General features: G+C 42.7%; 44 protein-coding genes, 3 long non-coding RNA genes and 11 other non-coding genes across 126 annotated transcripts in view; 25 read left to right on the top strand and 33 right to left on the bottom strand.

The window, feature by feature from the left end:
- The window catches only part of kita (KIT proto-oncogene, receptor tyrosine kinase a), a 31,116-nt gene extending 678 nt beyond the window's left edge, over positions 1-30,438 (top strand). The window contains exons 2-21 of one of the 2 annotated variants that reach the window (XM_088425008.1): positions 7,964-8,218; positions 9,182-9,466; positions 9,649-9,788; positions 10,664-10,835; positions 11,165-11,354; positions 12,622-12,737; positions 13,027-13,141; positions 14,694-14,878; positions 18,202-18,308; positions 18,386-18,512; positions 20,623-20,727; positions 21,585-21,695; positions 21,782-21,923; positions 23,068-23,183; positions 23,247-23,377; positions 24,312-24,434; positions 25,617-25,728; positions 25,818-25,917; positions 26,944-27,049; positions 27,704-30,438. In XM_088425008.1, coding sequence (XP_088281134.1) covers positions 7,964-8,218; positions 9,182-9,466; positions 9,649-9,788; positions 10,664-10,835; positions 11,165-11,354; positions 12,622-12,737; positions 13,027-13,141; positions 14,694-14,878; positions 18,202-18,308; positions 18,386-18,512; positions 20,623-20,727; positions 21,585-21,695; positions 21,782-21,923; positions 23,068-23,183; positions 23,247-23,377; positions 24,312-24,434; positions 25,617-25,728; positions 25,818-25,917; positions 26,944-27,049; positions 27,704-27,922 — 2,957 coding nt within the window. In that variant the 3' untranslated portion in view covers positions 27,923-30,438. Of the gene's footprint in view, positions 1-7,963; positions 8,219-9,181; positions 9,467-9,648; positions 9,789-10,642; positions 10,836-11,164; positions 11,355-12,621; positions 12,738-13,026; positions 13,142-14,693; positions 14,879-18,201; positions 18,309-18,385; positions 18,513-20,622; positions 20,728-21,584; positions 21,696-21,781; positions 21,924-23,067; positions 23,184-23,246; positions 23,378-24,311; positions 24,435-25,616; positions 25,729-25,817; positions 25,918-26,943; positions 27,050-27,703 lie in introns of both variants that reach the window. The other variant, XM_088425007.1, reaches the window with a different exon arrangement.
- An 18,256-nt stretch (positions 30,439-48,694) lies between these two features.
- Positions 48,695-67,683, bottom strand: kdr (kinase insert domain receptor (a type III receptor tyrosine kinase)). Of its 7 annotated transcripts, none has more exons than XM_088425436.1 (31): positions 66,722-67,683; positions 65,822-66,155; positions 64,765-64,858; positions 64,470-64,672; positions 64,275-64,396; positions 63,465-63,633; positions 63,251-63,390; positions 62,917-63,100; positions 62,731-62,851; positions 62,348-62,514; positions 62,109-62,265; positions 60,959-61,079; positions 60,682-60,793; positions 59,948-60,295; positions 58,605-58,751; positions 58,401-58,532; positions 56,469-56,575; positions 55,171-55,306; positions 54,758-54,862; positions 54,563-54,676; positions 53,014-53,102; positions 52,804-52,948; positions 52,643-52,734; positions 52,441-52,563; positions 51,928-52,039; positions 51,330-51,429; positions 51,139-51,244; positions 50,898-51,022; positions 50,741-50,816; positions 50,269-50,342; positions 48,695-49,888 (listed from the first exon to the last, which is right to left on the bottom strand). In XM_088425436.1, the coding sequence occupies exons 2-31, from the start codon at positions 65,871-65,873 to the stop codon at positions 49,663-49,665; spliced, it is 3,999 nt and encodes a 1,332-aa protein (XP_088281562.1). In that variant the 5' UTR covers positions 65,874-66,155; positions 66,722-67,683; the 3' UTR covers positions 48,695-49,662. The 7 variants fall into 7 exon arrangements, with proteins under 7 accessions (XP_088281562.1, XP_088281560.1, XP_088281561.1 ...); XM_088425434.1 differs by having other exon boundaries at positions 50,892-51,022; positions 66,722-67,682; XM_088425435.1 differs by having other exon boundaries at positions 50,892-51,022; positions 63,465-63,630; positions 66,722-67,682.
- Positions 53,301-53,372, bottom strand: trnap-ugg (transfer RNA proline (anticodon UGG)). The gene has a single exon. It is a non-coding gene; the product is annotated as a tRNA-Pro (tRNA).
- trnap-agg (transfer RNA proline (anticodon AGG)) lies at positions 53,464-53,535 on the bottom strand. The gene has a single exon. It is a non-coding gene; the product is annotated as a tRNA-Pro (tRNA).
- On the bottom strand, positions 53,681-53,752 carry trnap-ugg (transfer RNA proline (anticodon UGG)). The gene has a single exon. It is a non-coding gene; the product is annotated as a tRNA-Pro (tRNA).
- Positions 53,842-53,913, bottom strand: trnap-agg (transfer RNA proline (anticodon AGG)). Its single transcript has one exon. It is a non-coding gene; the product is annotated as a tRNA-Pro (tRNA).
- Positions 54,005-54,076, bottom strand: trnap-agg (transfer RNA proline (anticodon AGG)). Its single transcript has one exon. It is a non-coding gene; the product is annotated as a tRNA-Pro (tRNA).
- Positions 54,222-54,293, bottom strand: trnap-ugg (transfer RNA proline (anticodon UGG)). The gene has a single exon. It is a non-coding gene; the product is annotated as a tRNA-Pro (tRNA).
- On the bottom strand, positions 54,383-54,454 carry trnap-agg (transfer RNA proline (anticodon AGG)). Its single transcript has one exon. It is a non-coding gene; the product is annotated as a tRNA-Pro (tRNA).
- srd5a3 (steroid 5 alpha-reductase 3) lies at positions 66,961-69,354 on the top strand. Its single transcript, XM_088425441.1, has 5 exons — positions 66,961-67,510; positions 67,587-67,738; positions 68,013-68,198; positions 68,284-68,409; positions 68,871-69,354. The coding sequence occupies exons 1-5, from the start codon at positions 67,287-67,289 to the stop codon at positions 69,128-69,130; spliced, it is 948 nt and encodes a 315-aa protein (XP_088281567.1). The 5' UTR covers positions 66,961-67,286; the 3' UTR covers positions 69,131-69,354.
- Positions 69,355-69,672: 318 nt separating this feature from the next.
- tmem165 (transmembrane protein 165) lies at positions 69,673-72,983 on the top strand. Its single transcript, XM_088425836.1, has 6 exons — positions 69,673-70,025; positions 70,625-70,850; positions 71,113-71,288; positions 71,820-72,008; positions 72,105-72,210; positions 72,330-72,983. The coding sequence occupies exons 1-6, from the start codon at positions 69,879-69,881 to the stop codon at positions 72,404-72,406; spliced, it is 921 nt and encodes a 306-aa protein (XP_088281962.1). The 5' UTR covers positions 69,673-69,878; the 3' UTR covers positions 72,407-72,983.
- Positions 72,984-73,810: 827 nt separating this feature from the next.
- Positions 73,811-89,216, top strand: clocka (clock circadian regulator a). Of its 6 annotated transcripts, none has more exons than XM_088425681.1 (22): positions 73,811-74,214; positions 76,893-76,955; positions 80,732-80,891; positions 80,963-81,052; positions 81,256-81,312; positions 81,391-81,539; positions 81,771-81,862; positions 82,166-82,255; positions 82,324-82,444; positions 82,536-82,649; positions 82,880-83,001; positions 83,164-83,246; positions 83,346-83,452; positions 83,526-83,673; positions 84,017-84,083; positions 84,170-84,311; positions 84,382-84,482; positions 84,909-84,986; positions 85,113-85,442; positions 86,049-86,200; positions 86,871-87,045; positions 87,858-89,216. In XM_088425681.1, the coding sequence occupies exons 4-22, from the start codon at positions 81,009-81,011 to the stop codon at positions 87,987-87,989; spliced, it is 2,304 nt and encodes a 767-aa protein (XP_088281807.1). In that variant the 5' UTR covers positions 73,811-74,214; positions 76,893-76,955; positions 80,732-80,891; positions 80,963-81,008; the 3' UTR covers positions 87,990-89,216. The 6 variants fall into 6 exon arrangements, with proteins under 6 accessions (XP_088281807.1, XP_088281806.1, XP_088281804.1 ...); XM_088425680.1 differs by having other exon boundaries at positions 73,814-74,214; positions 84,167-84,311; XM_088425678.1 differs by having other exon boundaries at positions 73,817-74,214; positions 86,871-87,054.
- A 1,350-nt stretch (positions 89,217-90,566) lies between these two features.
- On the bottom strand, positions 90,567-94,770 carry nmu (neuromedin U). The gene is made up of 7 exons (XM_088426075.1): positions 93,169-94,770; positions 92,259-92,314; positions 92,142-92,182; positions 91,745-91,805; positions 91,582-91,656; positions 90,848-90,901; positions 90,567-90,769 (listed from the first exon to the last, which is right to left on the bottom strand). The coding sequence occupies exons 1-7, from the start codon at positions 93,410-93,412 to the stop codon at positions 90,734-90,736; spliced, it is 567 nt and encodes a 188-aa protein (XP_088282201.1). The 5' UTR covers positions 93,413-94,770; the 3' UTR covers positions 90,567-90,733.
- A 5,010-nt stretch (positions 94,771-99,780) lies between these two features.
- Positions 99,781-110,736, top strand: exoc1 (exocyst complex component 1). 5 transcript variants are annotated; one of them, XM_088426409.1, is made up of 21 exons: positions 99,781-99,845; positions 100,441-100,572; positions 100,661-100,791; positions 100,917-101,076; positions 101,218-101,235; positions 102,163-102,350; positions 103,124-103,351; positions 103,484-103,616; positions 103,690-103,799; positions 104,291-104,359; positions 105,166-105,315; positions 105,496-105,604; positions 106,020-106,064; positions 106,514-106,677; positions 106,750-106,863; positions 107,904-107,983; positions 108,077-108,305; positions 109,203-109,386; positions 109,454-109,653; positions 109,727-109,921; positions 110,342-110,736. In XM_088426409.1, exons 2-21 carry the CDS (start codon positions 100,449-100,451, stop codon positions 110,492-110,494), a joined length of 2,784 nt encoding a protein of 927 aa, XP_088282535.1. In that variant the 5' UTR covers positions 99,781-99,845; positions 100,441-100,448; the 3' UTR covers positions 110,495-110,736. The 5 variants fall into 5 exon arrangements, with proteins under 5 accessions (XP_088282535.1, XP_088282536.1, XP_088282538.1 ...); XM_088426410.1 differs by lacking the exon at positions 101,218-101,235; XM_088426412.1 differs by lacking the exon at positions 104,291-104,359.
- A 576-nt stretch (positions 110,737-111,312) lies between these two features.
- On the top strand, positions 111,313-120,633 carry LOC148416460 (centrosomal protein of 135 kDa-like). 3 transcript variants are annotated; one of them, XM_088424823.1, is made up of 25 exons: positions 111,313-111,534; positions 111,788-111,908; positions 112,087-112,274; positions 112,513-112,680; positions 112,756-112,897; positions 113,011-113,095; positions 113,162-113,290; positions 113,352-113,558; positions 114,160-114,225; positions 114,335-114,485; positions 114,858-115,075; positions 115,585-115,740; positions 115,803-115,947; positions 116,066-116,139; positions 116,360-116,511; positions 117,067-117,182; positions 117,255-117,409; positions 117,688-117,743; positions 118,067-118,235; positions 118,324-118,434; positions 118,536-118,721; positions 118,806-119,015; positions 119,104-119,306; positions 119,447-119,551; positions 120,187-120,633. In XM_088424823.1, exons 2-25 carry the CDS (start codon positions 111,790-111,792, stop codon positions 120,317-120,319), a joined length of 3,444 nt encoding a protein of 1,147 aa, XP_088280949.1. In that variant the 5' UTR covers positions 111,313-111,534; positions 111,788-111,789; the 3' UTR covers positions 120,320-120,633. The 3 variants fall into 3 exon arrangements, with proteins under 3 accessions (XP_088280949.1, XP_088280948.1, XP_088280950.1); XM_088424822.1 differs by having other exon boundaries at positions 118,300-118,434; XM_088424824.1 differs by having other exon boundaries at positions 118,300-118,434; positions 119,447-119,585; positions 120,187-120,270.
- A 138-nt stretch (positions 120,634-120,771) lies between these two features.
- On the bottom strand, positions 120,772-132,298 carry LOC148416459 (centrosomal protein of 135 kDa-like). Of its 2 annotated transcripts, none has more exons than XM_088424825.1 (23): positions 131,840-132,298; positions 130,973-131,095; positions 130,176-130,336; positions 129,944-130,111; positions 129,199-129,323; positions 128,918-129,124; positions 128,767-128,832; positions 127,545-127,695; positions 127,248-127,474; positions 126,390-126,509; positions 126,200-126,325; positions 126,071-126,133; positions 125,881-126,009; positions 124,628-124,740; positions 124,441-124,556; positions 124,213-124,367; positions 123,861-124,022; positions 123,687-123,797; positions 122,409-122,594; positions 122,071-122,280; positions 121,782-121,984; positions 121,602-121,694; positions 120,772-121,529 (listed from the first exon to the last, which is right to left on the bottom strand). In XM_088424825.1, exons 2-23 carry the CDS (start codon positions 131,083-131,085, stop codon positions 121,379-121,381), a joined length of 3,156 nt encoding a protein of 1,051 aa, XP_088280951.1. In that variant the 5' UTR covers positions 131,086-131,095; positions 131,840-132,298; the 3' UTR covers positions 120,772-121,378. The 2 variants fall into 2 exon arrangements, with proteins under 2 accessions (XP_088280951.1, XP_088280953.1); XM_088424827.1 differs by having other exon boundaries at positions 127,266-127,474.
- An 81-nt stretch (positions 132,299-132,379) lies between these two features.
- On the top strand, positions 132,380-139,611 carry LOC148416458 (uncharacterized). 5 transcript variants are annotated; one of them, XM_088424828.1, is made up of 12 exons: positions 132,380-132,873; positions 134,097-134,197; positions 134,269-134,353; positions 134,891-135,097; positions 135,347-135,412; positions 135,503-135,577; positions 136,053-136,219; positions 136,944-137,082; positions 137,209-137,319; positions 137,620-137,868; positions 137,975-138,114; positions 139,286-139,611. In XM_088424828.1, exons 1-12 carry the CDS (start codon positions 132,862-132,864, stop codon positions 139,386-139,388), a joined length of 1,455 nt encoding a protein of 484 aa, XP_088280954.1. In that variant the 5' UTR covers positions 132,380-132,861; the 3' UTR covers positions 139,389-139,611. The 5 variants fall into 5 exon arrangements, with proteins under 5 accessions (XP_088280954.1, XP_088280956.1, XP_088280958.1 ...); XM_088424830.1 differs by having other exon boundaries at positions 134,068-134,197; XM_088424829.1 differs by having other exon boundaries at positions 132,381-132,873; positions 134,071-134,197.
- Positions 139,521-143,993, bottom strand: chst14 (carbohydrate (N-acetylgalactosamine 4-0) sulfotransferase 14). Its single transcript, XM_088424833.1, has 2 exons — positions 142,949-143,993; positions 139,521-141,870 (listed from the first exon to the last, which is right to left on the bottom strand). The coding sequence occupies exons 1-2, from the start codon at positions 143,222-143,224 to the stop codon at positions 141,058-141,060; spliced, it is 1,089 nt and encodes a 362-aa protein (XP_088280959.1). The 5' UTR covers positions 143,225-143,993; the 3' UTR covers positions 139,521-141,057.
- Positions 143,994-145,012: 1,019 nt separating this feature from the next.
- On the top strand, positions 145,013-158,556 carry cracd (capping protein inhibiting regulator of actin dynamics). 5 transcript variants are annotated; one of them, XM_088424820.1, is made up of 11 exons: positions 145,089-145,169; positions 147,327-147,554; positions 151,973-152,147; positions 152,426-152,558; positions 152,744-152,899; positions 152,983-153,195; positions 153,290-155,366; positions 155,570-155,760; positions 155,895-156,069; positions 156,563-156,719; positions 157,553-158,556. In XM_088424820.1, the coding sequence occupies exons 4-11, from the start codon at positions 152,517-152,519 to the stop codon at positions 157,569-157,571; spliced, it is 3,030 nt and encodes a 1,009-aa protein (XP_088280946.1). In that variant the 5' UTR covers positions 145,089-145,169; positions 147,327-147,554; positions 151,973-152,147; positions 152,426-152,516; the 3' UTR covers positions 157,572-158,556. The 5 variants fall into 5 exon arrangements, with proteins under 5 accessions (XP_088280943.1, XP_088280946.1, XP_088280944.1 ...); XM_088424817.1 differs by lacking the exon at positions 147,327-147,554 and having other exon boundaries at positions 145,013-145,169; XM_088424818.1 differs by lacking the exons at positions 145,089-145,169; positions 147,327-147,554 and adding an exon at positions 149,178-149,259.
- Positions 158,557-158,942: 386 nt separating this feature from the next.
- On the bottom strand, positions 158,943-166,616 carry aasdh (aminoadipate-semialdehyde dehydrogenase). The gene is given in 13 exon segments (XM_088425165.1): positions 158,943-159,366; positions 161,421-161,558; positions 161,624-161,749; positions 161,971-162,134; positions 162,196-162,703; positions 163,290-163,408; positions 163,411-163,699; positions 164,299-164,471; positions 164,584-164,935; positions 165,423-165,615; positions 165,715-165,956; positions 166,043-166,163; positions 166,245-166,616. Coding segments are annotated over 13 exon segments (3,042 nt in total). The 5' UTR covers positions 166,487-166,616; the 3' UTR covers positions 158,943-158,991.
- On the top strand, positions 165,274-171,457 carry hjurp (Holliday junction recognition protein). 2 transcript variants are annotated; one of them, XM_088425167.1, is made up of 9 exons: positions 165,274-165,561; positions 165,720-165,885; positions 167,218-167,318; positions 167,429-167,483; positions 167,568-167,623; positions 167,921-167,951; positions 168,040-168,065; positions 168,708-168,783; positions 168,982-171,457. In XM_088425167.1, the coding sequence occupies exons 3-9, from the start codon at positions 167,241-167,243 to the stop codon at positions 171,141-171,143; spliced, it is 2,484 nt and encodes an 827-aa protein (XP_088281293.1). In that variant the 5' UTR covers positions 165,274-165,561; positions 165,720-165,885; positions 167,218-167,240; the 3' UTR covers positions 171,144-171,457. The 2 variants fall into 2 exon arrangements, with proteins under 2 accessions (XP_088281293.1, XP_088281294.1); XM_088425168.1 differs by lacking the exons at positions 165,274-165,561; positions 165,720-165,885; positions 167,568-167,623; positions 167,921-167,951; positions 168,040-168,065 and having other exon boundaries at positions 167,217-167,318.
- Positions 171,458-171,483: 26 nt separating this feature from the next.
- ppat (phosphoribosyl pyrophosphate amidotransferase) lies at positions 171,484-183,354 on the bottom strand. Of its 3 annotated transcripts, none has more exons than XM_088425162.1 (12): positions 183,189-183,354; positions 182,720-182,989; positions 175,312-175,378; positions 175,014-175,220; positions 174,466-174,578; positions 174,261-174,406; positions 174,026-174,098; positions 173,790-173,941; positions 173,574-173,701; positions 173,277-173,498; positions 172,012-172,132; positions 171,484-171,949 (listed from the first exon to the last, which is right to left on the bottom strand). In XM_088425162.1, the coding sequence occupies exons 2-12, from the start codon at positions 182,845-182,847 to the stop codon at positions 171,777-171,779; spliced, it is 1,530 nt and encodes a 509-aa protein (XP_088281288.1). In that variant the 5' UTR covers positions 182,848-182,989; positions 183,189-183,354; the 3' UTR covers positions 171,484-171,776. The 3 variants fall into 3 exon arrangements, with proteins under 3 accessions (XP_088281288.1, XP_088281289.1, XP_088281290.1); XM_088425163.1 differs by having other exon boundaries at positions 182,720-182,954; positions 183,189-183,353; XM_088425164.1 differs by having other exon boundaries at positions 182,720-182,924; positions 183,189-183,344.
- On the top strand, positions 175,952-187,642 carry paics (phosphoribosylaminoimidazole carboxylase, phosphoribosylaminoimidazole succinocarboxamide synthetase). Of its 2 annotated transcripts, none has more exons than XM_088425161.1 (15): positions 175,952-176,169; positions 176,979-177,395; positions 178,739-178,798; positions 178,868-179,407; positions 179,967-180,044; positions 180,275-180,405; positions 183,524-183,563; positions 183,652-183,849; positions 184,342-184,520; positions 185,331-185,510; positions 185,918-186,031; positions 186,108-186,191; positions 186,731-186,911; positions 187,116-187,274; positions 187,347-187,642. In XM_088425161.1, the coding sequence occupies exons 1-15, from the start codon at positions 176,115-176,117 to the stop codon at positions 187,511-187,513; spliced, it is 2,583 nt and encodes an 860-aa protein (XP_088281287.1). In that variant the 5' UTR covers positions 175,952-176,114; the 3' UTR covers positions 187,514-187,642. The 2 variants fall into 2 exon arrangements, with proteins under 2 accessions (XP_088281287.1, XP_088281286.1); XM_088425160.1 differs by having other exon boundaries at positions 176,976-177,395.
- Positions 187,643-188,821: 1,179 nt separating this feature from the next.
- LOC148416451 (GTP-binding protein REM 2-like) lies at positions 188,822-195,040 on the bottom strand. 4 transcript variants are annotated; one of them, XR_015867026.1, is made up of 6 exons: positions 194,768-194,922; positions 193,002-193,323; positions 192,850-192,923; positions 191,421-191,598; positions 189,966-190,525; positions 188,822-188,973 (listed from the first exon to the last, which is right to left on the bottom strand). XR_015867026.1 is itself a non-coding variant. In XM_088426154.1 (6 exons), exons 1-5 carry the CDS (start codon positions 194,819-194,821, stop codon positions 190,230-190,232), a joined length of 924 nt encoding a protein of 307 aa, XP_088282280.1. In that variant the 5' UTR covers positions 194,822-194,922; the 3' UTR covers positions 188,874-188,973; positions 190,213-190,229. The 4 variants fall into 4 exon arrangements, 3 of the variants coding, with proteins under 3 accessions (XP_088282280.1, XP_088282277.1, XP_088282279.1); XM_088426154.1 differs by having other exon boundaries at positions 188,874-188,973; positions 190,213-190,525; XM_088426151.1 differs by lacking the exon at positions 188,822-188,973 and adding an exon at positions 194,929-195,040 and having other exon boundaries at positions 188,986-190,525; positions 194,768-194,828.
- Positions 195,041-197,134: 2,094 nt separating this feature from the next.
- On the bottom strand, positions 197,135-204,965 carry nrl (neural retina leucine zipper). Its single transcript, XM_088426148.1, has 5 exons — positions 204,829-204,965; positions 202,157-202,857; positions 201,784-202,053; positions 201,212-201,427; positions 197,135-200,247 (listed from the first exon to the last, which is right to left on the bottom strand). Exons 2-5 carry the CDS (start codon positions 202,736-202,738, stop codon positions 200,098-200,100), a joined length of 1,218 nt encoding a protein of 405 aa, XP_088282274.1. The 5' UTR covers positions 202,739-202,857; positions 204,829-204,965; the 3' UTR covers positions 197,135-200,097.
- Positions 204,966-206,044: 1,079 nt separating this feature from the next.
- On the bottom strand, positions 206,045-245,081 carry LOC148416449 (capping protein, Arp2/3 and myosin-I linker protein 3-like). 5 transcript variants are annotated; one of them, XR_015867023.1, is made up of 45 exons: positions 244,856-245,081; positions 243,203-243,297; positions 238,113-238,163; positions 237,986-238,045; positions 237,324-237,445; positions 237,135-237,229; positions 236,705-236,775; positions 236,157-236,230; positions 235,988-236,063; positions 235,818-235,906; positions 234,858-234,952; positions 233,136-233,222; positions 232,920-233,029; positions 232,760-232,837; positions 232,596-232,672; positions 231,513-231,617; positions 231,297-231,366; positions 230,529-230,610; positions 230,316-230,412; positions 230,033-230,087; positions 228,851-229,023; positions 228,662-228,730; positions 227,567-227,660; positions 227,379-227,477; positions 226,366-226,485; positions 226,157-226,270; positions 225,240-225,415; positions 224,290-224,377; positions 224,095-224,214; positions 223,424-223,490; positions 222,781-222,968; positions 221,484-221,563; positions 220,137-220,304; positions 219,407-219,587; positions 218,248-218,881; positions 217,465-217,565; positions 217,265-217,391; positions 216,283-216,354; positions 216,064-216,171; positions 214,596-214,876; positions 214,327-214,405; positions 212,060-212,161; positions 210,214-210,295; positions 207,444-207,510; positions 206,045-206,239 (listed from the first exon to the last, which is right to left on the bottom strand). XR_015867023.1 is itself a non-coding variant. In XM_088426145.1 (40 exons), exons 1-40 carry the CDS (start codon positions 244,911-244,913, stop codon positions 214,836-214,838), a joined length of 4,467 nt encoding a protein of 1,488 aa, XP_088282271.1. In that variant the 5' UTR covers positions 244,914-245,081; the 3' UTR covers positions 214,493-214,835. The 5 variants fall into 5 exon arrangements, 2 of the variants coding, with proteins under 2 accessions (XP_088282271.1, XP_088282272.1); XR_015867024.1 differs by lacking the exons at positions 206,045-206,239; positions 207,444-207,510; positions 210,214-210,295; positions 212,060-212,161 and having other exon boundaries at positions 213,852-214,405; positions 218,248-218,462; positions 218,520-218,881; XR_015867025.1 differs by lacking the exons at positions 206,045-206,239; positions 207,444-207,510; positions 210,214-210,295; positions 212,060-212,161; positions 216,064-216,171 and having other exon boundaries at positions 213,852-214,405.
- On the top strand, positions 244,754-252,676 carry LOC148416448 (high affinity immunoglobulin gamma Fc receptor I-like). Of its 2 annotated transcripts, XM_088426149.1 has the most exons (9): positions 244,754-244,806; positions 245,878-246,096; positions 246,852-246,890; positions 248,122-248,424; positions 248,734-249,036; positions 249,102-249,362; positions 249,445-249,483; positions 250,138-250,216; positions 250,409-252,676. In XM_088426149.1, exons 2-9 carry the CDS (start codon positions 246,066-246,068, stop codon positions 250,557-250,559), a joined length of 1,206 nt encoding a protein of 401 aa, XP_088282275.1. In that variant the 5' UTR covers positions 244,754-244,806; positions 245,878-246,065; the 3' UTR covers positions 250,560-252,676. The 2 variants fall into 2 exon arrangements, with proteins under 2 accessions (XP_088282275.1, XP_088282276.1); XM_088426150.1 differs by lacking the exons at positions 244,754-244,806; positions 245,878-246,096; positions 246,852-246,890 and adding an exon at positions 247,229-247,281.
- Positions 251,613-258,207, top strand: LOC148416447 (GTPase IMAP family member 8-like). Its single transcript, XM_088426147.1, has 6 exons — positions 251,613-251,939; positions 252,978-253,685; positions 253,889-254,575; positions 255,020-255,787; positions 255,867-256,001; positions 256,427-258,207. Exons 1-6 carry the CDS (start codon positions 251,924-251,926, stop codon positions 256,567-256,569), a joined length of 2,457 nt encoding a protein of 818 aa, XP_088282273.1. The 5' UTR covers positions 251,613-251,923; the 3' UTR covers positions 256,570-258,207.
- A 650-nt stretch (positions 258,208-258,857) lies between these two features.
- rabggta (Rab geranylgeranyltransferase subunit alpha) lies at positions 258,858-277,645 on the top strand. Of its 2 annotated transcripts, none has more exons than XM_088426297.1 (17): positions 258,858-258,955; positions 259,254-259,291; positions 259,371-259,481; positions 260,326-260,450; positions 260,539-260,726; positions 261,560-261,808; positions 262,432-262,515; positions 263,437-263,519; positions 263,611-263,706; positions 265,910-266,015; positions 267,578-267,629; positions 267,716-267,804; positions 271,770-271,858; positions 271,951-272,067; positions 272,137-272,250; positions 272,393-272,480; positions 276,143-277,645. In XM_088426297.1, the coding sequence occupies exons 2-17, from the start codon at positions 259,289-259,291 to the stop codon at positions 276,289-276,291; spliced, it is 1,743 nt and encodes a 580-aa protein (XP_088282423.1). In that variant the 5' UTR covers positions 258,858-258,955; positions 259,254-259,288; the 3' UTR covers positions 276,292-277,645. The 2 variants fall into 2 exon arrangements, with proteins under 2 accessions (XP_088282423.1, XP_088282424.1); XM_088426298.1 differs by having other exon boundaries at positions 258,898-258,955; positions 259,212-259,291.
- Positions 268,963-278,667, bottom strand: LOC148416445 (uncharacterized). 2 transcript variants are annotated; one of them, XR_015867038.1, is made up of 4 exons: positions 278,494-278,667; positions 271,937-272,244; positions 270,022-271,818; positions 268,963-269,894 (listed from the first exon to the last, which is right to left on the bottom strand). It is a non-coding gene; the product is annotated as an uncharacterized LOC148416445 (long non-coding RNA). The 2 variants fall into 2 exon arrangements; XR_015867037.1 differs by lacking the exon at positions 278,494-278,667 and having other exon boundaries at positions 271,937-272,320.
- A 114-nt stretch (positions 278,668-278,781) lies between these two features.
- Positions 278,782-304,346, top strand: LOC148416444 (protein-glutamine gamma-glutamyltransferase K-like). Of its 2 annotated transcripts, XM_088425704.1 has the most exons (15): positions 278,782-278,877; positions 285,366-285,659; positions 286,457-286,470; positions 286,573-286,648; positions 294,312-294,563; positions 297,476-297,594; positions 297,663-297,770; positions 298,249-298,426; positions 298,889-299,027; positions 300,641-300,833; positions 301,284-301,437; positions 301,782-302,066; positions 302,442-302,602; positions 303,344-303,480; positions 303,551-304,346. In XM_088425704.1, exons 2-15 carry the CDS (start codon positions 285,395-285,397, stop codon positions 303,708-303,710), a joined length of 2,241 nt encoding a protein of 746 aa, XP_088281830.1. In that variant the 5' UTR covers positions 278,782-278,877; positions 285,366-285,394; the 3' UTR covers positions 303,711-304,346. The 2 variants fall into 2 exon arrangements, with proteins under 2 accessions (XP_088281830.1, XP_088281829.1); XM_088425703.1 differs by having other exon boundaries at positions 286,457-286,648.
- Positions 300,510-310,946, bottom strand: LOC148416443 (uncharacterized). The gene is made up of 3 exons (XR_015866989.1): positions 310,787-310,946; positions 307,633-307,695; positions 300,510-300,896 (listed from the first exon to the last, which is right to left on the bottom strand). It is a non-coding gene; the product is annotated as an uncharacterized LOC148416443 (long non-coding RNA).
- A 9,157-nt stretch (positions 310,947-320,103) lies between these two features.
- Positions 320,104-331,209, bottom strand: LOC148416442 (histamine H3 receptor). Of its 2 annotated transcripts, XM_088426515.1 has the most exons (6): positions 331,101-331,209; positions 330,911-330,951; positions 330,616-330,774; positions 330,078-330,244; positions 324,709-325,083; positions 320,104-324,056 (listed from the first exon to the last, which is right to left on the bottom strand). In XM_088426515.1, exons 1-6 carry the CDS (start codon positions 331,166-331,168, stop codon positions 323,568-323,570), a joined length of 1,299 nt encoding a protein of 432 aa, XP_088282641.1. In that variant the 5' UTR covers positions 331,169-331,209; the 3' UTR covers positions 320,104-323,567. The 2 variants fall into 2 exon arrangements, with proteins under 2 accessions (XP_088282641.1, XP_088282642.1); XM_088426516.1 differs by lacking the exons at positions 330,911-330,951; positions 331,101-331,209 and having other exon boundaries at positions 330,616-330,853.
- A 5,481-nt stretch (positions 331,210-336,690) lies between these two features.
- Positions 336,691-364,126, bottom strand: impact (impact RWD domain protein). 4 transcript variants are annotated; one of them, XM_088424902.1, is made up of 11 exons: positions 363,928-364,126; positions 362,616-362,744; positions 362,483-362,535; positions 362,305-362,367; positions 362,090-362,175; positions 359,371-359,532; positions 358,422-358,516; positions 347,396-347,469; positions 347,020-347,110; positions 341,097-341,231; positions 336,691-336,867 (listed from the first exon to the last, which is right to left on the bottom strand). In XM_088424902.1, exons 1-11 carry the CDS (start codon positions 363,976-363,978, stop codon positions 336,808-336,810), a joined length of 999 nt encoding a protein of 332 aa, XP_088281028.1. In that variant the 5' UTR covers positions 363,979-364,126; the 3' UTR covers positions 336,691-336,807. The 4 variants fall into 4 exon arrangements, with proteins under 4 accessions (XP_088281028.1, XP_088281029.1, XP_088281030.1 ...); XM_088424903.1 differs by having other exon boundaries at positions 359,410-359,532; positions 363,928-364,124; XM_088424904.1 differs by having other exon boundaries at positions 359,371-359,537; positions 363,928-364,098.
- Positions 364,127-364,347: 221 nt separating this feature from the next.
- Positions 364,348-390,450, top strand: osbpl1a (oxysterol binding protein-like 1A). Its single transcript, XM_088424906.1, has 29 exons — positions 364,348-364,568; positions 367,518-367,647; positions 367,750-367,834; positions 367,929-368,004; positions 368,086-368,197; positions 368,874-368,959; positions 369,192-369,336; positions 370,688-370,755; positions 370,834-370,878; positions 372,053-372,126; positions 372,504-372,567; positions 373,150-373,250; position 373,796; positions 374,066-374,200; positions 374,586-374,667; positions 374,886-374,992; positions 377,589-377,742; positions 378,672-378,861; positions 380,460-380,535; positions 382,502-382,636; positions 382,732-382,829; positions 383,424-383,606; positions 383,684-383,791; positions 384,168-384,257; positions 386,405-386,531; positions 386,853-386,966; positions 387,134-387,257; positions 387,768-387,858; positions 389,395-390,450. Exons 2-29 carry the CDS (start codon positions 367,524-367,526, stop codon positions 389,495-389,497), a joined length of 2,898 nt encoding a protein of 965 aa, XP_088281032.1. The 5' UTR covers positions 364,348-364,568; positions 367,518-367,523; the 3' UTR covers positions 389,498-390,450.
- On the bottom strand, positions 371,676-405,028 carry LOC148416435 (laminin subunit alpha-3-like). Of its 6 annotated transcripts, XR_015866911.1 has the most exons (29): positions 404,207-405,028; positions 403,386-403,499; positions 402,336-402,448; positions 402,176-402,256; positions 401,985-402,091; positions 401,035-401,091; positions 400,811-400,941; positions 400,609-400,719; positions 399,684-399,795; positions 399,404-399,574; positions 397,977-398,167; positions 397,526-397,645; positions 397,295-397,449; positions 396,811-396,925; positions 396,313-396,409; positions 396,132-396,248; positions 395,634-395,804; positions 395,395-395,546; positions 395,222-395,326; positions 394,440-394,558; positions 394,025-394,205; positions 393,161-393,304; positions 392,930-393,089; positions 392,318-392,445; positions 392,141-392,237; positions 391,325-391,438; positions 391,073-391,255; positions 374,042-374,194; positions 371,676-372,223 (listed from the first exon to the last, which is right to left on the bottom strand). XR_015866911.1 is itself a non-coding variant. In XM_088424895.1 (28 exons), the coding sequence occupies exons 1-27, from the start codon at positions 404,351-404,353 to the stop codon at positions 391,107-391,109; spliced, it is 3,459 nt and encodes a 1,152-aa protein (XP_088281021.1). In that variant the 5' UTR covers positions 404,354-405,028; the 3' UTR covers positions 373,904-374,194; positions 391,073-391,106. The 6 variants fall into 6 exon arrangements, 5 of the variants coding, with proteins under 5 accessions (XP_088281021.1, XP_088281023.1, XP_088281026.1 ...); XM_088424895.1 differs by lacking the exon at positions 371,676-372,223 and having other exon boundaries at positions 373,904-374,194; XM_088424897.1 differs by lacking the exons at positions 371,676-372,223; positions 374,042-374,194 and adding an exon at positions 376,684-377,112.
- Positions 380,801-380,872, bottom strand: trnap-cgg (transfer RNA proline (anticodon CGG)). The gene has a single exon. It is a non-coding gene; the product is annotated as a tRNA-Pro (tRNA).
- trnap-cgg (transfer RNA proline (anticodon CGG)) lies at positions 381,540-381,611 on the bottom strand. Its single transcript has one exon. It is a non-coding gene; the product is annotated as a tRNA-Pro (tRNA).
- trnap-ugg (transfer RNA proline (anticodon UGG)) lies at positions 381,989-382,060 on the bottom strand. Its single transcript has one exon. It is a non-coding gene; the product is annotated as a tRNA-Pro (tRNA).
- On the bottom strand, positions 382,264-382,335 carry trnap-cgg (transfer RNA proline (anticodon CGG)). The gene has a single exon. It is a non-coding gene; the product is annotated as a tRNA-Pro (tRNA).
- A 694-nt stretch (positions 405,029-405,722) lies between the features above and the next one.
- ankrd29 (ankyrin repeat domain 29) lies at positions 405,723-410,056 on the top strand. Of its 3 annotated transcripts, none has more exons than XM_088425538.1 (10): positions 405,723-405,885; positions 406,094-406,201; positions 406,806-406,904; positions 407,232-407,330; positions 407,397-407,495; positions 407,663-407,761; positions 407,824-407,922; positions 408,039-408,134; positions 408,553-408,651; positions 408,728-410,056. In XM_088425538.1, exons 1-10 carry the CDS (start codon positions 405,874-405,876, stop codon positions 408,848-408,850), a joined length of 933 nt encoding a protein of 310 aa, XP_088281664.1. In that variant the 5' UTR covers positions 405,723-405,873; the 3' UTR covers positions 408,851-410,056. The 3 variants fall into 3 exon arrangements, with proteins under 3 accessions (XP_088281664.1, XP_088281663.1, XP_088281665.1); XM_088425537.1 differs by having other exon boundaries at positions 406,091-406,201; XM_088425539.1 differs by lacking the exon at positions 408,553-408,651 and having other exon boundaries at positions 406,091-406,201.
- Positions 410,057-416,292, bottom strand: plekhb2 (pleckstrin homology domain containing B2). 2 transcript variants are annotated; one of them, XM_088425540.1, is made up of 8 exons: positions 416,039-416,292; positions 413,858-413,905; positions 413,427-413,579; positions 413,246-413,348; positions 412,762-412,801; positions 412,513-412,599; positions 412,311-412,425; positions 410,057-411,329 (listed from the first exon to the last, which is right to left on the bottom strand). In XM_088425540.1, the coding sequence occupies exons 2-8, from the start codon at positions 413,892-413,894 to the stop codon at positions 411,193-411,195; spliced, it is 672 nt and encodes a 223-aa protein (XP_088281666.1). In that variant the 5' UTR covers positions 413,895-413,905; positions 416,039-416,292; the 3' UTR covers positions 410,057-411,192. The 2 variants fall into 2 exon arrangements, with proteins under 2 accessions (XP_088281666.1, XP_088281667.1); XM_088425541.1 differs by lacking the exon at positions 416,039-416,292 and adding an exon at positions 414,698-415,961 and having other exon boundaries at positions 413,858-413,980.
- A 297-nt stretch (positions 416,293-416,589) lies between these two features.
- On the top strand, positions 416,590-421,928 carry ing5a (inhibitor of growth family, member 5a). The gene is made up of 8 exons (XM_088426197.1): positions 416,590-416,698; positions 417,447-417,518; positions 417,903-418,069; positions 418,212-418,323; positions 418,404-418,503; positions 419,149-419,284; positions 419,809-419,870; positions 419,935-421,928. The coding sequence occupies exons 1-8, from the start codon at positions 416,662-416,664 to the stop codon at positions 419,972-419,974; spliced, it is 726 nt and encodes a 241-aa protein (XP_088282323.1). The 5' UTR covers positions 416,590-416,661; the 3' UTR covers positions 419,975-421,928.
- On the bottom strand, positions 417,372-422,974 carry cep19 (centrosomal protein 19). Its single transcript, XM_088426198.1, has 3 exons — positions 422,690-422,974; positions 421,957-422,316; positions 417,372-418,478 (listed from the first exon to the last, which is right to left on the bottom strand). The coding sequence occupies exons 1-2, from the start codon at positions 422,817-422,819 to the stop codon at positions 421,967-421,969; spliced, it is 480 nt and encodes a 159-aa protein (XP_088282324.1). The 5' UTR covers positions 422,820-422,974; the 3' UTR covers positions 417,372-418,478; positions 421,957-421,966.
- Positions 422,975-423,206: 232 nt separating this feature from the next.
- Positions 423,207-425,239, top strand: pigx (phosphatidylinositol glycan anchor biosynthesis, class X). Its single transcript, XM_088425976.1, has 6 exons — positions 423,207-423,364; positions 423,466-423,547; positions 423,650-423,785; positions 423,947-424,160; positions 424,232-424,332; positions 424,645-425,239. Exons 1-6 carry the CDS (start codon positions 423,295-423,297, stop codon positions 424,780-424,782), a joined length of 741 nt encoding a protein of 246 aa, XP_088282102.1. The 5' UTR covers positions 423,207-423,294; the 3' UTR covers positions 424,783-425,239.
- A 155-nt stretch (positions 425,240-425,394) lies between these two features.
- pak2b (p21 protein (Cdc42/Rac)-activated kinase 2b) lies at positions 425,395-434,979 on the top strand. The gene is made up of 15 exons (XM_088425975.1): positions 425,395-426,013; positions 428,229-428,598; positions 428,679-428,785; positions 428,892-429,042; positions 429,109-429,140; positions 429,715-429,828; positions 429,913-430,045; positions 430,254-430,317; positions 431,246-431,294; positions 431,412-431,524; positions 431,592-431,709; positions 431,779-431,878; positions 432,693-432,889; positions 432,991-433,128; positions 434,242-434,979. The coding sequence occupies exons 2-15, from the start codon at positions 428,409-428,411 to the stop codon at positions 434,326-434,328; spliced, it is 1,593 nt and encodes a 530-aa protein (XP_088282101.1). The 5' UTR covers positions 425,395-426,013; positions 428,229-428,408; the 3' UTR covers positions 434,329-434,979.
- Positions 434,980-435,232: 253 nt separating this feature from the next.
- On the top strand, positions 435,233-438,618 carry rpp21 (ribonuclease P subunit p21). 8 transcript variants are annotated; one of them, XR_015866917.1, is made up of 8 exons: positions 435,233-435,387; positions 435,512-435,612; positions 436,095-436,174; positions 436,267-436,404; positions 436,512-436,624; positions 437,594-437,760; positions 437,853-438,033; positions 438,102-438,614. XR_015866917.1 is itself a non-coding variant. In XM_088424964.1 (6 exons), the coding sequence occupies exons 1-5, from the start codon at positions 435,331-435,333 to the stop codon at positions 436,619-436,621; spliced, it is 486 nt and encodes a 161-aa protein (XP_088281090.1). In that variant the 5' UTR covers positions 435,233-435,330; the 3' UTR covers positions 436,622-436,624; positions 437,594-438,618. The 8 variants fall into 8 exon arrangements, 3 of the variants coding, with proteins under 3 accessions (XP_088281090.1, XP_088281089.1, XP_088281088.1); XR_015866915.1 differs by having other exon boundaries at positions 437,853-438,615; XR_015866916.1 differs by having other exon boundaries at positions 437,665-437,760; positions 437,853-438,614.
- Positions 436,857-439,886, bottom strand: aqp12 (aquaporin 12). 4 transcript variants are annotated; one of them, XM_088424956.1, is made up of 4 exons: positions 439,467-439,681; positions 437,648-438,317; positions 437,230-437,346; positions 436,861-437,115 (listed from the first exon to the last, which is right to left on the bottom strand). In XM_088424956.1, exons 2-4 carry the CDS (start codon positions 438,240-438,242, stop codon positions 436,991-436,993), a joined length of 837 nt encoding a protein of 278 aa, XP_088281082.1. In that variant the 5' UTR covers positions 438,243-438,317; positions 439,467-439,681; the 3' UTR covers positions 436,861-436,990. The 4 variants fall into 4 exon arrangements, with proteins under 4 accessions (XP_088281080.1, XP_088281079.1, XP_088281081.1 ...); XM_088424954.1 differs by lacking the exon at positions 439,467-439,681 and adding an exon at positions 439,807-439,886 and having other exon boundaries at positions 436,857-437,346; XM_088424953.1 differs by having other exon boundaries at positions 436,857-437,346; positions 439,467-439,696.
- On the top strand, positions 439,263-447,002 carry slc35d1a (solute carrier family 35 member D1a). The gene is made up of 12 exons (XM_088424952.1): positions 439,263-439,675; positions 439,823-439,856; positions 439,963-440,049; positions 441,080-441,147; positions 441,223-441,294; positions 441,365-441,433; positions 442,230-442,332; positions 442,669-442,761; positions 442,948-443,015; positions 443,744-443,822; positions 444,149-444,231; positions 445,712-447,002. Exons 1-12 carry the CDS (start codon positions 439,566-439,568, stop codon positions 445,815-445,817), a joined length of 972 nt encoding a protein of 323 aa, XP_088281078.1. The 5' UTR covers positions 439,263-439,565; the 3' UTR covers positions 445,818-447,002.
- Positions 447,003-447,117: 115 nt separating this feature from the next.
- On the bottom strand, positions 447,118-451,495 carry LOC148416425 (transmembrane protein 205). 2 transcript variants are annotated; one of them, XM_088424961.1, is made up of 4 exons: positions 451,205-451,495; positions 450,643-450,869; positions 449,899-450,062; positions 447,118-449,449 (listed from the first exon to the last, which is right to left on the bottom strand). In XM_088424961.1, exons 2-4 carry the CDS (start codon positions 450,740-450,742, stop codon positions 449,147-449,149), a joined length of 567 nt encoding a protein of 188 aa, XP_088281087.1. In that variant the 5' UTR covers positions 450,743-450,869; positions 451,205-451,495; the 3' UTR covers positions 447,118-449,146. The 2 variants fall into 2 exon arrangements, with proteins under 2 accessions (XP_088281087.1, XP_088281086.1); XM_088424960.1 differs by having other exon boundaries at positions 450,643-450,819; positions 451,205-451,492.
- LOC148416424 (uncharacterized) lies at positions 448,089-454,232 on the top strand. Its single transcript, XR_015866919.1, has 3 exons — positions 448,089-448,400; positions 451,157-452,594; positions 452,657-454,232. It is a non-coding gene; the product is annotated as an uncharacterized LOC148416424 (long non-coding RNA).
- On the bottom strand, positions 452,229-456,259 carry LOC148416423 (uncharacterized). 2 transcript variants are annotated; one of them, XM_088424958.1, is made up of 7 exons: positions 455,947-456,259; positions 455,066-455,112; positions 454,881-454,994; positions 454,647-454,803; positions 454,463-454,570; positions 454,299-454,356; positions 452,229-452,829 (listed from the first exon to the last, which is right to left on the bottom strand). In XM_088424958.1, the coding sequence occupies exons 2-7, from the start codon at positions 455,089-455,091 to the stop codon at positions 452,648-452,650; spliced, it is 645 nt and encodes a 214-aa protein (XP_088281084.1). In that variant the 5' UTR covers positions 455,092-455,112; positions 455,947-456,259; the 3' UTR covers positions 452,229-452,647. The 2 variants fall into 2 exon arrangements, with proteins under 2 accessions (XP_088281084.1, XP_088281083.1); XM_088424957.1 differs by lacking the exon at positions 455,947-456,259 and adding an exon at positions 455,625-455,783.
- A 1,529-nt stretch (positions 456,260-457,788) lies between these two features.
- Positions 457,789-489,961, top strand: usp24 (ubiquitin specific peptidase 24). Of its 2 annotated transcripts, XM_088425482.1 has the most exons (67): positions 457,789-458,177; positions 461,957-462,125; positions 462,692-462,759; positions 462,846-462,989; positions 463,060-463,185; positions 464,128-464,163; positions 464,597-464,662; positions 466,643-466,708; positions 467,039-467,113; positions 467,502-467,660; positions 467,729-467,843; positions 468,318-468,421; positions 468,488-468,595; positions 468,661-468,756; positions 469,512-469,673; positions 470,269-470,352; positions 470,889-470,996; positions 471,388-471,537; positions 471,605-471,736; positions 472,721-472,832; positions 472,906-472,982; positions 473,069-473,209; positions 473,282-473,335; positions 473,421-473,536; positions 473,609-473,675; positions 474,480-474,590; positions 474,688-474,786; positions 474,997-475,170; positions 475,252-475,337; positions 475,566-475,674; positions 475,832-475,987; positions 476,102-476,199; positions 476,408-476,503; positions 476,585-476,807; positions 477,096-477,258; positions 477,370-477,531; positions 477,606-477,676; positions 478,236-478,396; positions 478,461-478,522; positions 478,625-478,816; positions 479,049-479,163; positions 479,535-479,679; positions 479,751-479,870; positions 479,982-480,107; positions 480,362-480,460; positions 480,541-480,623; positions 480,846-480,987; positions 481,067-481,186; positions 481,267-481,481; positions 481,572-481,696; positions 481,772-481,913; positions 482,716-482,866; positions 482,949-483,044; positions 483,110-483,213; positions 483,289-483,402; positions 483,640-483,847; positions 483,970-484,059; positions 485,222-485,324; positions 485,408-485,526; positions 485,798-485,911; positions 485,979-486,044; positions 486,154-486,220; positions 486,316-486,394; positions 486,475-486,550; positions 486,729-486,815; positions 487,548-487,658; positions 488,203-489,961. In XM_088425482.1, the coding sequence occupies exons 1-67, from the start codon at positions 457,899-457,901 to the stop codon at positions 488,263-488,265; spliced, it is 7,857 nt and encodes a 2,618-aa protein (XP_088281608.1). In that variant the 5' UTR covers positions 457,789-457,898; the 3' UTR covers positions 488,266-489,961. The 2 variants fall into 2 exon arrangements, with proteins under 2 accessions (XP_088281608.1, XP_088281610.1); XM_088425484.1 differs by lacking the exon at positions 470,269-470,352.
- On the bottom strand, positions 489,598-490,788 carry bsnd (barttin CLCNK type accessory subunit beta). The gene is made up of 3 exons (XM_088425485.1): positions 490,427-490,788; positions 490,299-490,348; positions 489,598-490,180 (listed from the first exon to the last, which is right to left on the bottom strand). The coding sequence occupies exons 1-3, from the start codon at positions 490,601-490,603 to the stop codon at positions 490,111-490,113; spliced, it is 297 nt and encodes a 98-aa protein (XP_088281611.1). The 5' UTR covers positions 490,604-490,788; the 3' UTR covers positions 489,598-490,110.
- Positions 490,789-491,957: 1,169 nt separating this feature from the next.
- LOC148416420 (uncharacterized) lies at positions 491,958-496,128 on the bottom strand. The gene is made up of 2 exons (XM_088424836.1): positions 495,587-496,128; positions 491,958-493,408 (listed from the first exon to the last, which is right to left on the bottom strand). The coding sequence occupies exons 1-2, from the start codon at positions 495,847-495,849 to the stop codon at positions 493,201-493,203; spliced, it is 471 nt and encodes a 156-aa protein (XP_088280962.1). The 5' UTR covers positions 495,850-496,128; the 3' UTR covers positions 491,958-493,200.
- A 1,615-nt stretch (positions 496,129-497,743) lies between these two features.
- On the bottom strand, positions 497,744-502,461 carry LOC148416419 (uncharacterized). Of its 2 annotated transcripts, none has more exons than XM_088426574.1 (3): positions 501,870-502,461; positions 499,896-500,345; positions 497,744-498,679 (listed from the first exon to the last, which is right to left on the bottom strand). In XM_088426574.1, the coding sequence occupies exons 1-3, from the start codon at positions 502,082-502,084 to the stop codon at positions 498,442-498,444; spliced, it is 903 nt and encodes a 300-aa protein (XP_088282700.1). In that variant the 5' UTR covers positions 502,085-502,461; the 3' UTR covers positions 497,744-498,441. The 2 variants fall into 2 exon arrangements, with proteins under 2 accessions (XP_088282700.1, XP_088282701.1); XM_088426575.1 differs by having other exon boundaries at positions 501,704-501,966.
- Positions 501,621-510,581, top strand: dhcr24 (24-dehydrocholesterol reductase). Its single transcript, XM_088426573.1, has 9 exons — positions 501,621-502,472; positions 502,985-503,140; positions 504,033-504,138; positions 504,504-504,622; positions 505,443-505,706; positions 506,377-506,520; positions 508,151-508,348; positions 508,955-509,133; positions 510,349-510,581. Exons 1-9 carry the CDS (start codon positions 502,242-502,244, stop codon positions 510,500-510,502), a joined length of 1,551 nt encoding a protein of 516 aa, XP_088282699.1. The 5' UTR covers positions 501,621-502,241; the 3' UTR covers positions 510,503-510,581.
- Positions 510,582-511,332: 751 nt separating this feature from the next.
- Positions 511,333-515,395, top strand: bloc1s2 (biogenesis of lysosomal organelles complex 1 subunit 2). The gene is made up of 5 exons (XM_088425962.1): positions 511,333-511,557; positions 512,026-512,142; positions 512,226-512,345; positions 512,430-512,534; positions 513,294-515,395. Exons 1-5 carry the CDS (start codon positions 511,353-511,355, stop codon positions 513,323-513,325), a joined length of 579 nt encoding a protein of 192 aa, XP_088282088.1. The 5' UTR covers positions 511,333-511,352; the 3' UTR covers positions 513,326-515,395.
- The last annotated feature ends 8,550 nt before the right edge of the window (positions 515,396-523,945 follow it).

The following is a 523,945-nucleotide window of genomic DNA, read 5'->3' as shown; positions in this document are numbered from 1 at the left end:
GATAACCGACACGCTAGGCAAGTGGACACCGGCGGATACCGAACACGGACGCTTGCATTATTCATACAAGGCGACGAAGAAAATGAAATGCAAATGTAGATAGCGAGAGCAGCGCGGCGGTGGCCAAATCACGCACCCGCAAAAGAAAGCAGAGCCTTTTGATTTCATGCAAACAGCTGTTGCACTGCAGGGTAGTTGTCTTCGCTTTATTATTCATATTAATGTTAATACGGAAGGCCGCTGCAGCTAAACAATTTCGTGTCAAAAGTGAAGTTGAAGTTTCAGAATGAGTTCCTTTGGTTTAAAGTGAAAGTTGTTTTGTTAAATTTTTGAAAACTTTATTTTTCCACGCGGGCAATTCATTGGTATGTAATCAAAGGCTGATGATTTTTTTTTAATTCTATTGTCATTTTAAACCTTGACAATTTGAAAACTATCCAAATTTTGCAGAAATGGCAGAAAGCTGATGGGAGGTTTGGGGAGAAGGTCATTTTGTCAGTTATGAATGTTAAGTTCACCTTAAAATGTATTTCAAAACAGTGTATTGTTGTCTCAATAATTTTCAATTTTATTTTTTAATCAAAGCTGCTTTAAATAAACGTTAATGTTATTAAAATCGATTAAGAATCGTAATTGTCTAGAATGTTTGCGGAGGAAAAAAATCCGGGGGGTTTTGGCGCCATATTGCCCCACCCTAAATATACAGTAAGTATTGAATCTTATTGTAATCAACATGTTGAAAAAAAAAAAAAATGGAGTGCATTCAAGATTTCCAAACAGGAAACGACTAAAATGTTAAGTTGGGAAGATGAACACAAAAAAATGATGTTGAACAAATGTGGCTTAAGGACACAAACCAATCAAATTTGAAGTTGGGATTTTGATATATAAATTTTACGTTTTGCCAACGTGAAAATGAGCTTTAACGCATTTTCAACAAACACAAACAAGTTTACAGAGCTAATTGTCCATTGTATTATTCGTCAACTTTATATTATGGATTTGTGTTCACTGTAATTGCCTTTTTTTTTTTTGTCCACATCTTTTGACTTTACTAAGTTCTAGTGTCCTCAGCAGGGGACATCCTGGCCCTTCCAATGATGCCTCATGTTTGGCAGGGACAAATTGGACAAAAGTGGACACAAAAGAATCGGCTGGGTCTCAGGAAAAGAGGAGGAAAAACAACAACAAATTATTTTTTGGAGCGAACAAAAGTACACTAAAAAAAATGTTGGCTTGTTGCCAAGTACTTCATTTGATTTATTCAAGCGGTTGCAGGAAATTAAAGCGCCTGAATTCTGATGCATTTCTTTAAGTGGACTATACATCTGCTTAAAAATATACATAGATCCAGAATTTCTTGTGTGCAACCCCCGGATGAAATAAAATTACATAAAATCAACACCTTTTTTGTTCAGTGCTGAAATGGTTGCCCTAAATGTCAAAATTAGTCTCATTTTAATCGCGATCACGATATTGGCTGCCACGATTAATTAAGCTGGTCCTCGGCGATATCGACATTTAAAAAGTCGAGCGCTTCTTTTTTTTTTTTTTTTTTTTTTTTTTTACGACAAGTCAAATCAAGCACTTTGCAGTCCTACCACTAGGGGGCATTTCAATATTGAGCAAAATAATCGTGATTATTATTTTGGCCGTAATCGTGCAGCCCTACCCCGCAGTATTGACAGTGTAAATACTTTCACACGAATCATTTTTATTGCGCAAAACAGTACGATCCACAACACAATTAGGTTCGTCCTTTCAAAAACGATTGGATGTGACAGCCCCTCGTGTTATTGATTATCAAGCAAAAGGGATCGGATTCAAGTCACGTCTTTTATCGTCGGTTGGTGTCAACATCATGCAATCCGTGATGCATTTGAGGACGTGCGGGAATACACGACAAAAACGGGGCTCTGAAAAAGTCTGCAAAATGGCTTGGGACTCAAATTGAAAGTCAAGCAAGGCAACTCCTGCAGACTTGTTGCCGGATCCACAATATCCTCCGGCCCGACCCGCATGCGCGGGCTTACCTGTCATGTGACTCAACGCCGTCGAGTTTGCGTTAAGCCCGTCTCCACACGCAAGAAACCAAATTCACCAATGGTTGAATCGGCCTCTCGGGGCGCGGTGAGCGCATTAAGCCAAAAAGCGTGCATCTGCAGCATCTCCGGGCAAATATTGAGAAATATTTAACCACCTCCCAATCGCATCTGCCCCCTTTGCTGCCGATTGCGGAGATGGTGCCAAACCGCGAATGAATTGCGCCTACCAGGAATATGGAAAGCTTCTGCTTTTCATGGCCGGGGACACTTTTACGGCTTGGCTACCTGCTCGTTTGCTTAACAGGAAAATGGGCATGTCAAAACGCTCTCGCAGATTCAAGGAGTAGATTTACACTTTCCGCGGTTAGAGATGCATATAAACAGCGTTCGGCACATCGCATTTCTTATTAAATGGGAGTTTTATGGCACTGACATTTTTAACCAGGAAGTAAAACGTCTTGTTGTCGGGCCGTGCGGCTCACCTCGTAGCTGCCACGATACATCCATCCAGCCGTCATCTTGACCGATTATCCTCGCGAGGGTCGGCGAGTGAATGACTGAAACAAAATCAGGCATTTTACAGACATTTAGCTGAGGTTACAGGAGTTTGTTATTTTTATTTTACATTTTCAGTCATCCGGGCATCATTTACAAGTCCAGTTTTAGTTTAGTTTAGTTTAAGGTCATGCGAAGTACTTCTTGCATGTTTTGCACACTAGCTAATTAGAGTTTCAAGAGGAAGTGATAAGCATTTTTTTACAGCGGCCCAAAGTTGTATGTATGTGGTTTTATGTGACTTTGTGCAATGTTAGCCGTAGCTAATGCCAGTTTTACGTTTGTTAGTTCTACAGTGTGTACTGTTGGTGGGAAGTGTTGATGAAGCATGTAAAGTGCAAGAACTACAGTGAACATCAGTGCAAAGGACTGCACAGAATGGTAGCACTATTATTAGAAAATAACATTCAAATAAAACATTGGGTACCCTGTCCGTCACTTGCTCAGATGCGAGTTGTTCACCAGAATAGTTTGGCAAAGAGCTTTGCTATGGCTTGCAACATTTGTGTTTTTGTTGCTATAGTTACTGTATTTGTGGCTGCAGTCACAGCTGAATGCTTTGCATTTATTTCATAGGCCAAAATTGTGCTGCTTGTCATGCATTTCACTCTACCTTTACCAAAGTTGCCGTCTAAAAGTTAAATTTACCATTTGTCAGACAGACGACTCTCGTATGCTCTTCCATTGCCATGCCTTCCTTGTGCCCTCCCACCCACAACAGAAGCCTATCAGGTTACACCAAACACAGTAACAGCCAATCGTTTTCCACTGCGGCGTGTGAGCGACCTGTTTTCAAATCCCCGACAAGTACAAGCAGCCCGGTGCATGAAAACGGATCGAATCCTCATACAGAAAAGCACAAACATTGAACTGAAAAAAGCCACCCTTACGATGCGGATGACATCGCACGACCTTCGGTTCATGCAGCCATTACGCGTCAGAAATTTTCACCAGCAACTATCAGCTCAGTGTTCATGCATGCATGCCTTGAACGAAATCAAAAGTCAAGTGGACGATTCAGCTAGCGCAGCTTGAGGAGATATCGCACGGCGGAAACATTCAAATGTTTGGAATCACGCAAGAAAAATGGTGCGCCTTGCGGTCGACAGCCTGCAAATCGTTCTCGAAGCTGTTTTGTAGTTTATTCCTCTGCGTCACATCTGCCAGACGGGACGTTGGAAAAGCTTGTTGTGGATAGATGTTGTCTCTGGTTCCCATTTGTGGCAAATTGTATTTATGTGCTGGACAGGTGTGTTAAATACATGCTGGAAGGTCGTCCTGACCCATGAGGTCCATTTGCCGCGGCACGCTGACAAACTGGGTCAGGATGCCCTGAACTGTGCATCTGCACACACATGTGAATGCCATTGGCTAGCGATCCCGCACTCTTGTCCCAAAGTTGGGTGGGATAGATATCAGCTCAACCGCACTTTTTCTATTGAAAATGCTATAAAGTGGTCAATGATTTACCAAGACAAGCGCCTAAGTGGTAATGAAGTCAAAATGGCGTTCCCCTTTGTGGCTTTTTTTTTCCTGGCGTTTACTGCATAAAAGCTATTTATCTTGAATTTATTCACACTGGAGTGTGGACAGAAGATATGGTTTTGTTTAGTTAACCGTCTTCTTGGCAGCTTTAATGATGTAATGCTGCCTTTTTGACCTAAACCCTCAGAGGTTCCACATTTTCAGTTCCACCACTTTCTATTAACCCAGAACGAATGTCAAAATAGCCATGTTGACAAACTGGTGGGCGGAGTTCATGTTTAGTGGGCGGAGTGAAACATTTGGCCCGATTCACACAGTGAGCCACGCCTCAAACTGCGCTGTGTAGCCAGGATTACTCGCTCAAATTAGCTTCATTTTGATCCTGATGTTTTTCTATATCGCATGACTTAATTCCCAGATGATATCAAAATTTCTATTATTTTTAACTGCGGTTATACTCTAAATATGGTAAGCTTTTTTTTAGTTCCCTTGGTTGGGGTCAGTTTGAGTAGTTTTCCACATCTTGTTGGATCAAAATCTTGAGCTGACATGATGCGTGGCGCGGTTGGCCAATGGGAATTCGGCCAGACCATTTCAACACTTCCTAATGAGCCGACCGAAGGTGAAAAAAGTAAGCTGAAGACCACGCCTAAATGAAAAATGACCTAAGTCTTCATTAGCCAGCAGAAAGTAAACAGCGCCTCCGTTGGTTGCGGCTCTTTTGTTTGCTTCCAGACATGATTAATCAATCACACAATTTATTTAATCCATTTTATGCCTCTCTCTAAATTGGGAGTTCGGTCTTGCCGAAGCGTACGGGAAGTCAACTGACTTCCCCGCGGCAAATATTCAGAAAATATCCTCGGAGACTAGAACAGACGAAACTGGGGAAAAATACACATTCTGGCTTTACTTTCGGAATCTTTGTTTTGTTTCTTTTTGCGGTCACATATGCAAAACCATCGAAGCTGAAAAGCACAGACAATATCATACCAGGACACTCAAAATGTTTTTCATCAAGCTGTTCAATAGCGTAACAAATACACACACACACACAAAAAACAAAACAAATCAGAAGGTAATCGCGCGGAACCGGTTGACATAAAAACATTGCGTAAAGTCAACAGTGACGACTAGCTGATGTCCCGGACGATTTTAATCTTGTTTATAAAACATCGTCTCGCTCCGCGCGCTGCAGTTGTGTTGCAGCTCCAGTTATCGGCTCTGATGCGAGGAAAATCTTTGATGTTCGTGTTTTCAAGCCCGTGTATCATGGAAATATGTGTTTTGGCAAGTAAATAAGTATAAATATGTTTGGTTTTGGCAAGTAAATAAGTATAAATACTTTGTTATTAAATTAAAGTCGATTTTCTAGGTCTTTTGCTGTTTTCGCCCCACTTTCAAAAAAGATCTGTGCTTTTTCCTTGCTCTGTCAAAAAAACGTCCCGTTATACTTTTCTGATTTAAAAAGGCAACCGTAAAGGGAAAAATTGTGATCGTTGAGATATTGGGGTCTGATCGGACGGAAAAACAGGGAGAGCAGCAAATCGTAGAACTTGAACCGTCCACGGTCTTATTTATCAGATGTTATCGAAGAATGATTGGTGCTAAATCTGCTGAGTCTTGTGCAAGCCCCCAAACCGCTGGCTTCTACAAAAATAATCAGCTCATTTGAAAAATCGAAAAAAATGGAAGCGTGTACTCGAGGCGTTGTCATTAGCTAATTCAGCCTGTTAGCAAAGTGCAAGCTAGCTCTTCAAGTTCAAAGAGGAAACTATTGCCTATAAAAGATTATCTTTAAGATATATATTTAAGCATGGAAATTGAGTCGGTGCTACAGTTCTCCTAAATTTTACACAGGTATCCACTTCAAGTTCAGCTTGTGAGCAATTTTTGTCTTTTGTGTGTGCAAAAAGGGGAGGGAAATGAAATTGCATGACAGCGCAAGTCAAAGAGGTGTGTTTATGATGTAACAATTATTTCACTAATACAGACCTTTACTCGCTTATTAAAGGCATCCATCACGTGGTAGGGTTGTAACGTGTGGGAGGAGATTGGACTCGTGTTGTTAAAATGACGCACCTTCTGATTGCCTTATGAGAGATTTCTTCAGCTACAGTACAATGCACACTTTTAAGGCCAGTTATCTTTTTTTGTTAGTTTTCATGGGTTTTCTGTTTGTTTTTCTTGCGTCTTCATGTGTATAAAATAGCACTGTTTATAATTAATGTGTGTATTACAGTAGCACAGTAGCACATTAAGTGTAACAACTGAACTACTTTAGCATGCTAGCATTTAGCTAGCAGACTTTTGGTGGTAAAATGTCATTCTGTTCTACTCATGGGTATATTAGCGATTCTGTTTTGTTATGAGGGTCAGTTTTATAGATAATATCTCTTGGGGATGCATACTTTGTTCCCTCAAATGTACAATACTATATACAGCTCCAATTTCTTGATAGCAAAACATGCGCTAAGGAGTACTTCTGAAAATGTGCTCAAATCTGTTGAATGTGTTTCAACTAAAGTAGGGAGGGGTAAAAACTGTTTAAGAAGGTTTTTGTTTTTATGGTCAGCTTTTATTGTTGATTGATTTGATCCAAAGTTTGGGGGTTAATAGTATGGGCTATTTACGCCAGCGGATGCTAGCGCTGAAAATGCTAAGCTGTGCTTTCAATAATACTGTTGGTGTGAAAAAAATCAGGCTTTGGCATGACCGTGTTTTCATGTGGTCTGACCAAGAAAAAAATGCTGATTTTCAACCACCCTAAGTCAGGGGTGAAGGAATTCAACTTGGAGCAGTATTATGTAAATTAGCCAGCTTGTGATGTTGCAATGCAGCATTCTCATACCCTCTGAAACTCATTCAATCGCAAAGACATATTTTTATGTTTTTTTCTTTTTTTTTTTTTTTTTAAGAGTCCAGACATACAATCCCAGATATCTATACTTTTTTAGAATTCTTTTGCGAAAGGAGGAACTAAAAAAAAGCCAGTATTAAATGTATTAAATACTATATTAATCGATTACCTTGTGTAATGAAGTACATGAGTGATCGATGGGATAATCAAGTACTAAAGGGATTACTTTTGGTACTTAAGTACTGAAGCAATGGATTACTTTAAAGTATTCATGTACTAAAGTCATTACTTTAGGTACAAAGGAACTGAAGTAATCAATTGCAAGTCCTATAAGTAATCAATTACTTTAAGGACTAAATTACTATTCAATTACTTTAGCACTTAGGTACATACAAGTAACGGATAACCTTTGTACTAGATTGCCTGACATAAAGCAATTACTTTAGTACTTAATTACCTGAAGTAGAGATGTTCAAACCTTTTCCACAAACAGAAAAAAATAAATAAATCAAAGACTGAAAGTGCCATTTCAATTTTTTTTTTTTCAAGTACACCAAAATCAATCATCGCATATCCTTGACTGATCCAAAAGTGAAGGAAACCATTTTGGTTTTAAAAGTTAATTATATATAATCAGCGCATGTCGTTACTAGTTTAGTTGTAAATAGAATTTTTCCTCGGCATAATTAGAAAAGCTCTACAGTACAATGAAAAGAACTTACTGGCAGCAAATTCAAATTTCAGGATATGTAAGGGGCTGCTTAAAAATGAACTGAAGGTCGCAAATGAAACCATATGGTCACCAATGACCCAGAGTAAGCAACTAAAGTAACCAATTTACTTTACTAAAGTAATTGATTAGCATAGTGCCTAATTAATTTTCTGACTTTCTTCACCTGAAAACTTGAGTGGCGAATACACGGTAGCGGGTGTGTGTTGACTCCTGCCTAACACGAGGTTGAACGTGATTGGTTGATCCTGCAGACGATTGTTTTTCTCTTCCGTTTTTGTCTTCCAGGCCACGCTAAGCCCAGCATCACCCCCGCGGGACCCCATCTGGTGGTCCCGCTCAACGCGCCCTTCGACCTGCGCTGCCAGGGCGAGAAGGAGGTGCAGTGGCACCGGGAGGAGCGGCCGAAGGTGCGGGGGGAGCGGCGGACGGAGGGCGCCTCGGCCTTGCACGTGGCGCGCGCCCTGCCCCTCCACATGGGCCGCTACGTCTGCCTGGAGAAGACCAGCGGAGAGAAGGCGTCCATATACATCTTTGTCAATGGTGAATGCGAAAAAAGAGGCCGCCTTAGCATTTTTCCTTTTTTTTGCCTCAAATAACAATTTTTCTTTCGTAAAGGATTTGATGAAATTCTATGATTTTATTTACGTCATATTTCAGTTTGGTTTATGGGTTGGGTGAACCCTCTCATGGCAGGTTTACAACAATGAAAGTATTTTTTGTAGCCATATTTTTACTCGCAAGTTAAAAAAAATAGTAATAAAGCTTAATATGAGGGTTGATTGGGTTCGATTTAGAATTGAAATCTGTCAGTCACGTTATAATTTCAATCATGTTTTTTGCTACGCATTATAACTTCAGCAAAGCAGTATGACATTTTTGTAAACTGTTTAACAAAAATAAAGATACATTTTATTGTCATAAAATGACCAGGTAGTAACCGGCGCATGCGTACATGCGTGGGCGTCCTCGTACGCGACGGCATTTGCGTGTTGGCCTGGTGCAGGTAGAGCGCAGGCATGACTGTGTTGACCTGCGCGTTGGCTTGGCCCGCAGCCATCGCTGCAGGATGATATCATGTGCTGCTTAGTCCCGTCAGAACACCATAAAAACCAAAAAGCTTTTTCATGAGCGAGGCCAAGACCACTGGCAACGCATGCCCCCCCAACAAAGTGTGTGTGTGTATATATATATATATATATATATATATATATATATATATATATATATACGTATGGCGGGCAATAAAAACATATGGTAATAAGGTAATGCATGCAAAACCCCAGGTAAAAACATTAAAATTGTATATACGTACATATTAAAAATCGGCAACAAAATAGTATAGTAATACTATATACATATACTCCCCCCGAGAAGTGGAGTGCACGGCGATCTAACGAGTCAATGAAACAAAAAAAAAAAGACGAGCGAAAAGAAGCAAAGCGGCATTCCAACACCGCCCTCGTTTGCCCCCTTTCACCCGCCGCTCCCGTTTTGTTTTGGCAGATCCCGACAACCCTTTCAGGAAATCGATGGTGTTCAACATCCTCACCCGCGTGGGCGATGCCGCATCCATCCCCTGCCTGGCAACCGATCCCGGTCTGTCCGACCTGCACCTGGAGACGTGCTCCGGCGCGGCCCCGGCCCCCGGCATGCGCCTCTCCGCCAGCCTGGAACAGGGCGTGCTGGTCCGAGACGCGCAAAAAGTCTACGAGGGCTGCTACGCGTGCGCCGGCACCTTGCGGGGGCGACTCGTACGCTCACACAACTACCACCTGACCGTCAAACCAGGTAGCGTTTTAGATTCGGGCTTTTTTTTTACCATTTCAAAATCACCCCTAGTTTTAGATGCGGGCTTTTTCTTCCAATTTCAAAATCAGCCCATAAAATTGCGGTAAAGGTAGAAGTCCATCATGTTCAAATGCGGGGAGTAAAAGTAAACAGCCGGTCATTTGTCCTCGTCCGCATTTCAGTCCCCGTGGCGCCCCCCGTCATTGACATGCAAGAGCCCGAGCGGGTCATTCTAACCCTGAACGAGGGCCTGGCCCTCACCTGCAACACCACCAACGTCAACGGTGAGATCAAGCTCAAGTGGGTCACCCCGCCCGGCTCGGTGAGACGCTTTTGCATTCTTCTCCCGCTCCGCGTGCGTTTGTACGTGGGCCTTTTCTGTTTACTTCTTGTTCGGAAAATACTGCAACTTGTACCCCATAGAATGATAGAAAACTTTCACTGCTTACGCCTCCCATTACATTCATAACAATAAACCCCCCAAACTTTACAATGGGTCAGTTTGACCCGACATCCAAAACTATCAGAAACTGAAAAAAAAATAATCCCAATAGGGATTACTCACAACTAAATAAAGCCAGATAACTTCCCATTGGGTCACTCTGACTCAATATCCAAAAGTACCAGAAACAAAAAAAGAATAATCCCAGTCGGACTGTTTCGTTTTGTTATTAACTCCATATCAGTCATTCACTACTTAAGAACAGCCCAAAACGGGTTGTTCTCAATGGGTCAATTTGACCCGGCATCCAAAACTATCCGAAAGTGAAAAACTGTCATCCCAATAGCACTGTTTCATTTTGTTATGAACTCCATAACCGTCTGAAACCCCCCAAACATACTGTAGTACCTTTTGAAATACAGTACACCCGCAGTATTTTCCTACTTTGCATAGAAACTAACGTATCGATGCAATTAGTGGTTTGTGAACGAGTGTGGAAAGTAGCGGTGTCCAAGCTCTGACCCGGGGGCCATTCGCGCAATGGTCCTTGGACCTTTTCCATATATGGCCCTCGGGGAACAAGTTTGGACATCCCTTGTTTAAGGGGTCGAAGCTTCAGAAGCTGGACTGTGTATTGCATGTTAATGTGTGTGTGTGTGTGTGTGTGTCAGTGTGGTTGGCGAGGATAGCCGTGCAGACGGGGTTAATCTCTAGAGATCTCTGGGCGTTGACAGGGTGCCGTCTGGTATCCACAGCAACCAGCAAAGGTTGAGACCGCATCGCATATCAGGGCCGAGCACTTCGACCACATGCGCAGCGCCACCTTGCGCGTCGCCGCCGCCGCGCACCGCGACGCCGGCCGCTACCGCTGCGAGGCCGAGAACGAGAAGGGGGTCAGCGTACGCGCCGTGTGGCTCGACGTCTACGGTCAGTGCAAGCGGATGTGCGAGAACGTCAAAAATTCTGCCGGTGCAATGATGAGCAAGCGCAACTTTTTTTTTTTCTTCCATCTTCCCTCCTTCCTTTATTTCTCCCGACCTTTTCTCATCCTTTCTTGCTTCATTTATTCATTTATTCTTGCTTCATTTTTTTCCTTTTTAGACTAACCTGTAAAACTTGAAGTAGCTAATAGTTGAAAGTGGATTTTTTTTTTATACCGCTGGCTCGTCATTGTGGAGGCAGAATTTGTGAAACGTTTCCTTACAGTGCGATACCCCCGTGTAGCTCAATTATAGCACGCATCGTTTCGCCACCAGACAAAGGATTCGTCAACGTAACGTCAACCAGCAACAGAACCATCTACGTGCGCTCGGGTGATAGTTTATCCCTGCTGGTGGAAATGGAGGCTTACCCCAGGCCCCGCACCTTCTCCTGGAGCTTTATGGGCCACAAGCTGAAGAACAACAGCGACCATGTCATCACCACGCAGAGCACCGGTGACTACAGGTGAAGACGCCCCCCCCCACCCCCCCCACCCCCCCCACCCCCACCCCACCCCACCCCAACCTGCATGGGAGGAATTTAGCAAGGAGTCGCCCGCGGGCTTCGCAGCTCCTTGACAAATACAAAGGAGTGAAGAGCGCCTTGAGTTGTTTGAATATAAAAAACAAAAAGATGTCGCCATTCAAATGCATGCAAAGATAACCTCAAGTATTTACGTTGTTACTCAAGAGCACCGCAGGAAATATGACGTAATAGCATAAATCCAGGTGGCACATGCTTCTTAGTGTTTGTTTTGTCAATATGGACAAAACAGGAATCGACCCACATGTGGATATTGTGAGTCAAATTGACCAGAATGAGAAATCAAAAACGGTTCCTTGCGCGCTATTTCCGATCATTTGATCGAAAACATTTCACATCAAAGCATTGAAAGAAGACACTGGGGAGCTGATATTTCACTCAGATGTGACAACATGTCAACGGAACACGAAATTCTGTGTAATCAACATATAAAACAAATTTTTCAAATAACAAAGTAGGTTTGCGTTATGACACTTAGTAGACATGCCAAAGGAAAACTGAAAATGTCATTTTTCAAGATGAAACACAGTATAAACTACATAGAAAATGAATAAAACAAGTTCAAATTGTGTGCCATGTATGTTAGTGTACAACATATAAAACAGAAAAGTTGTGGGTCAGATTTACCAAAGCAAACAAAAGAGTGAAAATAGACAGTAAAAAAAATAGGATTTCAATACGAAATTAAGGAGTTTTTTTTTTATTTTTTATTTTTTAAATTAAATGGAAATGCAGTGGATTAAATTGAGCAAAGAAAAAAAACAGATACCACTACTACTTTTGATAACCGAAAATATCCAATGGAAAAACAATGACAGATCATTTAGCGTAAGACCTACCTATTCCACTGTAGCACTTTGCGTAAAATGCCATGAGATTAATGACAATTTTCCGCCAGAAATCGACCCGATACAAATACTTGGTATCAATACTTCCCTCATCCCAAGATTATTTTTTGCTCCGAAATGTAACAAGCATTATTGACATACGACTACTCACCGAAACAAACATAATGGGAAAAAGACCCCGTCGGATTTTTAATTTCATAAACTGGTGCGATAAACATTTGCAGCTTTTGGTGATGTCATCTTTGCATAATCCCGCTAACTGAAAATCAAACCATACGATAATTGTTCAGTGTCTGCTTTGAGCATTTTGTTGAACGCGTGAGCCTCCCGCGTGTGTCCAGGTACAGCAGCGAGCTGAGGTTAGTGCGACTGAAAACGTCGGAAGGCGGCGTTTACACCTTTAAGACCTCCAACCGCGACGCCTCGCAAAACCAGACCTTTACCATCTTCGTAACCAGTGAGTGCCTACGTTTTATTTTCGACCCTTACGCAGTATTTTGTCCGATCCTTTTGATCTGGAAATCCCAAAAAACTCACAGCAAAAGGAAAGCATTGAAAGTAGATGCTAGGGAGCTGAAATTTCACCCGGATGGCGCAACCACTTAGTTATCACACACTGCCGTCTCTTGGCTAAAATACAGTCAGAACGATATGGAAGAAAATGACCCCAAATTGTCCAAATACTGCGCAAGGACTATTCAAGGACTGACTTTGAAGATATTTAACTATGTCTTATTTGTTATCAGCCAAACCCGAGATCGTGTCGCACGAGGGCCCGGTGGACGGGCAAGTGCGCTGCGTGGCCGAAGGATACCCCGCCCCCAAGATCGCATGGTACTACTGCGAGCAGCCGTACATCAGGTGAGCGTCAAACAAAAACGCCAAAGGCGACAACGGCTACCTTTCAAGTCATTCCAATGTGTCTTATGTAAACCAATTTGGCAAGAATATCATTCATATTAAATTGGGTGTGTCGGTTGGTATTAATTTTGTTGGCTGAGTTGATTTTTTTTTTTTTAATCACATATGTATGTAATCAAACTTTATTTTAATTGTGAATGGTTGTCACCTCGGGAAATAAGTGTCCCGGACAATATTTTGATGATAAAACATCATGAGTTGTCATGCGATACTTGACTTTTTTTTTTAAGCCACAGTAGTATGTTTTTTTTTTTTTTTTTAGAGAAAAAAATGTTGTCATTTAGAATGATTAACATTAGCATTTGTTTAAAATAAAATAGAATTTTATGGATTTTTAAAAAAAACACATTTTATCTTTTTTCGGTTGCTTTTTTTCTCAACGGATAAATTAATTTTGTTGCAAGAAAATTAAGGAAGCTTTTAATTCGTTTTTGCATTAAATTTTGCATTTTGAATGAATCTATCATGAAAGACAGAAGAGAAAATATTTTTGTAGTCTTTTTTCATGTGGAAAATAAAAGAAAAAAACAATTTTATAAATGACATGAAGAAAACAAAATATTAAGTCTGACATGGACGAGAAAGGTGTGTCCAAAACACAAAGATTCATGTTTTTCACACAAAAAATACTTTCTTTCATTTTCGCACAAAAAATCTCAAGGTACAGCAAATGATTTTTGCTTGGCAGTTATGAGTTTTTTTTGGTCCTATTTCTTCCATTAGCTTTCATTGTTGCTTGGCCAAGCTAGGTCAGAGGGTTCGACTCCTTTGCTATTTTGTGAATCGCAACGGAAACCTCGGAGTGAACCGCTGGACACGTAATGTAACACAATGGCGGCGAGGGGGTGGGGCGGCTTGGCTCCCTTTCGTTAAGGCTTTCCTAATCATCTGGCAAGTTAGTGCAGAAAAATGTGACCCAAAATAAACCCTTTTGTGCGCTGGTGTCAAAAATGGAGTCTGGTGTTCATTTTACACACGTCATTATCTGTCAAACCGCTGGAAGATACTTATTATGGAAGGAATGTCTACATGAAAATAATAGCATGAAAACAATCATGTTTAGAGCTGGGAATACTTTTTTTTAAATCAATAACATGTGTTCAGTGTGAGAATTTCGATATAAAAACCATACGGCATAACGCAGGCGGACGCAGTCAGCGTAGCATTAGCTTAATTAGCATCAACATCATATTATTAAAACAACAAACAGTAGCATGACATTAGCATAATGAGCACAAAAACAATCGTAAAACACGTAACACGTCATAAAACACAGCTGTGTTCAGCTAACACAGCTTTGTTGGACAACCACAAAACTAGTCCGGAAAAAACACTCCTGAGTGTCCACAAATGTGCCTGACTAAAAAAGCAGCCCATGTCCTGCGTGCTTGCATTTGGACAACTCAGAACCAGTTTGCTGATGCCGCCATATTCCCGTCAATGTCTGCTCCCCTCCAACCTTCTCTTTTCATCGTTTCCCTCTTTTATCCAGATGCTCTCAGCAGGTGAACGCCACCCAAGAAGAGACGGACATCATCACCATCACGTTGTTCAGCCCCATGTTCGGCAAAACAGAAGTGGAGAGCCGGGTGAACGTCAGCCGGGGGCGCTTCAGTACGCTGGAGTGCGTGGCCACGGTGGAGGGCGAGCAGGCCTACACGCTCTTCTCCATCAGCGGTGAGCCGCCACGTCAACGTAACCGTAACGACGCACGTATGCCCCGCGCTGCGTGTCCAGTGCTGGTGCTTTGTGTCAATTTCAGAATGAAAACCAAATGACAAAGATTTTACAGATGAGCTGACATTTTAAAGTTGTCTAAACTTTAAAACGGTTTCATGGGATGCACAACTTGCCGTTCTCCGACACGGAGATGAACTAAATGAAAGAAAGATAGAGACTGGACACTGTCTACAGAAAGATAAACGTCCTCTAAATTCTATTGGCCTGTTGTGAATTTTGCTACGCTTACTTCCCTTGTTAATCTGTTCCTTTTTTATTGGTTGCTAGCTAGCTGTGAATAGTTAGCTATGCGGATACTAGCCAAAAAGCTAGACACTGTTAGCTAGACACGATCTAGCTAGCCAGCTTGCTAGATAAATGCTAGATAGCTAGTTAGTTAGCTAGCTGGTTACCAGCCAGCTAAATAGTGGCTTGCTACTAGCTACCTGACCAGCCAGATACTAGCTAGCAAGACCGCTAGACACTAGCTAGCTAGATCGATCAGATGGGTGTCAATAGATTAGATCTATTGAGAGATGAATAGATTGATATCTTAGATACACTGAGATTGTTAGATCGATAGCTCCCTAGACACATGAAAATAGCTCAATAGATCGCTCGATCGATACATAGCTGGTGCAGCGTAGGACCTAGCTAGCTGGGCAGTTAGGTATTAGCGATCTAGCCAGCTAGATACTAGCTGGCTAGATCATTAGAGCAATAGATCTATTTAGAGGTCAAATGATTGATAGCCTGATATCTTAGATCTATTGAGCGATCGATAGATTGATCGCTCCATAGAAAGCTCAAAATAGCTCTGTAGATATCTCGATCGATAAATAGCCGGTGCAGCGTAAAAGCAAGCTAGCTTGCCTTGATTTCCCAGATTCCGCGCAAAGAGTTAGCGGATTGTGGCAACATTAACGAGCGTGCATATCAATGACACAGTTAAAGTGTTTTCTCAACATAATTTCATGAGAACAACAAGCAAATGTTGATGGAGAAACACACTAACATCCTTGGCTGCTTTGATGTTTTTTTTTTTGTTTTTTTAAATATATCCTTAGGTTGCCTATATATCTTTTAATTAGGAAAAAGTCTCGTTTTCCCAGCTGTGATGAGTGTTTGCAAGGGATCAGGTTTGTCTTATTTTTACTCCATGTACGAGCGCGCGCCACAGAAATTTCATTCAGATGTCTGACTCATGAAGGATTTATGGAACAATCAGTGGACGAATGGGAAAATTCAAGCTAATTAGGACATAACTTCCTTTGGAGTTGGCACAATTAATTCAAGCAAATTAAAGAGTCCTTTTATGTCCACTATTTACAAGCGAGGTGCGTCATTTTCACTGCTTAAACACCAGGCTTTGTTTGTTTTGCTCTTCGGTTGGAAACCTTCAAAAATGCCATATCACGTACCAAAAGTTACGAAATAAATGTTCTGATCTTTGCCGAACCGTCGGCGAAAGACAAAAGCTAAGCGGAGCCGCGGCGCTGGCAAAGGTTAGCGTTAGCTAAAAGTTTCACAAGGTGGCATACGTTGAAAATGTTTTCGTTTTGTCCAAAAACGAAAAAAAAGCTGCTGTCATTTTTTCCGTAGTTTTTTAACGACGTCAAAGACAGCATTTTTACAGCTGCGGCCAGTCTCCCGTTTGCCTTCGGTCCCCTTTCGTGCCTGGCCCGGTCTTATTGTTCACCGGCGTGTAATAAGCTCTTTATAGACATAAGGAGCTTTCTCCCCACTTCAAATGGGAGAATGCCGAGTCTGCAGGAACAAATCCGCCAGTAAAGCCGTCAGTGGTTTCCAAAGCGTGTTCCGCGACACCTACGAGGCTGGACCCCCTACCCGAAGCCCCCCGCCGGCTGGTGCCAAACTCAGCCATTTGCCATAGCGCTATTTTTTTGGAAGTGGGCGGAGGAGGCGTGGGGGCAACGGCGGCAGATGGGCAAGCTGTTATGACACCGCTTGGATTTGGAGTCAGAAAGTAAACAATGGACTCCAGCTAATTCCTATCGGCACATCTTATCACAGCCAATCGCGTGTCTCTCGGCTGCTGTTTACCAAACGCTTTATGGGACGCGAGCACTGAAGGGTAAATCCACACCTAAATTGTGCTTTTAGTCAATATTTTGAGTTGGAACACATCACGTTTTTTTGTTTTGTTTTGACGTACCTAAAATAGGGAAGATGTCCAAGGTGACAGAAGGACACTGTCATCGCGCTTCAAATCACCTTCAATTTTTAATTACGCAAACTTTATCACCGGGCTCACAAAATCAGATTTTAAATGCCGCACTGTGATGTATTTGGACACTCAACAACAACAACAAAACAATTTGTTTGGATACGAGCTGATTATTTCTAGTAGTTGATATTCGGTAATTTGGGAGTTTTAATTAGGGGTGTCCCGATCCGATATCCTCCGAGACCTAGCCTGTTCATTTGCCGTCCTCTGTTGTGTCCATTTTGTTTCACTGAGGCATCAAAATAAATTGCCTCTCAGCCAAACAAATAAGACATGATTGGAAAGGCCAGGATGTCCTCCACAGAGCACATCAGGACTAGGTTAGCGGCAGTAATTCCAAAGATACAGACCAAAAACAAATGTCCACTACAGCGGACGCAAATGAATAGGCTGAGCCTCAGGAGGATGTTGGTATCTGCTCTTAGGGTTAGGGTTAGGGTTTGAATAAAGGGATCATATTTTCTATGCCTAGTGTTGCTAGATATTGTCATTGGTTTAAATAGTATTACTTCTAACATGTCAGACAGTTATCATTCCTGCTGGTATCGAATGGATATCGGACAGTAGGCTGCAATATCGGTATCGTATCGGAGGTGATAAACTGTATCGAAACGCCCCGAATTTGTATCGAGGTTCAAATGTGTGGACGTCAGCCAGAATTGAAAGTAATTTGAAAATGACGGGCTTCTAATCAAGCAGTACATAAAAGAATGTTGACGTTTGAAAATTTGAGAACTGTAACCATTACAGGTGTGTCGCTCTGAAACAATTTGATATTTACCCCATGACATGGAGTGTGATGCAATTCAACAAGTTTGTTTTAAAGTGGAAGGAGATGAAATGAAACTCTTTCACTTTGGTAATGATTTGATACGGTACGCCTCATTCGGACAGATTAGGATGACTTTCCGGTCCTTGGTAGCATTTTCTTCAAAGTCATTGAGCTCCATTTTCCCGCCCGTCTTAAATGGAACACGGAGAGTACTACTAAACACTAATGGAGTCCCACGCCGCTTTTAATTTCCCCCCGTAGAGAGAACCATTCCCCACGGCCTGTTCACCCCGCTGCTGATCGGCTCAGTCTCGGCAGCCTCCGTCCTCTGCCTGGTCCTCGTCACGCTCTTCTACAAGTACCTGCAGGTATTTCGCGGAGGTATCCGTCAGACAACCCGATATTAGTCCCGCTCCGTAATTGCCCGGTGTTCGTTTGCTTCCAGAAACCCAAATACCAAGTGCAGTGGAAGGTTATCGAAGGAATCCACGGGAACAACTACGTCTACATTGACCCCACCCAGTTGCCCTACGATCACCAGTGGGAGTTTCCCAGAAACAACCTGCGTTTCGGTGAGACTCGCATGATGGTGGGAAAATGTCTGTCGCGCCAGTCCGCAACGCGTGCCTTGGCGTATGGCGCAAACGCGATGAGGCTCGGGCCTCACGGCAAATATTTCAATGGGGAAGAACCAACAAGCTACACCTGCAGAATATTATAAGCTGGACGTACGCAGCGAACGTCAACATTTTCAAGCCTGAGACATTTTGGATGCAGGTTCATTCCAGGTCATGTCTGAAGTTGTTAGCCGCGTAAATTACAACATAGCAGGGAGTGACCGGACTCGTAAGAACGAGACCCAGATCTGAGACTTCCCGAATTCTTCAAGACCATGTCAAGTGACGAGATTTTTTTTTCTATTCAGCATTACGTGTGTGAAAATAATTGCTGACACATGTGCGTTGACTTGGCAACTAGAACTGCGGAAATTGAGCATGAAACGTTTACGTGTTTGATTGTGGGGGCATACAGCATATTTTGGAGTCCGGCATGAGTGGCTCTGCCCTCTCCCTCTGTGGGTCAAATCAGCGGTTCTCTGACAGGTGCTTCACTGGTCTGACCGCTTTGAGTGCCCTATTGTGTCTTGCGAGAGTGCTTGTACATCATGCAGAGAAATGTACTTGCGTGAGAAGGGGTAAATTTATATATGCATGAAATGCGTTTAATAAAGCCTTGCCTGCCTTTCTTTTCCATGCACCAGTGAGCTCCTAACCAGAGGTTGAACATGTGTCTCTTTTTGGGCACAAATGTCGTTTTCTTTTACAACACTCAGTGTGTGGTGAGCAGCCACTAACTCCGCTTGCAGCCCCGAGCACTAAACCCGATTACCGCAATGCATGTTTTCTTAAAGGGCCAGGCTCAGTCCGTGCCATCATTCCCTCTCATTCTTTCTTATTCCCTCATGCATCCGCTCCATCCCTCCTCCTCCCCCGCGTGAACGTCTCCACACAGCTCTCTCACCCACAGCCAAAAGCTGCACCGTCCTAATGTCCACGACTTCTCTGATGTAGAATGGCGAGCAGAACAAGATCGAGTGTTAACAGGCTGTTAGACTGATTAAGACTCAACTTTAGGAGTGAGCACGGAAGCGTTACTGCCATATACTGTGTGGGCACTGCTGTAAAGTGACGGTTTTTGAAAAAAAAAAAAAAAAACGCGAAGCACTGAAGCAGCAAAACGCAAAGCCCGAATATATAAACAGTAAAAACAGCTCACTTCAGTCACGTTCTGATTCCACAGACTGCAGATAGATCTTCCTGGTTTGCTTTGACAATCTATGACAATTTGAAATACACTTTAGCAATGTAGCAGATCCGAATTGCTTGTTTTTTTAGGTCCCGGTCATGTCACGTGCTTCTTGTTTTTGTGGCGGCAAAAACATTAGTGTACATTACTGTGGGGTACGTCACACCCGCTCGACCGTTTGAATTGCCCGTCAAGAACAGGAACAGAAAGCCCATTCATCTGCGACATTATCTTAGCTGACTTGACGAAAGGCAGACTATATATACCCCGGACTAGTCACCACTTTGGAGAATATGAGACAAGCTCTGTGTTCAATACGAAATACACACAAAGAGCATCATTTGCCGGGACAGTAAACCCCATTTATCTTTTCGTAGCGCTTCTGGGTCTGGACTGACAATGCCTACATGAAAAGCCAAGCGCGTGAACCTCCGCCATAGTCGTGGCACCGCAATTCCTGTCGTTGGGCGTTAAAACACAAGATAAAGGCCTGGGTAATGGCAGGCTTAAGATGGTATGACATCACCCCCGTCCGCCGCCGCTGAGGGACATGTGGACGGTGCCGGCCAAAGCAGTCGCAGGGCTCAGTCGTGACGAAACCTTCCCTCCCTCCCTCGCTCCCTCCCTCCCTCCCTCCCTCGCCGCTAGAATGGTATTGTTGACATACCCTGGGTGTTGTTTTTTGGCCAACCTCCTCCAACAGGATCCTGCACGTCCTGGTGCTTGAGCACACAGCCCGGAGGCTCAACCGGTGTTGTCCCAGTAATGCTGGCGGGAGGCCAACGCGAGGGAAGGGAATGGAAGGGAAGGGAAGAAAAAACAGGACGGGCAAGGGGGAATAACAGCTTTCTGGGTTTTCTTTTTGCCTTTCCGCAGGGAAGACGCTGGGCTCCGGCGCTTTCGGAAAAGTGGTGGAAGCCGCGGCGTACGGGATCTCGGAAGCCGACTCGGTCACCACGGTGGCGGTCAAAATGCTCAAATGTACGTTGAGGCGGAGATCCTTTGCTACGTGCGCTCAGAATCGTTCTGCCACGGGGCTTTGAGTCACATGTCAGACATCGCATGTGCCACATTAAAACAGAGTCTGGAATATTTGGAGGGGCTAATAAATCAACTGAAATCAAGTCCTAGTCTGTCATGTATAGCGTAGCGCTTTGCAAATCAATCAGGGTCTGTAATAAACTTCCTAGATTGCATACTTGATTAACTTTGGGATGCAAAAAAAAATGGTTTTTACAGATATCTAATACCATGTTTGGCTTAAAATGGGAGAACATTTTCATTTGTGTTATACATATTATCTTAAATCATATAAAATAGCTTTTTAAATCAGCAAAAAAAAAAGTTTTTATATATTACTATGTTTGGCTTAAAACGTGAGAAAATTGTAATTTGTGTTTTCCCGTATCATTTTAAAGATTGTTAGTATACATATTATCTTACATCATTTAAATAGTTTTTTTTAAACTGTTTTCTGTCACTAGCATGACTTTTTCGAGAAGTTAAAAAGTTTTAGGGAAGAGCAATGTGAGTATTTTTTCTACTTCCCGGGAAATAATCGTCCATGATATGATTCCGTTATGTTAGGAAAGAGCTACATCAATATTTTACATTGATTTTATGATGATGCTATGTCAGTAGTGTCAGTAGTTTGCCTCATTTCTGGGAACAGCTCGTCTTCCTTTTCAAAAAGCGGGACGTCAATAATGAACTTTTTCAGCAAAGACCAAACGCCTTGCAATTTTCTTTCATCGCAAAATGACCGTTAAGCGTCGATTAGCATCCGCCAATAATCGTGTCCTTCGATCTGACTTGACCTTGGGTTTCCTCTTCCGCAGCGAGCGCTCACGCCACCGAAAAGGAGGCCCTGATGTCCGAACTGAAGGTTCTAAGTTACCTGGGCAACCACATGAACATCGTCAACCTACTGGGAGCCTGCACCGTGGGAGGTAGGGGCACATCTCTTCTCATCGCACGGGGAGAATATATGAAACCGCCGTCGGCCCCGATTTAACGTGTTTGTCTGTCCCGGAAGGTCCCACGCTGGTGATTACCGAGTACTGCTGCTTCGGCGACCTGCTCAACTTTTTACGGAGAAAGAGGGAATGTTTCTTCTTCTCCAAGATGGACGAAGACTGCTACTATCGCAACGTGATGTCGCAAGGGGGCGCCGCGGGGTCAGTTGTTTGAAGTTCGGTCAAGGGCGTTTGTTGACACTAAACGCAATGTTTTCCCATACCAGATATAGAAAAGAGAATCCTCAAAATGATCATCGGCCATTGACGACAAGCTCCACCCACATTTAATGGTTGCCTATTCATTTGGTATACCTGATTCCGATTGGCTCATTAGGGTGAATCTTAACCTAAAATACTGAAGAGATAAAATAGTTGAGCTTCAAAATAGTTTGGATTTTTTAATATGTTTTTATTTTCTTTAATCTTTGTTCATTTCAGCATTTTTGTTCGTTTTCAGAGCAAGTTTATCAGTTATTAGCTCGTTAGCCCGTCCCGTTGTGTGTAACGCTTACCATAAACGTATACCCGTTTTTGTATAAAAACAAAATAGGTATTAGGGCCTATATTTTATTTATTTCGTCCCCCAATGGTGAGCACCTGAATGACATTACCGTATTTTCCGCACTATAAGTCGCACCGGATTATAAGGCGCACCCTCAATTAATGATATATTTGAAAACTTTTTCAATCACAATATAGTAATACTCAAAGTAATAACAATAATAACTCAAATAATAACTCTCAATAGCGTAATAACTCAAAGTCAATATGACCAACCATGTTCAACCTTGTTCGACTGTAAACACACAAAAGAAACAGGTAAAGCTTACTTTGTCACTTCATTCCCCATCTACCAATCCCAATCTCAAGATTCATCCATATATAAGGCGCACCTGATTATAAGGCGCACCATCAGCTTTTTAAAAAAAACGAAGGCTTTTAGCTGCGCCTTATAGTGCGGAAAATACGGTAAATGTCTCTTTCAAAACAGAATGACCAATTTCTCGTTGAAGTATAGGTCCTTGAGATTTTTTTTTCCTTGGGATTACCATTCATTGATCTGCACAATTTGATGCCGGTCCAATAAAGAGGTGTCACAGGCAATTCATTTGAACTCACATGCCTTGAAATAAGAATTATGGGCCGAGAACCATTCACAGTCAAAACAAAATAATAAGTGTGAAAATGGGAATTGAGCGTGAAGTCCTGGAGAGCTACAAAGTGCTGTTTACTATCCAGAACGTGCGTAGGAGTCGCGCGTTGAGAGACTCGTACTCAGACTGCTCCTTTCTTCTCGTAACAGCGACAGCTTGAACGGCTACATGACCATGAGGCCGTCTGCCGCTGGCACGCCGCCTTCATCCTCATCCTCATCTTCATCATCGACCACCGCGGAAAAAAGAAGCTCCTTCCGGAAAGGTGAGTCAGATACTCAACAACTTGCGATAAAGGAACTAAAATCATTCGAATGAACATTAACAGGCGGCTACAACGGTGAAGGGGACGCCGAGGGGGAAATGTTTGACGACGACGGACAGTCGTTGGACACGGAGGATCTCCTTAGCTTCTCCTACCAGGTGGCCAAGGGGATGGAATTCTTGGCTTCCAAGAATGTGAGTTATCACATCCGTTCGTTTCTCACATAAAACCATATTGAGATAAGCAAAGTCAGATTCCTTGTGATTAATGAGTTATAGTTAGAGCATCATTTTTCTTCAGTGGCTCAATCTCATTTTTAATCTGTAACTTTAATTACTTACTTTTTTTTTACCTGAAGTGGACACTAACATGCTTCTGTTATGGGGGGAGGGAAGAAGGAAGACGTGAAAATGGAAGAGCATGTGGGAGTTGTTGATGAGATGAATGGTAAATTTAACCCTAATGGCCATTTCAATCAAAGTAGAGTGTTCTTTGGAAGAAGCTTGAAGCTCAAATTTAGCCTACCACATAAATGCAAAGCACCCAGCTGTGATTGCAACCACGGCGTGGTGTGTGCGTATTTTGATAAGAACTTGACATGTTTTCTCCACTTTACTTTTTTTTCCCCTGAGATTTACAAGTTAATTTGAAAAGTGACATAAGAGGAAGTTTATGTATACATGAGGCGGGTGCAGTATAAATGCAGGATTTTCTCGCACTCCATAGAAATCAAGTGTAGTACACATAAAGGCACTGTTGTCGTTTATACGACAAAATATGTTGTGTTAGACCGACCATCTTATCAGCTGGTAAAGATACATTTTCAAACACTGAATTATAGGCTGAACTTCAGGATTTCAGGGCAGTTTGCGTTTTGTGTCTCAACACCTTTGATGATGACACGGTGTTCAGGATTTCTCTGATTTCTGCCTGCACACAAAGCACGGCTCGTGTTTCTACCGCTAGTAAGCGTATCCAGAAAGCAAGCATGTCACGGCTCGCTGTTGAAAATTTAATTACTGAGTCAAGTGTCAGCTGGTAAAAACGGAAAAACTACGCAACACTTGTCTGATGTCACGCGCGGAACATGTCTCATTAGCGCTTTTTTTTTTGTTTTGCCCCTACCAGTGCATCCACAGAGACTTGGCGGCCAGAAACATCCTCCTCACACAAGGGCGAGTGGCGAAGATTTGCGATTTCGGCTTGGCCAGAGACATCACCACAGACTCCAATTATGTGGTCAAAGGCAATGTGAGTCTCCAGTTGATATCCAGTAATACAGTATTACATTGAAGGCTTTGAAAATTAGGTCGGTCATAACGGTGTTTGTATTTCGTCAATGTGGGGCCTGAATGGAGAAATGCACTGTATAATAGTTTTTTTCCGACTCTGCACCGCATCAATATCAAAGTATTTCCTCTAATAATCCTTCATAGGGCGTGTCAAATACCTCAAATCGTCCTCCTAAGTAACCAATAATAATGCAGTCAAAGTGAGCCATTCATTGGTAGTTCTGACCTCCTCTAATGAATTCCCCATCTTGAATAGTTTGAGATTACTCGCTAACTAACCAATTATTGATGAGCAATTTGACTGGCTTCCACTTTTGCGCCAGTTATTTGTGTGAAAGAATGAAAGCCATCCCTAAAAAAAATCTCTCGTTTTATCTCATAAAATTACCAAGACAAGATGCCTTCGTTTGATTTTTTTCTAGTGACAGACAAGAACAAAAAAGTCTCCTAAGGCTAAATATCGGCCAGGGCGCTAATACATTCGTTCTCAACTTTTTTTTCAATGATGTGTTTTCTATGAAATATTTTGACCTCGGAACAAGCGCTTTTTATGTTGCTGTGCTGTGCCATCAGTGTCTGTTTGTAAAACTTTGGAACTACATTTGTGGTGGTATCTCTTGGTGTATTTTTTCAGCATCTCCAGAAGTTAGATAAGGTAACATCTCTGTGTGCATGAGTCTAAAAATTGTATCACTAATGACAATGAACACCCATATAAAAAATAACAATATACTGTGGGTATTCAAAGTTTTGCAAAGGAGGCCATAAGAACACAAGCAATGAGGTGTTTCATGATCCAATTAATTTGCTCTTAATTTGGAAAGGCACTTGTACTGTTCCTGTCATTAAAAAACATTTAAATAGATTTGCATGAAAAATCAACGCGCAACACAAAACCTTCCAACTAACAGGGTAAAGTATTAGTATTATATTATGTATATACTGTATATATTACAAAGTATATTGTACTTCTTCAAATTTGGCCGTTTGTGAATTTCCTTTGATGTAAAGATCAACGTATTGGATGAAATACCGCACAGGGGTTAAATACCATGGCCACAAATAAAAACAGCAGTTTCAGATGAGGCGGCGAGTAGTTTGCTACGCCTCCTTACTTTTTTTTTTATCCCCGTCAACTCAGGCGCGATTGCCGGTCAAGTGGATGTCTCCGGAGAGCATCTTCGAATGCGTGTACACGTTCGAAAGTGACGTGTGGTCGTACGGCATTCTGCTGTGGGAGATTTTCTCACTAGGTATGAGCATCGATCTCGTATTTGTGTGCGCGTGTGGTTTTGTTTTTTTTTCCCCGCATCCTTTCTGACCAGGAAAATCCTTCACGCAGGAAACAGTCCTTATCCCGGAATGCCCGTGGACGCCAAGTTCTACAAGCGGATTAAAGAAGGATACAGGCTGGACTCTCCAGAGTTTGCACCCTGTGAAATGTAAGACTGGAAAGTGTTTGTTCAGCATTTATTTATTTTTTAAATAAAAGGTGTTGATGGTGGTGGATGCATAAAAAATATTTTTTTTATGACGGCCCACTCTCATCCTGTTTCACTGGCAGGCAACTACCAGTACTCAACTATTAACTTGTTCTACATTTTGGAAAAACAACAAGCGCCGGAAAAAATTATTTACCAAATTGATCAGTCCGGGAAACAACCCAGATATATAAAGTCTGACTGACTAATTGCTCTTTGTAAACTGGACAAAAATAATCATCTAAATGGCTGATATTTGCCTTTTTTTTTGCCTTTATGTAGTCCAACCATTTACTGCAGTTGGATACAAGTAACACTGATGTCATTATTTCTAACACATATTTTTAATTAATTTAATTAGTTGAATTAATTAATTTAAATTAATAATTAATAAATTATTTTTAAAAGGAATCAGACGATTAATCGCCAAGGTTTTTTTTTTTTGCCAAAAATTGCCAAAAATGTTTTATACATATATATAATACATATATTGAATACCCTCTCGAATAAATGCCTCATCAAAACAAATGGCATAGCCGAAATGAATGTTTGTTTTTTACTAGCTAAACAACCAATAAATTCATTAATCAAGACAAGCTACCCTTATTCTTCTCTCGCTTTCTCAACCACCATCCTATACAATAAAAAAATTGTACACCATAATTAGTCGTCATTGCGTGGCCCAATTTCTCACATAGGACCTCATTCCCTTAAGAAAAATTAACACCCCATCGCAAACAGTTGTCTCGTTTTTTTTCAAAAGCTAATAAATAAATTGCTAATGATCAAAAAGTAACACTCTCCAAAAATATTTGGCTGCAACGTGGCAAATGGACGCCATTTATCATTGGGTGCCTCATTGGAGAAAACAAACAAAACAAAACAGCCTAGCTCAAAAAGATAAACACCCTACTTAAAGTAGAACCTTATGTTTTCTAGCTACTCAACAAAGAGTCAAGCGTAAAAGTAAGTTTTCCTGTTCCTCAGGTATCAGATCATGCGGTCCTGCTGGGACGCCAACCCCATCCAGAGGCCCTCCTTCAGGAAGGTGGTGGAGAGAATTGAGCAGCAGCTGTCAGATGCGACCAAGCATGTGAGTGTTGACGCCTCCGACGCAAAGCACAAAACCCGGCGAATGTGGCTTTCCTCGTTGTGAAAATAGCTATTTTTTGCACAAGCTATGAATGTTAAGTTAGCAATAAAACAAAGTCTAAATCAGTATACGTTATTGTTGTCCGAACGTTTTGCACAGGCTATTTTTTTTTTTTTTTAATAAATCAAATAAAACATTTGTTGGGTTTATTTGATTAAATTCATGATCACCAAGAATGACTGAGGAAAGAAGTTGGTAGTTAATTAGGGGCCACACCGCCCAACCCAAGCTGAACCTTCGAAGAGAAGAGGACGAGGGGGGGTGGAGAGTGGAGAAGTGGCAGTAAAAAAGGCCAAAAATCCAAATTTGCATTCGTGTTATTTGAATTATGAGGTGTGGTTTGACCAAAGTTGAGAAGCGTAAATATATATTGACGTGCAAAGATTTCTAAGAGGTAGCAACAAATTTCTGTAGGTGGGACAATCCCGAATTTTGGATTCAGCATCAAGAACTCTATAAACTACTGACCCCCCCCCAAAAAAAATGCATGGAACATGGGGTACCACTAATTCAGCAAGCTAACGAAATGCCTCCGTAGCAACATGCTAATTTCCTTGTTGGCGACCCTAATACGGATATGGATTGGTTTTTCAGATCTATCTGAACTTCAGCTCCAGGATCACGGTGCCGCCCAGACCCGCCACTTCCGCCGCCGCCGCCGCCGCCGTGGAGGAAAATAACGAGGGGGAGCCAGGCATTCCCAACACGGGGTTCCAGCGCAGCTCAAACGGCAGTAGCGCCCCGACGCAGCCGTTACTGACCCAGCATGAGGTTTTCCTGGAAGGCGCAGGCCTCGGAATCCAGCGGGTGTGAGCCCCCCCCCCTCGTGAAAGAAGTGCCTCTCATGTTCTGCTACTACAACAAAAACAAAACACTGCCACCCCCTGCCCACATCCTCGACAAAGACTGCCCCCGGTGGCGAGGAAGAAGAAAAAATGGCCGCCCCCTTACAACTACATCACTGCCATCACCCTTTGCGGCGGCACTCCAGAGGAAAAAAAAAACAAAACAAGGAAGTAGGACATTTTGTTCTTAATGACTGTCTGTGACTTTCAAGTGAGGACGGTTAAGACAAAAAAGAAAAAAAAATGCTCAATATAACACACTTATGTCTATCATAATGATGGTTTTATTTCTCGCTGAAGTTTTTTTCTCTTTTTAACATTCTTTTTCTAACACTTCTGATGTCATTGTTCATCCGGAAAGGAAAAAAGAAAAATGCACTCGAGGCACTTCACGTCGTTCCACACATCCCGTAGTGCAGCTTTGTTTTGTTTTTGTTTTGTTTTGTTTTTTTTAAATATTGTCAGTATTACATGTTTCAAATGAAGGCGATGTTTATTCAGGGTCCAATTTTTCAAAACGGAGCTACTGGGACACTGGTTTTTATAAGCTACTATGACAACAGCCTGATCCGCTTTGAGATTTCCCATCGCTATCGTTTATCGGGTGTACGACACGGTACGCTAGCTCGTTTTGTAGATAGTTGCGTTTTTTGGGGCGAGACGCTGGGGACAAAGGCAAAGCTTTAGCGGGCTAGCTTTAGCAGGTGAACATCAAGCGTTTAAAAGAAAAAGTTTGTGTTTCCTTCTTGTTTACACGCTGGTACTGCCATTTCAGAGATTGTTTGTTTTTTGTGATCGCCCGGGAAACAGGATCGCTGACTGTTTGGGACTTGACATTCAGCGGACTGGAAAAGCGACAATAAGGTTCATCGTCCACCAACCACAAGTTGATTTTCCCCCCGTCCTCCCCTTTGAGTCCAGATGTTCCCTCCACGGAAATGCGCTTCCAATGTTCCCAGTGGGAAAATGTCCTTTTAGCGTGCACGAACAGATGTTTGCGATTGTAAGTATACGTGCGCTTCTTTGAATGGTTCATAGGAATCCTTGTAATACAGTAATAATAATGATTATTTTTCGATATGCCATTATTATTCTTCATTGTCCCCGCGCTTGCATGACAACCACGTTTTTGCTTTGCTAACATGGTAAACCAAAACAACCAAATCTTCTAGCGAAAAGTAAATATCTGCCAAAGAAGTATTTTTCCAAAAACTCTTAAATTACATTTCATATTTATTTCACAAGATCATAGTTGAAAATAAAAGACCTGATTGATTGATTCAAACAAGTGCACAGGAAGTGGAGCTCAGTAACTTCCACTTACAACACAGGCTAAACGTAGCTCCTCCCAGATCAGCCAAGATGTACCACTTCATATGTACATACTTGACAGCGATTACTACTTTCCTATTAGCCAGGGTTTTGGCGCCGTCTTATGGCATTACAGGAAAATACTCAGCAATTCTGTGAATAAATATATCATGCAAATAGGTGACTTTAATGGGTCCCGCTCTAAATGGCGGATTAATTTTTTAAATTAATCACTATTTTCACCTCAAACTTTGAAAGTTTTTTTTTTTTTAATTTCTGTAACGTTTTTTACTTTCCAGGGGTCGAGTAATTTTTAAGAGCTTGTGTTCATTAGAAACGTCATTTCCAAGATATGTTAACTTTTTAGGATGAATGCCAATATATCTAAAAAAAAGACGAATCACATATCATCCACTCAAGGCCCGAATGAAAAAGAAAACTTAAGAAAAACGTGAATAAATGGAGAAAATTTCACTAGTGATTGCTATACTGTCGAAATGGTGATTGCTAATGGCAAAGATTGAGATCTAAATATCCCAAATCAACTATTTAATCATAGTTCAGAATGCAACTGGATAAACAGTGCCTCTGCTGGTTGCAGCCAAGTAGTGCAACAATGAAAACCATACATTTTAACAATGGGATAACCTATTCATTAAGTACCGTACTATGGTAGGCTTTATAAAATCTGGAAGTGTTTTAGAAACGTCAGAAAACGGCCCAAACAACATCAGCGTTATGACGTCATCCAATACAGACCCGGCATGCGTATTGCAGCATTTTCTCGTTGTCATTGTCATGTAAATGACCTAAAACATGCTCTCTCTGCTGTAAATATTTCTGTGCATTTTGTAAAGTCATATTGTAAAGTCATATCAGGAGGCGACCATCCTAATGAAGACGCGGTACACATAATATATCGAAAATATTCATATGCTGGTTTTCCGTGCGTGTACTGTATATTTGGTCGCCTCGGTAACGGAGACTCATCAAATCCCTCTGTGCAACACATTTGTCGAAGTAAAAGAAAGAATTGGACTCTCTATCATTGGACTTTTCCCCGTCCGTCATTGGTATTTATTAAACCTGAGGCTTTATTTAGTGTTGCTGTGTATAATGGATGTGTTACATGTGTCAATGTAAATAAAAAAAGGTCTATATTGAAATAGCAAAGTGTGCAAAAATTTTCTGTCTTCCTGGAATGGAATTTTAGCCATTAATCTAGTGTGTGTGTGCGCGTGTGTGTGTGTGGGTGTGTGTGTGTGGTCGGATGCGTTTGGTTGAGTGCGTGCCAATAGGCACTTGAGCCATACAGCCAATGTCACAAGTAATTCGGATAATCTCTTTGTTGTGAAACGGAGCTTAACAGGCTCTTGCTATTGCTAAATGCAAAGACTACTAGCGCTGACCTTCGTCTTTTTTTTTTTTAAACATGAATAATACAAACTAAAAAAAAAACTTCAAAAACAAAGGTATTAAAAATGAATGTAGTCCATTCTCTCAAACAATCATGCCTGTATATTTACTCTGAAGTTCTACTTCCAAACAAGAGTGCCGAATTTTACGAAAAGTGACTTTCAACGTTTTTACAAAAAGTTGTGAAACAGAAGTGCCTGGCCACACACCAAGAGTGAAACTACGCAACCAAGTAAATCATTTGTGAGTTCAGGAATGGCTTTGTTGTCAAATGGAGCTCAACGGGCTTTTTGCCATCTCCAAATGCCAAAACACGTAGCAGACTAGGACAAGTTATCTCAGGTCACGTTTCATTCACGGGCCGGTTCACTCAAGTAAATAAATACATAATTTCATCAAGTATTGTCATAGCATTCACTTAGAGCAGGGCAATAAATGTCATTCATTTAATTAACTAAAATTTGAAGAATTAAAAGTAGGTGAAGAAGATTCTGCCTGGGTTTTCAAGACAAGTTTACAATAAGCACCACGGTATCTACTAGTCCACTTATCAGGCATTTTTTAACAGTAATTGTCTCTATTTAACTCTTTTAGTAAGAAAAACTCGTCTTGAAAATAATTGAAAAATATTGAATGTCTGGAATTGAATGTCTGGACTCTTAAAATTGTAAAATTACGTCTTTGGTACTGAATGAGCTAATTTAATTACTTCATTATTTCTAACATACCATTAATACCTTCAAAAACATATTTTTTTTCATTTGGCGTCGACCGAAAATGACATCGCGTGTGCTGAAGGCTCAAGTAAGAACCAATCAAACATGGTTGAGTTTATGAATGTCACATGACCAACAGGTGAGCCATAATTGGTCATTTCCTGAGCCTACAGCACAGGAACAGCAAGTAGAAAATATTAATTGTACAAGAAGGATATAAATCGACAAAATAAACAATTTACTGCTAAAAATGGTCGGATAATCTTTAAATGAGAGGCACAAGCTATGAATGATAAAGTTACTTAAAACTGGTTTTAAATTCATTTTACGGGTAAATCAAACCTTTGCATTCATGTTTTGGAGGTTCATTTATTCCATGAAAGATGTATGCAACAGTGGCCAGCAACCACTGGTAATGGGTCGCGGCCCATTTCAGATTTAGATTTTCTTTTTATTTTTTTTTATAAATCACGTCCCTACCCAAGAGTCTGCTATGGTTAAGCAGCGACTCTTTCAACATTAGGCAGGACTTTCCAAACACACTTTTTTTTGGACAAAAAGCTGCCCAGAGACATATTACTGAGACATCTGTGGACAGTTTTCAATTGTGGGGGCAAACTCGATTATATGGCTCCTTTAATCTCGTTCCCTAAAGTGCATGCATTAAAGTTAGGGAAACCCCGGTCTAATCATTTTAAGATGCATATGCATGTATTGAAAAAGTGTACACATATTTTCATTCTTAAATTTAATGCGGTGGCCTTGTTTTGAAACGAGTCTCGGTTGTAAACAAGTCATAAAAACGCCTTACGATAAGACGTATGTAGTATATGGCAAAACACTGCGGTGGAGGTTGGCGGGTACGAGACCATTTTTGAGGTTTGAATGCCGGCTACTTCACAACATTATCACAAACGAACATTCCGCTCCACATACACGCTCGAAAAAAAGCTTATCGTTCCAAACAAGTGTCGGATGTTATCTGAATGGCGGCTCCTTCCCGCTCGCCACTCGCTGGCCTGCGTTGGCTCGGGCCCAGGGGGCGGACATCTGGCGGCGAGGAGAACGTCGCGAGCGTGACGGCAGTCAATTTCACGTGGGCGGCCTTCTTTGTTTGCACAAAAAGGCTGATAAGAGACGGCGAAGGAAATCCCGCCATTGAGCGTCTGACTGTTTTGTTGTTTTGTTTTTTTAACGGAAGCGCCAGTCATTAAAGGATTACATTAACAGCGTCATGTCGCTTCATTAAAAAGCCAGTTAAACATGTCCGTTCAATACCTCCCGCCTACACGTGTAATCCTTCCACTCGTAAAAATCGCGTTTGATCTTTCATTAAATCCCATTCATTGCCGTTCATAACATGCCCTCTTTGTAACGGCTGATCACACTGACGGATGTTTTACCGTCCCGAGAGGAAAATCACAGAGAAAAAGTTATAAATATGAAAAATTTCCAGTTCAAGGAAGCGGACCCAATCTTATTAATACTGACATTGTTTTATGAGGGGAGATTCAAATTCATGGTGTTTGCCTCTGGTCTAGTTCCGCGAAAGTTTCAAACTCATTGGATTGTCACATTCCAGTTTTGTATTATAACGCTATTTTCGGTCTGTGGGTTATTTTTCCTTCAAAATAGCAAAAAAAATAGAAATAAATCCCCATGCCAGGATGTAGACCTACTCACATTGAGAACAGCTAAATAAGCTACATTTACATACCTCGGAAATGTCCCACACAATGAACGTGTGCTCCTCACAGGTACGAAAAGCTAGCATTTTCGAGCAATAGATGACCACTTAAAAATGTTTAGAATAGGTCAACCAATTAAAAATAAAGCACCAAGACACCAAAAATATTGCTAATGTTAGCATTTAGCCTTGTTTTGTGAAAGTTGAGAAGCAAAGTATCCTATCTAAACATTTGCTAATGTTGGAAATTAGCCCAGCTCTATCAAAGTGCTAGATTAGCTATTACTATATCTCATTATGATTTAGCATTCACAAAGTTCTATAAAAGTTACCAAGCTGAAAAGTGTTACATTTGATTTCATTTTAGCTCACTAGATGGTATGGCATGTAGATCTGTGAAAATAAGCTCTTTTTTTTTGTCCACAAAGCAGTAAAAGATATTCGGACTCCAAAATGTAAAAGCTAATGTTAGCAAATTGTTTTCTCCATCCCCCTTCTCGTCAACCTCTCTGGCGTTATGTGAAAAGACGTTAAGCAGCGTGTTCTGGCTTTGTGTCTTTGTGCGGTGCGGCCGCTCAACAGTCCCACTCAACTTGCGGTTGTAAATTTGCTCGGCGTGTCACTCTCCTTCCGAGCAGTTAAACGTCTTCTTAGAAAGAAGGAAACGGTTAAAGGGAGAAAGAACGAAGTTTTGTGGGCAAAATAACAAGTCTTAAGTGGGGCAGTCAGCTAGCCTCGTTAGCCAGTGGGCTACTCCTACTTAGGGGGGGCGCACGGTGTTTCAATTGGCTCTCGGATCGATAGGAGATCTTTCGGGGGAAAACGGTCTCCGTTGTTAAGGTTCCTGAAACCAAAACATTTGAGAAACTATGCTTTACCCTGAATGCGTATTGATCTAGGTTAGTTTTGGGGTCATGCGTACCATGTGACGCTCCATCACAAGTGTGGGTCACATTTTGTTGAAAACCACAAGACTTTTAGACTCAATGAATGGTGACTACTGTTTCACATAGACTGCCCTGAATCGTCATAAAGTCAACATAAACGGGAAAGAAAAGCCTTTAGGTAATATTTGAACCTATTCGCGAGGCAATATGGAGGCCTCATATGGCTTTCTTCACGGGTCACGTACCATTATTTCCTGCTCAAGCTGCTCAGGAAACATTGACCCCTCTGTGGTTTGGCAGACCTCTAGAGGTGGTAGTTAAGGGGGTCTACCTGGTGTACACTGCGAGGGGAACCTTCTGTTTAGGGATGAGGTCGGGCCCTGAACAGATGGCTGCGGTGGAAACCACGACGAGCTTGATCGTTGAACGACCCGAGTGATTGGAAGAGGCGTTTACAGCAGTCGGGAAAGTTAGTGCGGTTATGATGAATTGAAGAATGCTGTGAAAAATTACCCCACCAAATATTACCGTATATTTCCGACTATAAGCCGCTACTTTTTTCTAATACTTCTTGTCTGCATTTTCTTTTTTTTAATCTGATTAAACGTCAATCTCCCGGTAAACAAAGGGAGAAAGAATTAAACGCTATCAAAGTATTGATTATGAGTTTGTTCTGCTATTTTACTCGGCACTAACGGGCACTACTAGAAAACACAACAGGCATGTTACTGTTATGTTGGTGCAGTATTGCAACAACCCGAGTGTGTCGGTGTTATGTTAAAAAAAGTTGGTGCTGCTCTTATTTCTAAACATGCAGGCATGTTCAGTCTATTTTGAAGGGACAATGCTGCTATAACTAGGCATTTTGAAAAAAACAAAAAACTAAATAAAGAAAAATCATCCATGCTTTCTGCATATATATTTGATTGTCACAACATGAAACTTATCGTCCAGATCAGCCTACACATGAGAAAATTAACTTTTCTGTTAAAGTTTCGTTATGACTTATAGCACGAAAAATACGCTAAATTCCAGTTTTGCTCAATGCATTATTAGCGCATATTATTAGTGCAGAAACCTACGCAGAACACCTCAAATGAAATTAGTAGCGCCTCCTGCTGGCGACTTAGATTTTGTCAACCCACTTCACAGTTCAAGTCATGGTAATGGTGGTTTTGCATATTTGCCTTTATTTTATCTGTGCTAGTCATGAAATTACAAGTGACACGCCTGCGTATGCGGCGGGACACGTTGCTCGGCAACGCCTCAACAATGGCCGCTTCACTCGCTTAATGGCGCCAAAGATGCATTCGGTCATGAGCATGGTGGCCTGATTAAATTACTTTTATTGTATTTATTAAATACAGAATGCTAATACACATGCTCCATCAAAGTAGCCTGCTAGATGAGCCGCGATGTGGCACTTGGTGTCACAGATGACGATTCCTAACTTGCATGCAACTTGATTTTATGGTCATTTTTTTTTTTAAATGGATCTCTTTGAAATTCAATTGTATTCATGGACGCGAACTATAGTCTAGTATAGTAAAATCTGGTATGTATCGTATAGAGAGTATAGTTTTCTTACAGCTGTTGCTGAGAAAGGGCTATATGTATATTGTAGGTAATAATATATTGTATAACATACAATATACTTATTTATAGGTTTTAGGTTTCTGTTTTCATCCAAAAATGCTTTGGCTAGCGAAGGAGGGTGGGACTGATGAAAATAGTTCGAGGGGTATATCATTGCAAAAAACCTTTGAGAACCATTGTAGAATAAAGTAGTATTACGGTGCAATAATTGCGGCGCATGATGTGGTATACATTGGGTCATGGGCCTTTCCCTTCAATAGTTTGCTAAATGTTTGATATTATGTGATGTTTTGACTTCTTGCATGTTCTGACATTACTGCTTTAGCTCAATGTAAATGGCTGCTATCATTAAAAATGCACATAGAAATATCAACTTTTTTTCTTTGTTTTGAAAATATAACCCATCTGAACATAATACCTAACATTTACAATCACTGTTCTTAGCAGAGGGATTTTTCCGACACGGGCTTGTGTAAAGTAGCTTGGATTGCACGGGCGGAAAAACCAACGACGTGCAAGTGGACCTCACTGAGCTCTATTGTGGCGTGCCGCAGACAAAGAAATCGGAGATTAAAAAAAAAAAAAAAAAATAGAACTGGATACCTTTACGCTCAGCCTCAATATTTGATGAATGGACAAGACAGGTGGGGACAGGACAGGTGATAGCCTCTTGTCCAGTGGAAATTGGCTCAAGGGACACGTTGACCTTGTTACAAAGAAAGACAGAAAAATAGTTAGTTCAGCGCATATATTTGCTCAAAGATGAAAATGTAAAACAAAGTCTAATGGACAGATGACTAACATGCTAGGACATAGGACGACACACCTCAGGCCTGTTGAATAAAGCTGTCAACATCATTTTGTAGGTGGCAAAATTTGCTCGAGTGAACAGTGACGGGAAATACGCACTAGCCCGCAGTGATGGGGTTGGAATTACGACCATGTTAGCTGATTTATTCATCTTTCGGAGTAAAGCGCTCATCAAAAAATCTACAGTACCGGTCAAGGTTCGGAAACACCATCAAATTGCGATGAGTTCAAACGCATTAGGGGAATAAGAAATTCAAACGTAAAGCTTGTTCCCCGGGGGCATATGCTCCCTGCTGCCATTGCAACAGCAAGTTATATACAAGTTATATATAAGTCTGACGTTAACAAAAGAAAAAAGCAATGTAGATCAACTTTTAATCACTGTTGACCACTTTTTACAGTGTTTTTAAATGTTACAGCTTAGTCTAAAACTGAAAAAAATACTAACTGTATCAAAGTGCCTGTTTTTTTTTTATATGAATTTGTTTGAAGTGCAATAAATAGACACGTCTGACCAAATATGATGAACAAATGTGATTAATAATCGTCACTTCCACATTGACCAAAACGATCGCGATTTTTATTTGTCTTAATCGCCGGCCCACACTCAGCATCACTCACCACATAAAAGGCATTGTAACTTTTTTCACTGTTATACACCAAGTAGCCGAAAACATTTACCACACTGACTGTGTTTACGTCCGCTTTTTGTACCTTAGGTTTCCGGGGTGCATGTAGTTCAGGTAACTTTTTTTTTTTTTTTCTTTCGGAAATACCTGTAGTTTTCTAGCCTTGTAAGAAAAATAATGAAGATTCTCTAACGCTGATCTTGATTCTTCAATCCCTAGTTTTACCCTGTTTTACCATTAATGTCAGCTTTGAGTTCAAATAAATATATATATACAACTAGAATATGAATAAAAAAATATGTGGCTATGACAGCAGTCCTACAAAGACATTTTGGCCAAAATGCTGCATACGTAAATATGAGGAATAGTCCTTTCCGGTTACATAATACGATTGAGCCGTCTCATTCCTGATTGGTTCCTTGATTAGACCTCATTTATTTTCCACACAGTGCAGGTTTTGTTTATCACCAAATATAAGATATTTGAGGTTAACCTTTAAAGCGCAAAAAATCTGCTACGCAGTTACGCTAGTGAAGGAATGTCAATGACACGGCGTTCTGGGCAAATTTTCAACTTGAATTAACTCCGCGTCCACACATATTTCCTTCCCTATTTCCTCATCCGCATGACCACCTCTATTCTTCCGACGCACGCGCGGTTCGGAAATCATGCGCATTGACGGACGGCATCGATAAGCGCCGCGGGGCCTCACAAATTGCCACTGGCTCCATAAACCGAAAAAACTCATGAAAAAGTCATCGTATTAAGATGAGGCGCGCCACAGAGGAGACCGGAACGTCTGGCGTAAGACTTACAGGAAGTCCCCTGCGCCTGGAGCCATAGACCGCTGTTTATAAAAATGAGCGCTCATTAGCATACGCCGCACGGAAAAGGCTGCCATGAAATGAACTAAATGACTTACAGGAAGTGTGCAGTGAAGGGAAAATTGTTTGGTCACCGTCTAATGGGCTAATCCAAGCGAGAAAGTAATCAAAACAATATCATGTCACAACAAAACAAGCCAGACGTTACCATGAAAGCGATGCTACACTACATTATTCTTATTTCTCTTCTCTGTCATGTCGACGTTAGTGCGCAACTGGCGCAACAAATGAGTCTTTATTTAACACGCCCGCAACGGCGCAGCCCTCCCAATTTTGCCGGACTGTGCTGATTTACAAAATTACCGGCAACAGGTGTATCGAGACGTCAATACGCACAAGCGGCACATATAAAAGTCATCTGTGGCCATTCCCACAGTAGCGCATCCCTCCCTTTCTCAGGTTACTGGCCTTTGCTCGTTTGCGAAATAATTGGGTCCGACCCGCTTAAATAAGAATTGCTGATACTCAAAGTTACTGTTATAATCTCATGTACCCCCTGAAGCGCCTTTACATACACCCAGGGGTTCTCATAACCCCATTTGGGAACCACTGCCTTGAGAAACTGTATGAATTCTTGGACGTATGACAATTTCAAGATCCAAGGCATCGCCTGGACAATGTTTTTGTTCTGACCTCTGAAGAAAATTTTGAGACACGAGCTCTGCATGCTGGCAGTGAACAAATCTCATCTCACTCCCACAAAAACATTGCAATTTCACAGATATTGAACAATCCTTTTACTAAAAAACTGTTGCATACCACTCGGTAGAAGTCAACTGTTAAACTAAACGTTAAACAGAGAGAAATATGCACATCAGTCCTCCCAAGGTTTCTGAGCTTAATGCGAATTCAGAGTGCCAAACCCCATGGAAAGACTAATGAATCTAGCATCAATAGCAGGGGTGTCCAAACTCGGTACTGAAGGGCCGGCGTCCTGCATGTTGTCCAGATGTCCCGATACACACGATTCGAATAATCAAGATGGTTATCAGGCTTCTGCGAAGCTTGCTGATGATCTGATCATTCAATTCAGATGTGTCAGGGAAAGAAACCTGGAAAACATGCAGGATACCGGCCCTCGAAGACTGAGTTTAGGCACCCCTGCTGCTCTATAGTGTCGTAGATATGAATAATGAAAACTTTTTTTTTTTTTTTTACATAGACGGCGCATATAACAATACTCATAGGCATATATTCTTTCTCCTCTGCAAAAATGAGCAACATTACAACAGTTTTTCTTGTGATGTTTTTGTTCAATGAGTACTATACTGCCCCTAGCGGCCAAGCTGCACAAATCAGAAGAAGCAGTGTACTGTCCACTGAATTAAATGAAAAAAATTCTACAAAACTGTTTAGAACTTTGGCCAAGAAGGAATAAAGATTTTATCAGGGGGAGCTTATTGGTCCTTCCGGTGAACTGAGAGCAGTTGGGCATGCCATTGTCCCGTGAGTCACGCTCCGTTGCTGCCGTCTGCAGTCCCTCGGCCTCTCCTTTGCATATGGCGCAAATGAACAAGTCACCACGGAGCAATGAGTCACCGACGTGTGAGCGAAATCTAGTTTGGTTCAGTGATACACGCCAGAGGGACCGGGGCCCCTAAGATCCACACCGTAATGCAATTATGCCGTTATTATTTTTACTAATCCCATCGCTCTCCTCCCATGCTTGGCTCACGTTGGCCGCGAGGAACTGACTTGGAAAAACAAGTACGGAATGGAAGTGACCTGAAAAGCGATTACATGCATGCATGCTTACTTGAACATGACAGAACCAGTCGAAACTTTGGAAGCACCTTCAAACTCACAAACGCATTAAGAGGTCAACAAATTTAAGTATTGAAAATGCACAGCTGTGAACCGAGAGTCATTCCGGGTCATAAAGCTGCATGCGCTTCATTATGCTGACAGAGTAAATGCCAAGATGTGCAAAGCGGATGTGCCTTTCAAAGTTGGAAATACTGTCAATTTTGGACATATCGAAAACCTGATCATGCATTTCACCCGATTTTTCCATTAATCCTTTCAACGGCAACTAGCGAACGGGAGAAGTTTTTGTGTTGACACCCCAAAACCACCGGGTAGCGCTAGCGCCCAACCTATGACATTTGCAAGCCTTTCAATGACTTCAATGATTGGCTTAGCTTGGACTATCATAATGCAAAAGTCTTCAAAAGTCCTAACACAAAAGTCATTTCGATAAGGTGACAATCATTGCAGAAAAGTTCAGTTCCATTTTTGAGGTGGAAACGAGTCATTTGAAGCATTATTGCTGTCCCTATGCTAGCCGCACGTTTACAAATACACTTATTCGCAGAAAAAATGGATTATTGCGCTCAAAGGTGGACAGAAATGAGCTTATTCTTCAAACTCTAAGAAGATAAGTGGGCTGCCTTTAAAGACATCCTGATGCTACGTTCAGACGGGAGGCCCTAAAACAACAGCGGCTGCCCCACCGTTAAACCTGCAAATATTAAAGTCTTCTTAGAATAACAGGCTCCTTAAGTAGTTTGTGCGTATCTACTCATGATCGAAATTCCTACATAATTTCCCGTTGCTAAGTGAAAGTGGCTTCGGGAGATGAATTTTCAAAACAATTCTGGGTGTGGCCACCGTCAAACCAAATGACCCTAAACCTCTACTTGAACCAGAATGTTAAGAATCATTTGTGTTTTCTGAGTTGTGTCTACAAAATTACATGTAGCTGAGTGTAAAACTGGCCTCAGAGGCTGAATTTTGAAAGCGGTTCACGGGGCCTGCAACTAAACAAAACGATCATAATTTTGCCAATTTAAATCAAAATATCACGCTTCATTTGTGTTCTCTGGCTTGAACTCTTGATCATTTTTTGTAGGTTTCCTCATAATCGGTACGACTATGAAATGTTATGTTGCTAGAGGAAACTGGCACCCTAAAACGATCATTCTAGTTTGGGGGTTTTTTCAGACTTAAGATACGATTACATGTTTTATTTTGTAGTTCAAATTATGATAGATTTGCCTACCAAACAAAGTGTTGCTTAAAATTAATTCTGATGGTTGAACGATCCCCACCCCAAAAAAAATGGAGGCTCACAACTCCTAAAATGTCAAATTTCACCTGGATGAGCTCTACGACGTTTGGCGGAGTATGGGAAAGCCGGCTCTCAGAGAAACGACATAAGACCACTTTAATTATGAAGACAAACATGAAGAAATCGATCATGTTGGTCAGGTATTGGCTGGCGTGCGTCTGAAAGTCCGATGCTGGCTGCGTTACCCCGGTCTTCTTAAGGCTTTAACTTAATCAGGCCACCGACCTCCACTTGAGGCTGCACGCAAATCCCACTTTGATGAAGGTTATTTGGAGGGATTTCTCATTGGGATTGTAATGAGATTTCATTCAATAAGGGAGACGACCAACATCGAGTTAAGTTGCAAAAGGTTAATAATACAACAACAACAAAAATCAAAGGGATTATTGTATGGCTGGTAGAAATTGGAATTGAACAAAGCTAAATCAGGATATGAAGCTGCGTTAACATAAAATGCACTTTTTTTGGGAACCATTTTGGAAATTTGTCATAATTTAATGTAAATTTCTGTCGGCTAGCTGGATCAGTGGGTAACAGTTGAGGATTGGGGGTTTGAATCCCACTCGAGGCAAATTATAAGATCATACTGGGTGCCTCTACAAGAACCAGTTAAAAAAAATGTTTGTCATCTTAATTAATGGAGGGCGTATCAGAATATAAATTAATCAGTGCTACAGGGAAGCTACCTTCCTAAATATCTAAAAAAAAAAAAAACTATCTGAGCAAAATATGTACACATCTGTTTATTTTTGTTCTTTTCAATAAAGAATGTAGAATTTTAATACATCGTTTCCACAGTTCAACTACCACAAATAACCACAAGTTGTGACCTCACCCGCATAAACATTCCCCATTCAAAAATGGAACAAAAATACTGAGCTACAAATCAAAATCCTGAGCTACAAATCAAAAATTCATTGTCAAGCCTGTTTTCGCAAAAGAAAAGCAAATTATAAATCTACTTTTAATATTATACTACCATCATTCAAATCACCCAAAAAATTAGTAGGCTTGTTACTCACCTGTGTGAAAATTAATTGAGACTTGCTGTTCTTCACGCGCATTTGTAACACGATTAAGCGTTACTTATATCCATGTTTTAGGGGAAACAAATGTACTAAGTCCTCATACACTTGAAGAAACTGTCAACAATTTATAATCGATAAATCGATGGTGTTTATGTAATATTTTTGTAACGCTACGTTGGACATGTTCTTCTTCTTGTAGGATCGGAGGCACTGTTGGCAATGTCTGCCACCCTGTGGTTAATATTGGTATTAAATTAGACAACGTCACAATGGGACAATTTCTTCTTGGTCTTTTTTTTTAAAGACTCGTTTGTGGATCGGGACAGATACTCTCAAGCCTGAAAGCTTTGCTTTTGTTTTTTATTTTAGAAAAAAAATACATTATCATGCCAACAACATAAAACAAATAAATGAATGACTTGGAAAATTGCTTCCTCAGCTGAAAATGTTGGTAATAAAATAAAAAAATTCGCCCCAGCTTTATTGCCAACCCGGTAAACCATTCTCATGTTGTCATTTTATGATGTCACATTTTAATATTGTTTTCTGATGTCCTATACTATTGAAAGTGCTCCAGTGGAACATGTTCTGATTTGCCCTAATTTGATTGGGCAAATTAGTTTTCCACTTGTCTTTTGTACTGTCGTCATTTGAGCGGCCACACACACACACACACACACACACACACACACACACACGCACACACACACACACACACACACGCACACAGACAACACACACAGTTGATCCACCTTGATCATCAAAAAGGGCTCTAAACCTATGGGGTCTATCAAAGTGGTCCCCACGAGTGCAAAAGGTCCCCACAAGGACAGTAAAATTGAATTTAGGCCCTACAGTGCAGCAGAAACCAAGAGCACCCCCTCCCACACACACACACACACACACACACACACTTGCACCCATACAGATGCACACCGATTAAACGGCCACAAAGGCTGTGTGACCCAATAACGTCCCGTGGCGAGGAGCGATAACCTGAGAAGTTCTTTGCCTTCCTGTCCAGCTGCACTATAACAACAACACGCACACGGGAATAAATTATTCAACATACACCCAACTGCCACAGCATTAGGTACACTTGCACCAGCGAAGTCAGGGGAAGGCAAACTTTGGGGCAAAAGTCGCATTTGATAGAATTAAATTGATGGAAAAAAATACACTTTTAATGTCGTATTAGCTGTCGCTCTTTTCAGATGATAAAGAATACATGCTTGTGACTATCGCGTGTCTTCATCATTGTTTTAAATACGAATGCTAAAATGTCCTTTCTTAATACATTGTTTTCACAGTAAAACTCAACTAGGAGTGGCAATAAACAACTTGAAGTCTATTTTTGACCTCATAGCCTCCAATTGAGTCTTTAGATTTTCAGATAAATTCTAAATTTCCCTTCTTTATTCATTGTATGGACAGTAAAATCCTCTTTAGTCTCTTAGCTATTAAATTGAATATAGACAAAACAGGTAAAAAAAAAAAAGCAACTTTGGCTATAGCATTTTTTGTGGTATCTTAGCATTTAGCTAATTAGCCTCGTCATTCCCAATTCTCTTTGTTTACTCATTGTTTTGACAGCCTTTAAACATTTTTGTTGTTGTTGTTGAAAATTGCTAAATAACTACCCTTTTAAAAGCATTTTAGTCATTAGCTTTTCTATGGCATTTTTCATTGGTTCTTTGCATTGAGCTAATTACCCTCATCTATGTGGATGTTTCAAATACAAAAGCCAAATTCTCTTTTTTTATTCATTTTTTCACAGAAAAGAGAGGCAATAAACAACTCGGAGCTCTTAGCCTCTTAATTATCTTAGTTATCTTTTTAAAAGGCTTTACGGTCTTTAGTGTAGCATAACATTCGTAGTTTGTTAGCATAGAGCTAATTCGCCTTATTAGAAGCAAAGCTTATGTGGTTGTTTCAAATACAAAAGCCAAATTCTCTGTTTTTCATTCATTATTTTCACAGAAAAGCTCACCTGCCATAGGTAATAAACGACTCGACGCTCTTCGTTATCTTTGTTATCTTTTTAAAAGGCTATACAGTCATCAGCATAGCATAGCATTCATCGTTTGTTAGCATATAGCTAATTCGCCTCATATAAAGCAAAGCTATGCGGTTGTTTTTCAATCCAAACTCCCTTTGTTTATTGATCGATGAATCTCCAAGCTGCTTTGAGCGCCTTTTAAAAGTAGGCGGGACTTGAAGTCAGTGAAGCGAATGGCCGCTCGCCACCATCCATCACGCACGCACACCTGTCTCCATCCCAGCGACAGCCTCACGTCATCGTCTTTGAGTCACGGCATCAAAGCAGCTCCGTCAGTCATTCGTGTTGTCGTTTGTGGCAGGAAGAAGGAGGAACGCCGTCCATCCGTCGTCGGGTCGGCGAGGGGGGGAGAGCGAAGCGGCCCGATGACAGACGAACGGGATGCTTGTCTGCTTTGGCCTGTGCAGACCTGTAAGGCAATACCTCCCGTGTAATCGCCGCTTCTTTCACTCTCTCAAACGTTAGTTAGTTGTGAGAAGACACATGGGGGTGCACAATCCACATTATTAGGTACGCCCGTGCAAACAAGTGCGCCGTTTTCAAAGTTCAGTCCAATTTACTTACGAAATTTACGGAAGAGGATCAGGGCCAGTGAAGGGGGGAAAAAAAGATTTATTTATCTAGAATTTTACATTTAAAGTCGGAATTTTGACTTTCGAATTCTGAAGTAATTCTCTGAATTCTCTGAGAACTCTAATTTGGTTTGCAGAATTCTTTCGTTTACCTTGGAAATCTTACTTCACGGCCGGAATTGTGACTACGAATGAGAATTCCGGTCATGAAGCCGGATTATTGTGAAAACTGGGACACAAAATGAGAATCCTTCCCACTTTGGTGTCAGAATAATTCTTTTATTCTCATAATTCTAAAATTAAAGTAAGAGTTCTTACAGTGTTCTCAGAATTCTCGTTGGAAAGTCCAAATTCTGACTTGATTATGAGAATGTCATTCTCAGAATTCTCTGACTTTAAAATGGGAATTCTAATTTGAGTCTCAGAATGCATTCTTAATCCTCGGAATTCTCACTTTAAACCTGTCTTTAAAGTGATCAATTTCAAGGATAAAACCAAATTAATGAAAATTCTAAGATAAACAGGAAATGAGATTCTTCATCCTCAAAATTCTCAGACCTCTCTGACTATAAAATGAGAAGTGTAATATTCTAAAATGAAGGTGGGAATTCTTACTCTATTCTCAAAATGTGTCACTTCAAAATAAGAAATGGAACTTTTAAGACTTAGAATTCTCATTTTAAAATCAGAAATCTGAGGATAAAGTCATACTTCTTTATATCAAAATTCTGACTTTGAAACAAGAATTCTGGAAAATGAAGACCGATCAGTGAGAATTCCAAGAATTAAAAAAAACAGTTCTGAGACGAAAGCGAGAATCCTTCATTTTCAGAATTCCTCACTTTAAAGTCAGAATTCTGAATTCTCAGAATTCTGAATTCTCAGAACCTAGAATTCTGAATTCTCAGAATTCTACCTTTATTCTCAGAATTCTCTGACTTTAAAGTGAATTTATTCTCAGATTTCTGACTTTATTCTTAGAATTCTCAATTTTGGATTCAGAATCCTGACTTTTCAATTAGAGTTCTCATTTTAATGAATTCTCGCATGAGAATTTTGAAAATAAAAGCTTCAGATCGAGTTTAAATTGAGAATTTCGAGAATAAAGTCAGAATTCTGACAGTAAAGTGAAAATTCCGATTTTATTGTCAGAATTCTCATTTTAGAAAAAAGTGGAAAATTTCTCAAGGAGTTCATTTTTCATTGAACCAGGCAAAAGCCAGAAAGGTTTAACACGGACGGGTAACATGGACGTGTTTGTCGGGGAAACAGCTGAATCGGTCGCAATTGAATTCGGTCAACCTTTCCCATGGTGCTTTTCACCGGCTCACATTTTGTCAGCGGCAGGAGGAAATGAATCAAGTGGGCCAACATTGTTTGAGCGCAGCGTAAACATGTGCAGCTGCACAGACGTGTGTTTATGTTGCACAATTAGCTATTATTACGTTGGGACGAAGCAGGAAGCGCTGGCGCTAACGTCCATTCAGAAATTTCGCGCCGGGTCGCGCAGCTGTCAGGATGTCGTGAGTGCGTTGATTGGTTGCCGTCGTTTAACACTTTTTAAGTCATTTTTTCATAAAGCGTTCATCATTTTTACCCAACTCGGTCCCGGCGTCCTCAGTATGGGACACCCTGGCCTTTCCCATGATGCCTGATGTGTCCTGCAGGGGTGCGATTTACTTTGCTGTCTTGTTGAGACAAAAAATGGACGCAAATGTCTTCAAGCGCGTGAAGCTCGGCCTTTCTGGAGTGCTGAGCGTGTACTAGGGGCCCTTTCACCACCACGTGAGATAAGGCAGCCGGCGGCCTATCTGCCATATGACTGTCAATCAAATCTGTGTGTGCGCGCTCTTGTTTTTGTATCTTCCTGTGCCACAACCTTTTGATAACACACCTTTAATTGCATACATTTTAACTGTGTGTGTGTGTGCGTGTGCGTGTGTGTGTGCACACGTGTAGGTGTGTGTGTGTTTGTACGTGCGCATGTGTGTGTGGCGCAACCTTTACATGTGTTTTTTTTTTTTTTTTGTACTTTAATGCGACACAACTTACATGCAGAAGTGTGTGTTTGTGCTCTCGTCTTTGTGTGGTTACAACCTTTCACAGTGTTGGCCCAACTTTCACTGTTGTTAGCCAAATAGCATCTAATTTAACCAAATGTATACATATGTATATATACATATTCGGTATTATATTTGGTACAGGTGAATGTCGGGCAATCTGCTCGGTTATTGATTGAGCTATGCTATTGATCGTTTTTTTTTTTTTAATTTAGAATCATTGTATTTCTTTTTAACGAAAAAGGGTCTCAATCTTGCACAGTGTCCCTTTAAATGGAGCTCTAGCACTGTTTTTTTTTTTAATTTTCCTGTCTTTTTATGGCCCGATCCTTGCACGCATGTGTGTGAATGTGTTTTGCATTTACGTGCGCTTGCATGTGCAAGTCGCGTCCCTAGTTTACGAACACAAAAAGACGGCTCTCTGCCATCAGCAGGCCTTGACAGACAGCTCGTTTTTTAGGCCAGGATTAGGAGACGTCTCGTTTCCATTCCAGATTTGTTATCTTGAGTGACACCGCTGCCTTTGCCATCTGATGTCTTAACAAGACGTCTGACAGCTGCAGGTGTGTGTACGGCTGTCTGCGTGGATACGCATGCTTGCAGATATCAGAGCTATGATAGGACATGACAGGTAGGTGTTGGAAAGAGCAGAGGAACGGTGCACCGCGTTATCGTGCAGAAAAACGCTAAAATATCGGAAGCAGACAACGGGGCGGCGTCTTTAAACGGATTTGACAACAACATACCTGAGCATTCCTGCAGGACAATGATCCACGTTTCACCGTGACGTCACATTTATGGCGTTTGTACTTTAATGCATGCTGAGCGCTTCTTGAGTGAAACAGATATTTGGACTCCAGCTTTAAATGCCCCCGTTTACATTTCAGACCGTAGTACCGATCAGATTGCTTTATTTTGAGGATACATTATTTTAAAATATCTAAAATGTACACAGACATTGTCCCATCAGGACAAGTCCGTCTCCATATGTTTGAATCGCTTTCGCGTGTCACTCTGTTTTTTGTTTTAACCACGGTACCACCTGCTGGACTGCGAGGCTTCCTGCACGTCACACTCCTATTTATGTCATCTTCAAATTCAAACGGTCTCGTATGAGTTCTACAAATTCAATCTATTTACGTTAGAAAGTGCTTGGCTGTGAACTCAAAGTCGTTTCAGGTCGTAAGGTGTCATCCACATCATTACGTTGACTGAGAAAGTACCGATATGGGCAAGGCTGTCACAAAAAAGTGACTAAGCGATTCAATACATATTTTTTTTTTTGGTTTGAATAACATTTTTAAGTTTAATAACTAGTTCCCTGTGCGTCTCTGTAAAGTCTGGATGACTTCAGTATGACATGTAATGGCATCCCTTATACCACAGAGGGCAGTATTGCTTTCCACGGTAACTTGTATTTACCGCAAGCTGATTTTTTTTTTTTTTTAGTTTAGGGAGGCACTTACGTATTTTTTTTTCTTTTTTAGTTTTTGGAGGCACTTACGTATTTCATTAATTTATTTAAAGGCCCATCTTTTTGGTTCTAAACATGCCCCTAAGTTGCTTTACGTCATAATTGGATCACACTTAAAATACCTCGGACAATAAAGTAATAGTACAACTTTTATCCTTGTAGTGATTAATCATCTTTAAAACTCAGAGAGGTGATCATGTTAACATACTATAACAAAGAGCATTAGTTGCCCGAGATTGGCAGACAAAACACATTAGTTGTACGTTCTCACGCGCCTTCGTCATTCGTCACCCACTCAGATGCTGAGAGCTGACGTCAACGCTCATTCTTACAAAACAAATTTGTTTGAAAGGATGAAGCAAGATTTACACAAGTAGTAATGGCAGTCCCGTTTCGGGGGGGTGGACTAGACGGGCAAATAGAGAGCATGATTGCAATGGAGAATTTTCAAAGGTCAAAACATGTTTTGACGGCAGTGCCTGTATTAGAAACTTTTTTTTGGAAAACAGAGAGAACACAAGTAACCATTTTGGAGGCAGTGAACTGGGAATAAGATTTAATCCTTGGTATTTTTACAAAATCTCACATGAGCGCTATGCTTTGGACAATTGAGGAAGATAATCTGTCAGTAGCTCAATGCTACTTTAGTGTGGTATAAAAAAATAGCCAGTGAGATGCAGTTTGCACGACTAGCGTCACTAACATCGCTAGCTCTGTGGCGCTTAGCATAGTTACAAAAATTAGCCTGTGTCGTGTGATCCATTTCAAACAAATGAGAAACGTTCACTGGTTGCTAGCTCCATAGCGTTCAGCGCGTTCAGAAAAATAATAAGACAGTGCGATCCATTCTCATTAGCGTTTAGCGGGATTAGAAACAAACTTGTCTGTGAGATACATTTCAGAAATATGAGAATCAGTGTAAACGTCATTAGCTCGGTAGCGCTTAGCACGGTTCTAAAATCTTCGCCTGCGAGATACGTATCAGAAAAATGTGAACCATCGCGTAATGGTCACTAGCTCAGGAGCGCTTAGCGCAGTTAGAAAAATTCATTGTTGACAAACCTTTGAGTAGTTTTTGGTCAAACGTCACCGAAGTTGAAAGAATCTGCTTTTTCAAAGTCAAACACTTTATTATTGTGAAAATCCCATTGATTTTATCAAACTAGTTACATCAATTTTCTAGCTAGCATATACACTCGTAATAAGGGTAAAAATAAGAGACTGTACACAAAGAATAAATGAGAACTGCCTCCGATGCTAAACAAAAGCATTCCACGCACTGGAGCCATGATCTAAAAATTTCTTGACGGCGTTTCCTGTCGCGCAGGAAGCGAGTCCTCCCGTTAGCGCGCTGAATAAACACGATAGCCGGGATCGTTTACACCCTGGCGTCATTCAACCTTCATTTTTGTTCCGGTTGATATATGACGCCAACAATAACAGTTCTGCATGTTTCAACCAAAAAAAAAAAAAAAAAAAAAAACTGTACAAGACCAGAGGGTTTCAAGGTCAGACTGGCGGCGTGCTGTAGCGGATCTCCACGCCGAACTTTGGCACGGGAGGTGCGGGAGGAGGCTTCTGCTTTTTCAAGAGCTTGCAGTGCTTGACGATGGCTTCCTCGTTGGCGTAGATGGGCGCGTCGGCGTCGTCCGAGTGGTAGCCCGACTGGTAGCCGCTGGTCTGGTTGGACGACTCGGACGCCAGGGACTCTTTGCTTTTGCAGCGCAGCAGTTGGCTAATGGCGGAACGACGTGACATGATGTCAATTGATCACAAAAGTCTTAGAGAGCTTAGGCTAGGGGTATCCAAACTTTTTCACTTTTAGTATACGGGCCGCTAAAATGTGGATGACGGGCCGCAAGTGGCCCCCGGGCCCCAGTTTGGACACCTCTGTCTACAGCTCTGTGATGTCACTTTCAGTGGCAGTTCAAGACAAAATGGCTGTCCCCAAAGATGGAAAAAACGGAAGGGATTTACATATATGCTTGCTATTAATTAGCTTACATTTATGCTAGCTGACAGACCATATGAAAGTTTTTCGTTTTTCGCGGTTAATGTGGACCGGAAAACCTCAGTGAGATAAGTGAATCCCGCGAATTATGAATAAGCACTCACCTCAAGCTGGGCGTCATTAGAAGCTGCGGACTCAAACATTTTGGTTCCTCGGGTGAGCAGTCCATGTGATCCTCCTGTGAATGATGAAAAAATCTTTTTGAAATTTGATTTCATTTGATTCATTGAACTATTTTAATGTATAAAATTATTTCTCCACAGTAGTCGGAGGTTGCTCAAGACTCTCTCCAGACCAGTATAAAGTCGTATCATCGGTGAATAATATTTAAAAATTTTCAGGACACTGCAAACGCCATGAAATTACTATATAATATAAATAATACAGGACCAAGCACAGAGCCTTGAGGGATCCCATGTGTTACCTTCAACAGGTCTTGTTTTTTAGTACTGAACTTCACATACTGGTTTCAGTCATCTGAGTAACTTTTTCTCCATTTATATGCCAGTCCTACTTTTGAAATATTCAGTCTTTATTGGACTTTCACGAGGACACAAACGAATGGAAGTCACTCGCCATGACGCTGCTGTGCTCCACGGGGACGTCGTCAAACGTCTTCACGCTGAGTCTGCGGTTGCTTGTTTCGCCCTGCCTGAACCCCAAAGATTCATCCAAACGTCAGTGAACTCGCACACGTACCACGGGAAAAATGTTGAGTCCGCGTTACCCAAACCCGAGAGCCAGAGCGTTGTCATAGTGCGGCTGAGCTTCCGGAACGTCTGTGCTTTGAGGCAGGGCGTAACCCGGAGCTCCCGCCACGTCACCTTCGACCGTCAGGGGGATGTAGTCCTTGCCGTCCTAGAGGAGACCGCATCTTATGACGAGCTAAACGTTAAACAGTCTGGGAAATAATTGCCAGTGCACATGCGAGGCCACTATTTTTCTGAGGAGTCATTAAGGGCTAATCGGGATACCTGACGAGCACTAGCTTGCAGGAGGTTACCCAGATGCTCCACCAGTTCTGCAAAGGTGGGCCTGTCTGTGGGGCGGTCCAGCCAGCAGTCTAACATGGTTTGGTATCTGCCAAAGACAAGCGGTTTTTGGAAGGCTCGGAGGGAGAATAGATGAGAGCGGGTGAGGAGAGGAGGGTCTCCTTCTAACTCACATCTCCGAGGTGGCGTACTCTGGTGGTCTCATCCTGGTGCCTTCTTTGAGCCTTCGGCAGAAAGTCTCATCGATACACACGCCAGGATAGGGTGAAGCTCCTGGAGGTATGACAAAGGTTGTACTTTGACTTGTGAGTACATTGATTGGGGCTTTGTCTTTTTTTGATTTTGTTTTTGTTTTTCCAACCCCTGTAAGGTCACGTGTGGAAAGCAGTCTTCAAGTGCCTACGTCCGAGATCTGTGTTAGCTGTGTTTGCGGCCCAAAAAATTGTTTTAAATTGTTGCAATCCAAGGAATACCAAAACTAAGTCTAACCTGCCCCTGCGCAGATTCAAACCGTGACTTGTACCAGATTTGCACCAATCACTATTAAAAACAGTTCCTTGCTTTGACTGTGGTTTTTGAAGCTCTGAAATGGATCCGTTCTTCAATTTTCTTTCTGGAAAATGAAATTTATATTTGAGAGAGTTAAATTACCAAATCGGTCATGCGACATATTAAACTTGTTAGTCATTGTACCACAGTACATCGCAAAACCAAATGGGAAAAGATCCCCTACAGTCACCCTCTCTGTGTCATGTGACCTAGATGCTTTACCCAGTGAGAAGATCTCCCATAGAAGGACACCAAAAGACCAGACATCACTTTGGGTGGTGTACACTCGGTCAAAGATAGTCTCGGGAGCCATCCACTTCAAAGGGAGCCGTGCCTTTGGAAAAATACATACAGATTTGAATTCCGACCTTCATCGGATGTGTAAAGTTAAGTGGTATTAGTGACTAATTCAAGATATATGTCACGACCATGTTTGTCCTTTCTAGTGGCTTCCGTAGGTTAAAACTCGACTTACATTGTATTGACTGACAGAGGGAGGAGCTCCTTTATAAAAGTCAGTCAATTTCGATAAGTTGCTGCATTGGAACGCTAGCTAGCTACTTGTTGCTAGCTAACATTCAAGGGCTGCGATGTTCACAAGCAACCAAATCATTAAAGCAAGCTAGCGGCTATGCTCGCTTGCTAGCTAGCTAGCTAGCTGCTTGTGTCTCAAGTATAACTTATATTGGGTTTGGTAGTCTCAGGGTGATGTGAGTGACAAACGAGTGAGCTCACATCTCCTTTGCGGACGTAGTCAGGGTCCTTGTAGACATCCCTGGCCAGACCAAAGTCGCAGATCTTTACCACATTGTTCTCAGAGAGCAGGATGTTCCTGGCGGCCAGATCTCTGTGGATGCACTGAAGAAGCATGGATAAAGTTAGCGTTCGTGTGGACAGAATCAGTGTGGGTATCCACATTATTCTGTTGTTATTTCACCTTGCGAGAGGACAGGAATTCCATGCCTTTGGCCACCTGGAAACTGTAGCAGATCAGGTCCTCCATGGTCAGGTGGTCATCGTCTGTGCTCTCTGCAAAGCGTGGCGGGTGTTAGCAATGAAAATCCCAGACCCAAACAAGCTTCAATTGGAATTACGAACCATCTTGAGGATTTAAATGGCTGCCTGAAGCTCTGTCAGCCGTTCCTGTGCAGATGTCCAGCTGGGCGATCTTCCCAAGGCCCAGATCACCTTGGGTCACATCTTCTTCTGTGGATGTCCATCTCTGGCTGTCTGCTCTCTTTCTCTGAGGGCCACAGAAGACCAAGAATGAATATCTAGTCCTTTCTTTCCCATTTTTGAGCCTCCTACCTTGTACGGACTGTATTCTCCACGTTTGCTCTTCAGGTAGCTGGAAAGGTTTCCATGTTTGCAATATTCCACGATGACCATGAGAGGGCCTAAAGCAGTGTTGAGGAAAATCATAGTCAAGGGTGAAGATAGTGCCTTTGTGCATTTCTATTTGTACGGGGTGCTTATCGATCTGTTCAACATCTACCTTAATTTCCTCAAGTATTTTTGGCTTTCAAGTCTTGCATTTTATAGTTTCATCAAACGATGTTATAAATTATAAATTTCTAAGGAAGAAGTTAAAAAGTGGGCTTGTCCGGGAGTCGAGCCCGGGACCTCTCACACCCAAAGCGAGAATCATACCACTAGACCAACAAGCCACATGTGGGTAAACTGGCCCTGTTTCTTGTCACATGGGCCAACACGTGGCATTATTAAATCGAATGTTTTCTAAGGAAGAAGTTAAAAAGTGGGCTTGTCCGGGAGTCGAGCCCGGGACCTCTCGCACCCTAAGCGAGAATCATACCACTAGACCAACAAGCCAGGTGTGGGCGAACTGGCCCTGTTTTTTGTCACATGGGCCAGCACGTGGCATTATTAACGTTTTCTAAAGAAGGTGTTAAGAAGATGTTTTTTGTCACATAGGTCAAACTGGATATCATTCAAGGTCAAGGATCCTATTAAGGGAGGGCTTGTCCGGGAATTGAACCCGGGACCTCTCACACCCAAAGCGAGAATCATACCACTAGACCAACAAGCCACATAAGGACACAATGGCCCTGTTTCTTGTCAGGTGGGCCAACACGCGGCATTATTAAACAATGTTTTCTAAGGAAGAAGTTAAAAGGTGGGCTTGTCCGGGAGTCGAGCCCGGGACCTCTCGCACCCTAAGCGAGAATCATACCACTAGACCAACAAGCCAGGTGTGGGCGAACTGGCCCTGTTTTTTGTCACATGGGCCAACACGTGGCATTTTTAAACCGAATGTTTTCTAAGGAAGAAGTTAAAAAGTGGGCTTGTCCGGGAGTCGAGCCCGGGACCTCTCGCACCCTAAGCGAGAATCATACCACTAGACCAACAAGCCAGGTGTGGGCGAACTGGCCCTGTTTTTTGTCACATGGGCCAACACGTGGCATTATTAACGTTTTCTAAAGAAGGTGTTAAGAAGATGTTTTTTGTCACATAGGTCAAAATGGATATCATTCAAGGTCAAGGATCCTATTAAGGGAGGGCTTGTCCGGGAATTGAACCCGGGACCTCTCACACCCAAAGCGAGAATCATACCACTAGACCAACAAGCCACATAAGGACACAATGGCCCTGTTTCTTGTCAGGTGGGCCAACACGCGGCATTATTAAACAATGTTTTCTAAGGAAGAAGTTAAAAGGTGGGCTTGTCCGGGAGTCGAGCCCGGGACCTCTCGCACCCTAAGCGAGAATCATACCACTAGAGCAACAAGCCACGTGTGGGCAAACTGGCCCTGTTTTTTGTCACATAGGCCAAAACAGGGCAGTAGTTTCATATTATTAATACAATTAACTATTGCTCCAACTGTGGCCTATAACTCACCGCCAGGCTTGGTGCAAGCTCCCAAAAGGTTGACCACATTGAGGTGATGTCCAATGTGGATGAGGATCTTTAATTCCGACATCAAAGCTCGGTACTCGCTGGATGTGGCTCCCTCTGCCACAAGGAGATTTGACCCGAGTTTGACTTGTGACTACTTTTAAACATAAAGTACCACCAGAAAGGGTTACAACTCACCTTTGAGCATCTTGACGGCAACAGTAGTGCAGGTAGTGATTTTATCGATGCCGAAGGCGGCGGCTTCCACTACCTGTCCGAACGCGCCACGTCCCAGCGGATCACCTTTGAACACACAACATTTAGCATCTTTTTTTTTCGAAGGGAAGTGTGAAGTGTAATTTGCAATAAAACAAGAATTGACATCATTTTTTATATTACTTCAGGATAGCTAGGAACTGAAAAAACCCCCCAACAAAATATGAAGTCTTGGGAGCACAATTTTTGGGTCAACATCTTAATAATGAAACAATTGATGGAGATCTTCAATTCTCGCTCATTTCTTTGGCCGACCATGATCAAAATGAATATTTACTCAACTTGATTCCGAAGCATCAAATAAATATCATTTCAAATAATACGTCTTGATGTACCAAGTTTCAGCCTGTCCCGAGGGAATTCCCACTTGTTTGCGTCGTAAGTGAGCCGCTCGCACTGCTCGTCCGCGTGCACGTCCTCCGAGTCCAGGATCATGGAGAGGTAGCCTGTTTTCAGATCGCCGCCGTTGGGCTGAAACGGAGCGTCATTTGCATTGCAGTGCGGCAATATGGCGTGGCCCTTCAATAAAAAGGGGCCCAGTGCGTGTACTTTAGCAGAAAGTGAGCCTCTTGTTTTTGGCTACAAAAGACAGCGGTCGCTTCTAATCAGTCATACTTGCCGTGTGTGTTTGTGTTGTATTCAACTATGTCCTCCACGTGTGTGGGCCAAGAATATGAGGGGCCGCCCAGGACACCATTCAGGATTGTCTCTATCGCACACTGCTGTTGTGTTGTGCACTCAACAGAAACTCTCTACTGAATTGTGTTTTATTGGACGCTATGCTATGCATTTATTAAATCATTTATTATATCGTTTGTGTCCACTGTAGTGGACGTTTTGTTTTCGTTTCGATCTTTTGTCTCGTTTGGGTTACCCTACGACGTCTTCGTGTGTTCAGCGGAGGACATTCTGGCCTTGCCAGTTTTGTCTGGTTGTGGGGGTGAGATGCAACAAAACACATGAATAGTCTGGGTCTGAGGAGGATATGAGAGATGATATGAGAGATTTTTTCAGGAGCGTGTGAGAGTGTTTCAGTCGTGTGCACGAGTAAAATATTATTCAGAAGATTGTGAGAGGATTTCAGAGGTGTAAATGTGTGGGTTGGAGAAATATGAATTAGCGTGAAAGCATTTTAGTTGTGTGAGACTTTTTTAGTAATATATAAAAGGAAACAAATTGCTGTGATTTGTAAAAAAAACATTTCAGCAATGTGTTTGACCCTCTTAAAAAACAAATTTGAGTGTGACAGAACTGTAATTTCATGAGCGCTTCTCAGGAAAACAAAGTCTAAATACATTTTAGTAGTGTGTGTGAGAGCATTTTCAATCATTTGTATGAGAGTGTTTCAGTAGTGTATATGTGCAGGGCGAAAATGTGCGTTTCTTGTGAGAGAATTTTCACAGTATGAGAGCGTCTCAGTAATGTAAAAGAGCAAAACTTATTTCACTAGTGTGTGTGAGAACATTTCACTTATGTGAATACTTTTTAGTAGTGTATGAACAAGTTTCTTCAAGATGAGACAATATTTCATTAATACATGAGTGTTTCAATATTGTGTGTGTGAGAGTATTTCAGTTTTGAGAATGAGGGGGAATCCGTAACAATGTAGCTGCTTACAGGAGTGAATTCTTACTCTTTTTCTGCCGCGAATAACAAAGACGATCAATAGCCAGAAAAACATGGCGATGACCACCGAGCCGATAGGAACGATCAGCTCCACGTTTGTCTTTTCCTCTGCGCCTGAAACAAACAATAAAAAGTACACGCAAAAATCTTGAAAATCGTACAGAAAATGTGGTGAATTCTTGTTACTTAAAAGCAAACAATAATTTGGTAAAAATCTGGCAAAACGTTAAAGTGGTAAAAACAGAGACAAAAATCAGCTGAATAATGAAAAATTTGGGGGTAAAAAATTAAGTAAAATCCTGGACCAAAATCAGACAAAAAAGTTGGTAAATACTAAATTAAAATAAAAACAATCTTTCAATCTGACCAAAAACCTACCGTATTTTCCGCACTATAAGTTGTGTAAGGCGCACCAGATTATAAGGCGCTTTAGAGAAAATTGAAGTCTCTTAGGTGCGCCTTATAGTGCGGAAAATACGGTAACTATCCTTCGAAATAGGCGCTGAGAAAAAAGAAGTTGCCGTCGCGTTTGGCTCGTGCGTGCATCAACGTCGGAAATATTCCATGTGGTCATAACACATTTTGGGCAGCCAAAGTCAATTGTACAAAGAGGCGTGCATTGTCGGAAAGCGAAGCGGGCCTCTCTCTCTCTCTCGCTCGCTAATTTGTAGTGTCTAGCTCGTTAGCGGCGGCGCCGCCCCTGTTCTAAGAAGGTCCACATTTTGCTGGCAAGACCCGGGTCACGTAGATGGGTTTATGTGTCTCCCGGTGGTCGGCTCGGACAGGCGAGCTAAACGCACGCACGCACGCACGCACGCACGCACGCACGCACGCCGCACACACCGGCCCTCTTTGTCCTCCATAGTCCTCCCATTGTTTTGGATTTAGAAACTCCCGGGAGGATGAAGCGTACAAACGGAGGCAGCTTCCTGTCATGAGGAAGTTGGTCTCCTTTCAAATCTTTCATTTGAGAAAAAAAAAAAAAAAAAAGGTTAGCCTTGAGGTTAACTATGAATAAGATATTGTAGTTTACTCAGGAGGTTTCAGCCTGGACAATACAGTATTTTCTCATTGATATCAACAAACAGGAAATGGTGCATCCCATTCTGGAATGTTAGTTTTCGCCTTAGAAGAAGCCTTAATAGCGCAGTTGTGGTATAAGTGTATAGTATAAGATGACATTTTTTCAAGTTTTAATTTTAAAGAAAAAAAATGCAATTTTCTCCATGAGTTTTTCTCATGTTTTTCCCCCCAAATTTCTGTCTAATGTTTGTTGGTTCTCAGTTAGTTGTCCAATTTTTTTGCCAAATCCAAGTTTTACAGTTTTCATTTAGTTTAAGTTTGTTTTGTCTCCTTTTTTTATGCCAAATTCACGTTTGTTATTCCAGCTTTTGTCACTTTTTATCATTTTTGAGGGCGGCAGTTTCTTGAAATTGCTTCAACCAAGTTTTCTTGTTTTTTGCGTCAAGTTTTTTTCCATTTGTCATTTTTTTGTGTGTTTTTTTTATTACAAGGTTTCTATCAAATTTGGACCCATTTTGTTATATATTTTTCTTTTGTCTACGTATATTTGCCTTATTTTGTTGTTGATTTGTGCACAATTCTTCACAATTTCCATATAGATAGTTTTTTTTCATTGATATTAATTTGTATGAATATTAACGTATTAATCCATTTTCTAGAGTCGCTTATCCTCACAAGGGTTGCAGGCTCGCTGGTGCCTATCCCAGCTGACTTTGCATAGTAGGCGGGGAAAACTCTGAACAGTGTGCCAACCAATTGCGGGGCTCACAGCGACGAACAACCTTTCAGGCAGCCAATCACACTTTAAGTGTGTCCACTACACTCGCCATGCATGTTTTTAGGGAATGTGGGAGTTATTAGAATTATTAGAGATATTAGTACTGTTTTTCTCTGCTTTTCTCAGCTCCAAACTGACCTTCAGTCGTCAAGTTGGCCTGCGACGTGTCGCACCCGCGACTGTTGCAAGCGGAGCAGCTGTACAAGCCGCCGTCGTCTTTCTTGACACGCTGGATGGTCAGTACGTGACCGCGGCGGCTCAGGATCACGCCTGAACAGGTGACCCCGAGGTAAAATGCAAAAGTCTGAAATAATTCAATGCAAAATGAAACACGCGTCTTACCCGAGCCCTCCACCACCGTCTGGTTGTTTTTGGTCCACGCCACCGTCGGGTCGGGCGTACCAGCGGCGGCGCACACGAGCGTGACGGTGGCGCTGACGTTGACTTTTTGATTGGTGAGGTTATTGAGGATCCTCGGTGCCTCGAGAGCTGAAAAACATTTTCAAAACAGTCAAATGAAAATCAAAAATTGCCACCAAATAAGGTATGTGGTTGCCTATTGAGGCCACAGGATGGTGACAAAGCTCTTTATTTATTTTAGATAAGGATATGGCCTGAATAAATGAAGCCACTACCTACACTTCACTTGCTAACACAGTTGCTTAGAAGGTGCCAAAGCACTATTTTTTTTTTTTTACTAGTAGAAGAAAAGGGCGGATCGAATTTGTCAATTTTTTTCATCTTATACAGATTTGTTCAAATGTATTTTGGTTGTTTTTCCTCCAGATATTTCTTTGTTAGTGAGATTACGAATACTAGTGTCCAAATTTTGTCTGGTGCGGTGGCAGATGACCCCAAGGAAAAGGCTTTGTTTTTGTCATGTGAAGTGTCATCACAATAAGATAAGAATTTTCATCTTTTTTTTTTTTTATTAATTTCAGGCACTTTGATGCCTTACTTTTTTCTCTTTTAGACTAAGTAACCTGTATGAACCCGAAAGAATGCTGTAAAGAATAATTAACAGTTGTTGAAAGTTGATTTACTGTATATTGTTTTTCTCTAATGTTAATGTTAAAAAAGATACGTGTTTAGGAATAACTTTTATCGGTAATAATCGTATGTATAGTCAGTGCATCGAGTGGGGGGGGGGGGCGTGAAAAGTTTTCAAAATATAATTAAGAAGCACTGTAATAAGGGCAGGTAGAGAGCACAAATGGATCAAGTTGTATTAAATCATAAAAAAGTGCCCGTGGAACTAACAGCATCATTAAAAATACTTAAAAAAAACTATAGCTATTAAGGGGGGACGTCAACACAAAAATGTCTTTGCACTATGATGTTCTTAGCATGCAGCGGTAGTCAAAAGATGACTTTCTGATTACCGGGTACTCATGTTTGTGGAATGTGCATTGTTAAGCAGCAAAATCCAGCGTTTTTTTTTTTACCATCTCAGCAGGTGACCATTTTGCCTCTCGCCGTCTACTAAAAATGACATTCCAGTTACTCAGAGCTCAGGTACTAATCATTCACGGCTCAGCGTACAAGCGTCACATGACCAAACTCAGAACAGAGGTGAGCTGTAATTCATTATCTGAGCCCAGAGGGATCGTGAGGTCATTTCCAGGCGACGGCAAGAGGCAGAATGGCCGCCGCCTGCGGCCGCACGAACAGCATTGGTGTTCTACCTCTGAGCGACAGGTAGCGCAGGAGACAAGTCCTCTCTCTGCTCTTGAGGTTCTCCACCTGACAGGCGTACAGGCCCTGGTCCCGGCGGGAAGCGTTGGGCAGCAATAGCTCCAAACTCACGTTGGTGCCGCCTTCGCTGTGCGAGGCGTCGCCATCCAAAAGGGGCTTTGACGGCAACGCCAACGAGCGGCACGGCTGCGCGGCCGCCGCCCGCTCCCACCCGGAGACGTTGGACACGCGGAACCAGGCCAGGTTGCCGTACATTAGCCCGTCGGCCTTGCAGCGAAGAGTCACGTGGTCCTCCTCCAGGGGCTCGTTTGAAGGCCACGCGCTCAGCTCCAAGCCGCCTGTTGACACAACAACTTAGAGTCTGTATGCAGGAGTACGGAAAAAAATCACTGACTCGGTTTCGGGATTAAAGTACTGAACCAACAATCGGTATTTTTGTAAAATCGTATTTTATGAAAGTAAAAAGGGGGAAAAAAAAGTCATACTTTATTTCTGCAATACCATTGGTTAGTGAATCCTTGGTATGTTTTGGTGTAAAATACTCATGAAAAAAAACCTAAATAGGAACAAAATGACTGCAAAAATACAAAAGCAGCAAAAAATCTTAGGTGAATAACAAGCACGTTTTTATACCTTAGTTCATGATTAAAATAAAAAAAAAAAAAAACGAGACCAACTCAAGCATATCTATGGTCAAAAGTGATGTCGTCAAGGCCATACTCACGTGTCACGTGGAAGAAAATCACGCGTGAATCCTTTCCCATTTTGTTGGCGGCTGTGCATCTGTACAGGGCGTGGACCTCTGCTTTCTGGAATTTCAAGGAGCTCACCATTTTCTGTCAGCCACAAAACATTTTGGGGGAGTCTTTCACCATCCTCACCATAACCAATGCGACATTTCACAGCCTGTGTGCCACTTAGCCTGTGTCTCAAAATGTCATGGATTTTGCTAGTCTTCTAACCCTAAGCTTGGGCGGCGTAAAAATGCCGGTTGAGTCTACCTTCTGGCCATGATCGACATCAGTGGTGATCCGCTCCACAGGGTTGTGCGAGGTGCCGTTGTGGATGTCACGCCAAGCTTTACAGTAGACTATTTGAGCCTCAGACTTCGGGAGTCCTGGCCTGTGGAAAAAATAAGAACAAGTGAAAGTAGAGCAAAAGAAAAACGTCAAAACAAACATCAATGACATATAGTTGAGAAAACATTACAAAAACCCGAGGAATATAATGCAAAAATAAAAACATGAGGAAAATTGAAACACAAACGTTAAAAAAAAAAAAAAGCTTCGGCGTAAACCAGGGACGTTCTAAGGATGCAAATCACAGCAAGAACTCCATTCCATTCATCCGATTGTTTAATTTGATAAAGTATTCGTTGATAGTCTATGCTGAGTTTTAACGGTAACAGGTGGCAAGAATTATGGGAAAGTCAAAATTTGGACTAAAAAGTCAAGGCAATAATCAGATAAGAAGCCTGACAAAAAATGGTCACAAAAAACTGACACGAACTAGCAAAAACTAGAAACCTCAAACACACCACGAAAAAATGCTGATAAGATCTGATGAAGCTTGCACAAAAATAAAATTCCTTCACTTGATTTCCTTTTGCGATGCTGCGTTTCGGTTGAATGTTACCAGGTCCTCAAGGACGACCGTAAAAGACGGACGAGAACACAACAGGAAAGCCAGCGCGAGACGGACGCGAGGAAGCGGCGGGATGTGCGGACAACAGATAAGGAGCCCGGCCCGTGCTCTTCTCTGGGCTGTTGCGTAACCACTTCGGATCTATTATCTGCTAGTCAACTCAAAATGGCCGCCACGCGGCCTTCACGTCGCATCTGGTCATTGTCTCGGCTTGTGTTTTGTCAACATTCGATTCCCCGCGGTGGGAGCTTGACGTCTTCTCCTACTAAACCACAAACATCGTGCGGTATTGTGTCCATTTTTTGGACAAATTCTTACATATTCTACTTGCTCTATTTCAGTCGAGGGGTGGCCCTTTCCTGGAAGTGCGATAACTAAGTGGTTCAACTTTGACATGTTGTCGGCATCTGGGTGAAATTTCAGCTCCCTGGTGTCAATCCTTTCCCTTTGATGTAAAATGCCATTGAGGTTAAGATCAAAGGATGGGACAAAATACTGCAAACTTACACAAAGGCTTCCGGACAGTCGTCCGTGGACATCCACTGCCACTGGATGTGCGTGGGCGTCGGAAACCCCCGGGCGGTACATCGCAGCGTCGGGCTGCTGCCGTACAAAAAAACATCCGAGTCCATGGCCACCTCCTTCTCGATGATATGAGGGGGAACTGAAAATGGAAGAAAAGTATCATGTAAACACCGCATGGCTACAAGAGGAACGACTGAATGGAGATCGTATGGATCACGTGCCATTGACCAGGAGCTGGAAAGATCGCCTTTGTTCGTCTTTGGTGATTTTGTTGCTGAGGACGATGGTGTAGTTCGCCGCGTCGGTTTCCGTGACGCCGCGGAAAATGAGGGCGTCGCTTCTCTGTTTGATTCGGTGGTCTTCCTTCAGCGGGAGGCCATTTTTTAACCTAATTAATTTTCGAATCACATTTTCATGGTGTCAAGTTCAGATGGGGTCAAACATCACAAAACTAGCAAGCTATGCTGATAACATTCATAATGATGGTCTAAACAAGTTACGTTTGATTTTGAGGGCTGGTTTTGAACTCCAAATTGGACAACGCGCCATTAGTGTCATTCAAGAACGGCAAAACATTATTTGAATGGTCAGACGCTCGACTTACCATTTGTAGCTTGGATCCGGGTAGGCCGTGTACCTGACAGGTATGGAGGTGGATGACAAACTTCCCACATTCACCTCCCACACTTTGGTCCAGGGCTCTTTGATGTCAATGAACGGCTTCTCTGGAAACGGTTCAAAATTCAGCATGGGGATCTTTTATGTTCAATTTGGTTTTGAACAAACGTACCGTGAACCTTTAGGAAGGCCTTTGCGCTTTTTTCCATGGGTCCACTGGAGGCCGTGCAGACGTATTCGCCGGTGTGTTCCACCGTCACGTTGTCCACGACCAGCGTGTTGGACAGCTCCAAAGAGTCCCACAGTTTCTTTTTGTGGGGCGTCATGTGAGCCGCCTTTGAACCGTTTCCTGCCATCTGTCGGAAAAATACACGTAGGATAGAAATAACGCGGTAATTGGGCTACTGAGAATCCAGTATGGTTTTACATCAACGGTTATCTAGATTTTCTGATAGGAAACATTTTGAGGCCATTGGTAATGTCACGGTTGAGTAGTGGATGCAGACCAAAGGCTGGCCAGCCAGCGTCCAGTTGAACTCAATCCCGACATTGAGTTCGGTGTACGCAGTACACACGAGCAGCAGCCGCTCCCCGACAGACAGCCTGACTTGCGCGGGGGTCAGGGTGAGGTCGTAGATCTTGTATCCTGCGGAGGAGGGCAGGTGGATACTTACTACCCGGTTTACGTTGTCGTCCCGAGACTGGTTTTCTTTTACTAACCGACGACGGCCACCACGTAGAGGGGAGACTTGAACGTCTCGTTGCCGACGCGGGTCTGGCAGGACACGACGCCGGCGTAGCTGATCAGATGACTGGGAATGGTGAAGCCGGTCTTAGCGTCCCACAGGGAATCTTTCCCGTCTGGCTTGAACTCTTTGTTTGGATACTTCTGACAGACAGGGAGGTGTAGAGTTTGAAAAGGGAAAATCCTTATTGGGATATGTTTCATACAGACGGTCTAGATGGATATGATAAAATCATGCTGTCACCAGGCCGGATGCATGATCAGAATTTTCTGGCAGATAAACCAATCCTTGACATGGCAAATATAAACTAGAGCCTTATCATAGAGTCAAATCATAATCCCACTGAATGGCACTCAATCGAATCATTACATTTTAACCCGTTTGCTGCTTTTAACGACTATAAATGCCAATCAAAAGTCAATACATCAATTTGAACCGGGTCGGTAGTGACTTAGCTAAGATCATTACATTCTTAAATTATAAAAATATTAATATAAAAATAAATAAAATAAATATAAAAATATATACATTATACATATGCGTAGAGGGATGTTGAGAATAAAACCCAAATACTAGATGGATGGATGGATGGATGGATGGATGGATGGATGGATGGATGGATGGATGGATGGATGGATGGATGGATGGATGGATGGATGGATAGATAGATAGATAGATAGATAGATAGATAGATAGATAGATAGATAGATAGATAGATAGATAGATAGATAGATAGATAGATAGACAGTGTCAATTTCAGATTTGAAAGAAATAACCTCCTTACAGTATGAAGAGTGACATTGAGGTTCTCCTGAGATCCTCGACAAGGTATGATCACTTGCTCGCCTTCCCGGATAAACACCACCTCATATTCCTTCTCAGACGGAACAAACGGCACTTTGTCATCTGTAAGCAAGCACAGCTTCTCTCAGACATTGCATTCGAGTACCCATATCCTGTCTTGAACCGACGACCGTACCGCGAACAAAAACGTGAACTGCCGAAGACGTCTTGGCGCCTTCGACTTTGGGATCGCGGTAGGCGCACCGGTACTGTCCTGTTTCGTTGACGGTGGCGTTGGTGATCCGTAATTCCATGCAAAAGAGTCCTGAGCCGCTGCAGTCGTTGATGGAAAAGCGAGCGCTGGTAGGAGGGGTGCTCCAACGCACGTATTGGCGGCTTCTGTGAAAGTCCCATTGGGTTTTATGGTGAGGCCTTTCACGGGGTCGCACTGGAGGTGGCGATGGTGGGCATTGGGGAGGGGGTCAACATACCTGCATGTCAGCTCCAGGTCATCGGATTTGTTCATTCTGTGGACGCCATAGATGTTCAGCTCTGGCGGGTCAGACGTGAAGCCCAGCTCGCTAGCTTTATGGGGACAAAGCAGGAGTGGTAAGTTCCGTGAATAGTTGGGGTGTCATAAAAAGTGTTTTGATTGAAAACAACAATTACGTTCATTTAATTAAGCGTAAGAGCACATCTGATAATAATGTTGATTATATCGATAGACATTTCCAATCCAGTCCAACTTTATTTGTTAAGCACTTTAAAACAACCACAGCTGACCAAAGTGCTATACAGAGAAATAAGTACATATGAAAAGACAAACCATTTTTTGGTTTGAAGCTAACACATTGGGTGCATTCATAAACTCAAGCGCCCTATCTGACCTTCCCTATATGGGTACTCTAAATGGAAATAAAAAATAAGAAATCAAATAAACAATGTTGCACATTCAATCATAAAATACAAAAATGCCAAGAGATATTACTACAAATGCAGTGCAAAAGTTTAAACAAATGGCATCGTGTTAACTTTTTTCATCCTTAAAATTCTTTGCGCCAGTTAAACAGTGCTTGGCTAAAAAAAATATTTCACAAGCGATACATTATTGAAAAAGGATTGAGAACAACTGGCCTAATCTATTAGATTGTACCAAAGAGTATTATCCCCATAGTGCTTTAAATATAATCACAACATTCATTTCAGCAATTAGCATTGCCCCCCCCCCAACTTTTAACTCTATGTTTTTGTTCGTTTATGGCAGCTACTTCCCGGCACGACAACAAAATGGCGGCTCCGTGTCAAAACAGGAAGCCGGGAAAGATGGGCCGGGTCAGGCTCAATAGGCTCAGGCCCTAGCGCGGCCTAGGTGGGGTTCCTGTTTCGGAGGATACGGGCTGACCTCCACCCACCCGACGTCAGCAGACATTGTGTGGAAAAAAACAAGTCATGGCGAAACACAATAGAACATTATTGTAACTATTGCACAACTGCAAATAAGAGTCACTAAATACCATTCAAACCAAAATCATAAAGAAATGGCCTTACCAGCAACATAGCAAAGATCCAGACTGAAAAGAACTAAAAATGCCCAAGCCATTATTCCTCAATCGGACTCCAGGAATAATTTGGGTAAAGGTTCGCAGAGGTAACACACCAATCCCTTCAAAACCGATCCATCGAACCGGGGGGGGGTTCTGAAGAACCAGCGACCAGTGCTCAGCGGCAGGTCCCCATGTAGGTGGATGTGCTTTTGGAAAGGGCAGAGGGAAGGCAAACTGGAGCTGGGCAGCCTGCAGGGGAGGAGCATCCCAGGCTGAGTGGACACCTCCACTTGCTGGACCAACAGAGGAAGCTGCTCAGCCATAACAGGTATCCCGCTCTGCCTTTCACCCCCCCCCCCCCCCCCCCCCCAAAAAAAAATATAAAACACTTTTTCAAACATTGGAAAGAATCCATCATATATTCACCTGCTGCTCGCCATGCACACCACCACCCGCACTCTAAGTCCAAGCAGTTTTCTTAAGCGCTTCATTCTCAGAGTACTACTTTTGGTTGTCTTTTTCAATTTCAGTGAATGTGATCACTGCACCTGTTATTCGCCGTAAGCTACGATGTCATGCTTTAGCTACTTTAAATATATCATTTTCAACCTTTTTTCAGTGATTTACCCAATGTGATTTTTTTTCAGCCGAGTACACCCTAACTAGCGGAATGAATTTATTGTTTCACAGAGATCCTGCATCAGATACTGTTTGAGAACGTTTCACCAACCGCGTGCATCAATTCTGGGGGGGGGGTCTGTCACACAAATACACCAGCAAGTGCCAACTACTGTAGCAACATTGGCAAAAATAGGTGATGTGCAGGGGTGCTGCTTGGCAAAGCCGACTAAAAGAGGACACTGGCACAGATTCAGAGGGAGGGGAAGCAGGAAACAGTCCACACTTCCTCAGGCAGGATGTTGTACGACTCCAAGAGGCATCCTGGAATCCAGAATCTCAAAGGCCTCACACCTTACATGTTGACTCACAAAAAAAAGAACAGAGAAAAAGAGAGAGGGATCAGCATAAAGGAAATATGATGACTGACGTATGAAGCCTGGCATGGTTGATACACTTTGCCTTTGATCAAAGCGTGTGTGTGTGTGTGTGTGTGTGTGTGTGTGTGCGCGTGTGCGTGTGTATGCGTGTGCCTTGGGGAGTGGGTGCTCGTGTATTTGAGTGTATGCACGCATGTGTGCATGTATGTCTATTTGATTTGGAGAATATTACACAGCAGTTTCAATGAGGGATTGCTGTCAGTTGTTTTATGAGGCATGAAATATGGCAAACACTTTCAAACCTTTTTTTCATTTTTTTTAATAAATCACGTTTAGAACCTCATGAGACTTTCAATTTGCCTCCAAAAAGTTCCCGATAATGTCGACTTTTACCCCGGAACAAATGATTAGTCTTTGTTTTTAGACGGGCCATATTCGGTTTTACACAAAACAATACCACGGTGGTTCGAAATGTCTTTGGGCGCTTTCGGTTTGCGTCTGATAGATTCCGTGTGGTTAGTTTTGTCTTTTTCATTCCTTGCAGCGCTGTGGGTACATGCGATAGCACAGCGCTTGCCCTCGAAATATCAAACGTGCTTTCTTAACGTGTTGTTCCAGGATTTGGTTCGATACGGAAAAACCAAAAAGAATCTAAAACGTGACGACTGGCTGTGTGCATTTGATGTCCCTAAAAGGTAAACCTTTTGTACGATATGTTATTTAAACCATGTTGATCTTGTTATTTTTAAGTCATTTTACCTCATATTTTAGGTGGTTCTGGCACTTCTATGCCACTTCGCTCGTTTGGAATGGACTTCTGTTGGCGTTTAGCTTGAACGTGACTCTACGGGAATATTTTTATCCAAAATGGCTGACAGGGTTAATAAATGTTCTATCGGGTTCATCTCATACAGAACGTCAAGGTAGGCTGATTAAATACTTCCGGTTTTATGCGCAACTTCCGAGATTATTATTATTGATGACACATATATATATATATATATATATATATATATATATATATATATATATATATATATATATATATATATATATATATATATATGTATGTGTGTGTGTGTGTGTGTGTGTATGGATGGATGTGAGTGAGTGAGTAAATATTTTGGATCACGTGAAGTTCCTGTAGAAGTATAGAGAGCACTTTCCTCATGATCTAATGTGTTGTTGTTTACATAGCTCCACACGCGGGCACAGTGCTGCTGCAACTGCTGCTGTGGTCACATTCCCTCCGGAGGCTCGCAGAGTGCCTCTACGTCAGCATCTTCTCCGATGGCGTCATCCACCTTCTGCAGTACATCTTCGGCCTGGCTTACTACTTCCTGCTAGGGCTGACCGTGTTATGTTCGGACCGCGTAACAAAAGGTCAAATAGACTCCCTAAATGTGTTATGATCGCGGCTCAGCTTGATGTTCATGTTGGTTACGCTCTCTTTTTATGTGATTTTTAGCAAGTGGGCCTCTCTTATCACAACTTGAGTGGTGTCATGTTGCTGGAGTTGCACTTTTCATTCCGGCCTCTTTGCTGCAGCATCAGTCCATGGTGCTTCTGGCTGGACTACGCACTGGAAAGTCAGGTTAGCTTGTGTTAAGTTTTTAAGAAGAGAAATAGCACTGCATTTAATTTTAACTCAGAAAAAAGGCAAATAATAAAATATTATATTATTTTAAGTTGTGCATATTATATTTGGGGAATTGCGGTACAATGCCGCTTATCAGAAGCTAACTTTATTTTTACCATACAGTGGAGAATTGCATATTTGCTGCACAAATCTTGGCTGTCTATGTTGTGCTCAGGTCGAAGCAAAGGAAAATACCACTCTGGCGCCTTCTGGTGGAGTCTTTGTGGTTTTGTTTTCATCGATAGTTCATTTTTTTGTCTACATTTTTAGTTGAAAGCTTTTGTGCCTTCTTGTACTTACATTCTGAACTAATCATCTGTAATGCGTCCTCCCCAAGTTAACTGCTCACTCTTCTCCAACCAACTGCAAAGAGAATATTGAACGTTGGATTTTTTTGTTTTGTTTCGTTGCTCCAGGGAAGGTGGAGACACTGGCTCATCGGATGCCAAAAGGCGCTTGCTTTGAACTGGTCTCGTGCCCGCACTACTTGGCCGAGCTGCTCATCTACGTCTCACTGAGTTTGGTGGCTGGAGGTCTTTCGCTCACGTGGTGGCTGGTGGTCCTGTACGTACTCTTCAACCAGACACTGGCCGCCCTACTATGTCACAACCACTACATCAACAAATACCCCTCCTACCCAGTGCGGAGAAAAGCAATCATTCCTTTTGTGGTGTGATTATGGCAACTGGTGTGTATACTGGATCACATTTTGATCTACTGTCATGTTTATTTATTTTTGGGGCTGTTCCACTAAGTATTGATCATTATAAAGAAAAAATGTATGCTGGCTGTAATTATTTTATGGTTACTGTTACTAATGTGCTGATCATGTGATTTCACTTGTCCCTTTGCAATAAAAGCAATCGTGATTTTTTTATTAAACGCTGTACTGTACCCAGATGTTGGTTATCAGATTACTTGCTTGATCAACACATTGGTAGAATGTGTCTGATAGATACTTGGTTGTGCTTTACTTTGGATATTTACACTCTCCTTTATATAGGTAGGCAGCATTGTATGTATTTGATTTTTTTCTTTTTTTTTCTTTTCAATAGTCCTCTTGTTCTGGGTGTTCCTTGATGTAGTGTCTTCCACTCGTCTGTTTTAGAACTTCCAACCAAATAGTTTCATTTCCGTGTTTTGTGATTGGCGTTTGAGTTCATCCAATTGATGAGCTGCTAAGCAAGCTAGACCCGCCTTTTTAAACTTTGTCACATTGAGACCGACCAATCACAGCGACCACTGGCGCTCCATGCGGCAGAGAACAACTTTAGCCCGTTTGCGGATGACATCAGATAAACGACGGCCATAAGATGAAGTTGCCTTTTTTGGGTGCTATCGGTGGGCTCTGGTGATTCGCTGGTGGGTTGAAGAAACGTGAGCGGGTGGCTAAGAAGCCACAAAATATAAACACACGATTAAAAATGCCTCTCGTGGGCAGCGGCGGACATGGGCGAACAGCTGGGAGCTTCTTTCTCCCAATCATCGCTTTGCTCTTCTTCGTCTTGCTGGTCGAAGTCGGAGCTATTCCCGAGGAACTGAACGCCGTCAAAGATCAGCCTCCCCCCGAGGTAACCTTTTATCATGTTGTTATGTAACTGTCGTGAATGAATCTCTTTATAGCGACGATGTTGGTGTTAGCATTCGAGCATAGCCGCTATACGCTAACTGAGACGTGTCAGATAGGAGGTTCGGCTAGCTAGCCAAAACACGTAAAGTTTGTATTTCCACCCAACATTATCCAAGTACGTTATATTACACAAACACGCTATTGTAAAAGTATGAATTTGATTTTAAAAAGTGAATCTACATTTGAGGCGGTCAAACTAGCTCGTCCCGTGCTAATTTTACACATTCGCACGACATAACAACTGAGTGCACAAGGCTGTACAGAACTCCCCCGCATATTCGCTGTTCGCAAATTCCGCCAAAAATAATCAATTACTCGCGTATTTTCACTTTTACCCTGTCCCTAACGCGGCTATTTTGAAGTGATGCATCAGAACTGCAACACTAGTGCATGTTGCTGGCCAACTAAGTGTAGCCTGGGTTGTTAAGTGAATTTATAGTGTCTTCGCCACAATTTCATGCACATTCCCCGTTGCATTTCTTTGAAATCAGTTCGGACAAATATTTTAGGTTCTGTTTTCACACTAATATTCATTTCCAGAAAAAAGCCAGTGCCAATCCCTTGGCGCCGGTGGTGAAGGAAGATGACCCGAGCAAAGGCAACCTGGGCTTCATCCACGCCTTCGTGGCCTCCATTTCTGTCATCATCGTTTCCGAGCTGGGCGACAAGACCTTCTTCATCGCTGCCATTATGGCCATGCGATACAACCGGCTCACCGTACTGGCCGGCGCCATGTTGGCCCTGGGGCTCATGACATGCTTGTCCGGTGAGTTATGGGATATTATACTTATGTTTGGTGAGAGCCGCATTGCATTTTCCTTCACAGGGCCATGATAATAATCATACAAGGCACCAACGCCACATACTTAGCATATACGCAGACATAAGCCCATCTTACATGAACAGTCATGTTAAAATGTTCACAGTAGTTGCAACAGTCCATCATATTGGAAGTATCCTGGAAAAAAAATAGATATGACAACTATATGGTTATGTGATGGACTCATTTCTTTCTCCACCTGCCACAGTGCTATTTGGCTTCGCCACCACCATCATTCCCAGAATCTACACCTACTATGTGTCGACTGGCCTCTTTGCTATCTTTGGTGTGCGCATGCTGCGCGAGGGCCTGAAGATGAGTCCCGATGAGGGCCAGGAGGAGCTGGAGGAAGTGCAGGCTGAGATCAAGAAGAAGGACGAAGAGGTATGAGTCCAAAGGCTGTGTTTTTAGTTTTGCTTTTGAAACCCGGGGTTTGCACAATTTTATACTGTACATACCAATAGGTTGAAACGATGAACCAAAAAAGATGTCACAGATCTGCATGGCTTTGATGCATAAATAGTATGTACCGCAATCCCCCAAAAATGCAAGCACCTGTGTACAGGTTCATTAATTAATTTTAACTCAGAAAAACGGTAGTTACACGTATAAAAAGGCAAAGAAATAAATATTTTGCAGCATGGTGTGGAACAAAGGGAAGCGGCTGTTAAAAAAATAAAAGAGCCGAGTATGAAAAGTGCAGGCTGAACTCCATACACTAGAATATATGTTTGCGGTACCACCACACCAATATCCAAGTACCGTAATTCCCCAAATATAATATGCACCTGTGTATAATATTCACTCTTAATTTTGGGGTCATTTTTTTTGTTTTTTGATAGTTCAATTTTCGAATAAGAAGGGAACAAAGGAATTAATCCTTTTAACGTTTTTCCCCTTCTTAATCCCGCTCAGCTGCAACGTTCCAAAATGGCTAACGGCACGCCGGATTTGGAAGCGGGGACCGGCTCGACTTTGCCGCCATCCTCGTCCAGGTGGCACAGTATCATCTCGCCCATCTTCATCCAGGCTCTCAGCCTGACCTTCCTCGCCGAGTGGGGCGATCGCTCCCAGCTCACGACCATCATCCTGGCTGCCCGTGAGGTATCCCCCGTGTAACGCTGTCTTGTGTTTAGACACTTGACAATGAGGCGAGGGGGAAAAAAAAATGCTTAATGTCGACTTATAAACCCAAACAAGGATCCATTTGGTGTGGCTGTGGGCGGCACGCTGGGGCACTGCTTGTGCACAGGCCTGGCTGTGATTGGAGGCCGGATGATTGCCCAGAAAATATCCGTCAGAACAGGTGAGACCACTTAACGGGGAACTGAACCCAATTGAGATGCAACGGCGGCGCGGTGTGCACGTCTGCCTCACGAGCGTAAGGTTCGGGGTTCAAATGTCGCTGCCCTTGTCGTTTTTTAGTCACAATCATCGGCGGGATCGTCTTCCTGGCGTTTGCCTTCTCCGCTCTCTTCATCAAGCCCGATGCCGCTCTGTGAGAGTGCCTCTTCTCTCAGGACTCTTTGAGTGTACATACTGTATCCAGTAGTTGCTGTAGAGAGATTGTACTGTGTTGACTGCGCGTCAGAAATCCCGGAGTTCCCTTCGCTACCCCCAGAGAGCACCGGAGGAATTCTGGGAGATGAAGTCCGAGGAAAACGGACGTTACTGAACTTGAAGACAAGCAGTCGTTTCCTCACAGCTTTTTTGTCGTCGTTGATTTTTTTAAAAATGTGTTACTCAACATGCGGCTTGTCAATAGCTTTTTGGGATGATCTTTTAATTCAGGAATACATGTAATCTATTTCCTTTTAATGATTTTTCTTCTGCTGTATTGGGTAGCAAATGCTTTATGTCCTCCATCACTCCAGTATTCCCCCATATTTTATTTATTTAGTCTCCTGTTCGTTTTGAAAGGTGTTGAAGAAGCGGTGGCCAGGAAATATTTTTGTAAATGTTTGACAAGTCAGCTGTGAAATATGTAACACGCCGCAATAAATGATTGAAGCATTCGATTGAATGCCTTTTAAAGTTGAATTGTTCAATAAATTAAAAAAAAAAAAAGTTTTCTTGTAATGAGTTGAGTCAAGTAATTCTTACTCTTTGATCAAGTCTGAGCTTGAATTTTGCATGAGAATTGTGACCCATTATTTGGGCAATATTCTCATGTAAATTACAAGTCTTTGAAAGAAAAGCATTTTTGGCGAACATTTCTGTGTATAATGTTTCACGAATTGTGAACTTGTAAAATTTAACTTTGGAATTTTTATCTAATAAGTGGTAAAGTGAATGGGTGGATTCATCAAAGTAGGACTTGGAGAGGTTATAATGGTTTCAATCAGCATAGACATTGCGATTAGTGAAGTGTTTTAATAGATTGTTTTCAAGAAAAGTGGATTTTTTTCCAATTAGTTTTGGAAATATTGATAGGAAATATTCTCAAGGAACTAAAACAGTAGAAATGATTTTTTTTTAAATGGGTTAAAAAAAAATTGTAATTTTTACGACCTCCATACAGACAACAGATGGCACTACAGCCATCATTAAGCATTTATCCAACAACCACTATTCCTACCGAATGTTTAATACTGTACTGTGTATGGAAATAAATTGCTATATATCCGTAAATTTTATATAGATAATACAAATGTATTTACTTATACTCTACTATATACACTAATATATGTATACACTAATTTTGCTTTAGAATACTTTAGTTAAAGCCGTAATATTTTAGTCATTGATTTGTATTTTTAAAATAGGATTTTATTTCGTGTTTATCATTTTTGCATGTGTTTTGCGTGTTATGTCGGTCGTACACCAATTGGATCCACCTGGTACCTTTTCCAGGTGATCCAACGACCGTGCCCGCGTTCGCGTCCTTCTCCTTGGGCATGTTTGCGTCTTCTCCCCTAAAGCATGCTCCCAGTGCTACGGAGCTTCACCAAGCCGGTTCGGATCGGAGTGGACTGACTCCGAGTGCATGGGGTTAAGTGGGACACCGCTGGCCCGGTATGCTTCGGCGTTTTCATCACAACCCGCAGCCGGAACCGCGTCGCCTTGCCGGCTTTGGGCTCCTGCCAAAGCCCCGCTGACCCACATTCTTATCTAACGCGGCGGCAGCTAAGCTAACAAGTTAGCCGGCTAGCCTGGACTGAAAGTAGGTTGACGCTCGAGTCGCTTCTCTGGAAATTCATGCGTCGCTCTTTTTTAAACTCCTCCATTCCACCGGGACGTGAAAACTACAACTTTGGTATTCTTAACCCCGCATGGGAGGTACCGTGAGAAGTTCTCGTCAAATGTAACGGTAAGCGTTGACGACTTCAAACGGTGTTTTTTCTTCAAACTGCTGTCAAATGAAGCCGTGTTAGTTAGTTAGTTAGTTAGCATGCGGGCTAGTTAGCTTAGCGGTTATTCGCCGGTCAATGTCGCCGCCCGGCGTCATCTCCGAGGCGGCTTTGTGCGGGTCAAGGGGCTTCCCTCTGAGGAGAGCGCCGTTAAATCACCCGCCGCTTCCTTTGATCGATATCTGACATTTTTACTATCGTATTTTGGAAGTTAAGGTTGAATTAAATCTTCTACATTCGGTTAAGGACTCAATAAGCTATAGTTATTTTTATTGAATGAAGCTATTTCATGATAATCTCGATTTCCCATTTTAACTTTAGAATTGTGTTGTGCTGCTTGTGAAATGACAGTTAAGATTCCCAAATGACAATAAGGACTTAGACTTGCTAAGAAATTATTTTTTTAAGGAAGTGAACCGAATATTTATTTCAACGAATTGTTCTATGTGGCTTAATTGGCCAAAACAAGGTATTCTGAAAAATAATGTGCTGATGAATTCTGAATTAAACAGCAAAATCATCGTGGTGCAGATATCATTTTGCCACTTGTTTTTAAAAAATTCCATCATAATTATTCAAGTAAGGACTACTCATCAAATAGAAAAATGGCAATGAATGTGATTTTAAGCCAAAATATCCATAAACGTTTTTGGTATTTGAAAGAAGGCACCTTTTTTCAAGATTCCAAGACAGTTTTGCACTTCTGGGTATTTTCTCATTCAGCTTTTTTTATGTCGATGACCTGGCATGAGTATCAGTTTTCCAAACTTTTGAATGTCATATACAGGGTGTTCCAAAATGGTTGACCCCATTCTAAATACCCATATCTCGGAAACTGCATGATGGGTCTTAATGAAACTAAATCCACTTTATGTTGAAGGTCATAAGATTCATTGGGTAAAGTTACAAAGATAAGTACAAATATTTGTTGGTTCTATGGCAGATTTTCCATAAATGTTGAAAATGTGACTCTGCACACGTTGATGACCGTCCTGGCGATTTAAGTACGTATTAGCAGCCCTTGTCTTGAAATTTATGGTGCCTAGTCCTAATTTGTTTTGTAGTTGCTGCCGCCTTTGCCAAATTTTTGATGAAGGCACCCTGCACATCAGTTCTAGTAGCAGTTCTTAATTAATTTCTGACTTGTTTAGAAAAAGGTGAATTCAGTTTAAAATTCTACGTCGGAAAACCGACTGAAATTGATATTCTTCATTTAAGCACACTCCACGATACAGTAACTGGCTGGATCTGGCCTTGTCGTGCGTAAGAAGCTATATAAGGAGAACGATTATTGAAACGCAGGGGTGCTTAAAGCATCGGATTTAAGCTCCCTATACATTCTCAATATGTGGAAAATGTTCACATACCACAAGCACTAATATAAGATAAACTGCACTCTTCAAGTTTCATCAGGTGACATGTTGTTTTGCCGACGGACCTGACCTCCCAACATCAAACGTTTGAATCTGACTTGGTTAATTGTATTCGCCGGTGTGTCAGATGCAAACTCCGCTTGCGCAGATAAGCCCGGCACATTTCTCCCGCAAGGGGAGAAACTGAAGATCTTTTCACAGATTGCAACACGCGCTCACAGATGTGACAAAAGCAAGCTTGTAAACAGTGGCGTGCGCCAAAGAGATTAGCGTAAACGTTGCCATACCGGCAGTTTTATCATAACCTGGATCAGCTTGATGTCTTTTTGATTGTGAGGATTTGGGTTTCATCAACCTTTTCATTGACCGCGTTTGCCGTGCCAGCGTTTCGTTGTTGTAAGTAGGTCGTTTTGGAAAGAACAATTATATAGAGATTTTCGATACCGCTTTTTCAGACCGATAACGGTACAAGTTCTCTCATCTTGAGTAGTCACCGATACCAAGTCCCGATACCTTGTACGTTTGACACACAAAATTTCCTAAATACTAAAAGACAAATGCCTATCTATTCCAAATATATTGTTTTCTTTAAAAGTTCATGACATAAAACCCTCGCCCGCCCACCCCAAAAAAAAGTATGAATTGGAACAAAACGTTCACCCCTACCTATTAAATGTATTAAGTGGAACAAAACATTTAGTGCCGCTGATAAATGTGTGTAAAATTTGCTTAAAAGTAAATAATGTGTTTGGTTCTAAGTAGGCTACATTTCTTTTTCCATTTGTTTTCGCTCAGCAAGTAAGTTAGCTGTGCCCTCTGTGCCAAGTTTATTTGTGGTTTATTATATCGTTTATTATTATTTGTAAGTATTAAGCCTTGAAGCATTGTTCATATACTGCTTGTTTGGAAAAAGGGCAATAAATTGACCTGTTTGACCGAACGTGATGAATAATCGTGATTTCAATACTGACCGAAAAAATGATTTTGGTCATAGTCGTGCAGCCCTACTATACTGTAGCATTGTAGCGGGATTTCCACGAATGATGCTAATTATCAACCGGGTTCCATTCATGCTTTTCCAAGAACGCGCGCTCACGTTTACCTTTCTCGGAAGCGCTAACTGAAGGGAGGCTTGTATATGGATGAATGTACAATATGCGAGTGTGAGGGTTCTCATGTTGCGACCGTGCTGATGGTGACCCAGATGTTCTAACAGACCTGTGTGAGATCTTTGCTTAAGGCTGCCTTTCTTTTCTTTTGGTCAGAGGAAGACTTGACACAAGCTGCGGATAGCCGCACGAAGCTGTCGCAACGCGAAGAGGTCAAAGGTAAGCCCTATTGAATGAGCGGCACATCAGTGGAAAGACTTGATCTTGAATTCCAACGGGAATTTCAAATGTTGTAACACTGCCATTGTTGGGATGCGGAGCAGCATTCTTGCTCCTTTTTGAAATGGCTCCGGCTTTTTTATTGCTTGTTACCATGGAGATTAAATCAAATCACATGAATGAAAGATAGTTGCGTCATATTCAGCTTGTTTTTGGAAAATAGTCCCCCATGATTTTTTGTATATCTGGAATATCAGGCTTGAACATTTCTATCGGGCAAAGTGTTTTTCTTTGTTAAATTCACCGCGGATGGATAATTTGTATGTGGATGTGGGGTAATAGCCAAAACAAAGATGCAAATGACAACAAGATTTATGGGGGGTATCGGAACTTCAGAGGGAACTCAGATTTGAAATAAAACAAACAAACATGCAAAAATCCTTCAAAAATAATTGCTGAATTATTTGTGTCAGTAAAATATAAGTTCATGAATCAAACTTTTTTTTCAATGGATTATTCAATTTCATTATTGTAAAAAGCCAGATTCTCCCCCATACTAGAATGGTTCGACCCAACTTGTCATGTGACACCTCTCGCTAACTGTCAAGTTAATGATTTATTTTGTGATATATATATATATATATATATATATATATATATATATATATATATATATATATATATATATATATATATATATATGCTTTTTTTTTTTAGGTCTGACACGTTCTATTATTTTTTTGTGGAAAAATAAATATTTATCCACAAAATAATAATTAAGGCCATAGCAAAATCCACATGGCTGATTAATGCGTACAGATTATTTAAAATCACCAACTGGTGCAAGAAGTGTATCCCCCCCGTGTAATAGTTCCAAAAATGCATTCTTCTGAGGTAATATCAGACAATCAATACAAACCAGATTACTTTGGGGCTGATTCTTCCACCACAATTCGGTGTTAGAAGTAGGATATTTGGTGTGGATTGATGTTAGTTCATTTTAGCGTCACTAATATTAACAATGGGTTTGTTGCCTTAACTAATAGCATTTTAAACCCCCTCTCAAACAGTTAGAGCCCTATTTTCCATGATGATGTTTCTTCTTCTGATATTAGCAAAGACTCATGAGATACGGGACACTGTCCATTCTTGTGAAAGGGGATATCAATGTCTGACCAGTTTGTTGAGGGGGTAGTGGTATCCAGCATATGATCACACCACACGTTTCTCCCCTTTGAAGTAGAAGATTCAATATTGGCGATACACCTCCGGTTAAGTATAAGGCAGATCAGAGAATGGTGGATTCTGATTTTTCACAGTGGTTTGGGATCTTCATGTGATTTTTGACAACAAATGTTCTTCTTTTTGAGGTAGTATCAAAGCTGCAATAGAATCGGTGCGGGATGGATGGAGGTTTACAGAGTTACACGTCATATCTTATGTCACGGCTCCGACGCGGCAACATCACACACGGTCCATCGTAAAGGGTCCCAAAATATCCAACCAGGACCACTCCGATTTTTAGTACCCCCCTTTGGCAGTAGACGGCGTTCACTCGTGTTTTATTCGTGCCAGACTAAGCTGCGGTCTGCCTCCTGACAGCGAGGGCCTTATGAGTGATCGCCAATGTTCCAGTCTCGGGTGTCAGCCGATGACGCAGATGATGAAAAAGGCAACAAGGCGTTGCTATGACAGCGGCTTTTACCTAACCACGTTTCGCATCCAGTCCTCTTTGATCAAAGTGCCGCAGTGATTATTTTGTTGCACAATTTGATCATTGCAAAAACCTTAACAGGATATTTTATTATATTATATCTTGTGTGTTTTATTGAACAGCTATCGTTTTTGTTTGTTTTTTTTCAGTGATGTGCTCCCCTCTAAAATCAATATTAAAATAAACAAATTGATAGATACATTGATATTGGTTGATATCTTTTGGCATATTTTCTTTGCAACTCCAGAAAACAGAAAAGCATTGTTTCTTTTTTTTCTCTCACATCCATCCAAAAATTGAGTCGCGAATGACAATGCGCATCTATATAAAACGTACCAAAATAAAGCCACACATGTATGTATGTAGACTAATATAATCTGTTATTATTGTATGACTGTTTTCGGACTGCTAGCCGCTATTGATATCAGATCGGGACATCTCTCGCCAATGTTTGATATTCTTAAGAATAAGTGTTACGTGCTTTCTATTCAAAAAAGGATTTACTTGTTTTAAGACGCTTCATTCGGTGTGTTGGAGGAGCGAGGCGTTAAAATATGTAGGATCGTGACCCTCTAGAACTGGAATTGGACACCTCTGGCCCAGACAAATATATCATATTTGTTTAAGTGTCGAAAAAGTAAGCTTACGAGCTCGTAGCATCTTCCGATTTCAATCGGCAGCAGGCGTTACAAGAGGCGGTAGAGGTGGCGCCTCACCTGGTATGTAAGGAGTCACATCTTGACGTAATATCTGGTGACATCCGCATGATTATATGCTTCTGATATGTGACCGTGCTCTGCCACCTTCTTGTCATTTTTAGGCAATTGCAAATATGTTTTGGATGGGCATCAACTATTCCAGCGCTTTTCACCATTGTGTGGCAGGGATTTAGTCCTAAAGTTATTCGTTTACTTCAAAGGGTTAGGGTTTTTTTTTTCTTCATCAATGTCAGCGACATGTAGTGATAGGCAGGAGAAAGAAATGCTCTTCCGCTCGTAATGAAAAACAATGTAAGACGTGCCTTGGCTCAAAGTTTTGAGAAAACGGCCTAGATTTTGACACACATTCCTAATGATGTTAGTTTGGCTCTGTTTTTAGGAAAGCATTTTTTGCATAGCGTGACTGCGAGCGTCTGGACCCGCCTTTGCCGAGGGGGCCGTCCCCCGTAAGGTGGAATGAATTTGACAGGGCGGTGCCTGGCAAGAGTGGGTCGGAGTTGCCCACGGTGCCGTGATTAAGTTTGGAGGGGCGGAGGAGGATAAAAGTAGGTCATTGGGACGGCAGGTCAGTGAAGCAGCCATGACGTCGCAGTTACACAAGCTCTGCTCTCACGGTTATAAAACGCTCGCTGTGCAGCTTCTGCTTCCCCGGGCCGATGGGATAAAGCCGGGCTGCCTTCTTTTTGTGCATGTGACATACCGCCGCTGCTGCTTTTCTGTCGCTGGCTCCACTCACTGTTGACAAGAAACACAGCCCCGGGGAGAAAAGTGGAACCCGACCTGAAGTCACGCGAGCGAGCAGCCCGATCGTGCTTCGGAACCTGAATTCACTTAGATGTGACGACACCACCTTGAATGTCACTATTTGGAATGATGCAAAACCTGACCCCCCTGAGCCGAATTTTAATCACTGGGGATGGAAGAGAACCTGGTATCAGGCCAATCCCAACCTTATTTTAAGGTATCAGTACTTGCAGGGACTGACTACCTGGCTCACAGGGCAAATGCTCGGACGGCCAGCATCTTTTTGGGCTAAATGCGGTGCTCCAATTGAATTGAATTTATTTTCCTAACCCGCCATTTAGAGTGAGCAGCCCATTTCTTCCAATATAGACAACTGAATCAGAGATAAAAAGGAGTCACATGTGAAAACCAATTTTATAAGACTCTATCTTTAGAGTTGACCCCAGCAACCCTCTTCGGAGACAGCTGTGGGTTTTTTCAAATGTACCTAATCAAGTGGCGAGTCAGTCCTCTAACACGTTTCAGGAAGAAAGACGTCATTGTCTTAGGTTGGGACACGTCTAACACCTCTGTGTCTTTCTTTTCACCTCGTCTCGCAGGTTCCGATGTCGCTGCCATGTGTCAGGTTCACACGGCCAGTCGACGCCAAGACCTTCTGGCAGCTCCCGACGCGCTGATCCAAGGCGCCGTTGATGTCCGCCTCAACGCCACTTCGTCCGCTCTTCGTCCTCCCTCCGGACCGGCTCGGCTGTCCGTAAGGTAAGCGTAGGCTCCGTGCGCTAGTAGTCGCTGTGTAAGGTAGTAAGAATTCTTTTCTCGTTCTCTTTAAGGTTGATTCACAAATGTCTTATTCGCGCTTGAAAGACCCCATCTGACATGGTAACCCTGAAAAGGATCAAAATGACCTCAAGCATTGATCAGTGAGTCACATTGCAAGAAATACTTTTTAAAAAAATTTGTATTCCAACAGCAATATGTGCTGCAGCTATTAAACGGCCTTTGTACATGTGTTTCTTTTATACTATAACAAAATGAATGCCTCAAAATAACCCTTTTTTTTGCATGCATGCATTAAAAAAAGTGCCTAAAATTATTGTTTGGTTTTTTTTCCAATGACTTTCAGAGATGATGGAAGCATCCTCAGCTTAATGGACGATAATGAAAAGGACAAAGCAAAACGGTGAGAAATTGTACTTTTTTTTTTCTTTTTTTTTTTCGGGACTCAATTTTATGTTGACCGGGGCAAATGTATGCGCAGCGTGTCGCGCAACAAGTCGGAGAAGAAGCGGCGAGATCACTTCAACATCCTCATCAAGGAGCTGGGCACCATGTTGCCGGGCAACACCCGCAAGATGGACAAGTCCACCATTTTGCAGAAGAGCATTGACTTCCTGCAGAAACAGCAAGGTATATGCAAAAAAAAAATCCGAACTTGAGTTTCTACCTTTTCTTGTAGAAAAAGAAAATGTGGTGGCATTATTTAGGAAAGTTTTTCAAGTTTTACAAATAAAAAAAAAAATCACATTTTATTATATGTCTATAAACAAATTTAATTGGAAAAAAAAACCCTTTCATTTGATCTGCATATTGTTACTCGCTTCCCTAATTCAATTAAACTTTTTCCATCTCCTTCGTCAGAAATGTCCGCTCAGTCCGAGTCTACGGAAATTCGGCAGGACTGGAAGCCTCCGTTTCTTAGCAACGAGGAGTTCACGCAGCTAATGCTGGAGGTAAGCTGCTGCTACATGATACAATGAAAATGTAGTTAGGATTTAGTTAGTTTTGAACTCGTACGTATGTCAGTTCACAGCTTATAAAAATAACAGTTCTTAACAAATCAGTTTCAAAAGATTTATTTACTCACCAAGGTCAAGTTTTCAAAGTAAACATAAAACTAGAGGAATAAAATCAATATGGGGGACTTTTTCTTTGGTTTTTAATTAGAACCACTGAGCAGAGCAAAAGCATACTCATGCGACATTCTTATAAGTTGTTTAGCCAATAAGCTAACCTGACGGTCTTCTTGCCATCAGGCGTTGGACGGCTTCTTCCTCGCCATCACGACGGACGGGAACATCATCTACGCCTCGGAGAGTGTCACGTCACTGCTGGAGCACCTCCCTGTGAGTTTTTCGCTTCCACCAGTGCATCACGTGCAACAGGAGTGTTAAAGACACGCTTTGTGTTCCAGTGCGATCTTGTGGATCAGAACCTGTTGAATTTCCTGCCAAGGGGGGAGCACTCGGATGTTTACAAGCTGTTGTCTTCACATGTCACAGAGGGAGAGAAAATGACGCCCGAATATCTGAAGAGTAACATGCTTTTTTATTTCTTTATTTTTTCTGATTTTCAAGTGCATTGTGCCAGCATTTAGTTGCATTCTGATTGTACCCAAAACCACAGGCAAAAACCAGCTGGAGTTCTGCTGCCACATGCTCCGGGGGACAATGGACCCCAATGAGCCGCCTGTATACGAATACGTCAAGTTTATTGGAAATTTCAAGTCCTTAAACAATGGTGGGCAAGTTTCATATGATCATATTTGATCATATAAATAAAACTCAAAGTACTCATGAAACTGCATGTGTTGAAGCGGATTTCTTTTGCAGTAAGGATATGTTAATTTCGATGAAATTCTGTATAGCGTTGCGATGACTAACCAGTTAATCGTAATCTTAGCATTTATCAATTTTTCTCTGTTACTAACATGCATGCATGGAGCTCTAACTACAATATGTTTCCCTTAGTGCCTAACTGCACTCAAAATGGATTCGCGGAGGCCGTCATTCAACGATCATGCCGCCCATCCTTTGAGAAGCAGCTGTGTCTTGTGGCCACTGTGAAGCTCGCCAAACCCAAATTCATCAAGGTACACGCTCACACAAACTGCGCACGTGTTACACTTAAAGTTAAGTCTGTCCTTGAGAGCACATGCATATAATGCAGTCCCGCTCCTGACGCCGCATTGTGATGGAAAATCCCATGAATTAGTTAGCAAAAGTATCTGATAATGGTGATTTATGCTCCACAGGAGATGTGCACTGTGGAGGAGCCCAATGAAGAATTCACCTCCAGACACAGTTTAGAGTGGAAGTTTCTTTTCTTGGACCACAGGTACACTTAACCCATTCATTCGAAACGCTTGTATCTGATAACACCATGAGGTGGTAATTTACCACTATATAAAGTCGTTCTTGAATTTGGGGGGCCCAGAGCTCCACCTATTATAGGTTACCTGCCGTTTGAAGTCCTGGGCACATCTGGTTATGACTACTACCATGTGGACGACTTGGATACACTTGCCAAATGTCACGAGCACCGTGAGTATGCCTCAACTTTTTTATTGTGTGTACACTCCACTTTTTACTGTATTTCTCTGTTGCATTTTTGCAGTTATGCAATACGGCAAAGGAAAATCCTGTTACTACCGATTTCTCACCAAAGGGCAGCAGTGGATTTGGCTACAAACTCATTATTATATCACCTACCACCAGTGGAACTCTCGGCCGGAGTTCATTGTCTGCACTCACACCGTTGTCAGGTATTGGAGACCTTTTATTCAATTGTATTTACGGAATGTTCATAAGTCAATTGTAAAGTGCCTGTACTTGCCGAACTTTTAAGGTGTCAAAATAAAGTTCTTGCCAAATGTAACTTCAGTTTGTTAAGCTCAGCTCTCATGAATGATTACTTTTTCGGCCGAAATTTGGTGTCAGAAGTGGGCGCTGTTATCTGGACACACATTTTCCTTATTCTGAAGTTTATAGACAGCCGCCAACCTTAATAATGAATTGGTAGATTAAAGTCTCCTTGGCAATTTGGTTTCAGAATCTTTCAAACTTCTTATTGTTGTGTGATTTTTTTTTTTTTTTTAAATACGTCAGTTACGGTGAAGTGAGATCCGAACAGCGGCGAGAGTTGGGGCCAAAAGGTTCGCCGCTGAAAGACAAGGTGAGCAATGCGATGCGTTCTTGCTGTTGGACGCGTTGGCGCCTCCCACTCTGCTTACTGTCGCCTCCTCCCTCGCACTTCAGCAGTCACGTGACTCCGGCTTGGAGTCGCAGCCCAACGCCTCCAGCCTCCAGGAGGCTCTAGAGCGCTTCGGCAACGACGGGACGCCCTCGGCATCGTCGCGCAGCTCGCGTAAATCCTCGCACACCGCGTTGTCAGAGGCCTCCGGTAAGTGGAATCCCACTTAAGACACAAATTGTTGAATCAAGCGCGTCGATCCGGTTTGTTATGTCCGCAGCATCTCAAGTTACTCTCCAAGGAGGTCAGAAAACGCCGCGTCACCAGCCCGGACCCAACGCAGCCGTCGCAGTAGAAAGACGATCATCAGTTGGAAGCCAGGTTGGTCTCAAGCCAAAGAATCCAAAGTTCTGAGTTTGCTTCTGGGCCAGTATCGTTTTGCTCGTCAAGGTCCCCAATAAGAGATTAAATACAGTACATTTCCCACAAATCGAACTTCCAAACATTTTTAGATTTATGCTCGGAGCTCTTCTACCATTCAGTTTGTGTCTTGAACTATTCGGTTTTTGTATCTTGGGGGGGAAGATCGGCACAACGATTCAGCCTCAGAAGTTGGATCCCATATCTTTTTTCTTATTAGGTTTTACAGCATGCAATTGTGATTTTTTTTTTTGTGTGAGGTTTACCCTTCACAGATAACTAGAATTTTCAATTAATCGGTGTCAGAATCACTTGTGAAATCCTAAGAATTCCGTCTTCTCACAAATTGAAAATACATAAATAAGCGTGTTATGTGGGTGTCAACAGCAATCCATGAGCTCCCAAAGCACAGTACCGACTACACCGATGGTTTCACAACAACAAGACCAACAGACCAATGTCCAAGTACGATTTTTTTTCTATCTGTAAAATCAATTTTGTTTTTATTTACTGTTTTGTTTTCAATTTGAATTCTAGATATTTTGCTACTTTTTGTTGACTAAAACCACATTTGGCATCGCCACTCCGCAGGCGTCGTCGGCGCAGTTCTCGGGGCAGCTGGACAGTATGCAGCACATGAAGAAGCAGCTGGAGCAGCGCACCCACGCCATTGAGAGTAACATCCAGCGACAACTGGATGAGCTGTGGAAGATCCAGCAGGAGCTGCAGAGGGTGCAGGAGCAGAGCCTGCAGTTGCTCATGCACAAGGGAAGCGTGAATATGAACGGCGTGCAGGTGGCCCAGGGGACCCCTGTGCTTGGAATTCCGGGCCAAGTGGTGTCAGCGGGTCCTCTCCAGACCACCGTCCAACAACAACAACAACATGCTGTCCAACCGCAACAGAACACAACACTGGCACAGGTATGGCGTTTTTTGGCTCCATCGGCCATACTTTCGAAAGGTGAAACATTCTTGGGATTCCCGCACATCGAGCGACACCGCTAAATACGACCAAAGTTATTATACGTAACGAAAACTGATTGACTGACTAGTTAATGGAATAAATTGATTCAAAACTAGGTAACTAAAACTTTTAATGTTTATCAAAATGTTTATTAAACTCAAATTAGAGTGAAAATGTAATGTGTTTTCTTTTCGTCCATTTCATATACAGTATGAACTTTTGGGTTTTATTTTACATCTATAACTGTACAGTTTCTGTTATTCCGAAATGGTCATTTACTGGACCGCACGATATTTTGTGTTTTTTATTTTTCTTATGCACTCAACAAATTGCTTGACCAAAGTGAGGCTGCCTTGCCCTCGTCTCTATCAGTAGCAACCAACTTCAAAGACTGCTTGTTTTTTCAATTGTTTAAATGTTTATGCAAACAACCAATCGTAATATGCCCTACTTTAAACTCCGTGTATATCATTACTTGTGAAAGATGGTATTAGCGGTCATTGAAAGCTTGACTTTTTAAAACATCCGTCATAGTCGATTCTCAACGTTTGTTTCCTCCACAGACTCCCCTGGCAGCGTCCCTGTACAACACAGTGATGATCCCGCAACAAAACACCGCCAACGTGCTCCAAATCTCCAGCAGCTTGCCACCCAACACGGGCGCCGGCGCTCCCACTATTGCCACCTTCACACAGGACCGCACCGGCCAAATTAGGTTTGGTTCCTCTTTCTTTTTATTTCAATGATGCGTAACTTCGTGTTTCACTTTTTGCGGCCCAGCGGTTCGTTTCGACACTTTTGCTTAAAATTAGACAAGTCGTGGCATTTTATGGGGGCATTTTTGCAACAACCCTTCATGACTTTTAACAGGCATTGTGCCTGTGGCTGTGAGTGAGAGAGCTGTGCGGGGACGCTCATGAGTGTGGGTGGGGGGGTGCATGAGGTAAAGAATATTTGCATTGCTGAGGAAAAGCGTGTGTGAGGGGGGGTTAGTTTAGCGGCCGCTCACCGTGCTCTGATGCGCTGTGTGTTGCAAAAGAAAATAAAGTTTGTGCCCAAAAAGAGATACATTCCTTTTCACTTTCTGTACTACGGCTAGGAGATCACCAGAAAGGTAGCCAAGGTTTTATTTAATTTTAATATATAATGCATTTATTTCTTAATAATATTTAAATATTACCTTGCAGAATTTATTTATCGCTGGAGTTTTTAGGTCCCTGCTAACGGCGAAAGACAAGGGCTAAACTTTATATAATATTTCTTCACATGAGGAAGCCAAATTTGGCATAGCAGTACAAAATGTTACCAGTACGTTTTGCCTCATTAAAACCATTTGAAAACGAGTTGAAAGTTGAAGTATAAAATGTGTTATCTGTTCCCGACAGGTTTCCTGCCACCCGTCAGCTGCTCACCAAGCTGGTGACGGGCCAAATGGCATGCGGGGCGGTCATGGTGCCGTCCACTATGTTCATGGGCCAAGTGGTGACGGCGTTCGCCCCGCAAACGGGCCCCACGCAGACCATCAGCATCGCCCAACAGCCGATGCAGCAACAGCAGCAGGTGCAGCAGGTAGTCACGGGCATGAGCACTTGACATGTTTTTCCTTGTATTATTTTTAGTAATACCTGCAGAGGAAATCGAATAAATGTACTATACAGAATAAATCATTTAAAAGTAAAATCATAGTTAATTCCATTATTAAAGTTCGCAAGTTTTTTTTAGATACTTATTTACTTATTTTGATACACTTCAGTAATATTGTGAATCAATTTGAATAATCTTTTGTGGCTTAATTGCAGTGTAACATAAGTTCACTGTTGAAAAGCATTTTCAGTTTTCTTCTTTTTTTAAGAAAATGTTTTCAAGTTAATGTTTAAATTCTATGTTTTAAAATCCATATGAATGTGTTTTTTAAATAATCTCTTTCAAGTTTGAAAGAAATGTAAATGGTGATTTTATTTGATGATTTAAAGGATGAAACATTGTTTTAAAGTTTAAAGAAAATGTTTGATTACAAAATATTCTTTCAAAGAAACTCAAGAAATTGTTCAAATTACAGAATGTAACAAATAATGAGATTAAAAATCGTAACAAATGGTAAAAAATGTATATATTACAATCAAGGAAAGTAAATGAAAAAAAAAAATAAAGAAAATCTTCTTAGAGCCATTCTTTAGTGATGGCAAAAAGGACTAAAAAAAAAAAAAAAGCCAAGAAACTTTTCCTCTTCATCATTATGAGCAATTATGGCGTCAGTATTTTCGGGGACTTTAGTAGCTTTTCCTCTGGCCTTAGTCAGCTTGCGCACCCATAAAATTAAATTAATTTCACTTGGAACAAAAGTCACCAAAATGTACGACTTGCCGCTGAAGGTTCCACGGATGCTTCCCGGAAGTCAGCTGATCCTGCCGGCGGGGGCCCTCCCGTTGCAGCAGGCGGGAACCTTGGCCGCCGTCGCCAACCCGCAAAAACAACGGCCGCAAGCCCACAGGACGGACGCTTAGACCGAGCCGCAGCGCAGCGGCTATTTAAAACCACCGGGGGCATAGGGGATGAACTGGACTCCAACCCCCCCACACCCCCCAGGATCCTCTTTTGCACTGAAAGCCACAATGGCGCCCGCGTGTGGCCCGGAAGTGGCATCGCCGCGTCCTTTCATGCCACCCTTCCCCAAATACTATCAACCGTCAAACTCACCATCCGTTACCATAGCAACCACATCTATACCAAAAAAAAGCGTTGGGATTTTGGGATTGGTGGGAAATTTCAGGATGAATGCAAATTGCACTTTGGCCTTTACAGGCAAACTTATTCTTGACCTTTTTTTTTTTTTATGCTAAAGAAGCTGAACGGTAAAAAGGCTCCCAAAACCCAACATTCTCAACTTTTTGTGACTTTAACTTATTAGGACAAACATGCCATGGCCCAATGAAAACTAATCTGCGGCCCTTTTTCGGGGCCTCGAGCTGCAGTTTGAGAAGTCCTGCTTTATGCAAAAGCCCTTGCTCCCCCCCACCCCTTGATGAACTATTTTTATGACAAGAATGTGCTCTAGATTGGACTTTGAACTACTGTTCTGATGGTTATTTGTAATATATAATGTAAATATATATGATGGGGGGTGCTATTTTATAATAATGCGTGACGGTAAGTATGCTCTTTTTCTAGTGTTGTATGAAGACATTTCCTCTGATGACAATCCTTCACGAAATTTGCCAAAAATTATTCAAATGTGGTGCGCAATACTTTGCTTTTTTTTTCTTTTCTTTTTTTATATTCCAACAATAACAAGCCTCATATCCGTTACCTGCTCTGTTTTTCTTGTTTGTTTGTTAAACCGCATACACCATGTGCTACTTCTGGTAATCTCAACACGTTAATGCTTTGTCGTTAAGAGAAGTATTTTGTGTCCACATTTTTTCTCCGTCATCCTTCAAATAAAGTTACACCATGTCAATCAAAAAAAAAGGAAACTTGTTTTGTTTCCTTGGGGTTTTTTTGCACTTTTGTTTTAACCTAACCCTGTCATTGCGACTTTACTGATCGCATTTGTTGGATAATGGCGACATCTACCAGTTGAAAGTGGACTTACAGTTAAATCACGTGTTTAAAATGCAAATTCAGTCTGCGCATTCATGCAAGCAGCAATTTTGGCGAGACTTCGATGTCTTGAAATACCGATGTGTTACTGAGAAAAACAAAATAAAAAAAATGGAACCATTAAAATGTCATCAATGTTTTTTCTTTGTGTGGCAAAATGCGTTTTAGATAGAATAACCGTTGAAATCAATGAAAACTTTCCGGTCTTCACAAGGCCACACCGAATGTCAAATCATTAATTGACACACATATGTTAAATTCTACGTAAAATGATTCGATTTAAAAAACCACACACACGTGAAAACATTCAAAGAAGCAAACTTTGGCAGATGCATGCCTTGGGAATGAATTCTAAACTTAATGCAAAAGTTGTTTTGGGTTTGAGGCCAAAAAACCATTTCTTCCCCCGATTTCATCTGTTGAGATGTTGAACTTCCTAAGGTGGTAAAATCTCAAATGATGTCCTCACCTGCTATAGGGATTTACTCTCCAGTGGTCATCTAACACAACGGCTCTCAAATGGGAGTACAGGTACCCCTGGGGGTACTTGAAGGAACTCCAGGGTGTACTCGACATTTGAAATAAAATATTATTTGAAAAACCCAGTTCTTGCCCATACTGGAATGATTTGACCCAACTTGTCGCGTGCCACCTCTCGTTACCTGTCCTTGTGAATTTGTTGCCACTATGATCCTAAAAAAAGACACTTTTAAGTTGACAGTTTTTCTGTGGACCAATATTTGTTCATGATTATTACTTTTTGAGAACAGGTCTGACACATACAGGAATGTTGATTCTTTTGTGAACAAATATTGATTAATAATTAAGTTAATGATTTATTTTGGTGTGCAGATCTCTATTGTAATCCCAAAGGAGAGCGCTTGATGTTTAATATTTTTCTGTGGACAAATATTGACAATTATTCCTTTTTTGAGAACACGTTCTGACAATTTATATTGATTAGTTGTTTTTTTGTGGACAAATATTTATTCATAATTAAGTTATCTCTTTGATAACAGATCAATAATTCAAAAGAGGACACTTTATGTTGATTATTTTTTTGTGGACCAACACAAATGAAGTTTGAAGAATCTAAAGTTTAATAAATCAGACACTGATGGCATGTTTTCTTTTTTTTTTTTTTTTAATTATGTATTTTATCTTGCAAACATTCAAAGGATGGTAACTTTGTCAGTTGAGGTACTGCAATTTACTATATCAGTTTATATCAATTTACTATATACTATTGCCTTTTATATAATATATATATATATATATATAATATATAGTGTGTGTGTGTGTATGATTTTAATGTGAATTTTGTGTGAAATGAAAATACAGTATATATAAATTTCTCAATATTCTGAGTTAATAGTACATTTGGTGCAATTATTCATTTTTTTTTTAATATTCATGTCCAATTTGTCTTCCCATAATGTTGTAAGAAACAATAAAAATAACATCCACATCTGTTAACACTTTTAATGCAAAGGACATGTGTGTGAATATACACATAGTACACATGCCACAAAATAAAATCTGGACAATAATATTATTTGATGTACATTCAGTAAATTGCGTCGTCCAGAGCAGCGACGATGAGGGAGGGGGCTGCCGATGGCTCAAGTGGTCAAAAGTTATTTTTTGGCTACTGGTATTCTGACGCTCTTCTCCCATTTCGAGGCTACGCAGACAAACAAACGGAAAAATCAACACGTTCACATTTGTTTGTGTTTTTGTTTGCCAGATTTCTTTGTCATACCCGATAGAGGAAGAAGCCTCTGCTTTGGATCCCGCCTGGTCCTTCCAGTTCGGCCTGTAGCAGCACAACAGTAAATGCGTTTTATTCATACTATATAGTACTTGTAAGTAATTGATATCATTTTGAAATATGGCCATCATCATAGCAATCTTGTTAATGCAAAAATGCAATAAGTAAAATATAAGGGGTTAATGTGCATAACGGATCCTGTAAGGATTCTGTTGCCAACCAAAACAGGAGCACTATTTCGAATTTACTAAACAAATACTCTAATACATATATAACAGTGCGGTTATGAGTGATTAGCTTTTTACAGCATTCCCTAGGGAAGTTGTTTGTGCTTTTTTTGAAATGCCTTAAAATAGCACCAAAGCCCTGTCTAACAGAAATGTATCACACCGCCTTCCAAAAAAACAAAATTTGCTTTTTAAGAAAGCAAAACAACACTCCATAAAGGTCTACATCATTAAAAACACGAATTGCAATGTTTTGTGCTACAACGACATCGGTATTGTGCTGCTCCACGTGGCAGTAAAATAGTCTTAAAGACACAAATGAAAAATATCTTTCACCAAAGATAAAGAATATATACTAGTAAGTACTGTTGTATTGTCTGTCTACATGTTAAAACACTAACTGCTACATGGATGCTATTCGTTAGCTTATCTAGCATGTTTCCCGTTATTAGCATTGAGCTCATGTTTTAGTGAGTCCTTTTTTTAACTGTCACTTACTTGCATTGAGATTCCTCTCTGTCGCCTGGTATGCAAATGGGGCACTAAATGCACAAGGGGTTGCGATGCGGGGCTCTGGTACACACACAAAAATACAACAAGAGTTGTCATTTCATGTTCTTTTTATACTCGGTGCAGTGAAGTCGGAGTATTCGTCGTCTACCATGGACTTTTGGACCAGCATTAAGAAGCAAATTTCCCCCAAGATGTCAGATGCCTGAAAAGGAAAAAAAAAACACATTGTTTTCTTTGCCTATAGCTTTTAGGCTCTATTTTTGACGATTTGTTTGTTTTGTTTTTGTTTTTGTATCAGTTCTTTGCGCGTCTTTGTCAGGCTAGGCAGTACCGCACAACACCAGAAGTGTCTTGGAGATAGACAATTTAGTGGCAGAAAGTTGATTGTAGAGAGATAGAGCATAGGGAGAAAGGGAGGATGGATGGATGGAAAATTAGACCTGACGGATGGACGGACGGATGGACAGACGCGTGGAAGGACGGACTGGCCAATAGATAGATTGCCAGATGAAAGTCAATTGTAATGTATGCATCGTAGCAGTACCTGAAAGTCTGGAGAAAAGAAGGAGGAACAGGCTGCATCTATCTGTTGAGGTTCAACATACAATGAAGAATAAGGAGACCAAGAACATGAAGAGAAAAGAAGAAGTGGTGTTACTTGCCTGGCTCAGAAGGTACCTCTGATCATCTGTGGCTTGCCAAGGTTCTACCGGAGCACCTATTAATGTGAGCACAACATAAGCGCCTAACTTAGTGAAAACAAAAACATCTTGACGCCAAACAGCCTGCCATTACCCTTGACTAAAGATTCGCAATGATAGTGTAAAAGCTGAAAGCTTCTCCCAGGTTTTATACGTTTATCATTCACATGATTGCCAGCGTTCCCCATTAACCACCTAAAAGCTTTTCCTGTGAATGCACGCACTTAATGTGCTGACATAGGATTAGTTTACCAGCCCGGGTGGAAAATTCCGTAGGCTAGCATTCCGCTGAATTCAAACATTACATGATGGATGGACGGACGGACGGACGGACGGACCGTTGATGACATGGATGTTTTCGAATGGATCGGTGAATCGCGGGTGGTAAACGAATGGACAAATTGTACCGCGAGAAATGCTGTTGTCCGGTTATTTGATGGATGGGGTTATCTATTAGATGAGCGGATTTAGGAATGCTGTTACCGTATGGATGATTGGCAGTGTTATGTTTTTAATGGATGGATGCTGACACGGCCCATAAATTGAAGAGTAATGAGCAGCTTGGTACTAAATCACAGAGGTTAGAAACCGTATGGCTGTATAATCTAATGAAGACAGAAATTAAATACTGTAAATGCATGTTAATATCATAATGCTACCATAAATAATGAAAAATATTAAAATATATATATTTACCATCATTTCAAATATATTAACATACATTTCCAAATATTTACATATATTTCAAAACATTTCAAAATAAAAACGATCCTTTACTAGGAAATAGCTGTATTATAAAACTAGTTACAAACAAAAGATTGTTTTAACAACAAAAACGTAAAGTTCACTATAGTTTCAAAGTCCACCTTACTGTGTATGAGAGGAACCGCGGCGAGGACCAGGAGGGTGGCGAGGCTGACGCCGGCCACGCTGACTGCACTGTCCGGACTAAGCTTGTGCAAGCTCCCGCCGCTGCCGGTGGATGCCGCGCGCTTCTTCTGTTTCCTGGGCATGTTTTCCTCCTCTGCTGCGTGGATTCCACTAATGTGCGCGTGTGAATTGTGAGTGACTTTTGAGCAGGGAGTGGGGAGTATATGAAGGCGGGTGTCACTCATTTACTCTGCGTCACTGTAGGAGGCCCATACGTGGAATATTGGACACCCCTTTGTCATATCATCACAGGTCCAAACAATAGGTACAGCCATGCAATCGAATACAAGAGTTCTCAAACTTTTTGAAAATAGACATGTGCCACCTTCAATTCCAGCTGTGGAAGTTTTGAAAGATGTATACACCTTCAAAAGCACTGGGCCTTAAATTGAACCCTGAGGCACTCCGCATGATTTTATGGACTTGCCAAAATGTCCTTCGTACTGGGCCTAAATCTGAACTGGATGGACCTTAGAGAGGTAGACGTCCAAATTTACCAAAAGCTCCTGTCTTTGAGGCAGGATGTGAACCTTTTAGTCTACTTTATCAAAAGCGTTTTTGAATGAAAAAAACGACATAAAAACAGAGAGATGTGCCATTATTATCTGATTTATTCAACTTTGGAACTGGATTTGTAGTGGAATCTCTGGACCTATTTTATTCAGCAGCTCAAGAAAACAGATCTGGTACCATCATTTATTTTATTTATTGCTCATCTGCTGGAAAATTGCAAACGAAAAAAGGTGCACATTGTTTTGCAAGGTAGCCACTAAAACGTAAAGTTGTTTTCATCAAAGTTGTTAACTTGCTCTGAATTTTATATATATATATATATATATATATATATATATATATATGGGTGAATTTGCTCTCAGGGTATCAGCCGTCACACGTCAACCAAACTGCAGCTGGTAGCCCAAAAAAATAACGTCAAGATGATATGTTTAGTTTCAGTTTATCAAACGTGCCTTTATTTGTGGGTGAAATTAACAGGCTGTTAAACTGCAGTTATTACAGTACATTGGATAGGTGCTGCTGTAAAGCAGTGACGTAAACTGTTGTAACCACTTAATTTCCGGTATGTATCATTAATATATTACCGTTGACGAATGTTTTTGAAAAAAAACAACAACAACAAAAAACAACGCAAAGCACTGAAACCACCAAAAATGAAGTGGCGAGCTAACACTGGATTAAAACAGGATATAAAGAATATTTTTTACCTTCTACCATTAAGTACCTTGCCAACCTTTGTCCTCACTGTTGAGGAATTGATTTGGGTAGCCATAATCCAAAAATATTGCGCTTTGTTACATCTGCCACAGTCGTCCTAAAGCGTTACAGGGTGCGGTGAAATTTAAAGACGACTTGGACAAAAATAATGTGTCAATTGTCAAGCGACGGAGCAATTCCGAGGAGTAGTCGTCATCCCCACCCATGTCCGTCCTCCTACACTCATCTCCACATCCGTCCTCTTCCTGTTTCCCTGTCAGCAACATCATAACAGCGAGGCTCACCACTAATCTAGCTTTCAAATTAATTCTCGGTGAGATTTAACCATAGCAGCTTTCCTCGTTGCGAGGCAAGCCCCCCCCCCCCCCCCCCCCCCCCGAAACCCCCTTGTGGTTCCGCCATTTCTGTGGCACTTTCGAAATGTCAAGACCTTTGAAACGACTTGATTTTGATTATGTCTGGGACTTGCGCGCTCCTGACTAAGGAGGATTTGTTTGCGTTAAAGCTCCCCGAGGAGCCGGACGGCGATACATTCCGACCGCGGCCGATCAACACGCTCGCGCAACAGATGGCGGCCGTGCTCAGCAGAACTGACAATACTGTAATAAACACGTGCCGGTATATCTGAAATATCAAATCTAATCCGAACTATCTGAAGTATACGTACGATTCAAAATTGGAATATGTTTTCTATCGAATCAATTACCGACACTCAGAAACCCTCTTCTCTGATTGGCTGACGGGTTTCCGTTAAAAACGCCCACCAATTTTTCACGCAAGCAAAAATTCCGATACATGAACAGGTCAAAATTAATCACTTGAAAAGCATTGAAAAGAAACACTAGGGAGCTGAAATTTCATCCAGGTGGCGACTATGAGTCGAACTTCAACATGGCACACCCGCTTTACACTACCAGGAGCGTGCCATTTCTTTGCTAATTAACTTGTACAATAACGAGTATGATGTGGATCAAAATTAGCCAAAATTGGTCAAAATACTGCACAAAGGTACTAAGAAAGTATTGATCTAAATTGCACTGAAAAATGTCTGTGAATCACCGATACTGCTATGCTATGAAAAGAACAATTATTACAATAAGTGGCATCTTAAAGAGTCAGTGTGTAAGATTTCTACTGTTTTTCATTATGGACAGCAGGAGGTGCTGCATTTACCATTGTCCGTAGCTATAACAAACATGGCCGCCTCCGGAGGAGTGCCACCCCCCCATATAATATAATTTAATGATAACTAGACCCGTGATTATATTTAAAACATTTTGCAAGTTGAATTCATTTCTTTTCATGAAAAACAGTCTAAATATTACACACTGTCCCTTTAAACAAACACCCCTTGCATGGTTTCCTCAGCGGACTTTAAGTGGAAGTCGTCACTTCCACCTGCTCCATCTCGCTTTAATAGTATCTAATGTTCGACTGAGATTGGATTCATATTATGCACGCGTATGAAATAATATCGCAATTATGTTTAGATTTGCCCTCGACAACGTAATGGACTCGTGGAATCTCTGTCATGCAATATTATTGAGGTAAACGTGATCCAATTTAATAATTGGCACACATGAATCACTTACTCATTTTACATGCGCCGCATGTGCAATATAATATTACCGTGTTAGAAGTATTTTTTAATCAAGACCGTTGCGGCGCATCCAAATCAACATTACCAATTTCCCGCCTCCTAAACGTTATAATTAGCCATCCCGGTTTTATGGTTTGCCGTGACTACTGTTAAATGATTCATAAAGAATGTCCCACATGCTGTGCTAAAAAATGTACAGTTACCTCGTTACCTGTCAAAGAAATGATTTGTTTTTGTGAACACATCTCTAGTTGAATATTTTTTACCGAACAAATATTTATTCATCATTATTTCTTTTTCCGAGCAGATCCAACACTTTTTGTTGATTTTTTTTTTTTTTATGGACAAATATTGATTAATGATTATGATTTATTTTGTGAAAAAGATCTCTACTGTAATCCAAAAAAGGACGCTTTGTGTTAATATTTTTGTGTGGACAAATTTTTATAATTATTTTTAAGAACAGGCCAAGCACTTTATGATGATTATTTTTTGTGGGTGCATATTTATTAATAATTATGTTTTGTTTCTTATTTTTGATAACAGATCTGTTCTATGATCCAAAAGACGACACTTTGTGTTGATTTTTTTTTTTTTTTGTGGACCTATTCAAATGAAGTTTGAAAGATTCTAAAGATGAATAAATCAGACAATAATTGCATATTTGAAGTCTTTTTATTTTTAATTCAGAAATGCTTTTCACCGATTAAGGGGTACATCACTGAAAACAGGTTGAGAAGCAGTGCTCTATAGTGGACACAAATGAATTCGTAACAATATGTAATCCATATTACAAATCCAAACTATTTGTTCACAAATTAAATGAATAAATGTGGCGAGCGAACTTTTCACAGTCGACGAAGCACTTTACAAGGTCTGTTACGCAAAAGAAAAAAAATTCCCGCGTTCACTGAAATAGCACGCATTAAATCGGGGAATGAAAAAAGGATAAATTGGAAGTAAAAGCTTTAGATGTTTTATTTGGACAATAACAACATACTGTAAAAAAAAAAAAATCTTCCACACTGCGTCACATTTTCACTTCTCCCCAATAACAACCGTATTGTACTTTTTTTCTTTTTTTTTTTTACACAGAGGCGCTCTTTGCGAGGTCACGCACTTGGAAATTACATGATTGCTTTAAAACAAAACGGCACGCACGGTCAAACCCCTAACAAGCCAAGAGCGTAATAGGCTCTCTCATGCGAGGACCCGGGTACGCGCGCTCCTTTGCCGTGCAATTTAGACAGCGGCGGGCGAAGCGGAGGCCTCGCCTCGCCTCGCCGTGAGGTCACCGAAGGAGAGCGTTCGCTCACGCTGCTACTGGAGTAGGAAGCAGTTGAGGGTCCTGACAGTCGCCCGCTCCAAAAATGCTGGATTCATTTCCTAAAATGAATAATTGTGGATTTTCAATAGATTATATAATAATAAGCCTGATAACTGCATGTTTTTCATATACAATTCGATGCCTTTAAAAACAGATTTGTTCACTTGCTGTCAACTGAAAATGATAATGTATGCGCAGCCAATCACGGCTCACTTTGCCAAGGTCGAATGGGGGGCCGCGAAAAGTTTTCTCTTTCCAAGGGGGGGGGGGCTTAGCAAAATATAATTGAGAAGCACTGGTTTAAGGTGATCCGGTTTCCAAATAGGGAGCCCTCCAATCCTAATGACTCATTCAGCACATGCAAATGTATTTACGTGCCATATCCATGTGACTAATAGTGCAATCCGCCGGCCCCTAAAAGGGCTGCGCCAAATGCCACCCAGATAGAAACTCCAAGCCGGACTCGATAAGAAAAGCTATCTGCCGCTCATCGGCGGCGTGAATGTCAAATGTCGGCGGCGGCGGAGGCAGAGGAGCCCCTTTGTTTCGCCCCGGGTGCTCGTCGGGGGCCTCCCGGCCTCAGGCCCGTTCGGAGAAGAACTCTCACGTGGAGCGCGGCTCGCTTCGACCGACGCTCCATCTCGACGAGCTTCCGCAATCATACCAATTTGGAAAGTCGTTGTGTTTTGCGCTCACGTCAGCGCTGGCCTTCTGACATTGAGCAAATGAAAGTGGACATCAGGGAAGATGAATCATGACTGTGTGAAAACTGGTGAATGCGCAAAGCGCCGAGCCAAATTATTTTACTGTCATGTTGACCCGACTATATTCATACAATTTACGTTGGTGTTTTTTTTTTATTTTCCTAAAAGTTGCCGCAATGAACAAATTTATATACAGTACTGTACAAAATATCACGGTTCAGTACAATCGGTTCACTTTAGGTTCCGTAGGAAAAAGAAAACTTCGCGCCCCCCCCTCGACGCGCTGACTTCAAAGAAGATTATTATCTATAAAAACTGTGTAAGTGTACCTAAACCTCTATCCTTTTTAACATTAACGAAAGAAAAAAAGCAACATAATGTAAATCAACTTTCAACAACTGTTATTTTTGACAGCGTTTATATGGGTTACAGCTTAATCTAAAACAGAAAAAATAACCAAGTGCATCAAAAAGTTCCTGGAACTAAAAAAAAAAAAAAAAAAAAGATGAAAATTCTTATTTTACATTCCATTACACTTCACTTGACAAAAACAAAGCTGTTCCCCTGGGTCAAAACAAGCAACGGAGCGGTTTTTGTTTTGTTTTTTCAAAGTATTGTGATACTATCTTCTTCTTAAACTGAAAATGATCTCAAACGTGATATCCCTTGTCAACCTATTTTAAAGTCGACTTACCCGACTTGGTCGACATTTTCCGTCAGCCCTACATCAGAGCTCCCGAGGGCACAGGTAACGACCAGTCACGACTCAGATTTTCAACCTCTCGTGACCAAATTCAGAAAACAAATACCTTCCCTACTTAATACTGTATTGAAGCTACTTTTCTTTGTTTTCTGTGTCACGAGTATGACTGCCGGAGTTTTTATGTGTCCAATGCGCTCACGGACACTTTGTCAACAATATTGAACTAATATGTCAGGATTGATGTCCCTGGATATGCCTGTGCAAACTAGTGAGTGGATTTTATCTCAAAATGTCATCTTATCATAGAAAACGCCACCCAGGAGTACACGTATGGTGACAAAGCCGTGAGGGCGTGCAGGTTATATTCACCGCGTGGGAATGCGGTGCCTTCTCCCCATAATAACAGCAAGGAGGAAAATGGTACCACAAGGCATTCTATGCAGATCACTCAAATATCCTTCAGTCATGTCTGACTCACTTTGTTGGGTTGGATGACATTCTGTGTCAATCTCCTCTGTGCACAATGGAGCTTAGAACGACTATTTTTACCCTCTCGTTTACGCAGCACGTTTGTGCTAAAATAATGTTTGATATAAATATATGCTATTTACATACAACGCATATAATGTATATTTGTACATTTCCCACAATGACTGGCAATTACGGTGGCAATTAAAGTCAGGAAAATGTGCTTCAACGGCATCAGTCGCCTGAATGCATTCATAAATAAATTATATTTTAAAATAATGGATGAATTGTGCATCAAAACAGGTTCTGGTTCTAATCTTGATCTTCTCATTTTACTATAACGTAAACAATCCGTATTTAGAAATCAGATAAATGCATTACTCACAGCAAACTATTAAAAAAAAAACGTTCTATTGTATTTGTATTTCTATTAAAATACCACATTTGATGAACAGCAAAGCAAACCTTTCATCAGCGCTTGTGCAGACGCTGACGGTGGTAATCACGTGACGTTGTTCTACAACCCGGAAGTGACGGGGCGGGGCTTTGTGCGGATGTCGGTGGTGGACTCTATCCCAACAAGGTAATGACTTTCCTCTATATCTCACATTTACCCCAAATCGCATTTAAACTTCCATTTCTATACCTTGGAACTTGTTGTTTTACTATCGTTGTCTTTATTTTTGGTGTCAATTTTAAGCGTAATGGCGGATTTCGTTAACGCGTTCCAGCTAGCATTATCTGCTGGAACGAGTGAGGATGTTGTTGACATGAGTAGCATCGTCCTCGTCACTGTCAAGCACTAAATAGCTTTTTATTTCATTTTCCTGACTTAAACTTTTGTTCGTGACAAAATAAAATCATCCTTGCTTGTGCAATTCTCCGGAGACGTCTGCGTAAACACAAGTTCTGTCAAGTACGCCGCCCTAAATTGTATCGCATTGCCTTGACTTACGAGTCAGATCTGACGTTTGCGACAACTATTTTGCGAGGAAATCACAGAATTTTAGTTGCTTTTTTCTGCACTTCACTCGTTATCTGTTTAGAGGAGCAATTTTTAGTATTTCAGTTATAAGAATCTCGTTGCAAAAGAACCTTGACATACATTATTTTATCAAAATTTTAATCCTATTTTTTTGTTCTAATCTGTGTTTATCCGTGACTAATGTATTTTGCAGCCTCCACCATGACGGCCATCAAGCATGCCCTCCAGAGAGACATTTTCACACCAAACGACGAGCGTCTGCTGGGCATCGTCAACGTCTGCAAAGCGGGGAAGAAGAAGAAGAATTGCTTTTTGTGTGCCACGGGTACATGGCTCGAGACAAAAACTTTTGAAGGTAAATGGCTAAATAGGTGGGCCATCCTTTCACTGGAATTTGTTTTTATTTGTTCTAGTCACCACAGAGCGGCCCGTGCAGGTCAAAGTGGTCAAGGTCAAGAAATCCGACAAAGGAGACTTTTATAAGCGACAGCTGACGTGGGAACTTCGCGATCTGACCGAAGTGGACGCCAAAGATGCGAGCAAGGTCGGAGAAGGAAATTATTGTGACGTTTTCAACATTTGAATATGCGGCAAATTAGCATTTTTTTTTTGTTTACATTAAACGAAGCATACTTGCAAATTTACCATCTTTCATTTTTTTTTCTTCAGGAAAACCCAGAGTTTGACCTTCACTTTGAGAAGGTCTACCGCTGGGTGGCCAGCAGCACGGCCGAGAAGAACTCCTTCATCTCATGCATTTGGAAGCTGAACCAGCGCTACCTGAGGAAGAAGGTGGAGTTTGTCAATGTCAGTTCTCAGCTGCTGGAAGGTGCGCTAACTTGATGTTACCTTTGTGTCTCTGTGTGTTTTTTTAAAGCATGCTCCTAGAGTGACTATTCAAACTTTCTTTGCTGTTTTTTCGATATTCTGTGTGAATTTTCTTCTTTCTCTCTTAAACTTCTCTGGCCAGAACTTCCTAGAGCGGAAGGTTGGTAGGACTTAACTCCGCCCCCCTCCCACCATCTTTCTTTCTCTCTCCTTCCTCTTAATCCCTCTCCATTGTTCTTCACAACATCACCAGCTGCGTCATTATTAAAAGGCACTCATTCCAACAAATGTGACCCCCAAATTAGGATGTTTATGCATTACCTCATCACACCTGTCCAGGCCACTTTTTTTTTTTTTTAATATATTTGTCAGTATGCGTTTGTGATTTCTCTTCTAAACTAATTGAATCAAAGCTCCCATGTCTATTTTGTTTATTTGAATTGTATTGAGTTTTGCAAACCTTTAAAAAGTTTAGCTCATAGGTACTATCAAATGTTGGGAGATCCCATTGAAGAAGGAATTTACACAACTAAATTGCTTAATGCCGAGATGAAAATGAATCATTCTCATACTCATTCAATCCCCACAACACGTTTTTCTTTTTTTTTTTTAATATATGTGTTTTCTATATATTAAATCCCAAATAATGATTGATGAAAAAAATTGTTCAGGTGATTTGCTAGGGGATTGTTTCAAAATGTTTCTCATATTAAATGAACTAGGTGGTGTGAATTAGTCAATTGCTTTAGATAATTAAGTACTAAAGTAGTCCATTGCTTTATACATTAATCAATTAATTTACGTACTTTAATGCCGACTCACTTTCTTACCTAAATTTATAAATTTGTTTTTTCCTAATTACATAATATAAAGTATTACTTTAGTACTTGATTTCCAGACGTAATTGATCACTTTTATACATAATTACCAAAAATAATTGATAATGGTTTTATGAAAATGTCCACTCCCTCACTGAATGTCTTCACCTGTCAGTAAAATTTTCCACCTCAATGTGTTTGGCCCAGACCCCAATATTTGCAAATGTGTTTCTTACTCATGTCTTTTTTAATTTTTGTATTGCCTATAGAGTCAGTGCCCAGCGGCGAGAGCCAAAGTGCGGCCGGTGGCGACGAGGACGCTCTGGATGACTACCAGGAGCTGAGCGCCCGCGAGGAGCAGGACATCGAGGGCATGATGGAGGTGTGCGAGTACGCCATCTCCAACGCCGAGGCCTTTGCCGAGCAGCTCTCAAGGGAGCTGCAGGTGCTCGACGGGGTGAGTGCGGCAGGAAATAAAAGCTAAACCTTAATTTGAGGACGTATACAGGCAACACCAAATTCAAACTGTCTGAAAAAAAAAATATATATATATATATATGTATATGAGGTTGTTCCACATTATTTTAATTAAAAGAAGCAAGCAGACCAAACCAAGGTCTGAATCCATCCATGTTCACAAACAGGGATATTAAGATGAGATTTATTCAGTGTTAAGAATTCGTCGAGCGCTCCAGTTTGTATTGTTTACATACCCGTGTTAACTTATTTTAAAAATTGCTTTTAATCTGTAAGGTCGCGCTGTATTTCCTGTTTATGTTCACTTTTTGTCATTTAGCTTTTGGCGGTGTTTGCGAGCGTTTTTTTTGTTTGTTTTATTTTCCCAAACTATGGAGAGTCGCGACATAAAGATGAAAGAGCCGCATATGGCTCCGGGGCCGCGGGTTTCTGACCTCTGTTCTTGCCTAAATAAAAGCAAATATTAGTAAATATTTTGATTTAACAGTGATAATCATTCAGGTGTTATAAAGGTGAAAAAAAAGAAATAAAATGAAAATCCAAATTGTAAGGATTTGAATCATTTTAAGTCTCTAAATGAATAATTGCCTATTGAAACAATTAATAGATTAATTTGATCATTAATTAATTGTCCATTAATCATCGCACCTCTTTTAAATGTTGTGTAATACTGACTAAAGGCTTGATATTATCTTAAAGCTCTAATCTAAGATTTTGTCATCCTCTCCATCCTCCCACCCCGCGACCTTGAAGGCCAACATCCAGTCCATCATGGCGTCAGAGAAGCAGGTCAACATCCTGATGCAGCTGCTGGACGAGGCGCTGGGCGAGGTGGACACCATCGAGGGCAAGCTGAGCAGCTACGAGGAGATGCTACGGAGCGTTAAGGACCAGATGGACCAGATCTCTCAGAGCAACCGTCTCATCCAAATCAGCAACGCCAACAACGGCAAGCTTCTGGATGAGATCCAGTTCCTCGTGGTGAGGGACGCCGAGGGGCTTGACGCTGGCGATAAACGATCGCGGCTTCTTAGACCGCGGATCCTCCTCGCGGGATTGCTGATGATTTCAGCAACCTGTTGCCTAGTAACCATGTCATTTTCCCCCACCCAGCACAACATGGATCTGTCCAAAGGCCACATCAGAGCCCTGCAAGACGGAGACCTGACCTCTCCAAAAGGCATCGAGGCTTGCATTAATGCCACCGAGGCCCTTTTGCAGTGCATGAACGTGGCCCTCCTGCCAGGTATTTTTCATCCGCCGTAAATCATAAACGCTTGTTCCGCATGTTGGGTAAAATCCATCTTTTCTCCACGCAGGCCACGACAAGCTGATGGCTGTCAAGCAGCAGCAGCACCTGTTTGCCGACCTAAGGGATACGTTCGCTCGCCGCCTCACCAATCATCTCAACAATGTGTTTGTGCACCAGGTAATGCCATTTCGCAGCCGCCTCGAAGTGAATAACAACAGTTGCGGTCGTTTTCTTAAACTCGTTCAAACCCCAAACACATTTGTATTTTGTTTTGCTAAAAGAGGGTCTAAAAATGGCCGGTAGTAAGTAATCCATTACTCTGTGTATTGAATTACTAAGGTACTCAACCGCTTCAAGCATTTAGTTCCTATAGTAACTGTTATTTTAGGTACTAAAGTACTGAAGCAATCAATTACTTGTCAGTCCTGTAGCCAAACACTAAATAATGATATAAGGGATTAAATAAGTTATTAAGGGGAAATCAAATAAAAACCAAAAAAACCTCAATCTTCACTTGCTTTCTGACTGGCTCCGCCCACAGAGGAATCGCCGTTTTGCTCTTCCGACTGCTACTTCCTGGACTTCCCCCTTTCCTCCCTCCACGCGCCACTTCCTTTTTCCTTCTGCTCATATGAATCATCCCACTGTGCTGTTTCTCTCTCTGTCAGTTCAACCACTTCAGTCACTTCCAAATGACCATCCCTCACTTCTATAGGTCTTCCTGTTTGTCACTTCCAGTGAGTAGCCTCACTTCAGCGCTCCAACAAGGAGCTGTGCATGGATTTTGTCTCTAACCACCTAACAGCCCCTTGACTAAAAAGTCAAAAGACCCTCTTGGAGTGTCTTGGTCCTAATGGAGTGTTATTTTTGTCACTGAAGGACTTACATACTTAACAAGCGTGTATGTGTTGCCGTAGGATCAACAAGTGTAACGCCAGAGAAGTGCAAATGACAAGAGTGGCGGTTTGTAATGGAAAAGACGCATGAGTGGTATGACAGTGTAAGAAGAGGCATAGGCGTGTATTAGATTGTGACCTCATAATAACTGATCAAAAATCATTTTCTTGAAAGTAGCCACTCATTGACTCCACTCTGCAAGCAGCCAGTCATATAGTGCCCTATTTAGAAATATTAAAAAATCAAAAGAGCTCAATACCAGTGAAAGATAGTATTGGTGGTTATTGCAACATTGAATTTTTAAAACAATGTTTTATATAGTAACTCCAGAAGTTAGAAAAAAAACTCACGGCAGTACACATAAGTATAAAATTGAACAAATCAAAGGAAAAGACATTTTGCACAGGACTCAATAAGTTACTTCATGTTCCAATTCATTTGCTCTTAATTTGCATTGTAAAATGTACTGCTGATGTCACAGTACTCAAAAAGCAGCACATGAGATTTGCTGATACCCGCGGAAAACCTGTTAAAATCACACGTAACCCCTGAAAAGTTTTCATGTGCCCCCATTCGAGAACTGATGACTCACCAGGCGAATAAATGCGGAGTTTATGTTGCTAATGTTCCTTTTTGTCCGATTTAGGGCCACGACCAGAGTTCCACCCTGTCCCAGCACACCGTGGAGCTAACCCTGCCCAAGCATAGCCCCCTCCACCGAGATCTGCTGCGTTACGCCAAGCTCATGGAATGGCTGAAGATCACCCATCGGGAAAAATATGAAGGCCTGTCGAGGGTGAGCGCTCTAACATGACAGCTCACCTCGCATTATTCCAAGAACTCCTCTTGAGCTTGTTGAATGACTTGGTAATCACAGACCGGGAACAGCCATTACACTTGGACTGTTTGTTTTCAGTGGCGTAATTGCAGTCATTTTCCAAACAGGAGATAGCATACTTACTTTTCTTCCCTTCAGACGTACGTGGACTACATGAGCCGACTGTATGAGCGAGAAATCAAAGACTTCTTTGAGATTGCCAAGATCAAGATGGCGGGAACGAGCAAGGAGGCCAAGGCCAAGTTTGGTAAGGTTTACAGCCTCGCGAGTCAGTCTGTAACATAACCCGAGCCCATTTTAACTTTAGTTGCGCGATGGAATTGTGATAGTGTGGGTCCCGATCCACTACAGTACATTTGCGATTCAGTACAATGAAGAAGTAAAAAGAACAGGACATTAAAAAACGTGGGGAAAAAAACGCTTCTCATCAGCTCCGCCGATATTTCCGCCTCACTACTTTCACCGTTTTCATATCTCAATGGCAGGACCTGCTTACTGCATTTTGTGTTAACTTATCTGTTGAAAGCTGCTCAGGGATTTGTTGTCCACCGCAGTGCGCCTCAGCTTACACCGAGTGGCTTGTCTTAACCCTCGCGCTGCATGAACTAAGCCTAACCTCTTGTGTCGTGTCTTTGATGCCCACCCTTTCTAACTGGTTGCAGCCACGCTTCCGCGGAAAGAGAGCGCTCTCAAACAGGAGACGGAAAGTAAGTGAGACACGGAGAGAGAAGCCTCCTCATCCTGCTTTCTGACCATGCTTTCCACTTAGTGACTGCACTTAAAACAAGATGTCTGCCCGATTCGTTTTAACTCGGCACGGGCCGATAATAAGTTTGACGGTTTACTGTGTTGGGGTCAAAACATAAAATCTCTTTTTATTTTCCCCGGTCGTTCTGGATGATTACACTTTTAATCCCCAGGGGAAATTTTGACCCAACTTGGGCTTTTTGATGTTTTTGATATGTGATATCAAAGCAATAGCATATTAAAAAAAAAAACACTAGGAGGCTAAAATTTTCCTTTTCCTTGTATTTATCATACTGTCAAGAATGTAATATCGGCCCATGCCTAGTTATAACAACGTGTCATGTTTGTGCGTTTCCTTTTGCGACTCCATGCATTTGTCCAATTTGAATTGAACGCTTGTTGGATTCAGGCCTTCACGGCAGCTCCGGAAAGCTGACAGGCTCCACGTCCAGCCTGAACAAATTAAGCGTCCAGGGCTCCAACAGCCGGCGCTCGCAGTCGTCCTCACTCCTGGACATGGGCAACATGTCGGCCTCCGACCTGGACGTGGCCGACCGCACCAAGTTTGACAAGGTAACGCCAACAAAGGAAGATGGGACGAGGCGGATGGAAATGAGGTTAGTGAACTGGAGGGCCTGTTTGCAGATATTCGAGCAGGTCCTCAGTGAGCTGGAGCCTCTGTGCCTCGCCGAACAAGACTTCATCAGCAAGTTCTTCAAACTGCAGCAGCACCCGACGGTCTTCCCTCCGCTGGCTCAGGTGATTTTTTTTGCTGTCTCCTTTAATTAGTATTCGGCACAGACATTCAATCGTAATGGCTTGAAAAGAGGATCGCTCCGTTGGAGCAGTTTTACCAACTAGGAACGACACTTAAGAATAATGAGAAATTACCATCGAGTTCATTAAATGTTAAGAAAATTGGAATACATTAATATTTCTTTTCGTGGTTTAAATTTATTGGCAAAAGTGCTAGTGGTATTGACATTCGGTAATTGTAGACTCTTACCGGTATCGTTCCTGAAAATAGTGGGATCTGTGGAGGTCCGGGCATGGTGAGTGAAGGCGTGGAGCATAGATGTCGGACTCCGGTCCTCGAGGGCCGGTATCCTGAATGCTTTCCAGATTTCTCTCCCCAAAACACTTGATTCTAATGATTGGGTCGTTGACAAGCTCTGCAGGATCTTGAAAATAGTGATAATCTGAATGGGGTACGTTTGAATGAAACAAAACGGGAAAATAGAACAAGAACCCAAAACAGAAATGAACAGAAACCCCATTGCTAACACATCACCACAAAACACCGACAGAACATGACGCTATCAAACATCCCGAGCTTAAACACTACTCGACCAAGTTAAGTGATGGACTTCAAAATAAAACTGACACCAATAGATTCCATTTTACTGAAAATAAACGAGAATTGCTAATACCTGCAGAAACCCTGTTAAAACCCTACCTCGCCCCCGAAGTGGCTACACGTACCCCCGATTGAGAACCTCCGCACTAACTTCCCTGTTCGGAACAGCATACATACTCAAATCGCGTATTTCATATTTTTATGTAACGTTGAAAACATATCACATATCTCATGAAAACGTTTGTTGTTTTCCACACATTAAAACAATAATGTAGTCCTTTTATCAACCGGGTTCCCATTTTCAAAAGGCAACATGCCGTTTGGTTATACAAAAAACATGAACTCGCAAAACAATAACAGCCACCGGCACGCTTTCATTACTCATAAGCGCTCTTAAATGTCTGGCAAGAGTTGCGATGTTTTATTTCCGCTGTTTTGTCAGCCCGAGGCGGAAGATTCGGATGGCGGCGTGCCCTCAAGAATGCCTCCCCAGGCGGAACACAGACACTCCTTGTCATCGGAGTGAGTACTCGCTCCGACTTCAGTTGCGTCAACCGTCTTCACGCGTTCCCTAACGTGCCCCTCCCCCCACACACACACCCACCCCATCCCAAGCAAGGACATGGTGCGCCTGATGATGAACAAAGTCTTCCAGAGCATCGAAACGGAGCTCAACAGCCTCATCGCTCTGGGGGACAAAATGGACAGCTTTCACTCCCTGTACATGCTGGTGAAGATGAGCCACCACGTGTGGACGGCGGAAAACGTGGACCCGGCGTCCTTCCTCAGCACCACCCTGGGAAACGTGCTGGTCACCGTCAAGAGGAACTTTGACAAATGCATTGTGAGTGGGGTGTTCAATTTTATAGTTTTGACGTTGACTTCTGTTTCAAAATGACAGAGTTGAAGTCCTACTGCACACTCATTTTCTTGAAATTTAACTTGTAATTAGATGCCACAAGATGGCGACAACACTTTTTTTTTAAGAAACTGCGTAAGATTGGGCAGGTTCTCATTACAAACAGCAGGAGGTGCTGCATTTACCATTGTCCGTTGCTGTTACAAACATGGCAGCCTCCGGGGGAGTGCCACCCCCTCCATGACATATAAATGAATGAAAACTAGACCTATGATTATATTTAAAATATACTGTTGGTAAGGACGCATTTATTTGCAAGTTTTTGAAATTTGTAATCATTGAATTTATTCCATTTTAATGAAACACAGTCTAAATCTTACACAGGGTCCCGTTCAGGCTACAGCATGAATGAATGAAATTCCTCCCCTAAGTTCAACATAGTTGCTTGGCACCCAGATGGCTTAATATTATATTACATGAAATCATCCATCCATTCATTTTCTCAACCGCTGGTCCTCACAAAAGATAAAGAATTACCGGCAATTCTGCAGATGGTACTTGGGCCTTGCTCCACTTATTGTCAATTGAGCCAAATACCAGTCAAAACTTTCAGCGTAATGAACAAAGTCCCCATATCTAATTGTCAGAGGGTGTGCACACTTTTGCAACTACACTGTTTCTTTCCTTTAAAAAAAAAAAAAGGATTGTCGTTCAATTGCACAAGTTATCCAGTAAATTAAATCCATTTTTGGAAAAATAAAAAAAGACATTTTTTTTTTCTTTTATCAAAAAAAACTAGTATTTGAACAGGGGTGTTTAGACTTTTTTTTATCTATTGCATTCAGTTTATCTAATTATTATCTGCGCCTTTCCTCCTCACAGTCAGTCCAGATCCGACAAATGGAGGAAGTGAAAATTTCCAAAAAGAGCAAAGTGGGCATCCTGCCTTTCGTGACCGGCTTCGAAGAGTTCGCGGAGTTGGCCGAGACCATCTTCCGAAACGCCGAACGTCGCGGGGACCTCGACAAAGCTTACGTCAAGCTCATCAGGGCCGTCTTTACGAACGGTAGGAACGCCGGCCCGTCCGTTTCGACATGGCGGCGAAGATCTGACGAGCGCCTCGTCGTCCTCAGTGGAGAAAGTGGCCGGCGAGAGCCAGAAGACGCCACGGGACGTGGTGATGATGGAGAACTTCCACCACATCTTCTCCACGCTTTCTCGGCTGAAGATCTCCTGCCTGGATGCGGAGAGGCGCGAGGCCAAGCACAAATACACGGACCACCTGCAGTCCTACGTCATCAACTCCCTGGGGCAGCCTCTGGAGAAGCTCAACGTAAGACCAAAAAAAAGAAAGAAAGAAAAAAAACCTATTGACCTGCGATGTCATCGTCATCTCTCGGTTGCAGCATTTCTTCGAGGGCGTGGAAGCCCGCGTGGCCCAGGGGATCCGTGAGGAAGAGGTCAGCTATCAGCTGGCCTTCAACAAGCAGGAGCTCCGCAAGGTCATCAAAGAGTACCCTGGAAAGGAGGTCAAGAAGGGACTGGACAATCTCTACAAGAAGGTGGACAAACACTTGTGTGAGGAGGAAAGCCTGCTCCAGGTCAGACACGATCGCTGCCGCGCAGTTATTAATCGCGATATGCTATTGGCCGCGACGATTAATTAAGCTGATCCTCTGCGATATTTACATCTAAAAAGCCGGCTACGGCACATGTGAAATCGAGCGCTTTGTCATCCTACCACCAGGGGGCATTGTTTCGCACATGTTTGCATGACAAAAGCCTCTGCTTTTCTCCTGTTGAGTTTCTCGCCTGGTTTATTCAATTAGCTGGATGAAATTATTATTTATGAATTATTAACTATTCTCTTGTTCAATTTCTATCTGCCGAATATCAAAATCAGTATCAGCTCAAAAATATCCTCATTTGTTAGGTTCTACTAGTACTATTTTGAGCCCAGAATAAATGAATGTTTATGTATATGGCTTTCTTAAAATGTTCGCATTGTGCGCCTCCTGTAGGTGGTGTGGCACTCCATGCAAGACGAGTTCATCCGGCAGTACAAGCACTTTGAAGACTTGATCGGCAGATGTTACCCGGGCTCCGGAATCACCATGGAGTTCACCATTCAGGACATGCTGGAATATTTCTCCAGCATCGCTCAGTCCCATTAGCCCTGCTGATAATGGCTCACTACTGACACCCTCTGGATAAACACGAAAAAAAAAACATGTTTATTCTTCCGTCCATCCATTTTTAACCCATGCAAAACTCACCCAAACGATGGAAGAACATAAAAACTCCTCACAGCGGCTGAGATTCTTCCAACGCTTAACTTACTGCACTCCCCACGTGTACAGTATCATCATTCTTTATTTTCGTGCTCCATCTTCATAATAAAATTGCGTCTACCAAATATGTTTTTTTAATTTGTGAATCCTACTTCTACTTAAATTTGAGCTGGAACTAATACTTATTTTAAGAATTGATCTTTTTAATCAATGAACGAATCTAAATTTAAAAATATATTTCCATTGCTATTCAAAAACAGGACATTAATTCAAATTGACGGTGCAAGAACATAGGTAAACTAAGATATTTATTGGTTTAGTCCTAACGTCACAAAAAGAGCAAAAATGCTCAACATTTTTCCCCAAGTAAAAGCAATCATTTTACTTTCATTCTACACTAAGAACATGTCTACTTATATGGAGGACCACAGAAATACGATAGTATAAATGGAGTAAAACTCTAAAGAAACGGATAATTTGTCGATCACGTTATATTTGCGTATAACGTAGTATTTTTATAAAAGTGCTTTTTGAAAAAGATAACCTAAATTTTGTTATATACTATACTATATGGTGGTCTTTATTTTTGCTTTTAATTTTATTTTCTAGTTATTATTTTTATTTTTATTGTTCTACACCGCCCTTCCCGAGTTCGTGAAGACGGGCGATGCTGGTGAATTTTACGAGCGCCCCTTCTTTGTTTTCCTCCTTCCATGGTGACGAATGCAAACCTCATGTCATCGGCGCTCTTTTCAAACTTTTGCAGCGGCTTGAAAAACTCTTCCTTAAAGTGCGTGCTGCTGAATATTATTCATTAATAAAATATTTGCTACTTTAATGGTTTAATTGTTACGAAAGCGTTCGTTTCTGGGACGCAAAATGCCGTAGCTGTCAAACAAAAGTGCTTCCTTCCGCCCAAGGAGGTAGGTTGACTAAACCACATTTTAAAATAAAAAAATAAGTAAATAAAATCATCACCTTGCGCTGTTTTGGTGAATGTGCAGGCTGCAAAGAACGAAAATGTGTCGCTAACTTTTCGCTAATGTTAGCTAGCTAGCTAGCTAAGTAGTTTCCAAACAGACTCCATTGATTTCTGTTTTTGAATGATAGTCGTGGTCATTTTGCTAAGAACTATTCGTTTTATGTCATTTTGACCCGTAACTGTTTATTAAAAAGTCATGGAAAGCAAAAGCAGCGCAGAGAGGAAATACAACAACTTGAGGAGGCGTCTGGACCAGCTGGGCTACAGACATCCTTTGGGGATTGAAAACCTGCCCCTCGTCGAGAAGCTTTTCAGGTACAAAAAAAAAATCTTGCATTTGCCGTGCAAAATTGGGCAGTTCCAAAAACTTGGAATCAACAGTTATATTCAAGCATAAAATTTGTCATGAGTAGGAACCTGCCTTGGTTTTCCCTGTAAATTTTACACCTAAAATCCACTATAACTCGAAAACGATCCCTGCTATTTGTTTCAGCGATCTGGTCCACACCACCGAAAGTCTACGCAATGCAAAACTCTCAGCAAAATCCCAAAAAGAAGACCAAAACTGTGATGCCCTCCTGGAGCCCTACAGAGCTGATAACGCAAGGCTGGTCAGGGAGAACAACGATCTTCACATTGAGCTCCTCAAGACCAAGGAGGAATTGGAACACATAACCACAGGTAAGATGTGATAACACTAGAGATGTGTCGGTGAAGCCGTGCGAAGCGTTTGAGGTCTTTGCCATCTTGATTTAGAAAAAGTCAATGCTTCGAAGCGTTATGAAATAGCCACTCTAGTGGCATCTACTGGTCGGATTGAGTCATAACAACTACACAAACTCATCATTTCTCAGATCTTGTCATATGTGAAAAATGAAGGTTAACGATGCCACATGATAACACCATATTTTCATTTCAGAGCTGAAAGGCCACATCCGAAAACTGGAGCAGGACACGTGCGACATAAAGTTCTTGAACAACCAGTACGCGCACAAGATCCGCTGCCTGGAGAAGGACAGCAAAGCCAAAGCCGAGCGCATCGTGCAGCTGCAGGAGAAGAACCTGCAAGCGGTGGTGCAGACGCCAGGTCATGTCCAAACTCAGATTTTTTTTTTGCTTCTATATGGCAAATTTAAGGTCTATTCACGTGTCGCTTCAAAAGGTGGGAAAAAGCGCAGCATCGCTTTCCGTCGTCAGAGGATGCAGACGGACGAGCTCATCCCTCCGCCCTTGACATCCGGGTATCCCGTTGCCCAACCCCATGATCCATATATAGCAGATCTCCTACAACTGGCCGATAACAGGTCGCCGTTTCATTTTTAATTACTTGTATGCAAAGAGAAGGACTATTTGAAGTTGCGATCAAAAATCTTTAGAGTCCTCCTTTAATTGTTTTGTCATCCATTTTGGTTTGTAGGATTGCAGAGCTGCAGGATGAAATCACAAAAGTCAAATCAGAGCTAGACAAGTCCCATGAATGTATACAACTGTTAAATGCCCGAGTAAGTAACCCGCATATCGTCGGATAACCTTCATTTACATTTTAAAGTGGACGGGACGTTTCCTAGGTGGGCGAGAGGGACCGAGAGATCGAGCGTCTGAACCGCGCGCTCCGCGGAGGCCGACCTCGCGATGTCATCTCTTTGGAGGCTCAGAACGTCAGCGACGAGAAACTGATCGCCCACCTTAACCTTCAGGTCCGTCCAGAATGATCAGCCGCCATTTGGGGCTGCTAAAAAGCGGCCCTCTGTCGAGCAGATCGAGTTCCTGCAAGAGAGCAACGAGACGCTGGAGCAGAAGGTGGAGGGACTGCGGCGCAGGTCCTCCAGCAAAATGGCCGACCTCTCCTTGAAGAACTTCGAACTGTGTCGGGAGCTGACACACATTGACGACCTGGCCAAGCAGATGGAGACGGATAAGGAGCGAGCCCTGGAAATGGCCGACGTGGAGTTGCAGGATAATAAAGTCAGTAGGGCGCGATTGATTTGATTTTTCAATGCTGGAAAAAAAATATTTGATTTCTTTTTTTATTGAACAAACTGTGACTTTAGGTTGCGTGTAAAGTAGTGACATCATGGTCAATTCATCACCTAACCATTGCCAGTAAAAATTTGCTTCCTTTTGAATGACAAGCCCGCGGAATCAGCTTCATCATCAGCGCATTTCATGATAGAAGGATGCAACGTTATGGAATTGATTTATGTGTCATAAACAATGACAGCCATGTTAATTGTGTACAACTGCTGTAAACGGTTAAGCTACGTAAAGATAACAAGTTGAGATCATCGGCAAATATCGGCCATTCGACCCATTGTGTTTGGCTATATCTGAAGAGCCATAAAGAACCGTTCGGGCCCAAAAAGTGAATATATCTCGTTCGAAGTTACAAGTTTGAAAATGGGAGACATAGTGGAAAAAGGGGGAGATAGATGGACTATTTTAGTTTGCATCAAACAGGTTTTTGGCTTGGTTTTTTTTGGACCCAAAATTTGTGTCGTTTACGTCTTTGGGTCGTAACCGAAGAAAGTTTCCCTCCGCGATCGAAGATGTTTTTGCCCCAATGCAGGAAGTCATTCAACGTCAACGGGAAGTCATTGACGACATTGAGGAGAAGCTTAAGAAAATAAGAGCGGTATGTATTACAAAATGCATACTGTGAACCTTTTGATTATTTTGAACAATGTAATTACACCAAAGCAACATTTCAGAATTGCAACTGTCCTCAATGGTTTGTATGCCAGGAGCTTTCTGAGCGGGACTTTGAAAAAGGGTCACTTGAAGAGCAGCTGCTGGAGCTTCGAAGCCAGAACGAGAGACTGGAGGGAACGCTGGACTTCCTGGAGGCGGAGAAAATCAGGCTACGCGACAAAGTGGAGAAGATGATGTCCGCCGGTAAGTTTCCGAGGGAATTCTCCACTTTTACCATTTAAAACGTTTGATCGTTGAAGTTTTTTTCCAATTTGGGTTCCTTCTTAACCACTGTGCATTATTTTGACCATTTTGGGTCCTTTTCTTCCACGCCATTCTTGCAGTATTTTAGCAGTGCGATAACTAGTGCTTGCGCCACGTTGAACTTTGACATGTCGTCACCATCCGGGTGAAATTTCAGCACCCTACTGTCCTCTCTCGATGCTTTCCCTTTGATTGAAAAGGTTGATGATAAGATCAAACGATCGAACAAAATAAGGTTTCACAAGAGCAGATTGTGTATCTGAAGTATTTTTTTTATCAACGTTAGGACATTTTCACTTTGCCGACCTCTAGAGAAAGACATGGTACTGGAGCTGGAGGCCCTGCGGGTCAAACACGGCGTCTGCGGAAGGGAACGCTCGCCGTCACGCCTGGACGCCTTCGTCAAGAGTTTGGAGGAAGAGCGGGACCGCTACCGCCAGGAAGCCGAACGCCGCAGACCGGCCCGGGGGGGCGGCAGTCCCCTTCGGAGTCCGCTTCGGAGCAGGAGTCCGCCGGGCAAAATCGGCAGGGTAATGAGACGCGCTTATAGCAGAAATCTGCATTTGTCACGATTTCTTTACTTTTGAATTCATTCTGTGTTTTGTCGCTTCATTTATATTCCACAAACACGATAGTAATCCCAATGCAACAGTAAGACTAGTGGGGGCATTTAAAGGCTCATCAAATCTTGATTAATCATGTCAATCATTACAATGTCAGTGGTTTGTAGCATTAAGCTAGCAGGGGCATTGAAGGCAACAGTTTGGTTGTTTTGAACACAAAATGTGTAATTCTGTTTTTTGTTTCCTTTGACTGTAAATTTTAAGTGTGGCATTAAACGGATGGAAACCCCCTTTTTTTTTTCAAGATGTTTGCTATTTACAAAAACGTCTTACGAAGTGAGTGTAACTGAATTTTCTAGAGCAAAACAAAGGAGCAAAGTCACTCATATCTTAAGGCACCGCTGTATTTTCATAATGTATTCAACATGTGTGGGAGGAGTAAAAGTTTTTTGTTTTTTTGTCTGGACACCGTTCAGGGAAATGTCGCAGAGTCAGACTTGCTCACTTTGGGGAAGGAGCGAGACAAACTGAAGGCAGCTCTTGAAGAAGTTGAGGAGCACATGGAGGACATCCAGACCAACGTGAAAGCTCTGACTGCTGAGAGAGACCACTTCAAAGTCATGTTTTACCAGGTGAAAAAGCTGCCAAGATGTTTAGATTTGAGATGGGCCCCTAAAAGCTCTTGCTCATTTAGGTACAAGAGCAGCTGCAGGACGCCCGCCAAAGTTCGAGCGCATCAGACGACGTCTTGAACCTGAGACAGGAACTCAGGCTTGCGGAAAGTAAAATTCTACAGGTTAAGGCGGAGAGAGACCTACTGATGGAGGAATTTAAGGTTGCTATGCTTCTGCAGCATTTAATCTCTAATTTGAGTATTTTCCCTCACTTGTAATTAATTGATCAGATACCTGTGAAATGAATCTTTGCACTTCATTTTGCTTCTTCTCTCTACGGTTGGCCAGACGTCTGCTCTCCCGGATGGACATGGCCAAGAAAAGCGGATTCTTGACATGCAAAACAGCATTCACAATGTGAGATCGATTATTATTACCGTGGTTCCCCAAATATCGTTTTTTTTTCTTCAAAAAAAAGGCCAAAAATATGGCTGGCTCCAATAAAAGGTAACTTAAAGATGAGATTTTTTTTCAATGACATTATTACCTTTATTTGGGGAATTACGGTCACACATGAGATGAATTCGGGCTCATTCTCGGTTTCTGTTATTTCGGTTTCGTGCATCGCGGCGTGAAGCTGGAACAGGAGAACTTGGATCTGCGTTCGCAGCTCTTTGCGCTGAAGGACTGCAAGCGGGACATGGAGCGGAAGTTTGACGTTCAGGCCAGCGCGCTGCTTCAGAGAGCAGAGGAGGTGGCGCAGGACAGGAAAAGGGCTTCTGCTTTGAGGTTTGTCTGCAAAACACACAGTAGTCACTTCATGCAAGTAACGTTTGCTCGAAAATGTCTCTTTCTTTTTTTCCGTTTCTCCTATTTTTTTAGGCTTTTCGAACACATTGTCATGAAACTCAGTTAGCTGGGCTAAAATAACCTAATTAAAAAGAAAAAGATCAACCAATACGAAATTGGCCGGACATCGTTATCATAATAGGTTGCGCGAAAAATTCTCAAGGATCAATTATTTTAGTTGTGTATTGTGGCGCAGTTTAAACTTTTCAAAACTTTTCAAAATAAAATGACAAACCATTAGAGGTATGGACAAAAAACAAATTGTCAGCCATTTTGGTTTGAGCCCTCCCTCCCTACAAAACATATATATCAGCGCATGGAAGTTTGTGAAGATCAAACTGAAGCTTTGTTTTTGGGGGGGTGGCCATGAGAATGGTGCACATCAGCCATGAAATGGTCAGTGAGACATCCCAGAAAAAAAACTTTGAAATACATTATAGTACAGTCTTTGCCGTTAAACTAAAAGTAAAAATTGCCGTTTTGATTTTATGTCAGGCTTCAGCAGGAGCAGACGCAGTTTTCGCTTTCTGAGCTCCAACAAAATCTGTCCGGGAAAACCTCCGAGCTGCACGCCGCTCGAGAACAGATTGAAATTCAGGACGAGACCATCGGTGAGGGACGTTGCCGCTGAACGCCGCTTTTTCACGATTCGTCCGTCTGAATTTTCTGCGTTTGTCCGGCAGGGTTGTTGCGTCAGCAGGTGTCCGTGCACCAGCAGGAAGTGGAACGTCTTAAGCTTTCCTTCTCCGCTTTGGATAAGGAGAAGGATGGCCTGCAAGATGAGGTGGATCAAAAAGCTGAAAAGCTGGTTCTTCTTCAGGAGGAACTTGAAAATAAGGTAGCTCTACCTAATCTCTGTCCACGAAGAAGATCAATCCTCGTGTTTGATGTTTTCTCCCCCTTACTTCTGAACCCTCCTTTCATTCGTGTCCACCACTGTGTCCGTTCTGTTTCAAAAGGCCAGGATGTTTTCAAGTCAACACACTACGAATGAGTTGTCCCGTATGTCAAATAAAAACAAATGTACGCTGTAACAAACGATTACGCTGGCAAATGAAGCAAATTGACCCAGGAATATTCTTTCCCTTGCTCTGTAATTCCGTTTTGATCCTTCAGGCAAAGACGCTTGAGGACGTGAAGCTCACGGTAACCACCATGGACAGGTCTATTGCGTGAGTAGGCTTTTTCCCTTTTATGTGTGCGTGTATTTTATCGTTTGTTCAGTACAAGCCGTTAGTCACATCGCTCTGCTGTGATTTTTTATTGTGTTTCTGGATTATGAATTAAGCAACAAAGTCCACTTGTTTTGTATCCATTTCAAAATCAAATGGCCGTTTTTCCCCTTGCCGTCGACTGGAAAAGTTCATTCACATCCTACAAAATAATCGCCATGTTCTTTTTGACTACTTGACTACATAATATGGTCCTTATTTTTTTAGGGTCAACTCCCCTTTAAACGCCTCCCATACTTAATTGTGTTTTTGTGTGGTCTCAGTCAGCTGCAGGGGGCGCTAAACAGCCGCGACCGGGAGCTCGCCGGCCTGCGCAAACAGATGGACCAAGCCCAGCTGGCGGTCGGGGGACTACAAAAAACCAAAGAAGTCACATTCAGAGAGAACAAGAGGCTTCAGGATGACCTGAGCACCATGACCAGGGAGAACCAGGTAAGAATCCCGTCCTTATGTTTACCGTCCGTCGTATTTGAAAAGCAGCCAAGGAAGGGCCCAGTTTGGCTTCCCTCGCCTCACCCAGGTCGTCCACGCGGAGATGGAAGCGGCTTTACGCGAGCGCGATGAGCTGAAAATACAACTGCACTCTTACATCTCCGCAGTGGCCAGGATTGAGAGTCTGCTGAAGTCAAAGGCAGGAGAAAATCGCTGTGCAAATCCATCATCGAAACTGGCTTGATTTTTCCAACTATACTTGAAACACTTGAAGCTGATTGCGGCGCGTTGGACCCGCAGGATCAGGAGCACCTGGACCTCCTGGAGCGCTACCGCACGGCCAACGTGAGCGCGGAGGAACGGGAGCACAGGCTGCAGCAGATCCAGGAGGTCAAGAACTCCATCCGCCTGGAGCTGCTCGCGTCGGAAACGGAACGCCGCCACCTACGCGACGCCGTCATCCATAAGGAGCGGCAGACTCAGCAGGTGAGACGCCCGCTCCGAGGCACCCCAATGAATCGTAAGAAAAAGTCGATGGTTTTGAATCACGACTTTGTTTGTGTTTCCCAGCACGAACAAGCTCTGCAGGCTTACGAAGCCAAGGTCTTGACGCTGGCCCAAACCGTGGCCCGACTGGAGGAGGAGCTGCGAAAGGCCCGGGAGGAGAAATCCTCACTCGCCTACGACCTGGCCTCCTTCAGGGATCTCGGCGTCAGGCTGGACTCCGCCAAGGAGGTGGCCGCGCGCCATCTCGCGTCCAAGGGCATGGAGCTCCAGAGGGTGAGTGAGGCTTTTGTCCGTCCGGGTGGTTTTTTGAGATATTTAGCGTACGTGTGTATACAGTCATCAATGTTGACCTGGCATGCAGGTGGAAGGAGAGCTGCAGGACGTGCGCTCGGAAGCGGAGCTGCTGAAAAAGCAGCTGGCCAGCGAGCGACTGGTGGTGCAAAATCTGGAGAAGCTCCTTTCCGCCCATCGCCACGAAGAGGTCCGGACCCAGCTGACGGCCGGCGAGAAGGAATCCGAGCTCAAGGTCCTGCGCCGAAGGCTCGCCGCGGCCGATGACAAGAAGTAAGGCCGCGCAACGGTCACGGGAGCACCTGTCCGATTTCTTCATCCGTGCGCCGGTTTCACTAATCGGCGTATACTAGTGCGTGAACTCACGGACAATTAATTACTTTTTTTTTGGTTCTTTGTTAACCATACGACAGCGCTGAGCACGCGAGGGAGGTGTCCAACCTCCGCACGAAAGTCTCCCAGCTGCAGGCAGAGATGGACACCCTCAACAAGCAGCTGACGTCAGAACGCTACGAACGGTGATTATTCATTTGATGCCAGTCACGTATGAAGGTCACTGCGTGTCATTGTTAAAACTCTTTCGGTGCCATGGACGAGAATTCTCGTATTTTAAAATAATAAAAATATCGTCAAATATGAAGGGCTGACACCCTTGACTAATGCTTATACAGTAAGCCAATTGAGCACTGTAGTGACAACTGTGACCACTGGGTGGCAGTGTTTTCACACTTACAACATACATGCTATTCAAAGTCAAGAATGGAAATCTTTCATATGATACCGCCCGTGTTTACATTGACGTAGCGCATCATTTTCTTTCGGCCTGTTGCTTTTTCCGATAACGTTTGGCACTGAAAGAGTTCATTCAAAATTACGCTACCTAACCCCTAACCCTAACCCAGATTTTTTTCCCTATTAATCAATGTATCAGATTTTTTTCTTTCCATGTTATTTTTAGATGTTACTAGACACAAAGATAATCTTGGTTGGCAATCAATTTGGCGGTTAACGGTAAATTTACGGCACTTTTAATGAATTCAAAGAATAATTCGATTATCTATCCAAATAATTACAAAATCGGATTTACCAAAAAAAAAAAAAAAAAAAAAAAACAGCGGCGTGGTGACAGTGTGGTTGTTTGTTGCGCTGCCAGCGAGAGGGTCATGCAGGAGATCCGCCGCCAAGGCGTGTCCATCTCGCCGCTGCGGAGCTCGTCGTCCCTCAACGTCTCCTCGGCTTCGCGCCGTACGTCCGTCAACGGCTCCACTGACAAGTCAGACAATTAATACTTTATTCTTTACGTTTATCCACACTTGAGACAAAATGAGAACGCTTGCAAGACAAGGTACTTAATTACATATTCACCGAGAAGCACAAAAACATCAAATGTATATACAACCTGAATATTTTGGGGGTTAATGTCCTTATAAATGAAAGGCCAACAGCATCATTTGCCAACTAATATTGATTGAGCCGTAGAATTATGTCAACTGTTTCACGCCAATGTTGGATTTTCTAGTTTTCTGTACAGTATAACGTTGTTTACCTCCATCCTTTGTACCTGTCATAAATATAGATTTCTGATTTACGTTTGTGAAATAAACATGACATTTAGTTTTTCCATACGTTATACTCTAAATGTATTTCAAATATAAAACTGCATAGTTTTGAAAGTATGAATATATATTTTATATATATAAAAATGCATTTTTTTATTTATTCATATATTTTTCAATATATATGAAGAATAACATAGCAGTTTAATACCGATTTAATGAGAGATGTTTATATTTAAATATATCTAAAAAAAAAGTGATCATTTTACATGCAAGTAGGGTCATTTTACACAGGGATAAGAAGCACTCATGACAAAAAAGTTGGCGCATTTTATTCTTTATATATCTGAGACTGCGGTGATTGAAATAAAGGTGACTTGTTTTCCTTTGCCAAAGTACCACCTTAGTTTATGACAAAGGTAAAGCTGAATCATTTAAAATAAAAAATACAATCCCATGCTCATTTGTTGTAGGTTCAAAAAAAAAAAGAAGCATTTTGGATAGAAAAGATGAAAATAGTTCAGGTAAACACATCCCACGTCCAATCTCCCGTTTTAAAATCTAACAATTAGTGCACGTTACAAAGTGAATTTTCAGGCAATCTTGATCAGCGATGTGACGTCTTGCATCAAACGTGCCAAGATGAAATAATAAATAGAAACAGAGCGCACCCGAGTAAAACCTTGTGTGATATTCCGCAATACAAAACTCCGCTTTTGGCTAAACGAAGCTCCGAAGCCTCGCGATCGCGAAGACCTTTGCGGGCGGGGCCGACCCGTTTGTCGGGGTTCACTTTGACCTCCTGTCGGGCGAATCCAAAACCGAAGCCACGTTCCTCTTGGATGACGTCGGCGACGAAGCGGGCGAGTCCTCCACGGGCGAGGACGCCCTCGGGGGCCTGAAGGAGAGATCGTGCGAGGGCAGGTCCTGGAGGCCGTCGCTGTGGGGACACACCGCACTGGAAAACCATGTCCAATATACGGATGAAATGGAGTCAGCGGTAAAGGCTCACCGCTCAAGCGCTTTGTTACTCAAAATCTCCATCTTGGTCTGCAGCTGAGTGACCTTCCCCAGAAGATTGGTCACTTCCCTGGCGTGCGTCACGCTGCCCAAGCAAAAGGCCGGCGAGCGTTTGAAAGCAAATCTCTCCGGGCCGGGCCGGGCCGGGCCGAGGCCTTTTTCGGGCGCTTACATCTTGTTGTCGGCCAGGGCCAGCTTGTGTCGCAGGGCCTTGAGCTCGGAATCCTTCTCGCCGGCCGCCCGGTGGGCCTGGAACATCTCCTGCCGACTGTTGGCCAACACGGCCTCCATGTTGCGCGCCGCTAGCTTCTCGCTAGCCAAATGCTCCTTCAGGAGAGCCACTTCTGTTAGCGCGTCCTCCTGCTTTGTGGTTGCCTGGACAACATGCAGATCGGGGGGGGGAGCGCTAAAGTCCAAATCCTTTTTTTTATCGGCGCTTCAACTTTTCCCCGGCGCCTCACCCTCTCAAGGTCCACCTTCAATTGTAAAATTTGTCTGGCGGCCGTTTCCTTGTCGGAATCCATTTTGACGCAGAGCTCCCTGGCCGAGGTCAGGTCGGCCTGGAGGGAGGCTTTCTCCTCCCGGAGCGCTCGGGCCTCCTCCTCCAGTTGGGACATCCCGTGGGCCAACGTCGCCGTTTGCGCCTTATACGTCTGCAGATCCTGCAAATGCTAGAGGAGCGGAAGAAAAAAGTTCCGGGTCCGGGTCCGACCGAAGTCGTCGGCCACGGTAGACTCCAACCCTCTCGCCGCCCCGGAGGGGACGAGCGCTCGAGAAGATGGAAGAACGGCGGTCTCGCCTGCTGAATCTCTCGGTCCTTGAGCGCGAGGACTTCGCGCAGTTGCTGGCATTCCGTCTCCGACGAGAGGAGCTCCAGACGGACGGCGCCCATGAATCCCTCCACCTGCTGCACCCGCTGCTCTCGCTCCCGTATGTCCGAGTGGACGGCGCGGAATCGCTCCGCGAGGTCCAGATTCTCTTGAACCTGCCGGAGAAGATAAACGTGGCAGTCGGCTGACGATTTCAATGGCCGGAAGCGGACGAAACCCTTCGAGGCGAGGATCTCCTCGGGGATGGCCGCTTCAGTTGTCCCGTGGGTCGCTGTGTAACAATTTGAATGAGAACATGGGGAAAGTACCCTAAAAATCCAGAAATGCTCATGACCTTACTTGTCACGTGGGCCACAGTGAGACAATGTCCAGCAAAACGGGGACAAACCCTTTCAAAAGAAGGGCGATCTGTAATTGGAAGCTGGGGCCTCTCCGGCCCCGGGTAAAAATTGTACAACTACACCAACGGGTCGCATAACCGTTATGCCGACAGTGCAGGGGTAAGGCGGGATCTTTTCCGCATCGAACCCAGAAGCCGTGCTTGTCACGTGGGCCTCGTGACGATTTCCAGCAAAATGGGGACAAACCCTTTCAGTGGAGAGGGAACGCATGATTTGAACCCAGGAACTCTCACAACCGAAGCAAGAATCTTACAACTCTTGGTCGACAACTCCGTTCCTCGAGATCGGCGCAGCTCCGTGTTTTTGATGTCTCTCCCCGACATCGCGCCTGATTCAAACGGTCGGCCGATAACCATCCCGGAGTTTCCTACCCCTCAACTCTCAAAACCACTCTCGTGACCAAACTTGTCATACGGGCCTCCCTTGTGACAAATTTTCAGCAAAACCGGAACGGACCCCTTTGAAGGACTTGATCCCACAAGCAATGGAACGGACCCCTCGGAAGGATTTGATCCCAAACCAATGGAACGGACCCCTTTGAAGGATTTGATCCCACAAGCAATGGAACGGACCCCTTTGAAGGATTTGATCCCACAAGCAATGGAACGGACCCCTTTGAAGGATTTGATCCCACAAGCAATGGAACGGACCCCTCGGAAGGATTTGATCCCACATCCAATGGAACGGACCCCTCGGAAGGATTTGATCCCACAAGCAATCTCGCATTCCAGTCCTAGAGGGTACCTAAGAGGGAGTCTTTTGGGCCAGCTAGAGTCTTTAGGGAGACTGCAACAACCTGCCAAGAGAGTCAACGCCAATCCACGTGAGTGGGGAATTTTCTCTTGCCTTTGTCTTCAGGACGTTCTCAATCCTGGATACCGTATTGACGTAAGAATAGACTCTCTGCTGTAGCTCCTCGCGCTCCCGTAAGACCTCCTCCAACTTCATGCGCTCCGCCTAGACGAGACCGTCGCGTTCCAATCGGGACGTTACCATCTGGCGGCGTGTTGGTTTACTGACGTGCTTCTCCTGCGCCATAGCGGCCGCGTTATCCTGCAGCCTTCTGTATTCTCCGATGATCAATTCGTTGTCTCTGGTGAGTCGCAGCAGCGCATCTTGCTGGCTCTCCAGTGTCCTCTGAGCCGTCATTTTCCTCTCCTGGCTTTCCAGGTCCACCTCCAACTGCCTGCGAATGCCAAAACTAGCAGACTGTAGGAACGGTAAGGACTTTGCTTGCCACTTCGGGATGGAGATACTCACATTAGAGACGCGTTCTGTTATTTTCTTTGGGGGTTTTTCCTGAAGAAAACGGTGCGCTATTAGTGCATCTACGCGCGTAGACGGCAGAAGAAAAACATGACATGGAAGTAACCTTCTTGTCGAGCTGATCCTGGAGAGCCGCCAACCTCTCGGTCTTGTTCACGACCTCCTCCTCCAGGACCTCTTTTTTGATGCACAGCGCCGAGAAAGAAATGCGAAGGACCTCGGCTTCCTGCTTGTGCTGGTAAAGCTGCTGGCTCAGCGACTCTGGCGAAAGGCGGAAATCGAGCCCAAAAAAATGACAGAGTTTCCCCGATTGGAATGAGCGATAGATGCGTACCGATGACGTCCTCCAGTTTGACCATCTGAGAGTGAGCGGCGTGCAACTCCTCGTTCTTTAAGGACAGCATTTGTTGGAACTCCGACGTGGCTTTCTGGATCTCCTCTTGTTGCCGCCTTCGGAAAGGATGACGTCATTATTGGAATGATAGTGAAATTGGCTTGCGTCGCTACCGCCGGAATCAAACCTAAGACCGGCGTCTGCCTTTTGCCCGGCAGAACAAGCATCCATCCGCCGCTCCGTATCCCGTTCGCGATCCTGCAGCGCGGAAACCTGTGACCAAAGCTCCAGGTTCTCCTCCTGAAACGACCGCGGCGAAAAGTCCATCAGACGTAGGATGACGTTGCTGGCAGTCGCCCACGACAATCCCGACCCCTTCGAATCGGAAACGTGCGGGGCGGGCACGTGTACGTCAAAGCGATTAGCTGTAACAACGCGGGGAATGATTTTCATCTGCCGCCGCTAGCGAAATGCAAAAGCTATCATTATGCTAGCTCATTGTGTAATTTAAATATACATAAACTGCTTATATATATTAATATCCAAAAGCTTTCATGATGCTAACTCAATGTTTTTGTTTTTCTAGGCTGGCTCCAGTTTTGTTTTGGGTAAATGTACGATCAAGTACTTCCATATTACAAAGCGGGGATGATTTTCATATACCGCAGCTAGCAATATTCAAAAGCTTTCATTAAGCTAGCTCGTTGTCTTTGTTTTCCATGCTGGCTCATTGTTTTCGCTTTGGTTAAATTTACCTACACCTGCTTAGATATTATAATGCGGGGCTTGATTTTCATCTACCACGGCTAGCAAAATTCAAAAGATTTCATTATGTATTTGTTTTCTATGCTAGCTCAATGTTTTTGTTTTGGGTAAATATACGTACAACCGCTTGGATCAGGTGTGGCAAACAAATTCAAACTAATTCAAATCAATGTTCGAGATTGTGCGTGTTGAGGTCTTTATGGACAATTGTCATCACCCTAGACCGTAATAGTGGATGTGCATGTGCGTAACACTCAATTAAAACTTTATTTACAAACTGCTTTTCATGCAGAGATTGCAACTCAAAGTGTTTTATATATAAAAATAATGAATGTCCAGGTTTTTCGCTCGGACTAAAAGAGACCGTATTTTAGGTCATGATTTCTTTATCATATCACCATCAATAAGATTATTATTTGTAAAAATTGTGTAACTTACCTAAAACTATATTCTTTTTAACATTAACAAAAAAGCAATATAAACTATCTTTCAATAACTTGACTACTTTTTCGTGTTTTACAGGTTAGTCTAAAACTGAAAAAATAACCACGTGCATCTTCAGCGCCTGAAATTAAAATCGAAAAATTGTTGATTTTATTGCAATTACACTTGACATGGCAAAAACAGCCTTTTCTCTAGGGTGCAGTAAGTTACATGAAGTTTTCCAGCACGAACCTCAAATTCCTCAATTTGCGCCTCTTTTTCTGCCGTCACTTGCTGGATTTTTTTTTCAGCCGTTCTGAGCGCCTCCTTCAAGTCGGCGATGGTGTTGGAGGCCAGCTCCTCGCGCTGCAGCTGCCATTTCTACAGACGTTGACGTCGATCGGTTCCAAAGCCGTGACTTCACTTGAATCGGAACTCTTACCTTCAGTTCCTCCATGGCCGGATCTTTGCCCGCCAGTTCGGCCGCATGCTGCTCCTGCATTCTCTAGATGAGGGAACGCGCTTCTCATCAGTCCGCGCGGCCATTCCCGGGAAGCGATCCGGAACCCACCTTAAATCTTTCCATCCGCGCCTGTTTTTCAGCCAGCAACTGCTGGATTGTGGCTTCCGCCAGTTTGAATCGCTCCTGAAGGTCGGCCAGTTCGGAGGCCTTCTGCTCACACTGCCGCTGCTTTTTCTAACGGTGGAAGAAATTCATCGGCCTACTTGCGTAGGGCCGCGAGCGGTCAAGCTTCACTAACCTGAAACTGGTCCGCCAAGGATTTGTTTTCAGTACTCAACAAGTGGCTTTTTTCTTCGGCAAGTCTTAGCTTTTCTTTCAGCTCCGGAATTTCAGCAGATGCGCCGGAGCCGGACGGCGGCTGATTTCGTCAAGAGATACGGGAGATGTGTCTTACTTCCCAAGTTCATCGGCTATGGTTTCGCTTCGGGGTTGTGTTTTCAGCACCGGGGCTCTTCTGGACCTTGGGTTCTGTACTAAATCTGCTTTGTCTGTTTTAGACATGATTTCATCCAGAAATAGTTGTTGAAAACGGGGTTGTGTTCAGCCTCCCCGATACGGTCCAAATTTAGTCCAAAAATGGTCGTTCATACCTTCCAAATTTTGTCCAAAAATAGTTGTTCATAATTGGGTTTTGTTTTGCCAGTCCAATGTGATCCAAACTGAGTAGAGAAATAAGCCATTGCAAATGAGCTATTGTTGCTAGCCATACAATGTGCTCTAAATTTCATTTTTGAAAAATCCTTTCTACTCAATAAGGTTGTGTTTAGCCCATCCGACGTGTGTACATTAAGTCCCAAAAATACTCGTTTGTAATGAGGTGATGTCAGCTGTCCAATGTGGTCCAAATTTGATTCAAAAACAGGTCCAAATTTTAGTCCAAAAGTAGACTTTGACTACTTGGTTGTTTGGCTTGACCAACGAGGTCCAAAATGAGTCCAAAAATGGTCATTTGATAATTAACTTTTGTTTTGCCGATGCACCCAACGAAACCCAAATTTAGTCAAACAATACTTGAAAATAGGGTTGAGTTGAGCCCATCTAAAGCGGTCCAAATGTAATTTTAATTGAATTCAAATTTAAATTGAATTGAACAAACCTGAAAGCGGTCTCCCACCTCGGTTCCGTGACTCCTCCGCCTGTCGGCGCCGCGATTGGGACTGCCGCAGTTTCGAAGGTTTTTGTAGTATTGGGCCTCCTGGCGAAAGCCGTCCCGCTCCTCTTCCAGACTTTTGACGAAGGCATCCAGACGCGACGGCGAGCGTTCCCTTCCGCAAATGCCGTATTTTTTCCGCCAGCCCTCCAACTCCAGCACCAAGACTTTCTCTGGAGGACACCAAGGCGTCGGATCGCCGGAACAAAACTCGAAGAGGTGTGAAAACGCACGGCGGCTTACCCGCGGACATCATCTTCTGCACTTTGCCCTGCAGACGGCTTTTCTCCGCCTCCAGGAAATCCACCACGGCCTCATAGTTTTCGTTGTCCTCTCTCAGATCCCCCAACTGGTCTCCGAGTTGGGATTTTATCATCTCTTGGTCGGAAGCTTCCTGAGATGCAAAGCCCCCAAAACGACAAAAGCGGGACGCTTTCAAGACCGAAGGCTGTTTATTTGCCACTGAAGTTTCCAAAAGGCTTCTGGAATCGAGTTGCCTCTTTCCAGTTGGTTCATGCGAGCGGCACGGTGAGACTAAAGCTTCTATCCCACACTGGGTCCAACATTGGTGACTGTCGCTGAAGGTCGCAGCTCTGGTTGGAAATGTTCTCCGAAAGACGTGTTTTTATGTTTTTGTTTTAAGGAGCTCATTCGTTTAATTTTGAAAATATTTTTACTTAAAAATATTACATATATTTTGAAAATAGGTTGGTACTAAGTGGGTTAAAACGTTCTTAAGACATTCTGCAAGAGCCCTAAAAGTTGATTAAGTCTTTCATAATACCTTTAAGAATGTTGGAGTTGTTTAATGAGCTTATTTATCCATTTTTCACAAAAAATATATACATTTTCTGATTTGGCTAAAAGGGAAAAACGAGGACCACTTCAATTAACCTTGTATCTCAAATAAGTTAATTTTACAAGTGTAATTTTAATAACCTGATACTGCAATATTTTGGCCAATTCAACTCATTCACTACCGTTGACGGCTATAGACGTCAAAGATCCATTTTTACTGGGCTGACAGTGAATGATTTTACTGTTCTGTCACTGTATATCCCTTGCATATACTGTATAACTTGGGAGTGAATGAATAGAACTTTCATGATTTCATCTCCCATTTCACAGAAAAACATTCAACTCACTCACTGCCATTGACGACCATAGACGTCCGAGACCCATTTTTACTGGGCCGGCAGTGAATGATATAATATCAGCCCGCGCCTAATTTGCAACGGTGGGAACAAGGTGAAGGACTTTCTGATGGATCGTCTATTCATTTGTGTCCACCGTAGCGGACATTTGTTTTTGGTCCACATCTTTTGACTCTGCATCAGAGGACATCCCGGCCTTTCTTCCCAAAGATGCCACACGTGCTTGATCGAAAATGCTTGCTAAATCAAATTGGACAGAAAAGTGGACGCAAATGAATAGGCTGGGTCTCAGGAAGAAATACAGCCCTCACCGTTCTTTTTTCACTAAGCTGATCCTCCAAATCTTTCAAGACTCCCCGAAGCTTTCTGTTAACATCCTGTTGGGGCAAGAAACATATCTTCTCTATTTGAATGTTTTTTTTTTTTGGAGAGTTGATCTAAGTGATCTTAGTTGATCCTCACTTTCAGATCTTGCAATTTCATCTCCGCCTTTTCCAACTTTTGCTTCTTTTCCAGCTCCATCATCTTCGCTAGGTTGCGAATGCTGGTGAGCTCTTGACAAAGCTCGTGGTTCTTTGCGGTGAGGTCAGCCATTTTGTTACAAGATTTGTGGCGGATTCCCTTGAGCTTGTGCTCCAGTGTCGAGTTGGTCTCTTGCAATTCGTCCATCTGCAGAAGATGACCAAAACAAACGCACAAAGTTTTAAAACGGACGTCCCGAAAGAAAAATCTGTTTGACTCACTTGATTGTTTAAGTGTTGGATATGGCTCCGAGATGTTTCCAGCTCGGTTTTTAATTGGACGAGTTCCCCCTGCAGCAGTTCGGGTGCGTACGAATCATCAGGCAAAGACGCTGCTCCAAGTCCATCTCAGGAAGGACAGATCACAAACTGGATTTTATACTAATTGTAAAATCGAGGGGATGATGCAGCAAATTGTGTTTTAGTGAATCTTGTGTTGAAATCTTATGATTGCTATTACAGAACTTGCTACAAATTACAATTTGATAGGGGTAGAATTTTTATTTTCAGTAGGCTATTCAATTTCATAATTTTAAAAAAAACTCTCCCCAGATTAGAATGGTTGCACCCAACTCGTCACGTGCATCCGCTCGTTACCTGTCGAGTTCATTTCCTGTAATTTTTGTGAACGGAATACGATCCAAAAAGAGGACACTTTTAGTTGAATATTTTTCTGTGGACAAATATTTATTTAGAATTTGCACTTGTTAAGGGGTACGTGGCTGAAAACATATTTCACAGGGGGGTACGACAATGAAAAAAGGTGGAGAACCACTGATCTATTCCTTCATTCTGTAGAATTACGCAAAACCTAGCCAGTCTCCATCCACTAGTGTGAGTTTGGATCAAGCTGCTGATTGACGTTGGTTAGTTCGCTAAGTTTAGTTCAGTGCAAAAACGTTCCGCAAATATTTCATGTTTGTGAACGTCTATGCTAACGCTGGCAGCAAAACCCCTTGGACTTTACCTGCAGCCTGCACTCCTTCACTTAAACTTTTACGACGCAGTTGACGGATGACCCCGGCCTTGTCTTTGCAGTCCTTTTCCAATTGGTGAATCTCTTGCAAGTACTGCTCGTTCAAAGACCTCAGCAAAGCCAGATCGTCGTGCAGTTTCGAGATGTAGCCTTTCAACTCTTGGATGAGAAACCAGGGTTCGCCACAGGTCTGATTACGCTCACACCCTAACTTGACTTTTACCTTTGGTCACGCGGGCCTTTTCGCCTTTCACCATCATTAGCTCACACTGAAGGTCTTGGTTCTCCCGGGCCAGGCGGACGTCACAGTTTGGGCTTTCTTTCTCCAACTTTTCCGATGATCGTTGGGATTCGCGCAAGCGTTCGGTTGTGTGGACCAGGTCACTGCACAAGCAACAATATCTCGAGTGAGTTTTAAAAGATTAGTAACTCTTTCAACCCCAAAGACGGATTTGTACGTATTTTTCGCGAGTTTAGGCATGACAGCATATAGATTGTTGAAAGATTGAAATGCCAAGGAGAATTTTACATTCAAACAGGTCTCTATTAACCAATGACATAGTACCTCTCTTTAGACCCTCCTTTAGTCTAACACTTTAAAAGCCCTTGGTGTCAATTTCGACCCGATTTGGGCCATTGATCTCGCGGTACAACAAAACGCATTAAAAAAGAAACACTAGGAGACTAAAAATGACTATAGGTTGTCAAAATCGGTAGAGGTTCGAAACCGCACCATGTGTTCATTCCTAAATGCTTGCAAATGGAATTAATTTGATGGCAAAGTTTACATAAAGCACCTGTATGACCATCGACACTCGGGATAGAAAGTCTGGAAAAAACAAAAGAAAAAATGCAAAAATACATCTTTGAGATTGATTGAGTTAAAAAAAAAAAAACTGAAGGTACATAAATTATCCTTACAATTTTGCGATTTGTGGAATGTTTTTGGTCCCTAAACCCCTCAAGTAGCAAAGGTTCAAAGTGCTCTGAATGACAGGAAGCAAGAAATGATGGTTGCACCTGAAAAGTTGCTCAACAAGTGGCACCGACTCTTCTCCAAGATTGTGATAGTAACCCAGCTTGTGCAGGCGACCCCTCAGCTTGGACCATTTCTTATTTTTGCTAATATCCATGATGCATTATCTGACAAAAACATTGGAAAATGGAGAAGCAGTGAGGAAAACATTTGCAAAAGGAAGAAGATACTTGGATTTATGATAAATAAAGAGCCGGCCTATTTATTTATCTCCGCGGCCGTGTCCATTTTGTCCCAGAGAGACAGTAAAGTTAATTGCAACCCGCCCAAACACATGAGACATACGTCATCGGAAAGGCCAGAATATCATCTATTGTGCACATGTTCAACCCCAAAGACATATTTTTTCAGTATTTTTAAGAGTTCAAACATTCAATAACATGTACGTAGTGCTTTCATTTTTTTTCAAGTGTTTGGCTAAAGGAGGGTAAAAATAATGGCTGCCACTAAGTAATCCATTACCTTGGCTAATTATTTATAAAATTAACCAATTTAGGTACTTAAGTTTATAGTGACGATTACTTTCGTACTGGAGGAATAAAGTCATTACTTAAGATACTAAAGTAATTATTAAACGAGGAAGTAAAGTCAACACTTTATTACTAAAGTACCAGTCGTACTAAAGTAATCAAGTACAAAAGTGATTGATTAGTTGTTTAGTACGAGCAATTTTTAGACCCTTCTTTAGCCAAACAGAAAGTAAAATAAAATAAAAATACACTACTTGGGATTATTAAAAATGTAAACATATGTATTTGGGATTGAATGAGTTCCAAACTTACTCAACTAGCAGACTACCCGTTAGGTTAAGCAAAATGAAATACAACTTTTATTACATATTTAACACATACCTGTGAGATGAGGCCTTCCAAAAAGCTGAAGACGGTTTGGTTCCAATATTGTCCGTTTAGAAGTAAACTTCTCTGCACATTTATTTACAACACCCACTTGATTTATCTATCTCACCCACAAATTCGGATTATGAGGTTTCACTATTAATTTCGGTCTTGTTGACTCAAATAAAAAATGCATCCTTTTGGGGTACATCTGGCAGGGTAACCCCAAAAACAACAAGTTTCCGCCATCATTTGATTTTTTGTTGTTGTAGTCTATCTGATAAAACATGAACATGTATATTTACAGTATGTCTATCAGGCACAACTGAACTTAAAAATAACAACAATAATAATGATAATAAAAAAAAAGAAATTACTGCATTGGTTTGTCCAAAAGTTGGGGCTGTTTTTTGTAGGAGCATCGCGTTTGCACTGTGAATGTTACTCTAGAAAAAAAAAAAAAAACACTAATGACGTAATCGTCTTTATGACGCGTTACAACATGGGATCAAAGACTTGATCATGACTCCCCTCGTTTTTAAAAAAATACATTTCACAGTTTTAATGACAGAAACCCAAGAAAATACATTGCCAGTGGCATCATCGTACATTAGCGCTGGCCTGTTCAAACATTAATTAAGCTAGTTCGCTCAATTACGCTGGTTGCTCGATGACGTCACACCACGCTAGCCAACCCTACTGTCGCCCTCTTGATTTTTCATGCGGCGTGTGTATGTATAAAATAGTATTTAAACTATTTAACGTGACGTATGCGTAATAAATTGTATTTCAACTATTTTGACGTGACGTTCGCTGTAAGTTTACGTAACTGGAAGGCGACGCTGTTAATATAAAATTGTGGCTTCTTGGTGGGGGGGAATCTGGCCCGGAAGACACTCGACGTCGACTTGGGAATTGTCAACGGTCATCTGGGGACCGACAAGAAAAAGCAGCGATGTCCCCGCGAAGCCGCTACACCGGGACGACGCAGGCCCGACCGGCCGGAGAGTAGAATAATGTGAAGTGGCAGCAAGAGCATGTCGCCGGAGGTAATATTTATAAAAGTCCTCCTGGACTCTTTCATTAAGCTTTTAAAGTAAGCGTTTACTACTCGAATTTGTTGATATTTCAAATGTCCCTTGCCTTAAAGGGATATTCCACTAATTAGCCATTTTAGTGGTATAGAGGATTAGTCTGTAGTTAATTTGATTGCTAAATTAATTTGATTTTTTGTCCCCCACTTGCCGTCGACTTAAAATGACATCAGCTGTGTTCAAAGTTTGGGTAAAGACCAATCGCAGCTCACCTGTTGGTCATGTGACATTCACAAGGTGAGCCGCGCACAAGTGATGTCATTTTCAGGCGACAGCAAGTGACAAACGGGCTAAATAAGTGGACTACACTTTTAAAAAGCAGTTTTTTTTCTGCCTAAATTTTGGTTGGAATGATCACTTCCACCTATCAGTAGATGGATTAAGGAGAAAATATGTTTTTGTGCTAGGTTCTTGGGATAGTCAGGTTGAAAATGTAAAGCGGAATTGTTAATTTTATCTCATTGATCCTTTCATTTTATCTGCTATTTTGGGAACCCTTCTTCGATTCCAGTTAAAAAAAAAAAATATCCACACGTAAGCTTCAGTGGGACAAAATTTCTCTGTTGACATTTAAATTACTGATATTTTCAAAAAACGGCGGCTTGGCGGCACAGTGAATCGCACGTACGCCTGGCTCCGGCCTTCCTGTTAGGAGTTTGCATGTTCTCCCTGAGCCTGCGTGGGTTCTGCGCGGCAGGTGAATTGGACATACTATATCGTCCTTAGGTGTGATTGTCTTTATTTTCGTTTCGGTGGGCTCAGCAATTGGCTGGCAACCATTTCAGGGTGTCCCCCTCCTACTGCCCGAAGCCCGCTGGGATAGGCACCTGCGACCCTTGTGAGGTTAAGCAGCTATAGAAAATGGATGGATATTTAAAATAGTATCTCTTGTTTTAAAGTTATAGTCCACCTAACTTGTCATTTTCAGGAGTGAAAAAAGTGAATACTTCTTTAATTTCATAAACAAATTATTTTTAACATACAATTAATTGCTATCAAAACACATTTACCACGACCAATACAGTTAAATAACTGTACTATGCTGCAAAAAGTTGACATTTACTTAAGCCAATAGATTTCCTTTCTAACAGACTTGTATGAAACAAATGGTTGGATGAAATGTCAATCCAATTTTTGTCATGTGGAAAGCAGCTGGGCATTCCTTTCCGATGCCACAGAGAATGCAGAACCATGAATTTCTCTCACCTCTTAACAAGCCTCCACCCAAATCACCTGATCATGCATACGGAGATGACGGACAGCAGCTGGCAGATGGAAGGTTTGTTGAGATTCCCAAGTTCTGAGCCCCACCGCCCACGTCATTTCTTTTCCGTTTGATTTCTTTTGCAGCCTCCCGGGGTTGCAAGAAGACCTCACCAAAGTCAAAGCCGACCTGGACAACGGCCACGGGTGCATCAAAGTCTTACTTACTCAAGTAGGTTAGCGGCTCCTCGTTAGAAAAGCCGTTGATGCTGTCACAGAACTTGTCATAGGTGGGACAAAGAGACCAATAATCTCAATCTCAATCATTTATATTTTTCTTATACAATGGACGCCATTATACCTGTGGTTTGGAACTTGCAGATTTCCTACTTGCAGGTATTCATAAACCTATTTTTATCTGTAGGCGGAGCCAACATTCTTTTTTTTTTCATGAATATGACATATTGGCGGTTTACCTTTTTATTTTATTTATTTTTTTGTTATCGGATCCAACATATGCAGTTGTATACGAGAGTACTAAAAGATAGCCCACGTGGGGATGGGGAGAACATACAAACTCCATACAGGAAAGCCACAGCTGGAAGCCAACAGGGGAACACAGAACCGTGAGGTGAAAGTGCTGCCACCATGCTGCCAAATACATATACTGCCACCTACTGTGGTGGATGTGCCATTACACTTTTTCTAGAATGACTAAAAAAATATATATACAAATGTGATAACACATACTTTACTGTAAATATCCCAGATCAAGTTTCTGCAAGAGAGTAACAAGACGTTAGAGCAGAAGCTGGAGGGACTGCAACACAAGTCGTCCGTCGAAGTGGCCGACCTCTCCATGAAAAACATCCAACTATGTCGAGAGCTGACGCAGAAGAAGAACATCATGAAGCAGACCAAGATGGACAAGAAACGAATGCTGGATATTGCATACCGCAACTTATCCGCGTCCAAAGTGAGAACGCTCGGGGAGGATAAAATATTACAAAAATGAGCCTTGAGCGCATTCAAAATGTATTTTTGACGTCTATAGCCGTCATTGGTAGTGAGTGAGTTAAATTGGACAATTTTTTTGTTTGCTTTGATTCTATCCTTGTCCACAGCAAGTCATTATAAGCTTTTGATGTCTATAGCTGTCTTTGGTTGTGAATAACTTCAATTTATGACCATTTTTTTTTTGTTTTCATTCTGTATTTATCCACAGGAAGTCATTATAAGCCAACAGGAAGTCATTAAAGATTTAGAGGACAACCTTGTAAAAATAAGAGGGGTAAGTTGCCACATACAATGGTTAGGCACTCCATGACAATCATAATATGCCACTGTTTTTTTTTACCCCCCCCCCCCCCCCCCCCCCCAGGAGCTTCCAGAGACGAGTTTAAGTAATTTAACTGGAATGGATCGGATTGTTGACCTAGAAAATTCCGTCCAGAATGTAAGTCTAATTGGTCTAACTTCGGGGGTGTCAAATAAGATGCACAGGGGCTGGATGCAGCATGCAAGGAAGGTTAATCCAGATGTTTTTGTGAAACATTGATAAATAGGACCGAACCAATTGGTCTGCTTTCCATTACCAAAAAAAAAAAAAAAATGCACTTCACTGTACTCCTTGAAAACAAGTTGCACAACTGCATATTTTGATTGGGTCATTCTCCTTCCACTGGATATTTGTGTTGGGTGCATTTATTTTGAGTTACTTTTATTATATATCCTATACAAAATATGTATTTTAAGAACAAATAGAAAAAAGATTGAAATCCAATTCATTTAATACAATTTAAGTAAAACATATTAGAATATGTAGTGGACAAAACAGGAAGTTATTATACTTTTATACAAAGAAATAATGGCCAGTAAGGAAATGCCCAGAGAAATATGCTTGTTGACTTTATATTCGTTGTCTGTTGAAGCTGGAGCAGGAGAGGGTGGAGCTGCCTTCGCAACTCTCTGTGTTGAGGGACGGCAAGCGGGATGCGGAGCCGCAGTGGGACTTTGTGCCCGCCAAGCAGCTTCTGGAAGCAGAGAAGGATGCAGCGATGGCCACGGCACAGCGGAGGAAAGCAGCTCGCGCTTTGAGGTTTGCTCGGGAGATAATATGCCCTAGAGTCCTGCTTTTCAACTTTATTTCAATGATGATTTTTTTTCAGCCTAATACCTCCGAACCAGCACAAAACACTTTGGGATGAAACAAACAAACAAAAAGAAGATTCAAAATAGAGTGCCGTTCCATACATATTTGATTTATTCAACTTTGGGGAATTATATTTGTAGCGGTATCTCATATTTTATTCAGGAACTCCAAAAGATCAATTGTGTATGTCATCGATTAAATCTTTGCAATGCAAACCCATGTATATTAACAATATAAAAGCATACAAAGTTTGGAGTCACGAGAACATAATTTAGCAATAAGTTGTTGCATGTTTCATTTGATTTGCCCTTAATTTGAAAAGAAAAGGTAAGTGTTCCTGTTACGGGATTAAAAAGCATGACATTTGCTGGTGCCTGCAGCAGTGCTTTCACTTGTTCCCTTTATGCATTCACCTAAATACAGTACAGTTTTTGAATCATTTAAATATTGATTGAATGTCATATACTGTCAAATCAATGTACTATAAAGACGCGCTCGTGTATACATAGATGAGTAAAATAAATTAGGTTTAAGATGGATCTTCACGTCAGCAAAATTGAAAACATTAGTAAAAACATAGCCTTTGTAGTGAGTAAAGTTTTGGATTTGACCCCATTGTAGACCATTTCTAATTTCCATTAGTGCTAAAGGGAAAATGTGGGTGTTTCAGCCACCTGCAGGGGGCACCAAACAAACGGCAGAGGGATCTCGCTGGCCTTACAAAACAGCTGGACGACCCCCAAGAAAGCATTGTTCGAGAGAACATCAGGTTACAAGATGACCTGAACACACTTACCAGAGAGAAGCAAGTAATAATAATTATCTGTGGATGTTTTTTTTTTTCTCTTTATGCTTGTATTTACTATATTTTTGTGTATCTGTTTGTGTGCGTAGTTATAAAAACTCCAAGTTGTATTTTCTCTTGCCTGGTTTAGGCTGCACACGCTGGGATGGAGCTGATTTTGCGTGAGCGGGATGAGCTCAAGCTGAGCATGCACTCATATGTTAATGCCATGTGCAGGATCGAGGACCTGCTGAGGACAAAGGCAAGGACAATAGATAGAAAAAGCTTCTCAAACTTTGACGACCGTGTTGGCGTTAGGAAAGGAAAAAAAAATCCCAATTTATCGTTATTATACTTCTTTTACTGGTTTCAGTTTTTTTCCATGATATCATTTGAGTACCAGTACCAACATAGTTAATGCAGTGGAATCTGTTAGCTAACATCACAGATCGAGGAATTTGCCCAAAATGACCGGTCCTGCATCATTCCTTGACAGATTGCCATGTAAAAGTAACTTTGCAATCGATGTCATTTTAGCTGACTATTTTGTGCGAGCCCGCAGGATCAGGAGAATTTTGAGCTGGTGGAGCGCCTGCAAGCGGCCCAGTCGGACGTGCGGGAGCGGGAGCGCAGGCTGCAGCAGGTGGAGGAGCTGGTCGGCGCCATCGGCACGGAGCTGCGCAAAGCTCGGGAAGGCCCGGCCGCCCTCCTGTCCGACCTGGCCTGCGTCCGGGAGCTCTGCGCCAGACTGGATGCCGACAAGGAGCTGGCGGCTTGTGCGCTTACGTCCAAAAGCATCGAGCTCGACTTGGTCAGCGTTTTTTACGTTTTTTCCGCGGCGACGTATTCTTGAAAGGCAAACCCGATTTCCCGATCGAATTTCGATTCCTTGATACGCCGTTTCCGTTTTCGCTCAGGTTAAAAAGCAACTTGAGAGCGAGAAGGCGACGGTGCGCAACCTCGAGACGCTGCTCGCCGCCGCTCTTCAAAAGGTCAGCGACAGGGAGGCCAAGCTCAGAGCGCTGCGGGACAGGCTCGCTCCGGCTGAGAATATGACGTAAGGCAAACTCTTTCGATCCTTGCGTCAAAGGCATTTCGCATCAAAGGGAAAACGTTGAAAGAAGACATTGGGTAGCTGAAATTTCACCCGGATGGTGACATCATGCCAAAGCACAGCCGCTCGGTTATCGCACTCACATGACGCGGAAGAAAATGACCCAAAATGGTCAAAATACTGCACAAGGGTTAAGTTTAGGGTTAGCTTTGAATGAATCCATGCACTGACCTGACAAATTAGGATTAGGGTTAGTAATCAGTATTATTCACGTATAAAGCAGGTTCGTAAAGATGACTAATATCTTAAGTGACTGATCACCTTCATACTTGTTACTTAAAGTCGTCGATTATTTTAATAATTAAGTCCATTATTTTAATAATTGATTACGTTAGGTAATTAAGCACTAAAGGAATCAATGACTTTATCCTTTAATCAAACTGACATACATTTGGAACTAAATTAATCAGTATTATTAATGTATAAGGCAACTAGTACTTTTGTACCTAAAAGTAATTGATTAGTACTTATTACTTAAAGTAATTGATACTTAAGTACTTATTTACCTAAGCGTATTGGATGGCTTTAGGTCATGAAGTACTAATTCATGTATAAGGTAACTAGTGCTTTGGCACTTAAAGTAATTGATTACTTGAGTACTTATTTACCTAAAGTAATGGATGACTTTAGGTAATTAAATACTAAAGAAATCAGTTGTTTTATACATTAAACATATTGATCGTAAGTAATTGATATGATTAATGAATAAATAGTACTTTACTCACTAAAATAAATGAGTTATACATATTACCTAAATTAATTGATTACTTTAGTATCTCAAGTAATTAATTACCATAGTGGTTAACTACCGAAAGTAATTTTTTACTTTAGTATTTATTTCTTCTTAAATCACCAGCCATTTTGACTTTCACCAAACACTTGCAAATGTGGGAACTCTTAAAATATATATATATTGATAAATGTAGGATTATATCTTTGGGTTTGAAAGAGTTAATATTTGGCAATGAAAAAGTGTGATTTTTTTTCTGAGATTCTTGAGGATTGTTAGCTAGCAAAAACCATTGAAGGCTTTTCAAACTTTACAAAGCGGCTCATTTTCATTGGGTAAGGATTTGAAAATGCTACTAGCCTCTAACATTTTCCCGTTTGTCAGCGGCGACGGCAACCGCGCCAGAGTGGCGACCAATCATCAAGTACCTCAGCGACAGACGGAAACCAACGACCGACCGAACTCGAGATCCACCTGGGAGCAGTGAGTTAGCCGGACTGATGCCTTTGACGTAATTTAAAAAAAAAAAAAAGAAAAAAATCCCAAATGTCTGTTTGTCAAAAAAACCCAAAAATCAAATGACATGGACACCCCCCTCTGAAAGCCCCGCCACTCAGGATTTCCTTTATATGTATCATTTATTTTTTGGATTTCCCAGCCGATGTTTACATGTAGTAGCAAACTGAAACTAAAAACCTGTTTATTGATAATGATGCTGCATGTTGTTTACTTATTACTGTGACAAGACGGGAAAAAAAACAAAAAACAGATGACAATACAAGAAATTTCCCAGCAACCAAATGCTGACAGATTTGCATTTTGATCAAATGATATGCACACTTATATAACTCTTGGGTGTTTTGTGTACTATGTATTTGAACATATCTTGTCTCCTACCATAAATAACTCATTCACTGCCATTGACGGGTGGAAGCGTCAAAAATCAGTGATTGGGCAGGCAGCCAATATGTTAACTCATTCACCGCCAGCCCAGTTAAAATGGATATTTGACGTCTATAGTTGTCAGTGGCAGTGAGTGAGTTAATTTTGTGCAGGGGATACAATTATTTACCCGACTCCATTCGATTAACGTGGAAGTTTAGATAAAATAAACCCCAACCGGCTGACTCTGTGTTGAGTGTGCAGTTTAGCCGTCAAGTCACGAGACATCTTGGGTAAAAAATGTAAATATATAGAAAAATAGAGTACAGTGGGGGGGGGGGGGGCACTTAAAGAAAACATATGCATAAAACGCTCATTCGTGACCACAAAATATGTGTGCAAAATACACATTCACTAGTTGAAGTGAGTTGAGGAACTCCATGTCGTGCTTCGACACTGAACTGAGGCATTTATATAGGCATTTATGGTTTTTGTTTGTTTGGTTTTTTTTTAGGGGACTGTCACAGATTTCCGCCGTCCGCTGTTTTTATTAGGAAAACTAGCACTGTCTGTAATATTGTAGTACAGTTGCTTAGTTCTGTAAATAATTTGCCACATTATTGCGTTTTAATTCATTGGTCAGTGTGCTTGTGGAGTGCGCGCCTTAATTAGCAGAAATACACATATACAGGGAGTCTGCCAAATATCTTATGACCGGGCATAAATTATAGAGTGATAGATGTAAACGACTGTACACTTTCATACTCACATACTCTGAGATGGTTGCCGTTCCTACCGATCACTTTTTGACAATCCATGCTGACTCCAATTTGGCCGATTAATGTCTCCTTGATTTATGGGGAGAGATATGGAAAAGGAGGAGAAAATGAGCCTGCTGCCGAGTAAAAAAGTGAGTAACGTGTTCATGATTGTTTTTCACCAACCTAGAAATACATTTTTTTTGTTTTTTATCCAAATACTCGATATTCTATTTGAATTTTCTGTACGATACCCAAACACCGAAAACGCTCAATACCTGCGGCCTGAGCCATTCTAGTACTTGGAAAATGTCCAGCCTCTTCGTACTCGCCCATTTCATCTTCATCCTTGACAAACACGCCATGTTTTTGCGGTTCGTTGAAAATAAAAAAAAAGACAGCATATTGCATACAATGTGCAATTTTTCCCAATTCGCCCCCTTTGTCACGTCCGGGCCGCCGAACGAATGAGTCTTTTAGACGCTAATCCAGTTCACTTTTTTTGTTTGTTTTTTTTTAATGCCGGCAGTGCTCAGCGGTCGTGTTGGGAAGCGAATACGCAAAGAGGGAGAAGTCTAAAATGTACTTTGGCAGGAGCTCCCTCAGGAGTTTCTGCGGGAGGGCGCACAAGTAGTAGTGCAGCGTCTCGGCCGTGACGGGTTTGTACCACGACTGCCTCGCCGGGAAGGTCACGTGCGGCGGCGCCCCCACCCTGCGCAGCACAAACTCGGCGTCCCGCTCCAGGTTTTCGTAAGATCCGACAAAGTCGTAGCGCACGGCGCAAGGCTGGCACAGGTTATACATGGGCATCCAGTGCTCGTTCATCCGCTCGGCGTCCTCGTCCAGGAGGTAGCGGACGAACTCGGCGAAGGTGACGTCGTCGCCGGCGCCGCCGCCCTTGCGGTAGCGCTTGACGATCTCGGCGCCGTACTTGCGCTGGTACGACTCGATCTCGCCGAATTTGTTCCTGTAGGCGGAGAGCAGGCGCTCCATGGGCTCGCGCGCGAACATGAACTTGAAGTAATGCCGGACGCGGTGGCGGATCCCTTCCGGCTTGAACGAGGACAGGAAGGTCAGGTCGCTGCGGTGATCCATCTTGATTTTCACGTCCACGTTCTCCAGCGAGCCGCCCAAAACTTTCAGCACGCGCTTCCAGTTGGAGCAGGCCACCTTGGGCACGTAGCAGTACAGGAAGCGGTACTCGTCGTTGACCAGCACGTGCTGCAGCAGCGTCTTCCTCTGCTGCGCCGTCAGCGACCACAGGCTGCGCGGCATGTTCTTCTGGCTGCACATGGACGTCATGGTCCGGTTGCGGATGTCCTGGAGGATCTGCGCCGGGGGCCGAGGAAAGTCACGTGAGTGCGGCTGAGCATTTAGTAGACCGATATATGCACACATGTCGAAGTTCCACGTGGCACGACACACTAACAGGAGTGTGCCACCCCTTAGCTAAAATATTGGTCAATTATGCGGAAGAAAATGACCCAAAAAGGGTCAAAATATCTCACAACAGTCAACTCATGTCTACATACTCAAATTGAAGAAATAAATGGATTAATTGGGTATTAAAAGTAAGGCGATAGCCTTTGGTACTAAAGTAATCGATCATTTTAGCTAATAAAGTAATCATATTGTTTACTACAATGATTTGAAAGCTGAAAAGATTTTACAAGATCTTGTGGCGGTCAAGAAACCTTGTTTTTTATGTTTAAAAAAAAAAGCTATTTCCCACTGTTGCATATTTGGAGAAGTGATGCAGTTAAAAAAGTTCGTATTAGCAAATATAATTTACAGTATATGTCAAGGGCCATTTATAGATGCACGGCAGGTCACAAATGGCCCCCGGGCTTTAGTTTGGACCCCCCTGCTTAAGCATAGCACCAAACTTTTTTAGACACTCCTTCAGCCAAAAACCTGGGGGAAAAAATATAACTACATGTTCTGAATACAATACGTGATGTCTAAAGCTAAAAAAAGATGTCTTTGGGATTGAATGAGTTCTTTTTATAGCATTTCTCTCAGCTTGTTTCTCCAGTGTATTGCCATGTCAATGTCATCTTTCAGAATGAGTGCCAGCAATGCTCAAAAATTGCACTGAGGCAAAGGTTAAATATATCGCACAGTATTGTCATTTTACCGCATTTCTTGAAAGTCCGGTTGCTTTATGTTCCGAAAAGGAAGCGAGGTTGCCCTCTAAATATAAAATACTTTTGTCACATCTGGTTTTGCAAGTACAGTAGTGGGGGGGGGGGGGGGGGGGGGGGGGTGACAAGAGTCAGTATTTTACATCTTTATTTTTGATCCACAAAATGTTTCGCTTTTGCGCAATAATTCAAGCGCTCGAATGAACAATTCGTCCCAGATCCCCGACACGAAAGCCCCCCCCCCCCCCCTTTTTTTTTCTTACCTGCGACTCCGCGTCCTCCGCCGCCCGCTCGCGTTGGCCCGCGTGGCGGCCGACGAGTAGTCTCCTGCTCCCCCGGGGCGGAGGAGTCTCGGCGCCGCTCAGCATTCCTTTCTCGATCATGAGCAGCAGGCCTCCGGATGCGACGATCACCAGGAACGTCAGCACGGACGGCAGCATCGCTGCGGAGGGGCGCCGCGCCGACGAGCCCGAGCTCCGAAAGTCCGGAGCTCGAACTCCGCCGCTTCTCTTCGCCGAGTCCGCCCTTCGAGGAGCCATCGCCGGGGCGTCCGAGCCGTCGGTTTTCAGCACGCTCGCTTTGTGGCTCGGCAGACAAAACAAAACAAAACAAAAAGTCGCTCGATGACTTACTTACCTACCACGTATCCATAGTTAACTTTTGTCGGCACGACCTCCACGCAAAGTATTTCCTGTTGGGACTTTCAAATTAAAAGGAATGACTTTACGTTTATGCTCACACGGGAAACCACGGACACTAAATCCAACATTTTAAAGTAAACCCATCAAATTGTCCTGCGTTTTCATCGTATGAGCTTAGCTTCATGATAGCAATATGCACTGATTTTTACAGCATTTAATGGTGTTTCAATATAACTCTTGAAACATTACATTTAAAAAACAAAAAACTTTTACTTCAAAACCCTAAACGTAGCTAGAAATCTTACTTTTAAAAACCTGGTGCAAGTCATTTTTTACCATTCCTTTGATTTTTACATCAAAGGCTAATTCACATCGAAGGGAAAGCATTGGAAAACGGCACTAGGGAGCTGAAATTTCACCCTGATGGTGACATCAAAGTTCAAAATGGCCTAACTCACTGTTCAAGCAACTAGCATCCAAATAATTTGCATAGGTAAACATTTACCAAACGAAATAGTTCCACACTTCCGTAGATTGAAAATGACTGCCATGAGACCACCTTGACACATTAGAAATAAAACAAAATGTACTTTAATTTTTTTTTTACATTCTGGTAATAAGTCGCAGACAATGCCGATTCGTATTCCAACTATGTTGAGCCCTTGACTCCTCCCCAAAAGCCTATTAGCATGATTTGAGAAGATTTTAACCAGATTCCTCCGGTTAATACTTTGTACTCAAGCGTCAGCACTTGTAATACATAATAGGTACATTTGTTTTCATTGTATACGCATAGAATGTTTAACATGTATAAGCCTCTGTTGTAATATTTTTTGCCTTGACGTCATAACAATGCTTCTCAATTATATTTTGCCAAGCCCACCCCAGGAAAGAGAAAACATTTTGCGCCCCCACAACTCGCTGCACTGACTATATAATAACATTATATAATAGGTTTGTTATTATTCATCCTTGCATTATTAAATGTATTCACAGCTCAGCATTTTTGCATATTTGACGAGGTATCAGGACTTGTTCAAATTCTTGTCAATGATGTCGTTACATGAGTGCCACCCAGTGTCCAAAGGTAGTCACTACAACACCTATTGATTCTTTTGAATTTTCTTTGCTCACTTCCGCTGTATGTTTGTGTTTCAATGTATTTATTTGTTCTTTTTTGTTCATTATTTTGACTTAATCTTATTTCTAATCTAATTTTTATTCATCGTTTTGGCTTTATCTTTTATAAATACATATTTTTCCAAGATTTCCAACATTTGTATAAATATTTTTCAACAGTATTTGTGTTTGACCACCGCTGTTCGCTGGGAATTTGGACCACGTGTGACCTTAGTTGTTTTTAAGTTATATACCATGATTTTATCACTCCGGTGGATTTGAGAAGAAAAAAAAATCCACCATGTGGCGCCTGAATTTGACACCCGTTTTTAAGCCAACTTGTAGCAAAAGAAGTACGTAGCAATCTAAGCACTCAGTCATTTAATAATTAGCATCTATGCTGAGTATCGTGTACTGTTTATTATTTTACCGTTTTTGAGTTGAGACGGCTATTTTTTTCATATAATCATTTTATCTACAACTGTCAAATCATCAAGAAAATCGATTTCTGTGCATGTTTTCATCGTTTCCCCCCTTTAACCCCCCTCCCCTTTTCCTCTTTCTGCCTCCCTCATGGGGCACCACCACACCCTCCTCCTCCTCCTTCAGGCGCGTGCAGCTGTGCGCGTGCGTGCCCCTACGCGCATCATCATCATCCTCCTCATCCTCAGCGGCAACAAAAGCCACCAAGACAGAACAGGAAGGGAGCAAGCAAGCGATCGCCGTGAGTCTTCTCGCTTTGTAGCCGTCGCGCGATGACCTTGTCACTTCCATCCTTCCATCCCTCCATACATCCATCCTCCCTTGCTGACGCGGGCACGCGCGGCGTGCGTCAAAACGTGCAATTTGGGCCTAATTGCTCAGATGCTTTGTGGTGGATGAGAAAATGCGGTTTAGCAACCGGACAGGCGTCTGTATAATGCGAAAAGAACACACAAACACACACAAAAAAAAAACCGCGTTGGTTTTGTGGTGCAACCCGCGCGTGGCTCGTAGCCACTAATCTATCATTTGGAATATTTGCCCATTGATCCACGCCTTTTTTTTCCTGCATGAGACAATGCATCATTTTAGAGACGTGGACGTTTGGGAGGCCGATTTTTGCAACCCCTCCCACCCTGATGAAAATCGAATCACGCTTTGTTGTGTTTTTTTTTTGCGTGCGTTTTATTATTAATCGATGCTGCGTTAACTGTCATGCGGTGACATGATGGCACTCGTGAAATTTATGGCGCTCGCTGTCGAGTTATGTAAAAGCCAGCTTGGATTGTTATGCTATGAAGCCCGAGAGCTTGTGTGTGTGTGTGTTTGTGTGTTCATGTGTGTGTAATTACTGGCGTCTGCACAATGCAGGTTGATGGAGTCGTGCAGGTACAGATGCCTGCACACAAGGGGCGGGGCGGAGGAAGCCTTCGGGCACTTGTGTAATTCTCAAAACTTAATTCGAGCGCGGATAAATGGCACCTAGCAAAATTGTGTTTTGCCAAATCCTGGGAAAAAAAAGAGAAATTGTGATGTTTGTTGCACTGCTCAAGGCTCATTTGTGCAACTTTACTTTGTATGTTAAAAAATAGGTCAAATTTAGGGATGGGACAAGATGTCTCACGAGATTGAGTCCAAGAGAGAAGATTTTTAAACTCATTCTATGCCAGGGACGTATTTTCACCTTTTTTTTTTAACAGTCCAGACTTTAAATCCTAGATACTTAAGTAATAAATCAATACTTAAGTAGATTAAGGAAATTAATTTCCAAATACTTAAGAATTAAATCAAGACATAAGTATCTGGGATTGAAAATCTGGACTCTTTAAAAAAAAAAAAAAACGTGAAAATACGTTCCTGGCAGTGAATGAGTTTACTGTTCACGGCGTTCACAGTTCATTATTTATGACCGATTTCTCTCATCATAAATAATGGTCAAGGAAACAAAGTGACAACCAAAGAACACATTTGAGTCGCTGTTTTGTTCAAAAGTGATCGGTACTAACAGCAACTGCACCAGAGCGAATCATTTCCGTTCATTGAAATGTAATCCGATTGCTTCACCAGATGATATTTAGCACTCGGCGCTGCAAGCTAGCGGCTAATTTACGCTAGGCCTTGCAATAACAACACAACAGACGTTAAATAATTCTGCATTGTAGTTAAGTGTTTTTTTTAGTGCCTCGAATTAACATTTAAACACGAATTTCAAACAATGTTGTGTTGACTGAAAGTTTGTTTCAAAGACCTATCCCAGAAACGGGGAGTCGGCCATTTTGAATATGTTCAAAATGATTCAAAATGATTATTTTTGTACGCAAAATCTCGCACGTCCAGCTGCTATCAAATAGAAATGTCAGAATTGTTGCATTTTGAAATTTTGCTTGATTTAATCACCTGTTGGAAATTTTCGCTCTCAGTTTTTCCCCATTGATTTTTTTATGATGGATATCATTTAAAAAAATCTACAGAATTTCCATAATTTGGAACATAATGCCATAGGTTTAAAGATACAGTACATGGCTTTATTAAACACCTTCCCTAAATTGCCGCTAGGGGGCTACCTTGCTTGCCTACCTTACTGTAACTTTATCTTCTACTACTTTGCGTGGAGTCGCCCACGATATACCGGTACAGCATTTTCGGAGATATACCGGTCTTATGTAAAGGATTGTTTTTATAATGGCCCAGTTAATTGAAATAAACTCACCCGGCCAGTCCAGTCGGAGGAAAATAAAATGGCGTTAATTAATTGGCGTTTCCCCACATCATCAAGCAGCGCACACGCGCACACGTGCAAGCTCGCCCTTCTGTTCGGCGTCGACGTACACAACCGGCGGCCTTGTGCCCGGTCGGAGGCATGAATGCCCTTCTGTTCCGCCGCGCTTTGTCTTTCCAGCTGCGGGACAAAGTGTCACTTTGTGCCTCCTCCGGACGCGGCGGACTCACACAAAAATACATCAGCTGACCGGCCGCAGTATGAGACTAGGAAGTCAGTCGGGAGCACCGGGCGGGCAGTGGAGTGCGCGCGCGCGCACGGTCCGTGTGATACCTGACTCCGGGTGATGCCCTAGTTGCACAGTGACAGCAGGCAGGTGGAAAACTCCCCAGGTAGCCTTGCAGGACGGTAAGAAGCGCTTTTTTATTCGAAAAAAAAACCCCACCAATATCCTCTTTTTGTCTCCGTTCGGCGTTTGTTTATTAGTTTCATAACGCGTGTGTTTTGCATCCGGAGGGGATGTTGCCTCCGTGCGCACTTCAACGCTCCGCTGAACAGACGAGTGGAAAATCTCACGTCATGCGATACGACGAGACAGACCCCCACCCCTCCAAAAAAAAAAAAAATAACGACGTAGTTTATTTGTTTCTTACTCACATGGAGGACATAAAAAACGGGAGAAGGCTGAAGCCTCCATTGGCTTCGAGTGACGTCACGTACGGTTTGGATAAAACTGTCTTTGACTTGTCAATAGTTACCAAATTGGGGGTAGCGAGCACCCAAAATGTTGAAAAAGAAGTTTTGAACCCCAAAAGGAGCCACAAATAAATTGAAAGCCTCAAAATGAAGGCAACACATTCCGTAAGTGTATTTGTTAGCAATATTTGCCTACTTTTAAGATACAAGGCTACAATAATTTTGCATGTTTTTTTTGTGTGTACAGTATGTGTGCAAGTTTATGCTTAGTGACAGTGAACTGGATATTCTCTCATCTCGATGACTTGGCCTCCTTTGGTATGGTCCTGACACGTGGTTCTCAAGCTTTTTTCAGTGATGAATCTCATGTAAAAAAAAATTCTCGCTGATTCGCCTGTAAACATCTGTATAAAACTAAACAAAATAACAACACACAGCGTTTTTACAAAGAAGTCACTTAACACCGTGTAGTTTCATTTTCCAATTAATTTGCTCTTAGCTCATTAAATCCCTTGATCTATTTTTTTTATGTTATTTGATAATCCAGACACTCAATCGTTTTTATTTTTTCTCAAAAAAATGCCAAGTGTTAGGCTAGAGCAGAGGTTAAAAATGAAAACGAAGACCCTATGGCATCTTAAATCAATGTGGGATGCTATGGGATACTTTTATTCGTTTTTTAAATGCTCCTTATGTCTAACACCTACAAATAAATGTAAGAAAAATATATATAAGTACTGTACTTGGGACTGAATATCTAGTCCCCCAAAAACATAAAAAATACGTTAAAAAAGTTGTTTTAAAGAATCCTTATTTTCATTTTTCAACTGTACTTTAGCTTAACAATTGAAAAAAATTGAAGAATAATGTACAGAGATTGAATGTCTTGACTAAAAAAAAAAAACGTAAAAATAGGTCTTTGGGGTTGATTGTTAAACATAAAAACACGTCTTTGGGATTGAATTGTCACATTATCAATAATATTAAAAAAACATGAAGTCCAATTCGCCGCCACTCCCTCAAGTACCCCCCCACCCCATGTGAAAACTATGGGGTGGGGTATGTTTGAAAAGGGTGTTTTCAAAGTTCGAAAGCGTTTTTGAAAAATAATTCTCGGTCTGGAAGGCGTCCCCCATAATGAATGCGGGTTAAGGGTACTCTTGATTTTGCTTTTGCTTTTTGTGGCCCCCCCCCCATGCCCCCCTTCATGCCGCCGTCATATTCCACGTGACCCGCGGTACTAACAATAGCAAAGGTGGTGTTTTGATGTCTTTTGTGACCGTTTCCTCCCCCCCAAGCGTCGGTGGTCGCGGCGGGGGCCTCGGCGGCGTCAAAAGTTTGAAAAGGAGCCCGTCCATGTTCCCTAAGGTTTTACTGCAGTGGTGCGCGGCGCTGTCGAGCCGCGCGGCCCAAATAGGTAAAAGCCCCGCCCCCCGCTCCCAAAACAAAAGGCCCCGCTGCTCTTTCGCTGCCGGTTGTGGTTGAGCACGCTTTGGCGTCCCACGCGCATGGCTTGCTCGCATCGCATCTCATCGCCACAGAGTTTGGAACGGGTCGGGGGGGGCCTTCCAGACCCGGAAGGAAAATATTCAAATATTTCAACTTATCAAAACAAATGTTAGTTTTCCCGTGTGTCCTTCCTTCCCTGTTGTCCGCCCTTGCGTTCCTAATTCTTACCTTTCGTTCTTCTTTCATACTTCTTTGTTTCCTGTGTGTGTCGCTTCCTTCTTTGCACTCCATCATCCGTTCAACTTGACCTCCTTCCTTGTTTTCTTTCTTCCTCCGTGGCTTTGTTCTTCGTCCTTGCGTAATTCCTTCTTCCCTTTCTTCCTTCCTCTTGACCATGCTTCTTTTCTTCCTTCCTTTTTTTCTTCTTTCTCACCATCCTTCCTTCTTTCGTTTCTTCCTTCCTTTCTCGGTTAACACCCTTCTCCCAACCATCCGTTGTTGCTTGCTGTTGTCCATGCTTTCTTCATCTTGATTCATTCCATCATTACTTCCTCCCTACTTTACTAGCATTCTTTCTAACCTTTATTCCTCCATTTCCTCACTTGTTTGTGTCATTCTTCCGTCCTTAAAAAATACATTTTAAAAGTGTGCTCTGTGCCAACTTTGGCATGTAGTGCCATAGCTTATTGGAAGAATAGCCAGCGCACCCTTAATCAATGCCTCCACCGCCTGCCGTTGATTAAATTCCCAGGCTTCCTTCATCTTGCCTTAGTCAAGGCGTTCTGCGGTTGTGACCATGGCGACGGACGCCACGGAAATCGAGCACGGGATGCTTTTAGAGCAATCCAAACACACAGGTAAAAAGCGTCCAAAACCTCTTAAAGAGACAGTGTGTTGTTGTTTTTTTTTTTTTCTCCTCGCTCTCCTCTCTAAGAACTGCACGGTGTGCTTTGAAGTGATGGGTGAGCTTGACGTCCGCTGCTTGAGGTGCTTTAAATCTTGGAATGGACGCTGAGGTAGAAGAAGCAAAAGTCTCCTGCCGGTTTCCCGCCGGGCTAGCTTAGCTTCCACCTGATTGGCAGCGTCAGAAGTCTGTCCGGCGTGAGGGACCGGCAGAAGGCTTGGAGGGGGCGGCTTGAATACAGTGAGTGAGCAAGCCGGTCCTTTCTGCTTTCACGCATGAGTGTGTGAGCAGCCCCTTGGCGGTGCATTAGGGTCTTTGTTTCGTGGGCCAGAAAGAGGCAGGAGTATCAAGGGGTATCCTGTGCCGGCATTTTTTTGTTGGTTGTTTTTAATAAGATGTTTCTTCATGGGACAAGGGACGCACATGTTGTCAGGCCTTGAGATTTGCCAATTTGGGTGCCCTGCCGGGTCGATGAGATGCCCTGAAACACCCTCGGCACGATACACTCTTAATGAATGCCTGGTCACAACAGCTAATTCTGGGTGACAAAAATTGGACCGACCACTACTACTGACACAAATAGACCCAAATCATTTTTTTTCTACCAAAATAAATGAACTCATTCAATGCCAGGGTTGTATTTTCACATTTTTTTTTGGAAAGAATCTAGACATTCAAGGCCAGATACTTAAGTATTAAATCAATTCTCAAGTAAGTATCAATTTAAGTATTAAATCGATACTTAAGTATCTGGGCTTGAACGTCTGGATTCTTAATAAAAAAAAGTGAAAATACGTCCCTGGCATTGAATGAGTTAAGAATCCTTAACCCCTGTGCATGCAGTATTTTGTCCAATCCTTTGATTTTTACGTGGAAGGCATTTCAAATCAAAGGGAAATCATCCGAAAAAGACACTTAGGGAGCTGAAATTTCACCTAGATGGTGAGAACATTGTACAACATGGCACAAGCACTTGGTTATCAAACTAGCAGGAGTGGGCTACCCATTGGCTAAAATACTGTGAGAACGGTGTGGAAGAAAATGACCCCAAAATGGTCCAAATATTACATAATGCTTGATATCCTCCTGAGACCCAGCTTGTTCATTTATGTCCACAGTAACGGGCATTTGTTTTTGGTCTGTATCATACGACTCATTGGAGCTTCCCGACCACGTTCTCGTGTACTCAATGATGGACGCTTTGGTTTTTCCAAACATGTCTCATGTGTTTGTGCACAAACGCAATGAACTTTGCTGTCTTGCTGAGACAAAATGGACTCAAGAGTGGACACAAATGAATAGGCCAGGTCTGAGCAGGGTATACCAGAAACATGACTTTATGAAGAATTTTTACAAAAATAAGACTAAATGCATTTCTGAATTTCTAATCCCAAGGAGGAAATCCTGTTACGCTGGAGCAGTATTAAAGGCATCCATAAAATGTTGATTTCATGACTTATTAACATAGTTTATGGCTATGGTAGCAACTTTCCCCTCTACAGGAAGTACAACAGATAAGTCGTGCTATTCACTGCTTTGTTCGCCCGGGTTCTCTGCATGAAGTTTTCATTTCCCTTCCGCGTTTTGCTCCTACCAACAGGCAACCGGCTAGCTGTACCTGCCGTCTTTTCACATAGCCGATTGTCATTCATTTTAAGCCACATGTTTCGAAAACCCCGCCCCCCTCGCCCATTATCCGGCCGGAGATATAACAAATTGTTATATGGCACGGTTATCACGTGTTTTTCCGTTTTCCTCCTCTCTTTCGCACCGGCAGAGAAGCGAAGGCGACAGGGCAAGTTCCAGCCATTCAGACGGCTCTTTGGGAAAAAGAAGCAGAAGAGGGAGCCCCAGGGCGGCTTTGATGGGGCACAACTGAAGACCAGTTTCTCCACCGGGGAGGTGTGCGATGGAGTTGTGTCGGACGACGAGATCGCCAGTCAAAGTCTAAGGTAAGGACATGGTTTCTGTCGATCGTTTCCTGAATACCCAAAGTCTTGATGGGTCGTTAGAAAGCTATCTTTACGCTAGCTGTCGTCAAGGACTTTGGAGGATTCTCGGCCTCCGTCCAAGATGCTGTAAATTTATGTAGGATGTAGTAACCCGATGGAGAATCATTTTGGATTGAACTGTCTCGTATACGGTCAGGTATACGTCTGTTTGCCGACCAATATCTACCCGAATGTAAAAATCGAGTGTAAAGTTGATTCTGCGGGCCTCCCGTCCGCAGAGAGCTGAATCCCGTCGGATCTCGAGCCCTCTCGCACGACAGCGTCTTCATCCCAGAGGATTCGGCCAGGCGGGCCGGGCTGGATCCCGCCATGTCCCAGGAAAACGTCTCAGACAAAGTGAAAAATCTGCAAGTGAGTCTTCCAAGCATAGAATGTTGGTGGAGGGACACATTTCTCAAAGTCAAAGTCAAAGTCAAGTTTCTAGACTGGCCTTGGACAACAAACATGGTTTTGGCTGCGACCCCGATAACAAATAATCATTCCTTTTCCCTACGCTACGCTCCGTACTCAAAATGTTACCCTGTTTGATTGTGCAGAAGCAGATCGCGCAAACTATCAAGTTCGGTCAGAGGCCCCCTTCTCTGAGAAGAAGCGAAGGGGATGAGGGAAGTTCCGATGAGGAGGAAACTCCACAGAGTCCTCTGAGGGTGACGGCACAGGTTGAAATGGAGCCTGGAAAGGCGGAGCCGATGGTAACGCTGATAACGCTTCAATTTTTTGTCCAGTTGGATCATGAAATTCTCTATGCAGTACTGTACATATATCTTTTGCCCAGGTCCAAGCCGTCCCACAGGCCAGGTCCCACGGCACCCCTGTGAAGTCCCCCAGATCCAAAAAGGTCCTCCCCCTCGGCGGTACTATCGAGTCGGTCAATCTGGATGCCGTGCCGCAGTCAACGTCTCTCCTGGACAACACCGCGGCCAAGCATAAACTATCGGTCAAGCCCAAGAATCAGAGGGTTTCACGCAAGCATCGACGCTTCACTCAGGTGAGGAAACATCATTTTACACAAAAGGTTCCCAAATTTTGGATTTACATAATTCCCCTAAATACCATGAAAAGTTAACCATATGCGTTCCTAGGATCTCCAGGAAGTATCCGTCCCTGGTATGGTGCGAGAGGACCCGGAAACGGCTGGCGTCTCTTCAGAGCATCGACGCAGATCGTCTACGGAAGAGTCTTTGGAAGCCTTTAAGAAGCAGCGAGTAGAAGATGAACGCCTGGAAGCAAAGAGGAAGAGGGAGCTAGAGGAAGAGGAGAGAAGGCAGAGAACAGAGCAACTGAGGCTTCAAGAAGAGGAGCGTTGTCTTAAGCAACGCCAGGAGAAGGAAGAGGAAGAGAGGAGGCTCCGTGAGGAAGAGGAGAGAAGGGTGAGGCTCGAAGAGGAGAGGAGACTCCGTGAGGACAAGGAGCGCAAAGAAGAGGAGGCGAGGAAGCTGAGGGCAGAGCTAAAAAGGAAGGAAGAAGAAGAGGCGAGAAGGAAACAGGAGCTCGAGGATCAGCAACGACGTTTGAAGGAAGAGGAGAGTAAGAAAAAAGAAGTCGAGAAGCAGAGGTTGCGGGAGATCCAACAGAAACTGGAGACTGAGGAACAGCTGAAAAAAATGGCGCAAGAAGAGGCGGCCAGATACTCAGATTCCCAGGAGAGGAAGAGGAGAGCCGAGGAACTTCGCTGGAGGGAGATGGAGGAGCGGCAGCGGCCTTTCTCCTTCCAAGTTTCTTCCGGAGAAAAAGAAATCTTATTCCCAAAAGTTAACCTTACGCCTGTTACGACAACTTCTGCCTCCAATGAGCCAAGAGAAGGCTTCAAGTCCTCCCAAGTTCCGGACTCTCCAAACCGGCACGCTTCTCCGTATGTCCCCCACACCGCCATCCTGGTGACGGGGGCACAGCTGTGCGGCACAGCTGTCAATCTGGACCAGATCAGGGACAGCGCCTGCAAGTCTCTCCTTGGTCTCAGTGAGGACCGCAAGGCCCAGGGAACACCACCCACCAGAACCAAGACGTCACCGGACCGCAAATCATCAAAGTCGAAATCCCTTACTGAGTCTACCGAGATGGACCAGGACGGTGCGGCCGTCCTGGCTGAGTGGGCCACCATCAGGTCCAAGATATTCAAGGGTGTGGAGGAGGGCGGCGATTACCCGGACCCGAGCAAGAGCCAAAATCAAGCCGGCCACGAAGACCAGCAGGAGTTTGCCCACACGCATCTGAGGAAGACCATGTCCGCCAGCACTAAGTTCTCGATCACGCCCGCCAAGAAGAAGTTTGGAGATTCAAAAAGGAATTCAGAGTGCTCCACCTCCAGCATGTCGGATGAGAAAAGTGGAGAAGATGCCGCGTCATCCGACACGTCCGCTTCCGCCTCGCCAGTCGCGAGCCGTAAAACTCAGAGCAGGACAAATAAGAGTGTACGCATTGCAGAAAGAGCGGCGGACGAATGTGTATTTGCCAAAGACCTCCCGTCTTTCCTGGTTCCCAGCCCCGGAGCCAAGCCCGAAGGGCTCGAATGGAAGACTCGGGATCGCAGCAAGTCGGCCGAGCCCGAAAGCAGGGTGGAGGCGGGCGAAGCCAGTTGCGATGGCGAGGAGAAGCCTTCGCCGTTTGGCATCAAACTGAGGAGGACCAACTACTCGCTGCGGTTCCACAGCGAGCAGTCCACGGAGAAACGGAAGAAGCGCTACAGCGCTGGAGACAGCTTCGACGGCGTGCCCTCACCCCTCACCCCCATCGAGCTAGACCCCGACGCCTCCCCGGTCTTCTCCGACCGATCCGGTCCGGCGTCGCCTCAGAGAGAAGCCAGGTGCTCCCTCGCCTTGGCCTCCCCTGTGATCCCGCGGGCAGGCTTGGGCAAATCCCCCAGCCCCACGCCTCGATGCGACGGGGACCAGGTGCCCTCCAAGCAGTCGCTCTACCGCAGACCCCGAACCTCGTCCAAACCCGCGGAAGGACTTCCCACCCCTCCTCCGTCGCCGCTACCTAAAGTGAGTCACAGCGAGGCCGAGGACCCGTCCGACCGGAGTCACCCCACGGCAGCGGTCCAGTTGCAGCGGAGCAGCCAAGGTGATGAGGAACCTAAGGAGAAAAGATCCTTCTTCCCATCTATCAACATTCCCTGGAGGGAGAAAGTGGACAGGAAGACAGAGCTCATCAAGAGAGGTCAGAGTCACCTAGTCCACGTTGGACCTATAAATGTATACTTTACAAAAGAGGGCACTAGGCTTGTGCTGGAATTCCTACCAAAAACACTTTTTTAGCACATCAGTGAACCAATAATCTCAATTGGAAAATCTATAAATTGATTGATGGCTGTTCCTGGAGTAATTTGCTTAATCGCCCCTTTCCCTTGTCGCTCCCTGCAGAAAAACCGTCTCTTCAGAGCCGGCACTCCCTGGACAGCGCCAGAGCTCAGGAGAAGGAGTCAGGCCCCCTTTGGATCACCCTGGCGCTGCAGAAACAAAAGGGATTTCGGGAGCAGCAGCAGAACCGCGAGGAACGCCGCAGCCAACGGGAAGCCAAACTGGCCGAGAAGCAAGCCCGGGACCGAGACAGCGTGGGTTGAGTCCGCGTACTTTATCGCCGGGAGTCGCTCCCCTGAACCGAGTCAACCGGGAGACCGCCAGATAGCCGCCGTCAGCTTTTTTTGTTTGAAATAAATATTGGATCCTGATCCTTGTCCATCTGCAGGTGGGCTCAGCGATGGCAGTTAGTCCCACGGAGAGCCGAGGAGGAAGCGGGAGTGTCGGTACCGGTTCTAAAGCTCAGACGGCGGACGAACCCAAGAGACCAGATAGCCTCCTGGGACGCTTCGAGAGACGAGAGCAGCTGAAGAAAGCCAACACGCTGCCCAGCTCTGTCACCGGTAGGAACGGATGGCTAAAATTCTCATTTAATATCCTCTTTTAAGGTCCATCCTATTCATTTGTGTCCGCTGTTGTGTCCATTTAGTCTAAACTAGAGAGCAAAACGAATTTCACGGCACCCGAGTGGATGAGACATCAATGGAAAAGGCCAGGATGTCCTCCACTGAGCACACTAGGGTAGCTTCGATGAATCACAGGATATAGACCAAAAATAAATGTCCACTTCAGTGGACGCAAAAGTAAAGGCCGGGTTTCAGGATGATGAAACAGTATTGATACTCACAGACATATTCTTTATCCTCTGTAAGGAGTTCAGACCCCAAGTATAGCTATACAGTATTGTTTCTTTCCTACACTGCCCCCATGTGGTCAAGGCAGGCATCTAAAAGGCAAAAATGTAAACTTTTCCTTTGTTTACATGAGTATTTAGCAAGCAACGTGCACATATAAGCAAGATCACTTTCAACATCTTTTGTCCTTTTTTTCCGCCAGTGGAAATCGCCGACTCCACGCCGTCGCCCCCCGCAGTCAAGGAGGTGTCCAAGCGCTTCCCGGCCATGGACTCGCCGCAGGTGTCCACCGAGCCCGCCTGGCTGGCGCTGGCCAAACGGAAGGCCAAAGCCTGGAGTGACTGTCCTCAGATCATCAAGTAACAACACCCGCCATCAAGCATCCCATAACTCACGACATCGGCGGTCCCCGGAAACCGGCCCGTGGACCGTGGCCTTTTTGGTAGCCGTCGAAAGATATCACATTCATCATCAGGGTCAGAAAACGATTTTCCAGCTGCCTGATAGGCTTTTAAAAATAGTAAGCCCACAAGCTAGCAGTTAAATGCTTAAGAAAACCATGTTTGGATTCTCCTTGATTACAGTACAATATTTAAGAATGATAGGAAAAGTGAAAATGCAAATAACTGATGCTCTTTGTGATTGCCACGAATTAAAAAAGAAATCTCGATTGTGTAAAAATGATAAATAAGTGCAGGTCCCCACCCTAAATGGGCAGTGGCGCACAAAACTCTCCATTTTTTGTGTTCCAAATTATTTTTTGTTGACTGATGAGATTGTGGGGAATATGAAATGGACAATAGGTTCCCCTTTCCCTAAAAATGTCTTAAATTCCCCCAAAACGAACCAAAAATATTGCCTCATCAAAAAAAAAAATGCTTCATTCAGTAAGTCGGCACAAAATGAATTTCAATTGTTGGTCAATGTACAACTTTTATATCAAGCTATATGTTACTACGGAAAAAAACCCAGCTTCTGGTCCATGGTACTTAACAAAAAAAGAAAAAAAAAACGGGGACCGCTGCCCTGCACTTGACACAAGCAGCTCTGCATGGAGACCGCACCACTGCACAACGATTCCCATCACACTCGGCTGCATTCACTTATTCAACTATTATAATATATTACGGTTGCAAGCATGCGGCTAACACACAACTACACGTTTTCTCCCCTCCCCCCCTCCCTATTGTAGCCAATCAATGGGATTGTAAATACTCCAAGGCGTCCAATGAAGAGGTGAAGCTCGCCAGTGTGATGACGAGGAAAGCGTCTCTTAAAGGGCTAGCGGTGTTTTTTTTTTTTTTCCCACTGTGTCCGTGAAGGAATGGTGGGATTGGTGCGGCTCACTCCCGCCCTCACCCGTTCGGCTCCCGCTCACTTCCTGCTTGCTGTACAATATAGATCGGGGGTGGGCAACATCTTTTTTTTTTTTTTTTTTTAATCTGGTAAACGCTAATCATTTTATGGCAAATTCTCAGGTCAAGTAATGTGGAAAATCCGAACGGATTTTTTATTTATTTTTACTTGATAAATTAAAGGAATCTAAAATATAACAAGGAAGTTTAATAGAAGTATGCATTAAAACGAGAAATCTTACATTTAAAAATAATTGGAACCGTGTTGAAATTACACGATTAATGTCCATTTAAAAAAAAAAGCTTGGCAGGATTCTCGCCTCAAAATTCTGAATATTTGCAAAATACTCTGACATCAAAAGATAGTCTTTTCATTTTAATACTTTATTTTCTGGATTTTACATCAAAATTCTCAGCATATTCCGAATTCCAAGATAGAAATGTTAACTAGCAGTTTGTAATTCCATTTCTATCTATTTAAAACAAATAATGTGGACATTAGGTACATATGTTTGCCCACCCCTGTACAACGTAGATCCTGTTTGTGGCTGCCATCATCATCAGCATCATCACCATCATCATCATCATCATCACCACCAACTTTTTTGGTCCCTGGTCAATGTTCTTCCTACCGTAACCATGTGCAACATATGTACTGTATGTAAGACAGAGCCTTCTGTTTCTAACCTTGCCGGTGTACGCAGTGTTATGTGTAAGAAAAAAAAAAAAAAGATGTTTGGTATTATTTGCACTTTTTTTGGAGTCCTACAAAAAATGATAAAGGGAATTCTTAAATGAAAATGTTATGAAAGAATTTAAATAAATATGTCTGAACGAATAACCTCTTGTTGATGCTGCTTGACGCTAACGTGTGCGCATCCAACAACACCGGTGCTCACTTGTTGGTCAGGGGTGCCCAAACCTTTGCGTTTGGGGACCGCGTACAGAAAAATGAAAGACTGCCAGGGCCACTTTAAATTTATTATTATTATTTAAATTAAACTTGCTATAACCTGTCAAATAAGAAATGACTTATAGTTTATATTTCCACATGAATTTAATTGCCTCTGTATCACACTGTATACATTATATATATATATATATATATATATATATTTACACACATACATACATACACACACGCACACACACACTCATTACATTTATTTACGTAGACATATTTTATATTCATTATATAATCATCGTAAAGTACGACACTTTAATAGACAAGGTTATAGTTTCAATCACCCATTTATTAAAAACAAAAAAATCCCGCCTAAATGTCAATCTGTAAACAATACACATAATCATTCCGACACCCGATAAGGAGGAAGCGTCCGCACGCCACGGGGGAAGAAAAAAGCTCTCCGGGAAGCTGGCGCGAGCACATCGTTCGTCCGTCGGCAGAGTCTAGGACGTAGACGGTGCCGTTGGTGGAGGCCGCGCCCACCAGCTCGCCCCGCGCCCCGCCGTCAAAGACGCAGGGGCTGGCGAACACTTTGCCCGCCGTCTGGAAGCTCCAAAGCGGGGAGCCGTCAGCGGCGTTCAAGCAGTACAGGCGGCCGTCGTGAGAGCCGCACAGGAGTCTCTGGAGGTCAGAGGTGACGCACGGCGATGAGAAGACGGCGCCGTCGCACGAGAATTGCCAGAGCTGATGGGATGAATACACAAAAAAACGTAGAAAATCCTTTGAAGAAAAAAGCGCCCCCGAGTCATTTGAAACCCTAACCTGAATTTTAAACTCTATTTTGAAAACCCGAATTACATTTTAAAACCCTAATTTGAAACCTTGACCTGAGATTTAAACCCTATTTTGAAACCCTAACTACATGTTAAACCCTATTTTGAAACCCTAGATCCGTTTTAAACCCAAATTTGAAACCCTTACTCCATTTTAAAACCCTAAATTGAAACCCTAACATGAGTTTGAAACCCTAACTCCCCTTTAAAACCCTAACTTGAAACCCTAATCTGAGTTTGAAACCCTATTTTGAAACCTTAACTACATTTTGAAACCCTATTTTGAAACCCTAGATCCATTTTGAAACCCTAACTCCATTTTAAAACCCTTAAGTGAAACCCTAACCTGAGTTTTAAACCTTATTTTGAAACCCTAACTACATTTTAAAACCCCATTTTGAAACCCTAGATTCGTTTTAAACCCTAATTTGAAACCTTTACTTCATTTTAAAACCCTAATTTGTAACCCTAACCTGAGTTTTAAACCCTATTTTGAGACCCTAACTACATTTTAAAACCCTATTTTGAAACCCTAGATCCATTTTGAAACCCTAACTACATTTTAAAACCCTATTTTGAAACCATAGATCCATTTTGAAACCCTAACTCCATTTTAAAATCCTAAAGTGAAACCCTAACCTGTTTTTTAAACCCTATTTTGAAACCCTAGATTCGTTTTAAACCCTAATTTGAAACCCTAAATACATTTTAAAACCCTATTTTGAAACTCTAGATTCGTTTTAAACCCTAACTACATTTTAAAACCCTATTTTGAAACCATAGATCCATTTTGAAACCCTAACTCCATTTTAAAATCCTAAAGTGAAACCCTAACCTGTTTTTTAAACCCTATTTTGAAACCCTAGATTCGTTTTAAACCCTAATTTGAAACCCTAAATACATTTTAAAACCCTATTTTGAAACCCTAGATTCGTTTTAAACCCTAATTTGAAACCTTTACTTCATTTTAAAACCCTAATTTGAAACCCTAACCTGAGTTTGAAACCCTTTTTTGAAACCCTAACTCCACTTTAAACCCTAATCTGAGTTTGAAACCCTATTTTGAAACCCTAACTCTATTTTAAAACCCTAATTTGAAACTTTAACTGAGTTTTAAACCCTATTTTGAAACCCTAACTACATTTTAAAACCCTATTTTGAAACCCTAGATCCATTTTGAAACCCTAGCTCTATTTTAAAACCCTAATTTGAAACCCTAACTGAGTTTTAAACCCTATTTTGAAACCCTAACAACATTTTAAAACCCTATTTTGAAACCCTAGATTAGTTTGAAACCCTAACTCCATTTTAAAACCCTAATTTGAAACCTCAACTTGGTATAAAACCCTATTTTGAAACCCTACCCCCAATATAAAGCCCTACATTTAAATGCCTAGGTTAAAACCAAATTTTAAAGCGCTTAAAACACTGAAAAACCCTACGTTGAAACCATAATTTAAATTTAAAAACCTATTTCAAACCCTGACTCTAGATTGAAACCCCAACCTAAATAAAAAACCCTACTTTGAAACCCTAATCCCAGTTTAAAACCCTAATTTGAAACCCTATCTCTTATTAAAAAACCCACAAACCCTACCTATATTTTAATCTGGTTTTTTAGAAACCTTACTCTAAAAATCTCCTTAACCATAGTTTTAAACCCAAATTTGACACCCTAACTTGATTATATGATTACCCTTCATGGATGTCCTGGGCACCCCTTTTCTAAAAAAATACATTTATCACGAATTCATGTCAAGTAATACAACAAAAGTTTTACTACCAATAATATTATTGTAAGGATAAAATTGACATGAGGCGCCTTAGAATAAATGCTACCGGATATAATTCTTAATAAGCCCATTTTGAGTATTTTCAATGTATTGACACCATGATTTCAAACCAACGGTGATCAATATCAGCAGGCGTCCATTGTAATAGCATGCTAACGGCTAGCGTCCTCACCAATGCGCCGCCGCGGCTGTAGCAGAGGATGTTTCCGTCCACCGCGCCGATAGCCACGCGCCCGTCGGCGCCGCCGCACTTTGGCGAGGAGAAGAAGGGGGCGTCCCTGCTGTGTGTCCACAGGACGTCGCCGCTGTCCTAAGCAAAAAAAAACAAACTCACTTTGCTACGCCGAGCTAAATCAAAGTCATGTCGAAACTTACTGCGTTCAGGCATAGCAGCCTGCCGGCTAGCGTGGCCACGTAGAGTTGGCGGCGGGCGGAGTCCAGGTAGGGCGAGGAGAAGATGGCCCCGCCCCCGCAGAGATGCTTCCAGACGCAACGCCGACCCTGGAAAGAGAAAAATGCGGTCCGCTGGGAATGAGCGTTAGCAAAGGCAGCCGTGCTTCGGATGTCCTCCGGGGTTCGCCCAAGGTCGCCACAAGGTCGCCGAGGTCACGTCCGCATGAACTACGATTCCGTTTTTTCTAAGGCGCAACTACAGCTCACACAGCAAACTCAAATCCCGTCGGCGTCCCGCCATGGAGTAAGGTCACGTGACCCCAACTCACCCGTAGATCCAAGGCGTACACAAATCCATCGTGCGAGCCCACCATCATCCGACCCGTCAGGGGGTCGGCGGCGGGGCGGCTCTTCACGGCGTCCCCCGTCTCAAAGACCCAGCGCGTCTCCCCGGAGCGGGCGCTCAGGACGTACACGCCGCCGTCGTAGCAACCTGAGGAGCGCCGCCGCGTCACGGCGGTCCGGGAGCGGCGGCCAACAGGACGAAAACCCACCTACGACCACGTAGCGTCCGCACGGAGACACGCCGGCGGACGCCTCCACGCGTCCCCCGAGGACTCGTTCCCACAGCGGCCGTCCGCTGTCCAAATCCAGAGCTTGGACCCTGTGCGAGTGCGAGCCGATGAACACGCTGGTTCCGACGCCATCTTGGCCTTCCCGGGTGAGAAGCGCCGGAGTGGCGTCCACGCATCTGCCCGTGTCCGAGGACCAGCGCTCGCTGAGGACCGCCGCGTTTTGTCCCTGGCGTTTTGAGACTTTCAAAGGTAGCGTCTCTAGAGGCCATTCCGGCGCCGCGCTTTCTCTTTTCCCCGGCGCGCGGAGCAGGCGCAGGACGTCGGCGAAAGTCCCCTCGAGGACGGGCTCCAAAGTCCGGGACCGGCCGACTCCGGTGGCGGCCGCGATGTCTTCGCAGAGTCGGAGCGCCTTCAGGGAGTCCCCGCCGCTGAACAGGAAACGGGAGCTCTCGTCCAAAATCGCCTCTTCATCCAGACCGAGGGCGTTCTGTTGACGGGACGAAAATTTCTCAAGGTTCTCTTCGACGGGAAATGAAAAACTCCAACTGTCATTAAATGCGTCGGTTGGAATGAGGCAGGCTAATAAACATCCAAGTAGAACTAAATGTACTCAAAATAGAGGTGCAGTTGGAGAATATTTTCCTATTTGTAGCCTATTAAAAAAAAAAAAAAAAACACCACAGTGAATATAACCCAGTAAATATATTGCATAAAATGATTGTTTACATTGTTGCCAGATATCTCCCCCGGCCCTTTAGTGCAGCAATGGTTTTTGTACCTAGGGCCAACCCAAATGATTGAATGGAAAGCGTAGAGGATCTGTAACCAGACCGGAAGGAGATCTGAGAAGGTCAGGTTCCTGTTTGCTCTCCTCGCGAGAGAAAGAACCGAGTTGTCTTCCTTCGTGTTTGTTGTTTTTTTAAATGTTCGAGGTTGCCTAAAGCTGACACCATCCCTTGACGAGAAGACCGCTCGTAGAATGTGGAAGAATTTGTCCAAAGAATGGACTAGAGTTCAGAAAAAACATCTCCCTCAACTGAACCACAAGCCATACTAGTGGAAATGTGTCATACCTGCCATAAAGTTTGCAGCGTTTTCTTGAGGTCAGAGACGTCTTTGTGTGACTGACTGATGTGCGGACGTCGGCGCAGGTAGACTTTCACCAATGCCCGCGTGTCCACTTTGCCTGAAAACACAAAGACGTGAACTCTCCGGCTTTGTCCAGTGAATCCACATGTGGCCCAAGCTCACCATGGGGGGTCAAAGGTAAGTCCGGAACCCGGAGCAGGGTGTCGGGAATGGCGTAGGAGGGCAGCAGCGGAGTAAGCAGCTTCAGAAGATGTCTACTCAGGTCCGAGGAGGAGGAAAGAAAATTTGTGTCCTCGGAACCCGCGGGGGCGGCGGTGACGACGAAGGCGAGCAGTCGGGCGCCTTCGTGCTCGCACACGGCGCAGGTCTCCACCTCCGGCAGACTAGACAGCACCTGAGTGGTGATAGAGTCATTTTATTTGATTTAATCAAATCATATATATTTATTGATCATTTTGAAAATAGAGAATATAGAATAAAGTACGGCAAATGATTTTTTTCAGCTAGAATACACTACATTCAATGAATGAAACAAGGACAAAACAAAATGACCTTTCTTTACATTAAGATATAAATGACCAAAACTTATTAAATGGATGCCCTTAAATAATGATTAAAAATTAGACAAATTATTTATGAGCTAAATGCAAAAATATTATTACATTGGTACACATGTCATTGCAAAAATAAGTCTTTTCAAGTACAGCCAAATACTTACTCTAAGGATATTTCATAAAATATTTGCATTGATTACTTATTTATTTAAAATTTACTCCACCGCAGGTTATAAAGGTTTATATATTATAGAATAATTGTAACTAAAAATTAGACTAAAAATAGAATTAAATGGACAGTAATATTAATTATACCAAAAAAAATATTTCGAGCATTATTACCTTTAGAGAAGGAGAACTTTTGGATCAATTTGTTCCAAAGGAAGTTATTAGATGAGTGCTCAATGTTTGTTTGAGAAAAAAAAAAAAGAAAGTTTACTTGCTGCAGGTGGTCCAGGTTGACGCGTTTTCCGTGGCGCTTGATGTTTCTGTCCTTTCGACCGCGGTAGTACATGTGGCCTCCTCTCACATCCGCCCGGTCTCCCGTGGGCCTCATGGTACCGGGCGTGGCGGAGTCCTCGTGGTCCAGGAGGCACACCCGCTCGTCACCGCCTGCCTCCGACAAACGGCGAGCATTACGGCCGAAACCTTCACGGGATCGGGAATTTTTGCCGCGGAGGGCCCCCGGGCCAGAGTTCCAACACCCCTAGAGGACGGCGCTCACCTATGAACACCTCTCCTTCGCCTTCCGTCACCACCGCGCCATTTTGGTCCCGCACCTCCACCTCGGTGCCCATCAAAGGGCTCCCCAGAGGAACGGCGGAGGAGGCGGGGCCGTCGGGCCGCCCGAGCAGTGAGGGCGGGATCTCGTAGCAGGTGGCCCAGCAGGAGACCTCGGTGATGCCGTAAAGGTTAAACACCGACGTGGCGTTTTCTGGGTGGCGCCAGGCGCTCAGCGCCGATGCCGACGGGCACGCCTCGCCGCCCAATGCCAGCACCCGTAGCGGCGAGTCACGTGACAGCACTTCCTGCCGGAGGAGGCGCGGGCCGAAGCGAGACAGCAGTGTGGGCGTCACCTGCGGAAGGGAAACATATGACGGAGGCGCTCGATTTCTTCTTCGTTGCTTGATTTCATAAACACACTTTGGGCTACCAACCGATATACTTTTTGAAAATCAAATCTTTGAACGAAGGCGGCCGGAAAAGAAGGAATCGTCTTGCCTGAGGTGAAATAGAGGGAGGTAAGTAAACAAGGCAGAAAAGAAGATAAAGCCCAAGGAATGAAAGTAGGGATGGGCGCATCAGTAAAAGAGGGTGAGGGAAGGAGGGAGGGAGGGAAGGAAGGAACAAAGGAAGGAAAGAAAGAAAGGGGTAAAGGAAGGGAGGAAGGACAGAAGAAAAGGGGTAAAGGAAGTAAGGACTCAAGGACGAGGGAAAGGAAAGAACGTGCTTTGATGGTAAAAAAGCAGAATTAAACCACACCACAAAGTACGCAGGAAAACGCAAGTTAAAAAAGGGCAACTGCAAAAACCATGACACATCCAAGGCATCAGTGTAAAAGACCTGCATGAGCGTCGTTTTGTGACTCCGGAAGAGAACCTTGCAGAGATAAGACGGAATTTTCTTGAGTACGGCTGGAACGACGAGGAGCCGAGCTCCGGATGACAACGCCAGGAAAATATCCACCGCCGACGGGTCGAAGGTCAGAGGCGACGCCAGGAAAACCACGTCTGTGCAAGTCACCTTAAACAAACTCCTGAAAAAAAACATACACACCCCAAAAATTCAAACCACCAACAACAGCAAAAAAAAAAGCATATTTTTAAACCCTAACTTTACCAATATTTTTCCTTACCTCAGGTGCAGGATGTTAGGAAGAATACACTTGTGTGGCACACGCACGATCTTGGCTTGACCCGTGGTTCCGGACGTGTGCAAGACGTATGCTAAACTTCCATCTGCTTGGCGCGGTTCTGTTTTAGACCCGTCCTGCTTGCCGTCCGTCACGGGTTCGACCCGAACCAGAGTGAGTTTGAATTTAGGTAACACCTCAAGTACCTCCACCCTCACGTGCTGGCTGAGGGCTGCCTGAAATCTCTTTGTTGGAAAGCAAAGTTCACCCCGATTACTTTTGGAAAAGTAATACGCAGAGTTCAGTCATTTAAATAAATCAAAAATAAAACCTGAAGGAAGTCGCTCTTCACGACACAGAACTTGAGTTGACACATGCTCATAACCCGGAAGGAAATTAGTCCTGGAGCTCCTGGATCAAGCGGTACGTATGCGGCAGGTGTCTGCAGGATCCTGCACCCCAAAATAATGTAAATCAACTTTTCACCCTTTATACGCATTTTCATAATATTAGGGGACATGTAATAAGCTCACCCAAGGATCCGCACGGGTGTAAAGAGATCGTCGCTACAGTACAGCCCAATTACTCCGTTGTTGTCCTCGCAGTGCTGCCGCAGAAAGCAAGCGAGTTCGCTGGAAAGTTCGACGAGGTCCTTATAGAATAATGACACCGGACCATCCGACGAGGCTCCGCCGTCAAATGTCACCGCCACCCGCTGGGAGTAAGCCGCGGCAGCGGTGGCTACGAGGCCATGCAGAGTTTCGCTGGGTTCCATACGTTCACGCTTCACAACAATAACTTAGGAAATAAATATACCAATACGGTTCAGCAGTCAGATGTTTGCGTCCGATTCAAGGCCATAACATTGTCGCGTGATGATGACGTATCACACGGCCACAACAGTATGGAATCTGATTCGTCCTAATAAGAGAACCAAACAAACTTTTGGTTTGTAAAAAATTACTTTTGGAATCAAATTACATTTTTGTTTTCAACCGAAAAACTTCCGGGCTCCAAATTAATTCAAGTAATAAAAGTTTGGTTTCAAACGGGGCGTTCACGTAACCAAGATGTGATCGTTGAAATCAACACTTTCAAGAATGTTAAGCTAATTACAACTATAACATGTCAAATGCTTTTTTACCTGTTGTAAGAAATGTATAATGGAGACAGGTTCGATAATAATGCTGTCACCTTTCTTTTTCGTAAAAAGTTCCCTTATAGAAATTATTATTATATAATTATGGTTAAAGTAACTGGGACGTTTATAGATAGTCGTTTTGGGCGCTTGGTTTGCGGGCTTTGTTTTGCTCCACACTCCACTCTAGTACATGGCGGGAATGGACTACCCATTATATAATAATTCACAAGAATAAGAAGTTGCGCTTCTTCCATGATGTATTGAACGCACCAGATTCGCTCGTCCAATGACCATTCGTGCGCCGGTAACGCCCAAATTTTGAACTTGTCGCGCGTCGCCATTTTCTCGTTTTTGTGTTTGCAAAGCTCTTCACATTTATTCCGTGATTATGGACGAGAAATTACAAAAGCAAGTCGCCGAGACCGTACTCAAATACCAACGATCGCTGCGCCGAATCATAACCAAGGTGCGTGTTCCAAATCTTTGCATATAAAACGTGCTGCATCGTTAGCTCCTAAGTGGGCGCAAGGTGAATTGTCGACGTCTTACAGTTGAACATTTTCTTCCCCAAAACAGTATTCCAACCAAGATGAGGGGCTTGAAGTTGACCTCGACAAAATCAAGCCAAAAAGTAAGTTGTTGCCTGTCATTTGTGTTCATCGCCTAGGCTCTGGATTTGCAAGTTTTTATTGCGGTTTGTCTCCCCCCCCCCCAGATCTCATGCGCTACATGAAGAAGTGCAAAAAGCGGATAAAGCCGATGGAATCAGAGGTGCAGAAAAGAAATAAAAAATCAGCACTAAAAATCATCAGATTTAGCACTTGATTAAACACACTGTAAATAAGAGATTATAATGCTTTCGGGTAAACGTTGAAACGACAATGGACAATATTCATTAATGGCCATTTTCAAAATTCTACAACAAAAAAAAAAACAAAAAAACTAAGTAAACTTATTGAGGTATAATTGCAATTAGGCTCATCTTGAAATTTCAACTGAAAGCTGATTAATCATAACTTTTTTGTGAGACCTGGATGTCAAAAATAACAAAGCTGAATCTCTCCTTAGAGCCTGTTGGAATCCCCGGATGACCTACAGTGTAAGGCATATACAAATAAAACTCATTCATTTTTGAACGATATTGTATTGATAAAACTTTTTTTTTTTTTTTTTACCCACCATTGCAGTCCATGATTCCGCCAGCATTTCACAGGTATGCCCATTTTTTGCTGCTTTTTTCTAATTGGTCAAAATGCATCAATATTTATTTAATATTTGGATATTTACCATATTTACCATTCAGTGCCATGGATGAGAATCCTCCTCTTAAAAGAAAGTAATAATAAACAATAAAATTCTGGTCAAATACATTTTTTTTATGCAGATGAGCTGTCACCCTTGACTAATGCTTACCTAGTACAAGCCTATTGAGCATTGTCACGATAACTGACAATTGGATGGCAGTGTTTCCACACTTACGACACATTACCTACATCAATTCTAACTGAAGAATGGAAGTCAATCTTTCATATGGCAGCACCCGTATTTACCTAGAAATAGCACACAATATATTCTGTTGGCCTTGAATGAGAATGTTCGAAATAATGGCCCTCAAGGTTTCCTTTTCCTTATTTGTGTGTATAAGGTCATTGTTGTTGGAATATTCAGTATTTAGGTAAGATAAGTAAAATAATCTGGAAAACAAATTGTGTTTCGGGCTGGCTTTAGGCCTGGAGAGTCTAAGATTAAAAAAAAAAAAAAAACACTGGAAAAGTATTTAAGCCGCTTCAAAGCATAGGAAAAATAGTTCCTCACAGATGGTTTGTGTCCGATCAGTTTGTATTTTTTTTCATAGATGGATGGAACACAAGATGTGGGAAGTGACGACACAGGAGTGTCTTACCGGGTGTTTTTTGCTGAAGATGACCACGGTAAGTGCAGCACTTGATGGACCTGACGCCACCATATGGAATTCCCTAAACTGAAAGCGACACGGTATATTTTATGACCGCTGGGGGCATTTTGACAAAAGTAATGTTGAGTCATTAGGGAATTAAAAAAAAAAAAAACTTGTTAAAAAGACCTTCACATGTCCCCTTTCAAAACGTTGGTCTTTTCTTTATTTTTAGACCTCACTTCAGGAGCGTCCTATACGAGTTCCCGTAAAAGCTCACTCGACGCAAGTCAGAGGAGCTTCCCCGAGCTGGACGTCCTCCCCGAGGACCAGGACGAGGAGCTGGAGTTAACCTTCAGAAGTCACGGCAGCACTTTGTTAGAGCTCTACCCCGATATGGTGGATAAAATCGGGCGGGCGCAACGGCGTATGCGGATTTCCAAGATGGCGAACAGCGTGCTTCGAAAGTACCGCAAATGGCGGCTAAAATCCAGCACAAGCGAGCACATTAACGCCGTGGGTGCAAGGCGCAGGCGAAGCAAGAACGCAAGCAAGGATCCGGGGTCCAATTGTACCCTTTTGCAGCCTTTTGTGCCCGTAGAAGCATATTCAATCCCACAATCTCATGACTCCAAAACGAGTGATCTCAACAGGACTTTCACGTTGGAAAAACAGGCGTCCTGCGTTCCTGTCAGTCCTTCCAGAGCCTTCTTAGGGACTTTGTCGGACCACTTCTCAAATTCCAGATGTGATTCTGGTAGCAGAAGGCAGCCACCTGTGCCTGCTTTCAGTCCTTTACAGTCTTTCGGTTCTTCCTCTGAAGCGTCCTTGGAAATGTTGCTAAGATATAGAAAGCTTCAGGGAGAGGCGCCATCTTTGTGCATCCACCAGACTTCCGGGATGTCCCCGAGACGGTCTTTGGACCTGCCCCTGAGCTCCAAAAGGGCTTTTCTCTCTGTTGCCAGAGTGCAGCAGTCCTCAGGCATGCTTAGCCCATCACAGTCTTCTGATCTCTCCGCGGGAGTTCCCGTAGATCTACCCATAAGACCTGAAAGGATTCCTGTTTCTACTGGAGAGCATCATTCTCAATTACGGTCTCCTGGTCTCTCCTTAGATCAGTCCCTGAGGACTACAAGACCTTCTAGGGCTACAATTGAAAAGCAGCCATTCCCCTGGGGCCTCAGTCCTTCAAGGTCCTCTGGTCCCCCCTCAGACCAGTCCCCAAGGTCCAAAAGGCTTTATAATGCTGCTGCTGGAGAGAAACCATCCTTGTGTTCCCTCAGTCCTTCACGGTCTACCAGTGCTTTCTTGGACCAGTCCCTGGGGGCCACAAGACCCGCTAGGGCTACAATTGAAGAGCACCCATCCCACTGGATTCACAGTCCTTCTAGGTCTTCTGTTCCCTCAGACCAGTCCCCAAGGTCCAAAAAGTTTTATAATGCTGCTGCTGGAGAGAAACAGTCCTTGTGTTTCCTCAGTCCTTCGCGGTCTTCTGGTGCCTCCTTGGACCAGTTCCTGAGGGCCACAAGACCTGCTAGGGCTACAACTGAAGAGCAGCCATCCCACCGGGTTTACATTCCTTCTCTATCTTCTGGTCCCTCCTCAGACCGGTCCCCACGGTCCAAAAAGTTTTATAATGCTGCTGCTGGAGAGAAACAGTCCTTGTGTTTCCTCAGTCCTTGGTGGTCTTCTGGTGCCTCCTTGGACCAGTTCCCGAGGGCCACAAGACCTGCTAGGGCTACAACTGAAGAGCAGCCATCCCCCTGGGTCCTCGGTCCTTCTGGACCGTCCTTAGATCTGTCTCAGAAAAGACTTTTGTCCGCTCTTGACGTTTCCTCCGAAAGCACCGACTTTAAAGAGCAACCTGAAATCTCTGCTTTCCGGGTCGGTCAGAGTTCCCTAAAAATAGGGAGCGTGTGCAGAGAAGGCCTCAGGAGATCTCTCGACTTCACCAAAAGCCCCGACTCCAGATCCGCGTCTCCCTTATTACAAAAGCAAGTCCTACCCGATCCGCTTCACCCTAAATCCTGCATAGACAACGATTTCAACAAGCACTTCCACAATTTTGTGTGTCGGAGCGAACGCTTCAACGTGCCCCCCTGCCGACTGTGCCTGGTGAGTGCAGGGGCGCGCTGGCGCCATTCCTCCCGGACCTTAGCGGCGCTAGCTTTGTCGCCTCACCCCTTCAAGATGAGAAGGCACCACCGGGATTTGGAGCGGGAGAACCTCATCTGCTCAAAGCGCTATAGCCCCTACTCTCCGGGGTCTAAGCGCTTCAGGGCCGAGATGCCGAGACGCCGCCTTTGCCTTCGTGACGCCGAGGCTTGTCGGTGCGGCGAGTCCGACGGCGGCGCGGTTAAAGGGTTCCGCAGAAAGTTGCGTTTGGAAAAGCGCTGACTGCCGCGGGATTCCATCTTTGGTAAAAATCCTTTCCTTTATGTTCAATACGAGTCCACATGAGTTATGAAATTAACTCTCTTAAGATTTTGAGTATATTGTCCTGTCCAGCCTTAGATAACCAGTTCATGCCTTTTTTTATTTTTTGGGTGGGGTTTCCCCCTGCTAATAATTCAAAATGTCGGGTTACCGCAGCTGGGCCCTGGAAATATTTCAGTCTGTATATTACATAGACGTTTAAAGTGTATTTGTGGTTTTTATCCCTATTTGTCTACGTTTGAAGTGTTAGCAATTGTACAAATAAAACTTTGAATGAAATCTAGTGTTTGGGTGCTTCTTGGTAAATTCAGTCAGTTTTATTCCCCCCCCCCCATGAAAGAAAACTGCATGTTATTGCAGGGAGAGAACATCGTTTTAGTACAAAACTCAAATGCTCCTATAAAAAGGAAAATCTTTGGTCGCTCGTGCATATGCATTTTTTTTAAACATAAATGACAAATCTGGTCCTAAAAAAACGGGCAAACTAAGGTGTTCTATTTACAAATCCAATTAATCCAACCACTAGAGGTCAGTAGCGTTCAGTTGCTGTAACAAAGCGTTGACTGCAAAATGGAGGGCACTCGCCAGGCCAGTTTACCAATCCAATTCCACGGGGTACTTCCCGGTCAGACACGCGGTGCAGTGCCCCACCCTGCCACTTGACTTGCAAGAGGAGTCGATCATTTTGTCAGCCTGCATAGAGGCGATTCCCTTCTGGACCGCCGTCACCAACCCTTCCACTGTCAGGTACTGCACGCTGTCGGCGCCTGAACGCGACACGGCGGCGGTCAGCGGAAGCAGAACGTTAGGCGGACTTCTCGGCGCTTACCGATGTATCCGGCGATGTCCCGGAACTCGGGCTTGTTGGCGATGAGTTCCTCTTTCGTGGGAATGTTGATGCCCATGTAGCAGGGGAACTTGATGGGAGGGGAAGCCACTCTGATGTGGACCTATCAGGGAGGAGTGTGGCTCATCATGGATTAACCCCGATACCTTACTAAAATGATGTTCCGTTTAGATGTTCAAAACGAGCTGGATGTGTGGATGGACGCAAAGGTTTGACTCCGCCCGTACAAGGTCTAAACCGGACGGGATTCTTTCCTAGGCAGCTTTAACGATGCGGCCAAAAATCACTAACCTGACCCAAATACTGTACTTAATTCAACTGTCGAGGGAGCGCGCTCTCTGCTGGAGACATGTAGTACTGCACCCATCCGGTCATTTCTATGTAGGGGACATCTTTTCAAACCAATAGCCTGCACATTCTGAACCGACATTGGCCCCTCTGTTTTTAGGGCCCCTGAACACGCCGCTATGGCTTTACGACCCCAAATGGCTGTCACAAATAACATTTGTCGTAAATTGGTCACCTTCGACCAATTTACAACAAATACGTTACTAAAATGACGTTACGTTTGTTTCCCCGCCATCAATGAGTCACTCCATTTTTTCTCATCCATGAGCTACGGAGGTAACCCCAACGCTTCGCAGTTCATGCAGCCGATCGGATGTGCTCCCACACCGGGTAGAAACCGTAAACATGAATTATCCGTAGAATCGACTTCATATTTTTAGTTTATTTTGTGAATTGAATAAAATTACACAAGTTCTTAACCTACGTGTTTTTAATTTGACATACTATGTTGTCTTTGAGGTGAAGTAAAGGACTCATGAGGTTATTTGGAACCCGCATCAGAGCTAAAGGTCATTTTAAGCAAAAGCACGATTATTATGGTCAGTATTGAAATCGCGATTATTCATCATGTTTGGTTAAACATGTCTATTTCTTGCCCTCTTTTTGAACAAGCATTATATAAACATGGCTTCAAGGCTTGATACTTACAAATAATAATAAACTTAAGTAAATAATTAAAACAAATTCACCCAAGACATGGCAAACAGTGCCCTCTGATGGTAGGATGACAAAGTGCTTGTTTTGACATTTGTGTAGACGGCTTTTTAAATGTTAGCATTGCAGAGGATCAGCTTAATCAATCGCGGCAGCCAGGATCGCGATCGCGATTAAAATTCGATTAACCGAGCCTAGATTCTATTGCCGCTGGATATTAATGAGGAAGAAGAAGAAGAACGCACCTCTGTGGCACCCGCCTCCTTCAGTAGTTTAATGATGGGCGAGATGGTGTTGCCCCTGACGATGGAGTCGTCGATCAGCACGACCCGCTTGCCCGCGAAGTTGTCCGTCAGGGCGCCAAATTTCTTGGCCACTCCCAGCTGCCTCAGGCGGGTGTTGGGCTGGATGAAGGTCCTGCCGACGTAGCGGTTCTTGCACAAAACCTCGATGTAGGGCAGGCCGGACTGTGAGAAATATTGAGTTTACGACCGAGGAGGACCATGTGTCGCTTGTCTTTTTCCAATTAGCCTCCGGAGGACCTGCTGGGCGTAACCCAGTGCGGCGGGAGTGGCCGACTCCGGTACGGTGCTGACGACGTCGGCGTCCGTCGGCGCCTCGATGGCCAGTTGTCGACCGCAGCGCTGTCTGACGGTATACACCATCTGTCCTGTTGCGAGATCGCACCGTAAGCATTACGTTCTACATACATTCCCTCTCAGGTGACAATTTTAGGACACCGTAAAGCGAAAAGCAACCTTCAAAAATGGAGTCGGGTCTGGCAAAGTAAACATATTCAAATATGCAGAAGGCGGGAAGGTCTCCCTCACGCCGAGGCACCACACTCAAAGACTTAACGCCGTGCCGGGATATTTGGACAATCTCTCCTGGGAGGACCTCTCTGTAATACCTGAGACATCCAACAGGGGGACGAAGACGGTCACCAGAAGTGGAAATAGATTCAAAGAAGAAATACTGTCGACAGAAGACGTACTTGGCGCCGATGGACTGGAAGCTGCAAGACTCCGAGGACACTACCCAGCCTTCGGTGTCCCCTTCCCCGCCACCTGACAAAAAAATTTGACAAAATTGTCGCTGACTAAATTTTTTTTATACTTTTGCCACATTTTGCCACTTTCCGTGGACTGATAATGCCATCCCCGTTGCTCAGGGCGGCGGAAACAGCCAATCGCCGCTCGTGTGTTTGGTCAGGTGACATTCGCGACTACCTGAATTGTGCAGTTTAGAGATGGGAACCACACGTCCGATGCAGAGGGGCCTGTTCCCGTAGGGGTCCCGTACGGCGTAAATGACGTCTTTGAACAACACCAACAGCGAGTACGACGTCGGCGTCTCCGTCATCAGGTTTTTAATCCTACGGAAGGATGAGTCCATGGCTGTCATGATCACAAGTAAGGAGTTGGGATAACCAACCTGGCCACCCAGTTGGGTGCGTCCAGCTCCTCCTGGGGCGGCGTGAAGGCCAGCAGCTGAGTGATGAGCTCGCTGTCCGAGCTGGTGGACAGGCCCACGCCGTGGCGCATCACCTGCGTGCAAAAAGGAAACATTGCTGGCTGGCTGCGTTATTACCTCCGCAAAGGCGAACCCGTGGTTTCAGCGCCGTTGTTTTCCCCCTTGTTAATTAGCCGGAACGATCGATGATTAATGATGATGATGATTTTTTATTGCCCTTTAAAAACGTAACTGAGACTTTCTTTCCTTTAGAATGATAAAGTCAAGTCATAAATTCTCTTCAGGAAGTGGCAACACGGCCACCACAAAAATTCAAATTCCACAAACACAACATAAATCGGAATACCATGCTTAGACACTTGAGGGCACATTTTGTCGTCAACTCCTTGACTTCCCTTTCAAATACTTGGTAATCCCTTAAAAAGCTGTGTTCTCTCAAATGATGACTTTGAGAAACTATAGTTTTTCACAATTACGGGTGTGTACGTGTATATATATGTATGAGAGACCTTTTTTCGCAGGGCGTGCGCGTTGACCAGCTCTCCATTGTGCGCCACCGCAATTTGACCATGCAGCGTGTCCACCACAAAAGGTTGGCAGTTCTGCAGCTCCGACATGCCGGTGGTGGAGTAGCGCGTGTGACAGATTCCCAGGTTGGCGTAACGCAGTTTCAGGAGCGCCTCGGGGGGGAAAGCGGTGCTCACCAATCCCATGCCCTGAAAAGAAATCACATGCGATTATTAACGGGAAGGCCATTGAATCTCCTGTGAACCTTGATGGAGTTTCTGAGAGGGGATTGGTGCCAACCTTGTGGGTTGTGTACGTCGGTGGACAGGCGCCATCACTTGTAACGACCCCGGCGCTTTCCTGACCCCTGAGGACCAAAAAAAAAAAACATTAATGACAGTAATGGAATCATAGATGACAAAACGTAGAACTTAGTATTCTACAAAATGTATAAATACAAAATTATAGTAGACAAAAGATGGTGGGGAAAAAAAAACGGGAACAATTCCAAACGCTTGGGCACATTTTTGTTGTTTTTTTGGTTACGTCTTCAGTGTAATCATTGGCCTTTTTGTCTTTGCAGCATGAAACACGCAGAAACATATCCAAGCGCCGAGCCTGCAGGCAAAGCAGGCAGGTTTCAGAGAGCGGGAAGCAAAATCTTAAAAAGGCTGCGGGCAAGGGGAGGGGGCAGCTCAGGAGTTGTTCCGTCTCGGAGCAGTTGCCGCCTTGCTGCAGTTCCACTCGATTTACCGAGCCGCTTCTCGGATTACACTTGGCCCCTCCCCCTCGGCACGTAGCTTAAGCCAGTGGTGAGGCCGCTTTCCTGCGCGGGGGCGTTTCTTTTGGGCTTAGCCGCCCGGTTGCCTAGGGAACCGAGCGGCAGACGGGTCCGGGGGGCGGGGAAAGCGCTTCCACGTCGGCCTCAAGCGAACGAGCTGGCTCCGGCGAGGGGGAGGGACGAGGCGGCGGCTCAGCGCGAGGCTCAGGGCAGAGTCACATTTCGGCTTCCATCGTCTTCCGAGGAGGCTCAGCGCCCAAACGTGACCGCCGGGACCCGCCTCGGCCTTGAAAGCGAGAGGGGGCCTCGGCCCGACGCCGCGATGGAGGGACCGGGGACGCGCCACAGGGGCGTCTACGCCTCCTCGGCTCCTGAAGGTAAAACTTGGGGCGGGGAAGGGAATATTTTGCAAAGGGGCTACGTGAGAAACTTGTCAAGGACCGTACATAGATATATACACATGAAAGATTCTGTTACAATTAAAACATTCACAATACAAATTTGCATTGAAATCATTGTACACACTGAATATACACATTTTAAGTCAGTATGATGTAGGGCTGCACAATTACAGCCAAAATAATAATCACAAATATTTTGGTCAATATTAAAATCACAATTATTAATGACAATTATTTGTCATGTTTGGTCAAACACGCCAATTTATTGCTCTTCTTTAACAAGCAGGATATAAACAAGGCTTCAAGGCTTGATACTTACAAATAATAATATTCTAAAATAAATATAGTAAATAATTCAAATTCACAAAAGACAGGGCAAAATTTTGGCACATAGGGCAACACAGCTAACTTAATCGTTGAGTGCAAACCAATGAAAAAAAATGAAGCATACTTAGAACCGAGCATTTAATTTTCAGCAAATTTGAATCAATTAGTCATTTTTCGTCCTTTCAAATTTCAAAATATACAGTATACTACTTTAGGTAATGTCAAAAATGATTACACACATGAGAAAAAGATATTTAAAGTTAATTAACTCTCTTTTGTTTTCTTCGGTGCCACACATATTTACTCAGTGAAATTGAATCATAACATTGCTTGTAATCGTTGCCTCGTTTTAATGAATTAAACGCATCATTTATATAGTGTAGTGTTGTTTTTGTTTTTTTGTTTGTTTTTTGCGAATCCCTACAACATTGTGAACATCTAACGGCCTCACAAAGCAGGACCGGTCGGGGTGGAGGAAGGCCGCCACTGGACGGACGACGAAGTGCGAGCGCTACTGTGCGTCTGGGCCGACCGGCGCGTCCGGGAGAGCCTCAAGAGCACGCTGCACAACAAGTACATCTTCCAGGAGATCTCGGGCCAGATGCAGCGCACCTTCGGCGTGGTACGAAACTGGAAACAGTGCCGCACCAAGTACAAGAACCTCAAGTACGATTACAAGATGGCCAAAAGCACCCACGCCGCCCGCGGAGGCCGCAGCAGCCCCGGGAAATACATGAAGTTTTTCCACGAGGTGGAGGCCATTTTGCTAGACCGGGGTCTGGAGGAGGGCTCTTTGGGGATGAGGAGGAGGCTGTACGACGAGGAGAAGACGCCGGCGCTTTCCAAAAGCGACGTCGTCATCGAGATTGACAATTGTACGTATGCCGTGTTGTTCGCTACCTCTTCGTGGCCAAGAGGGAGATTGCGATTTGGGATTCCATCAAAAAAATTAACCTTTCGTGCGGAACCTAAGCGTATAATGTGAAATCTCGGCAAATTTCAAGACATTGGGATTTCTGATGATGTTGTACTAAAGGGACAGTGTGTTTTAAATACAATCGTAGGTCTAGTTATCATGAAATTATATTACTTCCTGGGTGGCACTTCTCTGGAGGTGGCCATGTTTGTTACGCGCAATGGTAAATGCATCGCCTGCAGCACCTCCTGCTGGCCGTAATGAAAAATGCTCTAAATCTTACACACGATCCCTTTGATGCTTTGCTAAAGACTAGCATAGCTCAAAAAGGAAATCGCGGTTTGGGTTTAAGGTCACGATTCGGTCGCCCTGTCACAATACTGTTCCGAATGGCTACAGTGAGGGAATTAACGCAAAACTAAAGTGCTACTCATTTGCGTTGACGAGAACTCTCTATATCAGGGGTGTCAAAGTGGCTGATTGATGATTTGAGTAAACGTGCCGCCTCTTTGAAGTCAATGGCAGGAAAGGCGCTTTTACCCCCCAAACTCAGATGCCTTTTTGCTCTGTTGATTAACCCTTGTGCGGTATTTTGTTCACTCCTTTGATCTTCACATCAAAGGGAAATCATTGAAAGAGGACACTAGAGGGCTGAAATTTCACCCAGATGGTGACCACATGCCTCGACCACTCGGTTATCACACTACTAGGACTGTGCCCTGCCTCGGGTAAAATACTGGGAGAATGGTATGGAAGAAGATGACACAAAAATGATCAAAATACTGCTGTCCTTAAATTATATACAGTATATATACAGTATATATATATACAGTATATATATATATATATATATATATATATATGTTATATATATAGTTATATATATATAGTTATATATAATAGTTTGCCCAAAGAACCAAAACTTACTCAGAATAAAACAGAACAAAAAAAAAATAAACGAAAAAAACTAACATGTTCCCAAATATTTCAAAGAATATCATTTTACAGCTGTAATTTTAATACCGTGATATGGCGATGTTTTTGCTCAATAGGCAGTCATCACACAGAAAGGAACCTAAACTTAAATCAATGCTTGTTGGGTTAGTTTCTGCCATTAAAATCAAATCATCCAGAATGCTCACAGAACCTCAAGGTGGAATTTTTGCCAAGACTTTAAATCAATGTTTGTTGGGTTTATTTCTTCTACTATGATCCAACTGAATCACAATCGTCCAAAATGACGGAATTATTTCGGCTTTATCGGCCTGCCTTACGACTAAGTATCGATTATTGCGCTGCCAGATGAAAACGGCGACCAATTGGACGCGGACGGCGACACGGATTCCCAACGAAGAGGAACAGGTAAAAAAAGAAAGCCAAAAAATCCAGATGGCTTCCGACGTTCATTCCCTAACGCCGTCAATTCGACAGCGGCCGACCCGGCGGCGAAGCGGCCGGACGGGCTCCGCGCGCCGACCGTGTCGGACACGGGTCGGAACTGGAGCGATCAGGAGGTTCGAGCGCTAATCGAGGCGTGGTCCGACGAGCGGGTGCGGCGCCAGCTGGAGAGCTCCACCAGGAAGCGGGACGTCTTCACGCAAATCTCCGAGCGGCTGATGCGGCGGGGGATCGAACGCGACTGGAAGCAGTGCCACACCAAGTACAAGAACCTCAAGTACCTGTACCGCTCGCTCCAGAAAGGCAAGACGGACGCCGCCGACCCCAAGCGCCTCATGAGGTATTACGGCGAGGTGGACGCCATTATGAACCGAAGGACGCGGGGCCCGCCGCCGGACCCGACCGCCGCGCCGGAGGGCGAGGCTCCCGCGGCGAGCGAGGCGGAGGAAAGAACGGGCCTCTCGGGGTCGCTTTCTCCGATCGTTCCGGCACGGGCGCCGCAGGGAGAACGAGTGACGAAAACAGGAAGTAGTCATGGCTTGGAGCGGTGGCGCCCACAGGACGCTTCATTAGGTGCACCTTTACTTCAGCTTTTCTTTTTCTATTTTTTTTTTCCCCGGAAGACGATTTCGCACTACACTCGGAATCCTGATTTTAATTCTCGGAATTCTCATTTTATTGACATACTTGTCACGAGTGTTTTGAAAATAAAAGTCAGAATTTTGAAAATATAGCCATATTTTAGAGCACGAATTCTGAGAATAAGGGAAAATCTGAATTCTGTCAAAATGAGAATAAAATGAGAATTCTAACAATCAATTCAAAATTCAGAGATAAAAATGAGAATTGACCTCACTGCTCCCAATCTTTTTCTGTCATTTTTTATTGAATTTACTCATTTATTTCTTTAAAAAATATCTACTACGTGTGTCATTGTATTGATTTTTTTTACGCTTCCAAAATTTCCCTCGGTACTGCGGTCTTTTATTTATCTTTCAACAAACAGGCTTTTTAGACAATATGAACCGATAAATGATTAACCAAAAAAATGTTCTGTTGTGTACAATATAACGTTTAAAATGATACTCTCTAACAACGTGTAACAAACATCATTTCTATCTTTGGTTTTCAGGATCCTGCGAGAGCAGCCGGACGCACGGTGAATCTTTGCCGCCGGGGCGAGGGAGGAAGAGGAAGGCGGACGACGAAGGTTTGAAATGCGTCCGGTGATCGCGCAACGACTTCACGTGACGGCCGCGAGCCTTTGTAATTCCCGACCCGAGTCCCATGATTGGCCCCCTAATGAATTTTGTACGGATAGTGGGACGTTTGTCAGCGCGGACAAAAGGCCGCACTCGTGACGCGACCGTCCAAAAACCCCTTTGCGCTCATTAGAAAAAACAATAGAAGTAAAAATCGTGCTTTTCTTTCCTTCCCCAGACACTCTCCTGACACCAGAGAAAAAAATGGCGGACAACGTGAGCATTAAGGAAGAGCAGGCTCACGTTCCCATCATCGAAGTCTTTTCGGTCTGCTCAACGGCCTACCGAGATGCGCCGTCGGACAAGCAGGTAATTATTACAATCATCATAATCGGGCAGTCGCTTCATCCGCGGAAGTTCACTCCGGCTCACCGCTCTGGCAAATCGAGGTCCAAACCAAATTAAGCATGTGCGCGTGATGCGGATCACGTTACCGTGACGGCGTTAGGTGACATTTCATTTGCTTGGGTAGGGGAAGGGGTGTGAACGCATTTGCCACCTGGTGCCATTTTGTTTTCTCGGTCGGAAATAAAAACAATTGCCTGGCGCCAGATATGCGGTGTCAAACATACGGCCCGTGGGCGGGTTCTGGCCCACAAACGGGAGCAATCTGGCCCGTGAGATAATTTGGTCAGTATAAGTAAGTATAAAAATTAGCTGATTTTTTTTCAATAAATGGAAAAACTGGAATCTGTTTTTAATAATTAACTCATTCGGTGCCACGGACGAGAATTCCCGTCTTTTAAAATAGAAACAGCAATAATAAATAATACAATTCTGGTCAAATACGTTTCTTTATGGCGAGGAGCTGTCACCCTTGACTAATGCTTGCCTAATATAAGCCAATTGAGCACCGTAGTGATAACTGTGACCATTGGATGGCAGTGTTTACACAGCTATAATCTACATGCAACTCCAAGTGAGGAATGGAAGTCACTCTTTCATACGTTACTTAGACATAGCACACAATATTCTGTTGGCCTTGAAAGGTGAGTGAACAATAATGCTTGAAAGAGTTCATAGTAATGTTAACGTTTTGTGATCGATGTTGTGCTTGTACTGTTTTGGACAGTATTAAGAAAGAATGATACATTTTAAGTTGTTTAGTAGTTATATAAATATATTCCATGATTTTATTGGTCCGGTTACTTGGAAATAGACTTTCCTCTATGCGGCCCGCGAGCCAAAACGAATTTGACACCCCAGTTTCCCACCCACCCTTTTTAGGTATGCATTCCATCGATGTTATTTAGGCTGGTGTCCAAACTCTGGCATGAGCGCTATTAGCGGCCCACCGTTTTTGTTGCTGATATTTTTCTGTGACTAACGTTATCTTTTGAATATATTGTAACTCCCATAATACTTATACACAAAAACACACATCCATACCACCTATACTATATATAAACAAAATAGCTGAGTTCATAGCTTAAACAGCTTCAGTTATATATTATTAGTTTAAGAGACCAAACAGGCTCTGAGCGGCCGATTTGAACGCTGCCTTTAGCGACACTGTTTTATCGCTACCTATCCTCACTGACTGCTTTACACGCTTTCAATAACCTCTTCAAAACTCAAATACTGGCAATAATTGGGCGTTTTAAAAAGCAGCTGTTGAAAAATAAACAATGTTATTTGTTGTTATCGCTTCACCAGGCTGTTTTTCCTCCACATTTTTCCTCCATCAAAGCCGGATCAAACAATTAAAATCTTAAATTTATGTCTTTAGTTTTTAAACAAAAGAAACAAACTAAAGACACAGCATAAAGCCACACTTGTGGAGAGAGGAGGAAACCAACTACTTTTTTTTACTCTGATGAGTGACACGGATATAATGTGATTTATTAATGGTACAACATAAGAAGCAGCCCTAATGTCTATTTGCGTCATGGAGTTATCAGCACGCCGTGGTTTCAATTAGGGTAACAACTACCATAATGCTGTCAGGAACGCATGTAAACAACATTTTGTCAATGTTTCAGAAACAAGAATTTCAACGCTGACATGAATATTGACTGCACGGAATTGTAAATATCGATGGCGAATGTAGTCGTAGCTCATCGTTTAAATTGTTTGTCTAAGATTTAGCCGACGCTAGCAAGGAACCGTTTCAAGTGACCAGAAACATGGCAGCTTGCAGTGTGTCCTGCCCAAAAAGTGTTATCCTTTTCTTTCATAACTATGGGAATTGAATTGTGTCCAAACGTGCAAAACAAATCAAGTTAAATTGACTAGGAGGGAGCTTTGTAACCTTTAACCTCTCAAACCTAGAACCGCCCCTGGGGAGGAGTACTTTAACTTGAGTCTCTTACTACAAATTTTTTGCTACTCTGCCAAATAGTGAGCATGTGAAGAATGTCGAAACTGTTTGGACCTCACTGTCATGCGAGGATTGTCGTTTGTCCTTGAACGCATCTCAGCACACATTTTTTCCCACCTCCACGCTAAGATAGGAGCTCGTTGTTAGTTTTGAACGCCACGTTTTCGAACTACTAAACATTTAATATCGATTAAAAAAATATGTTGTTATTAGTCAACTTGTAACTCTAAAAAAATCAAAATAAAACTCATGTGATTGTAGGAACAAAAAAAAGTGTCGCGAAGATGCTTCCGTTTACGTTACCTGTGCTGCAAAGCCACAAGTCCTAGGGTGAGCACCTGAGCCACCTCCAGTTGAGTGGGCCACTCTCCGGCGGCCACACAGCCGAAGACCCCGCACTCCTCCCCGATACCGGACTCCTCGAACTCCATTTCGCAGCAGACGACTCGCAAGCCCGCCGGTTGTGGTTCTGGTGCCGCTGGTGGTCTCGAGTAGCCGACAGGGCGAACTGCGCATGCGCAACACTCTTGGTTTCTCCCTTCAAGAACACGTGCCACAACAAGAACGTGTTTCCTACACGATGCAGTCGACAAAATCACGTTAAAATAGCACAAATTCAGATAAAGGCGCTAACATTATGTCGGGGTCGCCTAATTCCATCAAATCACATACACGCATTGGCAGTTTCGTAACACGGGCGCCATTACTTAAACTACGAAAGATGTCATCATGAATGTCAACATGCTGCATGATAAAATTGATAACAAATCACCTCGATCGAATGAATCGATTGTGTTGAGCGGGCGGGTCGCCGAGTTTGTCTCGCTGTGTCACTAAAAAGAAGAAAAGATGGAAAGTTTTCAAATGTAGACCAAAACGTTAGTCCCTTTTTTTTAAGACGAGTTAACGAGTAGGGCGCGTTCCCGCCACGTGAGAGCAGCTAGCTCTTGCGATTGGTTCAAATGAGTGAATGAAGGGCCGTGATTGGTTGCCAGACTAGGTAAGAAACGCTTACTTCCGTCTTGTGCTCTCTGCACGCCTGCGGCTCTCATCCTCACTTGACAAGTTTTTGTCAGGCTCACAGCTTTTGTTTTATTTGTCGTGCAGTTTTGCGGCGCGTCGAAGAGAAACATGTCTTCAACACAAGGTAGAAACGATCGATTTTGAAACTCTATCCTAAAAAGAAAAAAATCACAGGTTCTAACATGGCTTTTTTTCCTGTTGTCTTTTTTTAGAGTTGAACATCGGCCAAAAGCTAAACGAGGGCAAGACCAAGCAGATCTTCGAGATCGTGGATCAGCCCGGCCTGGTTCTGGTACAATCCAAAGACCAGATCACCGCCGGGAATGCAGTGAGGAAAGACCAGATGGAGGGCAAAGCGGCCATCGCCAATAAAACCACGAGCTGCGTGTTTGAACTTTTGCAGCAGGCTGGTGAGGAAACCACAAAAACTACATGCATGCGCACTCGTTGCTATCACCAATGCTAGAAACTAGCTTAATTATTAATATGTCATCAGAGAGAGTTCATTTTAACTGGCGCGCTGAGACAGTGTAGTAAAAAAAAATGTTAGATATTTTATGGCAATCGCTGCATTCCGAACTCCTCTATTGTCATCCAAAACTTTATTTCCAGTCATTTTCATTGTTTTGATTTTCCAAGTCAATTTTATAGGCTTTACTACGCAATTACGAGTATATGAGTTCCAACACCAATTTGCACTGTTCAAAGCTTGCAGTAATTTGGTCATGTGCCCTTTGCTTGAATGAATTGTCTAAGTGTAACCCACCCGCCACTCACGAGACCATCAAATTTTTGCACATGAGCACCTTGTGACCCATAATCAAGCAGAACGTACTGTACATTTACTGATGGCATGCGAATTTCTTGCATCTTATTTCCCAAACGTGCCCATTGTCCTGCAGGCATCAAGACGGCCTTTGTGAGGAAGCACTCTGACACGGCGTTCGTGGCAGCGCACTGCGAGATGATTCCCATCGAATGGGTGTGTCGCAGGGTGGCCACCGGTTCTTTCTTAAAAAGAAACCCGGGTGTGAAAGAGGGGTACCGCTTCTCCCCACTTAAGATGGAGATGTTCTTTAAAGTAAGTCCACACCAAACATTTCCTGCCATAGTTTTGTTAAATTATCCTTAGGATAAAGAATTAAATGGATCTTAGTGCAGTTTTTTTTTCGTGTTGGTTTCATGCAAGCCTCCCCTTTAGTGTTAGGCCAACACCAAGTAAGGCTTCTGTTGCCATGGCGACGAGAGCAGGTAGTAATTTCTTGAAACAAAATCTTAAAAACAAAGTTCAACACAAAACGAGAAACATCTAAAGGGAGACAAATTTATTTTCAGCAAAAAAAAAAAGTAAGTATGAACCACGGTAAAAGCCATTTTCCCACTTGCTGTCGACAAGACATCACCCTGTTCATGGCTGGGGTAATGACCAATCATGTTGCACCTATTGGTCACATGACACACAAGCTGAGCTGCGATTGATCGTTACCTGAGCCTTGAGCACATGGTTGTTTCCAGTTGACAACTGGCAAAAAAAACAAGTTTAGACAAGTATTGACTGTACATAAAGAATTGTGATCAAATTATAGACAAAGTAATAACTTTTTACTCCTCAAAATTGCTAAACTTGTGAAATGTTTCATGCTGAATATTTTTAAATAGATGAAACCTAGCTAAAAGCACCAGCAAAGAAAAAAAAAAACAATTCACTGGTGCAGGCAGCAGCACACTTGTCAATTTGTGTAACACATTTTAATGAAGAAATCAATATTTCTACTTTTAAAGTAAGTATATGATTGCAAATGAAAATGTTCAAAAAGAACCTTTTGGGCACGATTTGGGGTCGAGTGCTCCAAGTTCCCCGCGTGGAAAGAGTTGTGTCGGTCTTCTCCAGGACGACGCCAACAACGACCCCCAGTGGTCGGAGGAGCAACTGCTGGAGGCCAAGTTCAGCCCGGCCGGCTTGGCCATCGGCCGCTGCGAGGTGGACATCATGAGCCGCAGCACCGTGGCCATCTTCGAGATCCTGGAGAAGGCCTGGGCCACGCAGAACTGCACGCTGGTGGATATGAAGGTACCTGTTTGCGAGGAGGGGTTGTTCGAGTATGACTCGGTGTTTTTGAATGAGTAAGAGGTGATTGGAATCCTGTTTAGGGGGCGATTTGTGTGTGGCTGTTCTATTTTTTTTCCGAGGGGGGGGGGGGGTGTTTGATTTTTGCGAGTGCGTGTGACATTTTTGTGTTTGCGAGTCAGATTTTTGGGTGAGTAGGGGTGGAATATATGCCTGTGTGTTTAGGTTAGTCAAGTTTATTCGTTTAAAAAAACGCCACAATCGAAGAGAAAAACGAATGAAATATATATAAAAAAAAAACGATTGCAACACGTGTGAGTGACTGTGAGATATTGGCGTTCTGCGCCCGAGTGGGCGAGTTGCTACCCCCTACTGGCGGAAAAGAAACATGTTCCCAAATCTCTTTTGAGATCGAGTTTGGCGTGAACGTCAAGACTCAGGAGATCGTTCTGGCCGACGTGATCGATAACGACTCCTGGAGGCTGTGGCCCGCCGGAGATCGAAGCCAGCAGAAAGATAAACAGGTCAGTTTTTGATTTTTGTCGTCGATAAGAATCGACTGAGCGCAGAGAGCCAAAAGGACTTTACTCCTTTCTCCAGGTTTATAGAGACCTCAAGGAGGTGACCCCAGAGGCCATGCAAATGGTGAAGAGAAACTTTGAGTGGGTCTCCGAAAGGGTCAAGGTGCAACAAAAATACTTTTGATCATTATCAGAAGATGATTTAGATTTTTGTGACTTTTAGTCAGTTTTGGCGCATATGCCAGTGTGCAAGTTGCCTTTTGCTACAACTGCAAGGTTTTCACAGGTTTTGGCTGCCTTACTTGAGTACATGGTAATAAAAAAACAAAGACGCTATACAGTATTTAAAACAGCTCCCAGTGAATTAAAGTGCAATTTATACAGTACTGTAAATAACATACGCACAATATTAAAAATGCTACAGTAAAAAATGTTGCGCTACTTTAATGCAGCATATCGCAATGTAAAAAAAAATATTGTTTTAAAGCTTTTTTGCATAATTGCCAAAGTTGTGTAAGAACACTTGTAGAAATTAAGAAAATGTTTTAAAAAGTACATCAATGGAAAGGCAACATGTCTGTATTCTGCGGTATTCTTCTGCCTTTCAAATGAACAAATAAAAAAATTAGAATTTTTTTTTTTTTTTTTTAATGAAACGACTAAATCCTTGAGGCTAACTGCATTTATGTGGCGCCCCCCCAGCTGCTGCTGGAGTCCCAAGCCAACGGCAGGGTGGTGGTTCTGATGGGCTCCACTTCAGACATGGCCCACTGCGAGAAGATCAAGAAGGCCTGCGGCTCGTACGGAATTCCTTGCGTGCTGCGCGTCACCTCTGCGCACAAGGGCCCGGATGAGACGCTTCGCATCAAAGCAGAATACGAAGGTTGGTCTCTTCCCCTTGACCGACTTGGCGGTTAAAACAGATGGTGACATTTACCCCCCCCAATATTGGCCAAGTTTATCTGCGGTTTGGAATAAAACATTTTGTTAATGCGACAGTTGATTCACGACAGATCTCTTCCTGTTTTGTTTCAATGTTCTCTTTTAATGTCGCTCCGGCAAATCTAAAAGAGCTCTTTTCACCCAGGGGACGGCACTCCCGCGGTTTTCGTGGCGGTGGCCGGCCGGAGCAACGGCCTGGGCCCCGTGATGTCGGGGAACACCGCTTATCCCGTCGTCAACTGCCCGCCCGTCACGCCCGACTGGGGCTCCCGGGACGTGTGGTCCTCCCTCCGCATGCCGAGCGGTGAGTCCCCCTCGGGACCATTCATTTCCCCATACGAGCGGGCGCCCGTTCAAAGCGCGTCTTTGGGCGCAGGACTGGGATGCGCCACCATCCTCTCCCCGGATGCGGCCGCTCAGTTCGCGGCTCAGATCTTCGGTCTGAGCGATCACCTGGTGTGGTCCAAACTGAGGGCCTCCATGCTCAACACCTGGGTGGCCCTCAAGGTGGCCGACAAGAAGCTCCAGGCCCGCGGCCCCTGAGTCAACATCGCCGACTCGCCGTCATCAAAATCATCATCTTTCGCCGGATTCTTTCATCTCTCTTGGGCAAGATCATCTTTAACGACGTTGATGCGCTTCCATCATTCCATTAAAACCCTGTCAGCTGAACGTGTCTGATCTTTTTCATCACGGTGCATGAAAATGCAAACGTTGCGCCGCTTTGATGGCATTTTCCTCTGAGGGCCGCGTACAAATAACGGAAGGGTTCCATTTTGTTCATTTATTTTTACTTTAACAGGCTAAAAACTAAAACAATTATACTCTGTCTATAGGGATACTGGTCAGTCGTGAATGATGTGAATTTTTCCGTTTTCGTTTTTTCTGCTTTTTGTTTGTTGAACTAGAAGAGCAATGTGCTGCAAACGAGGTGAAAACCTCGTCCTCCTCTCACTCCGAGCAGTGTGAGTTTCATGAGGAAGACTGCACGGCCAATCTCCATCGGCACAGATTGGCCTGTCCGTCGACCAATGAGTTGTATCCGCTGGTCCTCATTGGCTACAGGCTTCATTATAATTCAGCATCTGATCGCGTTAATCCGAGGGCAACTGCGGCTCTCCGTCATCACGACTACAGGAAACGGGAAAGGATAACAGTACTGTGATTGTATAAGGTTTGATCATTTAAGATTGAAGTAAATATGTGTACTGGAATCCGTCTCAAATATGTAAAGTATAAATGCATTTCCTGGGGGAGGGGGGTGTGTCCTACATTGCGGATGTCACTTTTCATGGTGGTTTTCGGTTCCCATTAACCACGAAAAAGACAGATTACTGTGTATATATATATATATATATATATATATATATATATATACATATATGTATACTGTTTCATTTTTTACCCGCAAGAGAGAGCCGGTGTCCACCTTACCAAGTGCTTCCTTTCACCCACTTCCTGTAGTTTACAGCCAAGACCATGAGTCATAACATCATGCCACTATACTACGTGTATATATATATGTATAGTCATCATTTTTGGCTCCACAACCATTGCCGATAACTAATGACGGATTAAGTAACCTGTGATGTTCCAAAAATCCTGGAACACATGTGGGCGGGAGCGGTGGGAGGATAGTGGCCGAGCGCCAAGAAGGAGACCAAGAGAAGGAAGAAGCTGCCGGCTGAAATTGCAAAGGCGTAACAGCAGCAGAGGAGGTAAGAGCGGCGTGACATCATCGCGTGTTATGATGGCTCGGCGTCCCCATGGCGACCGTTACGTGGCAACAATGCCTCCGCGGATCACGAGGCGTGTTTTCCCTCATCCTCATTTTATCTCTTTGCTTACTATTCAGTGGTTCCCCGCCGTCGCCACGGTTACCGCAACGAGAGCAGATGAATCATCGGCGTGGTATCCCTCCTCTCGGGTGACTTTTGAGTATTGCGGTCAACGGCATCGCTGCGCCGCTTCCTCCGCGTTGTAACGGAGATGAACGAGGCAGACTATTGTCAGATTAAAAAAAAAGGCCTTTTAATCACATTGAAGTATCACTACGGCAGCTATTTTACACAAAAGTAGTCCGTCTTTGCCACTTGTACAAAATATGAGTGGATAAATGAAACACGCGACATGAATTTTCCATTTAGCGCGCAGTTTTCTGCATCATTTGAAGCTTTTCCCCAATGTTTCCCTTGACTGCTTTCCAAAACAAGCCAAGCCAAACCAGCGGCGTTTATTGTATGTAATCCGACGGAGGGATCATTCAGGTTCTCGCTGGTCGGCTCTGCTAAAAACGATCGAAAAACTCACCTACATTCACAAGCTAAAACTCTAATATTTGTTTGGCGAAATTGCGTTCAGCATTTACGATCCTAAATGCCTTTTCATTGGAATTTAGTTTCATAATTCACGTAGCTCAAACTCTTCTTCTTGCATTTACAGTGGATTAAAAAAAAAAAAAAAAGTTGAAACACCCCTTTTCAAATGCCCGTTTCTTGTGATATACCAATTAGACCAGTGGGGTGCGGTGCAGATGACCCCATGGAAAAGCCTTTGTTTTGGTCATGTGAAGTGTAGTTGCAATTAAATAACAATATTCAACCTTTTGCACTTGGTTATTTTTTTTCAGTTTTAGACTAGGCTGTCATCCATATAAACGCTGTAAAATAATTAACAGTTGCTGAAAGTTGATTTATATTGCTTTTTTTCTTTTGTTATTGTTAAAAAGGATACAGGTTTATATCTACAATTTTTTAGATAATAATCTTTTTCACAGTCAGCGCGTCAAGTGGGGGGGGCGTGAAACGTTTTCGCTTTCCTTTGGCAAAATACAATTGAGAAACACTGAATTAGACCAAGAGTATTCAACTTTAACATTATTTGGTGTTAATCAAATAGTTAAATTTAGGTTTAGTTATTTAGCCATTTTCCGTGATAAAAAAAATCATATTTTGCCTAAAATCATTGAGCATGACTTTTGACTTGCAATTCATACCTTTGGAAAAAATGTTCTCTTTGCCGTCGAATGAAAATGACTTCACATGTGCGCTGAGCTCGCGCGTCGGCCAATCGCAGCCTTTTTTCTGGGTTTCCTCATGTGACGGTCTAGTTAACAAAAAATAAAAGTGCCATTTGAACAGGGGTGCGTAGACTTCTGAAATAAATCTCCCGCGGTTCGACTGGAAAAATCTTGCCCTTCGGGTCGACCCCGACTCCCGAGCGTCCCGGCGGTTTTGACCCACCGGATCCGGCGCGAGCGTCACAGGGCCCCGAGGTCGTGGCAGGAGCGCGACTTCTGGCGCAGGAAGCGGCCGCCGTCCCCTCGCTCGCGCTGGGACCGGGGAACCAGGCCGGACAGGAAGCGCTTGGCGCGCGAGGTGATGCTCTCCCGTTGGCCCGCCGCGCTCACGTCCTCCGGGCTGCCGCCCGGGGGCCACGGGGGCCGGCCCCGCGCCAGGCGCACCGCGCTCTCCAGGAGCTCCGGGGTGCGGTGGTCCAGAGAGGCCGAAATTTCCAGGTACAGGCAGTTGAAGAGGGCGGCGCTGGACATGGCCTCTGAGGGAAGAGACGCCAAACCGGGAAGTTAAGGCTTCAGGAAATACATATATGTGCGTGTGTGTTGGTATGCGTGATAAAGAATGAAGACAGGAAGCCTTTCTGTGAGTCATCGCTATAATGCTGCTTTTGAAGCCTACACAGAAATTGAGGCTTTTACATGTATATTAGAGATATAAAAAAAAACACACCAAGCTTTTGCAAGCACTAGCGATACCGTATCACTAGTCCTATTATTGTAGAACCGCATTGCGTTTCCATGAATGTCCTCTGTGAGGCGCTTGACAGGGAAGAAAAAGATGTCTTTTCAAATTAACGTCGAAAGTTATCACTTGTAAATGTTAAAATTATATGGGACATATACAGAAGATAAATATTATGTTAATATTAATTCGAATTAATAATTAATTTATTTCACTAACCCAAAATTAGCACTTGGGTTTGCCTTTTTGAAGTTAGAGAGACATATCGGAATATCCAAAAAAGGGCATGATGATTTGATTTTGATTGGTAAAGTTTTGTCAGAAGTGGCAATATCATCAAAACTCCTTCACGTATGTCCTCTTTAGTCTCCACGCATGCCAAGAAAAAAAGCGCTGATCATGAATTATTTTCAGAGGCAGCCGCTTGAGTCAACTCTGCAAGCGACCAATCATATTGTGCTTTGTTTAATTGTTCCTTTTGCTCGATTGGGAAAACAAAACGGCTACTATCGATGATAGTATTAACGGCGATGGGAAACCTTGACGTTTTGACACCGATCCATGCCGATATGCCACCTCGCACAACGGAAATACGCAGAGTTCCATAAGATGGCGTCAAAGCGCGACTTTTCTATCCGTCGCTGCATGTTCCCAAGCAAAGCGCAAGTAAGCTAACCAGTCTAGGGTCTGACCTTGACACGTGACTTCCCGGGAGCGAACCAGATCGCTTTTGTTGCCCACGAGGATGATGGGAGTTTGCGGCTGGGTCTCTCGCAGGAGGAGGCGGAGTTGCGCCGTGCGGTGGAAACTGCGCCGGTCGGTCACCGAGAACACCAGCACGCACACCTCGCAGCGCAACGCCGACAGGTCCTGACAACGCGCGCATGTGAACGAATCCCACAATAGAATCAAAACACCCGATGATTCGTGTTGTTTGCGTCACACTCCCACTGGAATTTGGCACCTTCGTGCAGTCATTTGGCACATCTGCGGGCAGCCCACACACACACACGCACACACGCACGCACACGCGCACCTGAATCGCACCCGAGGGAAAAGAGAGGACGCAAAACAAGGGGATAATGAGCACCGCGGGTCGTCACGATGCCGCCATTGCTTTCCTCCGCTGAGAAATGCATCCAAGGACGCATTTGCATGTCCGCACAAATATGTCCAAGTATTTTCCCTCCCTGCTTGTCCGCACCGTTGGTGTTCGTGACACAGACTGCTGCTGACGCATTTCAAAGAATCCGGAGCGGGATTTCCGTGACTCATAAAGATATCAACTGTTTTGAACACGTTTTTCTCATAATATTTAGAAAAAAATGAAAAACTGTTTTTCCTAAATCTCGACAAAAAAAAGCAAATAAAAACATCAAAAGCTTTTTTTTTTTTAATTAAATGCCAACTTTAGTTCGTAAAAAATTCAAGATTTTTTTCAAATTATACTGAGGTAAAAAAACACTTTGTAAATGCAGATTTTAAAAGCATTTATATATTTTTAAACTTTTTAAGATATTTTATAACAGCATTTTAAAAATTATTTTCAAGTAGAAAAATATTTTAATATTCAGAGTATTCATTTACCTAGATTTAATTATGTTTTTATATAGAGACTACTTTGCTACCAGTCTACTGTACATTTTTAGGATTTCTATTTATTTTTGAAAAATATAGGCAATAAACAAATCGTTCAGAAAATATGTTTCATTTGATTTAAAGAGAATATTTGGATTATTCTATATTTTCTATTTTCTATTTTCTGCTCTATTTTCTCATTTGCGGCATACATTTAGGATTTTAAACTTTAAAATTTTTAAGCATGGATTTAGTCAATTAAAATGGATTTAAAGAGAATAAGCATCATATTTATTTAGATTTTTACATATTTTTATTTTAAGTAACCCCTTTTTGGCAGTAAAAATGTCATATTTTAGTATATAGTAATGTACTTATAGCGGTAGGTAGAATAATGAACTCATTTGCTTTGCTCCGAGCAAAAATGGATCTTAGACGTCTATAGCCGTCAACGGCAGTGAATGACTTCATCATAAAGAAAGGGACTAGGACAAAGCACGCACCGGGAAGGAAAAAACCCCAATGCGGGCACGTTTGACTCACGTGTCTCCAGTTGTCATAGATAACGACGGTGCTCTCCTCCTCGTCCACGGTAACGGCGCTCACGTGACCCTCGCCTGAGGACGAGCGCAGCGCGGGTTAGCCCGGCGCCGCGGGCCGCGCCCGAACCGAGGGGAAAATCGGATGGAATCAACCGTCAGAATCCAGCGACGCCGTCCGCTCCACGTCCCCCGCCAGGGCGAAGGCCAGCGACGACTTCCCCACGCCGTTCTGCCCGAGGAGGGCTATCCTCAAAGGGCCGTCGGGCCTGCCCTCCGCCGTCGGCTCCTCCCCCTCCGCGTCGGGCGGCGGCGGGCCCAAGCGGACGGGAGGCGAGGCGGACGCTCCGCGGGCGCCGTCCGAGGACCGGTCGCGGTCGTCGTGCACGGCGTCTTCCCGCCGGAGCTGGTGCTTGACGGGCAGCGGCGTGCTGCCTCGCCGGACGCTCGGCGTGCTGGACAGGGTCATGGGGTCGCGCTGGAACACAAGTCGGGAGTTTTTTTGGTAACCGCGGCGGGCGCTCAAATGCTGCTCTCTCGCTCAGGCTGTGCAAGCTGCATTATTTTTGCCTAGTAAAAGTGACCTAGTAAAAGAAAACGTTTTGGAATCATCGAATGTACAAACGTTGAAAAATACTTTGAAGTGGCAAAACTAATAGCTGTTTTGCTTCCTTTGCGCAGTATTAGGTTTCACGTGAAAACATTTTCAAGTGAAAACGTTGAAAGCACATACCAGGGAGCTGAAATTTCGCTCGGATGGTGACAACATGTCAAATTTCAACATAGCGCGACCACTAAGTTTTCACACTAGCCTGAGTGTGTCAAGCCATGGCTAAAATACTGCCAAAATGAAAACGATCCAAAAATGGTCAAAATACTGCCCAAGGGTTAAGATTCCACCGCTTGGAATTTCTTAAACTAAACATAAAACAAATACAATTAAACATTGTGTATTTACCTCATTCAACCTCAGTGACACATTTTTAATATTTTTTCTTTTTCCACCTTTTATTCCCCAATAACAGGTTATTTGTATACAGTGATTGGTTATTGTGGCTTCACTCTATATCGAACTTTTCATTTATGACCACAGCTTTTTCTATTGCAGGTTAATGTCGCTATTTTTCTCGCTATTTTATTCCTTTTAAGCCAGACCGTTCACAGTTAGCTATTTTATTTATTTAAAAAAACAAAACAAGATAAAGTAAAACAAGATAAAGCAAGCAAAAAAAAAGTTTAACCGTGTATACAGTATATTTCATGTGTTTGGCTAAAGAAGGATTTAAATTAAGTAAATCAAGACTCAAGTTCTGTACTTAAATAATTAAGTTCATCCTTATGTACTAAAAATAGAGTAATCAATTACATAAGTACTAAAGTATCTACTTTAGGTAATGAGTATTCATAATTTATTACCCAAAATAATTGATTAGTTTAGTTCTTAATTGCCCAGTAAAGTAATTGATTATTTAAACGTATAATCCAATTGATTACTGTAGTACTTTGATGGAGATAAGTATCTAGGATTGAATACCAAACACAAAAATATGTATTAAGGTGGGTTTATATTCTGCTAGCTTCATGCTAATTGGAAGCGCAAACAAATTTAGCCTCTACGTGATGTCACAACAAATGTGACATAAATATGAACAGATGTGCTCTTACGGAAGTATGCAAATGCCACACATTTTTTTAAACTTGTGAGCTAAATGCTAAAAATAGAGCATTTTACATCTAAAATGCTTTTATGTTCACAAAGTATCCCTGCAAGCGCTTTACGAAGCTTATTTATGTGTATAATGCAAATAAACGTCTTAATGTAAAAAAAAACAACCCTAACAAAAAAAAACAAAAACAAAAAAACAATAATCCGGACATACACAAGGTGCAAGTAATTGACTAATTGCTAATGGCTTCAATACCTTGTGGGCGTCCTCCTCGAGCTTGAGTCCGTCTTGGGGCACATCTGTCGGCATCTGCAAGCTGAGACGCGTCGATTAATGAGGGGAAAACTGGGGCAAAGACCCGATTTTCGAAAGCCCCCCTCCCCTTTCACCCAGCACCTGAGCCTCTCCTCCCTCACCTGTCTCGCGGCTCTTCGCAACTACGACGCGACGATGGGAGGAAAGGAGCGCTCTCGCTCTCTCTCTTTCTCTCTCTCTCGCTCTCTCTCTTTCTCTCTCTCTCGCTCTCTCTCGCTCGCTCTCTCTCTCTCTCCTCACTCTCTTTCCTCTCTCTTGAGTTGACCTTTTTGTGACTGCGCGGACAAACGCCGCTAGAGGGCAGCAAAGCACAATTTCCTTATAACGACCAGGCTGGTTTTTTTCACGTCCAAAAGTTTTTTTTTTACGCTATTCCAGCTGTAAAACACCATTTACCGTGTTAATATTTGATCTTTGTTCTACAACATCGTGCCACTTGTTGCAACGTTGTGCCAAGACGCAAGATACGATACTGATACCATTGTCGATACTCATGTTTAATATTGCAAGGATAACAGCGTCAAATGTCATGAGATTTATTCACAAGAATACAATTGAAATCTTAATTGAGTTTTCTTCTCCTGTATAATGTGTTTATCAAGCATTACAACTAAAGAGTTCCGTTCTATTTACTTACGGCTGGAAACGAATTAGTAATAAACTATAAAATGCATCGGTTATAACAGAAAACAATGTTCTTTCATGTAATAATTTTTGGTCGATTACAAGATTTTATTAAAGTAAATACCCGCGACAAGCTTTGTAGTAAGGAGAAAAAAAATGTTGACGTTTTAATCACTCGGCAGAAATGTATTTATATACGTAGATTTATGTCATTTGGTGTTTTGCGTGTATCTTGTTTTTCACCAAGAAAAAAAAATTCAACTACTCTACAAAAGGAGTTTAAAATAGCTTTAAGAAACTTGTTCCCCGAGATAGGACGAAACGGCGGCGGCGAAAGTAAAGGATCAATGTCAGTCCGCTGCCGTCCATCAATTCCGACAGCGGTCGGACATTACCGATACACGGATGGCTCGGCACTTAATTCTAATCCACTTTGCGGACGCGCTCCCCGCAGTCAGAATGCAAAGCGTGGCCGCGCGAGTCTCACGCTCACACCCGCACGCGCGCGCGCGCACACAAAGCCACAAAAGAGTCCGGCAGCGGGCTGCCAGGACGCTATTATAGGCCTAATCCTGCGCCTATTCTGCGGGCCAGAGAGAGAGCCAGAGACACGCAGGGAGGAGGGAGGCGGCGTGGAAGATGAGGTCATCCTAAACAGCGGACGGCCGGGGTCACTGCCCCTCCGCTCCCCGTGGAGCGCCGCCAATAAAGGGATGGCTGCAAAAGAATAGGCTGAGAGGTACCCGCGCTCCGGCTGAATGGAAAGCTACAAAATGACGCGGAGGCCAGCCGCGCTGCCGCGCTGCCGGCTGTCCGCGCTGCCGCGCTGCCCGCGCTGCCGGCGTTGCCGTTTTCCTTCAAATGTCAATTTTCGTACAGTGGCGATTCCGTTCCAGTCCTTCCTGTATGTGCCGTTTGCTATTCAGCGTTGTGAAGTGATGGACTTGATGAAGGGATAAGCTTTGCGTGTGGAGGTGGAGCTACGTTTAGCCTGGGTTGTTAGTGGAAGTTACATACTGTATTTGTTTGCCTTGTATGTACTTCCCGAGAATACAAATACAAACAAAAACAGGCAATCGCTAAATATTGTTTGTTATGACATCAGTATTTGCATTTTTTTCAGTGTTTAAGTGGAGGTTCATGAATGAATAATAGATGTTACAATGTTATTGAAAAAGAATAAATATGACATCATTTCTGTTTTGATTTTTTCCATTCAATATTCTCAGTGTCATTTTATTATCATAATTGATATGAAAGTTGTAACTTTAAATGGAACTTAAATACACGATGTTTCTGCGAATAAACGACAACCACCTGCCATGAATTAGAATTTTTAAATTCATAATTTTACCAAAAAAAACCCACAGCAGACCTCTGAAAAAAACTATTATCTTCTGCCTATCACTCATGAACATGACGTCATCTCATATTTAAACCAGAAATGATGTTATTTTTATATCGACTCATTCAATGCCAGGGACGTATTTTCACGTTCATTTAAGAATCTGGACATTAAGTACCAAATTGATACTTTGGTACATAAACGACATTAATATCTAAATATTAAATCAATACATAAGTATCCGGGGGAAAAAAAACTGAAAATACATCCCTGGCATTGAATGAATTCCGATATTATTATGGATTTTAACGTCGTAAATAAAATGGTGAGTCAGAGCGTATGGTAAAATATGCCAAGTTTATTTGATGTGAAAGCACACTCCAGTCGCAGCGAGAACCCGTTCTTTGCGTCACTTCCGCGTCAAACCGGAAGTAAGAAAGTCAAATACACACTAATGAGATCAAATGAGTGATTAGAACCGGCACAAAACAAAACAATCAATAAATACGGAATAAATAAGCGAATAAATAAAACTGCACCTTATTTATTCTACACCCAAACAAAATAAATAGCTCTCAAGCAGCCACCCTGTCACTCATTTTCTATGTCAATGAGAAGATTGTTTTGCTGCGTTTTTATCCCTGCGCAATTATTTCTTTTTAGGACCAAAGCACCTGAAGGGGAATCCGGGAACGGGAAGTCGGACATTTTGGTTTGAAGCAGCCATTTCGGGCTCTTTGGCAATCACTTGGAGTAGGGGGTGTCCAAATATATGCATTCATATTGTTTATATTTGGATGCTACATCACCTTTAGTATTTTGGTGGTGGCACCTTTTATTTTTTTAAACGATTCTACACCCTCTTTTTGAATCACCAGCCCTGTCCATTTTTCATATACGCTGCGGGAGACGGCAAATGGCCCCCGGGCCATAGTTTGCACACCCGAATTTGCGCGAATGAGCCCCAGCTGGAAAGCAGGTCCGCGCAACTCTAAATTGCCAAGCTTTTGGCAAAGAACGTCGTAAGTGGGCGGAGCGTGGCAGCAAAAATCGATGAAAATGGAAAATCACAATTTGGATTGACCCCAAAACGCCCCAATTTTGGCAAACCCGTTCGTCCCGGCGAGTAATTATGTATTTTATGAGTCTTGAACACAACGCCCCAAATCTCATTCCGTAGCGCCCCCCGGAACAGTGAAAACCCCCCAAAACCTTAGCCGACCAACATGAAATTTGGCGTACGCGTGGATTTCAAAAGGACGCGCGAAAATGTTTTGTGTAATTGAACAAGTTGAGCATTTGGGGCGCTTCGACGAACGGCGACTACAAAATCGTCCCGAACGGGACGCGGTCGCACGCGTGAGGTGGTTTCGATCGGTCGCCTACCCGGAGTCACTTTGGCGGCGAGGCTAGCTTAGAACCGGGCGCAAAATAGTCACACGAGTCGCACGCTCGGCCGCCGCCGCCCTGTAAAAGATCGGCAGCTCTTTTGTACGTACAAAAGCAAAAAGGAACACGGCATCAGGAAAAAGGCGCCCCTGGTTCCGATCCCCCCGTACATTCTTGGATCCGACAAAATGTGCTGAAACGCTTCGGTAGGCAACTGTGAAATATGAACTGCATGCAACGGATGCAAACTGGCTTAGCCGGCACCGCTGCGCCACTTACGTCTCGTCTCTTAAGCGGCTTCTCGGATACTTTACAGATACAGCCTATTTAGATAGAAAAACGATATTTTCCACCCCGAAGCCTGGATGGAAGGCCGGGAGAATTTTGCATAGATGAAAGAAATGCTCGGCGGCGTTAATGCAAGGTAAGCCCGTTTCAAATTCACTACGAGGGCAAACGTTTTGGGACGCGTGCTTAGGACAGTTCAGTTGTCAAAAAAAACAAACAAAAAAAAAGTCAGTCCCCTAACAGGAATTGAATCCCCTAACAAAAATGGCATTTTATGTGAATAATGGCCCGATATCCAAACTAGAGTCGTAATTCATTTGTAATTTAAAAAGTGTAGGAATATTCAGAGTATGTTGGTAATATGACTTCAAAGGTTGGAGTTTTAAGAGAATTAAGTCATAATGTTAGGTAAAAAATGTGGAAATCCTATGTGAAAAAAGTGGTAATTCTCCAGGTTTTATTACCTAATGACTCATGAGTGTTTTTTTAAATTATTTTTTAAATAAAGTCTGACTTCCAAATGAAAAAAAAAATTAAGGATCAAGTTGTTAAAATTGCATAAAATGTTTTCAAAGTCATTATACAGTAAAAATGAAGTTTGAATATTATGTGAAATAAAATAAAGTTCTCCCTGATTAATTTTTTGCTGTACGTTTTTTTTTTTTTTAATATTTCAGAATGTAGAAAAAATGAAATAAAAATGTAACATAAAAAGTGATATTTTTATGGACTTATATTTTAATATCACAATAAAAAAATGGATGTTTTATGAGTATCTAGTCAGAATACTATAAAATGTAAGTCTGAATTGGAATTGCAAAAAGCAAAAAAAAACATCCAAATTTGACCTGGAAATTCTGTGTATTTTCAAAAGATTAAGTCTTAAGATCACATTTTTAGTTAATTTGATGTTTTGTGAGTATGTAGTCAGAATAATGTCGAGGAATGTAAATCTGAATTTGAATCGCAAAAGGAAACTAATATCAAGTATTATATTTAAAAAAAAAGCTTCATAAGATATTTTTTCTTGTTATTTATACAAAAACTATTTGGATTGCAAGAAAAAACATCCCAAAAATAAACCTAAAAAGATTTAGTCTTTGGATTACATTACACTGAGATATATGTAATATTGGGGAAAATGAAATTGTGAAATTGTGAAATGATATCCCAAATAGGCTCATTCTGAATATTGTTGGAATAGAATTGTGATTGTACATGAAGAAAAGGTGTCCTTTTGAAAAAGCCTAATTGGGAAAAAAAAGTCCCGATTGCAACTGTATCCATCGAAAAAAGATGATTTTTTTTCTCCAAAAGCAATCTCAATATTTTGATCCTTTCGAGATATTTTCCTCCTGTACTGTTCTGAATGCGTTTTTATGAACGTTAGGACATATCCCGGCAAATATTGCAATATTCCAAGATGCGACCTCAAACTCCGACTGGCCAATCAAGACCTGCGTCCCAGAACTTTTGTCCTCACTACGTTGCGCCGCCGTCAACCGAAGCGAGCGCAAGTATCATTCGCGGCGTGGTCAAAAATGAGTCCGGTCGCCAAGCGTCACAAACGTCCAAGTTTGCTCGGCGTGGGCCCCTCCCCTCCCCTCCCCTCGCCGCGCCCGCCTCAGAGGAAAAAGTCGGGGGGCGGCGAAGGCGGGCCGCCTCCGCCGCCGTTCCCGCCGCCGCGGCCGGCGCCCAGGAGTTTCTCGTAGCGGGCCTTGTAGGCGTCTCGCTCCCGCAGCACCCGGCTCAGATCGCACTGGAGCTGCTCCAGCTGACGGGACAAAAGACAGGACGCCCAAGTTGGAAAATCTCACCGCTTTTTCTCAACTTTTCTCCATCGTTTTTGGAGGGGCGCGAACATTTTAGCGGGTTGAAAATCGAGCTCTCTTGTTAAATGAGTCATCGGGAAGACTGTGAGTAAGGAATTCTCTGGGCAGATTGTCAAATTTTGGGCATTGGCCACGTGAATGATATGAGCTGAACAATTTAACAATGTGTCATTGGAATGAACGATAATCATTGGGAAACCTGCAAACGTTTCTTCAACGTGTGATTGGGCTTTTTCATAATATATATAGTCAAAATGTTGAGATTTTGTGGGAATTTTTGGCACACCCAAAGTGAATGAAATGAGCTGTAAGATTGAAATGTAAAACAGGAATAACGTAAATCTCCAATATTGAATGTGCCTTTGGAATAAATGATAATCATCGATGAGAAAAATACTCAACACCCGGCATGAATTTTTGGAATATGTTCAAATCGGATTGTTTTGGTGGGGTGGGTGCAAAATTTCTGAACATTGAATATCATTTCCAAGATGAATTTAAAGAGCTGAAATGGGGGCAAATTCAATCTGCTTTGTTGAATGTGACACCGGGAAAAAGTTTTTAATTGCAGAAAAGTTGACATTTTTCCACGGAATGGAATAAGTTGAAAAATGTTGAATTTTGGGAAAACTCAATATTTGAAATGGAAAAACTGAATGGCATGGATAATATATTTATATCGGAATGATGTGAATCAGATGAATTGTGCGGAAGGAGACGCATGTAAAAAATTGTCATTGTGAATGAGCGTGAATTTTTTTGCCGTCGCGATTCATTTTTGGCAAGAAATTGAATGGGCTGAACTGAATTTCTGGTAAGCGGAAAATTGAACGGTGAACGGAATAGGTTGCAAATTGTCGAATTTTTGGAAAACGAAATAGTGCGAAGAGGGTGTGGAAGCGGTACCTGTTGCGTGAGCACGTGTTTCTCTGACTCCAGGGCGTGGCGGTGCTGTAAGCGCTTGTAGCGACAGGACTGGGCGTAGCCGCGGTTCTTGAGCGTACGGCGCTTCTGCTTGAGGCGCACCACTTCGTCCTTGCTGACGCCCCGCAGGTGGCGGTTGAGCTCGCGCACCGAAAGGCTCACCAGCTGCTCGTCGGAGAAGCGGTCGTTCCCGCCGCACTGCCAAATACACGATGGTGAAAACGATAAGAACGGTGGCCGTTTTTGATGACCGGGGACGGTTTTGCGTGAGATCGTCTCGGCGGATGTCGGGGCGCGCTCAATTTTCACCGTCACGTGTCCCGTAATCTGTCGCGTAATCTGACATAAGTGCGCCTGACACTTATCGGGATTACGCCCGGCAATAATAGCAGATATTAATATCGGACCGAACGGCGCTCTACATAGAGCCGAAAGAGATCCGGCGAGACATCCCAGGTGGAAAATGGAAATGCCGGCGACGTTACCCAAACAAAGTTTGAGTGCCCGAGCGGGAAACGATTGATCGCTGAACTCAAATATTCGGTTCGGCCCACCTGCCCGACCGTCGGGTGGTGATGGTGGTGATGGTGAAGGTGGTGTTGATGGTGGTGATGCTGATGGGAAAGCAGGCGGCCCTGGGGGCTGAGGGCTTGCGGGTAGGGGGCGGACCCCGACGAGGCGGCGGCGTTGGGGAGCGAGGAGTTGGACAGGAAGACCAGCGGCCGGTGGCACGTTTCGCCGCCCTTGGGGCAGGGCGCGTCGGCGCCGCCGTCGCCGCCCGGGTCTCCCAACGAGCCGCCGGAGCTCTGAGAAAGACCCGGAAACTGAAGGAAGACGAGTAGGGTAGACTTTTTACAGCGGATTGCTATGGCTCCGCGCCGCCCGCCCGCCCGGCCGTAATCGATCCACGCAGACCCGATTTGGTACCTGGGAGCCGACGGCGGCGGCGGCGGCCGAGTTCAGCAAAGCCTCCACGGCGTCCTCGCAGCCGAGGAAGCCGTTGACGGGCGCCCGCTCCCTGTCGCCCAGGGCGCCCAGCAGGGTGGCGGGCCCGGGGACTTCGCCGCCAAACTGCTGCTGCAGGGCCGCCAACCAAATCAGATCCTCCAGCGAGGCCGGGCCGGGGCCCTGGGGGTGGCCGGCGTGGCCCGGGCCGCCGTCCGCGTTGCCCTGAGACCCGCCGGAACCGACGGCGGACGCGAAGCCGGAGAGCGGGAAGGAGATGGAGGACGACGACGAGGAGAGCGAGGACGAGCCCGACGGGGGCGGGCGGCCGTCGCTGAGGGTCGGCGAGGGCGGCAGCGAGTCGTACGGGCTGGAGCTCAGGCTGGAGTCCGGCGGAGGGTGGCCGGCGTAGGGCGAGCCGCCCGATTTGGCGTACCCGCATTGGGCGGAGGGAGGGGGCGTGTCGGGCTTCACTTCAAATTTGAGAAGGTCGAAATCGTTGAGGTACTCCATGGCCAGCGGGCTCGGGGGGAGGGAGTTCATGGGGAGGGAGGGCGAGGACATGATGCCCGTTGTCTGTCAGGAACCCCGGGAAATCCGCTGGAGAGCCTCGGGGCGGCTCATAGACGGCGGCGGGACGCGCAAGTCGGGAGCTTTTTCCAATTCTGTGCGTTCTTCTGGTCCTGGATACGGCAAGGGGGAAAAGGACAAGTTGACAACAATCAACGCAAGTTGACACCTTCTGCTTTTGTACTACTTGTTGATCCGCACGCCGTTATGTTCCACGGCCAAAAACCACTCTTATTTTCATTCATCGCCCATCCGAGTTATTCATCATTCACTGATTGATCGATCAATCAGTCGGTCGAGACGCGTGTCCGACACAATCATTCCATCATCCGACCATTTTTGGTCCATCCTTCAGTCCGTCCATCCAGCCACTGATCCATCGATCGGTCCTCCGTACATCTAACGCGACAACCGTTCCGTCGTCCATCCATTCGTTTTGGGACTAGGACAGGGTGAGTAGCCCCGTATTTGCCGTATCGGCCTCCCCCTCGCAAAATCTTGCAAACGATTGTAATCCAAAGTCTAAAGATTCACGCTAACGCCATGGACTGGATATCGGACATGAAGTGACTATTGATTAGACGCATTTGTAGACGTGTTGTGGAGTGTGTCAAAAATGATTAAGCCCGCGGAGTTATGGCAAAGATTCACAAGTCCCACAGGCCAAATCCAATTAACGTCAGACGCTTAATCCACAGTGGACACTTTCAGCTGGAACCCAAGCACACTCCTACTTGTATACAGTCAATATTTCAAAGAACTATTCTGACGAGGGACTTGAACGTCTCACAATTTTTAGACGTAGACGTCAGCTATCGCTAACGTATCTCAAAATCGTTCCCTAACGGCTCAACCAACACCGTTAGTTTGGTTTCCCGAATAAAGTTTGGAGATGTAAGAACTCTGCCTGACGACAGTGATACGGAGTAAGTCGGCAGCGTATTTCTTTGGATAGAATCCCCATCAATTCGACTGGATTTTAATAGATTATATCAAAGAAGCCATTTATTTGTGTGTGTGTGTGTGTATATATATATATATATATATATATATATATATATATATATATATATATATATATATATATATATATGACATTTTGGGGTATTAATGAATACTTCTTTATATTCACAACATACATTATATTTAAGATATTTAAAAATAATAATTGAGATGAATAAAAAACATAATACTTGTTTGATACCCTTATAAGAGTGCACTTTTGTCATTGAAAATGTAAAATGATGCTTTTTAACTAACTATGGTGGAATTTTGCATGTAATTTTTCCAAATTGGAGCATTTTCCCTGACTAATGAATTGATTTGAGTACGTGCTTTTTACCCAACTAAATACCATCCATATATTGTGTATACGCAAATCCTGTTTTTTTTCTCACAAATTACAGTGCGTTGGTGATAAGAATCTGACTATTAAATAGATCATGATGATGTTTTTTATTTTTATTAAATCAAATAAAATGAATGAATATTCCTGTTCACATATTACTTTGCATTTCATCCTGCTAAAGATGTTTACAAATGCTAATTGCAATTTATTAAAAAAAAATCTTAGGGTACAATTTGGACATAAAATCACCCCAAAAATTGGAAAATTATAACTAACTATAAATGTGGACTAATAGACTAACTTTGTCTGCAATCCTTTGAAATTGTAACATTTTTTTCCCCTCACTAATGAAGCATAACAGTCTATTCATGTGTGCATAGAGTGGACATTGGGCCTTGGACGAAGTTTTAGTTAAATAAGAACGTGGAAAAGGAGGTGAAAGAATTCCAGTGGGGTCTACTTTATTCTTCTGATTCTTTTTTTGGCTCATAGGCTATCATCCATGTTTCTTACACTACTTGGTCGCTAATTACATCGCCTTCGCATATGATGACTGCCATCAAAATGAATGTGTAATTAAAAAAAAATAGAATCCGCCTTTGACTCGCGCCTTTGGGGTAGCCCTCGTTAGTCGGGACCCCCACGGTCGCAAATGAGCATCGGAGGCCTCGGTCGTCGCCGCACTCTCGTACTGTACACTCACACGCAGATGAAAAAAAGTATGGCGTGAACTTACCGGCGGTCACGGAGATGAACGATGAGCCGGGGTGGACATGACGGCACATACAAACACGCGTACGCACACACATACAAAAAAAGGATGGACGCACCGACTGCGCGACTGACGGGACGCCGAGTGTGTGTGAGTGCGTTGGTGTGTGCGAGCGTCTGCGGCGCTCTGTCGCTCGGTGCCGCTGCCCCCTTCCTTTCTTTCCCCGCTGATGCAAATCCCCGTTTGCGACAATCCCACATCCCCTCGCACCCCCCGCTCGGCCACCGCGTCCCCTCATATGCTTCGCCGGCATGTGCCCCCCGCCCCCTCTTCATACCAGAACCCCCCCGAAACTGTTTTTCCCACTCCCTTGTGCCGGCCCGTCTCTCTTGGTCCTGCTTTGTCTGTTTTTTGGCAACCTGTCAGAACAGACGCGCACATGCGCACACACTTTGCACTTACTTCAAAATACAAATAGACTGACGGATATCCACCCACTTCAATACAACCGGGCTGGCAATATATACAGACACAATGCAATAAAATGCAAAAATACTAAACTGTACACACATAAACGGCACTTGGGTTGACCGGCAAACTCACAAAATTCACACAGACGGGTTTCGTAGAGATGGACAAACAAAAAACATGCACACAAGCATAGAATATATATATATATATATATATATATATATATATATATATATATATATATATATATATATAAACATATATACATACACACACACAGACAATATCAATTACAAAAACACAAAACTTTACACACAAAAACGGCACCTAAGTGGGCAAAACACTTCGCCTACAGGTGATAAGACATAAACACAAAAGCACACATACACACAACGTGATATATTACAAACATACTTGCACACAAGCACATAAGTTTACCAGCACGCTCACCAAATACACAAAGACACACACCTGCACACCAACACATTACATACATACGGACAAACAAAACACATATGGAGATGAACACAAAAGAACACACACAATGCGATAAATAAAAAAAAATGCAATATTTGATACACACACAACAGGCGCATAAGTGGACCAGCAAACTCACAAAACACACTCACAGCACAAAAACACACCCGCGCACATGATGTTCAACTGGACAGACAAATACAAACACACACACACACGCCCATATACACAACATGCACAGAGCACTATGATGCTCTTGAGTCACTTTTGGTACTCTTGTCACTCACATTTCTCTCTGGAGGCCGAGTTGGTAAATTGACTCATCGTCGCCACGCAGTGGACACTTGCAGCTACTGCGCTCTGCCTCAATTCAGCTCAGCTGTGTTTCAGCCATCCAAATCTTCAGGAATATTTTTTTCTCCAACCGCAGATTGAAAAGTTTTATTTGGACAGTAATAATTGTCAACAAATGTCAGCCACCAGACTCCTAGGGGGAAAAAAAAGTATACCGCTATTGATAATACAAGAAGATAATACAGAATAATAATCTATTAAAAATACATTTTGAAAATGTACACTAGAACGGCTGAATTTTCAAGTTTGCTTTAAATTTTGCAAATTCATAATAACTGATTTATATAGTTTTTGACAATACAATTGCATCCGTACGCCCCATCTCTACACACACAAAATAAATAAAAAAATACTACGGATTATATTAATGCATTTAAATGAATTACATAAAATAATAAAAAATAGTTAACCATGCAATATAACTTAATTTAAATACAGCATTAAATTTTGCATTTTATGACTGTATAAATGGCAATTCAATAATCAATTCTTATGAAAAGACTGAAAAATCCATTTAAAAAATGTGCAAGATTGAAATGTTCAAGTTTACTTTAAGTTTCACAATAAGTAATTTATATGGTGTTTTTGACAATACATTTTCACATTGTTGACCATAATCCCAAATTAGATAAATTAATAATAACAAAAAAAATCACAAATGTGTCAAACTGACATGATTTGAAAATGTGTACCAAATAAAAAAGCAACGTCGTGTGTATTTACCCAAAATAATTCAAGCCAATGAAATGTAATTGTAGACCAAAAAAAACCAAAAAGGTGAGGCGGTACGGAAGCTTGTCCAAATGTCCACAAAGCGCTTTTGTTTTGGTTATGTGAAACCAGAGCCCTCCCCGCCCCGCCCCGCCCCGCCCCGCCCCCACTGTCCTGCCTCTATGTGTTAGTCTCAAAATCTGTCAATTAATTCTTTTTCTTCGCAAGCCATCTAAGTCGAGAAATGCACAACAAGCATTTCTGCCCTCTAAACGTGCTAATCCGCCGTGGCTTCCTGGTGTCTCGTTAAGCGCTTAATGATGGTTTTTTTTTTTTTTTTTACAAATCTGATTTGTACAATAAACAAACTGCTGAGTCGTGAAAAACGCCGCCGCCCTTATGTTTCTCAAAGAGCCATTTTCCGTCCCAAAAAAAAAAAAAAAAAATCCCCAGTCATCGGCCGTTTCCACCCCCTCCTTTTGAGCTCCTCGCCCCGGCGTTCTGTGTTTTAACCTCTTTATCTGGCAACGGTTTGTGTTTCCGGAGGAAAGCTTAGCGGCAAAACCAACAGGGCCTCCGGCGAGGGTTCGGGACAAAAAGAGTGGGAGGCGCACAGAGGAACTTACCTCATAGTCCGCCGACACGCCGTCATGCTTCCTGCGTCGGCGAACACGACTGCGCCGCCAGATCATCCTAGAACGATCGCATGTAAAAAGCCTGTTATTTCATAGTCTCATCATTTGCGTCCACTCTTGTGGGCGTTTGTTTTTAGTATTTAATGTTATGAATCATTTGTGCTACTCTGCTCAGTCCTAGTGTCCTCAATAGAGGACATTTAAGACATAGTGACCCCTGATTGAGTCAAAAGATTTCCTAGAGCAGGCGTTTCAAACTCGTTTGAGAAGAAATTCTATTTTAAAGTGGGCCGGACCAATAAAATCGTATTACAGTGGACCACCGTGTTACGGCGTCCCTGGCTTATGTTTTTTTTCACATTTCGAAGTGGAATTTTACGTTTTTTCGTTCACTCTTTACGGCGTTTTTCCCGCTTTACGGCATCAACAACAATGACAAAAATGATTACTTAGTAGCTAAGTTAATCAATTACTTTAAATAATCAAGTTCTAAAGTAATCTAAAGTAGGTAATCAATTACTTTACACATTAAAGTGATCACTTACATTAGGTATTTTAGAAGGTAATTACTGCAGTAATCAATTACTTGAGGTCTTTTTTGTTAAGTTATTGATTACTTTAAGTTGGGTTAGGGTACCGTATGTCAGGTTTAAAAAAACAACAGCAGCGGCTCGGACGCGGCCCCCGAGCCATACGTTGGCCACCCTGCCCAAAAGTCTAAAAATGGCTCCACCTCCTGTCAGAGACAAGCTGACCTCGTCACCTTGCTAAAAGCTTTGCTAGCCCTCAGCCTTTTGTCCTCTTAGCGGCTCTAAAGTTCAAGCGGGGTCAGAAAACAGCAGCCGAGCGAATCTCAAGCCGTTTCTTCCCGTACGGGGAATATGGAGGCGCGGGCGCGTGACGCTCGGGCCGAAGCGGCTAGGCGTCAGGGGGCCGCGGGGTCTCCGCTAACGCGGCCTGATCCCACGGATTCATGACCTAATCCGCGCTAACGCCGCCGCAAGCGTCAAGCTTACACGTCTCACCTCGCGAGGGGCCGTCTCCCGCGCTCGCGCCCCGCGGGAGCTGTCTCCTTCACTCTCTACACGCGCGCCTGCACGCCGCCGACGCGCCGTGCAAACAGGACATTTGGGGAAGGATTCAAATGCGCAAAAAAAAACAAAAAACAAAGCTCGTTTTCTGTGAGGAAACTGCAAAGTAAAAAACATCAGGAATCAAGGAGGTTTTCTTCTTTTTAGGAACATTTAACATCAAAAAGTTGACTTTTCATGAAAAGTTTTTTTTTTTAAAGTGCTGCAGCAAAATGTTTTCTTTTTCGGAATTTGCAATTATAGGAGCCCTCAGTTGCCCCTCCTATTTTTTTTTTTTTTGTCGTACAGTTTGGCTTTTCTTAAAGAAAGTTTCAACAAGCAGTTTGTTTTCTTTTTAAGAAACGAAAACCAAAATATCTAATATTAAAACAAGTCAATTCTTTTTGGGATAGTGTAACATCAAAAGTGTGTTTTTTTAGCTATGCCAAACCGAATCACGTCTCTTCCTGTTTTAGAAAGAGAAAAAACAGTTTCTTCTTTTTGGGAAAGTACGAGCAAAATCATTTGTCTTATTGTGGAAGTTAACGACTAAAAAGTTGGCCTCATTTTTGGAATTTGCTGCTTTGTTTCTTCATTTCGAATTGCAATCTTAGTAGTATTCATTATTTGGCAAGGCCAACAAAAAAGCGGGATAGTCGAACATCAAAATTGGTCTTGTTTTGGGAATGTCAAACTCGATATCTTCTCCTCATTTTAGGAGTGAGAAATGCAAAACTGTCGGCTTTCCTTTTAGTTAACCGCAAAATCAAGTTTGTTTTCTTCTTTAGAGATTGCACACTGAGAAATGTTTTTATGAGAACACATCGATAATATAGTCTCCATTTTAGGAAAAAACATGTTTTTCTCTCTTTTTAAGGGAACATTTACATCAAATGTTTGCCTTCTTTTTTAGAAATTAGTAACTTCCAGTTTTGTTTTAGAATGAGCAATATAAAAAGTGTGTCTGCATTTTAAGAAAGTACAAAAAATGGTTTGTCTTTTTTTTTTTTTTTTTAGGAAAGTTAAAAGAAACATCAATCTTAGTTTTTAGAATTTGCAAACAGTTGCTTTTCTTCTTTTTTTGGTGTGTGTGTGTGGGGGGGGTGATTTCAAACTTAATAGCGTCTCTTCTCATTAGAAAAGAGTTCAACTTTTCAAGAAAGCGCAACATTAAAAAGTGCCCTTTTTGGTAAATGGCAAATCAGTGCAAGGTCAAGTAGCTAAGTGTCTCAAATATAGTTTCCTTTCGTTTTGGTAAAGTTAACCATCAAAAGCTTCTTTCCTCGATCAGAGGTTGCTAACCAAGCAACCTTTTGGGGGTAAAATAGAAACTTCGGACAGAACATCTGCAGTTACTTTTTTCTGTCAAAAGTACCCAGAAAAGTGCAAATGGTGGCTAGTATTAGGCCTCAAATTCCAATGTCCAATATTGAGACAATCCCCTTCTGTTGCCATTGTTTTCTGTTTTAATGGATTTTTCAAGTCGGGGCGGCGCCCAACGCAACCTTGTTGATTGTTTATGAATGCGCTGTGAGTTGCCCGCACGTGGGGTCTTATCGTGAGCGGTATTATCAGGCTAGTCATGGGATTAGCGCCGATTGTCCCCCTTGAAACGGGTGTCAGATTAACAGATAGCAAGGCCGTCTCCATAAACCGTCTGCAGTGAAGACATAAGCCGCCAAAGATATTACCTCGCCCCGCTCGCGCCTTCGACCGCCTCGGGTCGATGCCTTCTCGCCGTCCTATCGATTCATCGGTGCGATTCGGCACCCCCTATAGGTCGATCAATAAAAAAAGTCAAACGACGATCATTCAGATGATCTCCCGGGCGGCCGTAAAATCGATTCGTTGACGATCCCGAGCGCTCGCGCTGCCGCGGGCTTAAAGCCTAGACGCTGACACGTCCAAACAAACGTGAAGTATTATCTTAATCTGAAGGTATGGAAAAACACACATGGATAAAGAGAGGTGGAAAATCAGGGGGTGGTGGTAGACACTGGAGGAGGAGGAGGAGGAGGAGGAGGAGGAGGAAGAAGAGAGGGATGATGAGGGATTAAGGTGGTCGATACTCCCAGACTGAGAGATGACACTAAATCTGTTCATTCATCCCGCTGCTTGCGCGGCCACTCTTCTCTGCCCCGCCCACTTCCCCCACTCGGCAAATTTGACACATTTTTGTCTTTTTTTGGCGGGGGAAAATTTGAATTCAGTTTCTTAACACACTATTTTAACAATAGAAAATAAACATAAAAAAAACATAAAAATACACACATTCAATCCCAAAGACGTATGCTTTTTTTAAGAGTCCATACTTTCAAATTTGTTTATTTATTTTTATGTAAATCTAACAGTAAAAATGAGCGAGAGGATAAAGAATAACTGCGTAACAGGAAAAAAAAAAACCTTTTTAGCATTTGGCCGACAAGTATGGCCAAACGAATTTGCAAGCGTGTTTTGAATCAAACCCTTTTGATGCGAGTGACTTTAACATCTACCTTTACCAGAATATTTAAATATTTAATATTTTAAATCTGGTCAGTATGTGGCATCGAATGTCTGGACTCTGTAAAGATGTATGATTAAGTCTTTGAGGTAGAATGAGGCAAACGTATTGCATACATATATACAGTACATATATATATAGATATATATATAGATATATATATATATATTTTTTTTAGAGGAAGATCCTTGTTCTCCTTCCAGGTATTGAATGACATCATGGCGCTAGCAGCAGCCAGATTGTCCAGGGATTGTCCCCATTAGGGAGGCGGTTCCCATGGCGACCGAGTCGAACAGACCACTTGTGACCTTTTGCAGACGTGATGGGAAAACACGTTTAGAGCGCTCCGCATCCAATCTTTACCGCCAAAGATGAATCCTTTTTTCCTTGACAACTGAGGCTCTGCAAGTTTTCTTATTTATTTATTTTTAAACTATCAAGGCCTTTATGAGGTTGCTTTTATAGAAATTAAAAAAATGGACATTGCTTTAAAAAACGTGCGTATTCTCATCAAGACTAATCTGCCGGACATAAACCTGCTTTTGTGAAAATACATCAAGCATATACTGTACACACACACACACATATATATACACATACAGTATTATACAGATACACATGCATATACTGTATTTGGAATGAATCGTTTTGTTAAACAAAAAAAAATAATTAAAATTTGATTTTTTTGAAAAATGGTCAATCCGGTCAATTAATGTAACGAGTTCATCGGTGTTCATCCTCTACCCACACATCCAGCTTCCTTCTCTCATGTTGCCTGGCAACCGCTGAAGAAGGATGATGAGAAAGAGGAAGATGGTCATCCAAAAAAAAAAAAAAGAAAGGAAAAGTGAAAGAGGAAGCGTGCGACAAACAGGGAGTGAGTTTAAAAGTTCACGCCACGGCTTTGCCCGTATTGCTGCGGCTCGTTTTGTAAACTTGTTGCTTTAAGTGCCAATAAAAGCGCTAACGTGAGCATCCATCCGCATTTGCCTGCCTCCAAAGCCAGGCTGTCAATTATAGAAAGAGAGCCTTACCTTTTATTTCATCAGCCGTACTGCTTGGACCAACAAAAATGAGCCTGAGCCATTACGGCGGATTTTGGGGAGTCTTGAATGATTTCGCCTGCTCGGAAAACACTTCGGGACAAAAATCGTACGTTAAACGTTCAAACAAAGCCTTAAAACGAAAACCTCATTTAAAACCTTCAATTGAAAATCTTATTGTCTAGAAACCCTAAACCTTATTTGAAACCCTGATTTAAGAACCCTCTTGTCTTGAAACGCCAACCCCAATCTTGGCTTTATTCCGTAACCTTGGCTTGAATTCTTAACTGTGAAATCCAGCCCTAATTTGAAGCCCTAGAAAGTCATTTGAAACTCCCCACTCTATTAGAAAACCTTAACCTAGTTTGAAACCCTAACTTGAAAACTCAGATTTGTCTTAAAACCCTAACAGAGTTTGAAACTCCAACTTGAAAACCTTCCCCTGCTTTGAAATACTCCCTGAAAATCATTCGTTTTCAAATTTTCAATTCCAACCCTGGCTTGAAGCCTTACTTTTTTTTACTACGCTATCGCGCAGTAAAGGATCCAATTAGAGTTGGGTGTGGACACACCGAAATAACCGGACGTGTAGTAAAACGTCAAATTAAAACTTGAGTTTCAACTACGGATGCGTGTGTGTGTGTGTGAGTGTGTGTGTGTGTGTGCGCGCGCGTGCGCTCAGGCTTGTTTCTGGCTCATTATAGCAGAAATGTAGAGAAGGTCAGGGCAACGGTTGCTACGGGCAACCTGGAAGGCTGCAGTTGTGTATGAATATGCGCGTGTGTGCGTCCAGCGCCCGCCTCTGCCCATTCGCAGCCATCGCTCGCCCCCTGCTGTTCCATATTCTCCGGCTTGTGGCGGGAAAGCTGTCGCCATGCCAACAGAGGAAGGGCGGCGGACGATGTGGGAGGGGTGACATTATTTCCGAGGCGTATAAATAGCATCCGCCCGTGATGGCGAAAATCAAAGCGGCCGCGCTTTACGCAGAACCAGCTTGCGAGCAGCCATTAGAGACTCCAAATGGACCTTTGCTTACTAATGACAGATAATTGGGCGTTTTGCACTTGAATGTGGCAAAGACCTGAGGAAATAGCGCAAGCAGATGCTGGCTCCTGCACCGTATGAAGCCGTGAATCTTCCAAAAAACATGCCCGTACTTAACTAAAATCAACAAAAATAACAAAACTGAATGGAAGGTAAGTAAATGTTAATCAACAATTCAAAATACATATAGTTTCAAGGATAGTTGTAAGATGAAGTAACACTTGGTATTTTTTTGCAAAGGATAAAAAATATTTGCCTGTGATCATTGTTATATTGTCTGTCTACATGTGCTGCTCCACCGTTTGCTATGTGTATGCTCTCCATGCTATTCTTCAGCCCATCTAAGTTGTTTTGTATTGTTTGTTAGCCTTAAAGGGACAATGTGTAAGATTTAGCCTGTTTTTCACGACCGACTGCATTTACCATTGTCCGTAGCTATAACAGACATGGCAGCCTCCGGAGGGGTGCCACCCCCCAGGTAATATCATTTCATGATAACTTGACTAGGATTATATTTAAAACATACTGTTGGACGTTAAAAACACATTCTTTTGCAATGTTTACAAATTTACTATCAATCATTTCTTTTTAATGAAATCTTACACATTGTCTCTTTATGCAAAACTATCAGTTCAATTAAATTTCATCACACACTAAATCTTTCGTTACCAGGAAGAGTTCCTTGTTCACTTGAGACTCAGCCTATTCATTTGTGTCCTGTTGTGTCCATTTTTTCTCAGAAAAACAGCAGATCTAATAGAATACCTTCTAAATGCATGTGACATCAGTGGAAAGGCCAGGATGTCCTCTACTGAGGACACGAGGACTTAGTAGGGAAGCACATATGCCTAAAAAAATGTAGCCTAAAAAAATGTCCAGTGTACAGCGGACACAAATAGGCTAATATTCAGGAGCTTCTCACAAGTAATAACGATAAAATGAAAAGTCAAATTACAGCGAGGTCAGAATGTCCTCTGCTGAGCACACAAGGACTTAGTAGGGTAGTTTCAATGTCTCATAATATAGAAACTATTAAAAAAAAAAAAAAAAAAAGTCCACTACAGTGGACACAATTGAACAGGCTGGGTCTCTTTATGGAGTAAACATAAAAATAGTTTTAAACAAAAACTCAAATCGCAGAGAAAGGAGTCATAAAAAAAGGTATCTTTTGAAAGGAATTTTGAAATGATGGATTTGATTTTGGGGAGTCTGACCTCAAGTCCAAGACGCTTGGTGGCAAGACATCAGTGTCACAAACGCTCCTCTGGTTGGAAGAATGACGAATGGACACAACTAATGAGCACAAAATAATAAATGAGTAAACAAAACAAAAATAAGCAATTCTAAAATAACAGAAAGAACAAAAACAGTCTGGCAAAATCAGATTATGCATTTTTATTCATACATTCATTCATACAGTGAATTTTATTTTGAAGGGGTGCTCATACAATATTGTTTTTCTCTCTATAAAATATAATATCACCTTTCAGATACAAATCCTCAAGTCACGTTCAAGGCAGTTAGCTGTGTCGACGGGCAATCCGCTTGTAGAAATCACATTCTAATAATATTACTAAAAAAAGAAAAAATGACAAGCCACGAGTCAGATGGGGGGGGGGGGGGGGGGGGGGGCGTCCTTCTCAAGAAGCAAACAGTTAAATGAGTGGAGCAGATGTGTGTGTCTGTGTGTGTGTGTGTGTGTGTTATCCACCCTGCTATGACATCACACCAGTTCGCTGTGGCCGGGCGCTGTGTTGAAGCTGTCTGTGAAGACAAACAAATAAGATGTTTTTATGTCGAATTTAATACGTGCAGTTTAATACATGATCATGAGATTTTTTTTTTTAGGATAAATAGTTTGTAGCATTCCAAAGACTGTGAATGAGTAACATTCATTTTGTGGTGTTGCATTCAGGACCCCTAAAATATGTAAATTTTCATCAGAATACACTTATTACTTAACTTATCACTACTAAAAAAAATTGTCTCATAAATGCCTCAATGATGATGAATGAGTTAACTTATTAACGATTAACTTATAACTTATTAACTATTTAAAAAATGGATCCTTGACGTCTAGAGCCATCAATGGCAATGAATGAGATCAAGTATGAGGGCTGGAATTCACCCTAATAGGCGGCTTCATCAAATTAAAATGTGCCTAATGTGGGCGGAGCTAAAGGTTTGACTCCACCCACACTGGGTCTAATTCTTTGTTGTTGTTTTTTGAGTCTATTCGTCGGTGTGTTAGCGTATGACATCATGCTTTATATTTCCTCACCAATTTATTGAATATCAAAAATTACGACCATGACTCTCAGCATGTCAGGGCGGAGCTAACTGTTCCGTTGGACCAAGGCGGTCCAAATAGTAAATTTGATTTTTGGGCAAACAGAGGTTCGGAGAGCCATGAAGACACGTCCAGCGTGTTCAGTGGACCCGAAGATGGAGGAGTCTGCATGGGGTCTGAGCGTGTAGGCCATTGGGTGCAAAAGATGTCATAAATATGGCTGGAACGGGTGTAGTACTATATGTCCCCAGCAGATGGCACACTCCTTGGATGCTTGAGGCTGGGGCAGTCATTTTTGATGTTCAATCAAGTATTTTAGAAGAAATAGGTGAGATGATACAAGACAGAGCTTAAGACATTTTTGAGAGTCCTGTTATGAGACATGTCTACACAATTTAAGGTTGATTGGTGAACTACTACTTAAGCGCTTCAAAACAAAATGGCTGACATCCTGTGCATGTTCAGCAATGTGCCCTTTACACTTTCCAAGTTCCACAGGCGTAAAAATATCACTTAATTTTCTGCCTGTTAAGGACCCACAAAGGCAACGAATGATTTTAACACCGGTACTACAAAACAGGACAAACCACACTGACGTTACATGCTTCTACACACACAAAACACATGCATACACACATAAATATAAAAAGCAGACAAATACCAGGCAAGTCCAGTGACTTATTTCTGTTTTGGGGCAGTCTAGGCTTTTTCTCTGGGGGTTTGCGATTTGGGGGCTTCTCAATGCTATTGGGGCTGTCCCTGTCCGTGCCTGAGTGGATCGAGGCCGCGGAGGAAACACGGAGCAACGTTAGCAAAGTACAAAATGATCTGCACATACGTTATGATGACGGATTGACTTGAACGCATCGTTTGGGGTTACCTGCGTCACATGACACGGCTTTTCGGTTCCTCTGGGGCTTGACGGGCGCCTGAGGCCGCAATCCTTCGTCACCTAAGAATGACAAATAGTTCCATTTATTACAGTTAAAAAAAAAAATACATTGAATACCTTGGTTGACAAGAGAAAAAAAAAGACTCGAGTTTACCGCTTTTTTTACATCTACACAAGCACAAAATGGTACATTGTGTATTATAATGTTCCCTCCATTACTGTGGCGATTATCTTCATAAAAATACCCGCGTTAACTGAAATCTGTGAAGTAGAAAGTGAAGGTTTTCTTTTTTTTTCTTTTGTTTCCTTTTTTCTTTTGTAAAAATAAAATATATACATAAAAAAATCTTTATAAAATAGGTTTTTGTCTGGCTCCTATTAGGTTACATTTCTTTTTAATTAATACTATATAATTGCTTTTTTTTTTTTTTTACTTTTCTGACTTAAAAGGGGAAATAATAGTTACATAAACCTGCAATAGGAAAGGTTATCATAAATATGGGCAATAGAGTGCAATATTTGGTTTGGGGAACCATCTAAAAGGCGTAGGAAGGACATTAAATATTTATGATTATCTTGAGTATTTGCATTAAAAAGAGAGGGCACAAGGCATTTCAATTTCACATCAAAAGCATTTCAATCAAAGGGTAAGCAATGAAAAAAAGACACCAGGGAGCTGAAATTTCACCCAGACGGCGACGACATATCAAAGTTCAACATGGCACCGCCACTTAGCAGGAGTGTGCCATCCCTTGGTGAAAAAAGGATATGGAAGAAGGCGACCCAAAAAAGGTCAAAATACCGCACAAGGGTTGTTGAATAAAACGACATAATGGACAGAGCTATCACCGCGCCTGTCAACTAGTTGTCTCGAGGCACTTTGAAGCGCCCGCGCAAAAATAACGACAGACTTGTCAAATCTAAGGCCGAAATTCCGGCAAAGGTTTCGCACAGTTTCATTTTCACTGACCTTGACTTGCGGCTCTGTCAGGCAGCCCGTGCGCATTTCTGCCAAACGGTGGGGGCAAAGGCGGCGGGGGCAAGCTCCTCTCCGGCGCCGGTTCTTTCATGAACGTCACGTAAGATGTCGTCTTTGGCTGTTTGACCCCGTGAGGGCGAGACGTAAATTTGCAGGCAAAGGAATTAAGTGCGAGAATAACTGACCGGCACCTTTTCAGGAATGGGCGGAGGTTGACATTCCAGATCTCTTCTTTTTTCCTGGCCTTTCTTATCCATCCTGACCGCATCCCTCTCGCCATCGTCATCCTCTTCTGCAGCAAGAGAGAAATAGCCGCTGTGGTATTATTTCTCGGGTTCGGACGAGGAAATTTCAATGCCTTTCAATGCTCTCTCTTGGATATGGATTGCCTTTGATGTAAAGAGCCAAGGATTGGACACATTACTGCACACAGTTTAAATATACGTTTTGGAGGTTTATTACTTTGATTACAATTATGATCTTTCCAGAATGATGAAGATTTTATTTTTCAGTCATACCACAAAGCCCTTGTTGTATTATTATTCAGTATTATTATGAATCAAATCATCTCTAGAATACGTTGTCATTTAATCATTGGATTGACATTTTCTTTTAATATTTTCAAATATCATCCCTTATAGAGTGGGTCCGTCACATCGGAAAATGGGAAAAAATGCTTTTTTTCAGAGCAAAAAGAAATGTTTGCATATTTCTTATTTTGATTCAACACAAAAGATAAACCTGCTTTCATAGGAGACGAATATATGGAGGTTTTGGGGTCTCTAAAAGATTCCTTGACTATCAAGAATAATTATCGATTAAGTTAAAAATGGATCGGTTGTCGGTTAATCGTCGGACCCCTGAGAATGCGTGTCCTCTCAAAACAAGGGCCGGTGAGTGAAACTGCAAGTAAGTGTGTGAACTGCAGGACAGCATCCTGGAAAAAATGGTTGAGATCCGTCACGTTTTCTCACCCGGCAGCGTATCCGAGCTCTCCAGCCGATGCCTTTGTCTGAGTTTGGACAGGTTGGGTTTGCTACTCTGTGGCGGGGGTTCGGGTTTTGCCACGCAGGAGACCGCCCGCCCGGGGAAGCCGCTCCTCCGCCCGTCCCCGCAAGCGTCAGGACTGACGCGTCTTTCCCCCTGCGCGTCCACTTCGGCGCTCACTTCCTGTTTGGGCGAGGGCGTCCTGTCCGAAGGGTACGGCGGCAATGGCCGTTGAGTGAAATGAAGCGCCTGGACTTGCCTTTCGCTTTTCCACACACTCCTGTCCGTCCACTGGGCGTCCGCTTGTACGTCCGTCTGCCTGCTTTCCGACCACGAGCGGTCTATCTGCCTAGCGCCGAGCCGCTGTCTTTCCATCTTCCGATCGATCTGCCACTGCGTGTGTCTCTCCGCCGTCCACTGTCTGTCCATTTGTCGATCCGGGTGCCTCTCCACGGTCCGGGTGTCTCCCTGCCTCTCGTCCGGGCGCGGCCTCTCTGCGGGCCCGCCGTCCATCCACGTGTCCTCGGCCCGCAGCACTTCGTTGGTCCTCCGCTTGTCGTCGGCCCAGTACTTGTCGGCCTCCATCGGCGGATGCTCGGGTAGCGCATCCTTTTCGGAACGCTGTTGAAAACATGTTAAAAGAGGAGCTAAATTGCTCCGGGGATTCATGTCGACCAGTCGCCTATTTTAGGATGCGGTTTTGACAGTGCGAAAAGAGGCTGTTTGTACGCCCTCCTGAGATCTAAAATTGCCTAGTCGCGTTCCTGCACCCATTAAGCATAAATATGGCTGTTAGATTTCCAAAATCAATGTTGGATTGGGGCACGCCTGGTTTTTCTTTCATTGAAATTCAAGAAATACAGTGCCATTCGGGCTTTGATTTCCCACAGAGGAAAAAAAAAAAATGACACAGATCTGACAGTCATCCGCATAGCAATGAAAGAAAGTATCTTTTAACAAAAAAAAATGCAAACAAAGGGTAGCAGATACAGTGAAAACAGCAGAGGACTCATAAGTGAGCCCCGTGGAACACCATATGACAGCAGAGCAGTGCAACCAAACCTAACAACAATTTCTGACAGCGAAATAGGTTAACTAAGGTTTTGTGTGGTAACATGCAAAACTTTGACTCGATTGCAATGGTACCTCAGTGGGGGAGTAAAAGGGATGTTTGCTTCCTCCTATCCCTGAATGCGGAATTCCCGGCATTGGTGGTGGCGGACTCAAAACCAAAGTATTCTTCCCATCGGGCCCATCTCCTGGGGACCCCGTCTTGGCAGCGGACCTTGGGGGCTGGAGGAGTGTGTACACATTCTCTGAGGCTGTCCTGAATACAGAACATAAAAGTATTACAGTTTTTTTCTTTTCAATGAATGCTTAAACTCTAAAAGCTACTCATGTAGCGTAATTTCTAAAAGTAGCGCAAAATCACAGTTCCCTATGCTAAAAGCAAAAGCATGTTTCTATCAAACATGTTTTTATGTCCCTGCAACCTTAAACAGGAAAAAAAAATGTATGGATGGGGTTGACTGTAGTCATTTGTTGGCACAGAAAGTACAACCTGCCGGCTGTCATCGACATCTGTGTCCTCACGCCTGTGCACACCGTAAGGCGCTTGGCATATTTAGCAAGATGAGGCGCATATTTGTTAGGGGATATTTGAGTGATTCACAGCCACCGAGCGTCCTCAAAAGGATCAGGAAGAAGCTTTTTAGGGCACTCAATGATTCGGAGCAGATGGTGTTTTGGGTGGCGTCATCTAAGATGTTAGTAGCTAAATGCTGGTAAAGATTCTTTGGGAATCCAGCATTGAGCAGATATGTGAGCCACTGACCAGGATTTTATATTAGGTAGACAAAGCATTTGGCACACAAACCCCGATGGCGCAACAGCAACAGCAACGGTGTGATCGCCGTAAAAGTCGGCGTCGGACTCCTGGTTGGATAGGGTCTGACTGCGGTTTCTGCGGAAACCGAAGATGGCGAGCACGTTCCTCCTCTTCTTCCTTCTCAGTGAGTGGGTGTTGTGGAGAGAGGAGAGTTGACTGGAGGAGGAGAAGAAGGTCAGACTTGGCGTGTCAAGACAAACTCGGCGTCGTCTGGCACAATCAGGCCACGCGTCCTCTATCAACTCTGTCGGGACCTCATTGGATTCAACACCCGCGTGTTTGCGTTTTCTTCTGCGGCTGCTTGTTGCTAAGCAACGCCTCTCCGTACACAGTGGTTTATCGCTAAATTCCTCTTGTTTTTGTTCCAATGCAGACTTTTTCAAAGACATATGCACATTTGCGGCAAATTTCTTCTAAACGGAGCGTTTAAAAAAAGAAATCTCAGAAATGCTGCTTGCGGGATCTGTGTAAGCCATTTTACTTCAAAAGATCTTTGACAAACACAAAGTGTTGATTTCAAGGAACAATAAAAAAAAAAACATTCTGAATCTGTACATCTTGTAGTGTGGAACATTTCTAAATCATGTATTGCAAGAAGCTCAATGTTCCTGCTTTTCTGCAAACTTAAACTCACTTCATTGAGGCGTTCGAGGACGTAAGGAGATCTAAGGATGTGACTATTGTATTTTCTATTGCAGCAGATTTCTTCACTGTAAAGTATTTAATTGACTACTGTCTCCAACTTCACTTGTACATTTAAGAAACCATTGACAAAGAAAATACAATTCTGTATGCATTTTATTTTCAGATACTCCTTTAACCGAGAATTAGCAACAAAAAAAAAAAAAAGTAGCAGGGATTGACTGTTTGGACGTTTAAATACGTCTTTGGGGTTGAAAGCGCTAAGTACTTAAGAGCAATATGCCATTGCCACACTGTATTTTTCAAAGACAATTTAATTGATGTATTCAAGGACCCTGGAACAAATGAGTTTTAATTTCAAGGACTAAAGTACATTTCACTGTGATTTCTATGCAATTTCCATCCTGGGAGAATTCTTCTAAAAAGTATTTCATCAGCTGATATCTCTAAAGGTCCCACTTCACTGGTGCGTTTAAGAACCCTCGGACGAATAAGATCATGATTCCGAAGGACTTGTGTACACTGAAGTCTGGCAGAGGTCTTCTAAATTAAGTATCAAACTATCTAACGTAACAAAATGGTTCAAAAAGACTCCTCAGTGGTGCATTCAAGGCACCTTGGACCAATGATACTGAAAAACCGTGCTCACAGAATTCTAAAAACAGTACTCAATAGAAAAAAGGAAGCACTTACCTATCTGGAAGGACTCTTTTAGTATAGAAATCTGGAAATCCATCATCCAACGGGCTTATTCCTCCATTTTCACTGCAATGCTGATCACACAGAACATAACACGGAAAATGTGTTTCAGGGTTACTTCACTTCCAGTAAATTCTATTTAAAAACGCAATCAAAAGAACGGATCGCCCTCTCCAGTTAGATGACGTAGCCGACTGCAGCCATCTAATCTGTATAGATTACCCCATGAGGAGAGAACGATCGTGGATGAGCGTTGAATAGTTGTGAGAAGTAACAATGAACACACATACTTCATTATTAGGGATAATCGATACTACCTTTTTCCAAACCCATACCGGTCCGACTAATAAATTTTTGAGTAATCATTGATAAAATGACTTCTTTGGTTTCATAAAACCTCTCACATGAGGGCGACCAAGTGCCAATACCTTGAAATCAGGCCTGCTGCTGGTATTTGTCCATACGTATTTATGCGGCTAAATAGATATTGCGCATCGTACAAAAACCTAACAAAATAAAGGCATATATTTTGCAAACGTTAGTATAAAACAATTTAGCTATAAGTTGTGTCATGTTCTGATTAATTAGCTCTTAATTTGAAAAGACACATGTACTGCTCCTGTCAATGACAATAAATTTGATACCCGATACCTGCAGAAACATTAAAATTTCATACCCCCTGAATTGTCTTCAAGTACACTTATTTAAGAACCGCTGACGTAGAGTATTTGCTCTATATAGACGCTCATTTTCGTTCAAACATTTGACTTAAAAACATTCAGAGGAACAGAGTTACCTGTAAGTCAAATTTTGTATTTATTATATTTTCCGTAATAACAATGCAAAAAAAAAAAAACAAACAAAAGCTCTTTTGTGCTACCACTAAACAGAGAGTAAAATAAATACATTTAGCGGGCACTCACTAACAGGAATAAGCCAGAAGTGTGATGATATACTATACACGAGGAGAATGTCAATCATCTCAATTTTCGTTAAGCAGGAAAGCTCCTGAGAGGCCAGTCATTGCTTCAAAATAAACCGTACCATAGCAACAAGTGTATGCCGCAAAATCTTGCTATGCTTTTATTTTGAAGTTCCCCCGGAAGCACGATATCGTGACAACGGTCATCTTAATAATCCTTTCCTGCCAGAGCAGCTCTCGCCTGCATGTCTTTATATTGTCTCGATATCTAAATTTCAAACAGAATGAGAGATACTTTGCTTCTTAAAAAATCCTCCAAATGGGCGGATTAAAAGAGGAAATCGATAGTTGGAGCGCTAGGCCCCTCACCATCTCGGCTGGAAGGTATCCTCCTTTGTGCTTGCGCGGAGGTCTCGGACGGACCCTGGTCACGTGGTGGAGGGGCAGACCCTGCGTGGGCAACTCGGAAAGACCCTCCCAGGAGGCCGAGCGGGACAAAGGTGTGGAGTAAGATGGGACGGAGGGGGGCGGCGAGGAGCTGGAGTCGTCACAGAGACCTGAGGGCCAAGATCAGCGGGTAATTGCGGGGGTCACAATCACATCTACCAACAATAAACCTAAATTGCATGTTTTTCAATAGTGGCAATCGAAGCAAGCGCGGGGAGAGCTATCAAACGCCGCACAGGAGAACCAGCGATCGAACCCGTGACCTCTGACTGTGAGGCAATCCATTAGCACGCCATGCTGCCGGTAACAGTTAACGAGCATATTTCGTTGTTAATCTACCCTTTCATCAATCAAACATATTCCTTGAAATGTCCATTACTGCTTACCAGCAACCACTAAGAAGAAAAAAAAAACAAAAACAAGAAATCATCTTTCAGACGGCGATACCAGAGAAGGAAAAAATTGGCTCATCAGAAAGTACGCTAATGGAGCAATTTATGTCACTGCGGGGGGGGGGGGGTTCTGAGTTCTGACGGGAAAAGAGGCGGGCGGCGGCATTACTTACTCAGCCTGGTGGAGACGGGTCGGATTCGTCTCGTTCTCGAGCTGCGCTTCTTAATGGCTATTGTGTCCTGGAAGAGAGGAAGATATTGAAAGACTGCAGACTGAAAGAAACATGACGTCAAGACTAAAATCGATTCATCCGTTGATTATTATGATTAAAAAAATTATAATAATCTCAATCCCTTTAATCGAAAAAGGACATTTTAAATTGAGGGTGCATAAAACAAAGTAATTACACTTTGGGTTATAATATATATACACATATATATAAAACGTGTGTAAAAAATATGTAACTTAAAAATCGATGAGATTTTGTTAAATCGACGCACCTCGAGCTGCCACGGCAAAGAATGCAAACACAGCCAGAGGGTGCTATTATCAGTGAGCTTTAAAAAAAAAAAAAAAAAAAGCTTATAACTAGTCATGGGAAGATGAAGCCTCATGAGGCATCACTTGTGATGTTGTTTTAATCCTCTAGAGGGTGCTTTTGGTTTAAAGATAAAGTCTGGTGCAATAGAAGCGTATTACAGTTCAGTGCGTCTTCAGACCAAGAGTGCCATCTTGAGGTTAAAAAAAAAAAATACCCAAAGTGGTTCATGAGGCTGCGTTTCCACTTTTGGTTTCTAATTTTGTAGATCCCTATGGTTGTCCTCACAGCGTACCCTCACTTACTATACTGGTGCCGAGCTCCTCCTCAGTGATGTCCAAAGAATCTCTGTGTCTGTTGAACCTCCATCCGGTCCCGTCTTCGCACGATCCGTCCCAGCGTTTGAGATGAGACATCTGCCGGGTCTGGGACGGACGGTCCTCTTTATGAATGAACTTTTGACGACCCATGAACACAAACTTGGACAACGTTGTACGTACCAGCGTCTTGTGAGTTGCGTAGAGCTCCTGCAGGATTTGGTCCACGATGGAGTTGGTGAGATAGGCAACCACAGACAACTTGACTTCTCTGTGGGGAATAAAAAAGGAAAATCAGCACAATACACAACAGTACAAGACGTCACATTTAATTATTTATTTTATTGGCTGGAATAAAATACTAAAGCGATAAATCACTTAATGTAATCATGTACTTAAGTAATTGGTTACTTTGACGTAAATAATACATTGATTTATTTCAAGTAAACTAACATGATTACTTTGGGTACTAAAGTAATGCAGTTTTCAATTACTTTAGAGTTAATAACTTTAGCTACTAAATTATTAAAAGTAATTAGGTACCATAGTAATCAACTGCTTTGATGCTTGATTACAAAAGTAATCGATCAGTTTGTAATTGATTCAAACACTTTAGTTACTAATGTACTAAAGTATTGAAGTAATTAATTTCTTTACAGTTAGTAATTACTTTGACTACCACATTATTATACCATTGTATTCAATAGCTTTGGTGCTTAATTAAAAAATAAATAAATCAATTAGTTGAGTAGTTGATTGCCTCAAGTAATCCGTTGCTTTAGTATTTAACTATCCAAAGACATTAAAAAAGAGTACTCAATTGCTTAAGTTACTAAAATGCCAAAGTCAATTAAGGATTTACTAGTAAATAGAGCCCAACAAATATGGATTTTTTTTTGGCCGATTTTTGGCAGGAAAAAAAAAAGATTACCAATTGATAGGACGATTAATTTAAAGATACAAAGTAATGGTACGGATTGATGTGTAATAAATATTGACATTGGTGGTACATGTACACAACTGCAGTAATTCATAATTAGATTACATAATGGTAAAATGTTAAAATAATCATCAATAGGAAGTCTTCATTTTAGGAAAGTGTAAAATTAGATACTTCTCTTCCGAAGACTTACTCCAAGGCTCGGTGGACGTCCTGCGCTGCTCGTTCCATCAAGGCGGTGCGGATGGCGGCACGAGGTACGGACACGCGGTCCGAGACGGACGAGAGCGGCGGAGTCAGCCGCTCCGCCGCGGTGGACGAAAGGGGGCAGAGCTCACGGCAGAGAGACACCATGGAGTCCACAATCACCTGCGCAGGAGCGGCCTCTCGTCATCGAACGAAGTGACAAGGACAGTTAAAATGGATATTTGACGTCTATGGCCGTCGATGGCAGTGAAGTGATATGGCAGAGAAAAAAATGTGTTTCGTCGAACGCACTTGAAGCAATTGTTCATCTTTTCCCTCAGGACACAGCTGGAGTTCATTTTGCTACAAATACTCAAAAGTTGCGCATCATCATGTTCCACCGAGTTTATGATTGCGTATATATGCCAAAAGACAACGACGAATAAACGAGTCGAATGGAATACCTTTCCGCGTTCTCTTAACGGCGCACCTCTTTATTGAATCAGCTGGAGACATCATAACCTCAGTTTTAGGAATATTCCTGTGTGTGAACGAGGTTGGACTCGGGCGTCGGTTCGGCCTGCTCGCTTCTTTTATTGAAAATAATGCTGTAACAACCTCAGCTAACATCCGTTAGCTGCAAAAAGCACTGGCTACTAACAGCCAAATGACGTCCGCTCTTTAGCGCCTCTCGTTACGGTAATTATCATAAGTACGAATACGGCCGAAAAAAAATGCACATCTGTGCGTGAAATCTCGGCTCATGTGGCTAACAGATAAATATTTTTGAAACGGAGTCGAAAACAAAACAAAGGCACCCATACTTTTGGCCTACGTTTTTCGGGGGGAAAAAAAGTGTGTCTATTTGGGGAATTACGGTAATCCCAAATCCATTCCTCGGGACATATCGAAACAAAAAGCTACCTGAAGCTCCTTGTCGGCGGCCTTAGCAAGCTCGCCGGCCAGCGAGTCCAAACGCTGGCGCACCGGCCCGTCCACGGACAGCACGTGTGCCAGCTCGCACAGAGATGGGTACAGCTTGGAGCGCGCAAAGACAAAACACGCTGTCAGCTTTCTTTTGTTGTTTTTGCCGCACACGCGACAAGTCGCTCGGCGAACTTCACAAGGCTCACCGCACGGGAGTTCCTGGCCTCTTTTAGCACTTGTTTGGCTGCTTGAATGTCATCCGCCTCTCCCACACCTCGCAGCAGGCACACCTGCTGCTGAACGCGAGCGCATAGACGTTCCATCACCTTGGAAACGGAAGAAAAAAGACAGACACGAGCTAAGTCTTGACATTTTTTCTCAAATTTGTGCTGTATTATTTTTGTTTCGTTCATAGGCATCAAAACGTATTGCTTTAACGTTTGCGTATTTCCCAGCTGTAATTTTTGGTCGCTTTTTATTAGATTTTTTGAATCATTGTTTATTAATTGTCTCATTTGACATTTGTTTGTTAATGTTAATGTTTTTGTCAATGTCAGAATTGTGTGAGATTGTTGTCAGGTTTTGTTGTATCATCTTGGTCTCGTCAGACCACGGGCATGTTTTTTGCCAAATACCTTGTCAGATTTTTATGGAACTATTATTTATTCTTTCTTTGTGTTTCTGTCAGATTTATTTTCGTGATCGATGTCAGTTATTTCCCAGCCATTTGTAATTCTTGGCAGATTTTTAACTTTTTTTTTTAGAATCATTATTTTGTCATCTATTTTTACATTTGTTTTTATGTTTGTGTTTTGTTATGATTTTGTAGTGCGCAGATTTCAGGTTTTTATCCTATTTTTTAGTTCCTCTCGTGCTCATCAGACTGTCATCAGACAGTGTTTTTTAGCATGATTACAACTTTTTCAGCTTTCTTAACTTAATATTTATTCTTTTGATCATGTTTCTGTTTTTGTCATTTATGTCAATTTCTTGTAAGTTTTTTTCAGAATTTTGGTGGCTTTATAGTGAATATTTGTCACATATTGGTCACTTTTGTATGTTTTTGTCAGATTTTTCCTTTTCGTTCCACTCAATGTTCATTGGGTTATCGTCGGATTTGTTTTTTTTTTTATTTGCGAAGCGGGAATTGTTCTTTCATCAAATGAATGCTGTGAAAAGTAGTTCATTGCAGCATTTTCAAGGCCAACACAAGCGGTACCTGCTCCGCGGTGCTGGTGACGAGACCTTGATGCAGCCGAAGGGCCTGACGTTGGGAGAAGCGCTGAGTCTGGTTGTTTCTCACAAGAGCCCGCTGGATCTATGCAAGGACTCAGGAATTAGGCACTCATGTACAACCCTCAAATAGAGAAAAAAAAAAAAAAAATCAATAAATCACATCGCACTAACCTTAGTTAGCGCCTGCTCCGTCCTCTCTGGGGCACCGCGATACGCCTGACTGATGTCGCTCAGAGGGAGAGGCATGTACTGCAGGGTAAAATTACTAAAGGCCAGGAGAGAAAATGTGGAAAGCGGTTGAATCGGCCACACGCGGCAAGCGCTTATCCACGGCTTCCTCCGTATTTGAGGGTTAGTTAAGTTCAATATCCCCACCGGGCAAGCCCATCCCATAATATCACCGCGGTGCGAGAGAGTGAGCATACCCTCTTCAAGAATGTCCCGCTTGGCCTGGAGCAATGGCTGAACATTTTAAGATAGCAACACGGAGAGCATCAATTTGCCAAGCCTGCGTTGCCAATTTCAACTTGGGTTGCATTTGCACCGCAGGTCTTATTGGACAAATGATATCTGATCGTGTATGTAACTACATATAAAAATGCGGGTAAACAACTACTTGCTCCTTTTCACTACGTACTGGTCTATTTCTGCATTCTGTGACACGGACAAACTAGTAACGGCAATTTTGTGTAACGTTGCCATATTTTGATCATCGTTTTACTACTTTTGTGGAGCTATTTTTTTTTCAGCTTTATCCCAGGGACCTGAAGCGTGGGTTTTTATTAAACAAAGAAAATTTACACTGTGTCTTGCAGCAAACTGTCATTTTTTTATCCAGGAACAAAGGCGGATTGTCAAAAATATTAATAATAATAATGATAATAAAGAGATTATCTATATGTAAGATTATAGCTGTTCGAATAATAGGTAACGGCTACTTTTTTCCCTCCTCCCTAAAATTTTGATGAAAAGAGCACGAAGATTCCTGTCTTTGGTTTCTAAAATAATAAAATAAAGGCAATCATGAACTGGCATTCCGAATCTAGGGCTTGATTTTCTGTTTTGCAAGACGCAGTTGAAAAGCGGTTCGAAATTTGCTTTGCAAACTGTCGTAGGAAATCACTTATTTTGAGCCTTAAGATGGTTTTCATTGGAGTCATAGTTGCACTTATATTGCAATTGAGTGATTTTGACAGCACGTGACATAGATTCAACCATCCAAACGCAATCAATAAAACCACATTCAATTGATTCTTGGACTCTTACTGTTCGAGCGCTCTGGCCACATCAAGAAATCCCGCTGCAGAAGTGTTGTTCCGATCCCATGTCACGCTCCTGGAATGAACATGCACGCGGTCAACACTTGCCCTCGAATCATCCACTTTTCCCACCCGGTCCAACCGCCGCCTGTAACCTCATCCCCCGCCCCCCTCTGAATGGATTTCGCATCATTACCGGAGCGTGGTGTTGATCTGCAGGGCTTTGCTCAGCATCTTGGCGCCGATGTCATCCATGTTGTTTCCGCTCAGGTCCACTTTCCTCAAGCAGGTGTTGCTCCCCAGGGCGTTGACCAGCACCGTACCCCGGGAACGGAGGCGGGAGTCGCTCAGCGACAAGCTCTGCAGAGCCTGGGGAGGAACCGGGAGTGTGTTTCGGTGATACACTGTATGTATGAATTATTGAGGAAAAATGTGTGTAGAGTGATATAGAGCAAACATGGAGACAGCAATAATTCATGTTACAGAGAAAAATGATTTGAACAGATTTTTTTCCTCTTTCTCTCAGTACTTCCACAAAGGAAGTTATACGTCCACTTAAATGGAAGGTTAGTAGATAAAATAAGTCATTCGTGTTAATGTTCAATGCGGTTAGTGTTCAATGAGTGTTTGAGCGAGTGTGGGGCTGAAAAAAACTTTTTAACCATCATATCTGAACAAACTAGGGAATTTTTCAGCACGTGAAGGATATTGAAAAAAATATGCACGAAATAATATATCCTAGAGGAGGCAAGGCAATGCCAGGGGGGGCATGGAAGGGAAATGGCTTTGTTTTTGCCATGTGAGGTGTAATTGCAATAAAATGAGGATTGGCATCTTTTTTCTAACACATCAGGCACTTTGATGCACTTGATTATTTTTTTCATTTTTAGACTAACCTGTGACCAGCATAAACAATGTAAAAAAGTTGTTAACAGTTGTTTAAAGTTGAGTTATATTGCTTTTTTCATTTGTTAATGTGAAAAAAGTAAGGTTTTAGGAATATTTATATAACTTGTATATGTAATAATCTTAATTTAGATTTGACAGAGTAAGCGGGGGGTGCAAAAGGTCTTCGTTTCCCAAGGGGGGGGCTTTGCAAAAAATAAATGAGACGCACTGCACTCGATGTACCAAAATTAATCAAAACCGATCTTTTTTTTGGGAGAATTGATGAAATAGGTTTGAGACCTAAAATCGCGTATGCTATAATCTTAAGGAGGGTCTAAATATGTCTGGTACTAAAATTAAGTGAGTTAAGTGCGATTTTAAGACCCGCGTGAGGAGATATAAACGAGACACTCATAATTGGACGGTAAGCACTTGTTCTTTGAGCCCATGGATCTTAACGCTCTAATTCAAGTATCCTGTCCCGACTCACACATTCCTCTTCTTGTATGAGCTGCACCAACTTCTGCAGGACCTCATCCAGAACCCTGCGGATGTAAAGATGTGAAGACAGAGACCGAATGAGCCCAGGCTAATTATTGCAATTTTGCCGCAGCTGCATAGCGAGTGGGAAGCCGGCGGCGTATGAAAAGTGAAGCAGAGTCAACAAAGCTGTTAATTCCAGCTGACACATGCTGCGCTCACAATATTTTTTTTCGCTAGCGTACGCATACCGGAGACGCAAATAATCACGATAAAGGCGTGACGCAGATCACCTGTTTTTGATGTTGAAGTTCTTGCCGAGATGAAGGTGTTTTAGCGACGGGTGTCTGGAGAGGGCGGGTAGCACCGTGAGCAAGTCTGCATCCAAACCTGTCGTCGCGAGAACAGCTCAAAAGCCGCCCGGGGGGAAAACTCGGCAAAAGCGGGCGAGGTCAGAGGGAGGTCGGGAAGAACGGGGTAGGACATGTCACCCCGTGTCACCGTACCGTTGTCTGAGATGTCCAAAGTAGCGATGGAAGAGACTCTGGGGAAGAGCTCCTGGAGGACTGCAGCTCCCGCGCATCGAAGCTGGGGGACACGGGAACATGAGTGTTAAAAAAAATCATACATTTTATATATATACACTGGCGGTGGTACATCTACTTACAAAATGTATTAGTTCCATAAGTCATTTCGTAACGTGAATATTTCTTAAGTAAAGACTAATCCGTTCCAAGCCCAACAAAGGCTTGTAAACCCTTTAAATTAATAACATTAATTTTAGAAGTTGACAATATGAATGCAGCCCATTTGTTTGCCTTGAGATGTCATTGGTGGTGCGTGCAGAGAACTTTGTATGGGATGTTTTATTTGTACCTTTTTATTTAATATTTCCAGTGATTTAGGCATCATTTACTGTACAAGTCTGCAGAAGGAATAATATTATTTTCCTGTCATATTGAGAGTGTAAATACACTTAAGTTTAGTTTAAGGTCATGCGAATGCCAAAGGAACAAATACAAAAAAAAGGAAGCTGGAAGATGCCGAAATTTTCAAGAAATCGAAAGTAAGCTATACATGGGTAACTGCGATAACTCCTCTCAGGATCTTCTGTTGCGGCGTTTGCATCTTTTCTGATTGAAGCAAGAAGTGCTGCATTCAAGCGTAAAATCAGCTAGCACCGTTCTGATAAGCGGCACATTTTTGATTGCTCTATGAAGTTGGCGACTTAGTGAGGTGGTATTTGCTGATCGGTCCACGGGCCGCATACTCACCTCACAGCCACTAATGTCCAGATGAAGGTCGTTGATGTGCGGGTTGGAGGTCAAACCCATGAGGAGAGCCCTGTAGCGCCAAGAGAAAAAACTTGAATATATCTCTGAACATGAAATGGGTCCTTGCAATCAAATCTGCTTGTGAGTGAGCTCGAAATGTTCTCCAGCTCACCTGTGACCTTAATTAGGTAAGCATTATGGAAAATTGGGGAGTACCTGAGGACGTCTGGGGGTAGTTTCATGGCGGCCAGGCTGACATGCGTAAGGCTGAAGGCAGAGCTGAAGAACTGACGGAACAACGGCAGTGTGTCCTTCCCTTTTCTGTCGGGCACAAAAAAAGGAACGTAAAGTGGGAAACGAAATGGATGAGATGGAGATGAGAGCGGTCATACAGGCAAGAGTGGATGCTGTTGACGTCTCGAGCGCGGAGTACAGACATTGCGCGCGGAGGCATCCTCTGAGTGAGGGTCGAATGACGACTAACTAACCCCGCTTCAACAATGATACACAATGAGAGCCCTTAAACTGTAAGCGTGCATAGCAAACACACTATTGTAGCTTGACTCGGAGTTTGATTCGATCCGCGATCAAGGAAGTTTACTCACGCTGTAAGTCAAATCAGCTTTCACCTTTGAAATGAACTGGAGTGACTTTCATCTGTTTTGGCATCCTGACAAACTTTTTTTTTGTTTAACTAAAAGAAAAAAAAAAAATCACTATTTACATTTGTAAAATATAAATGTCAAATCATTACAATCCTGACCAAAAAAAACTGTAGTAAAATGAAGTGAGGTTTACCAGGGATGTAATTATCAGGCATTTGAGGCTAAAATAGACATCAAGGGTTGAAGAAAAGAAGGTGTGCTAACGTCATCTTGATTATGAAATGAATTTATTCTTCTCATTTTGAGAGAACATTTCTCATTGCTCAGTGTAGCAAACAATCACAGCTCAGAAATGCAATTTTAGACTAGTGGAGGTGCATAGGACATATTTTTTTTAAAAATGTGGGTGCTGAATTCTTTAAAGAATGAGGGAGGTATACAAAATTTCTAAAAAAACAAAAAAAAAAGTATTTAAATGCTCATGTGAGCATATATATGATAGATTGATAGATAGACAGACCATGCAGCTTAAATTCACCACAAACAGGGGTTCACTACACTTACAGCCCTCCCCCTCCAAAAGTGGAGATTCGGCTCAATGGCAGAATGAGAGGAAGTTGATAAGATGAGATCAATGAGATAAGAAGGAGAGTAAATAAGGTCTCAGGCCCTTGTGTTGAGCCATAGAACTAACCTGTGGGAGAAGGAATTTTTGGAAAGATTGAGAAAGGAGAGATCAGCGCAACAGCCCCTCAGAAGAGCCCCAAATAGCTACGAAAGACAGAGGGGAGAAATGGTTCAATTGGAGCGGACCATGGAGGCGTTGCTTTGGAAACCTTTTGATTGTTAAAGCCTTACTGAGTCCACAGCGCAATCTGTGCCCGACAGATCCAAATGCACCAGGCAGTTGGGCTGAGACAAGAAGAGATACAAGCTCTGCAAAAAACAGAAAAAATAGACGTCACAGAAGTTTCGAGGAAAAAGTGGCCCGTTCAACAAACGTGCTACGCTCCCCGACCGAGGCGTCGTCCCCAGACAGCACGCCGGGGTTCTTGCTCAGGTCCAGGTGCAGAAGCGAATTGGAGTACTCGTCGCTGGAGTTCAGCGCCATAGAAAGGGAAACCACTCCTAGACGTTTAAAAAGGTGAAAACGAGAAAACCTGCATCAGGAGGACTTCATTGGAATCCTAGAATGATCGCATGATAAAAAAAAAAGAGTGAGCTTTACACAAACCTTTGGAGGTGAGCGAGGTCTTGGAGAGGTTGAGGAGACGTAGACCCTTGCTGAGATGACACATCTGCTGGATCAGATTAGCCACTCCTGCACACATGGAGTGAAAGAAGTTCAAGCGTGTACCATGAAGCTCCACTAGCAGTGCAGTGCAGTAGAATTGTACTCGTACAGTCCTTCTTCGTTCTCCTCATGCATGAGCTGAAAAAGAATCCCTTTCCTCATTTTTTGTATCTAGTTTCTTACAAATGTCTAAGAGGTGAAATTGACAATGAATTAAGCAGCAAAATCCACTTGTTTTTAGCCATCCGGGGGCAGCCATTTTGTCACTGTTTGTCACTTGAAAATTACATTATAGTTGCATTCGGCTCAGGAAGTAACCAATTTTGGTTCAGCTCATGAGCATCAGATAAACAAACTCAGAAAACAAGTGAGCGCTGATTGGTTCTTGCCAAACAACTGTAGTGTTATTTTCAGTCAAAGGCAGATGAATATATAATATTGAGTCTTGTAATTATTACGAAAAAAAACAAAACATAGGTGAGATGCATAAAAACATATATACAGTATTACACAAATGCAATATTAATCAGAATGCAGTATTTAGACTTATTGGGTCATATACAACATATTGCAAGTTTTGTTTATATGAATTTCCCTATGAAAAAATGTTTAGAAAAAAAACTTGAGCAAGCTACAATGACAGTTATCATTCCCAGCTTTGCCACAAATTAATGTATATTTTATAAAATTGCTGACACTAGTAGCACATATATAAAAGAATCCTCATATCTCCAAAATAATCACTTTTCATGAGAAGATAGCAAATTTGTTCAACCCTTTGGATTGCATTGTGAAAACAATAATTGGAAAAGCAAAAACACTCACACATGTGAACTGACCAAATAGATTTTTGGAAATCTATGAAATTCACCATAATGTGACATATGACGTTTTGGCCCAACATTAGCGTTATATCAACTTTAAAATTGCTAGTAATGGCTATAAAGGGACAGTGTGCTTAATGACCAAAAGTATGTTTTAAATATAACCGTAGGTCTAGTTATCATAAAATGATATTACATGGCGGGTGGCACTCCTCCGGAGGCTGCCGCGTCTGTTATAGCTACGGACAATGGTAAATGCAGTACCTCCTGCTGTCTATCATGAAAAACTGTCTAAATTTTACACATTGTCCCTTTAAGATGCTTCCATTTAGAAGAAACAAAAACTGCACTAAAGTTGCATGCAAACACGGACATGTGTTGAATACTGTTATCCACACAGACTAAACCTATCACTTTAACGCACAAAAGTAGATCTCTTAATTAAGGTTTATCAGTTCAGAGCTGGGAATACATTCCACCAAAATAAATAAAGAAATGCAAAGAGCTGATTTTCGTGTCTAGTGATCCGTGAATACGTGAGTCATTTCTGAACATTGTGTCATCTAATCTAGCCTCCTGTTCAGCCAGTCGCTCTCACATTAGCGCTCACAGTCACAGTCACACGACGGCCGGTGGCCGAGGCATCCAAGCGTGGTGGCGGTCGCCTCATCAGGAGCAATTAGCGCTCGGGCGTCTGGCTAACGGACACTTAGACGCGGTCCTTAGAGCCACCGGGGACTCATCGCTCCCCCAAATTTAAGTTGCGCCGGAGAAGCCCATTTGCTTGTCAAACATTTGATTCTTGTTAAACATCCGTGAAAATGGAAAACCCTCAAACCTTGGTTGTCCAGAGAATTGTGGGCCAGGTTGAGCGAGTGAATGACAGCGGCGGGGTTCTCGGAGAGCGCAGCCGACATCTTCTGTGGGAAGTCTCTGCAACACAGTATATTGATCCGAATCATCAACAATCTATGTGGAGAATTGCATGACATCATTATTGGCTTATATAACATTTAATCTCACAATAACTCTTAATTACTCACTACATCTGTCAGTAAATCCGATCCAATTAACTAAAAGAATAACTAATGATCCAAATTATCCCGCACCGCGCATCCAACATATTTCTCTCTCCTCATCTATGTCTCTATACAAATGAGGAGGCATGTGAGATTTTAAACGAATTTCTGAAGGAAAATCTAATTTAATGGTGCAGCGGCGGGCGCTATACAGTTTTCTTTTCAAATTAAGAGCAAATTGACTCTCAGTGCCAAACATTGGAAAAGGAACATTCTAGCGGGGCGATATATTTAGCATTTTCATTCACCTTACAAGACCAACAGAATATTTTGTGCCATGTCTATGTAAATATGGGTGAGCCATATGAAAGATTGACTTCCATTCTTCATTTAGAATTTATGTCGGTAATTGCTGTGTAAGTGTGGAAACACTGCCCTCCAATGGTCACAGTTAGCGTCGGTCTATTATTATTAGTGGTTTCGTTATATATTCTGTAAAGTGTTTTGTTACGGCTGTAGTTGTTGTGAATGTGTTTATACATAAATAAAGATGTATTGTAATCAATAAACCCATCAATCACTCATTCTGCCCAAACATGCACCTTTCAAAATTCAAAAAAATGCCTTCTGCCTTAACATTTAAGGAACAATCAGGGATGACTTTAAGAACTCGGCACTAAAGCTGAACACTTTTTTGCAGGTCAGCTGTAAAATTGATGTTAACGCTGCCTCTGGTTTAGGGAAAGAAAAAAAAAAGTTATATATCTGTTTTGGCTTACGATTTCAACCCAGCGTTCTCCAGAGTGATCTCTTCCAGGCTGGAGGATTTGCTGACCGTGTGCAGGACCTGCTCGGTCACCTCTGAGCCCTAAACACAATTAAGCATATGAACACGTAAGCTTCTCGCTAAACAACAAAACAATTCAGCCACGGATTAATTTTCACTTGCCAAACGCAGGTCTTTGCAGTACAGCTTAGTGAACCACGTGTTGTATGCCACCGATGCTACAATCACTGCCAGATCCCTGCAGGGGATGTCCGACAGGTATTTGTCATTTATTTATGTAGCTGTTTTGGATAGATCTTTTTTTTTCCTGTGTGTTTTTCCATAACCTCACCTGCTCTCAAGGTGGCTAAAGTCCATCAGATTGAACTCGCGGTTATCCTGGGAGTGGTAGATGGTGTCCACATCCTAGAGCACGGGGGAGACATTAGCTCATTCAATGCCAGGGACGTCCGGACATTCAATCCCAGATACTTGAGTGTTAAATCGATACTTAAGTACGTTGGGTACTTTCATTTCCAGATACTTAAGTATTAAATGGTCTAGGATTGGAGATATCTAGGATTGGATGTCCGGGCTCTTAAAATAACGTGAAAATACATTGTGGCCTGCGATAAAAAAATGAGTTTGACACCCCCGATACAGGCTAAAGAATGTCAAACGGCAGAATTTGTGTGTCCTTGTTAAAATAAAATAAAAATGTTGACAAATCCTGATCTTGACGATTCAAACAGGCCAGACTTTTTCACGTGAGGTATTTCAAGTCTTTAGCAAGTTCTAAAATTGCTGACGGGCCTGCCTCGAGTCAAGTCACGTGACCCAACTCCTCCAACCTCTGACATTACTCATCGCCTGTTGAAACATTTCAAAGCACTTACTTACCCACTGCACTTCCTCCTTGCAGCTGATGCCATTATAGTCGCAGAGTGCAGCATAGGTCTCTGAAAAGCCTCCTGAGGGCGGCAACACACGTCAGCAAGTCTTTCTTTCTTTGTGAAAAAGAACATCTGGAGACTAATTGTGTGAAAGATGACTTCCACTTGTATAAGTTGACCATAATTTGCATTTCCACAAAGTGGGTTTTTACTGTTTTGAGTGGGTGTTGTTATTTCTATCTATCTATCTCTCTATCTATAGCTAGCTGTCTTGCTAGCTATCTTGCTAGCTAAATAGCTCATTAGCTATCTAGCTAGCTACACAAAGATAGGACTTATGTAAGAGGAAGCGTGTACAGTATATAAAAAAACCCTTTTAGGCTATGTTGTGATCACTCTAACTAACGTATGTGTTTATGTAAGCATTTTTTTTTTACCGCACGCCCGCTGGGTTTCCACCGAAGTCTCAGAGCTGGGCGAATACTTCCTGCTGCCCTCGGAAAGATCGCTGTCGGAGTGACAGATGGACGGTCTGCACAGGTCAAGAAAACACGAGAAGAGTAAAGATGTAGAGCTAAGGGTCAACCGCTTATTATGTTTTCCAGGTACAAGCTGGCGAGTCTTACGCAAACACTGAGTTGTTGAATATCCGTGAGAGTGCATAATTGATGTGGCTGACCACGTGGTTGAGATGGTCACGTGACTCGAACCTCAGGCAGCAGGTGGACTTGTCAGTATCGATAATGACCTGCGTTGCAAAAAATTACACTGTTAGGTAGAAGAAAGGAAAGGAGAATGTTTGAAAAATAAACTTTAATCATAAAGAATAAAAAAGAAATAACATAGCAAGTACACATTTGTATTATGTTCATCCCATAATTGTTCCTAAAAGTCACCCCGTACTCATTAGATGCAAGCTTTTCATCACTTCTTATTTTCTACTTTAAATCTTAAAATAATAAAGGTTTGAATTCCAAGAAAAACATTTGGCTGTTTTATTATACTTTATCCAAAAAAAAAAATATTGCAAAAACCGGGAAAAATGTTCAATCAGCTGATGCTTCCTAATTTTAAAAACGCTAATATCGACCAATTAAATCAGCAGGCCACTTCGTCAGGGCCGTTTCATCGATAACCAGAGCGGTATTTTGCCCCCGCTATGTCCTAAAACACTAAATACAGATAGAACTTTCTATTGTCAGCTATTAAGAAACTATAACACAATAGTATTCATGGTTTTAATTCAATTAAAATGAATTTTTAAGCTTCACATTGTGTCAATACTAACCTGGTGATCTGGGTGTGAATTCAAAGCCCGAATCTCCAGAAAGTTAAACGTGGATTCAACCTGTCATCAAACGTTCAGTTAGAGAAGATTCCTACATTATCTGGAAAGGTATAGTATATCGTTCCACCTTGGCTGGAATCTTGGGCGCCAGGAAGTAGAGACGCCACGTCGCCAGCACCTGAGGCGAGACAAAGTTGTGGAGAGATTTACTGCTGAATCGCACCACCCAGCAAAAAAAAAAAAAAAGAGCCCCGAGAGTTTTAATGGTTATGATAGGACGGAAACAATGATCTGTACAATAAACAAGACGGTAAGGATGTGTCTCCTAGCTTGCTTTCTTTCCGTGTCCACGTATCGATCCGTCTAAAAGCGCCTCCATGTTGGGGGAGATGACTTCATGGATTCAGGCAAGGGGAAAAAAAAAGGTACGACTCACATTCTCACAAAAGATGTATCATTAGTGATATGTCTGGCAAGAGAAAATGTCAAAGTGGCTCGTATATCTGCACAAAGTGGCCTTGGGCTCGACAAGCCACCACAACCTTCCTACCACATTTACATTAGCGCTTTAGGAGAAGACATTATTTCTTCAGCCTTTGAGTCGTGAGATGTGTTAAGCTAGGAAAGCCAGACTCCGCTGCTACAAAATAGCAAGTCAAAAAACATGTAATACATACAATGTTTGGTGTTTTTCTTCAAAAGACTGACACTTTACAGCAGTGCCTACCACACTGCCACGCTCGGTCCTAACATGGAATCTTGAGGAGTTTAACAGCCTGTTAATGCTCGATCTTGTTCCGCTGGAAATGAAGGCATTTTTTCTTAAGCCTAAACCACTGTTCATCCTTCTACGTCATTCTACGGAGTCATGGTATTATAGAAGGGCATTTTCAGTGCACTAGTGGCTGTGAGCGACAGAGCTGTGCGGAGGCGAATGTGTGGGGGAGGGGCTAGGGGGTGAGCAGATGAATGAGGAAACGACTGAGACAGCACAAGCTAAGCCTGGCCCTTTAACAAAACACGCAATGCATTGTAGGAAAAGGGTGAGTACTGCAAATACTACTTTGTAGAGTTTTCTGATCGCCATTAACCATAGAAAACAAGGGAGCTGTAACATAAATACATAATTTAGATAAATATGTCTCCAGTGCGGCCTTTAATAACTTTATTTACACTTTTGTTAAGTTGATTTTTTTTTTTTTTTACTATGCTACCAGTCAGGTTCTCTCATGCCACGCAAAGCTAGCTTAGAAATTAAATAAGCTTATTTGACATACTGTAGTTCTAACCAGAATTGCATTTCAATCAAACCTTGTTAACTCCCGTCTTATATCTTGAACACAGCGGATAGAAAACAGAGCACACATCCATTCTTGTTTATGAGCGACAGCTCAAAAAGTCAGGTAGCATCTCGTGGGGAGTCAAAGAGGTCACTCTTTGGCAGGTTCATGCTCTCCACCGGCGGCAAAGAGCGCTGCCCTCTGCTACTCTTGCTCGCATCTTCTGCGCCGTCGCTCCCAATCATTTATTTCATACACTCTGAAGGCCCGGCTAAAACACTCCCTCAAGACCAAAGGCTCGCCCTGCGTTACCTCCATTACCAAGAAAAAATAGGAACTTTATTCTGTCACACAAACGCTACTGAACAAACAAATTAAACCGTTCAAATTTACTACTGTAAAACCAAATGGCGAAAATGTCCAATTTCTCCCATTGCTTTTTATGGGTGGAGCATGGTGACAAAATTTGCTTCTTCAATGGTGTGACAGGCTCAATGCAGTTTCCTTTTCAAATTAAAAGCAAATCAACTGGAAAATGAAGCGACATATTGCTGAACTGTCTTAAAGTGACACTTGTGCGTTTTTATTTTGTTAAATTTCATACAGATGCCCATTTTCATTAGTAACACATTTTTCCTAAAGTTTCCTTTTCTCAAAATGCTTTGCATTGATTAGGGGGTACTTGGCTGAAAAATATTTCACAGGAGGTACATAGTATCAGTGTTTTTGTGTTATATATTCTGTATTTACCTATTCTGTAAAGTGCATAAAAATGCGAGTCTTTGGGATTGAAGCAGTATTAATATCAATATTAATATCAATATTTTTTTCTTAAAAGTGCTGTTTGTGTCAGGCGATTCAAAAGCATTAAATTACATGTATTGATATCTGCAGTAACTCTCTTATAATCTCATGTAAGAAACTAAAACACTGTAGTTTTAGGCTATCGTGCAGAGACGCTTGAGATTTTAGAAGCACTGCCCTCCAGGATTTGTCTGACTGTGACCAAGTTTAAACTGCGTATGCGGGACAGAAGCAACTCAAAAATGAATATTTTATTGTTTGATGACTCTCCTAAAATCAACTTTACAAGGTCAGACAGAGCTTGATTAAATGTCTCGTGTGTAATGAAGGTGATTAAAAAATTTTCTTCAACCACTGTAATCAAGTCCTCCAACTCCATCAAGGGCATTTTCATGTTTTCTCTGTGCTTTGGAGAATTTTTTAAAAATGGAGGTTCTTACATGCATAACAATGACGCTTAGTATGACGCAGGACTGCATAATGAATCGGATTTTAATCGAGATCACGATATTGGCTGCCACGATTAATTAAGATGATCCTCGGCGATATTAACATTTAAAAAGCCTGCTATCGTACATGGAACGTTAAGCACTTTGTCATTCTACCACCAGGGGGCAATGTTTCCCACATGTTTGCGTGACGAAAGCATTGGCTTTTCTCACCTTAACACTATTTTCCAGTGTGAAATGGCGTTGAGTTTCTCACCTGATTCCTAGTATGTAGAGCGCAAGCTTTCAATTGAGAGCCATTTTGAAAAACTGAAAATGACATCTTGACTGCCAATTGATTCAAATTTGACTCATAGTTTTTTTCCTTGGTTTGCAGCAAGTAAGTTAGCTGGGTGTTCCAAGTTTTTGGCATGTTTTTTTTTTTTCATTATTATTGATTTTATTTCTTTATTTTAGTTTATTATTATTATTTGTAAGTATCAAGCCTTGAAGCCTTGTTTATATGCTGTTTTTTTTAAAGGGCTTTTACATAGACATGTTTGACCAAAAATGATGAATAATCATGATTTGAATATTGACCAAAATAATCGCGATTATCATTTTGGTTATATTCGCGCAGCCCTCGTACGACGCCGCGTTTTTGCGAAAACCGCCACCTGCCGGCTTTTTCCGTGGCGAGAGAGGAGTCTGCTTCCGAACATGCACGGGAGAGGCATGCTCAATAGCTAGACAGAGTCCATAAAGCCCGATTGTATCACATTACAGTAATGAGTCGGCAGTCGGAGGCATAGTTAAGAGTAAACGGATGTGAAGCGCGCTGACGCAGCGGGGGGGACATCATTACTACTACTACAAAAAAAAAAACCCAAGTCTTCCGAACTCGTCGGAAGACTTTCATGTCGGGACGCGAAGCGCGCACGGTAACCTTTGGTACGTTTTGATTCATCTGACTCGGCACTCACATCCACCCACCCGATGTTCTTGTGGATTACCAACACGACACTGAAGCGCATTTAAAAATCCCCGAAGCAACGCGACTGATCAAACTCGGATCGAGCGCTAAAGTCTACTACGTGAGGGCCCGGCAGGAGCCGCGTAACACAGGCTGTCCTTTAAAAAGAAAGCAGTAAATGAGAGGCGCTTTGGAGGGAGGTTATTGGAAGGATTTTTTCGACGTATCAAAGTGCGTGGAAATCAAAGGCTGCGCATGCAGAAAAAAAAGAAAAAATTAACCCCCTGCTCTTGCCACACCATGAATCATTAACACATCCACAGAGAAGCGAAAGCTGCCAAAAGCCGGACCCGCTCAGACCGGGATAAAAGCTCATTGGCCTATTTGCACGACTGGGGCCGCTGTGAGTTTTCAGTCATAAAACCAAAACTGATTGAACGGGGTATAAATCTTGATCTGAATCCTTTGCTGCAGCGGATGCAAAGCCTCTGCCTTTTTCCTTGCCAAGTTCATAGCGGGCGAGATGATTGCCCCAGATTGAATCTCGATAAACTGGCGCTACTTTACTCCAGCAAACCCCCAAAAAAAAGAAACCTTGCATCTCTGCCCCATATTCACAGATGAAAGTGCCCCCCGACTGCCTGTATTAGGGCTGCGGCTATAGAGTATTTTTGATATTCGGATATCCCTGCAGAAACTATAAGCCGGACTATAAGACACAACCTTTGTCTCATGATTTGAGACCTGCGATTTATCTGCAGTTTTTTTTTTTTTTTTTTTTTTTTTTACAGAATTTTCTAATCAAATAGTGAGTACCATGTTTTTCGGACGATAGGCCACAACTTTTTTCTCATGATTTGAGCCCTGCGGCTTACATTCCATTTGAACTTATCTGCAATGCGTGTATCTGTTTAAGGTGTCATTTTATGAAACTATAAAAAAGATCTGAAAAGATGTGACTCAATGTCTCTGCTCAAAAACAGTTTGAAAAATATAGTCTTAAAAATATAAAAATGATCATGAATTGACTAAGATCTTGTATAAAAGTTGTATAAAGTTTTTGACATGTATCATACGTGGAAATGATATGATATATGATATGATACGATATGATACGACACAATATGATACGATATGATACAATGTGATATGATGCGATACGATATGATTCTATATATGAATTTTGTGCAAAGTTTATATGTTCATGAAAATAATCAATCAATCAATTAAAGAGAGATTGAATAAGACGCTATAAAAATATGAATTTAGAGTTTGAACTGCAATTTAAAGCTGTAGTATTCTGTTGCTGTTTTGTTGAAAATATCCATCAATGCATCCATTTTCTATAAATATGTTGGCGTTAAACATGCAGACAAGTTCAGTCTGCTCAAGTTGGATGTTGCTGTAAGCAGGCAATTAAAAAAGGTTTTAATTAAAAGAAAATGAAAAAACATCCATATCCCATGCATAAATATCTGATGTTAACAGCTGTGGCTTAGAGTCCGGTGCATCTTTTTTTGTTGACCTTTTTTCTCAATATTTGCCAATGCGGCTTATACACCAGTGCGGCTTATGGTCCAAAAAATACATTAGTATTTGCATGAAAATAAAAAAGATATGCAGTATATATTTCTGCTTAGTCATAAACAACCCTAAAAAAGTGGTCTCAAGTTTGATCTTGGTCTCGAGACCAATTTTTACACAAGCTTACTGCTGAATACCAAAAACTTACCAGAATCCGATCCTCAGTTTTGCCACTCTTAGTGTCGAGCTTAATTCCGCAAATGAACTTGATGGTTGATTTCTCGATGATCTTTCTGATACTGTCTGTGGATGAAAAAAGGGAAGAAGTGTCATTAGCCACTTAAATTACAATATCACAAAATGTATTCGGTGCCAGCTAATTTCAGGCCCTCCTTTATGCTAACACAACTAAACAATGTCAACAATGTAAATATTTTTAGCCAAGGACCTCCTAAGCATTTTTAAGGACAAAAAAAGACTTGAAACAGAGTCATTTGCTAACTTTGGAAGTACTGAACAAACTTAGTGGTATTATTAGGCGTATTATATTTCGCAACTTTAGAACATAGATCGTGTAACTTCATCTCTTTTATTTCTGGCTCGTCTGCTGGAAAATTGAGTCATTAGTGACAGATGTACACCAGTACAGAACAAAAACAAAAGCATACAATGTCACTATAAAACAATTAAGCAAAAAGATGCTTCATGTTCTATTTAATTTGCTCTCAATTAGGAAAGAAAACTGCTCTGTTAATGTCACTGCATTCAAGTAGATTTGTAGACTGGCATCAGCAGACACTATAAAAATCTTACGCACCCATGAAGTGCCTTCAGGGTACTCGTAAACACATTTGAGAACCACTGGGCTGTAATACACATCTGAAAATGGGATTTTTGTATTCAAGTTTGGAGTCAGAGTTTGAAAAATTTGCTTATGCATTGAAAAAAAAAAAAACATTAAATAAGACTAGCAGATACCTGCAGAAATCCTCTCGCGTATGGAATTGTCTTCATTCATACCCAGAGGTACGATTTAGAGATTTACGTTTTTGAAATGTGGCAGCATGCAAACTGCGGTTCCAACTTGGGACTTCTTAACTGTGAAGCAGATGTGTCAACCGTATTACCCTTCAGGGGACTTAATGACAGAAATATTCAACTGACAGCAATGTCACCCCATTTGACAATGGCCGCTTTCGACGGCCTTGTGCCAGCCTACGGGGGGTCCCCCAACTCCGGAGCAGCCCACTCCGTTTTTTTTCCAGGAGGGTGGAGGGCGATTTGAATGAAGCGATGCTTGATTCTATCATCACGGTGCGACTCTAAGAGCCATTAGAAGTAATTAACACAGCACCAGCCAGTCTTATTTGCGCTCACACAGATACGATTGTGAAAATAGCAGAAACAAAATCTCAGAGTATTTCAACACTTTGGCCTTGCTAAGGTATTAGTGCTGACAAGATGCATTGAACATCTGCCTTCGAGCACCCCCTCCCTTTTTTCACACAGTGGTTGCAGAAAAAAACAGAAAGGACACACTTTAAATGCGTCTAATCAGCTGGAGATGTAATAAATCGCTCCCAAATGATCCTGACCTCTTTTATTAATCCAAATTTCATCCCGTGCAAGGGGGCTTTATAATCAAGCTGCTCGTTAGGCTCCACGTTCTCCCCCTGCATGCATCTGCACACGCATGCGAAAAAGATGTCACGCGTAACAAACTGCGTGTGTTCGGAGGAAATGGGAAGGGGGCGCGGACGATGCCCGATGCGAGCCAGCAGCAAGGCGGAGGAGCAGGAGGAGGAGGAGGAGGTAGGAGGGCGGGGGTTGGTTTGGGAAGCAGAACCTCAAGAAGACCCACCTGTGATGTCCTTGTTCACACTCGCGAAGCCAAAAACGGTGATCTCCTTAGCGGCCATGGCTGCAGCGGCTGGCCCCCTTGCTCCTTCTTCTCCTTCTTCTTGTTCTTTCTTCTCTGTTGGGCGCCCTCTTGTTATTGCTCCTCAGTCAAAACAATGGTTGCTCTCGCAGGCATTCCTGCAGCGCGTCCGAGCTTCCCGGAAGAAAACCTATGGATTACGGGAGGATGGATGTGAAGCGAGGGAGGGGAGGGGAGGGGAGGGGAGGGGGAGAGGGGAAAGGAGGGAGGGGAGAGGGAGTGAGGGAGGGGTTACCTGCGGGTGATTATCAAAGTGAAAGGGGGAATTTAAAAAATGCGTTCACATTTCGGACTACTCGTGTTCCTGGAATTATGACTTCGCAGGAGACCTTTCGATCATAAATCATCAGGAAAGAATGCAAGCCCATTTTCAACATTTTAAATTGAAATATACTTTAGTTTGAAAATTCACAACGCTCACACGTGTTGATCGGTCAATGGTAAAGATTAAACAATAAAACGAAGGTCGCAAAATGTGTGATTTATGAGGAAAGAGATACACTGGACAGGTGCTACACAATTAAAAAAAATATAATTAATATTTTTTTTCAATCAATTTAGAGCACACGTGTCACACTTAATGGAACAATGTGTAAGATTTAGACCGTTTTTCATTCAGCATGAATAAACTAAACGATTCAATCAATGCAAAGGCCAGGATGTCCTCGAGTGAGCGCAGTAGGATTTAGTTTAGTTCAAATGAGTCAAAATACAGAGCAAAATCAAAGGTCTACTACTGTGGACACATTGAATAGGCTGTTCTCAGTTTATATTCTGTCCTCTCGTCTTCAAGTGAAACTCATCAAGTAAAATGTGTAATTAAATCTTAATTTTTGATTAAAATAAACATTCAAAGTGCTGTTGAGGTTCTTTAACCCCATACCTCCCTGCTTCGAGTTTTTTCTTTCTTATCTGACGCTCCGCCTGTTTGCTGTTTGTCACAGGAAGGAAATGTCTCCACCAAGATGTCCATCTCTAGCTGTTGTGACTGCCCACTGTCATTGCCTTTTGCCTTATATCGACGCTCCCAAAAATCAACACATGAGATTGACAATATATATATTTTTTTCATCAAATACAACTCTCCCCAAATCTGACTTTTTGTGCAAAAGATTCCAAAACGTGGAGCAGAATGAATATTATCCTCATCTCATCATTACTGGGTGAGTAAAAATGTCCTCCTGAGACCCGGTTTCTTCATTTGTGTCCACAGCAATGGATATCTGTTTTTGGTCTACACTGTCTCTTTTGACTAATGGGAGCTACTGTTCAAAGTCCTAGTGTGCTCAGTAGAGGACATCCTGGCCTTTCTAGAGATGTCTCATGTGTTTGCAATTCCATTTTCTGTTCAGCTGAAACAAAATGGACACAACAGTGGATACAAATGAATAGGCTGGTTGTCAGGAAAAGTTATTTTATTGAAATGATACTCTTTTTTTTTTTTTTTTAATTCAGCCTTCAAGCAAGGTATTGCCAAAAACTGAGTGTGTGTATGTGTTTGTTTGTGTGTCATAAGAGAAAAGTAGACAGAGGAAAATACAGCAAGTACGCGCACATTCCTGGCACTCCCATGGGGACAACTAGTCCGTGTAAAAGATTCATTAAGGAGTGAGAGGCTGTCCTGCGTTACATCACATGTGTAAAAGGCTCACAAGGATCACTACAACTGTGTGTGTGTAAGTGTGTGTGTGTGCAACTGGTCCAGACTTAAGAAGCCCTGCAAATAAAGCTTTAAAACATAAAGCAAATTGAATTTGCAGAGCTTTTATGACAACTGGAAAATCAGTGTTTGGCATCAACATGACATTTATTTTGCAGTTATTTTTTTCAATACTTAGTCTTTTTTTCCTCTTTGAAATTACACAGTATGGAGAAGCTCTGTGTGGGCCTGTGAATGAAACAGTTTTCCTTGTTTCAGGTGCAGCAACATTTGTACTTCTTGTCGCAGCATCTCAAGGTAAGAGCAGAAACTAGAAATTCCCTGCGTCATTGAACTGCTTGTAATGGCAGCGAATGAAACTGATAAAAATGGAGCGTATCATCCTGGTTAAATGTTCACAATATAACAATTTGTAAAAAAAAATTATCGTAAACAATTTTACTACAACACAGAGGTGCCTTAAGATAGAAGTTTAAAAAATAACAGGATCAAGATAGTTCTATACATGTGACGAAAAAAAACCGTTTGTCCGATGTAAGTTAATACTTGCCCTCTTTGACCACTAGGGGCGGTATATTAGTGTAAACTTGAACTGCAGACAAACAAGGAAGAATAAACTTTGTATCAAGTAATTAAGAAAAATGAAAATGCCGTTTTATTCAGGATAAATGCTCAATACTTATTGTCTGTGAGTACATTAATGTTGTATTGCCTGTCTAAACGTGTTGGTCTACTGCTCATGTTTAAACACCCTTTGACTTAAAACCGTGTCTGATGATGCAAATTAGATTGTCAACCGAGTTTCGCGTTGTTAACATTAAGCTAAGTGAAGTTTCGTTTTCACACAACGTGTAATTTCATTTGTTTCGCCTGAAGTAAACGCCAAATGTGAGTGGCAATAAAGCCTCTTTTTAATTCATCGTTAAATATGTGCCAGTTTGTTTTGGGTTCACAAGTAGCTCATACCTAAACTAAAACTTATGAGCGGGTCACTCGTATCTCAAGGCACGAATCTAAATATGATCCCGGTGGCTCATTTCATTTTTTGTTTGCAAGAAAATTACATTTACATACTAGCAAGGAAAGTATAGCTGTGAACTTTCTATAGGAATTCACGGTATTTGTGATCATTTATGGGAAATTAAATTAAAAATGCATGATAGTTTGTCACTGGGAATTTAGAGCTTAGGCGGGGCTGTTTGGGAGGAAGTCACAAATTTAATGCAAATGAAGTTGATTTCCTTCCCCGCATTGTGCTTCTTTGGGTCCCAAGGACATTATTCAGCAGTTCTGAATTTTAATGAGAAATGACCTCACTTGGTTAAACAGCAAATAAACCAAAGAAAAACGTGTTCAAAAATGTATTTTACTAATGTGGGAATTGTCCAACCTTGAGTATTTCTAAAATTGCCCGGCATGGCCATTCCGCACCCCTTTTTACCCCCTATTAGACATGCATTAGCCTTGTGTGAAGGATGTCCTAGAATCTCACTTTCAACTTTGAGTCACCATCAAACTTTCAACCCAGAGGACTGGAAGGTCACCGTGACCCTGTGGCCGCCGGGGACGAAGGTCTTCCTCGGCGAATGTGTGCTTCTGCGCTGCACGGTGGAATTCAATTTCACTTTGGAGTGGCGCTACAGCTGGTTCCGGAATGAGCCCGGTGCCTCCCGGATGGAGAAGAACCTCCGACACCTGCTGTCCGGCGCCAGCTACTCCATCACCGCCGCCACGAGGGAAGACGCCGGGAGGTACTGGTGCCGGGCCCAACGCTCCCACGATAATACCACCGTGCAGCTCCTAAGCAGTCCGGTTACACTGATTATATCAGGTGAGTAAAGCTTCGCTGGCGTTGTCACAGTGTTTTGGCAACCGTTACTGACAGCCAAAAGTCAGGAAGATGTCTCAATGAACCTTTTGACACACTTGGAGGCGCCATACAACTATGAAATCCATCCAGTCATCCGTTCTGTCAAGTACAATTCTTGTCAGTGAGGCTCTGGCGGTTGAGCAGACGGGAAATACCGGTTCAGAAAGTAAAAAACCTCCCACATTTTACACCTAGGTGTTTCCACTGTACTGTTAGGGTAAGAAATTCATTTGACAGTCTTTTGTGTGTGTGTGTGTGTGTGTGTCTCAGAGCTGTCTCCACCCTCATTGAGTCTGAGCCCAAACAGCAGGCAGATGTTTGTAGGGGAGACCTTTACATTGCGGTGCCCTGAGACCCTGACTAACTCCTCTGCTTGGATCTTGAGACAAAGCTCCACCATCCACCTGACAAAGACTGCTGATTTCAAAACCGCTGCATGTTTATCACAAGGCAGTGATGTCAAATCAGGCACATCTCGCACTTGTGTGATCTCTGCTACGAAGGGTCACAGTGGGCTGTACTGGTGCGAGGGCGCCGAAGGCCGCAGCAGCGCGGTCGGCATCATTGTTACCTGTGAGTCTTTACAGAGATATAAACGTGGTAAATTGTCATTTTTCTGACTCGTCCTTGTCCCTCAGCTGGACCGGTCATCATGAGGACCCCCGCCTTCCCTGTACCGCACGGTAGCAGGATAGTCTTAGCTTGTTGTTACCGCAAAGAAAACCGCACAATGACTACGTTCTTCAGGAACGGCATCCAAATGTCCAATGACACTTCTGGTCCTGGCACAGAAACAAAACTAACCATTGAGAATGTGACAAAGGTGCACGAAGGCTTTTACAAGTGCGCGTCACAGGATGGAAAGCTGGAGAGCCCGCGGAGCTGGTTAGCAGTCAAAAGTAAGACATCGCCACTTTTGGATTTTCTCCCATTTCACTTGATATACTGTATGGTGGTGGTTTTTTTGGGTGTGTGTTTTAGGCAACTCATCTGTGGATATGACACCTGGTTCCACGACTGGTAAACTCGTCAATACATGTACTGTATGTAACTGCTTCTTCTAACTGGGAATCAACAGATTATCGACATTGACATTGGGAGATCCCTGAACGTTTTATTTTTATTTTTAGAATTTTGCAACAAAGATGTAGGTTGTCTAAAACTATGGTTCTAAACCAGTTTTCATTGATGTATCCCCAATGTTTTTTTTCAGCCAATTAAGCCCTAACTAACCATAGGATAAAAAAAAAAATCTCTGGGCATATTTTATTCAATAATTCCAGAAAATAGATTGTGTGCATCATCTGTTTTATTTTCGGCTTGTCCTCCAAAGAACGAGTCACTAATGACAATTTGCATCTGTATGAAGCTTAAAAAAATAAAAGCATACAAGGGTCTGCAAAGGAGTTAGGAAACTATCAGGTAGTTGTTTCATGTTACAATTAATTTGCTCTCAATTTGAAAAGAAGGCTACACTTAATTCGACTGCATTATATTAGATTTGCAGACCTGCGAAAGCCCTTCCAAAAATGTGTGTCATAAATTTCGATGCAATATTAATCTGTTTACTGAACGTTGGCTCCAGATATCGGTTATCAGCCACCTTGACTAATACTAATAATTGATGTTGGTATCCGCCCTGAAAACATGATCAGCGTGGCTCTACTTCAACAGGCTCCTGGAAATGGGTGGTTGTTTCGTGCATTCTGATGACCTTCATCCTGCTTGCTATCCTGCTAATTCATCACTTCAGGTACAGTAAATGGCATATTAAAAATGATGATCTTTGACCTCTTCTAGACAAGAGCTCTTTAGTTAATATGTGACAAATGAAAACCACAAAGTGTATGTTAATAGAGAAACCGACAACCCCCTGATAGTGTGTAAAAATATAAAGCATCTCCAATCAGGACTCTCGCTCACATTTTTAATAATTCCTTTGAAGGTATAAAATGCTTTACATGCACAGCTGTTGGACAGTTTCTGGAGAGGAAACTCCTGTAGCCGGTCTTCCTGCCACCAAGCAGGATGTGACGGAGGTACAGTGGGATCTGTCCTGGATGGAGATGTCCAACCTGCTATATCCGGGCAAATGAAGGTCCCCACTCCACTCTGTCATGGACTTGAAGCTAAGTAATATGCAGTAAAGGACAGAATGGTACAATATAGGGTATTATTTACACTGATTTCATCAACGGCCTAATTTTCAAATGACTCAATTTGAATTTTTGCAAGAAACACATTTCTTTCCAAATCAATATTTGATGCCATCTGGACATTTGGCCAATTTGAATTTTTGTTGCTGATTGCTTTTTGATTTGTTGAGCCTCCTTTATTTGATTTGGAATTTTCCACTTAGCGACGCACTTTCACTTTCAGCTTGTTCCTTGTACTTAATTGCAACGATCGTTTTTACTGTGTCTTTTTACCCTTTGGCAGAGTCTTAGTTTTGTGTTGGCACTCGACCCCATTTCAGTGGTGACTGTAACTGTTGCCCAGTTTAATGTCCTATCAAGTGCACTAGCAGAGCGGCACCTGCAAAGCTTGCAACTTGGTTATCGTGCGTCTGCAAGCTCTGCAGGAGCCTGATAACGATCCTGATCATCAGATGAGTTGACAGATGGAAATATCTAAAACATGCAGAATAATGGCCCTCGAGGTCCTGACTTTGACACCTGTTGCATAGTGCCTTAATGTGGTAAGTAAGCAGTTGCATGTCTTGTTTGAATCTCCTTGATTCACCAACGACTTTTTGTACCACTCCTGTATCATTTAAAAAGGGACTCCGTCAAAACTTTTCTCGACAATAATAAATTCTATGCGGCTTTCTTAGTCCAAACATCGTACTGATTAATATTAAGTTTGTACAATACAAATGAATCAGGGAAATCTCGGGGGCGGCCATCCCACTTTCTGTAGACTGAAAATGACGTCTCAGTTGCTCAAGTAATACCTAATCATGACTCAGCTTGCAAAGTTCACAACACATTATGAATCAGAATACAGCATAGAACAAAGCAATGTAAAGAGAATTGTTGAATGAATGCCTTAACAATGGGTCAATAAAATAATCATTCATAGCATATAGTGATCATATATATATACATATATATACATACATATATATATATATATATATATATGTATATATGTATGTATATATATATGTATGTATATACTGTATATATGAATGCACAAGAAACATGAACAAAAGAATCAAATAGAAAAAAACTGACCTGACAAGATTCTTCGCTCTCATGACGGGAAACACCCCCTAATCGTTACTGAGTGAACAAGTTGTTGAACAAGGAGAGGTAGACTGCTGTCTATCTCCAAACGAGCGCAGTACCTTACTTTTAAACCGTTTACGGGAAAGAAAAGAGAGATTGGCCAGAATTCCTCGCCGTGGACTACAGCTGACATTTACTTTCATTTGGGAGTGATTTCATTTTTACAAAGAATGGCAGATGAGGAAGGTGAGTTTACTCCCTTACTCATTCATAGACATGACCTTGTCAACATGATAGCCATGTAAAATTTTTGCTCTTACTGTGTTTTCTTTAATTGTGAAAAAAAGAATCTGATATTCACATGTCTCTTTTAAGGTATGTTTTCTTCCTATTGTTGGGCATAACCACTGACAAACCCGTAAGACCTGAAAAACCAAAGCCTTGTTGATTACAGTCAGCAGAGCACACAGACTCATTTGATGTATTAAACAGACTAACCTCTGTTTAAAAAGTTGGGGGGACACAAATCAATCAGAAACCGTATCCTTTGCTTGATGAGTACGTCATCAAAACCCAATAAACAGTCAATGAGTGAAAAGTTTGCATTGCTGGCACAAAGAAAGGCCATGTAAGTGAAAGAGTGTAATTGGCATTCTTTCTGTTCCAACTGAAACCTTAGTCTATTGGGTAGGGCTGGAAAGAACCGAGTCTTTCACTTCCTTCTATTCTTTTTGAACACGATTCAATTTGCTGTCGTTAAGACTTACAATTTTTCTTATACTGATTTTCAAAGCCGGTGGTCCTTTGTGCTGTCTTTGATTTCATTTTGTATTAATAAACATGAATCAGTAAAGACAAAAGCCATTGCTTACCTAATTTTTTGTGATTTTTTTTAACCTTATGTTGTCAAGGTTCCGTGATTATACACTGTGTTACAAAACAGTAGAATTGTAAATAGTATTAAAGTGTGCAATTTGGTTTCATTTTTACTGGTTTGCTGTTTTTTTACTTGATGATTTTAGGTGATGTAACTAATCTAAATGATTGAAAATCATCAACAGTAAGTGATAACACATCAAGAGGAAACTAGCCCAGATTGAATTTGCTTGCTAGCCTTCCTTAGCTAGCGCTCCATTTAGCTAGCTAGCCACCTGCTTCCAGATAGATAGACAGACTGATAGGCTATTGAAAAGAGAAATATTAGCTCTATAGTAAATAGATTGATTTTATAATTCTGCTCGATCGTGTTGATCAGCTATAACGTCAAGAATTTCTGATTCCCAGGCATGCAAGACCTGCCCGAGAGAAGACTGGTCATGATCGGGGCTAGACGGGATGGGAAAGGCTCATCGGCAAACACCATACTGAGAAAAGAATTGTTCGAGTGCGGTCGCATTCGAACAGCCCAGTCCGAAGTCAGACATGAAATAGTGCAGGGCCGGCGCCTGGTGGTGGTAGACACTCCGGGATGGAAACATTCTTCCCTCAGAGAGATGACCGAAAGTGACAAGCAACAATTCAGGCTCCACGCCTCCAAGTGTCTGCCCGGGCCACATGTTTTTCTCCTCGTCATAGCCACAGATTCCAGTTTCTCCTTCAAGCAAAGAAAGACCATTGAAGAACACATGAAGATGTTGGGGGATCGAGCGTGGGGGTTCACCATGGTGCTGTTCACCTTTGGTGACTATCTGGGCAGCAAGACCATTGAGGAACACATTGCCAGAGAGGGCGAAGCCCTCATCTGGCTGATTGAAAAGTGTCGTGACAGATACCACGTCTTCAACAACAAGGACAAGAGAAACTTGTCGCAAGTCACGCAACTGATGGAGAAAATTGAAGAAATGGTAGATGAAAACGGCGACGCTTTTTACAGGCTAGACCAACTGATGATCGAAACCATTAAGAAGAAGCAAGAAGAGGTAGCGCAGAAGGCTGAACAGAGATTGAAGCGGGCTTTGGAACAACTAAAGCAAATGAAAATCATCGCCGAAGGTAAACGACCGTCTCTGTTCATCATCTTTTTCCACCCCCGAGGCGACTTGGCATGCTCCTTCCGTAGCTGTTTCAAAAAAGCCATATCCTAATCCTAGCTCGTTAATGGTACGGTCGCTCAGAAGCACTTACGCTATAGTCTCGGAGGTAGTAACTCGAAAATAACCATCTCCCGTTTTCCTTTCTTCTTCCGACAAATGTAGGAATGAAACCCATCCAGAAACTTCGTATTATTCTCCTGGGCAGTCGCTCTGTCGGCAAAACAACCGTAGGGAACACCATCTTGGGAATCAAAGACCAGGAAGAAGAAGTAACACTGTTTTCCCACATGCGGCAAGGCTCGGTGGGCAGGGTGGAAGTAACCATTGTGGATACGCCGGGTTGGCAGAAAGGCTACTCGGTGTGCGACACCCCAGAAATGATCAAGGATGAGATACTCCACAGTCTGTTCAAGTGCAGCCCGGGGCCCCACGTCTTCTTGCTGGTGATTGACGCAGATGCTTCCTTTAACGCCGAGCACCTGGATGCGGCCGTCACTCACGCGGAGCTGTTCGGGGAAAACGTGTGGAAACACACGCTAGTTTTGTTCAGGCGCGGCGACTGCCTTTTCTCACGTAGCATCGAAGAGTACATCGAGGGCGAGGGCAAAGCCCTGCAGTCTTTGGTAGACAGATGCGGGAACCTATATCACGTACTGGACATCATGAGCGAATATGACAGAAGTCAGGTTGACCAGCTCCTGGAGAAAATCACCCTGACTCTGGCGGGGAATGCGTCGCAACATTTTACGCCCAATCCGAAGATGCTGGAGGCCCTGATGGAGAAAGAGAAAAGAGTGGAAAAGGCCGTCCAACTCCGAAATCAACTCAAGACCACCAGGCCGGCGAAAGGTACTTATCCTGTCCTAATGTCTCAGGTTGACAGGAATGGCGTGTTTTAGGAGTGTGCATCGCTTTGCAAAAGATGATTCTGTATAGTTTTTGATGCGTGGGGTGGGAAACCATCCAAAGACTGTTTGTTTGGAAGTGGAACAGTTTGATTCTGTTGGACTCAGAGCTGGTGCAATCATATGATTCAATGCATTTGCATCTTGTAAACCAAAACCACAATTCTCAGCCAAACCTTTTTTGCTCCTCTTTTTGTTCCTTTGAAGATTTCTTTTTCGAATACACACAGTATCTCCATATTTCAAAGTGGATCTTTTCTCATCTTTTAAATGAAGCGGCATTTCAGTGCCAAAAACGTCTTGATTTTTCATTCACGTCTGGTTCAAACTCCACGGTGTTTGCGTCAAACTTAAAAAAGTAACCTTTGAACCTTTTCTCACCTCGCAGATGCTGCTAAAAAGTTGAACGAGCTGAGAATTTTGATACTTGGCGAGAGTATGGCAGGAAAGACAACCGTAGCAAATTGCCTCCTGCGGTGCAGCGAGTTCCCAACCCAACCGGACGGCCGCTGCATGGCCAATCACGCGAACGTCGCCGGCAGGCACGTCACAGTAGTCGACACCCCCGGCTGGTACGCGGAATCGCAGTGCACCTTGCAGCGGGACCGAGAAATAGCCCGCAGCGTGACCCTGATCCCTCAGGGCTTCGACGCCGTTCTGATCGTGATTTCCTTGGATGTTAAATTCAACCGGGCCAGCCAGGACGCCCTGGAGGATCATCTCAAGCTCTTTGGCGACAATATCTGGAAGCACACGATGGTCCTGTTCGCAAACAAGGACACCTTGGGAGACAGAACCGTGGAGGACTACTTCGCCAGGGAAAAAGAGCTCAGATGGTTGGTGGACAAGTGTGCAAATAAATACCACTGTCTGAACATCGCGGAGACATCCGACGCCAGCCAGCACCACCAGCTGTTTACCAAGATCGAGGACATATCAGGAAAAAACCAGGGCCGCCTCTACCACCCCGCAATAAATGACATCTACCTTAGGATTGACGAAAAGTTCCAGAAAATAAGACTAAAACAAACAGTTCAACATGTCATAAAGCAGGCGTTACTGAATAAAGAGCTACAGCTGTTAAAAGACCACAAGGAGGACCTGGAGAAGCTACACGAGGACATACGGGCCATTTTTACGTCTCCTTTGGCATTGAGTGAGTATTCTTTAATTTTATGATCGGCCAACTTGATATCCCTTGATTTTCATGTTTGGTTGATTGTTTTTTCAAACAGGCACAGGTGGCAAGCCCAAGGGCAAGAAGAAGACTTTGCTGGGAGATATTGAAAACCAGATTGACGATCTTAACAAGAAGATTATGTTGTCAATGCAAAATCTTCGGAGCAGCATGGACTTCGGAATCCCCAGCTGTACGTAAACGTAGTGTGGATGTTAGCGTTTTTGTTCGTTCCTTTCAAAATAATACCTGACACCTCTGTGTGTTAACACAACAACTGTTAGCAGGTAGGGATTTGAACTACCGGTATCTTCTTTTTAAATAATGGCTGATCTGCAGGACTTTTTTTTCTACCTCAGGGTTCTTTCTCTTCAGGCCGGTAATTTCATCTCTAAATGCATAATTAATAATGAAAATATTCATTTTCATTCTTGATTGATTGTTGATTAATCAATTAGTTATTGCACTTCTGTTGTTCAAATGAAACAATTTCAATAGTCTCCCTTTACTATTTAGCAAAATAATAAGCATGCATTTAAATTGTTACCTCACATATTGTATCAGTCCAAACAATGTCATCAATGCATATGCATTAAAATGTGACATCCTCATTTGCAGTGGGTGGATCCATCCAAGGGATGGATAAAGTCCCGGAATGGCTCTCTCAGCTTCAACTCAGCACTAATCAAGATTCTAAGATGACCATCAACTCGGAGACATCGGGATACGGATCAGAAGTTTCTTTTCCATCATACAACTGAGCTACGTGCTGTCACTGGTGTACCATTTGTTGGGGAACGCATTCTGTTCTTGATTTCACAATGCAAGTTGCGTTGCACGTCTGTCATGTCCTCCATCTTACTCCCATATTCCAAACACGTGCATGTGAGGTTAATTGAAAACACCAAAGTGTTTTTAGGTGTGCATGGTTGTCCATCTACTGTATAGTGTATGTGCCCTCTTTTTGGCCGCTGACCATTCCAAGGTGGCCTGTTGGCTTGTGTCATATTTATTTATTATTACAGTCTTCCCTTGTTTTGTTTTTTTTATCTTACAGTTAAGTTTCCTTAATAAAACCCTGGCTACCTTTCTTTCCAGTCCCAAGTGATCTCCTAACTCATAGTACGGAGGTTGAATAGGCACAAACCTACTCCTTTGGGCACAAACTTTTTCTTTCACAACACACTACGCACAGTGCGCTGGAGCATTGTGAGCCGCCCATAACTCTCCCCGCGGCCACCAAACACTACCACTCCCCTTCGTTCCTCACAATGGCGCAGTGGTTTCGTTTTAAGCGAAAGTGCCTTCATTGGCAGTTGAACAAGACCGAGTTTTAACAGGCTGTTAGATTGCTTCTACCTCCATGTTAGGACTCGGTGTGGGAGTGTTATTGCAGTAAATTGAGGTGACTGTCTTTAAAAAAATAAAAATAAATAAAAAAAATACACTTAGCGCGGATGCTGCAAAAAGTGAAGCATGAAGTGGGGAGGAAACACTATATAATTATTATTTTATCTGTGCTCATACAGCATTTATACACATGGAATCTTTGAGAATATTGCTAGAATATTGCTTAAGCAAAGGTCTTAATTCTGGCTTTAAATATTCATGCTCTGTAAGTATCAGTTTACTTCTGTATTGAATGTACAAATATTTTCCATTTTATTCATGCTCTATAAGTATCAGTTTACTTCTGTATTGAATGTACAAATATTTTCCATTTTAAAAACGATTTGTTGGAGTTGTGATTATTTTTAGTTATTCAAATTATAGTTTTATTGATCAAGGCTAGTGTATATAGTGTAATTTAAACATCTGTATTTTGGATAATGAGCAGAGTTGGTTAGCATGTTATCATTACATCTACTTAACGCCTAAACAATAGCACATGATTACTAAATGACATTGACGTTTTGACTTCACTTTTATTAAAGAAAATAGTGTAAGTCAAATTTCAGGTGCATCAGAAACTCACATTAGCATCAAAAACATTGTTGAATGCCACAACTGTTATAACTGTTGAGTAATAAAATAAAAAGAAGAGTGTTTTGAACACATTTATTTCAGTTGAAGATGGTTGTAGTGACATATAAGCACCCTGTAAATTATCTGTCTGTGTTATTTGTCGTGTTTTCCAATTTGTTTGCTTGTTTTGTGAGTCTACTCTAAGCTATGGACAGAAATCAGCTTCCTGTTAAATGCGGTGAAAGCATCTCTTCAAGTTGTTTTAGTTTTTTTTTTTACCTGTGTACGAATGTGTTCATTGGCCTCGAGCTGAAAAATAAATCTTCAGAGCACCATATTTGCATCAACAAATGCCACTAGAAAGCGCCAAAGCACAGTTTCTTTTCTAGTTAACGTGGTTTTGTAATTCAGAAAATAAAATATTTTTTCCCAAATATCTGCTTCCAGGCTTCTCGTGTCACTTACCGCTGGATATAGACTCCTCTTGAAACATAGTTTTGTAGATTCTAAATTATGGATACTCACTTAAGAAAAGTTAAACCTAGAACAATAATACTGGAATTGTACAATTTGTCCCAGGCGTTTTAATAAAGACTCAAGACTCATTTTTATACTTGTAAAACAATAGAAAGGTCTTGTTTTTTTTTTCAAGTAATGAAAATAGTGATTTCTTTATTATTCGTAACTATCCAAATTTTTGACGACGTATAATCCACGTGTGCATCATGCAAATTGGATGTCACTTCGTTTGGATGAGCAGGACTACCGCCAAACTACATGAGCTATGCTGACAGAAAAAAAAATCGGGGGCGGCAATCAGTTATCTTTATTTTACGGTTAAGGGGATTCCGTTTTACGTCATATTTAAAATATACTCGAAAGGGGAAACCCCGATTCTTCACCTTCCAGAGCACACATAGGACCACAAAAAAAACGTAATCGCACAGAATTGAATCGCAAGTATTTGGGTCCATTGTAGGATATTTATGGAGTAGAGTGGGACTCTACAATGCTCTGCAAATGTTGTAGCAACATGAATGATAGCCTCCACTAGAGGACAGCAAAATGCTGCGAAAGGCGTGGCGATGACGTCATCGTCGTGAGACGGAAGTAAATTTACAACCCCGATGACGGACACGAATTTATTTTTAAAAATTTCATAAGACGACAAGGTACAAAAAGGTACGTGTGCATCTGGGTAGGGAATTTTGAATGCGCTTTGGGGAGGAGGGAAGTATTCTATGCAAACAGCGTTCCATTTTCATTCCAAGTGTAATGTTATTTTTGTGGAAGCTTTGGCTGCTGTTGTTTACCGGGGGAATGGAGCTACTTCAGTTTTTCATTCATTTTGTCAATTCTGCTGCGTTGCCCAAAAACGTAGCTCGTCTCTTAATTCTGTTCTAATGCCACCTTTGTGTTTGTTCTATATATTGAACAGGACTAACCTTCAATATCTCTCTTTATATGACATGACATACAGATATCGAGGAAAGTCTCCTTCCCAAACAGGAAAATATGGTAAGTGATGAAGAATGTATTTTTTAATTGGTCCGACTGTGCGTGCGTTATCTTTTGTTTTCCTTTGGATTGCTTACAGCACGGTCGAGTGAAGATAAAGTCCACCGCCCAGCAAGAAGAGGAGAAAAGAAAAGAACGAGAGAAAAAATTGAAGATATACACAGAAGCACGAGATGCGTGTTTTTCTAAGGTGCTTTCAAAGGGGTGGGGGCATATGTTCGTGTCTTATAAATATCCAAACTATGTTGAAAAAAAAATACCAGATCAAAATCATTGTGTTTAAGGCTCCGAAAAAAACTAATCACAGCTCAGTTTGTGAATGTCACATGACCAATAAGTTACCCACGATTGGTCGTTATCCAAGCCTTGAGCACAGCTTTTGTCATTGTCAACAGAAAGTGAAAAAAAAAGGTAAAAATTGTCCATAAAAAATAGCTATTTCATTAATTATAGACAAAACAGCAAATTGTTTAGGACGTCTGCCTCACAGTTCAGAGGTCACAGGTTGGCTTCTGGCTCCGGCCTTTCTGTGTGCAGTTTGCATGTTTTCCTGCCTGCGTGGCTTTTCTCCGGGTACTCTGGTTTCCTCCCACATTGCAGAAAAAAAGGCATGTTAGGTATATCGGACACTCCAAATAGCTCTTATGTGAGTGTGAATGGTCATTTGTCTCTGTGTGCCTTGCGATTGGCTGGCAACCGGTTTAGGGCGTTCCCCACCTGCTGCCCAAAGACAACTGGAATAGACTCCAGAATGCCCACGTCCCTCAAATCGATTAAGAAAATGGACGGATGGATTTATCGATTACCGACGCCTTATTTATTGCATACTAGACTTGATGCATGTTTTGCATGGATTTGCTAGTTTTCAAATACGTTTATTAAGTTTAAATGTGTTTGAAGTATGCCGAGTGTCAACATAGAATATATGGCCTTTTTTTTATCGTGGATTTTCGACTAGTATTTCGATTAAGTTTGGAATTTATCCCAGGCAATACACCGGGATTCACCATAATGCTAAAAAATGTTCACGGCAGAGGAAGGATGGCGTTTGCGACGAAGAGGCCCTAGTCTTGACCCAGCAGCTGTTATCATCCAACCCCGACTTTGCGACTCTTTGGAATTACAGAAGAGAGATCCTCATGCACCAGGAAACCGTCAAGTGAGCTCGTCCACCATTTTATATTTCAGGTACAGTATCGTACGTCCCTTGAGGAGATTTAACTCGTCGGGTCGACTTGTGCTTTCAGAGACGAGAGCGAATCGCAAAAGATGTACCAGGCCGAGTTGTCTTTTCTGGAATCTTGCCTGAAAGTCAACCCAAAGTCATACGGCAGCTGGCACCACCGAAGCTGGGTCTCGGAACGGGCGCCTCAAATGGACTGGGCCCGAGAGTTAGGCTTGTGCGACCGCTGCCTCGCCCTGGATGACCGCAACTGTGAGTGATGCGATTTCAAGAGAGGATCTTTTCATGCTTACGGGGTTTTTCCTGGCTCAAACTGAGGCAGAGGCGGTACCGTTCTAATCATTTTAATGCTCCCTCCCCCAGACACGACGCTGGCCATGACACATACATTTTCCGTTATTGAGGATCAAATGACAGACAGAATAAAAATGTATGACGCTCGTTAGATTTACCGTCAAATATAATAGAAGTGCATAGACATACAGGTAATGTAAACGACCATATTTGTTAGGTCCATTTTAATGTCTTAAAGAGGCAGTTAAGTCAAAGCTAATATGCTCAATGACTCCCTACTTGTATACACATGGCATTCTGACTAATATGGTATTTCTGAAATATTAATTAAGCAGCAAAATCCACCTTTTTCAATCTCAAAGTGTGTCTTCCGATTTTGGAACTTGCTGAAAATGACATCACGGTTACTCAAGCCAATCACATCATTCCTTTTTTTGACTTTGGTCGGCATGTTTTTGTGTCATGCAATCACTTGTTTCACATATGTTTCTGAATTGAGCATTAATAAGCCGGCGTATGCCTGAAGTAAAAATGTCTCAAGCGTTTGTTTTGTTTTTTCAGCAAGGTAATGGAACCAACTCAAGCAATGTTTTCAGTCTTAATCGACTTATCCAGTGATTCCGGCAAAAATCTCGCTGGACTGGATGGTTTATCAGCAAATGGAATGATTTCATTGGTTTTAGGCTAAAAGGCTTCCAGAAAACAGGAAAATATGGCCATCTCCAAATTCATGAAGATAAACCTTGTGATTATCCATAACGATGGCGCCCACGTTTCGCTGTCTCCCTCAGTTCACTGCTGGGATTACCGCCGGATGGTGGTGAAGAAATCCGCCGTCCCCGCGGAAAAGGAGTTGGAGTTCACGGATCGTCTCATCGGCTCCAACTTTTCCAACTACTCCAGCTGGCATTACCGCAGCACCCTGTTGCCGCGGCTTCACCCTCAGTCTCCTGAATCGGCCCCCCCGTCGGGTTCCTCGCCCCCCTCGCCCCGGACCCACTCCCACTCCCATCGCGTCTGCGAAGAGCAGCTGCTCAAAGGTAAAGCCGCTGCGGACTGTATTACACAACGTCCATCCGCAGGGGGCAGTGTGAGTCTAAAATTCAAATCCACATCGACTCCTGCCAGCTCCCAATGTTGCTGACTAATATTTTTCCACCTACACGTTTCTAAATGAGTAAGCACTGTACTTTGGAGCGGATTTATTCCACGCGGGACAAACGATGCATGTCATGAACGAAAGTGACAGAGGCCGTAACGCCCTACAGTTATTCCCCGCTATTCAGCGGGGCGAAAAGCGAAACGCCCAAAGTAATTGACTCTCCTCGCCCCATCTTTATAATTGACTCTATTAATAGTTTCAAGCAGCAGTGTTCAAACTTTTTCATTTGAGGGCAGCGCACAGTAGCCGCTCGGATTTTTTCTCTACTCCAATTGAATAAAACCAAAGTGAACAAATCAAGAAGCGGTTGAACCCCATTGTCAGATTCAGACCCAAACACCGGCTTTATTATCACTTGTGCGCTGAAACAAAACCCACAAGAAAATGAGTCGCTCCTTCGGGGTTTTCCAAGGTCGTGCTACTATGGCATCACATGATATGAACTGTTTTATTGGAAACTGATCACTTTGACAGCATGCTTTTTTTGGTTGTTTGTTTCAGAATATGAACTCGTGCAGAATGCTTTCTTCACCGACCCCAACGACCAAAGCGCTTGGTTCTACTATCGTTGGCTGCTTGGCAGAGGTGTGTTTTAGTGTGCCTGGTCACAAATATTCAATGGTGTATAGCGAGTGTACGCAATCAAAAGGGTTTATTTTCGGCAGTAAAATTTTAATATTTTGTCTAATCAATGACAAAATGATTTTACAATTGCTCGTTTTAAAAGCACATTTTGCCCCTTGCGCAGGTGAGGTTATTTTCCCTTGATAGCGAGTGGAAAATGTGTTTTTCAAATGCATTCATGATATATGGAAAAAGATTGTTTTCAAACTATTGAACAAAATCATAAACGTGACTGCGGAAAATGGATAAATAAATGGCCTATCCCTCTAAGTTTGTGTTTGAGCATGTTTGTGGTATGTGGTTGAGCCGTGTTTTAACTCAGTTTAGCGTTTTGTGTTTTAAGGTGCGTGTTTCAGATGTGAAAGTGTGCATGTAATGTATATGTGTTTTACATTGTGTTGAAGTGCGTTCAAGCGTGTTCAAGTGTTTGTGTTCTTGTCAGCGATGGATTATATGTGCGTTTTTAACTCGATTTAGTGTATGCGTTTATGTCTCCGTTGGCATTAGTGTGTCAGTTTGTTACCAGTCAAGAGTTTGGAAACACCTTCTAATTCAGTAGAATTAGAATAGAATCATGCGGTAAACAAAAACGTGAAGTGTTTAATGATCGAAATTCTTCAAAGTAGGCACCTTTTGCCCAGACATGGATCTTGTTTTCTCACTTTTACGACGTGAGTGATGGTTTAAGATCCTAAACAGTTTTCCTTTCAGAGCTGCACCTTGTGAAATGCTAAAAGCTTGCTCCTTTTGACCTATTAATGGACAAGAGGACATTTGAATTTGAAGGTGTTTTGCGCGCTACTGTAAATTTGAGTGTTTTAGCCTGCGTGTTTTTCACGGCGGTGACGGCTACAACTTTAGGCGTGCTTTTTTTCTCCACAGCCGAGCGCGAAGAGATGATAAGTTGTGTTTACGTCAGTCGGGATGAAGAGAGGGTGGCCGTTGCCTTTTCGAGGCCAGTCCACGTGAGTTGGGAGACCCCCATTTGTTTTCTATGTATTTATTTCCCTAGTATTGCTATTTCTTTATTTTTTTACCCTGCATGCTCTTCTGCAGGTGCAGCCCGGCGACCTGCTGCTGGTGCTGGATGGTCAGCCGCAGCAAGTGGATTGGAAGAGTGCCCACCCGTGCTTTAGACATTGTCCTGTCTGGGTATCCTTTGGAAAATGAGCATTTCTCTATTTTGGTCATTAGGTTAACTGCCGTCCGTCCCAGTTGACTTGCGGTAAAATGCGATGTTCCGCCTGGCCTCGGCACGTTCACGTGCACGTTTCTGGAATGCAGCCGGAAAAAATCCGCGCAAGCCCGAGGACGATATGCGTGTTCCACACAACGTTCCGTCTCAGTTGCGAGAAAACATTTGTAAACCGCCGTACAACTGTGCTAATCGCAAAAGTTGGGACGATGCTGAGACACGGGTTCCGTTTGCTTTCAATCTGGGCAAATTTCAGATGGTAACGCAGATGCTAACCCTGCAATGTTCATTTCGCAGTAGTATATTCCATATAACCCCGTTAGTTTAAACATAGCTATTATGATTAATATCGTCTTTAACAAATATGAATTAAGTAGCTATACCCACCCATTTTTATCCATCTCAGGGGGCGGCCATTTCGATCCTTGCTCTCAACTGAAGATGACATAACGTGCACTCTAGGGTTGCCATAATTGTTAATAATGATCATTTTAAAGTGAAATGACTCTTTCCGGGTCTGGGTTTGAATGTGACTCCAGCTCACAGTCCATCCTAATGAGAAGACGCACGCCGCAGTCAGCTCTGCTCCCTTCTCGTTTCGGTTCCCACGGCAGCCGGTTTAATCAGCTAACTAGTCGGGCCTAAATTAATTAACGCTGATAAGATTGTCCGTGTCATGTACCGAGATTGTTCCTTTTACCGCTATCACAAAAGGACTTTTCTCCCTCGGGCTTTTCTTTTTTCTTTCTTTTAAGTTGTCGGGAAATGCTGACACGGACGCCACAGCGTTTACTTAAAAAGGCGGACGACGGATGGGATCTGTTTTTGTGAGGCGCAATTCCGTTAAGTGGCGTGACTTGTCTGCGGGAAGGAGCGTCGAAAAGGGCTGACCAATATAGCCCGTCTGTTTTCTATACCGGTTATGCTGATTGGTTTCTCAGTCGCTGCTGAATTCCAACCTGGATAGCGGCGATAGCCACACTTCCAAATGTGCTTTTCATACCGTTCGGCTGATAGAAACCACTGCCAGGTGCGGATTGCGCAAGCCGTTTCCTCTGCGCTTTATGTGCGAGTGCGGTAAATGTTATTTGTGGGGAAATGGGGCTTGAGCACTGCCGTGAATAGTGACAAAACCCAAGTCATTTGGGCCCTTACAAAAATCTTTAGAAACACTTTATCATTTCAAACTCGTTTCTCAATGCTCTTAAAAAGAGATAACAACAAATGATTTTGAAAAAAAAAATTCAATAGGAAACAGAAAATTGGTTTCTCTCCACACGTCAGAGGCATATTTGTTCATATCTTTCCTTTGCTGCAACAAATGATTAATATGTAAATTGTTTTGTGAATATTTTAATTTCCTTTCTTTGATTCAAAAGGACATTTTCCCAAATTGGCACAATAGAACGGGTAATAGAAGTTTAACTCCATTGTTCAGAATATGCAATATTCAATATTTTCAAAGTTTGCTAATATTTTGAGCACCCAATGCTAACCTATCTTAGCTGTAGCTCTGTGGCTACCTTCCTCCACCGTGCAGAAAAATAAAAAAGTTGTAACATAAGGAACACTTGACAATTTCGCCAGTCACTTGTTATTTAAAGGGGTCAAGAGTCAAAAAAGGGTCCGAAAAATTGCTAAATTTAGTGATAGAAACATTAAATTGGCGACATATTTGCTTGTACCACCTCCCTATCAAAATGAAAGCGTCTGTTATGGGCCAGAAAGTCCTTCCAATGCGTCCATGCAGGAAAGTGGCTGCAGAAAAGTCTGTTTGGGAGTGGTGTTTTTTTTTTTTGTTTTTTTTTTAAGAATGGCAATTCATTCTGCCAAAAGTATCCTCTAAAGCCTACTAATAAGTAAATAAGTCCTTGGAGGGACGGTGTGATTGAGAACACCTGATTATCAACAGTTGGTGCGCTTCCCATTAGTGGTTTGAGATAAAAAAAAAAAAAAAAAAAACCCTTAAAGCTAGTCGCCCGCCCGCGCTGTCTCTTTTAACGAGCCACCTTAGTATGCAGCCTCACGCGAAGGAACCAGGTCGCTTTTGCACTCCCATGATCAATTGGTTTCGGTTCTCCTTCTCACTTTTGAACTCCACTTAGTCTTTTTTTTTTTTTTTTTTTTCCTTTTTCTGTTGAACTTTTAACCGTGACTCAGATATGTGATCTTCCTCCGGGATCCATCAACAACATCGCTAACGAACACAATCTAACGGTGCACTGGTCCGAAAAACACACTCGACGGGACTGTGCGCTGTACACAGGTGAAGCGCTGATTGTTTTCCTCCATCCCTTTGTGGATAAATGATTAAGATGGACCGGCGAAGAGAGAGTTTTACATAATTAGCCCAAGTTTTTTTTTCCTGTACAAATGGTGACGTTGTGACCGCTCAAAAGTACCATAACCCAAGAAGGTCCATACTCAGCTTAACTTTCACCCAACAAGCTTTATGTTCTCTACTTTGTCCTTTGGAAACTTTATAAATACTCATACAGGGAATAAGGAGGGTTTTTTAAGGTACATGTTTTGAACAGCATGTAATGAACTCACAATAATCAATACTGTCAAAGGCCCTGTTAATCGCCGGACGATTTAATTGGCCAATATTAGCCCTTTTTATTATTCACAGCCAGCGGTTAAAATTGATTTTTGACTTCCATAGCTATCAATGACAATGAAGGAATTACCTTATTGACTGCTAGCCTAGTAAAAATTGATCTTTTACATCCATCACCGCCAATGGCAGTGAAGGAGTTAAACATCGTCAAAGATTGGTGGGATTTTTCTAATTTGTGTATTTATTTATTTTGGGATCTCTACACATGAACCCATTTCAATATAAGAGAAAGGTGGTGGCAGTCAAATGCATAGCTTGTTGTTTTGTTAAGGTAGTAGGAATCTTCTGGTATTTCTTCAGGCAAATACCTTCTAACACAAAGCATTTTTGAATGAAAAATGACAAAGCTCATAACTGTTGGAATCTCTTTTATGTATCAAACTTTCACTTAAGGTAATTGCTAAATAGAATAGAAAACCTTTTGTCATTGGACAGCAGGTATACAACAAATTAAGTACATAAAGTCATTTGATTACTAAATTCATTGAGCCAGCCAATTTTAGACCTTCCTTTAGACAAACTTAGAAAATATGAATAAGTACCTGGATTCATTTAATTTAATAATTAAATGATTATTAAAGGTATGATGAATGTAATTTTTTTTTCTACTGGTGACTATAATTTACAATGAACAAAATGGGGTACACGGTTGCTTTGTTCCATTTAATTTGCTCTCAGTTTGAAAACGTTTGTTTTTTGGCAATTGGATTCATTCTAAATTGCATTAAAAATGAGATTGCAAAAGCAATAACTTTGATTTGCTAATACCGTACCTGCAAAAACCCTGTCAAAACCTGATGTGTGCCATCATGTACCCCCAGGGCCACTCGTACCTCCATTCCAGAACCATTGTGGCAACTGACCAAATAGAAGTTATTTCTTTCAACGTACAGAATATGTTTCGTCATTATAATCCAATTGATCCATTATCAAAGTTTTAGTTTGACGGATATCAGAATTGTTATCACCCCGTCAAAGTACCTTCAGTCGTTGCATAGCGCAAATCATCTCTCTAAGTTACCGTCGTTAATTTGATTGATTTATATATTCCATACAAAGATTTACTAGAGTTGATTAATTTGTGATTGAGACATTGATGCTAAGTTTTGACTGAAGATTCAGCGTCTGGTCGAAATGAAACTAAACCACAAACTGCCCGAAAGTCCGAGACCGTTGTGCAATTTTCCCAACAAAGTTTCCTTCCTCAGGTCGTAGTGAAAGTTGGTGTCGCGATTCTGCCACCGATCAGGAGCTTTTCAGGTAATGATTTGGTAGATGATAAAAGTGTGCCTTTTCTCCGTGGAGGCAATTTTATTACAATATGAAAGTGTTGTCCCCCCTTGCAGGAGCGAGCTCTCTGTGGAGAAGAGCTCGGTGTTGCGGTCGGAGTTACAATCGTGTAACCAGCTGCTCGAGCTGGAGCCGCTCAATAAGTGTAAGTGCTTTTTTTATTCCATTTCTTTTTTGTGAGAGTGTGTTTCACAGAGGCGGGAAGTCTTATTTGTTCCTCGGCGCTGTCTCGCCACCGGTGCTGTTCGGAGAGATTAAGAAATAATACATTTTTGGAAGCACCTTGCGGCAAGGGCGCAGATTTCAATCAGAGGAACTCTCACCGCATGGAGGAATTTATTCCGACACGCCGCCGATAATCGCCCCAACGGGTTGGAAATACAATTGGAGGGAGCACGTTAACCAAACTGTTCCTACCAACTTTTGCAAATTGGCTCGAGACGTATTATGTTCGTTTTTTTGCGTCCGCGTTAATATGGAGTCTTGAGGTTACGATCGAGTTTCCCCACGACGTTTTTGGTTGCGTCCGTTGTTTGTCGTCAGTTTTGCATTTATGGCCCAGAAGCGTTTTTCATCCCAACGTTTACTATACTGTCGACGAGATGCGCGATTACGGCCAAAATAATAATCACGATTATTTATCGTGGTCGGTCAAACATGTCTATTTATTGCCCCTTTATTTGAATAAGCAGTATACGAACAAGGCTTCAAGGCTTGATAGTTACAAGTAATTATAATTAACCAAAATAAATAATTAATTAACTTACTTGCTGAGTGCAAACCAATGAAAACAAATGAAGCCTATTTAGAACCAAGCATATTGTTTACGTTTAGGCACATTTTAGTCGATTATCAGTCGAAATGTTAAAAAAAAATGTCTTGAAATATTTCAGGCATTTTCTTCACTTCCATTTCCCCCTGTTCTTCACAGAAAACAGTGAAGTCTCGGGCTGCAACAAACGCCTATTTTAGTAATCGAATAATCTGTCATGGATGTTGTCGGTTAAACGATGAAGCGGATACAAAATTGATTTCATTTTTATTTATTTGTTTAAAAACAGAGTTGTTTATTTAACTGTAGAAAAGGTTAAACATACTGTAAGTCACTTGGTCTGTACAATAGCAGTAAAAAAGGGCAAAAACTTTGGTCGTAAAAGTTTGAATTTAACCCATGGATGAAAAGTCTATCAGACGGGAACCAAAAGCTGAAATTCGGAACAACGTTGGACTTAACGGTCTTGAAACATTATCGATCAGCAATTGTGATTATCAATTAATTTGCAACCGATCAGTTGTCAAAAAAATCATTGCAGCTCAACGTTAGGTTCTTGAAGAATTTTGGGAGATTTGTTTTTTTTAAAGTGCATTTCAATTGCATGAATTATATGTTGCTTTTCGCTCTTTGCGGGCCAGCCCACTCCTTCTTTGTAAATAGCCGGCCGGCCTCAACTGTAATTATGACTTAAGTTCTACTTCATCACGGTTAGTCACAGAGCACGACGCCCAAGGAACACAACTCTTGTGTAAACCGAGGACCCCCTGTTGTAATTGACAAGGGTCATTTGTCATCTCGGTGATAAAGCGCCGCCTTCCGGGTTTATGGGGACTGGCGTGCACTTTGCAATGACTTTTTGGGACTTGTGGACAAGCGTGGATTGATTGGTAATTAAGACATTCCGTGTCAATAATTTTGCCCCTATAGTGTAATTAAAGTACAAGATGTCGGTATTGTCGTCCGACAAGCGCTCTGTTCCGAATCACAAATATGTTTCTCGTCAAGCAATCTCACGTTATTGATCTTTTACTTAAAATTGTCCTTCCGCTAGATGACAGGAGAAACGCAGCCCGCATAGCGAGAAGGACCTTATCGAATTAGCTTCACCGCCACAGAGATCAGTGCTGCTCACCGGCAAATTAATTTGCCGCCGTATCAAAGTCGTTCCTCCGGACAGGCGCATTTGGCTTCAGATATCAGACAACAGTTTTGTCGCAGATGGGTCTGGCTCAGAAGCAGCCCCTTCTGACACAGACCACCTCCCCCTCTGACACAGACCACCTCCCTAGGACGAGGGCAGGGAGCAGCAGACCTCGCCGTTGGGCTCCGGCCAGTCCTATCTACTTTTTGCTTCCTTTCGAAACTGGCAGCGCTTGCGTGAAATCGCCTCTTGGTGTGTTTTGTATTAGAAGCTTGGCTGCGGTTATGTCATCGATAGCAGCTGCTGTCACGTTCACTGGCTGCGCGCGCACACACACACACACACACAAATGAAGTATGAATACCTGGGTAACTACATTTCCAAGGCAAATGAAATCAAATTGGCTTCATGTTGAAAAATGTAGAGACTTATTTAACAACACTTACCCCATGATTGACAACACAAATGAAGCCTTTACTTGGTCCTTATGGGGGCTCGCTTTTCTCCTCAGACTCTGCCCTGCTTGACAACGAGTATGTGGTCGTAATTGAAGGCATAGCCTGCGTTGCGCGTGAGTGGCGGAGAGCGGTGGTTCGTTTGCACAAGACGGAAGGAACCCCTTCTAAAGCCAAAGCCAAGGAATTTGACAAAAGCATGTTAAGTAGGCCTGTCGTGAGCAACGTTTGCTTAGAATGCTAGATCTTCCTCGTCGCCATCATTTTGCCGGGCAAGACTGGGAAAAGCACAACGACTTCATGCTTTTTAAATTGGATGTTTGATAACAATTTTCTTTCTTCCAGATTGATACCAGTATGAGTACTCAACTCTTGAGTAGTCACCAATACCACTGGTGGTTTTGATTCACAAAATAAAAAGAGATTACCGTATTTTCCGCACTATAAGGCACACCGGAATATAAGGCGCACCCTCAATTAATAACATTGTAAAAGTTTTTCCACATATAAGGCGCACGAGATTATAAGGCGCACCCTCAATAAATGACATATTTTAAAACTCTCTCAATCACAATATAGTAATATTCAAAGTAGTAACAATAATAACTCAAGTAATAACTCTAAACTCTCAATAGCATAACTTAATGTCAATATGACCAACTTTGTTCAACTGTTAACACACAAAAGAAACAGGTAAAGCTTACTTTATCACCCCAATATCGATCCATATATAAGGCGCACCTGATTATAAGGCGCACCATCAGCTTTTAAAAAAAAATTAAGCCTTTTAGGTGCGCCTTATGGTGCGGAAAATACGGTGCATTAAAAACTGACATGCCAACACAGTTTTCTATTTTTGTATCGCATTGCATTAAATCATTAGCAATTTTCTTTTTTCTCATTTGTCATTTTAATTTCTGATTAGAAAAAAAAAATCAATTTTCTGAAATATGGTCTACATACATGTACATGTTATTCGTTTTCACTCATCTCTACTTTTCAATGCTTGACAGGAACGATACAAGTTTCTTTTCAAATCAAGAGAAAATTAATTGGAACATGAAAAACTTGTGTGATAGTTGAAAATATAAAATATGCTTGAAGATACCACCACAAGTCTAGTTCCAAAGTTTGATATAAATAAGACACAAATTGCACAGCAGTTTATTTTAGGTACTTTTTTTTTATATTTTTTTTTTCCCATCCCAAAACACTCTGCATTGGTTAGGGAATACTCGACTTGGCTAAAAGAAAAAAAAAATCCCCCTCTTTCGCTGGGTGGTATATAAATGAAAAAAAGAATGAGAGACCTAGCTTTAGGCAGTGACCTTTCACATTAAAAATTGCTGTGAAAATTTATCGGTCTATAAAAGAAGCAAACAACTGTTAATGTTTAGTTCCACAGCAAGCTGTGCTGAAACATTTAAAAATACACACACGCACACATACACGTTTAGATTCGCTAAAAAATGCATCATCGATCAAACAGAAAGTGTCTCATTAGAATGCAGTACTTTTTTAACATTCTGCCATGGAGCTTTCTTTCTTTCTTTCTTTCTTTCTTTCTTTTTTTTTAAATCAAATCATTCGTAAGCCATTTATTTTCAAGGGTAATGTCGGAAGATGAGTTTGAAATAGTAACATGCTTTGGAATCCTAGTCAGGAAGGTTTTCCCCATCCGGTGGTGATCTTTAGGCGGAGCGTAAAAGGTGCGTTGATTTTTGCGCTTTTCCCCGCAGGGTGTTTGCTGACCATTATCCTACTGATGAGGGCGCTGGACCCCCTCGGCTGCGAAAAGGAGACGCTCGCTCATTTCCAAACTCTCAAAGTAAGCACCAGCACCTCACGGCAATTCGCTGTCCGTTCCATTAACCGGAGACGTATTCACACGCCGCGCGCTCCTTACCTCCTCTCCCTCAGGAAGTGGATTCCATGCGCTCGGCCTATTACGGCGACCTGCGCAGCAAATTTATGATGGAAAACACCATTTTGAAAATGGAGTACGCCGAAGTGCGCGTCTTCAGCGTCTCCGACAAGGTTGGCGCGCAAACTCCTCTCCGAGGCCTCTCCCCGTCCTCATTTCCGGCTTCTCTTCGTACCCGACAGAACCTGACCGCCTTGTGCCATTTGGACCAGCTGCTCCTCGTCACTCACATCAATCTGTCCTCTAACCGGCTGCGGCGCATTTCCGCTCACTTTTCCATGTTGCAGTGCCTGGAGGTGAAAAAACAAACCAAAAGAAAAAAAAGCAAGCTCAATATTTGTCCTGTCGGGAGTGCGTTTGTTTCATTTGCTCATATTTGTTCTTTGCTGTGTACTTTGCAATATGTCCCATCCCACTTCATGCCCTCCGTACGCGAAGGTGTTAGAGGCTGATAACAACGCCATCGAAAACTTGGAAGGAGTCTACCGCCTACCCAAACTGGAGGAGGTCCTCTTGAGGAATAACAGTATCCTTCATTCTGCAGTCATTTTCCTTGGTATGCCATGCCATGTGTTCTTTTAACATATGATTTCCTGCGCAGCCCCAATTGTCTAAACGGCATTAAAATCGATTGTGCGAAAAATAAAAAGCATCAAAATCCATCTCGGCGGGCGGCCATTTTGCCACTTGACGTCGACTGAAAACGGCGTCGTGGTTGCTCGAGACGCGGGGAACGAGCAGCTTCCGAAAGTCACGTGAACAAAGTCAAAAACAAGTCAGCCTGAGCAACTGTGAGTTCATTTTTAGTCGACGGCAAGTGGCACAACGGCATAGCGTGTGTTGCAGTGGATATCACGTAGTTATCAGTATGCTAATCTGAAATATCTGTATTTTATCACAACTGGAAAAGTTGGATTGGACACACTACTTTTTTTTTTTAACCACTCAGAAACCGAGCAGCTACTTCTCAAATCCGGCCTTCTTGGTGTGGACTTGAAATGAATTTCATCCCACATTCCAGAAACTGCCGGTAAATGTGATTATTAGTGTGACCCATAACTGCCTTTTGAATCATCACGGTGCAACATGAGCAGCGTAACAAAAACAAAGAAAAAAAATTGCAACAATTTTAATTCATTTGCGTCGGGCCCAAGTTGGGCACATCCAGCAGCTGCATCTGTGGTTTCGGGGAGAAAAAAAAAAGTTTAATATCCGCATCAAGCTTTGTACAGCTAATTACAGCCAAAGAAACAAAGCAGGCAGTAGGACATGATGATTTGGCTGCTCTTAACTCCCATGGGTGCGATTACACGCCGTTTTTATTGTACTTGATGGAGCCCAAAAGGGAAAGTGTCTTTACACTGTGGAACAATGTCGCTCCCAATTACCAGATTGTCCATCTGCTTTCCGAACTGACCTTGCTACACAACAACATTTCTCCAGACCGAGCGTCCGCCGCCAACGTTTTTCTTTTTTTTTTTCGGTACACGTTTGCCGTCTCCCAAATTTACGGCCTTTTTAAAGCGAGGAGTCGACATTCCAAGCGAAGAAAGTCAACCTAAATAAATAATCCTTTGAGGCGAAGGGATCCTCTGTGGCGTTATGTTTACACGTTATCATTATGCTCGAGGGGACGTCAACAGCATTACGGGGCCAAATGTTATATTTAATCTCCGCGCGCAGTTGGTGGTGACTCAAGAAACGTGAGAATCGGGCTGGAGCGTGTTTGGCTCATCGCCGCAACAACAAGCACCGGCATCAAAAAGAGACTGTGTAAAAATAAAATACTGTAAAAAAAAAAAAAAAAGTACAAAATTAAGAGACCAAAAAATGGAGCATTTTTTTTTAAGTGAAATGAAATCTGTGCTCTCGGCATATAACAATAAATGTTGGCAAATTGCCAGGCTTATTAGTTTGTGAAGTGGGACCCGCATGAAAAAGTGCCGGCAAAGGGGCCATTTATCGCCACTTGCAGCTTTTTAATTGCGTGCTTTTTTTCTTCATCCGATAGTTTGATGGTCCGCAATTCAAGTTTGTCTTCTCGCAGAACAAACGGGCATCATTAAGTCACGGCGCCACCTTCCCCTTCACGCTTCATTTCCTCCTTTAATCTTAGGTGCGATTAATGAGCTCGGAAGGTTAGGCGGCATTTACTGTATGTCTTTGTTTTTCTTTGTTTGGACAGGCGGAATGTGTAAAGACAGTGAGTGGGCTGTCGTCAGTCAACACTCTCCTGTTGATAGACCTTCTTCTTTTTTTTTCCTTTTTCAAATGATGTAAATAAAGTAGGTTCCAAACTTGGAAACTTCAGGGAATATGCCACAGCGTCAATTCTCGCCTTCACCTAACATAGCTGCTTCGAAGCAAAATGGCCGACGAATAAAATGATCGTACGTAACATTTTTGCCTTGGCCCCTTACTCATCCGGCTTTTAACCATTAACTTGACAATTCAATTTGACATGTTTTACAAAAGTGTCAAGTGACCAAAAAAAAGAATGATTAACATTCACATATTCACAATTAAATTTGAACTAATATTCAGCATGCACAGTATTTTTTTTTTCCCGAGTCATTCTGGGCAATCACTTTCTGTTCCGTGTCATATTATTGCAAAGAAAATCCCTACACAAAAGGCCCTACACTTCCAGCTTCTAACTGTAAAATTGGGCCGATTATCCAAAGTGCCAGCAATGATTTTAAAAAAGATTGAATTGTCAGCTAACAATTGAATTGAAATCAATATTAAGAATTGATCAAATGTAATTTAATAAGGCACTGCACTCATTCAAAAAAATGCAACAACAACATCACAAAAGGCCCAAAAATGTCAATTATTTTTCATTTGTTTCTTTGTTTGTCTTTGTTCATTGTAGTAATAAACACGTTTAAAGAAGGTTTGATGTTGTGAAACATACATTTGCGTGTAAAATTGTCAAATGATCGTAAATCAATTTGAACTTAAATTTAACATTCATAGCTTGCACAAAAGATAGCTACAGTAGTCGTAATTTACGTTTTACAATTAAGTAGTTGATCATTTCACAAAACGCATCTTGTAAAACCTCCAACCAGCCAATTTTCAAATATTTTTAAGAGGAGGAATCGTTCAGCCGAGCTCACTTTAATCCATTTTCCAAAACAAAAACGTTTTTTTTGTTTTTTTTTAATTGTATCTAGTCTTGGCTTTGACTGGCTCAGTTGCAAATAATTTCCTTTTGTTCCCTGGTTTTCCTGCTGACTTGTTGAGTTCTATTTTGACAAGCAAAAAGAAAACGCGAAGAATGACGGCGCTACCACCCTGCTTCACGATGGGGTATGGTGTCATATGTTATTTTTGTACCAGACAGTAGAAAAACAACAATCAAAACGAAAACTTCAGGTCTCCCGAAAGCCTACACAGATTTTGTTGGTCTCAGCAGTGCTCGCCTATAATTGGGAATGTGTGCGTGGTATCCCCAAGGGGAATGTGCACAAGAGACTCTCTGGAAAAAAAAAAAAAGACAATTAGCATGCGGTTGTAATAAAAAAAACAAAAACAACAACTTAATTCATGCCAAGATTTTGGGTGTGCTCACTCATTGTCCACGTTATAATTTGTTTTTTAATGACCTTAAATAGGCTTAAATTGGATTTTCCAAAATGAAGTCCTTCCTTGTAGCCCCTTACATAACGAAACTTCATTCCTAAAGCCACCAAGCCCACAAATTGAAAGACGGTATTACCCGCGCCTGAAGGTCATTCTTAAGAATTGACTTGAGAGGTCTTAAATTCAATTGAAGTTGTTGGGTCATGTGCTCCAATGACATCATGTGTATTTTTCTTTCATCTTATAAAAGCTTCTTTCAATGACCTGAATACTTGAGGTACTAAACCAATTGATTACTTTGCTACTTGATTAACTTAGCATCAAGTTTATGATTTAATAATCGACTCTGAATCCCTATGGAATGGAACGGAAGCGTATGGGAGCGTGAACGGAAGCCGCGGAGTGTATTTTCGGGAGAAGAAATGCTTAACACATGGAATACGCCCTTGCCCCCCGTGACCTTGAACACGGCAGGCGCTCGGAAAAGGCGAACGGCGATCGATCTCCATTCATCCTATCTGGGCGCCGCGCGAGGCCTGCGGATGACGAGGCGTATTCGCCCCCCAACAAAAGTCTTCTCCTTTAACCCCGCACGCTCAGACATCTCGGCGCTGGAGACCCTGCGGCCGCTCGCCACCTGCCCCAAGCTGCGGCGCCTCGATCTCCGCGGCAACCCCGTCGCTCGGAGCGCCGACGCCGAGTCGCGCCTCGCCGAGCTCCTGCCTTCCGCGGCGTGCCTCCTGCTCTGATGCGCCGGCGGCGGGAGTCGGGCCCGTCACTCAAGGATGACGCCGCCGCCGCCGTCGTCCGTTTTGTGAAGGTGTGAGTGGATGTTTTTTCTTTTTTTTTCCTCCCAAGCGTGCTGTCACTTCCACTCGCGTGGTAGCAATTTGATCAAAACGGCCCTCGCTCGTCTGAATGCCTCTGAAGGCGGATATCAAAACACCTGTAATGAAAAGTCTGCCTTTGCGCGTAAATGTGCGTGTATGCGCATGAGTCATGGCTGCGTTTTCTCAAAATGTGTGATTGAAGGTCTAATAATACCTCCAAATGCATGCTGCAGCAGCTCCAATAATGGAACAATTTGACGGTGCGTGGATGGATTTGCATGATCGCATTTTAGAAGCTTTAAAAGCACTTAAAGCAACAGTAGGAAATAGTCGTGGCACGTCTCCGCCCCCTGCTGGCAAGGATGACTAACGTCTCCACAAAAAGTTTTCCCTAGCTTTTAAAGGTTACCTTAACACGACCGGGGAAACAAAAAAAAAAGAAAAACACATATTTGGATGCAGTTTTAACAGATGAATCTACATATATTTTTTCTTTCTGAGCATTAGAGATACATTTTAAGGGCAAAACTTTTCTTTGCAATAATATGTTCTATGCAACCCCACCAGCTTAGTCATGGTGTTCTGCTAAATATTGCTTTTGTGGAGTATGAATTAAGCAGCCACTTCCACCCGTTTTTATCCATCTCAGGGGGTGGCCATTTTGCCACTTGCCGTCAACTCAAAAGAACATCACATGTGCTCGGTGTTGAGATAATGACCAAAAAGAAAAAAAACATCTTTTCAAGGGCTTACTTATTTTTCAGCTGTATAAAGTTCATATTTTGTCCATAATTCATTTGAAACCCTAATTATTGTTCACATCCAAGACATATTTTTAAAAACACCTTATTCCACTTGCTGGCAACTGAAAATGACATCACATCTGCCCTCAATTGTTGGTCATGTGACTTCTCAAGCCATTTACCGCGGAAAATGGCGGAAGTGGACTTTGTCTTAAATCGCGGTTTCTAGCGCCATCTTATGCCGAAGTGTGTACAAACTTCGACCGCTATCCTTGACGGCGTAATCAGCTCCAATGCTAATAAGTCAAAAGTGGGCACTAGCAAAATGCAGGAGGAAAAAATGCTGTTATGACATATTTCTTATTGTTGCTCTAACGGCCGAAGCTTATAACTGACGTTGTCTACTCGTTACCTGTTGTGCATCCCCACCCGCTCGGTGGCGCCATACGTTTATTGTACATGTCGGGACTTCGAAGCTCCCCACTTGCCACAAAGAAACATTAAACGCTCTCACTTGCCTTAACCGTCAACGCTTCCCGTGTGCTTTCTGTATGGACCCGAATGACGCGCTCAGGTATTTTTCAGAAAAGGGAGTGTCCTTTCACTCAGCTGCTGCAATGGGGACTCGATTTTTTGTTTGTTTTTTTTTTTTTTGCTGTCATTGCTCCATTCATGGTATTGTGAGCCTGAATTGGTTGACGGCATCTGGAATGTGTTGGCACACAGCCGCACCTTCAGCCCTAATAGTATTGTTATGCGTCAAGTGAACACACACACACATATATATATACATATATATAGATATTTCTCAACTTTTCTTATTTTTATTTTGTTTTTTGACCGGCATTTTTGTTTTCATATCATCTGGCAAACAAACATCTTCCTATGCCACATGGACTAGCAGTCCTCTTCAGTTGGTGAGTAGTTTTACTTTATTCTACTTTTACTCATTCTAAATCTATGGTGCTGATTGTCCACTTTAACCAGTCAGTGCAGATGATCAGATATCTCTAGAAATGGTTCTCAGCCTTTTTCCAATGATATTTAAAAAATAGATTTTTTTACGAAGCACTACTCATTTATGAAGAGCAAAAAAATCCTGATGCCACGTCTGATTGATTAAACTCCATTTGTCTTGGTATCCCTTGCTGTATTTTATTACTAGAAGACAAACAGTGTAACACAACCACTTATATTTAAAGTTGTATCACTAATGAATATGCACATCCATGTACAACTTAGAGGCATACAATGTTTTGCAAAGAAACCGCTACAGCAATTTGGCAATTTAGAAATTGCCTCATGTTCCAATTAATTTGCTCTTAACTTGAAAATGATTTTCTGTCACTGCATTCATTTAAATTTCACTTCCTCTTACTTTGCTTTCTGCTACTCCCAAAGGTGTCCGACATCCTACCCGGCAGGCTTCTTCACGTACGTCATGGTGCGAGAGGATGAGGTAACGTTGAAGTTGTAATTTAAAAAAAAAAAACCTCACTTTGAATCATAGCGTCACACAAATACATGCGATTTGAGATGACTTTTGGAGAAGTTGACAAAAAGTAACATTGAAATGCGTGTGCGTGCGGGCGTGTAGTTGGAGGTGTGCCCTCAGCATTTGAGCGTGACTTAAAAGAGGCGTGAGCACGCACGCAGCTAGTCTTAAGAAAGCCTTTGGGATAAGAAAGACAATTCCCCCTTCTTCCTCCTCCGCTCGACCTCCTTTTTTGTGTCCCGATTCGTCTGCCTGCCGCTGACTTGAGTGAGTCACTCTGCAGTACCTTTGTTTGGAGTTTGTCGCAACTCTTGGGCCTTTTGCTTTCAAACTGGCTTTCCAAAGCCGGTTTGCGCTCGCTATTTCATTCCGTTTGTCGTTTGGACGGCCGCGCTGAGCCGTCGCCCCGGCGCGTGGCGAGGATCCAGAACCACTCGCTCGCTGCTCGTGGCGATTAAAGAGCCTCTCCGTCTGGCTCTCCAGACCGAGCCGTCGCAGAAAAAAAAAAAAATCTTGGTTTTATAGCATAATATTTCACACCGGGGAAATGGTTGCAGTACTGTTGCACTTGTCTGCATCATTTCCTAAAAAGACATTTCTAATTGGCGCTCGTAAAAAAGGCAAACCTTTGCTCAGTCACTTTCTTCCAAAGAAAACAAACTTTATTTTGGCCTTTCCTACAAGGGAAATAAAATGTACTTTGCCAAAAAGAAGTCAAAATGTTGATTGTTGCACTTTGCTTCAAAGAATTCAATAACAATGGTTCGCTTTCCTAAAAAGAAGAAAAACTTTGCCAACTTTCCGAAAAAGAAGATGAACTGCCGATGTCCTACTTTTGGAGAAAAAAAATCATGTTGCACTCGCCCGAATAGAAGATGATATATTGATGTCATACTTCCACAAAAACAAAAAAAAGAAAATATTAGACCACCTATTCGCGTCACTTTCTTGAAAGGAAGACAAGCGGCTGATGTTGCACTTTACTAGAAAGGAGACTAATGATGTGCTTTCATAAACTGAACCCATTTTTTAAAATACAAAAAAATAAAATACAGCCCTTTCTGAGAAAAGGAATTTGTTGCACTTTCCTCAAACAAAGGCAGACTATATGTCACTTCCCTAAAAAAAAAAAAGTACAAATTATTATTGCCACTGTCCCAAAGAGGCGACAAACTATTGTTTAACACAATCATTTTTTTGTCTTCTAAAAGGAGACAAACTTATTGTGTCAAAGTATTGGTGTCACTTTTCTAAAAGGAAGAAAATATATTGTCACTTTCTGAAAAAGAAGATAAACTGATGTTGATGTTGCACTTTTCTGCAAGGAAAAAAAAGCTGTATTTTCACCAATAAATCAAAACAGTTTTATGCTAGACTTTCATCAAAAGAAAAACAATGTAGCCTTTTGTTTTCTTTAAACGGGAACAAACTAACGTGTTGCACTTTCTCAAAAAGAAGACAACTCACTTTCCTCAAAAGAAGAAAAAGTGTTGACGTTGCACTTTAATGCATTGTAAACAAAATTATTTTGTGTCGTACTTAAAAAAAAATATATTGATATTGCACTTTCCTAAAGGGAAAATAAACCAATTTCAGACTCTTAAGACATTAGATTGTTGTTGAAATTTCCCGAAACCGATCTAGCCCTTTCGTAATACACAAGACAAATAACTGATGTCGCACCCTCCTAAAAAGACGACAAATGACATCATTTGAGCTTCAAAGTATTTTATGGAGTACTATTACCCCCCTGGTGCACGATAAGTGCATTTATTGTAGGTTAGTAGAATCTACTCGGTTGATCTCTTTCTCATTTGATTGTGAGCAGCGAGATCCCTTTGCATTCTCATCCAAAGGAAGCGTACGGCTTTGGTGATCCGAGGCTTTTTCATGATGTTGGCATGGCTGTACTGCGCAGTGTGTCATCTTTGCAAGCCTTTAAGTGCAACATTCCAAAAGTCAATGCTCCTTTTTCTTTCTGCCAGCCATCTTTAACAAAAAGTGCCTGCGGGCATCGCGGGTCACAAGTGGGCCTTGTTGCGTCGGTAGCAACCTCCCGTAGGAAGCCATCTTGGATCTGACATCACGCGGGTGTGCGTGTGTTTTGTTTTCTGTTTTTCTTTTTTTTTTTTTTTTTTTTGGGGGGGGGGGGGTGGATGCTCTTCATTCATGGAATTTTCTGCGCTCATCAAGGCATCTGGTTGGGCGAGATCCGCTCTGTGATCAGTTAACATGCACAGAATATCAGTGTCCCGCACCGACATTTTTTTTTTTCTTTTTTTCGGGGGTGTAGACCGTCACCTCCATAACAGAGCATCGGCGGACTGCTAAATCCACAATATTTTGGCGCTCGGGCAGGTGCCAAGGGTGGATTACATTTTCGCTTGAATGCGCGAGGGGCCGGCTCCGCGCTAAACAACGCAGGAGTCTTCCCGGCTTGTTGCGGCATGTGTGCAAGGCGAGACAAGACGCTTTTATTTATATAGCGCATTTCATACGCAAGGCGGCTCCATGTGCTCCAAGCAAAGACGCTGCGCCCAAAAACCTTGTGTGAGCCAAGGAATAGATTTTACATGCGTGAAATCTCACTTCACGCCACCCAATGATTTGATTTGTTTCAAATCTATCTATCTATCTATCTATCTATCTATCTATCTATCTATCTATCTATCTATCTATCTATCTATCTATCTATCTATCTATCTATCTATCTATCTATCTTCATGACTATTATGAATAAATATATCTCAAAGAATTCTCCATAAAATTGTTCTCAAAAAGAAACATGGTGACGTATTTGCATTTAAAGCAAGCAGAGTTTTGTGTAAAGCTACAGATGCGACGTGACTTTTTCCTGGTCAAGCCATGACCAGCGCGAGTTACGCAGCTCGAAGAAAGACGACCGTCATCTCGCGCGCATATCTCGGCTGTTCATCGGGTTGTTGTGAATTTTTTTTGGCGCATTGTCGAAGGGCGCGGAGCCGGTCGGCAGAAGCGTGACGCACTCGAGATCGGAGGAGGTGTTTTCTTCACCGTCTGTCTGTCCGTCTTGTCCGCGGGTCCGCTTGCAGCCCGCTCATTGTCTGGATGCCATTTTCATATGAATACAGCGCGAGCCCATTGTTGGCGCCGAGCTTTTTTTCTTCAAAGCGCCAGCCGCGTCACAGCCCTCGATTGAATGCAGTAAATGTACAAAACGTTAAATGGGACAGGCTACACAAAAAAATGGCTTATTTGGGTCTATGCAAATTGATGGACCCCTCTGTAATTATCTTTTTTTTCTCCGAACTTCCGATTTTCAAAAATATGCCTGTGAGCAATATGTTTTGAAATTTACCTTGTTTGTAGAAAAAAGAACTATTATTTTTATTCATTTTTTAAATTTATTTTAAGTTTAAAATTGTATTTGTTTTTTTATCAATTTAAAAAATTATATATATATATATATATATATATATTTATAAATTTTTTTTCTTTTAATTCGACCATCCGCGCTTCATGAAGCTTCATTTTCACAAGAATACCACCAGTGCTTCATGATGCTTCATTTTCACCAGACGTTTCCCTTCTTGGGTCTCTTGGTTGAATGGTATTGAACTTTCACTGTATCTTAAGTTAAAAAGTCAAATTTAGTACAAGAGCATCACGAAGCTTCAGTCTCAGTTTACCAGACGTTTCACTTTTGTACTAACTGTCACTACCAAAATCCTCCTATTTCTTAAGAAATTAAATCATTATCATTTGTATACATATGTTTGAAAATAGCACGCTGTGGGTCTCTTGAAAATAACGTCCAGTTGCAGCACTAGTAAGAAGTACACGCGCACAAAGTTGTAAATCAGAGCACGCGCTGGCTTCCTCGAGGCCTTCCTCCACTCGTCAATCAAAGTGGGCATCATTGAACTGGATCTCTTTGATGGCATCGCCGCAATGTACTTCCCGCTTGTGGCCACTAGGGAGGAAACACCGAAGATTACATTCTCCACAACAGGGGTGTGCAAGCATTTTCCTATGTGAGCCGCATACAAAAAATAGGAAGAGTAAGAGACACCTGTTTTTACTTTACCTTATTAAACATGATCAAAATTATTTAAGCAGGCAATTAGCTATTTCAGGGGCGTCAAAGTCAGTTTAGCTCACGGGCCACGTGGAAGAAAATCTCTTCCCAAGTGGAACGGACTGGTAAAATCATGGTATGAAACTTCCAAACAATTAGCATCACTTATATGTAGATTTTTGCTGCGTACGCCAGCCTGCTTCCAATTCCTAGCAGATAGCGACAGTCAACTCTAACTATATTGTTGTAAAATATATATATTAAATACAAGATAAAGTAAAAAAAAATAATCATTTTTGACTCCCTGGACATCCAAATATAACATGCTCCTAAAATTGCATGAAATGAATGGAAACTTGCGACAACTGAAGTAGACCAGTGCCTGACGAATGACGGACCAGAAAAAAAATTGAGTGTCGCCCTCTAGTGGTGCTGCTGAGCAAAACGACACAGACGGACTGACAGACCGATGATTACAATTTTTTCTAGCTTGAAAAAAAAATGATGGACCGACGATGAAGGAAAGGAGGTGGGGCTTTGACGAATGACGAAAAAGCAAAACCAGCAAAAAATGTAAGTTGCCCACGTCTCTCTCTCTCTCTCTCTCTCTCTCTCTCTCTCTCTATATATATATATATATATATATATATATATATATATATATATATATATATATATATATATATATATATATTTATATATATATATATATATTTATATATATATATATATATATATATATACATATATATATATTTATATATATATATATATATATATATATATATATATATACATATATATATATATATATTTATATATACATATATATATATATATATATATATATATATATATATATATATATATACATATATATATATATGTATATATATATATATATTTATATATATATATATACATATATATATATATATGTATATATATATATATATATATATATATATATATATATATATATATATATATATATATATATATATATATATATATATATTTATACACTAGGCAGCAACTATTGAGTATTTTTGGTATTCGGCGCTCCTAGAGTAGTGTTGTCCAACCTTTTTTTCGTGTTACACTTATATTATAGTGTTATGTTTCAATTGCAGTGTAACTGTAGAACCACTTCCATGATATTAACTATAAGTATATGTCCTAAAACGAGCCCCCTGGGCCGTAATTTGGACAACCCTGCTCCAGTATTTCATTGTTTTTTTACTTTGTATTGTAAAAAAAAAAACCATTAGTTTGGACATTGTATTATCCAGTTCTCAATTTTCCGTCGCGCTTCCAGCCGAGCTAGAGCACACGGAGAAACAAAGTCATTGTATGCACAGGGATAATAAAATGAAATACATTAAAAAAAGTTGAGACAATATTGCCATAGAACAAGCCTGGAGAGACTTTCAAATGAATGAGCAGACAAAAGAATGTCATTATTACTATTACACTTTTTTCTTTTTTGCCGCCTTTAAATCCTATTTCAACACATTTTCAAATCCATTTTTCCCGCTCCCGTGAGAGCAAGCGGAGGATTTTAGCGCGAGGGGGATGAAGCGGGAGGGGGGGGGACCGTGGCTGTCAGGAAACAAAAGGATGATAGCGCTAATTAAAAGTGAGTCATCGCTAATGGCGTTTTAATAAGAAGGCTCGGGAGGCGGATGGGACTCTGCCGTACCGCCGGGCCGAGCCGTAAGATCCGTCGCTGAAAGGTGTTGAACGCTTAACTCGAGGCTGGATTTACGCTCTCATTATTATTTCATGCCTTTTTTTCTTTCTGACGAGCGTGCCGTACCAGTCAAAAGTTTGGAAACGCCTTCACTCGTTTCTCGTATTTACTCTTGAAAATGCACAGCCGTGATGTCTTTCCGGCTCATAAACAATCTTCCGTTTTTAATTATCTTGTGATTTAACACCAATATTTTCAGTCTGCTCTTCTACGGGGCTAAATAAATCGCAGCGTATTTGCAGCCAAGAAGCTGAAATCCTTCAGATTGGATAAATGCAGAACCCAAAACGCAAGCAGAGGTGCAAAGATGAATCGATTGATCAAATCATTTAATCAATCGGTAAGCATTTTACCTTGTGTGTGTGTGTGTGTTTGAGCTCATGTTGTTGAAAATGAAGTCTGAGGTTTTCCTATTGCGTATTTAATTCCTTTTAAAATGAAATCCAGTCCATTGAGGTAGCTCAAAAATGGACAACGTTCCAGCAATTTGAATGTTGCCAAGTTGCAATCCGCTTTTTGAAGTTTGGCATATCCATCTTTGAAACGTGCAGATCCTCTACTAATCCCTGATTTCCATACGCTTCGATGACGGTTTGAGCCTTTTGGCCGGCGGGAAATTGAAAGTCGAGACCTTGATTTTTGTTCTTTTTTGCGGCCGAAATCCCAAAATGAAGACGTCGGTGGGAAATCGTTCTTTTGGTCAATAACTCCAACCTGATCTCCACGGCATAAGCCTGCTTTTGTGAAATCGCATCACACACACGTACGCGCAATTCTCAAGTCATTCAGGCTTCTCATTTCCAATAAGTATACCCCGAGCAATTCTATATTGCAGCCGTAAAAATCCGTTATTAAGACAAAACCTGTATTTCCGGCGCATTAACGTTAGCCCAGCGACCGCTGAGAGAATATATCGAAAAATGTTTTCTCTTATTCCATCCACAGGAAAGCGGCGCGGCGCGGCGCGGCGCGGCATGTCAGCCGTGGGTCGATTCCCGAGCGTCACTTTCAGCGCGCTCGACGAGGACCCCGAAAAGGACCCCGAGAAGGCTCCCGAGGAGTCCCCCGAGGAGGCCCGGGACAACGCGCGCGGGCGCTGGCTGCGCCGCCCGGGCCGGTGCTGCTGCTGCCCCGACGGCGACGATGACATCACCAACGCGCTGGTGACGGGCCTGGAAGAGGGCAAGGACCAATGGGAGTCCGGCAAGGCGCCCGCGCCCGGAGATAGCGAGCTCGGAGGTACGCGCCTGGCACGGCCGCCATATTGTCCATTGTCTATTTTCCGATTCAGCCTATAGGATGTTAGATAAATCTCACGATACGCCGTCAAATAATATATCCCCCCAAAATTCATGATTTAAAAAAAAGTAACCGCAAAATGTCGGGTCAAATTGACACCAGTGTCAATTTATTTCAATATGAAATGTCACCCCAACTATCGATGTACCGTATTTTACGCACTATGAGGCGCACCTAAAAGCCTTAATTTTTTTGAAAAAGCTGATGGTGCGCCTTATAATCCGGTGCGCCTTACAGTGCGGAAAATATGCTAATAATTGACCGAATAATCAAAATGTTCGGCGGTGGCGGGCCTCGAGAGGTGTCGCGTCTTTGTAGGGAGGAACTATGTTGAACTGACTTGAGGAGCGTTCAAAAAAAGTAGTGCTTTGGTGCCATCTTGTGGTTTGTTTTTTTTTGAAGAAGAAGAAGAAGTGGGAAAAGCTACACTCTCATTACTCATCACCCACAGATAGCTGTGTAAAAATGCGAGGATGGTGACCCCACATGGCCAAACTCAGTACCTGCACCTCAATTATGCATGTTTTGTTTGGTTATTATGCATTAAGCCAAGAATAATACATGGCAGCATTCCGCAATAAACCATTGCGGATCATTTAATTGTTCGGCCTGTCATTAAGTCATCGCAAAATTGGCCAATCCGGGGAAAGCGTCTGATTTCCCGCAGCGCACCCCATCTCTTCTTGGTGGGAAAGCTCTGTCGGACTCTAATTTGCCTGTGTGCTCCGTTTCCGCAGAGCTGCCGCTCAAGGTGAAATCGATCGACCTGATGAAAAGCGAATCGGGAGCCGAGCGCCTGGCGCACCGCACGCACCTCTACCGATGTGAGCGTTTCATCGTCCGCCGAGGGCAGACCTTCCACATGTGGCTCACGCTGTCGCGAGCCTTCCGGCCCCACGTGGACAAACTTCGCCTGGAGCTCAAAACCGGTCAGTGGAGCAGGACCGCGCCTCAAATCGTTATTCCCCATTGAAATGAATGGAAATGCCATTAATGTGTTCCACCCCCCCCCCCCCAAAAAAAAAAAAAAAACTGAAAGAAAATTCAAACATTTTTCAAAGGGAAAGCAGCACACGACAATATAAAATGTAGTGTTAACTAAGGATGTCCCGTTCCCAATCACAAGACTAGAAATCGTAATCCTGCAATAGAAAAAGTCATGGTGATGAATGAAAATCCGCAATAAATGAACCGTGATATTGCGAGGGATTACTGAAGGCTTAAATGCAAATTGATATTTTATCCGATTAATCGAAGGGACAACCGATAGAAAAAACGAGTCTACAAATACATTTATAAATTATAAATATAATTACACTGTCTTTTTTTGTCTTTTAACATTCATTTCAAGATTTAAGAATTTTATTGTCATACGCATAGTAATATTACACAATGAAATTCTTATTCCGTTCACTTCCCCGAGCAGAATACATTCCACAATCGAGCAAATAATAAAGTAGGCGATAAATCGAAACAAACAAGACTGTCCGGACACAAACAACATTACAGATAACGTAAATAAAGTGGATTTTTAAAAAAGTATTTCCCATCAAAGGCCCCATCCTCGCTTATTATGAATAACGAGTGGGAAATTCAAATTCCAAGTGTGAGAATTGGCCTCCCGCAGTCTAAAAAGCGCAGCCGTTCGATCCAAAGAGGGAAACGCCAACAGGTTTCGGATTTGGCCAATGAAATAAGGACCCGTTGCCGCAATTTCTTCTGCGAGATGGGGAGGGAGATTGACAAAAAAAAAAAACAGCGGCGGAGCGATGGAAGGGTGGGTGACGGGGGTGGATTTTTGGGCTACTATCGCTATGGCAACCGCTCTCAGTTGCTATGCTCCAGAAGGAGAGGCGATACGGAGGGAGCGTCGGGCCGGCTTCTGAGAAATCCCTCCGAGTGACAAGCCGCCGACGCGGCGGGGGCCTCCCGTTTCGTCTGGGGACGCGGCCACGGGGGCCCGTCTGCATCCGCCAATTACAGCTGCGCGCGACGCTCCACCGCAGGACTTGACTGGAGTTAGCGCGCGGCCGCATTTGGAAGCCGCCAAATGTATGAGGTTCAGCCGGACCTTCGCCGAGGTTCTGTGAAACAAGTAGACTTGCAGACTTACAGGCTTTGAAAATTGACCAATTGAGAGAATTCGACACTTCATTCAATTTAAAATGACATAGAAAACATGGAGGTTGCTCAAAAATGGAAAAGGTTACAGCGTTTAACCCTTATTGTGTCCATTTTTTGTGTCCAAAATCTTCCACATTCTGCTTTGCAGTATTTTAGTCAAGGAATGGCAGGTGGGATAACTGAGTGGTCCTGCCGTTTCAAACTGTGACATGATGTCACCATCTGGGTGGAATTTCAGCTTCCTAGCATCTCCTTTCAATGATGTAAAATGCCTTTGTAAATATCAAAGGATTAGACGAAACAGTGCACAAATGTTCGACGTGTTTTGCTCTGCAAAAATCCACATCATACGCTTGGTTTTGTGAAAACTAAAGATTACTTCGTTAATAATCGATTCATCTTTAAGATTTTGCTGCTGAAATGGATAAGAAAAAGAATAGAATCAGTTTTATTAAAAAGCAGCACAAATAAAGGAAAAATTGTAAATATGGTAGATAAGTGCTTGAGAATTCATGTCTGAACTCTGGAAAAAAAAAGTGCAAATATGTACTTTACCGTAATTTTACTGCTGTAATCCCTACCAACAAAAATTTAACAATGTTTTTTTGTCATATATAGCAATAATCCTACTGTATAAACCCTGGGTTGTAGCATCAGATAATTACACAGAGATTGTACATGGAAGTTTTAAAAAGCTTTGTTTTTATTCAGAACTATTTTTTCACCAAAGTAGCACCAACATATTAACACAGACACGCTCGGATTGTTAGAATACCGCACCCACACAACAGTAACGCACCTGCTTGCGTTCACTCGAGGAGAGAGCCCCCTTGCGGCGGGTGAAATAGCACTTGAAACTCCAAATCAATGTTTCGATAGCGTCAACTTCTATTGCCCTTTGTTTACCGGGAGATCGCCCCCTGGTGGCTAGTAAAATAACGTGCGGATAAGACTCAATGCACCATAAATAGCAGGATTTATAGCGTAAGAAAAAACGAGCGATTTATATTTGTATTCACCTACTAAAAGTCAACTGGTCTAAATTCCGTTCCTCATATTCACAATGTGCCGATTCCAACCCATAAGAAAGTGGAACATCCATTTTTATAATCCAGATTTATGCACAAAAGCACAAATTAATCAATTCAAAGCGCAACCTGCTGAATGGAGGTAATTAGTCTCTTAGTCGTTGTTTTTGTAGGGATGAAAAGGGGATTACTATTGAAGGACACGTTTTCCACTGTCCCAGCCCGTTTGATGTGACAGCACAAAGACGCATCCAGCTGGCGACTAACGGCGCTCCCGACATCTGAAAGGCGTTTGACTGCCGACGTGGTCGCGCGAAGCCGAGCGCAAACGGCGCCGTTCCAAATAACGGCGGCGCCGACTTTTGGCACGTTTGAATCCCATTCAAGCCTTTCAGGCTGTCCGACTTGACTCGAGTGGTTTGTGAGCGGCGGGATCTTAGGCTGTAATTTAAAAAAAAAATCTCCATGTGGTGTGAAAGTATGCAAATTGCAGCGCAATTTTGCTACTCTTCTTGTCACCTGTTGCGGGATTGAAAGCAAATGCCGGGAATCCCATACCCTTGATAGCCACTTGAAGGTCTATGTAGTTGTAAGACGAGACAATTGGGGGCAGCCATAGTCTTTCCGCTAATGTTTATTTGTTTTTCCTATTTCTTTCAGTAGCTGAAAAGGTTCAAAGCCAGAGAACTATCACGGTACCATATTGTAGCGATATAGCTAAACTTGATTTGGGCGGGGGGTCTGCGACACACCGTAACGGCTTCATGTATGCCGTAGATGCCTTAGCTACGTAGCTAGCTCGTTTCCAAGAGGGACTAGAGGCAAAAAAAATCAAAAACATTAGTCAACGTCTCTTTTAAACGGAGAAACGTTCACACTGTCAGATCAAATGGCTGTAAAGATAGCTGGCTAGCTAGCAAGCTATCTACACTGTTAGCTAGCTAGCTAGCCCTGCTAGTACTAGTGTCTAAACAATATAGTTTGTGGTGGGGCTCTTGCCAATTTTTTGCAAAAAAAAATACAGAATACTAATTAAAAGCCAGGGAACGATTAATATTTTGCAGCAATCTTTCATCATTTATTTGAGTGGCTGCCAAATGAGACCCGGTGACACGCCATAGCCGCTTTATATCCGCTGTATATGTCTTAGATGCAAGCTATGTAGCTAGCTCCTTTTAGAGTTGACAACAAGAGAGACTGGAAACAAAAACACAAAATGAGTCAACATGTCTTTTATAAATGGAGAAGGTTTGCCTTGTCGGCTTTAATGGCTGTAAGGATAGCTAGCTAGCTTGCCATCTGCTAGATAGCTAGCTACACACAGTATCGACGCTGATAACTAGCTAACCATCCAAAAAGAGATCTTCCCTTAGACTATGACGAGGGTCTGACAGATATAGTTTTTTGGTGGGGCTCGCTCGTGCAAATTTTTGGCTGAAAAAATACAGAATACCAATTAAAAGCCATCGATTGTGGCGATAAAACAGTTTTTCATGTGTTTGAGAGGGGGGCCGAACGAGACCCGGTGACCCGCTTCATATCCGCCCCTTATGCATTTGCTAGCCAAAGAGAGAGTTCTCAACAAAAGAGACTAGAGACAAAGAACGCAAACTGAGTCAACATGGCTTTTGTACTGTAAAAAGAGGTGGCTAACTAGAGAATGGAATTACGACAGCTGTGAGCTATCTACACCGTTAGCTAGCTATCTATCGCTACACCCCAAAAAGAGAGCTAGTATAGTTCATGACCGATATAGTTTTTTATCGTTGTAATTCAAATTAACCAGCCAAATCTTTTTTATTTCATTATTTCCAAATATGGTCCCAAATTTAGCATAAAAAATAGATTGTGATTAAAAAAAATTGATTAACGTGATTAAAAAAGTAAAAATGATTAAATAGCCAACAGCACCGGGAAAAAAACAACAACAACTTTTTCCTCTGTTATTACTGGATTTATTTTCTGTTCATTTTTAGTCCGAAGCATTTTTTCCACATCATTCACCTGATTGGTCGTCCGGGACAACGGTTTATTTATTACTTTGGCGTGCGCGTGATAACCGGTGCTCCAAACTATCTCATTGCTTCTTTTATGGATTTTTGCCGGCGGTTTATGCCGTCTCTTGCGCTTTAATGTTTGTAGCCGTCTCCTCTTGTGACATCAATAGCAATTTTGCCCCCCCCCAAGCAAATTGACCTGATAAATAAGAAAGCTAATTCTTATCAAGGCTAGTGAATAAAGTCTGAAACAGCTTCCCATAAACACCGGTTTTCATTTTGTCAGCCCGTTACCATGTTGGAGATGGGAAGTCTTTGAAATGCGCCATCCCATCCCCCCGTTTCACTCAAGTAGTCTCATGCCAATCTTGAAGTGGACTGTGGAACACTTCATATACAGTCAATTTTGCTGGCATGCAAATAGTTGCCAGTCCCATCAAGTATAAAATTACACTTAACTACACGGCAATTTTTTTTTTGTTGCCGGCACATTTGGGGAAAATCTGACATTTATTTGGAAGTTATGGCACCCCCGCGGCGCTGAGGGGCCAAACGCTTCTTTCTCATTAACGCGTGCGGCACGCGCCTCCCTAACCATGCGGACCGAGCTCCGAAGCCGTTCACTAAGCTTATCCTTCCGGGCGGGGGGCGGGGGGCGGGGGCGGGCGCTGGAAGCAAACAGCAAATGACGGCACGAGCAATCATTGCTTTCAGAGTGAGACCGCGGCTGAGATCAAATGATTGTTTGCTGATTGCGCGTGGATGCAAATGAGTGAGCCAGGAAGGAGTTTTTATTTTTATTTATTTTATTTTTTTTAGGTCACACTTCCAGTTCCAGTGAGGACATTCACTTTTAGTTTGTTTGGAATGAATGTGCTCACACTTTATTAGGGTGCATCAATTCTGCCTTGCTATCGAAAAAAAGGGTGTTCGATAGCACTTTTTTCCAGACCGATACCGGTACCTGATTTTGAACGGTCCCCATACCAAGTCATGATACCGCTGCTACTTTTTATACATAGTAATTCCTAAAAAAAAGATGATTTGAAAAACCCAAGACCTATTCATTTGTGTCCACTGTAGTGGACATTAGTTTTTGGTCTATATCTTTTGATTTATTGGAGTCACCTTACCAGGTCCTAGTGTGCTCAGTAGAGGACATCCTGGCCTTTCCAAAGATATTTCATGTGCTTCCGTGTGTTGTAATTCACTTTACTGACCCAGCCTGTTCATTTGCGTCCACTGGAGTGGACATGAGTTTTTGGTCTATATTTTTTTTAGTTATTTGAGTCACCCTACTAAGTCCTTGTGTGCTCAGTAGAGGACAGGCTGGCCTTTCCTTTGATGTCTCATGCGTTTCGATGTATTGCGATTCACTTTGCCGATCCGGCCTATTCATTTGTGTCCGGTGCAGTGGACATGAGTTTTTGGTGTATATTTTTTGACATTTGAGTCACCATACCAAGTCCCCGTGTGCCCAGTAGAGGACACACTGGCCTTTCCAATGCCGTCTCATGTGTTTCAACGTGTTGAAATTAGCTTTGCTGACCCAACGTATACATTTTTGTCCACTGCAGTGGACATTTTTTTCTTTTGACCGATTGGAGCTTCCACTTGAATTCCTAGCGCGCTTAGTAAAGAACACATGAACCTTTCCAGTTAGGTCTCATGTTTTGGGTTTCATGCAATTCATTTTTCTGAGCCCGCTTATTCATTTGGGTCCACTTTAGTGGACATTTTTTTGAATCTATGATGTCTGTGCGCTAGTAAGTTCTTGTGTGCATACTAACAATTCCAGTGAGCTTTTTACATCTTATCATTTTAAACAAGAATGTCAAGTAAAACCTCGAAAAAATGTCCAAACGCTGAAACGTTGATATTTTAGTAGTACAGTACTTGGCTACGAGTGGTGTAGATTATACATACTCCGTATCAGCGCGTTGCAGTGCTGTGTATTATTTACATCACGCCAAAGCCTCCAAAATGAATAATACATCAAAACCTGATGTTGTCCATCAAAATGGAGTATTCAGTATTTATTTATCAAGTACAGGCAGAATTCCTGACACAGCTCAAGTTCTTCGGTGATCCGAATAATTTTGGAAAGCAAATCTTCATGTGATTTTTTTCCCCAATGAGATAAGAATTGCTTCATTGTGTAATTAGTTTTTCAATGAATGGACGAATGGCTTACAAACGCGTTATTAATTGGGGCCCGACTGATTAATCGGTCAATTATGGCCGTTTCATTGGCCCAAAAAAATCAGGGCGGTGGAAAATGGCTGGCGCTAAATTAAATAAGTACTAAAGTAATTGCTTACTTGAATACTTAAGTATCTGAAGTATTAAAGTAATGGCTTACTTTAGTATTTTAAAACCTTGAGCACTAAGCTAATCAATTACTTAAGTGCCTCAAGTAATCAATTGCTTTCATATTTTAGTACCTAAAGTCCTGAATAAACTGCTACTTTTGAACCCTGCTCCTTATAGTCCAATGCGAATTATATGCAGTTTTATTAACCAGCCACCAGGGGGCAATCGCTCAGTAAAGAGAAGGAGACAGAAGAAGATATTATCGAAGAACGAATTTTGAGTTTGAACTGCCATTTTACTCGCTAACGTGGGGCACTCTCCACTAGTAAATCCCATCAGGCGTGTTACTGTTTTGTTGGTGCAGCTTTTTAACGATCCGAGTGTTTCTGCTGCTTATTTCTAAATGCACAGGCATTTATTCAAGGCAAAATATTGTACCAGGTAGTTTGAAAAAAAAAAGAAAGAAAAAACTCCTTTTTAATGAAAAAACAGTCTAACTCTTATACACTGTCCTTTGAAGTTTTAATACTTAATCGATTTAATACTTAATTGTCAGGAAATGAATGTCCTTAATCCGCTTAAAAATCTATTTAGTACTCAAGTAACTGGGATTTAATGTCTGGACTCTTCAAAAACGTTCAAATACGTCCCTGGCATTGAATGAGTTAATGGAAACAACTATTTTAACAACTTCCATGTACAGTACCACCATTTTGTGTAAATATCTGATGTTACACCTTGCAGTTTATAGTCCAGCATGGTCTATACATGACAAAAATTAATTTTTTGTTGGCGCATCTTATTCTCCGGTGCGGCTTATAGTCCGAGAAATGCCATCCTTTACCTGAAATAATACATAATTTTGAAAGAAATGCGGTTCCTGGTACTGAAATTCTGGACACAGAAAATGTAAAAATACGTCTTTGGCATTGAATGAGTTAAAAAGTAGCAAACGCACAAACGTAGGAAGGCCTTTCGGGCGTTTGTCACGGCAACGCATCACGAGTTCTCCTCCTCGCTCTTGTCCGAGCAAAGTCGGCGAGGCAGGAATGCGGGCGCGGTGGCGCGCCCATCCCCGAGGCGTAACCAGACGCGTTGGCGTCCGCCTGCCGCCGCTTCCCCCCCCTCAGGGCCTCTGCCGACGGTGTCAAAAGGAACGCGCGTCATTATCCCCCTGGCGGAGGAGCCGCGGGACGGGCGCTGGCGGGCCGCCCCCGCGGAGCAGGACGGCGTCAGGATGAAGCTGTCCGTCCGCTCCTGGGCCGGCGCCGCCGTGGGCCGCTATCGCCTCCGGGTGGAAACGGAGTGCCCGGGCGGACGTGCTATTTCCGCGCACGACCCCGCCAATGACATCTACCTGCTCTTCAATCCCTGGTGCGACGGTAAGAAAACACCACGGAAAAGGAATCGCCTGCTTTCTGTCCCTGCCCCCTTTCTTCACAAAGTCGTAAAAATACGACAATAGCAAAAGTAACTGCGCCGTATATTTATGAAATTGAAATACAAATATTTATTATGTCATCGGTGGAGTAATATGACTCTTGAAGACTTTTGCATTATGTGAGTCCGGGCTAAGCCAATCATTGAAAGGCTTGCAAATGTCATAAGTTGGCCGCCAGCGCCAATTTCTCTTGCGCCTCGTTTGGGAGTTTCCGTTGAAAGGAAAACATCGTGTTTTCAATATGTCAAAAATTGACAACATTTCCGATTTCGAATGGCAGTAAATGAGCCCGACATGGGCTAAATTTGACACCTGTAGGGTGTACCTCTCGACCTCCCGTTTGCAAGCTTTTCGAAGGGACGGCAGCGTGGCATATTGAACGTCGCCATGTTTTGACAATCTCTGCAATATTCAAGTGTTTTTTGTGTTTTTTTTCCTATGCTTTCCCCCTGATATCACACATTAAAAACATCAAAAACCGCGAGTTGGGTCAAAATTTCCCCCGGAGGTTAAGGGGAAAATCTATTCCCAAGTGGGCCGGTCCAATGAAATCATGGTATGTATTTATACACATAACTTTAAAACAACAACTTGAAATGTCCTATTCTTGTTTGACAATGTCCAAAATCACTATTAATCATAAAACATTAACATTACTTTTAATCCTAAAACAGTTTTTCATTCATTGAAAACAAATTCAGCTTACATTCCAAAATCATCTCGCGGGCCGGATTAAACCAGTTTGCGGGCCAGAAGCGGCCCGCCGGCCGTACGTTTGACACGGCCGCTCCAAAACACAGATTTGTGACTGTGACTCTCACAAGGGGCGGGGCTTCAAATGACCTCTTCAATAAAGGAGAGACGGGACGAACCGGAGCTCTGAGAAGGACGAGAAAGCTTTTCATTAGTTTTTATCGACTATCAATAAACACGCACGGCAAAGTCGTAATCTAAAAATGTTTGACGGCACTTTTTAATAAGCGAGAAGCATGACTGGGATCCCCCGCGGTCCTTTAGCTCTTTCTCATTTTTGGTGCACCAGAGTGGAACATTTAGCCAGTGAAAAACAGCTGCAAGGTGGAGCCCCGGAGCCAAATGAAATAATAACAATAACATGCTTGTTTACAGTAGAGGATGCGCAGCAGACGCTTGCGCCTGTTGTACACATTGTTCCGTGCTAGCGAATGCCATCTGATGACTTTTTTTTTTTGTTTTTTTCTCCCTCCTGCTGAAGTGCGTTGAAACGTATCTACAAGACATATGGAAAATTGGCTTTTTAATTGCTGGTGTTTTGGAGTGCCCGGCCCCGTTAATCAAGTGTGAAATGAAACGATGGGATATTATTTTGGCGGGCCAATGTACGCCTTTTGAATTTGACCCGAAAGTCACATTTTCAGTATAGCGTTTGCTGCTAAGTTCTACTTGAATGCCAGAATGCGGACGGAGGGAGGCGCGGGGTCGGCTAAGTTCCTTTAGAGCGCCTCGTTGTCATGACACGGAAAAGCCCGGGAACGACTTCACGCGATACGTTCCAGCCACCGGGATCTTTGCGAAGATTTATTTTCAAATACGCAGGAGATTGTAAGCGTGAGAAAGATGGCGGATGAAGTCTCATCCATTTTTGCCAGACTCCGAGTAGACTTTGATTGACAGTTGACAGCCGAGCGAGCGCGTTCGGAGGACACGTCCGCATCACCTGCGAGTGGCGACAAGGCATTGATTTTTTTTTTTCTCCACAATTTTGAAGATCCGTTTTAAAAAGCAATTTTTGTAATCATTTTACTTCAGCAGAGGTGATAACACGCTCACCTCTATGGCGTGTCAAATTTAGAAAATATCGATTTTCACTTTGTACCATCTTTGTCTCGCCAACTAAGTTTTTTTGATACGGGATGAGTACATTTCCTCAGAAACTGCATGTTTTCGTATTTTGTATGTGCGTCATTTAAAATTTGACTGGTTGGATGTAAAATGTGGCCCGATTCTGGCGGATCCGCAGTTCGGCGCTGCAGGGCTCAAAAAAGCCGGACAAACAGACTCATTCCATTCCATGATATTTTATGACTTATTTTGATGATATTTCCTCTATTTATTGTTCATGCTGTATTTGTGACACGGCTGTACAATTAATCGAATTTCGATTGTGATATTGGCTGCCGTGATTATTTAAGTTGATCATTGTCGATATTAACATTTAAAAAGTCGTCCAAACTACATGGTAAATCAAGCACCTTGTCATCCCGCCACTAGGGGGCAATGTTTCCCATATGTTTGCATGCTTTTCTCACTCTAATATATTATTTACCAGTGTGAAATGGCGTTGTGTTCCTCGCCCGATTCGAGATATATACAGTGCTAGCTGTCAATATAGACCCATTTTGAAAAATCCGCTGATCAGATGCGTCAGATGATTTCATGTTACTTCTACGATTCCTATACCCACTGCCATTTTTCGAAAAAGCTGGGGGACGCGTCGTCCCGACGGGGGTCAAAGGGTTGAAGGGAATTACTTGTGGAATTGGAATATATCAAAGTCTCATTAATTCGTTTTCGGAGACATGAGTCTGATTTTGGGAAAAGGCATCATCATATATTTAGGAAATTTGATATGCACCAATCGGAGCAGCGCTAGTAATTTTGTTCTACACCAATGAAACAATGACATTAAAGACATTCTATTCTATAATGTGGTAGAAATCACGGCGTTTAGCCCAAGATATCCGTACGCGATATCGGTAAGCACTGAAAAAGTCAACACTTGTATTGGTACCAGTCTTTGAGAAATTGGTATTGAACATTCCAAATGTACTGCCCGCCGCTATGACCGCTTGACTTATTGTGGGCCGGCACCAGAGGACGCAGTATTCATGGACGACGAAGACGAACGTCAGGAGTACGTCCTCAACGACGTGGGGCGCATCTATTACGGCACGCAGGACCAAATTGCTGTCCGCACGTGGGACTACGGGCAGGTGAGGAGTGTACGGTGGCTTACGCACGCCGCACGTTGATGGGTTTTTTTTTTCCCTCTACTTTTCAGTTCGATGACGGGATACTGGCCGCGTGTCTTTTTGTCCTGGAAAAAAGCGGAACGCCTCCATCGGGGTGGGGGGACCCTGTCAACGTGGTGCGGGTTGTGTCAGGCATGGTGAGGCAACGGACACACGTTTCTATAAGCCGCCTCATTCCTTCGATTCTATTATTTTGACAAATACCTTTAATACTGGATAACCAGCGTATCCAATTTTGTTTTATCGGATTTATAATCGTCATATTTCAATCTGTGCAATTTTCCGGTGGGTGTCTGGTGGATTGGGATGTCTTGGTGATGAAGCTTCTTGGGAGAAAATCCAATCAAGGTTTTTTTTTCCTTCATCGACACCGTATTGGGCTATAGGGTGGGTGGAGTAGTAGTGTCTCATTTGAATAGGATGCCACGCCCCTTTAAACAGACTAAATATATTTCTTGCTAACTTCTGTTGCGCTTAATCTTGGGAGTATTTTGTCAAAATTCATCCTAATTAGAAGACCGTTTCAGGTTTCGGTAATTCGTTTTCTGAAATGTGGATTTGTTTCCGTTTTTTGAAGTCGTTTTTCGAAGTCTTTCCTGTTTTCTTGGTCCGTAGATCAACTCTCGCGATGACCAGGGTGTCGTGGAGGGAAACTGGTCCGGGAGTTACGTCAACGGAACCAGTCCGACTGTCTGGAGCGGAAGTATGGAAATACTGAGAGAATATCACCAAAACAACGGCACTCCCGTCAAGTACGGCCAGTGCTGGATCTTTGCCGGGATCGTCACCACGGGTATAATAAACGTTTTTTCTTTTTTTTTAATAGCTCATATTTTTTCAACCCTTGTGCTGTATTTTGCGCAATCTTTTGATCTTTACATTAAATGCATTTTACATCAAAGAGAATGCATTGAAAGAAGACACCAGGGAGCTGAAATTTCACCCAAGTGGTGGTAACATGGAAGGATCACTTAGATATCACACTAGCAGATCCAAAAATGGTCAAAATACCACACAAAATTAGGATTACAATGTATGAACTCATTCTGTCCCAAAATGTCCAGACATCCAATCCAATCTTATTGATTGCCTAGGGAAATGGATTATTTTAGTATCTTACTACCTAAAATAGGTACGGTAAGATTTGTTTTTTTAAGAGGTACAGTATCCGGGATGAAACGAGTCAACGGCTTTTGTTTTTCAGCTCGAAGCCGAAAGGGGATTTGAGCTGTAACAATGTTGACCATGTGTTCAGTGTTGAGGTGTTTGGGCATCCCCAGCCGAACGGTGACCAATTACAGCTCAGCCCACGACACGGACGTCTCCCTGACAACGGATGTGTACCTGGACGAGAACCTGGAGCCCTTGGCTCATCTCAATTCGGACTCCGTCTGGTGTGTGCCCTCGCCGTCCCGTGTCCAATTTTACTCCTAGCGACACGCCAGTTCATCCGAGTGGAAATGGATGATTGGTGAGCAGCCAAATTGGGAAAATATACATGAATAAATATATAGTGAAAAAAAAATTGGGACGAGTGATATTGGCTTCGTGTGAGCCTCGTCCTGGAATGATAACTTACATCTGGTGTCATCATGGCCAAATATTTTATTTGACTTCCGCGACGCGGTCGTGACTGAAATAAATTGATCCGAGTCCTCAGTCACGACTGCGGCGATGCGTATGTACGCACACACACATACACCCCCCCCCCCCCCCCCCCCCCCCCCCCAAAAAAGAAAAAAATCTAATAGTTCCATTAGAGCGTCAACATCATGTGGCCTCAGCGCCGAAGTAAACAACGATAAATAAATCATACGGATATTGATCGGCGACGTTTAGTTGGCTCGGATTGACTCACGCCTCTGGTGATTTAAATGCCCGCCACATTTCTTATTTAAGGTTTGCGCACCTCATTTGTCATATTGTATTTTTTTTTCTTATCGCAGCTATACAGTATTGATAAGGTTGTAACCCAATTCTCGGTAGTTTAAACTCCAGCGTTTACCCATCGGACTAGGTCAATTCTACAATCCAGTGTTAATACCCAGCACCCGGGGTTTCAAAATGGGGCTTCACAAAAGGGTTTCAAAACCACATCAGAGTATAAAATAAGGCTTTACGTCTTGGTTAGGGTTGCAAAGTGAGGATTCCTTGCAGGTGCCAATATCGAACGATGGTTTCGTTCAAGGGTTAGCTTCGCAAAGTAGTTTTTCAAGCAAGCGTTAGCTGGGATCAGCATTTAAGATTACTCTCGATTAGCATCGATTTAGCGAATTAGCGTGTAAGATTAGCGTTAGATCAGGAATGTTGATCAAATAGCAAACATAATGTGGTTTGGCGATTATTATTTTGTATCAGAGATGCTAGAAATATGTTGACTTTTGATTGGCCTTTAACATAACTATCAATTAGCATTGCGTTAGAGGTTAGCATCGAAGCTTAGCGTTAACTTGTGAATGTTAGCATGATAATTATTCTACTGTTTATCATGTAACTGACAATAATGTGGTTTCGTAGTTGGAATGTTATAGCAGAGATGCTAGAAATATACTGTTTTTTGATTAGCCTTTAACGTAACTAGCAATTAGCATTGCGGTCGAGATTAGCATCAAAGCTGAGCGTTAGCTTGGGAACGTTAGCATGCTAGTTTGTCTACTCGACAAAAATGTGGTTTGGTAATTTTAAAGTTATATCAGGTACGCTAAAAAATATGTTGAATTTTGATTATCATTTAAAACAAATCGCAGTTAGAATTGAGTTGATTACCATCCAATCTTAGTTAGCTCAGGAACGTTAGCATGCTAACTTAGTCTGTTGTTTATCATGTAATAAACAAGTGGGGCACAGCATTTTGTTGTATTTATTTTACCACAGCATTTCAATGTTATTAGTTTTACACCTATAAGTCATCGACTGAATGAAAGTACAATAATCCTTAACAGGTGTTTTCATTGAAAACGTTATCTATCTATCTATCTATACAGTATTAAAATGTTGATTGACGCAGGAACTTCCACGTATGGAACGACTGCTGGATGGCTCGTCACGACTTGCCTCCGGGAATGGGCGGCTGGCAGGCGGTGGACGCCACTCCCCAGGAGACCAGTCAGGGCACCTTCCGCTGCGGCCCCGCTTCTCTCGCCGCCATCCGCAACGGTCAGGTGTTCCTCAAGCACGACGCCCAGTTTGTATTCGCTGAGGTCAGTGGACGGGGATCGGACGAGGGTGCGTTTATAAGAGAGGGGGCGTTCATTTGCATATCCCTGCAGAACGCAAGACGAAAAATTCACACGTCAAATTTCAGACGATAGGACTATATTTCATCTGAGCTCTGTGGGTGCTGCTGTTTTGGTTAGCCCCTGTTACTTTTCCACTTCCCTAAAAAACAAACGGGGAATTTGGTTTTAACCAGAGGCCCGCTAGGGAATTGACTCGACAATATTACGAGAGCTAGACAATAAGTCCCGCAAGCGAGCAATGCCACCTACGCAAGTGACAAAACCGGAGCGCGTACAGGACAAGGCCGACTGAGCGTTGACAGCGAACCTGCGCGCGCCGCGTATCGCCGCTCACCATATGGCGCTCGTCAAAAGTGACACTTCGCATCTGTGCTGAGCTCCTTTTTCCCTCTCCCCTCCGGGCATCGTCAGGTGAACAGCGACAAAATTTACTGGCAGAGGAATCCGGATGGGACCTTCTCCAAGATACACAGCGAGAAAAAGGTCGTGGGTCACCTCATTAGCACCAAGGCCGTCGGCTCGGACCAACGCAGCGACATCACGCACCTTTACAAGCATCCCGAAGGTGAGAACGGCCGAACGATATATGACTTCCAATTAAACAAAAACGCCATCGCTTCTACTCGGACGTGACTCAGACTCTGCCCTTTGCGACTTGGACTTGATTTGGTCTCCGTCGTGACTGACTTGACTCGGAGTCGGACTTTTGCGACTCAAAAGTCGACTTGAATTGGACCCCGACCTTTGTGACCTTGGATTCAGACCTTTGTGACCCGGATTTGAATCGGGCTCGCACCTTTGTCGTAGAAAATGCATGTTCCTGCACGACTCTGACAATCGTATCAGCGTATGCGTCAGAGGTCAGTGCTTTGAAAAGTTTGAAAAGGTTCCGCTCTGTTTTCCTATCAGGAACGGAGGCGGAGCGCATCGCCGTGGAAACAGCATGCCGTTACGGTTCCAAGGCGGACGCGTACTCTTCTGCCGAGGCGGAGGACGTGTTCATCAAGGTGGCGATGGACGGCGACGGTCCGCAGATGGGGCAGGACGCCGAGCTGACCCTCACCCTGCGAAACAGCAGCTCCGAGCGGCGGCATGTGGTCCTGCATAGCCAGGTGGCCGTCATGTACTACACCGGCGTTCACAAGGCCACCGTCAAGACGGAACGCGCCAATCTGACCCTGATGCCCAATGACGGCGAGTGCCTTCACAATCATACCCCAATATATCCTTGTTGTTTTTTAGCGAGTCTTATTCTGACCGATGCCTTCACTGTGGCGTGTTTTTCGTAGTTCCCTATTCACCGCTTTGAATTCAGCGCTTTCTTTTCTATGAAGTCTGCGTATTGTTTATGAGCTCGCAGTGTAACCTCCCACTTCCAGCACATTTAAACCTTGAAGGACGCGCTGATGGCTCTGCCACAATTTTATCAGCCGTCTGCCTCACTTGGTTTTGAGCGCAAACACAATATATCATATGGCAGCGCCAATCAGCACAGCTGTCAGTCACTTGTGGGATTGCAGTGGCCTTTTTTTTTTCTCCCTATGACGCATGTCGTCTTTATTCCTTTAGAGGAGGTTTTGAAGTGGACTCTCGAGTACAAAGACTACAAGGACCAACTAGTGGACCAGGCCGCCCTCATGCTGACGCTGTCGGGTCGGGTCAAGGAGACACAGCGGGTTCTAGCCACTCAGTTCAGTTTCCGGCTCAGGACGCCAGACCTGCTTATCAAGGTAGGCCGCATCTGTATGTGTACATATATTTAAAATATACTGTACGGTATAGCTGTCCATCCTTAAAGGGACACTGCGTAAGACTTACATTTTTTTATTGAAAAAGGACTACATTGAATTATAAATTTAATCAAACTTGCAAATAAATGTGTTCTTAATGACCGACAGCATGTTTTAAATGTAATCATAGGTCTTGTTATCATTAAATTATATTACATGGGGGGTGGCACTTCTCCGGTGGCTGCCATGTTTGTTCTAGCTACAGACAATGGTAAACGCAGCACCTCCCGCTGTCGCACCGTGACGCCGATCAGTAGCAGATCAACATCTTAGTGATGCGTTGCAGCGCTGGCAAGTTGTCACGAACGTAAAATAAGAGCAATTGCTTAAAACCGCCTGAAGAGGGAGGCAAAACAACATTAACATAGCCACCCCCCTCATCGTGACAGTTGCTGACGCTGTAAAGCGGTCAGAATGCCGTAAAGAGGGGACGCAAAAACTCAAAACTATTCCACTTTGTAACATGACAAATGTAAGCCGGGGACGCCGTAACCCGGGGCTCCACTGTACTGAAATGTACCCCTCAAAATAAAGCAGGAACTCATGGTATTGTAAAACCCCAGAAAAGTTAATGGCTGTGATCATGGATTTCCTTGTTATAGCTTAGATGACGTACATTCCACAATGAAATCTGCAAAAATGATCTTCAGAATGTCAAAATGAACTTCTACTTTGGTTCAGTCCATCGGAAAAGCCGTCATAGGGGAGAAGATGGCGGTGGAAATTTCCTTCACTAACCCGCTACCTCGAGTGCTGAAGTCGGTCATGTTTCACGTGGAGGGAGTGGGCCTTGCCGCCGCTCGAAACATTCATTACGGGTGAGCGGAAAAACATGCCGCGCACACACGCGCACTTTTCCTAACCGTGGTTTCCGATCCTTTCCCTCAGAGATATCGGAAGCCGAGCCAGCGTCTCACTGACTGAACACTTAGTGCCCACGCTCGCCGGGCCCAGGAAATTACTAGCGTCTTTGCACTGCCAGCAGCTCACGCAGGTCCACGGCGTGACGGACCTCACCGTGCACCAAAGGAACTACGGAGCGCTGTAGTAGCTGACCTTTCCTATAGAACGGATCAGGAACAGCGCAGTCAAACTTTATTTAAAGTCTGACATTGACCACTGTGAAGGACTGAAAGAAAAAAAAGCCTTCGGGCAAATGCTGAATTTCACCTCGAAAAAGCGCTGAAAGTGTAAGCTGGGGTCACTCTCCAAAATAATTAGCAAGCTTGTCCTTTACAGTGTGCTTTTAGGCATGGTTGGGTTCAAATAACTTTTTGCTCGCAGAGGGACCCCCGAGAAGGGCAGCGCGGTGGGAAAAGTAAGGTTCCGTGCTCAAATCTTGATTCAGACGCCCCTTTATGGAACTGGCATGTGTTCTGCCCACATTCTCAACATAAAGACTCCTAATTACCAATTGGTGAGTTAACTATAAATGCAGCTGCCACGGGCACTCCTCCGATGTTAAACTACTGCAGTACATACCGTATATTTACAAAAATCTTAAATGATTCAACTTCATACAGTAACTGTACTGTTATCCCTCCCCTTCCCATCCCTTTGGCTGCAGTCTAACGGAGAGCCGCGGTTATAGTAATTAGGAGTAAAGCCTGTAGCTGACCAAACGTAGTAAGAATCAGTTACACTGGAAATTCCAATTTACTACAAAATAAATCTAGGTAAGACATCTTTTCTCCTCTCCTTTCGCGTTTGTTTGAGTGTCATGAGGGAGAAGGGCCCTCCTACAAGACACCCGATTGGCTGCCGGCGTGACCATCGACCCATGAGGGCGGGAGTTGTTATCTAATCCCATACGCTACTTTGCGTTTTTTCCACTTATCACGGGGAGTTCCGATCCCCGTTAACCGCGAAAAACGAGGGATTACTGTACTCATTTTTCTATAGGTGACTGATCCAAGGTGTACCCCACTTTTCTCAGCTGGGATGTGTTTCACTTGACCCACCGCACTAATCGGCCACAGCGAAATAATGAATGGATGAATGTAACCTTGCGTAGCATCATTCATACGGTACTTGAACGCAGAACCTCTCAACTGTGAATCAAAGTGTGCTAACCACTTCTCCTCCGGTAGTACTTGAATCAAAAATGTCAACGTCATCAAAACATGTACCTCTGTATTTGCACAAAACACTAAAAAGTGCCTTTCACGCAGCTCTGATCACGATCCCGCTCATACTAGAAGTATCTCCATCCGCATTGATATCAGTCATATCATTTGTTTATGGGGCAATAAATTGACAATTATTCTTCGCCGAGAGGGGCAAAGTTTTGCGCGAGCTTTCGGGTTTTCTGTTTCTATTTTGTTTATTTGGGCATTTTTCTTCCAGGCGCTTAATATCGAGCGCATTGGGTCAAAGTTCAGCGGATAACAGACGAGTTATTAGACATTCTCTCCAGGATAGAAAAGAGAGAGGGAAAAAAGGCCCAGCGTGACCTCCATGCGGTCCACCCCTTGAATTCTATTAAGTCTATTTTGCCGATGTCGCGCGTCTTAACTGAATAGCTCCCATTAAAGGGAAAAAAGAAAGAAAAACTTTCATTCAATATCGCAACAAACGCGGCGGATTTCATTTCGAAGCAAGGCGGACGCTCGCACCGCTTTCGCTGCTGTTTGGGTCTGGAAAATTACTCAGGAACAGTTTTGGAAATCAATGCGGGGACATCTGCATTCTGCCGACGCAGCTAAAAACAAGTTAGCTTTAAATTTATGACTTCAAACTGTAACAAGATCTTTCATTGACAATGCTGAAGCATGATACTGTGCAGTCCCGCAATTCAAAGAATTCAATGAATTCCATTGAGACACATAGACAAAACCTCGCCGCAGGAACGAATACCACCTACTGGTATCTAAAGCTAGTGTCGCGATGCATCTACTTTCATACATTATAATACGATGATACTAGCTTTATTATGTGTGTGTTGATACTAGAGGATTTGTGATTAGAGTTTGCCCTAAAATGTAGGATCAAATGATATATGATCATCATATATGTAGGCTCAAATGATACATGATCATGATATATGATCATCATATATCATTTGATCCTACATTTTAGGACAATTCTCTAGTATCAACACACACATAATAAAGGTAGTATCATGCCACTGCTTGAATCGCAATCTTGACAATTCCGCACATCGGCTATCATGATACTTTGCACACGAAAATTTGCAGTTATTGCCCTATTAACCCATGTGCGATATTTCGGCCAATCCTTTGAGATCTTAACATCAAAGGCATTTCACATGAAAGGGGAGCTTTGAAAGAAGCCACTAGGGAGCTGAAATTTCACCCATCTGGTCACCGCATGTCAAATTTCAAGATGGCGGGCCCGCTTGGTTAGGACACTAAACATGTTCGGCGAGTGTTTTCAGCGCGCCGGTTTAATTGGTGTGCCGTCCGGGCCCGGCCTGCACATTAACCTTTGAGTTCATTAATGATCCGGCGTCGTCGGGTCCCACGTCTTCCCGACACCGCGCGCCGCCCCGCCTTGCTCGCCGCACCGGCCTAATTCCTGCGAAATGTCAGGGAAAAAAAAAAAAGTCGTGTTGAGCGGCTCGCGAGCAGAAGTAATGCGGCTAATGTGCGGCACGCTCGCGATTACGAAGCCGGCGACTCCCTCGCGCTTCGCCGTTTTCCATAATCCCTTTCGATGTTGCCCAGGGTTTGTCTTGCGCAACACAAACGCCGGCGAACGGATTCGGCAATCGCGTTTGGGACAAGCGGCGGTCTTTTCTGAGCAGACTTGCGGGCATCATATTAGGGGGAGTTAATGGAAAAATATCTGCGGCAAATTGAAAATCTGAAACCCTTAATTGGTGTCGTGTTTGTGCCGTCCGAGCTTGATTTTTACTTCCTTTGGAGAGGCCTAAGTCGGAATTTGAATTTCAGAGGGAGGATATTCCACTAACAGGGTGTATAACTGGCTTACTCAGTCATGTGAGCCACAAAATGCTTGAGAATTCAGAAAGTGTTCTGAGAAACACCTTTTAACTCTTACAGTGCCATGGACAAGAATTTTCGTCATGGAAAATACTCAGCTTGTGTGCCGGTGACAAAAATTCTCAACTTATCTCGCAAACTAGGGCTGCACAATGAATCGAATTTCAATCGCGATAATTAAGCTGGTCTTTAACATTTTAAAAGCAGGCTATACATGTCAAATTAAGCACTTTGTCATCCTACCACCAGGGGGCAATGTTTCCCGCGCGACAAAAGTGTCTGCTTTTTTCTCACCCTAATATATTATTTACCAGTGTGAAATGGCATTGAGTTTCTCACCGGATTCCTCATATATACAGCAGACCCACAATTGGAATGAATTCGCTTTGAAATGACCGAAAATTACAGTTTGACTGCTAAATTTATGGTATCATTTCTTGATGATAATGGTGGGTATCATTAAAATAAGAATCTTAAAGTGCTAAATCGATCGATGTATATATGTATGTATATATGTATATATGTATGTATATATGTATATATGTATATATATAGGATAATAGAGTAAAAGCAATATAAATAACGCTGTCTTATGTAATTACCATTCTCTTCATTATTACAAAAATAATGATCATTCAATTCAGTATTGTGGATTTATGATTCTAATAAACAGAAAATCTAAAATAATGTGAACAAATATCCACATTATGGTAAACTCAACATTTCATTATTTATTTCTGATTAAAATGATGCGTTATTTTCCGACGTTTACTATCTTTTTGTTGGCATAGATTAAATTGGGTTGTTATCCAAAATGAGCTCCCCCGTCAGACTCTTGTCACATGACTTATTTATGATCATGCCATCATTTCTTTTCCTTTCCCGCCCGTCCGTCCCTTATGGGAATGACAACCGTCGCCATCTCCAACTTCTCGCGCATCAAAGGCTTTGGCGGCGTCCAAACTTTTTTTTTTTTTTTTGCGAGTGACACTGATCCCTTCCTACCTCGGCGTCGGTGAAGAAAAACATTGGCTCTCCGTCTGTCATCGTCAGCGGGCCTCGGGAAAGCTGTCAAATAAAAAAAAGAAAAAACAAGGCTACTCGCCTACTATTACGGCTCGGCCCGTCATACCTGTTCCGCTCTTTCTTAAGCCGCTTTGCTGCCGAAACATCGAGCGCGGAAGCTCATCCGACGTGAACGCCGCGTCCTTTGAGCTGAAGCCAGCGCGCGCGCGAATCGCAGTTGAAACCGTGCGAGCCCGCCCGTCTCTTTTTATCCTCCACTCATTTCATATATGGCGATGTAATAACGCAGAGCTACCGAATTTGGAATCGTGACTCACTGCAAGAATGAAATACTATTTTGCTGGTTGGGACATAACCTCATAAGTCATTTTTTGTCCCAACCCTGAACCCAATTTCATTGATTTTTTACAAAATAACTTACCATATTTTCCGCACCTAACAATATACCACCGCACGTCTTGATTATGGGATGTGTTTTTGTACTTGACCCATACACGGGCCGCACCGTATTAAAAGGAGCGCCCTCAAACGAACGATGGGTAATAAAAGAGAACACGAATGCTGTTTTGCTCCCATCGTACGCACTACGTGACGGTTTCCGGTCGGTTCATCACTGCCCGTGTACGTACAAGGTGTATAACGTAGGGTTCAACCCGTACGTAGGGCGCACCGTAATAAAAGGTGCATGCTCAAATGTACGATCAGAAATAAAAGGGAACGCGAATGCTATTTTGTTCCCGTTGTACGTACTGTACTTAACGCGTAAGGTTCTCCGGTTGCGTATGTACAGTAATGCATTACGTAAGGTTCTTGGATTGGTTTATGTCTGCCAGCGTAGTATCGAGTGAGAACATCTTCTGAATAGCGTCCGGTTTCCGGGTACCGGAAGTTCCGTTGCCACGGATCCATCGTTAATGTAATATAGTCGTAGAAAATTTAATGCGTACAGTATATCTTTTTTTACGTGTTCTGGAATTTCTGTTGGACCGAGGTCCCTTTTTGCGAATACTTACTGTATTTTGTCCAACCCTATGATCCTTACATCAAAGGCATTTCACATAACAGCGAAAGCGTCGGAAGAAGATACCAGGGAGCTGAAATTTCACCCAGATGGTGACGTCATGTCAATTTTGAACACGGCACTATGGGACGTGCCGCTGGAAGAATTTGTCCCCAAAACGGACACGATACTTGACAAGGGTTAAAAGCTTTTTGAATGATCGATTGCCGTCGTTGCTTTGAACGACGACATCCATCGGTCACCGGCCCAGATTCGCAATTTGTTATTTATTTTAAGCCGCGTGTTTAACGGCGCTCCGACGGCGACCGCGGGAGGATATGAAGAGGCGGTCCGCGTGCGCGGGGTTTGATTTTTATCAAGGCCGCCGTCTCATCCCTCCCGACGCGTCAGCCGTGAAAATAAGCCAATTTAGTTATGACACAGTCTCTTGTGTTTGTGCGGCGGCAGCATTTTGTCCCGCAAATTGGCGACGGCGAGCTCAGGCAGGCAAGACGGAGGTGGGACATCACTCTCCGGGCAACGCGAGGACAGCTTCCCGCGCAAGAGATGTATGGAGCGTCGGCGCCGGAGAGGAGGACTCACACGTCTCAGCACATTTGGAGCTACTTGCCATGTTTTCATTAAAAACCTCGCCGGCTTTCATGTTTTCACAAACAATTATGTCAGGTTCTTTGAAGTCCCCCTCCCATTGCCTTTCATGTCTACAAAAACAATAACGGAGGACTCATTTGTCTTTGATCTTCACGAAACGCGCGCGTTAGCGTAATTGAAGCTAATTGTTTTTGCCGTCCACGAAAACATTACGCGCGGACTTAATTGCTTTTAATGTTGTCAGAAAAGGTGTTAGGATCTTGCGCTTGATGTAAAAAACAACAACAAATTGACTTAATTGCTGTTCATTAAACGAGTTGGGTTAATTGAAACGCTAATTGTCTTGATCTGCAAAAACAAATTTGACAAAATTGTGCTTTCAACATGAACTCTTCTGCACTCATTTTGCAACCTATTCCCTGAATTTTTTCCCTAATCTTGTAAATGCTCGGAGGCATAAAAAAAATCGAAGGAATGACCGAAATTTGTATCATAGCACAAGGGTTAATTGAATACTATAATGTCTGTGATGTTCACAAAAGACATGTTAGGTTGCATTATAATTAATTATTTTGATGTGTGAGCTAAATTGTCATTTATGTTAAAAAAAAAAAAACAACAAAAACTAATTGAAGCCAAAATTGCCTAAAATGGTCACAGTCTTCAAAAGCAACAACAACAACAACAATCACGGGTACGAAATGAAATAATTGAAACAATAATCAATTACTGGAGTATATAAATAGTAATGTAATCAATTACTTACGTACTAAAGCTATCAGTTACTTTGGTAATTCTTTATTTTAGTAGCTAAAGTAATCACTTACTAGTACGTTAGTACTCAAGTAATTATTTAATGTAGTACTTAAAGATGGTTTTACATTGCTCGTTGTATTTTATGTGCAAATCCCTGCCACCTGCAGGAGTGAATTGCAACTGCACGTGCTAATTTTTCTTCCGTCTTTGTTATATAAGAAGCCTTCGGGAAGATGTTCATCCGGGCCCTTCGACACCTGACGGGCGGCCTTGAGCGCTCATTGGTTGTCCCCGGGTCGAGTGAGGTTGAGGCGAACCGATCGTTACGTCCACGCGACCCGGCGCTACCTTGAGACCCCGATGATATGAGCGTCGTTCCTAAATGTTTTCAAAAGACGCTTCGACCTGGACGCGGGGATTTAAAGTGTTTTGTCTGTTGATATGATAGAAATGTAAACGAGTCACTCAACCGTCATTAACCCACGTGCGGTATTTTGATCGTTTTTGCAGTATTTTATGTGTATACATATGTATGTATGTATATCAGTGGTGGTCCTTGCATTTCACACTCAAGCCTTCAGTGATGTCCCACTCAAACAAATACCCCCCATAGTACCATCATTTATGACACCACAGCTGGAGAAATCATATACAGAAGCACGTGTAGGCATTACTGGGTGTTGCATCACCTTAATCGTGTACGACACAGGCTGTTTTCCAAAGCATCCAAACACCAAAAAACCCGCAGCGGCAATTAAGACTTACCACTATTATCTCCAGCTTCCTTTTCAAACTAATCGTCTTCTTACTTCTACTTTTAATGTCGGTCGCAATCTTGGCACCCATGGCTAACAGATCAAAGTTGGAATTAAGCGCTAAGATACGACATCCAGTCTTTAGCGTGTCTGCATCTTAGCGACGCTGTGATGTTGACCAATAGCAAGCGGAGCAGCGACTTCGTAACGCGTTACAGCCCAGGCAGTTCCACACAAACAGAAAATAAGAGCAATTACCTAAAACCGCCTGAAGAGGGAGGCAAAAAACATAAACGCAGCCGACCCTACAGATCATGATAGTTGTTGATGCTGTAGAGAGCACGGAAAACGTTATATTCCACTTCGTGATGTGAATATATTAGGACTGTGGGTAATGGTAATCGCGCCGACGTCAGAAATCAAAGGAAGCTGTTTGACGTCAGTGCCTTGGCATCTATCGTGTATCATGACATGTATGTGATTTTCTTCCCTCTTCTGTCTTGGTGAACAAATATTAGTGTACGCTGGCGTATAGACGGCATCCTCGCGGATAAGGACCCAACGCAGCGCCGCATCAGCTTTTTGCTCCTCTCCCCATTGCCCGTGAGCAGCAAACAGTGCTCGGAAAAGCGGGCTGACAAAGACATCAAGTATCATTGTATCAAGTGCCGTAACTTGACTCCATTCACGCGAGCGAGCGAGCGAGCGAGCGCAGTTTGGACCACCCACGTCCACAAATCACCCGCCGCCGCCGGCGCGCCATAATTCAATAGGCTTCTTTATTGAGATTCCTTTTGGCCCCTTCCTTAATCTGCTGGCGCTTTCGCGGTCGTCGAGGCAACGGGGCACCTTGCAAATTTTTGGACTTCATCATCCCACACAAAGCTCGCAGCGTGTGCGGTGTAGGAGGTGAAAATGGATATGTTTGCATACCATTTGGAAAAGGTGATGTTTACAAAATCCATTCATACGGATGTAAACACTAAATAGGGATGTCTGATACCGCTTTCACTCGGACCGATACCGGTGCTGTTGTTCAACTTTTCAGTTGTCACCGATACCGAAAACCAATATCGCTAGTACTTTTGATACACAAACTTTCCCCCTAAAAATGGCAGTCCCGAGTATCGGTTACTTGGTATCAGTACTCCCGCGTCGCTAATTCTAACTAATCATTCATTTCCATCTCCAATATAGTTGAGAACCCCACAAAATCTGAATTGTGTTGACTATGATTACCCCATGTTTTGTTCAAGTGTGTTGGCAAACAAAGTATGTAAAAAAAAAAGATTCAGACCCGAGGTCAAATCTGTCTGGCTCCGGCCTTCCTGCGTGTCTGCGTGGGTTCTTTCCGGGTACTCGGGCTTCCTCCCACACAAAGCAGTCAACGCAAGCATTGATGCCTTGAAAAAGGGCCGGGTATCGCTTACTTAGTATCGGTACACACACGTCCTTAATATTAACCGATAATTCCTCTCAAATCTGATATGGTGTTTAGAATAAAAAAACAGTTCAAAACTGTGCTGGTCATTCTCCCAATATTTATGGACAATATGTGTCTTTTATTATACTTCAAATGCATTTGACATCTCACAGGGAGCTGAAATTTCACCCAGATGGTGCCAACATGTCAAAGTCCAATATGGCACACTACAGGCCACCTTTTGGCTAAAATCCCGCCAGAATGTGCAAGCAAATGAGCCTACTGTAAAAATACCCCGGATCAAGTTTATTTTTAGATTCCCCAAAAGTCTACGAAGTCCGCCGATGTCAACCGAACCCCCGACGCTAACTCGCAGCCACCTAGCACCCTGATTCAAAGCTAAGGCCAACAGCCAGGAAGTCCGGTCTTCCCCCGTTTAAAATTCCCGACTGGAGGCGCCCGGGATATCCTGCCCCACCCGCGTCAGCTTACATCGAGTTTGACGGGAGCGCGGGCCCCCGCTATCCATGATCCCCGAGTATCTCCGGAGACGGCCTGGCCTTTTGCCTTTGAGCTACTTTTCCTACTTTCAACACGTTCACCTTGTAGTTTTGCGCCAGATGTTGCATCATTCTGGAGCATCTGCTCTCTCTTGCTAAACGCATTCTTCTTTTAACGCCTAAAAAAAGAAAGAAAAAAAAAGCTGGCGGCGGGTCTGCGCAGCCACCTGTCAGCTCGCAGGTACTTTTCGCCTCGCCGTGTTTGTGTTAGGGCCCGAGCGTGCAGGGAGCCGGCCGGTCACGGGGGAGATGTTTTGAGGCGGGAGCTGTCAAAACCCAAAGCTCATCCCAAACCTCAGCAGATGGGCGTCTCCACCCACACGTATACGCACAAAACCAAAATGCGTGCGGATGTAAGATGATGCAAGATGCGCCGTAACATTGTTGCGGCGGATATAGAATATGGCGGCGCGGAAAAAGCCTCGCAAAACTGATTGAAGCCAAAAAGAACATTCGCCGCACTCTTATGAGATTATGGGGAAAAAAATGGGAATTTTTCCAGCAAGAATAACAATACCAACAACAATAACAACAACAAAAAAACATAATATGAATGAATATTTAAATTTGGTCCCTCAAAGCCCCTCTAGGATAAAATAAATAAATTAAGAAAACAAAAGACCAAAACAAAAAAAAACTGCCACACTCCAAAACTCTCACACATTTTAAAAAGAATCCTCGCACTTCAAAACCTCTCACACTTAAAAAACACAAACATTAAAAACGTCATTAAAAATCCTTCACGTTTACAAAAACAATCACATGGAAAGAACAAAAAATCTTACACGTCATAAAATCTCAAACAAAACCCTCGCACGTCCATTATGAGGACCGACAGCAGGTCAATACAAAAAGGGAAAAAGGGTACGTCATCACCCCCCCCTTCACCAAAATATCATTTGCATATTCATAATGACCAATTAGGGGTTTATATACTCCTGCGGATGAGTCCTTATTTATTTCCCGGCTGCTCGTCTCCCCGCCGCCAAATTAACATACAAAACGAGGTCAAAAGTAATCAAGCTTCAAATACGTCTTAAAAACAAAAAGGTCTCACGAGTCACCAGCTTTCCGTGAGTGACAAGTTGACAAAAAAAAAAAAAAAGAAGTGGATTTTCAGAGTGTTGTCTTTCCACACACGCACAATTAGAGTTACGCTAAATCAATACGGCTGATTTTCGGAGTGTTTACAAAACAATTCATCACGCCTGTCTTGCCCGCGCAAGTGTTTTATGACTTCTTTTTTCAGCAGCCATCACCTGCGCGCGCCGTAATTGCTGCGATCATGTCACTTTCTGCAACTTTGACCTGCCGTTCACTTTTACGAGGCTGGCCTGTAATAAAACACTTTTTTGTTTGGGTGATAATTATGATGTTGACTCAGATTAATACTAATTAAGATATTTGAGTATTTTCAGTAGGACAGCCATTGCTAATAAATATAACTTAACTAGCTGTAAGGGACGTGTACTGAATTACATAACTCAAAAACAACGATCACTTAATTTGGATTATTCTACAAATTTACTATTATTTTATTACTTCAATTATTTTAGATTCGTATTTTCTCATCTCATTCTCTTATCACTTTTAATATTAAACATTAAACCCACTTTGCTGTGAATATGAAGCTAACATGAAGTGTTAGCAAAGACTTCCTGCTAGCGTCAGGTTATGGTTTGTTAGTGTTAGCAAGAAGCTAACGTTAGCATGGCGGGCATTATTTTCACATGTACTTTTTCAATGTTATAAAGCAACCGACACAATTCTTGAGTGAACTAGTAAAGTGAGGCTACATTTAAGTCTTGCTAGCAATTTTACCTCTTCCTTTTAATATTTAATCTATTACATGACATATACAGTAGCTACATGGCAATTATGACAAGTCCTAGTTAGTATGACAAAAGTAAGTCTGAAGACAGCATTGCAATTGTTAGTGGATCAAAGCTAACTTTTCTAGCTTGTGTGCTAACATGAAATGTACATGACATAACAAAAATCAAGTATCATCAAGTAGCCTATGTGCTACATTCGCTAGCTTGTGTGCCAACGTGAAATGTACTTGACACAACGAAAATCAAGTATCTGCAGCTTTCTAGTCATTTAAAACTGTTATAATGTGGTCATTTTGGCAGCTTGTGCACTAACCTAGTTAGCTTGCGTGCTAACATGAAATGTACATAACACGTATAACAAAAATCAAGTGTCCGCAGCTTTCTCGTCTTACGGTAGTTGATAAAATGAAGTTTATTCCCAATCTTGCAACCTTTGCTAGCTTGTGTGCCAACAAGAAATATATAACGTAAATATATAGTTCCTGCACCTTTATCATCATACTGTAGTTGAATGAACAGCCTTTTACGATCAACAGTTGACGAAATTAACAGTTTATTCACAATCTTGCAAATACTGTTCATGAGATGCTAATGTGCTATCTTTGCTAGGCTGTGTCCTACCTTTGTTAGCTTGTGTGCCAACATGAAATGTATAACACAAAAATAGAGTTCGCACAGCTTTCTCGTCACAATCGTGCAAGTGCTGTTGAAGCTATCCGTTGTGCTAACTTTGCTAGCCTGTGTGCTAACCTGTCGAGCTTCTATAAACACAAATGAGAAGGGGAAAATAGAAATCTTTTCTTCATGTTGTGCACCAAAATCAAATCTTTCTTTATATGATTAAGTTTTTACTAGCGCTGCGGACGTAGGACTTTTAATGTCATGCTTTATCAGAGCAAAAATAATGGCTACTAGCGACTCAATGGCGCCACTTCAGCCGCGTAACTCGCAGGTCCGTTGTGATGAATCAATTGACATCCCGACTTTAAATAATGAAGAGCGGAGCAAAAAAAAAAAAAAATCGACATTTTCTTAGGCAGATTACAAGTGCCGGCCACATTTCCAGTAAATGCGGTATTAAAGAGGGAAAATTTAATAAGCCCATCGGTAACGTAAGCAGCTTTTGACTGTGAGGCTTTGTTGCTCTTCTGATTGTCATCACTTATTATTCATGTCGCCGCCTGGCTTCAATCTGAATTTGGGGAATGGGATCACCGGGTAAAGCGTGACAAGAGCATCGGGAGAATTGCATTAGGCGCAGCGCTTTGCCCATTCCACTTCATCCGCCGTAAATTGTCTTCTGACTGCAAAGTGACTTCCAGTGGAGAGCAAAACAACAGCAAAAAAAAAAAAAAGAAAAAAGAAGACAGAAATCTCAGGTGTTGTTAAAGAAAAAAGGAGAAAAGTCATTTTTCCGCCCAAAGTAATGATGTCGCCGGCGTGCGGAGAATAACGCCGCGGAACGATAAGGAGCGAAATTTGCAGCTTTTGTCCTTCGGCTCCAAGTTGGCTATCGGCGCTGTTAGAAGGCCAAACAAGACTGTGATGTCAGCGAGGGGGTGGCAAGAGTGATGTTTGGCTTTGCAATTATACGGAGCCGGATGGCAGGTGGTGTCAAAATGGCCACTGGAAAATATGTGGGAGGTTTCCAACTGACCGTTTCCCGCTGCGATGTAACGCTTCCGCCGCAAAACAATCAAAGATCTTCCCGATGGAGCTACGGCCGTGTTGCTTCCAAAGGAAGGAATGATTCAAACCTATTCAAATCAGAGTAGATTTGCCGCCTGGAAATATGAAATATTCATGACGACGGAGGCACTGAGAACCGGAGTGACAAAACTCCATTTTTCCGCGCCCATATGTGGTATTTTGTTCAATCCTTTCATCTTTATTATCATCATAATTAGAATTAGAATTATGAACGATTGAAATTAGAATTATGATGTCAGGTTCTGTAAGGCCAGCGGAGAAGGCCTTGCTGGCCCTGATGGCCACTGATGTCACTATAAATGGTCTGTTAAGCACAAACAAGTCACAAATGCAAGAAACATTTTTTTTTTTTGCACGGATGCCGGTGGGTTAGCTTGACGCGGTTGCAGTCGGTTCCTACCGACCACTGCTAATTACCGGACTCCAAAGAATCAGGTGCCGTCCTCATCACTTTGTTTCTGGACTAAATTGCCCCAGTCCTTCCGTCTTGCGCGGCATACAAATGGGTTCGGATGAGAAGCGCATCCGCGCGTTCGCATCGGTTGCCGTTGTTGTTTCGCTCGCCGCGCTCGCGTGTTTCCTTTCCCCGTTTTGGCGGCGCACGCTCAACGGCGGTGGTGTTTGACAAGGGCGCCGTGCCCTCGCAAGCGGCATCAAAGCCAGCAGACTATTTCCCATGGTTGCGCTGGCAGCCCAAGCCGTTGATGAAAGTTTGAATGATTTCTTTTAAACTCAGCAGGGGAACGCCGAGTAAAAATAATATTTTTGGCTAGGGATATGCGCACTGTCGTAATGGGGGATCTGCTGGAAGAGCTTTTCAAAATAAAAAGCCGTTTTATTTATTTTATATGTGACATGTGAGATGGCATGCTTTGATCTTGGATGGATGGATGGAAAATAAGAGCTGACGAATGGATGGATGGATGGATGGATGATGGAAGGAAAATTAGAGTTGATGGATGGATGAATGGGTGGCCGGACGGATGGACGGATGGATGATGAATGGATGGAAAATTGGAACTGCTGGATGGATGGATAACGGATGGGACATTAGAGCTGATGGATGGATGGATGGATGGAAAATGAGCGATGATGGACGGAGAGGAAATTAAAGCGGACAAACGGATGGATGGAAGTCCAGACGGATGAATGGCAAGAAGGATGGATGGAAATATAGCAAAATCTTCTCCAATCGCATGAGAATGCATACAAAGGAGTTTTGCGCTGTGCGGCGGCGGACCGCCAACTCTTGCCCCCAAACTAGCGCTAATGCAACATGAAAGGTGTCTGGTGCTGATGCGGGGTGGCCATGGCAACCACAGAGAAGCTATTGTCCTTATTACGAAGCGGCGAGGCGGGCAAATAATTTCAAAGGCGCTATTTTAAGGTCAAATTACAAAGTATTGCTCCAAAGGACACAAACCCGCGGAGGGAGAAAAGTGCAATGATGCGCACAATGGCTGCTTTGACCTCCCGCCGCATAATACTTGATTTTTTTTGGATTGTGATTTTATTGCTGTCCCAAGGACGCACCGGCGTGCCGCTCTTTTAGGAGAGGCGATTTCGGCGGGCGCCATCGCGCTCGCTTGTCTGCGCTTGTCATCGTCCCCATGGCAACAAGGCAATCCAGACAAATAACGGCGGAAATGATATTGAGGGACCGAATCCCCGAGCGCGTCGCCGATTCCACTTTATTCAATTAACTCGAAGCGTAAATACCATTTTAACAAACCAGACGTCATTGTCAAATAAATGCCTTCTTAAAAATGCTAACGGATGATTCGGTTTCTCTTTTTTAAAATAAAAAAAAAGAGAAAAAATCGGTTTCTCTTTTTTAGGAAAGCGCAACATCACAAGTTAGAAAGTGCAACATTTGTCTTCATTTTAGGAACGTATAACAGCAGCACTTTTCTTTTTGAGTAAGCTAAATTTGACTTCATTTTAGGAAAGTTTTCTTTTTGAGTAAGCTAAAATTTACTGTCTTGATTTTAGGAAACTATAACATCAGCAGTTTTCTTTTTGCGTAAGCTACATTTTATTGTCCTCTTTTTAGAAAAGTAGGAGTAATTTGGATCCTTCAAAAAACTGTACATGAAAAATGTATTCTTTTTGTGAAATCAAAACATCTTTTTTGGGAAACTTTTCTTCATTTTCGGAAAGCATAATATCAGTCCTTTGAAGAAAGCAAAAATTAACCGTTGTAACGTCAATAGTGTTATTGTATCGAAAGTGAAACATAATGAGTTTGTCTTCGTTTTCGGAAAGTTAAACGTCACTAGTCTTTGTTCCCTCCAACAAACGATGCAGAAAAATGATAATAATTGATAAAATAAAATAATTGAAAAAGTGCGCCGTAGTGTTTGGATTTTGTGGATTTTACCACCATCCTACGAACAATTAATCACAAAGAGAGCTCATGCGCGCTTCGCGTCGGGGTGGAAATGGTTTCATCCGTCGGCCAGCATTTGATCCGGCGGCGCCGTGGACGAGAGGACGGCTTGTAATTTCCTTTCGGGAACGGCTCCGGCCATCGCCCGGCGGCTTTCCCGAGGCGCGCCCAAACAATGTGCTCGCTGGCGGCCGGCAATTTGTTTTCTATTTGCAAGTCCACCTGCGTCTCATCGCCGGTCGCCTTGGCCCGAGTCTATCGGGCGTATCCTCCGCCGACCTTTTACGGAAGGGCGCCGAATCCGCTCCGACACCTTTGTTACGCCCGACTCAGGACCGTTTAGGTCCCGACGTGAGGTTTTTGACAGGCGGGCGGTCCCCGGAGCGCCCCGCTTATCGAGCCGGAGCATTTACGCTTTTGGAGTGCTCCTTTCGCAGCCCCTCAGAGTGTTTGCACATATTCGGCGAGAAGGGGAAGAAGAAGAAAAAAAAATGGACGGCTGTTAAATGGGGTCAGTGGCAGAATAACAACAAAAGCTCAAAGCTGAAAAAGACATTTTCAGCACTCCGGTTATGGAGCTGCTCCAGCGTCACTTCAGCCAGGATTTTTTTCATCCAGTAAAAGATAGACGTTTTGTTTTTATACTACTGGTTTTTTTTGCAGTTTAAATACAAATTTACACAACCAAAATTGAAGTTGTCTAATCGTTTAGCTAATCTATTTAGCTTGCCGGAGATTTTTCACGATTTTCACCCAACTGGGGCTGACTTTGAAAGCATCATAACCTCGTCAAATACAAATATATGTTTACTTTCAAGTACTCCAAATGTTCGGTGGAATCCGCCCTACCCATACAAATATGCATGTTTTGGGGGCGATCCCTTTATGTACAAAAATTGGACTGAAAAAGTCAGATTTTTTTGCCTACAATTTTAAATAGCAAATGTTTGCTTTGGAGTTAGCTTAGTGTGAAGATAGCATTCTGCATGAATTGCTTATTTAGCTAGGTGGTTAGATAAACTATTTTTATGTATGTAATGTAACAAACGAGTCATTTGTAAGCACTATCAGAATACTTTTTTTTAAACCAAATGTTTTGTGGACGATTTATAAGAAAGTTGGAGTTTAGCTTCATGCTAAGCAAATGTTTCTAGCTAGCTAGATGTCAGGAGTCTTCAAAAGAAAATTGAAATTTAGCTTCATGTTAAGATAATCATGCTAGCATTCTACATGGATTCCAAATGACAGTGGCTAGTTGAAAGTCAGGTCTTTTAAAAATAAATGTACATTTCCCCGCCAAAACAAAGAATTTGTGCTTGGATTCAAAGGGAAATTTGGACTTCAAGTGAACGCTAAGCGAGCTAACGTTCCTAGCGTCAACGTTGGAAAAAAAACAAACTCACTGAAGGATCGCATTCATATAGTCAGTCTTTATTTTCATTTTTTCTTTGGCTACTCACACCGACAGACATTCATTGCCAAGTTACAAAGTTATCAAGTGCTATATATTTTTTTTTTTTTGGGGGGGGGGGTACAAATCATTCTTTAAATAGTAATAAATACTGCATTGAAAGAACACACAACTATTTAACACAGAGTTGGCATAGATATTTTTGTACAAAACGGCTTATTGTGCTGTACATTTCGAAGCGTCGCCGGAGGACGACGAGTGCATTTTTTTTTTTCAAACGTTTCCTTTTTTTTTTAGAGTTGGCAGGTTTGACCTACGGAGCCAACTTTTTTCACATCAAAGGATATCAAAACAAAACGACATTCGGTAGCGGGGAGACAAATGCGAGCGTTTGTCCGGCTCTCGATGTTAAAGGCTCCCCGTTTGCCAGCGTGTTGCCGCGGGACCGCAGGCCGGGATCGGCCATCTTCCCCCCACGTAAGAAGTCGCATTTTCCTAATGGCCCCCGCCGCTCGCGAAAGGGCATGTTGTCGGAGGGGCCCATATGAAAAAGGTATCGTAAAACATCTCACACACACGCACAGTGGCTGGAAGGCTTAAAGCGCGTCACTGCAGAGAGATTGTCTGCGATGGTTCGCATGCATTTCCACGCGGACGTGTACGTCTCACAGAGAATCTGTGCTTTTCATTTGGAGCGATTGTATCGGGTTTTTTTTTTTTTTTTTTTTTAAGGTGCCGCGAGAGTCCCAAGCTGCAAGCTCCGCCAAGGTGGTCGTGTCGGTTGGATTTTTACAAAATCGTCAAGGATAAAAGTGCAGGATTTTTGCTTCATTTTGCTTCATCCGACGGGCGGCTTTTTGGACGCCTGCCTGCCGTCGACCGAAAATGACATCGCGGTCGCCCAGGTAACGGCCAATCATGGCTCACCTGTTTTGTGACGTTATTGTCAGTCGACGGCGCGGAGCAAAATGGCCGCCCGGAGGCGGAAGATCGGCCGCTTCATTCATATTCTACGAAGCCGACATCAATGGGCGTTTCCTAATTACGCTCGTATGGGAGTAGCTGATGCTAACCCGTGCTAACGCTGCAGCTCCGCTTCGCTTTGGCTTAGAAATGATAGTACTTCCGCGTAGTCCAACCGTGGTTTGCAAATGGCGGATCTTCACCCGGCCTAGCTGCCAAGTGACTTAGTGCATGGTGGCGTATGATGTCAATCGGCCCTCCTCTTACGTCACGCTTGGGCTCCTCCGTCTTCTACACATTTTGTGGAAAACACCCGGTACTTTGCTGTGAAATTCAAGATTTTACATTCTTGAACCCTTGAGAAGTAGTTCTTCCAATCCAATCCTTGATTTTTTTTTAACAGCAAAGGGACAGCATTGAAAGAAGACACCAGGGAGCTGAAATTTCACCCAGATGCGACATCATGTCAGTTAGACATAGAGCGACCCATCTTAGTTAGCACACTTCTGGGAATGCGCTGAAATACTGCGAGTAGAATGTGAAAGAATTTGTCCCAAAAATGGACATAATATTGCACGAGGGTTAAAAAGTCCAATTCACGTCATGTGTCCTCGAACCTGTTTGTAAACAACTCATAATTCAAGCATTTTCAGGGGTGCGATTTGCTTCAAATTACAGTGGAACCTCAAAATCCCATTTTTTTTTGTCAGCAGTCAACAGTGTTCTTGCATTTTTCTTTGGCTTTTCTTTTTTTTTTGCGGAGCGATGGGAAAGAGGGCAAGAAATTGCTTGGATAACCACAGAACAGGCAACGGAATTTAGTGCAAGGAGAAGTTGACATCGCAAAGCTGTGTTTCTTTTACACTCATTTCCCTAAAGTATCTCTGCTTTTCACATTAAGGATTCAAACAAAGCCTAAGCTTTCAAACTACAAAGTTGGCTTTTAAACTAGGGTTAGGGTTTCAAAGTGAGGTTTCAAACTAAAGTCAATGTTCAAGTGGAGTTTTTAATTAGGATAAGGGTTTCAGACCAGGAATAGGGTTTTAAAGTTGAGATTTTAGGGTTTCAAACCACAGAGAGGGTTTAAAATTAAGATTGCGGTTTCAAAGTAGGGTTTCAAACTATGGTTAGGGTTTCAAAGTAAGGTTTCAAGCAAAAGTCAAGGTTCGACGTGGGTTTTCAACTAGAATTGGGGTTTCAGACAAGGAATACGGTTTTAAAGTTGAGATTTTACGATTTCAAATTAGAGAGAGGGTTTAAAACTAAAGTCAGGGTTTCAAATTAGGGTTTTAAGGTAAGTGTTTTCAAGCAGGGTTCGAAACTAGGCTTAGGGTTTGAAATTAGGGTTAGGCTTTCAAAGTAGGGCTTTAAACTAGGCTTAGGGTTTGAAATTAGGGTTAGGCTTTCAAAGTAGGGCTTTAAACTAGGCTTAGGGATTTTGAGTAAGGTTTCAAGCTAACCTCAATTTTCAAATTGTTTTTTTTTAAGTAGGATTAGGGTTTCAGACCAGGAATGAGGTTTTAAGGTCGAAAATTTACTGTTTTAAACTAGAGAGAGGGTTTAAAACTAAGGTTAGGGTTTCAAATTATGGTTCTAAGTTAAGTGTTTTAAAGCAGGTTTTGAAACTAGTCTCAGGGTTTGAAATTAGGGTTAGTAATTTCAACTAGTTAGGGTATAAAAGTGGAGTTACAAACTAGAGTTAGGATTTCAAAGTATCTTGAAAATCTTGAATCCTTAAAGTAAACCTTCAATCTTGAAAGCAGTTATAGGGTTTAAAATTAGGCCGTCTTCGATGACAATAAAAGTTATTCTATTCTATTGTTAGGGTTTCAAACCAGTTAGGGCTTCAATGTAAAGTTACAATTAGGGTTAAGGTTTCAAAAAAAGATTAGGGCTTCCTCTTAGGGTTATAAATTTGGGTTGGGATTTGAAATTGAGGTTTTAATTAGGTTCAGGGTCTCAAAGAAGGGTTAGGGTTTCATTTTAGGGCTTGAAATTAGGTTTAGGGTTTCACATTCATTTTTCAAATTAGGAGAATGGGGTTGTCTCTTAGAGGTTTGAAACACTAGCACAGTATTACTACGGGGGTATTTTCTATGTGTGAAAAAAAAATATATATACTGTATATATTTTTTTATTTATTGTTACTTTTTTAAATAAACAAAACTTAATATTTTGATATAACTGCATTACATAATAATTCTATACAACGTATGACTCGAGAGATTGTTTTTAAAGGTTCCACTGTAGTCTGTAGACCCAAATAGGGGCCCATCTCATTTTTTTTTTTTTTGGACGGGGGCATTTATCCATTGTCCAGCCTTGGCGGAGGTCCTCGCTCTTGTGATTCTATCTTTATGTGCTTTGAGCATCCTTACAGACTTTTTTTTTTTTTTTTTCTCATTTTGGATTTTTGGGATGGAAGAACAAGGAAGCGGAGTTTTTGTTGTTGTTTTTTTACACAGTTTGGCAGTTTTTGCATCGGTTCAAGTGTTTGGCTCTAACACGACTGCGCCTCCACCGCCTGAGGCTGGACGGATTGTCTCTTGGGACACAAGATCTTGGAGAAAGCCCTTCGAAAACTGCTGTGGCACAGCGGGTACAGGAAGGGGTTGATGGCCGAATTGAGCCACAGGAGCCAGAACGTGATGTCGTACCAGTAGTTGGGCACGCACGCGCCGCTGCAGGCGGCCCGGATGATCATCAGCAGCGTGTAAGGCGCCCAGCAGATGGCGAAAATGCACACGATGACCGCCAGCGACTTGGCGATCTTGATGTCGCGGGACAGGCGGGATCCCGGCGTCCTGCGGCCGCCCGCCGCCGAGACCGCCGGCGAGGGATGCGACGGCCGGGTGTTCCGCCCGCCCGGCGACAGCTTGCCCCTGTGCGCCGGGATCCGATTGGCGTCGGGGTTGGCGCAGGAGGACGGCGAGAGGACGTCGTCGTCCTCGATGACCGCCGAGATGGCGGTGGGCTCGCTGCATGACACCTGGAGCGTAATCGGGAAGGGAAAAAAAAAAAAAAAAGGTCTTTTTACAAGGGCTCCCTTCGGATGTTCGCGGACTACGAATTAAGCGGCAAAATCCGTCGGCTGTCAATGCGTTCATCTGTTGGCGTTTTCGTACTTGTTGAACGAAAATACGCTGGGCCCCCGCCATGCGAAATTAATCCCTTCGGGAGTTGGGACCGGAAGGCCAAATCCTATGGCGGGCGGTAGAAACCTATGCTAATTATGCTAATCAAAAATGATCAAACTTAAAAACACATTTTAAAAATGAGTAACAATATAGTATAGTAAAGGTCAAAAATATATTTTTTAAAATCTTATTTACCTTAGCAGTGACGTGACTTGCGCTAGCGGTTGTAGCTTAGCCTAGCCTAGCCTTCATCGTATTTCCCGATCATCTCCGGCCTCGTAAACCACTTCCGAGTTTTTTTTGCTCCTCTAGATGGCACCCTTGGTTTGAAGATGCTGAGGAAATTCCATTGGACCGGCTTTTATACTTGAACCAAGTTTACCATCTAGAGTGCTTCACGAGGCTTCACTTTTCAATAAAGAGGTATCAAAACGTTGATGCCAGTGTGAAAAAAGTTAGCGCGGAACATCCAAAATATGAATAACGGACGGCCAGGCCGGTCACCTTGCGAGTCTTGACGAAGAAGACGGACCACGCCGCTCCGTCGCGGTGCTTCTTGGCCGGCGGCGGCGGCGGCGCCGCCTCGTCCATCCCCGCACATAAGTTCTTGTTGCGCCGGTGGATGTTCAAGTAGATGCTGAGGTTGAAGAAGGCCACCGACACGAAAGGGGTGAAGAACTCGAAGGTGGAGGCGCACAGCAGGAAGTACCAGGTGAAGTAGAACTCGGCGTAGCACTCGTGCGCCGGCACCACGCTGTAGCCCACCGCCGCCTCCCAGAAGATGATGGCGGGGCCGTAGAGGAGAAAGGCCAGCACCCACACCGCCACCATCTTCAGCATGGCCCGGCGGGTCATGTTACGCTGCGCTCTGTATTTCACCTGTGCGGGGAAACCAGCACGCCGTCAAGCCGTGGAGCGACGCGCGACAACTCAGATTGTGTCCGTAGCGCCGTATATATAGCGGACCCCCGTCATACCAAATTCATCTGTTCCGGAGTTGGGATCGTATGGCGAAATCGCCGTATGGCGGGCGACAGAAATCTATGCTAATTAGCTAATGCGGGCAAAAGCCCAGGTTAAAACATCAAAGTTGTATGTACATATTATTATGCACGTACACTGCATTTTTTCGAAAGATGTAGTAATTAAAGAGCTTCGCGAATATTTTTTTCGATCAACGACTCAAATTGTTCGGTCGCATCAGTTCTATCCATACATATGCTTACATTTATTAACACCCACAAAAAATGAGAAAAACGGGATGGTCGGTCTTTGAAGCCTGTGAAGTGACCGTGATGCTTCAACTAGTCTATTAAAACGAATCCAACAAATTGTAATTACAATGGTTTTTTGTGGTCCAAAATTTGGACAATGATTATTTTTGTACACAAAATCTCGCACGTCCAGCTACAATCACAAGGAAATGTGAGAAATGTCAGCATCGTTGCATTTTGACACGTTTTAATCATCTGCTGGAAATTTCAGCTCCCTACGGTGTTTTTCCCCCAACTAATTCTTTTATATCATAAAAAAATTTCCAAAATTTGTAACATAATGCCACAAGGGTAAAAAAAAAAAAAAAGTCTCTCAGTGTTTTCATTTTGCACGTGTGCGTTTGGCTTCTTCTTGTTCCTTGAACAACTCGTATGTTGGGACGCTTGCAAGTCAAGGTATGGCTCTGCCTGAAAGACTCCTTTTCAGCCCGGCTACAAATTGACATTTCAATGGATGACTTAAAGCGGGCTGAGTTGTGGCCGTGCTGACAGCCCCCCCAGCCGCCCCCCCAGCCCCCCCCCCCCAAGCGCCGCGCTCGAATGAGCCCCGAGTGGCGCCACGCTGACAGACTGATGGCGTAAATAAAAAGCCACTCACGATGCTCTTATTCTGCCCCGTGTCAGTGCCGATGATAGAGAGGCGCGCGACGAGCGGCTTGCGAAAGACAAAATGAGAGGACCATCAGAAAACATGTTCATAAAAAAGTAAATTAGTATCATGCTAAATCTCGTGCGGTGTTTTGTCTACGAGAGAGAAAAGAAATCATTAACTTGACAGGTAACGAGAGGAAGAAGTTGGGTTGAACCTGAGAATCTGTCTTTTTACAACATTGAAATTGCGAAACCTACCAAACATAACATTTGTTTTATCGGCTTGTATTTTCCGGTACCAATTTTTTGTGTCATTTTATTTGATTTTTTCGCATGTTTGTTTGTTTTATTTAAAACCTTGAGAAAATAACCCAAAAAATGGCTAAAATACTGCACAAGAAAAAGTGGACATTTGCAATTTCTGGCAGAATTGCATGTGAAGGTTGAAATGCTGAATGAAAAAATATCGCTCAATGAAGGGGAATGAATGGGTACAATTGGGGTAAATAAAAAAAGTTCCATTTGGAGGAAAGCGTCAATAACTGGAATGGGAAAAATACGAGCCTTCGTTGCGTGAATTTGGGGAAAATGTGGAAATTGGAATGAAGTCCATTTGATGATTTGCACGGCAGGACACGCATGTCAAAAAATGTGAAAAATAAAGAAAAACAGAAATAATATGAAAGAATTCTCTACAAACTTCAATTAAAATGTAAATAAAAGAAAAAAGTTCAGCTTTTTTTTATCTTAGCGATGAGCAAGTGAGTATTTCTACATTAGCCGCTGGGACAGCAAAAACAAGCACTTTTATGCTTTTTATTAGAGTAGAAAGTGTTTCTTTTATGATTGCAAGACACTAAAAGAGAAATTACGATTACATTTTGATTAATTGCTCAGCCCGACCGGGGACGGCGAGGATGAGGATGAGGATGAGGATGAGGATGAGGATGAGGATGAGGATGAGGATGAGGTGTGGGCGGCGAGAGAGAGGATGCGTAAGCGACATCTGCACACATGCAACATTCATTATCATCATCATCACTATCATCATCGTCATGCTTGTCATCTTGGCGTGACGCCAGCTTTTCGCTTCATCTCCACGCAGCCGTTCTTTCTTTGTCGCCGTGTCAAAATTAAAAAAACAAAAAACAAAAAACAGACTCAACATCTAATAACAGGCAGCGCCACCAGCAAGCGGTTAGCAAAGCCGCCTTGCGCTCACAGGGTTCCGGGTTTGAATCTCGGCTCCCTGTATGGAATTATGTCGTTTAAAATCTTGAAAAAGTTAGATTGCATAAAATGCAACCTTTTCTGCTGGTGAAGCCTTAAACTGTGCAAATCTCATAAATAATATGAGGCAATGATGCCATCTACTGGTGGTTGTGAAGAACAAGAGTTGAAATGTACGAGTGAGCAGAATCAGAGGCTAAAAAAAATTAAGGACACGAGAGCGGACGCAAACGAATGGGCTTGGTCTCAGGAAGATGGCTAAATAAAAGAGACGACCAAGCGACTAAAAAGCATCCGAGCCTTCTGAAAAGGTAAAGCCTTCATAATTAAGGCTTCATCCCTCGTTGGCATTTTTAAAATTGATGTGAAGTGATTTCGCATGCTCTTGGACGGATTTCTTCATTGCGGCGCCTCGGAGCCGCTGGCAGCGTCCGTCGCCGCCGGCCCTCCGTCCTATCTCCAGCAAGAACTTTTGCACGCGGGTGGCGGGTGTCCCCGGAGTCAACTGACTGCAGATGCAGACGGGCGGGTCGCGCGCGCAAAGGACTTTTAAGAGATGGCTAAAAAGAAGGAAAATGTAGGCCAACCTGCCGTCAAACGGAGCAGCCTGTGTCTGTTCCGCATCCAAAAACAGGCCGAAAACCTTGTAAATACGCGTCGGAAAATCAAGGCGCGAATCCTGCTTGGTATTCGCCGGCCGGAAAACTTTCCCAAATGAACTCAAGGTTGCACAACAGAAAGTCCCGTGCCTCTCAAACGCACGGGCGCCCCACTCTCGGGGGGGCTCGCCCAATGGCCGATGTCAGCCAATAGGAGGCCGCGGTGCAAAAATCAACATGAAACGTCCAGCAATTGATTTAAAAAAATGTCTTTGAAGGCATCCTTTGCTCATTTAGGATTGAATTTCTCTAAACTCGGACACCTTTCGCGCCATTCCCAACCGAGCTCAGGCCGATTTTTGAAACTCTTTTTCCGCCCTCCGCTTCCATCGAGCTCCAGGAAGCCATGCGCCCGGTCGCGCCGACCTCCGAGTAGAAGAAGCTCCCTCCTCAAACGCCTTCATTCATACGCATAGCTGAGCGCGCAAGTTTTGCGGCGCGATCGAGTGGGACCAAATGGGAGACGGAGGTGATTTATGCTGAGGTCGTATCAAAAACCGACCAATTTCTGCATTTTTTTTTTTTTTTTGGGAGGTGGGGGGGGCAAACCACATGACAACGTTAGACAAACATATTGACAAGCGGCCCCCGCCCCCCGACAATCAGGAAAAAAAATCAATTGGGTTCTTTAAAAATATTTTTCAAAAACTTCAAATCACCCAAATACTCAATTATTAAATACAAGCGGTAGAACATCCCAATACCACAACATTTAATAGCCGCTTCCGAATTATTCATGCGTGAAAATGGCAAGATAATGCGCGGTCAGACCGACAGTATCCATTTGTCAAACAATGTAACCAATGACCACATTTAGCCAACGTCTATCCAACTGGAGCCCATCCGGTCGACCTTACGTAAACCCGATCAAACCTTCAAATTCACACCTATGGAAAACGGAGAACGTGCGCAGCCGACCTCCGGGTTACGGCGTCCCCGGCTTACGTTTTCTTTCACGTTACGAAGTGGAATGCTACCTTTTTTTCAGCCCCTGCATTTTTCCAGATTTACGGCATCAAGAACTGCCACGACCTGTGGGGTTGGCTGCGTTTATGTTGTTTTGCCTCCCTCTTCAGGCGTTTTTATATAACCGCTCTTATTTTTCGTTCGCGTCAAATTGTGTGACGAAGACACTGGTCCGCGATCGGTCGGCATCTCGGTTTCACTAAGACGCAGACCTGCTAAAACTTGATCTTGTGTGAGTGCTTACAATATTTTTTATTGTGCATTTTAGTGCTTCATTCCGACTTGAATTGGTTAGACAAGTAAGAAGATGATTAGTACGGAAACGAAGCTGGAGATCATCAAGAAATACAGTACGAAGAAGGCTAGGCTAGGCTAGGCTACCCGCGCTGGGGATTACGGATGGAAGTAGCTCAAAAGTCAACGCGACTCAAAGGTGACCTTGGGTGAAAAAACCAACACACAGTTAAGACGAAAACACTCGAGTCAAACCCCAAACAGAACTGCGAGGCAGACGCGCTATCCAATAGCGCGGTGGTTCTCGGCCTTTTTCCAATGAAAAAAAAAGGAAACTGAAATCAAAGTGCTTGATTTATTCAACTTTGGAACTACATTTGTAGTCGTATCTCGGGACGTATTTTTGGGGGGGCCACCCTTGGAAAGATCATGTATCATCTGTATTATTTCCGACTCATCTGCTGGTAAATTGCATCACTAATGACAATGCACATTTTACACATATTAACAAGTTTGTTAAAGGGTCATTAGAACACAATATAGCAATAGGGTGATTCATGTTCCAATTAGTTTGCTCTTAATTTGAGAGAAAACTAAAAAGAACCTTAAAAGAAAACTATACTGCTCCGGTCATGCCTTTAGAAATAATTCAATTAGTGCTGCTGATACGAGAAAAAAACCTGTTGAAATCCCATGTTATTTCCTAAACAAACGACGGCCATTTAAGAACAGCTGCATTTATACCCGACGCTGACCCATCCATTCCTCTGGGTATTTTGGTTTTTTTGGTCGGACGGCTTTTACCGAATTGTCGAGCGAAGCAAAAGGAACGCCTTTCGAGGTGACGCAGTGCACCCGCCTCCAAAACCGCAAACCCGATTTCTTTATTTATTTTTCCATCTTTTGGGGTGTTACTCACAGCCCTCGTGACAGACAGGAAGCGGTCGTAGCTGATGAGCACGATGTTGAAGACGGAGGCAGAGCAGAGCAGGTAGTCCATGACCAGCCACACCTTGCACAGACCCTTACCCAGCATCCACCTGCCCGTCAGGTTGTAAGGGATGTACACCGGGATGCAGAAGGCACCTGGGGGCACACCGTCACGCGCATCGGGATGAGGAGGATAACGAGGGGGGGCGTTTTGGGAACGCGATCTGATTCCCTGCGGTGGTTTGATTGAGGAGGGGGAGAGGTGGTGGGGGGTAATTCACAGTGCTGCAGATAAGCACAAAGAGCGGGTGTGTTGGGGGCGAAAAAAAACAAAAAAACCCAAATCATAAAAAGGAAATCTATTTTTGGCTGCTTTGTACATAAATTGTCCACTTCGTACCGAGTGATTGGGGGATAATTGCGGGGAGGAACAAAAGACTTGGCAGAGAAGGAGGGAGGAGATGGAGGGGGCAAATCCAAAATGTGAGCGCAATCAAAAAAGAGGTCTAGACAAAGAAGCAACTCACCCACGAGGAAATCGGATATGGCCAGGTTGAGGAAGAAGTAGTTGCTCTGAGTTCTCAGGGTTTTGTCCACGACGAACGCCAGGATGACCAGCGCGTTCCCCGCCACCACCGTGGCCACCAGCGTCACCATCAGCACCGACAGGAGCAGCGCCAGGTAGCCTGGCAGGGGCGGCGCCCCGCCGGACGCCGCCGGGGTCAAGTTACCGCTGGAGTTGGACTCCAACACGCCCATGGTTAGCGGGGCTCCCGCAGCATCGTTACGCCCCCCCCCCCCCCCCCCTCCCTCCCCCCTCACCTTGCTCGCACTTCCCGACTTCAACGGCGCGCCTGACCGAGCTGACAAAAAAACAGCGGGGGAGACGTGCGGGTGGAGTGAGCCGCCATTGTTTGAGGACTTTGCAGAAGTTTTTGTGAGGAGGAATACAAAAGAGGGTGCGGTAAAATGGAAAAGGCAAAAATAAAAGGAGGAGGCGTCCGCTAGTCACCTCGTGGACGCTGGAGCGCGGGAAGATCCTCCTCGCGCGCGCCGCGCGCCTTTATTCCTTGTGCGCATGAGAGGTGTGAGCGCACGTTTTTTTTTTTTCTTTGTCACCCATCAGCTGTGTTACAATCACGTTCTACTTCCGCTTAGAGCGCCACAATAAAAGCCGTTCGCCTCCAGCACAAGGTCACACAGACATTACTAGCAAGAAACCACAAAGAAATACATGGGCAACGAAAAATCTGGATTTTTACAATGATATGCATCCACACTGGATTCACAAATTAATGAGTACCCCTGGGGGTACCTAAAAGCACTACGGGGGCAAGTGTGATTTTTGACAGCATTGCTGCAGGCATCACCAAATCCAATTGTTTTCTAATGCTGTGACAGGATTAGTATATTTTCTTTTCCAAACAAAAGCAAATTCAATTGAACGTGAATCAACATATTTCTAGATTATATCACCATATTTTACGCTCTATAAGGCACACTGGATTCACCATAAGGCGCACCTTTTATGACTAGATTATTTTCAGATCTAGAGCGCACTACATTATGAGGTGCACAGAAAAAAAGCTAGTAGTTGCGCTATGCATCCACTAGAGGGAGCTGCGCTGAAGGGAATGTCAACAAAGCAATCAGAAAAGTCAGCCAAACTTTCCAAACTTCTTGGATGAAAGCAATATTGCAAACTGGGTACGGAAAAGGGATATATGCAGCGAGAGAGAGAGAGAGGGGGAGAGAGAGAGAGAGAGAGTGGGGGAGAGAAAGGGAGAGCAGGAGAGAGACAGTGGAAAAAGAGGAAGAGGGAGGTAGAGGGAGAGAAAACGGGGAGAGAAGATGAGAGAAAAGGAAGAATGACAGAAAAAGAAAGAAGTGTGAGAGAGAGGGAAAGAGAAAAAGGGAGATACAAGGGAGGGAGCCAGATAGTTCGAGAGACGGGAGAGCAGAAGAGAGAGGGGAAAAGAGGAGGAGAGGTGAGAGAGAGGTGGGGTAGAGCGTGAGAGAGAGGGCAATAGAGAGAGAGAAAGATGGAGATGAATGGAGAGAGCGAGAGTGGGGTGAGGAAGAATCGAGAGAAAGGGAAGGGAGGAGCCAGGGAGAGTGTGAAAGGGAGGGCGGGAGGGAGCGGGAGAGGGGGGAGAGAGGGCCAAAGGAGGAGATGGAGAGTTAAGGAGACGGGGTGACGACGAGGGAGACGGAAAGGGGATGAAGAAAGAGGGGATGAAGAAAGATGGATCCTCCCCGAAGCGCCATTGGATGGAGAGCCTCCATTCAAGCACTAATCCAGCGTGTCCTACCTCCATCCTTTTGTTAAATGACATCTTCACCCTTTATCCCGTTCAAACACAATAGACTCCCCCCAAAAAGGCACTCCTCAGCTCCGTGCCCCCCCTCCCCCTCCCCACCACAGCGCGCGCTTTTATTGTGAAGGCACGCGAGCATCCGGCAGAGTGGTCGGCGCCTCTTTGTCCTCACCCTCCTCATCATCATGCCTGCAGTGTGCAATCACAAACCTTCAAGAGGTCCGCCAGAACTTGTGGAAGCCTAAACTCCATTTAGGCTCCACCTCATGCACCCCCCCACGAAGATTCCCCCCCTTCCCCGTCTTTGTGAGCCCTGCACATGTTCCCTTGATGATGAGCTGAGCGCCTATCTGAGAACATCAGGCCGAGACCAAAAAAGAAAAAAAAAAAAAGGCCGCTTTGTCTTGAGGCGAAGACGCAGTGTCTTGCCTTTTATTTATTTATTTACAAACTGGAGCATCCAAATTAGAGACCCCCCCCCCATGCTCAAAGTCTAATAACAAATTGTCAAAGACGGCGGCATAGGCATCCACTGTGTAAAATATGCAAATCCACTTGGAAATGTAATAAATGAAGGCTACAGCGGCTAAGATTGCAATTGCTTGTTTAGCCCGTGGAAATCTTTTTTTTTTTTTGTATTTTTATTAGTCTGAATATATATTTAACTATTGGAATGACCTCATTGCCGCTGTTGCTTGGGCTGATTCTCGTTAAAAAGAAAAGACACAAAAAAAAGAACTTGATACACTGCTGTGTTGGATTCCTGCTCTTTTAGTTCTTTACCTTGCTGTGATATTTTGAAAATCAAGCCCTTGATCATTAAGGAAACATCCGTCGTAAAAAATCATAACGTCGTCAACAACAGTGACCTTGACTGACATTGCTGCCGTCCAACGGATACAAATCTTCAAGCTTTTGTGGTTTTTCGATGGGAAAGAGAAAAATAAACTCAAACACTCCCAAAGACGTATTTATACGTATCTTTCAAAAGTCTCAGGCGTGAGGAAAAGTATTTTTGAGACACTCCTTTATCCTAATTTAAAAAACAAAACAACTGTCAATTAGTACCTCGGATTGAACGTACGGACGCCGTAGAGAGACAATCGTCTTGGCCTCCTTCAAAGTCCGTTTTTTATTGATTTTACGAGTCAAAAAGGCAAACGAAATAGAAACAAATTTCTCATCTGCTTTTTTTCATTCGGCGTCGCGCTTTGACTTCAGTGTGTTTTGTTTGCGATGAGCTTTTTCGTGCGCTTAGTCATTTGCGTCTGCGATTTGCGCACCAGGACCACCCCCAAAAATCCGAGGCCCTTTCCACCTCGACAATCAAACAATGTTTTTGCGGTTCGCTAAAAAACATTTACGCTACATGATGTTGTATACGGATTCTCAAAGCAAAATATGACTTTGATCACCTGAGAGTTTGACCCAGAAAAAATGAATCCATACAGGGAAAAAAAGTTGTCTTCAACCTTGGAGTTTCCAGCGCAGCAGAATTTTCAAACACGGGCCCTCGCCCACGAGCAGACTACAAAAGTAGGTAATTCCCATTAAGCGCACCTTATGTTGGCTCCGCTCCGCTCAAGGTGCTTCCTCCAGAGGATAAGAAGCTGAGCTCAGGAGGGGGATCATATTCTGGGATTACAGCAGTCGTCCGTGAAATAAAAGTCAAACTGGAGGCAAAGTTCTGCTAAGATACGCTTGACGGCTCATCCTCAACGTCCGCAATCGCTCAAGATTACGACGGAACGGGCTGTTGCCGAATGTCTTGGCCCACCTAGCTTTGTGGACTTTTAAAGACGTTTTTTACAGCGGATACTTTCTAATAGTGAAGCGCTAAAGATTGAAAAGCGGGAACAATTGTTGCCCCAGATGTTTTTGGATAGGCATATTGTCATTTTCTTTTTATTTCAATGTAAACTTAAAATGTGTGAGATTTTAGAAAAATGTTTTACCGACTAGCGATCTTTGCACTTTTGAGCGAGACCGGTTTGTTAAAAAGTGATCAGTAGGAACGGCAACTGCGCGTCTGGACATCTAATAAATTGCCTTTAAAAAGTAGTCATCCGATGCCTCTCGCCAACCTATGTGGTATGGGCGGGGAAGATCGCCAGCAACATTAGTCAGATTTTAGACAAATATTTGGCTTCTGAAAGGAAGTGACAATAGCATCTTTTGCTAGCTAAAACAGCACTTTTAGGTCAGCTTGGTTTGTTAAAAAGTGATCAGTAGGAATGGGAACTGTGTCAGTATGTCTAAGAAACTGCCTTTGGAAAGTAGTACAATTTCACTCACCGGCATATACGGGGTAGTTAAATGCCGCTAGCTGCTAACGATAGCATCTTTTGCTTCTCGCCGCTGCTAGCTGTTGATCTTGGTGCGATTGCTAATCCCAAGCAACACTAGTGAGATTTTAGACAAATATCTCCCCGTTTGGTTTCTGAAAGGAAGTGGCAAAAACATGTTTTGCTCATTAAAACAGCACATTTGAGTCAGCTTTGTTTGTTAAAAAGTGATCATTCGGAATGGCAACTGTACGGCTAATAAACTGCCTTATGAGAGGAATTCAATTTAATTCGCCAGCACATATTTGGTAGTTAAATGCTACTAGCTATTAATGCAAGCATCCAGTGCTTCTTATCGCTGCTAGCTTGCTAATAATCATATTTTAGAGAAATATTTCTCCAATTGGTTCGTGAAAGAATGTGACAATAGCATTTTTGCTAGCTAAAACACCAAAACTGAGTCAGCCTTGTTTGTTAAAATGTGATCAGTAGAAACGGCAACTGAAATGAAGAAACTGCCGTTGGAAAGTAATCCAATGGCGCTCGCCAGCCTGAATGAGGCTGTGGAGCGCTGCTAGCCACTGATGCTAGCATCTAGTGTGAGTATTTTATTTACACATCACACAAATATTTCATAAAAAAAGAGGATCCTATTGCTCAAAAACACCAGTTTTAGAATGCACCTAAAAATTGGTGAAAAATCATCAGTGTTGTCATGACATGTTGTCATGTTCACTGTTGGCCTCTTGTTTGTAGCGCTAGCTAGCTTTACACAGGTCGACGCGGCCACGTTAGCACATTAGCTGGGGTTAGCAGGCTAAAATTGCTTGCAAAAAGTCATTATGGCGGCTTGGTAAAGCAGTTGAGACAACGTGGTGCGGAAAATGTTCCGCTTGATTTGTCATGATGATCAAATTGGATTTTTCATTTCTTGGACTGTGACGTTTTTTGCGAAAAAACACCTCCGATTCGAATGGATTTGATGACGAAAACTAGGTCTGTTATTACCGATGCAGAGTCAGAAAGGCGGCTAGGACTTTTGCATAGCATTGTCGGTCCATTTATTGCTTTTTCACAAACTCGGCGAGAAAATCGCGATGACGACCCCGCCACGATAATGATAAGCTCGCGGGGGCGTCCTCGCAACCCCTTGGAATTATTCTCACGTGAACTTGAGAAAACGCCATCCCGGAATGTGTTTTTTTTCCCCGCGTTCCTTCAAAGCCAGACGACTAAACGCCGCATTAAATCAAGATTTGAAAAGGGACCGGCGAGGACGATGTATGCCGGGAGCTGCGCAGACAAACCGGCGGATATTTATAGGAGGCGGTCGGCGTGCGCCTCCGGCTAGCAAGCGGGCGTTTTTAATATGCAGATGAAGTCTCCTCCTCCCAGTGATGAAGTGACAAGCAAACAGAGGTGGGGAGCCCCGCCACAGCCAGACCCCGCGCCGCATGCAAAAAGCGGGCGCGGGCATGAACAAACTTCTCCCGCTCAACTTGCTGTCTCATTCATGGGAAAGCACAATCATTTGGATTGGGAACAAACAGTAAGAAGAGGCCCCCGCAATGACACTTTTACATGATTTGAAAGACTTAGCGTTAGCGTGCTTCAGAGAAAACCTCAACATCTTTTTTTTAATGAGTACGACCGCAGTCCTTAATTGTACAACTTCTGGCGGGTATAAAAAGTCTAAACACCCTTGTTCAAATGTCATGTTTTGGTCATGTGAAAAATCAGACCAAGATAGAACCCATTTCAAGTCAAATATACCACCAAGCAACAAAAAAAAACCTCTAGTGAGAGTAAGTTAAAAAAAAAAAAGGGTGTTGTATAAGTGTGCACACCCTCATATAACCAGCTCATTCAATCTCTAAAACGTATATATATATATATATATATATATATATATATATATATATATATATATATATATATATATATTTGGATGGAGACGCAAGCGCCAAACCGAAATTGTGCGTTTGAATGGAAACAGTGAAGCGCTGGAGGCTTTTAATCAATATTAAAATTCAATTTCACATTTTCTGCGAGTAAAACAACAAAGAGAAAAAAATAACATGAGCAGAAGTTGATTAAAAGTCTTTCTGTCCATAATTCATTTTGTCTTCTTGTTTTTTAGCCGCTTCGCCTTCCCCGCTGATTTGGCGACGTCGTCCTGCGAAAAACAAACGACAGCGCGGTATTAGGGACTTATGATTATGACGCATTAGCGCGCCACTTTTCTTTTTTTGAGAGGCGCTTTAGAGCTGCGGAGAGTTTTTGACAGACACTTGTGCTTTTTGCCGCTTGCTGTGTCACTCTTTCACTAAAATATGTTAATAACAGCCTAGTGATTGGCCTTCTTCAACGTACGCCCGTAATTGCGTCAAACGCGGCCGAGCGCTCTTGAAAAAAAAAAGAAAGAGAGAAAGAAAGAAAGAAAGAAAGAAAGAAAGAAAGCAAGCCCCTGTTGGCCCGCGCGCCGGCGTGAACTTTGAACTCCACTTGAATGAACGACATCAGCCGAGAGACGCAGAAGAGAAATAATCCGCCAGAATCTCCAAAGGCGCCGGCTCCTTTCACCTTCGCCTGCTGGCGTATCTCCCGTCTTTTATCAGACGCCGTTTGAAATCGATACGCTTCTCGTTGTAGAGCTTTGAGGATTGATTGACAAAATAGAGTCTTTTCAGGGCTTTTCAAAAAAAAAAAAGGGGGGGGGGGGGTTGATCATTTCGGCTCCTCTTGCGAATTGTTCAACATGCATTAAAAAGCTGCCGGTTAACGGTTACTGTCAACAGCTTAATGCTAGAAACGAACGCAAAACATCATGCGTGGTGGGTATTAGAACGCAAATGGTGCGGCAACACACGTAGACAGATGACATGACAATACTCACGAGCACAAACGCTGACGTGAATCCCCGGCCCTCCAAAGTCAACGCTTTTCAGGAGACTCCAAAAATGCTCAATCCTTAGCGTTGCATTGCCAAACAATGCGAGCCATCCGTTATCTTATCACATTTTTAAATTCCCAGTCATTTGTAAAAATGAAATTCACACACGAGGATAGACCAATATTATAGATTTTGGAAAAAAAAAAAGAGAAAATGATCAAAAATGTGACAATTGATCACTAATCATGACTGAATTATAGTGCCCCCTTGTGGTGGATCGGAAATACATGCCCTTTCTTGTTTAAAGCGGCGGTGTCCAAGCTTTTTCCTTCGAGGACCACATAGAGAAAAATAGAAAGACATAAGGTTGCCATTGGTTGGCAGTGTTTCCACACTTACTGTACAACCCAGATATTACCTACATCAATTGTAACTGAAGAATGGAAGTCAATCTTTCATATGGCAGCACCCATATTTACAAAGACGTAGCACACAATATTCTGTTGGCCTTGAAAAGTGAGTGAAAAGGCTAAACATACTGGCCCTCTAGAGGTTTCCCATACCGCTTGGCACTGAAAGAGTTGAAGGCCAGAAGGTAAATTAGGGTATCTTTCTTTACACTTTTAACGGTGATAACCACCAAACCTTTTTATTACTTTTTGAAAAAAGTATTGTGTACCGTGTCATTGTATTTTTAGCATGTTGTCACGGGCCGCAAAAATGTGGCCATATAGTTTGGACACCTCTGGTTTAAAGGAATAGTGGTTTTTTTCTGTCTGTAATTATTATGATAAACTGCATTACTTTTCTTCTACATTTAATGCATTTAGAAAATGCCTAGAAAACCAGTCGATATATTTAATGGCTTGGATATTTGTTTTATTTGTACTCATTTAATCCCAAATGTTCACTTTTTGTATTTTCCAGACTTTCACTCCCATTCAGTTGACACTCTTTGCGCTTGTTACATTGAAACAAAATGTACATAAATTACATGTTGGGTTAGCGATCGTTTGTCGAACTCGGTTAGCTAGTTTTCGGCGGTAAAAACGACTAATGGGCGCGTTGGCCGTCCTGAGGCGTTTTTACACGGGTCTTAAATCACAATTGCGTCAATAAAAAGCTTGTCACTTTAGTATGTTATTTTAATTCCTCCCTAATTAAACAAACCGGTCTAAGCTCAGATTAATGCGCCCTGTTTGGACCTTTTTTTTTTTTTTCCCTCCGCAAGGCCGACATGGCACGTCATTACCAAGTAAATATAATTAATCACATTAATCGGGCCGCTTAAACGGGCCGGCGGGCTGATATGGTTGCCGTTGGCTGGCTAAAAACAACAGCGCGGTGATTAATTTTATCGATTACCTCCGCCCGCCCGGGAGAAAATACCGGGGTAATTGAGGCAACCGGGAATCTCGCTACGCCCGAGGAATTTCTCTTTGCCGCAGACGCCACCTGGAGCGCGGCTTCGGGCGGGAACCTATGAGGAGCGTGACCCATTTTTCATTATAAGCGCACGGGTTCCGGCGCCCAGAATTAGGATGCAATTAAAAGTGGAGATGGGGCTTCTGATTATGTCCCAAATACTAAAGTTTGTAAATCCTCCAAACGGATGGGCAAGGTGACCTTGCTGTAAACAATGATTCGCGTAAACATGGATTCATTTCCACCTTTTAGTGTATATGGATACGATATATACCGTGTATATATTCTGCTACCTCTTAAACACTTGACCCCCGCCCCACCTCCTCCCAAGAAAAAAGAAAACGATGCAAAAAAAATGGAAAAAATGACAAGAATAAAGTCATTTTGTCCGGGAAATATAAAATCTCCAAGGTATAAAAACGGATAAAATCACAATTTGAAAAAAAATGAAAATAAATGTCATGAACGGTTCGATTTTAAAGGGATAGTGTGTAAGATTTAGAGAGTTTTGCATTAGGGCCAGCAGGAGGTGCTGCAGGCGCTGCATTTACCATTGTCCGGAGCTAGAACAAACATGGCCGCCTCCGGCCACGTGATGGAATTGATCATATTTAAAACATACTGTTGGTCATTAAGAACATATTCGTTTGCAAGTTACAGTCATTTAATTGATTCCTTCTTAATGAAAAACGGTCTCAATCTTACACACTGTTAAAGATTCCCGTTAAAGATTATTATTATTTTTTAGAAATGATATATTTTCACTTCCCTCACTCAGTCAGGTGAATGCATTCATTCTATCCGCAAGCAAAGAAAAATAATATTGAGCGCATGTTCCAAAAAGGTTGCCAGGCCATTAGCGGCCCCCACGCCTGTTGACTGTTCAGCTAGCCGTTAAGTGGAAAGCACGCACCTGCCTTTGCTTTTTTTTCCATTTTTAACAGTAAGCTGACATACATCTTTTTGAAGTTGTGTTTTTTTTGTGACTACCTTTCATCTGCGTGCGACATCCCGGCTCAAAAGCTCCACGGCGCTATCTGGGAAGTAAGTTTGCCCGACATAAAAACGGCTTCAAAGCGGCCCGCCGGCTGACTTCGGGGAGGAAGCCTTTGATCTCTGAAAGCGGACGCTTCAAAATTGGCGTCCGAATGTGAAAGCGAGGAGATTCGGGATCAAGTACATTTCAACATGTCTCAAGTTCTCACCTCCTCCTTTCAAGCTGGTCCCAAATCGTTTTGTCTCGGCTGGCGAAAAAACAACAAAACAAGTGGCAAAATGGCCGCCCCCTCGGATGGATAAAGCGAGTGTATTTTGCCGCCTAACTCATTCACTGCCAGTGACGGCTATGTACGTCAAATTTGCATTTTTGCCGGCGAATGAGTTTATTCATAATCCACAAATACGTATAAAACTCAGGGTTGTGTTTACACTCGCGGAGCTGCATAGAACGTAATGAATCATCACCATTTTAATTGACGTAATAAACCCCAAAAAATGTGTACCGTTTTTTCCGCACCATAAGGCACACCCTCAATTAATGACATATTTCCAAACTTTTTCAATCACGATATAGTAATACTCAAAGTAATACCAATAATAACTCAAATAATAACTCTCAATAGCGTAATAACTCAATATGAGCAACCTTGTTCAACTGTAAACACACAAAAGAAAGGGGTAAAGCTTACTTTATCATCTCAATATCGATCCATATATAAGGCGCACCTGATTATAAGGCGCACCATCAGCTTTTGAAAAAAAAAAAAAAATCAAGGCTTTTAGCTGCGCCTTATAGTGCGGAAAATACGGTATTTATTTATTTACAGTAGATCACAGGTATCAAACTCCAGTCCTCGAGGGCCGGTATCCTGCATGTTTCTGAAGCCTCTCTTTCTCAAACACACCCCTTTCAAATGATTAGGATCATTTTTGACTATCCGACGTAGTCTTAGTGTGCTCAATAGAGGACATTCGGACCTTTCCGATGATGTCTCGCAAGCTTGGGTGGGGCGCAAATAAACTGCATTGTCTCGCCGAGACAAAAAGGGCACAAACGTGGACACAAAAGGACGGCCGGACGGACTCACGGGTGAGGCGGCGTATCCCTCTTGCACCAGGAGGTTTCGAGCGCAGTTGTTGATGTGCTTGAAGCGGTCGGGACCCAGCAGAATCCCTCCGTACCATCTGGACACCACCACCAGGACATTACGCACGTCCAGAATCTTTCGTGGAGCACAAAAAGAACACCCTTTTCAAATGTTGCTACATTGTGATGTCACGAGCCGGTTTATTCTGAAAAAGTCCGACTTTGGCTTTGAAGTTTACGAAAGCAAAACGTGTCTCGAAAAAAGATCACGTCTGCATGTTGTAGACAAGCGGGGAGAAAAACGATACGCGTTAATGTAACTTTGGGCGATATGATGGACCGATATGGAACTGCGTCCCAGATCTAATTTGAGATTGAATCGTGATTGATGCGGAAAAAAAAAAAACCCAAAAAAACCCAAAGACATTCCAGCCGGCAAATTCGCAGGTCGCCTTTAAACTCCATTCCATACCGACTACTTAAGCCATTACAATAATTCATCCAAAGACCAAAAAAATGAGCAAACTAAGCCGTACTTCATACAAATGACAATAAAGTCATACAGTCCCAAAGAAGTATATTGACATTTATTATTTTTAGAGTGCATGAATACTATGTTCTTACTTACATTTCTATTGTTTTTTTTCAAATATTTGGCCAAAAAGAGTGGCAAAAATGGTTGGTACTAAATGAATTGAGCACTAAAGTAATACATTACTTAAAAATCTACCGCTTTTTATTGTCTGTCCACGTGTTTTGCTCCATCATTTGCGTTCAACGCACACTATTCCTTCAATTTCAAATGAAAAAATAAAATATCCTCATTTTGCTACATTCTTCATCTCCAAATTAGCTGAATCCCAGACAAACACGAGACATCATTGGAAAGACCAAGATGTCCTCGGCTGAGGACACTAGGACTTAGTAGGATAGCTCCAATGATCATAAGACGACAAAATTCAATAAATGTTGACCACGGTGGACGCAAATGAATACACCGGGTCTCTGGGTATAATACAGTACATGATGGCTATGTATATAGCGGAGACAAAATGAGCACAAAATTGGACGTAAATGAATAAAGCTAGGTCTCAGGAAAATACAGCGTTTAGGTTCCTCGGTAAATTGCAGTAATATTAGTTGCAAAGGATGAAAAAATAGATTTACTTGTGAGTACCGTTGTCCGACCACGTGTGTTGCTCCACCATTTGTATTCAAACATCCGCCATCCAGCAGTGGGATCGCAACATGCTATATTATCGTGCGCGATTTCCCCCTATGACGCGATTCCACCTATTCTTTCTGGTCGCTTGTGGGTGGGGCCTTTCGCACTTGGAAAAAAATCCGTTCACACACAAGACAGCCGGATGAGGGAGCAGATATCTTGAAAGCGTGTAAAAAGGCGGCCCTTGTATGAAAGCGTGCCGTATTTATGGCGTTGGCAGCGCATCGGCGTAGCTTCATACGTGCGTCTCGCATCATCGCCGCGATGAAGATGCGCCATCCCCTCCCTGCGCGCCACAAGATCCGCTGAAGATGGATTCAACTCTAATCTCTCATCAAAGACCCAGTAAATCGCTAATCACTCGAAAAAGTCCAAATCCTTCGGTCGGGGATGAAGGGGGGGGGACTGCACATCTGGCAACCCAAATTATTAATCAGTACCTTCTTTTATTCATCGTGGCGCTCTTGGACGCTGACGGGCGGAAAAGCGCCAATCAAGAATGAGCAAACGGGAAGAAAGGGAGATGGGAGCGGAACAGATTCGTGCCAAAGCACTTGATGGAAATCGCTCGGTACCTTGCCGTTCGGCGCGGGAGGATCAACGCGTGCGTTTCCTCGCCGGGACGGATGATTTACAAAAAAAAAAGTATCACTTTCAGGCAGGAACGGAGCACGTCCACAAGTCGTGCCCCGCGAGCAAATTTGACAACTGTCAAAACGGCTCGTGCTTTTTCGTCGGGAACCAAAAGGAACGATTTGACGCCATATATGCGGAATAATAAGACCTGAGCCCATATGACGCCGTTTTCCGACGACGGCGGCAATGAGACAAAATATGAACTTTTTACTGTTGAAAATTGCTCAATACGAGGCCGAATATTGTGAACTGCGTTTGCTGCGCTGTTTTACTTGAGCCATCTAATCGACGACGTAGCAGACGGCGCCAAATCATAACACTACAACAAATGACAGCTTTTCCATCAAAGGGCAAAACATCTGCTGAAAAGACGCGTTTAAGGTCGAATTTTCGCATCCGAAAAAGCGGGCAGGCGCGAACAGCTGAATTGATATCACCGATAGCCGCGGCCAAAAGCCTTGAGTGATAATTCCATTTTCGGAATCAAAAGGAAAACAACGTCAGTCCCTCCCTCCCTCCCTCGGGCGGTCTACAGCGTTTACAACGAGGGCGGGAAAGCTTTTTTTTCCCGCCGCCGAGTCCTGCGAGGGCCACAGACGTACAAATCAAACGTTAAAGCAGATTTGGCATCCCAGCCGCATAAAAAGAATTCACAATGCCAGCTCCCTGTTATTTTATAGGCGGACGCATGCATAATGGATGAAATCCCAGACTTTTCTGCTATCAAAAAGAAAAAGAAATGAAAGCGGCGACCGAGTTAAGTGCCGCCGCCAACCGCTGACTTTGACCAAACGAGAACTGCTCAATCGTCCGATGACATCGCGCGGAGGTCGAACCCCCCCCCCCCCCCCCCCCCCCCCCCAACCGACCTGGCTCCGGCCGGCGTCAAGATGAAGTCAAGTGCGGCATTTAGTCCAATCTTTCGCTCTTCACATCAAAGGCATTTGACTACAAGGGGAAAAGATTGAAGGAAGACTATAGGGAGCTGAAATTTCACCCAGACAGTGACAACATGTCACAGTTCAACGTGGCAGGAAAATTTACCGTATAGCCCAAAATATAGGACGCACCTGCGTATAGAATGCAGCCTTAATTTTGAGGTCTTTTCTATGTTACTGTGTATAGGACGCACCAGGAGTTTGGTGAAAATGTAAAAACTAGAGCAAAACGGAATAAATCTCATCTTTTGCCAATTTTCAAATCCCTAAGTTATGTATTTGTTGCCGGGTAAATTTACCAAATCAGATTTCCCACATTGTGAGTGGTCAGCGAACGCCACGCTAGTGTTCTTTGCTTTCATTTTCCTTGCCATGCAGCTCGAGTTCATTTTGCCATAAATACCCGAAATTATGCACCGTCCGTGTTCCACCAAGTTTAGGATTGCGTGCACGGTATGTGCCAAAAAATAGAATACAATTCGGTCTTCTCTAACATAGCCTTGCCATTCTTAATTGAATCAGCTGGAAACGTCATAACCTCTCCGTTTTACGGATTAATTTTTGGAAAAAAAAGGGCGTCTTGTATTTGGGAAATTATAGGATATATCACACGATCAGGAGCGCGGCATCTCTTGGCGAACACACCGCGAGAACCATCGAAACGAAAGCGGTTTCCAATCCCGGGGCGGCAAACGAACGCGACCCGCGACGGCGCTGGCCCGACACCGCTCTGCAACTCCAGCTAATGAGGCCGTCGAAGAAAACTTTCTAATCACTTGCCATGGTGTCTTCATAACGAGCGGCGGTCGCCTTCTGTGTCACGAGCCGCAGAATGCCCCGACAATTACTGGCGCGCTGCGCGCGCGCGGGATGGTGAATCACAATGCCATCTGACAACGGCGGCCCAAAACAAACAAACCAAAAAAAAAAAACCCACAACAACAACAGCAAGCGTCTCTTTGATATGAGAAAGGAGAAGATTAATCTCTCTGCAGGGGAACAGATTGTCACGTCACACAATATGGAAATGCTGCGAGTTGCGTAACCATCAGTGCTGAATATTTGCGTGTGCTGTGCAACTTTGACTTACAAATGTCATTCATAGAGTGACTAAGCTGAAATGAAGTTCAAACTGTCAAACTGATGCTAAAAAACAACGACTGACTGCTATTTTTTTATCCTGAGGTTTTTTTTCTTCTTCTTTTTTGAAATGCAATGTCATGCGGGCGACAAAAGTCGCTAGGTGGTCAACTGTAAAAGGTATCGACAAACGCAGGGGTTCAGGGACGCCTTTTAGAAAGCAAATGTTCTAAGAACCCCACAGCAATTGTTTATGGAAGCAAAACGAAAAAAAACCAAACATTTAAGCCAAACATAAGTGCCCTTTTTATTCAGCGGCGCATTCAATTTGACAACAAGTGTACGACAACTACCTGGGCCAGAATGAGACGAAAAAAAAATGTATTTGGGATTGAATCAGTCAAAAGTGGTGGACAGTTATTCCATGTTTTTTTTACACTCATTTACCGGCAGCTATTTTCAAGCAATCTAACTTGAAGACACACAGGATATTGTGTTCACCGAGTTTACTATGTAGAAATCAAACCTGCCAAACAAACAAACAAAAAAAAAAAAAACACATTTCCTCCTTGTACCGGGAAGAAAAAAAAAATCGATTCTTTTCTGTTGTTTTCTTATCAGCAGTAGAACAAAGGTAAGTTGAAACTAAAGTGTAGCCATGTCTCTTGATGCAGCAGTTTTCTGATTAATCAGCTACTTCGAGTCATTTCTGTGGGCGTGATTTTGTGGGTATCGGCAAATCGAATTCAATGCTTTATAAAGTCATGACAGGAACAGTTTTCTTTTCAAATTGAGAGCAAATTAACAGGAACATGATTCAATTTGTTCCAACATGGTATTAGAGTGCGTCTTTTGCAAAAGATTGTATGCCTTTATATGAATGCGCATTGTCATAGTGAAAAAACAAAGGTAAGTTAAAAAAAAATGTAGCCATGTCTGTTAATTCAGCAGTTCTCAAATGAGGTACTTGAAGTCATTTCTGTGGGCATGTGAGATTTTGGCATGGTTTTTGTGGGTATCAGCAAATCTAACGTAATGCTTTTTCATGGCAGGAACAGTACAGGTTTCTTTTCAAATGGAGAGCAAATTAACTGTAACATGATTCAACATATTCCAAATTGAGTGCGTCCTTTGCAAAAGATTGCACGCCTTTATACGAATGCGCTTTGTCATTAGCGAGCATTTTCCGACACACTAACACTACAAATGAAAAAAGAAATCAGAAAAGGATGACGCACATTAAAAAACAGAAAACATTCTAAAAAACAATGGGAATGCATCAAGTTGAAAACATCAAAACAGTTTTGTGTTCTTTTTCTTCCACGCCACGGGGCTGAATTTCCACCAAATTCTAAGCTTGCGTTTCTAGTGCGCGGAGCGTCTATATGTGGAATAGTGACACACTTTTTAAAGGTCGGCAAATCAGCGCGGCGCGCGAGCAGCGGGTCGCGCGGAGGCTGCGGAAAGCTTCTTCCTCATTAACAATCAGCCTTTAAAAGGCTCGGCGGACCGTGGGAATCAACAAGCCGCCGCAATTAGGACCCAAACCTTTGCGCGCTTCCCGGGTTCCGGCCGCCTCGGACATCGGGGTCCCTCGTCGTTTATATAGACACATATGGCTGAAACTATTTTTGATTTCTCTCATTTTCATACACTTGGATCAGTTTGAATCATTTGGTTGTGAGGATATGAAAGTCTTGAGGTTGTTTTTGCATCAATTCAAAGTGGAAATTTCGGAGCAAAACTCCTATTTTTGTCAAACAGTGGTTACTAATATCCTGGACATGTTTCCTCAAAACATGTCTTAGATTGCAATGTTATCTTCAAACCTTACCTCCAGAAAAAAAAACAAAGTTGCTGTATTATTATTATTATAATAACAAAATGAACAGGTGCAAATCGAAGATATAGTTGCTAAGTTTAAAAAAAAAAGAAAAAAGAAAGCAAAAGGCTTTGCTATTTTTCCTGCTCCAAATGTCAGTTTTCCGCACTCCCCAGAACGGGCGTCGGGGTCGGGGTGAGCGCGTGCTTAATGGAATGCTCACCTGCAGCAAATGGAGCAACCTGCCACCTGCTGCCGTCTCGCCGTCATCCTCGCAGTCTTGGAGGAAGCTGTTCTTGTCTTCGCAGTAGATTCTAACACACACACACACACACACACAGTGCAAAAATTTGTTTGGTCAACTTGTCACTGCCGGTGAAGACTGCTTTAAATGTCAGCGACTCCTCCCTGGTCGGCTCAGCGGCGCTTCAGCGGCTCCGCCTCATTAGAGCATGCAAAAAAAAAAAAAAGGAGAGCCGCAAAAAGGCAAGCGCGTGTGCGTAAAACACACAAACGTGCACACGCGCGACAAGCCAGTTCTATTTTGACCTTTAATTGCGACATTTGGAGAAGAGGGAAGGCCGGCGAGTGCCACCGACCTGTACGCGTAGATGTTGTGAGTGGCGCTGGCGATCTTCTTGTTGTCGTAGAGCCGCTCCAGCGCGGCTTTGACCTGCCGGGCGCCGGACAAACCAGCGTTCAAGACGCGCTCGAAATAAAACGGCTTTCTCGACTCCTTCAATGCCGGGGCTTCTACGTTTTTTCACGCTGGACAAGCAATCCCAGCTTAAATCTCTGGGATAAGTACATAATTACTTACTTTACTCACATAAAGTATTTACTTAACGTAATGACCTACTTTATGTAATAGATGCTAATCAAATCAAGTACATAACTGATAACTTTAGCGTGTATTACTTAAAGGTATTTGATGACTTTAGTGCATTATGGTACTTGATTAGCATTACGTGATGTAATACATGCTAATCAAGTACTATAAAGTACTTAAGTAATCAAATACTTTAATTACTGCTAAAATGATCAGTTATGTATTACACAAAGTCATTATTTGATTTAATAACGCGCATAAAGTAAGTTACATAAAGTGATTATGTAATACGTGCTAATCAAGTACTATAAAGTACTAAAATAATCAAAGAGTTAAAGTATCTCACGAGGATGTGAAAAAAAAGAAAAATGACACTCCAAAGTCCATTGACTTCCCTTGAAAGCACGCACAGTCACTCACCGCGTATGCAGATTATAAAGCCACTAAAACGGAACACGGAGCAGTCGGCAAACGGCAGCTGGCGGAACAAATGATTTTTAGGGCCCGAGCAGCTACCGCTGCGAGAGCCCTCTTGTTTTTCTCCAGATTATTGTGTGAAGGTGAAACCTTCACACTTATGTTTTTCTCCACCTTTATTATTGTGTGAAGGTGAAACCTTCACACTTATGTTTTTCTCCACCTTTATTATTATTATTATTTTTTTTATTCCGACCGTTTTTTAGGTACGTTTCAACTCATTCCCAGTTCATCCAATTCATACCGTTCAAACTTCATATCATTCTACATATTCATGTTTAGTGCGGGTCTATTTTTCAAGTTTCAACTTTTCATCGTTTTCCTACAATTTAAGTTTTTGTACCGTAAAAACGGCCTAATGTTAAGTGAATGGGCTGGTCTTCGTGCTTTATTTTTAAACCTTAACGTTTTCGATAGTTCCTATGTCTCGGTGGCTCATGGGATTTGTGTACGGCATTCGCACTTCATGTTCGTGGGTTCAATCCCAGGCTGCGTCATTTTTTAGTTGTGTGAGTCTTTTTTAGTTAGTGCGGGTCTATTTTTCAAGTTTCAACTTTTCATCGTTTTCCTACAATTTAAGTTTTTGTACCGTAAAAACGGCCTAATGTTACGTGATTGGAGCGTACTTCCTACTTCCTTTTAAAGCGTTCACGGTTTCGTCATTTCCCGTGGCTCAGACGTTCTGTTGACGTATATCTACTACATGTTCGTGCGTTCGATCCCCGCTGTGCCTTTTCACACATTCAGTGTTGTTTTTTCAGTTAATTCAGTATTTTTTTTTGGTTTCAATTCCTTCCCAGTTCATCCAATTCATGCCGTTCGAACTTCATATCATTCCACATATTCACGTGAAGTGCTTTTTTTATTTTTCAAGGTTCAACTATTCATCGTTTTCCTACAATTTACGTTTTTTATACTATTCATATTTAAAGAATTTAGCCTTTTCAAACTGTTCTTACTTTCATTTCATCTTTTCATTCCACAGTTGAACTTTTTTCAGTTTTTGAACTTTGTATTATTCGTAGTTCTTCATAGATTCACGTTCAAAAATACTTCATTCCCTATATTTCAAGCTTTCACAATGTGGTCTTACACTGCCCCCCAGTGGCCCAGTGGTAGAGTTGTCATCTTCAACATGTCCGTGTCCCGGTTCGGGCAAATCGCGTTTCACGTTTACAGTTCAACTTTCAGCTACAATTCAAGTTTTTGTACCGTAAAAAATTGTCTAGTGTTAAGTGAATGGTGTTGTTAAGAAGTTTCTGATTATACTTAACGATTTCGTGTTTGAATCGTTCTGTTATTACTATTTACGTCTGGACATGTTTCTCCTGTGGTCATGTGATCTTCCTAGCAACCGCCTAGCAACTAATCACAAGTTGTGTTTCATTCCTGCACTACCAATCAGGACTCTGTTTACACTATCATAGGTTGTTTTGCTCTTTCACCGGTAGTCGGCAGGTATCGTTGTAACGGACAGTCATTTTTTCTGCTTTCAATCATTCTGTGGATTATCTCATTCCTTTCATTATTATTCCGTGCGTCCATGAGAATGTAAGTACAGTTTGAATATGTTGTCCGTTCGTGGTTTTGGATACATGTTTACGTTTGCACTGCTTCACTTTGTCCATTAATGTCTTAAGTTGTTATTGCACCTAAGTTTGGTATAATTGCTAAAGGCAAATATACCGTACTTTTCATACTTCACTTTTAGTATTCACGTTAAAGTTTCATCCACAAAATGTGCGTATTTTTTCGCATGTTTGCCGTGTGTGCCAATGTGATCCTTACGCCGTAAGGGAGTGACGTCACCGCCCACTCAAATCTATTCGGCTCCATTAACCCTTTCCTACCTAACGCACATTTTGGAACGATTGGGTTGAATTCATTCTTCCTATCATTGTACGGTATGTTTGCCTGTGTTGTTTATGTTATTCTAAGCTAATATAGAGTCATATGAGCATATGATGTAACATATTGTACAATGTTAGTTATGTTAGTTATCAATGTTTAGTGAATGTTCTCTGCTCTCCTTTGCAGAGACCACACACCCACAATCAAACATAGAACACACACAGAACACACAAACACAGAAACACACACACACCAACCCAGATAAATAAATAGAACATTATATACAAATAAAGAGTGGCATGAGAGTGTGCATCGTCTTTATGTTCTGCCGGACAACCTGATAAGATTGAGGATCCTCTGAATCAGTCAAGTACAGTCCTTTCAAGGAGGTCACAAGTTTGGACGCTACTCCGACACCTCCATTACAGGTGTGATTCAAAAACATGCAGGATACAAGCCCTCGAGGACTGGAGTTTGACACCTATAGTTTAGTTACACAAAGTAATCCATTTCCCATGTTGCCATCGGGCGGCCATCATAGACCACTGAAGACTCCAACTCCAATCTGCCCTCATGGGCGGCCATCTTGGATATTTTATTAGACGTCTCATTACCTCTCACTACTGCTTCCACCTAGTACGGCATCTGGCTTGGTTAACTCAGCTTGATTCATACGTTTTAGTTTTTTTCAGTTTTTCAACTCTGTATTATTCACATTTCTTCACTGTTTCACATCAATCCACAATCCACCTCATTCAATCCACCTCATTCAAATGATAAGCTCATTAACAGGAGTTTAAAACTCCAGTCCTCGAGGGCTGATATCCTGCATGTTTTTGAATCACGTCATTCACTTAACATTAGGCCTAATGTCACAGATTCACATTATTCCAGTTCAACTGTTCTCAGTTTGTTAACTATGTAGGATTCATAATTTTTCACAGATTCAAATCATTCTACAGTTCAACTTTTTTTCAGTTTTTCATTCATCTTCAAATTCCACAGTTCAACTTTTTTCAGTTTTTCAACTTTGTATTCATATTTCTTCACAGATACACACCATTCAATTGTTCCACATCATTCCACTTTTCAACTCCCAAACCTTCGACAGTTTCACCTTCACACGCAATTTCTTCAGAAATTGCACATTTTCTAGTTAGGGCCCGAGCAGCTACCGCTGCGAGAGCCCTCTTGTTTTTCTCCAGATTATTATTATTATTAGGGCCCGAGCAGCTACCGCTGCGAGAGCCCTCTTGTTTTTCTCCAGATTATTATTATTATTATTATTATTATTATTATTATTATTATTATTATTATTATTATTTACTGTGCAGCGCTTTTCCAATTTTGAGGGCCTAAACATGCACGAAAAGTCACCAAAATTTGCACATTTGTCGGGCCCGGTGAAAAATTGGATAATTTTGTGTTTCCCAAAACAATGCAAAAAAAATGGCTCTGCAGCGCCACCTAAGGTTGAAAAAGTGCACCTGGTCCCGGCCCGTTTGACCTAGAGCTACGAAAATTTTTAGGCATATGTAGGACCTAGAGACCTACAAAAAAGTCAGCGCGAGCCATGTGCTCAGATGTACAGAAAAAGAGTTATGATTTTTTGAATGTGCATTTTTGGCCCATTTTTGCACGTTTGCAGGTCCCAAACTGCTCTTTGTTTCTCCTAAACGCTTTACTCAATCACCTTCAAATTTGCTGTGGTCAATTTTCACACATAGGGGCACAAGTGGGCAAAATTTGGTGCAGATCCGCTGACATATGTGATAGGGGCGTGGCTTCAAATTATGTGTTCAATTTTTCCTTCGCCAAGAGTGACATAAACCTTAATAACTTTGATGTACTAGCTTAAAAAAATCTAAAACTTCATAGACACATGGAAACTTATGTCTTTAACACCTTTAAAAAAAGTTTTTTTAAATACCTACTAGCGCCGCCTAGTGGTTGATTAAAATGTCATTTTTTACACTTTCATGTATTGTGCTCAGTCTTTTTGAGTAAAACAAATGAAAATTGGTCAGAATATCATTAAGACATGGAATATTAAGGTTTTAAAATTTTACGACTTTTCGATAATGGGCGTAGTCTGCACACCACCTCAAAGTCAGATGACTCGCCAAAACGAAAAAAGTGGCTGAAATTGGCCCCAAAATGGCCTTATGAGTGGAAAATAGCCTCTCACTCCCGGCCCGTTTGACCTAAAGCTATAAAAATTTGTAGCCTTATGTAGGACCTCGAGCCCTACAAAAAAGTCAGCGCGAGCCATATGCTCAGATGTACAGAAAGAGAGTTATGAATTTTTGAATGTGCACTTTTGGCCCGTTTTTGCTCATTTGCAGGTCCCGAACTGCTCCTTTTTTCTCCTGAACGCTTGACCCGATCAACTTTAAATTTGCTGTGATGTTTTATCTGACTGTGAGGCACAATTGTTCAAATTTTTGTGATGATCCGCCATCAAATATGTTGGGGGCGGGGCTTCATATTATGCCTTTGATGATTACTTTGCCACATGTGAAACAAACCTTTATAACTCAGCTTTCTAAGCTTGGAAAAATCTGAAACTTCACAGACACATGAAGACTTAAGCCCTTAACACAAGTGTTTAAAAAAATCTTCAATTGCTTATAAGGCCATCTAGTGGCTAACAAAAATCTCAGTCTGATGTCTCGCCAAAACGAACAAAGTTGCTGTGTTTGGTCCCAGATGGTCTTATCTTTTCTAAACTTCATATATTTGATGGGATTCCAATGCTGAATACACCTATCAACGTATTTTTTGTTATAGTGCCAGCGCCACCTAGTGGCAGCCAAAAATATAGCACTTTTTAAACGTTTTTAAGTGTTTAGCTGAGCCCTTTGAAGTAATAACGCTGAAATTTAGTCTGACAAGCCTCTAGACAGCCCTGCTGACCTCCACCAAATTTTACGAAGTTTCGATAATGGGCGTGGTCTCTATGACCATTTTCATTCCGAAGCTTTATCTGTCCAGTAAAAGTTGCTGTAATTTGACCCAGATGATCTGATCTTCTCACAATTTCACACATTGGATAAAAATATTCTCCTGAACATATCGACAAAAATATATTCCAGTTTAAAGCTAGCGCCACCTAGTGGCTGCAAAAAATGTCATTAGTCGAAATATTACAGTCAATCCTGTTTGGTTTGACCTACAGCTATGAAACTTTGTAGGCAAATGAAGGACTGCAAGACCTACAAAAAAGTCAATAGAAGTGATGTGCTAGGATGTACAGAAAAATTGTTATGAATTTTTTTAATTAAAGTTTTATCCCATTCTTAGACATTAGCTGGTCTCTAACTAGTGCCTTTTTCTCTTAAACGATTCACCCCATTACCTTCAACTTTGGCATGAATCATTATCTAACTGAGGGGCGCACACAGTCCAAATATCGTGAAGATCTCTTGATATAAAAGATGGGGGCGGAGCTTCAATTTATGTTTAATATTTCCTTCGCCAAGAGTGACAAAAATATTAATAACTCAGCTATGACAGCTTCAAACCATCTGAAAGTTTCCTGGGCCTTTAAAAGTAATGCAATAATACAGCTATGTGATAAACTTTCAAATCATTTACAGCGCCACCCAGTGGCGGACAAAAATCTCATTTTTTATACTTTTATGTACTCTGAAATGCCTGTTTGACTAAATGAACTAAAATATGGTCAGAAAAGCTATGACACATTGGAACATTAAGGTTCTCAACTTTTATGACTTTTCATTAAAGGGCGTTGCCTCTATGCCAACTCAAAGTCTGATGTCTCGCGAAAACGGTAAAAGTTGCTGTAATTGGACCTAGACGATCTGATATTTTTAAAACTTCGTATATGGGATGGGAGTCCAATGTGAAACACACCTACAAGCCTATTTTTTATCATAGTACGAGCGCCACCTAGTGGCAGCAAAAAAAATAGCAAATCCTTAACGTTTTTATGTACTCTGCTGAGGCCCTTGAAGTGATATCCCTTAAATGTTTTCTGAAAAGCCAGTGGCCATGCCTTATGCCCTCCACAAATGAGTACGATGTTTCCACAGTGGGTGTGGCCTATACGGCATTGAAAGTCACAAAACTGTAACAATAAAAGCTGCAGTAACTCAACCCAAATTGTCCCACCTTGTCTAAATTTTAAATATTTTGTAAGAGTCCTGCACTGAAGTCATCTACAACTAAGTTTTCATCGTTCATACTCCTTGTTCATACTCCGACCTGTTCATACCCCAACGTGCACAGGTCTGCGAGGGCCCTTTATAGCTGCTTGCAGCTCTAGTTATTATTATTATTATTATTATTTACTGTGCAGCGCTTTTCCATTTTTGAGGGCCTAAACATGCACGAAAAGTCACCAAAATTTGCACATTTGTCGGGCCCGGTGAAAAATTGGATATTTTTGTGTTTCCCAAAACAATGCAAAAAAAATGGCTCTGCAGCGCCACCTAAGGTTGAAAAAGTGCACCTGGTCCCGGCCCGTTTGACCTAGAGCTACGAAAATTTTTAGGCATATGTAGGACCTAGAGACCTACAAAAAAGTCAGCGCGAGCCATGTGCTCAGATGTACAGAAAAAGAGTTATGAATTTTTGAATGTGCATTTTTGGCCCATTTTTGCACGTTTGTAGGTCCCAAACTGCTCCTTGTTTCTCCTAAACGCTTTACTCAATCACCTTCAAATTTGCTGTGGTGCATATTCACACATAGGGGCACAAGTGGGCAAAATTTGGTGCAGATCCGCTGGCATATATGATAGGGGCGTGGCTTCAAATTATGTGTTCAATTTTTCCTTCGCCAAGAGGGACATAAACCTTAATAACTTTGATGTATTAGCTTAAAAAAATCTAAAACTTCATAGACACATGGAAACTTATGTCTTTAACACCTTTGAAAAAATTTTTTTTTAATACCTACTAGCGCCGCCTAGTGGTTGATTAAAATGTCATTTTTTACACTTTCATGTATTGTGCTCAGTCTGTTTGAGTAAAACAAATGAAAATCGGTCAGAATATCATTAACACATGGAATATTAAGGTTTTAAAATTTTACGACTTTTCGATAATGGGCGTAGTCTGCACGCCACCTCAAAGTCAGATGACTCGCCAAAACGAAAAAAGTGTCTGTAATTGGCCCCAAAATGGCCTTATGAGTGGAAAATAGCCTCTCACTCCCGGCCCGTTTGACCTAGAGCTCCAAAAATTTGTAGCCTTATGTAGGACCTCGAGCCCTACAAAAAAGTCAGCGCGTGCCATGTGCTCAGATGTACAGAAAGAGAGTTATGAATTTTTGAATGTGCACTTTTGGCCCGTTTTTGCTCATTTGCAGGTCCCGAACTGCTCCTTTTTTCTCCCAAACCCTTGACCTGATCGACTTCAAATTTGCTGTGATGTTTTATCTGACTGTGAGGCACAATTGTTCAAATTTTTGTGACGATCCGCCAACAAATATGTTGGGGGCGGGGCTTTATATTATGCCTTTGATGATTACTTTGCCACATGTGAAACAAACCTTTATAACTCAGCTTTACAAGCTTGGAAAAATCTGAAACTTCACAGACACATGGAAACTTAAGCCCTTAACACAAGTGTTTAAAAAAATCTTCAATTGCTTATAAGGCCATCTAGTGGCAAACAAAAATGTCAGTCTGATGTCTCGCAAAAACGAACAAAGTTGCTGTGTTTGGTCCCAGATAGTCTTATCTTTTCTAAACTTCATATATTTAATGAGTTTCCAATGCGGAATACACCTATCAACGTATTTTTTGTTATAGTGCGAGTGCCACCTAGTGGCAGCCAAAAATATAGCATTTTTTAAACGTTTTTATGTGTTTAGCTGAGCCCTTTGAAGTAATATCGCTGAAATTAAGTCTGAAAAGCCTCTAGACAGGCTTGCTGACCTCCACCAAATTTTACGAAGTTTCGATAATGGGTGTGGCCTCTACGGCCATTTTCATTCCGAAGCTTTATCTGTCCAGTAAAAGTTGCTGTAATTTGACCCAGATGATCTGATCTTCTCACAATTTCACACATTGGATGAAAATATTCTCCTGAACATATCGACAAAAATACATTCCAGTTTAAAGCTAGCGCCACCTAGTGGCTGCAAAAAATGTCATTAGTCGAAAGATTACAGTCAATCCTGTTTGGTTTGACCTACAGCTATGAAACTTTGTAAGCAAATGAAGGACTGCAAGACCTACAAAAAAGTCAATAGAAGTGATGTGCTAGGATGTAGAGAAAAATTGTTATGAATTTTTTCAATGTGCAATTTTGTCCCATTGTTAGACGTTAGCTGGTCTCAAACTAGTGTCTTTTTCTCTTAAACGATTTACCCCATTACCTTCAACTTTGGCATGAATCATTATCCAACTGAGGGGCACACATAGGCCAAATATCGTGAAGATCTCTTGACATAAAAGATGCGGGCAGAGCTTCAAATTATGTTTAATACTTCCTTTGCCGAGAGTGACAAAAAGTCTTAATAACTCAGCTATGACAGCTTCAAACCATCTGAAACTTTCCTGGCCCTTTAAAAGTAATGCAATAATTTAGCTATGTGATAAACTTTCAAATCATTTACAGCGCCACCCAGTGGCGGACAAAAATCTCATTTTTTATACTTTTATGTACTGTGAAATGCCTGTTTGACTAAATGAACTAAAAAATGGTCAGAAAAGCTATGACACATTGGAACATTAAGGTTCTCAACTTTTATGACTTTTCAATAAAGGGCGTTGCCTCTATGCCAACTCAAAATCCCATGTCTCGCGAAAACGGTAAAAGTTGCTGTAATTGGACCTAGACGATCTGGTATTTTTAAAACTTCGTATATGGGATGGGAGTCCAATGTGAAACACACCTACAAGTCTGATTTTTATCATAGTACGAGCGCCACCTAGTGGCAGCAAAAAATATAGCAAATCCTTAATATTTTTATGTACTCTGCTGAGCCCCTTGAAGTGATATCCCTTAAATGTTTCCTGAAAAGCCAGTGGCCATGCCTTATGCCCTCCACAAATCACTACGATGTTTCGACAGTGGGTGTGACCTATATGGCATTGAAAGTCACAAAATTGGAACAATATAAGCTGCAGTTACTCCACCCACATTGTCCCACCTTGTCTAAATTTTACATATTTGGTAAGAGTCCTGCACTGAAGGGATCTACAACTAATTTTTCATCATTCATAGTCCTTGTTCATACCCCGACCTGTTCATACCCCAACGTGCACAGGTCTGCGAGGGCCCTTTATAGCTGCTTGCAGCTCTAGTTGTTCCTTTTTTTTTCTTTTCTTTTTTAACAGGAACACCAGAAGCCAAAATGAACACTTCCAGCGCATTGCAATGAGATGAGATGTAAATGTTACACTCTGTTAACCCGCCTCCGCCTACAAGTAGCACAAGCTCCGAAAAGTTGTTTTTTTTTTTTTTTTTTTTTTTCCGGTCAAAGAGGGCCACTTCTCAGCTCCTGGAAGGATGTGCTGATGAAGAGATCTTTTAGATGGATTTCATATATACTTAAAGTAATCAAATTGTTGTAGTCGCTAACTTATTCAGTATGCGCGCTAAATGAATTCAGTACTTTGGGTAATTAAAAACAAAAGTAAACTCGTACTTAATTGTCTGAAGACATTATAAGTAACTACTTCAGTACTTACTTTATTTAGTATTCATTTAATTCCAGCGATTTGTACACCTTCCTTGAGGCGATAAACCTTTTTTGAAAAATGGAAAGTATATAAGAACCTAGGATTGAATGTCCGGACTGGCGAAAATCCTAAAAATATGTCTTTGGCACTGAATGGGTTAACCGACAAAGGCGCGGACATTTTCAGTCGAATGCGATTGACAAAACTAGCCGTCTTTTAAGATAGACAGCAATAGGTGGAGTTGGCTGTTTAAGTCATCGCAAACTCAAAATATTCATCAGAAGGTCATGTGCAGAAGATACACAACATATTGTTGACTATCAGAAGGTCAAGCGCAAACTAGAGGGACTGTACACGAGCTATTGTTTATATTACTCATTTGAAAGGCAACCCCCGCCTTCAAAGCCACCTGCGACATTCAAAAGCAAGGCCCGAAAGCAACATTTGAAACCCTAACCCTCATCTTAAACCCCCACGCGGACCGAGCCCTGGACCGGAATCCTCAAGCTCATTTGAAAACCCTAATATCCTCCCCAATCGCTCCGCTGCATCCATTTGGCAGCATCTCCGTGTTAAACAGGCTTCGTTTAACAGTATACCAATACGCATTTGCATAAGACATGAGCCGAAAATCAATGTTTGAACCATGACGCTCTGTATTCATCATTCATTTCTTTGTTGCTACGCCGATTTCTGCTAACTTCTCAATTCTTCCGGTAAATTTCCACCCATCTCATTCAATTACACGGCTGAAATGAAGTCTAATGAGAGGAAGCGGGCGAGCGTGCGCGGAACGGTGTTGTTTGGAGTCACCTGTCTCGGAGTCGCCACGGGGGCCAGGTGAGGCTGGAAGGTGCTGCGCCGGTCTGTGACGCAGTCGCCGTGTCGGATGGGGGGCGCCTCCGCATCTGGGGAAAAAGAAGAAACTCTTGCAAAAAATCAATACAAACGTTCCAAAACGGAAAATTGGAGGAAGAGAGAGAACCCCAAAAAAAACATCATTGAAAATAATCTGTATATATATTTTCAAGTGTTTGATATGTATTTTTCTGTTATATTCTTATATTATAATGTATTATATTATTAAAAAGTTAATATTTTGTATATTTTATATTTATTCATATATTTTTAAGTGTTTTATATGTATTTTTGTATTATAGTCTTATATTATAATGTATTATACTATTAAAAAGTTAATATTTTGTGTATATATATATATATATACTACATTATTTTATAATGTATTATATTATCAATAAAGTTAATATTTTATAGATACATAGTTTAGACACCGTTTCTTTTTTTTTTACAACTATACAAATGATATAAATATTGTTATATATTTTATATAAATATTTTTCCACTTTATGAAAAAGAGTATAGGATGTAATTGGATTGTGGTTGGGATTAGGGTTAGTGTTAGTTTGAGGGTGAAGGTTATGGATAAGGGCTAGGGCAGGGGTCAGCGACCCGCGGCTCCGGAACCACATGCGGCTCGTTCATCTTTATGCGAAAAACTGCGCTAAGATACTGTAAAAACCTTGGCTAATACAAACGCAGCTAAAAGCTAAATGACAAACGGGAGAAGGTATAAAGGAAATCCGGAGTGGACTTCCGGACTAAAATCAGTGTTTCAAAATAAGATAACACAGGAAGGTAAACAATAGGAACCGGAGCGCTCGATGAATTCTCAACACTGAATAAATCTCATCTCAATGTCCGTTTGCGATTCGGACGTCGGTTCGGTCTGCTCTCTTCTTACTAAGATCTCCCTGCGTTTGTTCCCCGGCGCTGTCCATACCGTCCGCGCGACGGAGGAATTGCGGCGCCTCGTCCGCGTTCAGGGCGAGACCTGCAAAGTCCGCCACGTCCTGGTCGTCCACGTCCTCCTCTGTGGTGACGCTGGCCTTCTTGGACTGCTCCACTGCACTTGCCAAAGGAAGAGAGTAGAGCGCTCCAATAATTGTCCCATTGAACAAACTAAATAAATACATACATTAAAAAATGTTCACGCGCTCACAAATGATCTTGAAAGGCTTTTAAGTGTGTTTTATAAAGGTGTGTTTTATAAAGGTGTGTTTATCTTTTAAACATGTGGGTTTAAGTGGACGCCATGTCATATCTTTACACACACACATACACAGGGGCCATTAATGATTGCTAGGGTGGGGGTGGGGATTGGGGGGTGCAATTTTCGCAAACTCTATGCCGCCAATTGGTATTTAGTCATCACAACCTGCTTTGAATATCCCATGTGATAAACGTTATTTCATCATCCTACTCTCACACGTCACCTGCTCATTTGCCCTCTGAGTTTCTCACACACACACCATATTTTGCCCTCAATAGTCGTACTCACTTTCTTTTCGCTCTCTCACACTCAGATGATCACACACAATCACACTTATTGTTTTTTCCACTCTTCTCTATACATTTACTCACTCATGTTCTCCATCACTGCATATTTGCTCTCACACATAGGAGCATTTTCCTGCTTCATCTCACATATATGCCTCAGCTCCTTGAAACTCCTTCTCAAGACTAACTGGCGCACATTCCTCTCACTTTTTCAACCTCACGTTTGCTTTCATCTCAGACACATTCTCAGTCATCCCTCTCTCACACGCGGGACGGGCAAACAGATAACGGCATCCCCTCCCTCGGAGGACCCCATTGAGAATGGCAAGGGGACAAAATCTTTCATTTGGCCATCTCGTCCACCTCAAAAGACGCTGTCAAGGAAACGGCCGCCATTCCGTAGATATTCATCTAAATGTGACGCCGTCGCTCAAAGTCACACGCCGGCTTTTGTGCTCATCCGCTCGGAGGCCTGCGCCACATTTCGTTACGCCCGCGCCTCGCAAAAAGAAATAAATAAATACGGACTTCGGGGGGGGGGGTATTTCACAAAACAGCTCGCTGTTTTTCAAGCGCCGCAATACACCGCTCGTTGCCAAGATCTTTTATGCAAACGAGCCATCGGTGTGACGAGGGATTATTCGAAAGAAGATTGCGTCGGGCGGCGGCTCGCGGGCGCCGCGCGCTAAGTGCACCAATCGCCGATGCTCTTGACACGGTGCCGGGAAGCCACCTTGTGTCATTAACTGCTGGAAATGAATGAAAAAGGCCGACACGGGGGCCAAGTCGCCGCATGAAGAACGTGTGCTATACATTACACAAGCACATATTTGTTTGAAGTTATCATTCATAATGCCTTCCTAACTCAAATGAGTACCACTTCTATTCATATGTGTTTAAAGTAGGCCTGAAAAATTAAGTGTATTCAAATCCGCAATGCAATGTAGTCAAAAAAAAAAAATCAAAAGATGCCGGGGAGGGGGCACCTCAATATTTTCCAACTGTATGAAATAAACATGAGTTATCATTTTTATTTAATATTATTTCAGTATAGGGCTGCAGCCATCGTGTATTTTGGGACCATATTTGGATATCCCACTCAAAATTCTAGCGACTAATAAGGTATTTGGATAAAAACAATGAATATATACTGATAAAATTTTGCTTGGGGGAAAAAATATGAAAAGAAGACCAAATAACACAAATATTAATATAATTTATTATTTTTATTTTAAATTTTTGGCTGAAGCGAGGCCTAAAAATGGCTGGAACCAAATTCATTCTAAACTAACGTACTTGATTATTTTTAAGTACCGACGAATTTGATGTAAATTAAGTACTATAGTAATAGATTATGGTAGTTACTAAAGTAATAGAGTATTTTAGTTAAATAGGTACATAAATTTAAAAAATGTGACAATAGCAAAAGCAACAATGCTGTATGTTTACATATTTATGAAATTGAAGTAGGAATATTTATTATGTCATAATTGGAGTATTATGATTTTTGAAGACTTTTGCATTATGGGAGTCCAGGCTAAGCCAATCATGAAAGTCTTGTAAAAGTTGGCTGCTAGCGCCACCCAGTGGTTTTGGGGGGTCAACACAAAAATGTGCATCGTGCCCCATTTGTGAGTTGCCATTGAAATGATCTATGCAAAAATCGTGAGAAATATACGATAAAACATCGGGTTTTCAATAAATCCAAAATTGACAATATTTCCAATTTCGAATGGCAGTAAATGAGTCTGACATGGGCTAAATTTGACACCGATAGGGTGTACCTCCCAATCTCCGGTTTGCAAGCATTTAGAAAGGACGGCAGAGTGGCATATTGAAAGTCGTCATGTTTTGACAAGCTATGCATAATTATATCCCCCTAGTATATGTACAGTTTCTCTGTCTGCTCCGGAAACATTTTGTGCCCACTATAGTGGACATCTGTTTTCGGTCTATATTTTGTTTTTGGTCTATATTTTTTTCCACTCGCTGGAGCTACCCTGCTAAGTTCTGGTGTACTCAGCGGGGGACATCCTGCGCGGGAAGCGATTAACTGCTGTCCGAGACAAAGTGGACACAACAGTGGACACAAATGAATAGGTCTGGAGGCCTTTCCATCTCACCTGTTTCGGCATCTAGAGCTTTCTCCAGCAGGAATTCCCGGATTTTTTCCACCCACATGTAGAGGATGCTCTCCCCCGCGCGCTGCCTGCAAAAGATTGGGCCGAGTGACTTCTTTGGTACCAATTGGCAGGACGGGGACGGACGGGGGCAAGCGCAGGGGGCTCCTGAAACACCCTCTCGTCAAAAGCCCGAGATGAGAGAGAGAGGCGCTCACGCGTAGAGGTCTTCCAGGCTGCTGGCCAATCGAACCCTCTCGGAGCCCCGCAGCCACGCCGCACTACGACGAGCCCAGAACAAACACAGGGTTATCAAGTGGGGATGTGGAGTGGCTTGTTGTCGGATGAATTTGTCGGATCGCCCGAGAATTAAATTTGAAAGGCAAATGCACTGACTTGATCTGGTAGATTGGTGGGGCCGCGCTGGGATAATCGGGCGGGAGAATTATCTGGAGAAGGGGAAGAGAGAGAGAAAAAAAAAAGTCATTATAACAGATTGCAGAGGAGGAAAAAAAAATTGTCCCCGCACCTGCAAACACGCTGTCAGTTTGGTCTCCTCCGGGTCGTTTGATATCTTGATGCAAAATATTCTGGACGCCTCGTCGATGACACACCATTCGTCACCGTAGATGGACGACAGAGCCTCCACCTCCTCCATCTGAATCAAAGGACAATGACGCATCAATCGCATCACGATATTTACCTCCTCGTCCTAAGCAAACAAGACATCAAAAGTGTCAAAAAAATGGCACTTTAGTGTTGCCCGAAGCACCGCTTTCAAAGCCGGTCCAAACTTTTTACCCTGCAAAAATTACTCCGGAAAATCGAGGGCGGGGGAAAAAAAAGGAATAGTCACAATTATTTTGATTGATATTGAAATTACAATTGATAAACATGTTTATTCAACTACTGAGTGTCTATTTCTAAAAAATATTTAAGAACTATTCTAGATTTTACCATATGCCTAGAGTAAAAAAAACTAAAAAAAACCTAACTGCTCTTATATTGCAACGTCAATCTCATAAGAATTTCACTTATTTCTTAAAAGTAAACATATTTTTCATGACTTCTTTTAATGATTTGCAGGAAACTGTGAAAGTTAGGACAACCCCTCTTGAAAAACCTTTAGGCAGGTAAAACCATTTTCCAAAATGCCCATATTTATCAAATCCTTTTCTATGCATATGCCAAATCTAAAGTAAATTGGTAAATTCCGATATTTTGGCCATAGTTTGCTAGGTCCCTTACAAAGTTACTATAACCTACTGCCATGCCTCATATTTTCCGTTATTTCTAATTCCTTCTTCCTTATAATGTACTTATATCAATATAAGGAGTGTGCTTTGCTGCCACAATTCGCAAATCTTACAATGTTTTTCACTAGTTAATGTGTGGCACCTTTTAAAAAAAGGCGATTAACGAATATGTTCGGGCTATTAAAAAAAAAAAAAAAATCACACCAAAAATCTCGACCCATATTGACTACGCATTCAAGACAATGAAAATAAAAACATCTGATACACAATCCTAACTTTAATATTCATCACGGGAAAACGATCCTTGTATCACTATTAATGTTGCATGCAAATTAAGTAATATATGTAATAGGACGCAAATACTCTGCTACCATACGCACGCTTAGCTTTTTTGCATCAGTAGTGCATTTAATTGCAGAAATGAATACAAGCTCATCACTGGCATGTTATACAGTGCAAAACAGTTCTGGACTTACGCGCTCTCTGCAGGCCGCAGCAAACCATTACACGCAAGAAGGAAAATGAAATTAAGGCAGAAAGAAAAGAAAATTGACACCTGGCCAGGGGATCGAACGTGTCACTTACTTGCGACTGCAGATCATCGCCGTCGTTCTCTGTATTTATCGTGTTGGCCATCGAAACATCACAAGAGAGAAAAAAAAAACTACTAAAGAGTGTTTCTAAGTTCAAAAAAGTTACGAAATGCAATGAATTTCATGTAATCGTGGCCACGCGTGAATAGGGCAAGCGTTACACTTCCTGGATTATCAGCTGTTTATTATATTGTCTTTGTTTCCGGTTTGACCCTACGAAATAAAAGTGTTGAACTCATTTAGGGAATTTGGCAATGCAAAACCAACAGAATACCGTAAAAATGAGAAAGTGATTGGTCCGAAGGGTGAGATAAACTGCTAAATTTGGAAAGTATCTTTCCAAGCCGACAAAATCATCAATGATGTTTCTTGTTTTGAAAAGCCCTCAAAACGAGTCACGCTTTGTCAAAATCAGCTGATTCGAATGTAAACAGAAGACGTAACGCGTGCATTTGCAAGTATTCTCACCCGTAACGTAACCCGTAAACTCGGTCTTGGACCTCAGGCAAACCCTTGTACTGGTTGCGCCTTATTGTTGGGCTCGGGTGGGGGATCGAATAAATCCATCACATGCAGCGGCACGAAGAAGGGAGCTGACGCTTCGGCTGGATCTCAGCGCCTCGTTAACTTACCGTAAGTAGAATACACTACAGTACACTCTATCGTGTATTGACGTGTGAAACATGTTCAAATGTGGAAACCTAATACAGATACTTGCATAAGAACAAATACTGATTATGTAAAAGTTGTGTTTCAAAGTAATTGAGTAGGTAAAACTAAAAAGTGCAGCATCTTAGATGTATTTATGTACAAGTAGATTTTGACTGTCAAATAAAATACGCAGTGGTTAGGTACAAATATTTTGAAATTGTTTCTGTACTTAAGCAGTTTTTTTTAGTTTTATTTTTTGCCATGCTTTACTTGAGTGACTGTTTCCATCGCTTGTTTCCATATGTGCTTGGTCTGAATAGGCTTTTAGACATTTTTCGTGAAGGTAAAATTTTAAAAGGGTTCTTGAAAGTATCAGCGAATCTATATCAATGTAGTGAAGGGGACAGTACAGCTTTCTTCTCAAATTAAAAGTAAATTAATTGGAACATGAGGCCACTCGCTGCAAAATTGTTTTACAGCGAATACTTTCAGAAACCTTGTATAGATTTATGTTGCTTTACATTTTACTTTTAGTTGTATTTATTTTTTGACTCCAAAATTGCTTTGCACTGATTTGAGGTATTTCCCTGACAAAAATATTTCACAAGCGGTATTTGATTAAAAATGTTGCGAAGTGCTGGATTGGACAAAAGTGAGTCGGGGAGCATTAAAAATGATGACGCAAGCAACGGTCTTTGTAGAAATAGTCCCATTTTTCTGTCGTTATCTTCCTCTTTTTCCACTTTTCCAAGCCCTCAATTCCTCAATATTTCACAATCTCGACTGCACTTGACTTTCCCTTTCTCTCCGACTACATTTTTTTACGTCGTCTTATCATCCACAGAGGTGAAAATAAGTTAGGAGCAGAAGGTACAAATAAGCTAACTTGAAAAGTCAACTGAAAAATAAACACTCAAGTCAAATACAGATACCTGAAAAAGCGCACTGACAAAATCTTGGTTACTTCCTACTTGTGTAACGTATGCTTGCTTCATGACTTGGGGCTACTTCATCTTTTTGAAGTGTTCCACAATAGTAGCACTCCATCATGCAATTTACTTGTGTAACTACTGTAAAAGGTGGGCTCCGATTCAGGAAATGAAGATCGATTTGCACCAAATTCGACACAACATATTTAATGCTTTCGTTACTCATTCATCCAAGCTTAACACGGTATGTGTCAAAGCTAATGAAATTAGCGTTTAAAAAAGTCAGATAAATAAAACGTTGGCTTCGAACATTCCATTAAGTTGAATAAGCGGAGAGAAATGTGCCCAAAAATGGTTCAGTAATTATGGTACCGTACATAATTAGGAATCTCATTACGAGAGCGTCAGATAAAAACAGGAGTTTCGAATGCGTGCGACCATTTATCCCGCGTCATATTCATAGTCCATAAATATTCAATTCTGCCACAAATCCTCCTTAATCTGATTAATAGCATCAAAAAGCCATTTTCAGAAGGCGTAATCATATGCAAATTGAATGCGGGGAAATGTAGTTGGTTGTGTTTTGCCCGGGGATTTTTATTTTGCTCGTTTTTAACTTTTGCCCCGAAGGGAAGTTTAGCAATTGGAAAGTGCTGCTCAAAAGGGACGTTAATGAGAAGAGGAGAAGAATTATGGTTATGTTTTTTGACAAAGCCTTTTGACCTTTGATAGCGATATTAGTTGTTCCCGTATTCTTAAATGCGATCATTTCCATGAGCAGTAGCACTGAAAACATTCCGAAAGAGCACTCGATTGTACAGTTAGGCTGTAAGAAGAGCTCTGATTGGTCATTATCTGAGAAACTGTGATGTCATTTTCAGTCGACAACAAGTGACAAAACAGCCATCCGAGATGGATAAACACAATTGGATTTGTTCCTAAAACATGTAAAACGAGCAATAGCCAAAGCTAGGCTAATGCTAACAAACTAGCTACGCATTTTTTTCGATCCCAAAAGGTTTTTCTTTGGTCATTTGGAGACTCGGGCTATGCAAATCTATACAAGTATGGATGGAATTGATACCAAAGTCGGTATCATTAGTGTACTGATACCAACTGAACTGAAAACATTTAGAAATGTAATTGGTTCGTACAATCGGGTGGGTGTTAACGTATAAGGTGAGTCGCGATTGGCTATTATCTGAGACCTGAGCAGCTGTGATGTCATTTTCAGTTGACAGCAAGTGACAAAATCTTTCGGGTCAAAGATACCTTTGACTTTGACGTAGAAAACTAATTGTAACTTAACTTGAATAATATAGGATAGTACATAGTACAGGTTTCATTCCAAAAAAAAAACTGGTTATTTAATAGGATGCGTGATTTAAAATACCCTAATATTTTATGAGCGTAAAAAGACTTGGTATTGGCCATACTAGCGCCGGTATTTATTTGGTATCAATCGATACCAAAGTCTCAAGTATGGAACAAGTCTATTTCTGACTGTTAGCCATGATTGCACACAGCCAACCATCTCCTGGCCTCCATATTATCAGCGGGGCAGCACAGGATCGATTTTGCTGGTACCCATGTGACCTAGTCGACATGCGGGACTTCGCGCGGACCCGCGCTTCCTGTTTGGCTCGAGCGTTCCGACAGGTCCTGTCGCTTATCGCCGACTCTCCTGAGACTTTGCTCCCGTCGCACGCCTCCCGCCACTGTCGCGATGACACCATCCCACGAGCGCGTCATTTCTTCAAAAATACTGACGTTAATTAGTCGCGGGCTAGTGACTGTTATCATCAAAGCTCCTCGTTGAGAGCATTAACAGCTGAGCTTCATCTGTCGCTAAGCAAAACAGCAGCACTGTGTATTGGAATTGTATTCTGACCCTAACCCAAATACGGTGTTTGGAATTTGGGTTCCAAGACATGACAAGGTGATAAAGTTCGATTTTCCAAAACAGATTTGGGTTTTCAAATGAGGGTTTTTCCACTTTCAGGTTTTCATGGAGGATCCAGAGCCGGATGAGCAGTTTCTGCGCTGCGCCAGGAACGGAGATTTAGACGCCGTTCGGACGCTCCTCGCGTCCAAGGTGAGCGGCCAGAGCACGTTGGACATCAACTGCAAAGGTTGGTCAGGTTGGGTTGGGTTGGGGCACCAAACCATGGGTAGGGTTTCAAGTTTTGTTGTCAAACAAAAGCTTTGATTTGAAATTTGGATTTCAATTGCAGGCAAGAGTAAGTGGAACCGGGGTTGGACACCCCTCCATTTGGCCTCATATTTCGGACACGCGGATGTGGTGGACCAATTACTGAAGGTTTGGCCTTCAAGAATTGCACCTCGCAATTCAAGTTTAAAAATCAACTTTCACATCAATTCCACGTGCAATTTTTGTCATTTTGTTGAAACGGGCGGGGGCCGACGTCAACCTGCCCAACGACGTCGGGGACACGCCTCTTCACAAGGCCGCCTTCACGGGGAGGAAGGTACGGAAACGCGCGCGCCCGGCCCCGCTCCATTCGTCAACCGATCGCATCGACCGGTCGGTCGCTCGCTCGGTCGTGCAGGAAGTCGTCATGCTGCTGCTGCGCTACAACGCGAGTGCCGCCGTCATCAACGGGTCGGCTCAGATTCCCAGGGACGTCACGCAAAACGACGACATCGGGCGCATGCTTGCGGGTGAGACCGATTTCGCCGCCGGCATTTTTTTTTTTTTTTAAGGGCAGGGTTGGCACTGTCACTATCACGATCCATAAATAGATAACAAATAATTAGATAAATAATGCACCTGATTTAAGATCTAAGATATTAAAAAAAAACGGAAAAATAGGTGTGCCTTATATTGCGGAAAATACGGTAATCAGTAAAGTAACAAAGTGCGGAAAATACCGTAGTCAGTAAATAATCAGTAAACAGCAAATAACCACTAAAGTATAATTTTAACAGCCAGTAATGCTTTTTTTAGGTACTTTGTATTACAAATAATCAGTCAAGTTTCAAAGCAAGTCATCAGTAACTACTTTCTAAGTAAAGTAAAAGTAAAGTAAGTTATCAGTGAAATAATTTAATTTAAAAAAAAAAACTTTTTTTCGAAGTTACTTCCTAAATATTTTGTCCAGTTCTTTGATCTTTATACCAAAGGGAAAGCATTGAATGTAAACCCCAGGGAGCTGAAATTTCACCCAGATGGTGACAACATGGCAAATTTCAGCCAATACTTAGTGATACAACAAAGTTTTTTTTTTTAAGAAAGTAATTTAAACCAACTAACTTCAAAACGTCGCATCAGAGTCCCCCACACATAAACGTAGAACACGGTGGGCTAATCTTGACTCATTTTTGACATTTTTTCCAGCCGTCGAAAGGACGGAAGAGAGAGAACGGGAACGCCAACTTCTTGAAGCTGCGCGAGAAGGTGACATTGCCACTCTGAATCAGCTGGTTAGTGTTTTTGCGCCGCTTCAACACAGGGTTAGGATTTCAAATGAGGCTTTTAAGACTTGGTCAGGGTTTGAAATTACGGTCGAAAGCAAAGTAAGGTTGCTCACTGAAAATCCCAGCAATCGCGACTCAGTTCTTCACCGGATAATAAAGACCCCGGGGAGTCGGCGGAGCCACCTGCGTTAGCTCCTTCTCTTTTATTTCACTTTTATTCGTGCGCTCGCTCGTGCAGCTGAACAGCAAGAAGCCGCCCGACGCCGAGTGCGCAGACGTGTTGGGCAACACGCCGCTGCACTGCGCCGCCTACCGAGGCCGGAGGCGGTGCGCCGCCAAGCTGCTGAGGGCGGGAGCCCGCACCGCTCTCAAAAACAACATCGGTAAGAAGACCCTTCGCAAATTTAGACGAGGTGAGGCCTTGCTTTTTTTGGCAACCCTGATTTGGCTTTAATGCGGTGAGTTTTTTTGAATGTGTGATCAGCTTTCCGTCCGGCACGCCTTGGTGTTTGGAAAATGACCAAAATCTGGCAACTTTCATTCTGGCACTGACGCCATGCTGACACACTGCAAATTCTCAACGATTGCGGTTTAAACAGCAAATTGCTGCGGCACGCCGACGCCCGTTCAATGGCGACCTGTCGGGGAAGCCGCGGCTGCCAGAAGCACTTTTTATTTCATCTTTTCCCAAGCGTGGCTGCAAACACGTTCACAACATTTACTGCGTACGCACACACACACACGCACACACAAAACGCTAGATTGAGTAGTTTGGGTCAGATCTTGAATTTGGAAATTTTACCCAAATTTGGGTTCATTATTTTGATGCGGGATATTGGCTTCATGATTGGATTGGAGTCTAAAAACAGAATTTATTTTTTGTACAAAATGACCACTCTAAAATGAAATGTTTTATAAAAAAAAATGGTACATTTGCACAAAATTACCTATAATATTGGGTCAGTTTAAGCCAAAGTCCAGGGTTATTTTGCACAACCCCAACGACTCCCAACAAAAGTGGCAAAACGACCCCTCCGGATGTTTTAGACACACCTTCAAAGAGACGTTTTGCAAAATATGAGCCGATAAGTCGGATCCATTTGGTTAGACTCTCTGCAAAAAATGGGTCCTTTTGATCTCCATTCTTTTACCAAAAGATCCCCCACACATTCAAATCCAATTGTTTTCTTTTTTTTTTTTCTTGGATTATTGCACCAGGGATCGTTTAGTTGTTAAAAGTTAGAAACGTTACCCAAACCAACATTTTTCTTTCCTAACGTACCTTAAATTTAGGTGAATAACAGTGGGTTTGGATGACTTTGAATTGTAGTTTGGGAAGCAGTGTGTGGGAAAGCAGGGAAAATATTCCAAATTCCACAATAGCCCATATCAAAGTCAAACTCCAATTACATGAATCGTGTTCATTTTAAAAAAAAGAGCACAAAGCAAACGCTCTTAAAACGGAAAAACCTATGGGTATTTAGCCGCGTTCTTTCCTCTCCGCCTGATTAAACGCTTGGTACTCGGTGATTAGCGCCGCGACTGGAGAAGCCGTGATTACACGAGAGGCCTGACAGCGCTAATTAGTCTCCATACGCCGCCTTTTTTTCCCCCTCTCTTTACGTTGATGACGGTGACATCACTGACGTGTTTCTAGCATGTCAGAGTGCGCGGGAGCCGCTTAATAGCGCTGAAGGAAGGCTGCGGTTTAAAGATGGCCGTCGTTCCTCTCAGGTCAGACCGCCGCGGAGTTGGCCAGCGACGGCGCCATGAGGCAGCTGCTTGAGGGTAACGCACGCCGGGTGAGCGCGAACACTGAAGGTCAACGCCTCCATGACGTTGCTGTTTATTTTTTTGGGACGTTTTTTTTTTCTTCGTAGGGTATGAGACGCCATGCCAAGAAGTTTGAGGGACTCCTCTGGAAGGTGAAGTCTAATATATAAATATATATATATATCTAAATATACACTAAGGACTACATGAATATATACACGTAATCATGCGTACATTAAATGTGTAGAATGTACATATAAATATGATATTTGGTGTATAAGCGTATGATGAGTTTGTATATCAGGAGGCGTATTTGTATATCCCGGCCCGCGATTCGGTCACGTCTCATTGACCCGTCGCCGCCGTGATCAGGCTAATCGACGGCCGCTTCGCCGGCCGCTTAGCCGGGCTAGAGAGAAAACCAGGGGCGACTACGGTCACGAGTACATTTTCATGACCGACGCGTTTGTATTGAAGCCTGTGAAGCGGAGCAATCAATGTCCTATTGAACCACTTCCAGACCGCGCTTCGTCAAGTGCCGTTCCAGGCGCGCGCTACGGTACGGAGACGTTTCCCGCCCGCTGATGTGTGCAAGCTGCATTCTCACGGGGGGTTCAACTCAGGTCTCGCGAGATCTCGCGTCATGTCATATGTGCATGACTGGGAAATTAAGAACTGATTTGAAGTCCTTGCCGGGCTAGAAATCCAAATTTAAAACCCATTCTTTCAAGGATCTCAGTTTGCCTAAATATATATTTATATTTATATATATTTTCTGCACTATAAGGCGCACCGGAGTATAAGGCGCACCGTCAGCTTTTTTAAAAAAATGAAGGCTTTTAGGTGCGCCTCACAGTGCGGAAAACACGGTGAATTGGGATCGGGCTAATTTACTCCAGCATCCTTGGGTCCTTTGAAAGATTTGAAATGTAAGTTCTTTTTCTTCATATTATTGTTGCTGTTTTTATCATTGTCATTATATTAGCAATGGCGCCTTATTGCTGCTGTTTCATCGTTAGTAGCCGTACTAAATAATGACTTGAAAGCTTTAGAAAAGAACCATCAAGGTCACGACCACGAGCGTTCCAAGTGTTTCAAAAGAGCCCCTTCGGATGCTGTTTATCCACGCCGAGCCCTAAAATCATCCTAAAATAAGAGCGAATTATCAGACCAATACTTCCAAAGTGGCTTCCTGGCTCGCAGCGTTCAAGCCCCTACCGGGATCATTTGGAGCGCGCGTGTCCAGAATATGCAAATGCGCTAGCTAGCGGCTGTCAAAACGGAGCGGCGCTTGCTGATTCCTCCCTCGTGCGCCGTCCCCCGCAGAGCTCCAGATTTTTGGGTTGGCGCTCCTACTGGGTGGTCCTCCACGACGGCGTGGCGTCCTGGTACTCCAAACAGTAGGTGGCGTCTCTGACCTTGCTCGCCTTTTGATTAGAAAGATGGCCGCCCGCGCGCCCGCCCGCCGGAGAGGCAAACAAGTGCAAACAAGGAATCCTGAAAGTGAAAGTGCTTGAAAAGTGATACTCGGGTAAAGTAAGGAGCAGTTCAAGTTGCTGAATACCACCTGAGTAAAATCTTGTTTCCGTACCCGGCCTTAAAAACTGCACGGATTTCAGACCCTGATAATTAGCACATAGAAAAAACATACGGAGCAACGCAATACAACAAATGTGGACGAGACCAATCAAAATTCAGAAAATAAACACGGCGGCGCTAATGTCTAGAAAGCTAACAACGTTAGCATGTGCTCAGTTGTCACAATTTGCTTCCCGAGGTCCGACGCCGCGGCCAACGTACGGAGGCAAGGATGCAAGTCCCTCACTCGCGCTCAGCTTCTGGTGAGAACCAAAAGACTCTCCTCTTTAACCATTGGAAGCGTCTGGGGAGCTGAAATTTCACCCAGGGGGTGACATCAAGGCAAAGTTTGAAATGGCACAACCAATGTATCACAATTCGAACAAAGTGTCATCCCTTAGCTGGAATACTTTGAGATGATGTCAACATCTGGGTGAAATTTCAGCTCCCTGGCGTCTTCTTTCAATGCTTTCTTTCAAACGATGGCATTTGTGTCCACTGTCGTGTCCAATTTGTCTCAGCCAGAGAGCAAATTTGAAATGCATCCTATCCAAACACGAGACATCCTTTGTCCTCTACTGAGGACATGAGCACTCAATTCAGATTGAGTTTTTTAGTGCAAATAAAGCATTTTTGTTCCGCTATAACGTGCAGGCAACGTACGATGAGAAGTTGAAAAATGAACAGGGTGGATCCGATGTGGTCCTAATGTCCACTACAATGGACACAAATGAATAGACCCATCTCAGGAAGATACGATGATGTGTAAATGTTATTTTGACAATATTGGAATGCTGTTTTTGTTCTCCGCCTGATTTCATTTGAATGTTTCCTGGGCGTTCAAGATGCGTTCGAAAGATAAATGCGTCTTCACCCTGAAGTGCTTCGATGACAGCGTCCATTACTTCAAAGTATCGGCCAAAAGGAGCCCGAGGCGACAAGAAAAGTACGCTTTGATGTTCCCGCGTTCTTACGCTCCTTTCATTGTCATCTCCATCACCGGCCGATCAATTTGCAATTTTTTTTTTTTTTTGACGACGACACGTCGGCGCAAATTGGTAGAACACAAATCACCTCACATTTGTCCGGCCCACTTTTCCATTTGCTGTGACATTTGTCTGAGGGGAAAAAGTCAATGGCCGCCTTGTTTGTCATGCTTTGTACTCTGTTATTTACCAGCTTTGGATGGCGAAATATGTCTTTTTTTTTTTTTTTCTTTCTCTCGCGTCAAAGCGGGCTGACAACTCCGATTGATTTCCAAAGACGCGCACTTGAGTGGCCAGAACGGCAAGGTTAGGATTTGAAAGGAGGTTTTCCAGGTGAGGTTTTGACGACGCGATTAAGGGATTGAAAGTGTCAGGCTTTCCAATGAAGCTTTGGCAACAATCCAAACGACGGTTGGAGCAGGGGGGGCCAAAAGATGGGTCGCGCTCCATTTAGGGCCCGTTTTCAAGAGGCCGTCGTTTCGAGTTTTTTTTCTATGTGCTGTAGGGTTCTTTGAAATATGCAAAGATTTCTTCTATGATCCAAAATAGGGGACTATTTTTTTGTGGACCAAAACAAATGAAATTTGAAAGAATCTAAAGTATAAATCAGACACTGGTGGAGTGTCTTTATTTGTTTTGTTTTTTTAAAACCCCCAAAAGATTTGTACTGGATAAGGGGTACTTGGCCGAAAATATATTTCACAGGAGGTACATCATTGAAAAAAGCTTGAGAAAAACCGCATCACTGTACTTGACAAAGTGTGTTGACTCGCAGGCTTGGCTGGACGCTTTTGAGGAGCACGCCGCCTTCAGTACGCACTACTGCTCCCGGGAGCCGGACAGCGAGGAGGAGGGCGAGAAGGAGGAGGAGGAAGGCTCCTCGCTGGGCCGCATCGCCGACGCCCTGCAGGTGGCAAGCGCACACGTAAACATACCACGGCAAAACAGCAATTAAGAGTTATTATCGCCAGCAGATGTGGCGCAAGGTTCGCGCCGCGGAAAGGCCTCCGCTCACTAGCCCGCCCGTGATTATTTTTCGTGTCACGCCTTCGAGGGTTGTGCGGTGGCTTTCAAAGCGCGAGAGTGTCAAATAGGGTTCCGAGGATTAGGGTTTCCACTTGGGGGATTTTTAGGGTTAGGGCTTCGACTTGGGGTTTTGTTTTGATTTTTTATACAGATTCGTGATTGGAAGTAAGGTCTCAAGCCAGGGCCAAGATTTTAAAGTAGGGGTTGGAATCCAGGGAAGGGGCGGCATACGTCACGTTGACCGCGTTTGTTTGCGTCTCTGGACGCAGGCGGCGCAGGCCAGCCACGCCGGGACGCAGCGGGAAGTGGAAGCCTTGCTGTCTGCCGTCAAGGCTGACGGCCCGCAGAAAGGTAACAAAAAAATAAAAACAATGCTCAGATCACAGCATTAGTTGAAGTAATAAAATCTTAATGCGGTTATCCTTCGTCATGGCTGGTATCGTTTGATAGCGGGATCGCAGAAAAGAATTCAAGTTTTTAGACAAGGTCCAATTGAAGATTCAAGACAGGGTTGTGGTTTTAAGACGGACTCGAGACGGCGGGTCCATGATTCTCCTGTCCTTCGGCAGAAGATCCATCCTTCACTATGGAGAAGCTGCGGGCCGTCCGCGAGCGTTCGCAAGAGACCGGTTCCTACCTGGCCATCTGTCTTGGACTGGTCTCCAAACAGGAAGCGGTGAGTTTCTTCTTTGATAGTTACAATACAAACTATTAAATGGGCTTCCGTAGATGTCGACAAATGTGAACGAATGCTTTTTTAGCTTTCTTTTCAAATTAAGAGCAAATTATTTGGCACATGAAGCAACTCATTCCTGAATTATGTGATAGTGACTCCTTTGCAAAATGATGTTTACCTTTTTTTTGTTTGAACTCATAGCCATGTATTGTCATTGCTGCAACAATTTAGCAAAATAACACAGATTACTCAATATGTCTTTTGGATTTGCTGACTAAAATATGCCAAGCGATACCACTAAAAATCTAGTTTGAAAAGTTTAGTAAATAAAACACAGTGCGCTTTGTATGAAGTCTTTTTTTCAAAAATGCTTTGCCCTGTTTAGGGTTTTTGACAAAAAAAAAATCACATATCATCTTAAAAAATGGTCACAATAGCTCAAAATGCTGCAGCACTATTTGTATTATTTTTGGCAAATGATAAAAAAAATGAATTTAATGTCGTCTTTACCTTGTTGAGATACTACAACGTGGATCGTTCACATATTGCGATACAACATCTGCTAGTGATATCAGTACTTGGTATCATAAATTTGTACTCAAGTGTGAATTCTCATACCGGTATTCATCTGAAGAAAGTGGGAAGAGACATCGCGAGCATGTTACTACTTTGCTGCTATTTGTGAACCTGTCTATGGTGTTTCCAATGACGTGTTAGCATCAAGCTAGCAGAGGTGTCAAGTACTCGCATACTTTCTGTTTTGTTTAGTTTGGGACTAACCTTGACTTCGATGCTAGTTCCGTTAGCCCAGCTTTGGTGTTTTGCATTGCACACTAGCATTAAGCTAGCGGACGAGGTTTTCAGCTAAACGTCTCACGTGTAATTGTGGTTCTTTTATCGCTCAGCCGTACCTAACAAAGTGCCCATTGCCAACCTTGAACCTCGGACGGCCTTCTTTTCGAGCAGATCGGCCGCCATCTGCGGCGACGACGGCGCCGTTCATGCCTCGCGCCCGCTTTCGGAGATCGGTGTGAAAAAAACGCAATGATTTAGCACGCTCGTTAGAGAGCAAAGAAGCTGCCAGATCATCCGGCGGAAGAGCCGGGCCGCAGCTTTCTGGCCGGGGCCGGGGCCTTCTCAACCCGGACTGCGCGTTTTGGCAAATAACGAATATTGGCCATCTCCGAGGCCGCGTACCGCGAATGAAGCGTTATGAAGACGGCGTGGCGTCTCCACTGCGACTTTCTTTTATTCAGCCCGAGATGGAATTGGCTTGTTGAAAAAAATGATCAATCGTCATTAAAAATCTGCTTGAATCTTGTCATATTACGTATATGGAGAAAATCTGACTCATGACGATTGTGACAAACAGCTTTTTATTTTCGTTTTAGATATGTGCACAATTTTTTTTAGATCTGGAAAAGACGTGATTCCGCTTTATTACTTGCATAATTGAATAAGTTTAATATGTTGTTATGTTAATAAGTTGTTATCAAAAACTGTTAGTTATTAGTCTTTAAAAAAAGAACTTTTTTTTATCACCTTTGCCTTGAAAAGATATAAACAAGATCTTCAATCTTCAACTTTTTTCGATACCGATTCCATTTATACTTTTGATACAGTATTTTTATCCAAACGGTTATGAAAAGAGTGCGCGCACTTTTGCAAGCGCATGGACCCTATGGTGTATTTTCCCTCCCCAATCTTACTCAAATCAGTTTGCTTTCAATGGAGTCGTATTGTTTGGAGTTGTTTTTGATTTCACGAAATCATGAAAATTGCGGCAGGGGTGTGTAGACTTTTGAGTGCGACGAGGCTTTCTCTCCTTATTTTATCTTATCTTTGGCCCCAATATTCCCTCGGTTGCTTGTACGTCATCCGGCGAGATGTATTTTGGAAGGGAAAGTGCTTCCGACACGCTCGCTATTACTCGGGCGGTTTTGGCCAACGCCGGCGTGTCCATTACCCGTCATTTGATCTCAAGTCCTCCCGGCCCCGGGAACGGGCGGCGCCCGCCATTACGCCTCGACCCGTGCGGCCGCATCTCCCGTCTCGGTAAATGACGGCGGCGGCGGCGCAGGTTCAAATGTGCTCCGCTCCGATTGGCTCGTGCGCTTTTTCTGTGTTTGCAAAAGTGGGTTGGTACAAGACCAAGGTTATTATTGTGAAGGAAACCAAAAGTACTCTCGAAAAACAATTTCATTGACCAAATCAAAGAAATAAATGATGTAAAATTATTATTTTTTTTAAACTAGGGCTTATCAAACTTTTTGGAGTCAGGGACCTCTTTTAGAAAGCACATTTTTCAAGAACCGCCATCGCAAATATCTGCGGGAAAAAAAAAAAAAAAACTTATAAAAAAATTGATTTTTTTAGAGTTATTGCTTTAAAAAAATAATAATAAGTGGCCTTTTTATTCACCAATATATTCAATTTGACAACAACTGTATTTGCTACTTTTCAACTACAATATTCTGAGATTCTTCATTGGTTCAGTTTGAATGGAAAAAATGACTTGAGGATTTTGGATTCAACGTTTGCGTTCTTCTCCGCGTAAACACAGGATGCGCTGCAGCGTTTGATTGCGTGTGCGCAGGTGCGTAGCATGAAACTGGAGCTGGAGGTGGAGAAGAATAAGATCTTGTCCAAAGCGCTGCAGACGCTGGCCAGCGAGCACCACGAGCTGGAGCAGGTCGCGCTCAAGTGCTCCGCCGGCCTCGGCGACGATGACTTCCACGACGCCTTGTCTGGTCAGTTTCATAACTTGATTTTTTTTTTTTTTTTTTTTTTGGGGGGGGGGGTGAACCCTATTTCACATTTGATAAGAAATATGCCATTTTTAATCTAGAAAAAGCATATACTACTAACAACATTTTAATTTTATAAACCTATAAAAGACATCAGGAGAAAAAAAAATGATATTCTTAACTAGTAAAATTATGATTTTTTTTTTAAATGTTCAACTTTTAAAAAATATATTTATAATTTTTTTTATTACAAAAATTATTTACCGAAAAAAAAATCCACTTTAATCCCATGTAATTTTCTTTTTTTTCTCAAAAATGTACCATCTCTAGAAAAAAATCAGATTAAGGGGGGAAAATTTGATTTTGTTCACTTATGAAATTATTTAGAATTATTCATTTACTTTAGAAGATTAATATTTAATATTAAAAAATTGAGACTGAAAACAATTTTGTCATTGCAAATATGGCCTCATGGAAAAAAATCCACGTTAATATTTTGTAATTTTTTTTAGAAATAATTAAATAAAAATGTATAATATTATAGTTTATAAAAAAAATCAGAATTTAAATTTTGTCATCTATTTTAATCATGTATTTTTTTTTTTTTAATGATATGACATTTAGAAAGAAATCACACTGATGAAAAAAAACATTTTACTCACACCTAAAGTTTTCTCAATTTGCTCATGTGATGTTTGCAAGCTGAGCTGTGATTGGTCGTTATCTGAGCCCTGAGTATCTGCGGTATCATTTTCCGTCCACGGTCAAATGCAAAATGGCCGCCCCCTAGGATGAATAAAATTTTGCTGTTAAATTCATAGTCCACAAAACCTATATCATTCGGATTAGTGTGTTTACACTGGCGGGGCAGCATAGAACATTCCGGTACGGACTTTATCTAGAAAAACCCCCAAAATCTGTTGGCTGGCCAGGGTCGGACTCAGAGCTCTCCCTGAGCGGCTTCGAGACGGTTGCAAGTCATTCCTTCGAGCGGGAGGAGCCGGACGACCAAGAAATTGCCCTTATGTCGGACGGCGGCGGCGGTCGCCCCGACGGCGTGCCGCAGGGCCATCGCCGTGGCAACGACCAGCAGACGCACCCCAACGGGATCGCCAAGCATAGGTCAGCGGCGCACGCCGGGACGCTGGAGTCTTTCATTACAAAACGCACGCAGCAAAACCGCCGACAGCCCAATTAAAAAAAAAAAATATATATATATATATATATATATATATATATATATATATCTGTCTATATCCGTCACTGGTAGTGAATGAAAAAAAAAATGGACTTCATTGCTGTTTTACCAGTTCTCCGAAAAAGCGTGACGGACAGTGGACACGGCGCCAAGTACAGTACGCGCATGCTGAAGCGGTTCATTAAAAGCCGCCTGCCCGCGGGGAGCGGTCAACATAACTTGACTGATTAGCGCCTGACGCCGAGCCCTCATCAATATTTAAACGGCTAAGACAAAGACACCTGTCCTTTGCGCGCCGCTTTTTCGGGGGCGCCGCCGCGCTGAATTATTCAGCGCGTCAAGTGGAAAGAGCCGAGAGAGTAAAATAAATACGAGGAGCTTTTTGGGAGGCGGGAACAAGTTCAAGCTGGTAATGGAGGAAACGGTTAAAGACGACAGTTGGCTTGTCGAGAGGAATTTGGATTTTATTTCGTCGAAAGTGGCACATTTTCGGAAAATTCTTAACGTCTCGGAATGTGAAAGAAGACATGAATTTTGGTGCTGAAGCAGGGCTGCGCAGTTCAGCAAATTTTAGCCGTGATCGCGATATTGGCTGGCGCAATTAATTAAGCATATTAACATTTAAAAAGCCATGTCAAGTCAATCAAGACCGAAAATGTCCCATATGTTTGCATGACCAAAGCTTCTGCTTATGGCACCCTCTATATTATTTACCAGTGTGAAATGGCGTTGAGTTTCTCACCTGATCCCTAATCTATACATGGGTAGCTGTCAATTGAGATCCATTTTGAAAAATCCGATAAATTCGGATTGAAATGACGGAAAACGACATCTTGATTGATTCAAATTTGCTTTATAGTAAATAATGTGCTTGGTTTTAAGTAGATTTCATTTTTTTCATTAGTTTGCACTCAGCAAGTAAGTTGGCTTTGTTGCCTTGTGTGCCAAGTTTTTCCATGTCATGTGAATTTGTTTTAGTTATTATTGATTTATTTATTTGAATATATTATTATTTTTTGTAAGTATCGAGCCTTGAAGCCTTGTTTATATACTGTCTTTTATAAAAGGGCAATAAATAGATATGTTTAACCAAACATGATGAATAATCGAAAATTTTAAAAAAGCCTCTTCTTTTCAGCGTTAAAAACAGGTTTGAAATTATCTTCAAAACAGCACTAGGGCGTAAAAGACTTTTAGTTCCGCCTGGAAATTGAATGATCGGTTGGTTTCTCGACAGCTTCAAGCGCAAGCGGCTGGTCCGAAGCACAACTTGAAACTACCTGCCCGTTAGACCGCACGTCATAGAGATAGCTCCGGGTTTTGTCGCGGTCACCCGATACACGAAAAGCCTCCTAAGCTAGCCGAGATCTAAATAAGATATGACGCCTGTGGCTATTGTGTGTCTGCCATGTTGAACCAAATAAGGGCGGTCAGTTGAGAATATTTTTCAGTGTAAAAGTACCGAAAGCAAAATACTGTGATAGATAGCTTTTCAGAAATGTACCGTGTGTTATCATTTCAGGACGAGTTTACCTGCACCCATGTTTTCAAGAAATGACTTCAGCATTTGGAGTATTCTCAGAAACTGCATCGGAATGGTTAGACGCTCGTCCCGCAACGCGCTCGTGAATTCTCTTGTGTTGAAGCTAAGTCCCGTTGACTACGCGAGAGGGCTCATCGGGGACCTCTCACGCGAAGCGGGAAACATACCCGTGACTTTAAAGGCCTCCGTTTTTGTCACGCGGGGCGCCGTGGGACAAATTCCTGAGAAAAAGGGTGAAACCACTCTCTGAAAAAATGGAAGGTGAGAATTTGAACCTGGGATCTATCGGATCCAAAGAATGGATGAAACCACCAGTAAAAGGGCTCATCCGGGAATTGAACCCGGGACCTCTCGCACCCGAAGCGAGAATCATACTACTAGACCAATGAGCCACTTGGTTTTGTCCCATGGGCACTATGCAGGGATTGCACAAAAAAATGGTCTAGGTTTGAGAAGTAACTATCTATCAGAGACAGAATGGGTTGTGGCCCGATTACGTGACACATGGGCGATGGGTAAAGTCCAATCAATGGATGAAAACCACTTAAAAAAGGGGCTCATCCGGGAACTGCACCCGGGACCTCTCGCACCCAAAGCGAGAATCATACTACTAGACCAATGAGCCACAAGAAGCACATCTCGGTCCTGTTATTTGTCACATGGGCACAATGTGTCCAATGGCAGAAATTGGTCAAATTTGGGATTGGAGTCCAGGACCTCTCATTTCCAAATTGAGAAGCAAACTTTGACCGATGACAGACAGAACTGGGTCTGTAAGAATGGGCGACGGGTAAATTCCAATCAACGGATGAAAACCACTTGCAAAGGGGCTCATCCGGGAATTGAACCCGGGACCTCTCGCACCCGGAGCGAGAATCATACTACCAGACCAATGAGCCAGTTGGTTTTGTCCCATGGGCACTATGCAGGGATTGCACGAAAAAATGGTCTAGGTCTGAGAAGGAACTATCTATCAGAGACAGAATGGGATGTGGCCCGATTACTTGACACATGGGCGATGTGTAAAATCCAATTGACGGATGAAAACCACATGAAAAGGGGCTCATCCGGGAATTGAACCCGGGACCTCTCGCACCCGAAGCGAGAATCATACTACTAGACCAATGAGCCAGGTGGTTTTGTCCCATGGGCACTATGCAGGGATTGCATGGAAAATGGTCGAGGCTTGAAAAGGGACTATCTATCAGAGACAGAATGGGATGTGGCCCCATTACTTGACACATGGGCAAAATCCAATCAACGGATGAAAACCACTTAAAAAAGGGGCTCATCCGGGAATTGCACCCGGGACCTCTCGCACCCAAAGCAAGAATCATACTACTAGACCAATGAGCCAGGCGGTTTTGTCCCATGGGCACTATGCAGGGATTGCATGGAAAATGGTCGAGGCTTGAGAAGGGACTATCTATCAGAGACAGAATGGGATGTGGCCCCATTACTTGACACATGGGCAAAATCCAATCAACGGATGACAACCACTTGCAAAGGGGCTCATCCGGGAATTGAACCCGGGACCTCTCGCACCCAAAGCGAGAATCATACTACTAGACCAATGAGCCACAGGAAGCACATCTCGGTCCCGTCATTTGTCACATGGGCACAATGTGTCCAATGGCAGAAATTGGTCGAATTTGGAATTGGAGTCCAGGACCTCTCATTTCCAAATTGAGAAGCAAACTTTGACCGATGACAGACAGAATTGGGTCCGTGAGAAGGGGCGACGGGTAAATTCCAATCAATGGATGAAAACCACTTGAAAAAGGGGCTCATCCGGGAATCGAACCCGGGACCTCTCGCACCCGAAGCGAAAATCATACTGCTAGACCAATGAGCCGGCTGGCTTTGTCGCGCGGGCGCTATGAAGGCATTGTAGGAAAAAAAAAGGTCTAGGCTTGAGAGGCACACGCCTCGACTCGCCGGAGACAGAACGGGGCGCACGGCCCCATTTCTCGTCACGTGGGCAACGCGTGCTCAGCGAACCTCTCCGGGGTGGCTTCCAGGAGCTCTCCAAGATCGCCATGCCCGTGATCTTCAACGAGCCGCTCAGCTTCCTGCAACGTCTAACCGAGTACATGGAGCACACCTATCTGATCCAGCGGGCCAACGCCGCCATGGACTCCCTTGACAGGATGAAGGTAAAGCAACAAGAAGCCAAAACATACGAGCGCAGCCAGGAAAAGGAGGACTTCCACGGGAAAATCTTGCTGACTCGTGCAACTTTACTCATCAGTGCGTCGCGGCCTTTGCGGTGTCGGCAGTGGCATCGCAGTGGGAGAGGACAGGCAAGCCCTTCAACCCGCTGCTCGGAGAAACTTATGAACTAGTCAGGTGAGGTCTGGTCTGGTTGGATTATTGGGGGTTGTAAAAAAACAAATACTCATCAGTGACTGATTTATGAAACTTTAGAACCTTTCAAATTTCACTTGTACTGGTCTACAAAAAAATCATCAACATGAAGTCTCCTCTTTCGGATCATACAAAAGATCTGTTATCAAAAAGAAATAACTGGATTATTAGTATACATTTGTCCACAAAAAGAATCAACATAAAGTCTGGTTCTCAAAAAGAAATGAGTATTAAAGTGCAGATCTGTTCAGACAAATTCATCATTAACTTAACGATTATTATATATTTGTCCACATGAAATAATTAACATAAAGTGTCTGAGCTGTTCTCAAAAAGAAATAACTATAAATACTTGCCCATAGGAAAAATAATCAACTTAAAGCGTCCTATTTTAGAACGATAGTAAATGATGAACTCGACAGGTAACGAGGGGTGGCACGTGACGCGGGTGGAAGCATTTTAGTATTTTAGCTTTCAAAAGCAAAACCCAAGGCCCGAAAACGTCAGTCCGACTCCATTGGCGCGACCGGAGCCGCCCCCCCCCTCTGAATCTCTTGAAATCTGTCCATCGACCAGGGAGGACCTGGGTTTCCGCCTGATATCGGAGCAGGTGAGCCACCACCCCCCCATCAGCGCTTTCCACGCCGAGGGCCTCCGGCAGGACTTTGTCTTCCACGGCTCCATCTATCCCAAACTCAAGTTCTGGGGGAAGAGCATGCAAGCCGAGCCCAAGGGAGTCCTCACGCTGGAGCTCTCCAAGTGGGGGCGGCCGAAACGCACCGTAAGGTCAAACGGCTTCCTAATCGGACGCTAAAAGGTTCGGGTGCTCTGCGCAGGCACGGCGAAGCTTACACGTGGACCAACCCCACGTGCTGCGTGCACAACATCATTGTGGGACAGCTGTGGATTGAGCAGTATGGAAGCGTGGAGGTGATCAACCACAAGTAAGAGATTTCTCTCTGCTCGTAAAGAAGTGACCTCGGTCGGCGGCTGCCGTTGCTAATGCTAACCGCGGAGGAAATAAACCCTTGTACTGTGTACTGCAGTGCTGTGTCCGTGTTTTGGACTAATTATTCCACGCTTTCCCGGAAGTGCGATAACTAACTCTGATTTCCCCATCTGGGTGAAATTTCAGCTCCCCGGTGTCTTTTAACGCTTTCCCCTCGATGTAAAATGCGTTTGATGTAAAGGTCAAAGGACTGGACAAAATACTGCGCGTAGGGTAACGTAACAGCCACAACATGGATACGTTGGTTATTATTTTGTCCTCTTATAAATATGCAGCCACTCATATTTAAGCCTTGAGTGTGTGCTTTGCAGAACTGGTGAGAAATGCTGCCTCAACTTCAAGCCGTGTGGCCTTTTTGGCAAAGAGCTGCACAAAGTCGAAGGCTACATTCTGGACAAAAGGTACGCGCGCAAATAAATGACTTTTGAAAATTGACAGTACCACAAAGTTCCATTTTTGATCATATATATGTATATTTTTTTTGTTTTTTTTCGGCCAGTTGTACAAGCTTTCTTCTTGAAAACTTCCCACTCTTTTGTTTTCGGCCGTCAGGCAAACCAGAGTCTAAATGAATGCCGAACAGCTTGCTGTTTAATTGCCGCCATTTACAAACGTATCTACAAAGCATCCTCTTCATCGTCTACTTAATCACACTTCATCATTCCTTGTGCGCTTTCATTATTTCCAAACCCTTGCGCGCGCGTAGAGGGAAGTAGCGTTGTCATCGCTCTTGCTTTTGAGCCATTCGGATTAAAGACTCTGCGGCAAACGCATCACGCCGCCTCTTAAAAGCCCATCAAAATATCCTCATCCTTCATTATATTTGCTTTAAGCGTACTTTACCGAAATCGTTTGTAAATCAAAACCGCCGGCGCCAAGCGCTTTGGCCGGACTCGCCAAGCGCTTTGGCCGGACTCGCCAAGCGCTTTGGCCGGACTCGCCAAGCGCTTTGGCCGGACTCCAATCGCGGAGCGTGTTATTAATGAACCGTTCCCCCTCGATGAATCATTCGTCCGATCGGAAACGTAGACCTCCGACGTCACCGGCCAAGGGCGGCCAAGTGGGATTAAGGTGGGAAGCCACAAAAACGTGGAACAGATGGCTCATTGGGGAACGGGAGATAAGATGGCATTTTTTGGGGCAGGGTTTGCGAAGCGTTTCAAGCCGTTGACGGCGATATCGCCGCCGAATGTGTAATTTGCGATAATACTTGGCGGGAGGCGAGGGGTGTACACCGGCGCCCGACACAGGCGCCGGCAAAAAATGCTGAAAAGCGCCCGGGTTGTGTTGACTACTAAAGAGCGCAACGCAAAACGATGACTTTTTTGGAGGGGGAAAGAAAGCAAACCACTTATGTTGCATTGTCCTAAAAAAGAAGATTCATTATTGATGTTCCACTTTGTTAAAATGAACAAAAGCCTTTGATGTCACACCTTCGCAAAAAGAACTACCGTATTTTCCGCACTATCAGGCGCATCGGATTATAAGGCGCTCCCTCAATTAATGACGTATTTTAAAACTTTTTCCATATATAGGGCGCACCGGATTATAAGGCGCTCCCTCAATTAATATTTTAAAATGTTTTCAATCACAATATAGTAATATTCAAAGAAATAAAAATAACTCAAATGATAACTCTAAACTCTCAATAGTTCTCTCAATGATAACTCTCAATAATAAGTCAATGTCAATGTGAGCAACCTTGTTCAAACTTGTTCAACTGTAAACACACAAAAGAAACTTATTTAAAAGCTTAATTAAAGCTTATTTTATCACTTCATTTCCCATCTACGGATCCCAATCTCAATATTGATCCATATATAAGGCGCACCTGATTATAAGGCGCACTGTCAGCTTTTTTTAAAAAAATGAAGGCTTTCAGGTGCGTCTTTTAGTGCGGAAAACACGGTATTTATGCAAGTGATGAACCATTGACGTTGCAACTTCCTTAAAAGAAGGAAAAATATTGATGTACTTTGCCAGAATGAAGACAACCTGATGACGGTGCACTTATACATTTGGACCTTCCTACAAAATAAATCACTGATGATGTTGGACTTTCTTAAAGTGAAAACAAACTCTTTATGCTATATTTCCTACGGAAAGGCGAAAGCGATGGAGATAAACTATTGATATTGCAATTAAAAGAAGCTAAAAAGAAGACGAAATATTGATTTGGTTTCCCCAAAATGAGAAAAAAAACTATTGATTTTGTTTCAAAAACGTAGACAAGAGCAATTAAATTCCACCGCTGCAGGAAAAGCTGCCAAGCAGGGATAACAAGGAAAGCAACAAAAAACAGCAGAGCAGATGGCTCATGGGGGAAGGCAAGCTCAGCTGGGATCTATTATTTGCGCTATTTACTTTCTGGTTTTTTGGGTTTTTTTTGCCAGGCATTTAACACTGTTGACCGTGAGGCCGCCACTAAACGCACAACATGCGATATTTCGTGGCACAAATGCTGATAAAGACGGTTGTCGCGTTACGTTGTCAGCGCCTAGCGAGAAAACAAGCAAAAATAATGACTTTTTTATTTTGCACGCCAAAGCAAAAAGAAGCTGTGCGCACTGTACGGCAAGTGGACCGAGTGTTTGTACGTCATCGATCCCGCTGCCCTGGAGGCTCACAGGAAAAGCGACAGGAAAGGAGCAGAAGGCAAAGACGCCAGCAGAAAGGTAACGGCTCCGCGCCGCCTTCCTGGGAGTATCAGAAATGGACTTTAAGAACTTCTCCCGTCCATTTTTGACCCAAGATTTGATGGTAAAATCAAGTCAGCCCTTGAAAATAACGCTTGTATTCTAATTCGGGTTTTGAGGTAAGGTAGATTTCAAGAAAGGGTCGGTCATATTAGTATAATGAAGAGGAAGAGAAGAAAACTGTTGTTACACTTTTCTAAAAAGAGAACAAAGTATCGATTTGCACTTCCCTAGAAAGAGAACCAAATAGTGAAAGACTTCAATAAGACGACGACGGTGACGTTTCGCTTGCTGAAACAGGCCCAGGGCGAGAGCGAGGACGACGTTCCCTCTCAAGCGCCCGACAGCGTGGACGTGATCCCGGGCAGCCGGCTACTTTGGAGGATCACCCCCCGTCCGGCTAACTCCGCCCAGGTCAGCTTTGAAATCGCACTCGAGAAACCCGCAAACGCCGTAAGATCACTCGGCGCATTTTCACTCACGGAGGCGGCGCTCGGTCGATTCCGAACCTTTGGCGCAATTTTTCCCGTCCCGATAACGTGATTGAAATGAACGCCATTGAGCGACTCTTTCGACGGCAGATGTACAGCTTCACGTCCTTCGCCATGCAGCTGAACGAGCTGCGCCGGGACATGGAGGGCGTCCTGCCTCCCACCGATTGCAGGATGAGGCCCGACATTCGAGCCATGGAGAACGGCGACATCGGTAACGCTCGCGCTTTAGCCGGAACGTTCCGATCGACCGGTTCCTCCAAATTAAATGCGCCACCCGGAAATCGCCGCGTAGACACGATGCCCATTCCCAAAAACAAAACGTTTGGTCGGCGCTTACGTTTTCATAAAGTATCTTTTGTTACGTCGTACATCACGTTAGCTTAGGTCAGTGGTTCGCAACCTTTTTTCTGTGAAATATGTTTTCGTCCAAGTGCCCCCTAGCCAGTGCAAAACATTTCTAGTAAAAAAACAAACAAAAAACACTCAAGACCTAAAAAACAAAAACTTAAAACATGCCGTTGGTGTTTGATTTATAAACTTTAGAAGCCTTCAAAGAAAGAAAGAGAAGAAAAAAAATGAGCGCCTGGGACAATGTCTGAACTCTTATTTAAAAACGTGAAAATACGTCCTTGGGATTGAATGAGTTATTTTTTCAAGTATTACTTGGTTGAAAAGATTTGCCAGTCACTGCTTTCCAAACTTCTCGCTCTTGTTCTCACAGACCTGGCCAGCGAGGAGAAAAAAAGACTGGAGGAGAAGCAGCGGGCCGCCCGCAAAAAAAGCTCCAAAATGGAGGACGAGTGGAAAACGAGGTGAGTTCACTCGATGAAAACGTCTTCAGTAATTGATGCAAATCCCTTTAATTGAAGCCAAAATGGTCACCGGCCGTCTTCGTCGGACGCGAGACGCTTTCCTCGGAGGTTGTGTGCCGAGCAGGGGCCGTGGTTGATGGTCGCTATTCACGGTGTTTGCGCTCCTTTTTCTCCGTATAATATGCTAACGCGGGTGGCCATTTTGCGTTCGTATATATAAACAATCAATCAATCACATTTTATTTGTATAGCCCTAAATCAGCAAAGTCTCAAAGGGCTTCACGGATGGAAAGAGGTCACGTCGAAAAAAAGAGACATCTTTTCAGTGTAGGGTACACAACAGCGTCCCCTGTCAGAGCTCCCGGAAGGGGAAGGAAAAAGTCAAAAAGCCCAATTAGGGGAAAATCAGAAACCTCCAGAAGGGAGCGCGGGTGGGAGGAGCCCCCTTCCGGCGGGAAGGATGTGGATGCTGCATGTACCAAATACAGACAGAAACGATATAGATTACAGAAAACATTGTGCTATATAGTGCACTGATGTCTTGACAGCAGGCAAAGCCAGTGGGCAGGAACCATCCCGCATTCCAACCGGGTGGACCGCAGACATACATTATATATATAAACAGTACGTGTGTGTGTTTGTGTGCAATAATTGTAGACATAACATCAATAAGTGTTTTCCACTAAAAATTGGGGTTTCCTCGAGAGTGTGTTTGTTACTTAAAACTCTTGAGCCAAACGGATGTTTGTTTCTCCTTCCCTTTTTTTTTTTTTTCTCCCGCTCACGCGCTTGGCCCAAGGTTAGACTTTGACGGCTACGTGCCCGACATGCGGGATGGGATATCAGCAGAAATAATTGAAAGAAAAGCCTTTCATATCCTCGGCGCCGAGATATCATCTTGAAACGTGTGTCCCCCCCCCCCCCCCTCTCGTGGAGACGGGCTGTGAAGGGGGGCGGGGCGGAGCGCGCGCTTTTATCGCTCATCCGCTCTACTTTTCCTCCGGTCGTCCACTTCCCTCCTTTCTTTCCACGAGATCCTTACGCCGCTTGTGCGCTTTAACCCTTGTGCAGTATTGTCCAATCCTTTGATCCTTACATCAAAGGCATTTCACATCAAAGGGATAGCGCTGAAAGAAGACACCAGGGAGCTGAAATTTCACCCAGATTGTGACAATATGTCAAAGTTCAACTTGGCTAAAATACTGTCAGAAAGCTATGGAAGAAAATGCCCCCAAAACGGTCAAAATATTGCTCAAGGGTTAAAAGTGGCTTTGGATCTTCATGCCGCCTAGCCTGTGAGTCATTATGTGCAAAGACACATAGAGATATGGATAGACATAGAGATAGTGGCTTGGCATGCTTGTAAATAATAATTTGATATATACAGTATATTTAAAAAAATAAAACGGCACTATGCAGATTTGTAAAGCAGCGATTTTTTTTTTGACAGAGAATTTTTTTTACACCCAAAGGGAGGAAGGTTTAAAGAGTCGCGGTTACGTGTAAACAAGGCCTTATTGCTCCTCCGATTGTCAGGTGGTTCCAGCAGGGCCCCAACCCGCACACCGGCTCCCAAGATTGGATCTTCACCGGCGGATACTGGGACAGGAAGTACCCTCATCTACCGGACATTTACTAGAATTCTCCACAAAAAAATATGCACACATGAACCGTGGCCTTAAAGTGCTTTTGACATTTTCCAAGCGTGCCTACAAATGTCAGTAACTCTCGGCGGGGTTTCAAACACATTTTCATCATCCTCAACTTTGAGCTTGTGTGTGTGTGTGTGTGTGTTGTTGTTTTGAATGGGCTGCTGAAGGTCTTGTTTGTGTATAAAACACGCTGAGCCGTCAACAACTTGGTTTGTCATCCGCTATTTGCTAAGAAACAAAAAGAGCTTACGTTTCAATGTCTAGAAAAAGCGGAAAGCAGACCAATGTTTGTGAACGTTATGTATTGACAAAGGTCATTTTATTAAGTATACTTGTAAAATATTAAAGACAGCAAATATATGGATACACAATAAGTGCCTCTGGGATCTTTGCTGGTTTCCCTTTTTTGAGTGATTTGAGCCTCATTTGAAATGAAACGAAACTTCCCAAGGTTGAAGATTTGTTGATGTTTTTAATCACCCATTGCAGGTTTTTTAAAGGGGGTCAACTTCAATTTTTTTTCTTTAAGAGGATCAACTTGGCCTAATGCTGCATTGGGGAAATATGAATTGTGCAGGAAAATCCACCCATTATTATATTATATCGAACTTGGACATGTTGTCAAAGTTCTGGGTGGAATTTCAGCTCCCTCGTGTCTTCTTTAATCTATCTCAGGTGGCGGCCGTTTTGTTACTGGCTGTCGCCTTGAAAATGACCCGATCATGGAGCACCTGTTTAATGTGACAATCAAATCCTGAGCTGTGATTGGTTGTCACCTGAGCTCTGAACCACTATGATATCATTTTCAGACAAGAACAATAGGCAAAATGGCCACCTGTTGATGAATTTCTTTTCCGCAAATCAAACATGTGGGCGTGCATAGAATACATTTTTGTAAAGAATATTTTGGATTTGACTGTCCTTTTCATCTTAGCATATATAAAAGGCTTATATATAAAAGGCTTTTTTGTTGTTTATTTGTACTGAATATGAGTTTGGATAAAATCGGCTTTATTCTAGACTCAATACTTGAGTTTGTCACCGGACTACATCGTTTATCAATTTTCAGACAATCGGCTACACAGATGGATGGCGCCAGATAAAGAAGACGTAAGAGTTGCGTGCGTTGGCAGAGCATGGAAATGAAGCTTAATGACTTGCCATAAGACATAAAACTCAAGGAACTACACAAGGTCATTGCTTAACCAGCCATCTGGAAAGTTTAGTCCCAGAAGCCACTTGAAATTCTCAGCAGCATGAAATTTTGGAGGCATGGGTATCACAAAGTGAACTTCCAAAAAATCTCGACAACGCCTGATCGGCACCAAAATCAATGTAAGATATATGAAAAAACAACAATATCGATCATTATGAAAATCATTTCTTCTTTGTCCCATGGTTAATACACAAATATAGAGAAGCCAATCCAAATGTTTAAATGTTAAAACAACACTTAGTCCAGAGGTTTTTTTGTTTTTAAAGATATCTATTGCTTGGTGGGGTTTTTTGGGGGGGAACTTGGGAGCCAAAGATTGAAGAAAAAGTCATTCTACAGTACTTACTGCCTGTCCGCTGTCTACACGCCTTCCTCTGGGCTCAGTAGGCGGGACACGCTTTGACATCCACCGGCCCGAGCACCTTCACTCCCCGTGTCTCAAATTCAACGCGTCTGCCATTAATAATCACCTTTCTCAAGCAGCCCATAAACGCCGATGTCACAGGGGCCCCCCTTGTATCTGCGGCCCCTATTTAAAAAGAAAAAAAATAAGAAAATGACCTTTGCCGTTTTTGAAAGCTGTAATATCACTTCTTACCTCCGATGTGGAGAGATGTCCGTGTCATAGAGGCATGAACAGAGGCAAAGGATGCGGCCTTTTTTTCAGACATGGCGTCCACCATTAGAGTGAGGTCTTTCTGTCCTTTAGATACTGAGCATAAGGAACACGTCAAATGTAACGAATGGTCATGATTTCATGTTTTCATTCAATGGACATTGCGCTGCTCCCGGCAAGACAAGTCAAGGGAATTTTATTTCATCCTCCTGAGACTCAGCCTATTCATTTGTGTTGAGGATGGACGTGCAAGATTTCGTGTGCACAAAAAAATTATTTGGAACCATGTAAAACCATTATGATTACAACTTACAACTTATGAGATGTATTTTAATAAGATGTATGACATTGATTTTCCTGCGATATTTGCAACATCCCCTTGAGCGGCGGTCAATCGATGTCAGGAATCAGGAAATTCTTTGTTGACTTGTGTTTCACCTCAAGCCAGCAGGTGGCGGTACAGACCAGTTAATGGCGTTGTCTTAAGTGTCTTCATCACGTCATCGTCACGTTTTTTTGTGGGTGCTAATCAATCTAACCTACCTGTTTACTACGCTTTTTACAAAATCGGGAACAAAAATGAAATGTGCATACTTTGCAAATTGTGTGCACAAGGGTTAAGCCAGCAAACTTTTGAAGGTGAAAATCATGTGGTTTGGTTCGAAACATAATATATATTTTTGTTTCAGTGTGTCTCCTTTTTTATTTTGTTGCCAAGACAAATGGAAAAAAACAAGGACAAGATGACCAGGCGACAGCAATTCCTACAGGTTGTTTCTAATCAGGAGCTACGCATACCTGTAATGACATGAAATTTCCCGTCGCAGAGGTTCCGTGGAGTCAGCGTGGCACTGACGCCGCCGCCGCCGTCGCCATCATTCACAGTGACGCCCACCTGCAAGATCACAAAGTCACTCAACTGCCCTCACCCCTTTCTTGAATGAAATGGGACGTCGGCCAGGAGGAAAAGGTCACCGTGTTGTTAATTAAGAAGACGTCGAAGCCGGTTCGGTGGCCCCGCGCGTGGAGGAGGAGGCCCGTCGGGTGACGGGGCCGCACCTCCAAGGTCAACGCAAAATGAGCGCCCATTGCAAAGGGTGTGTCTAGAAGAACAAATACCTCCATGGGGTTGTTTGTCAGGTAAATGGTGAGAGAGGATTTATGGCAGGGCTGGGCAAAGTGAAACACGTGGGCCTCACGCCCATTTCATTCTTTGAGCCCGCCCATAGAGCAGAGCAGGGGTGTCAAACGTACGGCCCGCGAGCTGGGTCTGCCCCACAAGGAGGCTTGATTCGGCCCGCGGGATCCTTTTGTGAAGCCTTAAAATCATTCATAGGACTGAATCCGTAAGTCCGTTGCTAACGTTGGTCTGCGTTGTATTTGAAACAATTAGTCTTGTATTTCTTTTCGAATTTACTGAACCAATTTCTTCTGACATCAATGTCCGTTAAACTAAATCATCTCCAAAACATTATTTCGTGTGCAGCCCCCGCGGCTCGGTACCAATTGATCGGCGGACCGGATGGGGACCACTTAAGAATAGATTTGACAAGAACGATTGGCCACCCCTTATTTACAGCATCAAACCTAAGACGACGTGACCTCCGGCAAAGTGGGCGCCCGTCTCCTGGAGCCCGTCCGAGCAGGGCGACACCCCGCGAGCGCCCTCAGGTTTGCCGACGGGCTGATCGTTCATTCTGAAGTCCCGCACGCAGCCCGAGATGCTCCTCGAGAGGATGTTTGGTCCCTGTGGGAGGACACGAGTCACATGTAATACAAGCGCACAGGTAAGAAAATGGCGCAAAGGTCGACGCTGACTTTAGTGGTCCCGGGGTGACCCCCCAGGTAGACGTAACCGTGGAAGTTTAAAGACGAGCCCTCCTCATTGGGTAAATGGCCGTCGGTCACGCGCATTCCATCTACCAGAAGATGGAACGTAGTTCTCTCCACACTGCACTCCACCTGTCAAAAGAAACATCGACGAAGGCATCATTGGCTTTGCTCACGGCCACAATTTGTCAGAAGTGCTAGAATTACGTGTAGTTGGCTTTCAAATTTAGCAAGACGGTAGCTTGCAACAATACTTTTAACTATCAATACAAATAATAACGATGACGGGCAGGAAAAAAGTGTTTCTGGGCCAAACTGAAACATTTTGACTTGATGGTTTATTTACTTTTGTGCAAAAAAACAAAACAAAAAAAAAACCAGCAAAGGTATACTAACACCACAGTTATACTGTGATTCACCGGCTACTTAACATTATAGCAAAGTGTAATTTCTTCAGTCACTGTTGTTCCACGCAAATACATATTTTTTTTTGTAAATATTTTTTTTTAAGTTGAAGGTTAGTTCCAACCTGTATCAACCTAGTACCTAATAGAAACTATGGTGCTAATAAATAGCTTTTCTTTTACGATTATTAAACATCTTGGTAGCCATTCAAGGTTTAGGAATTTTAACGTTTTGTCAAGCAAGAAAATACAAAATGAAGCAAAAAATGAGAAACAAATGCCGAGTAAATTATCATCTACTAGCAAATTTCATTTTCTGAACTTTATCTACATGACCTTCCAGCTAAGAGGTTGTAAAAAAATTGTAGCACAAACTCTAAAGATAGCAAAAGTAATGGCAAACATCTCGAGGTGGTAATTGCTCGAGCAGACTTTGCGGTCCATTTACTCTGTGCCAGTGTCCGTCGTTTGTCTTCAGCTTGTGGTGGATGACTCTGCGGGGCCCAAGTGACATCTTAATCTTGCCGTTTGTCACGTAGAGAGCGAGCAGGGGCACCGGCCCCTCGCCCTCAACAAAGAGGAGAAGACCCGCGGAGGACTTGGTCTTAACGTCCAGGGAGAAATGAGGCCTGCGTCCATAACAAGATTTGGTCACGTCAGAAAACGTCTGCGGCTCGTATTTGGAATTGCAAAACGAATACGAGGATATTCTTGGCCTAGGGCCCATTTTTTGCGTCCAAGGAAAACCAACGGCGTGTAAGGGTCAAGGTGAGCCGCCTCGTCAGCGGCTTAACGATCGCGACGCCGCGCGGTTTCTGTCCTCGGGAAGGACCTGAGAGGATTACTTTCGAACGTGACATCACCTGTAATTAAGGTCCTGCTGCGGGAGCTTGTACGCTAGCCAGCTGTCTCCCTGCGAGAGCTCGTAGCCGCGGCGGGGCACCCGCTGACGACCGCGCTCGCCGTCTGTTTGGTCCGCGCTCTGACACGATACACAAGTGACGAGTGGAACCAAATGGAAACGCTAATTGGAGCTGCGAATTGGGCGTGAGATGTTGAGAAATTACACAAAATATGTTTGAAAAAGTCTACTGCTGCTTTTTCATGAGATAGAAAATGAGAACGAGACAAATTTTTCCTAAACGTGTTCTTCCATTAGTGACCTATCCTGTACAAAATAAACATAGTACTGTCAAGTGGGTTAAAACTTTTAAACTAACTAATCATATATATATATATATATATATATATATATATATATATATATATATATATATATATTTATTTGGGAGGGTTGTGATGTGTCAAGAATCTAAATAGAAACTATTAATTGCTGAGCTGCACTCAGTTTAGCTTGTGTTGTTTGTTGACTTTACAGAGAGTCTTCACCAATGTAGAATTACAATATACATTCGCTTTCAATGCACTTTGTAAGAAATGTATTCTTTGAGGACGATGGTGAAAGGCAAGTTAAAAAAAAACAGTTATTTTAAGTTCATTTTGGTGTGTGGGAAGACAGAGAACAATTGTCTTTTCTTTTATGTTACATTGCTGCATTGAAATTCAGCACAGCAGAAAAAAAAATATGCCAAGCCACTATAAAATGGAAGGCAACATCGCGTGAGGTAACATGAAAAGGACTTACATGTTTGAGCATTTGGAGGCGTTTGCTTCCATCCGTGGGCACGCGAGCAATTTGCGTGAGTGAGCCGGGATGATCCGGGGTGACGCCTTCCGCTGGTCTGGAAGTCTGAAAATGGCAAGAAAGTTAGCCAAAATGAAGATATAAGTCCGTGCTATGATCTAGAAATACATCACCCTGTTGAGATAGCTCCAGGTGTCCTGGACCAGGTCCTTGATCCTGCTGATGTTTTCTGTCATATTTCCATTAGCTGCTGCTGTTTTGACCAGGGCCTCCACTTGAGCAATTTTGTCTCTCACCACTGGGAGTGTCCAGTCCATACTCCTCACTGGCGTCAAAGTTGGACGATTCTTTCATTGCTGTTTGTTAATTAGCATTCTATTGAGTTTTTTTTTTTTTTTAAAAAGCCACTTACCAGCCTGTTGTGCGTCATTTAAAATGTTGTTCAAAGCCAAAACGCTGTTGTTCAAAGTCAATCTGCCCGTTCCCTGTCTCATATTTGTCAGTCTGCGAGTGACATCATCGACAGTGTCGTTTGTCGCCGAGGCGTGTCTTGCGGCGGACTTTATGAGGACATCCGTGTCGTCTGAAATTAAAACAATATCAACCGAAGACATTTCGGCAATCACCACTCCATAAAGTTTATTATTATTACATCATCTAATAATCAGATTTTTTTTCATAAATTGTTTTTGTGGTGTTATTTCATAATAATTGTGCAAATTATCTAAATAGTTCCAGATGATGTGCATGGCACAGATGTGTTTTATATAGTACAAGGCGCTGTATTTGTGACCTGACATTATGACATGACTTTGATAGCATTAAGAGGTGGATTAAGTGTGCTTGAGTTCCCACGGTATCATAATGATAAAATATATAAAGTGTCAACTCTACACAGTGAACCACTGACCTCTTTTCAGGCTTTTGATTTCATCACTCACTCTGGAGATGTCAAATCCCAAAGATTCTCCTTTGTCTTTATGCCTTTTCATGCCATCTTTGTGTGTGTTCAGTGACTGTGAGAGCTCTGGTGAACAAAAAATGTCATCATGCATCATCTCCACGCTTCAAATTTTTTTTTTTTTACATACTTCTGAAGTCATCCTGGGTGTGATTGGCCGCAGTCCACAAGTGAGCGGAGTTATCTTTGAGGGCCTTCGTCAATGGCATCATGCCCCGCATCACATCCTGATTAAGTAATAGAGCTGGTCTATTATTTGTAGTTTTTCATTAAGTGAGCCACTGAAAACTAGCAGGTCAACCCGTGTTTTTGTATTAGAGTTGGAATAGTAAAACGATCATCTCAATCACTGACAATGACGGATATAGGCATCAAATTTTCCTTTATGGCACTCAAAGTGTTAATTCATTGTTATCATTTTCTGCACTGTAGATTTGGAATATAATGTCCTGTTTTTTAATAAACAAAAGGAAACAAAAAATTGCTTCATTAATCCATTGGTTTAATGACAAAAAAAAAAAAAAAAATCAACAAATTAGTTGATTAGAATACTTCATCAATTGGATTAAATGGAATTGGCGCCTTTTAGTTCTCAGTGGCTCAACAATCCCGTTCATACTTAATTTACCTTTAAGGCTTTGTCAGCGGCCATGTCAGAATGATGTGCTGCCATTGCAGCATCCTCCATGTCAGTCGTGAGGTTGTTTAATGTGTTTAATGTATTGCTTGCCGCGAGAAGCATTCTGTCATAACATATAGTACGGTGGTCAGAAAATCTCATTTTAAAGAGGCCCATATCATGAGATTTGCACAGGTGGAATGGGGGCAGTGCAGGGGTGGAGCGAGGGTCTGTTATTATATTGCCTCGCAAGCCATTTTTTTTTATCTGCTTGGGTGGGGTCAGTGCAGAGAGTGCAGAATAAACGAGGAATTCTTACAAAATGTATCAATAAAGGGTTAGAAAATAACATTGTAACGTGGTAAAACGTTACAAAAAGTTGGATTTCCATGATAGGGGCCCTTTAAGAAATCTAATTGTCAAGGACGGTTCTTTCGAGCGAGCGGGATTGCGAATTCATTGAGTTTTAAATAAAAATGAAGTGCGCACCTACTTTTGCATGTCTGTGGCTAATTTGCCGAGCTCCCGCGCATGATCCTCAGCCTCGCTGATGATCTGCATCTTGGCCGCAACGCGGTAGATGTTATTAATCCTCTTTTGCAGCTGCCGCTTGGCACCATCTAAGAGAGCTGCGTCCTTCTCAAATCCCTACCGTGAAAATGAAAAAAAGAATGGCATCAAAAAGGATCAAACCAAATTTGCTGAATTGAAGACCTCCGCTCACGTGTTTGACATCCTGCAGTTTTGAGAAGATCGAAGTGATGTTGATGAAAAGATGTCTTCTTGTGTTTTCAGTCACTGCGCGGAGGAACCCTGTCTCCGTTGTGGTTAGATTGTGACTATGCTGTCAAGACAAAACATTGAAGTTAACGCAGAGATTAATTACTCATAAATGTGAAGTCGTCTTTTTTTTTTGTTTTTTACTTGACAGCAAAGGGCAAAATGTGTTTCTAAAGGTAGAAATTGTTCAGGAAAAAAAAAGAAATATCAAGTCAATTATAGACAAAACTGTAACTTTAACTACTGATGAGCCTCAAGCGAAGATGGTTTATTGGCGTTGTTTAAAGTTACACCCAAATCCAATCATTTAGAGTCGGTAGTTTTAAAAACACACCCAAAATGCAAACGTAACCTTTTGGGCGGAGATGAAAAATAAAGTCTGCGTTTGAGCTTACCCGCAGATGCGGCAGTGTGGAAGCATTTTTCAAATGGACACGTTTTGCTCTTCTTACAGCTGTTTCTGCACCTGACAGAAGATCAGTCATGCGACTGAGAAGAGCCTGCGACGCCACCAGAGAGTCGGAAGTCAGGTTCAGAGCCTGCCGATTGGGTCTCTCTGCGGCCATCTTGTTCAGGGCGTCTACCACTGACGAAGAAGATATTTAAGGAAGATTTTAAGAAACAGCATTTTCTTTCATTTTAGAGGTGTAATGCGTTGTTGCTTGGATATGAAATCATCAACCATGTTTGGATTGTATTTCAACAATCTACGCAAAGATTAGTGTTGCCTTCAGCATTATGGCTAAAAACTAGCCTTGACATTGTTTTTTTGTTTTGTTTTCATTTTCTTCTTTCAATTTTACATTTGCTGACAAAGACAGCAAATCTTTTCTATTTACCGTTAACTTAAACCGCAGCTCCTTTTATGTAACATTCATCAATTAAATATTTTATTTTATGACTATTTCGGTTCAGCTTTTTTATTTATCCACAAGTCTTTTTGTTATTTTTGAAATGGTTTCAAAAGTCATTTTATGGCAATTAGCTAGCAGCGCGGCAACTCCAAGTACATGTCAACCTCATGCGGCTGGAAAGGGTTTTTGTCTTTTAGAATCGAATCCAACCTGCTGCCCGCTGGTCGGCACTACATTGCTCATCAAAGCCGGACAAACAGACTCAGTGACAGCTTTTTCCTCAGAGGTATTAACACTCTAAACAACAACAAATTAAGAACTTGCTGAAAATTTCAATACTGAATGCACTCCTGCGAAACTGTAATCTCTGTACTATTGTAGTTACTGTTCATATTTCTTTAATATGCACCAATCAGAGCAGCGCATCTAATTTCATTGTGCTGTACTATGACATTAAAGACATTTTCTATTCTTTTGTGTCAAACATAAGAAATGCGTGTGTGTAAATATATGCATATAATTTTTTTCTTATATCAATATTTATTACATACATGCATGATTTGCTTTTTTTATAATATGTACTTTATTTCCTATATTATCATTTTATCAGTATTACGGTTTTTAGAATTCATCAGGAACAGGCGTCTCAAATAATTCATACAGATCCACTTTTTTCCATATTTTTTTAGCATTATCTGCCTCAACACAGATGAAAAGGCTGAGTTCCAAGATAAAATCAGTACGCTGCCACCCACATTTTCAATTTATCCAGTTCAAACTTTAAGAAATGATTGTTAATCAGCAGTTCAAACTTTAAGAAATGATTGTTAATCAGCAGCTATGAACGGATGACCGACCAACTAGCGTTGGCTTTTCTACTTACGTGCCCTTCTTCTAATGCTTTGCTTAAAACGAGAGTTAAACGCATGCAAACGTTGCGCGGTCTGTGAGAAAGCAATAAACGTTACATTTTTTCGCCATCATCCTCTGGCCGCGGGTTCGGCCCCTGGTCGTTGCGTCAAGGCAGACCCTGCGGCTCATTTCCTCCACGAGCCGGTGAGCCTCTTCCATCACCGTGGCCTTGTCTCTTCCGTCGAGCACGATGGCATCTGTAGCATGGCTCGGCGGCTTTATTAAATCTGACCCCCCACCAACCCCCCCCACAAAAACAAAACAAACAAACAAACAAAAACATGAACTGGCACACATTTATTTATGTGAGCTGTTTGCGTCACGATGTGACGTTACCTCGTAATGACCCCAGGACAAACTCATTATGGCCAAGTAAAATCTTGGCTTTTGTTTTTGCTGCTTTGCAACTCTCAAGGGTCTTATCCACACGAGAAGACAGCTGAAGGGCCTGCACAAAAAACAATGGCTGTTTCTCCTTGGCACCCCACTATAACAGATGTTTTTTTTTTTTTTTTTTTTATAGTACAGGGTGAGCACTGCAATGAAGTATATAATAATAATTGATTATAAATAGAATAGTTTTTGCATCATGTTTAAATCATAGGACTCATTCTGATGTCTGTCTTGGCCACAAGGGGGCAGTATAAGACAGTCATGCAGACTAAACGAGGAGTTTCATATCTACTGAAACTTAGTAAGCCGAAGTAATATTTTCCAAGAGGTTAAAGAATACATGCCTAAAATATCAAATTCTTATAGTGTTTTGATGCTGCCATCTAGGTGATGTTCCTGAACTCGTCTCTGGCATTTGCATTGCTACTTTTAAGGTGAATTTACTTTCCAACGGGAAAGCTATCTGGTTGTTATGATTAAATGAATTTGATATCTCAATTGCGACAAAGAGTGGCAGTCAACAGTTTGAAACCTTTGTTTTTAAAGAGACACTCTAAATCGTCCTCAGGTGTGATTGGGTTGTTCTTCCTTGCGTGTCCCGCAATTAGCTGGCAAACAGTTCAAGGCGTCCTCCGCCGACTGCGCGAAGACGGCCGGGATATGCACCGGCAGGTCTGTGACCCAAATGATGATAAGTGGCTGTAGACGACGGTTGAATGGATGTTTTTGAAGAAATGCTTATGATCTTCCCAGACCGCAGCTTAACGCCAAATCATTTGCATTCATCTCTCCTTACTTGTTTTGCTCCCCAAGTCAAGCAATACAAATCGTATCTCGAGGCATTACTATACAGTCAAGTCTTACGCACCCGGCGCGTAAGATGGTCCAGGTCATCTCCGATCGTGTTCACATCTTCTTCAAGCTGCTTAGTTTTTAGCTCCAGATGTCTCCTAGCGCCGCTGTAACTCTTTACTACTCTCTGAAGAAATACAGTAAAAACAACAACAAAAAAATCCTCCAAGACCACCACCGTCTCTGAATTTGGAGAAGTGACGAGGTCGCGGAAGTACCTCGGCGTCAGAGACGACGCCCTGAGGGCGGCTGTGCGTAGAAACAGAAGCGGGGATGTGAGTCAACCCACGCAGGTCGCCCTCGTTGGCCCTCAAGCGGCGAAGCAAAGCTTGAGCGCAGCACTTTAAGGCTGTCGCGGGATAGAACAAGGAGAGACTTCATTACTACTAAAGTGGTCCACCGGCAAACCTTAGTGCTTAGGGAAACATTGAAAAGAGCTCACCGTGGAAGCGATCGTCAGAACTCTTGTTGCTAGGTGAGATGCTTTCTGCGAGGAAAACTAAATGCGTGATCGTCGTCATCTTCACCAACTCAAAATCAATTCATTTCAAAACAATTAAGAACTGAAAGAAGGATTATGACAATATTTTAATAGTTATTTCAAATAGGACTTATTGTAATTCATTCATCTTAAATAACAGTAAGTGGCATAATAATTATAAATATTCTACTCTGCTTAAGTAATATTTTTGTACATATGTATTCATATTTTTAATGCACTTATTTTAAAATTACAACAGTAAAATAGCTCATGTTACCAAAATTTGTATTTGCAATAGTTGTACAAAAATGTAAAACTAAAATACAAAAAGAATGAAACCAGATTAATAGTATTAGTAATAATTTTTTGAAAAAAATATTTTATTTGAATTACAATATATGACTTATTCTCGTATTATTAACGGAAAGAATAATTCCTCATACTTATTATGAATGAAGTATTATTTAAAGGTGTTTTCAGTTGAAACTCTAGAATTGACTTTTTGACTATTTTTCAAATGAAAACAGTAACATTTTTCATAGAGTACAATAACTCCAAAGTAAAAAAAATATATTTTATACTGAATAACTTGAATTAAATAACAACTTTTTAAAGATAGTTTTTAGTTATCATTTTTAATTAAGTTTTTTTTCAACAATTACCCTCTAAAATTGATACCGATACAAAATCATTAAAAAAAAAAAAAAAAAAAGAGATTGACAACGCCAGCATTGATCGATCGTTTAGTAGGTCCAATAGTCGAAGTAGTAGCAGTGATTATTTCAGTCCCTGTACTTCTCTTTTCATTGAGAAAAGTGAAATAGACAGGGCATGGCTCAGCCACGGTAGCAAATCGCACGGCCTTTAAAAGATGGCCTTTGCAGTATTTTCTCATAGTCAGAAATGTTTACCTGCGGTCAGGGAGTGAAAAATGTCCCCGTCGGCGCCTGCGCTGCGCCCGCATGGCTTACAGCCGCCACCTTGCGCCGCTGGGTCGCCACAGTAACCAATCGCACATCTTCAAGGCGGGAAAAGAGGCAAAACCAAATGGACAGGGTTCACTTTTGGCAGAATATGTCAATGACAGCAGAGTGCCACAAACCTCTCACACCTGGATCCGGCATAGCCGCGTTTGCACAGACACTCAAGCATCCCCGAGCTAACGAGGCACGCCAAAGCCCGACTTGGACAGGGAAAGATGCGGGATTAGAAACTAATAAGGTGCGGAGCGGAAAGCTTAGCTCTGGCGAGGACCCGCTTACTTGTTCCACGTGGATGGACACGGGCAAGCGCGGCAGGTTTTTTGGGCGGCGTCGCCATGGTAACCCTCCTGGCATCTCTCGCAGTGGTCGCCCGCGAAGTGGAACCGACAGTTCTGGAGGTTGTTTGCATGACAACGACATGGTGAAACATTCTGCTGCATCTGTACATAGTTGACCCTCCCTCTCACTGACGCGCATTGTTTCTTTCAGTCAAAAGTTTGTAAACGCCTCCGAGCCCAAACACATTAAGAAATAAGGATATCCAAACGACTAATGCTTGTAGATGCATAGCTGTGAACTGAAAGTCAATCCAGGTCATAAAGAATCATGAGTATCATAAAGCCCACTGAGAAAATACCATAGCTGTCATCTGGACGAAAGGTGTTCACTTGGGAGAATCAAAATTGAAAAACACAATTTGCTTTGAAAAACAATGAAATGTCGCTGTATAGTCTGTGACGACGTTTTATTATCTTAGGAAAAGAAATAAAGAAAAACATTGCATTTGAAAGTATTTACAAATGTTTGACAGATAGATAGATAGATAGATAGAGATAGATAGATAGATAGATAGATAGATAGATAGATAGATAGATAGATAGATAGATAGATAGATAGATAGATAGATAGATAGATAGATAGATAGATAGATAGATAGATAGATAGATAGATAGATAGATAGATAGATAGATAGATAGATAGATAGATAGATAGATAGATAGATATAGCTGTTAACAAGCCATATGGACATGTAAAAAGCGTAGGATTGAGACATTCAATAATGTGACGTCTTCCTAACCGTTTCAGCAAAAAGGAGGCTGTTAGAATTGCTTTTTGTTTTCTCAACTTCTTTTAAACGCACACTGTTATTTATACACAATCCTGTCTCGCCAACTAGTGGCCAAAAGTGAAATTACCTTGAAAAAGTGTGAGCTTGTGATGTGCATAAATAGCTACAATTATTTCATTTAATGATTCCGTTTTTAAGAAGGTAACTTGCAACTTAAATAAACTTCCCATCGTTAGAAGTGTTAGCGTGTGTGTACCGACCACACATTTCCCCGTGAGCTCGTCACATTGATCGGAGAGTCCGTTGCAGCTGCATGGCACGCAATGACCTCGGCGAGGCCCGTTCCACTCCTTGTAGAAGCCTGAACTACACTTCTGTGACACACACACACACACACACACACGCAGTTTGATTGTGGGTCAATAAACACAAGCAAACACCGCAACACAGCTTGACCCAACTCCGACGAATCACGGCACAGTAATCAGAGCGCAAAGTGATACATTGCACCTGCGTGTGCTGTTCAAGTGTTGTCAGGCTCACTAGGGACTCTATTTATCACCGGGCGCGTAGACATCGAGTCAGCGCTCAGAACGGGAGAGGGAAATGTTACTTGATAATATGAAATGCGCGCACTTCAAAATGGGCCTTTTGTGAAGCTTGTCATAAAAAGGATTGGGGTTTTTTTTCCATTTCAAGGCAGTTTGTCCTTTGTTTGGTTTTGGAAGAGACACTTTATTAGATACATCTGTGTGGAGGAATGCCGGGGGGTGAAAGTGAAAATGCCAAGGATCTGTTATTTATATATATATATATATATATATATATATATATATATATATATATACATAAAAAACAGTTCTAGCTCAAACATTTGATATGGTAAACAAAACACAACAAAACACATGAATTTTAAAATTAAGGGTAAGTTAAGAGTAACGTTTGTTCAATGTTAAAATAACATTTTTAATGTGGTGCCGATCCAAGACAGGATTATCGCTTCGCGTTATCTTGGTATCGCCGTTTTCATCAAATGCCGCGTGATCGTGCGGGGTTACCTAATGAAGTCAAGCCACATTACCTGGGCAACGAGGCTTCCCGTCCGGTCCTTCGGGGATGAATCGCAGAGCCTTTTACCGCCTCGCGGTCCCCGATGCGCAGCGGAGGGCTGAATCCATGTCAATGAAAATACCAACAACCAAAGCCGGAATACCAAATACTTGTGCATTTTTCGACGACAGGTGGAGCTTTCCCGCTCAGACAATGAGGGAAAGAGGAAGGAAAGGAAAGGGGTGGTAGAGTGCAGACAGGTGTCCGTTGGGGTTCAAGGGTCAATGAGGTGTGGTTGCTTATTCGGGAAGAACAGAATACTGCTTGAACTCAGCGGCAGAGTCACCAGAGTTCACCCGCCTCTTCGTCCTAGGCTTGAACGATACATCGAAATTGTGATTTCGATTTTAGCTTGCATCTACCTTTGAAATGTTCAACTCGAAGAACAAATCATGCGCAACGCAGTGCAGTGAGTTGATAGGTTCCTGACTTGAGGAATGCACCGTTTTTTGCTTACTTGGCAAGCATACGCTTTATGATTCTGGTGTGCCGTTTCCGAGCGTGCTTTAATGACACACAGTTCGAATTTACTGTAAAAAAACAAAACGCAATTATAGAATTACACGTGTTGTAGATTTAAATATAAATTATGCATCGTTTTTAAAACATTGTTAGCGCTAATGCTAAAGTCAAGGTAAGACCCCATTCATATGCTAATCGCCAATTAGCATCGATTTAAGAAGTGATATTCCTTCAAATTACAGATATTCACCTTCACACACAAGCAGTGTGAAATCACACACGCACGGGTCAAATCTCAGGATTCTATAGCATCAATTATTTCCAAGCTGTGAAAAACGAGGTCATTAATTAGCGTTAAAGAGCATCTGTCTTCTTTTCTCATTCTAACTTTGTACTCCATACATTCACGGCACCACACTGCCCCTACAGGTCAAAGCACGCAGGAACAACCGATTTGTTTTGGGGTTTTATTTTTCGACAATTGCTTTTATGTTTACGTTCTCTTTTGTAATTATATTTAAAGTATTTTTTAAAGGATTTTATGGAATTGAATTCCCCTAAAAGATTCCCTAAAAGATGCAAATATCTCAAGTTTTTTTTGTGGTCGTGCCAACCCGTATTTTTACTTGCCTTGCAGGAAATACAATAACCGAGTTCCCACGCCGGACCAGTGTCCCAAGACTTGCGAAAATAAAATGATAATAAGGTAAGGATAATGGTTATTCAAGGCTTCAACTTGTGCAAACATTCAAGGCATGAAAATGCAAATAGGCTCGTGATGTTTACAAGGTCATTTTGTACTTCACAAAAAGAATAGTGTTCAAGGTGGTAAAAGCGAATCAGTAAAAGGGGTTCTGATTTCCCTCCTGAACAATAATGACAAAAAGTCACTATACTGTAAAGTACTTGAATAAAACACTCAAACGGATTTTTTAAATGGAAAGGCAGTCCGATAGAATGGAGATTTCTGTGCAATTTTTCATGTGTCATCAGCGCCCTCCAGTGGCCGTAAGGGTGTAGCTCCGTGTATGTGTGTGCAGCACTGCGGATGAAGAGCGCTTGTTTACTCCTTGGCACGCTTGCTGCCGCATGCCTGCTGTGGTTGCGCGGACGCCAACACATCACTGCTCAGAATGAACCAGAAGAACGAAACATGACAGCGTGAAAACCTGCAGGATGTCTTTCAAGGTAAAAACAAAAACGCATATAATGTTGCTCCCTCCCATAGCGTCTCCCACATCATGTTTTCCCCAAGGTGATTGGCTGCTTGCATGCGATGATGCAAATCCCACTGGGAATGGGCATGCTTGTGTGCAAATGTTGCCTTTAGATCTAAATTGGCTCTCCACTCATCTCATGCAAATTGCGTTTTCTGTTTGCGCGTGTCATCCAGAAGGACACGCCGCTGGCCAATGCCGTGTTCTGGGCTGCCCACAAGGGGAACGTGGCTCTTCTCCAGCTGCTGCTCAACAGTGGACGAGTGGATGCAGACTGCAGAGACAAAGTACGAGCTCGAATGATGCAAAACACACCCTGAGAATAGCAACAGTATTTTCAAATGTAACGTGTACTTGGAATGAATGCAAAGATAACAATACATGGATATTACACAGTGTGCAGAATATATACATTTATACGTGTGAAGTGGTTTCACAAAATCATGCATGTGTCTCCGAAAATGAAACTGAGATATTTATATGTTCTAATTCTACATTTAATTTACTTTAGAATTGTATACAGGACAGAGAAATAGATCAAACACTGATGAAATTACAGAAATGTTAATGCTGCCAAGTTGAAATCTCTTGTTTTGGAAAAAAAAAAAAAAAAACACGCTCAAGTTTTGGCACATTTAATCCCTCGCTTTCTTGCATTTCATTACAATGTACAAATTAGTTTTGGTGGCTGGGAAATAAAAGTTGAGACCTTGAGGAGGTTCTTTTTGTAGAAATCCCAAAATAGACGTCTCGAAAATTTGCACTTTTGTCAATCACTAAAATATAAATGGAATATGATCTTGTATAAAAGATTGTGGTTTGTTAACTTAATGATTTGTATATACACATATATGTGTGTGTGAGATCACAATGATGCTTCCCATTATTCAGTGTGGAACAACAGCGCTGATGGTAGCATCCTATGGCGGCCACAGGGAGTGTGTTAAAGAACTCATCATGCAAGGGGCTGACATCAACTATCAAAGAGAGGTATCATGGAAACATATTAGTACACCCACACGGATGAAGTGGAGTTAATGTCATTGGTGGATCTACTTGTGGAAGTTCTGGCCACAAAAAAAAGAGAAAACGATTTTATTTTCACTCACAGAGGCAGCACTTCGGCATCAAGCTGTCTGGTAGCACCTGTCAGTAAATGTGCTTTTACGGTAGATGTATGTACTCTGCGGCTTAAAAAAATGGCGGCTCTTCTCGCAGGCTACCATCAAAAGCATTGGAGGAAAATCAGTGTGTTGTTAGGTCACTGAGTTTTGTAGGTATGTTTTGAATATTCATGTTTTTTACGGATCTCTGCAGACAGGTTCTACTGCTCTGTTCTTCGCCTCTCAGCAAGGTCACGATGACATCGTGAAGCTCCTCTTTGAATTCGGGGCCTCCACGGAATTTCACACCAAGGTATTCCTCTGTGTGTAATTGGTGGAAACGACATCATTGCTGTGGTGACATTTTGTCTCGTGGCAGGAAGGAGGCACTGCTCTTACCGCCGCCTCCCAGCATGGACATGCCAAGGTGGCCGAGACGCTGCTGAGAAATGGCGCCAATGTTCACGATCAGCTAAACGTGAGCCACGATCTTGGTTCCTGTGACGATTTCTGATCCTTAGCAAGCACTCTGGATTTGGCCACTAGGGGGCAACATAACACACACACACATACATATATACAAAATGATAATACATGAATGACTTTTTGTTTATTATCAATTGCTTTTGTTTTCCTTTGTCATAGGACGGGGCCACGCCGCTTTTCCTCGCTGCTCAGGGCGGCCACGTGAGCGTCATCCGTCAGCTGTTGGCGTGCGGGGCCAAAGTGAACCAAACAAGAGAGGTACCAACATCTTCTCTATCTCACTTTTACTCTCTGAATTAGTCGGCAAATCTGTCGTGCAGGACGGCACCGCACCCCTGTGGATGGCGGCTCAAATGGGGCACAGTGACGCCGTCCGAGTGCTCCTCTTGCGGGGTGCAGATCGAGACGCCTACAGAGAAGTAGGCGCATTTTTTTTTAAAACTCCATTGCCGTTGACTTGACAGCTATAGACGTGTATATATATATTTGTGTGTGCTTTTGGCATTGGATGCTCATTTGCTTCGTGTGTCACAAGGACGGCTCCACTGCGTTATTTAAAGCGGCTATGAAGGGACACAGCAGTGTCATCGAGGAGCTCCTCAAGTTTTCTCCTTCCCTTGGTCTCCTGAAGGTACACCAACATCATGTGACGTCTACAAAAATGTCAGTTGTGGGGTCCTTCAGTAGAGACTTAAAGGGATGGTACACTCATGTAGCAATTTTTCATTTTTCAGTCGATAGCAAGTAAAAATAAGGGTTAACTTGCATATATATATATATATATATATATATATATATATATATATATATATATATATATATATATATATATATATATATATATATATATAATTTATTTTTTGATCAAACTCAGGGGGCAGACATTTTGCTACATGTTGTCAACTGAAAATGACCATAATTGCTCAGGATTTAGCTAAGGGCCGATCATGGCTGACCCGCTTTCTGTTGGGTCACGCGACCTTCGCAAGCTGAGCCCCCGATCGGTCGTAAACATCATCCGGCATATGTTTGACACGCGTGGTCCACAGAACGGCTCTACGGCCCTTCACGCTGCCGTCGCGGGCGGGAACATCCGGAGCGTTCAGCTTCTTCTCGGAGCGAACGCCGACCCCACGCTCGCCAACGAGGTCAAGAGCTGAAAAGTCCCTAAAACAGGAAGCGACGTCGACATCACTTCCTCTTCTCCTCCCCCGTGCGTTACAGAACAAGCAACTCCCGGCCGACCTGGCCCAAAGCCAACGCATCTTAAGGGTTCTGCGTCCCAAAGTCTTGAACGCGATGACAGACGACGATCCTCGTTCCTGTCTTGGGGTCTGCCTGCACTAAAGTCGAATCTTGAGAACACGATACAGCGGTGCCTTGAGGTATGAGTGACACACCCGATGGGTTTAGTAAATAAAGAAAGATGCATCGAGCTGTTTATCTCCTTTCCAAATGTGTTCACCGTAAAGCTAAACAATGATAAAAGCAAGAATGTTACGTGTTTAAAACAAACCACTTAAATTAGCACCTGGTCCGCTAGCTTAAGACTAATGCTAACACAGGCAATAATTAGCATCTGTTATAAAGTCATCAGGATGTTTGCAAATAAACAGTGCAGCAATCTAGGCAGACAATACGTACCATATTCTTTAATTTCTCGGAAGAATTCTACTTCATTCACAGACGCGACACGGCTCATTGCAACGTGATTGGCTGAAGTACAATTCGGCCTTTATACTGCCCTCAGGCGGCCAAAGTGTGCAAACACAGTTGTACAGAATGAAAACGTGTTTACTTCTTTTTAACCACAGTCAATTCTATCATTGCTGTATTTTTTTGAATACGTAAAACAGCATAATATAGTGCTATTTTTCTGGTTGAAAAATACAGTACATTGCAGTTTTAGGGGGCATGGCAGAGCTACAATTTAATCCTACTTGTCTCTCAAGGTACCGTATGTGATGTCATGACTGAATGTTAAATGTTGTTAGCTAGCACAAATAACACAAAGCCAAAAATTTGAATCACGGCCTCTATTTTTTGTCTTGATTTTTTTCACCCCGTTTACTGTATTTGCCTTTTCAAACACAAGCAAAAGTGTGGCTTTGATGATGTGAGCCTACACGTTATTGGATGTAAATAATTCAGAGAGAATTAAACAATTTGATTTATCATTACCATTTGTGCCAAATGTGTACAGCTAGGGATGTCAGAACCAATCATTGGTGCTAAAAAGCAGACATAAAAAAAGGATGTTGCACATTTTGAATCATAGTTTTCTCATTCTTTTTTCTTGCTATCTTTAACACAAGCTTCCCCTCTGTTTTTATTGATGTGATCAAGAGTATGGGCCATTCATGTTTTGATGACCTTGCATGATGTTTTTGTTTTTCTGCAATGACTGTTTTTTGTTTGGCAATAAATGGTGGCCAAAATCAGTGTGTGGTATCCCAAAACGCACCCAAATGTTCTTTTGTTTGACAATTTTGTTGTGTCCTGCATTGTGTTCTCTGAACAAAGGTCTGAAATAAACACAAAGTCATTCACGAATTATGATTTTGTGAATACATGTAATTGTTAAAATACATCTCTTGGATGAAACAGACACTTAGCAAGAATATTTATATTTTAGTCATTTTAGCGCAATGTCACTTTTAAATATTAACATCCTTCATTTAGTGCTATTAAGTACATTTTTACTAAGAACAGATCAAGAGTTAAACTTGGACCGATTTGAAATGATATGCTCAACAAAACTGAACAGAAATGTAACTGGATCCCCAGACAAAAAATACAAAACAAAAATCATCTCAAAATGCTTGAAATGCAACACAACGCACAGGAGCTGCCAGTATGACACAAAATAATGAGAATTTAATATCGCTCTTCACGCCTCAAACAGCCTCCGAAATGTAGCGACAAACCAAAGTACAAAGTCATATGGGACCTCATGTACATAGGACATCATTTAGGAGTGTTGTTGGTGTACCTAAAAATATGAAATGAATTTGTGCTAATTGACTATTTAAGCTCATTTACAAGGAGTGGGAATGTGATGTGTATATATATAAACAGTTCTAGCTCAAACATTTGATATGGTAAACAAAACACAACAAAACATATGACTTTTAAAATTAAGGGTAAGTTAAGAGTAAGGTGTGTCCAACGTTTGTCCAATGTTAAAACAACTTTTTTTTTTGCCTATAATTTGTAAAGAATCTTCCCAAATCCCTACATGTTGTATAATTAATTACGTGATTAATTTACAGTTCAACCCAAAAATGTTTTGTTTGTTTGTTTGTTTGTTTTTTGTATGTGTGCAACGCCACCAGGGCTACCAGGGATAGCAAAACCGTTGACAATAAACAGTACAATATGAGGAATACGATTAATGTTTAAATCTTTCTATGTGCTTTATGATGAAGTGTTTCTAACCCAGAACCTCTGGCTGTGATGCAAACATGATATCCACGCGCATCCCGGCGCTGTCCTTTATCCACACTACGTTTGGTTAAAGCCTTATTTCAAAATACGACAAATTATTTATCGTTTCAAAACTATATTACACACACACAATACGTCTGAGAAAGTGCAAGAGTTCATGAAATATTTTAGGACTGTCAAGGAAGCAGATTACCGTGGAGTAGAGAGGATTACATTTTCTTTTACGAAGATGCAGAAAGCACTTAGAAGATGGAGAAGAGCGAGCCCAACGCCAGACCGGTGGCCGCTCCCGCGAGCATGCCCATGGCCACGTCGCCGCCGTTGTCGTGCTGGCGCTCCTGAATCACCACGTGGTTGACGCCGGGTGAGCCGTAACCACCTACCGGGTGTGAAAACGACAGTCGCGGTTATTAATTGACTCATTCGCTGCCAATGACGGCTATAGACGTCAACGGTCACTTTTTTTCTGGGCCGGCAGACAATGGCTTGATGTACTGTAGATTTTGGTTTTGGTTTTACTCTATCTGAAAGTAGTATTTATTGTGTCGGTATTTTACCAGGTCAGCGTTGGATAAACTCAAAAATGTATTGTTGAGCAGTTATGAAAAAATGATTTGATTATTTGAATTATAGGAGCTACAAATTAACAGCGGAAATCCAAAGTGCGTTGTTGACGCCAAAAGAAAATAAATATAAGAGATTTACGGGAACATGCAACATTGCAACTAAGCTGGAAATAGTGGAAGTAAACTCAACCAGCGGGGGGACGTTCTGGTAGTTGTATTTTATGTATTTCTATGTGGGCAAATAAGCCAAAAAAAAAACATGAATCAAATAGAGTCTTTGTGATATTTTTTTTCTTATCAACATAGACGACAAAATAAAACACATTCAATTAGAAATGACCAACTTTTAAACATGTTTGGACATCAACAGTTTTTGTTCTTACTTAAATTTGAACTGTGCTTAGCAGCACACGAGTCCCTTCCTCTAAATCTCTTCCCATAAATGGTCCTTGAGACAAATTTATCGGCTGAAACAGCACATTTGATTCAGCATGATTTGTTAACAAGTGATGAGCGGGAACAGCAAGCGTGACAGGCTAATATCAGCACTAACGTGTGCAGTCATTCAGGTCAATCACGCCAGCCTATATGGAGCACTCGATTGCCGCTATCACTTCACTAACCATATAAAAGGTGTCAGGTTAGCATAATTTTGTTCAAAAACAACAACATAAAGAATTCGGATGCATCTTTTATGTTCTCAATACATTGCCAAGGTGTCGAATCAAGACAGATTCTCAAAATCTGGCGACTCGCACCCTGGTGCACACAAAAAGAAAATTCCTAAAAATGACCTTGGTATTGGTAAGGGTAGGCAACGGCGTAGGGCTGCCCGTCTGCGGCATACATGATCTGTGTGGCTTGTGGAGAAGCAGCCACATAATCTCCGTACTGGCCCTGAATGTAGTACTGACGGGGGGGGGGAAAGGAGCGTGAGTGTTCTCGCAAGCCTTGGCGCACGTTACGATCATCTAATGACTTGAATTGCGTATTTACCTGGGGAGGGGGGGCATATTCCGAGTATGGCGGCGGAGCAGAGGACATCACCTCCGGCGTGAATCCCACCTGAGGAGCCGTGACCATCTAAGGATGATAAATAAGAGCGGGAATGACAGTTAAATAGACTTTGGACCGTCTGGACTGGCGGCTTCAGTCATTTCAATTTAGATCCTCCTGAGTGTCCGCGTATTTATTCACTTTTAGTCCAGGAATGTAACTCCCATGAAGTATAATCCTAAAGCTCACCGTGTTAATTCTGGCATCCTGCAGTGCCATAGTCCACGCCCTGTAATGAAAAAGAGGCGGCCATTTTCAGACCAATCGTGAGTTATGGGTAGTTAGTTAGTTGTACTTTCCTAAAAACAAAAATAACTGTTGCTTAAACACTATTCTACTAACACTTTGGGTGCCATTGACGTAAAAGGACGCCAACGGAAATCCTACAGAGGAATGCCATCGACGGAAATTGAAGTCAACTCTGTTTTTTTTGTTTCCTAATGGGGATGAGCAGAGAAAAGCTTTTGGGGAGAAAAAAAAACATGAACTATAACCCAAACTGGCTTGCCAGTTCTCTTTTTTAATGGCTGGAATGAAACATTCTGTATATCTTCTTGTTGTTTACACCGATGTGTGCGTTTTTATGAATTGTTCATTTTTTGTATGAATTTAATGCTAGCTGTTTTATTTGAGATGCCAATAAATGCGCTGAATGAGTTAAAAGGGGTCTTACAAGGCATCATCCGCACTGTCTGCACACAGGCTGATGACCCGTCCATCCCTGCACACAATCTGCAGTAAAGCATCGTGCGTCTTCCCGTCCGGCGGGTTTAACTCTGCCGCATGAGAAAAGAAAGACGTCACAAAGCGAATAAAACAATGTGGTGACAGTCAGGTGTCGAATAAAAGGACACCTTGACACGCAGCAGAATCGCGAATGTTGATGCAGTCCACCCTCATGTGGATGTCGTCCTCCATGTCCCGCCGCTGCTGGTCATTGTAGAAGATCAGGCGTCCGTCGGACCAAAGGTCGAACCAGTTCCTCTTCCAGCGCCGCAGTATGGTGCCTGTTGAGGTCAAGCTGACGCGTTAAAATAAACACAAGGAATCTGTCCGAGTTCTCTTGCCAAAAAGAAAGAAATAAAATCTTAGTTTTAGTTTAGTTAAACGATATTTGTGCATATCCGGTTTTTTAGTTTTAGACAGTCATTTTAGACAGTCATTTAACACCTGAATTAAAGTGGTGTCATTTGGGGACGTGTGATCTGCATAGTCTTTATAATCCACATTTGTACTCCGGCGGGTTATGAAGGTGCAAGTTAAATGTTGTGCAAATGATACTTACTTTGCCTGTGAAGCCAGCCACTCTTCACCATAGCCATGTTGCAAGCACCTAAAACACACACACACACACACACAGTCCATCCAGATAAATTGTCCGATTTTGCTTAATCAGTGGGAAGATGAGAAGAAGGAAAGACTAAAAAGAAGTCTGCGGGATCAAGGGCATTTTCCATTCGCGCGCCAGTACTATGGAATGCCCTACCTATGGAAGTTCGCGCAGCCACCTCGGTAGAAATCTTTAAATCCCGACTAAAAACACATCTATACTCAAAAGCATTTAGTTAAATTAGCCTGTCTGCAGCCTTCTTCTTTTTTCCTGCCCCCCTCTTCCGGCCGGGAGAGGGGGCTAGCTAGATGGTGAGGGTTGACTTGACCGCCTCCATTGGGTCCTGCGCTGGTCGACCATCACGGGTTAGGAGTCTAGCCGTCTGCGGTCCACCTGGCTGGAATGCGGGATGGTTCCTGCCCAATGGCTTTGCCTGCTGTCAAGACATCACTGCACTATATAGCACAATATGTTTTCTGTAATTTATATTGTTTCTGTGTTCGGTACATGCAGCATCCACTTCAACCTGTGGGCCTGGAAGGGGGCTCCTCCCACCTGTGGTCCCTTCTGGAGGTTTCTGATTTTCCCCAAATTGGGGTTTTTGAGTTTTTCCTTCCCCTTCTGGGAGCTTTGACAGGGGATGCTGTTGTGTACCTTACATTGAAAAGATGTCTCTGTATGACCTCTTTTCATTCTGTGAAGCCCTTTGAGACTTCGGTGATTTAGGGCTATATAAATAAAATTTGATTGATTGATTGATTGATTGATTGATTGATTGATTGATTGATTGATGAGCCATCTCCTGTAACTACCATCTCTTTGGTCATCCGTTTATGCCGGTGGCACGCAGAGCCAAGATCTTCTTAAATAGAATGCTGTGTGTTTTATAAAGGTTACGAAACGTTTTGACTCAAATCATTGTGGACGTGACGGTGGGTGTGGTGTGTCCAAACAAAACCTTATGACCACTGCGGCCTTCCCACAACATCTCATGTGTACTCTGCTAATTCAAATTTGTTCTGCGAGTTGTTATAGATCATGAGTAGAAACGCCAAGATTTTTGAACCAATCGTAGCAGAGGTATGATGTCACGTATGCTGTGATCATGACCCCTCTGGTCAAATGGCAAAAGGAAACTTGCAATTTCTCCTTTTTCATCTGTAATGGCTTCAAACAACAAGGTGTATGTTATAGTTGTAATATATCTGCTCTGGCAAATGGGTCCACATGTCATCATATAAAGTTTTGTGTGATTGACAAATATTGATATTGCGTGGTCAAAAAAAATCTATTTTGAGATTTCTCCTTATCCTCACGAAATATTCAAAGTTGTATTGAGGTTGCGGCCATAATCACATTTTTTGCCCAATTTCAACTGTTGAGAAGTAAAATTTCCTTTTAAATGCAAGCTTTTGAAGACTTAAAATCTCAGATGATGTCTTTACCTTCTATTGAAATGTACTTTCCAGTGATATATGCAATTAATGGACGACTGTTATTGCAACTGTTATTGCTGTGGTCATGACTGGTATTGTTATCAATTGCAATGTCATTATTAGTTTTTCGAATATTTACTTTCCTCTTTCTCGCCCTTCTGAACTTTAATTGAATTCAAGTCTGCTTTCTGTCAATTCTTCTCCAGCACATCCTTGCAAAAGAGAATTAAAGTAAATCTCAATGGATATCGTCCTGGTTAAATAAAGGCTTAAAAATATCATCAGTTCTTGAAAGTGTGAGATCAATATCCTTTTCCTTAAGTGCTAGGTGCTGTGGAACATAGAAAAACGTGTGCACCAAAACTTTGTGTTTTTCTCAAAGGTGTGAGTTTCAAATACGCATCATCCAGATTGCTGTAACTTAATCAATATTTGAGCAGCCTCCAAATACTGTATGCTATTCTGACGGAACTTAAGTGTAGATAGCAATATATGAATAACTACATTTTCTTTTCTTTTTTTGACACATGATCCTTTTTCTCCATAGCCGGCTACAAATATTGTGTTATGCATCCTTGACGGCAACAGCAATATTAATTCACGTTTGTTTGACCCTATCCACAAATAAGAGTTTAATCCATCGGACTATGTCCGTGGTGTTCAATTTTTTGAGTATTTTTGTAGAAAAAGTCACACTTGCCTGATTTGTTGTCGTTGTGGGAATGTTATGGAGGCTTCAACTTGAAACCTAAATGCGGAAGTGCGATGTTTCCTAAAAATAGATAAATAAATAAATAAAAGATGGCCTCCTCCCGACGATAAACGTCAGTCAGGTTATTTTAAGAATTGTTGCGTTAAATCTTCAAAGGCCGCTTGAATGAGCGCGTTTACTGCCCGATTACGAGTGAAATATTCACAACAGGAAGGATTAATTTTCGATGACGTAAGCATCAGCTGACAGTTTTGGAAAGTGCTAGCAAAAAGAAGGGTGTCCTCGTTTATGCATCATTTTTCTTACGGTGGTCACGTGGCCTCTATCATCCTGCTCAATAGCAGTTGTTATTGTATTTTCTTATTTGTTGAATATATAACACACTATATGAGTATTATAGTGCATCTTTTACTTTATTGCATGTGAGGAAAGAGCAGGTTGAATTTTTTTAAAGCTTATTTTGTCGCAAATACCATGTGTTTCAGCGCGCCCTGAATCGGCGGGCGATATTGTGTCGCAAAACAAACGCTGCTTGACTGCTCCGACCCACCGTTTGGCAGCACTAACGCCGTGACGTCACATGCAAACCCATCACACATAACTAATCCGAAATGGCGACGGCAATATATTTGGAACATTATCTGGACAGTGAGTATTTGAACTGACAAACGTTGCGCAGTGTAAAACGAGTACTTTGACCGTTTCTACCTTATTTATAGGAAATGCAATGACTTACACTCGTTTTGGGTCGTAAACTGTCAGCAAGTTTCTGTCAGCCTTCGAGCTAGTTTAGCACTTAGCATCCTCGCCTTCCGCCTCTCTAAGTTAATAACATGTGTAGTGAGTAAGCTACGCCGACGTCAAATGAACAGTGACGCGTTTAAAGTGTTTATTTGGACAAGGGGCTTATAGAAAGTATATTTGTTAAATCACGTTTAACACAGAAGCACGCCATGTTTTTGCAACCTGTTGGTTATGGCAGCCGCCTTTTTTAAGTAACCATTTACGCGCCAGGCAGATCTTGCAAATCGAGAACTCCCGGGAAGCGAATCTGCGGTTGAGATGTGTACTGTATAGCATATTTACACAATTTGACTTAATAAAGAAATGTTTGAAATGGGTGTCAATATCGACCAATTCAGCTGTATTGTAATTATATAATAAATACATCATGCATTAAATAATCTTTGTGGTACTGCATTTGTATGTGATAAATAGGAAGCAAAGTAAAAATCATAATACAAAAACAAGGAATTTCTCCATGATAGTCTAGCGCAGAAAAATATTAAGACCTTATAGTAAAACATACAATATGTCAATATGATGCATTACAATCACTTTTTAATGTACAGTACAAGATGCAACATGTAATTGTTCATTTGTCATCTACGTTTAGGTATTGAAAATCTTCCGTGCGAACTGCAGAGAAACTTCACACTGATGCGAGACTTGGACAACAGGACTGAAGGTGATCATTCAAAACACTGATGTGTCAGAGTGACCTTTTTTTTTTTTGGTGGCCCGCAAAAGCTCACCACAACTAATTTCCCCCAAGACACAACCTATATATTTGTAGCGGACTTTGTTTTTTGTTCAACAAATTTTGATTCATTGGAAATACCCTATTAAATCCTAGATTGTTTTGTAAAGGACATCCTGGAATTTCCAATTTTTCCTAAAGTGTTTGGGTGGGATGTCATTAACTAGTGTCTTGCAGAGACAAAATGCACACAACAGAGGACACAAATGAATAGGATAACCTCATAACCTTAACACAAAAAAATGAATGCATGCTTTGCTAAATATGGTTGTTTGCATGATGCAAAAATCATTTAATGTGGCGTGCTCACAGAAAAGAAGGTAGAGATCGACAAGTTGGCTGAGGAGTACATAGCCAAGGTGAAAAACATGGCGTCAGAGCAACGGGTGGAGCATCTGCAGAGGATCCAGAACGCCTATAGCAAGTGCAAAGAGTTCAGCGATGACAAAGTGCAGCTTGCCATGCAGACCTATGAGATGGTTGGTGCCCTGGATATTTCACGTAAAAAGTTTGAAAACCACTGACTTGAGCCAAATCAACATCACTGCGGTTTGATTAGCAAGCGTTGAAACAAAACCAAGCACGCAGGCAAAAATTCTTGTGTTTTCTTTGGTGACGCAGGTGGACAAACACATACGACGGCTGGACGCCGACCTGGCGCGTTTTGAGAATGAGCTGAAGGAGAAACTGGAAGTGAGCGGCTACGAAAGCGCAGATGGAAGAGCGTCGAAAAGTCAGTAGTCCTGGCGAAGCCTCTTTTTTGGGGGAGGGGGATCACGCATTATATCAAATCCTTATTATTTTTGCCGACAGAAACTGAATCCCGCGGCCTCCGAGAGAAGCGTGGCTCTCGGGGGCGAGGAAGAAAAGGTTCCGATGAGGACTCTCCTAAAAAGAAAAAGATGAAAAACAGGTAGGTCAATTTCTTTCTGCACAACCATCTGTACTGTATTTCCCGCACTATAAGGTGTACCTTCAATCAATTACCTATTTTGAATCTGTTTTCATTTATTGGGTGCAGTGCATTATAAGGCACATAGAATAGAAGCCTACAGTAGTGGCTGGGGTTGCGTTAAGCATCCACTAGATGGAGCGGCCCTAAAGAGGTTGTTTTGTTGATAATCTAAGTCAGTCAAACTTTATTAAGTCATTCAGTGCCACGAACGAGAATTCTCGTCTTTTAAAACAGTAATAACTATAATAAATAATACAATTCTGGTCACATACATTTTTATCGATGGAGAAGAGCTGACACCCTTGGCTAATGTTTACGTAATATAAGGCTGTAGCGCTAACTGTGACCATTAGATGGCAGTGTTTCCACACTTACAACACAGCTTTTAACTGGGCTGGCACTCGTTCAATCCCAAAGATTTATTCATGTATTTTTGTAGTTATTCATGTATTTTTAAGAGTCTAGACATTACATCCCAGGTACTCGTTTATATATCGTTTCAAGCGTTAGGATTAACAAGGCTAGGACTTAATGAGTTAATACACATTTTTTTCGACACTTGTGAATTTTTTGTTCCGATGACACAAAATGTCCGACTCGCAGCCCGGACTTGAGCGACGCCCTCCTGCCCATGCAACCGTCGGACGTGCTGGACATGCCGGTGGACCCCAACGAGCCCACCTACTGTCTGTGTCACCAGGTGTCGTATGGAGAGATGATTGGCTGTGACAACCCTGACGTAAGCTCTCGCGTGACGATACGTTTAACGGAAAAGTCCACCCAAACGTTTTCTGAAGCCCCACTCATTCAGATTCATCTTGTTTGTGGAATATCAATCAGGTGGCAAAATCCACCTGCTTTTACCCATTTTGCCATTTGCTGTTGACCGTTTAAAGCGCTGCAAATTTCTGAGTTTGTTCATGTGACATTTATAAGCCAATCGCAGCTCAATTTACCTGAGCATCTGTGATGTCGTTCTTTTCGGACAGTGAGTGGCAAAATGGACCCCCCCCCCCCGAAGATGGATACAAACTGAACGATTTTGCCGCTTAATTCATATTCAACATATGAAATACTAAACCAAGTGTAGTGTTTAGACTGATAAATGCACAAAGGAAACATAGCATAGAAAATTCCTGGGTTGGTTTCCTCCTTACTGTACACGGCTCAAAAAGTTTGAGATATTCAGCTTTTGGATGAACTGGAGAAGTAATGTAGAGCCTGGTGCAATTTATTTTTTCGATCGTTTCTCTTACTTGTCAGTGTCCCATCGAGTGGTTTCACTTCGCCTGCGTGGACCTGGCCACAAAGCCCAAAGGAAAATGGTGAGCAAGCGATAATCGCGTTCACCTCCTTTTTTGATACTCAAAACTGTTGCTTCCCTCTCAGGTTTTGTCCGCGATGCACTCAAGACAAGAAGAAAAAATAAGAAGACATCTGTTATATTGCGCTAGCAAAGTAGTGTGGTAATATACATATATATTTTTGCTCCTCTTCGTAGAAGCTTGCTTAAAAAGACCATGTGGAGTTTTGGAATAGGGTGTTGAGGGGTGTAACGGTACAGCAAAAAAAAAAAAAGTTTGAATGGATCTCGGACTCAAGGTCACCATTTGGTTCACACTGAGTTCAGCAAAGGAATGAAAATGCTTTGAATGGTTTCTAAACTTACAAATAGCACATGCAAGTGCAGCAGCAACATTTATTATTTTATCAATAACTATTATATTAGTTAATGCCAACATGTTTGCCTTTTTGGGGGAGACGCCCCAAGACTATTCTGAATTATATTAGAATGTGAAAGCAGTGATTTTGTTTTCCTTTTTAGGAAAGTTAAATGTTTAGTTTGTCTTCTTTTTGGGAAATTGCAACATGAGAAGATATTTTTTTTCTGCTTTAGGACAGTGCAACCACACCATATTGTGTTTTTATTATATATTGTTGGTCTTTTTGGTAAAGTCCAGCATCTTGAGTTAATTCTACTTTGTAGCAAGTACATTAGTGTTTTGTCTTATTTTTAAGGATAATTGCAGCATTCTTTTGTTAAATTACAGCATGATTGTCTTTATAGGAAAGTGCCACACGCTTAGCTTTTCTTGAATTGGAAAAAGTGAAACAGCAGTGATTTTTTGTTCTTATTTGGAAAGTTCAACATCAGTAGTCTGTCTTCTTTTTGGGATAGTCCATCTTTTTTTTTTTGGGGGGGGCAGTGCCAAGTTGCAGCAGTCTGCATTGTAGAAAGTACAGTATCATTTTACTTCTTTTTAGGAAGTTTCAAAAAGTAACTTTGGTCTTTTTGGGCAAGTGCACAAGCTTTAGCTTTTCTTAAAATGGAAAGTGGAAACCTTTTTGGAAAATTGAAAATCAAAAGGTGGTTTTCTTTTTGAAAAGTGAAATATCCGCACGGTAATTTTCTTTGTAAGAAGTGCAATGTTGGAAATGCGTCTTCTATTTGGGAAAGTGCAACATGTACAGTTTTTCGTCCTTTTAGGAAGGTCCGACGTCAGAATTTGGTCTGCTTTGTAGAAGTGCAACATTAGTCATTTGTTTTCATTTTAGCAAAGTGCAACATCACTAATCCAAAAATGAATGCATGTACCGTTATACCCCAAGTTCCACTCTAACACGATCATAGGTTTCAAATTCACTTGGCATTTGTGCACACTGGGGATGATTTGTAAGATGGTCCTCATAACAGCCAGCCTTTTCCTGCCTTCGGGGTCGTAGAACAGGATTATCAAGTCAAACACCCCCAAGTGAAAGCAAATGCGTCTCTTCCAAATATTGGACAGTCTATTTCGCTTCTAACATATTTTGGATACTTGAAAGGAGAATTTATGAGAGATATATTTTATAAAAGCCTGCTGAGAAATAAGCTTCTTTGTATTTTTTTTTTTTAACGTCCTTACTGAGAATTGTGGCGGTGAACAGAAAAGTGTCCGATATTTCGTTGACCTACTACCTCCAGCACTGATGTTAAACAAGATCAGACCTGCTCAAACCAAACTCGTAAAACGTGACCTTCCTCGTCATTTTTTTTTACAAAAATGAATAAAAAAAAGAGACCTTGTTGAATGTATTGTGGGGTGGTCAGTGGTATTAAAAGCACTTTTGACAAGTGTTCCCCTTTTAGAGGTTTAACACCGCAAAGGTTATATTATGGAATCTCATTTCAAAGTTCAGATTATTTGGGGGAAAAATATCAGTTATCGGTTTGTCAATTTTTGTGGGGCTTTTGTCCATTAACAAAGTGTTTAATCAGCTTTAAGTGTCTTCTCTCATGGTGGACTGTGAACATAAGTCATGTAAGCCACAGATAGAGCCAAAGGCAATGTATTTTGTATATTCAAAATTTTATATATCAAATAAATATCTTCTATTATTCATCCGTTGTCTGTCATCGTGTAAATTCACCTTTTTTTGACTACATTTTGAAATCATCAGATTCTTCATCCCAGCTGCAGTTCTCATCGGCGGCCTTGCCAAAGTCTACCTCCAGGTCGTAAACAAAATCGGGGTCTTCTCGATGCTTTCGATTCTTCTCAAATAGCTCGTCCATGTGGCTCTTCTTGCGAGCCAGAACATTTTTGTCTAGTTTATTGAGGTCCTCATCCGGGTCCACCTGCAGTGAGGCCAGGCTATGCTCTAAACTGATTCCTTGCAGGTGATCACGTAGGATGATGTGCAGCCTCTCCAGCTGGCTCTGAGTAACCCCTTGCAAATAATCTTTGTGCCGGGGGTGGTTTTTCAGCCTTTCGGCGGCCAGGCTATAATCTGCAAGACAAAAGAGGAAATGAATATATTTATCCTATTTTCACGGCTAAATTACTTGTTGAACGTTATCTTTGGGTTCTATTGTAGTTCTAGTTGGGTTCTATTGTTTGTGTTCTATTGTAGAATGAAGCTAAAATACAGATTTTTATGTCAACTATAGTGACAAGCAGAATATATATATATATATATATATATATATATATATATATATATATATATATATATATATATATATATATATATATATATATATATATATATATATATATATATTTGGCAGAAGGCCCGCCTTTATGCGTATGTTAGGTGGTTCGACGTGTGATTTTTTTTCTCACGCAAAATATTAAAGCTGGTAATTAATAATTGAACTTACCGGAGCGTTGCGAGAAGCTCCGCACGGGAATGATTCGTTTACGCACTTTGTTGGTCTCCGTGTTTTCATAAATCAACACGATGGACGGAGGGCTGAAGCACACCCCGCAACGCTTCGCCTCAAAGCGCATGTTTGGTCAGTGTTGATCGGAGTACCTAAAAACGTCACTCCATTTACATAAAAAAAAATGTTTTGCGTTTGATGTGTCTAGGTAAACAAAATTAAGATATTTTGATTAGTTGCGAGATCTCAGTCGAAGTGTCATAGCAACAGCCACTAGGATTAGGACCCATCTCGTCTGGCCAGACTCTGCCTGACTTTAATGTAACAAAAACGACAAATGGGAAAATGTTTTACGTTCACACTTAATCCTAGTATGTTTTATTATGTTGTCTTGATCACAAGCAACAATTTAAACGAACCGACACAGTGTTGATTTTCTAAAATTTGATTATCTTTTAAAAATATTTTTAGTAAGGCGCTACCATACCCCCATGATTTTAAAAAAAGAACTCATTCGGTGTACACTTCCGTAAACAGATTAAAGAAGCTTTCTGACAGTCGTGGCTCAAAATATAAAATTATTGACTTCACAAAAGTATTTAATGCATTTTGCATGTTTCTATCCATCTCTTTTAACAATTTTATTAACATGTTGTTATTTGACTGTGAAGGGTAAGAAATGTTCTCATGCCTGCTAATTTCAAGCCTCGTTATAAACCTTGGGAAATTAATGCTAATAAATATCACCCGCTGTGTCTTTCATTTTTCGGTAGGCGAGAACAGTTGTGCTGCTTTCAAGCAGTGGCTCCAGTCAACTACAGTTTCACTGGCGATCAAGAACAAAGGTTTTCACAGGTATTAATGTGTATCTTCTCTTGAGGCTTGGCAGTGGAGAACACTAACGCCTCCTCGGTAATCTTGATTTGCTTTATAGTGATTGTGCCATGTTTGTTTTAGGGAGGTAGAGACGACAGTTGACTTCCAGCCTGGTGCATTCAGGGACGTCCGAGTTGTACTGCTCCACACATGGCCCAGTGGGGTCTATGTGGACCCCTACCAGCTTGCTTTTCTCAGCGATGCAGTTAATTGGCAGGTAAGTACAAACAGAGCAGTCACTGTTTGTCTTACCAATTGTCTTTACCTTTTGGCTAAAAAGTAACTATATTGCACAATGTTGCACATTCCATTGGACTAATTTCTGTCATTTGTGTCATACTGTGTGTTTGTACTTGTTTATGTATGTGTCTTTGTCAGATCTTAGTGGATTCCGCCATCGACCTGGAGGTGCCTGCACACAAGACTACCGGATTTCTCACCTACATTTACCCCGCCTTCAGTGAGCTGAGCCCCGGCGTGCTAAAAGTGAGCATCCCCATCCACGGCCGCTATCATCAGCCGTCCTTTGGCGGGGAAACTTTTCAATCCGTCACCATAGAACCCCCGAAGCTGCTATTGCTCCCAGAGAAATGTAAGTCGTCGTATTTGCTCAAAAAGAGCCATCCATCAAATGTTGACTTCTAACGCTCTTTTCTTTCTAAGGTTTACAGTTGGATGATTTGGGGCTACAAACAGTGAGGAAAGCTCCCTGCAAAGCTGACAATACGAGCATGTGTCAGTGGATTCAAGTGCAACATAAGCAGGTGATTCACTTTCAGATTTCATGATACCACTGTTGAAACATTACCCAAGTTTGTGAAAACACAGCCGTATATATATAAAGAGAATTACGTTTTTTTTGGGGTTTTTTTACTACAAGGTAGGATGTAGTCATAGAATTAAAATTCATAGGAGTAAATTTGTAATGTTAAAAGTGAAAAAAATGGACAGAAATGTGTGGAAATAGTATAATATAAGGCTTTTATTTTATAATATGAGGCTTATATCAATACATTTTTAATGTTGAAGTGAAAAAAAATCTTAATTTGACTTTTTTTTTTTTTTTTTTTTAACAGAGTCCTGCCAGCAAGACCTTGCGTTTACCAGTTGGTGACGGTTCTCTGGTGAGGCCCGTGTGCGGCGTGACCCTGGCAGTGACCATGATCTGCTGTTTGGCGCTGTCCAAATACATGTGGAAGCATCAGATTGCTTAAAACGCCATGGTGGTTACTTTTTAGACTTAAAATCATCCCTGCCTAAGTATAGCAAAAATCATGTTCATATGGCCAACTACAATCATTAGAATTTTTGGGCTTTTAATCCAGTGAAATCTGGTTTTGAGTGTAAAATTATGTGCACATCTTCGTATGTAATTTGTTGTCGATGGAGAACTTTAGCTGCTTCCTCTTCTGCAAAGCTGAGTTTTTCAGCAGGCTCCATGGAGGGAAACATGTGTTTTGGTTATGGGCAAATTGATGACGTGTGCAAAATTCTTTACTCTACATATATGATCATAAATTGCGTCAACAGTCAAACCACTTCCTGAATCAGCACGGGTTCAGGAAGTGGAATTGTTGCAGTGATTCGTGAACATACGAATCACAAAACGTTAGGGAATATGCACGAATAGACTTGTAAATTTCCTGGTTTGATTAAAATGGACTAAAAATGTCCACTTCATTTTGTTCATATTTTGACATGCAATCAGGGTAACATTTGTATTGTGTGTCTTTTGACTCAACGTGTCAGTAATTTTGGTGTGTGTGTTTATGTTTTTTTGTAATATTTGTGGATTGAATTCATGTTTTAACCATCTTTGCTATTGTACAACGGATTTTTACTCCTTTAAAGCATGAAAGTTGCTTTAAAGTTGGATCCTTGAACATATTTACAGATCAAAATTTTGTCTCAATGTTGTTATTCATATCCAACAAAAAATTAATTGTATGCTTAATAATTACATCTCATAAAATGTTTATTTTTGTCTTTACGTCCTATTAGAAATGTGCGAAATTTCCGTTTTGTAGGGTCTGTTTTCAAATGTAGAGGGTAAAAGTGACAAGCTGTCTTAAAAATAAATATTCTAGTGAAATAGAAACCTGAAAAAAATCGAATCGAGAGCAGCAACGAATTAATACTCAGTAACGTAAAATATACTTCGTTACTTCCTACCACGGCCCATCACTGGAAGCGAGTTCCGCTTCCCCCTTTCGCCATAGCGGAATTATCATCGAAGGGCCCCAAAAAGATAGGAAGGGGGTGAAAAAGTTATACTGTAAATAGTTGTCACCGTTTTTGTACTTGGGCTTATTTATGGCCCACTTTCGGATGAAGTAAAGTACTTTTCTTGGACTTAGGAACATTTTTTTCAAGCACCGAGGAAGGACCGACCGCAAGGGAGTCGAGGAGTTCTGTTCACGTTTTAACTGCCGTGGAAGCTCCCCGGTGAGAAAGTGACGAGAAAGCGGCTTTGTCTTGAAGGCTAGACCGCTCTTCTAACGTAGTCTGTATCGCTGACTAAAAACGACTTATACTTCCGTCTATTTTGACCATTTTATTACACTACTCGAACGAGTTAGCCGCATGCTAACTCGCTGTCGCTAGCCTATGAATACAGGGATGCTAACATTAGCAACAGGCTGATGTTAGCTTCTAGCTAGCGCCGTCGCCGCCCAATTGGTAGTGAACTATAGTAGCTGTTAGCCCCGAGCGAACGGGTGTGTTAGCTTCAAGCTAAAGGCTAAAGATAGCTTGGAGCGTCTCCACTTGTTGGCCATTAAGTTAGCGGATGCTAAAGTTATTCCGCTACCCGCCCCTGTTGTCCAGTCATTAACAAAAGGCGCACTATCTCATCCGGCCTTTGAATGAAATACTTTCTTTTGTCAAAAATACAGATAGAGAAAAAAAAAAGTTTTGTTTACATCGTCGCGCGAAGCAGAAAACTACCGCAGTTATTCAATTTGTAGTTCGGTGAGCGAATGTCGCCTCATGTGATTCTGTCCTGGGTTATTGTGCCACACATACAGTTATAGATTTGTCCAACATTCAATATACGGACAGAACTCATTAAAGACAATCGTTGTTGGTCAAGACATGAACACGTTGAAATGATAAAGGGCTATTGGTCTGAAAGCTGTTGTCATTCCTTGTACTTGTCATTGTTTTTGTTTAACTTTGTTCAAACTTGTCTGCTTGTCTTCGTTTCATCTATAAACACTCATTTGGGATAGTTAAAGGGTGAACTTAAAACTGAAAAGTGAAATGCAACGCCATTGAAATTGCTGGAAAAATCCGTACTTTGAAAAAATAAACAGGCCTTTTTTTTAACCCTCCATGGACGACAGGACGTATAAAAGATTTTAACAGTGTTGCTTTTTACCAGCCAACTCCACCACAGCTGGTGTTCAAAAATCCTGTGTTATGTTAAGAAAAAAAAACCCACACAAGTTGTCACAATGCACATTGTATAAAATTGTAGTACAGTCATCATTTTACTGAAGTACACTATGAGTATTTTCTCCTACGTACTAAAATGATAGAGTTGCAACGTTAAATGCGATGCTGTTGAAATTGCTAAAAATTAGACTCACCAGCCAACTCTAGCTGGTGTTAAAAAATTCAGTGTAATCTGAAATAAAAACAAAAACAAAACATAAATTGTCAAAATAAACATTGTATAAAATTGTCAGTAGAATCCATTATTTATTTGAAGTACAGCGTGAGTACTAGATCATGTTTTTTTTTTTCAATTTCCACAGTTAAATATAAGCATTATAAATTATTTGTGACACATTGATGATTTAATTTCTGATGAAATATTACATTTTATGGTGCCAATATTCCTAACTAGGAAGTGAAACGCCTAGTTTACAGAAGCCACACGTTTTACCTTGCGGTTGCCTTGCCCCCTTCATGACCTCGTTCAATGCCTGCTGGCCACAAAACATCAATGCATCCATTGTCTTTATCGCTTAATCTCACAATGGTTACAAGTTGCTTGAGCCTACCCCAGCCAAGTTAACGCAGGAGCCAAAACAGAAGTTTTACTGTCATTAAAATGCAAAACAGTCTCGAAGAGCCATTCCCTCCTATCAAGTCGATCCCATGGGAAGCCAGTACAGTATTCATAACAACAATTCCGCTTGTGTGTGAATTATTTACTCAATTATTTACTACTGATGTTGATTGTCCTCCGTGTGCTCCCTAACACACATTTTTGCCACTACCATTTTCTACAGTAAAACGTTGTAACTCATAAATGAAACATTGCTTTTTATTTGGCCAAAATTTCTCCTCGTCAGCTCAGGAACCAAAACGATGTTGATAAGGTCTGCACGCATTTACTCTTGCATGAGTGGTATGAGGGCATACTATCGTCATCAGGCCTCTCGCGAGCCACGTTTATCTGCACGGGCTTGGCCACTGCTGAGAGCGCAGAATAAGTACGGAATGCTTAAAAATGCATTAATGAAGGGAAGTACACTTGTTTAGGGTGAGAACTCATCATTGTAACGTGGTTCAAATGTCCAAAAAGTGGATACTGATTCTACCAATACTGGCTCTTTAATACGTGTCCAAAGTAATGATGTTGGTTGATATAAACAAACCCAGGTGAAGCTGTAAATATCACATGAAACGTTTTTGTTTTGTTTTTTCCTAGGTATACTTCTTCCTTCCTCTCCTGCCTGCACATCCTGCAATGATGCATGAGCACACGCGTGCTTCATGCTGATGTGACCCTCCCTCTCTGCTTGCCGCCCTGTCCGTCCTCGCCCCCCTGCCCCCCCCCCTCCTTCCTCACCTCCTGTGAAAACAACAAAAATAAACTCTTGCGTGAGCAATGTGCGACAACGGCGACCCCGAGGACAAGCCCCCCGCTCCGCCAGTCCGCATGAGCAGCACCATCTTCAGCACCAGCTCCAGCAAAGACTCGCTGTCGGCCAACCACAGCTCCAAGCCGCTGCCGTCGGTGCCCGAGGAGAGGAAGCCTCGAAGCAAGATCATCTCCATATTTTCCGGGGCGGAGAAAGGTGAGCTTGAACTTTCGATGCAAAAAAAAAAAAAAGAAATGTCACTAGGTCGGCACTTAAAAATGTGTTCAACATTTCAGGTGGAAGAAAGAAAGATCGAGACAAAGAGCGACCGGAGATTTCACCGCCTTCTGATTTTGAACACACCATACATGTTGGCTTTGATGCTGTCACAGGGGAGTTCACTGTGAGTTAGTTTTGCAAACCCATAAAAAATAGTTGCTAAAGTTCCAACATAGCTCGGGAAAAGCGGACATGAATTTTAAACCCGTCCATGTCGCGGCAACTGCCAGGGTATGCCGGAGCAGTGGGCTCGGCTACTGCAGACCTCAAACATCACCAAGTCAGAGCAGAAGAAGAACCCGCAGGCTGTGCTCGACGTCCTCAAGTTCTACGACTCCACGGGCAACGGCCGCCAGAAGTACCTCAGCTTCTCGTCTTCCGGTGAGTCAACATGAGCCATCTGAAGCCATCCGAAGTTGTTGAGCTCTTCTTTTTGCTGTTTCACAGAAAAAGAAGCATTCAGTCCCGGGCCGCAGTCTGTGAGTATATCAAGACTTCTATCATTAAATGTTGAGAGACAAATATTAATGCTCATGTTAGTGTGTGTATAAAAAAAAAAAAACCCTGAAACTAGACCTTTTTTTTTCTTTTTTCTTTTTTTGTGTATTTCAAAACAAAAGATCCCCTTAGGAAATGCACTGTCATTGCCATTTTTACATTCTTAGCTGTCACATGAATTTAAAACGTAAGTTTTAATTTTTAGAATGAAGGTTTTTTTTTAACCTAGTTCCTACACAGACGTGAACCTTTGTATAATAAATAAGACCAAACGTGATATATTTTTTGGATATGGGCATCACTCAGCATTCATGCAATATTTGAATCATCAATATTCGTTCTTCTTTTTTTTCCCGATGGTTATGAATTTCTTTGAAAAACCTGTATTTTTTGTGTTGCAATTTTTGAGATAATGTTTTTCAAATTCAGTATGTTTTAGTGAATAATTAGATCAGTTTATGCATGTAATTTTTCAAACAAAAAATGCTTATTTTCCACTTGCTGTCACCTGAAAATGACATCACTTGCTTGCCTCTCTCATTTACTTGGATCCAGCCCGTCAAAAAAGGTGCAGAGCCAACATCTCCGACTATCAAAGATATCGACGACGACGATGACGATGAAGCCCCGCCTCCCGCCGTGGCTCCCAGACCGGAACACACCAAGAGCGTAAGACGACAATGCCCAAACTTTGTTACGCAGGACTGGAAAATGAAATCCATGAACTCGAGTTTTTTGGTTTCGTTTGACCAGGTGTACACGCGCTCTGTGATCGAGCCTCTCCCCGCGCCCAGCCTGAGTACGGACGGCGACGCGGCGTCCAAGACTGCCGACAGACAGAAGAAGAAGGGCAAAATGTCTGACGAGGAAATCATGGACAAACTGAGTAAATCTCACTCATTAGTGTTTATGAAATAATACGATATGCACATATTTTGAACACACCTTTGTATTATGATTTGCTTGCTGCCTTTGTCTGAATCATTTCAATCAACTTTAAACTACTGCATTTACCCCTATTTATTTATTTTTACAATGCTATTCAATTACCTGACCTTTGACATTTTGATATTGCTTTTCCGTCTCCTTCACAGGAACTATAGTCAGCATTGGCGACCCCAAGAAAAAATACACCAGATACGAGAAAATTGGACAGGGGTGAGTAGTGTTAGTTGCATACAGTATGGACAAGGGATGTGAAAGTTTATGTATTTTGGTACTTTTGAGTTCCATACGATCCTTTTTCCCAATTGAAATGAATCTCATATGCAAATAATTTGCTCTGCGCTTACCTAAAAAAGCAAAGTACTAAAGTAGCTTTCCTTAAGCCTGTGTTGGTCATATGGGGTTGCACGTTTCAATTCAAAAAAGTTCGTAGAGTTAATGATATAACCGGTTCAATGAGACAGGAAAGTACCTTCAAAGAGGGAGAGGCAAAAATTGTAATATAGAAATTATGAGCATTTAAAAAAAAAGGGGGGGGGGGGGGGGGGGGTGTTCCAAATACCCCACGGGACCAGAGCAGGATAAAAGTGTTACTAAACTTTAGCCATTTTCCACATTAAAAAAAATCTATTTTCTCTATTATTAATTTGATTATTAAATTATTTTTCATTTAATCTAAATACCTTTAAAAATACATTTTGTCATTTGCTGTCTACTGAAAATGATATCCCAGGTAACAACCTATTACAGCTCAGCTTCTGAATGTCACATGACCAACGCCCAGACCGCAGTTAAGCTGTGATTGGCCATTACCAGAGCCTTGAACTGTCATTTTTAGGCGATAGCAAGTAGAAAATGTGTTTTTAAAAGTATTAATTGTACATGAAAAACATTTTAGAGATCACATTTTAATTATAGGCAAAATATGAACTTTTTATACTGAAAATGACCAAAAACAAACAAAAGTTTAGCATCCCTTGAAATAATAACTAACCTCAATCAATTAGAGAATTTAGTGCTTGCATTTCATTAAAACACACGTTGATTGAACCATGACTTAGTGAATATTTGTCAAATTAAATATTACCGGCCTGAATCATGTTCATGACACATCATGTTGGATGTTTGTTTGCTATTACAGAGCTTCCGGAACAGTCTTCACTGCCATCGATGTTGCCACTGGACAAGAGGTAATAAGAACAAATGATAACATGGTAACATGGCCGCCCTCTGAAATGGTTAAAAACGGGTTCCGCGCAAACAATCTTGCGCAAGGTTTGAGCGTTTCTTGTGTTGTCGGCGTACAGGTGGCCATTAAACAGATCAACCTCCAGAAACAACCCAAGAAGGAGCTGATTATCAACGAGATCCTGGTGATGAAGGAGCTCAAGAACCCCAACATTGTTAACTTCCTTGACAGGTAACAGCAAATAAAACATGACTGCCAACAAGACCGCGTCATGCGATGCACCGTGCGTGTCTTTCAGTTTCTTGATGGGGGAGGAGCTATTTGTGGTGATGGAGTACCTGGCGGGCGGCTCACTCACCGACGTGGTCACAGAGACGTGCATGGATGAAGCCCAGATAGCTGCCGTCTGCAGAGAGGTGAGCCTGTCTTATAGATATTTTTCAAAATAGTCACGATGCTTTAACTTGGCTACTTTCTCTCCGCAGTGTTTACAAGCGTTGGACTTCCTGCATGCCAACCAGGTTATCCACCGAGACATCAAAAGTGACAACGTGCTGCTAGGCATGGACGGCTCCGTCAAGCTGAGTGAGTTCTTACTGCGCTGTTTGGTTCGCCTTCCAATCGGGAAAGCCTTTCCAAAAAGTATTCCAATTAAGTGCGTTTTACTCAGTACTTTGCGGCCCTGTTAATCTTCATCTTTGACGTCAATTCCCTTGGGTGCTCGTGAATGAATTAATTGCGGCTAGCGCAGTTTATTGTCGCTAGCACAGAGAGAGGAAAAAAACGTGAATTCCTTCAGCTTTCGGCATGAGCAGGGGCCCGTGGTTCGTACGATGAAAGAAACGGTTTTTTCTTCCACTGTTTTCAGTTTTTGAGTAGATCACCCCTCAATAAGTTTTTTACCTGGTACGCGCATTTTGCTGCTTGTTCCTGTAGGCGAAATCCTTCCATAAGAAATGGCTTAAACAACAGAAAACCTGGCAAATGTTTAGTTGGGCTTTATAGTGTAAAAAAATAAAACCTTAAATGTGCCCCCCCACAAAGCAAATGACAAATAGCCTATTTCCTAGAGGGAAGTCAAATCAAACATGATTATAATTAAAATATGTTCTATCCCCCCCCCAACAAAAACACACACTAATCTAAATACAAGATTCTTACTAGCGTTGCGTTCTTAAAATACAAAAAAAAGAAACATTCGACAGCTTGTCGTAAAATGACCATCGTCTAAAATGGAGAAAAAATATTGATTTGATTTGATTTTCTCTTTTCAATGTTTATAAACTGATCATTTGAACTCAAATGGTGAATGCGGGCAAGGCACCCCAAAAAAATCGCGGCGTAAGACCTAGTAATATGAGGAGCGTATGCGAGTAAAGGTCCGGCATTTTTTCCGCAGCCGACTTTGGCTTCTGCGCCCAAATCACGCCGGAGCAGAGCAAGCGCAGCACCATGGTGGGCACGCCCTACTGGATGGCCCCCGAGGTGGTGACCCGGAAAGCCTACGGGCCCAAAGTGGACATCTGGTCGCTGGGTATCATGGCCATCGAGATGGTGGAGGGAGAACCCCCTTACCTGAACGAGAACCCCCTACGGGTGAGGACAAGCGCTTTTCACGCGGTTTTGCCGTTCGGACCGAACGGCGACAGGGTTTATTTGGGGAGACACTCATCGGAAGCGTCTTTCCGTCTTCGCAGGCCTTGTATCTGATCGCCACCAACGGGACGCCCGAGCTGCAGAACCCCGAGAAGCTGTCGCCCGTCTTCCGAGACTTCCTCAACCGATGCCTGGAGATGGACGTGGAGAAGCGAGGTGGTGGCAAAGAGCTCCTGCAGGTGACTTAGCAACTCCTGTGGCTCAAGTGGCTTTTTAAAAAAAACAAAAAAAAAACAACATATTATGATACGTTCCTTGTGTCTTAAGGGGCCTCAACGTGCCAACAGTTCACCAATGTTGAACATTACCTTAGTGGTCTTCAACAGTATGTAAAATAGTGATGATATATGAATTCGTTCACGTTTTCTTATTTTAGTTTTGATCATTGTTAATTGATCATTTGTTTACAATTGTATTAAATAAGACATCATGTATATGCAAATGTTTTATATATGACCTACAATAACTACATTATTTAACAGTATACTGAAAAAAATTTATACAGAATTTTAATAAACTAATTTGAAAAAATGACCAATTACAGGACTTTCAAAATTGCTCATGCTCATAGGGCCCAATTAACAAACTACAGAAGTGGATTCGGGCCAGCAAAGACGAAAAAAAAAATGGCTGCAAGATTCTAACTTTGACTTTATTCTCAGAATTCTTACTTTCTGGTCACAGTTCTGACTCAAAATGAAGAATTCTGACTTTATTCCAGGAAGTCTCCCTTAAACTTAGTGGCTTTCAGAATGTATACTTTCTTCTTAAAATTCGGATTATTTCCTTTTTCTACAGAATTGTGACTTCGTTCTCGGATCCCTTACAGTTTTCATGTTATTCTCAAAACGTTGACAAGAACTCTGCCTACACCCAGAATCCCTACTTTAAAGTCTGAATTTTTACTTTTGAAGTTAAACTTCATAAATAGTTGGGATCAGTCCATTCTGTCTGATTTCGTTTTCTCAGAAGTCAGAATTCGGAGATGTGTGAGACGTTTTCCTACCTTTTCGATTAGGGACGTTATTTCTATTTTTAATAACAATAATAATAATAGTCATTATTATTATTGTTGTTAGTATTATTTTTATTATTAATAAAATAATAATGACCCTAATCCTCTGCCATGACAAATGACATAGGCCAGATGTGTAAATATTGGTGGTCATTTGAAGGTTTCACAATGAAGAAAAAAGAGTGCAAAGTCTGGTCATGTTAACTGGTTATGTTTTTTCGCGCTTTGATTAATTTAATTTGGATTTGTGTGCGTGTGTGTGTTTTTTTTGACACAGCATCCCTTCCTGAAGCTGGCCAAGCCGTTGTCCAGCCTCACGCCGCTCATCCTGGCCGCAAAGGAGGCCATGAAAGGCAATCGTTAAGAAGATCACACGCACGCACACACACACACACACACACACACACGCACGCTCACACAACCATCACATGCCAATTATTTCAAATTTGTGCCAGACAAAAGGTTTAGCGGAAGAAGAAAAAAAAAAAAATCACTGTGAAGAAGACCAAAAAATGCCAAACATGAAAAACACACACACACAATCCGCTGTCTATATGAAGTTTCTGACAAAACTGGTTAGGACCGGGCTTATATTTAATGAAGAAGATGCCTCGTTCTAGTTTCTAGTGTTGTTGTTGTTGTTTTTTAATTGACTGCCTTAAACAAATGGAAAAGTATTGCCTAATGTATTGTTGATTTGTGTCTCCCTCCCTCGTGATTTTTACTCCTTTTATTTCTGTAATGTTACCTTCCTCTGCTCTGTCGGCGTCTTTTTAGTTCTTTTGATACTTGAAGCTCTTGTTCTATTTTCATTTGACTGTTTTTATAGGAAACAGGAGCGCGATGGTGTCTTTAGAGTTTGTACACACACGCACCACACACATGAACACATGACAGAGCTACTGTACCACGTTAGTCTCTTGATAGCAGAGGTGCACCTTACAGGAAAGTTCATTTTACATGGACCGGGTTTATATTTTCCTCTATTGTTGATATTAAAATTGGAAAACTTGTATCCCATTGTCTGTCAATGTGGTGATTAGTTGGCCAAATGAGGTTTTTGTGCGAGAAATATACAACTCGTTTAAATGCACGCTGTTCCTCAAAAATAAGATATTTCTCTAAATGTTTTTCCTCCTTAAAATATACGTAAATATAATTAATTTTGTAAATGTTTGTCGGAAAATACACTCAATTCATTTAAACGAACAACGCTTTCTCGGCTTTCGTAATGCTTTTATTTTGAAAGGAATTATCCGGATGCTTCATTAGTTTGCCGAAGAAGTGGACTCAAACGTTTGAGCACAGTGATGGAAACAATCTTTTAACAGACACATTTGAGATTTCTTCACAGCATTTCACCGTCATGTCTGGGAACATAAAGGATAAAGAAGCATACCTAAGACTGAATTATCTCTACCAGGTGAGTGAAAAGCAGCGAAGGAACGGTCTCTTGTCGAGCTAGCTAGCTAGCCGCTAATCGCTAGTCAGTTTCCCTCCTCCTGATTTGCAATTATCACATTTTTCCCGGCGTTGTTTTTCGACAGGCCGCTCATTGTGTTTTGGCCCAGAACCCTGAAAATGTGGAGCTTGCTCGTTTCTACTGTTTCACACAGCGGACTATCGCAAAACGTCTTGTTCTACGACAGTAAGTTAGCTAACCTCAGAAATTATCTTTTATTTTTTAAGGCGGAATTAAAAAATCAATTGTACTTCCTGTAAGTTTTTTGTTTGTTTGAATGGAGTTAACTTGAACTCATATACAGTACTTAGTTTGAAAATGTTCGATTGATGTGGAAAGTGTGGGTAAAAACTGTTATGATGTTGTGGTAAAATAATACTTATGACAATAAAACTCTAGAATCTTGAAAAATTATTTATAGGGGATGGGATTCTCTACAAAATGTATTTACTTAGTAGGGTCACTTTAAAAAAAAAATTCCCCCAGTCATCTTTTTGTTTCTTGAACTGCAGAATTTTTTTCATCACAATTCGTTTTTTTAAATAATATTTTTATTCTTGTTTTTTCTATTAAATAATCTATTTTTATAATCTGAACTACAACATTCTAGACTGCCATTAAATTCCAACTATGGTCATTTTCATTTGTGTATTTTTTTATTCCTATAGAGATCCATCTGTGAAAAGAACAATATGCAAGAATTGTTACTCCCTGCTCGTCCCAGGTTTGACGGCGACATCCAGACAGCGTAAACTGCACTCCTCGTTCCTTTCCCACTTTAAGGAATGAAACTGGAGGATGTTGACCATTGCCTACTTCACCTATGGTTTTGATCCATAGGCAAAAGGGGCAAGAAGAGGCGCGTCACTGTGCTGCGCTGTCTCAGCTGCAAGCATAGCAAGTCGCTACTGAACAAGCCCAATTATTGCTTATGGCAGGACCGTCCAGAGGCTCAGGCGCCGCTACAACAAAAACCAAGTAATGCCTCATTTACCTATATACCTAAATCTGTCTAAACAATTGTGGTTCAGGTGCATCCCTGGATAAAATATTTTGGAACTTTTTTTTTTTTTCTCCATCCACAGATCAAGATGCATTTGTTCAAAATCAGCCCAAAAAGACCAAACCTGAACAGTCCGATTGTCCCGAACCCAGCACAAGTACTTCCACTACAGAGCAAACGCCTCTATGCTAGCAAGTAACGCAAGTTTACAACCTCTTTTGTTGTATTACAATGAGTAATGAATTGAATTGTATTTATTTGAGTCCACTTTACTTACTGTCATTCTTGATGGCCTTTAGCTGGTGAAGTGGCAAAAAGAGGAGGGGGGGTTCTGAAAATGACTTTTGTGACTGAATATACCTGCTAACCGCCCAAAAAATACATTTTCACAAGAAAATCCAATGAACAAGATTGTGGATTATTATTATTTTTTTTTTAATAGGCCACGATTTTAGCCAAAATATTTTGTAGTTACATTTTGAAGCCTTTGTTGATCCTAATATCATGCTACGTTTGAAGGGTGGATCTTAAAAAAAAAAATAAGAGTGAAAACAAAGTCGTTCATTTCTTCTTCTTTTTTTCTCCTCCTTTGGGCACCCGGAAACGCGTCTTGTGAAAATAGAGCAGGTTCTTGGCAAAGAATCTTGGAATGTGGCCCATGTACAAGAGGAGGGCCAGAATCATTCCTGGAATTGCACAGAGAATCACTTGTGTATGTTTCACATTTGATATTTGGGCAAGTCCAAGAAAAATCATCCTTAAGTCACACGCAGCGCATCTTGTATGTGAGTGCAGTTTACCTGTGACGGGGGCCAGCCAGTAGACGAGCGCGTACTCGGCAAAGGTGAATCCGGGACAGTGGAAAGTGAGGCCGTAAGCTAACGACGGGTTGATGTAAGCCGACGTGTAGCCTTTGGCTGAAAAACAGAAAACAAGCTAGCTCAAGAATAAGAGTTTGATTTTGTCTCATTTTTGTTTGAAAAAATATGACTTTTTGTCTTGCTGACATTCATAAAAAAAGATGTATTTTTTGCTTATGAATAAGATGATAATCTTGTTGTATTCCATTTTTGTTCATAAAAGGAGATTTTTGAATGCTGTCCATATTGCTGGTCTTTTTTTCAAATATTGAATTCGATCAAATTTTTTTTTGCTTGAAATTAGCCTTTAACCGCATCACTGCTTCACTGCATCAAGCACTGCTCTGAAATAGCGTACCTATGTGTGACATGAAGGTGAGTAGCAGAGCTGCGACGGGCACCCGGATGAACGCGCTTCTGCGTCTCAGGAAGAGGAGCGGCAGGTGAAAGAGAAGCGCGCACACCCCCTCGGTAAAGAAGCCCTGCATGGGCGAGACCAACAGTGACGTGCTGCATTCCCTTGCCATCAAGTTCTTGATCATGTGCATGTCGGTTAACTCCAGGCTCCAGTAATACTCCGCCGCCAGTACGGCCAGGTGAGCCCCCAGAAAATGGGAGGCGACGGCCAGGATAGTGGCCATGGGCGCGGCGTCCAGCTGAAGGAACCTCAGCACGCTCACGCCGGGGTTCCCCGAATCGGCGCCGCAGACGGCGCCGTGGACCAGCAGCACCGCCAACAGAATGGTCAGCGTCACGTCCGGGCCCAAGCCCCCGGCCCACTCGCCCACCTCCACTATGGTCTGCACCTCCAGCCGGCACGCCGCCAGCATGAACGACGACGACAACTCTGACAGGAAGGCCAGCCGCCGCCGCTTTTTCAGCAGCGCCCGCAGCGAGGCCGCCAAAATGACGCACGCCGAGAAGTAGCCCAGAGAGGCGTTGAGTCCCGACATGTTCGCCGGGGGTTCTCGCTCGTATGACGACGTGGCGCATGCCGCTTCTTATCTGGCGCCGCGGGCCGCTGACACCTGCCAAAATACACACGGGCCTTTTTGCAAGGTCAGGTCAGCGAGCGGGTCACAAAATCAACGACCGATCGCTTGGAATCCCGTATTATTAAAATGATGCTCATGTAACGTTTTATTGGCACATTTGCCATTTGTACTACACGTTTTAGCATTGACACCAAAAAAATCAACCATTAAAAGAGGGTGAGGGAAAAAAAAGTCATGATCATGGTATAGAGCATGTTTGTTTATTAGATTTTGCTTCTTTAAAAATGTTTTGTTTCAGTGTTCATTTTAGTTAATTTAACAATATTAAAATATTATAAAACAAAATCAAATCTTTTTACTGCTGAAAATGGCTAAAAGGTTGGTTGATGCATTTAAATGCAGTATTTTTTCAAGTACAGCATTGAAACGAGACAAATTATATTTTGCATAGTAAGCTACCGGTAAATTCCAATGATCAAACTATACATTGAGCGATACCAAAAGAAGTACTTTAAAAATGAACACTAAAAGCATATACTCACTCCACGCAATTAACTACCCAGAGCGTGCGCGCTGATGCAGTGCCCTTTTGCGCATTTTGATTTACATACGTGATTTTTAGATTATTTTAACTGATATTATTACTTGCGCTTGGAATGTTTGCATTTTCTCAATATGCACTGAACAAGAGAAAGCAGCTCCCCATATCTCGTTGTACTGCGTACAATGACGATAACTCTAAATATTATATTTGAATTTTTTATTTTTAAGCTGTTAACCTATTTTGTTCATTTTCTATCTCATTTATTGTTATTTCGTCTATTTTTGTTAACTACGGCAATGCATTACATTTGAGTAAGTCGCCCCTGCCAACATGGCCACCAGGTCGGCACATCGGTTAGCTAGTTTGCGACAGCGCGATTGCTCGTCTGGGCCTACATTTTGATTGGATAGTGAGATCACATATCCTCGTAAAGCCGGAAGTCCCGAATCTCACCGTGGAAGCGTGTACATTATTCCCCCCTAAACATTTCTATCTTAAGGTAGCCCGTCACCGGTCCTTATTTTAAACGCACGTGGAATATTAAAAGCAAAATGGGCGGGTACAAAAGTTATTGAGCGGTACTGGGAGAGCTGGTAAAACGAGCCCCGACGTCACCATCGCCGCGGTTACGTACGTACACGTAAGTACTCGCGTGCGCGAGAGCGAGCCAGGCAGCGACCGAATGGCTGGGCGACCGAAGCCGACGCTCCCCAGTGCGGAATGACAACTCGTCGGGGATGGCGGACAAACCACCGACGGTGTTCCATAAGCTATTCGCCGCCGGCTTTTACGCACTCAGTTCGTTTGTCATCGTCATAGTGAACAAAAGCGTGCTGAGCAGCTACAGGTAACAAACGAGCCGCAGAACTCAAGCTAAAGTTGTTAGCCAAGTTAGCTTCGCGGCAACTTTTGATGTCGCCGTTTCAATAGCCAGCCACCTCTCACACGATGAGATTATTCGTCAGCACTCACGCTCACTTTTTCACCTTCGTAGGTTCCCTTCGTCAATATGCGTTGGGATTGGGCAAGTGAGTTTCGCAACATTTTCCCCTAAACACAAGATTCATTGACTTGTAGCTGAGATGCAGCTGTTTCTTTTTTTTTTTTTACGCGTGAGTGTGTGTGTGTTTGCAGATGTTGGCAACGGTGCTCGTCTTGTGGGTGGGCAAGGCAGCGAGGGTGATCAGCTTCCCAGATTTGGACAAGAAAATACCTCGCAAGGTGAAAACACCTGTACATAATGATGTTTTTTTTCTTATTTGTTTGCACCTCCATTTAATTTGCTTCCTTCTGCACCTCCACCTAATTGGATTGATTCAACTTCTGAACACATTTCATCAAGATGAACAAAATCAGAAGAAAACAGCACCAATACATCATAGTTTAGTATACGTTAGAAAGAAGTAGAAAACTTTACTAGTTGTAACTAGGGGACCACAGACCGGTCCACGCTTGACAATTTTATCGTAGGGGGGGGGGGGGGGGGGGGGACGAATGACAAAGTGCATATAAAATATGAACTCACCGTCAACGCCAAGCTAAGGTGAAATTTTGGAGCCTAAGTGACCAAACGAATCGATGTGATTTCAGCCAATTTTCAAAATAATAAAATAAAATAATAAAATAAAATAATAGTTTTTTCGAACTAAAGTATCTTTCAGACTTGGATAATGCATGAAACAAAAATAGTTCATTCTTTCAAGTGCGGCTCATGCGGCTCGGGATCTGTTTGTCTCGGTAGCGGGGGCCACATGAAGGAAAATATATTCTCTAGTATAACAGAAATTTGTATGATTTTTTTTTTTTAATGCTGCGCATAGAGGTTTGTTTTTCCAATTAAACTCTGAGCGCCATAGCAGAGTAAAAGTGCAAAACAAACATTTGCAGAGTCACGTTCAGTTTTAGTCTGTATGTCATGCTTCAAACACAGTGAATGTAGTAGAAAATTGTGTTGGGCAAAAACTACATTTTGCAGCGTAATATTGAGTTTCTTGTGGTTAATGCTTCAAATACAGTGAATATAGTAAAACAAAAACATGCATGAAAAATTAACATTGCTTCTTGGTGGGTCGTGACCTTTTCTCGCGCCTGTGTAAAATTGGCATTTTCACCCCCCTCTTATTGGCGCTTACCCAATTATCTTGGTAGCCTTATATTTTTCAACCTTTTCAATTCTATCTCATAATTATTGAAACTGTGTGAATCACTAATCAACGATTTGCACTTCCCGCCCCCCTTTTTTAATCTTTAGACGTTTCCTCTACCTCTTCTTTATGTGGGCAATCAAATTTGTGGTCTTTATGGAACCAAAAGACTCAAGTAAGTTTTTGGAATAGTAGTTAAGTTAAATACGTTTTATTCATCAGATTGACCGTTCTGCTTTCTTTGCTCTAGCTTGCCGATGTTTACTGTACTGCGGAGGTTCTCCATCTTGTTCACAATGTTGGCAGAGGGATTTTTGCTCAAGTAAGCTTTTTGTATTGGAACTCAATTGGGTGCGGAGCGTTTCAGTTGATGTCCTTCCTCATTTTGACAGGAAGAAATTCTCCAGGTCAGTCCAACTGACGGTGTTTACAATGATACTTGGGGCCTTTGTCGCTGCCAGGTCAGTTTATTTACTTATTTATTCTTACTGCACCCAAATGTCCCGACGCTCTTAAAATGTCTAAGCGTGTTGATTGAACAACTTTTTTTTTTAAGTTGAATCGTTTTTGTTTTCAAGAGGAACACAGCAGCATTTTCTTAGTTTTTTTGCAGCCCCATTCATCTAATTGCAGTGTTCAGGTTAATAACGTGTTTGTAGGTTATGAATTACTGTAAGTATGAAAATCCACTTGCTTTTATCCATTTTAGGGTGTGGTCATTTTGCAACTCGCCTCTGCCTGAAAATGACATAGTAATTGTGTAGGGCTCAGTTAATTACCAATTCCGACTCATCTTGCGAAGGTCACACAGTTAACGCGGAAAACAGGTGAGACGTGATTGGTCAAATGCCCGAGCCATTGCGATAGCATTTTCTATTCCACAAACACAATATTAACCGTAAGGCTGTGTTTCGAGTAGTACGATACAAATACAATAGAACGTATTCTTGTAAATTCATTTTTTGCCTTCTTTAAATACGTCTTAGACAATATCCATCCTCGTAAATCCAAGTAAACTCGTCCCTCTAATTTTCTACGGTCAATTAATTTCTCAAATTCATTTTTATTTTTGTGAATACAAAACGGTGCAGCAACACAAATAGACAGACATTTTAACATTACCCGCAGGCCTTTTCTTTATCCTCCGTGAAGAACAACTTGTACAGTTGCCACCTTCTCCACATTCTCTTGTCTTAAACGCATCAGTTAGTAAACGTCAAATGCATAAACGTAAAATTAGTCCTCATCACTTTATAGCGCAGACATGTCCTTCGACCTGCCGGGCTACATCTTCATCCTCCTCAACGACGTGCTCACCGCCGCCAACGGCGCTTACGTCAAGCAGAAATTGGAAGCCAAGGTACGTGGCTGAGACTGCCCGTGAATAGCAGTCATTGTTGGGGAGGGGGTCCGTTTTTGGGACTCGGCCCAACAAAGCTGACCTGTCTTTCTTCGTTTGCGCTCAAGAAACTCTGCGCGCTTTGATGGCGATGGCTTTTTTTCCCCCCTCGACGAAAAATACAAACTTGCGTGGTTTGGAGCATTTTTTTAAGTACTTGTAAAAGTAAAAAAAAGTGGAAAAATCAAAGTGGGTCGAATTTATTTCTTTACTCGGTCTACGCTTTACAGTGTAATAGAATTTGGGAACTGGAAGCAACCCCAACTTTACATTTCCTTTTTTCTTTGTGTTTGACAGGAGTTGGGCAAATACGGCTTGCTTTATTATAACGCGTTATTTATGATCTTGCCCACTGTGCTGCTGGCTCATGTGACCGGAGACATACAGAAGGTAAGCCAGGCTCAATTGCCGGGAGGTCCGCTTCCTGCCGGAGCCGGAGCCCGAGCCGGAGCCAGAGCGCTCTCTTGTTAATGGCCAGGCTGCTGCGAGGCCCCGCTATCCTTTTCGACACAAAGCTGCCACTATGTACCTTTTAATGCAGTCGCTACAGCACTTTCTCTGTTTTTCTGCGACTAGGCCGTGGATTATGACGGCTGGTCGGACGTCTTCTTCCTCATACAGTTCTTCTTGTCCTGCGTTATGGGGTAAGGAGATGGCGGCCATGTGACGCGTGTGTCCGCTTGTATTGGTCGCTATATCTATATATAATATGTATGGCGCTTTTATGTGTAAACGGAGTATTTCATGGGTGTCAAACATACGCCCCGCGGGCCAGATGCGGCCTGCAAAGCGGTTTGAGACGGCCCGTGAGATGTTTGGCAAATCACCGTAATTTATGAGCCCTTTGCCTTTTTATATATATATATATATATACACATATATACATATTTATGAACCTAATGCCAACAGATTTTGAAATCGGAGCATTGCGTCGATAGCACAAACGTTACGGTAGATGATATGTTTTCAAGTGCTGGAGGAGGCGGAAGCTGTGCCTTGGAGTGGAGAGGCTGGACCCATCTTATTATGTCTTCTAAAATATGTTTTGTTTTCATGAAAGAATGGAAAAATTATACAAAATTTCCATCCATTTCATTTAATTGAAGGATAATGCCATTTGGGATACATAAGGGACTAAAAAGGAAGTTACTTCATTTATCTTTATGTTGTTATTTTTTGCTTTTCAAAAATATATTTAAAATCAATTCCCACTTTTTGCGCTGAATTGGGACTAGGCTGGCGCACATAGCAAAAATGTCCATGAAATGACCACTAATTGATTTTGAGTTATATAGCATGATTATAAATTAACATTCTTGTGAGCTAGTTAGTGTCAAGTGTTGACTTTTTTTTTTTTTTTCTTTTTGCGCAGGTTTGTCCTCATGTACTCCATTGTGTTTTGTACCCACTACAACTCTGCACTGACCACCACCATCTTGGGCTGCATCAAGGTACTGATGGGGAAATGAAGCCTCGTGAAGCACGCGCGATAAAAGATAAAGGCTGGTGCAATTGAACACTGTTACATTTCCACTATCTATAAACCACGGGTGGCGTTTAGAGGAGCAACAACTATATAAATGTATGTATATATCTATACATATCAAACTTGCTTCACGAGGCTTGGTTTGACGTCACCAAGCGGCGGCACAGCGAAACCTTTCTTATGGCGACATTGGGATTTGATTATTTTTTTGAGGTGGGGGAGCGGGGTCCAAAGCATTTCAGGTTTTTTAGATGTCGTGGCAAAACTGATCTTCTCCCGATCGTATTTCAGAATGTCCTGGTGACGTACATTGGAATGGTCTTCATTGGAGACTACATCTTCTCCTGGACCAACTTCGTAGGGTTGAACATAAGGTATGAAACACTACATTTTAAAGCAGGCTTATCATATTTGACATCTTAAAGGGCCTACAACTCTTTGAAGATTTGAAAAATGTTACCCGCTTGATTTCTCAACCTAATCACTCCCAATTTGCTCTTTTTCTTTATGGATGCATTTCTATGCAGGCCTGGCTTATGCACTCAGCGCTGGTAAATACACGGCTTATCCACCCACGTCTTTTAGATTTGTTTTTGTTCTGGGTAGGGTAGGAGAGTGTGCACCGAATCGGCCGAGTAAACGGCAACGTTTCATTTATTAGTTTCAACGTTTTACTCTAGGAAATGCACAAGTGGTGGAAATGTGTGTTTGGAAGCACTCAAACGGATTTTCAACTTGTGTAGTAAATTATTCATCTGGAACTTTTGTTATGAGTAATGGTTTCCCGCGGGGACCCATTTGATAGGAGGAACGGCTGTTTCGTGTATGTGCTTTCTTAAAACTGTTTTGCATATAAGTGTCAGTGAAACACCCGTTTTTGGCTCCTTCGTTCACCCCGCCGGGATAGGCTCCAGCGCCCCGCGATCCTCCTGAGGATAAACGGTCAAGATGATGGATGGATGGATGGATGGATGGATGGATGGATGTTTTGTGGTGAAGCGTGCGAGGCAGCCACACCACGAGAGATGCGCTTTTGTCAACAAGATGTTTCCAACAAAGGAATACAAATTGCCAGTGTGCAAAACGTAATTTACCGTACATGGTTAAATTCCAGTGGAAAGTTTAAATATTATGTTCGAATCGCTTCGAAGAAAAAAAACGAAGCTGTCTGTATTTAATTACACTTTTGACCACAAGATGTCGTCAAATGTTTAATTTGATGTAGTGAGTTTGATGGGGAGCAGGTAGTTGACTACAGTGAAAATTTGGTTGGAAATGATTAACTATCGTATGCTGTAATTCTGGTTTTACAGTCACTTTATAATACATATGTATATTGTGCGATATCTTGGAAGTGTAAGTTGTTAGCGTGGAGAAAAAATGGCATTTGTAAGTGCAAAAAGGGTTTGGTACACTTTTACAATTTTGTGTTATTACTCTCAATTAAGTTTTTTTTTAAACGTTTGTATTGCTGTAAAAAGAACATAAGAAATTCCAAGTGGCAACTTAGGAGTTCAGCGTTCCCTCTCTACATCATGGTTCGGTTTTGCGGCTTCACTCTTTAGCAGATTTTCATTTATGACCATTACTTTTTCTATTATAGGTTTATGTTGCTTTTTTTTCTATTACAGATTTATCAAAATATAGCAAATTTATTTAAAAAATATACTAATAATTCAACGTCTATTGCATGGATTTTGATTTATAACCAAAAACTCTGTACTTTTCTCTGCTTTGTAATTTTTGGTTACTGCAGGTTTTTTTGAAAGGAACGATAAATGAGGGAACGGTAGCGATATTTGAATATTGTTGGCTGCGGATTTGACTTTCCTCTTCATGCTTTTGTGTCGGCAGCATCGCAGCCAGCCTGGTGTATTCGTACATCACGCTGCGTGAGGACCAGCCCGGCAAGGCCAGCGAAAGCACCAAGATGGACATTAAGGGCAAAGTGGTTGTATGACACTGGATTCTTTTCGCTTAAGGTCACATACAAGTTCTTTTTTTGTTTAAATTTGTTTTAAGTTGTATTTATGTCTAGAGAGTGTCTGACGGTTAAAAATCGTTGGTTACGCAAATACGGTTACAATATATTTTTTAAAGAAACGGTAGCGTTTGTATTTTTAAGTGTCGAGAAGGGAAAATATTTATGGACTTTTTTTTAAAAGACATTTTACTGGAGACATACGCATGAGAGTGCCAGCTGTTACTTAATGGTGGTGTTTCCAAAAAAAAAAACAACTAAGCATTATCACAAAATCACATTGTCAGAAATTCTGTCTGCTTTGAAGAAGAACCACAAATATTGTAATGTTTACTGCCAGGAGGCTGACATTCCGCGGACAATTTTAAGCAACTTCTTTGAAGGGACAGTGTGTAAGATTTTGATCCTTTTTCACTCAAGAGGAATAAATTAAATGATTGTAAATTTCAAAAACTTGCAAACCAATGTGTTGTTAATGACCACCTGTATGTTTTAAATGAAATCCTAGGTCTAGTTATCATTAAATGATATTACGTGAGGGGTGGCACTTCTCCGGAGGCGCCCATGTTCGTTATGGCTCCGGACAATGGGAAATGCAGCACCTGCAGCGCCTCCTGCTGGCCGTAATGAAAAAGGCTTACGCACTATCCCTTTAAATGGCAGATTATCAGAAGTCGTCGTTGAATCTATCAATTGTCACACCTTTGCGTTGGAGCTGTTTACGAAGGAATGTAACATGGGAGGCCTTCCGTATCCTATTTGCACACTCAGTCTTTCAGTCTGTTACTATATTTTTGCACATACACTGTCACAACATTTGGAGAGCGTGAAAAAGTCTCGTTTACCTTCACCTGGGTCAAATTGTCCAGGCGCGTGCGATGGGCTATTATGCAGTTATTGTTACTTTTAAATGCACTCTGATAGGTCCGCCACAGCGCCTCGTGGAAAGTCAGCTTTTTAGATTTTGTGGGATACGTACGGATGGCTTTTTTTTTTCTTTTTTTTTTTTTCAAAAGTCTGGTACGAATGAGTTTTTCATCAATTATTTTTTTGGGCTAAAATGATTGAATGATTCAAAGGTAACTTTTTTTTTTTTTTTTTTTTTAAGATGTTTTCCAATGTTACAACATTTGTTACTGTCATCAAATTAAAAGGTGAGCCATTTGGGTCTTTGTTTTCATCTAGCTGTGCCTCATTGAATCACAGTCAGATTATCTTGACGTCATGCTCACATTTATTGATGTATATTTTTTTTAAGAATACCAATAATAATCTCAAGTCAACTTTGCCGATTTGGCTTTGATTTATTTAATAAACAATAAAAATACAAATATCACCAAATAAAGAATTTATTTTCAAAGTCACTTTCTACTGTGCTGTCCACTAAAATATAAAGTCCCCTTAAAGAAATATTACACCTATTTATCCATTTTCAGGGACAAAAAGTCATTTTGTCCAATTAATTTGATTAAATTAACTCATTCACTGCCAGCTGATCTCAGACATGCCTTTACCCTTATCTCATTAAAAAAAAATGTATAATAAAATGTAACGTATGCAAAAGCCTTTGGCATTGAATGAGTTAAAAAGGCATTTTGCCACATGCTGTCGACCGAAAATGACATTTGCTAAAAGGCTCAGGTAACAGGCATTCATCGCTCAGCTTCTGAATGTCACACAGTGAATAAAGAGGAAAAAAATGTCTTTTTAAAGGTCTTAATTGTAGTCGAGTTATCAATCATACAAAAAAGTAAAAGAATAACTGTACTATCCCTTTAAGTGACATCAAGTGTCTGAAGGTTTGTTTTCCTGAGCGTCGCAGGTCCGATAGTGAAGCTGATTAAATCATGACGTGACAAACGTGATTAAATCCACAGGACAGTTCCAAATTTTGTTCACGCTGTAAAGCAGCAAAACCTCATGTCTTCACATACAGTATATAATAAAAGAATGCATTGATATTGCCTTGACCCCGCACTCCTCCACCAACCTTCACCTAAAAAGTTACCATGCTGCGACTTTCCCATCATGCACCGCGCATTCCGACATGCTGGCTTTTCATTTGAACAAGAAATACAACCACCTGCTAATCCAAACCAAATGGTACACGTCGGCGCCACCAAGAAACCCTTTAAAAAATAAAATGAAAGTGTCCAAAAAAGCTCCAAATTCAAATGCATCCTTAAGTGTCACATTCGTGGCGTCAATAAAGCCAAAGATCAACCTATCATCATGCGTGATGTCACGGGTTTGTCCCTTTTGTATCATTTGTGATGCAGCCACTTGTTGTGATGATTTCTGCAATAACCACAAATTGACTTTGTGATGTAGGTAGGAGTACGCCAAGAACGTTGGGATCGACGGACAAGCTTTTGCCTCGTGTCGCTACCAAGGAAAAGTACCGCTGACGTGTAATAACAAAAAACTTGAAGTGATTCAAACGATGCTTTTATCTTTGTAGTAGTACGATATGGCTGAAGCCATAATTGGAATCAAAAAACGAGAAGAATGTGATGATACGCAAGAGATTTAATGCCCGGGCGCATGTCCTCACAATTACCGGTAAGTACACTTTTTTTTTTTTTTGCAACTTCACGAACTGGCATAGCAATACATTGGGAGAGGAAAAAAAAGTGGACAAGCTTGTCGGTTGTCAGTCCAAACAGGAGGAGCAGGACCGAGCGGCATATATTAGCCAAGCTTATGGTGGTAAAAAGGGAAAAACTGCCACGTTCGTTTTTAACCAACAAGTAGTTGGTTTAAAAATGTGTTTTTCAAGACTGTTTTGTTTTTGTTTTTTTAACTTGAGCTGAGAGTGGGCCCAACCAGACTCAGCATAACTTTGAATATTCCGCTAAACAGCAAAGAAAAAAAAGACGATAAAAGCCTACCAGAACAACGTAATTATTTTTAGTAGGTTAATCAAAGGTACTCGGAATCCCAGTTTAACATAAATATGAACGTAATCACAGTGACATCCTTATCTAGAGGGTGTACGCACTTATGCAACCTAATTTTCTCTGGTGTTTATATTCTCCTATTTAAAAGGTTCATGACGATAATAGATTTCAACAACTTGCAAATAACTTTCTAATGACTTGTAAAAATGGCTAAATTAGTAGACTCTCCTTTTAACCAAATTTCTCAGCAATATAAATCCCAAGCGTGACACTCGTTTCACTGTTGTCTCCAAAGGGTCAAGCTAGTGCATGCTTTGCCATTTCCCAAAGCTCACAAATAAGGCACGCTGACAAAAGGACGTATTAAATAGATAACTTACGGCTTCCCTTTCAAAGAAAAAGTTGAAATCAGAGCGCGCGGAGGTTCTCGGCCATGTAGCTGAGGCTGCAGAAGTTGCAGGCCACGCAGCAAATGTTGCAGAGCGACGAAAGCAGCCGGTAGAGCCGCAAGCGTCCGCTCAAGCGCCGGTACTTTGCGTCCGTCCGGCGCAGCTCGGCGTAAGCCTCGCGGTTGGACGACTGGCCGACGTCCTGGCCCAGCCCGCACGCCTGCTCCACCAGGTGCATGTCGGCCATGATTTCCGACGTCATCTGGCCGAACCACTGGGCGTTGACCGCCGCTACCGTCACGGACACGAAGAAGTTGAAGATCTGTCGGAAGGGAAAAAAATCACATCGCCGTTACGGTGTCCTCGTCTCTCTGCGGGCAGTTTAGAGATGTCGGGTTGTTTTTTTTTTAAGTCTTGAGCAACGGCGATGGCATTTTCAATTGACGGCAACTGGCGCGACAAAAACGAACTGTGTACTATACTGCCTCCCGGTGGCCGATGTGGGCACAACAGAGGGAGCGGGACAATGACTTGGTTTGCTGTGGTGCATACAAGACACATTTGTTTTTACAACTTTAACCAGCACAAAGCATATTTGGATGTAAGACATAACCTGATTTGTTCAACTTTGGAACCGCGTTTGTAGTCGTATGTGTCGGTGTATTTTATTCAGCGTGGTTTTTTTTGGAAGAGGGGAGGGGAATTAATGCCACATTTGTTCTATTCAAACAAGTCCTTATCTGTGTTTGCTCGATAACCGGGCAAACCTACCTGGAAAGCCTCTCGCTCGTCTAGCATGTCGCTGGGATGGTACGCGGCGAAGATTGCGAGGTTGAAGAAGGCGCAGGCCGAGCCCACGTGAAGGTAGAAAGGGACCAGGCGACTCTGAATGAAGCCGTACGTGTGTCGGTTCAGGTGGCCGTCCATCACGAAACCTGTTCGGAAAAAAGTAATATGTGAAAAAGGGGGCCGTGGAAGTCCTCGCCACACATTTAATACACTTTTTCTCACATTAGCCTCACATTTAATACACTTTCTCTCACATGATAAGGTAAGCAAAAAATAAAAATGCACGAGAAAATGTGTGAAAAATGTTTGCTCTGCATAATGCAAATAAGAAAAATAGTAAAAGGTGATTAAAAAAAAAAAGACTAAAACCCCTCACCACACATTTAATACGCTTTTTCTCACAAGACTCCCAAAGTTCAAAACTTGGTAGAAGGTAAGCAAAGAAATGCACGAGAAAAATGTGTGAAAAATGTATGCTACGAATGGTGTATATTTAAAATAAATATATAGTAAAATGTGATAAAGGCTGCAAAACCCCTCGTCACACATTTAATACACTTTTTCTCACACAAAAGACTCCCATTCAAAACTTAGAAGGTAAGTGTGTGAAACGGCGAGGCCGTGTGAACCGCGTTATAACGAGGGAACACGGTATTCGCAATTACAAAAACGTAAAAGTTAACGTTGAAGCCTTCAGAAGGATGTGTGGGTGGGTGTGGCACCAACTTGAAATGAAGGTGACCCAAATCTGCATTCCCCAGTAGGTGGAGAGCAGCAGCAGCTGGGCCAACTTGACGCTGAAAGTGGGCTCCCGATCGGTGGTCATGCTCCCTCCGCGGTGGGGGGTCTCCAAATCCAGAGATAGAACTTTCCCGGAAATGGGTCAAGCCTTCTGCCGCAGAGCTGTTCGCAAGACGTGACGCATGTCAATGTAAAGCTGCGACACGCCCAACCTACGAGCGGTAGTTCTGGTCTTGAATGTTGTCATGGAAACTGCCGCCGCCTTTGACCGCCGCTAGCCAACGCGAGGGCACGCCCACCGTTTAGCATGAAGCGGCTAACTGCTAGCAAACTTTCGCCCGAGTTTGTAACCGCGAAAAATTTGAGCCCAACGCTTCGTAAACAAGGCGAGCGGGGAATGTCACCTTTTCGGACCGAGCCAATTGTTTACTGATCATTAGGAAACCGATGTTAATTTAACAGACATTAACTTGTTAACAGAACATTTCCCCTTTTATAGGAGTATATAGCGCCGGTGAATAGTCCAAATAATTGTGAATATGTCTACCTGTGGAGCGACACCGAAGTTGCAACACCTGAGAAGGAGGAACCGCAAAAAACTGGTCGCGTCGGAGGGAAACGTTCCACCACGACAAACTGGTTCCACCGAGCATCGAGCCAACGTTGAGTGAAAGTGCATACACACAAAAAAAAACACTTGGCGTGTCATACGGCGTTCTTGTCACCTGCCATTGCAACTATTTGAAAGGCGGCACCCCCGGGTAAGTAGTTCCTGCACCCCCAACTACCACCGCGCATGCTTCAACGATTACAAAAAAAATGCAAATGAATCACGACGTTTGCCTGCTTAGAATTGATTTGATAAAAACTAAGGTCAACTTAACGAAAATTCTAACGTGTGACGTAAACAAATCCATTGAGTCAAATCAGATTACAACAATAATGCAGACGAAGCTGTGGCTTTAGAACTTCAGTTTCGTGTGTTACGAAGCAATATGACAAAGCACTTGCAGGGGTCACCAAGGTGCTGCCCTCCAAGGATCACATGATTTATCCCGTAGGCCTCTTCTGCAAATAGCTTACAAGTGATAGAATATTGTGATTTTCCTAGGAATTTATACCTATTACTTAATACGTATTACTCACCTATTTAACAGATCTGTTTCTGAATCATTTTGAGAAATAAATGGCGTAATCGGTGTCTTCAAAAAACGATGGAACACGAATTAACCTATAACAACATTATGACAGATACTTTGAGCAAATTCGTCATTTCAGAAATGTGTATCAAACTTTGTTTCAAAACAATTGGCGAGCACTATGTTGAGGAAGGAAATAAAATACGCATCAAAATAAAGCCTCACTTTTTCCGTCCCAAGTTGTATTCTGCCACATTGCGATGTCGACAAACGCGCTCACGTTTTCAGACGACAAACCGATGTTTTTTTTTCTTCTTTTTTCTTTATTCCTTTTGGCACCTCAAGTTACGAGTTTAATCTGCTTCCTGGCCACGTTTGTAGCTCAAAATAATCCCCCTTAATAGGCACCCAAAAAGACACCACTCATTTTTGTTTTTCGTGATTTATTAATAAAGGAGTTTATAAAAACCTCATTTAAGAAAGGAGCAAGAGCACATTTTCACACTATTTGAAGATTAAAAAAAAAAGACAGACGCGCAGTACATTTATACTCTTCTGCGGAAGTTGACGAAAACAGCATATTAAAAATGAGATTGCCTCAAGGGCGAATTAAAACGCATCCAAGAAAACGAGCAAAACAAGTTGTGAATAACATTTTTCTTTCTAAAAAAAAGAAAGGGCAGAAATTCATGATTTTTGTGGTGCGTCCCAGTTGAAGAGGACGTGTACGTGTACGTGAACGTCGGCGCGGACGGCTTCCCCGCATCTCCTGTAGAAGTTCCTCCGAGTCGGCCACAGGTACGTTTCGGATGACGACACCTTCCGAGATGTTTCCACTCACTGGAATTACGTTACAACAGCATGTAGGTAGAGCCAGAGGGCGAGGACACACACAAGGGGGGGGGGTCAGCCACCCTGAAGGCTAGCGGCTCCGTGAACGGGACAGAAGTCGGGTGAACCTCCGACGCCTCATGAGGGATGCAGGTGGACGTGGACGGCACGTGGGCCTGCGCTGGGAGCTCAGGTGCAGACTCTGCAAATGCATAACACACCTCTGCTAACAGTCCATCCAATATTATGCCTCGATTAGGTCATGCAATCTCCATATATAATCTTCGGTTCTGAATGATAACGGTCAGCAAAAAATGAAGTCATGTAACAGAAAAGTAATGCAAAGTAGTAGTAAAAAATAATAAACAAAAACTGATCCATTTGGAATTTTACAGATCTTCCAGATAAAAAAATGCATGCTTTTCAAACTGCAATATTACAGACAATGTATAGAATTCAGCGCCATTTAGAGGAGAAATAAAAGCTATATATATATTTCAGTAGTATGCAAAAAATAGGTTCTATCACGTCAAGGTCCATGACGCTTTAATGTGCATACTTCAAAGCCTTTGCATTCTCCGTTCACCGCTAGATGGCACTAAATTCTACAAACCTGGACAAACTACGTGAAAGTAGTATTAATAGAATAAAGTTTTTGCAGAGAAAATGTGATTAGTGTTCGAAAGATGAAGTGTCCCAGTTACCGAATAAAGTTTAACATTTTCAAAAGCGACGTTTCGTTTTTAATATTGAGTCGTTAGCTGAGCCCAGAGCAACCGTGATGTCACTTCCAGTCAACAGGAAGTGGTCAAATGGGCATTTCTTAAAAAGGATTAAAATAATAATAATAATAATAATATAATAACTTATTAACTAGTGTATATATTTTTATTATAAAACTAGTGAGACTGGAAAGAAAAAGAGTAAACTCAATCCATCCCCAAAACACTTATAAGGAACACATTACTAATTTGTACTTACGTACCCAAAGTCATCAATTAAATTAATACTCAATGTATTCCTTTTTAAATCACTTGCCTTTACAACTTCCTTTAGCAAAATACTTAAAAGCAATGTGGAATTGAATGAGTTATTTGAATTTTCAAGAAAGCTAGTTTCATAATAAAAACATTTGCAAAAGAACAAACTGTAACTTTTTGAAAGAACAACTCTTGAGTTGGAGAACTATTATTGAAACTTCAAGGTCTTCAGCGCTCATCTGCCTCTTTGATGTCTTTTCAGTTTGAAAAGTGACTTTAATCTTAAAACAAACAACTTTTTACACCGTCATAACCTTTTACTTCACACATCCAACTTCATTCATTTAATTTGCGTATGATTTCCACACTAGTGAAAACGATGTCAACGTTCACGGAAAGATCAAAGCTACTACAAAGCAGTTGCGATCATAGGCTACTACTGTTTTCCACGGCGTAGCGCTGAGGGCGTTCTGAATGTTGTGCTTACCTCATAACGCACAAAAGTTCATCTTGATATTAAAAAAAAACAAATGTTTATTTCAGTATGAAAATACTTTTCATCAATTAAATTCCTTTTTGTTAACCAGTCATCTGATTCTAGTTCTTTCTTGAAGACATGTATATATATGTAAAAACACTAAGCACAAGCGTTGTTGTTGTGATGAGGTATACCTAATAAAGTGGAACTTACCAGCCATCTTTTTGGAACTTGCGGCTGCCCTTTCCCACACTCTTTTTTTCTTTTTGCCCTGCGCGGAAACAAAAAATTGCAAAACATGCAATAAACATTAGACAAATACCGGTAGACTTTTCCTTTTTTTTTTTGTTTAATTGATAAACGTCTACGGGACTCACGTAGTTGTCTCTGCACGACCAATCGGGGTATTTGCTGGCGTGGATGGTGTAGAGTCGCTCGGATTCCTCGTAGTACTTGTGCTGCTCTTCCAGCGTCAGCGACTTCCACTTCCGACGGCGCAATCGCAGAGTCAGCGCACAAGCGCGCCAAAAAAACGCCTCGCGTTTTGCAAAACACACTCACCATCTGCCCAAGGATCTTATTGACTGCGGCGCTGTCTTTTTTCATAAATTGGGCCTTGACCAATGGTCGCTGCTCCTTCATGAAAATGATGAAGGCGTTTGGGGGCTTCTTTATGTAAGGGTTGGCGGAATCATCCGACCCTTTCTTCTTTCTCCGACTGAGGGGGACAAAAAAGTAGCGTATAGGCCAACGCTATGGCTGTGACGGGAAAGTCATTTTGCAGAGAATACTTACCATGAAGGGATTTTTCTTTTCTTTTCCGGAGTGGGAGGTGGCGGAGGAGGTGGCGGAATAGTCGGAGGGACGAAATAGGAGTTTGGCGCAGACTCCAGAAAAAGCTGCGACTCGCTAAACAGACACACGCACTTAAAACAACAGAAAGTGTGTGTGAAGAAGAAAATGTCATGTGCGTTACTTACAAAAAATGAACAACGTTATGGCTCATCCCTGCTGGTTCACCGGTGACCTTCAAAAAACAAATAGCAGGTTGTTATGATTTAGTGGTAACAATAACACGTAACTGTGAAACCTCAATATAGAACATATCATTTATTTCGACTATTTTTTCATGTCTTATGTTTGCACGCATGATCTAGAAAAGCTTGTGTGTGCATTTACATTGTTATGCTTTTATCTTTTTTCACATCTCATCCGATCATCAATCGTTCATCATCTCAAAAAACAATCGACACCACGGAACCTGATTTAAAATCTGATAGTTTTCTCCATTGATGAGATAAAATCGTAACGGCACACGGCAGATTATTTAAAATATGGAAATACAAAAAAATAATACAAAATGTTACCATCAATTAATTTCTTAAGCCAAACAGTTGAATGTGATCATCCCCACCCACCCATAACTAATAATAAAACCGAGTGTGACTTTTTGTACTTATGCTGAAATAGTTTTTAATTATAACCCCACTATTGCGTATAAACTCCAAAAAGTTATTTAGGCTTGAAACGCCCTCCTACCTGTTCTTGGCATAAATCGGCGTTAATAACGTCAAAAACTATGTCCCATTCGGCGTTTTCCATCCTCGAGTCGCAAATGTTTTTCGCACAACTTGTTCGCCGTTTTTAGTGACATTTTTAACCTTTGTTACGTCATCGGGCGCATCCTTCACGCACTTGACCGTTGGTGAAAGAGCGGCTGCGGCTAAAGCTAACGAGCTAGCTTCTAACGCTAGGGCGGGGCTCGTCCAATTTGCGGAAAAACACGACGATTTTGCGGGGAAAAAAAGTGCCGATCTTGCCTGCAAACTTAAAGGAGGGACGATAAAAAGCATATTTTTACCTTTCGAGGCCTTTTCGACGAGGCGAGACTTTACTTATCTTCGAGGTGGGCGCCATGTTGACAGCCATCCTGGGGATGCTTGAAGTGAAAAGGGGGCCAAATTATTTCTGGAAAAAAATGTTCTTTGCTAATCCGTTGACAGATTACTAATGTGTCCCGATATTTTGGTCATATGTTCCCCACATCTTTAAAAAAAAAAAAAAGTCTCTGTGCACAGTTTATGGTGGGTACAAATTTGGCAATGTTTTTTTTTTTTTTTTTTCATTTTTCCCCCCAAAATTCCATGACCCCAGAAGGGCTCATTTTTGAGGAGCGTGTTAATCAGGTCCTGAACTCAAACCAAATGAACATGAAGTATTTTCAAAGAGGAACAGAAATCTAGGGAATTCGTAAAGCAGTCAGGCAAGCATGTATATGTATATAAGCACGTATATGTACAGTACATATATTTGTACAAAATGTCAGAACTGTTTTTATAATACACTGTATATCCATCCATTTTTTTGACGCTCAGTTGGGTCGCTGGCTTGCCGGTCCCTATCCCAGCTGGCTATCTTCTGTCAGTAGTACTGAGGGGGACACCGTGGACCGGTTGCCAGCCAATCACACTCACAATCACACCTAAGGGCAGTTTGAAGTGTCCAATACACCTACCATGCATGTTTTGGAAAAGTGGGAGGAGACCCCAGAAGACCCGCACGGTCACGGGGAAAACATGCAAACTCCACACGGAAAGGGCGGGGCAAGCTGGAATTGAACTCGGGACTCTGAACTGTGAAGCAGATGTGCAAACCAGTTTTCTACCGCGCCGCTATACTGTATAATAAAACGGATAAAAAATTAGTCATTTGCAATTTCTGGAGCTATTGCATGTGATGCTAAATGAGACACAACATTTCAGTGTGTGGTGGTTGTAAATGCATATGCGCGTGCATTTTTCATACCATGCTCAGTCAGTGATTAATGAAATCAAATAAATGTGTCTTACTGCGGCGTTCCTGCATTTATGCGAGTATTACGTCCTTAAAAATATCTTCAGTAACTGAAATCAGCAAAGTTGAGGTTGGAAGTTTATTTGCTTTTCTTTTATTTTGTGGTTAAAAAACTTTTTTTTTTTCCTTTTGTCTAGTCCGATTCAGGAGGAAAAAGAAGAAAAAAGCCATCTAAATTTGTGATTGAGCCGGAAATGAAAATCCATGTACTGTAGTTAATTGGTTTATAGAAAATAAAATTGCTATTTTATGACTAGTCTAAAGAAAATGCCAAGAAAAATAGTGACACAAACCTGCAATAAAAAAAGTTATTGTGAAATGAAAATGGACGATGGCGTGAAGCCGCGATAACTGAACCGCGATGTAGTTAGGGAACCTTGTACATATGTTCAAATGGCATAAAAATCATCGCTAATGAAAATTCTCCCCTAAGTGTGGCCATGAGCTGATGGATGACTGAGAACTGTTCACCATGTAGCTCCGCCTCTGAATGACGTGAATAAGAATGACCTTTTAATCGCTCGCACAATTTATTCTTACTACGCCCAAATTATTGTGATGTTTCCGAAAATTTCAGGATTGGAGGATTCAGTGTTGCCGGGAAAAGACAAAAAAAAGCGATAATCGCGAGTAAAAATGAAATGAAACACGTTATCCGTCTGGTAGTTCGTCTTGAAGAAATATCTCGCAGTCTCAAAATTGCGATGAATATTGTATTATATATTGTATTATATGTGAGTGCGTTGATTGTGCCGCATGCGCGCCCCCTTCGAGGGGTTTTGCGATTTCCGAGCCTAGTGAAGTGCGCATAACACCTGTGTGGGCGCTGTAGTGGGGGAAGCCAGATCGTGACAGTCAGTCAGTCAGCAGCGGGGCCGTAAACATGGCGGCGCGCACGGCTACAGGGCTGCGCCCCAAACCCCGTCGCTCCTAGGCTGCGAACGCGGAGACGCCCCGAAGATGGAGACCGAAGAGGAGCAGCACATCACCACGCTCCTCTGCATGGGCTTCTCGGACCCGGACGTGATCAGGAAAGCGCTCCGCTTGGCCAAGAACGACATCAACGAGGCGGTCGCGCTCCTGACCAACGAAAGCCCGGGGCTCGGCTACGGATACGAGCCCATGGAGAGCGGGCCTGCCCCCGCCTTGAGTACGAGCGGCGATGGGGAGACGAGCGGGAGAACCGGCACGGGGGGGTTCGATCCTCCGCCCGCTTACCACGACGTCGTTGACGGGGAGGTGAGAACGAACTCCCGTGCCGCGCGGAGCGCTTAGCGCTTAGCGCTTAGCGCTTAGCTAAGGAAACTCCCGGAGCGAGCGAGCGAGCGAGCGGGCGGCTTCGCCCATTTAACTAGCTACGCTTTAGCAGCCATGCTAGCTGCTCGGCCGGCCCGCCGCGAGCTGTCAGAGCGGGCGAGGGGGCTGCGGCTCGCTCCCCCTGTGCTTTGGCGCCAAGGCGGGTTGCTGGCTCGGCGTGGCCGGGGCTCCTACTTGCATAGGGGGAGACTTTTATTGGCCGTTTTAAACTTCATCTCAGTTTGCGGTAGCAGCCTGGCTAGTTGTTGTAGAGTTGCCCGCAGAGGGGAGCACGCGCTGCAGCGCATTCGTGGGATTGCATAGATGTTAAAAAAAAAAAAAAAAGAATCAACTGGTGCTAGTCTTTGCATTAGAAGTACTCAGCTGGAATGAATGTCTCTGTTTTGCAAACCCGCTATGCATGGGTTGAGGGGACCCCCGGGCCCTCATGTCATGGGCTTTGCATTCAATGCATTCCACTGCAGCTGGACGTTTTGTAGTGATTTCGCAAAAAAGTGGACTACGTGGCCGTTTTGTCGTCGTTTGTTTGTTTACAGGGAGTGAAGCGACTAGGTTTTTAGACAATGCATCCAAGCTGTAAACAAACTCATTGCTGCTCGGCCTCTGGCTGGCTGGGCGTTAATTCTGACAGAGCAAGGGGGCACGCTAACCGCCGTTTTTTTACTGGTAATCTCAATTGAATGTGTTTGTAAATTTGATTAAATGACATTAGAACACACTGTAAGGTAAATGCTTGGTTCGTGGCAGTTTTTCTCCATAATGCCACAGGGTATTGAATTCTGAATGCAAAGGTCAAAATTAGGGATGTTCAGCTCTCGATTCCATCCTTTTCAGGGGGGGTTATTGTGTGAACGGCAATATATGTGTAAAATCTGGAAGTAAATGCAAACGTTGGGAATCTTGGATAACCTACATTCATCAGAGAGAATGGAATACATTGGTGCTGACAAATAGCAAATTGAGAGGTGGAAAAGAATGTTGAGTCAGAATTTTCCCATTTGACAATGCATCATAGCATATTGGCATCAGGCAGCAAGTACAGTATTTGTACAGGTTTTAGGCGGTTAATGAGATTTATATGAAACTGCTGTTTCGTGTCATTATGTTGCTGTTGGCCATGCTAGCACAACTTTCTGATGCTGGACAGCGAGCTAACCAGCACAAGATGGGTGACGTGAATGAATTTAAAAGTTTCCCAAAAGCAGAAATCCACCCTGGGTGCAGCTGTTGGCCGCTTTGCAGTGTTTTTTATTGCCTACTTGTTAGATCAATTTTCTACAGTCCATAGTTTATTACGACTACAAGTGAACTGGAGTCTATCCCAGCACAAGGCGGGAGACTGTGCTCCCATTCGCACCTCTGGACACTTTTAGTCTTCAATGAACCCGCCTGTAATGAACACGTGGTATTCTAAATGCGATCCATGCTTCCAAACAATCCGCGCCATCATTTCTCTTCCACATTGAAGTGACGCCGGCCGGGGAGTTGCGATTAGCAGCCTGCATGCGTTGACCACTTCCCGCTGGCCCATTGACGTCTCTGTCTCTTTCTCATCACTGCTGTCTTGCTGTGATGCAAGCTGTTAAATATAAACGACAGTTGTCATCTTGCTTCATGCGCGTCGGCGTGGCGAGTCAAGTCATGTTTTCACTCTTCTCACATCAAATTAATGAACACCTGCAACTACTGGGCCGACGATAAATCCAGCTTTCATTGCCATGACGACCGGAAATGAATGGAGGAAGCGGATCCTAGAGCAGAGGTCGCAAACTCTTAGCCCAGGAGCCGTTTGAGGGCTGCAGCTTGATATTTTGCGGCATCTTATCTGACAAATGTCAATGCGTTTTGTGTTTTTATTTTTTTTAATCACGAGCTGTCATAGCTCAGGTTTAGGGCCGCGCGATGAACCGAATTTTAATCGCGATCACGACATTGACTGCCACGATTAATCAAACTGATCCTCGGCGATATTAACGTTTAAAAAGCCGGCCACCGTACATGTTGAATCAAGCGCTTTGTCCTCCTACCACCAGGAGGCAATGTTTCCTAAATGTTTCCATGACAAAAACACCTGCTTTTCTCACCCTAATATATTATTTACATGTGTGAAACGGCGTTGGGTTTCTCACCTGATTCCTAATATGTACAGTGCCAGCTGTCAATTGGGACCCATTTTGAAAAATCCGCCGAAATATCGGAATGAACTCGGTTAGAAATGACAGAAAATGGCCTTTTGACTTCTAATGGATTAAAATTTGCCTAAAAGTAAATGATGTGCTTGGTTGTAAGGCTTCATTTTTTCATTGATTTGCACTCAGCAAGTAAGCCCTGTGTGCCAAGTGTTTGCCGTGTCTTGGGTGAATTTGTTTTCATTATTATTTGAGTTTATTATTATTTGTAAGTATTAAGCCTGGAAGCCAACTTGTTTAAACCTTGTTTAAAAACTGCTTGTTTAAAAAGGGCAATGAATAGACATGTTTGACCAAACATGATGAATGGTCGCGATTTCAATATCGACCAAAATAATTGCGATTATTACTTTGGCATCATCGTGCAGCCCTACTCAGGTGGCCCTACTGCAATGATGGCCTCTTCCTATATAAAGGGACTATTAATAAAATGACCTTTTAGCATGATATGTGGGTAACACAAAAAGACGAAGAAGCAACAAAATGTTCCGTGCGTTTTTTTGACCCTTCGGCGTCCACTCCGTGTATGACTCGGGCGGGTCGCCCGCCTGGTGTCATCCTCCTAAAAATAGCCCTGCAGTATCTCTGACAAACACATTGCAGACTTTGCTGAAGGGTCCCAGGGGGATTCGCCGGGTGTGTAGTAACAGCGCCGCTGCCCTGGAGATGCACATGTCGCATCAGCCCACCACGTGGGTTTCCATTTGGCTGTTATTGTGATTGAGCCATCTTTTTGCAAGAAATCTGAGAAACGACATTAAAAGCGTATTCGGTGATACTCGAACCGTGACTCAAAAATAACGTGAAAATGATGTGAATGTGAATGGCCGCGTGAATCATCGATTGTGGATACTTGACACTCCCTTTAAGACCTTGCTGAAATGAGACAAAATACCTCAAGATTCACCAATTCTCGCATACTTTACACTTTATTTCATACATCCTAGAAATGAGTCTGTTTTTAGGACTCGTGGCTGTATACTTCCACTGGTTTATGCTTTTAGACAATAGCTTGATTTGTTGTTTTCTTAAGAGAATGACATTCGATAACCCTCTATAATTGGTGCCGATGACGTTTATGCAGTGAGAGAAAGTACAAATTTCTGGCCGTTCATTAACTACATGCACAGGGTCACATCTTAAGTAAGCCTCAGTAATAATCAATCCGTTCTTTGCAGAGGATAAAGAATATATTGCGCCAACAAACACTAATACCTTCGTTTCATTTTTTGGGACCGTTTTTACAGATCAATCAGATTTTGTGCCACTTGACTGGGAATGTTAAAGCTATTATTTTCACAGTGCATTAATTCAACCACTTCTGCATTTTGAGTCACAATATTTTCATATTAATTTCAAAAGACAGAAGCTACAAGAGGAAGTGCTGTTTTCATTTCAACTATGCAGGAGCCTTTAGCAATATCCACCGATTGTCCCCGGAAGAGACATTTAGTCCCGTATTTCCTTTCAAGTTCATGTTTTGTTTTTTGTTTTTTTCCCCAATTGTTGCAGAGGAGCAATGACGAGAACGGAAACTGCTCCGGCGGCAGCATGGAGTTCCCCACCACCAACCTGTACGAGCTGGAGAGCCGAGTGTTCACCGACCACTGGTCCATTCCGTACAAGAGGGAGGAGTCGCTGGGAAAATGCCTCATCGCCTCCACTTGCCTCGCCCGGCACGGTAAGAAAGGAAAAAATCTTTCCTCGGATGAATTAAAGCTTCGCCGTGGAAGTATGTATTTGTAATATGAAAAAACAAAACAAAACAAAAGTAGTAGCGCCTTCTCGTGGCTTCTGCACAAACTAGTTGAGGGCGCCTTGCTCATAATCTCAAATTGTCATCTGGCCTTGAATACAAAAGCAACAGCTTCCTTTTTGCATCAAGTCAGGTGGAGTAAAATGAACATGAAAATGAACAAGTGCACGCTGGTTAGATAATGACCAAATGAAATTTGCCTGATATTATATGCAGTAGTGTTATAAATGGAATATACACCTATGGATTCTGATCATAATGATGTCGTTTGCTTTTTGTAAGGCTAGTTTCTTCAACATTTGATTACTTTTTTCCCCCTAGAAAGATTTGAACAACCATTGCTGTTCAATAAAAGCCCTGACGTTTCATGAGGTGAATGGTGGAAGTTTGCCATTGGAAAAAAAAGGCTGATTGGCCCATGATAGTGTTTGAATGTTTTTTTTTTTTTCCCCTGAATTATCCGTTAACATCAACCTCAACGTCTGCGGCAGGCCTCGCGGACGCCGACGAAAACTGCAAGAGGTTCGTGGAGCGCTGCATGCCCGAGGCCTTCAAAAAGGTGAGCCGAGCCGAGCGCGCCGGCGGACTTCGAAGCTCTCGCCGCTCGCTTTCCCTCATTTTTGGCATTCCTGTCATCGTCGCCAGTTGCTGACCAGCAGCGCCGTCCATAAATGGGGCACGGAGATCCACGAGGGAATCTACAACATGCTGATGCTCCTGGTGGAACTGGTGGCCGAGCGGGTCAAGCAGGATCCGGTTCCCGTCAACCTAATGGGCGTCTTGGCCACGGTGCGTATCGGTCGACGCCATCCCCGCTGGCCGGACCTGACGCATGCGCCTGGCCCCCTGTTGCGTCCAGGCCTTCAATCCGGACAACGAGTACCATTTCAAGAACCGGATGAAGGCCTGCCAGAGGAACTGGGCCGAAGTGTTTGGGGACGAGGCCAACATGTTTGCTGTTTCTCCAAGCGACAGCTATCAGAAAGTACGTCTCCGCTCCTTTGACGCCGTAAGCCCCCCGGCACCTCCGCATTTGGTGAACCTTTGGATTATTCGGGGACCCTTTAAGAGTTCTAAAAAACATACATTTTTTTGTTTATTTTATTTACAACACATCAGATCTTTTCAATAACCTCCATTCTCACTTAGATAAAAGGGTTGTTTTTTAACACTGCGTTAATTTTTTGGTGCAAAAATGCAACATGTGCATTATTTACCCCCAGAATGTTTTCCCGTGAAACTATATGAATAATGATATTATATTAGGGCCTTTGGTAGGTTAATAATACCTAACATCAGTGATTTGAATGCATTTTGTTTGTATAAACCCATTATAAAAGCGTATAAATAATTAATACACATTTTGCTTTTCAACGCATCAAATGTTTTCGATAATATCACATATATCAATAGTAAATTTGTAAAATAGTCAAGTTGTAGGTACATTTTAGGTTACGTACACATAAAATGTAGTAATATATAAATAACTACCGCATATCGATTGTTTGACGCGACGGACGTGAAAGTGGGTCAGCGAAAAACGGACCGCAATAACTGCCCGTAAAAACTTAAGCGTGCAAACGCGTTTAGGAAAACAGCCGCTTAAAAACCCTTTAGGGGGCAGTTGAATATTGAATTTAGTTTGATCCGGGTTACTCAGCATGCTAAGGGCGGCGGAAAGAACGCCTTCCAAGATTTGCCTTGATACGTCACCGTCAATCATTGACTTTTGCTGGACGTCAGCGAATGCACGCGCGCTACTTTACAATAACTAATGAAATGGGGCTGGGGAGCGGGTCAGCGAGTTGTTTGTCTCCAGGGTTGTATAACTGAGCCACAGACATAAATGTATGACTGACATACAGCAGCTGACGGCGTGTGCTATAATGTGAAAAAAGCCCACTAAAAGCACTGTCATCCGTTTCAGGAACCTCACGGTTGGCTGGTGGATTTAGTCAATCAAGTAAGTGACCTCAAATGCATTGTGACCGTGCGCCGCCGACGCCTCGCGTCACGTATATGTAAATAACCCCCATATTTCTACTAGTATGGACTTTTACTACCGGTATACAGTCATTGCATCATATATACGTCCACTACTTTCAGTGAAGTTTCTATATCGAGCGGCCGGTTTTCGAATGTTGTCTGGGCAGATGTTCATACCGGCCATGTCGGCAAAGTGACACGGAGCCCACGTATCCCATGTGTGCGGATATGCTAGCGCGGCATTGGCCGATAGCCAATACGTATCAGATTTTTACCCTCTTTTGGAAGTGGCCTATATGAAGATATCCGATTTCGTGAGTTAAAAAAAAAAAAAATCAGGTTACGTTGCCTTTTTCCTTTTATGCAAGTATTAGTGGAAAACTAAGCCTTATCTTTGTGTGTACTGGCAGTTTGGTGAGTTGGGAGGATTCACCGCCATCCAGACGAAGCTCAACGCGGAGGAGATTGAAATAGCCGTAAGACAAACCCGCCCGTGCCTTGCTTACTAACGGCCTGACATACCTAGAAGAGTAATGGCATTCTTTCCACCCTGGTTTTGAACGGAGAGCCGGTCTGACTCGGAGACAACCTCGCCACTTGGCTGGGGGGTCTCGAGGTTCCACTTATGCCACCGTCTTGCAACTGCTGAAACGCTCGATTGTTTCATCTTTTCTGAAGCGTCCTTGTTCTAGCGCTTCCTTAGGGGAACCTTCCCGGAAGCGTGCTGCTAGAAAGCCATTGATTTTTTTTTTTTTTTTTTTTTTTTTGAGGGGGGAATGCTCCTTCTTACCATTAGCATATTAATAGGCTAAAAAGGATACTGGAACTGGTTTGGATACAAATGGGTTTGTAGCGGTACCGGAGTGCCTGTCCACCCATCAAGTGTGTGTGCAGCAGACCTGCAACGATCTCCAAATTAGAAAAAAATAGCCTTCAAATCAATAAATGTCTGTCCACAGAAAACTTTTCAATGGGATCTTTTGTGGTCATAGTAGAGAGGTGTTCACAAAAAGAAATCATTTACTTGACAGGTAACGAGAGGTGGCACGGGAAAAATTGGGTCGAACCATTCTAGTATCGGGGAGAATCTGGCTTTTTACGATAATGAAATTGAATAACCTACTGAACACAAAATTGTTTTATGAGCTTCTATTTTCCGGAAACAGTTCATTCAAAAATTCTTTTTAAAGGGTTTTTGCGTGTGTTTTTTTTTTTTTTAAATCTCGAGTACCCCCTAAAGTTCCTTCAAGTACCCCCGTTTGAAAACCAATGTTATAAAGTACAGACATTGAATCCCAGATACTTATTTTTTACAGTAATTTATTTTCAAATATTAAGGTAAAGGTGGGGTCTGAAAAAGAGCTGGCACGCAAATTAATCTGTTGATTGTTGCAGTTCTTTGGACGGCAAAATGGCAGGATGTGTTTGTTTGCCGGCGTTTCCGCATAGTGTACAGTGCCCCCGGTTGTCGTGGTAAAAAAAAGCCCAAGTCGCTATTGGCCCATTGACGCACGGGGCGGGATATACGCTTGCAAAATTCCTTTCAGCTAGACTTAAAAATGGGCTTTGTCAATTTGGACCCTAAGTGTATCCGGATGAATATTTCAGCTATTTTGTCCAGACATGTGAAAACTGTTGAATTGTTAAAAAAAGGAAAGACCTGTAACACACCAAGCCAGAAAAGCCAGTGAAAGTGAGAGGTGAACAGAGAGTAGGAGGATGGCTTCCTCTTTTCCAAGCTCCCAGGGGGCGACCCGTTCATTTGTCTGCCGAGAAACAGGAAGTCAAGTGCAGCGGTGAATAGCCGAGGGGGGGCGGCAGAAGCGTCAAACGCGGACCGTTCGTTCATTTACACCTTTTGTTTAAACATGAAATGATGAATGGCAGCCGGGCTCATGTGTTTGAGGATCTATTTACGCTCCCGCCAGCTCATTCCTGCATTTGCACTGCAGTGAAATCCGAGTCCGTTAAATCACTTGTCTCTCCGTCCGCAGCCCTGCACGAATTGTACTATAATGGTGTTTAGAGATACTTGAAATGCAAAATACTCTTATCTTAAATTTTCTTTTTATCAGTTTACCCATCTCTCTCTCTCTCTCTCTCTCTCTCTCTCTCTCTCTCTCTACACATTGTAATGAAACATTGTAATGAAAAAGACACTGCCAAATAGTGGCTCTTATGCAGAAACTCTTGTGAATGGGGTCACTCGTATCTCAAGGCGCCACTGCATAGCAGAGTATAATTGGTTTCATAATTTGGTTTCACTCAATGGCATATCGTTGCTAACCGAATGGCTAACTTTGAATTCATTCAATGCTAGCCGTTTTTAGACCCTTGTTTTTACAATCACTTGAGAAAGAATGGTATTAAATTGCTGAGGTTGAATGTCTGGGATTGGGATCGAATGAGTAAATGAGGATACGGCCAACAGTCAGTCATGTTTTTGTGACCCGCAGTGTGTATCAGCGCTGGTCCAGCCTCTCGGCGTTTGCGCCGAATACCTCAACTCCAGCCTGGTCCAGGTAAGTGTACGGATGCATGTCATAAAAGTGGAATATCCTAGAAAAAAGTCATAGTAAAAATAATTTGTGGTTACATTTAAACAGTAAATCTCTAAGAGTCATTAATATATGAGCATGCTTTGCATGTAGGCCAGTTCCTATCTCAGTTTCTCATTAAATTCCATTTGCATTGTTCCTTACAATAGCCGTAAACTATAACCATCAAAATGATCAAAGGATTGATTTCTCTTTGTCATGAATGCTTAATGTGTTTGTGACTCCTACTAATGGCCTTCTAGTCTTATTTTTTTCACATTGCTAAGGGGCTTGTCCCTTTCGTATGTGTTCCAGCCTATGCTTGATCCAGTCATCCATAAGATGATCACATATGTACAGAACCTGGAAGAAAAGGATCTCAAAGATAAGGTAATGTTTTGCGTATACTTCAACCTTAATGTGGTCATTTTCTTGAGCTTTCTAAGGCTGCCAATCATGACATTTTACTTCAACAAATACAAAATTCATAGATATGGATGTCATGGCAAGAAGATGGCTGAGTAATTATGTGGAAAATATATTGCAGTATGACAGTATAAATGACGTATAGTCTGAGAAGCATATTCTACAATCTGGGATACCCCAGGGTTCCATTTTAGGGCCATTATTATTTCTAGTGGCGTTTAATTATTTTCGAAATGATTTCACACTTAAATTGGCATTAAATGTGAAAAGTTCTCAATTTATCAGTCTATATAGACGATATATTTGCAGCAAGTATTTGTATACCTATCAACTGTTTGTGTTTTAACCGTAGCGGCTGGTGAGTATCCCTGACCTATTGTCGGCCATCAAGCTGTTATGTATGAAGTTCCAGCGGGATATGGTGACTGTGGTGGATGACCTGCGGCTGGACACGTTGCTGCGCATGCTAAAAACTCCGCACTTCTCCACCAAAATGAACTCCCTCAAAGAGGTGAGCCAACGCAAATGATCTTTTGCGCATCACTGTGCCACCTCTTGACCCCGGCTGTCGTCCTGCAGGTGACAAAGTTAATCGAGGAGAGCACGGTGGCCAAGACTGTGAAGAACGCCATAGATACGGATAAACTGTTAGACTGGCTTGTGGAGAACTCTGTCCTGTCAATAGCGCTAGAGGGTAAGCAGATTCAACAATTTGATTGTCATGCATACTAATACCACCATTAAGTTCTTATTCCGTTCACATCCCCGAGCAGACTACATTCGGTAATCGAGCAAATAATAAAGTAGGCAATGAAATAAAAAGAGCAATCGCGGCACTAATAATGAACCGCTAGTAAATGAATAGTCTTACATTCTGAGTATATTATGAAGTAGATGGAGTAGAAGAAACGATATACCTATGAGGATGATAGTGCAAAATATGTATTCAGCAGCTCTCCTGCACTGTGCAGGCTTTGTAAGGTGTATGTGTGCATGCGGTAAAGTGAATCACCGCACGGCCGCAACGTTAGGTTCAGTTAGATGCGATCTAATAAAGGAGGTCTTTGGGGAATTTACAGAAATGCGCTGGTTATTACAGCAAATATATTTCAATTAACGTGGCTTGTAAAAGTTGACCTTAGTGCGTTCACCTTTTTTGTCATTACAGGCAATATCGATCAGGCTCAGTACTGTGAGAGAATAAAGGGAATCATTGAGCTGCTGGGAAGCAAACTCTCCCTGGATGAACTCTCAAAGATCTGGAGAATACAGGTTAACGTCACGCCAACTGATGTTTTCTCCAAAACGGGCAAATAAATGTCAGCGTCTGCTTTTCAGGCCGGCCAGTCGTCAACCGTGATCGAAAACATTCACACGATCATCGCCGCCGCCGCCGTCAAGTTCAGCTTCGATCAGCTCACCCATCTGTTTGTGCTCATACAGAAGGTGGGCGACACATACAGTAAGTCAAAAGCCTCATCCTTTGATGAACGTGTATGTGACTCACTCAGAGCTGGGAGGTGGAGAGCGATCGCGTAAGGCAGAAGCTGCTCAGTCTGATCGGGAGGATCGGCAGGGAGGCGCGCTCGGAAGCCACCGCCGGCAAGGTGAGTCGTTAGTCCCAACGTGCGGCAGAACAACGGGCTGTCCTGGACAAGGGGTTAAGAGCAAGAAGATGAGCGAGAAAATGTTCCTCATGAATAAACTAGTCCGATTGAAGGTTTAGGATTACTGTAGAAGGCATGCTAATTGCTATCAAGTCTTCTAAGGCCTTTCACATCATGTTCGAATGACCGTAGCAGATCCTCCTTCAATCAATTTTACAGTTTGCTTGAAGGTTTTTGCTGTTTGTACATTGGTTCAATTCTCTTGTTTCATTTCTGTGCCAGTTTCGGAGTTAATTATTCAAATGGGTTATTCTGTTGATTAATCAACTAATGTGATTTTTGAAAACATTGTCATTTCCATTCCTTTATTTAAATAAAGGACATGTTTTCAGTTTGACCTGACACATTTTCACGTCTGTTGCACACACACTGGTTTGGGGACAGAAAAAAAAACTAGAAAGCTTGAAATGCTTGAAAAGATTGTGTTTGTTTTTTTTTGCATTCAAAACATTAATATCAATTAATTCTTGATGGGAGGAGGGGAAAAAAAATATAGATATACACACACACACACATCTGCTAATTGGTATATTGTGGATGCCATAAATGATTTGAGTTGACTTTATTTCGGTAACTCAGGCTGTCTTTGACACACCCCCCCAAATTACACTGCCATGACAGAAAAATTGCCACCTGAAGCCCGCAAGATAAATCCAGCCCGACATACTAATTGTGTGCGCGTGCGTTGCATTCAGGTGCTGGAGGTGCTTTGGGAGTTGGCCCACCTGCCCACGCTGCCCACCAGTCTGGTTCAGCAGGCGCTAGAGGAGCACCTGGGGATCTTGAGCGACGCCTACGCCGTCAAGGAGACGGTCAAACGCAACTACATCATTAAATGCATCGAGGACATCAAGAAGGTGGGGGGGAGGAGCAGCCCTGTACTCTTTAACCTTTATTTGTTCTTTGAATATGCGCTTTTACTGTCTTATTTTTTGACGGTTATAAAGTGGAGGCGGCTCAAGGTTCAGCGGGTTTGGCGGTTTTAAAGCAAGCGCTGCGTTTCTTCGCTTGCTTGCCACGGCTTTCGTCTGAATCCGGCACGTCCCTGTTAACTGCACCTGGGTTTTTTATGGAGTCATTTGTGAGAAGCATCTAAGTCGGCCCAAATGTTTTTTCTACAACATGCACTATATGCGCCTCCGCTTATCTAAAGGTTCGACATTATTTGTTTGATTGTGTAGTGCTATTCCAACTTGATCATTTTGACATTCAAGCCATCTCTATTATACGGATTCACTAAACAAATGACATTTTCTAAGGCCAAAAAAGTGAAAATATGAACTTATGGTCACTTCTACTTGCCTTTCAGTCTTGGTAAGTAATTTCTCCCCAAATGGTTTTCCGTTTTAAACATTACACCTGTCCCCGCACAAAATACTGTGACGCCTCAATGAGGATTGCAACGACGTCATCATTGTGTGAGCCAGCTCAAATGAAATGTGTGCTGTCCAGACTCAAGAGGACCCAAAAGGCAACGATACTCAAAGTTCATTTCTATCTGGCTCATGGGGAAAGAGGAAATCTCTGTCGGTGAAAGTAAGAGAAGTCGCCCAATTTGTCTCTTTCCTCCCCCTATTTTGAAATTCCACCGAATTCTCTCTCGCCTCCTATCCCTCCGATTTATATGCCTGCCAACCAATCGGCGCGAGGGCTTTCATTCACAGGTGGATAATTTCCCCCTTTATCAAAACGCGGGCGAGCTCATCCGGGTGTAAGGTTACGCTTGGGTTTGGCGCTTGCTACCGTAATAATGATCACAAAGCGGTGTTCACGCCTGGATGAAGGCACTCAACTTCTTGATTGCGGTCACGGGTGCGCAAACGCAAAAAGGCAGCCTATCAGAGCCGCGGATCTCCCAACAAAATGTTGACAGTTTTGCGTCCGCGGCGCTGATTCTCTTCCTCACTTGGGTCTCATTACAAAAACGCAAGGTCAGAGATGGCAAACCAAGCATGATGAAAGGCCATCAGAGTCCTCTGCGTTTTTGTATTTGCCGCTCCTTCGCTCACTATTTACATTTGCCTTGTCTGATCATTGTGGTTTTGTTTTTTTCCTGTGCGTGCCGACGGCAGGCTTCTCAGTCAAGCAGCCCTCAGGCGGTTTGGGTGGTACCCGCCTTGCGTCAGTTGCACGAGATCACCCGCTCTTTCATCAAGCAGACCTACCAAAAGCAAGACAAGGTGACACCAAAAAGCCATACATACTACACATACGTGACATCGTTGTAATCCTAAGTAAGGAATGGAAATCAATCTTTCATATGATGCTGCCCATGTTTACACAGACATGGCACACAATATTCTGTCAGCCTTAAAAGATGGGCCATACATCCTACTCATACATGTACAAATGCTCAAAATTGGCTGACGCTCTAGGGCGTGTCTTTTCCCATCACGTTTGCCACTGAAAGAGTTATGTGATGGCCTAATTACTTTTCGGGTGCAATTGATACTTTAAAAAACATTCACTCGCCTATTTGGTGAGAATAACAGGAGTCAACAGTTAATACATAGTATCAGTACGAGTATTTTGCAATTAGAATATTTCATGCCATGCAATGCTTTCCCACAGAGCATCATCCAGGACCTAAAGAAGAATTTTGAGATCGTCAAGCTGATCACGGGTTCCCTGGTCTGCTGCCATCGACTCGCAGTGACCGCAGCAGGAAACGCTTGCCTTTCCGGCTCCACGATGGTGGACGGAAGATACACCTACCAAGAGGTGGTTTTTTTGTTTGAGTTCAACGTAACTATATGGTTGTATTCATTTTGGATGGGCTTTCCTTCAGTATCTGGATGGCCACCTGCGATTCCTGGCCTTCTTTCTCCAAGAGGCCAGCCTCTACCTAGTCTGGAACAGGGCCAAGGAGATCTGGGAGTGCCTAGTGTCCGGCCCGGACGTTTGTGAGCTGGACCGTGAGGTATTCAGGCAGTTGTGCAAATGCCGCGTTTGCGAACGTCGTCTCTTGTTTCTGGAGGGATCGTGCGGATTGTCGTCAAACGCGCTCGCGTCGCAGTGAAACTATTCGATGATTGATTGACAACTCATCGAGCACAAAATCGATAACTGTTTGATCATCATTTGCATGCTTTTTTTTTTATTTTGAAATAGTTCAAAGGCTCAATTTCAGCTTTTCAATGAAAAATATTTGGATTTTTGTGTTTCTCCATGTTATAAAACATCCCTCTTAGTTTGGGTAAAAAAAAAAAACGAGTATTTTTGCTCTTTTTTTCACATTTTATGGACCAAACCAATAACTGAATTATAAATTGTGACTATTTTTCTGCAATTTAACATTGTGCTGTTTTTTAATATAGAATTTTTTTGAATCGATCAATCTAAAAACCAATCAACAGATGAATCAATGATTGAATTAATTTTATGTTGCAGACTTAAATTAGACTGAGCTGAGTTGTCTATGTATACATTTTTATCATTAGTTAGCGGCTACACACAAGAAGGAAAACAATATTCGCACACACTCTGTAGTTTTGATTTTGATTGTGGAATTTAAACTAAGCAGCAAAATCCACCGGTTTCGTCCATCTCAGGGAGCAGCCATTTCGCCACTTTGCGTCAACTGAAAATGACATCACAGTTTCTCAACAACCAATCACAGCTCAACCGGCGATTGTCACATGACCAAACTCAGAAAACAGTTGAGACCGGATAGGTCTTTACAATAAAATGTAGGGCTTTTGTTGCTTGATTCATATGTCCACAAACAAAATATTTATCATAAAACTGTTTAGGCTGATGGGTTTCCACAGAGCGTGTTATTGTAATAAAATAAAAACACTTTAAACACTTTAAAAACACATTTACCTTGTTCCGTGTACTCAATGGACATCTGATTGGATTTTATAGCTAACCTTTTCCATTCCATTTGCGTTTTGTAATGTAGATGTGTTTCGAGTGGTTCACTAAAGGCCAGCACGATTTGGAAAGCGACGTGCAGCAGCAGCTCTTCAAGGAGAAGATACTGAAACTGGAGCCATATGAGATCACCATGAACGGTCAGGCGTGCTTTTATTGACCTCGTAATTGAGTATTTGATGCACCTCCTAACATTGTTATGTGTCCCTCAAGGCTTCAATCTGTTTAAGACCTTCTTTGAGAACGTCAATCTGTGCGATCATCGACTGAAACGCCAAGGAACTCAGCTGGTCCGTCTTCGCTGGCATTTTTAATCCTGGATGTGATATTCCATAAATAAGCAGGGCCTCATTGCCGTCGAACCATGTGGTTGCAGTGCGTGGAACGCCTGGACCTGACAGGGATGGACTTTATCTGGCGTATCGCCATGGAAACCCCTGATGAAGAGATCGCCAATGAAGCCATTCAGCTCATTATCACGTACAGCTACACCAACCTCAACCCCAAGATGAAGAAGGTCAGTGTCGAGAACTTCTTTTTGCCTGACCGCAGCGGATGATAAAAGAAAGCCTTGATGTGTCCTTCGCAGGACTCGGTGTCTTTGCACAAGAAATTCATCGCCGATTGTTATAAGAGACTAGAGGTGAGTGTTGTGCTTGCCGTTTTTTTCCTTTCGTTTTGAACCATACCTCAAACTTTTTCCTTTTTTTTTTTTGCATCGATCACAGGCGGCCAGTTCAGCCTTGGGCGGTCCCACTTTGACCCATGCTGTTACGAGAGCAACCAAGATGCTGACCGCCACGGCGATGCCCACCGTGGCCACATCTGTACAATCGCCCTCCAGGTACAATTTAGGAAATGCGCAATTAGCATCAAGACGATTGGCTCTTTTACGATCCCCTATATTCTTCTCCAGATCCACTAAGTTGGTCATAATCGAAAGATTGCTGCTGTTGGCTGAACGCTACGTCATCACGATAGAGGTAGGCCCCGCCTACTAAATGTAACGGGCCTGAGAATAACAGGAAAAACAAAAGCACATCTGATGTGAATTTTTTGTTGCGGTTGGAATGCTTACAACAGTGGTACCATCTCAGCCTTTTTTCAGTGATGTACCCCTTGTGAAATAGGTTTTCGGACTTTTTTGCAGCATTTTGTTTTTTTTTTTAATATGCCATCAGTGCCCTTAGAACCTTTCAAATTTCATTTGTACTGGTCCACAAAAAAATAATTTAGAAATATTTGTCCACAAAAAATAATCAACATAAAGTGTCAGACCAGTTCTCAAATAGAAATATTTGCCCAAAAAAATACGGAAATCGTCCTCTATTGGGATTACAGTAGAGAGCTGTTCACAAAAATAAGTCATTAACTTCATTATTAATACGTATTTAACCACAAAAAATAACCAACATAAGTTTCAGACCTGTTCTCGAAAAGAAAAAATCATCAATAGATATTTGTCGGCAGAACAATATTCCTCTTTAAAGTGCCCTATTTTGGGATCATAGTAGAAATCTGCTTACAAAAATCAGTGACTTGACAGGTAACGAGAAGCGGCACGTGACAAATTGAGTTGAACCGTTCTCGCATGGGGGAGAATCTGGGCTTTTACAATAGTGAAATAAGCGACTGAACATAAAATGTATTTTATAGCCGCAGCCCCATTTGAGAACCGCTCGGCGAGAAGAAATTGGAAGGAATAGCATGCCAAAACAGCACGGGGAAGAAAATCCCCTTTTGAAATTGCCACCCTTTTTTGTAAACCGCTTTGTTGCCCCTTCCAGGATATGTACTCAGTCCCTCGCACTATACTACCTCACGGGGCTTCGTTCAATGGACACCCGGTCACTCTTCACGTCACCTTTGAGTCAACCAAAGACACGTTCACTTTAGAGGTACTGTAACCGCTTCCCCCTTTGCCCTCCGGTGTGTTTATTGATTAGCATCTCTGGAGGAGATCTTTATCTGCCTTTCCTTTCCCTGTCCCCGCAGACCCACAGTAATGAGACGATAGGAAGCATCCGGTGGAAGATATCCGAGCACTTGAGCTGTCCGGCGGATAATGTCCAGATCTTCGCCAATGATAGCGTGGTACGTGTTTGTTGGCGTCCATATTAGGAGCTCCGTCTTCCTTGTTTTTGTTTTATCTGTCACTCCCTCATCAGAGTATCGTATTCCTCTTCCAGTCACGTGTTGGCTTAAAGTGTCTAGCGAGTGGCGGGGGAAACGCTACCGTAAACAACATCCCTGTTTTTCTGTCTCTCATTTGATCCCCCCCGCTTTCCCTTCGCCACGCGTTAGCTGACGATGAACCGGGATCAGAAACTGCTGTCCCAGCTCGGCTTTAGCGACGAGCAGAGCTTGACCGTGAAGAGCTCGGGCACGGGCACGCCTTCGGGAAGCTCCGAGTCGTCCGCCTCGGCCTCCAGCGGTTCCAGCTCGGCCGTCTTCAACTCCGCCTACGCCCTGGAGCAGGTGGCGTCCGCATGGCCGGGAGGGGGGCTTTAACCTTGTTTTTGGTTGGCTTCTGATGTGTATGTGATTGTCTCCTCTCAGGAGAAGTCCCTACCCGGTGTTGTTATGGCGCTGGTGTGCAATGTGTTTGAGATGCTTTACCAGTTGGCTAACTTGGACGAAACCAGGTAAAACACGATGCGGTAATGTGTATTTTTGTTTTTGTTTTTGTTTTTTTCCGAGAGGGGGAGAGGAAAGGGCGAGAGGAGGTTCTTTTCCGAAAAACTGCGTTGCATGCCGCGGAGGAGCTAACTTTTAAAATAAAATCGGATCATCTGAATGGCAATTACTTTTTAGGGTGATGTTCTTGCGGTGGGTTTGTAATGATTCCTAATATCTTCCCTTTCTTCTCCCAGAATCACTCTGCGCGTAAGAAAGCTGCTCCTCCTGATCCCAACAGATCCCGAGGTGCAAGATGCTCTCGACAACTTTGTCCCCAAAGAATCCAGCGTATGGAGCCATCAGGTACAGCCAGTGTGTGTGCATCCACATTTTTTAAGACCTTAACTATTTTATACCGAGACATCACAAGAAGAAAAATGTGTTTGCAATCCCAAGACTCGCGCGTGAGAGGCAGCACGGTGCCATATTACATCTTGACTCCTCCTTTTTATTCTCGCAGAAGACGTTGTTCACCCTTGGCCCGGGGACTGGGTCTCGCTCACCATCTATGGCTTCTAAAAATCAACACCAGCCCAGCGCCGCGTCCATCCTCGAGTCCTTGTTCAGGTCCTCCGCCCCGGGAATGTCCACCTTTAGAGTGCTCTACAACCTGGAGGTAGGCAACAGTACATATTGTCCAACTAGCAGCAGCTTGTTGTGCAATATGACCTCATTTTATGTCAATATTTCAGCAAATAAGATTCTCACAGCTTTTCCATTCGTGCCTCAGGTGTTGAGCTCAAAACTCATGCCCACGTCAGATGATGAGATGGCCAAAACTAGCAGCAAGTCCTTCTGTGACAACTTCCTCAAAGCAGGAGGCCTCAGGTTTGACACTTACGGCAAATGAAAATACTCAATATGTGGCGGCCCTCAGATTACAATTTGGATTACAAATCCAAATTTGGGCACGAATTGCCAAAATGACCGTTTCTGTATCATGGCAGCAATGTATACGACAGGCAAGATAATCCCTGAAAAAAATCTTTGATGCGGTGATGAATTTTTGTTAAGATCGCTGTCTTTCACTCAACAGTCTGGTGGTGAATGTTATGCAACGAGACTCCATCCCATCGGAGGTGGACTATGAGACCCGACAAGGCGTCTACTCCATCTGTCTTCAGTTGGCCAGGTTCGGCGGGCTGTCAAATGCGTCCTGGATAAATGAAAATTGGGTCTCGCCTGTTCAACTGTGTATTTTGATTTATTACAGGTTCCTTCTGGTGGGCCAGAGTATGCCCATGGTCCTGGATGATGACATCATCCGGGACGGAGATGCGCTGTCGTCCCGCCCGTTCCGCAACGCGGGCCGCGCCGGCCGCCAGCTCTCTCTCTGCGCCACGCCAGAGAAGTCCTCCTACAGGCAGATGTCGCTGTCCGAGCGCTCTTCCATCAGAGTGGAGGAGATCATACCCGCTGCCCGCGTGGCTATTCAGGTGCTTTTGAAATTTTGAAACGTGCACGCTTACTGGTAAACGTAGCCATTCCGGCAAAAATGTTTGAAATGAAAAAGTGCTTGATTTTAGTCCGTAACTGTTGCAATCAAAGCTTGCCAACCGCCCATCCAACTTTCTGTCAGTTATGCGAAATTTCGCAAATTTTCAAGTTGTCGATTTTTAAAATGACATTATTTATTACGATGTCGTTCGTCATTGAGCCATTGTCAATATGCACGTTCCCCTCTTTGGAACGTTTTTTTTGCGTCTCCCTCTTTTCCGCTCCAGACCATGGAGGTAGGCGACTTCACCTCCACCGTGGCCTGTTTCATGCGCCTGACTTGGGCGGCGGCGGCGGGACGACTGGATCTGGTGGGCAGCCCGCAGCCCATCAGAGAGACCCATGTCTCGCTACTATCTCAGGGAGTGCGCACCAGAGTCAGTAGCACAGGTGAGAGATTTCAACCCAGGACTTTTGGTGGGGGAAAAAAAAAAGAAGTCATTTTTAAGATTCCTGTCTTGTTTTGAGGAGAAAAAGTTTAAGAATGATTTGTGTTTTCAGGGAGTAACTGCAGCTCCAGCAGCGAGGGAGAGAGCACGCCCACGGCACTGCACGCCGGCATTTGCGTCCGGCAGCAGAGCGTCTCCACAAAAGATGCCATCATCGCTCGAGAGGCTCTGTCGCTGCTGGTCACCTGCCTGCAGCTGCGCTGTCAGCAGCTATGTGAGAATTGAGCCACAACTCACAAGCTGTTCTTTGTTGACGTAGCGTCTCACCGCTTTGTTTTCTCTTCACAGCTTCTTTTTACAATCTGCCATCTGTCAATGACTTCATCATTGATGTGTTGCTGGGATCACCCAGTGGAGAGGTAAAGTGCCATTTAAGACTTCTTTTTCTTCTTTTGAGGTGACGTGTAAGATGTAACATTTTCAAAACCGCCATCATGATTTACTTGGATATTAAGTTGTTGTGTTTGTAAATGCTTTTAGGTGCTTTGTCTTCTCTACTGAAAAGCACATTCAGTTGCTTTATGTAAGAAATGTATTAAACAACGCTTCCCGGGCTTACATGAAAAAAGATCATTAAAACACAAATTTATTGAAAATGCTCTTCGTTAAGAAACATAAAATCAGTTGGTGTTATTACAACACTTGTGCATTGCCTCCTGGGACTGTAGACCACAATTAAAAATAAGATAATAACAATAGAAATAATGAGAAAAAAAGCCATTTCTGGAGAAAACGGAATAATAAAGCAAGATCAGAACTGTAGAATGATACACAATAAGCTGGACGAGCCGAACATGTTAAAGGAGGAATGGCTTGAACCAGTCGGAGTCCAGAAAGACCGACGGAACGTATGGGTCAATTTGAGCCTGTACCCGGGTTACCCAAATATTGCTAATGATTGAACTACCTGCCTTTCAGATCCGCCGCGTGGCCTGTGACCAGCTGTATACGCTCAGCCAGTCGGACACGTCAGGCTTCGCCGACGTGCAGAAACCCAACCTCTTCCTGCTCTCCGTCATCCTCACCGCTCAGCTGCCCCTGTGGAGTCCCACGTCGGTGATGAGGGGAGTCAACCAGAGGTAAAACTCGAAGAAGGAACATTCAGGACCGTACGAGACGCTAATGTTGGATTCCATTTTTCAGATTGCTGTCCCAGTGCACGGAATATTTCGACCTGCGATGCCAGCTCCTGGATGATCTCACGAGTAAGCGTTCAGTTCGCGGCTATACCTTCTGACGAGGAACGCCGACCGTTGCGCCGATTTATTATCCGGGCCCCTCGCCGGGCTTGCGCTTACCCCGCGCAGCTTCGGAGATGGAGGCGTCACAAGTGATCACCGCCACCATGCTGGAGGACGAAATCTCTTGGCTGGACAACTTCGAGCCCAGCTGGAGCTCGGAGATGGAGACCAGCGAGGCGGACAACATCCTCCTGGCGGGACACCTTCGACTCATCAAGACCTTGCTCTCGCTTTGCGGCAAGGAGAAGGAACACCTCGGTAAGCGCGCGCGGACACAAGTATTGGGACGCCTCGCCGTGAGTGACACAGGAAGTGAAACTCGAGAGAAATATTTGTAATAATAATAAAGATATTCATAATATCGATTGTGGCGGTTGAAGAAGTCACTGTCAACTTAAGGCAAGGGGAAAGAAAGTTCAATAGATGTAAAATTCTTCAGTATATGCGCTTCACTGTGCGTCACATGACCCTGCCTGACTTGACCCTGCAGGCCCATCGCTGATCCAGCAGCTGTTGGACGATTTCCTGTTCCGAGCGTCGCGCATCATCATCAACACCTCCAACTCCACCGCTTCCCCGGCCCCCAGCCACGATTTCCACCCCAAGTACGTTTTTGTGCCTTGAGCTACAACCGATAAGTAAAAGAGAGCAAAGCTTCTCCATTTACGGACAATCTGCGGACAATGTTTCCCGCTGTACGCCATTCGACATTGTTTTATGTATTTATTTATTCAGACTACATCCTCTCTAAGTCATGGCGTTTTAGAAGTTGAATCATCTTTACCGGCTCAGTTTAGAGACGTTATTTAAGTCGGGATTTTTACCTTAATATACGGCCTAAAGTTGCAAACTTTTGCAAGACCAAGGCAATAAAAGCCTTTGGTTGTGAAGGTTGCTTACATCGCTTTTGCGCTTCACACATCTCACCTACCCTGTTCAAGGTGAGTTTTTTTTTTTTTGCCCTGTCTTATCTCAGGTGCAGCACCGCCAGCAGTCGTCTGGCGGCCTACGAGGTCCTTGTGATGCTGGCCGACAGCTCCCTCTCCAACCTGCGACTGATCACCAGAGAGTTGCTCTCCATGCATCACCAATCTGACCCGTCACTGTGCAAAGAGTTTGATGTAAGGCGACCGCATTTGACCCATGCTGATAACGAGCTGCGACATGAACAATCTTATCTTGTCCATCTCAGTATCTTCCCCCCGTGGAGAGCCGTTCCGTTTCGGGTTTCGTGGGCTTGAAGAACGGCGGGGCCACGTGTTATATGAATGCTGTTTTCCAGCAGCTCTACATGCAGCCGGGCTTACCAGAGGTACATGTGTACGGTCTCTCTCTCTCGCTCGCGCTCTCTTTTTCTCCTCGCCGGTACCGTACTGTATATTATGTGCACGAGTGTTCATATGCGTGTTTCGTGGATCCGAAGGCTTTCCTGTCCATCGAAGACGACACGGACCAGCCCGATGAGAGCGTCTTCTACCAGGTTCAATCTTTGTTCGGTCACCTGATGGAGAGCAAACTGCAGTACTATGTACCGGAAAACTTCTGGAAGGTATTAGATTTAGAAAAACGTTGGGTTTTTTTTCTTTGATAGTGGCCCTTTATTGAAATGTAAGTTAGCCAAAATGTTGAAGTATTCATCCAGAAACACGATCAGAATATCGAGGGCTCAGTGAAGAATTCTTGTCGATGAGCGGGCACGCCGCTCCAGATAAACAACTATTTGCTTACACGCTATTCGAAAGTCCATTTTCACCCACAAGACCCTATCAAATTGTAACGGGCATTTTCAATGGTGTCTTTTAGATCTTCAAAATGTGGAACAAAGAGCTGTATGTACGAGAGCAACAGGACGCGTATGAATTCTTCACCAGTCTGGTGGACCAGCTTGATGAGCATCTCAAGGTGTCGTATTTATCTTATATCGGACGAAAGATGCTTTGTTACCGTGCGTTAAATACTGTATAACCTTTGCCTTCCGCCAGAAAATGGGCCGTGAGCAAATCTTCAAAAACACATTTCAAGGCATCTTTTCCGATCAAAAAATCTGCAAGGACTGCCCTCACCGGTAAATAACGACTGTGCTCTCACTGCGGCCGCAACGTTAGGTCATCTGCATAATAATAGAGTAGCATTTATTTGCAGCTCATATCGATATGAGGCACATCTCCATGTATTTGTATGCTATGGAAACGTTTGATTAAAATGCTTCCATAATGTAAAATACACGTACAAAAATGTTCGGTCTGGAACGAGTTAAGATGACAAATTGCTGGAAACTGTATTGCAGCTACGAGCGTGAAGAGACCTTCATGGCCCTCAACCTTGGTGTGACGTCCTGCCAGAGTCTGGAGATCTCACTGGACCAGTTTGTCCGCGGGGAGGTTCTGGAGGGCAGCAACGCATACTACTGTGAGAAATGCAAGGAAAAAGTACGTAAGCCACCTTTTGTAGCGTTGGATATTTTCCCGTCCACTATTCTTCGATCGTCTATTGTTTTCGTATGAACAGAGGACCACGGTGAAGAGGACGTGCATCAAATCTCTTCCCAGCGTCCTCTGCATCCACCTCATGCGCTTCGGCTTCGACTGGGAAAGCGGACGCTCCATCAAATATGACGAACAGATTCGCGTGCGTATTAATGGAGGCTTTTGGGGGGGTTTTTTTGGGCCACGCCGAAAGGACAAAGCGCAAACCTCGCGCGTTTGCAGTTCCCTTGGGTGCTGAACATGGAGCCGTACACCGTTTCCGGCATGGCGCGGCAAGACTGCAGCGGGGAGGGCGGCGAGAGCCGTGGCGACGGCACTTCCGGGGGCTCGCCCAGAAAGAAAGTCACCATTTCGGAGAACTACGAGTTGGTGGGCGTGGTGGTCCATAGCGGGCAGGCGCACGCCGGCCACTACTACTCCTTCATTAAAGATAGGCGGTAAGTCGAGGAGTAAGGCATCGCATCGCTTCGAAAAACTAATGGGCGCCCGACGGCTCGGTCACAGTCTTTGCGTCTGCTCGCGCGCAGCGGCGGCTCCCGCGGACGTTGGTACAAGTTCAACGACAACGTGGTGGAGGAGTTCGACATGAACGACGAAACTCTGGAGTACGAGTGCTTCGGAGGAGAGTATCGACCCAAGGTTTATGACCAATGTGAGCAAGGGACGCAAAGCGTTTGGATAGCTATGAAAGAGGTCGCTCTTCAATGCCGCGCGCGCCTGTTTGCAGCCAACCCCTATCCCGACGTGAGGAGGAGATACTGGAATGCCTACATGTTGTTTTATCAGAAAATCAGCGAGCAAAACTCACCCGTCCTGCCCAAGAAAAGCAGAGTCAGCATCATGAGGCAGGAAGCTGAGGACCTCACGCTGTGAGTCGTTGCCCCTTTTATAATGACGGCGCCGCACGGTTGACTTTTGACGTCATCCACCAACTCATTTAAAGTTATACAAGGAATACAAAAAATGTCCCCTAACTAGGAAGACACCAAGTTGTCATTTAAACAAACATTGGCAATAGACTTTTTAAAGTTGGTTCATGTATTTATATTTACTTACTTGTTTACTTTATTTAAGTTTTCATTTATTTTGGAGATTTTGCTGACACTGGGAACACTGAAAGGACTTTTTTTTAAAAAATAAGAACAAAAATAAGTCTGTTAATATTTCTCTTATTTTGAAATTTTGGGGAACTTCTTGAGAATTTTTTAACACAAAGTATGTTGTCTAAAAATGTATGCAAATGAATGACATGCAGTTGCAAAATGCAAATCTGAATGCTTGTTCAAGTAATTTATGCTCAAAGGCATTCCAACAAGTTTTTCCCTTTTACCAAAATGGCTTATTGACTTCAATAAACAGCCTATCTCTATTTTTAACAATCCAACAACAAATATGAATAACAGGCACAGCATTGGATTTTTATACATTTTTATGTTTAGTTTTTTTTCTTTTTAAACCAAGAAAAACATTTTTTCTTTCTTGGTGGTGGGGGCAGTGATTTCAATGTCCTAATTTTGTGTTAATGATATCATGTGTTTGTTTAAAAAAATAATAATAATCACCTTAAAAATAATATTGACCCTTTTTTCAGCTAAAGAAAAGAATTTAAACCAACTCAAGCTCTGTAACAATGTTTTTTGTATTTCCCTCAACATCATCGGCGGCGTCTAGGTCGGCACCCTCCTCTCCCGACGTGTCGCCGCAGTCGTCGCCCCGCCCCCCGAGGGCCAACAACGACCGCCTCACGCTGCTCACCCGTCTGGTCCGCAAAGGCGAGAAGAAGGGCCTGTTTGTGGAGAAGATGCCCGCCAGCATCTACCAGGTGGGCCGCCAGCTTCCCCCCGCCCATTTTGCCGACGCGTTGGCGTCAGCGCCTTGACCCCGGGTTCCGCCTCCCCGGGCAGATGGTGAGGGACGAGAATCTCAAGTTCATGAGGAACCGAGACGTCTACAACAGCGACTACTTCAACTTCACGCTCTCGCTCGCCTCCGTCAACGCGGTGCGTCTTTCTTCGCCTCGTCGGCGGCGAGACGTTTCGGCCGTAACTTCATTTGTTGGTTCTAGACCAAGCTGAAGCACCCGGACTATCAGGCCGTGGCCAAAGAAAGCCTCCGGCTGGCCGTCCATTTCCTCTTCCACACTTACCTGCACACGAAAAAGAAGCTCCGGTACGAACAAACGCGCGCGGGCGCGCGCGACTGTCTCGGTTGATGCCACGATCTCCTCTCCCCGCCAATACGCAGCGTGGACACCGAGGAGTGGATGGCCACCGTGGAGGTGTTGCTCTCCAAAAGCAGCGCCGCCTGCCAGTGGATGGTTCACTACCTAGTTGGACCGGAGGGACGAGAGATGACCAGGTGGGAAATACGCAGCCTTATCAATGGGGTTTTTTTTTTTTCGCGTTGGGCATGGGCCCACGTTACATAATGACGGCGTGAGAAACGCGAGCGAAAGCATCCTGGTGTCACGGCTCTATTTTTCCATTGAACGCAATCCGTTTTTAGCCAAAGTGCCATTGCAATTCAGGAGCATCCGCCATTTTGTTCACGTTTTGCTAATGTTCTCTCGCGGTAATAATTCTTTCCGCCCTGTAGGATTTGTCTGCTGGAGTGCAGCATGAGGGAAGTGCGGGCGGTGGTGGCGTCCGTCCTCGAGAAGACCCTGGAGAGCGCGCTGAACTTTGCCGACCCTGGTCTGGACGGCCTGACGGACGCCCTGCTCTCGCTGCTGGACAAAGACGTTCCAGAGAACGTGAAGAATTGCGCACAGTACTTCAGCCTCTTCAGTAACTTCTCTCAGAAGGTAAGGACGCCAAAATACTGCTGTGCTGCCATCTTGTGGCCAATTCTAAACCTTTCTCTCTCCAGCCCTCTAAATTAGAACGAGTTCTTTTTCAATTCCGTAAACGATGTGTTTTCTCACAGGGCTGCGAAGCTTGCCAACTGCTGTTGAAACACTCGGCCTACCGTCGAATGCTCCTCTTCCTTCTGGGACCCAATCGCCAAAACAACCAGGTACACCTTTCTATTAAGAGTCCCGTTTGTACCAGTAGGACAGCTACTCAATTATCTTCACAATTATCCATGCTCTTGTGCTCCTTCCACTCCTCTTTTGGGGTGGCCGTTCTCGAAAATAAATCACAAACTTAATTATTGATAAATATTTTTCCACAAAAATCAATCAATATAAAGTGTCAGACCTGTTCTCAAAAAGAAATCATTTAAAATAAATGTTAAACCACAAAAAAAGTATTCAACACAAAGCATCTTGTTTTGGGATTACGATAGAGATCTCTTCACGAAAATAAATCATCAACTGAATTATTCATTTGTCCGCAGAAAAATATTAAACATACATCGTCAGACTTCGTCTCAAAAAGAAATAATTATCAATAAAAATAATAAATCATCAACTGAATTATTCATTTGTCCGCAGAAAAATATTAAACATACATCGTCAGACTTCGTCTCAAAAAGAAATAATTATCAATAAAAATAATAAATCATCAACTGAATTATTCATTTGTCCGCAGAAAAATATTAAACATACATCGTCAGACTTCGTCTCAAAAAGAAATAATTATCAATAAATATTTGTCCACAGAAAGATATTCAACTTTTGGGATCGTAGTAGAGATGTGTTAAATCATCAACTCGACAGGTGACGAGAGGTGGCGCATGACAGATTGGGTCTCCCCATTCTAGTGCGGGGGAGAATCTGCCTTTCTACAATAATGACACTGAATAATCTACTGAACATCACATTTTTATCAGGAACTTCTATTTTCCTGACACAGTTAATTCAATAAGTATTTTAAAGGATGTTTGTTTTATTGTAAATTCTGGGGTCCTCCCTCCCCATCGGAGAAGCGCTGCTCCAGTACTCCTTGGCAGATACCTCTGATCATCTGGGCTCTCGCACTCCTCCGATTATGCGCTCTGGTGATCCAGAACTATCTGTGCTGTGGTACTCCTCAGATTCTTCCTAATTATCTGTGGCCCCCCCCGGCACAAAACGATCTGTGCTTTGGTACTCCTTTATCTGTGCTGCGGTACTCCTCTAGCCATCCATGATTTTTTGTGATATGGCACCATCTCTCCGAGACACGGACCTCTTTCAATTATTCCTGATTATGTCGGCCCCTCCCCAATTCTCCGCGACGACGTCGGGCGGCAGAACCGGCGGTGGAGTCCGGCGCAGGCTCGAGAGTTCCTCCACCTCCACGGCACCCTGGCGCTCATCACCACGCACTCGGACCTGGGCTCCCAGCGGACGCACGGTGACGCGCGCCCCCCCCCCCCCATCTCCATCCGGGTCTTCCGCCCGCATTGCGCAACGGCGCTCATTGCGTTGTCGCCGTAGCTCCGGAGGGTTTCGGCCTGCGCGTGGGCAGCGTCCCGTCCTCGGCGCCGCTCCTGCCGCTCCACTCCGACATCCTGGCGAGCGTCTTCACCCCGGAGGGGCAACCCTACCTTCTCGAGGTCATTCCGAGTCTTCTTTCTTTGCCCGTGTACTTCCCGAAAGTTTGTACCTTTTTTTGGGGGGGTTCCTACTTGCCCATGTGTCGATCTTTGGGTAAGGTAATATATTTTTTTCCCAGCTGTTTGGTGCAAATTGAACAGGTTCTTTCTCTTTTAACTTGTTTAATGTTCATTTTGCCCCACCCTGGCCCTTTGTATTCAAAATTGAAAAGGTTCTTCCTAAACCTAAGTGTGGAGACTTGCATTTTTTTTCTTGCGGCGGCCCTACCAGGTGATGTTCGCCATGCGAGAATTGTCGGGTCCCTTGACGCCGCTCATCGGCATGGTGACCTACTGCTCCTTCTGCAACGAGCCCTTCTCCCTGGGGGTCCTGCAGCTTCTCAAGGTAACCCTCGAAGCTTCCGACGTCGCGTCCATCCGTTTGACTTTGTGAACCATTTGCGTCCCGCTAGACGCAACTGGAGACGGCGCCGCCTCACGAGTTGAAGAACGTCTTTCACATGCTGCAGGAGCTTCTGGTGAGTGGTCGGGCAACCTTGGGCGGCGAGGGGGCGTGTCATCGGGCGGCGAGGGGGCGTGTCATCGGGCGGCGAGGGGGCGTGTCATTGGTCTGCTTTGATACTTCAGGTCGTGGAGGATCCTCTCCAGTCCCAGAGGCTCAAGTATGCCTTTGAGTCAGAAAAAGGACTTTTGGGTAAGGAAAAAAAAAAAAAAAAAAGCCATTCGTCGGATTATCGATCAGCTGTGGATTGATGGATGCGCCACTACCGTGCCATTTTCCGCACGCAGCTTTGATGCACCAGAGCAACAACGTGGACAGCAGACGTTGCTACCAGTGTGTCAAGTTCTTGGTCACGTTGGCCCAGAAGTTCGTAGCGACCGCTTTCATCCGTTGAAATCTGAGCCATGTGCACAAAAGTCAAAACCTGCCATGTTTTTTGTCAATAGATGTGCTCCTGCCAAGGATTATTTCAAGGACCTTTCCGGACACTGGAGCTGGGCGGTGCAGTGGCTACAGAAAAAGGTATGCTAATATGCACTCTTACCTATAAATATATTCTTGGACGATTTTTGGGTGTGTGGCTAAGATCGGTAAAATAGTCCAGATACATATACGTATATATATATATATATAAATCCCCTCATAAACAACAACAATGTCCATTGTTGAAAAGTATTTGATCATGTGTGTCGGTCCGCAGATGACTGAACATTATTGGACGCCCCAAAGCAACGTTTCCAATGAGACGTCCACTAATAAGAGCTTCCAGAGAACTATTTCGGCGCAGGTATGTACACGCGCTGATCACGTGTGACTTTTAAGAGAAACAACCACGGCTGTACCTAAACGGGATATTAGGGTAAATCAATTGAACATGCGCTAAATGTTTTTGCTGACATTTTTTTTTGTAATCATAAATTTTAGGGCAACGGAAATTTAGCGTAGATGTGTGTCGTGTGACGCCATTCAACTTTTAGGACAAGAATTAGTCCTCACAGCTTCATTAATTGCACCGTGCAATGCATTCTGAAAACTAAAAAGGAGAGAATTTTTTTGTATTTATATTGTTTAATTATATTTTTACTGTTGACCCATGCTGTTTTCAGAGGAAAACATGCGGGGGAGGAGAAAGGTACCGGGATGGCCCGTGAACAGTGTCATTCGGCATATAATTGTAATAAATGTATTTGGGGGGGAATACTATTTCTTTCAAAAATAACCAGCAGAATAACTGATAACCTGGATTTTTTTCTGCCAAAACTGCATCAGCCTCAAAAGAAAAAATAATCGGGTCGCTCTCTAATATGTGGATTGTGGGCCTGCATATATATACATTTTAATGTGACTGTGGGGTTATTTTTACTGTAAAACTCGAACCTAAAATAATAATGGGGTATTTGCATTCTATTGTTGAAAAAAAAAGTTTGCCTTCGCACAGACCAAGAATGTCGTTGCGCAATAAAAGCCCTGAATCTTGCACTCACTTCCTACCGTCCCAACTCCCCACGTGTGCGCGAAGGACACGCTGGCGTACGCGACGGCCCTGTTGAACGAGAAGGAGCAGTCGGGCAGCAGCAACGGATCGGACGGAAGCCCCGCCAACGAGAACGCCGATCGCAGCCTGAGACAGGTGCGCCGCCCGCCCCATCGCCTGCCGCCGCTTTGCTTTTGTCGTTGTATTTACCTTTCGAGTCAGTAAGTTGCCTTTTTTAGATATGTTTTGGACAGCGGTACCTCTACTTACAAATGTCTCTCGTTATGAAAAATCCAGGATACGAAAAGCGTAACGTCTCGTCACAGAAGAACGTTCGCAGCTGAAATTATTCGCACGTATTCACACGAATACAACCGTCAACAAATCACTTTCTTTCGAATGGCTTGTTCGCTGTCGCATCCGACGTTAGCAAGAAGGCTAAACAACGTAACTCACAGTACGCGAGACCCGAATAGGTTTCGGTAAACGCACGTGCTCAAAATGAGCCAAAGATGAAGATTATTGCTCCCGTGGACTTCAACTGTTAGAATTCATATCATTCATTTAAAGGGTTCAGCAGATTGAGCTCATTTACATGTTCAAATTTTCAAATGAATTTCCTAAGTTGACGTACGCGGGTCTGTGTGTGCGTACGTACTACGTATACATCCGTACTCGAGCCGACTCTTCTGTTTGCCAGGGATCCGAGTCTCCCATGATGCTCGGCGATTCCAAGAGTGACCTGGAGGACGTGGACCCTTAAACTTTTTTGTTTTTTGGCGGGGGCAAGCCCCTTTGGAAGGCGCGCGGGCCGAGCTCCATGCAGCCCCCAAATCTTATTTGGGGTGCTTTAATGGCCCAGGACGTTTATTGGGGGGGAAAAAAAAAAAAAAAAAGAAAATAGGTCCTTTCAAAGAAATTGACACAGAAGAGAGGAACATACAAATGAGAAAAAATGAAAATCCCGACTTCCTTCCGTGGAGATGCTCCATAAGGGCAGTTTGGATTCAAGGGGAAGCCATCCTTCTCCCCTCGTTGATCATCTTTTTAAAGTGGGGCGGGAGGGGAGGGGGGCTATAATGGGTATTTAACCCTTTGTTGTTTTCTTCACACACACGCATACACACTGGCCAATAACTGTTTGTCGCGTCAATGTAAGATAATGTTTTAAAAGTCCTCTCGAGGAACCTCAACGAGAACACACACACACACACACACAAGCACTTGTTTAGTTGGAGCAGTGGAACCGTGGGGGGGTCTTGGGGGTGGGGGTCATCAGTATGCACTTTATTTGCCACATTCACCATGCGCTTCCTTGGGAGCCTCCTTGACGGATTTTTTTTCTTCCGCTGCGCATTCTTGCAACACTACTCAGTACTGAGCGCCACCTAAAAATACCGTTTTGTTTTTTTTTACCGTTTTGGACTCCGACGCGAGCCTTATGCAAGAAACGCTCACGCACACTGGGAAACCACACGCTAATGTTACCTCTGCCATGTTTTTAATTTGCCTTTTTGTGTCTTTTGTGCCATCCGCAATTTGCAAGTACACACATGCATACATAATGCTAATATTGCCAAACGTTTTTTTTTTCTGCCTTGTTTTTGTCGATGGTGCCATCCTGCACACGCATACACACAAGGAGGATGTAGCTTTAACTCTACAGGAACACGCATTCTTGTAAACAGTGCTATTGTGACACCTGCCATGCTTTTATTTGCCTTTTTGTCAGTTGGAGTCTTGAACACACACACACACACACAGAGAAAAATTTGTAGCTTTTGACTCACTGACTTTGACTCAATCTACAGTAACACACACGCATTTGTAGCCCAGTTATGGGGAGTTCCCAAGTGCCTTAATCTGCCGGTAACTCCCACCGCCAACCCCCAGTACCCCAATGCGCCCCCCCCCCCCCTTTCACTCACTCACACACACACACACACACACACACACACAATTTCTCCGCAACAGTAATGTAACCGTGTGTGTGAGTCGGGGAAGGCTTAACAGGTCAATGTTTACACAGCGAGGACCTAGAAAGCAATTTGAATGGTCATGTGATCATGGACCCCACCCGTCCCACCACGTGTGTGTGTGTGTGTGTGTGTGTGTGTGTGTGTGTCTGTCGTTAGGTGACGAAAAAAAAACAGCCATGCTGTTTTGAGAGCATTTCCTCATGTATTCCAAGGAAGGAAAAAAATCATTTTTAATGTCAAGGAGAGGGAAGGGTTAATCAACATATGTGCGGGTTTTACCGTCTAGTTTTTTTTTTTTTTTTTTGCGGGAGGGTCAATTCACAATCTGCCATGACACATTTTGTGTGTGTGTGTGTGTGAGTGAGTGAGTGTGTAATGCATGTATAAAACACCCAAGTTTTAATTTGTACAACAGAGTTTGATTACCGGGCGGGAAAGATTTGTTATAAAATAAACTGGAATGCACACGCTTTTTGTAAATGTTGCCTTTTTTTCTTGCGGCGCTCAAACGACGTCAAACAAATTCTTTGTTGACTTGTGTTTCACCTCAAGACAGTAGGTGGCGGCGGAGACCAACGACTTTCAGCACTTCACAGGCAACAAAGGGTGCTCAAGAGTTAATCTGGACATCAGAGCAGATGAAGCGTGGGGCAGCTGTTATGTCTCTTGAAGGGTCCGTGGATTTGTGTGTGTGGAGCCCTTCCACCAAAATAAAAAAAAAAAATGCCGCAAATCACAACATGAAAGGAGATTTGACACAAAATGTACATCATCCCATCATATAAAAGTGTAAAGTAGAAACTGGGATCGTACGTACCTCTCTGCTTCCTCTAGCTTCTTATCCCACGTTCCAGGAGCTAGAACAACCTAAAACACATCCATTCAAAAGAAACCCCTAAAACACATATATTAGAAAAACACTTTTCCAGTCGCAACCGAACCAACCTTGGGGTAACACTGGCACACGCTCCACACGGTCCCGACCAGAACCATGGCGCCCCCCAGGGCGCACATGGTGGCATAGACGTGGGGCTTCTCCGCGGTCATGATGAAGAGGCCCGTGACCACCACGCAGCAGCCGGCCGCGATCAGCCCGTGTCGGTACGGCTTGCCTTCCGCCATGGCCCCGGCGCGCCGGAGGGGAGGGAGCTTCCAGATCAGGTGGAAGCCAGTGAGCGGTTTCGCTCCGTTGCCTGCCGGTGAGAGGTTCCGCTCCGTTGCCTGGTAAAGCCCAACAAGCGCGGCCGGCCGGCCGGCCGGGAGGCGTTGCTTGAGTCGGGTCACCTTGCTGCCGGCCGTTCACGCTTTAGGATTTTTCGAAAACAGGCCTTCAAACATTGGGGGAGGGGGAGGTGGAGGGGGGGGGGGCGCGCGTTTAGTTTTTTTCTCAAGATGAATGTAACTGCATTACCGCGTCTATCCAGTAGACGGCAGCGGCTCGCTCACCTAAAGTCACGTGACTGACGTTCCCTTTTGATTAGCACAGGTGCTACCTTTCAACCTGCAATTATATGAACTCCGGACCTGGATTTTACATCTCATCTTTCTTTGAAAAAAGAAATTACTTACAAACTGACTGACCATGTAGATATTACTAATTTTACCAAGCGCCAGAAGGCCTTTTTTTTTTTTTACACCAATCGAGAAAGACGGCGAACCGTGAGTCCCTTGCTATCAGTTTTTAGTTTATAATCGTTTGTAGGATAAAGTGATCGTGTGCGTATCATTTAACGATTTTCGTCACATTTAATCAGTATCAGTTGAAAGTTAGCCAGTCAAAAAAAAACATTTAAACACTGTGTGGCGAAGCGAAGGAACCACGCGTCGCTGTGCTAGTGGAGATCTTTACTCTTCGCATGCCATCACAAAACTGATACAACAAAGTCCAAAACAGCAAAGACAAAGCCAACAGGTTCAAAGCATCAAAGGATCATAGCGACATGCCTACTGGGTGAGAGACATGGTCCTAGTGTCCGCCACAACTGCGTCGATATTTGAATTTCAGGCAAATTGATTGACTTGAAACCTTTTCTTGAATTAATAATATAAGGTATTTATTACATTGCGTCACACATTAGAATCTCAAACGAACTGTCAACGCTTCTTTGTAAAAAAAAAAAGCTATTGCTCTTTCTGTATTATGATATCGTCGCTGTGCCATTTTAACGTTAAAAAGTTCAGTAAACGTAACCGCATTACTATTCATGTCCAGCAGATGGCAGTGGCGCGCTTACCCAACGTCACGTTACTTACTCCAAAAAGTAACAATTCCGCCGGTGTTGTCTTTTTTTTTTAATAAGCATTTCGAGTATTTATTATTCATTAATCTATATTAAATTTAAAATTCACTATAAAGTTCTTGTTACAGATTAAAAACAATAAGCAAAAGCTGCTTCTGTACGTTTGAGATGACTTGAAGGGCACATTTTTTGTCAGGTGCTGGGGGTGAAGGCAGGATCAATAATTGAATAACAAGTTCACCCACAAATGTGTGAATTTTTTATGGAATACCAACGATTGCATCACAAATTGGCGAAACAAGTATGACAACAACAAATTGAGCGGTGTGACAGTCAATCAAGCAATCCTCCAATCTCATGCGAAAAAAAATCATCACTTGCATAGAAAATGATGCAATTGGACACTGAGACATCCTATTTTTGTCAAAACAAAACTGGGTTGCGGCCCTGCGAGCGTAGCAGTAGCTGTCCCCACGTAACATGCAAAACGCCCTCTAGTGGCTGTCAGTAGCATGAGGAATAACATTCACGCCATCTGATTGGACGTTTTGAGGCGCTGTCTCCGCAGCAAACACAGTTCAGTCAAATTAATGCGTCAGGCATCATAGCAATCCACCAAAACGATGAAAATAGGCCTATTTGGACACCGACTCAAATAACACCTCGTATTTTAGACAGAACTTCAAATCTTCCCATAAAAAGGATTACTGTCCTTAACTAATAATCTCTTCTGCAATTGACGCCTCACCTCAAATAAACGTCCGCTTTTTTTTCCCTCTTAAGACAAAAAAATGGTACTTCTTAAGACTAGCAGCCAAATGGCTTGTCTCAAATAGCAGTGGCTGATTTTTCAGGGCCTTCTAATAATCTTTTGGTGCAAAGTTTGCTCGAGCCTCAAATCAAATCCAATTTTCCGTCAGGAACTTTAAATCTCACTTTAAAAATCTTTCCCTAATCATCTCTTCTCTAGGTGATGCCTCACCTCAAATGAACACCTAATTTTGGCCCCTATTACAAAAACTACTTCCATAAGACTAGCCGACAGATGCCTGGCCTCCCATTTTTCGCCGCACCGTTTGCGCGATCAAATAAACAACTCGCCTCAAGTAAAATCTTCCAATTTCTATCCGTCTCGGCGCCGATGTCATAGAATGCGCTCGGCTCCCACTTTTGCAGGGTTACGCGTGAAAGCTAAACGTAATCGATTGGGGACGATTTTTTTTTTTATGTTCCGACTCTTGGGAAGAGGCTCCAGACCAAGGCGCTTAGTGCTCAGGGAATGCTTTGTTCAAACAGGAAGTGCCGCGTCGCCACAGTAGTCGGTCACGTAAACTCAAGCCAGCCGGTCCAATTGACGGCTTCCCTTTGCAAAAGTCCTCGCCCCCACTTAAAGGCACCGCAATGAAAAGTCGAGCAGCTTGTTCGCGACTGTTCTGTCCGTGGAGCGTCAAAGTCCAAAACATCCACCAGGGGGCCGCGTTAGAGCTGCTCGCCGCCGCCGCCGCCGCCGCCGCCGCCGCCGCCGCCGCCGCACTCTTGGATCTTCATCACCGCGTCGTAAGACGGGGGAGGCTCCATGGTCCAGGGGGGCGGAGTGGATGGGAGGACCGCTTCCGGGGCGGCTTCGGGCTCCGGCGCGCCGCCCACCGAGTCGGCAGACATCTCGCGACGGATTCGGTCCAACCTCCTGAAAAGGCACACGAGAGGTAAGGCCCATGCAAATTTACGCTTTGTCTCGAGAAAAGAAAAAAAAAAACTTCTACTGTCGGGTAGTCGGCGTGAGCAAATAAATGCCTCGCCTCCAATAACCATCCTCTACTTTTTCTATGAGGCAGTGGTGCTGAAATTGTTTACAACCTAAAAAAAGAAATGTTCTCAAAGTCCCGCAATAGTTGCCATCAAGTCCCGCAATAGTTGCCATGAACCCTTGTGGCATTATGTTACAAATTAGGGATTTTTTTTCTTTTCTCATATCATAAATGAATAATAAAAAAAAACACTAGGAAGCTGAAATTTCCAGCAGATGGTTAAAACGTGCACCATTTCAAAACGCAACAATTCTGACATTTCTATGTGGTTGCGGCTGGACATGTGAGATTTTGGGTACAAAAGTAATCATTGTCCAAATTTCGGACCCTATAAAACCATTACAATGACCTCAATCACGTCAAGTCATTGATTACTTTGACTATGAAGTCAATGAATAATGTAGGACATAACGCAACACTTTTAGGCACTTTTTAGCCAAAAACTTGAAAAAAAAATCATCAGAAAAATAAATAAGAACCGGGGAATGACCGTCTGGACTCTTGGGGCTAAAAAATGTCAAAATATGTCTCTGGGATTGAATGACTTCATTGGAAAAGGAAAAAATGTAGCACTCCCGTCACGCCATCAAAAAACCTTCGGAAACCCTGGAAAATCCGGAGGTACCCCCGTTGACGCCTTCACGCCCACCTTTTACATGGCTGCGGTTGCGCGAATGGCACCTTGCGGAAAACGCATCTTGTTGAAATTGTGGGAGCGCGCAACGGGCCCACGGAGCGGCTCAAGTTTTCAATCAAGCCTCCTTCTTCTCACCGTCATCTCCCTAAAGCCCCCGACGACGTCACCGTTAGGTCAGCCATTACACACCGACGATTTAAGTACATTGGCTCGTTTCCATGTCGAGTTACAAAAATGGCCAGGGCCTTCTCAATTTGACAGTTTTGGTTTTTTTAATTCTATTAGCGTCATACGTCAAATGTAACAATGCGTCATCTGAGCCTCCTAGCTCAAACCGTTTTTGACTTACGGTCCTTCAAATTGGGGGGTTTAGGATTTCCTCACTAAATTTCATATGAAAATACTATAAATATACACACTATAATTGAATATCCACTCTATAGGTGTCAAATTTAGCCCATGTCAGGCTCATTTACTGCCATCAAAATTGGAAATATTGTCAATTTTCTACATATTGAAAACCCAATGTTTTATCATCCGATTTTTGCATTAGTCCTTTCCATGACAAGTCGCAAACGGGGCGCCGTGGATATTTTTGTGTTGACACCCCAAAACCGCCAGGTGGCGCTATGGGCCAACTTATGACTTTTGCAAGCCTTTCAATGACTTCCGTGATTGGCTTAGCCTGGACTCCCGCAATGCAAAAGTCTTCAAAAGTCACAATACTCTGTTACATAATAAAATGTCCTAGTTTAATTTGAAAAATATATAAATGTACAGCATAGTCGCTTTTGCTATTATCACATTTTTACAATTTTTGTTTGTAAAGGGATGTCGCCCCCCCCCCCCCTCGTGAATTCACATCCAACCAGTTGTAACTTAAGACACAAAGAAGTGAAAGTCCTGAAATGCAAATTGTAGCCCCTCGATCTCACCTGAAATAAACGCCTCCTATTTATGTCTGCAGATTTCAGCTCCCTATAGGAAAACAGGGTCAATAATGGATGAGCTCTGTTTAGCGTTTGCTTCCAGCAACTTTGGCAGAGGTATTTGTGCTGAAGAGCGCCCTTTAAGTTATTATCAGATGACTGATGCTGACACGCGCGCGGGCGGGTAGAGACCAAATCAAATGTCCGCTACAGTGCAAACAAATGGATAAGCTGAAACTCAGGAGGATAAAACAGTTCCAGCATATGTTGATGATTTTTTATGTCAATTATATCACACGGAGAACTAGTTTATTTATTTTTTGTTAACGTAAGCAGATGGTTAGCATGGACGCTTGAACACAAACGGTGAAGCAACACACGTAGACCGACGACGTGAAAATAAAATCCTTCCCTAAAAATGAATTACGTAGAGAGCCACTTTTTCAAACGTGCGAGCACAATTTTCGAATGCGACGTCACCGCCAAGGTACCTCTGGATGGCCAGCGACTGCTGCGGACTGAAGCGCGTTCCCGTGCGCGGGTGCAGCAGGAAGTGTCCCGGCACCGCCGCCTGCAGGTTCTTCGCGGCCATGCACAGCCCGCTGACCAGCAGGCCCACGCCCCCCACGCCCAGGAAGATCCCCAGGACGGGCGCCGAGAAGCTGGGCAGAGGCGCGCACAGGGCCACCAGGCCGCCGGCCGCCAGCAGCAGCGCGCCCAGGAGGAGCAGCGCGCCCTGGGGCAGCGGCATCATCCGGCGGCCGTCCCGCTCCCGCTGCCGCTGCCGCTGCCGCTGCCGCTCCCGCTCCCGCTCCTCCTCCTCCGGGGGTCTTCAGCCAGGCTGCCGCCGCGACTCGCGCATCTCGCCCGGGTCAAACCGTCGTCGCGCCGGGCCGCGCCGCTGCTCAGCGGGAGACGCTCCCGAGCGTGGCGGCCCGCGGAGTAAACATACCCGGGTTGAGGTCGGCTCTAGGCGGCGGCGGAGGAGAGACGCGCTAGCGCTTTGTGGCTGCGGCAGAGAAGAGGAAGTGTGTGTGCGCCTTTTTTTTTCCCCTCCCCTTTGGACGCGAGGAGGGGGGGGGGGGTTCTGTGACGAGACCGGAGAGGGCTGGATATTGTCACCGTGTGTGTGTTTACGGTACCTTTGGGGAGGACCTTAGCCTCGATGGCCAAACTGAGGCCCGTGGGCCAATTGTGGCCCGTCGTCTACGTTTAAGCGGCCCACGGCATGTACTAAAATGGTCATATTTTTTTAATCCGTTTTTTTTTTTCTTCTCAAAAGTACATTTTTTTACCGCGCATTAGCTTCATGCCTCTCACGCGGCAGGCAAGTTGGGCTCGAATGAATTTCGTGACGCATTGGCAATGATTTGGAAGACTTTGACAATGTTGCACAATACTTGTTGGCACACTTGCGCTTCTTCGGCTTGCCAATTTCAACTTAAGTGACAAAAACGAACACATTAAACAAATTGCGCATCGTCTCTCTTAGCATAACGTAGAATCAAAGGTTGTGAATCTATTGAACGAAAAATAAGATAACTCCGTCCTCCTGTGATCACTTCTCTGTTCTTAGCCTAATTAATAAATAGCGTCTGCCCGTTTTCAAAGTTAGATAAGTTGAATTATCACCATTCACCACTAGATGGCAGAAATACACTCAAACCCGCCACTGTATTCTATTGAGCTCTATATGAGTAGGCCTAATATTTATTTTATTTACACATTTGAAATGGAATGCAGGAAAAACCAGGGTGCCGAAAGAATATAAAGATTTTGAATGTTATTTTTGTAAAACGCACAAACTCTCTTGCGCTTAATATAGGTTTGCTCTTCGGTGGTTTTGTGCCATCTTGTTCTGGTCATTTCTAATGCATGAAAGCATTTCGCACTGGAAAATTCATATTGCGATATATCCTTTAGTTTTTTTTGCTTCGCCCCTTTTGTTTTTGGGTTAGGCTATCGCATCATTTTTACGTGCGGTGGATATATCGCATTATGAAAAATAAAGTGCGCACATATGCACATTCTATGTATCTATGCCTAATGGAGGTCTGTAGGATGGCTTCTGAGCTGAACACGCAGAGAGGCGGCGGCGGCCTTCGTCCGGGCTTTGTTTGGACCGCTTGTCACAAATAGTCTTCATTCGTCTTTGAGTTTTCCCAAAGATCACCTCGAAGCAAAAAGCTGTCACCCTGCAAGCTTTCAATGTTCCGCGTACACAGCGTTCTGTCCCGTTAGCCTCGCGGCGTATGATATTTCACTCTTATGCGTAAACATAACAGGAGAGCGTTTGGAATGTCATTAATCCGCCGTTCGCATCAACACGGCTGTGTCGCGCGCTCGCCGGTTGAGATTTCACAGCCAATGCAGTCGCCGAAAAGATCGAGGTCAGTAAAAGAAATTCCTGAGTGGAACGAGTCAAATCATGCTCCAAATATTACAACCGCTATAGTACAGTGAAACACGGTATATTTCGATAAAAGAGTCAAAATAAGAAGCAACATTTTGCACGGTCTAGTTGTGCCCTTAATCACGGTTTTAGTTTTATTCAGGTGAAACGAATGATTACACGCGCATATCTACACACACGTTGAAAAAAAGTTTTGCTTGAATATGTATATGTATATGTATGTATATGTATAAACCCTTAATACATGCATATGCAATGCTACATACGGTATGTCCAAAGAAATTGAAAGCATCATCTATATTCAATATCACCATTCAGGCCATTGATAAACATTATATAACAAAAATAGGGATGTTCGATACCATTTTTTCTTAGACCGATAGCAGTAAGAGCACTCGGGTTTCGAGTAGTCATGGATACCGATCCCAAGTACCGAAACTTTAGACACATTATTCCTGAAATACATACATATATATTCCAATACAGTATTTTTCTTCACATTCCATAAAATTAATGGTAAGTTTCTGTTCTCCAATTTGTAATTTCTACGTTGCGATTGTAAATCTACTCCAAGAGAGCGACCGATGCTAGTATCTGCTGACATCAAGTATCGATACCTTGAATAAGGTCAGGTATTTATGGGGTCAGGGTTTTTATATAAATTATAAATTATAGTCGACCTAACGGTTGAAAAAGTTTTGAAATAATTGACCTTGGTGTCTTCAGCGAAGTGGCATTCGCGAAGGGACTTTTTATATTTATCGTGCGTCTCCGAAATCATGCATATTATGTCGATGGAAGAGTCTTGAATGGTGGGAGTTCGTCCCTGTGCTTCCTCTGATTGACTACCGCGGCGTCCCCTCGTCTCTCACGCCAGCCTCCTCCTCCTCCTCCTCCTCCGCGCTGTAAAAAACGGCCGCGCGGAAGTCTCGTTCAAATCTCGAAGCTGATTTCTCTGGAGCGTCCGAAGAGCGGCTCGGCGGCCAGGTGCGTGTCGGAATAGGCGCGGCGAAGGTGCGTAGAGCTGCAGGTGGTTTTGATGGCCACCTCGTAGGGAGGCGGCGGCCCCAGCCAGGGGGGCGGGTGCGGCGGCGGGCTGAAACCGCCGGCATCCATGGGGGGGTAGTCGAAGTCCTCGCTGCGCGCGCCGTGCCTTTGGCAATCCATGCTCCTGTCGAATGAATGAATGAATGAAAGAGACCTTTGGTGCAACTGTACTACGAAGAGGCGTTCCGAGTGGGCTGCGTGCCCTTTTCTGTCGGTTAAATCTAAAAAGAACCTATCAGCAGATGAACATTATGGTAATGGTGTGATGGTCTGGGGCTGCTTTGGTACTTCGGGACCTGGGCAATGTTCTATTGCGCCGTATTTGCCGCACTATAAGGCGCACCGCCAAAGTTTTCACACGGGAGTATAAGGAGCATGGAAGAGAAGCTACAGTAGTGGCTGATGTTGCGTTATGCGGCCACTAGATGGAGCTGCGCTAAAGGGAACGTCAACAAAGCCAAACTTTACAAATGGACAATCATAAATTAAGAATAACGATGATTTGTGGAAACTACTAACCGATAAATGGAAAAAAACATCTCTTGGTTACATTAAAAGAATGCTTAGGTCAATGATAAGATGAATCAAGAGTTTCAAAAATATGATTTCATTAAATATTAAACTGAATGCAACCAAAAACCTTCAAATATTTTCTTTTGCGGATTTATTTCCGGATTCGCTTTATAAAATTGTGCTTTCTTTTACCAAAACTCGTGGCTTTTGTGCTTTGTCCTCATATACATTGCTTCAAAACTGAAGCATTGATAGCTTATCAAACTTTTGTTTTTAATAGTAAAAAATACATTCATAACCGAAATGTGTTTTTTTGTGGTTAAATACTTATTAAAAGCTCTCCAATGTAATCCCAAAAGAGGACAATTTCTGTTTAATATTTTTCTTGGACAAATATTTATTTATAATTATTTGTTTTTGAGAACAGGTCTGACACTTGATATTGATTATTTTTTGCGGAACAATATTCATGAAGAATTGAGGGTTTTTTTTGACAACAGTTTTCTTCCATGATCCAACTTTAGGTTGATATTTTTTTTGCGGACCGATACAAACGAAGTTTGAAAGGGCCTAAAGTTGAATAACTCAGACACTGACGGCACGCTTTAAGAACTTTTTTTTTTGGAAATCAAAAAATGCTTTGCACCGGTCGAGGGTTACTTGGCCGAAAAGATCATTCGTTTCACTGCGAAAAGGTTGAGAGCCGCTGGCCTATTCCTAGAAAATGCCACGGGGGGCCTAAATCCGCCTCGGGCGCTCGGATCCGAAACGCGGCCGGGACTAAAAGGACCCCCCCGGGGAAAGGAAAAGGGCTTTCGCAAACTCACCCCGGCAGAAAGACCGAGCGCGACTCGGGGAAGCGCCCGGCGTCGCCGGCGAAGAGGGCACGGGCGCCGTAGCCGGCGTACTCGCCGCAGGGGTAGCGGGGGCAGTCGGGGTCCGACTCCTGCCGGTCGTACTCGGACGCGCCCTTGCCGTTCATGGCCCAGAAGAGGCCCAGGATGAGCATGACCACCCCCAGCACCACGCAGCACAGCGAGAAGGGCTGCAGGCGGCTCTGCGACGACGCCAGGAAGGCGGTGGAGCCGCCCGTCACGATGAGGAAGGCGCCCACGAAGATGGCTCCGTGGTGCAGGGACGGCATCCTCCCCGCCGCCGGGTCAGCGCCCGGGCCCGACCGATGGCGTGGCTGGGGTCCGGGGGGCCCCGCGCGATCCCGGGGCCATCGGGCATCCGCGCCTTCCTTCCGGAGATCCCGAGAGTCGCTTTTTCCTCCCCTGTGGGTGGAGCGGGAACGAAAAAAAAAGAAAAAAGTCAAAGTCCACTTTTGGCGAAGGCGCTAGGGGGGACCTTTTTTTCCGAGGGCTCCTTTGCTGTGGGCAAGATGCGTGTTTGTCATCACGGCAGATGGACGAGAAGAGCCCATTAAGAAATCTTTACTGGCGCCCCACCCTCCTCTGTCTAATGTGTCTGAAGCGTACCACTTTAGTGTGTGTGTGTGTGTGTGTGTGTGCGCGCGTGTGTGTGTGTGTGCGTGTGTGTGCGCGTGTGTCCAGGAAAATGATGACTTGGAAACTGGAATTATGTGTGACATCAATTACAGAAATAAGAGCACGCGTGGTAACAATTCAAATATTGGATGGGCCACAATAGAGTCACATAAACACATAGAGTCAACAGTCTTTTTTTTTTTTTAAAAGTGAAACATGTGAATCTTATTTATACGGTTTCTAATTAGAAGCATCCAAACATCAAAACCTGTTCTCATTTTTCAATCATTTCCAAAGGGGTTTCTTACAAATGTTTCAACTAAACTTAAAGAGACATTGTGGATTCCCTTTTGCATTTGTTAGACTATGTGCTGGTTCACAAAATAAAAATGACATAAAGGACCTATAAATCAAAACTAGGACCAGGAAGTACTCATAATTTACTAAAAGTAGTTAAAATGCACTCAAATCTATAAAAAATCGTATACTCTAAGGTGGACACATTTCATATTTTAACAGTGAGCTAGCTAGCTATATTCGTTTAATAGCTTGCTATATTTTGATTGATTGACAGAAGGACACTCTTCTCATAACACTTGTTAGCTAGCCAATTTAGCTAGCTATATTTTTATAGATCACATTTTAATAGCTAGCCAGCTATAGTTTAAATGGTCGCAGATTTCAAACTAGCTAGTTTGATAGATGGATGGATGGATGGATGGATGGATGGATGGATGGATGGATGGATGGATGGATGGATAGATAGATAGATAGATAGATAGATAGATAGATAGATAGATAGATAGATAGATAGATAGATAGATAGATAGATAGATAGATAGATAGATAGATAGATAGATAGATAGATAATCTCTAAAAGTATCTCTAAACTCCATTATCAATGTGTTAACTTACGCTGCAATGATATTTGAAGTACTATTAGCGCTTTAAAAACATTTTTAACTGTATTGATGAACAATATTCCATCATACCAAAACGAAATAGTTCAAACATCTGTCACTGGGTATATTGTGAGTCAAAATTGCAGTATTAAAGACATTAATATGATGCAGTGCAAATGTGACTGTATTACTATAAACATATGTGAATTGTTAGTCGTAGGATTGATTGTACACAGTGTATACCGTTGCAGTAGCCATGTAGTTCTCACACAGTGAAGAGTTGCAATAATGTATAAATGAATAATTAAAGATGATACGTTGCCATAATAACCCCATAAAACAGGCTTTAATATAAATTAGTCATTCGTAGGTACACTAATAAGGTTTTTAAAAATACGAGAAACATTACTTTGGGCATACAGCGAAGTCATGAGGGTGGGATGGTGTGACCGATTTCCGGCTCTGCGATTGGTCAAAACCCAGCGAGACTGCCAAGCGACAAAATGCCACTCTGGCGTGTTCAACCAATCGCAGCACGGCGTCTGCGCTTCGTTCCGCCTCTCCGCCGGAATCCCCCAATGGCTGTCGTTTGGTGGGGGTGGCTTCGAGGGTAGGGAGTACCATTCACCTATCACTGGGGTAGGGTGACCGGCGCTGGCATCTGGCACTTATACAAACCAATCTCTGTGGAAAGCCTGTCAACTTTTCTTGTGATAAGATTAACTTCGTTCGCCACACATCGCGGTAACAGTACGTCTCGACGTCCCCGCGAGCGTACAAAATGGAGTTGCTGCTCTGCCTTGTTTTTGTGGCGCTTCTTTGTCTCCTGTGGGTCCAAGTGAAAGGTGTGGAGTACGTTTTAGTTCACCAGCGCTGGATATTCGTGTGCTTGTTTCTGCTGCCGCTGTCGGTCGTGTTCGACGTGTACTTCTACGTGAGAGCCTGGCTCATCTTCAAGATGTGCTCGGCGCCCAGACTGCACGAACAGCGCGTGCGAGACGTTCAGAGACAGGTGAGCACTCCTGGCGCATGCGCAGAAGAACCTACCTACTACATGCTCGTAAACATGGCGCATGCGCATAGGAACCTAATCACTTTGTACATTCAAGTTAAGAGGAAATATTTATCTTTCAAAAGATAGTCTTCACTGTATTTTCAACGTATTATCAAATCCTTCTTTAAACGTCACAGTTTATTAATCTTCATGAAGTTTATTCACTCCCTAATATTGTTTTAACAGACCTCTGACGACCACGGAGCAATTCCATTTTTACTTGATTTATGTTTAGGACGAATTTAGGTTTAATATTGATTGGATCATTCAAAAATATTCAGATACCAGGGAGCTTTTGTAGTCAGTTGGCTGCACTGAAAGAAAAAATACGTGGATAATTTCACATGCCTTTTTTCAGTTTTTATACAAAATCCAAACAAACTATACATTTGTTTCATTTCCTGATCGTGTCCCACAACCGGCGTTGATTCGTCACAAAGCTTAACTCAACTATTCTCACCCTTGTTCAGGTGCGCAAGTGGCGGGAAGAAGGCTGCAAGGGCTTTATGTGCACGGGCCGGCCCGGCTGGCTCACAGTGTCGCTTCGGGTGGGCAAGTACAAGAAGACCCACAGGAACATCGCCATCAATATGATGGACATTTTAGAGGTGGACACCCGAAGGCAGGTGTGGACACAAGATTCTAGTTGGTGTTTGCATGGCAATTCCTGTCCCCCTGATGTATTTGGGTTATTGCCAGGTAGGGAGGTGGGTTTATAGTTTCGCTGCAAAGGATCAGCTGAAAAAATTGAGTGCAAAAACTTTTTTTTTTGTTTGTTTTGTTTCTTTTTTGTTTCAGAAACTTAAAGTGTTAACATTATTAAAGACCCATTTCTGACACCGACTGGTGATTGGCGGTATTGCAACTACAGTTAGACCTTGCGTATTCAAAATTTGACACCTGTTGGATTTGCATGGTTCCAGACTTTTCTTTTTTTTTTCCTTTGCAGGTTTTCATGGTTTTTTGTTTTTGCTTTTTTTTTCATTTTGATTCCCGATCACCTCATTACTCATCATTTTTAAAGAATTTGGGGGTTTTCATAATATTCAAAAAATAATTAGAAAAATGAATTTAGACCCTGAAGCAGACTGGACCTGAAAGTGGAAAAGTTGAAAGTCTTTTATACACAAGCATCCACCATAATCACAGAGAGCATTGGAAACTAGACTCCCCAAACTAGACATGAAAAGCAGACTCAAAAACTAGACTTGGAAATTAGACTCAGAAACTAAACTCAAGAAACTAGACTTGGAAAAAGATAAGCTTTACTTGAGAATTTGACATGTTGACAATATCTCACTGAGTACCCAGAGCTTAAATACGTTGACATAAATTTCTAAATAAGAAAATAAAGCGAACTAAGGTACCATGGCAACTGCATATCAACCGATACCAAGCAAGCGACAAAGCAGTCACAACAGTAAATGCTGGAGTGATGAATCCATTGAAATGACAAGTGCTCATGTATTTAGTAAGTAAGTTTAGTAGCAGGTTTTTCTTTGTTTTTTGGGGGTTCAGGTGGTACGAGTGGAGCCCCTGGTCAACATGGGTCAGGTGACGGCACTCCTAACCTCCATTGGCTGGACTCTCCCTGTCCTCCCCGAGCTGGATGACCTCACCGTGGGTACGTGGCGTCGGTGTCTCGGGACTCGCGGCCGAGCAGGAGGGGGCGGCGGGGCGCTCCGGTCTCCCATCAATCGCCGCTTCCTGTTCGGCCTCATCCCTGATACGATTAGCGTAGCGACGCTGGAGCCGCACAGCTGAAAACCGGGGCGGAAATGGCGGCGGAGTCGGAGGCGGCCTCGGATCGGGTTTCATAATGGATTTCCTGATGCCATAAACTCCACGTCAACGCGGCCTAATGTTTTCCCATCAGGCGGCCGCGCATTCGTTTAGCCTGACGTCCGCGCGTAGCGAGAGGCGTCTGTTGTTGTGCCGCCAGAAATTAAATCACGCCGCGTTCTCAATCTCCCCCCTCGTCTGTCTCAGGCGGTTTGGTGATGGGCACCGGCATCGAGTCGTCCTCTCACGTTCACGGCCTCTTCCAGCACATCTGCGTGGCCTACGAGCTGGTGCTGGCCGACGGAAGCTTTGTGCGCTGCGCTGAGGTGAGATGAGATGCGGGATGCAAACATAGCACATATTAGCAAATGTATGTTATGGCCCCCAGTAGGAAGAAGAAAACATTTCGTGCCTCCCCAAGCTTTCCCTAATGCGTAATTTGTCGACAAAATTGTTGCTTAACACCGCATCCTTGTTTACGGAAGACAGAGGAAAAAGGTCAATCGCAATCATTTTATTTACATTTTTAATATTCCGTAGCACACTCGCACGATGAGCGCGCCACTGCCACCTACTGTAGTGGATGTGCAATGACACTTTTCTAGAACGGCAAGGAAAAGCAGGAAGGGCAGGAAAGAAATTCCGATATTGGGGGTGAACATTTTGCTAAAGGAGCTACTAAAAATAGCTGGTTGTAAATAATGTTTGAAAAAAACTCATTCATGAATTCGTGAAGTAGTCAGTTCAATCCCAAAGATGTGCTTTTAAGTTTTTTTAATAGTGCAGATATTCAATCACAGGTAACCATTTTTTTTTTTCAAAAATTTCCCAAGTATATCTTCCTAAAGGAGGATCTAAAAATTGCTGGTATTAAGTAATTAAAGAAAAGAAAATCGAATTCATCGATTAATCGGTTGATTAATTGATTCTATCCCCAAAATGTGTGCAGCCATTCAATCACAAGTAGTTACTGTATATTTTACAATCTTTTTCCCCAACTATAATCCTAAAGGAGAGTCTAAAATGGCCGGTAATAAGTAATGTTTTAAAAAAACCTCATTCACTTGATCAAATGTTATAGATATATATATATGTAATCCCATTCCGCTGAACGATAGATGTCTAAAATATTATTTTGACCCCCAGGACGAAAACCCGGACCTCTTCCACGCCGTGCCGTGGTCGTGCGGCACTCTCGGTTTCCTGGTGGCGGCCGAGATGAAAATCGTGCCGGCCAAGCCGTGGGTGAAGCTGCGCTACGAACCGGTGCGGGGCCTGGACAACATCTGCCGCCGCTTCGCCGAGGCGTCCGGCGACAAACGCAACACCTTTGTGGAGGGCATCCAATACTCGCTGGACTCCGCCGTGCTCATGACGGGCAGCATGAGCGAACGCGCCGAGCCAGGCAAGGTAGGCGGAGCGCCAGCCACGAGTGACATTTTCTCAACTTGGTTTTCATCACCCGAATGATTTTTGGCATAAAAACACACGTTTTTGTGACACGCTCGCAAATAAAAAACTCACCTTTCAAATCACGAATGGAATTTCAAAATGTATGCTTTTTTCCTTCTTTCAAAAGCAGGAGGTAGTTGTTCAACACTTGCAGTATTTTGTCCATTTTTGGGTCATTTTCTTCTACATCATAGTGTGATGAATAATTGGTCATGCGATGTTGAACTTTGGCATTTTGTCACCATGTGGATGAAATTTCCGATCCCTCCGGTTTACTTTCAATGTTTTCCCTTTGATGCGAAATGTCTTTGACGTAAAGAACAAAGCATTGGACAAAATAAGGAATAACATGAGTAAACTCAGGTTCAGGACTAGTTTGGTCTGCAATGTCAGGTCAAGTTGGCAAAAATGTCATCATTTCTTCCAAAATCAAAGCAAATGTTTGCACGTGTTTTCCTTTGAGTGAAGAGTTGGCTCATTTTAAATTCAACTAGATCTCAATGGTGAATCGATTATCAAAAAGTTGTTCATTGATCAGTTTATCTATCGAGCAGCTTTATTTCAAACGATCATTACATTGAACATGATAAAAATATGGACAGGAAACTTGATCATTTCTTTTCTTTAGATCAACAGAATTGGCCTGCACTTCAAACCCTGGTTCTTCAAACACGTGGAGGGCTACCTGTTGGGCGGCAAGGATGGAGTGGAGTACATCCCTCTTAGACAGTATTACCACAGACACACACGCAGCATCTTCTGGGAGCTCCAGGTACCGAGGCTGAACCAAAAAAAACATACGCATGCCCATTCGTTTGTCTGTATAAATGTGGGTGCTGCCATATGAAAGATTGACTTCCATTCTTCAGTTAGAATTGCTGAAGGTAATACCTGTGTTGTAAGTGTGCAAACACTGCCATCCAATGGTCACAGTTAGAACTACAGTGCCCAGTTGGCTTATATTAGGTAAGCAATAATCAAGGGTGTCACTTCTTCTCCATTAAAATGCATTTGACCAGATTTTTTTATTTTTATTATTGTTATTACTCTTTTGATGGATGAGATTTCTCGCCCACGGTGCTGAATGAGTTAACATTCATGAGACAAATCTGGATTTTTTTTTCTTTTACTCTTAATGCTGCCCACCGTCATTGTTGTTTTGCGATTTTAAGTAGCATTGTGGGACATGTCAAAAAAAAAAGTATTTTAAGGATATGGTGCGGGCCGCTCAAATGTGAATGGCGGGCCACAAATGGCCCGCGGGCTGCACTTTGGACACCTCAGTATTAGTTAGTGCCTTGTGAATGTGTTTTTTTTTTTGTACTTGGGTAATTTTACTCTTTGTTTAGCGATACACTAGCAGCGGAGAAAGACGTTCTAAGCGGAAGGTTTGTTTACATTGCTGTCACAGAAAAACATGACTTAAAGGCAACTCTGCTCATATTAAGTCAAATGTTCACATGTAGAGGAGCGTCTGTCCTGTATTTAATTTTTTTCCCCTTGAGTATTCCTTTTTTTTTTTTAATATAGTTCAAATGACTATATTTGCATTTTCAAACTTGCGAAATACACTGACACATAGTGTCTTACCATCATCCATTTCCAGCTGTTCATCAAGGCCTCTTTTTTTTTTCTTTTTTTCTCCTCTGTGGCCCACTCAGCCATTAGTTTGGCACGTGCGGTCTGGTGTAGTCACTTAATGGCGTGTTGAATTATGCATGGCTCTGGTCTGACACGCGTCCATCTGCCGGCCCCCGCGGACGGCCGCCTGCCGGCTTTGAAAGCAAAGTCACGGGACGGACTGACTCGGCTAAATCTCCGGGCCACGTCTGCTTCTCCGTGCGAAGCTCGGACACGTCGGATGCTTCCGTTTTGGTTTTCATTGATGAATGGCACCAAGCTATTGGAAATCAAAGGTTTTGTTGTTGTTTTCTGCTATTTTCTGGGCTTTTTCCAGTGGGTTTTTTTTTTTTTTTGCATCAACTTTAAATTTATTCTTAATAGAAAGTACCGGTAGATTTGTTTATTTTTTTTTTACTTACAGTGCTACCTTGAGATATGAGTTTCCCTGCGTGTTTTTGTCATAATTATCACTTTTATAATGTCACGAATGTGTTTGCAAAGGTATCGATTTCAAACGGAAAACTATTGAGATATCAAATGAATTGTAGACAAAATATGAACTGCATTTGAAATGGCAACCATCATTTTGACAAGGCACCGCTTTCCGTATTAAGTATTAAAAATATAGGAAGCACAATTTCACCTCAAAGTTGCACGGTTGCGGGTTTAAATCCCCGCTCGATTTGTTTCTATTTGACCTTGGCTCAAGTCATTTTTACCCGATTGACAAACATGGCTCCCAAAAGTTGACTCCCGGGCTCCGACGTTCTCCCCGCCAGGATATCATCCCCTTCGGGAACCACCCGGCGTTCCGCTGGCTCTTGGGATGGATGGTACCCCCCAAGATCTCCCTGCTGAAGCTCACGCAGGGAGAAACCATCCGCCGCCTGTACGAGCAGCGCCACGTGGTCCAGGACATGCTGGTGCCCATGAAACACCTGCGGTCCGCCATCGCCCGCTTTCACCGGGACGTCCAGGTTAGGATATGGCCGTAACGCCCGCCCGCCCGCCCACCCGCGTTGGGACGGGGCATTCATCCGTTTGATCCATCCCTTCGCGTCGAATTTCAGTTCCCGCTATAAAACAGACCACAAAAGCTGAAAGTTTATCGTTGATCCAAAAAGTCCAACTCAATATTCCCAAAGAAACAGCACCCACGTATACATTCTTACTCACTTTACCTTCATGAAGCATAAAACTTGTTTTTTTTTGGGGGGGTGCATGTAACAATACCAAGTCCAGAAATGGATATGAAGTGACAAAGCACCACTTTTGTCTTTAATGAAGTTTCTCAATCCACATCAACATGATTGCTCGGCATCAAGACACTACGAGATGGAATCAAAACTCTCTTTTTTTGTTCCACGAAGCTCATAAACTCACCTAAACAGTTTCACGCCACAAGACGACGCCAAAGCATTACTTTATGCCGAAGCACAAAAACATCTGCTAATATTTGCTTTTCGTAATTGCTGATTTTCATAGTAAAAAAAACGGGCTCTGCTTACCACGGATAAAATAAATAGATATACATAGAAATGAATAAATAGATGTATCGGGCTTATTTTCCCCCTTGCGTTCAGGTTTACCCTCTGTGGCTCTGCCCGTTTCTCCTGCCCCCCGGGAGGGGGATGGTCCACCCCGAAGGGGAAGAGGAGGAGCTGTACGTGGACATCGGCGCCTACGGGGAGCCCAAGGTCAAAGACTTTGAGGCGACGGCGTCCACGCGGCGGCTGGAGAAGTTCGTCCGGGACGTCCGCGGGTACGTCTCGCGTCCTTTAGGCTGATTTGCGCCGCGTGGCTCGAATGTCGCGTTTCAAGATGCTTGCGCAACAGCGTCCATAATTACAGTTTGTGGAAAAAATGGCAGAATGATATTGAATTGCGTATATGACCTTGAATTAGATGAATTACAGGATAAAAATAACAGATGGACAAGTGAAGCTTCATGAAGTACTTCAGATTTTTTTTTACTTTTCTAGATGTGCAATGGAAATGTCATCCTTTTCCACTGAACTAGCATTTATGGTTAAACTAATAGCACCATCTAGAGAGGTCAAAAAAGTGCTTTGTGATGCTTTTTTCTCCTCACTAAATATTAACTTCTTGTTTTATTTTAGAGTTTAAAAAATGAAGTCGTAGGACTCAGTTAAACAGTTTGAAACGGCAACAGTTTGAATCAATCTGAAAATATTGACATAGAAGGAAGACGATGTATCATTTTCAAGTCTTTATTTGGATATTCATAGTGATTTTTTGCATTATTTTTTTTTTTTTACCCGGTAGTGATAAGCTAAACAGTTTAAATTTGGAACGTTTTCATCGATCGAAAAATATAGAATTTAGAGAAAGAAACCTTTTTTTTTTCGATTTTTTTGTCTAATTTATTCGTGAAAATGTTTTGGATTTGGTAATTGGTACTTTTGGGTTGAAATTTTTCACCTTCTGTGGCTCATATCAAGATTTATTACTTTTTTTTAAACTTCTGACTAAAGAATGTCTCATGAAATATAAATGTGGAAAAAGAAGTGATTATTATTTCGTTCTTGCAAATCTGCAGCAGCAGTTTTGAGGGGGTTCAAATGATAACAGTTTAAATTGGTCAGTACAGAAATTACTTGAGAAAAACAAATGTAATTTTTTAAAACTCCTGTAGGTATTTAAACTGTGAAAAATTCAGATTTATTTTAAAAGTGTGAATTTTCGGCATGTTGAAAATCATTCCCAAGCCTTAAGTTTTGGCTGCATTTTTGGCTGAAACAATCAGGGGAAAATCACATTTTTAGAAAGAAAATGAATGAACGCAAATGTGGTGAATAATTGGAACATGTTCAAGATAGAACGATGAGATTTTTTTGAACAATATAGAGCATTTTAGCATGTGTAGAAAGTGTGAGAAAAAAAGAATAATACTTTTAAAGGTTTAGAATAAAATTTGTGTAAAAAATGTCAATCTTGATCTGCTTTGATTTTGCAGGTTCCAGATGCTTTACGCTGACGTCTACATGGATCGCGCTGAATTTTGGGAGATGTTTGACGGACGCCTATATCACAAGTTGAGACAGGAGCTGAGTTGCAAGGACGCTTTCCCGGAGGTTTACGACAAAATTTGTAAGGCGGCCAGACACTGATCGTCCACGGCCGCAAGTCTTATCCGATTTCAATTTTTTTTTTTTTAGTAACGAATCAATAGAAGTTGTCTTCCGTGTATTTGATCACAAGTCTTTGAAGTCACATCGTGCCTTGCGTGTTTGAAAAATAACCATTTCCAGAATAACAAATGTTATTTTTTTGAGAATAAAAAAAGCAGTCCCATTTTGGTGAGCACACTTTTAATGAATAAGAAACACGCAGAATAAAATTCATCAAATGCGCTTTTTTAGTCAGACAATACATAGACAAGCAAAATGGTTGTATAAAAAGAAGTATAAATCTTGTCAAATGTTTCCTTGTCACCTGAGTTCACATCACACGGACAAATTTACGACACGCACATTTTGTATAAAATCAAACAATTCATGTGAGTGAAAATATGTAAAACGTTTAGAGGCAACAGGCGCTCACTAAAAATATTCATAAAAAAAGTAAAAAAAGAAGTTTCCAGTGTATTCACATCACATAGATGATTTTCTTAGAATATTTACATGAGGTGTCCAGGTCTACTTCACGTTTTAGGTGGGTTTTTTCTTCCATCCCAATGAAGTCACTTTTTGTAAATAGAAAGACTTGAATTACACATTAAGAAACCGACTTCAATTTGACACATACTATTGTATTTTCCCATGGAAATGTAAATAAAAAAAACCGGAAATATCAATGTTAAAATGCAAAGCAATGAAAGAGAGGTGGCGAATGGCAACGTAAGATGGCAGCCGGCGGGTTTACGTTAGCCTACGGCGTGAAACAAATTGGGCTTGGCGGTGCATTTTGGTAGCGGAAGTAGCTCTGGTTTTGGGCGGAAATCACGTGTTCCCCGCTCGCATGACAGATGTTGGCGGCGGTCAAAACACTAGACACAAAACGGCTGCCTTGGGAGATGACGCTGCCGCAATGGACGGCATTTCCAAGTCGCCAGGGGCCATACCCGCTCCTCCGAACGCCGCTGCGGATTTTACGAGCCACGGGGAAGCTGCAGAGGATATGAAGGAAACACCAGTGGCCGTTGGCAAAAGACCCAACACGAACAGTAAGTGAATAACTGGTCCAGTTTCCGTAGCGTGCTAATGCTAATAGCTAATAACAGTCGAAGCGTTTGTTTTCCCCTGTGCCGTGCACTGGTAAATGAATAAACTCGAGATATTTATGCATAATGTTCTACCCGTGTTATTTCGATTTCCAATTACACAATTGATTATACTGATTGGCAACTTTGCTAGTTTGGGTGCAAACTTTATTCCGAGAGAAAATGAAGGATGCTTTGATTCTAGTTTCGGTTGAAATAGTCGGACAGTAAGGAAGTGGTAAGAAGGAGTCTCTTGTCCTTTATTTCCACCCGATGTATAAAATAAGTGCTTCAGTGCAGGAGAATGACAGCCTTTGTCAACGATTCTTTTTAGTGACTGCTGCGGTTCTCTATGAAATACTCATGACTTAATTACACATTCGTGTTTTGAGCTTTGTTTTTCCTTCTCCGAATTCCTTTTGCTTCCTCGAGGTGATGGTGGCGTGGAAACAGCAGAAGAAGCCGTGGAGCCCACGGAGCCTGACATCGACGCGTTGTGTACCGACATGTTTGAAAAGATGGGCGTTTTTCTTCAAGGAGAACTCACAGGTATTGCTAAAATCATTACAATTTTTTCAACCATGGCTGCCTTTACTTTTTCGTGACCTCTTTTCTCGTGGCGCTTATTTCAGCCACTTGCGAAGATTATCGTCTGTTAGAGAACATGAACAAACTAACTAGTTTGAAATACATGGAGATGAAAGACATCAGCATCAACATCAGTCGAAACTTGCAGGATCTCAACAATAAGTGTGAGTCACACATACAATTCGCGTCATCCTGGATTGAGGAATAAACAGCACCTTCATATTATTCACTTTTGCACGTTTTCTTAGACGCTAGCCTTCAGCCTTACCTGGACCAGATCAATCAGATTGAGGAGCAAGTCTCCACGTTGGAACAAGCTGCTTACAAACTGGATGCGTATTCCAAAAAATTAGGTGAGGAACACATAAACACGCCGTATTTTATTGTTTTCGCCAGAGGCAGACTTTTCAACTTGAAAACATTGTCAGGAATAGCAAAAATCTTTATACTATTGATACACATTGAACTGTACTGGATGATTTTGTTTTAATCTCTCCAAAAAAGATAAAAGTGAAACAGATCTTGGGGAAAAAAAAACAGTTGAAAAAACAAGGCCAAACCCTATGCAATAAGGTGATAGTACACCCCGCGCTAAATACTTCTTGTTGTTTTTAATAAAAAAAGTGTCTGACTTGCGCAAGGCTGGATTCAAAAAGTAATTCTCCATGAAATGAATTATTTAATGTTAACAATAGTCAACACTTAAGTGACAGACTCTTAAGATTGTGGTCTGTAAATTTGATAAGACCGTCAACATCATTCTGAAAAGACGCTAGCATCCATTTGTATGAGGCCACCAGTTCCCCAGCAGATGGCAGTATTGCACCAAGAATCAACTGTTTTCGTGAGCTTTCCCGGCATCAAGTTTTAAAATGTAATTTTCATTGAAATTTATTATTTTATGGTAATAATAGTAAAGTAATTTTTACAGTTAAATTACAGACTCTTAAAATTCTGGTATGTAAAATTTATAAGACCGTCAACATGATTCTTAAAAGATTCCTACATCAGTTTGCGTGAGGCCACCATCAGGTGGCGGTATTGCACCACAAATCAGCAGGGTGTTTCGTTAGCTCCGCCGGCAGGCATCAAGTCTTTCCTTCTCTCTGCAGAGGCCAGATTCAAAAAACTGGAGAAGCGATGAGAGCGGCAAGCAGAAACATGTAGCTTTCCGTCTGTCACCCCCACTTGATGTCTGATGTGGACACTGCAATGCGGGAGGACACAGAGACATTGGAAAACGGGTGACTGAGGAGGGAGCAGCTGAAGGCCGCAACGTTCGCATCTTAGATTTGAAGTGACACAGCAAAAGTTGGCCAGCAGTGAGTGTGCACTTTATTCAAAGAGCGACAGCCTCGTCCTGTTTGTACGCTAGCACGGGCGATTATGAGCGACTCTCTTTTTTTTGAACGTCACATATCGTATGTAGATAGATGGTCCATGAAGCGTGCGCAGTCTACCGAAGACAAAGCTCCTCTTTGAACACAAGCTTGACATTTCTCGAATACGTCCCAAATGTTCAATATTGTGATGTATTTACTAATGCTTGATAGGATTGTTTTTTTAATTCAACCTAACGTGCCCTCGATTGCGCAGATTTTCGCCCTTACCGCAACACAAGGTGAATATATACCATCACAAAGATTATTAAGCGCACGCACGCGATCAATCAAATACACTTTTTCGATTTGATGGTTTCATATCTGCCGACTAATCATCCAAAGCCATCCCGACTCACCGGAGCACACGTGACAGGCCCTGCGTCGCTACGTGTTTGCGTAAGGCTTAATCTAAACCAGGTCTCTGTCATTAGTCCAATCGGGGCCCCGGCGCGCAGCGGGAACTCATTATTCCTACTGTAACGTTATTTACTGTTGCTCTGTGATCCTTCCATGTCTACTTTTTCCTCCGCCTGCTTGTTTGCGAGCCCCTCTGGGCTCGGATTCAGCTCCCTTTCCCAGAGGCTCTCAAATCTGGGTCTGCATTTTTTTTTTCTTCTGCATTATACTGGATGCCAGCGGGCAGTCGAGCACAGAGAAAGTAATTATAGATAAATGTGTTGGATTACTCACCGTATGCGAAATAACACAAAAATGAGACCGTGCTGCAAAAATAAAGTTTGGGGCGTAGAATTGGACTGCGATGCGTTACTAAATGCTCATTAGCCAAAAAATGGAAACTGCATTAGTGCTGCAGATTTCATTTCCCAGCGAGGAACTAGAAATTTCTCGCCAACTAACAAAAAAACATCAGCAAGAGAGTTTTATGGAAGTTCGGACAGACACCGTTTCATATCTAAGGTTTGGAAGTGTTTTTCCAGACAAATATTTACTATATCGGGCTAGTCATGGACGTCTGCTTGTCATTTAAAAGGGTAGGGTTAGGGGTAGGGTTCAAATAGATACAAATATTCACAATATAGTTTCGTTTTTTTTATCTTCAATTTTAAAATGAAATATTTACATTAAGTGAGCAATTATTAATCGTTACTTCACCGTTTACCACTAGATGGCAGATCTTACTTACAGGCGCCTCCCAGTCCCCGAAGCAAGGGTGTCCAAAGCCGGTCCTTGAGGGCCGCTGTCCCGCACGTTTTTGCTATTCCCGTCCTCCAACGCACCCGATTCAAATGATCGGGATCGTTTCAGGCTTCCATCGTGCTCGCTGATGAGCTGATCAACTCGAATGAAGTTCGTCGGAGGACACAAACATAAAACATCTGCAGGATAGTGGCCCTAGATTTCTGGCTCGAAATTGGGCCTAGCGCTGCTTTCGGATTTATTCGATCTTCACTTTGAACTTGGGGAATTGATTTGCGAAGTCAGGAAAGAAAAAGGCCCGGACTTCAAAATGATCTCACTCATTAATGTTTGAACACAATTTTCTCGCTATTCAAACGATGTATTTTTCTCCGGTTGTTATGAAATAACGATCAGACCTAATGTCTCGTAACTCAACCCGTTTGCACTGAGTGTGCCACGCTACGGCGCGAGAAATCATTCGGCCAAAAGTGGTAAATTCCTCCATTGAATTTATTGCATGAAGGAAGGTTCGCCGGAGGGCAAAATATGTTTTGAGGACCAAAACAAATAAGAATTGATCCTGATCAGCCTTCTCTGTCAGCCTTCTATGAGTTTTCTGCCATTTAGAAAACGGTCCCACATGTCTTAATAACCGAACGTCCATCCAATAAAGTTGAACGCAGCTCCGCTTACTTGGGCTTTCATTTAATAGCAGGTGCATCCATCCCCTGCGGGATGTTAGTTTGTCTGCAGCCTCCAGTAGCCGTCACTTGAAAGTGCCTCCGAATATTCGCTCAATCTTGCTTTTCGTATACAAGCTAATCAAAGTTACGTCGCATCATTACATGAGACCGTCGCTAATTATGTGTCCACTAGAATTTTACTGTGCAGTGTAGCTGCAACCCTCAACTTCATATTGTACAAGGCCCAAAAGTTTTTGACGTTCAGTTCTCCTGGGAGTTTCCCAGAAAAAAAAGGATCTTGAAGGAAAAAAAAGGGGGAGCAAGTTCCTCACGCCATAAATCTCCTTCAGTGGAGCCCGGGCCCGGCGAACAACAACAAGGCACGCCGCCACGCCGCAGAGTTGTGTAACGGACAGAGATTGTGAAATCCCGCTCATGAATGAAAGCGGACACGCAGACACTTAAAAAGTCCTTTTGCTCACCACATTTGTGTGGCGTCCCAAACAAATCAAATCAGACTGTGTTGCAAAACACTGACTTCTATCCTCCAGAGTGAAGGAAATGTGTTGACGTCCCGACAGTACTTTTCGAGCGTTTTCACTGCTATCTCTTGGCATTTTAGACGGGTGGAAAACATACTGTGGAATAAAATTGTATTTATTGTGTTGAAGTCGAAATCAACAGCTGCGGTATGTTAACGACACATTTGTGTCAAAAAGCTGTTCAAACACTTGAAAGGCGCACTAAAAATCTTTATTGGAAAAATTGACAGCATAAGAATGATGCCCACTGCAATAATTGAACGCTATTTTCTCACTTTGAAAAAAATATATAAAACGCCCATTGTGATCGCCCCTGTTTTTTTGATGATGATTTTTATTTTGATTTTATTTTTAGAATGGCGCAAAGATGGTTCAGGCGGATATCCGAATCGGATATTTTAGTCTAGCTATTTTCAAACGCGGATTTACCCGACTCGGTCGACTTTCGTATCCCCTCGGCCCCATTTTTTTTTCACATTTGTTCGATGCGGTGTCTTCTCGCGGCGTCGTATCGCGACAAGAGAACCTGGCAGAGCAACGGAAGTCGTAACCGTGCCCCCAACCCCTCTTCAACCGCTGAATCGGCCGCACCCGAGAGACAAAAACACACGGCGACGAGCTTGGCGTTTACGTCCCAAATCAAGGCGGCCGGGAGGTATCGGAGCGCAAATATGAGCCACGTGTTGAGATCTGAAGAGTCCCGACTTCAAAAAGGCTCCACGAGAGAGAGGGGCGCGACAAGCCGCACGAGGTCAACATTTGGCACCGCCATCACTCACACCTTCACGTGGCTCGCCGCGCACAAATGCAAAGACGCCGCCGGACTTTACAATACGCCGCGCGCCAGCCTTTTGAAATCCTACTCCCAAAGCCGGCGCCCGCAGGTGTGTTGATCTTGGAGCGTGACGACCGACGCGATCTATTTTGATTGCGGCAAAATCTGAGCGCCGTTCCTGCGAATCTAAAACGGGAACAGATGGGAAGCCGCGTCAGGGGAAAAGCCACGCACGGGACTGCGGCCGAATCGCTAAAACCCACGTCCGATTTGTTGGGATTTTCAAGCGCGTTATGACGTCCTCCCGGTGCCCGGCTTATTCGTAGTAGACGTTTGTTTTGGGCTGGCTCTTTTGTCTTATTCATCCTACCCAACTAAGTCCTAGTGTCCTCAATTGAGGACGTCTTAGCTTTTCCATCAATGTTTCAAGTCTTTGGGTGGGAAGCAATTGAATTTGCTGTGTTACTGAGACGAAATGGACAAAAGTGGACTCAAATAAATGAGCTGGGTCTTACGAGGCTAAACCAGCGTTGCATGGGTCTTACTTATTTTTTACTTGACTCAACTCACAATAACAATAAACTGCAGTCTGGCAGATTCTGATTTTTTTTTTTTTTAAAAAAAGAGGCTTCAAGCTGTTTATTGCCTTTCCATTTGAAGTTTACTGTCAAACTAAAGATAAAACTAAGACAATGCCACATTGTACTTTTAAATCAATGGCTTGGCTCGGCAGGAAACTCTAGCTAGCCAAAGCTAATGTCCACTACAGTGGACACAAAAGAATGGGCTAGGTTTCAGGAGGATATGTATGTACCCTACTGCCCCCAAATGGCCAAGTGCACACATCACAAGGAGTAGCCCTTTGTCCATTGAAAAAGTAACAATTTGTTAATATTCGGTGTAATTATGTCTTTAGTGCTACTTTTGAAAACACCTTACTGCCATTTTTGTCGGTGCGCTTCTGGTACCGACTCTTAATTCACTCCGACTCTTAGGCACCGGAATCATCTGCAGGCGCACTTAAAGGACAACAAATAGATTAGTCGTGATTTACAGCCCATATGTGCCTTTGAAGACCAAAAATGGATGCTAACATTGTGTGATTAACATTCAATCCCAAAGATGTATTTAGGTAATTATTTAGCCACGTATTTTTCTTTTTTCTTTTTTTCCTTTCAAGGGTTTCGCTCATGGAGTGTCTAAAAACGGCTGGTACTAAATGAAATAAAGTAATTAATTGCTTGACGTAAATAAGTATTTAACTAATCACATTATACACTAAAGTAGTTGATTATGTTCCTAACTCATTCAATGCCAGGGACATATTTTCACGTTTCTTTAAGAGTTTTGTATTTTTTTTTAACAGTCTGGACATTCAATCCCAGATACTTAAGAGTCAATTTAATATTTAAGTATCTGGAAATTATAGTCATTAATGTACTTAAGTATTGAGTTAATACTTAGGTACCTGGGATTGAATGTCTGTACATTTTTGGCATTGAAAGAGTTAAAAATGAATTTTAAATGTTGCATTAAAAAAAAAAAAAAGAATATTTATGTATGTAGAAAGCCGGCGAGTTCTTAATGATCCCCTTTTGAAAAAGCCACCATTAGCGCGGGTGCAAAAGAAGACACAAGATGCGAGCATTAGGCAAGATGGAGCCATTTTGAAAATAGGCCGGCCAACCTACGACCTCTTTCAGCGCAATTCTTCACTAAATAGTTGAAAGTTGAACAATTGCCTCTGTCTGCTCCCCATCAGACAACAATTTAGCACACGCGCTTTGACCGGGTTGGATCACGCCGACGATTGCGGGGAGGTCACGCTGAAAAGAACTGCCGTCACTGACCCGCAAGACAAAAAACAAAAATCTGATTTGGTCTTCTTAAATCCTTGTGTTGCGTCCATTCTGTCTCAGCAAGGCGGCAAAGTTATTTGCATCCCACCCAAACATATGAGATATCATTGGTAAGGGGAGAATGTCCTCGATCGAGGACGCGAGAACTTAGTACGGACTTAGTCAGAATATATAGACCAAAAACAAATGTCCATGTTGGACACAAATCAATAGCGAGGGTCTCAAGAGCTTATATCAAGTTAAACGTAGGCTATATTATGGGAAAAGTACAATGGTTTCTCCGACTCGGGCCGTCGTTATCTTGAAACATCGAACAAAAGACAATTCAATGAAAAACAGTGGGAGGCTGAAAATCACTATGGATTTTCAAAACAAGAAGCGGTTCAAGACGCCACCATGCGTTCCTTCCTAGATGCTTTCAAATGGAATTCATTTGATGTCAACGTTTGACCGTATTTCGAGAGACACCGACTTAAAAGAACAAGATGTTGTTTCAAATTTATTAAGCCATTTTCTAATGTTACTACCTCAACCTCTTGGCAAAAAAATCCAGTACTGTCGGCTGGAGATCATATGAAACATTTCCAGTGTAATATCTGTATATGGTTACAATGTCATTCTACGGAATATATCTTATTGTGAAAGTTTGAAATCAAAATAAAAAATGCGCTAGCATGCTGACGCCACACAGGAAGGCTGAACGCACAGAGTTGAAAAAGGCCTCAAGGCAAACCAAGCAAGTGAACCTCTGCTTTGCGTTAACATTGGCGCATGGGGTCAGCGTGCGTGCGTGCGCGCGCGCGTGTGTGTAACATCCAAAAAGAACATTGAATTACACCAGCGTTTATTCCTTCTCAATTGCTGCTATTTGAGAAGCAAGCCAAAGGACAACACGTACAAAGCCAGGAGACTTTCTCAAGTGGCCTCATGTCTTCTTTCAGTATATATTTGATTGAATAAATCGAATGAACTTGACAAGCGAAATCTAATCTTCAGATAAAAAGCACAATCACAGCGGCCAGATGCTTTAGCTAGTTACACTTGTGTGTAACCTCACTTTAAGGTGGCGAAAGGGTGACATGTGCACGCTTTTGCAGGTGTGTGAGCTTGTGCGTCTTTCAAGTGTCAGTGTGTGGGGAGTATTTCTGCGTGTGCTTGTGTGTGCATCAGTGTGATTGTGTATACGTGAAAGAGAATGTGTGAATGAGTGTGCGTATCAGTGTGCGCGCGCATTAGTGTGCGTTTGTGTATGCTTGAATGTGAGCGCGTGTATCTGTTTTTTGTTTTTGTTTTGTTTTGTCGACACAACGGGCCTCCCATTCGGGGTTTTTGCAGTTTTTGTCGGAACCTCTTGCCTTTGCGGGGGTGTTTTGGTGGGCCCCGCTAGTCCAGATCTTTTTTGAGGGTCAAGACTTGCTTTTCGGGTCGAGGTTTGAATTGGATTTCGGTTGAGGTTAAGGTAAGGCAATCGGTTTATGATGGTTAAGATAAGTGGCTTGAAAATGCCAATGAAATGACCCCGCAAATGTAGTAAAACAAACCTGTGGTTGTGTGACTTGAACATATGTATGAGTGTTTGCGTGCGCACGTATTTTTGTGCGCGTTTGTGTTTAAGCCCCTCGCTGTGCATGTAATTTCTATTTTGAGAGAAAACAGGAAGACGCTCTGACTCCAGCTATAATGTAACAGTAAACACGCACGCGTACGTGATACCCCCCCCCCCCCCCCCCCCCCCCCCGACCTGGGCCACATGCGTGGAGAGGGAAAGCGAGTGGGAGCGCAAGAGGGACGGCGTGATTGATGGCCCGACCCCCTCGCGCCGGGAGATTGGAGATGGCTCCGGAGCAACTCTAACCTTCAACAGATGTGGCGTTTTTTACGTCAAGAATCTGGCAAATGAATACATCATCCACATGCCATGCTCCCTCCGGCTTGCTCTCGCCTTCCAAAAACACGTTAACTCGGGTTTGGATGCCGCATTACATATGTCTGAATGTAAGTGTTAATGCTAGCTCGCTTAGCTAGCGATTCTAGCGGCTCGCCGTTTTTATCGTCTCTCATCCGACACGGCAGAAAATTGATGGACGGATCCCATCGTGACGTAAACGACAATATTCCATCAAATACCGATCAAATGTCAGCGTAGCGTTTGCTTTTTTACTAACAGGCTACTAGCCTAGCATTCTCGTTCTTGGATTTGCCTTGTGCGGTATTTTGACCATTTTTGCCTCATTTTCTTCCACATCATTCCTGCGGTTTTTTAGCCGAGGGATGGCGCACTCCTGTACGGTAGTCGTGCCATGTTGAACTTTGCCGTGTTGTCACCATCTGGGTGAAATTTCGGCTCCCTAGAGTCTTACTCATGATGCATAGATCAAAGGATTGGACAGAATACAGCACAAAGGTTAATGGGTGTTTCAATCAGACGGAACCAATGAGAAACCCACCCGATTCAAACAAAAAGGTGTTTTTTTTTGTTTTGTTTTTTTTTAATCTGGAATCACACCAAAATCCAAACTCCCGTCCTCTGATATTCTCGGAAATCAACTGTGTGGTTTTATTTGTGTAATCTTGTTAACGCAATCATAATAGTGCCGCGCCGTTTGCCAGAAATCGTCAATCTAAATTTAAGTGTGCCCCCGCTTAACTTATGTAAGGGGGGGGGGGGCTCCAACGGGAAAACAAGCTGGATGCTATACATCCTCGTGATTGGGATTTGGGAGCTATTTCGAGAGAGCCTTGGCTAAATGTGTGTGTGCGAACTAAGAATTGGTGGTGTTCCTCAAGGCGTGTCCAATTCCCTCCTGCGCGACGTCATGTCACTTCCCCCCTTTGTTTCCCCCTTTCTAAAAATGCCTCCTTGTTTAATGGCTCTCAACAGCGCTTCTTCCTCCGAGTGTGCCAGTGACAACGGGAGCTGTGTGTGCATCGGGCGTAAATCGTGTCAATTCACACGGGTGTGTGTGTGTGTGTTGTGTGCATATCTCGTGGTGCGGGTTGAGTGTATATGGTACGGTACATGTGTGTACGTGTGTTTTTGTGGATGTGTCTGTTGTGTTGTGTGTTTCACAAATGAAAATATGCATCTGTATAAAACGTGACAATATAAAGACAGACAAGATTTTGCAAAAGAGTTACCATAACACAATTGATCAATGAGGTGCTTCGTTTCCCAACTAATTTGCTCTTAATTTGAAAAGAATAATGTACTGTTCCTGCATAAACTTCAATTTGCAGGAATCATGATGAAATTCTACATACCCCCGAAGTGCCTTCATTATATAATGCAGGAGGCTTAATTTTCCCACGACTTTGCTCTCCACGCAAAAGCCCAGAGTGATTGCAAATGGATCCTAAAATAACACTTGATCAATTTGATTCCAAGAACGCACACACGCCTTTGTCCCGAGTGGAAAAGCGTTGCTGCTTCAAGCCCTTCCCAAAAGCTTTCCTTTTGTGGGAATTGGACAACGATGAGAAGGTATAGGACGCCCCATTGAAGAGAGCTGATTGGCCCCTTCTCTGGGGACGCACACCTCCAGTAAGACCAGAAATGATCAAGGGAAATGGACGGCGCCGATTACAAAAACACCTGACTGGCGGGACATTTTTACGGAGGCGTGAAGGAAAGGTGATATTTTCAATTTTGTGGGGTTGCTTCACTTCAGAAAGAATCTTTTTTTGTTGTTGTTGTAATTAAAGCATTTACCAATTTACCATGAATTGTCTGTAATGGTCCACAAGCATTTAACGGGCTCCATCCAGCCCCCGCTCCTTTTCCTCTCCACCTTTGCCATGTCCATCAGCTCAACAGGAGATCCCCGCTGGCAAATTGCATCCCGTCCATGCTTGGCTTCTTAAAGTCCGCCGCCGTGGCCGCGGTCTCTATTTGGGGACCCCGCGCCAGCGAGGTTTGTTTTCCGGCGTGGCCGCTCGGAAATAGCTCTGTTCAAAGGAGGGAAAGCCGTCCTCCGCCGACGTGGCTTTTGAGGGCCTGATGAAAGTACACTTCCATTCTTGACAGTCCGTGGAATAAAGATGACCTTGTGATCTGTAGTGCGAGTAGGCAACAGGTGGAGGGGAAGCCAGAGTGGTGGAGGTTGGCCCCGGAAAAGAGGAATGAAGGTCCGCTCCGTCCAAAAAAACATTCTCTTACATTTTTTAGATGGACTATGATGTTTGCAGATGACATGGTGATCTGTAGTTTGAGTAGGCAACAGGTCTTCAAAGTTTGTTGCATCTTTTCATCTCAAATACCACAAATGACTAATGCAGCTCGGTCTCATCTTTTTTAAACCGGTGATGAAGTGACACGTCCGCCGGGCGAGAGAAGCCCCAGAAACTAGTGCGCTCGCAAGCTAGCTCGTGGCCACTGCCTCTTTTCGCCATGTAGAAAGCGAGTTTGAAGCCCCGTTTTAGATTGTACTTTATGATTTTTTTTTTTAAGCCATTGAAACACGACAGGGTCGTTTATGAAACTGCAGTGGTCTAATTTCGAAGGCATTTATTTTCACTTGAGAGGAGCCGAGGAAGGCCGTTAAATTTCATGCTAGCTGATGGCTAACGTCTCTTGTAGCTGCGGTTCTTGAAACCTTATTTTACTTTTTTTTTTTTTTTGCTCATTCAAATTTGGCAAGACTCTTAACAGAACTCATCCATGCGGTGGGTCAGACATTTATTTTCCCTCCAGAGCAGCCGAGGTATCCCGTCGCAAGCTAACTGGCGGCTAGCACCTCTTCTAGTGGTTTTGAAGCCTCACTTTGTAAACTGATTTTTTTCAACTATTCAAATTTGGCACGGCTCATAACAGAAGTCTTCGTGCGGTTGGGTTAAAATTTACAAGACGTTTATTTTCACTTTAGAGGAGCCGAGGTAAGCTAACGAGCGGCCCGCGCCTCTTATCGTAGTGGTTTTGAAGCCTCGCTTGATATAACTTCCTTTTTTTTAAAGCATTCAAATTTGGCTTGGCCCTTAACACAACTCTTCTATGCGGTGGGTCGAATTCAGAAAAGATGTCTTTTCATTTCCAGGGAGTTGAAGCAACCCACCGATCAGCTCTTAGCGACCCCCGCGAGGCACCTTGAGCCGGCTCGTACCGTCGCGAGGCGACGGCCGCGTTGCCTCCCGCTCCAAAAGAAAGTGATTTCAAAAGCGGAAGCCCACACATACGCTCACTTGCGCTGGGTGCGTTTGCGCACTTCCCGCGCTGCCTGTTGTGTGTTTGGCGGCGGATCAGAGGACATTAGCGCTGCGGTTCTAATCCAAACTTCTGGCGGCGTCCTGTGAGACTTGGCGTCCATCCCTCCCTCCGCAGCAGTGCAACAACACAAAGAGACACAAGGAGACACACAGGCACCGTTTCCCATAGGAAAGGCTGGAACTT

This window comes from Hippichthys cyanospilos, chromosome 10 (genome assembly GCF_059441005.1).
Source record: "Hippichthys cyanospilos isolate Australia breed blue-spotted pipefish chromosome 10, RoL_Hcya_1.0, whole genome shotgun sequence".
Taxonomy (NCBI): Eukaryota; Metazoa; Chordata; class Actinopteri; order Syngnathiformes; family Syngnathidae; genus Hippichthys; species Hippichthys cyanospilos.
This window is presented reverse-complemented; position numbering and strand designations above follow the sequence as displayed.

Excerpts from the sequence above, each read along its gene's own strand:
- kdr (XM_088425434.1), bottom strand. The coding sequence starts at position 65,873 with ATGGCTTGGGCATTTTTAGTTCTTTTCAGTCTGGATCTTTGCTATGTT. Across the intron at positions 62,515-62,730 it reads CCGGATCCAAGCTACAAATG|GTTAAAAAATGGCCTCCCGC; the intron begins GTAAGTCGAGCG and ends AAAATTAATTAG. Across the intron at positions 52,949-53,013 it reads GAGAATACAGTCCGTACAAG|AGAAAGAGAGCAGACAGCCA; the intron begins GTAGGAGGCTCA and ends TGTGGCCCTCAG.
- srd5a3 (XM_088425441.1), top strand. The coding sequence starts at position 67,287 with ATGTCTTTGGGCGCTTTCGGTTTGCGTCTGATAGATTCCGTGTGGTTA. Across the intron at positions 67,511-67,586 it reads GCATTTGATGTCCCTAAAAG|GTGGTTCTGGCACTTCTATG; the intron begins GTAAACCTTTTG and ends CTCATATTTTAG. Across the intron at positions 67,739-68,012 it reads ATCTCATACAGAACGTCAAG|CTCCACACGCGGGCACAGTG; the intron begins GTAGGCTGATTA and ends TTGTTTACATAG.
- tmem165 (XM_088425836.1), top strand. The coding sequence starts at position 69,879 with ATGCCTCTCGTGGGCAGCGGCGGACATGGGCGAACAGCTGGGAGCTTC. Across the intron at positions 70,026-70,624 it reads AAGATCAGCCTCCCCCCGAG|AAAAAAGCCAGTGCCAATCC; the intron begins GTAACCTTTTAT and ends ATTCATTTCCAG. Across the intron at positions 72,009-72,104 it reads TCATCCTGGCTGCCCGTGAG|GATCCATTTGGTGTGGCTGT; the intron begins GTATCCCCCGTG and ends AACCCAAACAAG.
- clocka (XM_088425676.1), top strand. The coding sequence starts at position 81,009 with ATGGTAACCCTGAAAAGGATCAAAATGACCTCAAGCATTGATCA. Across the intron at positions 82,650-82,879 it reads TTTCAAGTCCTTAAACAATG|TGCCTAACTGCACTCAAAAT; the intron begins GTGGGCAAGTTT and ends TGTTTCCCTTAG. Across the intron at positions 85,443-86,048 it reads AGAACACAACACTGGCACAG|ACTCCCCTGGCAGCGTCCCT; the intron begins GTATGGCGTTTT and ends TTTCCTCCACAG.
- nmu (XM_088426075.1), bottom strand. The coding sequence starts at position 93,412 with ATGAGTGACACCCGCCTTCATATACTCCCCACTCCCTGCTCAAAAGTC. Across the intron at positions 92,315-93,168 it reads CGCGGTTCCTCTCATACACA|GTGCTCCGGTAGAACCTTGG; the intron begins GTAAGGTGGACT and ends TCACATTAATAG. Across the intron at positions 90,770-90,847 it reads GAGGCTTCTTCCTCTATCGG|CCTCGAAATGGGAGAAGAGC; the intron begins GTATGACAAAGA and ends TTGTCTGCGTAG.
- exoc1 (XM_088426409.1), top strand. The coding sequence starts at position 100,449 with ATGACGGCCATCAAGCATGCCCTCCAGAGAGACATTTTCACACCAAAC. Across the intron at positions 106,864-107,903 it reads TCTTCCCTCCGCTGGCTCAG|CCCGAGGCGGAAGATTCGGA; the intron begins GTGATTTTTTTT and ends CTGTTTTGTCAG. Across the intron at positions 107,984-108,076 it reads AGACACTCCTTGTCATCGGA|CAAGGACATGGTGCGCCTGA; the intron begins GTGAGTACTCGC and ends CCCCATCCCAAG.
- LOC148416460 (XM_088424822.1), top strand. The coding sequence starts at position 111,790 with ATGGAAAGCAAAAGCAGCGCAGAGAGGAAATACAACAACTTGAGGAGG. Across the intron at positions 111,909-112,086 it reads CTCGTCGAGAAGCTTTTCAG|CGATCTGGTCCACACCACCG; the intron begins GTACAAAAAAAA and ends TATTTGTTTCAG. Across the intron at positions 114,486-114,857 it reads GGAGAAGATGATGTCCGCCG|AGAAAGACATGGTACTGGAG; the intron begins GTAAGTTTCCGA and ends GCCGACCTCTAG.
- LOC148416459 (XM_088424825.1), bottom strand. The coding sequence starts at position 131,085 with ATGGATATTAGCAAAAATAAGAAATGGTCCAAGCTGAGGGGTCGCCTG. Across the intron at positions 129,324-129,943 it reads TGAAGGAGTGCAGGCTGCAG|ATGGACTTGGAGCAGCGTCT; the intron begins GTAAAGTCCAAG and ends GTCCTTCCTGAG. Across the intron at positions 124,557-124,627 it reads AAGGCAGACGCCGGTCTTAG|GCGGCAACAAGAGGAGATCC; the intron begins GTTTGATTCCGG and ends TCCTTTCCGAAG.
- LOC148416458 (XM_088424828.1), top strand. Across the intron at positions 135,413-135,502 it reads ACCTTGTAAAAATAAGAGGG|GAGCTTCCAGAGACGAGTTT; the intron begins GTAAGTTGCCAC and ends CCCCCCCCCCAG. Across the intron at positions 136,220-136,943 it reads AAAGCAGCTCGCGCTTTGAG|CCACCTGCAGGGGGCACCAA; the intron begins GTTTGCTCGGGA and ends TGGGTGTTTCAG.
- chst14 (XM_088424833.1), bottom strand. The coding sequence starts at position 143,224 with ATGGCTCCTCGAAGGGCGGACTCGGCGAAGAGAAGCGGCGGAGTTCGA. Across the intron at positions 141,871-142,948 it reads CGGAGGACGCGGAGTCGCAG|ATCCTCCAGGACATCCGCAA; the intron begins GTAAGAAAAAAA and ends CCCCCGGCGCAG.
- cracd (XM_088424816.1), top strand. The coding sequence starts at position 151,753 with ATGAAGTTTTCATTTCCCTTCCGCGTTTTGCTCCTACCAACAGGCAAC. Across the intron at positions 155,367-155,569 it reads GACAGAGCTCATCAAGAGAG|AAAAACCGTCTCTTCAGAGC; the intron begins GTCAGAGTCACC and ends CGCTCCCTGCAG. Across the intron at positions 155,761-155,894 it reads AAGCCCGGGACCGAGACAGC|GTGGGCTCAGCGATGGCAGT; the intron begins GTGGGTTGAGTC and ends GTCCATCTGCAG.
- hjurp (XM_088425167.1), top strand. The coding sequence starts at position 167,241 with ATGGACGAGAAATTACAAAAGCAAGTCGCCGAGACCGTACTCAAATAC. Across the intron at positions 167,484-167,567 it reads CGACAAAATCAAGCCAAAAA|ATCTCATGCGCTACATGAAG; the intron begins GTAAGTTGTTGC and ends CCCCCCCCCCAG. Across the intron at positions 168,066-168,707 it reads ATTCCGCCAGCATTTCACAG|ATGGATGGAACACAAGATGT; the intron begins GTATGCCCATTT and ends TTTTTTTCATAG.
- paics (XM_088425160.1), top strand. The coding sequence starts at position 176,115 with ATGGAGGGACCGGGGACGCGCCACAGGGGCGTCTACGCCTCCTCGGCT. Across the intron at positions 180,045-180,274 it reads GAGGAAGGCGGACGACGAAG|ACACTCTCCTGACACCAGAG; the intron begins GTTTGAAATGCG and ends TTCCTTCCCCAG. Across the intron at positions 183,850-184,341 it reads TGAACTTTTGCAGCAGGCTG|GCATCAAGACGGCCTTTGTG; the intron begins GTGAGGAAACCA and ends ATTGTCCTGCAG.
- ppat (XM_088425162.1), bottom strand. The coding sequence starts at position 182,847 with ATGGAGTTCGAGGAGTCCGGTATCGGGGAGGAGTGCGGGGTCTTCGGC. Across the intron at positions 174,407-174,465 it reads GCACCCAACTGGGTGGCCAG|GATTAAAAACCTGATGACGG; the intron begins GTTGGTTATCCC and ends ATCCTTCCGTAG. Across the intron at positions 172,133-173,276 it reads AGGAGGCGGGTGCCACAGAG|GTCCACATCAGAGTGGCTTC; the intron begins GTGCGTTCTTCT and ends CCTCCCTGATAG.
- LOC148416451 (XM_088426151.1), bottom strand. The coding sequence starts at position 194,821 with ATGCCGACAGATGTGCCCCAAGACGGACTCAAGCTCGAGGAGGACGCC. Across the intron at positions 192,924-193,001 it reads GGCGTCGCTGGATTCTGACG|GCGAGGGTCACGTGAGCGCC; the intron begins GTTGATTCCATC and ends GCTCGTCCTCAG. Across the intron at positions 191,599-192,849 it reads TCTATGACAACTGGAGACAC|GACCTGTCGGCGTTGCGCTG; the intron begins GTGAGTCAAACG and ends GCGCGTTGTCAG.
- nrl (XM_088426148.1), bottom strand. The coding sequence starts at position 202,738 with ATGTCCTCGCCCTCCCTCCCCATGAACTCCCTCCCCCCGAGCCCGCTG. Across the intron at positions 202,054-202,156 it reads CCGCCGCCGTCGGCTCCCAG|TTTCCGGGTCTTTCTCAGAG; the intron begins GTACCAAATCGG and ends GTCTTCCTTCAG. Across the intron at positions 200,248-201,211 it reads AACACGTGCTCACGCAACAG|CTGGAGCAGCTCCAGTGCGA; the intron begins GTACCGCTTCCA and ends TTGTCCCGTCAG.
- LOC148416449 (XM_088426145.1), bottom strand. The coding sequence starts at position 244,913 with ATGGCCGCTAAGGAGATCACCGTTTTTGGCTTCGCGAGTGTGAACAAG. Across the intron at positions 236,231-236,704 it reads GCAAGGAGGAAGTGCAGTGG|GATGTGGACACCATCTACCA; the intron begins GTAAGTAAGTGC and ends CCCGTGCTCTAG. Across the intron at positions 230,413-230,528 it reads TTTGGACATCTCAGACAACG|GTTTGGATGCAGACTTGCTC; the intron begins GTACGGTGACAC and ends TCGCGACGACAG.
- LOC148416448 (XM_088426149.1), top strand. The coding sequence starts at position 246,066 with ATGAATATTATCCTCATCTCATCATTACTGG. Across the intron at positions 248,425-248,733 it reads GGTTACACTGATTATATCAG|AGCTGTCTCCACCCTCATTG; the intron begins GTGAGTAAAGCT and ends TGTGTGTCTCAG. Across the intron at positions 249,363-249,444 it reads GAGCTGGTTAGCAGTCAAAA|GCAACTCATCTGTGGATATG; the intron begins GTAAGACATCGC and ends TGTGTGTTTTAG.
- LOC148416447 (XM_088426147.1), top strand. Across the intron at positions 253,686-253,888 it reads AATGAAAATCATCGCCGAAG|GAATGAAACCCATCCAGAAA; the intron begins GTAAACGACCGT and ends CGACAAATGTAG. Across the intron at positions 254,576-255,019 it reads GACCACCAGGCCGGCGAAAG|ATGCTGCTAAAAAGTTGAAC; the intron begins GTACTTATCCTG and ends CTCACCTCGCAG.
- rabggta (XM_088426297.1), top strand. Across the intron at positions 259,482-260,325 it reads GAGATGCGTGTTTTTCTAAG|AGGAAGGATGGCGTTTGCGA; the intron begins GTGCTTTCAAAG and ends TGTTCACGGCAG. Across the intron at positions 272,251-272,392 it reads CCATGTTGCAGTGCCTGGAG|GTGTTAGAGGCTGATAACAA; the intron begins GTGAAAAAACAA and ends CCGTACGCGAAG.
- LOC148416444 (XM_088425703.1), top strand. The coding sequence starts at position 285,395 with ATGTCAGCCGTGGGTCGATTCCCGAGCGTCACTTTCAGCGCGCTCGAC. Across the intron at positions 286,649-294,311 it reads TCGCCTGGAGCTCAAAACCG|GGCCTCTGCCGACGGTGTCA; the intron begins GTCAGTGGAGCA and ends CCCCCCCCTCAG. Across the intron at positions 300,834-301,283 it reads CCCAGTTTGTATTCGCTGAG|GTGAACAGCGACAAAATTTA; the intron begins GTCAGTGGACGG and ends GGGCATCGTCAG.
- LOC148416442 (XM_088426515.1), bottom strand. The coding sequence starts at position 331,168 with ATGCGCACAAGGAATAAAGGCGCGCGGCGCGCGCGAGGAGGATCTTCC. Across the intron at positions 325,084-330,077 it reads TCCTGTCTGTCACGAGGGCT|GTGAAATACAGAGCGCAGCG; the intron begins GTGAGTAACACC and ends TTCCCCGCACAG. Across the intron at positions 324,057-324,708 it reads TCTTCGTCAAGACTCGCAAG|GTGTCATGCAGCGAGCCCAC; the intron begins GTGACCGGCCTG and ends ATTACGCTCCAG.
- impact (XM_088424902.1), bottom strand. The coding sequence starts at position 363,978 with ATGGCCAACACGATAAATACAGAGAACGACGGCGATGATCTGCAGTCG. Across the intron at positions 362,745-363,927 it reads GCGATGATCTGCAGTCGCAA|ATGGAGGAGGTGGAGGCTCT; the intron begins GTAAGTGACACG and ends CCTTTGATTCAG. Across the intron at positions 347,111-347,395 it reads CACAACATCTACGCGTACAG|AATCTACTGCGAAGACAAGA; the intron begins GTCGGTGGCACT and ends TGTGTGTGTTAG.
- osbpl1a (XM_088424906.1), top strand. The coding sequence starts at position 367,524 with ATGGAGGATCCAGAGCCGGATGAGCAGTTTCTGCGCTGCGCCAGGAAC. Across the intron at positions 370,879-372,052 it reads TTGAGGGACTCCTCTGGAAG|AGCTCCAGATTTTTGGGTTG; the intron begins GTGAAGTCTAAT and ends CGTCCCCCGCAG. Across the intron at positions 380,536-382,501 it reads TCAGAAACTGCATCGGAATG|GAGCTCTCCAAGATCGCCAT; the intron begins GTTAGACGCTCG and ends GGTGGCTTCCAG.
- LOC148416435 (XM_088424895.1), bottom strand. The coding sequence starts at position 404,353 with ATGCACAAGTATTTGGTATTCCGGCTTTGGTTGTTGGTATTTTCATTG. Across the intron at positions 393,090-393,160 it reads GTCACCCCGGGACCACTAAA|GGACCAAACATCCTCTCGAG; the intron begins GTCAGCGTCGAC and ends GTCCTCCCACAG. Across the intron at positions 391,439-392,140 it reads GAAATTTCATGTCATTACAG|TATCTAAAGGACAGAAAGAC; the intron begins GTATGCGTAGCT and ends CCTTATGCTCAG.
- ankrd29 (XM_088425537.1), top strand. Across the intron at positions 406,202-406,805 it reads ATGCAGACTGCAGAGACAAA|TGTGGAACAACAGCGCTGAT; the intron begins GTACGAGCTCGA and ends CCCATTATTCAG. Across the intron at positions 406,905-407,231 it reads ACATCAACTATCAAAGAGAG|ACAGGTTCTACTGCTCTGTT; the intron begins GTATCATGGAAA and ends GGATCTCTGCAG.
- plekhb2 (XM_088425540.1), bottom strand. The coding sequence starts at position 413,894 with ATGGCTATGGTGAAGAGTGGCTGGCTTCACAGGCAAA. Across the intron at positions 413,580-413,857 it reads TGGCTGGCTTCACAGGCAAA|GCACCATACTGCGGCGCTGG; the intron begins GTAAGTATCATT and ends TGACCTCAACAG. Across the intron at positions 411,330-412,310 it reads CTACCCTTACCAATACCAAG|GTGGTTACGGCTCACCCGGC; the intron begins GTCATTTTTAGG and ends CACACCCGGTAG.
- ing5a (XM_088426197.1), top strand. The coding sequence starts at position 416,662 with ATGGCGACGGCAATATATTTGGAACATTATCTGGACA. Across the intron at positions 417,519-417,902 it reads CTTGGACAACAGGACTGAAG|AAAAGAAGGTAGAGATCGAC; the intron begins GTGATCATTCAA and ends GCGTGCTCACAG. Across the intron at positions 419,285-419,808 it reads TTGGCTGTGACAACCCTGAC|TGTCCCATCGAGTGGTTTCA; the intron begins GTAAGCTCTCGC and ends CTTACTTGTCAG.
- cep19 (XM_088426198.1), bottom strand. The coding sequence starts at position 422,819 with ATGCGCTTTGAGGCGAAGCGTTGCGGGGTGTGCTTCAGCCCTCCGTCC. Across the intron at positions 422,317-422,689 it reads GAGCTTCTCGCAACGCTCCG|ATTATAGCCTGGCCGCCGAA; the intron begins GTAAGTTCAATT and ends TTTGTCTTGCAG.
- pigx (XM_088425976.1), top strand. The coding sequence starts at position 423,295 with ATGCATTTTGCATGTTTCTATCCATCTCTTTTAACAATTTTATTAACA. Across the intron at positions 423,548-423,649 it reads AAGAACAAAGGTTTTCACAG|GGAGGTAGAGACGACAGTTG; the intron begins GTATTAATGTGT and ends TGTTTGTTTTAG. Across the intron at positions 424,161-424,231 it reads GCTATTGCTCCCAGAGAAAT|GTTTACAGTTGGATGATTTG; the intron begins GTAAGTCGTCGT and ends TTTCTTTCTAAG.
- pak2b (XM_088425975.1), top strand. The coding sequence starts at position 428,409 with ATGTGCGACAACGGCGACCCCGAGGACAAGCCCCCCGCTCCGCCAGTC. Across the intron at positions 428,599-428,678 it reads ATTTTCCGGGGCGGAGAAAG|GTGGAAGAAAGAAAGATCGA; the intron begins GTGAGCTTGAAC and ends TCAACATTTCAG. Across the intron at positions 428,786-428,891 it reads CTGTCACAGGGGAGTTCACT|GGTATGCCGGAGCAGTGGGC; the intron begins GTGAGTTAGTTT and ends GGCAACTGCCAG.
- rpp21 (XM_088424964.1), top strand. The coding sequence starts at position 435,331 with ATGTCTGGGAACATAAAGGATAAAGAAGCATACCTAAGACTGAATTAT. Across the intron at positions 435,613-436,094 it reads AAACGTCTTGTTCTACGACA|AGATCCATCTGTGAAAAGAA; the intron begins GTAAGTTAGCTA and ends TTATTCCTATAG. Across the intron at positions 436,405-436,511 it reads GCCGCTACAACAAAAACCAA|ATCAAGATGCATTTGTTCAA; the intron begins GTAATGCCTCAT and ends CTCCATCCACAG.
- aqp12 (XM_088424954.1), bottom strand. The coding sequence starts at position 438,242 with ATGTCGGGACTCAACGCCTCTCTGGGCTACTTCTCGGCGTGCGTCATT. Across the intron at positions 437,347-437,647 it reads CACCTTCATGTCACACATAG|CCAAAGGCTACACGTCGGCT; the intron begins GTACGCTATTTC and ends TCTGTTTTTCAG.
- slc35d1a (XM_088424952.1), top strand. The coding sequence starts at position 439,566 with ATGGCGGACAAACCACCGACGGTGTTCCATAAGCTATTCGCCGCCGGC. Across the intron at positions 439,857-439,962 it reads TATGCGTTGGGATTGGGCAA|ATGTTGGCAACGGTGCTCGT; the intron begins GTGAGTTTCGCA and ends GTGTGTTTGCAG. Across the intron at positions 443,823-444,148 it reads CCATCTTGGGCTGCATCAAG|AATGTCCTGGTGACGTACAT; the intron begins GTACTGATGGGG and ends ATCGTATTTCAG.
- LOC148416425 (XM_088424961.1), bottom strand. The coding sequence starts at position 450,742 with ATGACCACCGATCGGGAGCCCACTTTCAGCGTCAAGTTGGCCCAGCTG. Across the intron at positions 450,063-450,642 it reads TTGGGTCACCTTCATTTCAA|GTTTCGTGATGGACGGCCAC; the intron begins GTTGGTGCCACA and ends TTTTCCGAACAG. Across the intron at positions 449,450-449,898 it reads ACGAGCGAGAGGCTTTCCAG|ATCTTCAACTTCTTCGTGTC; the intron begins GTAGGTTTGCCC and ends CCCTTCCGACAG.
- LOC148416423 (XM_088424957.1), bottom strand. The coding sequence starts at position 455,687 with ATGGAAAACGCCGAATGGGACATAGTTTTTGACGTTATTAACGCCGAT. Across the intron at positions 455,113-455,624 it reads CCGATTTATGCCAAGAACAG|GTCACCGGTGAACCAGCAGG; the intron begins GTAGGAGGGCGT and ends TGTTTTTTGAAG. Across the intron at positions 454,357-454,462 it reads GGTCGTGCAGAGACAACTAC|GGCAAAAAGAAAAAAAGAGT; the intron begins GTGAGTCCCGTA and ends GTTTCCGCGCAG.
- usp24 (XM_088425482.1), top strand. The coding sequence starts at position 457,899 with ATGGAGACCGAAGAGGAGCAGCACATCACCACGCTCCTCTGCATGGGC. Across the intron at positions 468,757-469,511 it reads CGGAAGCCACCGCCGGCAAG|GTGCTGGAGGTGCTTTGGGA; the intron begins GTGAGTCGTTAG and ends CGTTGCATTCAG. Across the intron at positions 480,624-480,845 it reads TGCAAGGACTGCCCTCACCG|CTACGAGCGTGAAGAGACCT; the intron begins GTAAATAACGAC and ends ACTGTATTGCAG.
- bsnd (XM_088425485.1), bottom strand. The coding sequence starts at position 490,603 with ATGGCGGAAGGCAAGCCGTACCGACACGGGCTGATCGCGGCCGGCTGC. Across the intron at positions 490,349-490,426 it reads TGTGCCAGTGTTACCCCAAG|GTTGTTCTAGCTCCTGGAAC; the intron begins GTTGGTTCGGTT and ends GATGTGTTTTAG. Across the intron at positions 490,181-490,298 it reads AAGCTAGAGGAAGCAGAGAG|GGCTCCACACACACAAATCC; the intron begins GTACGTACGATC and ends TTTTGGTGGAAG.
- LOC148416420 (XM_088424836.1), bottom strand. The coding sequence starts at position 495,849 with ATGATGCCGCTGCCCCAGGGCGCGCTGCTCCTCCTGGGCGCGCTGCTG. Across the intron at positions 493,409-495,586 it reads CAGTCGCTGGCCATCCAGAG|GAGGTTGGACCGAATCCGTC; the intron begins GTACCTTGGCGG and ends GTGCCTTTTCAG.
- LOC148416419 (XM_088426574.1), bottom strand. The coding sequence starts at position 502,084 with ATGGTACTCCCTACCCTCGAAGCCACCCCCACCAAACGACAGCCATTG. Across the intron at positions 500,346-501,869 it reads GACTTCGCTGTATGCCCAAA|GGGAGGAAAAAGCGACTCTC; the intron begins GTAATGTTTCTC and ends CTCCACCCACAG. Across the intron at positions 498,680-499,895 it reads CGCTCGGTCTTTCTGCCGGG|GAGCATGGATTGCCAAAGGC; the intron begins GTGAGTTTGCGA and ends TTCATTCGACAG.
- dhcr24 (XM_088426573.1), top strand. The coding sequence starts at position 502,242 with ATGGAGTTGCTGCTCTGCCTTGTTTTTGTGGCGCTTCTTTGTCTCCTG. Across the intron at positions 502,473-502,984 it reads TGCGAGACGTTCAGAGACAG|GTGCGCAAGTGGCGGGAAGA; the intron begins GTGAGCACTCCT and ends ACCCTTGTTCAG. Across the intron at positions 503,141-504,032 it reads AGGTGGACACCCGAAGGCAG|GTGGTACGAGTGGAGCCCCT; the intron begins GTGTGGACACAA and ends TTGGGGGTTCAG.
- bloc1s2 (XM_088425962.1), top strand. The coding sequence starts at position 511,353 with ATGACAGATGTTGGCGGCGGTCAAAACACTAGACACAAAACGGCTGCC. Across the intron at positions 511,558-512,025 it reads CAAAAGACCCAACACGAACA|GTGATGGTGGCGTGGAAACA; the intron begins GTAAGTGAATAA and ends TGCTTCCTCGAG. Across the intron at positions 512,143-512,225 it reads TCTTCAAGGAGAACTCACAG|CCACTTGCGAAGATTATCGT; the intron begins GTATTGCTAAAA and ends CGCTTATTTCAG.